The 567,656-nt window shown below is 38.9% G+C and overlaps 50 protein-coding genes and 11 long non-coding RNA genes across 130 annotated transcripts in view; 34 read left to right on the forward strand and 27 right to left on the reverse strand.

Moving 5' to 3' along the window:
- Nucleotides 1-17,665: 17,665 nt before the first annotated feature.
- On the forward strand, nt 17,666-19,479 carry Dpit47 (DNA polymerase interacting tpr containing protein of 47kD). Its single transcript, XM_076314102.1, has 6 exons — nt 17,666-18,134; nt 18,222-18,393; nt 18,474-18,666; nt 18,739-19,019; nt 19,102-19,266; nt 19,356-19,479. The coding sequence occupies exons 1-6, from the start codon at nt 17,864-17,866 to the stop codon at nt 19,438-19,440; spliced, it is 1,167 nt and encodes a 388-aa protein (XP_076170217.1). The 5' UTR covers nt 17,666-17,863; the 3' UTR covers nt 19,441-19,479.
- A 290-nt stretch (nt 19,480-19,769) lies between these two features.
- LOC143148441 (uncharacterized) lies at nt 19,770-46,139 on the forward strand. 3 transcript variants are annotated; one of them, XM_076314759.1, is made up of 6 exons: nt 19,770-20,015; nt 25,214-28,123; nt 32,774-33,043; nt 42,903-43,091; nt 43,547-43,682; nt 44,784-46,139. In XM_076314759.1, the coding sequence occupies exons 3-6, from the start codon at nt 32,821-32,823 to the stop codon at nt 44,920-44,922; spliced, it is 687 nt and encodes a 228-aa protein (XP_076170874.1). In that variant the 5' UTR covers nt 19,770-20,015; nt 25,214-28,123; nt 32,774-32,820; the 3' UTR covers nt 44,923-46,139. The 3 variants fall into 3 exon arrangements, with proteins under 3 accessions (XP_076170874.1, XP_076170875.1, XP_076170876.1); XM_076314760.1 differs by having other exon boundaries at nt 19,770-20,011; XM_076314761.1 differs by lacking the exon at nt 25,214-28,123.
- Nucleotides 20,274-20,919, reverse strand: LOC143148442 (uncharacterized). Its single transcript, XM_076314762.1, has 3 exons — nt 20,870-20,919; nt 20,556-20,795; nt 20,274-20,438 (listed from the first exon to the last, which is right to left on the reverse strand). Exons 2-3 carry the CDS (start codon nt 20,760-20,762, stop codon nt 20,334-20,336), a joined length of 312 nt encoding a protein of 103 aa, XP_076170877.1. The 5' UTR covers nt 20,763-20,795; nt 20,870-20,919; the 3' UTR covers nt 20,274-20,333.
- Nucleotides 39,500-42,842, forward strand: LOC143148443 (uncharacterized). 2 transcript variants are annotated; one of them, XR_012992477.1, is made up of 4 exons: nt 41,382-41,472; nt 41,532-41,951; nt 42,011-42,499; nt 42,672-42,842. It is a non-coding gene; the product is annotated as an uncharacterized LOC143148443 (long non-coding RNA). The 2 variants fall into 2 exon arrangements; XR_012992476.1 differs by lacking the exons at nt 41,382-41,472; nt 41,532-41,951 and adding an exon at nt 39,500-40,048.
- Nucleotides 46,140-46,486: 347 nt separating the features above from the next.
- Nucleotides 46,487-51,601, reverse strand: Eif3a (eukaryotic translation initiation factor 3 subunit A). The gene is made up of 6 exons (XM_076314763.1): nt 51,400-51,601; nt 48,015-50,696; nt 47,727-47,902; nt 47,461-47,653; nt 47,304-47,385; nt 46,487-46,885 (listed from the first exon to the last, which is right to left on the reverse strand). The coding sequence occupies exons 1-6, from the start codon at nt 51,446-51,448 to the stop codon at nt 46,789-46,791; spliced, it is 3,279 nt and encodes a 1,092-aa protein (XP_076170878.1). The 5' UTR covers nt 51,449-51,601; the 3' UTR covers nt 46,487-46,788.
- Nucleotides 51,602-52,063: 462 nt separating this feature from the next.
- Nucleotides 52,064-53,721, reverse strand: LOC143148130 (DENN domain-containing protein 10). Its single transcript, XM_076314075.1, has 5 exons — nt 53,450-53,721; nt 53,186-53,382; nt 52,646-53,077; nt 52,448-52,565; nt 52,064-52,375 (listed from the first exon to the last, which is right to left on the reverse strand). The coding sequence occupies exons 1-5, from the start codon at nt 53,487-53,489 to the stop codon at nt 52,104-52,106; spliced, it is 1,059 nt and encodes a 352-aa protein (XP_076170190.1). The 5' UTR covers nt 53,490-53,721; the 3' UTR covers nt 52,064-52,103.
- A 624-nt stretch (nt 53,722-54,345) lies between these two features.
- E (nonribosomal peptide synthetase ebony) lies at nt 54,346-81,876 on the reverse strand. The gene is made up of 13 exons (XM_076314757.1): nt 80,274-81,876; nt 68,837-68,969; nt 68,335-68,610; nt 65,905-66,060; nt 64,543-64,769; nt 64,260-64,322; nt 62,726-62,936; nt 62,174-62,341; nt 59,180-59,376; nt 58,538-58,733; nt 57,646-58,003; nt 56,320-56,770; nt 54,346-55,165 (listed from the first exon to the last, which is right to left on the reverse strand). Exons 2-13 carry the CDS (start codon nt 68,967-68,969, stop codon nt 55,025-55,027), a joined length of 2,577 nt encoding a protein of 858 aa, XP_076170872.1. The 5' UTR covers nt 80,274-81,876; the 3' UTR covers nt 54,346-55,024.
- Nucleotides 81,877-93,361: 11,485 nt separating this feature from the next.
- Nucleotides 93,362-107,881, reverse strand: LOC143148440 (uncharacterized). Its single transcript, XM_076314758.1, has 8 exons — nt 107,194-107,881; nt 105,026-105,133; nt 103,546-103,691; nt 102,092-102,254; nt 101,021-101,177; nt 97,164-97,313; nt 95,201-95,654; nt 93,362-94,852 (listed from the first exon to the last, which is right to left on the reverse strand). The coding sequence occupies exons 1-8, from the start codon at nt 107,411-107,413 to the stop codon at nt 94,607-94,609; spliced, it is 1,644 nt and encodes a 547-aa protein (XP_076170873.1). The 5' UTR covers nt 107,414-107,881; the 3' UTR covers nt 93,362-94,606.
- Nucleotides 107,882-118,694: 10,813 nt separating this feature from the next.
- Nucleotides 118,695-123,518, reverse strand: LOC143148168 (uncharacterized). 3 transcript variants are annotated; one of them, XM_076314173.1, is made up of 4 exons: nt 123,327-123,518; nt 119,278-119,959; nt 118,840-119,157; nt 118,695-118,763 (listed from the first exon to the last, which is right to left on the reverse strand). In XM_076314173.1, exons 2-3 carry the CDS (start codon nt 119,481-119,483, stop codon nt 119,076-119,078), a joined length of 288 nt encoding a protein of 95 aa, XP_076170288.1. In that variant the 5' UTR covers nt 119,484-119,959; nt 123,327-123,518; the 3' UTR covers nt 118,695-118,763; nt 118,840-119,075. The 3 variants fall into 3 exon arrangements, with proteins under 3 accessions (XP_076170288.1, XP_076170286.1, XP_076170287.1); XM_076314171.1 differs by having other exon boundaries at nt 118,840-119,959; XM_076314172.1 differs by having other exon boundaries at nt 118,717-119,959.
- LOC143148169 (uncharacterized) lies at nt 122,347-123,637 on the reverse strand. Its single transcript, XR_012992427.1, has 2 exons — nt 123,502-123,637; nt 122,347-123,377 (listed from the first exon to the last, which is right to left on the reverse strand). It is a non-coding gene; the product is annotated as an uncharacterized LOC143148169 (long non-coding RNA).
- A 1,251-nt stretch (nt 123,638-124,888) lies between these two features.
- Ethr (ecdysis triggering hormone receptor) lies at nt 124,889-196,924 on the forward strand. Of its 5 annotated transcripts, XM_076313526.1 has the most exons (8): nt 126,201-126,950; nt 128,017-128,218; nt 128,298-128,990; nt 129,446-129,561; nt 130,086-130,248; nt 178,383-178,491; nt 179,285-179,356; nt 195,919-196,890. In XM_076313526.1, exons 3-8 carry the CDS (start codon nt 128,837-128,839, stop codon nt 196,640-196,642), a joined length of 1,338 nt encoding a protein of 445 aa, XP_076169641.1. In that variant the 5' UTR covers nt 126,201-126,950; nt 128,017-128,218; nt 128,298-128,836; the 3' UTR covers nt 196,643-196,890. The 5 variants fall into 5 exon arrangements, with proteins under 5 accessions (XP_076169645.1, XP_076169641.1, XP_076169640.1 ...); XM_076313525.1 differs by having other exon boundaries at nt 128,017-128,990; XM_076313527.1 differs by lacking the exon at nt 128,017-128,218.
- On the forward strand, nt 180,132-180,777 carry LOC143147856 (uncharacterized). Its single transcript, XR_012992363.1, has 2 exons — nt 180,132-180,627; nt 180,707-180,777. It is a non-coding gene; the product is annotated as an uncharacterized LOC143147856 (long non-coding RNA).
- Nucleotides 196,925-199,311: 2,387 nt separating the features above from the next.
- Nucleotides 199,312-205,529, reverse strand: LOC143147854 (uncharacterized). Of its 5 annotated transcripts, none has more exons than XR_012992362.1 (7): nt 204,677-205,529; nt 203,652-203,681; nt 201,324-201,517; nt 200,792-200,986; nt 200,445-200,684; nt 199,803-200,318; nt 199,312-199,720 (listed from the first exon to the last, which is right to left on the reverse strand). XR_012992362.1 is itself a non-coding variant. In XM_076313537.1 (7 exons), exons 3-7 carry the CDS (start codon nt 201,699-201,701, stop codon nt 200,142-200,144), a joined length of 891 nt encoding a protein of 296 aa, XP_076169652.1. In that variant the 5' UTR covers nt 201,702-201,778; nt 202,027-203,681; nt 204,677-204,795; the 3' UTR covers nt 199,312-200,141. The 5 variants fall into 5 exon arrangements, 4 of the variants coding, with proteins under 4 accessions (XP_076169652.1, XP_076169650.1, XP_076169653.1 ...); XM_076313537.1 differs by adding an exon at nt 201,617-201,778 and having other exon boundaries at nt 199,312-200,318; nt 202,027-203,681; nt 204,677-204,795; XM_076313535.1 differs by having other exon boundaries at nt 199,312-200,318.
- Nucleotides 202,317-208,481, forward strand: LOC143147853 (tRNA:m(4)X modification enzyme TRM13 homolog). Of its 4 annotated transcripts, none has more exons than XM_076313533.1 (6): nt 202,317-202,470; nt 206,777-206,934; nt 207,008-207,201; nt 207,297-207,722; nt 207,824-208,079; nt 208,165-208,481. In XM_076313533.1, the coding sequence occupies exons 2-6, from the start codon at nt 206,777-206,779 to the stop codon at nt 208,358-208,360; spliced, it is 1,230 nt and encodes a 409-aa protein (XP_076169648.1). In that variant the 5' UTR covers nt 202,317-202,470; the 3' UTR covers nt 208,361-208,481. The 4 variants fall into 4 exon arrangements, with proteins under 4 accessions (XP_076169648.1, XP_076169647.1, XP_076169646.1 ...); XM_076313532.1 differs by lacking the exon at nt 202,317-202,470 and adding an exon at nt 206,496-206,665 and having other exon boundaries at nt 206,748-206,934; XM_076313531.1 differs by lacking the exon at nt 202,317-202,470 and adding an exon at nt 206,496-206,665.
- A 309-nt stretch (nt 208,482-208,790) lies between these two features.
- Nucleotides 208,791-209,984, forward strand: Wrm1 (wurmchen 1 transmembrane protein). Its single transcript, XM_076314036.1, has 3 exons — nt 208,791-208,943; nt 209,455-209,670; nt 209,788-209,984. The coding sequence occupies exons 2-3, from the start codon at nt 209,481-209,483 to the stop codon at nt 209,982-209,984; spliced, it is 387 nt and encodes a 128-aa protein (XP_076170151.1). The 5' UTR covers nt 208,791-208,943; nt 209,455-209,480.
- Nucleotides 209,985-210,209: 225 nt separating this feature from the next.
- Nucleotides 210,210-210,750, forward strand: Wrm2 (wurmchen 2 transmembrane micropeptide). The gene has a single exon (XM_076314037.1). The coding sequence runs from the start codon at nt 210,217-210,219 to the stop codon at nt 210,394-210,396; it is 180 nt and encodes a 59-aa protein (XP_076170152.1). The 5' UTR covers nt 210,210-210,216; the 3' UTR covers nt 210,397-210,750.
- A 358-nt stretch (nt 210,751-211,108) lies between these two features.
- LOC143148158 (uncharacterized) lies at nt 211,109-264,079 on the reverse strand. Its single transcript, XM_076314144.1, has 5 exons — nt 263,731-264,079; nt 224,221-224,357; nt 219,004-219,153; nt 215,549-215,704; nt 211,109-214,187 (listed from the first exon to the last, which is right to left on the reverse strand). The coding sequence occupies exons 2-5, from the start codon at nt 224,354-224,356 to the stop codon at nt 214,153-214,155; spliced, it is 477 nt and encodes a 158-aa protein (XP_076170259.1). The 5' UTR covers nt 224,357; nt 263,731-264,079; the 3' UTR covers nt 211,109-214,152.
- Nucleotides 264,080-266,928: 2,849 nt separating this feature from the next.
- Pan3 (Poly(A) specific ribonuclease subunit PAN3) lies at nt 266,929-272,641 on the reverse strand. 3 transcript variants are annotated; one of them, XM_076314047.1, is made up of 9 exons: nt 272,611-272,641; nt 270,504-270,766; nt 270,093-270,350; nt 269,636-270,011; nt 269,434-269,550; nt 269,130-269,369; nt 268,733-269,015; nt 267,821-268,175; nt 266,929-267,528 (listed from the first exon to the last, which is right to left on the reverse strand). In XM_076314047.1, exons 2-9 carry the CDS (start codon nt 270,579-270,581, stop codon nt 267,412-267,414), a joined length of 1,824 nt encoding a protein of 607 aa, XP_076170162.1. In that variant the 5' UTR covers nt 270,582-270,766; nt 272,611-272,641; the 3' UTR covers nt 266,929-267,411. The 3 variants fall into 3 exon arrangements, with proteins under 3 accessions (XP_076170162.1, XP_076170161.1, XP_076170160.1); XM_076314046.1 differs by having other exon boundaries at nt 270,504-270,777; nt 272,611-272,626; XM_076314045.1 differs by lacking the exon at nt 272,611-272,641 and adding an exon at nt 271,858-272,591.
- A 78-nt stretch (nt 272,642-272,719) lies between these two features.
- Rpb10 (DNA-directed RNA polymerases I, II, and III subunit Rpb10) lies at nt 272,720-273,632 on the forward strand. Its single transcript, XM_076314048.1, has 2 exons — nt 272,720-272,991; nt 273,250-273,632. Exons 1-2 carry the CDS (start codon nt 272,897-272,899, stop codon nt 273,356-273,358), a joined length of 204 nt encoding a protein of 67 aa, XP_076170163.1. The 5' UTR covers nt 272,720-272,896; the 3' UTR covers nt 273,359-273,632.
- A 520-nt stretch (nt 273,633-274,152) lies between these two features.
- On the reverse strand, nt 274,153-288,083 carry Path (solute carrier family 36 member pathetic). 4 transcript variants are annotated; one of them, XM_076314041.1, is made up of 11 exons: nt 287,827-288,083; nt 278,987-279,181; nt 277,384-277,426; nt 277,238-277,314; nt 276,925-277,023; nt 276,377-276,527; nt 276,165-276,286; nt 275,691-276,055; nt 275,438-275,621; nt 275,201-275,367; nt 274,153-275,106 (listed from the first exon to the last, which is right to left on the reverse strand). In XM_076314041.1, the coding sequence occupies exons 3-11, from the start codon at nt 277,384-277,386 to the stop codon at nt 274,865-274,867; spliced, it is 1,410 nt and encodes a 469-aa protein (XP_076170156.1). In that variant the 5' UTR covers nt 277,387-277,426; nt 278,987-279,181; nt 287,827-288,083; the 3' UTR covers nt 274,153-274,864. The 4 variants fall into 4 exon arrangements, with proteins under 4 accessions (XP_076170156.1, XP_076170157.1, XP_076170155.1 ...); XM_076314042.1 differs by lacking the exon at nt 278,987-279,181 and adding an exon at nt 287,350-287,448; XM_076314040.1 differs by lacking the exon at nt 278,987-279,181.
- On the forward strand, nt 282,148-283,436 carry LOC143148113 (uncharacterized). Its single transcript, XR_012992404.1, has 3 exons — nt 282,148-282,546; nt 282,611-282,836; nt 283,141-283,436. It is a non-coding gene; the product is annotated as an uncharacterized LOC143148113 (long non-coding RNA).
- A 9,579-nt stretch (nt 288,084-297,662) lies between the features above and the next one.
- Nucleotides 297,663-301,722, forward strand: LOC143148193 (uncharacterized). The gene is made up of 3 exons (XM_076314234.1): nt 297,663-298,493; nt 299,485-300,277; nt 301,109-301,722. Exons 1-3 carry the CDS (start codon nt 298,419-298,421, stop codon nt 301,570-301,572), a joined length of 1,332 nt encoding a protein of 443 aa, XP_076170349.1. The 5' UTR covers nt 297,663-298,418; the 3' UTR covers nt 301,573-301,722.
- Nucleotides 301,723-301,852: 130 nt separating this feature from the next.
- Nucleotides 301,853-304,453, forward strand: LOC143148406 (uncharacterized). Its single transcript, XM_076314709.1, has 5 exons — nt 301,853-302,729; nt 302,858-303,533; nt 303,678-303,731; nt 303,790-303,941; nt 304,005-304,453. Exons 1-5 carry the CDS (start codon nt 302,613-302,615, stop codon nt 304,416-304,418), a joined length of 1,413 nt encoding a protein of 470 aa, XP_076170824.1. The 5' UTR covers nt 301,853-302,612; the 3' UTR covers nt 304,419-304,453.
- Nucleotide 304,454: 1 nt separating this feature from the next.
- LOC143148194 (uncharacterized) lies at nt 304,455-308,090 on the forward strand. Of its 4 annotated transcripts, none has more exons than XR_012992432.1 (3): nt 304,455-305,709; nt 306,196-306,768; nt 307,630-307,706. XR_012992432.1 is itself a non-coding variant. In XM_076314236.1 (3 exons), exons 1-2 carry the CDS (start codon nt 305,438-305,440, stop codon nt 306,338-306,340), a joined length of 417 nt encoding a protein of 138 aa, XP_076170351.1. In that variant the 5' UTR covers nt 304,455-305,437; the 3' UTR covers nt 306,341-306,363; nt 307,630-308,090. The 4 variants fall into 4 exon arrangements, 3 of the variants coding, with proteins under 3 accessions (XP_076170351.1, XP_076170350.1, XP_076170352.1); XM_076314236.1 differs by having other exon boundaries at nt 306,196-306,363; nt 307,630-308,090; XM_076314235.1 differs by lacking the exon at nt 307,630-307,706 and having other exon boundaries at nt 306,196-306,886.
- Nucleotides 308,091-308,233: 143 nt separating this feature from the next.
- On the forward strand, nt 308,234-312,242 carry LOC143148192 (uncharacterized). 4 transcript variants are annotated; one of them, XM_076314229.1, is made up of 5 exons: nt 308,234-308,696; nt 309,272-309,382; nt 309,658-309,888; nt 309,967-310,227; nt 310,546-312,242. In XM_076314229.1, exons 1-5 carry the CDS (start codon nt 308,466-308,468, stop codon nt 311,785-311,787), a joined length of 2,076 nt encoding a protein of 691 aa, XP_076170344.1. In that variant the 5' UTR covers nt 308,234-308,465; the 3' UTR covers nt 311,788-312,242. The 4 variants fall into 4 exon arrangements, with proteins under 4 accessions (XP_076170344.1, XP_076170345.1, XP_076170347.1 ...); XM_076314230.1 differs by having other exon boundaries at nt 309,967-310,224; XM_076314232.1 differs by having other exon boundaries at nt 308,234-308,564.
- Nucleotides 312,243-312,669: 427 nt separating this feature from the next.
- On the forward strand, nt 312,670-313,754 carry LOC143148300 (uncharacterized protein KIAA1143). The gene is made up of 3 exons (XM_076314507.1): nt 312,670-312,857; nt 313,160-313,292; nt 313,390-313,754. The coding sequence occupies exons 1-3, from the start codon at nt 312,747-312,749 to the stop codon at nt 313,557-313,559; spliced, it is 414 nt and encodes a 137-aa protein (XP_076170622.1). The 5' UTR covers nt 312,670-312,746; the 3' UTR covers nt 313,560-313,754.
- Nucleotides 313,755-314,351: 597 nt separating this feature from the next.
- Mep-1 (zinc finger protein MEP-1) lies at nt 314,352-323,903 on the forward strand. Of its 6 annotated transcripts, XM_076314132.1 has the most exons (10): nt 314,369-314,487; nt 315,888-316,012; nt 317,338-317,430; nt 317,952-320,309; nt 320,405-320,493; nt 321,413-321,550; nt 322,375-322,551; nt 322,697-322,819; nt 323,068-323,172; nt 323,284-323,903. In XM_076314132.1, the coding sequence occupies exons 3-10, from the start codon at nt 317,361-317,363 to the stop codon at nt 323,596-323,598; spliced, it is 3,375 nt and encodes a 1,124-aa protein (XP_076170247.1). In that variant the 5' UTR covers nt 314,369-314,487; nt 315,888-316,012; nt 317,338-317,360; the 3' UTR covers nt 323,599-323,903. The 6 variants fall into 6 exon arrangements, with proteins under 6 accessions (XP_076170249.1, XP_076170247.1, XP_076170251.1 ...); XM_076314134.1 differs by lacking the exon at nt 315,888-316,012 and having other exon boundaries at nt 314,352-314,487; XM_076314136.1 differs by lacking the exon at nt 321,413-321,550.
- Nucleotides 323,904-325,639: 1,736 nt separating this feature from the next.
- On the reverse strand, nt 325,640-326,754 carry LOC143148594 (uncharacterized). Its single transcript, XR_012992526.1, has 2 exons — nt 326,267-326,754; nt 325,640-325,903 (listed from the first exon to the last, which is right to left on the reverse strand). It is a non-coding gene; the product is annotated as an uncharacterized LOC143148594 (long non-coding RNA).
- Nucleotides 326,168-330,950, forward strand: Parp1 (Poly-(ADP-ribose) polymerase). Its single transcript, XM_076315063.1, has 5 exons — nt 326,168-326,550; nt 326,911-327,052; nt 327,129-327,673; nt 327,750-327,955; nt 328,062-330,950. The coding sequence occupies exons 1-5, from the start codon at nt 326,437-326,439 to the stop codon at nt 330,028-330,030; spliced, it is 2,976 nt and encodes a 991-aa protein (XP_076171178.1). The 5' UTR covers nt 326,168-326,436; the 3' UTR covers nt 330,031-330,950.
- On the reverse strand, nt 330,302-332,074 carry Eif3i (eukaryotic translation initiation factor 3 subunit I). The gene is made up of 5 exons (XM_076315069.1): nt 331,944-332,074; nt 331,332-331,578; nt 330,965-331,245; nt 330,686-330,886; nt 330,302-330,609 (listed from the first exon to the last, which is right to left on the reverse strand). The coding sequence occupies exons 1-5, from the start codon at nt 331,944-331,946 to the stop codon at nt 330,361-330,363; spliced, it is 981 nt and encodes a 326-aa protein (XP_076171184.1). The 5' UTR covers nt 331,947-332,074; the 3' UTR covers nt 330,302-330,360.
- A 262-nt stretch (nt 332,075-332,336) lies between these two features.
- On the forward strand, nt 332,337-334,900 carry LOC143148591 (uncharacterized). Of its 3 annotated transcripts, XM_076315067.1 has the most exons (8): nt 332,337-332,810; nt 333,091-333,267; nt 333,339-333,750; nt 333,822-334,015; nt 334,099-334,321; nt 334,388-334,428; nt 334,513-334,641; nt 334,721-334,900. In XM_076315067.1, the coding sequence occupies exons 1-8, from the start codon at nt 332,616-332,618 to the stop codon at nt 334,793-334,795; spliced, it is 1,446 nt and encodes a 481-aa protein (XP_076171182.1). In that variant the 5' UTR covers nt 332,337-332,615; the 3' UTR covers nt 334,796-334,900. The 3 variants fall into 3 exon arrangements, with proteins under 3 accessions (XP_076171182.1, XP_076171181.1, XP_076171183.1); XM_076315066.1 differs by having other exon boundaries at nt 332,346-332,810; nt 334,099-334,428; XM_076315068.1 differs by lacking the exon at nt 332,337-332,810 and adding an exon at nt 332,834-332,976 and having other exon boundaries at nt 334,099-334,428.
- A 1,294-nt stretch (nt 334,901-336,194) lies between these two features.
- On the forward strand, nt 336,195-340,464 carry Afg3l2 (AFG3 like matrix AAA peptidase subunit 2). The gene is made up of 13 exons (XM_076315064.1): nt 336,195-336,565; nt 336,826-336,946; nt 337,060-337,363; nt 337,456-337,549; nt 337,623-337,788; nt 337,868-338,000; nt 338,258-338,376; nt 338,497-338,772; nt 338,864-339,091; nt 339,159-339,385; nt 339,459-339,635; nt 339,739-339,957; nt 340,037-340,464. The coding sequence occupies exons 1-13, from the start codon at nt 336,482-336,484 to the stop codon at nt 340,292-340,294; spliced, it is 2,406 nt and encodes an 801-aa protein (XP_076171179.1). The 5' UTR covers nt 336,195-336,481; the 3' UTR covers nt 340,295-340,464.
- Nucleotides 340,465-340,793: 329 nt separating this feature from the next.
- On the reverse strand, nt 340,794-346,051 carry LOC143148593 (uncharacterized). Its single transcript, XM_076315070.1, has 2 exons — nt 343,242-346,051; nt 340,794-343,090 (listed from the first exon to the last, which is right to left on the reverse strand). Exons 1-2 carry the CDS (start codon nt 343,437-343,439, stop codon nt 342,899-342,901), a joined length of 390 nt encoding a protein of 129 aa, XP_076171185.1. The 5' UTR covers nt 343,440-346,051; the 3' UTR covers nt 340,794-342,898.
- Nucleotides 346,052-352,342: 6,291 nt separating this feature from the next.
- On the reverse strand, nt 352,343-363,687 carry LOC143148157 (uncharacterized). The gene is made up of 4 exons (XM_076314142.1): nt 363,500-363,687; nt 354,843-356,057; nt 353,710-354,201; nt 352,343-353,055 (listed from the first exon to the last, which is right to left on the reverse strand). The coding sequence occupies exons 1-3, from the start codon at nt 363,663-363,665 to the stop codon at nt 353,762-353,764; spliced, it is 1,821 nt and encodes a 606-aa protein (XP_076170257.1). The 5' UTR covers nt 363,666-363,687; the 3' UTR covers nt 352,343-353,055; nt 353,710-353,761.
- Nucleotides 363,688-378,132: 14,445 nt separating this feature from the next.
- LOC143148612 (uncharacterized) lies at nt 378,133-389,104 on the reverse strand. Its single transcript, XR_012992535.1, has 2 exons — nt 388,979-389,104; nt 378,133-378,595 (listed from the first exon to the last, which is right to left on the reverse strand). It is a non-coding gene; the product is annotated as an uncharacterized LOC143148612 (long non-coding RNA).
- A 1,471-nt stretch (nt 389,105-390,575) lies between these two features.
- Nucleotides 390,576-452,113, reverse strand: LOC143148615 (uncharacterized). 6 transcript variants are annotated; one of them, XR_012992539.1, is made up of 5 exons: nt 451,980-452,113; nt 443,674-443,826; nt 442,848-443,094; nt 396,929-397,209; nt 390,576-391,044 (listed from the first exon to the last, which is right to left on the reverse strand). It is a non-coding gene; the product is annotated as an uncharacterized LOC143148615 (long non-coding RNA). The 6 variants fall into 6 exon arrangements; XR_012992541.1 differs by lacking the exon at nt 390,576-391,044 and adding an exon at nt 395,172-395,252; XR_012992538.1 differs by lacking the exons at nt 390,576-391,044; nt 396,929-397,209 and adding an exon at nt 418,377-418,970.
- Nucleotides 390,719-397,424, forward strand: LOC143148611 (uncharacterized). Its single transcript, XR_012992533.1, has 3 exons — nt 390,719-391,071; nt 394,112-394,388; nt 397,141-397,424. It is a non-coding gene; the product is annotated as an uncharacterized LOC143148611 (long non-coding RNA).
- Nucleotides 414,439-430,614, forward strand: Scrt (scratch). 2 transcript variants are annotated; one of them, XM_076315089.1, is made up of 3 exons: nt 414,439-414,895; nt 427,792-428,455; nt 429,410-430,614. In XM_076315089.1, exons 1-3 carry the CDS (start codon nt 414,571-414,573, stop codon nt 430,068-430,070), a joined length of 1,650 nt encoding a protein of 549 aa, XP_076171204.1. In that variant the 5' UTR covers nt 414,439-414,570; the 3' UTR covers nt 430,071-430,614. The 2 variants fall into 2 exon arrangements, with proteins under 2 accessions (XP_076171204.1, XP_076171205.1); XM_076315090.1 differs by having other exon boundaries at nt 429,413-430,614.
- LOC143148610 (uncharacterized) lies at nt 444,133-447,364 on the reverse strand. Its single transcript, XR_012992532.1, has 2 exons — nt 447,100-447,364; nt 444,133-446,563 (listed from the first exon to the last, which is right to left on the reverse strand). It is a non-coding gene; the product is annotated as an uncharacterized LOC143148610 (long non-coding RNA).
- Nucleotides 452,114-453,429: 1,316 nt separating the features above from the next.
- LOC143148614 (uncharacterized) lies at nt 453,430-454,995 on the forward strand. Its single transcript, XR_012992537.1, has 2 exons — nt 453,430-454,186; nt 454,291-454,995. It is a non-coding gene; the product is annotated as an uncharacterized LOC143148614 (long non-coding RNA).
- Nucleotides 454,996-455,121: 126 nt separating this feature from the next.
- Nucleotides 455,122-461,208, forward strand: LOC143148603 (juvenile hormone esterase-like). The gene is made up of 10 exons (XM_076315087.1): nt 455,122-455,389; nt 455,970-456,101; nt 456,934-457,093; nt 457,181-457,366; nt 457,683-457,894; nt 457,994-458,150; nt 459,530-459,666; nt 459,740-459,887; nt 460,122-460,251; nt 460,692-461,208. Exons 1-10 carry the CDS (start codon nt 455,195-455,197, stop codon nt 460,927-460,929), a joined length of 1,695 nt encoding a protein of 564 aa, XP_076171202.1. The 5' UTR covers nt 455,122-455,194; the 3' UTR covers nt 460,930-461,208.
- Nucleotides 461,209-462,867: 1,659 nt separating this feature from the next.
- On the forward strand, nt 462,868-479,696 carry LOC143148407 (uncharacterized). Its single transcript, XM_076314710.1, has 49 exons — nt 462,868-463,096; nt 463,334-463,465; nt 463,974-464,133; nt 464,428-464,613; nt 464,919-465,130; nt 465,216-465,372; nt 465,685-465,821; nt 466,007-466,157; nt 466,441-466,570; nt 466,769-466,984; nt 467,030-467,155; nt 467,517-467,603; nt 467,677-467,810; nt 467,931-467,956; nt 468,012-468,019; nt 468,094-468,136; nt 468,209-468,292; nt 468,337-468,394; nt 468,489-468,562; nt 468,704-468,976; nt 469,274-469,344; nt 469,474-469,503; nt 469,555-469,819; nt 470,762-470,893; nt 471,252-471,411; nt 471,635-471,820; nt 471,890-472,101; nt 472,162-472,324; nt 472,517-472,653; nt 473,136-473,283; nt 473,387-473,516; nt 473,744-473,928; nt 473,978-474,124; nt 474,208-474,227; nt 474,591-474,608; nt 474,655-474,824; nt 474,969-474,976; nt 475,054-475,098; nt 475,159-475,180; nt 475,250-475,445; nt 475,921-476,058; nt 476,204-476,363; nt 476,515-476,700; nt 477,143-477,342; nt 477,650-477,812; nt 478,057-478,208; nt 478,692-478,839; nt 479,103-479,235; nt 479,465-479,696. The coding sequence occupies exons 1-49, from the start codon at nt 462,902-462,904 to the stop codon at nt 479,679-479,681; spliced, it is 6,531 nt and encodes a 2,176-aa protein (XP_076170825.1). The 5' UTR covers nt 462,868-462,901; the 3' UTR covers nt 479,682-479,696.
- On the reverse strand, nt 470,639-478,209 carry LOC143148613 (uncharacterized). The gene is made up of 4 exons (XR_012992536.1): nt 476,492-478,209; nt 476,206-476,311; nt 471,623-476,124; nt 470,639-471,533 (listed from the first exon to the last, which is right to left on the reverse strand). It is a non-coding gene; the product is annotated as an uncharacterized LOC143148613 (long non-coding RNA).
- Nucleotides 479,697-479,883: 187 nt separating the features above from the next.
- On the forward strand, nt 479,884-481,771 carry Mrps35 (mitochondrial ribosomal protein S35). Its single transcript, XM_076315094.1, has 3 exons — nt 479,884-480,439; nt 480,609-481,228; nt 481,327-481,771. The coding sequence occupies exons 1-3, from the start codon at nt 480,319-480,321 to the stop codon at nt 481,594-481,596; spliced, it is 1,011 nt and encodes a 336-aa protein (XP_076171209.1). The 5' UTR covers nt 479,884-480,318; the 3' UTR covers nt 481,597-481,771.
- Nucleotides 481,717-485,092, reverse strand: LOC143148600 (kinesin-like protein KIF18A). Of its 2 annotated transcripts, XM_076315083.1 has the most exons (3): nt 482,355-485,068; nt 482,120-482,228; nt 481,717-482,043 (listed from the first exon to the last, which is right to left on the reverse strand). In XM_076315083.1, exons 1-2 carry the CDS (start codon nt 485,066-485,068, stop codon nt 482,216-482,218), a joined length of 2,727 nt encoding a protein of 908 aa, XP_076171198.1. In that variant the 3' UTR covers nt 481,717-482,043; nt 482,120-482,215. The 2 variants fall into 2 exon arrangements, with proteins under 2 accessions (XP_076171198.1, XP_076171199.1); XM_076315084.1 differs by lacking the exon at nt 482,120-482,228 and having other exon boundaries at nt 482,355-485,092.
- A 214-nt stretch (nt 485,093-485,306) lies between these two features.
- Nucleotides 485,307-487,643, forward strand: Pdp (pyruvate dehydrogenase [acetyl-transferring]-phosphatase 1-like protein, mitochondrial). 2 transcript variants are annotated; one of them, XM_076315091.1, is made up of 5 exons: nt 485,307-485,579; nt 485,664-485,933; nt 485,998-486,139; nt 486,270-486,746; nt 486,828-487,643. In XM_076315091.1, exons 2-5 carry the CDS (start codon nt 485,802-485,804, stop codon nt 487,508-487,510), a joined length of 1,434 nt encoding a protein of 477 aa, XP_076171206.1. In that variant the 5' UTR covers nt 485,307-485,579; nt 485,664-485,801; the 3' UTR covers nt 487,511-487,643. The 2 variants fall into 2 exon arrangements, with proteins under 2 accessions (XP_076171206.1, XP_076171207.1); XM_076315092.1 differs by having other exon boundaries at nt 485,307-485,534.
- On the reverse strand, nt 487,591-490,303 carry Vps4 (vacuolar protein sorting 4). The gene is made up of 7 exons (XM_076315093.1): nt 490,031-490,303; nt 489,838-489,949; nt 489,373-489,749; nt 489,033-489,300; nt 488,520-488,962; nt 488,295-488,441; nt 487,591-488,034 (listed from the first exon to the last, which is right to left on the reverse strand). Exons 1-6 carry the CDS (start codon nt 490,052-490,054, stop codon nt 488,340-488,342), a joined length of 1,326 nt encoding a protein of 441 aa, XP_076171208.1. The 5' UTR covers nt 490,055-490,303; the 3' UTR covers nt 487,591-488,034; nt 488,295-488,339.
- A 1,321-nt stretch (nt 490,304-491,624) lies between these two features.
- On the forward strand, nt 491,625-496,542 carry Ago (F-box and WD-40 domain protein 7). Of its 2 annotated transcripts, none has more exons than XM_076315085.1 (8): nt 491,625-491,935; nt 492,612-492,845; nt 492,935-493,164; nt 493,272-493,374; nt 493,448-493,966; nt 494,059-494,466; nt 494,606-494,921; nt 495,009-496,541. In XM_076315085.1, the coding sequence occupies exons 2-8, from the start codon at nt 492,642-492,644 to the stop codon at nt 495,170-495,172; spliced, it is 1,944 nt and encodes a 647-aa protein (XP_076171200.1). In that variant the 5' UTR covers nt 491,625-491,935; nt 492,612-492,641; the 3' UTR covers nt 495,173-496,541. The 2 variants fall into 2 exon arrangements, with proteins under 2 accessions (XP_076171200.1, XP_076171201.1); XM_076315086.1 differs by having other exon boundaries at nt 491,640-491,714; nt 495,009-496,542.
- On the reverse strand, nt 496,497-498,337 carry LOC143148608 (chaperone protein DnaJ). 4 transcript variants are annotated; one of them, XM_076315098.1, is made up of 2 exons: nt 498,295-498,337; nt 496,497-497,894 (listed from the first exon to the last, which is right to left on the reverse strand). In XM_076315098.1, the coding sequence occupies exon 2, from the start codon at nt 497,795-497,797 to the stop codon at nt 497,378-497,380; it is 420 nt and encodes a 139-aa protein (XP_076171213.1). In that variant the 5' UTR covers nt 497,798-497,894; nt 498,295-498,337; the 3' UTR covers nt 496,497-497,377. The 4 variants fall into 4 exon arrangements, with proteins under 4 accessions (XP_076171213.1, XP_076171211.1, XP_076171210.1 ...); XM_076315096.1 differs by lacking the exon at nt 498,295-498,337 and adding an exon at nt 498,060-498,287; XM_076315095.1 differs by lacking the exon at nt 498,295-498,337 and adding an exon at nt 497,979-498,287.
- Nucleotides 498,338-500,500: 2,163 nt separating this feature from the next.
- On the reverse strand, nt 500,501-507,211 carry LOC143147968 (ecto-NOX disulfide-thiol exchanger 2). Of its 3 annotated transcripts, none has more exons than XM_076313750.1 (11): nt 507,178-507,195; nt 506,819-506,908; nt 506,401-506,662; nt 505,736-506,325; nt 505,435-505,652; nt 505,181-505,375; nt 504,900-505,083; nt 503,446-503,552; nt 502,276-502,470; nt 501,877-502,186; nt 500,501-501,791 (listed from the first exon to the last, which is right to left on the reverse strand). In XM_076313750.1, exons 2-11 carry the CDS (start codon nt 506,865-506,867, stop codon nt 501,574-501,576), a joined length of 2,328 nt encoding a protein of 775 aa, XP_076169865.1. In that variant the 5' UTR covers nt 506,868-506,908; nt 507,178-507,195; the 3' UTR covers nt 500,501-501,573. The 3 variants fall into 3 exon arrangements, with proteins under 3 accessions (XP_076169865.1, XP_076169864.1, XP_076169863.1); XM_076313749.1 differs by having other exon boundaries at nt 507,138-507,185; XM_076313748.1 differs by having other exon boundaries at nt 506,819-507,211.
- Nucleotides 506,769-508,369, forward strand: LOC143147971 (N-acetyltransferase 9-like protein). Of its 2 annotated transcripts, none has more exons than XM_076313756.1 (6): nt 506,769-507,162; nt 507,321-507,430; nt 507,495-507,551; nt 507,620-507,760; nt 507,836-507,930; nt 508,002-508,368. In XM_076313756.1, the coding sequence occupies exons 1-6, from the start codon at nt 507,086-507,088 to the stop codon at nt 508,122-508,124; spliced, it is 603 nt and encodes a 200-aa protein (XP_076169871.1). In that variant the 5' UTR covers nt 506,769-507,085; the 3' UTR covers nt 508,125-508,368. The 2 variants fall into 2 exon arrangements, with proteins under 2 accessions (XP_076169871.1, XP_076169872.1); XM_076313757.1 differs by having other exon boundaries at nt 506,781-506,858; nt 508,002-508,369.
- Nucleotides 508,370-508,497: 128 nt separating this feature from the next.
- LOC143147970 (PXMP2/4 family protein 4-like) lies at nt 508,498-513,242 on the forward strand. Of its 4 annotated transcripts, none has more exons than XM_076313752.1 (7): nt 508,498-508,776; nt 509,107-509,511; nt 510,385-510,598; nt 510,989-511,203; nt 512,431-512,543; nt 512,622-512,692; nt 512,761-513,242. In XM_076313752.1, the coding sequence occupies exons 3-7, from the start codon at nt 510,464-510,466 to the stop codon at nt 512,929-512,931; spliced, it is 705 nt and encodes a 234-aa protein (XP_076169867.1). In that variant the 5' UTR covers nt 508,498-508,776; nt 509,107-509,511; nt 510,385-510,463; the 3' UTR covers nt 512,932-513,242. The 4 variants fall into 4 exon arrangements, with proteins under 4 accessions (XP_076169867.1, XP_076169866.1, XP_076169868.1 ...); XM_076313751.1 differs by having other exon boundaries at nt 509,390-509,511; XM_076313753.1 differs by having other exon boundaries at nt 509,417-509,511.
- A 1,590-nt stretch (nt 513,243-514,832) lies between these two features.
- LOC143148056 (arf-GAP with dual PH domain-containing protein 1) lies at nt 514,833-518,654 on the reverse strand. Of its 3 annotated transcripts, none has more exons than XM_076313929.1 (6): nt 517,206-518,654; nt 516,161-516,386; nt 515,884-516,082; nt 515,444-515,803; nt 515,138-515,360; nt 514,833-515,052 (listed from the first exon to the last, which is right to left on the reverse strand). In XM_076313929.1, exons 1-6 carry the CDS (start codon nt 517,285-517,287, stop codon nt 514,985-514,987), a joined length of 1,158 nt encoding a protein of 385 aa, XP_076170044.1. In that variant the 5' UTR covers nt 517,288-518,654; the 3' UTR covers nt 514,833-514,984. The 3 variants fall into 3 exon arrangements, with proteins under 3 accessions (XP_076170044.1, XP_076170045.1, XP_076170046.1); XM_076313930.1 differs by having other exon boundaries at nt 516,161-516,407; nt 517,206-517,294; XM_076313931.1 differs by lacking the exon at nt 517,206-518,654 and having other exon boundaries at nt 516,157-516,289.
- On the forward strand, nt 517,782-525,125 carry Hfw (leucine-rich repeat domain-containing protein hfw). 5 transcript variants are annotated; one of them, XM_076313928.1, is made up of 8 exons: nt 517,782-517,787; nt 521,669-521,962; nt 522,341-522,655; nt 522,756-522,925; nt 523,023-523,205; nt 523,451-523,609; nt 523,693-523,809; nt 523,873-525,125. In XM_076313928.1, the coding sequence occupies exons 2-8, from the start codon at nt 521,686-521,688 to the stop codon at nt 524,143-524,145; spliced, it is 1,494 nt and encodes a 497-aa protein (XP_076170043.1). In that variant the 5' UTR covers nt 517,782-517,787; nt 521,669-521,685; the 3' UTR covers nt 524,146-525,125. The 5 variants fall into 5 exon arrangements, with proteins under 5 accessions (XP_076170043.1, XP_076170042.1, XP_076170039.1 ...); XM_076313927.1 differs by lacking the exon at nt 517,782-517,787 and adding an exon at nt 519,098-519,117 and having other exon boundaries at nt 521,686-521,962; XM_076313924.1 differs by lacking the exon at nt 517,782-517,787 and adding an exon at nt 519,188-520,067.
- On the reverse strand, nt 521,686-528,261 carry Ais (DExD-box helicase 52). 3 transcript variants are annotated; one of them, XM_076313921.1, is made up of 14 exons: nt 527,940-528,260; nt 527,747-527,846; nt 527,416-527,661; nt 527,157-527,342; nt 526,832-527,087; nt 526,686-526,758; nt 526,387-526,590; nt 526,201-526,291; nt 525,986-526,108; nt 525,754-525,904; nt 525,619-525,694; nt 525,373-525,537; nt 525,196-525,292; nt 521,686-521,861 (listed from the first exon to the last, which is right to left on the reverse strand). In XM_076313921.1, the coding sequence occupies exons 2-13, from the start codon at nt 527,831-527,833 to the stop codon at nt 525,253-525,255; spliced, it is 1,698 nt and encodes a 565-aa protein (XP_076170036.1). In that variant the 5' UTR covers nt 527,834-527,846; nt 527,940-528,260; the 3' UTR covers nt 521,686-521,861; nt 525,196-525,252. The 3 variants fall into 3 exon arrangements, with proteins under 3 accessions (XP_076170036.1, XP_076170037.1, XP_076170038.1); XM_076313922.1 differs by lacking the exon at nt 521,686-521,861 and adding an exon at nt 522,430-523,307; XM_076313923.1 differs by lacking the exons at nt 521,686-521,861; nt 525,196-525,292 and having other exon boundaries at nt 525,373-525,532; nt 527,940-528,261.
- Nucleotides 528,262-528,422: 161 nt separating this feature from the next.
- LOC143148343 (uncharacterized) lies at nt 528,423-532,909 on the forward strand. Of its 7 annotated transcripts, none has more exons than XM_076314616.1 (8): nt 528,423-528,507; nt 528,577-528,778; nt 529,078-529,374; nt 529,455-531,314; nt 531,392-531,577; nt 531,853-532,025; nt 532,396-532,505; nt 532,629-532,909. In XM_076314616.1, the coding sequence occupies exons 3-8, from the start codon at nt 529,312-529,314 to the stop codon at nt 532,682-532,684; spliced, it is 2,448 nt and encodes an 815-aa protein (XP_076170731.1). In that variant the 5' UTR covers nt 528,423-528,507; nt 528,577-528,778; nt 529,078-529,311; the 3' UTR covers nt 532,685-532,909. The 7 variants fall into 7 exon arrangements, 6 of the variants coding, with proteins under 6 accessions (XP_076170731.1, XP_076170733.1, XP_076170732.1 ...); XM_076314618.1 differs by having other exon boundaries at nt 528,439-528,778; nt 529,078-529,134; nt 529,287-529,374; XM_076314617.1 differs by having other exon boundaries at nt 528,439-528,778; nt 529,078-529,134; nt 529,290-529,374.
- Nucleotides 532,910-533,485: 576 nt separating this feature from the next.
- On the forward strand, nt 533,486-539,312 carry Ube4a (Ubiquitination factor E4A). 3 transcript variants are annotated; one of them, XM_076314264.1, is made up of 15 exons: nt 533,486-533,654; nt 534,200-534,809; nt 534,915-535,307; nt 535,393-535,719; nt 535,810-536,003; nt 536,089-536,199; nt 536,339-536,536; nt 536,612-536,729; nt 536,801-536,977; nt 537,040-537,185; nt 537,317-537,466; nt 537,553-537,796; nt 537,864-538,026; nt 538,133-538,337; nt 538,422-539,312. In XM_076314264.1, the coding sequence occupies exons 2-15, from the start codon at nt 534,246-534,248 to the stop codon at nt 538,561-538,563; spliced, it is 3,132 nt and encodes a 1,043-aa protein (XP_076170379.1). In that variant the 5' UTR covers nt 533,486-533,654; nt 534,200-534,245; the 3' UTR covers nt 538,564-539,312. The 3 variants fall into 3 exon arrangements, with proteins under 3 accessions (XP_076170379.1, XP_076170380.1, XP_076170378.1); XM_076314265.1 differs by lacking the exon at nt 533,486-533,654 and adding an exon at nt 533,771-533,898; XM_076314263.1 differs by lacking the exon at nt 533,486-533,654 and having other exon boundaries at nt 533,973-534,809.
- On the reverse strand, nt 539,167-540,516 carry Aay (phosphoserine phosphatase). Its single transcript, XM_076314266.1, has 6 exons — nt 540,376-540,516; nt 540,121-540,269; nt 539,864-539,998; nt 539,635-539,780; nt 539,398-539,559; nt 539,167-539,308 (listed from the first exon to the last, which is right to left on the reverse strand). The coding sequence occupies exons 2-6, from the start codon at nt 540,258-540,260 to the stop codon at nt 539,220-539,222; spliced, it is 672 nt and encodes a 223-aa protein (XP_076170381.1). The 5' UTR covers nt 540,261-540,269; nt 540,376-540,516; the 3' UTR covers nt 539,167-539,219.
- A 1,274-nt stretch (nt 540,517-541,790) lies between these two features.
- Nucleotides 541,791-544,053, forward strand: LOC143147844 (G-protein coupled receptor Mth2-like). Its single transcript, XM_076313507.1, has one exon. It carries the CDS (start codon nt 541,976-541,978, stop codon nt 543,146-543,148), a length of 1,173 nt encoding a protein of 390 aa, XP_076169622.1. The 5' UTR covers nt 541,791-541,975; the 3' UTR covers nt 543,149-544,053.
- A 563-nt stretch (nt 544,054-544,616) lies between these two features.
- LOC143147843 (uncharacterized) lies at nt 544,617-558,025 on the forward strand. 2 transcript variants are annotated; one of them, XM_076313505.1, is made up of 5 exons: nt 544,617-548,669; nt 549,790-549,868; nt 554,557-554,741; nt 555,387-555,552; nt 556,433-558,025. In XM_076313505.1, exons 1-5 carry the CDS (start codon nt 546,569-546,571, stop codon nt 556,812-556,814), a joined length of 2,913 nt encoding a protein of 970 aa, XP_076169620.1. In that variant the 5' UTR covers nt 544,617-546,568; the 3' UTR covers nt 556,815-558,025. The 2 variants fall into 2 exon arrangements, with proteins under 2 accessions (XP_076169620.1, XP_076169621.1); XM_076313506.1 differs by lacking the exon at nt 556,433-558,025 and having other exon boundaries at nt 555,181-555,449.
- Nucleotides 557,237-567,656, reverse strand: part of Prp8 (pre-mRNA processing factor 8) — an 11,229-nt gene continuing 809 nt past the window's right edge. The window contains exons 3-30 of the mRNA XM_076313504.1: nt 567,510-567,656; nt 567,256-567,420; nt 566,934-567,149; nt 566,316-566,654; nt 565,917-566,022; nt 565,281-565,809; nt 564,969-565,195; nt 564,549-564,875; nt 564,230-564,436; nt 563,847-564,137; nt 563,387-563,767; nt 563,063-563,301; nt 562,837-562,983; nt 562,194-562,758; nt 561,799-562,125; nt 561,550-561,719; nt 561,313-561,460; nt 560,940-561,229; nt 560,668-560,859; nt 560,397-560,591; nt 560,141-560,312; nt 559,766-560,053; nt 559,493-559,686; nt 559,033-559,414; nt 558,735-558,938; nt 558,527-558,651; nt 558,264-558,418; nt 557,237-558,171 (exon numbers count right to left, since the gene is read on the reverse strand). The exon at nt 567,510-567,656 is cut by the window's right edge and continues 22 nt beyond it. Of these exons, the coding sequence (XP_076169619.1) occupies nt 558,017-558,171; nt 558,264-558,418; nt 558,527-558,651; nt 558,735-558,938; nt 559,033-559,414; nt 559,493-559,686; nt 559,766-560,053; nt 560,141-560,312; nt 560,397-560,591; nt 560,668-560,859; nt 560,940-561,229; nt 561,313-561,460; nt 561,550-561,719; nt 561,799-562,125; nt 562,194-562,758; nt 562,837-562,983; nt 563,063-563,301; nt 563,387-563,767; nt 563,847-564,137; nt 564,230-564,436; nt 564,549-564,875; nt 564,969-565,195; nt 565,281-565,809; nt 565,917-566,022; nt 566,316-566,654; nt 566,934-567,149; nt 567,256-567,420; nt 567,510-567,656 (6,883 nt within the window). The 3' untranslated portion in view covers nt 557,237-558,016. The remainder of the gene's footprint in view (nt 558,172-558,263; nt 558,419-558,526; nt 558,652-558,734; nt 558,939-559,032; nt 559,415-559,492; nt 559,687-559,765; nt 560,054-560,140; nt 560,313-560,396; nt 560,592-560,667; nt 560,860-560,939; nt 561,230-561,312; nt 561,461-561,549; nt 561,720-561,798; nt 562,126-562,193; nt 562,759-562,836; nt 562,984-563,062; nt 563,302-563,386; nt 563,768-563,846; nt 564,138-564,229; nt 564,437-564,548; nt 564,876-564,968; nt 565,196-565,280; nt 565,810-565,916; nt 566,023-566,315; nt 566,655-566,933; nt 567,150-567,255; nt 567,421-567,509) is intronic.

A 567,656-nucleotide genomic window follows, 5' to 3' on the forward strand; every position in this document is an offset into this window, starting at 1 on the left:
ACGATTAATAACAACACTGCTTCGAGTAATATAGTGCACGAACCATTTAGGTCTTCTGTGCATCACGAGCATTTTTCTATCGGTTCCCATCGAACCCTCGACCCACCGGCAGAGAAGCACGCCAACAACCACTTCTGGTCATTCTAACTACCAGATGCCGCAGATGGACGGACCTGGTCTGGTCACAATAGAACGTGCTTCCTTTTGCCAACGTTCCGGCACGTTTACCTGCGATCCTTACCGCCCGCGGACCGACCGTCTCTCCTTTTACAATTTCTGCCAGGTAAGCGAGGAAACGCGCGGGCGCGCGTGCGCGTTGCCCGAAAAATTTCCAATTTCGGTACGGGGTCTTCTTTTGTCAGTTAACGGACTACTACTGCGACGACGACAGGAAGAGCCCTCCTCGCGTGACGACATAATCTGGCCAGGCCTGGCTTACTCCCTAATACGCGGCGCGTCGTATCTCTCCTCTTCGCTTCCCTTTTCCCTAAAACGCTTTCCAGCTCACCATTTCGCCGTGTTAGCCGCGCCGGTTCGCTTTCAAGGCGCACCCGTGGATTAGTCCTTAACTCGTGACACAGATTTCGAGCAAGTTTCCACGAATTTATGACTTACTGTCGGCGTGTCCGGCGCTTCCTGGCTGCTTACGCTCGCTCGAGGACACCAGATAACATTTACATAGTCGGATCTCAGTGCGTTCTGTGTCCCTGGTCATGGAAAAGCTGATGTTTTATGTATCCCTGTTCTTTTTCTCGAGCCGCTCCCCCCCCCCCCCCCCCCCCGCTAGCCCAACCAAGTTCCGCTAGAAACACCTCCAGACGATAAATCCCCGAGTAGCCTTTTGTAACGAGCGAAAATGGAACTCGTTTCTTGTTGTCTAACGTAAATTCGTTGCGAATTTTAATACACTTATTCGCGCGCATACAATAGAATCGTGAGAACGTTACTATTTATCCACCGCGCGAACACAATGGAGAGCAGAAACCCCGTGTAACAGGCGTTACGATACAAACGAACAACGCGAGGCGCTGCGCGACCGACGACGACAACCGAGCGTGTACGCGAAGAAGAAGCTCCGGGAAATATCATCAAGCGCGCCGTACCGTTTCGTTTTCTCATCGACCTTCTCGATACTGAATTTCTTTTCCTGGATAAGAGACGCGTGTTGTTTTCTTCGAGCGTACCGAATTATTCTTTCCGGGTTCCCGATAGATACGATCGAATTAAATTAGGTACGACACGTGCACGTGGAAGTTTAACGGTTGCAGTATTCATCGACTTATTTTTAGCGTGTAAGTTTGTCTAAACGTAAAGGAACACTTGTTAGAGGTTTTATGTGAAGTATGATTTAAACGGTCTGGAATTTCAGAAACATCGATTCTTTTTTTGTTTCATTTTCTTAAAGGACTTTGAAAGTACACGTGCGACACCATTTTGATGCTACGTATGAAATTGATAAGAGAAGAAACTTTAAAAACGCGTTAGTGAACTCATTGATAGAACAACCTGGTAGGATACTGTCTCATACGTCGGGAAAGATCGTATATATACCGATCGAAGCTGGTACGAGAACTCGTGAGAAACGGTCATCGGTGGGTTTCCCTCTGGTGACGAATATGGGATGAGCCACCGTATACTAAACGCGAAATAAAGCTAAAAAATATAAATTCAGAATTTAAAGTTTGAATTTTTATATTTCTTCCCCGGTTGGTTAATAATCAAAAATCGTAACTACGCGGTATTTAAGTACCGTCTGAAAAAAGATTAATTATTCTCTATTAAAATGTAATCTCGATGTCCAAGCGCGTTACAATACACGTGGAATAGCCACGGAGGTTAACCGTTGCATTTTTCAACGGCGTGCACGCTCGTTGAAACAGCTCTTCGCTTTTACCGCGCTGTCCGCAAATTAGTCCCCGCGGAGCGCGCGTCGAAGTCGCCCCGCGGTGCCAGCGGGCGGTTGAAGGTCGTTTTTAAAATTTTCAGACGCGCCAACGCGGTCCCCGCTTTTGAAACCGCTCGGTCCGACGCGCTGGAACTTTTAGGGTCGCGTGTATTATGAATGAACGCACAGAGAGCGCTCGCGAACCATATGGCCGGGAGAGGCGCACGAACGGAACAGGGGAACGAGCGAGAAACACCGAGGACCGCGACCACGCGCCAGAGAGAGACGTACGCTCGAGATTACACAGAAAATAGAGAGATGTAAACCGTAAAGCGGAACGTCGACACGTTGAACGATGGCGCGACGGCGGTCAATGGCAAACTTAGGGCCGTTTTATACAGAAATTCGACGTGCCGCGTAATGCAATTTGGGATGTGACAAATGGTCGGCAGGTGGAGCCAGAAGCGACCGTTTGAGGTACACGTGCGGCCCGCGGTCGCGCATTGTGGATTTTTCGTCGCTCCCGTGAACGCGCCACTTTCTCGGAACCGTCGAGCGTCGCGAACGCGTCGAAATGATATATCAAACCGAGACGTTCCTACCCGTGTACCTGGAGCGGACTATTTTGGATCCGGAATGCGCGGAGAGGTCTTTCCGCACGACTAACAGCGGTACACAAGCGAACATACGATTGTTCGCGAAGAGGTGGTCCGTACTTTTTCTTTTCTCTACAAGTTGTTCGCATTATTGGCGCACGGTACGTTTCTCCGTGATGGAATGGCGTAAGAGGAAAACGGAAGAGGGGAGAGTTTAATCGTTTCTCGCGTGGAAAAATTTTACCGATTTCGTTGCATTTTATTTTGTAATAAATAAACTTAATTTCATAGATTTTAATTCTTTTTTTTTTATATTATATGTATGTATATATATATATATATAAATACATAATGTTCGTTGCTCGAGCTTTGAATCTCGAAATACTTTTAACACGCGAACTTTTCAGGTTCGTTTATTTGTTACAACGTTTCCAAAGTTCGCGTAACGAAAAAAATCTACGGTCGTTACTACGAAATGTTCCGGTATAAAAGATGCATCAAAACGAGACGGTATATCCAATTATGCGCTCCTGTGTACCAAATGTACGAGTTTTGTCCAGTGTATTCAACAACTAACCGAGATACAGTTCAACGAGTTAAAAGATAGCTCGATTTTGCTTCTCTTTCGTAATCTATCTTTCGTCATTCTACTTCTTTTAATCAGAATCCGATGATATTCGTCATCCACACCACCAACCTGGATAGCCCAATCATCCGGTCTCATCGTTGTTACTCATCCTCAAACGGTCACTATCTCCGGGGTCTTATTAACCTTGTTGAGCTACACAAAGAAAACAGACGATTGTTCGCCGAAGTGTTTGCCTCTTTTGTGTACACAGGGTGTTCACAATATCACCGTATTTTCCTCCCGACCGAATGGCGTAACGAATAAATGGAAAAGTTTCATTTTTTTCTCCCCCCCACCACCACGGGACACGATGATACCGAGTGCTTGAGTTAAGTTTAAAGACTCGCGGTAAATTTCAAATTACGCGAATCCGACACGAATCCCATAGAGCGTAACGAAAAAAAGTGCCCCATTAGAGAAATGGGATAACATTAGTTCTGGCGCGGCTAAGAAATTCATTAATTAATTGCTCGACGAGCGGCGAGTCTCGCGGTTCACCCGCGAGATACTAATTTGAATTAAAGAACCGACAAAAAAGAAAAAAAAAGTGTGGACGGACGGGGGGGGGGGCGGTACGGTAAAAGAAACGTTGAAACGAATGTTACGCTTTCCAGTCAGCAACACGGTTCTCCTTTTTCGTAAAGAACCGTTTTAATTAACGGTAACGCGTAATTCCCTCCGTACGGGAGGTTATGGTTATCGATTGATAGAATCGTGGAATGCCATAGGGGTTAGGTATTTTTGCACGGGTTTTTCGAAAGAGTGCACACATACGCGCGTACGCGAGCACACCGATCGTTTCATATTTTGGGAATTTCTGCGTGCCGGGCGCGCCAGCCAGTCGCTGTAATTATTCGAAGACCGCGGTCGGCCGCGACGAGTCGCTGTAAATTCCACGTGAGAAGTAGCGCGTACTGTACAATTTCGCCCATAATAAATACGCGCCGCGCGCGGAAAGGTAACTCGCGTAAAAGGGGTTACGTAGCGGGGGACTCCCCTTAATGCGGTTTCCAACGATGCGTGCATCTCCCGCGAGTGGGATGTTCAGCGAAATCGCCGGTACCTGCGCGGTGGTAACCGTAACGCTCGTGAAATACGTATTACCCGAGATTCGTAATTTCGCGTTCGGTGCCCGCGCTGCTCGATACCACCCAGGTAAGATTTTCGAATAAGACTTACGAATTGCGCGAAAATTTCCCGACGATCGTTTTTCTGCACGGAACTGTATCGAGAATTATTTTTAAGTAACAAAACAGTTGTGGAAAATAATTCGAGAAGATTATTTCTCAAAATTCGAATTTTATCGATTTTTGTAACCCGAGAAGATTATTTTACGAAATTCGTATTTTATCGATCTCATTCTATCGAATTTTGTAATTTAAGAACATTACTTTTTGAAATTTGTATTTAAGTGATTTTATACCACCGAGATAAAATTTTCGGATAAGACTTACGAATTACGCGAAAATTTCCCGACGATCCTTTTTTTACACGAAACTGCGAATGATCGAGAATGATTTTAAAATAACAAAACGGTTATAGAAAATAATTCGAGAAGATTATTTTTAAAAATTTGTATTGCATTGTTTCTATTCTATTTGTATTACAGCGTCGAGTATAATAGAAGTAAAAAGTGGAAAATAATAAACAATAAAGAAAAAAAAGATGAGATTGTGTATTTGTTATGTTCGTTGTACAACGCGATTGATATTGTTTCGACGAGGCCATTCGCTATTTTGGTTTCGATACCGTTGAAAAATAAATAGAAATTAATTGGCCCATGGAAGACGACCTTGAAATCAAATAACTGAAAAAATACACGCAATTACAGAACTTTCGTTTCTTTGGTTCTTCGACCTTCGTTATGAAAACAGTGTACACGCGGTGTTACGTTACAACCCATAACTGTTAAAAATACGTACGGATACCAGAAATAATTTTTTTTCACCACAATTTTCGTATCATTTTTCATCCAACGAGTTTTGTTTGCATTAAAAAAAAAAAATGCATGCAGCAAACCGTTATACGGACGAAAATCGAAAATCGATTGGTCTACGCTTTATTCGCAGAACATATTCGGAGTTTCCTGTTCAAACTTTTAGACACGGTTATTTGCTTGGCGGCTTTGAATCGCGCGAAGGTCACTGTACACAGTTTACTTAATATATCACTTCTGGTATTTTTACGCAATTGAAACAGAGACACCGTAACCCGTTTGTGAAACTCCGAGAGACCTTGAAACGACCTTGAGGAGTTAAACTGTTTAGTGTAAGGCAGTATACGTATGAAAGTTATTAGAAACAAAGCCACTGGCATTAAATATCTCCAAGTATCGAATACATTATTCCTTCCGATAGACGAGCCGATTAAACAATATCGAGCCGCGTATTATCGATATAAATAAACGATCGATAATCGTCAATTGTGTAGACGCGTCGTGAAAGCGTTCAGCGGTTTAAACTCGTTTGAATAAAATATGTATTTCAGTTGTCTATTACGAATCTCCATCGGACGTCTCACCGGCGCTTTTTATCGGAAAATAATTTTCAATCTCATCGCACGAAATACATTCCCAAACAGTTGCATTATAGAATTTCGTTAAACCGAATTATCGACCCCGTTGAATTTTTCGTAATTTCGGTGACTTCGCTCTCTGCTCCGCCCCGCTTTAATATCGAATTGTAAATTACACTCCCCCAATTCTCCTGAAAACTTTTATTTCCGGCAAATACGATCACGCGGTGAAATCCAACGCAACGCAAAAGCCGTTTAAAATGCGTCCACCCGCTCCCTTCCACCTCAACCGGTAGGAGCTTCCAGTGGTGTAGGAATTAAGCGACCGATGATTCACGGTTGCCACTATGAAATACAAACAATGGTATCGGTATAACGAGTATTCTCCTTCTACCAACGGGTATCTTGACCAACCCTATTTGCATACTCGACCCGACGAGTCCCAAGTAGAAACAGGCGGCCTGTGAATTTACACTTGAAAAGCCACGCCGAATTATCGTACGACAAATTTCTTCGAAAATTGTCTCGCGCATCGGGTCAGCCGGGCGCCGAACGATGTTAAGTTACGTGTAACGAACGCGCATCATTGTGCGCCGTGCGTACGCGCGTGCGCGAAGGCGACCGGCCCACAGAACCCCCACCCCGTGCGCATAAAAGACAGGATTAGCAGGACTTAGAGCGCACAATGCGATGGGACACGGTGGTTAACCTCGTTCACGGAAATGCCGGCTTTTTAAAGTTTTACATCGGTCGCGTGAAATTCGAGTATTCAAGGCGCGTCGAATTCGTCACTCCCGCATTGTTAAACCGACCGGGCATTATCATGTTCCAATAACACCGGGAGGATCTTAATTAGCGATGCATACAAATTCCTTGTTCGAAAACTTATTCATCCTGTCGCGGGCTGCATGGCTGTACTCTATTATTCGTTCGCGTTCGGAAACGGAGACCCGACCACTTATATCGAATCGTGTTGACTCTTTTGAGGGCATAGTAGGTTAAGAAATGTCACACCTTTTAATACCCTAATATGCACAGTGGGATATTTATCAACCCATCCTGAAAAATTAAAATAATTCCATACAAGTTGCACGGTAAGAATGATATTATTCCATCTCATGATTAAATATCTAATTTATCTAGTTTTTAGTTTTAGTTATTTTATATCATTTCACACGTTCGGTAACTGTGCCTCAAACAGTTGAAATTATTTCCCTACGATGAGAAAATACATCCTGTATAATATGCGCATACGTGACGACGACAAACAGAAGATGACAGAAGAAAGTAAACACACGTCGCCCGACACGTGCTTTATCGAATGGGAAGATCTCACGGTTCTTTCACACCCACGATCCGCATTATATGTATATAAAAATTTTTGCGAGAAGAGGCAATAAAAGTTGCATTTTTACACAGGGTTTCCAGTAATTCCTCCGAGCAGCGTATCGCGAAAGAATGTTTTATAAACCACAGAAACAATTCGAAACATCGAGATTGATTTTCATCGAAAAAACTTCACGAATTTCATTCCCCCGTCGAAAATTAAAATTTTTGCGCTCGTTGTTGTATCTTCGCGGGCGTACCGTCGAGGTGCTCTGAAAATGAATCCAAACACAACCTTGTTCGGACAATTTTTTATTACACGCGAAAAAAAGTTTTTTGGAAATTATTCGTGCAGGTAACGTTTTATTACAAACGGTCTAAACTGGGTCGTGTTTGGCCACATTTTAATTGGAAAAATCTCATCATTACAACGATAATACCCTTACAGTAACATAACGTAATTAAAAATATAATCACTCGATTTCATACAACCGAGGACTAATGTACTCGTCCTCACTTCGTTTTCCACAACTGAAACAATCTTTCACAACTGTTAAGCAACTGAATGAGTCTCGAGTTACATAAATTTCTAACAGTTCCCTACCATACACACGTTCGAGTATCGAACACATTCGTTGAAATTTAACCTCGGATAACCCCTCGCGCGCGAACAGTAACTCTGTACGACGAAAACGTACAGCTCCATGAAAAAACGACGAGAACAACAACGATACTCGAATCTCGCGAGCACGGGACGTCGTTATCTTCGAAACCGAAGTAATTTCAGTCGGAAACGTTTCATTGAACGACCAACAATTCCAAAGACAACTACGCGGTGAAACACGAAAGTGGGACACTTTTTGTGCGCAGGCTGGTTCTCGCCTGTAAAAACGATGCGCCCGGGACTGTCGCGGCTTTTACGTTGCGCGATACGACAAATCGACCATACTTCTCTTCCACAATTGTCACGCAGAGCGTAATCGGACAAAAACAAAAAAAAAAAGAGAAGAGAAAAAAAAATTGAGAAAGAAGTACACACGTGGCGAAGAAAGAGAAACCATTCGTGCCGCGGTGTTTCGCCGGTCGATTACGCGGTCGACCATCGAGGAATTCCACGATGAATTATCCCGATCGACACACGAGCGAGCGCGCCCGCGCACGAACCCGAGTTGCGTGGGGAACACATAAAGGGGAAACCCCGATGCGTGGCGCGCCCGCGCACCCAGCGTGCACACCGCTGTGAGCACACCGCGCGCCGGCCGATATGCATCGCGGCCGAAAAAGCTCGGAAACCGGCCAGGAGCAGGCTCAGCGGCTTAAGTGATTTGCATGCGCGACAGGTGCACTGCGGAGTCGGTGTATTACGTGTTTAATTCACGTGTCTTGCATACTCGGCACTCCGATTCTACTGATTTCCATAATACAACCGGCCGCGAGTCGAGCACCGCTAGATCCGATGGATTTTTCAGCACGCGAAAACGCCCCACCGCCACGGCCCGACCGATCGTTTGCGCATATCGACCGCGCGTCCCGCGACACGTCAGCGACGAGCCGCTGCCAACCGCGCGTCACTTCTTTCGAATTCCGCGCGTGTCTTTTCGATTTCCCTCGTCGCGGTGCACACTGGTATCCGAGCGATCCGAAATGCGCGAGAAAATCGAGTTTCCGTTACGACACGGCAAACTTGTGCGTCGTCTCGTTTATTCTACCGAGAAAATTATCACTCTTTGATGACCCGGACGGAAAATACTGTTGATGTTACGAGAAAATTTCGTCCGTGGGAGAAAATACAGTTCAAAGCCCCTACTGACCACCACCATGTTGCGCCAATGAGAAACGAAAAATTTATTCCGATTTTATTTCGCGGTATACTCGGATCCAATTTCGGTATTATCTCTGTACGAAATTAACGTCTCGACGAAGATTTATATTTGATCACTAGTGTAAATATCTCTACCGTTTTATACTGTAATTAACTTTCAAAGCGTAGAGAATAATTTGAATAGATTTTTAAATATCTTTTTTTTTAATTATCTTGTCCTGGTTGGGTTTGTTATTTTGATCAAAATTATCACTAGAAAATCGAGCTAGAAAATTTTTGTGGAACAACCACAGTTTTCATAATGAAAAATGGCGAAGTGTATTAGCCCGGCGAGTTTTTTTTTATCGCGATTTTAGGGGAGTCTTAGCACGATGTGTCGCCAGAGACACACATTTCCCCTGGAATGACTGGGAACAAAAGTAATTAGACGAACACCCGGCCCTACGGCGATTTCACTCGCTGTATAAAACGCGCGATTGATACACGATGTGTTTACCATAGTTCCATACGCTCCAGGAATTGAATAGGAACAATCGCCGGTCGGTAGCATAACGAAAAGATGTAAATACGTTATTGTTTCGAGGACGAAACTGGAACCGATCGCGCGATCGAGTTTAAAAGCAAAGAACGTCGATTCTCGATTCTCGTGCGTAAAAGTGTCTAATTCGCGACGGCGGGAACGAATTCCTCCCAGGTATTTCAACGCCATCTATACGATATTATGTTTCTGTTACATCGTATTATCGACAAGAACGGTTGGGAATATTGCACGGATAAACTTTGAGAAGGACTTATAAGCGGTAAGACGGATTTGTACGTAATTATGTATCATCTGGGAACACCGCAGACTCGAAACGTTCCTGGAATATATCGCGAAATTAATATGGAAACATCATACCTAATTCCACGTTGCCTCAACCCGCACACTCCACGGAATCATCTATTCCAACGAAGGTCATACTTGAATATTTAAGAGACTCCTATATGCGCCTGGTTTAACACATATCTCGAACATTCTCCATAGAAATTCGTGTATGCATACTCTCCTGGTTGTTTCTACGCGGTGAACTCATCGCGAGGAGCTCCGGTATAAACTCTGTACGTTTATTAACGGTATGCACGCGCGTAATTGTTTTTGCTTCCCCGGAGCCGAAACCTCGGTGTTGTTTCGAACGCGAAGCCAGCCGCGCGAGCATTACTGGAAAAAAAAAAGGGAAACGAAGGAGAGAAGGAAAACCGGGGGAGGGGAAAAAAGAAACCGTGAAACAACGCACGTGTTTCCCCTCCAACGTTTCAAACTTCTAACGACCGGTCTTCTGTTCGATAAAGCATGTACACGGGTATACACATAGGTGAACAGGCGCGTCTGTGTGCGGCTGAAAGTCCACGGGGTCATCCACCAGTAGGGAGGCCGAGGCCAGGATGCACCGCGCTGGAATTACGTTCTTCGGGATTAACGTACCGAAAACTCGTTTACGTGTTTTCTAATTACTACCAGAAGCATTCGAATGGCACCGATACACGGCCTCGTGAGAATCGAGAAACGATACCGCCGGACCTCTGCACTCTTCGGCCGTGCCGTGGCTTTTACGTCGCACGAGCATTTCCCCCCACGAACTAACTCATCTTTCTCCCGGCTCAACAGTGTTGCGTTGCTAACCGCGCGACGGCGGATACCGAAAGGGCACGAGTAAAACCAAAACACGAGACTACGACGAACGGACGAACGGACGGACGAACGACGAACGGACGCACAACGTTCCGGCGAAAACGGATAAAATATACCGGCGATTAGACTCTCGTTCATCGGACGTTAACGATTATCGGGGAATAATAATCAAGAAAGATCGGAACGGTTCATTTCGAAGTATTAATTAACATTTAATTGATCGCGCGAATTTCGAGCGAAAACATGGCACCGGGCCAGCTCCGCGAGTCACGTCGCGTTGTATTGGTAAAATGACTCTCTCTCTTTCTCCCTCTACGCGCGGACGTGATTGATTTCTGAATGGCCGATAAAAATATTTGCAACTTCTGTTATTCGTAATTGTCTCGAAATACGGTTTCAATTATCGCGCCGTAACTTACAGGCTGCGCTTATTACAAATTGCGATCCGTACACAATGCGGGAAAACTACTGCACGGTGTTTAATGAGAATTAACTAGGAACTGTTATATTACGACCGTTTAATATTGAACAACGCAAACGAGAAGTAAGGTTTCGCGGTATAAAAATTCAGCACGCGTACACGGTTAAACCGGTTAAACTTAATGGTCTAACTTTTAAAGGAGTTCCGGTGATTCGATGATTCTAACCGGGAATCTTAAATTTTACACGACGACGGATGTAATGGAACCGAGCATTTATATTACCAAGTTAAACGTTTTAATTAAACGGCCTCCATATTTCATGTTTCAAAGTTCTGAAATTTATACAGGTGCGTCAATTAACCACTTAACGACCCCACCCGAGTTAACTCGGGCAACAAAGTCGTCGAGTAAAATGAAGGGCGAGGGATCGGAGGGGAAGTTAATCGTAATTTTGCGCCAAATGTGATGTTCTTGAATCTTGCGCGGTTTTTGTCATATTTTTCGTCGAAACGAACGTTTTTCCGCGAATGCTTAACGAATAAACTAGCAAAGAATAAAACAGAAAGAGTATAACAAATAAGAGTAGACATTTTTCAATGTACTTTTGTAATAGTGAAATAAGAAAGACGAGAACTGCTTCCGGTACGTGTTTAAAAAAAACCGTACGATCTATTTTAAGAAACGAAATGTGTAAAAAAAGACTATCTGGACAAATAATAATCGTATTTATACGGTAAAGTAAATACACTGGCTTGCGGGTTATCGCGCAGCCGATAACGCACGGATGCGTGACTCACGCGTACGTGGGGATAGCCGCTTAAACGATAAAAAAAATAGAAAGAAAGAAAAAGGAACAAAAAAAAAAATTCGTATTATAGGATCGGAAGGGAATACAGCGAGGATACAACGGCGAATATTTCGATAAAAATGCGACACCGCGGTAAAGGGTTAGTTGAAGCGAGTCAGTATTATTCCGCCGCATGATTCGAGTACGTGGAATAACCGCGGAGGACGCGAGGAATGCAAAGTTCACGATACCGGGGGCACGATTGAAAAATTTCTAAACGGATCCAGCATCCTACATTATGAAAAGTTTCCACCGTCCTGTATATACGATTCCCCCTGTGCTTCTGCGCCTCTTCCTGGATTCCTGGCGAGCCTCGTGAAGTTTTAATATGCGCGCCCCGCTCAGAGCATCGATAACGCGTCCAAGATAAATAGAAAATGGCGGGGAAATGCTTGTCGGCCTGCCCCGAAGTCGGGACGAACTAATTGTACACGTTAGAGAGGCTCCCTCTCCTCCCCCCTTTTCCTCTCCCCTCAAACGAGAAAGAGACGACTCGTATCCATGCAACGAGGGATTCCAGTTTCTCCGTTAGCCGTGAGACGATACTTCGTAGAGAAAGAGAAAGGAGGATGAGCAGCGATGGGAGGGGGAGGGGGAGACACAGCGAGAGAGACGGAGGAGTCCGAGGTATACGGCAAGCCAACAGCCTAACTCGTCGAGGTCGGGTCGAATAATAAAATAAAAGAGTACGGTGGATGGGGTGTAAGGTGGTGGCGTGGCAAAGGTAGAAGAAACTTTCTGCTACGGGAACACGATGGGCCCCGATGGCCGCCGCTGCCGCTGGAAAAAGATGCGCCCGACGAATCGAGCGAGCCTCGAGGGAGAAAGAAACAGAAGGATCCGGCGTTGCCACATGCTCACTGAATTTCCGACCGGTCAAATATAAAGGCCGTCTTTATACGGACCGCCGTGCTATGCAACTTGCTTCGAAAACTCGCATCAAATTCTTGACGTCTCATTAAACATTGTCGGATTTCAAGGAGTTAAACGGTGCGCTGCTCTCCTGCTGAACCCCCCGCCACCCATTACACCCGTCCAGCTAGCCACCACGGTGCTTCGACGTGCCGAAGTAACGAATTTCTTTTACACGGAGTCTCCTTTACCCTTCTGTTTCGTTTTTTCTCCTTTCGCTTAACCGACCCGTCCACGCGAAGACGCCTATTCTTTCTCTTTCCCTGCATGCGCGGAGTGTGTTTACTTACCACGGGGACTACAAGCGAACGATCGAAACGCTGCCAATGACTCGTTTGAGTCAACGGGTAGGCAAGTAAAGGCACGATGTGTCTCGTTAGAAATTTTTATCGTCGCGCGTGACATTTACGACACTATAACGAACGGGCGGCCGCCGGGTCCATTACTGTTATTGTTGGGCTTGCCTCTACGGAAAAGAAACGTTAATATTCGCGTCGGCATTAGCGTATATTATCGTACTCGATTTGTATACTCGGTTTTTTCGGTAAAATATAATTAAATTCTTGTCGCTGGACACATCGTTGATTGTTCCACTTGTATTCTACGTTAATAACCCAACGTCGTGTGTGTTCCGACCGATCTAAAATTTATTCTAAATTCGCTCGTCATTTTCAGCCAATTCCTTGCGCAATTTTTGCTTGCACTCGAGCACGCTAAATTGAATTTTGAAAATTCGACTCAAAATACAATCAACGAAAAATTCCCACCACGCGGTTAAATAATTTTCATCGTTAAACGTATTGGGTAGTATCGATAAGAGCTTCCGCTTTAATGGTGCCTTTGCATAAATCATGACAGATTAACAAAGGCTACCGAAAGCACGCGATAGAACTTTTGAAAGAGCTCGAGCCGGCCCCGAACGATTCATGCCGACGAGGGAGTACATGCAATCAACGTCAGAAGAATTTTACGAGAGGATCGTCAAATACAGTCGAACCGTCGTCATCTGCAGCTCGTTTCGTCACTCGAAACCAAGTGCTTTCGTATAAACCGATCAATAGCCGCTGGTCTTTTCATTAGCCGCCTTTTGGCTAATATTTAACGTAGTCTCGGTCCACTCGAAACCAGGAAATAATGAATTCCGACATCTTCGCGCGAGCGCTGGAAACGCGATTTTAACTTGACCGTTCTATGGGGAACGTCACCGCCAACAATTCTGGAACTAATTACTGGCTTGTTCGGAAAGTCATTTCGTTTTTTTTTTTTTTTTTTTTGGTGAAAATGGAACGATTTTTTTAGAGTGTACAAACATTTTATTAAATTATATATTTTCCATTTTGAAAAACGAAACGACTTTCCGAACAACCCAATAATATGTTTTTTTATTTAATGGGGGAACCGAAGAAGGGACATGACAAAATTTACATTCGTATTCAGCACGATTTAACCAAGTCTTAATGAACATGAATTCGCAAAGACCGAGTTCAAATGTTACCGACGGCCACTTTAAGTTATTGCATTACTTCATAGTAGGTGTTCTGCGAGTGGTTTCCATTGGTAGCCACACACGCGCGCGCGCGCGCATGTCCATGTGTCCTATTGTTGACTACGTACGCGTTCAAAATTGGTCGAATTGTACTCGGATCTCGTGCATTTATCAAACATTCCTGCAATTCTCAAGGATTTTGCACCGATCTATAGCATACTATGGATTTCATACTGACCCCCCCCCCCAAAAAAAGGAAAAAAAAATACTTTTATGAATCGATAAATATTAGCGTCAGTTTCTTATTTCCGTGGTATAGGACACTATTGTTAATTTTCCGGGATCACTTTTTATTATCCATTGTATTTCAATCATTTCTACGTTCTGCTGTTTCAACGTCGATAATTAATTAATATTATCTATAATAAGCCAGACGGTACGAATTATCCAAGGTAATTTGTAAATTGGGAATTGTCACGTATTTTCAATGAAATAAATTTCGATTTACCGTGTACGAACGAAATTTTAGTCAGTAATTGCCACACGCGCTAAGTTTAGGTACCACGTAATGAAACAGTGAAGTTCACTTTTACGTTGCATATCCGCTTTCACTCTCAAGGTTGGCGGAAAAGTCCCGTTAGAGAAGAAAAAAAAAGATACCGATTTAAAAACTATTAAATCTCCTCTCTTCCTCTCTCTGCGCGTGCGTGTTTTCTTGGATATTTTCAAACAATTTCACCCCGACGCTAAACATTTCATTCATCTATACCAACGATTTCATATTAAACCAATCTTTAAACTTTCACGCTTCGCGCAAACTTTTATGGTACGATCTCCGCAAATTAGTTAATGAAATTACATGTTCGCCGACGAAACACATAAACCCCGCTTATAACTGGCGATTAAGGAGTTAATCCAATTGGGTTTCATAAAGTAGAACATTTTTAATACGTGGCGTATAAACCAAAACGTGTGTTCCGTTTCGTTCTTGCTTCTGCAAGGTAAAGTGCATTGAAAAATTAACAGGATTAAGAATATCGATCTCCTTCACGAATTAAAAAAAAAATTTTTTTTTCTAATTTTTGGTATTTGATATCCCAATATTCGATCAATAAGTGAACGTAAAAATTTATCAATATTAGCCGCGAAACTGAATTAAATACTCAACGAGTGTTTCGTCAGCGACACGTGTATAACGATCTATTTTGAGGCCTGTTACGGGTGTTGCACATTATGGCAAAATATGCGAATGGAATCAGATCATAGCTAACGCAATGATTTTCCCGTTATCCCAACGTTCGATGTAGTGTTTTACCAATAAATATTTCACCGCCGGGACAAAAACGTTGTCGCGCTCGTAAATGAGTGGTACTTAATACAGTTTTCAGTTACGCGAAGCACACGTGTTTGTCTTTTGCAAAAAGGCTGGAAAAGCAATGTGGGGGGGCACCTGTTACCCATTCGCGATATATTATTTTTGCGATATCTTAACATCGCTATTAAACTCGGGGGTAAAAGGTCGTTCACGGGAGACCGAGCGTTTATTTTCGGGTAAATGGGATTCTGTCGAGTACACTTGTTCGAAAAGAATACGCCCATCCACGGTAATCGCGGAGGACAGATGATGCTGCTTACCGAAAACGTAGGTAGAAAACCGACGATTCGTTTCAATACCGTAAGCTGACACGTATTCGACGGGCTGTCACGCTCTTCGAAAAATCATAGATGATGGGGAAACGATCGTAATACTCCTATAACGAGACGAAGAGGTAATTCAACGAACGCGCTCCGGTTTCCATAGAAACTGTAATTTATCAGTTGGTCCGTTTACGTGGTGTGACGCTTAATGTGCACCACCGGTGTACAGAGTAGGAAAGAAAGGAGAGATCCGCAAGAAAGTGTAGTTGAGAATATTTAGCAACAATAAACTAGCACGGGAAAGGGTGGTGCGACATCTTTTGCAGCGTGGTGGTAGATCTTCCGAAATTGATCGTGCTTCGCAACGCGCATACTCTCATTACTACCTGCATATGACAATAAATGGACTTTTCCCCCATGGGAAAGGACGGTGGGTACATGTGCGAAAGATCGCGTAGCGAATACCAGAACTGACACGAACCGTGTAGGTCGTAGGAATTTTTACGAAGGAAAGCGCGTGCCGGTAGTCGATGACAACGCGACGACGATTGTTTTTGTACGGTGGGAAAACCGTCAAGGGTGCGTCTAATCGTAGACGAAAGCATCGATAGACGATCGTTCACTTGAGGGGAGAGAATGACCACAATGTACACACACGCACCGAGGATGTTAAGTCCCCTTCGACGTACGAACAGATCGTCGACACAGGAGCGCGATACGAGTTTCGTTTAACTGTGCTGTACTCACCGATGCCACGTTCGTTTATCAGGAGGGTAGAATCCAAGAGGTGAAACGAACAACCGATATATCCAGTGTATTCAACGATTCGCTGACCGGCACACTACGATGCACGCTCGACAATGGCTGGCACACATTTAAGTACACTGATGCACTGGTTGATGTACACGCACTCTTCCTCACCGGGGTGATAGAAGCCCACGATTCTGAACGACAGAGCGGCAGTCCGACACGCGTAAATCAAATTCACTGATCGTAACTGGCGAATAAGTCGTCCCGTGATTTGCCAGCGTTTCGATCAAAGAATTCGAACCGCCTCCACCGCTATCCTAGGCCCACGGTGGCCATTACACTCGTCGCCGCGACGAGAGAGCGTGTTTTCCTTTTTTCCAAAGGGACCAACAACTCGCCCGCTACGAGGCCGTGGAAGCGACTGCTCTCGGGAGATTCGCGGTGCGGTCTCATCGACCAATCGTGGACCAGCTTTCACCGAGCGCCATCTTGCCTACCCGACGCACAAAGGGGCCAAAACCCGAATGTTTGCGTAAACGTCCGAACCTTAGCCACCCCTACCCAATCGACGTATCCTCCTCTGGCTTTTCTCATCCCTAACTTTCAATACGGATTTTATTGTAGGATTACCCATATCTCGTTACCTAATTTTTTCTTTCAATGTGAATCAATTCGAAATTAAAAATTGTATTTTCAGCAACGAATCATACAACATCTCCGTATTATTTAGAAGTCTTTCGAAGGTAAGTAAATTAAAAACATATTAATCATTATTCTAACGTCAAGCGGTTAAAAAGGTATTGACGTTGCTTTTTTTTAACTTATCCACGGATAATGTTTTTTCATTGTTTCTGAAAGTAATTAATGAGTGTCGTTTATGTTTAGATTCATTTTTATCCAATATTTTGAGTAATATTACGATTTTTGTCGTAAATGCATCGTGAACTTTTTTATTAAAAAATTAATATAGTACTTTTGTTATCACTTTTATTAAATGTCTTAAAATACTGTAGTCGAAAAACAGGTTTATTACAAAAAATTGTTAACAATGTGTTTAAAAAAACGTAATAATCTTTTAAATTCCTTATGATTATACAAATAGCGCCATCGTTAGGACGGAACAAGAAACAGACTCCGCCGGTAAAAGATTGTAATTTTACTATGAGGTTCAAGAATGACACAATGCATGTATGTATGCCACATGACGTTTTGGAGGTTATATAAAGAGAAGTAATTTTTAATATTATGTGCACAAACATTTGTATGCTTTTATATTTAAACGTGTAATGTGAGTGGATCGAAGATTATTTATATCTGTACATTCTTAATGGACACGTATAAAACGTTAATTTACAAAATCGTTTGACAATGGAAGAGACAAGTGAAAAAAAGCATAAAACTTGGAGTGATAAGGAACGTTTAGAACTTGCTTCGAAATTAGACGCCGAATTAGATGAATATATAAATAATTTGGAAAAAAGGAGCTATACAGAAGGATGGCCAGAACATCGATGGGAAGAAGAAATGGAAAAACATCCTTTTTTCATGAAAAAACCACCTGAATCTGGGGAAGAACTTTCTCCTTTAATGGAAGGGTTGCAACAACTGAAATATGATGAAAATGAGAATACACCTGAGGGTTCGAATTCATTTTTTATTGTCCGTGCTTCAACAGTCATATAAATCTTAATCGAATAATAACTTCAAATTCTTATTTCTTTTATAGAATTAGCAAATAATTATAAAGAGGATGGAAATTTCAATTATAAGCATAAAAAATATCGATTGGCTATTTTAAGTTACACAGAAGGTATAAAGACCAAATGTAAAGACAAAGATTTGTTGGCACAGCTTTATAACAATAGAGCTGCTGCACATTTAATGTTAAAAAATTATCGGTATATGCATAGAACTATATATATTATGTTATTCATTGTGGCTTTGTTGGAAGTCTAAAATATTTTAATATAAATTACAGATCGAGTTTAAATGATTCAAACCATGCTCTAACATTAAAACCAAACTATCCTAAAGCTTTAAACAGAGCTGCTACTTGTTGCTTTCACTTGAAAAACTTTGATCAGTGTATTGACCTGTGCGATCAATTTCTTGAACATTCTCCAACCGATAAAACAATATTAGGTTTAAAATCACAGGCTGTAGCTGCAAGAGTAAGATATGTTGTATACAAAACTTGAAAATGTGTTGCTCAAGTACAAAAATTGTAATTTTAATATTTACAGGAATGCTTAAAAAGAGACAAAAGGAAATTAGATAGATTAGAAAAGAAATTGGATAAGGAAGAAGAAGAATTACTAAATATTATCCAAAGTAAGGGTATTAATTTAGAATTGATTGATGGGAAAAAAAATCCTGATTTAAAAGATTTAGAACCTCAAGTACCACAAATAGCACAGAGTAGAGTTCATCTAGATGCAGAAAACAAACTTATCTGGCCAGTAATGATTATGTATCCAGAAACACAGCAAACAGATTTCATACAAAACTTTCATGAGAACAGTTTGTACGTTTTTACATGACAGATAAGAGCTTTAAATTGTATCTAAATTCAAGGTGCATACATTTTAATAGTTCTGCTTATTTAGGTTAATAGAACATTTAGAACAACTCTTTAATGAACCACCAGAGTGGGATTCAGAAAAACGTTATATTCCCCAGAATGTAAATGTTTATTTTGAGGGTAAAGATAAATATTCTCTGCATAAAGTGAACGTCCATCATTCTCTGGAGAAGATATTACGCGATTCACGGTAATATCGAAAAATGAAATGTAAAAAATAGAATACTTAAAATATCTTGATAATCAAATTCTACAAAATCAAAATCAAATAAATTTCAGATTCGTCGTGCGTGGAGGAACTCCTGCGTTTTTTATATTCGTAAAATCTAGCGAAGCAGAGAAGCGATTTTTAGCCAACTATTGATCGTGTAAATTATTTGCAAATATATTTATTACAAAAGTTGGTAAAAGTTTAATTATTGTTCACTCCTTTCACTCGCGTGATCGAGTCTTTGGAAAATATGCAAATTGTTTTTAAGTAGCGCAGTAATCGCTCCTACCATTTGTAAAAGTCCTTTGCAGTTTTTTAATGAATATAAACCCGCGGCAAGTAAGTCCCAGTTCGCATTACATGGAAGGGACCGGTAAGGAAAGAGAGGCTAACTCTCGATCGAGAGGTGGTGCCACCTGCACCACCTGCTGGAGCCAGGTGGGCATAAAGAGTCAGGGCCTCAGTCAGAAATTCAGTTCAAGAGACGCTCGAGAACGTGTAGATACGTCCCGACGCGGTAACTCTCGAAACTGTTAGTACGTTGAAGCTGTGCTGGTACGGTGACGAAAAAGTGCTGTGCAAGAAACACGATCGGAAGTACCAAAGATCAATTCTACGCCCGTGGATATTGAAGGTCATTCGTTTCAAGTTTGAATTAAGGAACAAGGGGACCTTTACAGCGTGGGAGAGAAGCGGAACGGGACGCAAACGATGCCAAAGCAATGCAGGCAAAATTTTTTCCTTTTTCGCTATTTCTTGCCATTGCAATATCTTTCTGTTGAACAACGATATATTCTAACGATCGATAGTTGCTTCTATTGGTCACGCGTTACATCGACGATCGTGAGATGAGAACATCATCCTTTTCTTGCTAAAAAAAATAACTGAATGCAATTTTAGATTATTTGAAATTAGTTTGGTGTCAATTTCTTGGAACGACAAGAAATTTTATTGGATATATATTGTAGAGATCTATGTTGTTCCTTTAAAGTGAGGAAACGATGTACTTAAAATTGTTTTCAACTTTGCAAGAATTATACACTATTTTATAATACCAAAAATAACGTCTCACGTAGTTTTACGAAATCATGTGAATGTTGTATTCTGTCGATATTGCAAGGTCGATAAACATCGCACGCATCCGGGTTCAGCTGGTTTAAAAGAAACAACAGTTACGGATGACCGAATAGAAAATAAAAAAGAAGTGCATGCATGAAGTGAATCAGTGTCAGATACGCTACAACTGACGTGATGTTATTAGTACATACCGATGAGACAATGGCGCGCGTTAAATTATTCATGAGGTCATTGTTGCATCGTAACGCAGATTCAAACGTCGAGCAGTTTGAGGCGTGATGAAACCCCTGGCGTTTGACTCTCCGAAATTCGATCGAAATTGCCAGCAGTTTCCATATTACTGGCTTTAATCGAATTTCTTCTCGTGAAAAGCTGATCCGCATTAATACCAGAGGCATTTCACACGACGCAGAACCATCTCGTGAGAAAAACTTAATATAATCCAATTATTTCTGGATAAACCGTAAGGATATAATACGCTTCGTGCCATCTATATTCTTACCACCTTTCTCTCATCTTCCCCCCACTCTTTCTTTCTCTTATTTTTATCCTCGCAAGATGGTTGTCCTCTGACAAATCGATCTCATCCGGCCGCAATAAGGGAGAGACTGTAGACTAGCATCGATCGCTCACGGCAAATCGATTTAGTCGAATCGGAAGAAGTCGATACTATCGATGCAATTAATGCAGTTTATTCTGTCACAGCGATCTTAACACGCTTTATCCTCGCCATCTAGGGAGGAACGAAAATATTCATTTATCGCTCGAAGATAAGGAAGTGTGCGGTATCCTGATTGCACATTCTTGCGAGTGCATACGTGCTCGCGCGAACTCGATGTAGCCTGTTCGACCGAGAACCGGCTCAGTCGGCACAATCGCTCCTAGTCCGGGTATAAATTGGAAATCTGTGCGTTGTGTGAATTCTGAAACGTGAATCAGCCTGTACCCGTAGCTTCATTATCTCTGAAGTCGCGTTACGCGAATCTAGTGGACAGGGACAAGCAAGCAGGCTGGTTCTCGAGGTGGTAGGGGACGGTTACGTGACCTAGTTTCGCAGGCCATGGTGGACCACGATGCATCTTTGTTACGATGCCCCGAAGCAAACGGTCGGCATATGTCGAAAGAGTTGCGTCAGCCGGGAAGAAAAATCCGTGAACCGAACCGGTTGTAACGACGAGTCAATCCGTCGAACTGGAGAAAAAATTTCGAGATATCATGCGCGAGATGGGGCATCACGTTACTGCAGAAAGACATACCAAAGATCGTTGTCTCGTCTCTGTGGTGACGAACAACAGCAAAAAGAGAAATTCACTGTTAGAAAGAAGAACAGGTTCGCTGGGAAAATTCTATGCCAACGTACCCTGTGAATAATAGAGGTTGGTGAAAAATGGTTAAAAAATATCCACGATAAAAATTCCATCGTTATATTCGAAACCAAAGTAAAAATCTATTTCGGGATAATGATTCTCAAAATGTTGATCTCTGCGCTTTGTTGCAATTAGTTTATTTTGAAACACGTGTGAACTAGATGCAAAATGTCCATTTTGCCAACAATTAATAAAAGTGAACAAAAGGTTGCAATTGAATAGGAGAAAGTCGAATGAAAATCAAAATGATCCTTTTTGCAAATTGCTTATTTTCCTATTGTTTCTAGAAGAACGATCAAAACAAATGAAACATTATCTCGATAAGGGGCATGTGGGCAATACTACAATAGAATTACACTCGAATGCGTTTCATCTCATGCAAGACCGTGATGAGGAGACAGATTGAGATCGGCGACGGCTCTCTCTTTGTCAATCTGTCTCTGTTTCCCTATTTTTATGCCTTTCGCTTGGACGCACTCTTCCTCCCAGGTGATGATGTTTCACACGAAGCGTAGCTGTGTATACAGTCGCATCGTGACACGGTCTAACGGCATTCGGTCGACCTCGTCATCGCGCTTCTCCATAGTTACCACATTCCACGATTTACCTTGCTCTTAAATATATTTCTGCAATTTGTTTGCTAAATATTACATTGGACGAAAAGTCTTCTTATTTTATTTCGACATTTATTACGTTTCGTTTGAATTCCACGTACGTATACATAACCTAATAATGGGCATTATCGCATTTCTTAAAAAAATAGTGTCACCATATTGATCGTGCTGTTTATTGTCTCGTATCGGTTTCAATTATTTTGAAGAAAAAGAGAGAACATACTGTCCAACCCAATAATTCCACCGATAACTGTTGTTTCGAACTTTAATTGTCGAATGCCAGTGTCGATCGTAAGAAATAGCGCGATCGCGCTTAATTTTATTTCGTGCCGAAAAATGCCAAAATAATGAGGTTACAGACTTAGGTTATGTGCTTTGATCGGAGACTACAGGGCAGTTTCCATGTTTTATCGAAATCGTTATTTGGGTTGAAAGCGTTTAATACGAATAAACAAAACAGTGTTGCGTTGTGTTCATTCGGTGTGACTTAACGGTCGAATATATTAGAACGAGAAAAACCATTATCCTTCGAAATTGTTCGAGTGCTGGCAACGTACGGTTTAAATCAAGATAATACGAAATACCATCGAGGATGTATTAACGCAGTCAAGGATATATTATTTATCGCTCGAATTGACTATTCTCACTCTATCATTAATTGCTGATTCTCGCGTAATCGTTTTTTTTCTCTCAATGAAAAGGGAAATGCTTGCGCGGGAATTAATTTATTCTCGACCGTATCTCTTATTACTTCGTTTCGAGATAAATCCGATCGGCGACCGTCATCGTTCCCCATTAACATAACTGGTATTAACGTTGCCGCTGCCGCGTCAAGGTTTCGATTACGAAAATCGATGCGGTGATCATTGAGACCAGTTGCTTTCCAGTTTCGGCGTAACTTGCCCCCGTTTTCAAGCGTGAAAGCACCGTTTTAGTTATCTCGGACCGCTCGTCGGAAATTTGCCGGCGGATCGCGGTTTTTGCCGCGGAATTAGTTCTAGTTACTTCCGGGCGATGTAATCCCGTCGGAGAGTGGTGTGGTCGGTAACGGTAGAATATTTAAACGATTTGTAAAAAGCGAAGCGCCGCGTAACACGTGGACGCGTGAATGCAATATATTACGTCGGTGCAATTGCTGTTCCAGTTACGTCAAGAATGCTACTCGGCGGCGTTATTCATGAATACCAACGTAAACTCATTTCGGAAACATTGACAAATAACTTGAAAAAGGGGAGGTATAAAAGAATTGAATAATTTTTAGCGAGCGAACCGTTACTTATTTGTAGAGACACGCTCGATAAACTGACCGATATATAAAATCATTTATGTTTTCAATGTTTTTTTACATGTCTATCTAATGTTCAAGAGTTCATACAGGGGGTGGTTTGCATCATTTGTTTGCATCATTAGCGTATATATCCGCGCAATTTTCCAGGCCATTATCACCAAAGCGTATATATACGCGCATTCACATCGTAAGTGAATAGTAATAGCCGGGCATAGGATAACACGGTTAAATTGCGTTTAAAAATATTTTCCATTTAATATCTAGGGAATTCCCCTGATTCGTCGCTAAAATACAAGAACCGTATTTTTGAACCAAAAGGGGACAAAGAAAATATACACATACGTACTTTTTTATTTTCATCCATCAAATATTTCCGTAATATCAAATTTGTAACACTTTATGAAATATTTCTTCTCGAATATAAGAAAAAAAATTTATATTTTACATTACGTTCGTACAATGCGAATCGGTCAAATAACACCAGACACTGGCCTCGTAATCGACCTCGGTGAATTTCTCGTACCGTGACAAATATCTCGTCCGGAGCGACAAAATCCGGTGCACCAAATCAACCAATCGATAAAAACGACCGGATCCAATTGCTTTCATAAATGATGGAACTTAAAATTTCACAACATATCTTCGGAAGACGTTACCAATTTTTTCTATCACGTACGCGCGACCAATTTCACGAGTTCCTCATTTTCCGATGATACATATATCTCACTATACCGGAATCTGTCGGTAGTTCCGGCGCTAAAAAATTTCAAATTTCTCCGGAGCTCTGTCTCGCAATTCTTTCTCGCGAACATCTCCCCCTTCCCTTGTCTCGCGCGGTTCTATTGTTACGTGTGTATCTCATTTTCGGGCGCACGACTTACGTGCACCGCCTTTGTTTACAGTTGACATAACGACGGCCCCGCTGTGAGGAGGACGGGCCGGAGTGGAGGGGCGGGGGGGTTAGTAGAAACGGGTACAGCGTTTCCGCGAAAAATCCAAACTCCCCGTTTATACCCAAGAAGAATCTCGAAGCGTCGTGGATACGAAATCGCTCGACGCGACACGACGCGACGCGACGGTCCGACACAATAACTTCCAGCGTTGCGCGACGGGTGGGGGGGTGTGGTGAGACACGGCGCGACCGGGGCCAGCGGAGCCGAGAGACGCGGTACACGTCGTGACACAATTTCCCGTCCGTTGTACGTGTACCGCGTTCGCTGGCCGCAGATTCTGCAGTTTATTACGGATCGAAGAGCTCACCGAGCGAGACAGAGATAGAAAGAAGTGGAGGGAAAAAGACAAAGAGAAAGATAGACAGAGAAAAAGTGGATAGAGCTTCGCCCCGTTCTCTTCGAATCGTCACGTTTATCGCTAAGCCTCGCACTTATCGCCACTTACGGGTGGGGAGGGGGGAGTGCTCGACCCTCCCCTCCCCGCCTAGCCCTCGAGAGAAAAAAGAGTACACGAATTAACCGACACAAACCCCGGTGCTACGGTGATTTCCGCAACGGGGAGAGAAAGAAAACACTTGCCTGGGTGTTCGCGGAGCTTTAATTGTTACCGATTGTTGTTATGCGCAGGAAGCTCCAAGCCGCGGTCCCGGTGGCAGCGAGACTTTAATACGAAACGGACGCTTAACGGTTCTTTCGGAAGACGACGGAAAAAAGGCGATCGCGGAGAGGATGGTCCTTACCGGCATGACGTGAAACCAGCCCGAAGGATATTCATGAGAAAACACCGTGGAACCCTACACGTCCACGTGGATCCTGTCCCTTTCTCATTCGAAACCGGCGAGGAGGGAGACGCGACTCGCTGTTGCACGCAAATACACGGCGCGTGTCGAGTTAACTCCGACGTTAACTTTACCAGACTCGCACACAGACGCGCACGGGTTAATTAACGATCGGGCCGTACCGGGAGGGGGGCAGGATGATTTTCTTGTTCGACGGTGGATACCAGTGGAAACGATCTCGTGCCTCGACGCGCCGCTGAAAAATTTAATCGCGGCCCCTGGAATCCTCGAAGGAGCTGGATAGAAACGCGAAACAGCGGTCCGGGTGTTTCGGGGGAGGGGAGGGGGGGACGGTTCTGTTTGACGAGAGCTGTCGCTGGAATTAATAATAGACACGGTCGGTGGAAACGGAAGCAATCTCGACTCGATCGGAATAAGAAGAATGGTAAATCGTTGGGATACTTCTTGCGCGTTTCGATAAAAAGATCGCTCGAGGGGGAAGGTTCGCCGCGTAACGGTGAAAGGGAACTCGCTCACGGTTAACGATAAATCGTTGCGTCTGCTGCTCGACGAGCGCATAGTTAATAGGAAATAGAGCTTAAATTTGAGAGAGAATTGTGGACGGGGGGAAAAAAAAGAAAAAAACAAAGGAGAAAACGCGTTGCGCAACGAAATTTGTTTCCCTCGGAAATTGAGTCTCGAAATCTTCGTCGAGTAAAAAATTGTTGGATTATACCAAGAAAGAGAGAGAGAGAGAGAGAATTTCTCGTGGTTTTCTTTGTTCTTTCGATGGTCGGTGAAAAGAAAGCTCACGTTTAGACCGAAATTACGGTATCTATCGGCCGTAACTGGTAACGAAGAAGGAAATTTCGGGCTTCGAAACGGTGAAGAAGTGGAGCAAGAGATCGTTACGTAGATTCGTAAAACTTACTTTCCATCGAGGGAAAATCGAATGCCGCGAGTCTGGAAATCTCCGAGATCCGTGGGCTAAGTGGGAAATTGTACGAATTTGCTGCACGATTCCGAGAGAAAGAACTCGTTAGGAGAAAGGGACTCGTCTCTGTTTTTACAAGCGGTGAAAAGGAACCGTCGAGGTCTCGGTTAAGAAGAAATCGGAGTCTTTGAGTTTCAAAGGGGCCGAAAATTCGCGTTTCCTCGAACCCGCCGTACCGTTGCAATTAAATTACCAAAATTCGATATTGAATTATTCCGAAAAGGAATCGTCCGACTAGAAATATTCCCGAGGGAACATCTCACCGTTTTTTTTCCAAACAACTAAAAGAAATTCTCGAATTCCAACGAGGAAATTTAATCTCGGTAGGATCGATTCCGAGGATCGAGATGTAAAGTCGAATCTATCGAAACCGTGTTACTCCGTAAAAAGAGAAACAAATCCAGAAAGAAGTTTCCGTTTTTTTTTTTCTAAAACGCTAGAAATCGAGCTCAAATTCCAACGTAGAGAGAAGAAAGATCAAAGCAAGATAAAAACAATTTATACTCGGTTATCTCTCGGACTTGGTTAGGTCTTGGTTAGGTCTTGCTTATCGTTTTCATAAAAAACCGGTGAATTTAAAAATTAAACAATTTACACGTGGACATCTCTCAAAGTTAGATCTTTTTTTAGAAAAACGGTGAATTTAAAAATTAAACAATTTACACGTGGACACCTCTCAAAGTTAGATCTTTTTTTAGAAAAAAGGTGATTTCAAAAATTAAACAATTAATACCTGGACATCTTTCAAACTCGGGTTATCGTTTTTTCAAAAGACAGTGAATTTAAAAATTAGACAATTTATACCCGGACATCTCTCAGACTTGGTTAGGTCTGGGTTAGGTCTTGGTTATTGTTTTTCCAAAAAACGTTAAATTTAAAAATTGAACAATTTCTACCTAGACAACTCTCAAAGTTAGGTCCGGGTTAGGTCTTGGTCACCGTTTTTCCAAAAAGCGTTGAATTAAAAAATTAAACAATTTCTACCTAGATAACTCTCAGAGTTAGGTCTGGGTTAGGTCTCGGTCATACCTAAACAATTTTCAGAGTTAGGTCCGGGTTAGGTCTTGGTCATACCTACCCAATCAATCATACCTACACAACTCTCAAAGTTAGGTCCGGATTAGGTCTCGGTCATACTTAGACAACAATTTCCACCAAGATCAATCTCAAAGTTAGATCCGGGTTAGGTCTCGGTAACCGTTTTCCTAAAAAAGAAAAGAAAAAACCCGGCTAAATTCGAAATGCTCGAAACCAAGCTAGAGTTCCTAACGATACGTTAAAATCGTTGGAATCATCCGCGGGAGGGGAGTTTCGTTCGTGAAGATTGTGGCGTACGCAGCAAGATACCGAAAGAAAAGTCTCGTACGGGAGGAAGGACTCCTCTCTTGTTTTTCAAAACGGTGGACACCAACACACGAAAAACGGCGAACCACTACGGTGTCCACTATACGGGCTCGTACGCGTACAGCAACGGGGCACCGAGCGTGTACAGCAGCTACCCGGCGAACAGCGGTTTCGCGCAACATCATCTCCATGAGGACTACCGGCCGATTTACTTTTACGTAGCGCAGCCGTACACTATCCCGTATACGTTCGCGAGGAGACCCAGGCCGTCGTCACTGCTCAGGCCGGGCAAACCTCGGGGCAACTGCCGTGTGAAGTTCTCCAAGAGGCTCGGCAACGCCGACTTCTCGCAGAAGGTCAAGCAGGGCGAGTTCTCGAGGAGTCTGAGCCAGGTGCACTTCGTCGAGGGCCAGGGACAAGGTACGTGATAACGTCGCTAGACAAGGTTTCGCTTCTTTGCTCGATGTTGGTTCGTTGCTCGTCGATTTGCTTCGCTCGTGGCAGGGGATTGTACCGGGAGACACCTGTAAATAGTTCACCGATTAACGAGTAACAAGAATACGGGAATTTCCTAATGATTCGGGAGCGTTTCGAATCGTGGATTTACTCGGAGGTGGTACGCGTTAGGTAGTCGTACCATGCGTTTCAAAACGGGTGGAAATCGCTCAAGGCGGATTTTCAAACGATCGGGTACCGAATCAGTGAGTGGTTCGTTCGTGTTAAAGCGTTACGACGGGAACGCTGGAATTCTTGCGCCTGTGCCGGTGAACGAGCGTACCGCTTCGGGGCCGATTCGCAAGCACGAAAGAACGCTTTAAGGCTCGTTTCCATGTAACCGGATTTTTCAACGACCGACGCACCGTTTTGTGTCCACCGGGTGTGGGGTCGTCGATTATAGGAATTTCGTGGAGGATCGGTGGCGGAAAGAAATCGCCTTAAGTCCAGTTTCCACGTGATGTGATCTCGGATATAACGAACAGTTGTATCGGTATAGATTCTCGCGGGAATTTATATTGAGTAAAGATCGCCTTAAAGTCAGTTTCCAAGTAACCTGTTCGTATCGTTACATCATCCGTTTCGTAGGCAGGGTTATAGTTTTGTTTTTTTAGTAACACTATGCGGAATACGAGCACAGAGTTTGATATAGTACCGGTAACCAATTAGCAGATAACAGCGAACGAACGAATGTTAATAAAATGTAAATAATACTTTATGTTGCACTACAATGTAGAATGTATTGGGTTGTTTGAAAAATCGTTTCGTTTTTTTTTTTTGGTGAAAATGAAATACGATTTTTTTTAGAGTGTATAAACATTTTATTAAATTATATATTCTCCATTTTGGAAAACGAAATGACTTTCCGAACAATCTAATGTATCGAATGATAAAAATACATTAGGCGAAATGACTTGGGTCTTCTAGGCAAACCTTGATTATTAATCGATGCTATTGTTGGAGTATTTAATTTGAGACCGGTGGATAAATCTTTCAATTGTTGTTATCTAGTTTTGATAACTGGTTTCAAGTAAAGTAAAAAGAAAATGTAATTTACGTAAATGTGTTTGTCGTTATGCATTTAAATACATTTTGAAGGTACGGTACAAAGTGGTTAGGACACCCTAACCTTTAACTTTAACGAACATGTTAAACATTCGATACAATATTACTGTATCAGAATTATCATCGTGTCTCTTTCGTCCATGAAATTTTATACATTTCTCTAGATTAATCAGAAACGGGATCCTTTAATTGCTTCGAGCAGAACACAGACTGTCGAGCAACACTCAAGTTTCTTTAATTTAGGTTCACGTCGAATTTCGTTAAAATAAATTGAATCTAATAAATGTCCGTGATCATTGGATAAGCGTGATACAGCAAATAATTTTATTTCCATTCCAACGATTTTGCTCCAATTGATGGCACTCGCGTGTATTATATTATTTCGTTCTACCATTAGAATTAACCGACAAGAACCGAATAAAATTGTACATAATACTTTAGATGTAACGATTCCCAGTATTTGTACATACTTGTTAATCGTATGTAAATATATAAATAATTGCACGCAAGGAAAGCAAACTTTTGACGCAATAACAAGTTTCTTATAAATACTAGCGTGTACGATAATTTCCACCGCGTTACGAAGTGATCTAACTACCTCTCAAAGTTACAAAAACGTTTTTTTTTTCTTTTTTCAGTTCATTCAATACTAACAAACTGGTTACTCGTGTGTATATTTTGCATATAGTTATAACCGATCTCTCGACCGTTAAGGTTCGGTTCGTTTCGCTTTATATATATAAACAAGTCGCGTTACGCATGCATCGTTGCTTGTTTAACCGTTTATTCTCAAAACGAATCTCGTTACCGATTCTCCGTAACCTTCGAACCGTTCGACGTTTCTCTCCGAACGATACCTCGGGAGGTTATGTTTCTGTGCTAGGGACCGCGAGGCACACGGTCAAAGGGACTGGAACAAAAAAAGAAAGAACATAGTCGAAATGTCGAGCACTTTGCTCTCGCAGCGCTTTCACGCCCGTAGATTCTTCTACCAGACCGGATAATTGTTGCGAAAGCGGCATAGTTTCTGCGGCATAATTTAAATAGTTGCTGTCGTCAAGTAGACTACCGATGCCTACGCGGAGAGCGTCCTGTTCCCGTGTGTGTACGGGCATGCGCGTCAGCGTGCGCGTGAGAGTGCGCACGCGCACGCGCAACGTCTCCGCCGGTACGCTGAAAAGAGAAACCGCATCGGGAGAAAGGAACATTCTCCAAATATGAGGTGTCATTTCAGTCGCTCGACGAAGAAAACGCTGTTTCGTATTTGGATAACAGATATGCACAAACACCGAACGCTTCGCGGTTTTTGCACGAAGGGAAACGGAGACGCTTAAAGCGTTAATGAGTGACGCGGTTCGAGTTAAAGACCGGAAAAACAGACGAGACGACATTTTAGCGCGTGGTTTTTGCAACACCCTAATGATTCCGTAGCGTTCGACCGTGAATGGACGGAAATTTTAGTTTGCCAATTATCAACTCCTCGTCGAGAGCACAGATTTAAGCGGCAAGATTACGGAGGAGATGATCCAAGATGTTTAAGAGGCACTGCCACGATGAAATCGTTTTAATTGGGATGGGCTGTGAATTTATGAGAGGCGACACGGACGATCGAGTATTTATAGAAGTACACATGGGAGTCTCGTGGGGGTACGGTATTCGCGATTCTTGAACCGTAAGGATCGCTGACCGATCTGTTACGTATGAAACGCGACTCTCGAGACCCGATACCGATTACTTTGGACCCGTAGGACCCGATACTGGTGATCTCGTAGTCGTAGGATGGAATAATGATCATCTGGGGCAGAGCTGTGCAACTCGGGCAACGGTGGCCAAAGTAACATCCCCGCCACTGACACAGGGCCTGCGGGTGAGCCACGAACGAAGGAAGTGGAATAAACGCAATGATCGAGCGTGGCTATCGGATCGTCCGTTTTGCAGATCTAATTTAAGGGATCCAGGAGATTCCAATAGTCTCTGAAAATATTAGATCCCAGTAGTCTCTGGAAATATTAGATCCCAGTAGTCTCTGGAAGTTCTAGAAGGTTTTAGCGGTCTCTGGAAGTTCAAAGAGGTTTCAGTAGTCTGTGGAAGTTCCAGGAGATCTCAGTATTCTTTAAAAATACCAGGAAGTTTTGGTAGTATCTGAAAGTACCAGAAAGTTTCAATACTCTCTGGAAGTACCAGAAGATTTCAGTAGTGTTCAAGGAGGTTTTAGTAGTCTTTGAAAGTTCCAGGAGGTTTCAGTAGTCTTTCAAAGTTCCAGGAGGTTTCAGTAGTCTCTGGAAGGAAGTACCAGGAGATTTCAGTAGTCTTCTAGAAGGTTTTGGTAGTCTCTGGAAGTATCAGGAGGTTTCAGTAGTCTCTGGCAATATCAGGAAGTTTCAGTAATCTCTGGAAGGAAGTACCAGGAGATTTCAGTAGTCTTCTAGAAGGTTTTGGTAGTCTCTGGAAGTATCAGGAGGTTTCAGTAGTCTCTGGAAGTACCAGGAGATCTCAGTAGTTTCTGCAAGTACCAGGAGATTTCAGTAGTGTTCCAGGAGGTTCTGGTAGTCTCTGAAAGGAAGTACCAGGAGATTTCAGTAGCCTCTGGAAGTACCAGGAGATTTCAGTATTCTCTAGAAGTGCCAGAAGATCTCAGTAGTCTCTGTGAGTTCCAGAAGTCTCGAGAAATATTATCAGTAACGATTTTACGATTTTCGGACCAGTTGTATCAAGGTTGCACAGGTCCGAGACCCTCGGTGGTTAGCCTTCGATGTCGTTGGTATCGGGTCTGATGCTTCCAGGGTCATCAGCCATCGAGTCTCGTCGATCTGGAATCGTCTCAAGGTCCTCTACGGGCCCAATGTTGTCAGCAAGCGGTCTCATTGCGGGTCCCACAGCTTCTTCGAACTTTCCTCTTCGTGGACGAATCGGGTCCAAGGAACGATTCTTCGTTATCTGGTGAATTTTAAATTCTCATAAATTCCAGAATCTCGAGATTCGAGATCTCGTCGAACATTGAGTTTACAAAATTATAAATCGAGAAAAATAGCGAAAAATTCGAGAGACTTTTCACAAGTCTGGATCCAACCTTACAGATTCGATTCTAAAACGCTCGGTGTGTCCAGGTACGATGAAGGATCACCATCGTGTCGATTCTATTCCCTCGTGCAACCTTTGAATTGTCAACTCGAATTGTCAATTGTCGTTTGTATTCCCTGGTGCAACCTTCGAATTGTTATTGGGTTGTTCGTTAAGTCATTTCGTTTTTTTTTTTGGTGAAAATGAAACACGATTTTTTTAGAGCGTATAAACATTTCATTAAATTATATATTCTCCATTTTGGAAAACAAAATGACTTTACGAACAACCGAATATAATAATAATAAACAACATTGAAGTTGAATTCATCGCACTGTCCCTATCCCTGGAGCATGAACCTCATCGATCGGGTTGTTGGGTACACTCGGAAAAAAATGAACCTGAACGGTGCATCCGGTATGACATGCCACTTCTCTCTCCTCTGCGCAGTGATCTCAAACTATCCGAAAGCTGGACCGACGTCGCGTGACCCAAGGATGACGTCCATGTTCCGAAGAGGCACGATTTTCGCCACCTTCTTTCTATCGTTGCTGGGCGGTGGACTGGTCTGCGCTGCACTCGTAACGCAACACTGGGTCGAGGCACGACCACTGAGAACACCGAATCCTCAGGAAAGCGCCGGCAGGGTTCACTTTGGCCTCCTTCAAGGGAAAAAAGAGCTGAACGTTGCCTACGGCTGGAGAACGTATCACATTTCCGGTGAGTTTCTGCTTTTGCGTGCACGAACGGTTTCGTGGTAAGGATAGTTGCTCGAACGACTACTTAAACATAATTTCACTCAATTAGACGCGTAACTTACCGGTAACTTAACTGGCTACTCACACCTAACTCTGATAAGTTTCTGCTTTTGCGTCCAATGAGTAGTTTCGTGTTAAGGATAGCTACTTGAACGACTACTTAAATATAATTTCACTCAATTGGACGTGTAACTTACCAGTAACTTAACTGACTACTCACACCTAACTGATAAGTTTCTGCTTTTGCGTCCAATGAGTAGTTTCGTGGTAAGGATAGTTACTTGAACGACTACTTAAATATAATTTCACTTAATTAGACGCGTAACTTACCGGTAACTTAACTGACTACTCACACCTATCTCTGATAAGTTTCTGCTTTTGCCTTCAATAAATAGTTTCGTGTTAAGGATAGTTACTTGAACGACTACTTAAATATAATTTCACTCAACCAAACGCGTAACTTACCGGTAACTTAACTGACTACTCACACCTAGCTCCCGTGAGTTTCGAATGAATAGTTTCGTAGTAAGGATAGTTACTAGAACGACTACTCAAATATAATTTCACTGAACTAGACGCGTAACTTACCGGTAACTTAACTGACTACTCGCAACTAACTCAACTTTTTTGTATATGTAATTAACTAGATCTTGGTACGACCAAAATTGAAGAGACTCGATCGCAACAATGACGAACCAAACCCAATTATTATCGCAACGAAACATACGTAATCGTAAGACCAACCGAAAGACTTCAAATTGATTGCAATTTTAACCGGAAGTGCACGAAATGAACCAGAGACACCTTGTACACCTCGACTTTAGATCTAATTACGACCCTAACGCGATGATCTTGACCACGAGAATCTTAACAGTGCAATTCAGGATTATCGTAGCTTCGATAAGTCCTCTTGGTAGCTCAAAGGTTGTCGCAGTTGGAGCAATTTCAACATCGGTCGCCAATTAAACTCTCAATCCTTTTTTTTTTCCTCTGTATTTAACGATCAACGTAAGTTTGCGGAGTGGAAGGATCGCGTTTAAAACCGTGTTAACGTTCCGGGCGTTCAATTAATATTTTTAACGATTATACCGGTTTACTTATTTTCAATGGCGTTCGTACGCAGGACGTTGACTTCGGCAGTATGAAACGATAATCCGTTGTTTGTTTAAGCGCCGAGTTCAAGGTAGGTTTATATGTTTTAAGATATCCCGAATGAATGCGGGTTCGTATCTCGGATACGGTATTACCGACTGTGAAGATTCTTCAAATGTGCTGGTACTGCTCAACCACTTCGATTCGTGATCGAAGATTACGAGTTCGTACACTGTCCAAGGGTACGTGTAATTTTTCGTTACAGTTGCGTAACGTGTCACTGCGGACCCAGATACATATTACATTATTCTACCTCTTCTCGACTAACGAATTTGCATTTCCGATGAGACCTCTCGTCAACATAGTTTTATGTATCGACCTGACCGTGGAGAGATTTCTATTTCGTTCGGGTACATTTTTCGATGCCTCGATTTTTTTTTTTTTTCAAATTTTATTCGAATTTATTTGGAACGCTCAAATTTCACTAGAATTTACTCGAGGCGCTCAAATTTTCTTCAGAAGTATTCCGGGGGCTCATATTTTACTCAAATTCTATCAATCTATTCAAATTTCCTTAGAATATTTTGAAATATATATTCAGAGGTATACTCGAGTAGACATTCCAGCCGAGTATGTATAATACATGCTCACTCGTTCGAGTGATAGTTTGAGTGGTTAGAATTTTAATTTTTTTACTCAAATTGTATCAATCTACTCAAATTTCCTTAGAATATTTTGAAATATATACTCAAAGGTATACTCGAGTAGACATTCCAGCCAAGTATGTATAATACATGCTCACTCGTTCGAGTAATAGTTTGAGCGGTTAGAATTTTTATTTTTTATTCAAGCTCGAATCGGTTTCAGCTATTCCAATTTTATTCCAACCGACTCGAACTGTTACCCGTCTCTCATATTTCAAGTACGGTATTACCTCGTTAACTGATCGAATTTTTCCCTCATTAGTCCTAGGAGAGTCGCGATATCTACGAGATACGAAGTTGAAAATATTCACGTGTAAATTATAAAAATGGAAATTATTATAACGTTGTGGTTCAGTAGCTTCCTGGTGTATGTATCTAATGAACGCATTGTTTCTTGTTTGTTTCATTTATAAACCGGATTATCCAGTTAGATTTGATTTTCGATTAAACAAAACGGGATTTAACGTTCCGCGTCGTTTGAAACTACGTAGACTTCCTACAATCGCAAGAAACCATAAAACTCGACCGATGAGCCATCTATCATCGAAAACAACACCAAAGTTCTGGAAACAAAAAGAAAAAAAAAAAAAAAAACTTTTTTGCACTATGTGTTATTCATCCGGGAAGACTCGCTTTTCAAGCCGTTTCCGCAAGTTTTGCAACAGTTATCCATATTTAGAGCATGCACAAGTAATTCGTGCAGACTGTTTAAATGAATAATCATTCGTAAGAAAATAAAAGAAAAAATTCGAAAGATCCCTATCAATTTTCTTTCACTCTGTGGATGAACATTTCGTATTTCCAACTGTATGATATCACGCACACTTTTTTCTCTTTTCGTCGTCCGTGATATTTAAACATCCCGTTAATATTGCACGAAAAAATTCTCTCTAACAATCGTCACAATTTTCCTTCCAAATTCCAAATAATTAACATATACGTATCTCGCAAATCCCACGACCCATCGTACCCAGTACCAAACCGCGACACCCGATAGGGTTAACCTAACCATTCTTATTCTCTCTAAAATTCTACTTTTCTAATCTACTACAAATAGAGAAGTTCTAACACTACTAGAATAGTATAACGTATCTGAAATTCGATCAGTCCACTTGTCACGTCGAGATAAAGGTCAAATTCCTCGAAAAAATGAGCCTACCCCGTTAACTGAATGTAAACAGTCCCGGTTCCCGGTCAGTTATCGAGGCAACGTTACTCGAATGCCTTCAGTGCCAAGAATACGGCTGTTCGGTTCACCTCGAGCGTAACTTGGAGCAATATCAATCGACGACGAGTTATCATCGCGAGGAAGATTCCCGCGTGTTCCAGGTACCCGGTGTGATACTGGGGCCATAAATCCTACCGGATGGTTGGCCAGACCGGGGAATCTCATTCGGCATAACTGTACCTGCACGCGATCTCTACAGCCGATGGTGAACGGGAGAGTCGCGCGCGTACCCGCGATAAATCTCCCGTTTGATAATCGCTGTCGGATCAGTTTCGTTTAACTTCGCTGCTTGATCCACGGGATCGTTTTCTGTTAGTCACGAAACCGTCCGGCTAATCGGGTGTAGATTACACATACATACTTGGCGAACGTCCCTCCGGGTGGTTTATCTACCATCGATTTCTTTCACTACGTTACCGGCGATATTGACCATCGCCGTTGGAAAGATACCACCTACTCGCGATCTCTCTGGAAACGGTTTCACAAGTATCTAGACAAGTTTTGCGTATCTTCGTACGCAAGAAGAGAAAACGGATCGATAAAAATATCGGGGGACCAAGGAAAAATCCTTTCTGCCTTATCTAAGATCCTTTTAGGATTTAATCCATATCTAAAAATACCTGGGGATCAAGGAAAAATCCTTTCTGCCTTATCTAAGACCCCTCTAAGACCTAACTCAAACCTAAAAATACTTGAGGACCCAAAAAAAATCCTGTCTGCCTTATCTAAAACCTAACTCTGACCTAAAAATACCTGAGAACCCAAGGAAAATCCTTTCTGCCTGATCTAAGATCCTTCTAAGACTTAACCCATACCTAAAAATACCTGAGGACGCAGCAAAAATTCTTTTTACTTTATCTAAGACCTTTCTAAGACCTAACCCGGACCTAAAAATACCTGAGAACCCAGGAAGAGTTTTTTCTGCCTTATATAAGACCTAACCCGGACCTAAAAATACCTGAGAACCCAGGAAGAGTTTTTTCTGCCTTATCTAAGACCCCTCTAAGACCTAACCCGTACCTAAAAATACCTGAGAACCCAAGAAGAATTTTTTCTGCCTTATCCAAGACCCTCTAAGACCTAACCCGTACCTAAAAATACCTGAGAATCCAAAAAGAGTTTTTTCTGTCTCATCCAAGACACCTCTGAGACTCTCATTGGTTGGTCTCGGGGCACAACGTATCATAGGTCTCCTCACGGAAAATTGAACACTATTTCCGCATTCCCGATCCTTCCACGCTTATTTGTTATTTCTGAATTCGAGATTAAAACGTTCCGTAGATCCTGGACACAGTACCTATTGTGCCTAACGAGGAACGCGCGATCCCGGTTATCCCATAATGAATTTTTTCCCAGCTTCTTAAGCGACCGGAGTGCCGCAAGTTGTTGCGGTAACAGGACTGTTTATAATGCTCGCGTGTCCCGTACTCCTGATACTGAAATCGTTATTGCCACGGGGAATTGTTATCGTGCTCTAACCCGTGTGTACAATAGCGTGGTCGGAGCACTCGAACGAAAACATCCACTGGCCCTGTAGCATCTTAGCCCCCCCCAGAGGTGGACCGACGATACGCCGTGTTAATCCGTGGGGCATGCTCCAGCCATGGTGAACATTTGAATAGCGTTTTATAGGCGCGCCCGTTGTAACGGTCTTGTCTTGCGTACACTTCGGTCGCGCGCATAATTTTTCGCGAACACCAGACGCAACAAAAACCGACCAGCCTCGCGCGAATAAGGAAATCGTTATGGAACACCGCGCTACTTTGCAAGCCAAACGCGAACACCGGACTATAATGATCGCGGCAACTCCGACACGCGCCTGCTCGGTATCGCAATAACGTTTTGTCCTTGTTAGTTATTCCGAGCGTTTTGAAAAAATATTTGTCACCGTTGCACGCCACGGTGCGCGACCACTTCGTTGTATTTACTTGTGCGTGAGATTTGCACGTGGGCTGGTTCGGATGTGGACAACTGGAGGTAACGTCTTTCGATGGAATTTAACGGGCAAAAATTTTGGAAAAGTTGTTTCCCTCGTTGGTCAGGATTTCGTGTACAAATCGGCGACTAAGAGCGTTACTGTAAACGCATCTCGCGACCGAAAAAACGGATTCCTTTCGTCATAGCTCCTTGCGGTGATCGGTATCCATAACCTTAAAAATAAAAAAAAATATACGTATGTAATGCTAGTTGAAGTTATTCGTGTTCGGAATCCAACGATACTTTTGTCGATCGGTCAAGGTTCTCTTAGATACAGTTAGATTCTTTTTCGCAGCTACTTGTACGACATTCAACCGTTACGATACTCCTCTCACTCATCTCGCGCGCCCTCTATGTACATTCACCCGCCTTAATTCAAAATTAGGTACGTTAGAAAATTCAGCCTTGGGCGAATTGTAATTTGTTCAGTGATCGATAAGCGCGATACCTGTTTGATCAATTTAATGATCTGTAATTATGATTGATGAGTAACGCGACCGGTCAAGGCGCGTGTGATTATTTGACACGATTGAATCATGAACATTGATCGTCACTGTTATAATTACATTTTCGATTAGGAGTGAATCGGTAAATTAATACAATGAAGGAAGTTGAAGTAATTGGCCGTTAAATTATTACAAACGACCCATTCGCGATTAATAATTATGATTTTGTTACTACCCGATTCCGGAGGCGCAAAAGTGGAACGATTTCAAGTTTGAGAATTTCTTGAAATTGCTCTCGAGCCACTGCATCGAAACTCCATTTATAAATAATTTTTTCCAGCCACTCTTTATTATTTCTGAAATTTCTCTGTCAAGAGTTGGTGTGAAAAGAACGGTCTCGAGTTACGAAAGTCGTCGTTCTTGAAAAGTAAACATTTCTCGGAATTATTATCGACTTTCTACAATGAAACTCCATTTGGAAAAGTCGGAGAAAATGTTTCTTCGTCCCTTCTACGTCCACTCGAAATTTAGACTTCCTTTTGCAAAAGTTTCGCGCTCGATATTCAATCTGTGGAACCAATTTCCTTGGGACGTTTTTTCCTTTCGTGATATTCGTTTCTTCTACAGATGTTCTGTATCAGAGTTGCAGTCCAGCGAGACAATTTTTCTTCCTTTTCTCTTCCCAACGAAGAGAATTTTCTACTTTCGGGATCCCGAAATTTGTACTTCTAATAAGGACCGCAAACGCTCGACTTTCAACCGGAACGCAAATCTAACCGACTTGTTAATACTTACATATTATTACACTCTATAATCGATGAATTTTTTCCTCTCAGCCGATTTATTTATCTAAAAAGTACAAACAACATTTTTTCAATTATACTTTGAACCGACATATCTTCGACGACCGCTTTATATTTTATTATACATTCCTTTTTTATATATTTAGTATATGTGTGTATCCCTAAATTTGTTTTTTTGGTAACAAGAGGGTTATTACTCTTTTAAATAAATAAATAAATATTTTAGTTCGATATTTAGCAAATATGGTAGTAGGATATTTTTTAGGAATACCCTGTAGAGGCCAAACGACAGATGGAAATTAAAGGATCTGCCCGTAAAGGTAATGAGGCCAGCGTTGGCCAAGCAGTTCGACCCAGTGGTGGTAAAGCGTCGAATAGATCGGCCACATTAAAATTCTTATTGCGGACGATTTGCATCGCTTATCCGAGCACAAAGAATCCGTTATTTTTACAAGCAGATTCCGTATTTGCGCGCTTGCGAACGATCGGGTTCGAAGCGCAATGTTCAACCGTCTCTACCGATAAGAACAGTGGGGATGGCTGGCACGCGTCATGAGAAACGTTTCTCTTTCATCGAGGCGAGCAATAGTTCCGAAGGGACACGCGACACGTACGACAGTCACGTACGCAACGATGGTCGCGTGCATACACGCCAAACTACACGGGAAGTCAATAACAGCCTCTACCACATTGTACCTGTATCCATCCTGGCCATTGGTATGCGTGTTGCGATGGAGTCGATGTAATCGCTTATTAATCTCCCCGACATCGTCGACCGATAGTCACGAGGAAAAAGTTAATCGTATCGATGCTCGTGTGCTCTGTTTGATCCGATTGTTTGAGCCATGCAGTAACACGCTGTGACAATCACGCTCATGACACAGAACTATCGTTGTTCAAATTATAGATAGAATGCAAGTAAACAAACAGATCGTCGTTTAATCAGACCTCTCATTGGTCTGTTATATCTTGGGTTTGACCAGGAGTGGGGTTAAGGTTCATCGTAGAGCTGGTCGAAATACGAAAGAACGTAACAAACGATTGAAAATTCGACGGTACAGTTTTTGTTTAAAAAATTATTGGAAGTGTTAGAGTTATCGAAAGCAACTAATGATATTACTATAGATAGAAGGTTATATAAATACTATGGTATTCGTACCTATTCGAAGTTAACGTTCCGCCAATACGCTCCTGCCGAAGTCACGTGGTATTATTTACGCGTAGTCTATCTTCGAATCAAAGGAACAATATGTACATACAAATCTTTGTAATATTGCTTCATTTGAATTCAATTATTTGTAAAGAACATTCTACATTTGTTAATTCAATCCACGTCCGAATCACTTCTATGTCGTAAATTTAATGCAACACATTCGACTCAGACTTCGTTGCGATAATTCGAGAATTAAAATCTCGCAAAGTCCAATCGAATTACGATCTACGGATCGAAACGTTTCGTCAGATATGCGCGGTGTGATTAATTCTATTATACATGCGCAGTGATGTCTCGAACTATTGAAGATTGAAGAAGTTGTTCAAATTGGAGAGGTTAATACAATTTCAGACATGAATTTCTCGTTAAATCGAATGCGAAGGTTATGTTCGTCGAGCGTTCGGGTATCTATGGTAATAGAAGCGCCCGGTTTCTGTGTTCCGTTATAAATCTGACACTACTGATGAGGGGGATCGATGAATGAGTAACTTCGTGTTCGATTTTGCTTTCGAAGCACGCACTGTGAGTCATATTCGTCGTGACTGTTTCCAATTTCTCTTTAGAATTTCATCGACGAAAGTTCGATGACGCGTCGCGTTACTCCTACGTAGCCACGTGCACATACGTAGTAAAATAAAAACAATCTGCCCGAGGGAGAGATTCCGTCTGCGAGAGTAACCAGCGGTTGTAACAATAGGAGCAGAAACTGGTTTCTCGACGCGCAAAAATTCTCGACCGTGCCTCGTGGTCGACTTTCACGTGCGCGCGGCTGTTCGTATCATCGGCGCTGTTGATGCTGACCACAGGGAACATTAAAATCTCCTTTTTCATGGAAAGTCGACGGTACGATGGAAAGTCGTGTATCATGTTTCTCACTGTCACGAGCGACTCGTCACCATTTCTGCTGTCCTTTTTGCATTAACACAAGGTGATCCACTAAACTTTAAAGCAACGTGTTCATAAGCATAAAATATTGTATCTACGCAGGTCTGATTTTCATTGCTACATGTGGAAGTTGAAACGTAAATTTTCAGTCTCTACACAAATGAATCTATTACATATTTCTCTAAAGTATGTAATGTATGGAATTATCCAAAAATACATATCGGGTATTGTCTTTAAGAAAACTTAGATTCCAAAATTGAATGTTAATTCAGAAAAGGACTGGTATTTGAATTGAGGAAACGTAACGAGATTTTAAGAGTTTTGGGATTGAAAGAAGAGAGTGATAGGTTAGGGCATGATGTAGAAAATTTCGGTGGTAAACACCAAGGTTAGGACGAAACAGAGTTGGTGACAGGTTAGGGCAAGGTTTATAAAACTTGAGATGGAAGACATGGAAGAATTTTTATTAAGTTTTAGATTTTTTATGAATCTCGAACGAGGCACGCAAGACATTTCAATTAGGTATTAAATATGTAAAACGACGACTGAATAAAAAGTTTGTTATTAATTGGAATTTGTAGGCGCTGGAGATCCCAAGATTTTATACAAATGGAATTCGAAGTCCTGTAACTCATTGTCAAGAATGTATCCATCGAAACTTCGAACACTTTGAAGGATAAAGTTGCTTCACCGAGAAACATGTTGCGTCTATCTACTGGATGAGTAGTTCACGTGTCGCCAGTCCCATACTTTAAGTAGATCCCAAGGATAAGTTTCTTCCGAGGAATTCTTGGGATGTCCTCCGGTGGACGCAAGCTGCCAACTTGGCGATTCGCTGAGAACCTCGCCCCGGGCTAATTATCTAGTCCGCTATTTGCGACGCAATATAACTTGAACCGGCCAAAGCGAGGAGTATTTGCTGTGCGCTTAATTATTCATTACGCGCCACGTGAATTTCAATTTGCCCGCCGATCCACCGTGATTTGGTCCCTTTTTGGGAAAAAAAGATGAGTTCGTAACGGACAAAATTATACTCGAGTACTGACAGAATTCTCGTAAATCGTTCAACGGTAAGTTTCACAATTGCAAAAATAACGACTCGCGTGCAAATATCCGGGGTGAACCGCGCAACTCGATCACTTTTGTTATTTTTATCGTTACCGATCAAAATTTTTCTTTCACCGATAAAACGATCCTCCAATATTCTTCAAAGTGAATTTGTCATTTTTTGTTTGTTTGTAGGTTTTACGGTCACCTTCAATTCTTCTGCGCACAATTCTACGTAACTAATCTTAGGAACTGAAGAGATCTGTTCCGACGAATTAGAACATCCTCTTAATAGATCTTTTTAACAATAGTTTGCAAATTCTTTAAACTTTTTTCGAGCGATTGTTTAACTAAAGATACTTAACAGGTTGATGTTAAATACCGTTATTAATTGCAGAAAATTATATTATCCGTATTTTGTTCCAGTGCCTCAGATGATCCGGCAAGACCCAACAGTGATGTCCTGGGGACTTTGGATCAGCACTTTGACGACGACCTCGGCGGCTCTCGTCACCGCAGGTCTCGCCGCGCTCCTCGCTGTTTTGAACACGGCCACATCACCCAGGTCCAAAGTCCTCTCCGATCCAGGGGTATACTTCATAAATATTTTAACGCGTAAGTTTCGAGGACAAACATCATTCAACGGACCTCTCGCGGGACCAGAAGCTTTACGAGCATCCACCCTGTATCTTTTATTCGGTTGCAACATCATTTTTCGTGTTTCATCGACAAATGCAATAGAAACTTGTTGTATCAACTCGAAGGACCTGATATTTTCAGTCCAACGTTGAAAATTCATTATTTATAGTTTTCTTTTCCATAAAGGAATAATTGTGCAACACGTACTTTGTATAATAGAGTTCAATGATATGTAGTTAATTTTTTGGAAACAATACTTATTTCTCATACTTTAAAAAGTAAGGACAAAACATTTGCCTGAAATCTTGGTGACCAAGATTTCAGGTACATGACCTGCCCGCCCGGAGACTCGATTATTTAAGAAAATGCAAAAATAAAGTTTTTTAAATTTGAAATTACCAGACTGACCGTACCTGAATTATTTGTTTCAGTTCTAATGTGCCTAGCGAGCACGAGCACTTGGCTGGCACAGTATTACACGAAGCTGTACTTCAACGTGCTTCCGAAGGAGGACATCGGCAATATGTGGACCAGTGAAGGTTCTGCTGAGCTTGGTTATTCGTTTTGGTAAGAGACCTTTTATTCTTCGCTCAATGGCAATGGAGCATCGCGTGCACGAAGGCTCGCGAGCCGGGCAAGCTGCACCGATGATTCCATGCTTCACGGATGGCAAGTTCTAAAGCCCCGCTGTCCAATACGATAGATGTTTTTCTGCTTTCTGTAAAGCACGATGTTTTCTGTAGCGATCAGCAGTGGCGAGCATGAGAAAAGGCATCGTTCGGGTCTCGACGAGACTATAAACTACACGTATACAGTTTTATAACATACAGGTTTTATTTAGCCACTTATTTTCGCGTACGTCGTTCGATTCAGATTGGAAGAAATATTTTTGAAGATTGGTTGGACAAATAAAATCGACAAAAATGTAATAATAATTTGTTACAAAAGAGCCATCATTACGAATGATCAACTTAAAAATGAGCATTTTAATCTTAATTCAGAGGCATGCATTGCTCACAGAAATAGGCAAAAAATTTCCTGTTAACATAGATCTGCAAATTAATTTGATAGGAGATAAGACGAAATGTATGGTGGTTGCTTCAAACGAGAATTTTGCTTCGCGTTTCTATTATCCAAAAGACGTTCAAATCTATACAGTTCTATAGAAAATCAAAATCTTGGCATGCAATGAGAAGCATTTTGGTAAAATAAATAAATAAAGTAGTTCGATTTGAAAATCTACATTAGTACTATGTAGTAAATTCTCAACTGTATTGCATGCTTCGATCGTGAAATATTTAATTTCGGTTTACAATTCGATCAATGAAACTGTGCGGGCTATCTCTGTTCAGTTTCATCGCTTTGATGATAATATCGTGGTATAAATGTTTTATGGAAAGTCGACAGTGTTGATTACCGATGACCGACGGTAGGCTTTTCGTTCGTGTAACTTCGGTTTACCGGTAATCGATGTTATTAAATTTCATCGAAATATTTGTAATTTTTTGTTATTTGTAACATACGATTCGAATTCCAATTGATAAGGAAAAGAAAATGGTAATAGAAACGATGGTACAATGATATGCTGTGAACGAAATGTTTGCGTCGGTCATCGGTGACCGACATGGCGTCGAATGTGTTAAGTTCATTTTTCTGCCATCGTTTCAGGCTCGTCGTATGCGCCGGTGTGGTGCATTTAATCAGCATAGCATTGGTTGGCTGGGGCTCTGGACGAGATAAAATTGAACGTCTGGAAACACTTCCTGCACTAGAAGAGAAGACCGCCGCTGCAATAATGCTGTATTAAATATGAAGATTCTCGGAACGAAGACTCAAAGGGAGATCCATTATAAAAATGAAACAGCGCTTGCGTCGTTGACGCGAGTCGAATACGCGGAATGTGAACTGTAACGGTTTCTACTGTTCGACAACGTATTTTGTAAAGTTCCTACATGTTTGCTGGTATGTTTAACGTCTTAACATTCCAAGGGCGAACACGTTAACGGAATTAGCATTGAATCACGAATATATAATTTTAAACGTAATATCAATTACGATTTATTCGTTTTAAACGTAAGATCAAAATTCTAAGAACATTTTATGTAATATGAAAACGATTAATTTTGCAACGTATAAAAAAAATATAAATAAAAATGATGAAATCGACTGTGAACGGATAGAAAAATTTACGAGGCAACTATTTTTATATGACGATACGATCTTCGAATAAACATTTTATTTAAAAACTATGACCGCGGTGCTTTTAAAGCCGCTAAAGTAATTTGTGAGTGGATATCAGAGCGTGTAGTTGAGTGTTTTTATTATGAACGGACATTGTAGTATCGTGCGATTGAAAACGTAAGTGTATATTACGTATCGTTAAACTATGTTACAATTTCAAGTAAGAAATTCGACGAGTATCGCAATATGAATACTTAAACGTATCGACGATACAGTCGCGACTCGTTCTAGTATAATAATCTAAATATACTTGTTAGTTTTATATCTTTCGTGCGTTTTACATACCCGTTTAGTAATTTTTCTGTTCGAAAATTTTTGACGGCTTTAGACGATACAATTAAAAATCAGAATCGTAAGAGATATTCGTGTGTTTTGCCTTTTACGAAAACTCGTAAAAAAGTTGTGTATTATAGTCGGTTCAAAATCAATTGACCACTCAAGGCTACTAAAGATGTATGTCCACTATCTCACATGTCAGAGAGGTAAACTAGTACGGCATAAAAATAGAAACTGTTTAGTGTGATTCAAAGTTGGCGAGCTGATCTTCAACTGAGTTTCAGACTACAGTGTACAATAATCTTTAGGTTTTAGTCTTTAATCGTTTGTATAAACGAAAGAACAAGATGGCTTACGGCTTTGTGAATCTTTTACCAACTAAGTCTTATAGGATGTAAATAGAAACGGAGTTTGATACTCTGTAGTGATTTATTTATTACGTAGTATCGTAATTCTTAATTATATCATTAATGTAATAAAACAAATAAAAAGATAATACGGACAAGATGCATAGATCTTCGCTTATACCCATAATAAAGAAGTCAATTCATATGTTCATCTCAAAACCGATGTGTATCATATAAACTAAACTCACTGCCACAAACTTATGCGGAAGAATACGATCATTCAAAGCCACACCGCTTCGTTTCCCCTCCGACATATTCCTAACGATAAAAAGAAAGTTCAAAGTTGATCAATTGTTGGCCAGTTCACATGCATTGGGGGAAATAAAACGTAATATATTAACGGACATCGATAAAATTGAGTATTTATGATATTTTTAAAATTATAGAACGAGATTTTCCTAAATTGGTCATACTGCGTTATATGAATTAGATTTACAAAGAATCAAAAACAGTTTGAACAGTATATATATTAATTAGTATATAATAACTGTATGTGAAATATGAATCAATGTACAGAGCAGAAGAGACAGTGAACTGTATGAATGCCGAAGTATTGAATTGGCTAGGTAGTCTGGAGCGCAGAGGTAAACAGTCTCAAAACATCAATAAAGTTGTTTTGTATCTTGATTCTTTTAATAAAACGGAATACGCCGTGTCAATACCTCTCCCTCAAAAAAGAAAGAAGAAAAAATCGAAGTGATTGTGTTGAGAATAATAAACGTCTCTATAAGCAGTTTTTGAGCCCTATATTAACGCCGGCTAACTTGCGACCATCCGTCATCTTCTTGAGGTCGTCTTCTTTCTTCGTGTTTAGGTGGAAGTCTGTCATCTTTGGGGTCCTCTCGTCTATCAATGAAAATGTGATTTTTAGTATACTATATATCAAAATGTAACGGTTCAACAATTCCGTTTTCAGGAGAATTTTATAAATATTTTTCCAGTATATATTTTGTAAATAATAAATATTCTAACTTTTTCGGTTTTGGAACTTTTAGATCAATTATATTGATTTGACCATATGGGTCATATCTGTAATGCATTTACTATTTACTTATCTTGAAATTTTTTACATTTTGAGAGAAAAATTTTATTACAATATTTTACGAATGATTTAAATGGAAACTGTATGAAATGCTTGTGAAGAGTAATTTTATTTAACTACTTTACTCCTACCCCGAACTATCTCATCAAAACCGACTTAACTTACAAGGTAAGGTCTATTTCCAATACATTAACTTATTCTCTAACAGAAGTATGTACTTACTTTTCATCGCGTCTTGGCAAATCTCGAGGAGGATTTTGTATCACCTCGGTTTTGTCGCGCCAATTTTGATTACTGTTACGCACTGTGGTGTCATCACGACGATGGCCTCCACTTCCGCCGCTTCCGCCACCACCACCGCCACCACCACCGCCACCACCTCCTCCACCTCCACCTCCACCTCCACCTCCTCCTCCTCCTCCTCCACCACCACCACCACCACTACCACCGCCGCTACCTATACCGCCTAGACCACCAACTCCGCCACCACCACGACGTTCAGACATCCTGCCACGAAAACGAGATCCATCTGATATTGGATCACGTGGAATATCACGCAGTACATCACGTATCTGTGAAAATAAATATATTTTTATGCGCGTTTCATTTACAAACATGTCTTCTTAGTATCGTTGTAATACCTACCGAACGTCCATCAATTTCACGATCTTTATCTATTCTATCCCTGTCTTTGTCCCTTGTATCATCTTTATCGTATGTGTCTTTTCTCCATTTATCTGTCTCGCGTCTCTTCCAACGCAAGGAATCATCTTTAGCACCTTCTTTAATATCTAGGATAGGTCGACGCCACGACATTTCCACTGTAATCATAGAATAGAAACAATCAAGTATATAATGGACTAATTTCAATAATTATTTCATCTTACAAATAATAATTAAATATATTGAAGTAAGATAAGCTGACAGACGTACTTGGTTTATCTTGGATACGATGACGCTGATCTCCACGCCTCCACGTGTCTATGTCCCTGTCCTTTTGTCTATCTTTTTGTCTGTCCTCCTCCATTTTTCGCTCTATCTCGGCTTCCTTAGCTCTAGCAATCTGTGCCTGTTTCTCAAGCTTAGCCAAACGTTCAGCTTCCTTTGCTTCTTCTTCGGCACGTTTTAGTTTCTCTTCTTCCTCCTTCTTGACTCTCTCTTCTTCCACACGTCGTTTTTCTTCTTCCTGTATGATGCGCAATTCTTCTACATGTCTTCTCTCAAGAGCTTCAGCCCTCTCCATCTCCCATTTCGCTTTACGCTCAGCCTTACGTTCCATCTTACGTTTTAATAATCTACTAGCTCTCTCTTCATTCAAAATTTTCTCAAATTCTGTAAATTTTTCTACATAAATACTCTTACGTTCGGCCAAAATCTTCGATAAGAAAATATCATGATCCTCCTTCATTCTTGCCATGCGTTCCCGAGTTGCGACAGCCTGCTGTCTTTCTTCAATGGCCGCAGCGATTCGTTCTGCCTCTTGTTGTTCCCAACGTTGTTTCGCCTGTTCCATTTTCTCTTCTGCTGCCTTTATAACTAATGGTATTTCTTCTAAACGTTTGGCACGTTCTAAATAATCTATCTTCTTCTCCTGAGATTTCAATTTCTGTTGCATTTCCCGACGTTCCTTTTGTAATTCTTCAGCTTCGCGGGCTGCGATTTGTTCGGCGTCTAATTTTTTGATTTCATCTTCGTCTAATTTCTTTAAAACTTTTTGACCATGACTAGTCTGAGAAATTTGTTGCATTTTTTCTTTAAGATGACGATCTTTGATCTGTTGAATTTCACTCTGTTGCCGTTTCCTCTCACGTTCTTCTCTTTCCTGTTCAAGTCTCTTCTGCTCAGCCAACATTTGTTGTCTCTGTAATTCCTCCTGTCTTCGCATTTCTTCTTCTTCTCTGACAGTATTAATGTGCTCGATATATTCTTTTCTTTCTTCTATGATCTTGTGTCTCCCAAGAATTCTCTGATGTTCTTTCAACTTGGTTTCATGATAGTAGCCTACCATGGCAGTACGTAATTTTTCTCTCTCCAGTTTCTTTTTATTTGGATTAATAATATTAATTGCTCTATGTAATACAGTAGCCATATTTACAAGTTGACAACGAATTTGTTCAGACGGCATTGCTTGTAGAACTGGACCATCAGGATGATCCTCCCTTTGGGCCTCTGACAGATCAACTCCAAAGTGAACACATTTCTTTCCATGATTTATTCTTATTTGCATGTCATTGTACCTTACACAATCAACTAAAAGTCGTTCAAGATGGAAGTCTGTTGTAAATTTAGCAAGTTCTAAAAGCCTGGCAAACTGTATGGTTTGATGAACCTGTGATATTTGATGAATCAAACGCACAAGTGTTACATCTTGTAAGGCTGGAACATATTGAATTAAAGGACCAGTCTCATCAGTCTGTAGTGTTTGTATAACTGAATCTACTCGACTACACAGGTCTAAAGGATGGAATTCAACTTCCAGCCATGAATATAATTCTTGCAATTGTGAAGATGCTAAATTTACAATATTTAAACGAACAATATCTTTAAGTAAAGAAACTCTTGTTGGCGGTTGAGTGAGTCCTAAAAGTGTTGCAAGTTTTTGAGCTTTTTCTAATGGACTCTTATCTGTTTCAATAAAACGATCAAATTCAGGATGAGCTGATGGCAATGGGATAGATAAAGTAGCCAACAAGACACGATTGGCCATTCTCTGCTGCTCCTCCAGTGACATATTCTTTTTCATTTCACGAGAGAGCTGCAGTAATTTAAACAATGCAGCAGCATGGAAAAGATAGTTTCCTGCTTTCCAAAAAACCATAGCCAATTTCTGATAATAGTTGGCCATGGTTTTTGGTACTGGAAGCTTTTTAGACAAATTCATCATGCCATGTACATCTTCAGAGGATTTGAAGGCCTCTTGCCATAATTCCATTTGAATTGCAGAGTCAAGCTGATTCAGTCGTGTTTCTAGATTCAATTGTTGCGTCTCAGCTCTGTTCATAGAAACATTAGAAACAAGTGCTGGTAATTTACAAATTTCTTCTAGATGTTTCCTCAGTTTCTCACATAATTTACGAAATTCAGTCTTACGGTTGTATTCAAGACAAAACTGAAAAGCCATACGTGCAATATCATGATACAACGTTTCTACATGTGCATTGGTTCTTAGTAATTCTAAGCACTGGCAATAAGATTCCCATAAAAATTTCACCCAAGGTGTTAGAATAGTGCGATCACTTCTATCTTGTGCATCTTCTCCACTGACAGCTGACAGCAAAATACTTTCAGGTGTAGCTAAATTGTCGAGATCATCTATATCTATAACAGCTTGTTGACTTTGCTTTCGAGCTTGATTTGTTTTTTCTTCTGCCATACGCAAATATCCACGTATAACATTTTCCAAACTTCCAACATTTACTGACTGGAACATGTTTCGATATTGAAATAGGCCTTCCTTCGCTATGTGTGATTTTTTTAAATCTACACAAAGATCTAGGTATTTGAACATTATAGGTTCTAATACCGATTCTGACCAGTTGTACGTCCATTTTTTATTGCGGAAGACTTCTTGCAAAGTGTCTAAAGCCCGAGCTGGTTTTCCTACTTCAATGAATTCTGTTGAAAAAAAAAACAAACATAGTCATTGTTAAAATTTTATGTAAAGTGCAAAATTAACTGCTTTGATATACTATAATTCAATTCAATACATCCATTAAATATACCTGTTAATTGTAACTAATTGCAAGTTATGTGACAAAATAGTTTCCAAGGTTTATATAACAGAATAAATACATGTCTCTATTGTCAAAGTCAGTTCAATGATATTAGTGTGAAACAATATTTAAAAAAAAAGGGCACATAACGCCCAATGTACAACAAAGAAAATTTAATACAAATTCATTTTTGTCAATACTAGAAAAACACGCGCCATATAAACTTATCTAACATAAATGGATACTCTTTTTATTCAAGTAATATTCATGTAGAAAAGGGAAATGTTATATTTCTTTCATAACGGTTAATCGTAATGGGTTCTTTTTTGGGAGTAACAGTTTGCATATTTGTTTGGCAGATGCATATGGTCGAATAAAATATATATTACAAAAAAAAATCAGACAGACGTGACTGTAGGCAATACGAATGTTATACAAGTAGGGTTTTTGTTCGTAACAATTAATCAATGCTACAAAATCCTCTGGTTGAGCGAAACGGTGTGTACGATCGAAAACTCGTCTAGTGAGATAAAACATTTTCTGAACTACATATAAAAAATTTATCGGCCATGTCATATCGTTTTGTTAACGAGTAGTATACGTACCGTTCGCTCTTTTCAGAGCATTCTCTGGTCTCTGACCGTATCGCGCCATTTTTTTGCACGAGTATAGTTAATTTCACACCATACACGTTATCGCAGAATCCAGTAAGTCTATGTGGAAAATCTAGAATTTACGTTTTTAACGACACGACGTTTGTCACAACGGACTCCGACCGCGTGTACCGGATGAAAGGCGGCCACTACGGAAAAATGGCTTCCTGTAATATGTAAGTCAAAATAGCCAACCTTATTTGCAATGTCCTGAATGTAATCGATATAAGTAGGCAGACTCATAAGGAAAAATACTATTTGGTTTATTACTGTTATGGTAAATTTATATCACATTTATTATATTCCTATCAATCGGACATGAGTAAGGATAGAAAGTGGGCTTGGCACTAGATGTCGTAAGTGTCTGTTTTCAATACAGTGTTGATCAAGTGAACCAATATATCGTTTTAAATTTTATTATTTCAATTTTCTTTTTTTAAGATAAAATAATGATATACCATTAAACGATTATTCTATACGTTAATTACATTTGTTTAGTAGGTATTATCGTTTATATAGAAAACTGTATATCAAATTTTTGTTTACATTTGACAATATCTGTTGATAATTTTGTATTAATTTGTGTACATTATATAATACTAGAGTTGTCAAGATATTCCAATTAAATGAATTTATTTACAAAATTATACAATTAATTACAATAGAAACATATTTTCTGCGATGGCCAAATTGATTAAGAAGTTTTCTACAGCCGGTGGTAAATTTTTTTCTTTTAATGTTTGCGCAGATACCATTTTTCTTCCATCAGATCCTTGAATTACAGCCAAGGATGTTAGTTGACTCAATAAATCTTGGGTTTTATCGTTTATTTCAGATATTATTTGGGCTTCCGAATAGGTTTGATTTTCACACAATTGAACCATGAATAGAGCTATTTCTTTGTGTGTTTTTGTCATTGTAAGACTTTCTAAAAACAAATACGGTATTCACAGGTTAAAAATATTTAACAGAATATAAATTTCAATGAATTTTTCTTTACCTTTTGCATGTGAAGCAACAGTAATTTCTCTAGCTGGAATGTTTACAAGTAAATCAAACAGATCTGTTCGCGATGAAATAGAGCTATTTCTGCAGCCTGCAATATAAGGTGAATGCCTCTGCAAAAAATTTACATTAGTTCAAACTGACATTTGTCTTTTACAAATTTAGATTTTAAGGTATGTATTAATCAATGTACCTTTAAGTCTGCTAGTTCATCATCAATCAGATCAACCCAAGGAAACAAATTATCAGTGACTTTACGATGCTTCATTAATGCAGGAAATAACCCAATCCATTTTAAAAGTTGTTCCAAGCTATGATGATAGACTATTATTCTTTTCTTCAAAAGAAGTGCTGTGTATATCAAAATTGTTTCTAATTCAAAAGTTTTAATTAATTCTTTGATATTAGTATTCACTGTAAAACGGTGACTGTTAAAGTCATCAGAGACAAATGTTCCATTTTCTTGCGTAGAACACGATCCTTTTGTAAATACCGAAAGGTATAGCTGTAAGATTTCTGTTGGTTTTCCAGTTTTGCAATACATTTTGCTAAGAACTCTTGAAAGTACTTCATATTTTCGTGGATTAAAGTCTTTTGCAAATAAAATCAATGCAAATTGTTTTACCTGTGTTGAAGATAATTCTTGTTTGTTTCCAATAACTTCATTGCGTGCATGTATCTTCAATAATACAATTACATAGCTATTTTATATTTCAAAAAAATCATTACTTACTTTTGGTAATTTGTCTGAATCAAATACTTCGCTACAATGTATGTAGAACCAATCATGTTTATGTCTTGAAAATATAAATACTTGAGGAGAATTATATTCTAATTCTAAGTTACATTTCCTTTCAACAACAATTTTTTGTGATTCCAATATTGTTGGGTAAGACCATGTCCACAATACATCACCATTAGAATCTTTTTCTGAAATTTAATGAAAATAACAAATACCGAAAAATAATGAGTTTAAATATTTATTAGTAAAGATTACCGATAATGCTACAAGAAAGTAAATCCGTAAGGGGAGCCATTTCAAAATAGTGATTTTAATAGCTCAATCCATCAAATTATGTGAAAACAATTGGACACATAATGAATAATTTAATCTTCTTTAAAAATTACGCATAGTAAGTCATTTTCAAGTTTTGACACAAGTAATCATGCCATACATATAAAGATTGGAATTGCCAAGTTTGACATTTCTTAAGGTTATGTTTGATATAACTAATTTAGCGAGATTACTATGTGCCAGAATGTGCTGCTTTCTGTACGAAAAGTGACGAACCATTGAGGAGTTCAATGTTGGTATACCCGATGCCACAGAACAGGCAAGATATAGAATAGACTTTTTATATAACAAAAGTTGATGTTATACTATTTATGTAATTAATTAAATTTTGACTCTTTTGTGTAAACAGTGCCATTTCTATGAGTTTCATTTAAATTATAAAAACTAAACGAATGTTAAATTAATGTATTTAATATACAATGATTGCTTTCCATGTTTTAAAATCTCGGACAAAATTAATTACTGTAAGCAAATTAATCATTTACAATGCATGAATCAGATGTGCCGATCTTGAAAAGAGTTGATGTCACACGATCTGAAATACCGACCTGGTAGAATGTTAATAGTCTTTGAGAGACCTCCTCGTTTAAGAACGGTAGTTTTAAGAACACTCTTCAATTGACTTACTGAGTCGGTAAATGTAGTAAACTTGTTCTACATATGTATGTACATATTTTGCAGTTTTAATTAATCTATCAATATCCCGAACTTTCCCGAAAAATGGAACAGATATATATCTTTTATACTAGATATATTTAAATTCATGTAGTGTTCATATCGTTTAAAGTGTGAAAAGAACCACATATGTTTTTTTACAATATAGTTTATTTAAAATGTGCAGCAAGTTAACGTTTAGAACACTAATTACGGTTAAAAACAGTGCACCGAAAGGTATATGAATTTGCTTTATTAATTTATTTAATAATTTCCCTAGTTTGTCCATATTATAACTTATGTAATCTATTAATTCATATTTTTTATATTTTTCAATAGCGCGATGCCAACGACTTTCGTCTGTTCTTATCGGTTTAAATTTTTCTGTTGTATTTGTATATATACATATATATATATATAGCAATTTCAAAATTTTGTACAAGAAACTCAACGGAAGAGTTTAAACAGTCTTGACTAAATTGAGAATAAAAGAAATAATTGTTTATCACATACGATTTCTATGTACAAAAATATTTACAATTTTCCTTAATTACGTCAACGTAACGCGGTACGGTAATGCATATACATACAAATTACTAACGATGATAACTATGGTACCGCAATGCCAAACAATTGTACGCGGGATACGATTAACTTGTACGAAAATGTGCATACTACGCGATACCATGACAATGCTTTGTTATAATAAATTAATATTCGATATCGTTTCTACCCGTGCGTTCGCATGCACGTTTAATATATGCGATATTTTTACGTTTATGAAAGATCGTGACAAATCGCGCGACGCAAATGACTAATACTTCCGCTTCACTTCAGAGGGCATTACTTGATCATTTTTAACGAGCAAATTGCCAGTTGACTGTCCGGTGCTTTTCCAAAGGGTTTCGTACCATCAGGGGCATCGTATTTGTTCACTTGGTAAATTAGCATCGTTTCGTATCCAAACACGTCCATTCCAAGTTGCTGCAACATATAATCGATAATGTATGAAAACAAATTTCATTTTTAAATTAAAAATCGAACGCGATAAAATTTATTAAATTATAATATAAATTTACCCAGTCTTGCGACGAGAGGTTACAAATACTTTCTTTTAGGATTATAATTAAATATTGAGAGAAATAAATGCAGGGGGGGGGGGGGGGGAGAGGATTAGTGCTTTTAGCAACTTCCACGACTGAGAATTTCAAAGACGATTCCGAAGTTAGATTGCTTCCAGCAGCAACGTTCGACGCTTTACTTAAGAACTTTGTGTCAGATAATACTGGGAACGGGTTGGAGAGCTCGAAGGTGTCCGCCATAATACTAACAATAAGCAAAGCGGTAACGGTCGAACGTTGTTCCTCGAGTTATCTACTTTTCACGTTTAATCCGGCGAGGTCGACCTCTTTAAAAGAACGACCTCGTTAAAAGAGATTCCACAGTGCAAGGTGGCGAGATCTTGGAATTGCAAAATTAACTGAACCTTCGGTACGGGCGTAGTGAAAGTTAAAAAAAATCGATGATGATTGTAATTTGTGCTGCGCGATTGAATGAATCTTGGTATAGTGTAACGTGACGTTTGGGTTTCAAAATCGGTTAGAGACACTTGGCAAATCATAGTCAAAGTGTTAGAGTACTTAAACAGCAATTCCTTGGTAACCTTCAACGACTTAAGTAAATGTCCGCCTTCGAGTGACAAAACCAAAATCGTCGGTACGCCTGAAAGCGGGGTGAGTAACGATTTTGATTTCAAACCGATACCCAGCCTCGCGTATATACTCGAGCAGGGAAAATGAATGGGATGCATCGAGATAGAGGCAGACACGTGTTAATAAAATCGTATCGTTGTGTCGATAAAATAACAATTCCCATATTTTTTTATTATATATTTACGAGAGTGTTGCCAACAGATTGACGGAGTTCTCTCGATGATAATGAGTCCAAATACGACCCCATTTGGACTATTTTTCGATTACTCGTTACGCAAACAATTTTTGAAAAATTGTTTCACTCGTAATTAAAAGTAATCCGAACGATGTCGTGTTTGTGCTCATTTTTGTCGGGAGAATCTCGCCAATTCGTTAACAACGTTACCATGAAGATGGAATGAAGAATATAAAAATTATAATCGCTACCTGCGTAAGCGGGCTGGTGTTCGTGGTGAAAATTCCAGCGTACTCTTTTCTCTTGGCCAACTGCAAACAATACTCCTCCATCTCTTTCATCACGAATACATTTTCGGCCGGGTTTAAATCGCTGCTGGTGCTCATCATGAAATTGTGGATAATCTGGCCTTTTCCCTTGGGCAGTTTTCGTTCACGGATCGGCGCCTCCAAGTATTCCAAGAAGTCGAAGACGATCGTTAACTTCGAGTCGAGTATCAGCTCAGGTTCGTCCCAGAGATCGAAGTTTAGGCCCACACCGATCGTTCTGCCATCCAGCGACGATTTCACTACAAAGCTCAAGTTTTTTTCGACCAATGGCTCCCATAAAATTTCCATCATCAGGTGGTAGTCTTCCTTCTCTATGCCTGGCATCAACCATTGTTCTAGATCCGCTTTGCTGTAGAAACTCTCAGTGATAATTCTGCGAAATGAAACAATTTCGTTCGCTTTATCGGCCGTTTAAAATATTTTCCTTAATTCGATTAATAAAATAAACAATCTGTATCGAACAGCCACGCACATTGCAGTGCCAACTAGGAGAGACTAGAGTGATTCTGGTCAGCGGGTAATACAGGTAACTTTTACTTTTTATAGAAGGAAATGCATTGTTTGTCTCTGTACGGTTCTGCCATCTGATAGCGATGCGATGAGTTAATATTTATCGATTTCGTATCCTGACAGTCGTTTGTTTCCGCGTGATCTATAAAGCTGTATTTTCGAACATAACCCTATAAGAGAGATCAATTTTTAAACAAAGTACGTCAGTACATATTTGAAATCGATACAAATTATTGATATTAATCTGATGGAATAATGGAATGTTTCCACTTTAAAATTCAAATTTGATTCTTTGCGATACTTAAAGTCAATTCAATGTATTGCTTCAAATATCTTAACGTAAGATACAAGGTGGAATTGTTAAAACAAAAGAGTAATTCCTTGCACAGTGCGTCGATCTTATTTATCTGACTTAGGTGTCATGGACGTACAAAAGAATTATGAATAAGACAAACTGGATTCAATTTCTGTAATCAAGGTTTTTCATCAATTTAATAGCTTTTTTAATCCTTTTTACGAATAAAAATTGTTTCACTACACTAGTGGCGTAATTCCGGTCAAATTACTGTTTTTAGATTGTATTTCTGTTATATTGAAAATTTACTTTCTCGACTAATACGAACTGGGCCCTTTAAGCTGTCATTTAAGAGAAAATGCATAACGAAAATATACGTCGTTCAAATTTCATGACAGTTCTCGATCTCTTACTCGAAGGTTAAACTAGCCAATTGTACGTACTCGATCGTATCTTCTTTGTGGGTGTCGTTTAGCATTTCGAAGAGGTGCTCCTCGTTTAGATTGTTCTCAGATGGCGCCTCGTCCGTGCTGATCCTCATACGATTGAGCACCTCGGCTAGATTCTTCGCCGTGATGAATTCCGTGATGCCTATCTCGTAACCTTGATCTCGCAGCTTCGTTACGGTGTAGATCGAGTTCAAGGAGTTCCCGCCTAGCTCGTAGAAATTTGCATCAAGCGTGACGTTTGCACGCCCACCCTGGCCTATCACAGACGCCACAGTGGGGAACAGGACTCTCGCTTTTTTAAGGTCCTCTTCCGGCACGCCAGTGTAATCGCAATTCATGCACTCGTCACTTTCTAGAGGTGAGTTATGGTACGGTGGGACAAACAATATTAAGAACAAATATAATTTTTTGAATACCAAGTACCACCGATAATTATTGTGGAACGATTAATTATTTATTTTTATTCACAGGTACTGTAAATACAACAATTTTTCTCGAACGATCTTCGGATGTTTTTTTTCTTTATTAATTCGAAACAAGCATGTAAGTGAATATATCGCGAATACGCATGTACGAAAATGAACGTTTAAGGTTGAAAATCTCTAGAATTTTTAAAAAATATATATTGGGTTGTTCGGAAAGTCATTTCGTTTTCTTTTTTTGATGAAAATGAAACGTGATTTTTTTAGAGTGTATAAATGTTTATAATATAATATAAATGTGCATAAATTTTTATACACTCTAAACAAAATCGTGATTCATTTTCACCAAAAAAAAAAACAAAAAAAAACAAAATGACTTTCCGAACAACTCAATAGAATCAAGTGAAATGTCATAATTATAATAAAAGAAATATTCTCTATTACAGTCTACGTCGGTAACGTACCATTGTCGATGTTGGAGTGCTCGTACTGCTTTAAGAGGGCCTGTCGATCTGTCTTCCCGTTTGTTAAGAGCGGTATATTATCCACGATGATGATCCGTGGCAACATATACAAGGGCAAAGTACCTCGAAGATACGTTTCGATGTTCTCGGCAGAAGTGGATAAACCGTTTGCCGTGGTCGTGAAGGCGATTAATGCCTGAAAAAAGTACAGTGTACACTGTTTAATGGCTTCTCAAAGTTTACAACGAAATCTATGAATCTCGTTAATAATTTGTGAAAAATAATTCAGCGTACATTAACAGTGTTCGTGTACACGAAGGAAGCTCTACATACTTTATAAATTATACGGGAACGTGTACAGTAAATTTTCATTGTTATTGTAATCGTTGTACGATTCCTGATCTTAAACGAAAAATCTATGATATATATCCGTTCGTTCTCATTCTCTCGGATTCGCTCTTCCATGTTCTTTATTCGTTTTCACTCTTTCTCGCACGCTGTCCTTTTCTCTGACCATCGTTCATTCTATCTCGTTCGCTCTGTCCTTTTATTGCTCGCGTCGTACACGTTGTAAGCCTCCCCACGGTCCCGAGTGGCGATCATGCAACGAGAATTTACTGTATCCGGGTAATGCATTCATACCTGAGACAATTCCCCCGGCTTGTAACAGAGAACGACCACTTTGTCGACACCCGGTGCTCTGGAGACAGCTTTCTCCACTTCCGTGAGATCTACACGATGCCCACGGACTTTTATCTGTGAATCCACGCGTCCCTCGTAAATGACAACCCCTTTCGCTATTCTGGCGTAGTCTCCGGTGCGAAAAATCCTCGAATACTCTGTACAACAAATTGTTAGAACATTAGTCGCTGCGTATAGACCATTGGTGAATATCGTGTAGGACCTAAGAAGTATGGAAATGGTAGTACAGCAAGGAGCTGTAGAGAATGCTCCTGAGCGATGAAATTCATTTTGTCGTCCGTAAATTGCGTTTTTACTATAGTAATGCTATTGGTCGTTATCTCGTGCCATATGAAATCCTGATCAATAGTGAAATAACCTTTGCAGAGGCATTCTCTCCAGCTACTCGGTAGTAAAGACGGGGACGAATGTGCAGTGTAAGGGGATCGGTCTACGACAGGTGATATAAGAACGTGATAACGAGAGAAGAGGAAAAAACGACAGCGAGGATCGTTGTTCTTAGATCGGGATCAGAGATGAATAAGGGGAGATATTGTGGAGGAGAACTGAAAAGGACATATAGAATTGCCAAGGAAAAGAGAAACGTTCTGAGAACACGTGATGTAGATTAGAATGAATTGGACACAGTATCTCGCGCAGCGGTGATCAAGACTCGGTACTTGAAAGAAATATCGTGGTTAAAGAAAATTATCGCGCGAAAAAAAATTTTACACTTTCAAATTTTTATTTTATCTCGATGAAAATAGTACCAATGGATCGTTGAGATTTTTCCGATTAAAATGAGTACAAACACGACATGAATCGGACCAGTTTCATTAGTGCATAATATACTCGATGCAGGTGGTAAATTAATTATGCACTAATGAAACTGGTCCGATTCATGCCGTGTTTGTACTCATTTTAGTCGGAGAAATCTCAGCAATCCACTGGTACTATTTTCATCAAAATAAAATGAAAATTTCAGAAAGTGAAATTTCCTTTGTCGCATGGTAATCTCTTCTAATCGCGATATTTCTTTGAGTGTCGTTTGCTCGATGCACTCTATCCATTTCGCTTACTTTTCTTATTTATTCTTTCAGCTTCGTTGACATCGTGGCACCACTGTATCGTGAAAATAACCTAGTGTAGGTGCAACAAAATGCAGGGACAAGTCAGTGCCAGAGTACAACAACAATATAATAGTTGAGTAACGAGTCAATGACATTAGAAATAAGTTGTAAAAATAATCCTCGCGATCAAAGTTAAGATGCACGGTGGATAGCAATTACTGGAAATGCGGAAGTCGTTTCCAGTCGAGCGTGAGATGGTAAATAATCGTTAAAAGCATCGAGCAACAAACGACGAACAAAAATCTCGATTTTTCGGTCGTACGACGACACTCGTAGTCTCGTCCTCGTTAATGATACGCGTGGCTCGTACAAATGGAAAAAACGCAGGATTTCCACGGTTACGCGTGAATCGTTCTCGCACGGAGTAAGGTCGCTTTCGAGTGTTACATTCTTAACGAGATTATGCGTGTAATGTGGTGGCCAAGAGAAGAGAGAGAGAAAAAAAAATGCGTCGACGCGTTAAATCATGCCACGTGCTAGGATACATACACTATGTACGCTTGTCGATCCGTTTTCGAAACTTCCTCTCGCGCAAATGCAAAAAGGTAACGAGTTCGCGACGCGCTAAGGACTCACTGTCCTTGATGAACAGTGAGCCCGTAGCTACGTGACGTCGAGCGAAGTGAACATTTCCGTCGCTAACTGGAGGGTATCCTTACGAGGAACGACTTCGAAGCGAAGGAGACGAATTGCACGAAACCGAGTGACCGAGAACATCCTTTATACGACGTACGAACCGCGTTACTGCCTCGTTAATTGATCGTGAATCGGGTCCGCTACTGTTCAATTACCGTAAAAACTCGTACTTTGCGGTAAATTAGCAATAGTCACGAACGGAAACACTCTAAATATACATAGGATTTGTGTACGAGATATTTTAGGCCTTAAGGTGGATTTGCATCGTCGAACGGAGGAAACCGAAGCGGTTGGGTACTATAACGATCTTTATCCGAGGTTGAGTATCGCAAGGAGAGTGCAAGAGTTCCGAGTCACGGATTTGGTCAAAACTTTGCGCATTGGTAGATTTGGTCATTCCGTTTACCAAAATTAGAGTACCTGCTCTACCATAAGAGCAGATACTCGATAGTTTTTTTTAAATGTTTACGATCGAAACTTAAAATATGTATTTTAGGTGCAGCGACTAACATTTATCGAGGTGGTACGATTGGAACGTATTAAAAGTTCTACCCCGGTTAAGTAAGGTTCAATTCCGATAGGGCACCAAGGGATCAACGAGAGCGAGCGAGAGAGAGCAACAGCGACCGAGCCTCGCATTACATATAAAAAAATATTCTCTTTTTCGTTGTATCTCTGCGAAAGTATTACCAAAGTATTCGCGATGTTTCCCCGATGAAAATGAGTACAAACACGACCACATTCGGACCATTTTTAATTTCATATTATTCGAATTTGAAAAAAAAATTTTTTTCGAGTACAATTAAAAATAATCCGAATGTGGTCGTGTTTGGACTCGTTTTCACGGGGAGATTCTCACCGATCTGTTGGTGGTACTGTCGTGAAAATTGAACGAAGAATAGAAAAATTATCAATAATTAGTGAACACAAGGGGGATGATTTTATTTCTTGAATTCGGTGTAGAAATTGTCGCTCGAATGTGGGAATCACTGTATAGATTATGGTTGTCACTATTGCTATTTATGTGACCAATATTGAAATATTGAAATCGTAGAAGTTACGAAAAAGTGTGACGTCAACGAAGAATACGCCCCATGAGCGTAACAGGAAAGTGTCAAACCGGTCCCGTGGGAATTTCCATTTTTTTCTTTGATAATTCTCGGTGATCGTTCATGGGCAACAATCGTACCTGGATCGATGGCATGGGGGTTGTTCAGGAACTTGCGGGAGTCATTGTCACGAATATACCCTGCTGCCAAATTTCTTCCAGCCACTATCAGTTCACCAACGTCCCCTTGAGGGACCAATCGCATTTCTTTGTTCACGATGTAGACAATACAGTTGTCCAATGGTTTCCCTGCGATCAGATCAGCGTTACAAATTTGTGCGAAGCGTTGCAAATTTTTATTCACCATTAGAAACTTGCACCCAGTGACGTATCTAGACATACATCTCTATTCCATTCTAAAATTTCAAGTGCAACGTATTCAAAACCGAACAGAGCAAAAATGCATAAAAAATTCTCTGTTGAAAAGAAATTTGTAAAAATATCAAACTATTACAAATTTTTGTATTTATACAAACCATATTGTTTTTTCTAAAACGAAACTAATTTTTCTCCCACGTTTCGACCGTACAGTTAAATTAAAGATCAGTAAATAAGGAGTTCTTGGAGTCTCTAATTGTCTCTAAAATTTATTTCTTGACTATAAATAATTTTCTACCACCAGACTCGATATACCTATAGGAACTTTTTCAGCCGACTGCAGTTGACTCCTGTTGCTCAACAGATGGTATGTGACGTCCCCCATGATTTCCGTGCTTCCATAGAAATTGGCCAGGATCTTGTCGTTATCGCGGAAAGTGGCAAAAAACTGATCGGCCAACGAGATTGGTAGCGTTTCACCGGAGCATATCCAGAGTTTCAGTGAACGTAGTACGTCGTCCTTGTCCTGAAACGTGACGAGAGATTAAATTGAATTTCAATATGATTGACAGTGAAATTGGATAGTCGTTGGTATAAGGAGGCGTTTAAAGTACAGTCTTAGGTGTTAATTAAGACGGCCGGTTCGTAATCTGCGTGTCTAATTTAAATATTAAAACGAGGAGTTGTCGAGATTTATTATCGTGTAAGCGGATCTGTATTCAGACGTTCGTTGAGCCTATCTGGTCGTTGTGGGTCCACGATGGAAAAAGTAGCAATGGGTTTCGTAGTCGTATCGGTAAGTATTTTTAAATTTTTAGTAGATCTTAGTAGATCTTTTTAAACTTTTAGTAGTAGTTGGTAGGTTTTTAAAACTTTTAGTAGATCTTAGTAAGTCTTTTTAAATTTTTGGTAGATGTTAGTAGATTTTTTTAAACTTTCAGTAGATCTTGGTAGGTGTTTTTAAATTTTTAGTAGATCCTAGTAGGTCTTTTAAAATTTTTAGTAGATCTTACTAGGTCTTTTTAAACTTTTAGTAGATGTTAGTAGGTCTTTCTAAGCTTTTAGTAGATGTTAGTAGATCTTTTTAAATTTTTAGTAGATGTTAGTAGATATTTTTAAACTTTCAGTAGATCTTAGTAGGTCTTTTTAAATTTTTAGTAAATCCTAGTAGGTCTTTTTAAACTTTTAGTAGATGTTAGTAGATATTTTTAAATTTTTAGTAAATCTTAGTAGGTCTTTCTAAACTTTTAGTAGATGCTAGTAGATCTTTTTAAATTTTTAGTAGATGTTAATAGGTGTTTTTAAACTTTTGGTAGATGTCAGTAGATCTTTTTAAACTTTTAGCAGATCTTTTTAAACTTTCAGTAGATCTTAGTAGGTCTTTTTAAACTTTTAGTAGATCTTAGTAGGTCTTTTTAAACTTTTAGTAGATGTTAGTAGATTCTTTAAAACTTTTAGTAGATCTTTTTAAACTTTCAATAGATCTTAGTAGGTCTTTTTAAACTTTCAGTAGATGTTAGTAGATCTTTTTAAACTTTTGGTAGATGTTAGCAAATACTTTTTACTTTTGGTAAATCTCAGTAGGTCTTTCATACTTTTGGTAAATTTTAGTAGATTTTTTATACTTTTGGTAGTTCTCAGTCGATCTTTTACACTCCCGTATTATAATATTAATTTTTTCATATTATTCAACAGCGTTAATAAACACGTCGTAAACAGCGTTAACCATGAAACGAACGAAATAGACATTTGCTACACCTCTAATGTGCCTTAAGGATTGGTACAGGTCTGCGTAGAGCTATTTACATATTGCAATGGGTGTAACAAGTGCCATAGACGTGCTACTTACCCGTAGGCTCAAGTACATGAGCATGGAGTGTAATAAGGACGGCACCAATACCAATCGTTGAATCTGAAACCATGACGAAACATTTATGCGTGCACAGCTCGAAAAGCAGTCGAAAAGTGTCCAATTGTGGAACAATACGAATACACAAATTTCGTTTAACATTAACGGAGGAAAGTTGAGTGAAAAAATTCAATGTCACTGAACAATTGAGAATTGTCGTGTCACAAGCATTGTTCAATATCTTGCGAAAGCCAGAATTATTGTATCACAATAAGTACCTAACCTTGTGCTTGTCCAATACGCTCACGAATCTCTCTGGGTCCCTTGTCACGTGTTTGGGGATAACCACCAAGGTACGACCTTGTAGAAGAGGTCCCCAAATCTCGGAGACACTGTCAACGAAGGTCAGGGACGTTTTGAAAACGCAGTGTTTCTCATTCGTTGCGTAAGGTAACTCGTACCATTGCCATTGTAGACGGTTTAACACTGTTGCGTGCGGTAAGAGCACACCTTTGAATAACAAAAATCAATAATTATTCCAATATCTTCTTCTTCGTTTCTCTGCTAAACTGTACTTGTTCAAATTTTATTACGATGTGTCCGAAAGAGTTCGTCATTTTCACGTTAGAAAGATAAGTGCAGTGCTGAGAAGGTGGATCATTTAAATTGGAACATTTGTGTAAATTTTTTTGTTATTTACTATTACAGTTTTACGTGAGAACTTTTCAGGATAAAATTGCACCGACTTTCGAATAAAGTATTGTATGAAAAAATATTGATCTTCGTTTTAAAAGTTCTCGTAAAAAAATAACCTTGGAAAAATAACAATTCACCCTTTTAACGATGCAACTTTTCTCGAAGATTTTCTCAAAGAATAAACGACGTGGATTATTTAAACGGAAGTAGTTAAATATTCTAGAAATATTCTAGATTATTTAAATTTATCCTGTTTCATCAATTTTAAGTTTATTCTTCTCTCAAAGAATATTTAACTATTTCCGTTTAAAGGGTCCAGCATTTTAAATAAATCCACTCCAAGAATTAAGTACGATTTGAGAAACAAGAAGAAATTTCATTTTAATGAATATTCTTTAAATATTTCTAGAATATTTAAATATATTCTTTTCCATCAATTTTAAATTTATTCTTCTCCTTCAAAGAATACTTGACTATTTCCGTTTAAAGGGTCCACCATTTTAAATAAATCCACTCCAAGAATTAAGTACGATTTAAGAAACAAGAAGAAATTTCATTTTAATGAATATTCTTTAAATATTTCTAGAATATTTAAATATATACTTTTTCATCAATTTTAAATTTATCTCGTTATTGATTTTTTTTTAAATTTATCAATTTTAACTTCTCCTTCGAAGAATACTTGACTATTTCCGTTTAAAGGGTCCACCATTTTAAACAATCCACTCCGAGAAACAAGTACGATTTAAGAAACAAGAAGAAATTTCATTTTAACGAATATTCTTTAAATATTTCTAGAATATTTAAATATATTCTTTTTCATCAATTTTAAATTTATTCTTCTCCTTCAAAGAATACTTAACTATTTCCGTTTAAGGGGTCCACCATTTTAAATAAATCCACTCCGAGAATGAAGTACGATTTAAGAAACAAGAAGAAATATAAATACCTTTCGGTGTGCCCGTGCTACCGGAAGTGTAGAGAACGATCGCGAGTTGTTTGGGATCCTGTTCGAGCTCCGAGTCGTCGGTTTCCTCGCAGTGACTTTGGTCCACCAGCTGATCGTACGTGATCGCGATCGTGCCATTGTAGATCGACGAATCCGCTGCAAGATTTAAATTAGAACGTTCGTGGTACCGTAAGGACATGTGTCCGCTTGCCACACGAGGAAATCGGCCGTTTTCTAATTCCTAGTCGAAGAATTTTGAACGGTCTAGTACATCGGATTTACAAGTGTAACGGTTGTTAATTAAGTAGCGTTGGTCTCAGGACATGGACTCAGAAAGTTGTTCCTGGAAAACCGTGCGCTGAAAAAAGCGATTATCTGCTACGACCTTAAATCAACGTGATTTCCATAGACGCCAAGGTTCTTCCGTTTACCGCGACGAAGAGGAATCGCTTTGACACGCCAAGCGTAAAGGTGAGCTACTTTCGTGCGGTGTCGAATGTATACGAGTTGTTCTATCAATCATCGAAATTAATTCCCGTCTGTCTTTTTTTATTATTAGAGAGAGATATGCTCGTTTCGTTCAGAGAAGTATACCCGAGATACGGTCAACAGTCTATGAGCATTTAACGAAGCATCACTTCCTTTAAATCTATTGTTAAATATAATAAAGAAAAAAATACAATGAATTTTTCTTACTCCCTTTTATTAACAATAAAAGAAAGTAGGTGGGGATTAATTTTCATAATTTTATGTAGACGTTCGATTTTTCAAGTTGAATCTAAGGTATGGTTAAGGGACTGTAAGCGAGCATATAACGAAGAATCACTTTTTTTAAATATACTGTTAAATATGATAAAAAAAAGTATATATAATTATGGAAATTAATTCTCAGCTACTTTATTTTATCGTTCGAGTAAGAAAAATTCATAATTTTATATAAATATTTAATTTATAACATTAAATCTGAGGTATGATGAAGGGTCTGCGAACGAGCATATAACGAATCATCACTTTCCTTGAATATACTGTTAAATATAATCAAAACTAAAAAAAATGAAAACTATACACTGAGTAAGAGGAACGATGGAATTATTATGTATTTAATTTATGATAGTAATATTTTTATCGAACGACTATAATTCACAGCGTTGGAACTTGTACAGTATTGGACGCTTTACCCAGCGTTGAAGTCTCCGGAATAAATTTCCTAATTCTATCGAGTAGTATGTTCTCGGGACTCGCGAAACCAACTCGTCACATTGCATGCACCATCGTAGGAAATTTTATTGTATTTTTTCGAGACGACAGAGTACAATCGAAGTACTTTGATACCGCGACTTGTAACATTTATAAACAAAAGGAGTACAATGTACAATAATTTTCAATTTTTTGACTAAAAAGACACAGAGCCACGTCGAAAGCTATACTTCTCAAAGAAGGACCTCGACAGTTGCAAGAAACGAGCTTGAAGTCCAAGTATGGAGACTCGTATAATTATCGAGGTAACCAATCCAATGAGACCTCCAGTTGCACACTACACCCCCACTCTTTACGGTTGACCGTCTGTGGTTCGTTGTCTACCCCCACCACCTTCTCCACTACCTATGGCACACTGGTTACTCCCACTACTCCTGTTATTTACCCCCACTACCTCTTACGTACACGTCAGTGTCTCGCCATCATTCTGTTTTCGTCCCAAACAGGAATCGTTGGATTTATTACTAATCGTTTCTTATCAACACACTCGAGGAAACGAGTTTTGCATAGAGATATCGAGGTTGTGTTCCACCTTTGAGACGCAAAAGGACACAGTGTCACCTCGACAGCTTTCCACTTTTGCGAAACAAAAAGACCAAGCTTTCCACGTCGAAGACTCCTTTGTCCAATGAAAACACCCAGTATACCCCTGTCAACAATCCCCAACCGTATGAAAACAATCGGCCACACAGGACACTCTGTCGCCATTTTCCAACTTTTGGAAGCCAAAAGCAGCACCAACATCATCGATCGTGACTACGTACCCAACCTTTCAACAACTGCGTTCAAATCAAACAAAGGGGTTAGCTAAACTCTCCTCCTCGCGTGATTCTTCGTTCAATTTTTCATACATTTGCAAGCAAACGATTATTAAAAATCAATCTCGACACCTACTTACCAGAAACCTCTTCTAACCTACAGATCCCAGTACCTAGCTTAGTGACACTGCTGCAGTGGTATCAGCTACGTTAAAAGATCATCGAACAGGGAAAATGTTCTAAAAAAAAAGAATTTCCCGCCAAACGAATCCTCCTCCCTCTTTGATCCACCAGCAATCATTCGTACGTGTTCATCGTTAAAAGGACACCCCGACCGGTTCATAAATCATCGAAATGCAATCCACGGGAAAAATTAAAAAGAAAAAGGAAACGAAAGGAATGGAAAGTCGTTTACCTTCTTCCTCTATCAGCACCATGAAAGGTCTCGCCTCTTGGAGAACGTGTTTCACCCTGGACATGGGGAATTCCGCGTCCAGTGGGAGATACGCCATTCCAGCTTTGATAACCGCCAACAGAACCGCCGGTAGTCGATGTGACGATTTCATGCAAACCGCCACCAACGATCGTGACGCGTTTTCCGGTTTCTCGCACTTACGTAGGGTCCGGGCCATCTTGTCCGTCAGCTGATCGAGCTCCTCGTAGGTGAACGTGTGCTCCGCGCCATTGTCGTCTGCATCGGTGAAACACCAAATTTCGTGAAAAGAATACACCTCGTGGTGTTTTATAACAAAATGATAAAATAACACGACAAAATCAAGCACGTCGATTGATTTTCCAACGCGTTTTTACCAATGTTTTTCTTTCTTTCGGAATGGTCTTTTTTTTTCTCTCTCTCGACACCGATCACGTCTATCCCCCACTGTACCCCTTTAGTGACACGCCAATGGCGCACGTACCTTCGTAGTAGATCGCCAGATGACTGGAATAATTTGCCGCCGTCTCTTTGAATAATTTATGAAGCAAATCCTTCTCCTTGATATCGTCGGTCTGCCGGCCTTTTAAGACCGACTGTTGCAGTATGGTGCCCATCTGTGGGTCAGAAATTTCTTTTCTTTAACCTAGATGGAATTAATCTTTCGGCAGCTAGAAAATTGATATCGTGGGGTTTCGATCGTTTACGTAGTATCGACAGAGACGGATTAATCAATCGATCGAAACGGATTTGTCCAGCTGAGATCGATGCTGGTGCAACGCCTAGAACCGTTTCGTGATTTATTAACCGCTTTCGAATCCCAAGTGGCAAATCGTACGCGGGACATTGAATGCTCACCATCGACGAGCTAATTTTTTGTACGTTTAACACAATTAGTGGATTGTGATCCAGAGGGAGATTTTGAGTCTGTTCTACCTTGGTAGAGTCGAGGGGACAAACGAGGGGGAATTAAACAGAGAGAAGATTTAGAGATTTCTTCCGGTTAATTTTTTCGATTATTGTTTTTCGATTAATTTCGTGTTCAGATTGAAGAGATTAGGGGAGTTTTTCCAATTGGTGCCATTGGGGATTTGGTGAAATTTGGAATACTTTAATGTTTGATAGAAGTTGGGAATTGGAATGGGGTATTTGTTAACATTGAAAGGATTTATTGTAATTTGGAAAATTCAATTATTTGGATTCTGGGTGGAGAATAGTTGAGTGTTTGTTAACGTTGATACTATTGGGGATTTGGTCAAATTTTAAATATTTAAATGTTAGGTAGTATTCGGAGTGAAGTTAACAAAATTAGTTGTTTGTTATAAATGGTACGATTGAGTATTTTGTGAAATTTTAACATTCAAATATTTGGTAGAAATTGGGCTTGAAATTAGAAAGGGGTATTTATTTAAATTGAAAAAATTCGAATATTTATTGTCATTTAAAAAATTCAGGTATTTAGATTCTAAGTTAAAAATATTTGAATATTTGTTAAAATTGATACGATTTGAAATTTGGTAAAATTTAAATATTCGGTACAATTTGGAGTGAAGTTAAAAAATTAGTGTATTTATTAAAATTGATATGATTTGTGATTTGGTAAAATTTAAACGTTCAAATATTCGGTATAATTTACAGGTGAAGTTAAAAAGATCCCTGTTTGTTAAAATTGAACGTTAAATAAAATTTTAACATTCAAATTTTAGTTAAAATTTCACAATTCACCAAAATAGGAAAGATTCGACCGTTCATTGAAATTTCAAACATTCGTATATTTTGCGCTCGAAAACGATTTAAGTATTTTCCAAAATGATAAATATTCGAAGGTGTTCGTTAAAATGAACAAAATTCGGAAATACCAGAAGTGAAAAGATTCGTGTACTTAGGTATTAAGTACCTAATACCGACAAAGTTACTAGAAGATATTGTTTCCAGGTCTCGTGACACTTCTACAATCAGACTCGTAAGATTTTTCATCTAGGCCTCGATCCTTGAAATGATTCTACGTTTTTCCCCGCTTTATGATACTTACATACGTAGATGCATCACCGATAATGTTACTTTTACATAATTGCCCTAGTTTTGCATACGATCAAGGTGTTTCTAAGGACTTGGCACTTTATAAACGCACGATAACATCCATAAGAGAAAGATCGGTTGTTTGTTCGTTTTGAAAAATTTTTGACTGAAAAAAAAAAAACGAATTGTTCACGAGAATGGAAGATTTTGAAATTTTGCAACAGCTTCGTCAGTCGCAGCGCAATCTGCTAGCTGTGCTCGCGAAAGCGAGCCAAATCGTGCTGGCTCACCACTCACCTGGTTTCACAATGCACGAACAAAGGGAGTTAACAATGAAATCATCTGGCAGGTAGGGATAGTCTGGGTGTATCCTTCGTGTAACAAAAAAAAAAAAAAAAGAAAGTCGCTCTAAGGTGATCCAGTTTCGAGGCAACGTAATAAGAAAAATCAACCTTTACAGTCAGGTAGATCGAGAACTCGTTCGTTTCGATCATATCAATAAAGGATGTTACGAGGACAGTTATTTGACAACCTTGGTGGATAAGTCAATAAGAAAAGTGACTAAGTGCTCGTTTCACGAATGTTCGACGAATAAATAGCGATACCGAGATACTTATAATTGGTACAAAATATACATCCAGATACAATCTTTCAGGTGATTTAAGTTTCTCCTCGGTTAGGTTCGCTGCCATTAGCACGCGAAGATATTAGATTTGTATCTAAAAGACACATGGTCTAGAAGGAGTTATGACACGTCCAGATGCAATCTTTCAGACACCAGTTCTTAACGTCTCCGTCCTTTACCAAACGAACAAACAACGTGTTCATGGAAGATCACTCTAATCTCTTCTCTTCGTCTACAACCACCGGTTAAAGGTATTTAACGATTGTATCTAAAAGACACGTGCTCTGAGTTATGACACTTGTAGACACTCTCTTCCAACGATAGAATCAACGATAGAAAAGCATTTTAACGACTGAAGAAACAATGTATTCCTAGAAGATGAATCCCGAAGAAAATTATTTAAATGCAACCTCTCCTTATCTTCATCCACGACTAGGGGATAAAGACGATGGAAGATTGTGTTTAAAAATACACATGGTGTGAAAGAACTTATGGCATTTTTAAATACAATCTTCCAGCTATCAGCTGTCAATGTCTTCGTTCTTCACCGATTGGAGAAACAATCTTTTTTTCGAGAAGATAATTCCTTGATAGAATCTAAAGACGATGCAATTAGATGCAAGATTGCATTCAGATGCAATCTCTTGTTATCTTCATCTGAGATTAGTTGACAATGGTATTAAAAGGTATCGTATCTAGGTCTTGTGACACTTCTAGACACAATCTTTCAGGTACTTCTATCATCACAAAAAATTGACCTAATTGATGCAAGATTGAATTTAAATGCAATCTCTTGTTATCTTCATCTGAGATTAGGTGACAAAGGTATTAGAAGGTATCGTATCTAGGTCTCGTGACACTTCTAGATACAATCTTTCAGGTACTTCTATCGTCACGAAAAGTTGACCTAATTGAAGAATTAGGTTCGCTGATCCTCTTCTCCTTTCGAGGACGATTTCACTGAAAAGTATTATCGTAAAAGACGGGCTGTGATGAAGAATACGTTCTCCTTGAAAACTTTCTCCATGTGCAACGTTACCAGAGACTATCGTGAACTTTGGTAACCCCGTTAAATATGATCCTCTCTAATGTAACACACTCCGTTAATGCACCGACTATTCACGAGTACCTGACTCTACGTACACGGTGTCAAAAAGAGAATTGGAAAGTACGCAGATCTGGAAAGAATTCAATACACTTTCGAACAATTGCAAACATCGAGTGTCGAGTGCAAAATATTCTAATAAAAATTTGTTAAGAGTGCAAAATATTCTAATAAAAATTTGTTAAGAGTGCAAAATATTCTAATAAAAATTTGTTGAGAGTGCAAAATATTCTAATAAAAATTTGTTAAGAGTGCAAAATATTCTAATAAAATTAATACGGAGTGTCTCGAAAGTTTCTGAACATTTTTGGAAAATAGAAATAATTTTAAAGAAATTTCACCACAAAGCGTGTCTACGTACATTTTTTCACGAAGAAAAAAAAATCTAGACACGGTTGAAAATTTGAATCATCGTTCGTGAAATTTTCGAGGAAATTCTTCTCTGGAAAATATTCACCTTCGATTGTCGACGAATCAGTTACGTGTTATTTTTGAACGATTTTGACACATCGTAAATATTTATATTTCACGCGTGAAAAAACTTTTGGACAAAGACTTTTCGGACACCCTGTGTTTTCAATAAGTACAATCCGCGCCCTGCGAGTACCGAACCTAACTCTTTTTACGTCTCATATGTTAAATCAAACATTTTGTTCACTAATCTTTACATCTATGTAATACTCGTTTATCATTCCATGGTACATTAATTGCACGAATTGATCACTATGCAGCGATAGAAATCACGGTGTTTCGTTACCGTGAATTAACGCACAGTATTATTTTATTGCCCAATAGATTGTGTTAATTAAGTATTTTTCGCTCGGTTCGGTGAATAACTTGTCTTTCGAGTCCCTGAGCCGTTTTTCTTTCTTACACTCTGTATATGTCGTTGAGGTTCCCGACGAAAGTTTAGTCGTACGAGGAAAACAATGGAAGGGAAAAATTCATCGTGAAAGATCTTTTAGAACGTGCCTTTCGATTCGAAACGAGACCGCGGGGCCACACGTTCGAACGGAAATTGGCAGCGTGAAATATTATACAAATGGACTTACATAACATTGACTATGCAATCGTTAACGAAGAAAAGTTCACGTTCCGCTCGATGAAAGTGTTCAGCGGCACGATTGCGTTTATACGTTTTTTGTAACAATTTTCGGCAATCGATAAAAATAATATTCTAGGTTATGTCGTAACACGTACCGAACGAAGCGTTTTGTTTGAGTATCGAACGAGTAATGTTATTTTATTCTACTGTTTCCTTATTAGAGAAGGTCTGGAAAATTTTATTAGAAAAGTTTATTTCACTTCTTTACGCGAGATTCAATTCTCTTTAAAATTGCTTGGGAACGTTTTTAAAAATTGTTACAATTAATAAGAATTTTTAATTTTTAATTTACGTATAAATAGTTCGCACACTGCTTCGTTTTGTCTCCGGTTATCTTGCTTTGATATTCGTTGGTGGAATTCGAAAACGAAACGTTCTTTCTTGGGTAACAGTCACGGGTCATCGATGACCCACGCCGCATCCGGCGCGTTCGATCTATGAATCATCGTTTCTTTCGATTCTATGAAATTTGGCTTTCAATACTCGGGAAAACGTAATATTCTAAGCTATCGACCTGATTTATTACCCGAATTAAATTTTGAAAATTTATTACAATTTTTGCGCCATTTATCATATGAAATTTACGTTCAATATATTATGACAGAGAGTAGGAATATTTATGGCGAATTCATCGGAATGTTAATCATACGTGGTAGAGAGTGCCTTGCGCATATATTGATCTAACGATTATTGCAGGTTAAAGCGAAAGGAACGAAAAATGTTTTACCCCTGTATGCGTCCAGTTGAACGGTGCATTGAACGTGCATAAGCGTTCAAACTTCCGTACGCGACAAACCGAAAGGGTTTTAGCGATAACCGATTGAAAAATTATTCGATAATTTTTTTTCATCGAGGAAACTTTTAAATTATTATACCATTAAGAAAACTTTTAAATTATTATGTCATTGAGAAAACTTTTAAATTATTATGTCATTGAGAAAACTTTTAAATTGTTATATCATTGAGAAAAATTAAAAATTATTGTATCATTGAGAAAACTTTTAAATTATTATATCTTCGAGAAAATTTTAAGATTATTGAGAAAACTTCTAAATTATTATATCATTGAGAAAACTTTTTAATTATTATATCATTGAGAAAAGTTTTAAATTATTATATCATTGAGAAAACTATAAAATTATTTTATCTTTTAGAAAATTATAAAATTATTATATCATTGAGAAAACTTTTAAATTATTATATCTTCGAGAAAATTACAAGATTATTATATCTTCGGGAAAATTTCAAGATTATTGAGAAAACTTTTAAATTATTATATCTTTAAGGAAACTTTAAAATCATTGAGAAAAGTTTTAAATTATTGTATCATTGAGAAAACTATAAAATCATTATATCTTTTAGAAAATTATAAAATTATTATATCATTGAGAAAACTTATAAATTATTGTACCATTGGAAAGACTTTTAAATTATTATATCATTGAAAAAATTTAAACATTATTATACCATTGGAAAGAATTTTAAATTATAATATCTTCGAGAAAACTTATAAATTATTATACCATTGGAAAAATTTTTAAATTATTATACCTTTGAGAAAATTTTAAAATTATTATATCATTGAGAAAATTTTTAAATTATTATACCATCTTTCATGTAAAAACAACTGCAATACTACTTTTAGTAAAATAACCATTCAACCATTCGTTGATTACTAAAAATTCAATCGTTCGATATTTATTCATTTCTCCCAAGTTTTCGTCGATAATAATTCTCCCCCAAATTCTAGCCCAATTTTCTTTCGTTCATTCTTCAATTCACAGTTATTCCTGAATCGATCGTTACATATTACTCGCTGTCACGTTCGCGGTTTAAAGTTTACAGGAACACGTCAGAGCCGCTAAGAAGAATTGTATCAGGAAAACCGCTATCGAGACAAATGTTTGCCTTCTTTGTCACTAGAAACGGGAAAAAATTCTTACGCGGATAAAAATATTGAATAACAAACGAACGTGAATAACTCTTTGTCCGTTACCGAACAAAAAGTATAATTTCAATCGCGTCGTGGAATTATTTCGTGGATCAAAAATTTGTTTCTCTATTGTGCTTGCATTCCACATCTATTATTCGTTGTTCGACAGGAAAAAATTTCGAAAATATTCCACATTCTTTTTGTTATCCGCGTGACGCAGGTGAAAGCAAGTGCGTCAAACGCTTCCACGAATTGTGCAGGAAGTGAAACGAACATAAACTTATTGAAAAGCGTGAAATAAACATTTCCATCGAACATTTTCAGATTTCTCATCGACGTTTTTCCACGAACGGATCGCAGCGATTCGAAATTTTATTCATTAACCGCGCGATTGACCGGACGACGACGATGAAAACGAGTTAGTATCATATCGCATGAGAGCAGGCGAACGTCGTTTTCATAGAAACATGAACGTCAGTTTGCAGTAAATCCGTAGGACTTCGAATGATTTAACCCCCCGAGGCATTCGCGTAATTTATTTCCTCGTTACACTTTCGCGAACCCATTCCTCCTAATTTATCGTAAAAAGTAATACCATTTCGCGTATACGTTTGACCTTCTTGGCGGTTTAAAAAAAAATTATTCCTCACGAATTCTCCATGCATCGAGGTGTCGATGAGATACGAGAAAGTATTCTTACTTCTTTATTACCAGAACACAGAAATGTTGGTTTTGTAGGAACAATACTTTAGTAGTACTTTTTGACAAATCAGTCGAAGAGTAGACTTTGAGAAATTTGGTCGAATAATACTCTTTGTTTAATTGGTCGAAGAGTAGACTTTGACAAATTAGTTGAAGAGTAGATTTTAATAAATTAGTCGAAGAGTAGACTTTGACAAATTAATCGAATAATACTGTTTGTTAAATTAGTCGAAGAGTAGACTTTGACAAATTAATCGAATAATACTGTTTGTTAAATTAGTCGAAGAGTAGACTTTGACAAATTAGTTGAAAAGTGGACTTTGATAAATTAGTCGAATAATACTCTTTGTTAAATTAGTCGAAGAGTAGACTTTGATAAATTAATTAAAGAGTGGACTTTGATAAATTAGTCGAAGAATGAACTTTGATAAATCAGTCGAAGAGTGAACTTTGATAAATTAGTCGAATAATACTCTTTGTTAAATTAGTCGAAGAGTAGACTTTGAGAAATTAATTAAAGAGTGGACTTTGATAAATTAGTCGAAGAATGAACTTTGATAAATTAGTCAAAGAGTGGACTTTGATAAATTAGTCGATTAATACTCTTAGTTTAATTGGTCGAAGAGTAGACTTTGACAATTTAGTTGAAGAGTAGATTTGAATAAATTAATCGAAGAGTAGACTTTGACAAATTAATCAAATAATACTGTTTGTTAAATTAGTCGAAGAGTAGACTTTGACAAATTAATCGAATAATACTGTTTGTTAAATTAGTCGAAGAGTAGACTTTGACAAATTAGTTGAAAAGTGAACTTTGATAAATTAGTCGAATAATACTCTTTGTTAAATTAGTCGAAGAGTAGACTTTGATAAATTAATTAAAGAGTGGACTTTGATAAATTAGTCGAAGAATGAACTTTGATAAATCAGTCGAAGAGTGAACATTGATAAATTAGTCGAATAATACTCTTTGTTAAATTAGTCGAAGAGTAGACTTTGAGAAATTAATTAAAGAGTGGACTTTGATAAATTAGTCGAAGAATGAACTTTGATAAATTAGTCAAAGAGTGGACTTTGATAAATTAGTCGATTAATACTCTTAGTTTAATTGGTCGAAGAGTAGACTTTGACAAATTAGTTGAAGAGTAGATTTGAATAAATTAATCGAAGAGTAGACTTTGACAAATTAATCAAATAATACTGTTTGTTAAATTAGTCGAAGAGTAGACTTTGACAAATTAATCGAATAATACTGTTTGTTAAATTAGTCGAAGAGTAGACTTTGACAAATTAGTTGAAAAGTGGACTTTGATAAATTAGTCGAATAATACTCTTTGTTAAATTAGTCGAAGAGTAGACTTTGATAAATTAATTAAAGAGTGGACTTTGATAAATTAGTCGAAGAATGAACTTTGATAAATCAGTCGAAGAGTGAACTTTGATAAATTAGTCGAATAATACTCTTTGTTAAATTAGTCGAAGAGTAGACTTTGAGAAATTAATTAAAGAGTGAACTTTGATAAATTAGTCGAAGAATGAACTTTGATAAATTAGTCAAAGAGTGGACTTTGATAAATTAATTGAGTAATAGTCTTTGTTAAATTAGTCGAAGAGTAGACTTTGGCAAATTAGTCGAAAAATAGACTTTGCCATATTAATCGAACAATACTCTTTGACGGAACAGTTCATTTTACTTCAAGCCTCCCCCTTGGGACTGGTTTTGGAAAACAAGTGACTCGAAATCGGTAAATTATGCGAATGTACAACAATGCGTTTAAAAATTTTCCTCACGTCGTGTATGTTTTTCTAAATAGGGATTATTAAACGCGTTCAGAGTCCGCACACGTAAGCGCGAATACCATTCTTATTGCGCGGAAATTTTATCGACTTTCGTGACAATAAATATTGCCCCGTGATATAACCTATGTTTTCTAGCCTTAGAAAAGCTTCCAGTTGAATCTTACGGGCGATATTTATCGAACTCGGGTCCATTCGCGAGGCCAGCGGACTGTGAACGCGTTAAAAACTCTACCAATTCTTGGATATTGAAATTCACTCGGACTCGTGAGTAAAATGGAACTCGATCGCATCACTCGTGCGCGAAATTTAATTCGAATCACGGATGACGTATAAAAACACCCATTGGTGACTTATCCCCGACGTTCGTTCGATTTAATAATAATTATCCGAAAGAAACTTTCATTCGTTCGTAAATATACAAAATATTTCGATTTTCCAATACCTTGGAGTATTGATTTTCCAATATCTTGGAATTTCACTTTTCCAACATCTTAGATTTCCAATTTCCCAATACCTTCGAGTGTAATTTTCCAATATCTTGGAAAATTATCTTACAATTTCGTGAACGTATAGTAAACTTTCATTTGTTCGTAAATAAACAAAATATTTCGATTTTCCAATACCTTGGAGTATTGATTTTCCAATATCTTGGAATTTCAATTTTCCAACATCTTAGATTTCCAATTTCCCAATACCTTCGAGTGTAATTTTCCAATATCTTGGAAAATTATCTTACAATTTCGTGAACGTATAGTAAACTTTCATTTGTACGTAAATAAACAAAATATTTCGATTTTCCAATACCTTGGAGTATTGATTTTCCAATATCTTGGAATTTCAATTTTCCAACATCTTAGATTTCCAATTTCCCAATACCTTCGAGTGTAATTTTCCAATATCTTGGAAAATTATCTTACAATTTCGTGAACGTATAGTAAACTTTCATTTGTTCGTAAATAAACAAAATATTTCGATTTTCCAATACCTTGGAGTATTGATTTTCCAATATCTTGGAATTTCAATTTTCCAACATCTTAGATTTCCAATTTCCCAATACCTTCGAGTGTAATTTTCCAATATCTTGGAAAATTATCTTACAATTTCGTGAACGTATAGTAAACTTTCATTTGTTCGTAAATAAACAAAATATTTCGATTTTCCAATACCTTGGAGTATTGATTTTCCAATATCTTGGAATTTCAATTTTCCAACATCTTAGATTTTCAATTTCCCAATACCTTCGAGTGTAATTTTCCAATATCTTGGAAAATTATCTTACAATTTCGTGAACGTATAGTAAACTTTCATTTGTTCGTAAATAAACAAAATATTTCGATTTTCCAATACCTTGGAGTATTGATTTTCCAATATCTTGGAATTTCAATTTTCCAACATCTTAGATTTCCAATTTCCCAATACCTTCGAGTGTAATTTTCCAATATCTTGGAAAATTATCTTACAATTTCGTGAACGTATAGTAAACTTTCATTTGTTCGTAAATAAACAAAATATTTCGATTTTCCAATACCTTGGAGTATTGATTTTCCAATATCTTGGAATTTCAATTTTCCAACATCTTAGATTTCCAATTTCCCAATACCTTCGAGTGTAATTTTCCAATATCTTGGAAAATTATCTTACAATTTCGTGAACGTATAGTAAACTTTTATTCGTTCGTAGATATACAATCTCTTTGTCCAATTAATACCAAACACCCTACAATAATTTATTCATTCGACGATAAATATCATTCCCAAATAAATTATCGAACAAACACATCCTACACCGATTCGTTCGCGACGCTCGGATAAATTTTCATTCGTTCGACAATAAATACAATTTCATAATTATTAACGAACAAACGACAAACCTACCCTAATTTATTCTCGATACACGTTCGAGTGTAAATTATCATTCGTTCTATAAATACAACTCCATCGACGATCAATTGTAATAATTTGTTCGGTAAATTTTGTCGTTTTTTCCATTGTAAAAAAGAATACTACGACACTCAAACTTTGAACAATTGTAAATATACGAACGAGTCGACTATACAAAACTTCGCACATGTTCATCAAACAGTACCATTGTTAGAAAAAAATAAAACGACGTACCTGACAGCTCCATTTTTATCGAACTATTAATCCCATTTTACAATTCTCATCGAACGAACAAAAATTGTTACTCGAAATTCGTTACTCGAAATCCGTTACTCGAAATTCGTTACTCGAAATTCGTTACTCGAAACTCGTTACTCGAAATTCGTTACTCGAAATTCGTTACTCGAAATTTATTACTCCAAAATCGTTACTCGAAATTCGTTACTCGAAATTTATTACTCGAAATTCGTGACTCGAAATTCGTTACTGGAAACTCGTTACTCGAAATTCGTTACTCGAAATTCGTTACTGGAAACTCGTTACTCGAAATTCGTTACTCGAAACTCGTTACTCGAAATTCGTTACTCGAAATTCGTTACTCGAAATTCGTTACTCGAAATTCGTTACTCGAAATTCGTTACTCGAAATTCGTTATCAAAGGTATCTCCGCGATCACCGATCGTTGCACATCACACGAAAAACAGTGGCTCGTCGCGTGCCAAGTAGCCCAGGTTCGATTCTCGTTCACTCACCTCAGAAACGTTCTCTCACCGGATCCAAGTTCTGCTTATCTTCGCCTTCTGGTCTGCTCCCTGACGCGGTAACGAAGTGCCCGATAAAACGAAGTGGTCCACGATTTCGTTTGAACGTCACCGTGCACTTCGTGTTCGGAACTATCGAACTCAGCTGTCGGCTTTCACTGTAACGCGCGCGGTTTTCAGCGAACACACTGACTCTCGGTTCCCCGTCGTGGAATCTTTTCCGGTGATTCTTCCCCGTTTACCTCGTTCCTTTACGTCGCACTTTCCTCCTGTCCTCGTTATCCACGATCAATCGTCATCGATCCCTTCTGTCGATTCCGTTCACTTTTCACGGATCCTCTTCGATCTTGTCCAACCGTCTTCCACGATCGTTCTCCTCGATTTCCTCGAATTTCACCGATCCTCGAGTAACCTCTTTCGCACTTCGAGATTCTTCACTCCTCGACAGTTTGGTATTTTTCTTCCACTTTGTAAAAATTTTATTCGCCGACAGACTGGACCGTTCACTATCCGACGTTTTGCGTCTTTCTATTCTTATGGTCGATTTTCTCGATTTTTGTCTTCTCGATAACTTGGAACTTCAATTTTCCAATATCTTGGAATCTTTATTTTCCAATACTTTGGAGTTTCAATCTTTCAATACCTTGGAATCTTTATTTTCCAATACCTTGGAGATTTCAATTTTCCAATACCTTGGAATCTTTATTTTCTAACACCTTGGAGATTTCAATTTTCCAATACCTTGGAATCTTTATTTTCCAATACCTTAAGATTTCAATTTTCCAATACTTTGGAATTTTTATTTTCCAACACCTTGAAGTTTTAATTTTCCAATACCTTGGAGTTTCAATTTTCCAATACCTTGGAGTTTCAATTTTCCAATATCTTGGAACTTCAATTTTCCAATATCTTGGATTTTCAATTTTCCAATACCTTGGAATTTCACTTTTCCAATACCTTGAAATTTCACTTTTCCAATACCTTGGAATTTCAACTTTCCAATACCTTGGAATTCTTCTTTTTATTTTCCAACAAACTGGAATATTTACTTTTCGATACACCGTATCTTCCTATTTGTCACGATCCACACGTACTTTCGACACTACGGAGTTACGATCTCCTCGATAACATGGAACATCAATTTTCCAATACCTCGGAATTCCAATTTTTCCAATACCACGGAATTGTTATTTCTCCGCGCCTTGGAATTTTTAATTTTCCAACACCTTGGAATCTCTATTTCCCAATACTTCGGTATCCTGGAATCTTTATTTCCCAATACCTTCGATCGTCTCGATCTTACGGTAGCTCGTGATATTTATTACCCAATATTTTCAATCTTCGTTCTTCGATAATGTACATCAATATCCGAAATACATTCGATCGTTGAATTTTTCCCGACACTCGATTCTCGAAATTTAGACGGTACGAATTTCCGTTAATTCCACCGTTCGATAAAATCGTCTATACCACGTTTCGATCGCAGAATGCCACGGATCTGTCGCGATTGATCTATCAGGTGTACCAAATCGAACCAAGGGGACGAACAACGCGGTTCCTCGGAACGCAATTCGATGACCTTACGGTTTAGTCATCACCGGTCCGATTACTCAGTGAGAATGTCTCCTCCCGTTGACGTGGCATGTGCTTTTATATGGAACCGGTTACGAGGACCCTGAATTGTTCGTTGTCCCCCATCCTGCCACCACCATCTCTGCATCTTTTGTGCCGCTGTTGCTGCACCGACTGGCCCCTTCGACGTCGTCCACTTGCATCGAACCGCTCGCTACTTCCTCCGTAGTTTCCACTGGTATCACGGTAGTTTCTGATTCTCAGGTTTTCCATCGTGGCTGGCGTTCCAATTTTTCCGATCGTCTTAGATCACGACCGATCAAGAATACCACGAAATTATGTTATCGTTCAATTTCGATCGATGGCTCGTTCAGTTTTGGTCGTTGGGCCCGTTCATTAAAATCTAAAGTTAGTTCACTCGAAAGAGGTATACAAGGTCTCGTTGTGAACCGTGAATTACTTCGTTTCTCTCTGTTGAATTTGTTCGAATTATAATTGCAATTTTGATTGTAATTTTAAGTGTGATTTTAATTTTAATTTAAATTGTAATTTTAATTGTGATTTTAATTGTAATTTTAATATTTGTGACAAGTTTTATCGAGTTATTTGTTATACTATTTCAGTTAAATGAAATCGAAAGGGGAACATAAGGTCTAGTTGTGAATTGTGAACATGGAATCCTTTTGGTTCTTTCTGTTGAACCTGTTAAAAGTATAATTGCAATTTTAATTGTAATTTAAATTGTAATTTTAATTGTAATTTTAATATTTGTGACAAGTTTTATCGAGTTATCTGTTATACTATTTCAGTTAAATGAAATCGAAAGGGGAATATAAGGTCTAGTTGTGAATTGTGAACGTGGAATCCTTTTGGTTCTTTCTGTTGAACCTGTTAAAATTATAATTGAAATTTCAATTGTACTTGTAATTGTAATTTAAATTGTGATTTTAATTGTGATTTTAATTATAATTTTAATTGTAATTTTAATTGTAATTTTAATATGTGTGACAAGTGTGCTCGAGTCACTTGTACTATTTCAGTTAAATGAAATCGAAAGGGGAATATAAGGTCTAGTTGTGAATTGTGAACATGGAATTCCTTCGGTTCAGTATTATTTTAGTTAAATGAAACCGAAATGGGAACATAAGGTCTAGTTGTGAATTGTGAACGTGAAATTTCTTCAATTCTCTCTATTAGACTTGAAATTTGAATTATTGTGACAATTTTTACTTTTCAGAGTCACGTGTGTTACTATTACAGTTAGTAGCACGTTCGGTTCGTTACGAAATCTTCGCCCAATGTTTCAAACTTTAACATTATTGGAAATGTTAGCGGTTCGTTTTGACATCGGTTGTAACACCAAGCCCGAGGTTCTTCGAAACGGAACAATAAAAGAAACCAAATTGCAAAACGTGAACTACGGTCGGAATTATTGCCATTTTAGATGCTAATAAATTCCGCATTTAATACAGTAAACGTTTCGTTTTCAGTTAACAGATCAACGTGGAAATATTTCCTCCGAAACCAGTGTGGCAAAAAGTCGATCCGGATCGTTGCAATATTTAAATTTATCGATGGTGCGATTCGAAACGCGAATTTATCGTAAATATTTCGGTGCCTAAACGAGAACGAGAAGGCAAATCGTTGTCGCGAAAATTTCTCTTTATTATTTTCGACACAGTTCGTTCGAGATCACGAAAACTGATAACTCCTTCATTTTCCAGCGTGCGCTGAAACCGGGATACTGAATTTCAAATTAGGTTGCTCAAAATGATAAAAAAAGCAAAAATACAATCAAAGATTAATGTTCTTCGATTGCTCGGGGAGTTCTGTTTTTAATTAAATTGTTTACGGCTAATTTATTTCATTTATTAAACGGGTGAAAATCCATTACCGTGATCTAGTTTTCAAATCTAATTTATAGACCTACGTTATTGCATACATGGTGTGCAATTTTAAATATATTACCGTAACTCCTTCTATCGGAAAGAAAATTGTACTAGAATTTTTAGGAATTATTTTTTATCAATTAGTTTTATACTCTCGAAGACATTTCATTATATATTTATAATATTGTTTATACAGCTCCAGAACAATTCTATAACATACTTACAATAAATTTACTCGAGGAGGAACAACATGAAAGTATTTTTCATCGAATACTTTTTTTTCTAAATTGTACTCTCAAAGACGTTTCATTATATATTTATAATATTGTTTATACAGCTCCAGAACAATTCTATAACATACTTACAATAAATTTACTCGAAGAGGAACAACATGGAAGTATTTTTCATCGAATACTTTTTTTTCTAAATTGTACTCTCAAAGTCATTTTATTATATATTTGTAACATTGTTTTTAAAGCTCCAGAACAATTTTACAACATACTTACAATAAATTTACTCGAAAAGGAGTGACAAGTTCTCATCGAATACCTCCACACTTTCAAAAACATTATATATTTATCATAGAGTTTACATATTTACATATTTACATATTTATTTTATTATACATTTACTATATCATATTTATTATATAATTACAACATTGTTTTATTTATCATAGAGTTTACATATTTACATATTTACACATTTATTTTATTATATATTTACTATATCATATTTATTATATAATTACAACATTGTTTTATTTATCATAGAGTTTACATATTTACATATTTACATATTTATTTTATTATACATTTACTATATTATATTTATTATATAATTACAACATTGTTTTCAAAGCTCCAGAACAATTTTACAACATATCTCCAGTAAATTTACTCCAAAAGGAGTGACAAATTCTCATCGAATATCTCCACACTTTCAAAAACATTATACATTTATCATATATTTTACTATATATTTACATATTTATTTTATTACACATTTACTATATTATATTATTCATTATATAATTACAACATTGTTTTCAAAGCTCCAGAACAATTTTACAACATACCTCCAGTAAATTTACTCCAAAAGCAACAATTTCTCTCCATACCAAAGTTCATTTCATCAGAAATTTTCTCCATTGAAAATTCTCCATATAATTCCCAAACAATTCCATTAGATCGTCAGTAAAGTCATTTCCTTTTCCAAAATAAAGAATACACAATCTAATAAAACATATGTACATTCTACAAAAATCGTGTTTCGTTTTCATCAAAAAAAAAAAAAAAAAAAAAAAAAAACCAACACAAAACAACTTTCCAACTAACCCAGTACACATCGATCCACCGATAAGATTCGCGATCGGACGTATGTCAATCATCGTCCGAGTACCTCGCGCGGGGCAGATTTCGAAAAATGCGCAGCAATTTATCGCCCAACTCGATACGGTCGTCGTCGATCGTGCAAAGTGGTCTTAATAGCGGGGTCAACGACGAGATCCCGCCATTGATTGAAAAGGGCGAACCAATTATCGTTCCGAGCGTATAAGGCCCACCGAATTTGCGTGCCGCGATAATCCTTGAATTATGCTTAATTACACGGCCGCCACCTTCTCCTCCCACCAACCAGCCCCTCCCCCACGAAACGCATAATTTGAAACGAATGTCAGAACGACCTTCCGGAAACCAGTGGATCGTAAAATTATTTCATTTTATCGTTCCATTAAACTTCCACCGCGTCTCCGTTTAACGCTATATTGGAAAATGATCGCTAGTCCGGCTCGTGGATATCACTTTGTTACGGTAAATCGCGGCTACAACGGATCCCAAGGGGATCCAAGGAGATTTATTATAATAAATATCGCCACTTACGTAACCTCAAGGCAACCTCGTGGCGCAACATCGATAACGTTCTGTAACCATTATACAGTGATTCATTAGTTTATTATTCGATACGCGAGCGCAACATTTAAATACGATCTTCCCGATGGTAAATCACCATTTACAACGGTCACACGACGAACGGTCGAGTCACCCCTGGAACGATCATATGCAAGGATGATTAATTAACTACTGATAGTGTTCGTACGAACGGTAGAGGATAAATATTCGAAGGAAATATTCGCGATTATTCTTGCGGTGATATTTGCGGTGGATAGGGTTTTAGACAAATGAATGTCGGAACCAGATGTATTGGAAGATCGTGGATTATTTGATTCTTTTTTTTTTTTTTTAATTGGTGTGTTGGAAATGATCGAGAAGGTTGGATTAAGTTCTGGTAGAGGGGATGAAAAGTTTCAATTTTTTCTGGGGTGGGAGAGATAGATTGTTGGGAAAGATTTGGTGAATTGAAAGTTGGAACGAGTGTATGGAAGATTTTGAGTGTGAAAATTCAAATTTCCCGCGGTGGAGAAGACGGTTGGTTAGAATTTAGGAAAATAAGAGAAGTTCTGGGGAAAAAATATAAAAATTCAAAATTTTCCTTGGTAGAGACGTTGGTTAGGAAAAATTTAGGGAAATGGGAAATCTTCGGGTAAAATGTATGGAAAATTCAAATTTCCCGCGGTGAAGAAAATGGTAGGAAAGAATTTAGAAAAAGAAAAACAGGTTCGGTAAAAGATATGGAAAATACAAATTTCCCGCGATGAAGAAAATGGTAGGAAAGAATTTAGAAAAAGAAAAACAGGTTCGGTAAAAGATATGGAAAATTAAAATTTTCCTTAATAGAGAAGATTAGGAAAAATTTAATAAAATGGTAGAAGCTTCGGTGAAAAGTATGGTAAATTTAAATTTCACTCCATTTTTTTATAAAAATGAATGAAGTTTCGGTAAAAAATATGAAAAATTAAAATTTTCCTTGATAGAGAAGGTTAGGAACAATTTTAAAAAGTAAAATAAGTGTCGGTAGAAAATATGGAAAATTAAAATTTTCTTTAACAGAGATAGCAGTTGGAGAAAATTTGGAAGAATAAAAAATGTTCCTGTAGAAAATATGGAAAATTAAAATTTTCCTTGATAAAAAAAAACGATTGAAGAAAATTTAGAAAAGTAAAAAAAGTTTCAATAAAAAATACGAAAAATTAAAATTTTCTTCGATAGGGAAGGTTAGAAAAAATTTATAAAAATGAAATAAGTTTCGGTAAAAAATATGAAAAATTAAAATATTCCTTAATAAAAAAGGTTAGAAAAAATTTATAAAAATGAAAAAAGAGTCGGTAAAAAATATGGAAAATTAAAATTTTCCTTAACAGAAAATGCATTTGGAGAAAATTTATAAAAATGAAGAAAGTTTCGGTAAAAAATATGGAAAATTAAAATTTTCCTCGACAGTGAAAACGATCGGAGAAAATTCATGAAAATGAAAAGAAAGTTCCGATAAAAAAAACCGACCATTCGCAAAGTAGGGAGGTAGCTCGTCCGTTTAATTTTTTCGTACGGTAGAGTGGAGCGATCGTTTTCATAATTTTTGTTACGTGAAATTTAATTCTGTTTGAGGACGCGTCAACGCGCGATCGGCGGGGCTCGCCTAACTGGAAACGTTCTCGTTGATCGACTTATTCACTTGGAAGTTCCAGATTCCATGGGGGATCACCCCTTTTACCGCTTCACACGCAACCAGATCGCGTGTTTCATGAGAGTTTCATCGCACGTCGACGTACTCTAATTGCATTGTCATGCTTCACGTCTCGTTCTTTTCTGACGATATCGTGGACGCGCGTCAGCACCACAGAGGAGATAAACTAACAGGAAAAGGTTGCTCCCAGAACCGTGGCATACGGCACTCTAGAATCGTCAATCAACCAGAGGAATCACCGGTTCGCGAATTAACGATAATTTCCATTTAAATGTAAAATTATTCCTCATCGGATGTTTTACTCGTTGTGTTTATGTTTATTCAACATTCAGGTCATGAGTCAACCATTCTGCGGCTACCAAGAAATTCATCTTCCGATGAAAATTTGTCCTATCTTTATTAACAATCAACGAATAGGTAAACATTTCCTGGCGAGAGTATTTGAACGATTTTTAATTCTACGTAAACAAAATATTTTCCATTTGGAAATAATGTGTAACAATATTGCGCACGATCGCGTTTAGGTATATTTTCGTCGGGAAATACCTGTTGATTCATCGAGGACTCAATCTTGAATCACTTGGGAACTCGTAACTGAAACATTGAAAAATTATCAGGGGAAATGGTGAACATAACCTTGAAAATTTTTGTCATTGTGTTTTCGCGAAAATATTAACAACAGATTGGTACGAATTTCCTCGTGAAAATAATGTCTAAAATTGGATGATTTTTAATTGTACGTAAATCAATTATACAATTGAAAATCCTTGCAATTAGAAAAATAAGGAAAAACTTAAAAATTCATCGGTAATACTCTCACAAAAATATAAGAAAAAGTATCCAAATATTTATACCACAGGAGGTTTCGATACATCCGAAACTTCGGATCTTGGAACCGAGATTTCTCGGTTATCAGTCCTGTTTCATCAGTACTCGTTGCAGACGAGTCGAAATTTATCTAATAATTAACAATCTGTGTCGTATCCACTCGAAATGCTAATAAAGTTCGACCTGGTTTTCATCAGAGCACGAACTTCCGGTCTAGATCACCCGTTGTTCGCTATATCGAGGAAATATCGTCGAACGATACCGTACGATCTAACAAATACGTATCGCAAGAAAATGATTATAAACGAAACGTAAAGTCCCATGAGCGTTTCAATGAGTAACGGAGTAAAAACTATAGTCACGTAACTTGAATGTACATATGTATGATAAACAAAAAAAGAAAAAGAAATCAGATCGAACGAACACTCGGTAGTAGCTGAGTCATTCTAGCCTTGCCCGAGACTTATAACGAGGTAGCTCGCGAAAACGGTTAGGCAAGTTGGACCAGTCGGTAACTGACCGTAGAAAAGGCCTGTATATTGTACCGATCGGGTCGAAAATGCTCCAACGTTTCCACGAATCTCGTACCAACCGAGAAAATGCCATTTGCGGGATTTTCTTGCGACAGATCCTTATTTTATGAGCTGGATCTTGCACCGAGACACCCGGTAAACGTGCCAGGACTCCGTGAACGATAAATCATCGCGGTGAATAGAATCGACGAATTCCCTTCCGGCATATTGTGTTGCATTATGAACTGAAACTGGCACCGTGGAGAATGCCACGACTGAGAACGAGACTCGAAAATTTCATTCATCCGTACCGTGAATTCTTGGATGAAAAATTCGGAAAAAAAAATTCGGAAAAAAAAGAGGAATACGTCGCTCGAAATACACCGTTCCGAGATTCCAAGGATACGTTCGATGCGAAACGGATCGTCGCGATTGTAACGTAAAAATTGCGAGGAACGTGTATGGTAAAAGCAAGAAAAAAAAAAAAAAAAAGAGGAAAAAAAAATAATGTAAATTTCAAACGCGATGCTCCAAGATGGAACGCGTTCGCGATTCGCGTAACAGGAAATCCCACGGAGTGTGTGTTCATGGATTCAAGGTTGACGCGCACGCTTCGTCGAGCCTGGTCTCAGTTCGATTCACTAATGATTCTCTGGCGTAATTAACCCTCTCGATTCACGAGATCGTCGTTTTCTTTGACGTTGAACGGTTTAACAGTTACGTCGTATGGTGATCGATCGGTTGATCAACGGTCGATCGGTGCTGTTATTCGTTGCCTGTGTAATCATCGTGCATCGTCATCACGATTATGATCAACGATCGACACTGTGATCGAGCCAGCTCGTTACGTCACGTAACGAGCAACCGTGTGTGCAGCTCTCTTTCGTTCTCGTTTCCAACGAAGGTTGACGTGAATAAAGGGTGTCCAGTGGCGATTTTTTCAACAGTTATCTTGGTAGGATCCATCTTTTCGTTGGCTCGATCGAGGGAACTGGGATTCTGTGGCGCGTTGTTGCGTTCGTCCCATTTGCATATCGCGTTGCGCACACCAATAATTGCACACGATAACCGATAATTTTCTTATCTAACGAGAAATCAGCTTCTTCGTAACATTTTGAAGCTTCTGCTGGATCTTATAAATATTCACGACACCGTCTCTGTTACTGGCTGCACAATCGTTTCTTATCTTTACTGTACCTGGACGAGTCCAGAAGATGAACCAAATAGCTTATCAGGACAAGTCAGGAGGATGGATCGAATCTTTGAACTACCTGGACGAGTCAAGAGGAAGTACCATGTCTCTCTGCACCTGAACAAGTCGAGAAGATAAACCAAATAATCTACTAGGACAAGTCAGGAGGATGGATCGAATCTCTGAACTACCTGGACGAGTCAAGAGGAAGTACCATGTCTCTCTGCACCTGGACAAGTCGAAAAGATGAACCAAATAACCTACTAGGACAAGTCAGGAGGATGGATCGAATCTTTGAACTACCTGGACGAGTCAGGAGGAAGTGCCATGTCTCTTTGCACCTGGACAAGTCGAGAAGATAAACCAAATAACCTACCAGGACAAGTCAGGAGAATGGATCGAATCTCTGAACTACCTTAACGAGTCAGGAGGAAGTGCCATGTCTCTCTGCACCTGGACAAGTCGAGAAGATGAACCAAATAACCTACTAGGACAAGTCAGGAGGATGGATCAAATCTCTGAACTACCTTAACGAGTCAGGAGGAAGTGCCATTTCTCTCTGCACCTGGACAAGTCGAGAAGATGAACCAAATAACCTACCAGGACAAGTCAGGAGGATGGATCGAATCTCTGAACTACCTGGACGAGTCAGGAGGATGTACCATGTCTCTATTGCACGTAGACAATTAAGGAGGATGGATCAAATCCTTGACTCGTTTGAACAACTCAAGAGAACGAATCAAATATCATGCTTATAACGTGTTTTCAAAGTATAATACATTGCAATATTCACGATACTGGACAACTTGGCGAGTGTTGAAGTCAATCGAGTACATGGTCATTCAATTATTTTAAATAATCACTCTACATTTACAGACTGTCCATGGTTAGTGCATATCTAGATTTCTAGACTGTTCATGGTCAGTGCATATAGTATCTACATTTCTAGATTGTCCATCGTAAGTGTATATACGATGCTAATTAATTATGGCTACTAATATATTACGATTGCTATTAACATTTTATTATTATTTTTATTTTCGAAGAGAAATACACTTTGGAAATTTTCAAATGCACGAGATTGATGTATACATGATTTTTAATAGCTTAATTAGAGTCTAGACAGCTATTGAATGTTACTGTTGCTACCTTATCTATAATTGTTCATTTATATTCACTTACATTCAACATTTTATCCAATTAGTTAGATGTCGTGTGTCTATAAATACCTATGTCGTGACGTTTGAGTGATCTCGGTGAGGAAACTGAAACGGTTTGCAACTTTATAATGCGAGGTATTTACTACGTGCCACAACTCGTGTTTTATTTTTGCTACCGTGTATTTCACTTCACTGTGGAACGCGTTAGACATAAGAAGTTGGTTTTTTATACGATAGTGATTTTTCAAAGAAAGTGGAAATTCCCACGAGACCGGTTTGACAGTTCCCTGCTACGCTCATGGGACGTATTCTCCATTGACGTCACACTTCCTCGTAACTTCTACGATTTCAGAGGTCATTGCCTGGCCACGGAACGAACGAGGGAGACGTCAGTAGGCGGTGAACGATCGTGGCCTCGGCGAACTCGAGAAACAATTGGTAAAACGAGGTGTCCGCGAATAAATACGCTTTATATTTCAATATTAGTCACATAAATAGCAATCGTGACAACCATAACCTATACAGTGATTCCCACTTTCGAGCGACGATTTCTACACCGGATTCAAGAAATAAAATCATCCCCTTTGTGTTCACTAATTATTGATAACTTTTCTATTTTTCGTTCAATTTTCACGACAATACCACCAACAGCTCGGTGAGAATCTTCCCGTGAAAACGAGTCCAAACACGACCTAATTCGGATTATTTTTAATTATACTCGAAAAAAAATTTTTTTTCCAATTCGAATAACGCGAAATCAAAAATGGTCCAAATGTGGTCGTGTTTGGACTCATTTTCATCGGGGAAACCTCGCGAATGCTTTGGTAATACTTTCGCAGAGATACAACGAAGAGGAGAATATTTTTTTATATGTAATGCGAGGCTCGGTCGCTGTCACTCTGTCTCGCTCGCTCTCGGTGATTCCTATTCACTGTTCTCGTCGGTACGCGCGAGACTGGGCCACCAATCTTTACTCGATTGCTTGTAATTTCTCCGTTCGACGATGTAAATCCACCTTAAAACCCGAGGTACGACAATCGCGAATCCCGTCTGTGTTTAGAGTAATTTGCGTCCATCTCTATTGCTGTAAAAGGCAAGCTCCCCCCCTCCTCGTTATCTCCGTCGTGTTGTCGCGGCGGTGATCGTCGTCGGACGAGTATTTTGCGTGTTACGTAACCTTGATTGAACGTCTGATTGGGTCAAGTGGTGAGAACAATAGTTGGTATCTGTCCGTCTCTCCTCGCTGGGCATAACCCTATTTTACAATCTTAATTCATCACATCCGTGGCAACTTTACCCCGCCGCTTTTACTATGAGCGCGCCTGCACGCCCAGGGGCTACCTCGTTGCCGGAAGTGTCACATTGACGTCTCGTTTCGCGACCGATAATCTCGAAATTAAAAAGAAACCGCAAGGTCGTTTCTATAACTCGCATTGTGCCGCGTCCGTTCAACGTCGTTATCGGGACACTGTTACTATTGTTCGCATAATCTCACATCCTTGGTCGCGAACAGTTTCCTGTTCTGTCAATAATCTTTTCTTCTTTCCTTTCGATTACGCAATCGTTTCGTGGTAATGATACGACCAACGACGAGAATAATGATAATTTTCCAAAAACAAGCGGCGATACTTTTGAGAAAATTCACTGTCAAATCATTTTCACGAATCTTGGCAAAAGTGACTATTTCGAGGTTAGGAAAGGGAAAGTGACTGCTTCGAGGTTAGAAAAATGACTACTTTGAGGTTAGGAAAGTGATTACTTTGAGGTTAGAAAAGTGACTACTTCGAGGTTAGGAAAGTGACTACTTTGAGGTTAGAAAAGTAACTACTTCGAGGTTAGAGAAGTGACAACTTTGAGGTTAGAAAAGTAACTACTCGAGGTTCTTTTGTAGTTATGACGACCAATGTTTAAACGAGAGACGCGAATATCTCGAAAATTATACGAAATGGGCATACCTACTAAATTGTAGCTAATTTATACAAATTTGTAATGTTCATTTTGATCGAATTTCTAATTTTGTGATTCACGTTTATAAAAAAATAGTGAAATATAATTGAAGGTCTGTTTTTTTAATTTTCCTTTTTTTTAGTATCAGTGTTTACTTTAGAAGTTAAATCGTATTTCGAATTGCACATTGAAAAATGACAACTATTGGCGAAAGTGCAAACAACATATCTACTGCGACGAGTGCACGCATTTTAATAATGCGCATCCATTATGCTACAATCGATACACTGTCGTTCGAGTATACTTCGGGGTGAATCGTTCGCACATCATCGATTATCGATTCGTGTAAAGTTTATCCGACATCGGTAACGTTTGTCGAACCACGTTATAGACGACATTATTTATGTGGATAACGTTTACTGGATTTATTATTAAATTGTTGTCGTACATCTGTATCCGTCAAATGTATTTAGTACTCGTATAAATACTTAATCGCATTAATACTAAACACATGCTCACGTACAATTGATCGATGCAAGCGAGTTTCATACACGAGTACAATATTTTCAATTATCAACGGACCAGAAGAAAACATTTTAACATTTAATTATTTTTTTTTCACAAATTTTCTATGAAGTCAACGACATCGATTTCTTTTAATTGTATGGCCAAAACACAAGACTGATTTCGTTAAATACTCCAAGTTCAACGAAAACAAGTTTCCTTGCAAGAAAACATTAAAGTATGCATTTTTCTTTCAATATTTACATAAATGAAATCGTGAAAACTGAAAGAGACTTTATTGCCTGGAAGACCAACGAAAATACAATTATTTTGGCGATGCGTTATCATATAAAGTAATCATAGGGCAACTAACAAAAAAGATTTGGAATTTATGCTTTACCAATTCGAACTGAAAATTCAATGGAATTGAACCAAATCTGATAGATCGATCGGTATAATCAGTCAATATGAATTTTTATAATTTGAACAGAGTATATGGCTTGTGTACAACAATAGGGTTTTATTCGTTTAATAAATAAATAAATAAACACATAAATAAATAAATAAATAAATAAACAAACAAACAAACAAATAAATATACAAATAAATTTGAATTAATCGAAATGAAAGAAAATCAATTCGAATCGTACAGAAACAATTTGAATTGGTCCGAACCGACTTGAATTAAATTGAAATTCATGTGAATTAATCAGAGACGATTGACATCAAAGCAAACCGATCCAAACCGATCCAAACCGATTCAAACCGAATCAAACCGATTCGAACCAATTTAAACCGTATCGAAACAATATGAATCAATCGTAACCATTCGACAGTAAATCAATTCAAACCGATTCGAATCAATTCGAATCGCATTGATTTTAATCAGTTTGAACCGAATCTATTCATATAAATCCAAACCAATCGGCATTAAACCGAACTGAAAACAAATTCAAATTCAATCGAACGGATTTGAAACGAAGCCGATTTCGATTCACACGAACTGCTCCGAACCGGACCGGTTCGAAACTCGCTCGAAATTAATTTCTACGATCGATTCGTTTTCAGGTTAATTCGATTCGGTTGAATGCGCGACTCGCTTCGATTTTTGATACTTGTCGCGTTAGAATCAGACGCTTCAGACGCTCTTCTCGGATATGGTGCTTCTGATGCTCCTGTTGCTGTCCCTCCTCTGCAACGTACGAGCGTGTCTCGCAACGCGGACAGGTGGTTCTCTGTCGCTTCCCACTCTCCTCAGGCTGGTGTCTCTCTCGACGCGAGCGTTCTTGGATTGCACCGGTCCACGGATGTTCGAGTAGACCACGTAGACGGCTAGAATGCCAACGACGAACATAGCGATGCCGACACCGCTCACCGTGCCAACCTACGATTCGTTATTCCTCAATACGTTTCGTTCACCGACGAAAATTTCAATTTCCATAAACAACCTACACACCTTCGCGAAAGTGTCATCGATGGATCCTCGAGATCCTCCCGATTCGATCGAGTCCAAACACGACCGTCGTCGGACCACTTTCATGGGTAAAAAAATTTTTTGAAAAAAGAAAAATTCAACCATCGCGTAACCAAAAATTGTTCAAATGTGGTCGTGTTTGGACTCGTTCTAACCGGGGCAACCTCGACGATCGGAAAAACAACATTTCGTTCAAGTTCGCTCGATATCCTTCATCTATTCGTAAAAATTGCTATCGCGACTCGTTTTCCTACTGACCATGGTCCACCACTCGTTGTCCTCTATTTCCGAAACAAGAATCTGCGCTGCCTCGTCGTCGTCCTCGTGCAGCAATTGTATCTCCTTGGCGGTGGTGGCGCAGCCTACGTGCGTATCCTTCTCCCTGGCGATCAACTTTTTGAACATTGGCGGTATCTCATCCTCCTTCTTGTTATTTTTCTTATTGTTCTCGTTCTTAGCATTGTCGTCGTCGTCGTCGTCGTCGTCGTCGTCATCGTCGTCGTCCTCCTCCTCGTTGCCCCAATGGATCGTTGCCTTGTCCTTGTGAATGACCACGTCTCCCAGCGTCTCCAGCATGTCGGTCTTTACTTTCATCGATAGCTGAAGGGACATGGATGCCGATTGCAATTCCATTGCATAATCCACCAGGACGTTCGACAGGACGTTGTTCCAGTCGACGGCGTTCACCTGGATCTTACACTTCTTTTTCTTGCTAACGGTGTGGTGGGGGAGAGTAGGCGTGACGATCGACGAGGGATGGAGCGGTAGTGGGGGTAAGGGAAGGCAGGTAGGTGGAGTGGGGAGGGGGCACAAAATAAAGGAGTTACTCGATCACGATACAACACACGTACGGTAAGATCGGCGCGGCGTTTTCGTAACGTTCGAAGACACGTTCGGTGCGCGTGCGCGGAATTCTGGCGCGACAGCTCACTCCCCGCCCCTCCCCTCTCCCGGCCGGCGGTCGTTTCCGTTACGCGCCGCACTTAACGATGGATATCCCCGTGAACGGCGACGAAACCCCCTTCTCGGACAATTTACGTCGCGGCACGCTAATTCGCGCGCTAATTGACTTCGTTAATCAGCGCTCGGGACAAAGAGATTTAGACGTCGGCTACGCGAATCGACCAGACCGTTACAATATCGGGCAATTAATCTAATTGCGCTCACCCGAGGACAAATCTTCCTTTTACATGGAAAATTTATGACTAAATACTTTCCGCGTAACGTTTCACCGTCCTGAAAATCCACGGTTCTTGAGCTTCTCGAGTTGTTCAAGAACAAAGTCATGCATCGCGTAGAATTGTATCGATTACAATTTATTTTACTTCGATATGTCGATCGATTTGTTTTATCTCGATCAATTTGTCGCTCGGATTCACGATCGGTTGACATACATTTCCGCTCGAAAGTCGTGTACGAGATATCTACTAAAATGTAAAATTAAATGAAATATAATAATAACAATAGAAATCGTTGAAACGTGCAACAGAGAACAATCTTATCTCGTACAATAATTAATGGAAATTGAATTCTTTTTACGTTGATACATACTCTGACAGAATACCATCTTTTCTTATACAATAATTAATAGCAATTGAATTCTTTTTTCGTCTGTATATACTCTGTGTGCTCTAAGTTTTCCACGAAATTTTCACCTTCTAGCGATTAGTGATTTTTTTACAACATCTTGATTAATACCATTCTATTCGTCTCGTAGAATTCCACAAACGTTCGAATATATTTTTCATTATTGAAAACGAACGAACGACCGATTATTTTTCTACTGCATTTAACGAACATTGAACGTACATCTGTAATTTCAATAATTATGCAATCGAAATTCGTTATAAAATGTTCCACGACTTTTGAACGTGTATATACACCCGATTGTACCTCGCTTGGTGTTCATCATCCGTGCCTCGCATAATGATAATCGTCGGTCTCGATTTTCCGACATCACGTGAGACATCGTTCTGTTTTGAAACAACAACACCATCGTTTCTTTTCTAGTCAGAAAACAACCGTTGGATAATTTTCATCCTTTAATTTACGCGAACTTTCTACCATAAATCAAAGATTTTCCGTTTCTTCTCATGACATTAACACGCTGCAATTTGGTAACATGTGCACTCAGCCCCGTCACGGTTCGAGTACCTAATTTTATTCCGATTTCTAACGCGAGCCAACGATCAACAAGTAAACAAATCTCCATCGTGCTTACCACAGCGTGTCCAACGCTTTCGTGTAGACCTTTACCGCCGAATCGAGCCACCTGACATCCCTCAGCTCCTCGGTGTCGTAGACTGCGGTTTCTTTCGAGGTCCACCATTTCGATTTCTCGACTCTTGCCTCCAATCCCGCAAATTCGTTTCTGATGCAGGACGAAGGACACCAGTAAGGATCCTTGGGATTTTTTTCTTTTTTTTTTTTTTTGAAACAAAACTTTCGCTCGAGAAAAATAAAATTTAATATCCGGTACACGTGGAACTCGATCGAGAGAGACACCAAAGAAACACAATTACACATACCGAGAGTTTTATCCGCTTTGTTATAGTAATAGTTACTTTTTATCATTTTGTGTTATCAGTTTTCTTTCCCCATCTTAAACAAACTACTTTTATTAGAAAAGAATGTTCTTTTTCCTTTTTAATTCTTCTTTTTTAATTCTTCAATTTTTTAATCTACACATTACTTGCTTCTCTGTATAAGTATTCCTCTCTTTGGTCAACCCTTCTCTTTTCGAGTATTTGCGATCGTAATTTTTATTCAACGTTCACGGAACAAATACTTTTAAAAATTGATCGCGTCCAAATGGAAATAGTTTGTTGAAAATTTACGATACAGTCTTATTCGTTATGAAATTACACCCCATCGATGTTACACCTCTTAATTAACAGCTTCGACTAAATAGGTCTAAAGTTGCGCGGTGAATAAATGGTGGACAGGGACGTTTAACCGGGGAAGATCGTGAGATGTAGATCCGCGATACAAAATACAAATGTTCCGGTATGATAGCGATCAAATTACCAAAGACATTACAGCGCGCGGATTTGCAATTGTAACGGTTGTTGTTGGAATGATGGAACGCCAGCCATGTGCTAATGAACTCGGTAATCGCGTACGTACCGTTTGCGTACGTAAATAGTGGTATTTCTATTACGAACGGCATTATATGCAATAGCTTATAATTATGCGATTAAATCTGTTTTCATGAATAATAATCACCGCATTTAATGACTAGATTGAATTTAAACACGTCTGATAGACGCAACTGGTAACACGTGAACGTAACTAGTTGTGCCAGAACGACGCGAATGCGAGAAATGCCACTTTTTTTTCTTCCTTTTTTTTTCTTTTTCTTCCTTTACAACGCGAGGAACGATGATGCATTATTGTCAACACGATGATACCGATTCTGCCAATCGATGAACCTTTCAGTATCGATTTTTAAAGTTTACAATAGGTGAATCACCGCCAACCACCGGAGCATGAAATCCACGATTGGGTAATTCTCTTGAACACTGTATTTTTAGTTTTTTCTTTTTTCTTTCTTGTTATTGCTTTCCTAATCATAGATCGCGAAACGGTACGACTTTCGATCGCGCAGGAAGGATACCGATCTATATGTATCGCGCGGTGGTACATTTTTTTCCTTTGAAGATACAGTAATTGGCACGCGGATGTACTAATACGTACGTGGTCGGTCTTAATCGATCGAATACCGCGAAATTTTCAATTAATTAACGTTCATCGATTCGTCATTAACGTGTTTCTTTTTTTTCCTTTTTTCGCGTATCGATTTTCCTTTTGTCGATTGATTCATCAACCACCGATCGCAGGATGCAGAATCGATCGAACAGGATACCTGTATTACGCGGTGCTACGCGGCAAAAGGGATATCCGCGTAACGTAGTACTACGCGGGACAAAGGATATCCGCATAGCGTAGTACTACGTGGGACAAGAGAATATCATATAACGTAGTGCTACATGGTACAAAGGATATTCGTGTAACATAATACTATTAGACACAAAGGATATCCGTATAACGTAGTACTACGTGGCATAGAGGATATCCGTATAACATAGTACTACGAAGTAAAAAGGATATCCGCATAACGTAGTACTACGTGGGACAAGAGAATATCATATAACGTAGTGCTACATGGTACAAAGGATATTCGTGTAACATAGTACTATTAAACACAAAGGATATCCGTATAACGTAGTACTACGTGGTACAAAGGATATCCGCATAACGCAGTACTACGTGGTACAAGAAAATATCATATAACGTAGTGTTACATGATACAAAGGATATCCGTGTAACATAGTACTATGTGACAAAAAGGATATCCGTAGAACGTAGTACTACGTGACACAAAGGATATCCATACAACATAGTACTACGTGGCACAAAGTATATTCACACAACGTAGTACTACGTAGTACAAAGGATATCCGTACAACGTAGTACTACGTTTTTCTTTCCAGTGTAAGACTCGATCCGTCGATGTATTAATACGTTCGCGGTATTTTATATTGAAACATTACGAAATCCCCGACCACTTGATATTCGTAGGTTCTCTCAAAAATGACAATATCGCCACGTTTTCTAATCCACCGATTTTCTAATCGCACGTGGTTCCATATTTTTTCCCCACCGGCACAGTGCAGTAATTAGTGTAACGTTGTATATGATTAGGGCAAGTAATACGTTCCCGCTCGTGCGATATTATCAGCAATTACTTTGCAAGTATCCGTTTCTCCTTGACCGACAGCTCTCTATTTTCAGCCCTGAGACATTCTTTTATTTCTTCGATAACTCTCACCATCGATCAGGAATTACCTACGATACCCGTGGTATAATTACGTTAGTCATTGGTCGGGTTACCTCCTCCATGTGCCAAACTCTCGTTCAACGATCGTTACGGACAAACGAAAAATTCCGAGATCGTCGAAACGATGTCGGTGGCACCGGAGGTGCCCATCGAAACGACCGTTGGGCAAGGGACACCAAGAAGACCCGACATTAAGGATGAAAGCGAAAAGGATGAGAGCGTAATCGACTATGTCGGGTCGATCGACGACACGGCGGATGAAATGTCAATTTTACTGTAACGATCGCTCTGGGTGACCTTCGCGAGACTGGTATGTGGGTAGCAAGTATGCAGTGTACCGTATGAATTCTTGGAAATCATCGCGCAGGAAATTGCAATAGTGTCATGACTCGTAATTTATCGAGGATTAGCTTCTTGCGAATAAATTCATATCACGACGTACCGTGTGGATTATTATGTATTTATCCGAAGAGGGTCGCGAAAATTGTTAATCGAAATTATCTACTATTCATAGTAAACTATTAGTTACCTATGGAATGAACCTTTGAGTGTAAACATTGTACAGATTCATCGAGTCTGAATCTTGGTAAAACTTGCCACGAGTTTTCTTGCATAGTACTTTATGCGAGGGAAAAAATATCAGGGATTGGAATATATTATTTTGGATAAAATTATTATCTTCTCGGTTGATAATAAATTTAGAATTTAGTATTTAATTGTTTTCGATTTGTGTGAAATAGTATCGATGAGAAATTATTTAATAATATATTCAGAATTTAGTATTTAATTGTTTCGATCTGCGTGAAATGGTATTTTATAAAACGATGGCTCCCGATGGTAAGGTATCACGGTTCATGGTGAGGAATTGTAAAAAATCGAATGAAAACACGCTGTATAATATGTAATTAGAATGATTTCTAGAAAACATTTTCCAGCGCAGTGAATCGTTAAAAATGGCCAGTATGCGAGTTGCACTTGAGTTGACTCGAGCCGCATAGGCGTAGGACGAACAGGTGAAATCGTTTTGGAGTTTCCAACGAGTGAAATGATAAATATTGAAACGAAGGCAATATAAATATTGCAGGTGAAATTTTTCGCGATATGAAAATTGTCGATGAAAATTGATTCGATCGAATGGTTCAATAATTTCGGTTAAAGAAGTTGCTCGATGCACTTTTTGCAGCGTTGCGTTAAATTTTGGTAATAATCTGATTAATTAATATCGGTATAGGTGTTACCTGGAATCTTCTAGAAGCAGTATGTTATTCGATGAGTTCACGCGATTCAGGTGTGCTTCGAGGCGTCCTTCACTGATGATCAGGACGGTCGAATTTATCAATTTCTTAAAGAATCCAATTTCCGGTTTACCGATGTGCACAATATGACTCGTAAAATCTGAAAACAAAGGCAACGTATACGAACTCGTTACGAACCATTCTGAGGTTAGGTTAACACCATAGTTGTGCTTCCGCCATTGTATCCTAACGTACATTTATTGTATTTTATACTCGTAAATATTAAGTTTCTTTTCCCTCGATAGTAGTAGAAATTTATTATTGTTCAATCTACCGGGTGTGCCACTAGTCTGGTGCTTGTCAGGTGTTTCGTAAGTCCGGTGCTACAAAATCGATGCACACGTTTTTATTTCGCTAGTTTAACGACACCCTTTATATGGAATTGCATACTTAAAAATACGTATAAAGTTTCTTAAATTACAACTTCGCATTGGACTCCCCTCCCCCAGTAATTTTTGGAAACTGTTTCCAATATTTAGAAAATTAAAATTCGTACGTAATTGGCGAAAACTAACCTACATCGAGAATTGAAAATTGTTTCCAATATTTAGAAAATAAAAATTCGTACGTAATTGACGCAAACTATCCTACATTGACAATTGAAAATCAAATTTTTGAAAATTGTTTTCAATATATAGAAAATAAAAATTCGTACGTAATTGGTGAAAACTAACCTACATCGAGAATTAAAATTTTACCCCTAATAAATGGCCGTTGGAATTAATTTTGATTCAGATATACGGTGTAGTAAATTTCACAATGAGACATTTTACACGATTGTGCTGGATCGTGAATATAGAGCTCCAACTAAAAGAACATTTAATTGCGTGGAATGAGTCGAAAACGGGTCAACGGTGACGTAGAAATTATTAGCGAGCACGCTCGTACGGTTAATGCAGTCGAATTTACCACACAGCGAGGCGTTCGAGTGCGAACCAATTTTGAAGTTGTTTTTTTTTAATCGAAAGTTCCGAGACCGTGATCCTAACGATCATCAACGAAGTGTTTACATACCGTCACTGTCACTGTCGTGCACCAAAACACAAAGACCCTTCTGAATAGCCGCCATTGTCAGTTTTTTGGCGATGTTTTGCGAGTCGTCCTCTCCATCAGTGTCTTTGTTCGCCACCAGAGTGAACGACTTCCACTTCAGTAGATTCACGATCTTCAGTGCACCCTGAAACCGAAAGTATCAATACGATGTATTTCGAACAAACGTTACGGACGAACGCGAACGAAAGTGAGGTTATGTCGACATCATTGCTGCAACACACCGAAGGGAAATTTACGTCTCGGTTCGATATCGTCACTCGTTGTATAAACGGTTTTTCAACAATTCTTTTGAAACGTGAAAGTAACAGAATGTAGGATTATTTTCTTTTTAACGAATAAAATTTGCAAGGATTATCGCGGTACCGATAACAACGCATTATAAAAATCGAAATTTATTTTTGGTTATTTATTTTAAAGTGTCAAATGTGTAGAACGTTATGCCGAGAAGATATTTCGAAATTCAAACATTTAACGAAATTGCAGCGATATATAACACCTATTTCACATTTTTCTCAAAAATATATTTTTCAACATGGCCGACACGAAATCTCCGGAACCGCACATCCGATTTACTTCAAATTTTGTGGAGATATTCTGCATAGAGTATTCCACAATGCAGCGTACGATTTTTTAAATATGTCAATTATTTAATTCTTCATAAACGTTCAAAGTCGTTTTTTTGCATAAAAGTGGTGTTTTCTTTTTCAAACTTCGACCATTTCTACAACTATTAAAATTTTCGAAAAATCGTACGCTACGTTTTAGATAATAGTCTCTAGTTTACAAATCGACAACATTTTTTTATTTCAAACCTCCCAGTTCTTGTCAACTATAGCAGCCAATAAACAATGTTTCACCAGAAATGGAATTTTGTTACACAGCGAATAACTTCGCCATTTTGTACGATTTTCACTTTCGAAAAAATTGTAAAACGAAGCTGAAAGTTATATTTACACTCCCCCCCAAAGACTACATTTTTCATTTGGTAACTGTTTAGAAAAAAATTCGCAAAATTTACCCATTCTTCTCACATCTAGGAGTGTCCCCCTCAAACGACCCGAATATTCACAGAAATATTTTTTTATTATTTTTCTCCCCTAGATCTGACCTCCGAAATCGCGTCCGGATATTATGAAACACCCTGTATAGTCATTAGAGAGCGTAAAACAGCCACAGGAACGCAACTAGAGTCTAGTTGCCGCTAGTAGAGTTCTAGATGTCGCTATCTTTAAAAACCTACTGAGGAGAGATTTTTGTAAAAGAAAATGTATCATTTATATTCACTACTACAATGTGGCCTCGTTATTGGGAAACTGGTAGCGGCGACTAATGAAGTTCCTTTTTCTTTTTTTTTTCAGGTACTTGGCTTGTACTTGTTCAGTTGCCCGATTGGCGGTACTCGTATGCATGATTACCTGAACTAGATACGAATCGGATTCCTTCTTGAGATGATGAAGAAACGGGGAATTCGATTCATGCCTCACGATATGCGGCACCTTCAGCACCGCTGTAATTTTATGCACCGCTTCTGCGTTCGTTGCAGTGTCCGGTCCGATAATGCCTACGTGGAAGAAGAATTAGTCGAACTGAGGTAACCGATGGTGATCTCAATCGGTCAAGAACCAGGACAGCTCGAGAGTCTTGAAATATTTCTCGACAGTGTTAATAATAATAGTTTTAATAATAGTGATCTGGTGACCAGTATCAGAGTGTGTTACGTATTTAGGCCCAAGGATCACTGTTGTGTTATCGATTATTAAAGAGCTCTCGACCCTTTGCACTCGAGGTTTTTTTTGTTACCAGAAACCAACGCTTCGAGAAAATCCTTCAAGTCGTAAAATTCATCCGGAATGGAACATTTTTGTACACTTCGTGTGCGTGAGTTTACACTCTACATGAACGTGATATTTAAAGTCCAATTTGAATTCCAAACCTCGAAGTTTTCCCGGATTGAAAATAGTACATTAGGTGGCAACTCTCGAGTCCAAAGGGGTAAGTCTAGGTTGAAAATATTATCGTGAATACTATATGTATATAATAAGTACAATAAATAATAAGGAGAATACAATAGGTTGCTCGATAAGTTTTATAATAAGAAATGTAGCTACTAGATTCGTCGTTTTATTTTTCCATTTTCAATAATGTCGTGTGAAATTTCACGTGGATCTGAACTTATCGACCAGTTCGTGTATTTACACCTGTTCAAAGTCGAAGTGACGTAGTATATTTCTTTTCACAATGGAAAAACGACAAAACATATCGAACAACCTGATCCGGTAGTAGTGTAATGACTCATTGATTGAATCAGGGTTTTTCAAAGTTCACCGTCAAACGAGATTATCCAACGAGTATCCTTTGAAAAATTCCCAAGAAAAATCTCAATCGGAGCATGATTGAAGAGATCAAGCGGAAACTGTGTTCTTAATTTATCAAGAAATTGAAATAATTTGAAAATAATTGTACGAAGCTACATTTTGAGTATTTCTTGGAACGAAAATTTGCAAGTTTGGTTGAGTAATCGAGTGTCCTGGAAACTTTAATTTCCAAAATGGAGAATGTATATTCGGAGAATGAACATTTTATAAAATGTTTATACACTCTGAAAAAATCGTGTTTCATTTTCACAAAAAAAAAAACGAAATGACTTTCCGAACAACCCAATATATAATAATGTACAATAAGTGACAAGTACAATATAATAGGTTGCTCGATAAGTTTTATAATCCCTTACGAATCTTCTCAGGAGCAAGCGACTGAGGATTCTGGAGGGGTGGAAAAATCATGGCAATATTCTTCGAGGGTAAGGTTCGCGAAAGTGTCTGAATTTTCTCGGTTCGTTTCAGCCACGAGGAATCTCGTGATCGATGTTCTATGTCATCCGGTGCAAACGTTTACCTAAGAAGAAAGGCGGTTGCAAACAGTTGATGTCCGCTGCTACAAGAGCCTTCATCGCTGCTTTCAGAGCGCCTGTTATACTGCCGCATGTGTCCATGACGTTCACATCTGCAACATCATCGTCCACGATCAATTCTGGCTCTAGATTATCTACACGAATTTTGATTATTAAATTACTTTCGATATAATTTTAATTGTGACATTTAATACATCGTAAAATTTTAATAATAGTGATCTGGTGACCACTATGAGAGTGTGTTACGTATTTAAACCCAAGGATCTCTGTTGTGTTATTGATTATTAAAGAACTAGGTGTTAGGCCCAAGGAGGAACCCCCAACGTTTAAATTCTTCGTTGGTAATCTTTTGTTGCAATTATTAGAGTTATTTCGTTTTATGTACAATTCCTGAAAGTATATATTAAAAAAAAATGAATTTTAATTATTAAATTAATTTCAATGTAATTTTAATAATATGGATCTTGTGACCATTATTAGAGTGTATGTATTTAGGCCCAAGGATCACTAATGTGTATCGATTATCAAAGAGCTAGGTGTTAGGCCCAAGGAAGAACCCCCAACGTTTAAATTCTTCGTTGTTAAGATCATCGTGTAGTTACTTCGTTGGTAATCTCCTCTGGTAAATTTTCCGTTGCAATTATTATAGTGGTTTCGTTTTATCTACAATTCGTGGAAATGTATGTAAAAAAAAGAAGATTGATGCCTTCAAATGTGCTTCCTAAGGGGGTATGAACGAACAAACGACAGCACCAATTCGACACGAACAATCATTGCGTAACTGATGCGGAGGAGTCGATTAGTTTCGTCGTTGGACGTGGGGGACGATTTCGAACGGTCTGTTCCTCCTCGGGTAACAGGTTCGGAACTTTCCTAACGATTCGGTGGATTTCACTGGCACTGTTTTGGGCTGAGATGTTTCCATCGTGGAAAGAAAAGGAGTTGCGGGAACGTAAAAGGAAAGAGAAGTAAGAGGTGAAAAGAAGTCGTAATAGAAGAAGAGAATAATGATAGTAGAAGAAAAAATAATAGTAGAAGAAAGAATAATAGTAGAAGAAAAAATAATAGTAGAAGAAAAAATGATAGTGGAATAAAGAATAATAGTAGAAGAAAAAATAATAGTAGAAGAAAAAGTAATAGTAGAAGAAAGAATAATACTAGAAGAAAAAATAATAGTAGAAGATTAAATAATAATAGGTGAAGAAGGGAGAATAATAATAGAAGAAGAAAAAATAATAGTAGAAGAAAAAATAATAATAGGTAAAGAAGGGAGAATAATAATGGAAGAAGAAAAAAATAATAGTAGAATGAGAAAAAATAATAATAATGAATGAAGAATAAAACAATAGGAATTGAAGAGGTGAATATAACATTAATAATGGAAGAATAAAAAATAATATTAGAAGGAGAAAAAGAAGAATACTAGAAGGAAAAAAAGTAATAATAATTGGAGAAGAAAACATTAACAATAGAGGAAGAAAAAAAAATAGTAATAGAAGAGGAAAACAATAATAATAGAAGAAAAAAGGAATAATAGTAGAAGGAGAAGAAAGAATAATAATAGAAGAAGAAAACATTGATAATAGAAGGAGAAGAAATAACAATAGTAGAAGAAGAAAACATTAATAATAGAAGGAGAAGAAATAACAATAGTAGAAGAAGAAAACATTAATAATAGAAGATGAAGAAATAATAATATTAGAAGAAGAAAACAGTAATAATAAAAGGAGAAGAAATAACAATAATAGAAGAAGAAAACATTAATAATAAACATTAATAAACATTAATAGAAGAAGAAGATATAATAATAATAATAATAAAATAAGAAATCAGTAACAATAGAAGAAGAAGAAGAAATAACAGTAATAGAAGAAGAAAACATTAATAATATCAGAAGAAGAAATAATAATGATAACAGAAGAAGAAACCAGTAACAGTAGAAGAAGAAGAAATAACAATAATAAAAGAAGAAAGAACGATAATGGTAGAAGAAAACATCAGCAACAGCAGGAAATGAAGCGGTAACAATAAAAGAGGAAAGAGTGATAATCGTGGAAGAAAAGGGTAATAGCGATAAAAAGAAGAGAAAAAAAGAAGTTGCACCGACCGGAGCAAAAAAAGGCTCTCCCCCCCCCCCCCCCCAGATAATTACCAATGTCGTGTCCGTCGGAGTTGTTGTTGTACTTCTCGGAGATCAGCTTGGCGGCTTCGTACATCAGAACGCCCCTCGGCGACAATTTTCTACAGGACGGATCGTCGTGGACGCTCGTCAGCAACGAGATCTGCGCGCGACTTCCGCATTCCGTGCGTCCGCCGCAGGTGCACGCGCAGACGATGACGATAATTAACAACAGCGCTCGCGAATTGGCCATCGGGGACCATTAACGACTCCTTCCAACCAGGTGATATCCTCCTACGAACCGATAGACGTTCACGCCTCTGGGATCTTCGATCTCGCGATTGATATCTCTTCGTGCGATCTAGGCTCTCCTCAGTGCTTCCTGTGGTACATTCCGTCCGAATCCAGCAATGTTGCAGCAACGTAAAATCGCAGCCAGCCCGTTTCGAATGCTAATTAACGTTCCCCGAGTCGTTAGGCTCCGCAACCTCGTCGTTTGTTATCTATGTTTCTTTTCCTTCCATCTGTGTGTGTTTCTGCATTTGTGTGTATGCGTGTGTGTGTTTTATTCACTGAACCGACTCCGTTTGTCTTTCTGTCTGTCTCACTGGACGAAGTCGCGTAGCAACGGCAACGCCGCTTCGCGAGTATGCAACTTAGTTCGGCGAAACGATTCGTTTCGTCCGAACGCGGTCTAGGTTATGTCTGACCTGTTCCACGACGCCTCTTCAAGCACTGCGGACCTTGGTAGTGAAAACCGGAAGCTTTATAAAGAAGCGAATGTGACATGTATTACGTGGAATTTCTAGGGTTTTAGGCTTCATCGACCGAGCGACAGACGGTCTCGCGGCGACCTTGTTGCGACACCTCGGTTAGGGTTACCAACCGTACCCTTTTAAGAGTAATTGTACAATTTTCGAGGCGACGATTAGAGAAAAATTATTCCCGCGATACATCGAGACAATTTGTTCCTCTTAAAACGATAAGACGAGGGGGCAGGATTGAGCGATTTAATTCAATTTATGATTTTTTAATTGGTATTGTTATTTAGGGTCTAAAAGACGTCGAGGATGCAATGGTGAATCGACTTGGTTTCGAGGTGTTTCTGCTGGTATTAATAGTGTAACTATATTACACGGTGATTACATTGCGATTGGTGTCTTTTGTCGTTCTCTTTTGTATATTCTGACGAAAAAGGAAAATTAGTATCGAGAGGAGGGTGTGGGTGAACTGTACATCCTCTCTCTGGCAATCTTGGAGATTATCGTCCACTTTAAAAGAGCACATTGTTTACTTTTATCCTAGGACCCAGGGACGGTAACTTTGATCACAGTTTAGACAGAACAAGACCTAACCTTTCGAGTGCATCGTTGCACATACGTGCACAATTTCCAGGCATTGTAGCACAGTACTAACCACTAACTGCATCGTTTCGTTGGTACCATGACCAAGATATGGATCAAAGTACAAAAAATAAGAAGAAAAAAAAGTATGAATATTTCCTACTGTTCTGTACCACACTAACCCAGTGGAGAAGAACGATAATCCAGGATAACGTGTTTACCCCTGTCCTCCCAAGCTGACGTTGGTATGTGTACACACGATAAAGTCAATAATTTTACGATGTGCAATACCCATGTACACATTTACCCACCCGTATGCGTTGCACGTACGTGTGCACTTACGAAACTATGGAACGATCTTTCCCAATATGTTTCACATCGTGCGATTATAATTTCTTTTTTTTTTTTCTTGCCTGGAAAAAAGAATCATTAGTAAACAAAAGGGTTAAAATCAGGGATGTTCCTCGAGGTTGAATCTTCGTAACGTGAGAACCCCTCTTAGTCATCAGTAAGCTCGTTAGCATATCGACTGCAAGACTGTAAATCCTTGTTGCACAACCTTACCCTTGCATAACTACACGATGATTGATTGAACGCCTCACGTGTGTAAATTACACACACGGTTTCGATTGGAGAACACAGGTCCACCAGACTGGGATATCGCGCGGCGAACCGTGGCTATTCGGCCTCATGGACTCATGCCATCCCCACTTGTGTAGGCGTAGAATACGATTACCCTCTACGGATGTACCGTACCTTGTGCGATTAGCTTTTTAATTATCTGTAATATCGTCACACGGTGGTGACGTAAATAAAATACGGATAATTCTCGTGTAAGATGGTACTCGAACAACACGGTTCTCAAATTTTTACCATTATGTACTCTATTTATCCAGACAAAAGGGGAAGGATGATTTCTACAGCCAAAATCAGCCCTGAAAGGAAATATAACCTCTACTGAAGTATCTTTTGTAGGTTATCACGAAAATCAGAAGACATCTGTTTCAAAATTTCGACTCCACGATTCGAGGGGAGAAGAAACATAACCTCGAATAAAATATGATCACAGGAATTTCAAATTTTTATTATTATGTACTTTATTTATCCAGACAAAGGAGGAAGGATGGTTTCTACAGCAAAAATCAGCCCTGAAAGGAAACAACCTCTACCGAAGTATTTTTAGTAGATTATTACACAAGTATCTATTTCAAAATTTCGAAGTCTTCTTCGAACAATCCTCCAAAACTTACATCCTAATTAAACGTACTTATATTTATCCCTTGGTAAATTTTGAATACATTAGACAATTCACTCTATTAGCACCTAACCTAATGATTGGGATAATAAAAATGTTACTATCATATTATCATAACGAACAGTATTTCCCCCAAAACAACTTCTCCCCTTTGTCTGGATAAACAAAGCACACAATAATAAAAATGTCAAAACCGCGTTGTTCGATAATATATGATACTTATACATTATAATATTTTTTATATATTCCTAATTTGACTCTATTGCAGGTTGTTCAGAAACTATCTGGAAACCCTCGAGGGGAGGAGAAACATAACCTAGATTAAAATATCCCCGGTACATAACGATTACAAGAATTTCTTTTTTCTCTTTATTAATATTCTCGTCCAACTGGTTCACGATGTTGATAAATAAATAACACGACGGGGACGAAATGAAAATCGTGTATTATCGAAAACAGAATATACAAATCGCGAGTCGGATGAAGACCAAACGTGTAATTGAAACCGAAAGGGTCAGGTGTTGTGCGTGTTGCTCAATTGGCACCGCTGCCTTATCGCGACACGATCGATCGGGGCGAGACATTGAAATCATACTTGCAAACACGCTGGGGAAACGGTAAATCTCGTATTGGTCGCAGATCTATAAACAGAGGCTGCATCAACTGAGAAAAATCGGTTTGACAATCGCACGGAAGGCGTGCATACGCAGTTCCTCTATCTCTCGCAACTGATAGGAACAGTTTCATCAGATCGCACGTCACCGATTTTCATACCGGCAAGGTAGCACCTGTTTTTGTCCTATATTCCCGCCCACACTTCCAAACGTCCCTTGTGTATGTGTTTTTTCTGTTTTTTTTTTTTTTAGATTCACGGAAATCTACTCGAAAAGGAAAAATATTTTCCCGCGAGGACTCTATTCTCAACGACAGGAATTACATGTTATTTCAAAGAAATAAAGGAATTTTCCAAGGTTCGAATTTTTTAACGGTCCTATTATCACCGATGGGAATTAAACGGTACTTCAAAGGAAAAGGAATTTCCCAAGGTTCGAATTTCCTTTGAAGGATCTATTATTACTGACAGGAAGAGCGGTGTTTCGAAGGAAAAAGAGTCACGGGAGGAGAGAAAAAAATTTCGAGGGAGCGATTACAGGAAGTGCAAATGTGTCATTGATTTTTTGAAAATTTATTTTAAATATCTTTTTCGTTTGTTTATCTTGAATCCTTTTTATTTCAAATTCTTAACTTTTCGAAGAAAGTTACTGAAACATAATTATGATTCAAAGTAACTGAAACTAAAAAATAATTTAATTAGATATGTGTCTTCAGGATCTTTGGACTGTTTTTCAAAATTTTTGGTTTGTTTATCTTGAATCCTTCTTATTTCAAATCCTTAACTTTTCGAAGCACAGTTACTGAAACGTAATTATGATTCAAAGTAACTGAAACTAAAGCATAGATTAATTAGATACGTGTTTTCAGGATGTTTGCATTGTTTTTGAAAATTTATCGTAAATACGTTCTCAAAACTTATCGCCTACTCGTCCCGGATCTCCCGATTATACTCCTCGATAAGGATTCAGCAGTTTCGCTGGAACCTATTTCCAGATTCCACGAATAAAACTCACCGGCGCGAGATAGATGTTATCAGTAGCCATCTAGTGGCGGATATTGTAAACCGTTCTCGCAACAGACCTTGGAAAATAATGTAGGTTTAACGATACTGTTTTCTACTTTTTTTTCTTATCCATGGAAAAGTTCAAGCCGAGTCGAGCCGAGAAATGAACACAGTATTGTGTGGTAGAACTTAGAGAGCGTACAGTAACCAGTGAACCGAATAAAATACATTACACTTAGTCTTATTACACATAGAACTTTTTGTTATTAGCACTTAACCTAATTCTTATGGTAATAAAAATATCGTATTATTACTATTATAATTTTTATCATATTTTTCCTAATTTGACCTTGTTACACGTTGCTTAGAGATTGTCTCGTTTTTTGTTCGATTTAACAACTTTTTGTTATTAGCACCTAACCTAATTCTTATGGTAATAAAAATATTACCATCGTATTATTACTATTATAATTTTCATTATATTTTTCCTAATTTGGCCCTGTTGCACGTTCAACAACTTTTTGTAATTCGATGTACATGTTGCATAGAATTATCTATTGTTTGTAACATGTTACTCAGTTGCGATGGGATTACGTCCGTGCTAGATAGCACCATTAGTGCAATTACCTTACTGGTTCTTCATATTCTCAGTACACCTCAAAGATCTGCGTATTTCTATACTTTTTCTCTTATTGTATTCTCTTCGTATATTGCGCGCACAATTGTACACGGCTGTATTTACTAAGCATGTCATTTCATCCTGCTAATGATCATTGCGTGTAAGAGTTAAGGGGTGCCGGTGCAACACAAAGATGAATACTACTCTTCTTCACCTTGAGTCCTTTCCACGACAGTTTCTATACCGTGTGTTTAGGAAGTGTGCTTCTTAACTGAAATCCCTCAGGAATAAGAGATTTATTTATTTACGTAAGACAATGTTTCACCGCGTTCCAGGCGTCACTGTTTTATAATAGAGCTTTAATCCCATAAACTTGTACTGTCTCGTTCAATTAACGAGGGACCCACGCAGTGTGCAATACTTTGCTGTGAAACAACTCGGTTGAAGTTTGAATTTTAGTACTTTCGTACTTCAGGACTCGGATCGTCGTGACAAACTTTGAAAACAACAGTGGGACACAAAAAGAAATTTATCGGGATGGTATTAATCTTGATCGAAAAGAAACGACTGTTGTAACTTTTATCGAGGGATCGTCGTCTGTCGATTATAATTCTCGAAGCGTTTTATCTACAAAGTTCATTTAACATGTGGAAAATAATATTACATTGTATATAAAAATATCGAAATATTTTAATGTTGGCAGTACTGGGTAATTAATAAAGATAATTGTATACGATATTTGTAAGAATCTTAAATACAGAAGAAACAATTGATGTAAACAATGTATGAAGAAATATTTAATTGTAAGATACAAATGTTTTTTTTTTTAAGGAAGAAAATAAATTCTGCAGTAGATAAGAAAGCGATTTCTATTTTAATTGAGCTGTTATATTTATTTTTTGAATATTGGAGGTTGTTAATTTTAGAACAAAATTTTTTATCTTTGAAAGAAATCCAACACTGCGTGTACTCGAAAGATTCGAATAATCGCTGCATTCGATGCACCAATGAAGCAGGTGGCAGTACAAATCAGTCAACTATTGAACCGTATTTGATCGAGGAGTTCTCGTTAGCTGGCGCCACTGACCAGCGGCACATTTACTTAACCTTATCGTTTATTTGTAATTAATTCTCCGAGTAATCGATTTCAATAAAATATTACATATTTACGAAGAAAATTTGCATTCGCATTTAACGGGTATTCATACGTAACGATTAAAAATTAACTTTGAAGAAAAATAATAATCCAATATTGAGCGATGAAAGAAGGAACAGAATATATCGAAAGTAAAAATTAAAATAAAGTGTATATTTAGTACAGCTATATACCTAGTATTATCGATCTAACCTCAAAAAACGAAACGAAAGAAAAATAATAATCCAATATTGACCGACGAAACAAGGAACAGAAGCTATCGAAAGGAAAAATATATATAAAGTGTACATTCGTTATATACCCACTGTTATCGATCTAACCTCAAAAAAGAAAAAAACGAAAAAGAAGAGTGAAACGAAGTAAAACAGAAACTAAGAGAACTTTACCAAGAGAGTAAAACGACAGTTCCATTGTTTCTCTACCGGTGGAAATACTGGAAAAAGTTCAAATAAAAACTAATAGCCACCGTTGAGAATGTTTCACAACTTTACTCCTCGGAGTAAAGTTTCCAGGAAATTGGCGATTTAAGGTGGCAAAGATTGTCCCGAATGGCCGAATGCGGGAAATGATCACCGTTCGAAGAACCTGGACAATTACCAGGTACTCAATCCCGTTCGAAGGAATCGTTTTGGGTCTCTGTCCGTGCGACAGGTTCGATCATCGCGATCACGCAACGGACACGGTCCAACACGAATAATTCCATCATCGAGCCCGGCTCGCCTCACTCTTCTTCGAAGATGAACGGGTACAAGAGAAAATTCAAAGGAGAGACAAAAATGGCGGCAGCTGGGGGGGAGTGGGCTGATGTATTTGCGTCGCGGAGAGCATTACTTAGGTTGGCGCGGGACCAACAATAACAGTGAAAACTTTTAAAAGGGAGACTCGGTTACTCCCCGAACCCCCTTGGACCATCCTCAGGGTGTACGCGGGGCGTGGATGAACGTTGTCTGTTTATCCGTACGTCTATCCGACGTTCTGCAAATCCTTCGGCGAATCCGCGACAATATATCGCGGAACTGTATCCCGCTGCACGCTCCACGAGTAATTTACGAGGTTCCGGTGAACCAGCGGTTGCAACAATTCACGTTGGAGACGAGTATGCGTTTTTTCGTCGGGACGGGGCTTCCCTGACCCTCCATCTTTGGGGATCTCGGAGTCCGTTCGAGCAGGGTCGGCTTAACCTCAAAACGACCGGGTTCACGAGGACCTTCGAGGGTCTTTTTCGTTGCAAAACGTGACTTGCAGGGGATTTTCCCGTTGCAAAACGTGCCTCATAACATGTTCGTCATTTGTTTTTTTTTAACAGGATTGCCAGGTCGCTCGATAAATGTGGTCGTTCGATCGAAAATGGAACTGTTGGGTTCGTCGGTTCATTTTTCCGAAGATGGCACCACTGTTCGATGAACACGCGTGAAGTTTTTCGTAGATCCGAACTTATCGACTTGTTCGCGTATTTATAGTCGTTCGAAGTCGAAGTGTCGTAGTATTTTTTCACAATGGAAAACGATAAGACTTATCGAATAATCCATAAGTGTGAACCTTTCGTGACTGGTACTTTGCGGAAATTTTTTTCGAAGTGGAAAGATTGAAATTCTGGGATGATCTTCTGAATTGCAAATTGATTAAAAAATACTCGATTTAAAAAATTTCATCTTAAGATATCCTTAGAAGTTTCGAAATATTGGTTGTTTGGAAAGTCATTTTGTTTTTGATGAAAATGAAACACGATTTTTTAAGAGTGTAAACAAAATTTTATTAAATTATATATTCTCCATTTTGAAAAACGAAATGACTTTCCTAATAACCCAATACTTTGTATCACTTCGGTAATAGATCTTGAAAATATTGTTCAGTCTTCGAGACTATGTACAAAGATAAAATTTAATTTAGGGTGCTCCTGAAATATAAAAATTTGTAGTTTTTCATTTTTATCATCGCGAGAACGTTGCCAGTGAACAAGGCGTGGCAAAAAATGACTCGTAATGAAATTTTCCTACGTCCTTCTATTTCGATGAACCCCTCGTACCGTCTACGAATAACCTTGTTTATCCGAAATAACGTTTGGGACTTGATTTCGGAAGCTGATTGCCCCGCAGAGGCGGTAAACATTGTTCCGTACAATGAACGGTTCGTAATTCCAGATGGAACGTGGCTCAAGTTTCCATCAATTACTGGCGCGATCAAATTCTCGCGTATCGGTCAATCTTCACCTTCAAAAAAGAAAACACTGGGTAACTGTACGCCACTTATCGCGAGGTTAATTCACGATTGTGTTTCGATCGCCACTCCACGTTGGATGCATTTAACGGTTTGCATCTCGCTTTATGTAAACGGACAATTTCCAGCGAAGTTGAATCGCACACAGTGGAACTTTGATAATTGTAGGATGTTAGGGTGAATTACACGTATCGTACTTCGTGCTATTATCGAGATAAGTAATTTAACAACCAGTATCACTTACCTGCACAGTATATATCTCTGATAATATTGCCGTCACAATGACTCGCTAAGAGTCCAGAGTTTCACCTCGACGAAAATTTCAACAATGAAAATTACAATTATCGTGTCATTGTACTATATATCTTCACGGGAGTATTATCAACGAATCGACGAGGTTTTCCCGCAGAAAATGAACCCAAACACGACCCAATTCCGACTATTTCTTTACACTTAAAAAAATTTTGAAAAATATTTCGAACAACGTATGCAATCGAAAAAATCATAAGAATGGGGTCGTGTGTGGGCTCATTTTCATCGGGAGAATCTCGCCGATTCGTATATCTCTGATACTATTACCGTCACAATGACTCGCTAAGAGTCCAGAGTTTCACCTCGATGAAATTTTCAACAATGGAAATTACAATTACTATGCCATTGTATTATATATTTTCATAGAAGTATTATCAACGAATCGACGAGGTTTTCCCTCAGAAAATGAACCCAAACACGACCAACTTCCGACTATTTCTTCCGACTTAAAAAAATTTTGAAAAATATTTCGAAAACTCATATACAATCGAAAAAATCATAAGAAAGGGGTCGTGTTTGGGCTCATTTTCATCGGGAGAATTTCGCCGATTCGTTGGCGATACTCTCGTGAACGTACAACGAAAAATATAAACATATAATTGCGTTAAGAGAAAATTTTTCACGGATCGAAAGAGCGTGAATTTCAAAGCTTCGAAATTCAAATCGTCGAAGCGAACCGGGCACGAAGTATTTGTAACGGATTGTTGAAATTCGTTATTCGTCGATCCGACGACGATTGGTCCGAAAAGCAACCGGCCAAGAATAATAGTATCGACGGCCTTTTTTTCCTCCCTCCCCCGTGGAGCATGGCGAAACCTCGCGGGAATTCGTATAAATCATGCGACACGAGTTGGTGCTAGTCGTTGCTCGTAAATCAAGTCGTCGATTTTAGGAACGCCGGCTAGAAAAACACGGACCAAAGTGATAGCTACAGTTGAGAATCCTGACAGCGAACGGCAGGTCCGTGTCAAGCGTGATGTTCGAGGCTGGCCGACATTTCTTTTCTCCGAGACCGAATATAGTTAGCTCGGCTCGGATTCGTGCGTAATATAGGGCCAATCGGTTCGACTCTACGAACGTTGACGACAAGACGGCACCGTGAATCATGCCACGATCCTACACGACAGTTAAACACATTTCTGTAAACGAGATTCTTATCACACTCGGGCAGTGCCAACATGGGCAGAACGCGAATTATATTTTTCAAATTCTAAGAACCAAAGGTAGCACGAAGATGGAGATTTTTTATTGCGTTTCCAGAGTCTAGGAGATGAAAGTTAGAAAAGTGTTAAAAATTCTTTATTATCGTTCCAAAAGAAATACAAAATCGTGTACAACAGTAGTGTTGTTCTCGTAGATCCTAGAATGGTGCAAATGCCCTTTCCGCCTTCAGTTCTTGCGTCTTATCTAACCCGATGATAAGGCTCATTTGCAAGAAAATGCACCAACCAACTTGTACACCCAGCGCGAAAGAACTTATCCACTCTACTGTCACACTCGATCGCGTTACGTGTCCAATCGCGTTCCAGCGATCTTTCAACAAGCGTGTACTTATTTGTGTCCAAGTGTCCGGTTTATACGATGTTCCTTCGTACTAACGAAGCTAACGAAACAACAATTGGGGTCACGAGTCCCGAAACATCGTTCGGCTCTCTTTGGTGAAGTCCCCGGTGTTGCGTCCGGACCTACAATACTCGAAGTGCATTGTCAGTTGGACAAGTCCAAGCTGTTGGGAACTATTACGGACCTACCGCAGCCACGAAGACCTAGCCCCGGTCTTCCGTGAATCTCGTCCTTCCGCGCGGACCGTAGCGGAACCGACCGTAGCGAAACTTTAATTGAAAAGCCATAATCTGAAGATATCCACAAAGAAATGATCCTTTTTCGTTCGATGATAGAACGAAGTTCACTTCCCACCGGGATAACTTTCCTCTTTGCGAGTAGGTTAGGTTATCGGGGGTTGAAAAAATCCAATTAAACTTTCCCCGTCGATATCTCGTTACACTTATATTTAATAACTTCGATATTCCAGTTCGCCGGTAGTCGGCGTCCCAACACGATCCCTTTTACCCATCTTATCCCGCCATTAATATAGCATTCTTCTTCTCTGTCCGATGTCGGAGTCGGTGATCCGGAGTTACTCGACCCGGCACGGTTCGGGGACTCCTGAGAAGTTACGCAATGATCAGAGGTTGACGATTAACGGTGAATATCGTTACTTTTGCAAACTATTTTTCATGTGTGTTTCACGTTTAACGTCGCATTGATCGCATTAAGGTGGTTGTGTGAGATGATTCGACGCTTTAAGCAGAGGAGAAGTACTCTTCTAGAGATTGTATCGTTTGTGTGGTTCCTGTTCTGAAATATTCTTTTATAGAGTGTATTTATGTAATTCATCTGGTCGAATACTCTTCTATAGTGTGTTACGTTTATTTAGTACCTGTAGAGAAATACTCTTCTATAGAGTATAGCATTTGTGTAGTTTCTGTGCAGAAATACTCTTCTATGGAATATAGCACTTATGTAGTGCTATATTCTGTGCAGAAATACTCTTCTATGGAATATAGCATTTATGTAGTTTCTGTGCAGAAATACTCTTCTATGGAATATAGCATTTATGCAGTTTCTGTGCAGAAATACTCTTTTATAGAGTATACCGTTTATTTAGTTCCTCTGGAGAAATACTCTTCTATGGAATATAGCATTTATGTAGTTTCTGTGCAAAAATACTCTTCTATGGAATATAGCACTTATGTAGTTTCTGTGCAGAAATACTCTTCTATAGAGTATGCCGTTTATATAGTTCCTCTAGAGAAATACTTTTCTATGGAATATAGCATTTATGTAGTTTCTGTGCAGAAATACTCTTTTATAGAGTATACCGTTTATTTAGTTGCTCTATAGAAATACTCTTTTATAGAGTATACCTTTTATTTAGTTCCTCTAGAGAAATACTCTCCTATAGAGTGTAACGTTTATTTAGGTCGTCTAGAAAAATATTCTTCTATAGAATGTAACGTTTATTTATTACCTCTAGAGAAATACTCTTCTATTGAGTATATCATTTATGTATCTCACAATTCCTGTGAAAAAATTCACTTCTTTGAAGTCTATCATTTATGTAGTTCCCGTGGAGAAATATTCTTCTACAAAGTATACCGTTTATGTATCCCCCGTGCCCGTAGACAGAAGGCGAGATATCGTCGATTCAGTTTCTCGGATAATTCAATGCTTATTAGGTGTCGTTCCACTTTGTTCGGGTCCCGGTACGTTATAGCTACGGTAAAATGATAAAAGATGAGTTCATAGGTACGACGTTTGCGAGATGAAGATACTTGATGGACGCCATCCTACGCGGAGAAATGGAGCTTCGCCTTGTAGACATTATTCAGAGTTCAGTGAAGTGGCAATCGTAAGATTGATCGACCGCGTGCTCGCTTAAAATAGAGTTCTTGACTTCCCACTTGCTTATTCCATCTACGTGCAAATTTCCAATTTCGCAGAACAATCAATACCGATAGAAACGTCACCGGCCCGTGTGAGGCCAGATAAAGGGGGACCCCGATATCACGGGACAGGATAAAGACGATACCGAACCTGTGGAGCGCAACAGAAGAGGTCCTGAAGTCGTCCAAGCTGCTACAGGTGTGTAACTCCTCGCCAGACGCGTTACAAACGATCTTGGATTCGCGATCCCCGGCTGGTGAGACCCGATAACGACCACAAAGGCTCCTGGAACAGAATACAAGCAACCTGGACCCGTGAGAGTCGATATATGCGACCCAATTGGTTCCAGGGGTCATTGGTACTCCTCGGACCTCTGAGACCCTGGAAACTCTCGATACAGCGAAACTTTTGGAAATCTCTGAGACTCCCAAAACAGTCGAAAAACTCGAAATAGTCTTTCACAAGTTCCTCGAACCCTCGAGACCCTGATCGTTGAAACTTCTCAGAGAGTAGGAACCTTTGCCTCATCTTTCAGCTACCACGAATACGGACTCCTCTATTTTAGCTCCTAGGAACCTTCAAATCAAATTTCCATTATTTTTTCCCAAGTTACAGGTCTCTAGAGACGGTACAATCATTAACGGATAAATTTTATGTACAATATTTATCGCATTCGAAAAATATAATACATAAAAGTATCACGAAGATGGCTCCCACTCAAGAACAATATAGACTTCTTTCAATTTAAAGAATCTCATCCGTAGTGGAAACTCGGTCCCTGGAGTCCGTCTCCAGGCTTCGTTACGCCAATTGAAGATCAAATCGATCGTTCCTACGACAATCATTATTTAATATCTTAGCAGTCGGTGGTTCGGATAATCTATTGTTCGGAAAGTCATTTCGTTTTTTTTCCAGTGAAAATGACACACGATTTTATTAGAGTGTACAAACATTTTATTAAATTATATATACTCCATTTTGGAAAACGAAATGACTTTCTGAACAATATTATTACTAATATTATTACACGCGACTTCGTTCGAGGATTCTTTCAAGACCGATGAGTTCGCGTGATTGTCCTCTTATTGGGTGATTGACAAGGGACCCGGTGGCGCTCTCGCGATTTGTTCCCGCGAATTCGTGGTACAGAAGGGGGCGTGACCATCGGGCGGGTCTCTCGGCCGTATCGAGACGTGCGGTCGCTTCCAAATTTCTCCCGGGATTCCCGACACCCGTCCCCCATTTCGTGACCCAGTTATCAACAATTTGCCACCGGCACCCTTTTCCACGCGACGTATCGACAAACAATTTTCTCGCGCATCGACGTCTCCCACGCGGACCAATCCGTTGTTCCAACCGTCACGTGGCGATCGTACCGAAGTTTAACGACTCGAATTCGCCCGAACGAAGTTTGCATGGTCGTCGACGGTTATTACGAGCACTTCGAATTCCATATTTAACGACGAAATAACTTTTCATTACCATCGATGGACTCGTTTCTGTTTTCTGATTCGATCGTTGAAAAAGACGAAAATATTTGAAAAACGTACAAAAAAAAAAAATACGGTCACTACTTCGAAGGTGGAGGATTTGTTTCCAAAAATTGTAAAATATATATTTTTTGTAGAGATATTGCAAAAAAATATCAAACAATACACTGTACCGATCGTGACTCATTTTTGTACTTGTTTTATATTTTATCGCAATTTTTTAAATCGGTGTTGACGACTGTCATTGGCCTCGTCATTATTACGTGGTAAATTGTTCTTCGATTGTTTATCAGTGTTAGTACCATTTGCCCCGAGCGTGAGACACTACGTTTGAATTTTTAGACCCGAAGACGTCGGACGTTAATTTCACGTAGTCCCAAATTGAAAATTCCGATGACGGTGGAAAATTGTCGGCGCATTAACGAAAGATTATCTGATTTGCCAGAGCTTCATGAAATGAAACAGCCTTGGGATCCGGATGAGAATCACTAGTCCGAAGACGAAGGGGACAGAGTCAAAAATTTCGACCGAATTCCACGGAATCCTGAAGAGAATGCATCTCGGATTACGTCACGCGGGGACATGGTATCGGGACCGTCGAGAAATCGATTAATTTCACCGGTGAATCCATCCTTGGCTGGCTGTTGAATTTTTGGAAATGACGACGCGGAATAACGCAACGATTGAGTGTAGACGCGAGGTTTACTTTAACGTTATTCGTTTTGGTTGAAAAGTCGTAAACCAGAATCTAGATCTAAACGAAAAGCGCCAGCACTAAAAGCTCGCCGCCAAGAATATCTCGATATTCAAAGAGCAAAGTGTTAATTCAAAGCGTCTAATCGCAGAGTGGCCTGATAAATCTATCGAACGTAAAATAATAAAGCTAATGAAAATATTTATTGGTAAAAAGATTAGCGGAATTGATTCTGGATATTGGACACCATTTTCTTGGACACGATTAAGAAACAAAAATTATTTTAAACGATATTTTCTTTTACGTATGTAATGTATCTTGTAAAGTTTACTGATAAAATCCAAGCAGCGGAGTAGTAATAATATTAAAACTATCGTTTCTTGTTAATTGATCGTCGCAATAGTTGTAACGTGAAAATTATAATTACGTTTATTATATGATACGTTCAATTGCAAGTAGACGGTTGAACGACGGTTACAAAATGATAAAGTCGCCTGAAAAACAACTTTCAACGATAGGTAGCGGTAATAGGATGCAAATTGGCGTTTATTACAAGCGGCGAGAGGGAAATCGATACAAAAGGAGCAGAGCCCGGTAAATGATGCTGATAATGATGGGCACGGAAGTTGCGAGAAATTATCGTCCAAGAGAATCGTGCCAAGCGTCGCATTCTAGTCAGCGGCATAAATCTTCGACGAGCTGCACTTTCAACGACATTAGCCTGCATTCATACTTACGCGGCCTGTTGACAGAGCCATTTATGTTCGTAGTCGAGCAAATGAATCGAGGCTTCAGTTTCGCCGTACGTGCCTCGTGAATGCGGATTATCGACGAGAAACCCGAGCAAACGAACCGAGGAAGATGAATTAATATAACGAGCTGTATAGCCCCGTGCTTCAAAGGACGGATGCGACGTATATAGATACGCGGGATGCAATTTGCGCGAGTGTACATAATCGAGAGAATTCAACGCCCCCCCCCCCCCCACATGTAACATCGGTTAAATATACTTTAATAATGTTCGGCTGTCGCGACGCGACGAGTTTCTCGCTTGTGACGCTAAGAAACGGTTTACCAGCGATCGCGATATCGATACCTACGTTCGAACATAACTTCTTACGCTCGCTCTCGATGTTATGAAATTGGCAATAATGATACATGGTTGAAGCGAAAGGAAGTAGACGAAGACTCTCGCGCACATTGAAAACTATTTTATTGCCTGCGATACTACAAAACACGATTCTTGGACAGCTGTACGTACGATGACAGAAGTTCGTGACAACTCGGGGTATACGGTCCGTTTGATGTTACCCCTTCCCTTTCTCGACACGTGCCACAGTCTCACGCGCCAAGGCGCTAGACGGCTGCGCGACGCAGATGCGCGTAATCATTGTGTCTCGAACCACGCGACAGATCGGATCGCATCTTCTCAACCCTATCGTCCGTAACGCAGACTTTAGTCGACATCCATTCGAGGCCTTTCGGAACCGAGTGACGATTATAATCTGCACCTATGTACCGTGTCATCGATCCCAGCGCCGACTTTGGTCGGCTCTCGATACTTTACATTGTTTTTACAATAATTATTTGGATACTATCTACAAAACGAGCCCTTGCGAACAAGTATGGTTCAAACATTTAATGTAAATACAACGAATCGTCTGAATAAATGTGAAATAACATCGGAATATATGTATAATACATAATGCAGGGAACGCATATTCTAATGTAGTTTGCATATTCCGATGATAAAATATATGTAACATTTATACGTACGTAAAATATGCACATATGAGTTACACGTATCAGAATTCATTCTCTTAATTAGCAATAGTGTATCCCTGAATTGATAACCTATTTTAAATTTTGCGTGTCAGAAGGGCTTGACAAAGTTGTCGCGTTATTGTGTTACATCATTGAGAAATTTTATAACGAATATTCCTTCGGTGTTTCAGCAGTTAGATTCATATTATAATATTTAAATTAATTTAAAAACTAAATGTCTACTCACGTACCGGTATTCCTAAAGAGGTTAGAACGATCCGTTTCACCAGCAGGGAAAAATTCTGCCACCAAAAAACAGGTGGAATTTACGTCAAGTCCTTCTTGCAAGATTGTAGACAAATTCTACAGCTGGCTTAACGACATAGTTACAAGCGTGTTTTCCTGTCCAGCGGACATCAATCTCACCGTATAAAGTTCCGAGTAAATGCACCTTGCGTGTCGAGGAATTTAATTTCATGCCACGTGTGGTGCCAACACCGTGTATTTTCCAACATTTCTTGTCGATTTGACTTTCCGTACAAGGTGTTTCATTAAGTGGTGGATCTCTCTCCAAAATGACACGAGTGAAATACGTGTGAAAAGAGAAAACTTGCCGGAGAAAATACGCTTGAATTAAAAGATTCTCCGATGGTTTCTCGACAGGGTTCGTTTGATCACTCTCCTCGGTGGCAGCACACTTAAGGCGGAAACGCATTACTGTTACGTCACGTGGGCCCACGCAAGTTGGAAATCTAAGCGCGAGTTCTTTTTTAATTACATGGAGACGCACCATTGTTGCCGATTGCACGTGGCTGGCGTCACGTGATATGCAGAGCAGCGCACGTCTCGTGCGTCTTTTCTTTTTCTATCGAAGCACGAGTGTCGTGAACCACAAATCATCAGTCGTGAATCATGAATCGTAAACAATGGGAGAATTACTCGCAGAAGAAACGCGCGTACACAAAGTGCTAGACAGTATAAAATTTCGTAATCGAAATATTCGGGGAAATACAAGTAGAGATTTAAAAGTGAGAGATCGTGTGACGCTACTATGTATCTCGTAAGTGATTTCGAGGGTTATTGCTTTTAACGAGCACCGAGGGAGAACGAAATGAATTTTTAATGATCATAATTACGTTAAAATCTAGATTTACCGGACCTTATTAGTTGAAGGGCTCTAAATTGATGGGGACGAGAAACGTGCCGTTCTCGCAAGATTTCTCTCGCTCTCTCGATAAAGTCAGATAACTCTGGATGTGCGTGGACAATGGATGGGTTCCATTACGACCAAAGTCGGACTCAAGCGTCCACGGTGGCGCTTCGGAGAACGAACGACCAAATCCTTTCGCGTATAACCTGATATTCGTAGAAACGTTTAACCTTTAAATTTCGAGAAAATTGAAAAATTAAATCGTGGAACATTATACGCGAGAACGGTAGGTCAGATATATATATATATAAAGAATAGCGAACGGTGTGTCGAATGTAAAATAAAGCGTGGAAGACCGCACGGAAATATATTGCTTCCAGTTCGAATCGAAAATGCTCGATGTAAAAAATACACTCGGGGATAATAGTGTCGCAGTAAAATGTGTAACCATTGGAGTGATAAAAACTTCGCGAGAAATAATATGAAACGGGTGTCGAAACGTGGAATTTATCGTTAAGGATGGACGATGAAATTACAACAACACCGGGAAGGAGCTCAAAATGGTAAAATCGACATATCGTCGCGCGTTGATTGCCTGAATAGAGTGGATTGTGAGAGCCAAATGGAATGTGCCTGGATTCCTAATACGGAGTTCCATTTAACACGTGACCCCTTCCTTCTTTTGTACCCCGTCATCACTTCGTGATAGAGGTAAAAATGTACACGGACACCGAGGACAACGTTCGTTTCGAAACTTCGGAGAAGCCAGGCTGTAAGAAGGTTAGTCTTCTCTGCATTTTAACCGATTGCGAATGCATACTATAGAATTCGTGACGCAAGACCGGATTTTAGAAAAAAATCTTTATCGCGCCGCCGCCGGCTATCAATACGAAGCTTCGTTTCTTAGGATAGAACTCGCTTGATTAAAAGTTACCGACAGTTTGAAAAATTGTTCGAGGACAATTCTTCGATCTTTTCGCTACAGGACCGACGCGGTAATTGCTTTTTGAAAATCTATTAAACGATACAAAGAAACACGGAGAAGGATATACGTTCTATGTATTGTAGAAAGAATTGATTGCCTAACCGGGAACAAAGGGGGAAATGATTTTTAAAAAACAAAATCTTTCCACTCTTCATCTTTTCTCCATTGGACTCGAGATCTATCGGAACAGCTAGAGTCAAACTTTCAACGTTCAATCTTTTCCGCCATTTCAATATAATCCGACGGAACTTTTTCAATCGGGCCCACGCGCGCGTCAATATACATAAACACCGTGTATTAAATTCTCTATCCCATCTGAACGTTTCAATGCAGGCGGTATACAGAGCTACTCGCTATTGAACTCCAAAGCGACTCTTTTTCATCGACGAAGAAGCACTGGCGAATGAAAATTTCCGGTTCTTGAATCCCGTAAACGATTGATATAAAATGATCAAAAAGAACACCGACAAATCACCAGGAATTTCATTCCCTTCGTACGGAATGGTGAATTTCTTCGTACCGCATTCCATTACGCGCGGTTACTTTCGTAAATAATTTTTCAAACGGGGTCACAGCAATCATCATCGACATTCCGTATTTTTCACTCGTTCCCTCATTAACGATCGCTTTCTTACCGGTTTTAACGTAACTTACCGGGCTCCCTGTGTCTACGTGTTCAAAATCACGACCATCGACGGGATAGCAAATAGAGGCTACTGTAAAATAGGAACATTGAAAAATTACCCACCGGCAGAAACAAAAGAAAAATAAACGAACCCGCAAAATTGCCTTTTTCAATTAGAAGAGCATACAGTCTGTCAGGTACGGTTAATATCGTAACAAAAACGAAATTGACGCTGTTATCAAAGCGCGCGTGCGAAGGGATCGAAGGAAGAAAAAGAAAAGCGCGCGTGCGCAGTGTAGGGCAGCGCGTTCGAGAATCGTGGCGGGCCGAGCGATATTCATTCAGTTCACCGGCACTATTTGCTCGTCATGGTTGTCGTTCTTCGGGAAACCCGGTCACCTCGAACTTCCTCTCGTCACGTGTTGGCCACGATTGTCGCGATTCCCGAATTTCGCGTGCCTCGATTCGTAAAAACTGTCCCGGGACGAACCCTTCGAAAGGAGACGTGACCGACAACAACGAGCATTGACAGGTGTTTGTGCACAGAGCGTGGATCCCGATGCAATCGTTGAACTTTTTTTCGTTCGAACGCATCGACGAACGTAAACGGAAAATATTCGCGATGTGTTCGTGAAATTTCGCCACGAGGCGACAAGCCCCGACAAACTCCTGTAAACGAACTGTGAAAGGTTATGTTAGAGTCCGATGCGGTTTCTCTTTGTCGTGCCGCGAAAACTCGACGTTTTATGGTCATTGTTCGCGGAACTTTGCAGGCGGAAAATGAATGAAAAGGCTGGTGTCAAATTTCCGCGTTTACTCGGGAGGAGGGAGGGGGGAATAAATAAAGGAATTGAAAAGTCAATAGATTGTATTCGTGTTCGGATCGACGTATACTTTGTAAGGAATAACAGGAAATGGTAAAGAAAATAATTGTTACGATATCTCGACGGTGAACGAGGGTAAATAAAGTTCGATATATAATGTGCAGTGGTGATTGTCGACGTATTATTTATTTCTCGTTTTGTTGAAGAGAATTGAGTGAGAATTCGTTTCAAATGTTCTTTAAAGGCCCGAGAAGAAGAACGACTGTGCGATAAATCGAAATTGAAAGAAAGGTTAGTGGGATGATCATGTTTCTTTCTCCCGATCGTGGAACGAAAACGTCGAAAGTTATACGAGGTATTTCGAAAATCACATCATCAGGGTTGAGTAATTACGAGAAAGGTAACGATAATAGGTTATTGCAAGAAGTTTAATTATCACGAGATAATTAATGAGGAATAATGTTTCGCTTTTGGTTCGTGCTGTTCACCGAGTTGAAAAGCGTGGGTTGTAGATTGTAGTTGATACTCGATAAACAATCGTTGCAAACCACAGCATGGAGTTTGGAATGATTAATTTTCATTGTTCCATCGGTATGCGCCAGTCAATTAGTTTCTCATTATTGAGAAACATGATTAATTCTGAGAATAGATTTGTACGTCATCGCGAACTAAATGTTTATTCTTATTGAATTATCGTCGCATTCGTTTGTTTTGCAATTGTAAGTTTATATTGCAGAGAAACATATTAAAAAAGTTCCAGACCCGACTGTTTCGTCAATTAAGTAAGAAACGAGCTATCTGTTATGAAACAATTTTTTTTTATAATTTAAAACAAAAAGCAGTTACGAATCGTTCTTTTTTTAATCTTTTTTAACGTTTGTTGTCCAACGAAAGGGTTAATTTCGCTTCGAAACTATTGACGAAATCGAACTATGTAATTACCACGCGAAGAGTTTATCCGCAGAAGTGAAAATTGGTGAAGCTTGTGTCGTTAGGGCAGGTCGTTTCACGAACGCAATTCATATCTCATTGACACGTACGATCGACTGAAACGAAGTAGAATTAGGTTTCGAATAGATTTTGATAGCACGAAAGTTAATTGGTGTTAACTGACCGTGCCAAGGTAAATACTTGAGGTGCCGCGACCCACATACTGCGTTTATGAGTGATAGACAGGATAGACGTACAAAGGAGACAGGGTGAAAATATTTATCTCTCGTCGATGCGTCTACCGCTGGAATAAGATACGATTCGACGGTGAATCGTAAACCGGCTGCTATATTTATCACGTTCGTTTCAAAAACTCGCGGCGCATAGGTTATGTCTCGAACTTTATTTGTAAATTCAACTTTTCCAGCGCAATCGTACGATCGATAAATCCCCCCCCCCCCCCCCCAAAGGAACAAGAAAAGAATAAAAACGTATAACTTCGCGTTAAATTTAATAACTCGCGAAACTTTGATTACACAAAATAAAAGTTCGTTCAAAGTAGGGACAATATCGAACGAAAACCCGTTAAAACGTATAGTACGTGCGGTCAAATGAAAATCTGTCGCTCGGTGAGAAAAACGAATCCAGTTTGCCCGGAGCAACAACAGGGGGCTAAATTGATTAAGTTCGAATTGGCTGTTCGAAAAGATTGACGAGTGCGCGACTGAGAACGAGCCCCGAGTTCCGTGGGTGGAACGACTGATTACCGGTTCGAGTATAACCTAACCCTCTTGGAAGTGTCACCTCGTGGGAGCGAACCGAGTCACGAAGAAGCAGTTTATAATGTCACTTAATACCACAGTGTTAACGAAAGCCACGATCGCCACGAAATCAAAGGAAATCGTACACGACGATCGTTCAAAGAGCCCGGCGTCTCTTTCACGATTCCCGATGGTTTTTCACCGCGCGTTACCGCGTGTTTGGCAATACAGCGTCGTTCGCGAAACGTTGCCACAAATTCACGTCGAGTCGAACGTGAAGCTGCCCACGTAAGAAGTTACCGACCGTGTGACGTACGCCCCGTGAGGATCGGTAACCGAGATCTGTAAATATGTAACTTGACCGCGTTCACGCGGAGTAATCGTGCGGAGAAATTTACGTAGGGTGCGCGAGTGTTCCGTGTATACATTGAAACGCGACGCAGTAGAACACTGCGGCGAGATATAGTGGACGAAGATGGACTGTTGATGATACGGAAGTGGGAGGACACGCGATTGAAACGTTTCCATCCAGCCAACCTCGGGACGAAAATGTTGTCCACGGTGTCCAGCGTCGCGCTCGAATTGAATTCTTCCTACTACGCGACGGTCGTTGGAAACGATAGTCACGATGGGCTGTCCGGTACGCTGACGTGACGTCACATTTGAATTTACTGCGCTTTGCGATCGGTTCTTTGGAATGAGATGCACGTAGGGTTGCTAACTGTTTCACGTTGCACAACCTGAGATTAAGACGCGAAACAATTCGCATATATAATTTTACAACTTGTACGTTCGACTGAACATTCAAGAAACAAAAGTAACGCTTTATCCAAGACGCATTTGATATTCAAAATTCTCGTACTTGACTAACCAGTAATTCGATGTCTCAATGTTACATACATTTTGAAAGACATTGCGCGTTCAACGATAGGTGGCAACCCCGTCGTACAGTATTATATTGTTCAATTTTGTATTTTTAAAATTCTCGAAAAAAGTAATCGAAGCTACCGTTGCTTCAAAACGTAGAATTATTTGAAACAAACGAAACGGTTACAAACGTTTCTCGTTTAACATTAGGAAATGTTCTTGCTTCAGTGATCGAGTCTGAAAATTCGACCGCAAACCTCTACATGTTACCTGCTTACATTCGCACGACGTCCATGGTGGTCTGCATAATAGTGATGGTCCTCGGCATAATAGGGAACCTTATGGTAAGTTCTGCGGTGGATTTCACAATTCATTCTTTGCATATGTTTCAACGGTGCATAAAAATTGAACGTAGTCGGAATAACTGTGCACTCGGGCGCTATTACGCGATAGTTAATCGCGATAAACGGGAATTGTTCGTAACTTGATAATTTAATTCGGAAAGAATTAAATTGCAAAAATTCATAAAATATGAACGTGTATTTTTTTTTTGACGTAATATTACGTATATAATACCTAATATTATGTCAAATAATATTTCTTAAGATGCAATACTACGTTAAATAATATTTCTCAAAACGTAATATTACGCCAAATGATGTTTCTCAGGACACGGTACCACGTCAAATAATTCTTTCCAATACCTACGTACCTCTACGCGATATAGTACACCCCCGTCTTTTAGAAGTTTTATATCGGTTGTTCTCGTCACTATTCCGATCGCCGTAATCGTACGTTCTCGCGAAATCTGATCGTCTTCACGTGCAAGCGAGTTACGCCTTACATTGGCCATTTTTTACGTCCCCAGGTGCCGTTAGTCGTATTCCGGGGTAAGGACATGCGAAACAGCACGAACATCTTCCTGGTGAACCTGAGCGTGGCCGACCTCTGCGTCCTCCTGATATGCACGCCCACCGTCCTCGTCGAGGTCAACTCCGGGCCGCAAGTGTGGCCGCTCGGTGAACACATGTGTAAGTCATGATACCCATAACACGTGACGTAGCTTGTACCTATTATTACACGCCGTGATTCGGGACGTTGGTCGATCAGCGTTCGATTTGACCGTGTATGCGTGCCTACCGACAACAAGAACGGAAGTTGTATCGAAATCAGTACTGCCCTTAGCGCCGGGCAAATGGGGGCACTTGCTCCGGGGCACCGTACTTAACCTCAATTGCTTCCACATTTTAATAAAAAATAAATAAATTACTAACCAGTTCTCTAAAAAATTTTTTTTTAAGAATTTTCAACTTTGTAGTATTCTTTCGATAAATTTAAATTAGAAACTATATCGACGGGTCGTAAAATGTGGTTTTTTGAAAAATATAGATCTTTGAAGCAAATTGGACACTATAACGGTCGCTGTTTGATAAATTTCTAATTAGAACAAAATAAGTGTAACGGATTCTGGGGTATCTAGTTGCCTGGGGCCTCGCAGTCCCTAGGGGCGCTCCTGATCGAAAGGGTCTTCAGTAATTGGTAGTTTAACTACGCACGGCATGGATATCGAATGTTTATGTTAACACCGATGCTAGAAGGAACGGCGCGCTTGTTTATTTGCGTAACTTTAGCAATATCGGAAGCGGCACGCTCAAAGAAAGAAGCGGATGATACTCGTATTTTCCGGTCGGGTTGCTTTTCATAACAATGGTGAAACCTTAACGATAAGGAAACGTTGAAAAGAATCAAAGAGTGTCAGGTATTTCTCATAAACCAGCTTTTGCACCGACAATTTTGCAACGTATAGGAAAAAGAATTTCTCTCGAGAATGTATTCAAGATGAACTATTCGACGAATTGAATTAATTTTTGTTTTTTTTTTTCGATTGAAAATACATTGTAAATTGTCGGAGAAAATTGTCGAAATGTACGAAAATATGGCCGACAAATTAAATTCCCCACGTGCATGCATTCCTGCACTTTATGCATGACTTCGATACACACGGCGAACCAACGTGAAAATGGATTGAATTTTATTCAATTTTGATTGTGTTTGCCGCGACCGGTCGTGGTCAATTTTTGAATTTCAAATTTCCAACGATCGACGAACACACGCCATTCTAAAGGGCAAAGTGACTCGAATTTTAACTCGTTCGTTTATCGATGGATAAAAAAAAAAACTGAATAATTAAAAGTCGATTTTACAAGTTCGCGGTGGCTCGTATCACCATCGTGAAATCGCAACGAAATCGTCGAGAAGAGGTGGGGAGGGGGTGGAGCCAACCGTTCGTTCGGCAATTAATTTTGCTTCGAGTGCAGTACCCGACACTCGTCCCCGTCAACCGTTTCAACCGAACGCGTATTCTATTCGGGTAGATCAGAAAATCTACGGTATTTTTAATTTCAATCGAATAGTCGGAGTTTTATCGTCAATTCGCTGGACGCTGTCCAAGAAAGTGTAACCGTTCGAGAGCGTTTTACAGTTTGAGTGAAAATACGACGACACTCGCCAAAATTTAAAGAGAAAAAAAAAAACACGGATCGTTTGGTCTCATTCTACTTTATTGCGTGCACAGTATCAATAACCGAAGATAGGCGCTCAAAATAATGCCCGTTATCTTTTAGAATTACTCACCGATGAATAACGAAGAGATCGAACTGATATCTACGAAACGATTTGCGTCAATTGCGCAAAATACAAATTTTTATATTTTCAATTGTATCTTCGCGAGATTGGTATAAAGGAATCGGCGAGACTTTCCCGATGCAAACGAGTCCAAACACGACCCTGTTCGGACGACTTTTAATTCTCAAAATTTTTGAAAATTTTTTTCATGCATAACTAAAAATAATCCAAACATGGTCGTGTTTGTACTCGTTTTCATCGTCAGAACCTCGCCGATTCATCGACGATAGTGTCGCGACGTAAAAATTTTAATTGTCATCGGTGGATGAGATTATTGTTCCCGTCGAACGAAAACGGTGGGGATACTTCGATTCGGTGTAAAGAATTGGTACTTGGTAACGCGAAGAAACGACAGATGGGTGTTTAAAAATGTATCAGAGGCTGGAAGACGTCGATGTCGACACTTTTGCGAGGTCGTCTGATCTCCCGGTAGTATTTTCGAGTTAACCGAGCGCGAAATACCCCGCACTCGTGTAGTTAGCGCCGAATCGCGTTACGTTCGTCTTACCTCCGCGACTGAACGCGGCTTTTATTCCAAGTGCACGGTCATTCCGAGAAGTGCTTCCTTCGAACGTGGAAAAACCGTCTGACCTCGTTTTCCATACGACCGAACGAAGAAATCTGGCAGTTCTCATGAAAATCGCATAGTCGTAGACGCGCGACAACTTCTACCGAAACAATACCACCGTTTAGAAAACTTGGTCTAGAAAGGTAAATAGGCACGGGGATCGTATCCAGGGGAAATAGTTTCGCGGTGAAAACATTAAGAAAGTTTCGAGCTCAAGGTTGGTCTGTTTTACGGTGCAGTGCCTCGCGAATCGATGTCGAGAATTCAACAAGCCGAGTTCGATCGCTCGAACTTTTCGAAGGTCGGTCGACGACATTCGTTTTTCCATTCCGTTCCCACAAACGCTCTCGTTATTAATTCAATCGAACAATAACAACTTGGAGAAACCATCGACGAAAAATATTAAGTTCGAAAAATCATTTCGTTCTCCAAAATGGAGAATATACAATTTGATAAAATGTTTATACGCTCTGAAAAAAATCATGTTCCATTTTCACCAAAAAAAAAAAACCAAACGACTTTCCGAACAACCCAATATTTTCTCCGCCCAATTTTCCGGACGCTCGTGAATAATTTTTCGTTAAAAATCGGTTTCACGTTTCTCTCGGTATTCACGAACGAGCAATCGAGTCAATTGTAAAATGTCGATCGTGAAATTGTTCGAAAGGAACAGGTCGCCAAGTGGACCGTAATGTTCACCGATTCCCCACGAGATATCAATGCTTGATTCGATCAATTATGGAGAAATTCGCCCCCGCGTTTAATTTTATCGAGAGTACGGAAAAATCGACGCCCACGCAACGATGACGCAAAGACAAAATCCTCCAATGAGGAGGAGGACCGGTGCACGACGGTGGGGCGCGGTGGGGTTTGCTTCGGTAATTTATTAACGCCACGCGATTACGCGAAACGCGCGTAAGTATCCACTCCCGCGAAGAGTTACCGGGTTTTAAGTCGGGTTCCGTTTGGAAGTCATAATTAATTACGTCGGAGTGGCGTCGCTGATTCCGCGCCGCGTGAGAATTTCAGTCTTCGTTAAACGCCGGATGGCGCGGCGTAAAATTGAAAGTTTTAAAGCCTCCATCGGCTAACGTGAGCCGAGTACGAAGGTTCCACGAAATTCATTAAACCCACTGGCACACGTCTGCGCATTATAAAACACCTCCGAGTGGAATTCTTTGGAAATATCAAAGTTCGCGTAATATAAATTCCGTGACAACGTTGGGGAACAGAATTCCCGCGAAAATCAACTGCTGGTAATTCTTGAGAATTTACAAAAAGAAAAAAATACTCGAGAGAGAGAGAGTAAGTATAATTTTCTTCGAAATATATTTTCAAAACGATCACGAATTACTTCTCAAGTTTTTTTCTCCGCGTTCTTAACGGTCGATGTTCGAGACATTCCTCCCCTCCATCGGTGGGCGTTCCGGTTGCGCGAGCCGGCTGCGCGGTGCGTCTAACTTTCGAGGCGCTGCTCTCACCCCGGATTCGAGCAACCGGCCCGCTTCGTTTCTCGAAAGCGGGGAGAGTGGTGTCTCGTCTCCGTCGAACGACCAATCCACCGAACGAGATATCTCTTTTCTGTTCAATACAGTGTCCACGTGGATCTGAACAATGAAAGAGGCGTATCTTTAAAGATACGCGAAATCCTCGGTCAATATGCACCGCTTCCAGCGATCTGCGGAACGTTACATCGTGCAATATTCCCGGGGCAGTCCCTTCTGTGTTACGTTCGCTGAAACGCGTTCCACTTTTCCACTCTGATAGCTTCCGACGGGGCAGTAGGGTTACGTCGATATGCGAAAGGACAATTTCTAATGTGTTGCGCAACACGCGGGCTTCGAACAGGATTTCACGTGGCGCTTACTCCGGGCTTGTAAAATCAACGATAAACGCGTAAACAAAAGTGACGACCTTCCTCGTGATCTTGGTCCGTTTGGAAATATTTTGAAACGCAAAAATAGTAAACTTCTTTCTTAATTCTAACATCACTCAATTTGCTTGATCGATGACTGACAAATATTCTTAATCAATTGATACAAAACTTGTGTGTAAGGCATCTGGTGGTCTGTTACGATCATTCTGAGTGAATACGTGCACTCATAAGGGCACCTTACGGTGGTGGATATCGCTTTTGAGACGGTAGTAGATGCAAGTTATAGTAAATACCTAGTATGTAAAAACCCTAAAGGGTTTCTTCAAAATGGTCCTTCATTTTCGAGATATTTTGAGTTAAAGTTTCATACGCACATAGTGAATGAATTACTCAAATATTTTGAATAAAATGAGTTTTGGGTACGTGAGTAGAACGAATGACTACGAAGCTGTTGATAGTGGGATCGAATCCAAAGGCAATACTATATGTCGTTATTATTTTTTTTTCTAGTACAACTTTGAAATGCAAAAACATGTTTGCTTTATTTTTGCATTTAATGTCAATGCTATATGACATGAATGTTAATACAGAAAACCTTAAATTTTTAATATAAAAAATAGAAGTAAATACAGTAGTGAAATAGCAGTATATGTTGCATATATTTTTTGTGTGTTATTCATTCGTTTAAGTAATTCGTTTACTATGTACGTATCAAGCTTTAAATCAAAATATCTCGAAAACAAAGGCCCATTTCGAAAAAACCCATTAGGAATTTTTAATACTAGGTACGTACTATAACTTGCACCTACTACCGTCTCAAAAGCAATGTCCACTACCGTAAGGTCCCCTTATCAATGACGATCATAGTGTCCAATATCGTGAACATTGTCAACACTGAGAAATCAAAGTTATTTATTTCAGCGTTGGACATTCTCGCGTTATTTTGTTCTTTATCGTGCAAAATATGCTTCGTCCTCTCGCAGTACGGCAGCCATGTTGGTACCGCGACGGAACGGAGATGAACCGGAGTAGCTGAATTTAAACGATACTAATGCCAATTCTCCCGATACCGAGCTGTTATAAATTTGTTACGGTACCGTTTCCCGATGATAGGCAACTCCCGACGACTCGAGAACGTTTCTCCCGGGAGCGTCGAGGATCTCAAGGAGATTTGCCGCGGTAGCGAACACACGAGCAGCGTGTACCGAGCCAATCCGGTCCAGTCTTTTATCTTATGGAAACTTCACGATCTACTTACGCCCCAAAGATCCTCCCCGAAGAACTGGCACGATACAAGTTATACCGACAGTAACAGGAATGTTCGTCGCGTGTCCAGGATTAAAGTTCTGTTAGGTATTACGCAAACCACCTCTGTAAAAGGATCGGACCTTCCCTCGATAAACGTCAGTCGAGCTCGTGATACTGCACCACTACTTTGGAGTTCGAAATTTGCGCACGTATTGCATTCGGTTCTCCGTTTACTCGAATCGCGCGCCATGGGGTGAAAATCATTGCACGATCGATTAGGGGATGAATTCTTCTTGTAAATGCGCATCGAAAACGTGGGGTGCAACTTTTTCGTACAGTGCTCTGTTTTCGAGAAAATTAAGTTCGAATATTTCGTCGCGTGTCCAGGATTAACGTTCTGTCATGTATTACGCAAACCACCTCTGTAAAAGGATCGGACCTTCCCTCGATAAGCGTCAGTCGAGCCAGCAATACTGCACCACTACTTTGGAGTTCGAAATTTGCGCACATTTTGCATTCGGTTCTCCGTTTACTCGAATCGCGCGCCATGGGGTGAAAATCATCGCACGATCGATTAGGGGATGAATTCTTTTTGTAAATGCACATCGAAAACGTGGGGTGCAATTTTCTCGTATGTTGCTCCGTTTCCGAGAAAATTAAATTCGAATATTTCGTCGGCTGCGCGCGCACTACTACTCGGCGCGTCTGTCCATTGCTCGCTGTTTCTACTTGTGTCCGACTTCGATGAAATATCGAGCGTACGGTATTGTTTGGCTTCTGTTGGTCTTGTTAATTTCTGAGTAGTTAGGACCGGTCAACTAAGACGTGCACCGTACGATAATTAATGTTTGCCGACATCGATGCAAGTGGAAACAATCGACAATGGACAGACACGAGTTCGTCGAGGTATTCGTCGGCGCACGTGTAATCGAGGAATTTTTAAATAAATTTTCTCGAAAACGGTGACTCGTACCAACAAATTTTATACCACATTTTTTATCTATTTTTGTTACGAAGAATCGTGCAACGCTCAGGTGTACGGTGAATTTCGCATCATTTTGTATAAATTGCCCGTAGCTTTCTATTCGATACACTATGCTGAATTTATGTCCACCATATTTCTTACGTTCTTCGAGATCGTTCTACTTCGCGCTGGAGACATTTTTGAGTGATTTATCCGTAGCATTCTCCACGACCTTTTTCACCACTTTTATCTACCCTTTCTCTCTCTCTATTCTTTTTTTTTTTTCTTTTTATTTCCGCGAACCGCCGCCGCAGGCTTCTTTCAACGAGCACCAAGTTTGATAAATATCCGCAATTTCGTTTCTTCTCCGCTGCCTTCGTTGTTTGTTCGTTCTTTTCCAGTTCAAACAATACCGATTGCAAGAAACTAGACGTTGAAAGCGTCTAATTTCACGTATACGCTCGGAATTATGTTGCACTTTATCGCGAATTCGATGAACAATACGCAATGGAAATTAGAAATTCTTTCACGGTTATTTTCACGCCGGTTGCAAACGCGAACGCGTAGGCGTTTTGCGGCGTTTTAATTCTTTGTGTACTCGACATCTTTATTTCGTAAAATATGGTAGCACGGGAATACGGTGAACGAATATGAACAGGAAGTACACGAGTGTGCGAGGGTCGACGTGCGGCCAGTAACGATGAATAACGATGGTAGTAATGAATATTGATAAAATATTTATTAAAAAACGGTGATAAATTTTCGAAAAATATTGACCATCGTAAATAAGAATATATGGGGACATTAGAAAAAGCAAAACGATCTAATACGTGGCTTCAACGAAGATAATTTATCTCTTCGAAAATAACTACTACGCGAAAATATATTTAGAGACACATCTTTCGTGCGTTATTTCATCCATTAACGTCTAGTGAAAGTAAATTATTTTCCTAAATTCAACATGGTGAGTCAATAATGCAATGTGTTATTTTTTTATATTTTTTTTTTTTTTTTTTTTGATTCATTAAAGTTTCTTCAAGTTAACTATTATTTTTTTCTTTTTGTACACGTAAAATTTTGTTTTATTATTTTGTATTCTGTTTTCTTGGACACGTCAAATATTTTTCAAGCTATCCATTATTGTTTCTTTTCTTTTTCATTGTTTTTGGAACACGTCAATTTTCTACAAGCTACCTATTATTTTGCTTTTCAGACACGTCAAATTTTGTTTTCCTTGGCCATGTCAAATATTTTGCAAGTAATTTATTATCTTTTCTATTTTTTTTTTCAATATTTTGAAACACGTCAAATTTTCTACAAGCATCCTATTTGTTTCTTAGACACATTAAATTTTCTTCAAGTCACCTATTATTTCTTTTTTCATACACATTAAATTTTCTTCTATCTATTATTTTGTATTCAATTTTTTTTTTTTGTACACATCAAATATTTTGTACGTAATTTATTATCTACTCTTGTTTCTTTTTCAACTTTTTGGAGCACGTCAAATTTTCTACAAGTACCCTATTACTTTGTTTCTTAGACACATCAAATTTTCTTCAAGTCACTCATTATTTCTTTCTTCATACACGTCAAATTTTTTTCTATCTATTATTTTGTACTCAATTTTTTTTTTTGTGCACGTCAAATATTTTGTAAGTAATTTATTATCTACTCTTGTTTCTTTTTCAACTTTTTCGAGCACGTCAAATTTTCTACAAGTTCCCTATTATTTTGTTTTCGAGTATGACAAGCGATATACACCGCACGTAGGGTATCCACCGTATCCGTCAACGCGGACGAGTCCCGCGTTTCGTGTTTCGGGTCGCCCCGTGTCGAACGTCCCGTAACACGGTATTATACTCTTCTTTTTTTGCCTCGCGACAAAGCGTCGGCACTTTCTCGTTACCGTTACCGGGAAACCCGTGGAACGATTGAACTGATGCAGAAAGGGGGGTCTGACGGAATCATGCAGCGAACGAGCATCGCGAAGGGTCGGTGGTTACATTGGGGTGATGGACGATGGGAATAGCATTTAGGCGTCTGGACTTTACGAGGCAACGTAAGGTTCGCTTTAAGTCGATGTCCTCGTCCCAGGAATATTTCTCTCGCGTGCCTCGATGCCATCGAGATGTATTGTGGAGAGAGAGATCAGTCATGAGACGAGGGGGGATATGGCGTTAGGTGTGAAGAGGGGTGTGGTCGGTGGTAACGTTTGAGAGGTCCTAACAAAACCACACTAGGGGGGGAAGTGTTGTCGAAAGCCACGAGTGTGGTGGACGTAAGAGGAGGGTTTAAAAAGAAAAGGTCTCTCGAAGAGCTGACCGAAACATCTGAGTCAATACGAGTGACAATTCCTTTCAGGAACGATCTTTCTTCTATCGTTGGAGCAGGGTCGTTTCCAACCTAACGTCCTTTTTCTATTTCCACAATTTTCTCACCGCCGGTACAATGGAATCTTAACGCAAGATCCGATACTTGCAAATCCTTGTTCATTACGTGGTTCGTGGAAACGAGAGACGAATTGTATTATTTTTACGAAAATGAAATTCACGATGGTGAAATTTGTTTTCAATTTTTATGGAAATTTTAGATCATCGATTGAGAAAGTATTGGCTACTGTTAGTGTGGGGTATGTACAGTAAGTGTTCTTTTCTATTCAGTCGATTACCCCCATAATTGCACGAGTCTTGATACTTGCTCGAGTCTTCAAACTCGGTTCAACTATCGAGGATTTGACTATGATTGAATTAAAAATAATACGTTTTTGCCTTATCTAGAAAGTTTAGGCTACAAGTAATGTGGGGTATGTACAGTAAGTGCACGAGTTTCGATACTTGCTCGATCCTTCAATTTTGATGCAACTATCGAGGATCCTACTGTAATCGGATTAAAAATAAAACGTTTTTGCCTTCTCTGTGTACACACACGCAGACATCAGAAATATTCATCTATTATTCATAAATTCATCTACTTTCGTAATTATTGTTTAAATTCGGTATTTTCCACGTTACACGTACCGTAAACAATATCGTGTTATTTCGATGATTGATTTATTTTGTGAAATTACCCGGACGTAATCACCAATATTGTCGGCGACAACAAATGTTAATAAACAATAAATTCGTTGCTGTCGTCCAGAAATTCTGCTACACGTAATTTTTATAACACATTGATATTGTCCACTCTGTTGCAAATCGAACGTTTTATAAGCGTCGAACTTTCAAGTCTCGTGAAATCCTCTTTCTTTTTATCTATTGTCGAACAAAGACCATTGTTATTTAAAAATTGAAACGTCGGCGTTGATAAATTTTGAAAAATTTTATTTTCAATTTTTCCAAGTCATCTTCGATGATTGTCACACGAAGTTGTTCGATTTCCTCCATACACTCCCAATGCTAATTTGTTTTCGATTGAAACTTTTAATTCGATTACAGCGCGATAGGATAGCGCGACGTTCATTGGAAAACAGTTCGTTGAGGTAATTTCGTTTCGTTGGCACGACCGATGAGCGCCAATTAAAGCGCCGTTAAACAACGGTGTGTTGTGTCGCGTACAACCGCGATTATCGACGTCGTAAAATTTCAATTTTGTCGCTCGCGCACTCGACACCGCTCCCACAGCGTGAAACGCTACTTTAGTTTAATGGACTGTGTACAGGCGTAACGCGCCACGCCAATAATCGCGTTAATTAACGGATCGTGAACGTGGTTGCTGAAAGTGTTCACTTTGATCCGAAGATGTAAAAGAAAAGAAAAAGAAATGAAAATTTTTAACCGGTTATAATTTCACAACGATCGAGAAGAGTGGCTCAGCTCCGTGAAGCTACTGCGCACCTGATTGCGCAGCTTCCACGCCCCCAGGCGCGCGAGACCAATCGCGCGGTGAGGAGAGGGGGTAGCGCGACGAGGAGAGGGAGTAACGCGACGAGGAGAGGGAATAACGCGAATTTCTTGGATAGCAAACGTTCACGAGACCAAGTATACATATTTGCACTGGAAACGCTTTAATTTTATAAAGTTTGTTTTTCAATCGTTATTTCTTTCGTTAAAGATAATTCTAAACTATAAATACCCCACGTGGTGAAGAATTTTTTTACGAGCCACATCGCTACGATAATGAAAACACTTGGTCTCGTTTCGAGGAGTATCGACGTCTTTGAAATTTTATAAAATATTTATGTTTCGGAGAATTTCTTCTCAGGGAAATATTCTAGATGTTCGAGTTCAAGTCAATTCAAGGACTTGTAGCCTCCACGATTATTCGAGTACCGTCGTAAATTTTTCACGAAGTCGTGGGCGGTCACGAGCATCGGGAATATTTTCTTCAAATCGAGACAATCTCGACCTCAACGTTTTCGGTTTCGCTCGTATTGAACGACCGGAAAACGATCACATTTGTTTCAATCTCCAGCGGTTAGGTATCCGAAGCTTTATGGAAATCTTGAAGGAAATTTGATCTTTAATCTTGGAACTACCGCGTAGCTTTTAAGGACGAAATTCACGAATAATTTCTATCGAGTTCGAAAGTTCCCCGCACACCGTGGACGCTTTTGCGCGCGAATGGTAACGTTTCGTCACTCGAGACCGAGACAGGATCCCGTCTCACGCGAACGAGAACTTCTGGAAGCCTCTTCCGCCTCGATTTAGCGAGGGAACTCCTGGAAAACTTCCCGACGTCTCGTGTTTCGGTCTCACGGTCTAAAGTCGTAAAAACTCGTCGTGATCCACCGGGAATCGTATTTTATTTCGCGGTTGGCTAAAAGAATTCTGCGCCACAAGGATTGGCTCGACGATTGCCCTTAGCTCGCGTGTTTTCGTCGAAAATAAAAAAAAAAAAAACAGTGAAAGACACAGTATTTTGTACATTTTTTTTCTATTACACAGTAGTTCCCCGTTTGAAGATACTCGATCGAAGATAAATCGAGGATTATCATTAACCGAGGATCGTTGCGGAATGTGTGGTTTCTCCTTTGTTGAATAACAGTAACGACTACGTACGACACACTTTTCAAGCTCGATCGATAAACATTTGTGCAATGTTTCGTAAAAATTTGACGGCTCTCGGTCCTGCCTTGTGAGTAATACCAAGAGGAGTAGATAAGATTTGGTAAATTAAAGAACGATAGATAAGTGTCAGGAAGTGAGGTATTAATTCTTGCAAAAGTACTTGACATATTTCTTTTTATCTTCGAACCACCGTGATTGTATTTCGTCCAACGACTCTGTAATGGTACTCGGGATCTCTTAGTTTTCTGACCGTCGAGATTGAAAATTTATAGTAGCAGTGTTCATTTTACTGATATTTTTGTTTGTTTGACTTGTCGCGTGTAATTCCAGCCCGACGATAACCAGTCTTGGTCGTACAGGGGAATAGGCCCGACACTGACCAGACATTTAATGTTGAACAAATTAGAAAAAATTTCGCTCGAATTAAGAGTCGTCTTCATAGGGTCACTGAAATGTTTCCTGGCGACGTTTCCGTCGTAAATCATTGGTTCGAGCGATAAATCCCCCCGTTACGTGTTAAAATTTATTGTCTCGCGGGTACGCGGTCTGTCCGACAACAATACGTATTTTCGACGTATCGAGTGATTTAAGATTGGAATGAAACATTGACGAACTCTGTTCCAATTTTACTACCAGTCTCCGAATAAATTGTCGGTGCTTGCGAGAATGTGGATACTGTGCAATTAGCGAGATGGCGTTCGTTTGAAAGAAGATTATTTTATTTAAATTGCCGGTTCAGGGATCTTAGATCTTACCTGAAAGAAGGTCAGAGATCTTCTGGATAGATACGTAGTACTACGTTCTTGGAGGTCACGGGGTCACATAGTATTACGTTCCTGAGGTCACGGTGTCACATAGTACTACGTTCCTGGAGGTCATGGTGTCACATAGTACTACGTTTCTGGAGGTCACAGTGTCACATAGTATTACGTACCTGGAGGTCACAGGGTCACATAGTACTACCTTCTTAGAGATCACAGTGTTACATAGTACTACGTTCCTGGAGGTCATGGTATCACATTGTACTACGTTCTTAGAGATCATAGTGTCCCATAATACTACGTTCTTAGAGATCACAGTGTTACATAGTACTACGTTCCTGAGGTCACAGTGTCACATAGTACTACGTTCTTGGAGATCATAGTGTCACGTAGTATGACGTTCTTGGAGGTCACAGTGTCACGTAGCACTACGTTCTTAGAGGTCACAGTGTCCCATAGTACTACGTTCTTGGAGGTCACAGTGTCACGTAGCATTACGTTCCTGGAGGTCACAGTGTCACGTAGTACTACGTTCCTGGAGGTCACGGTGTCACATAGCACTACGTTCTTGGAGGTCACAGTGCCACATAGTACTACGTTCTTGGAGGTCACAGTGTCACGTAGCACTACGTTCCTGGAGGTCATGGTATCACATAGTACTACGTTCTTAGAGGTCATAGTGTCCCATAATACTACGTTCTTAGAGATCACAGTGTTACATAGTACTACGTTCCTGAGGTCACAGTGTCACATAGTACTACGTTCTTGGAGATCATAGTGTCACGTAGTATGACGTTCTTGGAGGTCACAGTGTCACGTAGCACTACGTTCCTGGAGGTCACAGTGTCACGTAGTACTACGTTCGTGGAGGTCACGGTGTCACATAGCACTACGTTCTTGGAGGTCACAGTGCCACATAGTACTACGTTCTTGGAGGTCATAGTGTCACGTAGCACTACGTTCCTGGAGGTCACAGTGTTACATAGTATTACGTTCCTGGAGGTCACAGGGTCACATAGTACTACATTCTTAGAGATCATAGTGTCACGTAGTGCTACGTTCCTGGAGGTCACAGTGTCACGTAGCACAACGTTCCTGGAGGTCACAGTGTCATATAGTACTACGTTCCCAAGACCGATCATTTTCTCGCAAAGACCTACAGAGACTCCCCGTGCTGCCGACATTTAAAGAACGTACTGGTACGTTTTCCGTTTCCATATTCGAATATTAATACCAGCTCCCGGGTCGGCGTACGTTTCGATCCGCGCTCCGCGTTTGCAAAGTAGAAACCATTATTGCGTCGAACGGGGGAGCGAGGAAAAGAGTGACGTTCAGCGAGCGGAACGAGAGTATTTCGCCGCCCGGCTCGAAATTGCGTTTTCGATCGTCGAAGCGCAGCTGTCGTTCCACGGGAAGATTTTCTTCGATGGGTGAGATACCTGACGACATAATCGCAACGTTGGTCGTTAGCCGAGTTGCCTCGTAAAAGAAACAAACAACAGATGCCGCTAACAAGGCACGAAACGTCCGGGGAAAAATAAACGGGAACGTAATGACTGACGGTGGCATTTTATCACGGGACTCGAATAAGTACACGAGGGTAGGAGAGGGGAGGGGCAGGGTTAGGGGGGAGGACATCACCATCGAGGCCTCTCGTCACGTTTCGTGCGGTTTAGTTTTATTTTTAAAAATACGACCGTCTCGTTGCACACGACGTCGCGTGTCCGTGTTGCAATTAGTCGACGTGGTTAGCCGTCGGATAAATTCGCATTTGTTTTAAAAATAAATACGCGTATCGTCACGCGTGGAATTAGGATCGATGGACCCCACTTTGACGGTTCACAGACTTCGAAACGGTCGCGGTAACGCGATCTCGTAAAAAATGATTTTACAACTGCCGTGTCTTTTTCATTTCCTTCGGGAGGGACACGTAACGACCAATTAGAACCACTGAGAGAGAGAGAGAGAGTGGATCGCGATCCACCCACCAGCGTTACGGCAAAAATCGTACGTTAATTTAAAATGGAAATTAAACTTTGTGGTATTGTGCGTTCGACGCGTTGCAAAAACGTGTGCTCGTTCGTTGTACAGTGTCGACGTGTCGGGACGTTTATTTCAAATTCAGTTTCTGGTATTCACCGATAAAATGAGATATGGGCAAGAAGAATTCTTTCGCGCGATACGGGGTTATTAGGATGAATGGAAATTTCAAATGGAAATTCAGATTTGTAGTACGTTGAACGGGTTGCGAAAACGCGTTCATTTCACATTTTAAAATTCGTTCGATAGACACGAATTTTATTTTAAATTCAATTTTGAGACAGCTCGTATAGCGCTCGCGGGTGAAACGATTCGGATGAGAACAATTCTTTTGTGTTTTTAAGAAAAATTAGCGCGTATGGTTCCACGTGGTTGAACTAAATTCCATTTAGATTAAGTGGAAATTCATCGCTGATCAGACGTGCCAATTTCTACTTCCATCGAATTAAGTAGAAATGGATCGATGGTCAGACGTGCCAGGTTCTACTTCGATCGAATTAAGTAGAAATAGATTGATGGTCAGACGTGTCAACTTCTACTTCGATCAAGTTCAGTGGATGTTGAACGTTGCTCAGACACGACTATTTCTACTTCGATCGAATTAAGTAGACGTGGCCCAATGATCAGACGTGTCAACTTCTACTTCGATCGAGTTAAGTGGAAGCGGAACGCTGGTCAGACACGACCATTTCTCCTTCGATCGAATTAAGTAGAAATGGATCGATGTCAGACATGGACATTTCTACTTACTTCAATTAAAGCAAGTGGGAATTGATCGTTGGTCAGACATGATAATTTCTACTTAATTCGATCGACAACAATTTCTACTTAATTTGATCAAATTAACTATAAATGGATCGGTGATCAGACGTGATAATTTATACTTCGATCGAATTAAGTAGAAATGGATCAATCGTCAGACGTGTCAACTTCTACTTCGAGCGAATTAAGTGGAAGCTGATCACTGGTCAGACGTGTCAACTTCTATTTCGATCGAATTAAGTGGAAGTTGATCACTGGTCAGACACGACCATTTCTACTTCGATCGAATTAAGTGGAAGTTGATCACTGGTCAGACACGACCATTTCTACTGCAATCGAATTAAGTGGAAGTTGATCACTGGTCAGACATGACCATTTCTACTTCGATCGAGTTAAGTGGAAATTGATCACTGGTCAGACATGACTATTTCTACTTACATCGATCAAATTAACTATAAATGGATCACTGGTCAGACATGACAGTTTCTACTTCGAATTAAGTAGAAATCGACGATCGATGGTCAGACATGAAAATTTTTACTTAATTCGATCTACAAGAATTTTTCAGCGAAAAATTCACCATCTTTCGTCATCTTTGCTCAAGAAGTCGACGACTCGAAAGACACGGACCCACACGACAGACATAGTCATCTCGTGCAGTGGTATGCACGACCTAATATAAACTTCTCCTAACGAGGCTCGTTTCTCGTTGTTTTCCATACTCGTGGCCCATTATAAATTCCATAAACGAGGCTCCTGTTTCTTTAACAAGCTCTTCGATAACCGACCAATAGCAATTACGCCAAAGCTGTTTACCTTCCATTTTCTTGACCACGAGCCACTGATAGCTGACGGTGAAACAATCGCTGCAACTCGCAACAGAAATTGTTCCTTCGCCGCACTCTTCGACGAAAAATGCTCGACTATATTTGGAGACGTGCAAACATGCAGCAAGTGCAGCCAAAATCGAGGAAAGAAAACATGGTCACTCTGGGAACTGTTTACGCTCCAAACAAACCCTTTGACTCGAACATCATCAATTTACCCCTATTCCTTCCTCGAGTTTCAACGAATTGTTTTTTTTTTTTTCTTTTTTTCAAATTTTAAGTGTTCACTTATCGGGTGACTTGCGGTTGCATTTTCTTAATAATTCATATCACTTTATACAACGAACACTCTTCCATAAAATTTTAATAAAAGTTTCGTATTTTATCATTTATTAAAACTTTTCGCAATTACTCTTGAACGACGACAATAGCACACTCTGATAATCTCGAATGGAAGTTTGATATTTTATTATTTAACAGAAATTTTTTAAATTACCCTTACTGGAATTGTTCGAACACGATGGTCAAACTCAACCGATACTGAACGTTTCGAACGACGAGCGCACTCCGATAAAATTGAATAAACATTTTATATTTTATTATCCGTTAGAATTTTTCAAACTCGACGATGAAACTCGACCGATACTGATCCGACGATGGTATCGCAATCTGATAAAATTGAGTAAACATTTTATATCTTTTGTTCTTTGTTCGTTAGAAATTTTATATCTTTTGTTAGAAATTTTATACCTTTTGTTCTTCGTTTGTTAGAAATATTATATCTTTTGTTCTTCGTTTGTTAGAATTTTTATATCTTTTGTTCTTCGTCTATTAGAAATTTTTATATTCTTTGTTTTTCGTTTGTTAGAAATTTTAAATCTTTTGTTCTTCGTCTATTAGAAATTTTTAATATTTTGTTCTTCGTCTATTAGAAATTTTTTATTTTTTGATCTTCGTTTGTTAGAAATTTAAAATCTTTTGTTCTTCGTTTGTTAGAAATTTTATACCTTTTGTTCTTCGATTATTGGAATTTTTATATTTTTTGTTCTTCGTTCGTTAAAAATTTTTGAAATTACCCCTCGTTGGAATCTTCCGAAACTCTCGTCGAGCTCGAATCGGTACCTTTTGATTCGACCGACGATAGTTTTCGATGAAGTCAATAACCAAAGTGGCCACAATCGTACCAAATTATATACATCTACTGAAATATATATCTAAATTTTCCACATCGTTAAGACACCGAAAATGTGTATTTAAAGTCGAATCTCGTGTTCGAGAATCCTCGTGGAACGAGATTCGAACACCGGTACCCGATCCGTGGATTCTCCGGTGTATTCCGTGGAGATCCTGTCTAATTTTTCATCGTACCCTATTTCGAGACATCCGGGTATCTTCGTCGTCGAAGATACCCAGTAGGAATTTCAATCCTTCCGGAAGGACTAGACGCCCGATGGCCATATGTGGCACTGCTGGAAAATGTTAAAGGAAATTTACGATCCATCCAAGGGGGCTGATTTCGTTGGGGTGGCGCGTGACGTAGATGTTGGCACCCTTGGTACGAAATCTGCTCGGCCACACATTGTACCCGTGAAACCGTGGCAACGTACGAATTCTAATGGCCGCGTAATTTATGGTCCGTTGCGGTAAACTGTGAAAATTTATCCTCTTCCTCGCTCGACGTCTTCATTATGCAAATACACAAACGTGTGACAAATGGAACCAGGAAACACACGTGTAACCTCGAGAAACCAAACCTCGAAGTATCTTTTGAACGTGGCGAACGATGCGATTTTCATTATTTTCTTTATCGTTTCGTTTTAAGTGGCGTTGATAGAGTTATTTGTTTACTACATGGAACAATATCAACGTTGTTTCTCTATGAGTGTTTTCTTTCCAAACATATTAATCATGGTGTGGATTTTGGCTGAGAATTAGTGCGTTGAGTGCGAGCTCGACCGATGAGTGTTTATGGAAGCGTGAACTTGATGAAACGTACACTTTCAAAGTACTCGAATATTCTGTGTAGGTGTGTGTAAAATTTATAGACAGTTTATTTATTTGTATATACTTGTTAAGAATTAGTAAACTGTTAGAGTTTAAGAATGGAGAGTTAAAGATTCGAGTAGTATTGGAAATGTATTCTAAGGAGAGAAAAAAATGAATTCAGAGCTAATTTCTGCTCGATTGCAAGCTTTACGAGAACTAAAACGTGTGACCCAATTCGACCCGTAATAACTTCCAGGATTATTCTTTCTTTCTTCCTGGAATACATCGGATCACCATCTATAAAAGAGAGACGACATGATCGTCGAGTAATTTTTGCTCAATTGCAAGCCTTACGAAAACTGAAACGTCTGACCCCAATTCCAATTCGTAATACTTTCCAGAATTGTTCTTTCGTTCTCCCTGGAATACATTGGGTCATTGGATGGAAAGGAGGGACGACGGATATCATTGAGTAATTTTTGCCCGGTTGCAAGCCGTGTTAAGATTGAAACGTACGATGCGATGTTACAGAATGTATTCTATGGATAAAAGAAATCAGACCTGAGTTAAAGTGAAGCTACTACTATCAGTAAGTAGAATGTGTAATTTTCCCTCAATTGTAAATTTCACGAAGACTAAAATACATAATCCAACAATTCGCATCGTAATAATTTCAAAAATTGTTTTTTCTTTCTCCCTAGAATACATTTGGTCATAGTTTTGAAAAAAAGAGACTGAGATAGTCGAGTAATTTTTGCTTATTCGCGAACCTCGCTAAGATCAAAACGTACAACACGATGTTACAAAATGTATTCTATGGAGAAAAGAAATCAGACCTGAGTTAAAGAGAAACTACTACTATCAGTAAGTAGAATGTGTAATTTTCCCTCAGTCGTAAATCTCACGAAGACTAAAATACATGACCCAACAATTCGCATCGTAATAATTTCCAAAATTGTTTTTTCTTTCTCCCTAGAATACATTGGGCCATAGTTTGAAAAAAAAGAGACTGAGATAGTCGAGTAATTTTTGTTTATTCGCGAACCTCGCTAAAATGGAAACGTACGATGCGATGTTACGAAATGTATTCTATGGAGAAAAGAAATCAGACCTGAGTTAAAGAAAAGTTATTACCATCAGTAAGTAAAATGTGTGATTTTTCCTCAATCATAAATCTTACGAAAATTTAACCTAAGAACCTCTGACCTAATTTACATCGTAATAATTTCCAAAATTGTTTTTTCTTTCTCCCTAGAATACATCGAGTCATACTTTTGAAAAAAGAGACGAAGATCGTCGAGTAATTTTCACTTATTCGCGAGTTCTACGAAGACTAAAACATTTAACCCAATATAACTTACGCCACGAGACGGTACGGTTTTTTCTTTCTCCTTAGAATACATGTCACAGTGCGAAAAGCGTGACGGGTATCGTCGAGAAATATTTCACGCTATCCGAATCGTTTCGCCGCGAGGGAATGGCAATTGGTTCTCTTCCCCAACGCGGCAAATTTGCAACGTGAAACGAAAAGCTCGAGGAAAAATTCGTTGTGTATGTGGAAAAGTCCCCGGTGAGTCCATTCGACCGCGAGATTCGGGCTTTTCGAAGGGTATCCCGTGTAGAATGTATTTCGTTTCTCTCCACTGAATAGCTGTGATCACGGGCCAACGTAATTCGGTTCTTTTTCCGCGGTTCAGCTCGGCTCGACATAATATTTCGACATTAATCGGCCTATTCATTCTTTCCGCGTTTTACACCGGGAAATATCCTTTCCGCGCCATTTTCACGGGATTATTTGCTACTCTCGAACGACCCGATTTATCCGTGAACGATTAATTGCCTTACGAACACGTGAAGAGCGAAAACTTGGTACCGTATGAACTTTGTCGCGATTGTTTTCATTTGTTATCGGGTCGGTGAAAAATTCATTTCCTTTTTCTTAGATTTTTCTTGGTGACAATTGTGAATTAAATGTGAACTTTCTACACTTGAAATTGAAGTCGATACGTGAAAGGTTGAAATGGGTACGAAATCGATTCAAGAATGTAATTTAATTGAAAAGTTTAATTTTGGTAAAAATTACTCCCTAAGATAAGTGAAAAATGTCGTACGTATGTATGTCTTTTTCATTTTGTGTAGATTTATTTCCTGAAGTATAGACATGTATTCCTGGAACACCTTGTATGTTTCTACATACAGTGAATATGTACTGTTCGTCCATGAGAAGAATGCCAGCGAGTGTTTTCATCCCCACTCTGATTTACATGGACACTCTGTTGGCTCCGCCCACCAGCGTGCCATTGGCCCACGTCGATCTTCGTAAGGGAACTAGAGTGGGGATGGAAATGTCTGCCTTGTTATCACTGATGGATAGTACATAATAGGTTGTTAATATTATACTGTTAGTATAGTATTATACTATAGTAATCTAGTACTATATGGAAAGACAAATTTATTGAACAACCTAGTAAACCAAAAATTATATTTTCACAGTTCTCTCAAAGGTTCGTATTTATTTATAAAATGGAACTGGTAGATTGTGAACACTCGACTGCCTTCTTGTCACTGACGGACAGTACATAAACCAAAAATTATATTTTTACAGTTCCCTCACAGCTCTACATTAAATCATAGGGGAACTTGTAGACTGAACACTCGACTGCCTTCTTGTCACTGACGGACAGTACATAAACCAAAAATTATATTTTTACAGTTCCCTCACAGCTCTACATTAAATCATAGGGGAACTTGTAGACTGAACACTCGACTGCCTTCTTGTCACTGACGGACAGTACATAAATCAACAATTATAGTTTTACAGTTCTCTCAAAGCTTCGTATTTAATTATAGGGTAGACTGTGAACACTTGACTGCCTTCTTGTCACTGACGAACAGTACATAAAGCAAAAATTATATTTTTACAATTTCTTTACAGCTCTGCACTAAATTATAGTGGAACTCGAATACTGTGAACACTCGACTGCCTTCTTGTCACTGACGGACAGTACATAAATCAAAAATTACATTTTTACAGTTCCCTCACAACTACACACTAATTTATAAGGGAACTGCGAATAATGTTACTCATATAACTGTTTTACTGTGAACACTCGACTGCCTTCTTGTCACTGACGGACAGTACATAAATAAAAAATTACATTTTCACTCTTCCCTCGCAGCTTCGTATCAAATAATCTCTGGCGTCCAGCTCGTGGTACACGGTATCTCGACCTTCTCTGATCGATCGATGACGCGTCACACGATACCGTACCACGTTTTCGTAGCTACGCACGTCACGGTTACGTTCTCGAAACCAAAAATTTCCCACCGCGTAACGCAACACGTACGGTGTAAATCGATTCACGCGCTATTACGTTTCCCGGATCATTTAGTTCGAAACGCGCGGGAGATAGACGCATCGTCCCATCGTCAACTTTGAATCGTATCCTCTGCCCTGTACGAGCTTTTCGTACTTTTCGCGAGCGCGCGCGACGGAACAGCTGTCGATACACGTTAACAGCGAAGGTGATATATTATCATCGCGTCCACGATAAACGTATGGAATATCATCTCGTTTTTGTTGATATTCACCGCGTAACACGTTTATCCGCCAAGGTTCGCGAATCTATGTACGTCGGCCATTGTTACCAACCACGTCGTCGTTCCAATCTCACGTGAAAATTTGAAAATTATTTCACGCCTTTACTACCCTGAGGTGTCTAATGTACTACCCTGAGGTAAAGTTTGGGAATTTTTTTCATAGATAATCACCACACAAAACTTCCAAATCTTTTTGTACAATTGTGTGGTAATCGTTAGCTTCGTTCTCCAATTTTTTTCAAGCGAAAACGTTACAAAATGGCGGAGTTATTCTCCATTTTCGAAACCTCTTTTGTTGAACCATTGAATCACCTGATCGTCATTCTTGAAGAGGATAGGAACGTTCGAAACGTTAAGTTCTTGTCGATTCGTAAAAATTTTTCAAAAATTTCAATAATTGCACAAATAACAGCGGTATTATTTATTTTTTGGTTAGATTTACGTCGTATTATTACTACACGAAAATTCATACCACATTGGACACACACGTGTACAACCGAACGTTTCAACGTCGAAAGGATAAGTGAAAACATAGAAAAAGTTCTCCTTTGTGCCGCGATACTTGCCTCGTTCCTCTTATCCGATTTCAATTCCACCGCGGGGGCTTTTTCGGCTCCGAACTTCGACAAACATCTCCCGGCCCGCTTACTACAATAACGTTTATAATACCATTTAATAGGATTCTTTCAACGGGGCAACGTCGTTTCGACATTCTCTTCGAAAGCGGCTCGAGAAACGCTCGGCTTGCAATCTGTGCGTGCACGGCGAAGATACGATTCAACGTCGGGCTGAATTGCATCCTCGTCGTTGCAGTTCTTAAATTCCCTGCACTTCTGGGAACAGTCGCCTCCCAGTCGTCGAACTACGGTGAAAGCTGTGCGTTGTCGCGAGAACGTACATTTCCCGGAGAATCTTTTTCCTTTTAGTTTCTTTACCCAAGACCTCTCCCATTGAAATTGTGCTACCGCCACCGTGGATTAGAAACTACGTTTTCGTAGAAAATTGACTTCCTCTCGGATTAATCGAACGACACTGCTCGACATCGCTGTGCACTCTTCGCTTGTTTTCACTGATAATAGTTCTTATTGTTTTCTAGTTACAGGGGTGGCAGAAAATTCGAATCTTCTTCATCGTTCGTCGTAGGGTCAACATCCACTCTCAGGGACTCTTGACAGGGTTCTCGAATCCAATGGGTTGAAAAGAATCCCTATTAAGGGGTTAGCGCACCATTGAGGTCGCATTCACATATTTTTCTTCGCGACAGATCAGTTCCAACACTCGAAAGGGTAGAGTAACCTGAGCTGTCTAATATGGGTAAAGTTTGGAAATTTTTGTTCATAAATAAATCATCGGACGAAACGTTCAGAACTTTTCGGGCGATAGTGAAAAGTTCGCGCTTCGTGGGCGCCTTGAATATAAATAAAACAGCTCGTGTGTGTATATAGATTTTTTAACCTTTTTTTTTCGGTTAGATTTATGTCGTGTCGATATCGAAGTTAGCGACCTATCGGTTTGGTTTTATTTTTAAAAGTTCCTTTTAGATAATTTAAGTAATTAAGAGTGTGTTTTACGATTTCTTTTTCAGTATATTTTGTACATTTAAATCGACGAAATTCGTCGAAGAAAATGTTTCGAAAAAAATTATTAATTCGATCGAGAGGATTCGTTGGACAAACGGAACCGTGTATTAAGAATGATTTACCCCACGCAGCGAGAACCCGTGAGAATAAATTAAGAGCACCTCGAAAAGAGAAAAAAAGAAAGAAAAAAAAAGGGATAAAGAAAACAAAGAGGAAGTTCCATGAAATCGCAACGAGAACGATAATGGACGCTGGCGGACGTCCAAACTTGTCCAGCGCCGTTGTACCACTCGAGCTTCCAGTAATAGTGCAACTCTTATGTAATTTAATAATTCCTTCTCCTTTTGTACTTGTGACAACCGCACGACAAATGATAACATTTTCTCTACCGCCTGCAAACTTATATACGGACGGAAAAAAATTCACACAACTACTTGAGTCATGTGTACACCCCTGTCTGGAAAATTTTACATTTATCTGTCCACTTGTTCGGCGCAAAAACTTATTTGAAATTTTTATAAATTTTCAAATTTCACGTAGATTCGAATAAATTGAATTTTCTTACAGCTAAAAATCTTACAGCTGCTCTGGAAAAGTTGATTTTTGGAGGATAGAAAGAGATTTTTGTTCAAACTGCTGCCATTCGTGCAATTATTGAAATTTTTGAAAAATTTCGCGCCATGTTTCGAATAATAGATTCTACTTTACGAATCGACTAGAACTTTACGTTTCGAATGTTCCTATCCTCTTCAGGAATGACGATCAGGTGATTCAATGGTTCAACAGAAGAGGTTTCGAAAATGGAGAATAATTCCGCCATTTTGTAATATTTTCGCTTGAAAAAAATTGGAGAACGAAGCTAACGATTACCACGCAATTATACAAAAAGATCTGAAAATTTCGTCCGGTGATTACCTTTGAAAAAAATTCCCAAAGTTTACCTACATTAGACACCTCAGGGTAGTCTACCCTTCGAGCTGCTCACTAGATTTAAGTTTTCTTAATATTCCGGTTTAAAAAATCACTGAAATATTGAACTCGTAATAATTTTTCAAATATTTGTACTTGGATTAAATACAAAAAAAAAAGAAAATTGCAACGTAAGGGAATATTTTTCATTCTTGAGAACGATGAAAGTGGATTAAGATACGGAATGATCGGATAGGTGATACATCGCGTGATAATTCGTGTTTCGTGCTCTAAACTGAAGCCAATAAGGATCGTTCTCGCCCGCAGCCACGCTACGCAAATACCAAGAGTGGGGAAGCGGGGTGGGGGACTGAAACCGTTGCTTGAAAGCGGGAATTACCGTATTTACGGAAACGAAACGACCTGGCTAGCACGGATTAGTGCGGTTAACCGAGGGAAAACGCTCTGACGAGCCAGAGATTGTTCTGATGGAACCACAGGGGCGAAAAAGTATAGTTGAAAGGACAGAGACGAATGTGGTTTCACGGAGACGAATGGCTGACCGCGGAAAGCGCTGATGTCCGCGCTTTCCACGTGGCTGGTGTTTAAGACCTCGTTAAACATGGACCTTTTAAAGCAGTGCCCTCCAAAGCGGGGTGGGGTCAACCTTTGACGGGATAGATGGCTTGTATATTCGAATGGTGATAGAGAAAACTTCGATCTAGAAATATTACATTGGTTTATCGATCGTCGAAATTTGAAAAAATTATGTAAATAACTAAATACATTTTTAGAAACAGAAATATATTTTTCTCCTAGAAAAACAAAGGGGTGGCTTATATTTTAATGAGGGTAGGGAAAACTTTAATATTATATTGATATTTATCGGTCGTGAAAATTTTAAAAAGTGTGTAAAAAATTACGTACATTTTTAGAAACAGAAATATATTTTTCTCTTAGAAAAATTAAGTGGTGATTTACGTACCAAGGGGAATAGAGAAAATTTTTCAAATATACTACAGGTCACTAGTGGTCACTGAAGGTCACGTGAGGTCACGTGGGGTCACTGGTGGTCACTTGACGTCACTGGTGGTTACGTGGGGTCACTGGTGGTCACGTAAAGTCACTGGTGGTCACGTGGGGTCACTGGTGGTCACTTGACGTCACTGGTGGTCACGTGAGGTCACAAGAAATCACAGAGGACTATCAGATTAATGAGTTATCCGGATTATCCGGAATAACGAATTATCGGATTAACGGATCATCGAATTATCCGGATAATAATTATCCAAGGGGAATAGAGAAAATTTTTCAAATATCCTATTGATGCACTCGCCATCAAAATTTAACAAATGTATGTAAAATCAAGTACAAATATTTGAAAAAATAGAACTATATTTTTCTCTCCGAGAAATTGGGGAGAGGATAACACCCAGAATAAGTGACTTGTATCTCCTGGTGGGAGGGAAAACTTTAGTTCAAAAAGATCCTGTTAATTCATCATCGAAATTTATCAAGGGTGCATAAAATCGAACACGAATATTTTTAAAAGTAGAAATACATTTTTCTCTTAAGGAAAGTAGAGGAGAGTGTAACTTCGAACTTAACCAGCTCTCGAGATTGGAATTCTTTTCTTTCTTTTTTTTCACTCGAGCGAACGTCTTTGAAAAAGATTGCAAACCACCGGTTTAAAGTCAAAGGGATAAAAACGACCGAGGATATTACTTATTGGGCGACACATAATACCTATATCCGCGTACCGATAAACGTCTGCTTGCACAAATCGATCCTTCGTGCTCTAACGACATCCCGTTGTATATCATGGTAACAGTTACGATGATGACGAGATATTGTTTTGAGTCATAGGCCATTATTTGCGTAACGGTTGGAAAAATCGGTGTCGTTACCCGCTGACACGAAACTGGGCAATGGAAGTGACTCATTTAATTACTTAACCATGGAACATAATGTATGGTCGTCGTCGTATGTAGGTTTCTTTTTCGCGCGATTGGACTTTGAGTGAGTTGCTCTAATTTAACGAATAATTGTCTCTTTGGAATCAAGAGCTTTGATCTGTGACCATTATCGATTCGACAATATAAAATGCATTATTACTGTTAAATAGTATTAAATCGAAAATAGTAACTTTCTCAAAATTAGAAAATAAAATTGTACATTCCTTGAGATTGAACTATTAAATACGTTACTCTGATTTTTAAAAAAATAGTTTAAAATATTATAATATTTTAGTGTTAAGAGCATTGATAAATTTGTCAATATCATTGATCTGACAATATAGAATACATTATTATTATGACAGAATTATTTTGTCACCGAGAGTAAATAAAAAATACTAACTTTCTCAAAATAGTAACTCTAACGAAATTAAAAAATGAAATTGTATATTCCTTGAGACTGAGCATTAATATGTTACTCTGATTAAAAAAAAAAAATAGTCTCTTTGGTGTCAAGAACATTGATAAATTTCTCAATATCATCGATCTGACAATACAGAGTACATTATTATTATTATGACAGAATTATTTTATCACCGAGAATAAATAAATAATACTACCTCAAAATTATAAAACAAAATTGTACATTTCCTCGAGACTGAACATTAAATACACTACTCCGATTTAACAAAAATTATAATCAATTCACGAATACGATCAGTTCATAAAAATCATCGTTCTGACGCTATACAATGCAATATTATAACTGCTCTAAATTATTTCGTATTAAATCCTAATACTACCACGATCGAAATTACAAAATAAAAACGACGATAAACTTCACACGGATTCGACTCTGGTGAATAGTGTTATCGGAATTATCGTTGCCCTTTGATTCATCGCGCGTCAGGTGAAAGCGGTTCCGATCTGCATAAGGCGGGTTTACAAGGATCCACGATTACGCGTACAACGGACTAACCCAAATAGATAGCGAAGAAATCAAGCGGGCTCTATCGCTTACGTTGTTCGGCCGTGTAGGCGCAACCCCTCGCCACGTGATAACACGAAGTTAATGAAAGTGACGCAATCGAAGTTGCACAGCTCCGCGCGTACCACTTGCCGCGAGCTTATCAACGCGTTTAGTGCGTTCGAAATAGCCACGATTGATAAAAACCATCGTTCCCGAAACTTCAAAGCGAGACGCAAGCGATTCCCCGCTTCGCGGAACTCGTAACCCCCGATATTCTTCGAAACGACTATTCGTGACGGGCACTCGCAAATAGGCGAGAAAAGCTGTCAATGAGAGGCAAAAATTCGTTCTCATTTTCATCATTTAGATTCGAGGCGAACGAACATTTTTGTACAAATTTTTATTTTTGATTACATGGAGGGGTATCGAGGTAAATTTTGAGAAAATTCTTTATGGAAAAATTGCACGTTTTGATAAATATTGTATTGAAAAAAGAGGAAACACTTTCTTTGTTAATATGACATTTTATTCAGTGCAGCATATTTGAAGCAGGTTTTCATTGGAAAGAATTCTGATGTTTTTTCGTGTATATTTTTGAAAGTTTGTTTGTAGTTTGTTCAATTTTTTATCAATACCAAAGAGTACTTAAGAAGCACTTATCGAATGCACGGTGTAAAGTTGGTTAATTGTAATTGTTTATTAATAATCGTACGACGAATGTTGTACATCTGTGAGTTCTACTAATATGGAGAACTCGCGGAGTGTTTCGTATACGTTTGTAACTAGTTGGTACAATAAAATTATTATTATGTTCTGTATAATTACACGCATCCTGTATACGTTTAGCATACAGTTTTCGTGTTCTCGTACGCCGTAAATAGATACTTAAAATTCGCTGTCTGATAATAATACTTCTGCGCGGACGGTAATTAACGAAAGGACGTGCATTACTAAATAATGGGAGATAGTGCCTATGGAAAGTAAAACGTAGTACTACGTGCCTGGAATATCGCAATTATGAAACGTGTTACGTACTTTAATCTCCGGGAAACAGAAAAAGTTCTCGTATCGAAAAATGATCTTTCTTTGGAAAAAATTATTACCACCGGTTATGGAATTTCAATGAAGCACGTAGCACTACGTGACACTTCAAGAATTAAGAAAAGAAAATTATGTACAATTGATTTATCCTGAATGGAAATTTATAGTTTCGTTTAATGAAATTTTCTCAGGAAAAGGTTGAATTTGTCGTTACGTGACTAAGAGAGCGTAGAACGTAGTACTACGTGTGTTCCAAATTTATCGATCGTACACGTAGTTCTACGTATTTTGACGAAATTTTCTCGAGAAAGGTCGAATTTTTCATCGAATAGTTACCATTTGCACCGAAATACGTTACTGGCCGATAAAACGTAGTACTACGTGTACCGTGAAATTACTCGAAGGAATGATAAATCTGCGTCCGTAGCATCCCCTTTTCGGAATATCTTCTTCTTGTCGGACCATTTGTTTAAACGACGTCCAAAACAGCTACGAATCGAGTGTTTGATTTTCGGCGCTTAAATTTTGCGAATTTTTTTTCTAAATAGTTACTAAATGAAAAATGTAATCTTTTTCGGAGAACATAAATATAACTTTCAGCTTCGTTTTACAATTTTGCGAGAGTAAAAATCGTACAAAATGGCGAAGTTATTCACTGTTTTATTAAAAAAGTAACACAAATTTATTTATCACTGCAACTTGGCTAAATGTTTGAATTTCGAAATATCTTTTCAACATAACGTTCTACGCACTTTAAACTTTAAGAAAATAAGAAAAAAAAATTTGATTTTTTTTACTTCTCATGGTGGCGTTCCCCCTTAATGGAGACTAATTTAATTTCGAGTCTCGTTTTAAAAGCGAGTTTTGAATACTTGTTATAATCCACTGGGCGATGATACTTCTACGTTCTTTGGTTAACACGTTCGCTATCGGAACTCTGTTGGAAAATCGATCATCACGAACCATGAAAATATTATTGCAAAGTCTTTAAAGACGACGAGTAAAATCAACGTACATCGAATACATCGCCACACTTTTATTTCATTCGATATTTTCTTTATTAAAGAAGATAGAGAAAGAATTTACTCAACCTCTTTACGTAATATTTAATCTTCTTTCAATAATATTGGAGAAAAGTTTTCAATATTTTTCCAAACATACATTGACGAAATTAAAAAATTACAAGATCATTATTCAATAATGAAAATTATTACAATAAAAAGAAAATACTACCTCCGATTAAAAAAAATCTCAGTGACTCTCTTTTGTACCCCCCCCCCCCTTCAAACATCATCAAAAAAACAATTTATTCATTTCACATTAAAATTTATTATCTATTTATCTGTTTCTCTATTTATCTATTTCTCACGTGAGATGGTGTGTGAGGTCACTGGAGATCACGAAGGATTAACGGATTATCCGGATTATCGAGTTCGTCCAGATTATCGAGTTCGTCCGGATTATCGAGTTCGTCCGGATTATCGGGTTCGTCCAGATTATCGAGCTCGTCCGGATTATCGGGTTTATCCGGATTATCGAACTATCGAATTAAGGGAATATCCGGATAAAAATTAATCCAAATAAAAATGTTCATATATTCGGATTAGTTGCGTAAATTTCCGAAAGAACAGCCTACAACATTTCATTCGACACACCCGGTGTACATCTATACCGAACAACCGAGGAAAATGCACGAGCCACCGCCCATGAAAATATAACGAGCGCTTAATAAGACGAATATCGGGATATTTCATAACTTTCGAAACACGGGGAAACTTCCAGCCCGTTTCCACGTGCCCCCGTAGTTACGTCAGCATGGACGAAAATGGTATTCGCGTAATTTATTTGCGGAAACTCGGCCCGGGCTCGGAAGTTGCCAAGATATCGAAGTTGATGCCCCCGTACCTACCTACCTATCCACCTACCTGGCTGGGCTTGTCGCTCCTCCTGTTTACCATATTTATCGTCGCGCAGTGGCCGTTGACTATATTAAAATAATCAGACGATGGATAGAAAAGTTCTGTCGGAATGTCACGGGTGTTGCGAGTCGCATGCCGCGCCGCCTGTTACGGAGTTTCGTAATTTAACTTAGTTTCCCTCGATATTGCGCTCGGATTGCTACTCGCGCCCCGTGACGCGAGACGTTGCATCAAGTCACAAGATACGGCCGTAACGCGTACCGGTGGCAGCTCCGCGGGAAAAAGGGGTGTCGAACGAAGGAACTCATTGCTGTCGGATGCTTTCAACGAAATTGCATTCCGTGGAAACGCTTGCTAATTGAGAGAAACGCGAGAACGCATATCGACGCGGAAACATCCCTTTTGTTTAATTTCCACCGGGGTCTCGCGTTTCATTATTATCGGATTGAACATTTTTGGGTCAATTTTGAATCGACGTTACGGTGAACCTTCTCTGTCCTCCTGTTCCAAATTGGTTTCGTTGTTGGTCCGAGAAACGGAGACCGTTTACGTACATTTTTTTTGTTTTTGTGTATCTTTTTTTTTCGCGATAAAAACATTTCATAGGTAACACGTTTTCCGAACTACACCGTCCACGGAACCAATTATATTCTTTTTAGGGGAAGGGTGAAATTCAAGTTCAACGGAATGGAAAATTCGGTCAAAGTTGCACCTACAGTACGTTCAAAGAGACGAGATACCAATGTTTATATTAACACTTGCGTGATCAGTTAAATGATCTGTTACTGTTGGTCTATTTTCTTGAGCTTCAGGAAGTATTTTAGAGGGTTGTGTTTCTGGTCAGAATAAATTCTTTCGATTTCCTGTAGTAGTAGTAGTCTAAACAGTGATTCAAAATAAATTTTTAATAAAAAAGAATTAAACTTATTTCATTTATTTCGTTGTCATCTTATATCCATTTTATATTTCTTTAAGAAGCGATTGTTCGAAAACACAGTTTCTTTATTGTGCGTGCCGTTGATTATACAAGTTATTCAATTGTAGGTCAAATAATGTAAATTGCAAAAAAAATCACAATGAAGCGTAGAAAAAGTGTTCTACGTAATCAGTGGATCCAAATATTCATGCACTTATCACGTGTAGTCGTTGTATTCGGTATCTTGTCTCATTGGACGAACTATAGTCGGGAAACATTTTCAGGGAATTTTGTAATAGTTTCTTTTGTTAAGCTTCGGAATAATGTAATATTTCCGTTGAACTTTACGGTTATTGTTTCTATCGAACATTATGTGAAGTATATATGAACAAAGATCGTATAAGTTTCCATTGTACAGGTCGAGAGTTAATCTGCAGTGTAATGGAAATTGTTTGCAATTGTTCTTTGTGTGGAAGTAAGTCGATGATGTGGTATACAATTTTTTTGTACGGGCATTAATTTTAGAGGAAATTGGCTTCGAAGAAGTGTGCGCGTGTCAGGGCAAGATTAATTGACCGCTCAGGGTCGCGGACAAGGAGCTACCCCCACCACTAGCCACCTCGTTGCCCTGTTTCTCTACGCGCAAACGTTCAGTCGCGCGCCCTCTGTCTTACTTACTATATGTTCTGTAAACTAATCTGCTGTAAACTAAAGATGTAATTAATTCTATTCACTTAATCGTATTATCCAATCGTATATTTTGAGAACATTATGCGAGTATTTTTTACCAATTGTTATCGTTGTAGCTTTTTTATAAAATTATAAAATTTGTATGTTTAAAAATCACAAAATAGGTACTGTTGAAGAAATCAATAACAGAAATATGCCTGGTGGCAAAAAACTTCAAACTCGTCCTTTTTTGTTTTTTTAATCAGTTTTCACAAAGTTTGCAAATATCTGCAACGTGAATTTAAGGAAAATTCTTAATTTATTTGCTCGTTTGGATCGTAAAGATTAAAGTACAAGGTACTTTATTTCGTGGCAGGATTCAAAATTATAGCGCTCCGTCCCGGATCTGCTAATAGAACTCATCAGTGAGGCTTAGTAAATCCTGCCTTAGACGACAGTTTCGGATAGAAAACGTCTTCTACGTGTGGAGAGATCCTAGGTCAAACTCGAAAATTGTGTCTTAGGCAAGATCCGCTAAGCCTTACTGATGAATCCTATTACGGAATCCGGGACGAACCGGGGGTAATTTTTGCTTATATAACGAAATAAACTAAACCTCTTGTATAATATATTATCACTAATATTCTTAATCAGATTGCCTGTGACGTACAATTTCTCCCAATTAATTTTCAAAATGTAACGAGAACTTTTCTGATAAAAGAGACCACAATTTTCTACAATTTTTGAATGTTGAAAACGTTGAGAAATATATTCAAAAATAATATTACTCAGGTACGAATTTTTGAGCGAGATCACCGCCATTTTGTTTACTCGTTGAACATAAAAAAAAATGTTCATTTCTAAGCTGTGGCGCATTCGTAGTTAAAAGAAATTAATTTCGATCGGGTTTCCTGTTGTAAAAAATTCTTAAAGATAACCTCTGTTTCGTCGAGTGGCTCGAACCTAACCTCTCAAAACAGATTTCCAAGCGCTATACTAAACACTGTACGGCCAGTTACTTCATTTTGTCTCGAGATTAACCGACACTCGTGCTCGTACCAAAATCTAAAATCTTGTCTCTCTCGAGTTACCGGGCCACCACTTGAGTTATTATAGGGCTCCTTGTTCCAGACGCTCGTGCCAAAATGGCGACCGTAATAACTACTTTACGAACATCTTGCAACGTTTAATCCCGAACAGAGTACAACGGTGCACATTGCCCGTGTCCATTTCGTTCGGTGAATTTATGATCCGACCCGATCGTATACTTCGAGTAGGTTCATTCGATTCGCGTATCCACGAAATATTTGCTTCTCGCGACAAAGTAACAGGCGATACGTCACCCAGTGAATCTTTCTCCCATTAAAGGGCCATTTCGGTTTGGACCGCCAAAGAATCATTTTCAAGAATTTTTTTCCCGCGAAAAAAGGCTAAGATTTAAATACGAAAACTCTGCAGCCATATTTGCATATTTTTTATTGCACACGGTCCTTTAACGTGCTCCTTTTTATATCCATATACAGGGTGATACGTTTAATTGAAAACGGTCGAATACAAATTGTCAAAAAAATGTTCTTACAAAAGTTTCATACACAGGAAGACATTAAATGGTACAAATAATTTTCACGTAGGTGTAGCAGTGGTTCTTATCAGCTGGTATAATTAATATTCACGTTGGTATAGCAGTGGTACTCATCAACTAATATAAATAATTTTCATACAGGTATAGCAGTGATTTTCATTAGCTAGTATAAATAATTTTCACAAAGGTATAGCAGTGATTCTCATCAGCTGGTACAAATAATTTTCACGTAGGTATAGCAGTGGTTCTCATCAGCTAATATAAATAATTTTCATATAGGTATAGTAATGATTCTCATCAACTGGTATAAATAATTTTCATATAGGTATAATAGTTGGTATAAATAATTTTCACATAGGTATAGCAGTGGTTCTCATCAGCTAATATAAATAATTTTTACACAGATATGGCAGTGATTTTCATTAGCTGGTATAAATAATTTTCACAAAGATATAGCAGTGATTCTCATCATCTGGTACAAATAATTTTCACGTAGGTATAGCAGTGGTTCTCATCAGCTAATACAAATCATTTCCACGTAATGAATATATCACGATGAATACTGTAACTAGAATAAAATGGAGTAAAGGAAAGAATCTTCCTTGAAATTAATTACCAAAGAATTTATTTTCGAGTAATTTGACTATTCAGTCCCCTTGAAGCCCCAAGAAACACCAATCCCTGACCTCGTGTCACAGATTAAGCGACATCGGCTCGGTCGAAATTTATGGTAGAACGTTTTATCACAATCCGGATCGGGTTCACGCGCGATCGAGTTCACGGAGGATCTGCACGGAAATTCGAGCAGGATTCTCCGCGACCATCAGCGGTCCACCATACCTGGAGTTGGTTGTGAAATAAGAATAGTCGCGTTAGAGATCCTTTTATCGAGTGATTTATCAAGATCAGGTCACGGATGGAGTCTGAAGTCCCATTGTAAGCACGTCGAGGGTTTACGAAAGAAGATTTATAGCGAACCATTTAATTGCAATTCTAGACAATCCGTTCGGGGATCTCACTTCGTCGAATTATTACCAAGTGATTTATTAACGGTTAAGAAGATTCTATCGGATGTTCTCGCGGTTTTTTTTTCTTTTTTTCTTTTTTCTTCTTCTCTCGAAAGCTTAGTACGATTCAAGGTAAAAATTCTTTTCTATTCGAGAGTAGCTAAAAAATGATAAGTTCTTCGCCGCGCGAGGATGAAAAACAGGTTTCCACGTCGCGATTCTTCTTCGGTGGGACATACCATTTGTTATACGGAGAATGGGTTCGTTTTTAGAGTTTCAAAGATTATCCAATCCAAGGGGCTCGATTTATCTCTGTTCAATTTATGCAGTTTCCACGGTTCGGTTTTGCGGGACCTTATTTGCATGTAACTCGAGATCTTACTGTAAGTTCGAGCATTCTCGCTCGCTTGAATACGTTTCCATTGAGATATATACACTTACCGAGGTGTAAAGTTGATCGCTTAAAGAGGTTGGGCTTCTATCCTCCTTAAATATTCGTTTCTGAAAGATAAAACAATACCAGATAGAAAACAAATTACTCAGTCTTCCAAAAATAAAGTCAGAGAAATTGTCAAAATATTTGAGAAAAAATTCCACTTTTTTTATACTCTTAACAATAAATATCCAAATATCAAGTATTGAATAGAACTCTAAAGAACAATTAGAAGTTTATTGACACGAGTGGCGACATTTTTCAAGTATACAAATAATTCATCTTCCATGCTTTCGTGATAATTGAGTAAAAAAAAAAAAATCATCAAATAACAGCAATTTTTCAAGAGCAAAACTAATTTGATTATTCTCTAGGGGTTGAATTAAAAAACTGATTAAATTGCTACCTCTTGGGAGCCCTTGATCTCGGTGATCTGCATTCTACACGAAGAAACCATAAACCTTAATAAAACAAATTTCCATTCCTTTGAGGTTAGGTTTGAAAGCATCCTTTGACCGTACCCCGTTTTCATGAATTAACGCAATAACTCTCCGTGTTACACTGCCCGCAGTTGCAGCTGCACGAAGACGTAAATACAATAATAATAATAATAATAATAAAAAATAATAATAAACCAAGATCGACCGCGTCGTATTTTTCACGAAAATGCGAGGACACACGTAACGTGCTTCGAACCATAAATTCGATAGAATCTCACGAGTGTAATATCTGTGGATTTCAGCGGTATTGTAATACCTTCCGGGACCAATATTCGTTTCACGGGAATCGTTGTTCTTCAAGCGGGGAAACGGTGTTGCCGGGTTATCTTAAATTTGTTAAAAGGAGGGAAAACACGGGCCAGCTGAAAAGATTCAAACACTTTCCACGGTATGCCCTTAGCGTGGAATTTCCATTTGAATGCAAAGCACAAAAGAGTAGCACATTCTACGAGAAGTGGTCCCGAAGAAAATTGTTTCACCGTGTCAGGCAACCGGTACAATTTGTTAACCTTGTTTCGCGTTCGTCGTTGCGTTTGGGATATTTATGAGAGGGATGTTCGAAATACAGTTTCCGCGAAACCTGTCCGACTTCATCGATCATCGAGAACGATCGAAGCGTTTAACAATCTGTTTTTTTTTTTAAACTCTTACCTCACGGCCAACGGAACGTTAAAAATTGTAAACAATTCAAAAAATTTGTAAAAAATTGTAAGAAATCGTAAAGAATTAAAAAATTTGTATAAAATTGTAAGAAATCGTAAACAATCGTAAAAAATTGTAAGAAATCTTAAAAAGTTGTAAAATTTTGTATAAAATTGTAAGAAATCGTAAAAAATTGTATAAAATTATAAGAAATCGTAAAAAATTGTAAAAATTTGTATAAAATTGTAAGAAATCGTAAAACATTTAAAAATTTGTATCAAATTGAAAGAAATTGTAAAATTTTTAAAAATTGTAAAATTTAGTACGGGAGAATTTTTTTTATTCCTCGACGAGCGTATCGAACTCTCCACAATTATTTTAAAATTAACATTGTCGAGAAAAAACGGTATTTTTGACGAAATCTTCACGTTTCGAAAAAAATATTAGAGAGAACTTTTTCATTGTTGTCGAAGAGCTTGCTGAACTTTCCGTAATTATTTTAAACTTAACATCGACGAGAAAAAACGATATTTCATTGAAAGAATCTCCAAATTTTTGAACAAGTGTAAGATTTCTATTATTTCTTTTTCACGAACGTATCGAATACTCCACGATCATTTCAAAATTGACACGGACGAGAAACAACGATATTTCTGACGAGATCTCCGCATTCTGAATGAAATATTACAAATCGAATAATTTCGTTTAAAACGGAGCGGAGAGGCTCGCGTAAAATGCGTCGAACAATGCGGTAAAACCGGGTCGATTGTTGAGACGTGAAATCGTTCGATGAAACAACGTTAAATCGTGGTAAAATTTAAACGAATTTTTTCATTCGGACGATAAAAGGGCGAGGAAAATTTCTGGGGACACTGCTTGCTCTCTATTAATGATATGTTTAATTAACGTGTGTTTCGAGGCGCGTCTACCTGCGGAATTTAATTCGCATTGTTTTTCACAATTAATTTGTATATTGAATTGCGAACCGGTATGAACATAACTTTTAACGATGTGTAAACAGCCAGCCTGGTAACGTTCAATCTATACCGTGAGACAAACGAAATGTAAAACGTAATCATAATTACGCCATGAAGTTTGATTCGCGCGAAGGGAACAATGGAAATTCACTATCAGCGTGTTACTCTCAAAATTTAATTCTCAACAGAACGTCGCTTCACCGTATCGACTCATTTACCTGTAAACTATATCCTGTATAAAAAAAAAAAATAATCTTTCGAACGAAAATAGTACAGCATCTACGAGCCAGGAATATCTCTTAACCGAATATCTCACCTCGTGTATGTATTTCGGTAACTGTTACAATTGTTAATATTTTTCATCGAAAAAAATTGCGAATACTCTCGAAACACGTACCAATGTGTGACAAAATCGTTGCATCGGAAGGTCTTACGGTTTCTTCGGAAAAAATTGCCAAAGAACTGCTTTCTCTCGCGCCTAAAACCAGAAGATCCACTTAAACTCAACCGTGTATTTACAACGCACAGTGTTGTAAAATTGAGTCGTAAGACGTTAAAAAAAAAAAAAAATGCTTTTCCTCGCGTCTGAAACGAGAAGATTCACTTAAACCCAACCGTGTATTTATAAGGAACAATGTTGTAAAATTGAACCGTGAAACACGGTTTAAATCGTCCTCGAAGAAAGGATCCTGCACCACCTTCCACTTCCATCGATCCTTTCACGTTTCTTCGTGGCTTTTATTCAGCGCTAAAGTATCCTGTCAAAACCACCGAGCCATACCGAGATTTCCATATCAATGGTACTCCTCCACTCCTCGAAGAATGAAAGGATTACACGTGGTAGGGTTGATAACGAGGAACCTCGAATCGGTAGACTGGAGTTGGTTCGAGTGGAACCTGACGATGCTTAGGGCAACTATGTTGGCACAATTAACGACTCGGTGACAGGAGTTCGTTGTCCCGTACGATGACGAAAATGTGACCGTCAAGCGGACACGTTTACCCTGGACAAACACGTAAATCTCGTATCGGCACTTTATGAACACACCTGAATCCCTGTTGCTCTTTCGTAGAGAGAAACGTGTCGGAGAGCGAAAGTGAGAGAAAATTTTCGAAGGGAAAGAAAAAATTGTCACAGCGTGGAGAACGTACGAAACGTAAAAGAAACGATGTGGTGCTTGCGGACTGTGTGCAATGATACAAAATTAGTAAATAAAATCTTAAACGACTATTCGGTTCGGATATTGGACGATCGTGGAACGATTTGTTCGATTGTTGAGGTACCGAGGACTTCTCGGTAGTCTCAAAGTCTCAGACTACATCGAGGGAGATTGTTTAACCGTCGAGTACACTTTCTATGCTTCGATAGCCCGCAATAACGATTCTCCGAGAAATCGTTCCAGCGGGAGCCGGAATATCCTCGGGGCCACGCGTATATGAAACGTTTCTATAACGGATTACAGTTTCGAGCATTTCGTTACGAGGAGAGAACGACGAAACGAGCTAAGTGAATTCCGAAAGGATCGAAGAATTATCCGTGACGAAAACGGTACGCCACGGAACATCGAAATGTGTTTATTTTGTGCTTCTGTGTCGTGCGAAAAAATTCGAATTAAGCGTACAATGTTCGGTAATTTTCTCTCTCGAGCGATAATTATTGTCTATTCGAGCAAAGAAATCCACCTCTCCGTCGTTTATATTCTTATGGTGCGTCGAGTCGAGCAATGGTCTTGTCTGACTGCGATAAGATGGAAAATATTCATATTCAAATTTTGCATACGTATGGTTTTATCTTCGCAGGAATACGATCAATGAATTGGTGAGGTTCTTACGATGAAAATGAGTCCAAACACGACCCCATTTGGACTATTTAATCGTAGATCAAAAAATTTTCCAAAAAAAGTAATTCGAAAATTGTATAAGTCAAAGTAGTTCGAATGTGGTCGTGTTTGGACTCATTTTCATCGGGAGAACCTCGCCGATTCGTTGGTAATATTCTCTCGATGATATGAAATATGTATCAATTTCGTATTCTATATCAATACTATAAAAAACTTCAAAAATTAACTAAAATCCAATTTAAATCTACCCGAGAAACTCGAAAGCAAGTTACGAGCATTAAAATAATATTAAAAAGTCTGAATCAGTTTTCCAATAACCCATTGGAATCCCAGTCGTGATGATCCATTTCTTTTTTTTCGACCAGCAACTCACATCGTATTGAAAGTTCCCTGATCGTGGCAGTAGCTGACCAATTTTCTTTGGCCATTTTGCTGGCCGTGAAATTTAAATGCAAATTTTGATACCGTCGCATGTTCGGTCCAACCTGGCCGGCTTTGAAGCGTCACGTCGCCGGTCACCGCTAAAATCTGATAAATCTAATTTCGGGTAAACGCAGAGCATTGAGAACGTTTCCATGCGTTTAATAAAACCACGTCCAACACGGTATTATCCACTTTCATCAAATTCAGTTTCCGTGAAAATGGTAAAGTTGCCGGGGCAGACTTATTTTGTAGCAAGTGATTCGATATAAGGATGTAATGCGGCAAGGGGGTGTATACACAATAGAAAAGAGGGCGATCCTTCGTATAAAAATACTACCAAAAATTTCCATTTGTATTTCACACGATCACCGAACACGTTGGCGCATCTTCTCTTCCCTCGCTCTGCAAACATTATTCCAAATCTCTGTGTAAACGAAAGAGAAACTCGGCAATTCGATCGGAAATGTTTTTTCCAAAATTTGCTAAATATTCTGTTCGTATCACACGAACTAAATAATATATCCCCAAAAAGGAAAAAGACACGACAGATAATTTCCTTTCGAAAACAATCGTCTGTGAAATAAAAATTAAATAAAATTCATCCAGGTCAATGGAAATTCGTTACCCGTTAGCTCTCCGTTGGCCGAGTTTTGGGTCTATTTTGACCCACGAGATCCTCATCAATCTCCTCACCACTCGACGAGTAATCGAAGCCGAGAACCGTTTACTTCGGAACTGATAAGGTGAAAGTAGAAAAAAAATTGGTCCGGGTCTATACTGACCCACGCCGACCGGTTAAAAGCATCGATGAACGGTTACCGATTTCGTACTCGAGAAACTGAGTACAGTGTAGGACACGGACCATATTATCCTAAAGGTGACCCAAAAGGTAAAGAAAGACACCGGTGACGATTACCAGAAAATTCACAGCGTCAAGGAACGCCTAGCCTGGAGGGGGATGAATCCTAATTTAATAAATCCGTCCGACCCTCTCCGCCCAAAGCCTTTTATCCATCTCTGGGAGTCCTTGAAGACTCGCCGGAGCAAGGCTAGGGCAAGGTGGAAGCGAGAAGGGCACGCCTTGCGAAACGTACACGGCTCGAGGTGCTCGCCAACGGTGGACAAGGTTGATGGGGGCTGGAAACGAGTAGGTGTACGTCTTACCACCCGCTAAGAATTACCGTTGCTCTTAGAAGCTGTACCGCAGCTCGGAACATTTAATGCTACGCCCGTCGTAACACCGTCCAGTCCTGCCGGCTTCCATCCAATTCTCTTTAACCTCCACGGCAGGAAATACAATGGAGTAGGCGCCGCCACTCCGTCATCGTTGTAACCGAAACGGATTCACCAGGGCGACACCGATGATGTTGACATCGTAGTCTGGCAAAGTGTGCTGAACACGACACCGTCGCTGGAACCGAACAAGAGGGACATCGATCGCTCCAGGAACGATCCACGAGATCGAAATCTGTCGAAATGGCGGCAGTTTTAATAGTAGGGGGCGCCACTGCACCCGTTAGTGGCCCCAAGATCGTTACTTTGGGCTCTAGTTTTGCACAAAAGATCACATACTTCTTAGTTGTCAGGTCTGACATCGATCTAGTATCTTTCGAAAGTATGTGTTCTCTAAAATAGGAGGGGGGCCCCCCTGACAATTTAAACAATCGATTAGATAGTTGTCTAATTGAGCTGAATGTGACACCATCGTGAACAACAAATAGAAAATATATTCTTCTGACGGTCTATAGAACGAAAATTCACAAAGTTACGCACTTTCCGAAGTAGGGGGCATATCCCCCATGGGGGGGGGGGGGATATTGATATAGTATTTTGGTAGAGTGTACCACTATCATCAAGATGGATTAATAAAAGATTCTTGATGAATATCTCCAAAATTATACACTTTCCAAAGTAGGGGGCACCCCCCCTCTCCACATGGGGGGATATCGACACGATATTTTGGTAGAGTGTACCACTATCATCCAGATGAAATAATAAAAGAACCTTGATGAATATTCCCAAAATTATACACTTTCCAAAATAGGGGGCACCCCCCCTCTCCACATGGGGGGATATCGACACGATATTTTGGTAGAGTATACCACTATCACCAGGATGGAATAATAAAAGATCCTCAATGATTCTTCGAATGATCCCCCAAATTAAAATTTCCCAAGATAACAATGTTTCTCAAGGAAGAGGGTCTGGGCCCTAGAGGGGGGCAAGAGCAACTTTTTTCACGTAGAAAATCATTCTATCTCTATTGACCGACTCCCCATTGTCTCAAGGATCGTCAAACGTGCAAATGAGACTCCTTGCACCGAATAAAGAAAAGTGTGATAAACGAAGGAACACCAAATTCGAAAAAAATGAATAACAAATCTCGACAGGTGAATGGTCAAAATTATCGCAGTGGTTACTCGCTATTTAAAATATGGTGAAAACGATACAAGGGAAATGCAAATGTTGCATCGATTTCTTCTCCCGGAATAAATATTTATAGCCGTGTAATTCTTCACAGTCGGGTAGTACCGAACCTGTGGGAGGTGACAAGATGGCAACACGTACGAAAACGTGTTACTCGCCGGATCCCCGAATTAAAGTCCCTTCTCTGGGGTAATTTCACCCCACGCGAACGTCAAGGATTGTAAAAATGCCCCTCCCCCCCTCCTCCCATGGCCCCGTTTATATTCAACCTCGCCTTAATTGCAAGACCAATTCGAGGTTAATTGTTTCAAATTCCACGAGTTTCGTTCCAACGTGCGGTAGCTTCACGGTCTCATGGTTGTGGAATTTTTGCAAATGAGCTCGCTCCGAAATAAACGCCCAACACGGTTGATACTGTTCCTTACCCTTTGGAATATCGTGTTCTTTCGATAACCTGCCTTTTATCCAGCACTCGAAGTGTCTAAAAATCCGTCGATTCGCGATAGATGCTCCAATGTCCCAGAAACTGTCACAACTACAGCGACACTGTAACAGCACCTTAAAAACAACCACTATGGAGCAACACAGAACCACAACTGATTCGATGTTCCTCTTGGAAGCTTTAAACAGTTACATAGATTATCCAGATACACTTAAACCGATCGAACTATACTCCCTGGAAATAACCACTGGATGAAAACAACTTTTTTACATTGCTCCCTATATCTGATCATCGCTAGGACAATCGAACTGTATCAACAGGATCTGTTCCCTAGCAAATAACTTCATAAACGAAGTTAATGTCTACCCTCAAGACTGCATAGCCTCATTTAATACTGAAACTACCTACAGATATCGGAATACTAAGGTACGTGTCACAGGTATCTGAAAAAAGGAATATACAAATCGATGAGAAGGAAGAGGGATTCGTAAAACTGATCACATGTGTAGAATAGAAAAATTCATAACGTATGTCAGAAGACACGCTATGGAATTTCAAGTAAATTTCATTATCAATTTTAACGTTGCGCCATCTATCTCAAACTTCGTCTGGAATTGAACCTCTCACGAACAAACCTCGATCGTTCCAGCTGAACTGTTTATGTTATCTTCGTATACAATATTCCTTTCTTTCGTACTGTACTCCGATATAAAGGGGGCTCGCGGCCGTAAATAAATATTATTATTATTCAAATATGGTTCGCCGAGTATCCACGAAAGTTTCACCCTCATCCCTATCGCGATCAGCTGCCTTATTTTTTCCCAACGATAAGACCTGTATCGAGGAATACGCAGCCACTGTCACCCACGCGTCTCCTCTCGTATCCCCTAAAGCCTGGATGTAGTCTGGTTCGAAACGAGCGGTATGCCTTACCAGCTACTCCCGACAACGCGAAAGCTATTTCTCTAAATTTGCGTAGAGCCGTAGAGCCTCCTTTCCCGGAGCCACCGCAATGAAGTTCTTATCAGTCCTCGTTAACGAGAAGAACACTGTTAGTTCGGTCCTGGGAACTTGTGGCCCGATAAGACCACCACCGTCACGGCTTAAGAGGAACGCAGTATTTTTCATTATCGTTGACCTCATCGGAACCAAATTTGTCGTTACGATTGTTTGTCGGGGATCTTTGGACCAATTTCTCGTTTCACTGGGACTGGAGTGCGTGTATATGTAAACGGCCCGCAAACGAATCCAAATCTCGAGCGACGCGGTTCGATATCGAACATGGTCGAAGGGGAGAAGGATTCTTGAACATCTCGAGGATCTTCGAACACCGGAAGAGTACTCTTCGTCGTCATCTGTATTTATTACAGCTCTTTGCACATCGTCCTCTGACACTGGTGTACCATTGTTTGACTCTTTCGATATTTTTTAACAGTCTTTTTTATCGACTGTCTTTGCAGTGTACTTGTATTTACAAAGAATCCATTTCTATTGTCTAACATCTTTCTGGAGGATAATGAAAGATTTCCCAGGCCATTTATAGAGAATATTGTCCAACACCATTACTACTGACCACTTAAAAGACAGTTATAATAATTAGGATATAACATTAATAAAGCGTTTAAGATTTCTGTTATTTGGCTCCTATTCGTTTGGCTAGCTTGCCCCTTCGATTGTTGTCAATGTGGAGAGGAAGGAACATGAATGACAAAGGAAAAGATTGCCTCAGGGAGGAGCAAAATCTAATGGTCGAGAAGCTACGAGATAACCAAAGCATGCTGAACATTAACTAATAATACATCTAATGTAGAATATCACATCGTCGAAGAAAAGGACCATTTTTACCAAGCAATATTGTATGTCGCGCCAACATGATGGAACTCTTGCGCCACGATATCGACGGTGACCTAAGACATGGTTTCTGGTTCAGAGAGTTTCCATGGGCACTCCAGCAAGGTTCGTGTTTCATTGATAAAGGCCGTGCAGCAAGGATAATTTATAACATCGAATCGCGAAAGCCAGCACCGAACATGATCGATCGGGGAAATAACTTTTCGCGCCACTGGGCATCCAGCAGCTGGAATTCCCCCGAGTGCGATACTCCCTCGTTAAAACGCACACCGACAGATCCATTCGGAACGTTTTAAGGAGGAATGGTGGCGAATTTGTTCCGAGAATCGATCCTTCGTATCTGGAGTCGAACCTCAAAGTGAGAATATCCATGCGACAAACACCAATCCGACAGGCTCGAAAGATAAACGCTTTTATCTTTCCCATTGTATCCCCATAAGAATATTACAGACGAATCGGCGAGATTCTCCCGGTGAAAACGAGCCCAAACACGACCATATTCGGACTACTTTTTCTTTCGCGTGGAATCGTTTTTGAAAAATCTTTTTCATTTCGAAAAAATAAAAATAGTCCGAGTTGGGTCGTGTTTGTACTCATTTTTTAGGGGACGATCTCACCGATCTATCGATAATATCCTTACGAGGATAAAACGAGAAATACAACAGTTTTTAAATTGTATTAATTGACTTTCACACGTATACGCATATTGATCTATGATTCATAGTTGATCGCTCGAGCTGAAGAACATAAACCGTCCTTTCGCTCATAAAATACATTTTCTCTGTGGATGCTATCAGTCATTCGTTCATCCGATACGAAAAATTCATTGAAAAGTCTTATAGAGGAATGTGTTGACGATCGTTTGTTTCGGTCTGTTTTCACGGTGGGTGGGGTTGGTAAATTTTCCACCCGTCGGAATCCAACCAGGCAATTTCGTGGTTTCGTTGAAGCGGAAGTTAACCAGCCCCGAAGCGACGTTTCCTGTTGCGCACGGTCCGAGGAAACGGGGAAAAATGCTGAACGCATTATTGTTATCGCTCCGTTGGTGGTGGTGCTGGCTCAGGCCAAAAAAAAAAAAAAAAACAAAAGGATAGGTACATAAACTGTTTCTCAATCCGACAGAAAATAAGTAAAAGCTCGTAAAAGCGACCAAAATGTGACAAAATACAGGAACTAGGCACGATTTTTCAAGGTCCTCGAAACAATTCTTGGAATTTCAATACAAAAACCCCATTTTACATAAATTTAAACGAACATCGCCAAATTATTACATTATGATCTATATATGTAACTACAAATTATTATTAAAGAATATACAGAGTGGTTGAAAAATCGTGGTACAACCGATCAGGGATTAATTAACGTAAAAAAATAAAAAGGAAATATAGTATTCAATTTTCCCATCGGAGACTTCCTTTTCGAGAAAATCGAATTTACGTGAAGTCTCGTCAAAATGAATCGACCGATCAAGGTCACCGATGAGCCATCCCCACCAATTGTACCACAATCTGCTCTCACGTGAAAGTAGGCGTATTTGTTACGATTCGGAGTGGGGATAAGTGACACCCCGAGCGTCCAATTCGATTTAATTGAGAAGAAGAAGAAAATTAAACCTCTGTTGTTTCTCGACCCGAAGCCGATTCGGTGGGACACTTTTGGCCGGTTTTCTGCCAGCGACGCGAAGGAATTGCGGCAATTTGTCGAAAATCCGAACACGTTCCAAAGAAAGAAGAGAAACGGGCCTTCTTTTTCGTTCGTGGCGCGACGCGTGATCCGCAAAGGTCCGGAGAGACGCGAATGGAATCCGTAATGAAAATCGGAAGACGATAACATTGATTTAACGACACTCCACGAAACATCGATTTGCAAACCACGGAAACACAGATCATCCAGAACGAGAGTCATCGATGATCTCGCCGATAGAAAGATACCGAAACGAAGCAATCGATAAACTTTATCAACGTACGATTAAAAATATAAAAATAAAAAAAAAATAAATGTATTTACAAAAGTACGTAACTTGGACAGTTTCGAGTCGATTGTAATTTTTTCTTTTTGCGAAACTTTCACAAATTTTCGAAATCACCTTCGAACGATACGTGGCCGCCATCTTAAGAAGCAACAAGTGACGGAGGAAACATTGTGAAAATCCTAGAGAAATTACCAAGCACGTTTATTTCGTATTTAAGCTTTAAACGACACTCCCCGTTGCAAGCAGCATCGTAAACCGGGATTTGGAGAACGCTCGGAGTCGATTAACATTCCGTGACAGTTAATAATTCTTCGTGGGCTTATGTTCGAAGGGCGTTCAGAATTTTTAGCGGTGTTGAATACTTTCTTCGAATTCTCCCGTCTAAAGATAGATCCAAACATCGTACACGTTTCTAACAGCTGTCTACCGAAATAGAACTTCGATAACCGTAATCCGTTTTTAACCTTAATCCATTTTTGAAACGACAAAGTATGTAGAACCGGGCCATCACACGAACGAAAGAAACGTGCACACCTCTGAATACCTAAATACTCGAAGAAATGCGGTAGTAACTCAACCGGGCAAGTACCTAATTCACAGAGAAGGAATGGCACGATGCAATTTATGCAAATGTAAGCTATCAATAAGGGATGTACGCCCAGAGCCACTGAATTACCCCCACCACATCGTTTAGCGGGCGTGACGCGAAAGCGAGGGGAGTGGCCAATTAGGCTCCGCCCAGCTAAAGTATGTTTTCACGAAAACTTGCAAGAAAACATAAAGAACACTTCGAAATACTTTAACCTTTAATGCTAGAACTATTACCTAGATTCCGGTATATTATTATACCGCAATTGAAAAAAAAATAAAAGTTTATTAAATTTGTACATAAAAGAGTCAATAATTCGTATGCATCTCAGAAAAATCAATGATCGAGAAAAAAGAGAAATTCTTCGGAATAAAATGGAAAAAGTTAGTGTCTCGAGGAAAATAAAATATTATTATAGAACAATCGAAAGTTATTTGAACCGGTTGATGAATCCACTGTTGATAATAGTATAGTTTATTACACTGTTAAAAAAGATACATGAACGAATGGTACACAGGCAAAGCTCAGATTAATTAAAGCTAACCTATGGTCCACCTAACCTGAAAAATTGTTACGAATCGTGGCAACATCGAGGGCTCACCTTAATCTGGAGGATCCAAGGTTCGAACATTAAGGATACGGGATTATACCTCGAAACAAACTACGTCGGTCACGACAACGACAAAGTGGGACACGTCTTCCCAGACATTTTAGGTAAACACGGATGATATATCCACCCAAACAGGAAGAACAAGAAACGACAACGGAAAACAACCGAACACTTAGCCTGCAAAAAAGTTCAAACGGAACAAAGTTCCACGAATGAAGATCTTTCGAGTTTCGTTGTTTCGAAAACAAGGACCACTGGTCGCGAGAAATGTTCGCCAAAAAAGACGTGTGGTGGCTAATGTGTGAAATTGGGAAGAGCAGAGAAACGAAACGACTTCGTCGATCTTGGTACAGGGGACATATGGGCGAATGGAGCTAAAGTACACCGGAAAATAAGTGTCCAGGGCATTGTGCCAGTGTGTGGAGATATCTTGACAGTCGGACAAGCTCCCTTTCGGAGATCGTAAATCTGGAATTATGAATCTTCTTCCGTTGAACGAGAGAATTAACCTTGAACTACCGAGACATCGACCACGAGACCGCAAAAAAATTCAGGAAGTCGAGAATATCCAGACTGGGTACATTAAAACGACTTACTAGTATGGCACTCGAACGACAACATGGCAGAGCTGTACCTGGGTACTTCGACGTCTAGGGAACAATGGAACACAACGTGTATCGACCATCCACTTTATGATAGATAGTAGAAGAATACTTTGTCAAGAATTAGGTATCTTGATTGGTATAGTTACATTTGTTTATTTTTTGTTAAATGTGGAAGTAACTAACAGTAAGTACAGAGCTCTTTAAGTGAGGGGCTTCTTAGGTGAAGGAGCACTTTAAGTGGGGTGCCCCACAAGTGTCCTGTTTGCTCGATGTTGAGAGCAGTATATTATTTATAATAATAAATGTTTCAATCTTGAATTTAGGTCACATTCGGTACAACATATTGTGTATTCAAAAATAAAATGATACAGAAATTAAATATGAAACAGAAAAGGTATATCGATCGAGCAATTTTTTTTATGAGGTTATGTCCATCGATGGACTGGAAACTATAGTTTCATTAATTTTCTCCGGTTTAACATCGTTCAATTCTAGTATCTAAATATTCGAGTAGACTCAGAGGAATGTTGCAGAATTTATTTGGTCGATCGGTTCGTTCCAATGAATTATTTATATTCCCAAGGGCAAATATCAGCGACAAACAAAAGTATATTGAGCTTCCAAAGGTTCGATTAAATTCTTAAAATATTGCACGTTTCATCGTAAGGGTAAATAATGTAGCGAGCGAAACGGTACGTAGAAACGTATTAATCTCGATCACTGTTACATCGATGCTTGTTTATTTTTGTTTGTGTCAGAGAACCCATTCATCAATTTTTCAAAGCGCATTAATTGCGAGAATCTAGACTTTAATAACCAATCAAATGTTTCGGACGTCATAGGCATTAATAGTGGGGTGTAATTATTATTTTTACGAGCCATTCGTTTAATCGTTTCTTTGGAAAAATCCTTCAAACTTCCCGAGGAAGTGAGTACCTGTGAAAAAGTGAGAATAATATATCTATTCCTTTGATTACAGGTAAAGCAGTACCGTTCGTAGAGTTGACAGTGGCGCACGCTTCGGTTCTTACGATCCTGGCGATCAGTTTCGAACGATATTACGCGATTTGTGAACCTTTGCGAGCAGGGTAAGTAAAAAAAAAATACCCAAAATTACAAAATATTTAAAAAATACATTAAATATACAAACACTTTTATATCTCTCACTGTATCTCTGTAAGAATATCATAGATAAATCGGCGAGATTTTCCCGGTGAAAACGAGCCCAAACACGACCACATTCGGACCACTTTTCCAATCTTTCGAAAAACCATTTTTGAAAAATTTTTGATTTCGCGAAAGTAAAAATCGTCCGAACATGGTCGTGTTTGTACTCATTTTTGACGGGACGACCTCGCCGATCTGTCGACAGTATCCTTACAAAGATAAAATGATAAATACAGTGGTTCTCAGTTTCTCTCATTGACCGTAAATACCTGCCCGAACAAAATACATTTTGTGCCGCGATACAAAATGGTGTTACTCGTTACTCCAAAGAAAACTTCTCAGCCCCTGTCAAATTTTCGAACCGAATTAAATTTCGTCCCCTGTTTTTCGTGTCTCCAAAATTTCATTAATTTGCACCCGGTCTCCGGTGCAACAAGCATGACACTTTTAACCACGACAATTGACGATCGTCTAGCCACGGTGACACATCGCCAATCTTTATGTCAGTCACGACGTCGACTTATCTCTTCATTTACCAGCGGTTTCTCTACGGTGTCACCTCTACAGTCGCCGCTTTCCCGGCATTACCGTCGCCTACGATTGGTATTAGATCCGTGTTTCGCGTCAATCCCAGATGTCAGTCACGATTCCGTGGGACCCAGTTCGCGAAACGTTGCTCCTACGATCGCTCGATTTCTATTCCGTTTTTTCCAGATACGTGTGCACGAAGGCTAGAGCGACGTTTCTCTGTCTGCTGGCGTGGGTGGCAGCTGCGCTCTGCACAAGGTGAGGAAAACGCAAAAATAAACGCGTAACGGGGATGCGAGAGGGTGGGAGGGCGGGAGGGAGGGGGGTGAAAAAAAAATAAAAAAAAGCCCAAAAAAGTAACTCGAGCATCGACACACTTCGGTTCGGTGCTTTCTTTCCTTCGAGCTGACGCTTGGCTGCGCTTTTTTTCGTTCGCTTATCTCAGCCTTTCCTCGTCCACCCTCTTCGCCTGGCGCGAGGCAGCGTCATTTTTCAAGAGGACAAAAGAACTCCAATTTTTTCGAACCACGACGAATATATTAGTGACCCGCTTGTAAGATATCGCGTCGACTCGTTCGGTTCTCGACAAGCCTTGCATTTTCAATCTTTTTTTATAATTGCAACAATCACGAAGAAGGACGAAAAGCGTGATCATTTTTGTCTCATACGTTTGCACAAACATGTACAAACCGTACACGTGTCGGACGAGAGATTTTTACACCCGTTTATCACAGTATCGCGCAAAAACTATTTCTATGGTTTTTTATTGCCCTCGATCAACAATCATTGTACTTGTATTATTATTAATATTTTGTTTAGACTTTGTTTTCCCGGAAGAAGAAGCTTATCGAGGACTGAAATGAATTGTCACGATATTCTGACCACACGACTCATTTTTCAGCTACTTGTTGCTTTTTTTTTTTTTTTTTTTTGAAAGGAATTTAATTTACATTTTTGTTTTTCTGTTTGTGATCGAGATTGTTCGTGAGTTTTGTTCTCAATTGTCGCGATTCGGTATAGTTACGATCGGTTATCGATTCCGGGTCCCTAAGTGCCGCCATTTTGGAACAGATTCTTGACAACGGGTTATTGAAAATTGGTAAATTAATTTCGAAGTTCGCGTCATCGAGACGTTTACATCGTATTGTTTGGAATTACTCCACGATAACGAGTATAATTGGCCGGGGTATGTAAACAGTGATTCGAAGCATGGAATGTCGAGGTGTGAAGCTCGTGGTGAATCACGCGGCCTCACGCCGCGCAGTGGTTAAACACGTGCAATAACGTTTGTCCATTAAACATGGAGTGTTTACTCGCGTGTACAGTGCACCGCGTGAACGATGTCCGACGTTTTCAACCGATTATATATAATCGACTATTATTACATTTTTTCACCGGGGTTTGTCTCGCTCCCCCTATTTACTGGGTGCCTTCGTACAATATGGTCCTCGAATGGACAATGGACCATGCTGCAAAATGGAGCGAAGAAAAATTCTATCAACATGGATAGAAAAACGTATCTCCTAATGGTGTGTTAAATTTTTAAAAAAATTTTTCTCTGCCAGAGAAAATGGAGAAAATGTTTACGTAAATTTAATTCTCTTTAAGATTCGTTTAAAACACCCAACATCTTTACAAGTATACAACTACCAAAGTACCTGAAAAAAAAACTACAAGAGGTAACTATGAATATAATTATCCATGGAGCGACTTTGCACAAAATGAAAACAAATTTCGATACGAGAATATCGAACTTATAATTATTGAGATCAAATTATAATTCGTGAGATCTTTTCAAATCGAATGAAATTTACTTGCAACTTCGAAGCGAGTGGAAATGAATTTTTTTCGAGACTTATCTACGCGTTTGAACATATTTGAACCTGTTTGAACATGTTTGAATCTGTTTTGGACGTGTTTGAATCTATTTGGACATGTTTAGATATGTTTGGACGTGTTAGGATATGTTTTGGACCTGTTTGGACTTGTTGGGACCTGTTTGGACATGTTTGAACGCGTTCCAGTGAACCGGAGGCGGAAAAGATTCAGCCTCGCAATTTTGTCGCGAGAATTACCATCGCTTTGCCGGTGTGAAGGGTCGGGTCGTATGAGAATAGATGGAATCTCAAAGGCAAGCTGTTCCACGCGATTACAGTATGTCGCGTGGGTTTCGCAGATTTCGCACGGTGCTCGCAATCTTCCGCCATGTGTTACCATCGCGCACTGTGCACGCACGAATGATGGCTTCCCCTGCGTGGTGTTTGCGAGGTCGTAAGAATCGATACGGGCCGACGATGATAACAGAATCACGGTGACCCGCAAAACCTTAATGGCGTGTGAGACACTTTCAGGAAATTTCCAACTTCGCACCGGGGAATGGTAGAATCATATATATATATATATATATATAATATAATAAAGGGTGGTAAAAAAAAAATAGTGCAAGACTTCAAGTGGATATACGACTTCACCCAACTTCCCCGATGTTTTCTAACTTTGCACTACGCAGAACAATCAGGGAACCATGTTTCACCGGATTGAACAAATTGTCTATCAATGTACTATAATTGAATAAAAACGATAATATTAATAATTCACTAATAATACTTTCGTTGAGATATAACGTAAAACATAGAAAATTTTATTTCTCAGAAATACTAATAATCCACTAATAATACTTTCGTTAAGGTATATCGAAAAGTATAGAAAATTTTATTTCTCACAAATACTAATAATTCACTAATAATACTTTCATTAAGGTATATTGAAAAGTATAGAAAATTTTATTTCTTACAAATACTAATAATTCACTAATAATACTTTTGTTAAGGTATATTAAAAAATATCGAAAATTTTATTTCTCACAAATACCAATAATTCACTAAGAATACTTTCGTTGAGATATAACGTAAAATATAAAAAATTTTATTTCTCACAAATACTAATAATTCACTAATAATACTTTTGTTAAGGTATATTAAAAAATATAGAAAATTTTATTTCTCACAAATACTAATAATTCACTAATAATACTTTTGTTAAGGTATATTAAAAAATATAGAAAATTTTATTTCTCACAAATACTAATAATTCACTAATAATACTTTTGTTAAGGTATATTGAGAAGTATGGAAAATTTTATTTCTTACAAATCCTGTTAATACATTAATAATACTTTCGTTGAGATATATCGAAAAGTATAGAAAATTTTATTTCTCGGTATCTAAATTCTCACCACCGAGAATCACAATTTTTAAAATCGATATTACACTGTTGATCGCCCTTGATCGTCGATGAACGTTAATTACCCCGGGGCCGATTACCCGAAGAAAAATGGTCCCGTCGAAACAATACGGACGCTCTTCTGAAATTACATCAGTATTCTTCTTCCGAATAAGCCTCTCTCTCTCTCTCTGATACAGCAATCGCTTCTGGACCATTAAGTAGAAACGCCACGCGCGAGCACTTTGTGTAATTAAACGTATCGGCAAGGAACAAATGAATCCCGATCGCGCCATGCCATAAATGGCGCGCCGATGCTACCTCGGTGGCTCGGTCCGGAAAAAATGGCACAGAATGGCACTCACCGCGATCAAACCGAACACCAGAGTGTCGCATCATCGATAACAATTAGTCCCCGGATCCATCGTGACAATTCCGCCCGCTATGGCGTGATCGGGCACGATAAGACGCCACAGAGCTATTTATGCGCCAGTTCGCTGCTGGTCCCAGGAGAATCGATGTCGTTTGAAATCGATCAAACACAATGGACGTTATCGAGGACCGCTGCTGGTTCCATTTAGGATCGCAGGAAATCGATTTCCGGTCGCCCGTACAAAATGATGGTTCTCGAGTCGCTGGAAAGTCTGTAGATTTAGCCAATCAGCGACAGACTCCGTTGATCCAAGAACATGTGTTCTTTCGACATCGTACTACTTAACCTTCTCGATGATGAAATTCGAAAACTCGACTGAGAATCGTCTACGGAAATTTCGTATACGTATTTCTTGGGTACACCCCTGTCGATAAATATCGGGACACTGGGGAATTTTTCACCCAAAATTGGGCGAAAACAGGTTCGTGGAAAATTTGACTCTGATTATTTTTGTCGATGATACGACTTTTTCAATTTGACCATTTTTATATTGTTTTTTTAGGGTTCGAATTAGAGTTGTACAGGATTTTGAAAAGAAAAGAGATTTTAAGTAAATAATAATATTAATATTTACTGAGAGGGGTAAAAAGTGTCCAATTAATGTTTTAAAGTTTGATGAAAAATTGATTTTTATTACATATGAAAATTATTATACTGTGAGTGAATAATAAGTGTCCCGATACTTTTGAACTTGGCTGTACATCGGGGCCACGCCCATGGGCGTTCATCGCGCGGATTGGTTCTATGATATGGAGGGGGGTTAGATACTGTTAGTCTTGTAACTGTCCCGTTTAGAGTCTGAAGAATCTTAATGCAATTTGCATGGAAGAGAAAACTCCAACGAAGCGAATACTGTTTGCAGTAAAATTGATGCTAACTTACAGGTGGAATAAATCGTCATTTACCGGGACGATTAATGGACACGCCAATGGCAATTGGAAAACCAATTGTTCGAAATAAAATACGCAATAAATTTCACCGAGGGCCGTAAGTTACACTATACCTACTGTTCTCCCTTCGAATAAATTCTGTACTGTTTAAATGATACTCGAGTGATACTATCCCGCGTTCATTCGGCTCAGCCACAGTTTTTGAGGTTAAGTGTACCAACGGTACCTTTATTCGATCACTCTGGTACGATATGTACAGTTTCTTATAATTTTCAATTCCTTCTTTTTATTAACGAAATATCAGTTTCAAAAATAGTGGAATAAGAAATGTAGGTTTTGTTTAAAAAAGAAACAAACTTAACCTTAAAAACTTTTTAACTTTTTCGGTTGGATAAATAGTGCCCGAAATTAAAAAGAACCAAAAAAAAGGCAAGGTAACTAAAAAGCTAAAACTTACCTGGAAAATAAAGTCCACGTGTTGGGTGACGTTTGTTTTCTGCCATTTCTTATCTTCAACCCGGTAATATTTTTTATTTAACACACTTTGTGTACAGTGGTTTTACCTGTGTCTTCATACTTCGACTCCTGAAACACTGACGGTTTCACAGGGTCGTTTTATATATGTAATATATAAAAAAAAGGAGGGCTGTTGGCCACGTTGGTTCATCCATATGCAGAAAATGCAATAAGGGCTGTTCACATGTTCATAAAACGAAGTGCGTCGTTGCGCAACCACTCGCCACCGATCGAAAGCAGTCAGGAGTCAGGCTTTCAACACAGATTGGACGTATTTAAGATCGATAAACGAAACGAGTGGTCCAAAGTGTCGCCATCACCCCTCCTCGTAAGTATCGTTCAATAAGGAAAGTGAATGGCACGCGCCCAGAGCAAGAGAAACAGAGCAACAGCGAGCGAGACTCGCTTTACATCCGCTCGGTGGTCTTGATTCCAAAATTGAGTTCTTCGATAGATTGGCGAGGTTCTCCCGATGAAAACGAATCCAAACACGACCACATTCGGACGATTTCGAATTATACTCAAATAATTTTTGAAAAATTTCTTTTTACTCGTAAGTGAAAGTAACCTGAACAAGGTCGTGTTTGGACTCATTTTTATCGGGAGAACGCCCAGAATTCGTTGAACATGGTCTACAAACAATTTAAACTGTTTTTAATTTTCATTAATGAACGAAACTCAGTTTCATGTATTCTCGCCTTGTTCGATCGCTCGAATTGAATATAGATATCGGTGGGGACGTTTCCTTTGTAAAAATTGTCTCTTGAAAACGGAAATCGACGCATTTCCTTAATGGACAATAGTTCTTCCGTGCTCGTACATACTGGTTCGTTTCTCGGACACGTTATTTCCAACGTGAAATCATTTCGTCGCGACAATGTTTTCCTTCTCTGTGCCGTAAATATAAAATTACTTCTTCCTTCCGATCGATGCGTCTTCGGGAAAACAATTTAAACGTTCGATCGATCGTCCATCTTACACGGACCGTCGTCCAGATTCCTCGTGACATCGAAAAAAGACTCGATACCTTCTTTACCTTTTCCCTAGATTCTCTCTCTTCTTTATAGTGCTACCGCTGGATGTAGACAGTCTCTTAAATCTCCAAGTGACTCTTTCAAACCTTCGCGTATACTTCCTAATTTTCATTATATACATATATATATTTTTTGTTCTATTTTTAATTTTATTTTCACTTTATAAGAATCATAACCAAACTAAAGTAAAGTACACGTTGTTCTGCAACCTAGTCCAAATATTCTTCCTTATTTCAAATTATAGTAATTTTCTAGTTTTGTAAAATTTATTCAAAATTTATCCCTCTTGTTCAAAAAAAACTACACAATATATAATAAATATTTTGGTAAAATACATGTTCTGCAAATTAACCCAAATATTCTTCCTCGTTTCAAATTACATTAATTTTCAAGTTTTGTAAAATTGATTCAAAATTTGTCCCTCTTGTTAAGAAAAAACTATACAATATATAATAAATATTTTGGTAAAATACATGTTCTGCAACTTAATTCAAATATTCTTCCTCGTTTCAAATTATATTAATTTTTAAGGTTTGTAAAATTGATTCAAAATTTATCCCTCTTGTTGAAAAAAAACTATACAATATATAATAAATATTTTAGTAAAATACATGTTCTGCAACCTAGTCCAAGTATTCTTCCTCGTTTCAAATTACATTAATTTTCAAGTTTTGAACAATTTATTCAAAATTTATCCCTCCCATTGAAAAATACTACTATATACAATGTATAATAAATATTTTTGTTATACAAGTAAAATACACGTTTTGCAACTTAATCCAAATATTCTTCCTCGTTTCAAATTACATTAATTTTCAAGTTTTGTAAAATTTATTCAAAATTTACCCCTCTTGTTAAAAAAAAAACTATACAATATATAATAAATATTTTAGTAAAATACATGTTCTGCAACTTAATCCAAGTATTCTTCCTCGTTTCAAATTGCATTAATTTTCAAGTTTTGTAAAATTGATTCAAAATTTATCCCTCTTGTTAAAAAATACTATACAATGTAAAATAAATATTGTTTTGGCTCGACAAGATTGAATAACGATTTAGATTTTAAAAAATCGTTCTTCTCTCCGCAAAAGCGATCTTCCCTCGGATTTTCCCTCGAAACAACCATAAATCCAGTCAACCGGAATCGCATAATCTTCGAACTTGACAACCACCCTCCCAATGAACTACGAGACAGAATAGTGTAACCGACGTGTAAAGATTTCTCGGGAAGTGGTTCACGGGTAATATTCCTTTTACTTTACTTTTCGGATAATACAGACAGGGAGGTTCTCATTCGGGCGAAATCGAACGTGAAAAAAGGAATGCTCGCCGTGTGGACTTTACGATCCAAAAATCGAATCCTTTTGTCCAGGTCTCGACGTCCATTCGCTCGAGTCTCGAACCTATCGTCAATGGAGGTCAATCGACCTGGTGAATTTCATTTTGTGCATCGCAGAAGTCCATCCCGTGTAAAAATCTACTCGAACGTTACGAGTAAATTGTAAAATTTATTTTACATCGTTTTAATTACAATAAACAATTTTTCTTTTTTTTTATCAAGATACTCGTCTATCGTAGATAGAACGAGAAAACTTTCTAAGGTTGTTTCACCTTTTGAACTCACCTCTCGTGCCAACTTGAACTGTACACCTTATCAATTGTAAACAAAAATCAAATAATTTACATTCGTCCAGAGCAATACAAATTTTTTCTTATATTCGTTACAATCTGTATTGATCCTATTTTATTTCGTTAAACTTACACTCGATGCTTATTATTCCCTTGAGAAAGAAACATTAAATGAAATAAAATAGAATGATTAATAAAAAACAATTGATCTGTACATCCAGTCAATTCTATGCGAAAATTTCTAATTAAATAATTTACACACGTCCGGAGCAAAAATACATTTTCTCTTGCATGAATTATAATCTGCAATAATCCTATTTTATTTCGTTAATGTTACACTCGATGTTTATTATTCTCTCGATAAATGAGCATTAAATATAAGATTAATGAAACGAAATAGGATTACTAATGAAAGATTAACGTACTTTGAAAGTGTCCGTGCAGTGTGACAATTGTCGACCATTTTCACTGATGACGTTGAAATTTGAGATCAACAATAATGCATGCTTCTACCAAGAGTCGAATGTTTATCTCGAAAAACAATCGCGAGCGAGAGGGTTAAAGCGAACTCGTTAACGGGGTCAGGAAAAATTGTATCGAAAGCACCCTCTGAAATCGTAATCTCGGATATTCAACGGGACGTCGTTATTGATGGCGACAAAATACCTAATCCGGACCCGCGGAATCCGTAGATTATAGGATTAAAGGAGGGTCTTCGATCGTGGAAAAATTCTGTTATCCTTGCCCCGTGGAAAATTCCTCCCACGAATGGAACTCTGATCTTTTAACGAGAGAAGAATCTGGAAAGCTCATTTTGCCCCTTTCTTTCTGTGCAAAAAGATTTCACGCGATCCGAGGGGAATATTTAAAATGAAAAAAGTAGCGAACGGTCCTTTCCACCAGCGAGATAAACCGAAGATTAATGTAAAATTAACCGAGAAACAATCTAATATATTTCACGTGTACAATGAATAAATTATACTTTGTGAAATCATTTTTAGTAGAACAGATGGAGAAAAAGTTTATATAAGAACGATGTAATATAGTTTACGTGTACAATGAATAAATTATACTTTATGAAATCTTTTTTAGTAAAATAGATGGAGAAAAAGTTTATATAAGAACGATGTAATATAGTTTACGTGTACAATGAATAAATTATATTTTATAAAATCTTTTTTAGTAAAACAGATGGAGAAAAATTTTATATAAGAACAATGTAATATAGTTCACGTGTACAATGAATAAATTATACTTAATGAAATCTTTTTTAGCAAAGAAAGATGTAGAAAAAGTTTATACAAGTTTCTAAGGAAAAACTTATAATACAAAAGGTAATCATCGTTAACCATGAAGCAATGCTCAAAATATTGTATAATCAAGTGTTAACAGAGATATGTAAATCCAGAGATTTGAAATTCTTTTCCATTGGAATATATTTCCACAATTTTTCTCGATAATAATACTTTTCTCTCCAAGTCGGTAAATAAGGACCGTGATTCTCTTATCGTCGATTATAAACATATTTCGTGGAGCAGGCGGCAACAAGTAACAGTGAAATTTATTCGCTTGTGAATGTGTGACCGGGTCATCTGTTCTTTTCAGGTCGTGAAGGAAAAACGTTCAAATATTTAACGAGAAAAATTCTCTCGGAAAGCTTCTCCGGTAATCTTTTTGAGTTTCCTCCGCGTTATAAGCAAAATAATTTCTGGTACGCGAAAGGACGAGAAATTCGAGATTTCTCGCGAGGGAAACGAAAATAAATAAAGCGTTGAAAATAATGAAAACCGTGTTTCCACGGTGCTTTGTGCAAAACGATCGAAATAATTATTAATAACCCCTTTCAAAAATACGGCGCATCCGCGGTCTCTTGAATTTCAAAGCAGCATCTTCGTGTTCCCCGGGCCCTTAACCCGTTACCATAATATATTCTCGTTACCCACCGTTGGAACGGGAGTTCGAAAGGGATCTTGAAACCTAAGAGGGCCTCTCTGCACCAACCCCCGCTTAAAGGCTTCGTTCGAAAAAGGAAACGAGCGAACACTTTTGTTTTTCCCGTCTACGTTATCCGAGAGATGGAGATCTCTCTGGTTGGCCGTTCGTCTGATTAACTGCTTGAATTTCTTTGGAAGTTTATTCGGCGGTAAAGGTGCGAGAAAGTTGGTGGCCAAGGTCCACGGAACTTCGTTCCGACGATAGCGAATTACATGATTCAAGAGCCTCGAGCACTCTCCGCGGAGGAGTTTTTCGCCGCGCCATAAAGGTATAAAATGCGATTGCCCCGGCAACGTGATAGCCAAACGGTGGAAAGTTTTATTTTGATCTAAAACTTTCGGGGATAAAGATCTATCGTTCGAGTGCTCGAAGAGAGCCGTAACTGTAGCGAATGTAGCGAAATTGTTAGAAACCATCGTGCACGAATACCTTCGTGGAAGGTATCGTTCAAGTAAGTTCGAAATCGTTCGAGAAATGAAAGGATAAAATCGATCGACGATATGGTGGTTATTGTCACTCGCGATATTACGGAACGATAAAAACTCGAAAGGTGGAAAAATTACGGGGACCGAAACGGAAGGAAAAATTCGAGAAAGTTACTCGACGGTTGCTCCGGCGGGAGAAATTCGAACGCGGTGATGAGGTGCGTGACGTCATGCGCGAATCGTGTGCGCGGCGCGTCGAACGTTGTTTCGGAAGATCGCGAACTATTGAAATGTAAATTCGCGGGAAAGAAATACGCGGTTGGAAACAGTTTGAATACAAATTTCGGGAATCTCCCTCGAAAGTAACGGTTGTGCATAAACGTGAATGCTTTAGGACTTACGCGACTCGTTCCACGCGCATAACCTAACCATTCTACGCACGAGGCAAAAAATCTCGTATACTTGTCTCCATCCCGGTAACAGTAGTTTTTTATTATACAGAGAGGGGAGGTCGAATCGATCACCTTAAATACCTCAGGTATTTTTACAAATATGAAGGAATTTCGTTGATAAAAATTGTACGTAATCGTTTTTCTACAGTTGGTAAACTTTCGGGGAATTCGTGGTTACCTCGATTATTGGTCATTCCTTCATACAAATATGAAGGAATTTCGTTGATAAAAATTGTACGTAATCGTTTTTCTACAGTTGGTAAACTTTCGGAGAATTCGCGGTCACCTCGATTATAGTATACATACGGTCCTCGTTAATTGTAATTTATGATCAATTATAGTCATTCCTTCACATAAATATGAAGGAATTTCGTTGATAAAAATTGTACGTATTCGTTTTTCTACAGTTGGTAAACTTTCGGAGAATTCGCGGTCACCTCGATTATAGTAAACATACGGTCCTCGTTAATTGTAATTTATGGTCATTTATACTTATTCCTTCGCATAAATATGAAGGAATTTCGTTGATAAAAATTGTACGTATTCGTTTTTCTACCGTTGGTAAACTTTCGGAGAATTCGCGGTTACCTCGATTATAGTATACATACGGTCCTCGTTAATTGTAATTTATGGTAATTTTAGGCTCAGAGGAACTTTTATGCACAAATTTTTGTTTATTTCTGGAAGCCAGGAATTATTTTCGGAAAAATTCTAACGAAATTACCATCCGCTCGATGTATAGAAAACTGAGCGAAGATCAGGTTGAAAGTTGGCAATTGAGGCAAACTCGAGCCAACAGGAAGTCGAAATTTATCGAAACCGGAAGAACTGTTGCTTCGCAAGAAAGTGAGCTCTGCTCCCGGAAGCTGAACAAGTAACGGAATTCCTGTTTACTAAGCACGAAAGGAAGATAAATGTCCAACGTCGCATAACTTAAAGGTGAGCCCTCACGATGGAATTTCGAACGTTCGCGGACGATCCTGCGGCACAATACCATTGATGGATCACTGCCCTGGGCTCACATCGTCCGATCTACGAGGCAATTTTGCAACCAGCGTTGACAGAATGACGTGGAGTTCCCTGCAAGTGCGAATCGCTTCTTTCTTAAAATAACTTACTCGGTCCCGATAACAGTGTGTGCACAAGCCCTCATAAATTATTCCTTCTTCCTGACCGGTCCCTTGAATCAGAATTTTTTCCCTGCAACTTTGTACAAACAGTCATCAATTTCTCTGTCAGATATTTAATGGAGTCAGATATTTCAAATAGGGAATATGGTAAGGACAGTATATCTTTTTTTTTTATTACAGAGTACAGAGTAATTCATCATCTAACGTTCTTTAATATTTTTTTGTCACGTTTTGTGTATTAAATATTAAAGAAAATTTCACCCCCCGTGCGAGTGATATTTGTTCCGCCATATCGACCAAGAACCATTGGTTCGCGAGTACGTTTCAAAGTGAAACCTCGATACTTGTTCACGAATCCCTTCCACGCTGATTTAAAATAGGGAATGCAGTAAGGACAATATTTCTATTTTTTTTTTATTACAGAGTACAGATTAATTCATCATCTAACGTTCTTTAATATTTTTTTGTTACGTTTTGTATATTAAATATTAAAGAAAATTTCACCCCCCGTGCGAGTGATATTTGTTCCGCCATATCGACAAAGAACCATTGGTTCGCGAGTACATTTCGCGGTGAAACCTCGATACTTGTTCACGAATCCCCTACACGCTGACAACCGAAAGGAATGGTCGCTTAGCAACGAGCGACGTGGAAGATACGAGGAACAATAGTTCGCAAAGGTAAATGTCTCTTGTGATCGAAAATACCCGTTATATTGATAGTGTTTGCCCGAAAATCTTTCTACAGAGACCAAGCTGATAATGTACACCACCGGGAATCCTTCCGTTCTTCCCGAATAGAGGAAGTCTTCGACCCTTGACAATTAACGAAAATTGCGACGCGTCGGGCTTCGATGGGAAATCAATACCACGGTATCATTTTTCGCGCGATATTTGGACCCTGGCCAAGCCGAAGAAGAAAGCAACAGGATATTCTGTTTCGCTGCGTGGGAGATCCACCGTCTGTTGGCTCAACGTCCTCGACTTTTCTAAATCGAACTCGAAGGAACTTCGAAACTACTCCACCACGTGAAAAGGGATCCCGATGATCAAGACGAATTACCACAGTTTTTCGTTGGGTAACCGAGAATACGTCCTCCGTCCTCCATCTTCAACGTGAAATAGATTCGAAGATTGCAATCCCTAACTCGAAAACTATTAACTTCGAAACAGATGTACCCCGATACTTTCATTCTTACAACTACATTTCCCGTTGTTTCCCTCTAAAAGTACAGCATCTCAGGTTGGAAAAAGTTCTGGAGAAAATTGCAAAAGTTTGTAGTTTAACAGCATCCAAGACATGTCTCTTGAGACCTCCAGGGTTCTCCCATTTCTATCCGAACCTTGTAGCCACACATACTCGGTACGTGGCACCTGTGAGCTTCCTGGCGAAGAAGTTATCGGCGTTATCTCTTTAGCGTCGCACGGTATCCCTAACAACATGCTGTGTGGTGGGGAGGGACCAATCAGTGGTCCCCCACGTGCCTATTTCCCCCTCCAGTCGTCCCTAGGTAGAGACCCCGTCACGGGCCTGTTCCCCTTCCAATTGTTCCTTTCCCCACGCGACATACCTCTGGCGATGCTACAGTCATCTACGTGACCGATCGAGCATCAGAGCAATGCCTAACGAACTCTTCGAAACTGAGTTCAGTAACAAATAAAAGTGGATAACTTCTTTTTCACCATATGCCTCTACTATTGGTCACTCCATTCGCCCAAGTTCACCAACGATCACCTCATGAGCCACAGTAGGGATTTAGATCGAGCATTAGAGCAATGCCTAAGGAACTCTTCGAAACTGAGTTCAGTAACAAATAAAAGTGGATAACTTCTTTTTCGCCATATGCCTCTACTATTGGTCACTCCATTCGCCCAAGTTCGCCATGTGCCACAATAGGGATTTCTTAGCGAAGGCAAGTGGGTGGGGAAGAGTCGCACTTGGTGCGAAACATCGCCACGTTCAGACCCCACAGTCGTCCAGTCACCTGAAACACCTTTGCATCCACCATTTGCCAGAGAACAAATAAATCGATCCACGCATCTACCTCGAACAATCCTTCCTCGTGTCTTGGGGCAAACCAAGTGCCCCAACTCCCGGCGGCAATGCGTCGTTGCAATACAATCATCCAGCTTGAGCGAGGAGTCCCGGTTTGGTTGAGGGGCTGAGACACCGCTTATCACATTAATCATAAGGCACCTAGCGTTTTCATTTCGATCAACTCGCAAAGTCCGTCCCGCTTGCAACGAACACGTCTACCCACGAGACGGTGATGCGGATCGTCCAACATTCATTTTCACTGATTGCAGTCCCATAATCTGGGTCTCACAGTACCGTGAGATGCGCGTGAAGGAGACCAGGAGCGATCAGGACGCGAGGAACTTTGTCCCGGTCTGTCTGACAATGGCCGACAACACCGCCACGGTGGTCTTCTTCCTGCTACTCGTCCTCTTGTTCTACATCGTGCCGTTGCTGATCCTCCTGATCCTCTACGCGTTCATCATCAGGCACCTGATGCCCGATCCCTCGGCCAGCAATACCAGCGACACCTACCACGCCAGGGCGAAGAAGCACGTGATCACGATGCTGATGTCGGTGGTCGTCAGTTTCTTCGTTTGCCTGTCGCCCTACAGGATCCTCATTTTCTACATAATCGTCGCCCCGGCCGAGCAGATCGTTGCCATCGATCGCGACACGTTCTTCGCTCTGCTCAACTTCAGCCGGATCATGTTCTATCTTCACAGCGCGCTCGATCCGATACTGTACAACCTGATGAGCAGCAAGTTCAGAAAGGGATTCCTGGGATTGTGTCGTCTGACGGGGTGCAGAACTGGTAGCTCGAAGAGTACCGGTACCAGGAGAACGGACACCACCGAGCAGGAAGAGAACTTCGTCTGACGTCTGTTGAAAGCAGGGAGCCATTACCGGGTAACAGATACCGTCTGAACCCAAGGAGACCTGTAAGTGACACTTGCGTCGGTCGCTGAATAAGCAACTAATCGGATAACGAGGGCACACAGTGTCAAAAACAATTGATCTCTGACCACTCCAAGAACGGAGATCATGGATATTACCGATGACGTATTGCCTTTGACCAACACCGATTTTTGTGTAACGCGATTCGTTAAATTTTAAGCGAACGAAACATCACACCACCGTCGATAAGTTCAACTTTATCGCCTTAACTGTTTTTCGAGGGTATACACCCGGAAATTATAGTACTTTGTTACGCCATAATTGTATACGACAGTGTTTCTCAACTGAGGTGAAAAAGTATATAGTGGAGTAAAATAATGTGCCTCCCATAGTATACTTATTAGAAAGATTCCTAGTTAGAAATATTGGATTCGCTGAAATCCTTTACGCTTTAAACGGTTTACAGTTTAAATGGTCAAGTTTGAGAAACACTGGTATACAATACGAATTGAAAGTTCGTATATACCTAACGTGTGAGATAACCTCAATAGAAAAGTTAGAGAACTTGGCTCAAAATCTGACGTGGGACAACTGTTCAAACTACAAAAATTCTCGTTACGTAGTTCAGCCAAACTTATTAACAATAGTGTACTTTGCACATATATATATATATATATATATATATATATATATATATATATATATATATATATATATATATATTAACAGTTTATAATAATGAAGTTGCAGAGTCACATCTTCTTCGCTAACTATAAACAAAAATCCGTCCAATGCGACGCTTTGCGTTAAAAGTATTACGTCCTGTACGAATTGATAAGGTAGAAATTGTACCAGTTGAAACAAAATCCATCGGTCTCTTAGGGTCGCTGTGCCGTTTACCGATCCTCCTACGCCATCTCTGATCGTTTAATGGAAACTTGCAAGTACACGCCCTCTGACCATCGGACAGAAAACTAATATGGTACATCGCAATAGTAGATACCATTACTGATGCGATTCACGGCGAGAGAAACGACTTTGAGCAGCCAATTGATTTTGTACCGACTGCAATCGTCAAAATGAGTATTTTGTTCTATTTGTAAGATGTATTTTATAAGTGAAATTTTCATTCAACGAGGAACGCGCCTTTCACGACCAATTCCAAAGACAAAGGCCACAAAGGAATCGAAAAGTTTGAGGATGGGCCCAAACCCGAGAGAAAATTTTCGAACCACGATAGTATTTCAAGTTACTATACGATAACGAAGTCGTTAAGTATTCGATGCACGTGTAGATGCACCGAAATACTCTGAATTGTAGTTGACACTGATTAACAGTCACCCATCAATCAGTGATAAACGATGATCTCACACTGTAGTATTATAGACGGTTACGTATGATAATTTAATTCGACAGTCGGTGAGTTCTACATCCGATGGGAACGTAGCTTGCTGTAATCCTCGCGAGGTATAAAGGTATTTCTCGTTATTTGTTATCGGCCGATGGTAACTTTTGACAAGCTTTTAAAAATACCGATGCTATTTGAGCAAATACCGATGTAATAGACTCCAATGCTATTTTGTGAACAGATGCTACTGTATTAAGGACAACAGAGGTGTATTAGTCGATTGAGCGAGAATAAGATTTTAAATGCGCATGCGTAAACTGACGGGTGCGAGTAGCACCGAGTCCCATCCCCCACCACTTCCCTAGACGCTGGAACATCCTACTCCTGCGGTTGCTTCCCAACCAATCACCTCTCACAGTGAGGTCAATTGGTCCATAATCGTGGTCAGCCAATTGCTCGTAAGCAGAACCGACACTCTTGCTCGCGAGGACATCAGTCACTCGTCCCCAGGTCTAAAACAGATCCCTGAGATCTCGCTCTTGCTCGATCGAACTACATCGAACCTCTGCTCACCTAGAACCACATCTATGAATAAAGTTTCTTTGCTTCTCAAGGGTCTAGAATCACTCGTATCACCTTTAACATCCTTGAGACATAGACATTTTAGAACTGGGTAGTATCGAAACCAAATTCAGACCTACGAGTCATGTATTGCCTCAAGGTGGTCCACTTGGTCCTCGCCAAGTGCACTCGGTCATTTGTAGCCAAAAAAAAATTTGGGGAAAATTTTTCTTCCAGAAATCGCTCAGTCGGCCCTAAATGTTTGTTCACAGCCCCATTCTACTGACCATCAGCTACGAGATGGAGGAGACACCCAACGGTACGTACATTCCCACCTGCAACACGGAGGCAAGCACCGACTGGATGATCGCTTTCTTCTGTACAACGATAATCGTCTTCTTCGCAATACCGTTGCTGATCCTGGTCGTGTTGTACACGGTGATAGCCCGCCACCTGATGGCGAACCCGACGATAAGCCGTGGATCCTCGAACAACATGCTCAAGTATCGCAAGCAGGTGATGCTGATGCTGGGAACGGTCGTTCTCTGTTTCTTCTTGTGCCTGCTGCCCTTCAAAGCGCTCACCCTTTGGATCCTGGTGGTCCCCCGTGAGATGATAATCGACTTCGGCGTAGAGAGATTCTACACCCTCCTCTACTTCTGTCGCGTGATGCTTTACCTAAACTCCGCAATCAATCCCATTTTGTACAACCTGATGTCCACCAAATTCAGAGAGGGATTCCTCAGGCTGTGCGGCCTGGGGCCCAACCGTAGGAAAAAGAAGAAAACGTCGGACCGCACCGGTACGTACAACACCGGATCCACCAACTGCAGCAGCAACCACTCGGACTTCTGGAGGCGGCACAGCAGCAACAAGAGCGCCGGCGCGAAGGTACCGTGCAACAACGCGACCACGGAGAAACAGATTAAGCTGCCGCTTCAGACGGCCGTGGTTGCCGGATGTATCGTTAGGAAGAAACAGGAGAGTTACGTGTGAAAGGGCAAACGACTAACCCCAGACTGACTGTGATCACGATTCATTCCATAGTACCGTAACAATATCGGTGTTGTTCTTTGCGGAATGTTTGCTCGAGAATAATTTACCGATCCAAGAGAGACACGAACCAACGCCATTGAAATCGGAGACAAGTCGGATCAAGATGGACCAGCACCTCGAGTTCACTGTGGAAGTCACTCCTATTGGGTCATTCGGCCATTTTGTCCCTCTGTCTCCAGATTTACAATTGCGTTATCACGTGACCTTCCATCGATCTTTCTTAACAACGATCATAACCTACAATCGGGATAGAGCGCTCAGAATCATTAAATATCACCGCGGGTATCGTCTGGACAAAGTCACTAGATATACTAGAGTGTATCGTAACGCGTGGAGCCTACTTCAATGGATCGGGTGACACGAAAACAACGAATACGTGTGTCCCGCTTGATTTTGTTCCCAAGTTACACACAGTTTTGTAATTCGGGTAAATTTAAATCGCGAACTTGGTCGATGTGACCGGTTCTACTAGACTGTTCGTATAGAACGCTCGAATAAGTCCTTGATATCTCTCTTGTTGATTAAAATGTTCTGTAATATCGAAGAACTCGAGTTCGAAAACTAATCTAGTCGGTATTAGTGACAAAGCGAGGGTGAAGTTCCAAATGCGCGTGCGCAGACCAAGGGAACGTGCTTCTTCCGCTTCCTGTTCTGTGTATGTGTTGAGCCCTCGAAGAAATAAGATGTCTTTCCCCTGGTGAAAGTTTCTCTTCCCTCTATGAGACCTCATTCTCGCTTGGTCGAGCTGTGCAAACGTAATATAATGTATAAAACGCATGAACGTTTCGACTGTAATTTTTGGATCGCTTCTATTCTACGCTAAACGTGCATTTAACGTCTACCGATTGCAGAGCACTCGTGATCGAATGTTGTAAATACTAGTTCCCCAAATTCGATCCGCTATTTTCCAGCAAACTATAAATAATGCATTGGCTTAACCAAAGACAGTATCTATCTAATGACTTTACGTTTGACTGTTTGTATGTCTAGTAACTTAACGTCAGAGATGGGAAAAGTTTTGTTCGAATAAAAGATGACAAATAAAACCAACCGTGTATAAAACGAACCGTTCGTCGTGAAATATTTTGTTCCGTAATTCAATTTCTAATCTTTTCGACGAGTTACAAATGAAAAGTTATTCATCTTCAATTCATTATTCAACTTTTATCCGGATACAAATTTTGCCCACCTCTGCTTCATGTTCGGGTGTTTACATATCTAGTGACTTTATATTCGACTGTACCGCAACGCCATCTCTGTTGTCTTCGTGGTAAACTTGTAGGGTTTAATGTATCAAAACAACAATGGCGACGTAAGGGTGGAGAGAGTGGCCTTGACGGGCCAATATCTTGAGCGGCTATCCCAGCATTCCTAACCATACTCTTCGACTACTTTTCTAGTTTTCGTTTCTTCGCTACACGATTCTAGGCATCCTATTCAACTTCAACCGACTGCAAAATCATTTTAACTTCTTTGAACGATTGTTCCTGTTGATGGTCGCGCTTCGATAACGCTTATTGTTCGTTGTTCGAACCGTTACCGTTCGAGTTTGTAAGGTTGTGAACGATACATTAGAATCAATTTTGACGTAGTTTAGAAGTTTTGAAATCTGTGATTAATTAAGTGAACGTTTTACGTGTAAGTATTATAACAGCGTTCCTAGCGGGAAGAGGTTGGAAACCACTTCCTTGTGGACGAGTATGACTCTAGTTTTAGGGGTTCGAAGTTTTTTGCAGGATTATTTCTTGGATAAGATGATGAATAGAGGTATAATACATTTCTAGACGCAGACAGGATCTCATTGTTTCGTAGCTTTAACGTACTCAGGCAGCGTTTATCTCTTCGAACGTTGTCTCTTCCCTTCTAAATTGGTACAACCATTAACGTTGACCATTATAACCATCAATGCACAATTGTACTGTGTCCGAATAGAAGTAACTGTTTATGTCCACTTAAATGTGTAGAACAGCTGTGTGAACCTTGTATACGAGTCTCGAGTTCCTATATGCTGATCAGCGTAGCTGGACCGAGCACTGTGCTCCTTGATCATTGATATTAACTGAAATTTTCTGTTGCTGTATTTTAGGAATCAGAGATTCGTTATTCTTCTGATGCAGCCAGTGATAGAATGGAACGACAGAAGCATCACAGTAGTAAGAGGAGAGATTTCAATTCCTGAAAGCCAAATGCATTGTCGCCATGAACCGAAAAACTACAGATGAACTGAATAGGTATTGAAAATTGTTGATATGAAAAACCATTGGCAACAATCAGTGGAAACGATTGTGATGTACTTAGCGTTTTTTTTTCTTTTTTTGTTTATGAATGATGACCGAACAAATCCAGGCAATCAAGGTGTGTGTTGCGATCATTGCGTCGATTGTTAATACCCAAACACTGCACGGGCGTACATCGACACTTTTCTCGTAAACGATAAAAATAAACGTTGAGGAACACGTTCAATGATTAAGGAAGAAATTGAACGCTCTCCTCGCATTCAATTACAGCAGCTATACGTAATAGGGTAGACAAGTATCTTAAACGTTTAGGTGTCCTTTTTTTTATTTTGATAAATCAAAAAGTATGAAGGAAAATGGCTGAAACTAGTCTGAAAGCTTTAAATAGTTACTTATATTTCATTACAAGTCGTAACGGAATGTGTAAGTTAATTGTATTTTTTATTGCAATCGCGAAGAATTATTAGAACTTTGTTGCTAATAATGTAACAATCGAACGGCAAGTTGCTTTAATCGTATATGAGATCATTCCAGTAGTTTTAAACGCGCAATGTACGACGTTTCCTTTAGCAAATTATTTCCCCTTATTGGGCGCCCAGTACAATTAATCTGCTATAAACACGAGCATCGAGAGAATTACAACGAATCACAGAGAACCAGCTAATATAACTGTGTGAGAATTTTCTCGAGCTATACGAATCCATTCGTTGCTAATTATGTTTGCAGAATATTTATTTTCCATCATTTATAAATTATACCGACGCAATCTTGTGCGAAATATCTATAAAGAGACACTTTATTTTATTATGCAAAACGTATGTTCCTGTAAATATTTGTAAAATAAAATGAAGACTAATACTAACAATACCACAGACTTTCACTGGTATTTTGGTACATGCGTACTAAGGAATACTTCACCCAGGACATTTTAACATGCTTCACCGATGAAGCATTACATCACAACAAGACCTGACGCTTAAATAGTAAGACTTAAATTAAATTGAATACTGTCCACGTTACATTCAACTGATGGTTTCAAGGAATGACTTATCAATTTTACAGTGCAAACTAAATGAATTATCTAACTATTTTACATGAGATTGCTACTAGGAATACGTTTGAACGTCTATTATAAACATAGAGAACATGTAACGCGTCTTATGTCAGATAAAGGAACGAGATAGTAGTAATCTTCTATTTGTCTAGTCCAAGAGTACTCTGGAACTAGACGCTTCGTCGTCGCGTTTTACAAATATTACGTCATGGGCTAATTTATCGGTTCTTACGACGAAAGAATAAACACTATAGCCCCTGGACTCCATAAAATCGATCAGCTCCTTGCGACCAGCTTCAATGTGAGAAAATTCCACCGAAAGTGTCTGAAACATTTAACCACTGTTACTACTTTCATTTGTATATTAAATGTAAAAACATTCCTTAGCAGTAAAATTTAAAATTATTTAAATTAAATTCATTACACGCTTCATCGTTAAAAAAGGACACACCTCTATATTTATCATGTCGAATGGAATCGTTTTTAATACTTGTAACTCGTTGCCTTCTATATCAAGGCTGAAGTAATTAACAGTGGTGATGTTAAGCGCCATCATGTAATGTATAAATGGAAAACACTGAACAGTGATATGAACACCACTGTGGACCACATCCGGAGAATTTGGCAAATGGCTGTCCGTGGCATTCGGTTCGTGAAGACGTCCCACATTTTGGCCCATCAAGAAAGAGCTCTAAAAGTGGATGAACAATACAGCGCGCGTATAAGGTATGAACACAAGCTACTTGAATCTAAATTTGTGTTCAGTAATTGTTTGCCACAGATTACAAATTCTCGTACCACCGTGGGATATGGTTCAATACCAAGACACGTGGGTGTCAAGTAAGCCTTCCTGTTCTTCAGTAGCATTTTGCTAAAATTTATAGGATCAGCTTCTACCAGGAGACCATTCCAACCGAGTTTTCGTTCCAGGACCAACGTGTTACTACGCATCTCTCCATCGTAGGCGCCACACTCCACGAAAAACCCGTTTTTCTGTAAACATAAAATGGTTTTATTCTTTGAAGAACTATCTCGTACGATTACCATCATCTACAACAGAATTTCAACATATTAAAGAAATATACAGTAAATATTGGCCGCTCAAGGTCACTGAGTGGTTACCCCCACCATACTGTTTGAAACGCCATCTTTCCATTTTACATGGCAACTGACGTTTAACAATTGATACTTTCAATTGTATCGATTCAATTACATTTTATCTAAAGTTAACTCACAAACGTCGAAGTGACCTTGAACAGTTAATAACTTCCATTTGTACATTACGTCGTACATAATATTCAACAATTACTAATTACAATATTGCTGCTACCTTATCCTTGAGAATTTTACGAATAACACTGGCTTGACCCATCGATTGATCCTCGATTTCAGGATTTTCAAGGTTGTACGACTCATTCGGATTGTGCTTCCAAATTATCCAATCCCGTCGAAGTTCTTCCATATAACGCTCCCACTCTTCCGTGTCCAGCACCGATAATTTTTTATTATTATACCATCTAACACCTACAAAAATACCGGAAAAAAATTTGAAGAATCAATGATCGAGACAATGATAACATAGATATATCTGTAAAATCAATAAATAAATACGGTAATACGGACCTAGTGCCCTTAACCTATTTATACCTGAAAAATATACTACATAACAAATTCTTGATAGTTTGATAATGTAGAACGAAACTATCATCTCCAGGACATAAGCAATACTAATTACTTTATCCACAAAGACTTTCAGTATATACAAATACGATAATCAGTCGTTTCCTATGAAAAAAAAATATTCTATTAATCGAAAGAATATTTTCTATATCCAAAACGCAAGTCATAAATGGATTAATACATATTTGACACTGGTAACGTGTACTCACGAACTGGAAGAAGCTAGGTAAATATAGACTGTAACGTGGCTTAATTAAATTAGGAATTATGGGTCATGGAAACGTCACGAATACCTCTATAAGCAACGTCAATTTTGAATACGAATTAGAATACGATAAAAAAATAAAAGTTACCTTAAATTGGATATTTCTTATGTTTAAATCTGTTGAATCCCATATAACTTATGCAATTAATGCTATTCCTAAATAATAAACATAGCTGGTTCCGAAAAGTATAATTAAACTTTATTTAGGTTGACTTAAATAAACAATCATATCGTCGATTGATTACTAGTATCATTGATTACTAGCTGTGTTGCACACTTACGTAAATACCAGTCACACTAATGTAAATACGCATAATGTATGACGACTACTATGCACTGCTAGTATGCATCTGCGTAGTACGGTCAAGTTTTCTTTGACCAAGTGCACAGTTCAATTCGAGAAAATGTGCGTTGTTTATATCATATATTTAGGTTCAAATTAATCTGAGACACAAAAATTCTTAAACAGGTTGAAGGACTTCCTTACAAGTCCCAATTTATTATTCCTGTCACTAACGTAAAGAATTTTTAAGTAAGTTGCATTTGAATTACAAATTTATATCGAACAAAATCTTATTGAAGACATTTTTGCTTGGATTTTATTCGGACGAGTGTGTACCTCTAATCTTGTATAAAAAGTGCCGTAATAATACATACGATTTCATATTAGCATTCATCGTGTAGTGTGCACTTACATATATTTACATACTTTCATACGACATTCAGCTGGTACAACAATTACATTACAGACATCGTCTAGAGTGCACAGTTTTCTCGTAATAACAGATACGGTGCTCGAAAAAATATAATCGTTAACTGTCACGACTAGATACACAAACGTTGAAACTTACTTGCGCCACTTAAGCTGTTAATAATATACAAATAATGTTGCTCGTTGCCCGTATGAATGTTGAGAATCAACATTGCAAAATGTTCAAGAACGTAAATTGACTCACATAAATGATTATATATTGAGGTAAACACGTGGGACGTAAGCAAATATCATAAATTAATTAGATGTTCGGCTCACTTAAAGGTTAGAAAAGATATGTAAATGAAAGTCGACATTGAGGTGTATATTTGTAAACTTGTGAAACGCAGTCACAGTACTAAAATTATAAAATTGCACAAGAAATCTAAGCAAGTCATTTTACTTTTTATTGTCGATGAAACTGTAAAATTAACAGTGTGCACTAGTCTAAACGGTTTACTATATATAATTGACAATTATATCACGCAATCGATGAAAAACGGAAAGAAACTATGCAATCAGACACTATTTGCAGGAATTTAAAACCATAATACCGGTTATTCTAAACCTTTGTAACGAGTGTTAATCGCAGATAGATATCGAGTGAAATTAACATTTGCCGAATGACATAATCGGCGATAATCGATACACAACCGTTACAAAATAATGTGTGACTGCTACGATGTTTTTATTTTTACGTCAGAAAAACTGTCCGTAGAAACAATCCAAAGTGTCAGGAACAAACGTTAGTAGAATTCTATAGCGTGCACAATTCCATAATAAATGAAAATTGTCTTAACCCTATTCCACCCTATTTTACCTTTAACTATTGTAACTACTAACTATCTTCATCTAAGGATGTGATTTTTCTTTTGGCATTAATTTACCAGGAAAAACGAGGTTTTAAAACCGTACAATTTTTATCGGACATAAATAAAAAATAATCGATCGTCTAAACTCACCGTCGGTAAAGTTGTACCACTCAGCCAAAACTGCAACAGTAACAAACATTACGTTATAAATAAAATGTGACACCATAATGATTTCAAGAATAAGTATGTATGTCGGTAAAAATATTGTCACATTTCGAAATAACGATATTCCAAGGATTCACTATTTCGTAAACTATCGAAAGTACTTAAAGTGAAAAGAAACATAAAATATGTTTAAATATTTTTAAATATTTCTGAAGGTCGAATGCAATTATGATTTTCCACCGTGAAAGGCATATTTTCAAGATTAACTCCTAAGAAATTTATTTTCAAATGAGAATTATTGCCTATTGTTCCCATAGTAACGATAAATCAGATAGTGGAGGTAGATGAATGTGACTCGTTGAAGTTGATAAAGCAAAGAAAACAACAAAATTTGAATAAAGTCGTATTATTAATTCCATTACTCTTCAATTCATTTGCATAATGACACTGCACGGAACATTAAAGGAATTATACTTCAAATAAACAGCAATATACGTATGACGTCAGACACGTGTCCACCTTGTATGTACATCATTTTAAAAAGATATTCTCGATATTAACGAAAAATAATACCGTAATATACGCAAAAAATTTTATAAAAAGAATATATTATTATGTATGTTTATATTTGATTTTTATTTCATTTTGTATTCTCCACTATTTAAACCGGATTTTTAAAAGTGATCAAGTCCATCATTGCATGTTTTAGAAAACAAAAATATATAATAGTCTATATGGACAAGATTTTTTACTAAAAATGAAAATATTTTTAATGCTAATATGCAAATAGAAATATATATACTTCTAAATTATTTGGATAACGTACTACAAAGTTTCCATAATGTCTTGACAATATTGTCTGAAATATTACAGACATTACTACAACTTATACGGAGGCGGGAAAACGTAAACGTCGTGTATAGCGGCATTTTAGAAATATTCCTACAATATTCCGTGTTGCATAGATACGTAAAGTACAAATGGTTTATCTATGAAACGTATATACATACCATCTTGATAAACATTATTCTCCACGTTGTACGCGTGTGTGGCATGCTTGTATAAAAGACTAGACGCGCACTGGAGTATTATAAAAATAATAAGCACAACGACTATTAGCCCGACTAACATGTACCATTTGTGACGCCAAAACGGTCTAAATGATATATTCAAGCACATTTTTTGACAAAAATTACAAGATCTAGCCCTATTGTGTTGTGGTTTACCAATTCTTAAGGTTTATTTATATAACCAATAGACGGAAATCGTTCGATCTTATTTATTTAGACACGGTTTTGGAAATATTGTCCTTTATTTATTCGTATATATTACAATTGTATCGGATTCTTCGATATTATTTGTGTTCACAATACCTTAAACTTCACGGTAACGGTATCACTAACAGTTACACAATCTTTTCGTTGTAACTGAACGTTAATTAGTAACTGTTCCGATCACTTTGAAAAAGTAAACGAAGGTTATGGTGTGCAAACAGAACAGATGTATAACTGCTGACAAGATGCAACGATTTTCTTCGCTGCTTCGTATTGCACGCACATTGAATGATCACAGAAATATCATTAGTCGCGCGAGAATGAGAACTGTAAAGATGAATGAAATTCGATGCAAAAAATGATACAACCACAAGATAACATTACACTCGCACGGTATTGAGAATACTGACGTCGCGTATACGGCTGCGGTGTTTAAGGTACGCCGGTTTAAATTTAGTTCGGACGGTCTGGGTTAAGAGATGACAAACGATCGAAGAACAAGACTATCATCGAAGAGGAACGAATATTGGCCTTCCTAGGTCGCGTGCTCGAAGCGGTCTCTTTTCGTGGTATATATTGGATGCACGCAGTGGTGTACCTAATAAGGGTGACAGTTAGAAAGGGGTTGCTATCGAAAAAATTAAAATAACAATACAAATTACCGAACCGAAGACATTTATTAAGACTAAAAAAAATATACCGTGTTATATATTATGATGTGTTCAATAGCAAACTCCATATCAAAACTATTTTCATAATTTATAGGATTATTATTTCTGGTTTTAACGAAAATGCAATATTATTAAATCGATATGTTTTAATGTTAATACACGTAAAAGGTATATTTAAGCTTAAATATAATTTTTTTAATATCTTTAAAAACCATATCATCCAAATATTAAAAATATTTCACAATTTTGTGCAACATTGTAATAATTTTATACGAAGTTAAAATAAACTGAAAATATTGCCAAATGAGAAATCTAAACTATAAAATAAATCCCATCACAAATCTTTGCCGTTATAAGACCACATTACATACACACATACATATGTACTCTCCAAGAAAGTAGGTACACCTCACGTGGATTCTCCGCAGGATACAAATAGTGGCTTTCGTAGTAGCTACAAAACTAAAAAACTGCTATAACTATTATTCCTACTCAATTGCTACTGCTACAGCTGTTAATATGACTACTACAGCTATAATTATTTATTTTTTGTCTTATTTATTTTCCTCAAATTTTCCTCCTTCTTTTACGCCACTGAAAATGTTCCGAAGTTTTGAAATTATAATATCATTTCCAAAAGATTTCGAGAATTCAAATTTTCGAATTTTTGTTAAGAAATTTTCGCAAATTTTTGAAATTACTATTTTATAATTAATGTAACTAAAATTATATAACTTAAAAAAGTGATAGAAGGAAAGAAAGAAGGGTCCATAGTAATTACAAAACAATCGTAATACTCGAGATACTCGAGATATTAATGATATATTAATATTATTCCATATGTCGTCCGTGTTGATAGGATACATAGAATATAAAATATTTTTTTAGTTGCTCGTTTTAATTGTCACCGCAATAAGTGCTGTAGTATAATTTGATTCTGAATCGAAAACGTTGGATGTAATATGAAAATGGTAAAGGATTCTAAAGCCTCCGGGTCGTTGAACAGAAAATTTCATTGAATCTCCGGTCTATACAATACCTCGTGTACGATAATGTAAGAAAAAGATTTTGAACTATTATTTAGTTGTTAGGTTATTCTTCGATTCTACTGTATCTTTCACGTAATATTTTAACAGAATCATAATTGCTTAAACAATTGTTTAAGATGGCGGAAGAAAATCATTGTATGTATTTTGTAAAAAGAAAAAAACGTTACTGTCGTATGACAGTTAAAAAAGGAAATGAGTATTGTGGTGAACATCAAGGAAATTCATTGGATTCTATGCAGTCTAAAAGAGTGAAATGTCCACTTGATCCTACACAGTAAGTGAAGTTCTAGTAGAATGGTCATAGCATATTTTCCTACATGTATATAAAATTTATAGATCGTTTCCAGTACATGTTATGAGTCAAGGTTGTCCAAACACTTGAAGGTGTGTAACGCAAAGAGATTACTCGACTCACAACCTTCATTTATAGTAAAAGGGATTAATTTAAATGGAACATTTGAAGCATTACAACATGTACCACTCTGTGAACTTAATCAACTTGTGATAGATACAGTTATAAACAAAGTGAAAGTTGCTTATGGTTGGTAATGCATGTGTTTTTATTTTAAGATTCAAAAGTATGACATTTTTTAAAAATATACTTTAAAATATAAACTTTTTAAATTTTATTTTCAGGAAAATTACCACAATTTCCAAAAGTAGTATTGGAACATGATGTACTCCAGGGTAAAGTACACGATGAATATTGTGGGAGAGCTGTTAAAAAGCACTTGTTACAAAATTCATCATTACTGTCACATTTGGAACATGCAGGTCTTGTACAAGATAACACATGTTTCATTGAATTTGGAGCAGGAAAGGGCAAACTGACTTATTGGTTGGGACAAATGATAAAAAATAAAAAAAATAGTTGTATTCTGTTAATAGACCGTTCAAGTCATAGACATAAAAGTGATAATAAATTAAAGAATGAACACTCTCCACTTGTAATAAAGAGAATACGAGCTGACATTGCTGATTTGAAACTGAATGATATTACAGAAATTCAGAAATTTGATTGTAAAGTTGGCATTGCAAAACACTTATGTGGTTCAGCTACAGGTATAAGACTAACAATATATTTTTACATATAAATATTTTTAAGACATTTAATACTATACTATATGTACGTGAAGTGTATTATAAAAAATGTTGTTCCACAGATTTGACTATTAGCTGTTTAGACCAAGCAATGCAAAATGAACCTAAGTGCAATATTACTGGCTTAGTAATTGCATTTTGTTGCCATCATAGATGTGAATATGCATCATATGTTGGAAAACAATATTTGGAACAATATGGATTTACATCAAACGAATTTACAATTTTATGTAGTATTGCTAGTTGGGCAACTTGTGGATCTACTTTCAGTAGTACAGTTACAAATCAAAATGATCAAAATGATTTTAAAAATACAAGGTAATATTTCTAATGTTTATCTTTTATCATTGGTCAGGATTTTATTTCTTCTTATTTATACATAAAATTACATTATATTTTTCAGAATAGGCGCCAAAAATTTAACTTCGAGCGAAAAAGAAAACATTGGTCATAAAGTAAAATTGTTATTAAATTGGGGTCGTTTGAAATTTTTGGAAAGCATCGGATTCCAAAGCAATTTAATTTATTATACGACTACCGATATATCCCTGGAAAATATGTGTATAATAGCTAAAAAGACCAAATACACTAGTTTATAAATCTTATAAATAAGAATAAACATTAATTCTAGCCACTATAATAATCACGAACTTAATATTTACTAGAAACTTTCTAGTAGCAATAAAATGTAATTAAATCGAAATCGATTTAATGTTTTAATCAAAATGATGTATCTATTATTAAATAAATACGATTTTATTAATATTATGGCTTTGCATAAAAATAAATCTCCATTATTGTCGGTTTTAATGTACTTGAAAAGAACTTTCAAACAGAATTCAAGTGTAAATAAATTCTTTTTTCCAATGTTTTATAGTAAATTTTTATTTTTCAAAATTGAATAATTTTCAAAAAGAACTAATCAGAGATCCTTACGACAGCCGTTTTTGACGCGCATGCGCGAAAGACCCGATCTGCTGGCAATCCAGCCTATGAATATACAACGCCCCGCCCAAATACAACTTAGTGTAACAGATTCCAAAGCATCAAGTGATGCGTCTCTTTGAAATGACTACAGCGTTACCTTATTGTTACTAGTGTTGAATTACGTACGTATTAGTTATTCAAAATTTCATCAACAGTCAAAATAAGGACGCAAGAGAGGCTATAAATTACTTTACGGTATGTAGCGTATTAATATGTTGACTTATTAACCCACTTGAGGTTCTCTAAATTCCTTCTTTTCAAGAGCTTGTTTCACAAATTTTAAACTTTATCGAAAAGATTATATTTTTTATTAAAATCATTAACGGATGCACAGTATCATTAATATTAATTCTGATACATAAAAATCATGCGGTTTAAGTAACCCTAATTTCGTAATGTTGATCTCACGCCACGCCTTCGTTTTCTTAAATACAAAACGCGAGATTTGTTTTTCCTTCTAGAAAATAGTTTTATGAATTATAGAATTATTTGACAATGTCTACCGTCCTTATTATATAATTCCTGCAGGTATTGGATGTAATTGTTTAATATTGCCAATCTTCAAACATGTTTTTTTAATTTTAAATGAAATTTTCTATGTTTGAAAAACGTTTAATTAGTTTTATTCTCTTTAGTCAATTCATAAATCCATAAGCTCATTCAGAAGTTCACGTATTGAAGGGAAAAACATCTTTGTCTTTTTCAGAAGAATCTCAGTCTAAAATTTATAAAATGTCCATTTTAGACGAGCGAGAGGATTACCTGAAGAATCCCTTCTTTGTGAAGCATGAGTACGGTGACTTCACACCATTTTATATTACTGTCAGCATCTGTTCTGTACTATTTGCATTCCTGTGTATTTTGAACATTGGATTTTGTTTGTGTTCTCGACATCGAGGTTATTGGCAGAGTCCTCATACTGGTAAGTTTTTAATAACGTTTATCTTAAACTGCTTTGTTTCCTTGAAATATTTTATTTACTTTGAGCTCAATTTCAAATTGATTTCACAGTTATTTCATATTGTTCTTTTTTTATCAGGAAATAGGTGGATTCAACCATTGTGGACAGTATTACCACATAAAACACCACCTATAGATTTAACTGAATTAGAGCCAGGACGTGCCTTTCAGTCAGAGGCACGCGAAGTCTTGCAATATCACAATCCAAAATCATACACAACTGCACCACAAACACAGGAATACATGGAGATGCAAAAACGTGAGAGTGAAATTTAATTAGATGCTAGAAAGAAAAAAGTAATTAGATATTAGATCTGATATTGTGTGCATAATCAAAGATTACAAAGTTTGAAAAGTATTAATATCAAAGTACGAATATCACTTTTGCTTCACTCTTATATAAACTAATACATTGTTTAGCCAAAGCTAAGAGCTCTGAAGTGTACACAGTACACAGGATAAAATTGTAAGATTTTTGAAAATAGTTTAAGTAGACAATTACGCCAATATGGGACTGCACATATTTTGGCCAGCAACCACATGTCTGACTCTTTTTGTTGTTTGTGTTTTGATAATTCTACTAAAATATGGATCGCGTATTTGTAAATTACGGCATACAGCACTGCCGTCCGATCAGGAGTGGGAGGGAAAAGCATATTCTCGAAAACTTTCTGTCTCTATGGCGTAAAAATAAGTAGATATCACCATATGTTTTCAAAGATCTGTTTGCCTTACGTAGAAATTCAAATGAAAACTTATAATCTATACAAGCATATTTGCTCTATATCCGAACGTAACATTTTACATTTAAAAATTGTTATAGATGCTGTTTAAGTAACTTACTTAAATGCATATATATAAGGAAATATCATTCCTCTAGTTTAAAGTAGTATAGTTGCAAATCTTAAAAATTAATGCCCTATATCTTTTATACAACATCTTTTTATGTAGTGTAAGTAACATTAAATAATTCCATCCATTTATATAAATAATCAAGATTGTTATTAAAATTTTATATACGATTTGTGTCGCAAAAATTGGCAACATAATTGTTCATTGAATAATCACTTACGTTACCTTTTCATATAATATACCAGTAAGTTGATTTAGACATGTTCGGTAATTTCAAATTTTGGAAATGCATTTTGTGGCACAAAATAAAAAGACAGAAAATATGTATATAAAAATACTATATGACTATTGAAAAATGTCAATTTACATTATCTGTTAAAAGCAAAGATTCCATCCTATGTAATATTGCCTGTATAATAGCAATATTATTGTCCAAAAACTTTTGTACTTTTTATAACCATTTTTTTGACAAATAAAAGATGCTTGTCTTTATGTAAAACGTGTGTGTGTCCAGGTCAATTAAAAATGATGAAGGCAATCAATGTTTTATATATAATATTTAGTTTTTATTGACAACATTGGATTTTTATTACATGTGTAACGATTACACAATTATTTAATAAGTAGATACATTATACAATTTCTGCGTTCAGTTATAACATCAGCTTGTAAATAAACCACTGACGATTTTCCACGAACTACGAGATATTTGATTTAGGAAATGTTAATTTGATTCGATTGCCTATGCAACTAAAATTTTAGCGTACTTTCTATCAATACATCTTTCCCATGAACCTTCCCTCAATTAACCAACATCAACGCGCATTTGACTTGCTGCAAGAACCGGATGAACCAACGAAATCGCCGAACAAAATCCTTCCTCGCGATGATCGATTCCGCTAACGAGTTTAAACTAGTAACATGATCAATGATTAAAAAACTTTAATGGCGTAATCGAGTGACTGTCACCACTGTTTGCAAAGGCTTTTGATTACGTTGCGAGTACAGCGATGGATTAAATTTGAAAAGCAATTAAACGCTTCTTCCTTCATTATGAAACGATTAAGAAGACGATTAACTTCTAATTGGTAGCGTATTTCTTCTATCGTTCTGCTATGTTACAATGCAGTTAAAACACGGAGAACTTCCATCAAGTTCCACACAGAGGTGAAGCAGTGTTAATAATTATGCTTAGTAGATGTTTAATGATAGTAATTAGAAGAGACCATAGAACGTAGACAATGCTATCCTTACCCTAGCGATAGATTCGTTTTTCCTTCATTTTATGTGTAATGATGATATGGTGTGTATATATGTATATATATACGTAATCTAGCTATGATCATCGACACCGATCAACACCACCACTGAATCCGTATATTCTGCGTTCATTGAACGTTTTCACATACGAATTTATCGTGTGCATCCGGCATCGTAATCTGAATCAGCTGACTTTACTTATCGAATTTTTTTGTTTGTATACATCTAGACTTAAAAACAAATACAATCTTGTATTCGGGGAAAGGTTTGATTTCTATAGTTTCAATAGAACGTTTCGTAGGGACGACTTCTAATAATTGATATTATTAGTGTTCCGGCTCTACGAAGCCGCTTGAGACTTTCCGTTATGTTTATTTGATTTTCATGCTCATTTGGCTTTCGTTATTATTTTAACTTTTCCATTCAGAGATAATACGAGACACATATAACAACTGTATACAGCGACGTTTCTTTTTTTTTACGCAAGGGATACGTCTTGTCGAGAGGAGTCGTTAATACAATATCGGAGAAATGGTAGTAATTATCAAATCGTACTTATTACGTAAGGCAGCGGTTCCCAAACTTAGGGACGTGACAAAATTCATTGAAAATCTTCGTTTGCACATTCCAACGTTATAGTACATTCCACAAGACAAAAGTGAATCCAAACAAAACCACGTGACTATGGGTAGAGCCATATCGGCAAAGAGACTATTCCCCGAATACATACAGATACAATAGGATTTTGTCGGATTTACAATGCATCCGTGGGCCAGAGCGTCATACTGACATAACGGACCAATGAAATTTTGGTCACGTGTCAAGCTCTGTTTACATCAGACTTCGTCGTCTCATGGAACGTATTACATGGTGTGTAAATATCTTCCAATTCATTCTTTTTTTTAACGTTCGCGAATATTTATAATTTACGTCATTCTAGCATTCATCATAGAAAAGTCGCACTTTCTTTGTTTTTTCCATTAGCATCGTTGATTAAACTTTATAAATACCGTTGAAATTGCGATCGAATACTAATGAAAAGTCCGAAAAGTTTAGAAACCGTTGGATGTATATAAGACATAGTTAACATCGAACACTGTATATTACCTACGCGAAATTCGAGAAGATATATCTCTATCCACAAATATTGTACCTGGTTTTAAGTGTAAACACCGCAAGTCAAGAAAAAAAAAAACCGAACGGAGCGTGTCAGCCTGAAACAATCGTACGACAGGAGTGTGCGTGAAACAAAAATATGATGGGATTCAACTAACTACTGAACGCTGGCTATGGACACCATATTCATTTTTTCCCTTTTAACCCGAGGAAGACAAAGTTAATGAACATCTTAAAAACATAGAGATCGTATGATCCCTTTTCTTTCTTCATAAAACTATTTTCTAACTGTAGGGATGTCTACGCACGCTACGATGGATAATCGTATAACACTGAAAATTCGAATGGGTTTTTAATGATGTATACTTTAGTGAGAATATCTTTCATACAGAATCTCAACGGCAGTCGTTTTATATTAATTTTTGAAACTCGAGGTTTCTCTTTAATCAATCATCGAGACCGTAACACGGTGTTATAACGCTCGTGAATTCTCAAATTACATTTTTAGATACAACTGGAACAATGTTTGTCTCGTTAGTTGTACGTTTCGCCGATTATATTTACACGTAATAACACGGTTTGACTTCGATACTCGAAGAATATAATTTCTTCGTACAAACATGACAACAAACGGTAATGACGAGAGGAGAAAAGAAAGAACAATCTTTGACGACTTCACTATGCTACTGCGTCGAGAACATGGTTTAATATTCACACGTAAATTGGTACCCAGTAATTTCAGCGTCGGCAGAACCATTAAGAAGAGCATTATCAGGTTCAGCTATACGCTTTAGTACGTCCGCATCGCGATTAATGACATTTGGCCACGCATAATGGAAGTGATTCTGAAAACAGCAAACACGTACTATCGATAATTGTTACCGACAATCGGACACGTACCGACAGCAACGTTCGAGAATTCGGTTTCACATTGTTACGTGTACAGTTACAAATGTTACTTTTCGGTTACTTTTTAGACAGCATTCGAAAACCTTTTTTTTTTTTTTTTTTTTTTTTTTTTTCAAATTACGATCACTGCCAGTACTTTGGAATGCAGAACGTTTCCTGTTATCATTTGTTCGCTTGACACGCTAGACAGTATTTATTCGAAAATTAGAGTTTCACGTCAAAAAGACAAAATTGTGTTTTCGTTGCTTGTTGCCGAAACAGTTTGCCGCGCACCCCCTTCGAATGATTGATCGAAGATTTTCCCAACTTACTGCTTACCCGACTTCTTGTTCGATCGTTCACCTGAAACAGATTAAAATTTTCCTTTACATTTGTTTCTGGGGATATATCTACGACATTCGTAAAATAAAATTCCAAAAATTTTGTACATTCTTTTGATCATCTGTATGTTTCGTACGAATTAGATGGCATAGCATCAACCACACTCCTCAAAAAAAATGTAAAAATATACCGTTTTTTTTTTTTTAGAGATTTTTTCATAATGTTAACAATTTTATATTCTAATTAATTAAAATAATAATTATTTCATACACATTATGATTCGATACAATGTCTACTATATATATTTGGCTAGTAATAAATTTTACATTGTAACGTTAATTACCTACTGTCGGTAATGAACGTGTAAATTCTTGATTTATTACTAAAGAACGAGTACGCTTATTTAGGCGTTTGTTTTGCAACGAAATGATTATTATGAGATACAGAAACACGTCCTCCTTGGACTGAAGTTCTCCTTTCTATTCAGACGTTTACACGGCACATTTATTGCTTCTTTTGTCCGTGACCCCAAGGAGACGCTTCAATAACCTATCTTTAACTCCATCAATGCCATCGTCAAGCGTACTCGACGAAGCGAGGTGTCGTGACACTAGTGTCAATCTCAAGTACAACTAGAGTACAACAGACCACTGAGCCTCAGACAATGGGGTTGTTGGCGTTGTTCAATAATATCTCGAGGAACTTCGTTTTTACGTCATTTTAGCAATGACAAATTACTTTACTTTACCGCTATACATAAAACTGAAACTTCTTTTTCATTTCGTTCTGTGGTGAGGAACGTGTATCGATTTCACATGTTTCGATATGATAGCCGTCGTGACAAAACTGTACCGGGTGTCTAATATTTCGTACTCGTTGAAAAATATTTAGGAACGCTAAAATAATTTACAATGAAATTTCACCATTAGTCTTAGACATTAAAAGCCTGATATTTTTTTTAAACTTGTGCAGGTGTATTGTGAACCTAACTACATCGCGATTTAATAACTGTATATTTACGACAACACTTTTCGTACTTGCCACCAGAGGGTCTTCCGTACGGTTTCATTTCCGTAAGTTCTTGCTCTCCAATAGCTGTCGTATACAAATCCTTTGTTCAAGAAAGGAACATCTTCGAGGTTAAGATAGGGTCTGTCTGGTAACTTTATTAATGAATACTTTGTGTTAGGAGCAGGAAACATTGAATGTTAAAGGTCATTTTAAGTGACTATTTTCACCGTATCGATTGGCTCATTTGGTAATGGTTTGTGTATGATTATGATGCATTGAAAGTGAGATATGTTACAACGAATTTAATCCAGGCACAGTTTGAACTCAATCTTGTCGCGAACTCGGTATATAACAAAAAGCAATAGGAATACCTTTGGTGGTCTTCTTAGTATTGGTCTCCGATTTACACCTCTTGGTGAGTCGGCGCGTCTGCTCACAGGCGGCATCGCTGTTCCCCTTCAAATTGTCTACTCTTGTCATCAGCTGATTCACGCATCCGCTCCACGTGCCCTTTTCGTACCGGCAAGCTACGCTCATCGCCACACAGAGTTAATCGCGCCGCCATAAACTCCATTTACGTTCACCCACGGTACAAGTTAACGCGACAATGGTGCATCTTGTGTTACGAAACGGCGCGATTGGTTGTTCCCCAATGAACCCCCTAGATATTTCCGAAGTATTCACAATTGCGTTTGCACAGATGCGAGGAATTGTAAGGGAGAATTGCCAAAACCGTGCCACCTAACGCTTCAACGTTGTGTTACCGACGGAAATCGTAATAACATTTTACAAAATATGTTTAAAGCTACATAAATACGGTTAAAATTTATAATCGATTGTAGCTGAATTTATAAAATGTTTATAGTATAAAGAAAGTATGATCTGTCAATGTTTTATCTATAATTTTCTCTATTCGGTTATTTTATATATTCACCACTAGATGGTGTTTATATTCGATAATTATAGCGACCTTCCTTGTCAATTTAACAGATAATTAGAAAATTATCGGTGTTGTTTCTCATTAATTATTGACCAGCAGTCGATTTATACATATATGACTTGATATACAGATATCAGCTAACAGGATGTTTAAGGTTAGGATCTATTAAATTGCCTTAGTAATGACTCTATTAGATTTTGAGACGAAAACTCTATTGTTTTCGAAGAGATACAGTTTTGGTAACCAGTATGTATTAAGCAACTCTCCCTTATCTAACACTACGACTACTTCGAGATAGAAATATCAGTGCCAAGTATTGATTCGAAAATGATGTTCTCTTTAGGCGCAAAATTGCATGCATTTGCCGCACAACCGGTGCCACAATTACCACCAATACAGACAACCTTTCTCTTCAAAGAACACGTTGCATTTACAATTCGGTGGTTATTCGAACGTGAAAGCCAGTAGATCAGAAATCTAGATGTCGCGTTAAACTCGATCGAAAAGGTACGGCGATCAACCGGCGTCCATTAAATTAAAAAGTCCAACCACCACCCATCCCCGAGGTTTCTGCATGCTGAATACAACGAGTCTGCGTTTGATGGCGCAGCTCTAACGAGTTTTTAACCGCGACCATTTTCTTTCTTTTTTTTTAGCGCACTTCACGGCTTCCCGTACGTAATTCGACGCGAACAATAATTCCGTAGATAAAAATTCGAGCGATTGCTCGATGTAAAATAATTATTAAACTCGGTTATATCCCTTTGAGCACTTTCTTTTTTTTTTTAACGAAAATTTCTACCGATTCAATCGAGCTCTTTTTCTACTTTTATTCACCGGATTTATAGATAAATATAATATGTATGCAGATGATTACTTCACAACTTTTATTCGTAGAATTTTAGATTAATATTACGTACCGTTGTGCTTTGTGCTTTCGTCATCTGGATTTTGGATTAATATTTTGTATCATTGTTCGAAGAGACATTACCGTGTAATAGTTAATTATAATTCTACAGCCTTGACGGTCTGATCGCGATGGCGGCGAAGAGTCACGAAATCCTGTCGTCTCGCTGAATGAATCAAGCTGATTAGGCGAAGCGGATGCACCGTTGTCCGAAATCACCGATAACTAGGACGCGACGTGTCGTTCTTTTGGCTCGTTTAATTAATTAAGACGTTCCTTTGGGGAGGGTTCCTCGCTAATTAGCCGAGTCCATTAAGCCTCATTCTATGTAAAGAACGCGGCTATCCAATCGTGCCAGTCCCGGTAGATTAAACCGTATTAATTAGCGAAAGACACGTCGAGCTGATTACGATCAATGGAGAATAAACGTGTCCATTCGATTCTTCCTACTAGGTACGTTCAATTGATTCAATTAGTCCTGGCAAGCTGCTCAATTTATGAGTTCCTAACGAGGTTCTCGAACATGTTGGCTACAGGACGGGAATAAATATTTGCTTTCAGAGACCGTATTTGTAATCGATAGGGATCTATTACCAATTTTTTTTCTCCGTTTCTACGTATTCCACCGAACGCGAAGGTAAAAAGTTTAAAAGGTGGAGTGTGTTGCGTTTAACAACGTTTTCGCAACAAAAATTGTTAAAACGTTGACCAATTAGATCGTGCACGAAAGCTTCACGGAACGAAGGACTTAAATTTGGGAGAAGATTTCGCGTGGAGGGGGTTGGGAGTGTGGAGAAGGGGAAGAGGTCGCGCGGAGGGGGAAACGGTTGCGTGGAGGGGGAAACGGTCACGTGGAGGGGAAAACGGTTGCGTGGAGGGGGGAAACGGTCGTGTGGAGGGGAAAGAGACCGATTAGAGAAGACAGAAGCCACGCAGAAAGGAAGCCTTTTACTCCTAGAAATAACTTCGTGCGATCTAATTGATCAAATTTTTAACATTTGCGAGAAAACGGTTCGTCCGCGACACTTGGTTGCATTTGATCATTTTATCGAGCCGAACGTATCTAGGAAGCATTGAAGAATTCGAGTTTCGAGACGAATTATAATAATATTTTTGTACATTCTCTGATGAAACAATTGAATAGGTAAAAATAGCACACTACGTACAATTGTGCAATACGGTCTATAAAAATTGCGATACAGGTCGAAAAAGTCCTCGAGCAGCTTAGCAGGGTTGATTATACGCCTCGATATCACGGATGCGAATAATCTTTACGGAGATTGGAAATGCGATTCCTCGTCAACGGAAGTACACGGAAACTAATGAAGCAACCGGGCGAAGATTTTTTTCTCTTTTTCTTCTTCTTCGTTTCGAGGTATTACGCGTTTATAAGCAGAGATCCACAGGAAGCGTTTCAACGAACGAGCAAATATTTTTAGAACAGGGATAGGTACACGTATTAACTCCATTGCCTCGCGCTTGTTATCGGCGGAATTTTCAAGCTGTACCGTGTAACGAACGAACCATTAATAAATAATCGAAGCATAATGAAAATGGTCGATTTCGATACCAGCCGCTCGAAACAATGTGCAAACTCCCGTAGTGTATCGCGGTGCGTTTAAAATACTAGACGTACCATCATCGATAATAACACTGTTATCTATCGATAGCGTTACCCGATATACTATTCGAAAGACCGACTTCATTCAACGTGGAGATTCTCCGATTGTTTCCAGCGACCGAAAAAAAAAAAGAAAAGAAAAAGAATGTCGATCGATTTTTGTCGATTACTTAAACCATTCAACCTTCAGTTATTCCGACCGTAATGATACTTTTCCACTTGGTGCATACGAATGGAAACCATGATTGAAAATTGTCCGCGATCGACAACCACGAGTTTTACACGTAGTTCAGCCTGAATGGGTTAAGAGAGGTGATCGAGAACGGTGTTAAAAAATAATAGATGCGAAGTTTCGTACCTTTCTTGCACTTCTTCTCGATAGTCTTGGTCTCCTCGCAGGACTTGTCACCCTTCTTGAGGTTCAGTGTACGGGACCGTGTGTTGGTTTTCGAGTCGCAATCCGACCATTGACCCTTCACGTATCTGCACGACGCGGTGCTGCCGGATGCTACGTCAACAGATGTAAAACGTCAATGGAGCTAATTGAAGCTGCGACCGATCTCAACGTGGACGGTGAAATTCTCCGTGGACGGTTTTCTCGATCACGGAAAAACGTCGAAGAACGTCACACTCACGCGCGACGTGCGCGCGCGCGCGCGCACGGACGTCGGGTCAGGAGTGACCCACGCTCGAGCCTCGGCGGGAAAAATTTAATTCGAAAAACAGAGCAACGAATAAAAATATTTACCGGGTGACGAATCAATTGCAACGTTTTATTTAGAAATGATAACAATTTGTTTGATTCGAAGCTTCGTTCGTTTAACGTGAAATATAATTTCATTTTGTTATCGTGTTGAGAACAGAATTAAACGAAAAGTACGAGCCTCGAAATTCATTTTTCGATATTTCGGTCTATCACGATTATTCGCGGAGCTCTTGATCACACCGATGCAATGCATGTATTTTGTGGTGGGCATTATTCCGTGAACTACCATGGTGAAATATGGATTATGTATCTCATTAGAGAATTATGGTCACGCAGTATGGTGCACGCGGTGCGAAAAAGAGGAATATGCAATGTTTCTTCGAAAACGATAGAAGTTGGTTCGTCGATGCACTGTTCTTCTTCGATGTGACCGAAGAATTTTTTTATATTATTTTTTGTTACAAAGCCATATTGTCCTGTAATAACACACGTACGAATATTTTACCAGTGTCGAATAGAGACCGGTAAAAATTTTCATCCGGACAAATATTTCGCATTCAATGTATATTTTATCCGTTACTCGTTAAATAAACATTAGAATTTGAACGATAGAACAAACATTGTCGATAAATATACGTTTTTATTCGTCGTTATTTATTCAAGCAAAAAATATTCCCTTACCGGTCAAAGGGTTCATAGAACTAGAAACTACAGTACGTTGTTATATATCAAGGACTGTCTACATCCCGTTACGCAACCGCGTTATGGGAAACCGTGCTATAAGAAACCGAGTTACAGAAAGCGCGAGCGAAGGGGACTCACGGTAACGTGTTGGCCGCGCGTAACGCGACGTTGGTTCGCGGGTTCCTATTATGCTTGCTCGTACAGAAATAAAGTAGAAAATCGTTGCGCATGCGCGACACGTTGGTCCCTTGCGAGGAATCGTTGGTGTTACGCATAGATACGTACGTACGTGACGCACGGTTAGCGAACGTGTTACGATTCACTTTTGTACGTTTCGGAAGATTTCCAAGATGGATGGAGGAACTCGGTACGTGAAAGGAGAGAAAGAGAGAAAGATAGAAACATAATAACAACCAAAAGAAGCGAATTGGGTGGAAAGTTGTCAGCGAGTGAGCGAGCGCGAGGTGCTATGGTTCGACGCGATACTCGAAGTCAGCGGCCGCGCATGCGCGGACGTAGTAGATGGAGGGGAGCCATCGGTGAAAGGACGCTGCGAAGAAAAGCATCTCTCCTCGGTGGCCCGCAACCCCCTGATCCTGGACCGAATAAATTTCTAAGAGAACCAAATGATCTTTTAGTCGACAATGAGACACACCGCGCGTACTGGATGATATTTCAATTGTATTCGCGATTCTGGCCGCGGGAGAGGAAGAAGCCCGAAAGATGAGAAAGAGCCGCGGGAGAGACAAAAGGGTTTTTCATCTATACGACGACCGGAGGGGTCCATGTTTTTGCACTCCCCTCCCCCGCCACTCCGCTCTTCTACGCCCCACCATTCGCTGGTGATCGTCGTTGCGAGCGTACGGGGTTATCGACGGGAACAAAAAGAACGCGAAATCGTTGAAACTACCGTGAAAAAAGTTCTGACCACCGAGCATAAAACTGGAATTGCTTTTTCAAATAATACCCTTGGTTTTCCGTAACCGACCGACCGTACCCCGCGATTGCTTTCAAAAGCTTTTCCGTAAGGTGAGATCCGTTGATAAAAGGTGACTCGACGAACGGACGATAGTGTGTTTGCACCTTTTCTCATTGTGCACTTTTGTCTTTTCGTACGTGCTTCAATTTCGACAGAGTTTCGCTTAAATTTCAACGGACCGTCCCTACCATTCCTCCGCTACTCGGTGTATAGAGCTGAGCGTAACCCGATCCTATGAACAAAGACGATAGACAAAGTAAGAGCAAGCGAGAGAGAAATAGGATGCCGAGCAGAAATAATCGCACGCATTACGACGAATACTCCAATTACAAACATTTTTATTTATAGACGTTTCATCTTTGAATTAATGGTGCCAATAGGTTGGTGAGACTTTTCTGATCAAGATGAATTCAAACACAACGTATAGTGGACAGATTCTACAACTGATTTATTATTATTGTTATTTGGAACGTTTAAATTTATTAGAAATAAAGTTCGTCCAATTTACGTCGTGTTTGGACTCATTTTAATCGGGAGAACCTCACCGATCCATCGATGCCGTTATTATAAAAATAGGGTGCAAAATTTTAATTACTATTTCTTTTCCGCTTACTACGTTCATTCTCTTTACTCGTCGAAACAAGCTCGAAACAATCCCTGGGATAAAATCGCCACCTGCTCCGCGATAATTTCAACGGTAACCCCCAATTTGGTTAAAGTTAAGCGTTACCGTATTTATTCTAGTATCACAGGCCAAGGTAGGGTAATTTTTACCACCGCCCTTTATTACACTTTATGAGTTAAAAAGAGGAATCAGACCAAGTTAATTATGTTAGCACGTATACAGCATCTTTTTCATTTTTAATAGTAGTTTTATCTTCAACAGATCCTACAATTATTTCGAGCACTGTACCCTTTAATTACCCTTACATATACTCCCGTAAACAACGTTCATAAAGACGGTTACCGACAAGCTGAAAAATTCGTATCTCGACCACCCAATTTCCAGCGCAGAACGCGCATAAATGTTTCAAACCCCCACGAGACGGAGGATGTTGTTCTTGTATATCGACTTACTGAAACGTTAAGGTACACCGTACTCGGACTAATAGCGTGATACGAGATGTAATGGAATCCCGATAATTACTGGAAATAAGAGCTGAAAATCCGTACAGTTCTCGAGGCAATCAATCCAATCAGCAAGCGCTCCACTTACATGGTACACTCCCCACCACTTACAGTTATTACTACCTGTTACACCCCAAACGTCACTCGTTGCTAAGTAACCATCCCTTCCACTTGTGAGCACAATGCAACGAACGAAATTCTCGCGCAATTATCGAGGTCTCGCTTATCGAGGCTCGTAAAAATTGCAACGGAAGATAAAAAAATTGCTTTCGTCGAGACAAATAATCGCACGTGACACACCCGTGGAAATTCAAAATTTTGTAAAACGGAATATCTTGCGTTCGAGTGAATATTGAAGGTAATTGGTCGGAATAATCGTTTGTTAAAATCCACAGCGAGAGACCGATGTTCGCGGAAAGAATTAACGAGGAGAACACGTTGATCGATAATTGACAATTAGAATTTTTTGTACTCCGAGTTTTTAAGGATTTGCATCGTCCGGTGGACGAAGTACATCGTGCCCGAGGACGGAGGTCGGTAAATTAACGCCGGCCGTACAACGTTCAATTATATTTAACGCTGGCGCAACATCTCAAAGAGCTAAAAAATTCGAGGTACGAAAGCCGTTAAGACACTCTCGTATAAATCATCGGAAGTTTTATAATTGGCCGTTACTTTGTTAAAAATTTATCGTCTCGAGTTTCATCGGCCCCCGTTCTCCGCTTTATTCACGGGCTACCGAAAGTCTGCCGATAATTAAATCACAGGAGAATATTCGTTGCCCCGTTAAAAATAAGCCGGGGAAACACGTTTCGTTTGTACACACATCGCGTAGATTTGTTTGGGCTTTCGTTGAACGATTAAACGCAATATGTATCGCGAGCGTTGATGAAAAGTGCGCTTCGCGCTAAACGATAATGGGAGATTACGGGTAGCAAGGTGTTGCGTTATTATAGGAAAATAAATTTCACGATTTTAAAAGAGGGCGGCAAGCAAAATTTGCCGCCGGTGGCGAGTATTAATCGTCGACGCAGGGTGTCTACGAAATTAATTATAAACTTTTAGGACCCACGTTACTCGTCCGAAAATATAAAAAATCTTACACTGAAAGCATATCCCGAAAGCGATACGTTTTGGAGTACGAGGGCAGCTCTATATAGTAAATACAAATGGAAGTCGAAAGGAATGATTCTACGACGAATGTTATTGGTCTAAAAATTTAATATCGGTGAGGAAGTTTGTGTCGAATTTATATATATACAAATAAGATAAAATAACAATGAATAACAAAAATAATAATGTATTGATAAGTTAATAATATACTGCGAGATAGAGTAAATCGAAATCGGGAACAAATTTACGAATTCGATAATAAGTACTTTTGCTCTAAGAACGTTTATCAGTAAATCACTGCGATCAATTTTAATTACAAGAATTAAAATTTTCCACTTCATCCTTATAACAACGGTACTAATGACTCGGTGAGGTTCCCCCGATAAAAATGAGCCCAAACACGACGTAAATCGGACGAACTTTATTTCTAATAAATTTAAACATTCCAAATAGCGACAATAATAAACCGGTAGTAAAATTTCTCCGATCTGTGTCGTGTTTGGACTCATTTTGCTCGAGAAAATCTCGCTAATCCATCGACACCATTGTTACAAAGATAAAGTGAAAAATGTATAAATTAAAACGTTTACGACCGGACGATTTTTGTAATACCTGCGGCGTTCCTTTAACGAGCTCGAGTTCGATCGTCGCTGCTCGGCGCACTATTTCGTTCTCGCTTAAACTTTCTATATCTGGTCACCGTCTTTGTTCATGGGATCGGGTTACGCTCGACTCGAGACTCCGAGTAACGGGACAACGATGGGGATGGTCCGTTGAAATTCAAGCGAATGTTACCGTACCGCTATATAAAATCTCTTTCGAATAGAAAATCATCTTGTTGTCCGTTCCTCGTATTTTTTAACCTTTTCGCGTTTAATTTGCGGATACGTGACGGACAAACGAATCAATGTAATCCGGCTTCAGCAGGATATACGGGTTCTTAATTAAGCTTCACATTCTAGTACCTCGTTCTTTGGTGCCGCGAACGGTTCGCACGAGAAGCTCTCCGTCATCCTCCCAGAGATCGAACTCCGCCTTGGCGTTGACGATGATCATCAACAGGGTGACACCCACCAGCGCTAAACTCCACCACAGCTTCATTCTGCGGGAATAAAGAAGAGAAAAGGGACGCCTCGTTAATCTTCACTTCGTAATTAGCGTCGTTTTAATGATTACGCGTCGCGACACCGAAGACACGGCTGGTTGGGCTCGTACAACGCGTAAAAAGAAGATCGTGTCTGCGACGGCGGCTCGTCGTTTTTCGCGCGACGATTTCAGAAATTACCGTTTCACGACGTTGTGTGGGATGCAGTGGGGCTGACTGCTCCTCGACGTGCGCAACCCCGATTCTTGCACGAGTACCCTCGTTCGTTGCGCTGCGAGTGGAAGGGGGATTGGTAACTTAGCAACAATTGAAATCGGAGGCGGAGAGGGACAGGCGGTAGCAACCGCTCTCGAGCGATTGGGTGTCTCGAACGTTGCGCGTGTTTCGATACTTGCACGAATTTTTTTCTTTTTTAGATCGCGCGCAACTATCGGGGCCGTGCTGCGTTCGCGAGCAATTTTCGATGAAATCTTTTCAAAGAGTTGGGTATTCTCAAGCTTGAGATAAGTTCAATTGAATGCTTCTTTTCTGTATCTTTTCTAGAAGGTTTCCGGTTCGAAGAAAATTGTTTTATTCCAGTCTGCCGGGTAAATAGAAACGCAAGGATAATTTCGCGAACGTTTAACAACGTTTAGTTGGTATTTTTCCACGGGCAATGGTTTTCATTCGCTTCGTTAGCGTCTCGTGGGACTCACGCGGTTGGAAACCTGATATTTTTGCAGTTACGAGATTCCCAGAGGTATTGTTCTCCAGACTGGAACTAGGTTGCTGTTTTTCTGCCTTAAACGCTGATTTAATCGATCGAACAACGACCTTCCACTCGCTACAAAAGGATTCCTCGATCAATCAAGTTAAAATGTGACTCTACATCCAGTCACACCGCGTAGCATAAACGACTTAACGTGTATCTCTCTCAACCCTTGAGCGCGGGGTCAAACAAACGACCCTGGGTCTTCCAAAAATTCGTATATAAATAACCGTAACAATTATCCGGGGTTCGGTGTAATCGAGCCGAGTCTTTTTCGACCGTTTTTATTAATTTTTTACAATCGAAGCTATTACAAAATTAAAAATACAATTTTTCCACATTTGGAATATCTTTGATCCAGTCTTTCAATGCATAACATTAGGTTGTTCGGAAAGTCATTTCGTTTTTTTTTTTTTTTTGGTGAAAATGAAACCCGACTTTTTTAGAGGGTACACACATTTTATTAAATTATATATTCTCCATTTTGGAAAACGAAATAACTTTCCAAACAACCCAATAGAAGACTTCTCAAAGCTATCTTCTATTCAATAATAGTTTAATTGTACAAGAAATTATTGCACAATGTTTTCATCAAAAATTTCCATCCCCCCACCTAATGGTATAATTAGCGAAACGATCATTTCCATCTCCATATGGCTGCAACCTACTCTCCAGCGATCTTAACGAGGGTCCATTTTCACCAAATACGGAGCCATTTTGCGCAAAGGTTGTTATCAGAAAGATCCACAAAATATACATTTCTTGTTGTACAGAAGCGCATTTTGCAAATTGATACGCGACGTTCGGTACTCGTTACTGTGGGACGTTTTAATAAATAATTAATACGTACGATGTGAGCACAGCTTTCGGAATAACGAAACAGGATCGATTGAATGATCTCTCGATGATTTCCAACGGTACATACGAATCGAGCGGAAAGAGGGGGGGGGGGGGGGACAAAAAATACGCTCCCGGCAAAAGAGAGCACAAATTCGCGCCGTAAATATAATTCAACGCGGAGACCAATAATGGCGAGAACTGGAAGCTTTAAACGCTTCCCTGATAATTATTGGTTATCCACAGAAGCGCTGCGAGGCGCGCCGGGCAATAATTAAAGCAAAGACCGGTTAAATAAACGCGAGAGCGTTTTCTCTCCCTCGATACCGAACAAATGAAAATTTACCGCGCCCCCGCGTGGAATATTAAATATCTGCCCGCGCAAACGGTTTGTAATGCAGATGCACGTGTACGGGTTAAATTGTCATGTTAATTAATAGGGAAGTGCGGGGGCGAGAAAATTATACAGAAAGAGCGATTCACTCGCCCCTGCCGACGGGAGGAAACGTTCGTTTGTCTCTTACGCGGCGCGGCAATTACTGAAATCTTTTCCATTTGCGTCAACGATTTCGACAATCAATCCCAATGAAACAATGATACGTTTATCTCGTTACGTGAACCTACTTTATGGTATAATCGATCGAACTTGTTCGGGCAATAAACCTCGTGGAACAACGCTCGCGCGACGATCTCTCCGCCGCTCGTCGTTGAAAAAAAAAAGATGGCGACTTGGTGTATGTATTGGAGGGAGCTGAAAAGAATGCACCCGGGACGGAATTTTGATCGCGATTTTTTTATTATCACCGTGCTCCATTTATTCGGATATTTAAAATCTCTGTCGACTGGACGGATAATACTTTTAAGACATTCTACGAAGTATCGAGTTGTTCGGAAAGTCATTTCTTTGTTTTTTTTTTTTTTTTTTTGTGAAAATGAAACACGATTTTTTTAGATTGTATAAATATTTTATTAAATTATATATTTTCCATTTTGGAAAACGAAACCCCATTCCAAACTCCATTTTTTTTTTACGTCTTTTGCGAAGAAAAATTATGACCGTGCACGAACTACCCTTCTAGTGGAGTAAATTTCAACCGAATGATCTTCTCTGATGTTGAGGTCCAATTTTATTACAAACGTGAAATGTTTTTTCGGTCGTAGTAATATAAACTAGACACTCGACATAAAAGAAAAATGCAAATTTTGTTGAAATTTTACAGCATTTCTTTCTCAGGTGGTTGGAATTACTATAACACTACTATATAAATTAGACACTCGACATAAAAAGAAGTAAAAAATTTTGTTGAAATTTTACAGCATTTCTTTCTCGGGTGGCTGGAATTACTCTGCTTTCCCCTATCGTAGTTTATTTATTGTACGCGAGTCTGTAAAACGCCAACCGATCGGGCGAAACGTTTCGTTCGAGAGTGTATCGAGCCTGGTACGCGGACCGACACGACTGGAGCGAGTATCGCCTCCGAACCGATGTGACTGGAGCGAGTATTGTCTCCGAACCGACACGACCGAAGCGCACAGGGTAATAATTTATTCTCCGTCGATTCTGTCCAAAATAATTAAACGATTCGAGAATGTTTGTCGTCGAAAGTTTAACCTTGCAGTAATTAAAGATTTTTATACATTGTACACGAATATTATTATATATAGTGCGATTTTCCGAAGGGTTCAGAAATAATCAGTCTTAATTAGTAATCTCGCGACAAGAGAAACGCGTTCGTTCGCTGGATAGTAATCCATCACAATTTCAGAAACTCGAGTCGAAGGCTCCGGTACCGCAACGGTGCATTGAATTAATTAAATCTTGCAGTTCGCGATGAGTAATTAAAGAATCCTTTAATGTAACGGTTTCTGCGAAGGTAAACACAGCCGCGAAGTAAGCTCCGTGACAAATAACACCGGAAACAACGGATGGAAAAACCAACAACGATAAAGAAACGTGTTTCACCGTGGAAATGCTTACACGCGAGGAAACGCTCGGGAAAAATTGCCACGGTCGCGAAAAATTGAATACATCTCGGGAATTAAATACTAAGTGTCGTTTAATTCTCTGAGAGAAACTCCGGCCGGGATAATATCGATTTACTTGCGAACAGTTGCCGCGACTTGTGGACAGAAGGGTGAAAGGAGGATGGCGAGGTGGGGGGCGCGAGAGGGGCGGAGATACTATGCAAATTTGTATTGTTTCGTGTCGCGGAGTTAATACGAAACCGTTTCCGCCGATAGGCTCTCTCCTACGGGGTGCATTACATGAAAATTCATAATTGTTAATCAGCGACTAACGTCGGAGCCCGGGTCTCGTGTGTAGAACGAACGATCGCGTATAATTAATAAGGATTAGCGTGTCGACTCGGTATCGTAATGACGACACCGCAAGTAGCTTCGAGTCAGGCAGTGAGGGGGGTTGGTGGGAGGATTTTCGTTGCGTTTTCGAGGGAATTAAATTAATATTCCCGGCGGTACCTGCACGGAGGCTTCAGCTCCTGACATTAATGCTCTCTAACGAATCTCGTTCGGAACACTAACGATGGATTACATTAGACTCCTGCACGCAAAACGTATATTTCGGTCTTCCGATCGAACTACGAAGTTGCGTCAATTTTCCAATAGAAATGATCTTTGGACGTTGGACGAGACTTAAAGAACAAGGTTTGGCAAGAATTTGGAGATCGAGCGACGCTCGGAACGCTCGTGAGTGCTTGCAGGTCGCGCGAAGAGGCGGGAAGTGGGCGGAGTAAGTCGAAACGGTTTGGTGGGGGAACTCCCTCGGTGGCCTTGAGCGGCCAATTGATGACGCAGCTCGGGAGCGATCGAGATTGTTCACGCGAGTGTACGTTGCACTTTGCACAACGAAGGCGTGCATTTACTTCGTGAAAAGGCGCGCAGCGACTTATGGCGTCTTTTCGGTCATTGTGTACAAACTGAATGTTACAAAGACAATGATAAAAATTAATAATAAACTACTCGCTCTGGGTAACTCTCTTTGCAAAGTTACAGTAGTCTTTCTCAAAGTATTGAGTCGTTCAAAAAGTCGTTTCGTTTTTCTTTTGGTGAAAATAAAACACAATCTTTTTAGAGCGTATAAATATTTAATTAAATTATATATTCTCCATTTTGGAAAACGAAGTGACTTTCCGAACAATCCAATACTAGCCGATCGATAAATTCATCGATAGAATATATAGTGTCTCATATACGTTGACGCACAGATATATGTCCTATAAAATTAAAAAGAAAATGGAAAACGTCTTTTACAATTTCGAGAGGGAATTCGAATGGCATTATTGGTTGTTTAATATATTTTACTTCGGAATCCCGGTGTGCGTAAAAGTACGCGTAACTTTTGCTTAAAATATGTTTTTTACCAAAATGATAGTGTATACTGAAACGAGAATAGTACCGTAACGGAAACAAAGGGGGTTTGTCCACATATTTTTCTCTTGGGACGTCTACGGAAAGATTTGGAAACCACTGGGGTTCGGCGAAATATGCGTCGCCCGCGTGTTGTCCTTCGCTACTGCGTCTGCGCCAAATACTTGGCTTTGTAGTTCCCAGTACCATTACTCTCGTACCCTGACAGATGGCGCTGAAGTCGACCACATGACTTCTACGTCGCCCCCGACTTTCCAGCGAACAGAGATGTCGTCATTTTTTGTTTTATTTTTTTTCGACTATCACGGAAACGCAGAAAAGATTGCTAAGGAGCTTGGATCGCGAACGAGGTCATCCTCGAACGACAGGAAAGGGCGATGATTTTTTAATGTCCACGGGAACTGGCTGCCGTCGATCGTATCGTAAGCTCGTTTCGACGAAAGGGACGTTAATTAATCTCAAGAAGCGACTGTCTTCGTCGGCGCGCGCCGCTGCCGAGCGAGAAACTAGCTTACAACTTTTTAAATTTATAATTAAACCGGTTCCACTCTCGTTCTTTCTTCCGTTGGGGACATTTACATCGTACTTTGCTTGAATCTTAATAAGCTCAAGACGGAAAAGTTTTCCATTTCCGAGGGCCTCGTTAATATTTATGCCAGGATACGTAATTGTTCGAGTACGTAGACAATCTTTATCGTCTTGTTAACGTTAATTGCCGAACAGTGACGGTCCCTGCGTGTCAACGTCTCGCGAACCCCTTCCACACTGATCGCGCATATGGCGTACACCCTCGCACAAAAGTCACAGTACACGTATCCACTTTTAACAAATTTTGATTGCAAAGTGCGAATTATTGAAATTATTTTGCCTTATCCTTGACGTATATTCATGGATATAATATATTAGGTAAGTACAAGCAAGGAAAAAATATATAGTCGTTCGAATGTTTTAAATAATGGAAAACGTATTCGAATCGTTGAACAAAAAATGTTTATAGTTATAAACAGAGTGGAATCATATCAATCGAAGAGTTAAGAACGTTAAAAAGATCGTCAAAAGATTAAATTATTATTAACGATTTTGGTGAGATTTTGTGTAAATTATTGCACAAACTTTTTATTCTACGCGTAACTAATACCATAAAGTATAAAAAAAGATTCCGTTAAAAGTTTCAACGATTGCGATGCTACGTAAATTTCACGACATTTTATGTTCTTCCGCCAACAGGAATCCATGGAATTTTATTATCTTTTCCGTCAATTTTAAATATCAAACTCATTTTTTACCATTGTTAGTTGCGCTCCCAATTGTTGTTTACAATTATTATTTTTCAGTGAAAACAGTAAAATAGAAACGATGAACTGTGAGTGATAAACCAAAGACGGATAACATTTTAATCAAATAAAAAATGATAAAGTCAACGTGTATTCTTTATAACATTTACTCGACTGGAGAACGAAATCTCTATTTATTCGTTGTAAAACATTTCATTCTAGAATATAAATTCTTATTTTTATTCCGACGAGTGACGTACATCAAAATTGTTTATCTTTCGTTGGTTGTAATTTTATCTGAATACAAATTTTATCCACCTCTGTAACACACCCACACGAAAAATGTGTGTTACATTCAAATGAAATTTGAATTTGAAATTGTAGTCCGTGTATTTTAGCAAAGTAATGTAAACACGAGATAAACACGAGAAAGAATAGAATACCAGGGGTTCGTTGACCCGTGGTACTTTAGGGTTAAGTTCAAACGTTACCCACATATCCGGGCGTAGAATTTTAAACGGCCCACCCTGTATATAGTGCACGATATATATTCTCCGTTCACGACGCGAAACAAATGATGTAGTCCGAGCGACTGCACTTGAAGAGGGATTGCTTCGAGGGCTGAAGAAAAATTACCCATTCAAATTGTATGTAATGCAGGCAGGAAACCTGCACCAGCATTTTCGCGGGGTGCATTCTTCAAAAAATAAATCTTTCCTTGTAGTCGAATTAATTTCTCACCGATAAAAGAATTGAAAAGTGACAAAAATTACGAAACTCGTGACTTTGCACTAATCGATAAAAATATACGGATAAAATTACATTACGCGTGTATTTTTTAAACAATTCGATTCCGTTCGATTTCTCACCGATAAAAAAAATTAAAAGTGACAAAAATTACGAAACTCGTGACTTTGCACGAAGCAATAAAAATATACGAATAAAATTACATTGCTTGTGTATTTTTTAAACAATTCGATTTCTCACTGATAGAAAAAATTAAAAGTGACAAAAATTACGAAACTCGTGACTTTGCACGAAGCAATAAAAATATACGAATAAAATTACATTGCTTGTGTATTTTTTAAACAATTCGATTTCTCACTGATAGAAAAAATTAAAAGTGACAAAAATGACGAAACTCGCGACTTTGCACGAATTGATAAAAATATACGGACAAAATTACATTACTTGTGTATTTTTTAAACAATTCGATTTCCGTCAATTTCTCACCGATAAAAATTCAAAAGTTGAAAAAATGTCATAAACTCGAGACTTCCCGCCGGTAAAAAATACCGATAAAATTACACTGTGCATACGTACGCGCGTTTAATTGCCGAGTAATAATTTTTTTAATTTCGAATCGTTGTTGTACAGAACGCGCGAAAACCAAGAACCGTGAAATTTACGATCGAACTTCGAACGCTCGTCGGTGATACATTTGTAACTCCGGTTAATCGCGCTGGCTTTGTAACGAGCAATTTAAAATACAAAAAAAAAAAAAGAAAGAAAGAATCGGTAGAGCGATTGCTCGACAAATCGAAAATCGCGAGATCTCGAACGCTCGTGTCTGCGCGAAATTTAATTGGGCCAATTTCTCCTTTTAGGTTAGGTTAATAATAGCGCGCCACCGCACACTTCCACCGTACATGTGCACACATATACCGTTCTACTTTCGCGTGTCCAATTGCATTCAATCCCCCGATTCATATTGCGCAATAAATGCGTATTATCGTTATCGCGGTCCGATATTCGTGGAAAACGGTAACAATGAACCGTCGGGTTGGCTGAGGGGCGAGACTCGCGGTCTGAAATTGCAACTCGCCGCGAATTAGATACCGAGGGATCCTCCGGAATCCGCCGGCGGGATATATCGGCGCGGAAAGTGGCTGCGCGCCGCAAGGAACGCCCGAAGAATGAATTTTAACGAGGTAGGCGCGAAGAGAATGGCGCAAATCGGCCCGAAACCGGCGACGAAAAGTTTAATAACCGCGCGTTAATGAACGCCAGCTGCAGTTCCGCGAATCGTGCCGCAGCCGCGCGCCATTTCGCGCCGCCTGCATTCTTATGGGGTGAAAAGAACGACCACTGGAGAGAGAGGAGAGCGGAGAGAAAAGAAAAAAGAAAAAAAGCGAGCGTCAGAGAAATGGGAAAAAGGAAAAGGAAGAGAGAGGTCGGGGGGGAAAAAAAGGTCGCGAACGCGGCGCGACGAAAAATCGAGAAAAGAAAAAAAAAAGAAGAAAGAAAGAAAGAGACGAACAGAAGGGAGAAACATGGAAGGAGCTGGGGCGGCGTAGGGGACACGAAATAAGGGTACGTTGGAAAAATGGGAATTACCGTGGAAGGAAATCGTTTCCAGCAATTTCGTTAACGAACTGAGTAAACGAAAGTGTTCGTATCGCTGAAACAAAGAATTTCCGTGACCGTGTTTGGATAACCCTTTATCGTAAGATGAGTGGAATATGCTAAAGTTTGCACCAATTTCGCTCGCGGTGTTGTATCTCGCCGTTATTTAGGTTATCTTATTTGCATGTTGGTCGTTAAAAAAGAATCGAATACTTTGAAAAATTTATTCCTTGGTATTACGAAAGACAATTACCGTTTCGATACACTAATTTGGATTTTCTTTAGTGTGGAGAAAAAATGATTAGGTTATATCTGTGCAGGCAATTATAGGGGTTGTTCTTAAAGTCATTTCGTTTTCCAAAATGGAGAATGTATAAGTTCGAGGGTCAAATTGCTAAATAAGAAATAACAAATTCGAAAAGTAATAGATTTTCGTCGAGACCGGCCTTTATTATCCGTGGTGTACGAAGGGAAGAAGAAATTAATCCCGCCTATATTAAACTCGTGACGAGGCCGATCTAATGAGAATATTATATGAAGCCGGTTCTCCAAAATGGCGCAGTCCTCGGGGTCCACTTGCACGGAAATTTATATTCCCGGGCAGCGTCAAATTTTCCCTCATTACGGTGCTCGTGTTCTCTCATCGATCTCTTAAAATCAGACTGACAAATCCGGCATGGAAAACCAACGTTCCACGAATTGTTTCGATCGATCATTCTTGTAATCAATTTCACAAACGCGAATACTCACGACGACTCGCTTCGGTATGCAATCGGGCGTTCCTATCGGTACAAAATATTCAATAAACCGTAATACATGTGTAATACAACCTGGTCATGCCGGAAATTTAATACGCTACAAAGAACACGTGCCGTTGTAATTTCCGCTACCCATCTGTCACGATAATTATTCGATGTATTAATTTTCAAAATTAACGTTCGACGCGCGATAACACATTTAGTCCCTCAATTGCGAGCACCATTTGTTCATTCTTCCCATAAATAATCCCGTTTGTTCGTCTTTCTTTCAAAGAAACACATTTACACAACAATATACATTTTTTCATCCCTGGAAAAAAGTGTTCCCTTCGTTGGCCCAAATCAGCCAAGATTACTCGCGAAACGACTCGATAAGTTCGAGATGGCACGATCTACTGTCTATACGTCAAATATCGATCGATTATTTTTTTCTATCGTAAGAACAGTTTTTTGTTTCGGTCGCAACACCTACTACAAATTGGACAGTAGCACTTAACAGATTAATATCTTCGCGAGTGTGAAAAATGAAACGATGTAATTCGTTACGTACTTCCTACGAAAATAATGACAGAAAAGATATTAACGCTATTTAATGGCCAAGTTACCAGATGACGCTACCGCGGACGTAGAGTTGGAAAGTTAACGGTTATTACAGTGTTGAGAATATTCCCGTGCGTCCATTAAGCCATTTTCCATTAACCACGCTCCGCGTAATCTGGGCACGTATAATTATTCCCTTTTTAAATCCGAGAAGTCAGCGAGAAAAAAAGAAAAAAAAGAAAGAAAAATAAACGCGACGATCGGCCCGAATTCCAGCCAAGAGCCCCCCGTAACGCGTCGGGTACGTAAATACGTAGAACAACGACGGGCATACCGAGACGAAATTGCAACGTTGCGCGCATCGGCCCTGACCGATCCCGGCCGCGGAAGCAGCAGATTGATTTGGTCGCTAAAGGGTGCGCGACGACACGCATAAATCATTGTTTCAAGGTCCTTCCTTGGCAACGCGCGCGCACGCCAGCCGCTGGGCGCGCATAATCTACAACGCTCGGAGAGCACGTCTTCAAAGAGACTCTTGAAATTGATCCTCTGGAGCACAGTCGCGAATACAGAGGGCGAGAGGAACGGGACGGGGAGGGGAGGGGATGTGCTCGTGTGCAACGTTCGAGACAAGGACGACCCTGTGCCGAGAGCTCGTTACAGAGATTTTGCGTTCGGTTTTTAGTTCAGACGACCTCCCGGGCGTTTGGTATCCAGTTCAGACGACCTTTCCCCGTTTGGTTTTCAGTTCGGGCGACCTCTCGCATTTATTTTTACCGGATTTCCGACAGTAACGAGCACCACGTTTACGAAGTACGGCGTACCCGGCTCTCTGCGGCTTCAGGTACTCGGTACGCGAAAAATTATAACACGAAATCCAGAAATTACATAATAATAATAATAATAATAATAATAATAATAATAATAATAATAATAATAATAATAATAATAATAGTAGTAGTAGTAACGCGAATACGTTATTGTACCGGAGTCGCGCGGTAATGGCCCGCTTAAATTTAAGTAAATCAGACGGCCGGCGTTGAAATTATCGCGGTGCAAGTAGCGATTTTATTTCAGAAATTGTCCCGAGCGCGAGTCACCGGGCGCTCGCATCGAGGAAAGGGATAAACATAGCGGGAATAAGCGAAAAATGAATAGCGCGCGGAGCGGGAACAAACGGTCGAGCTCGAGCGTTTCAAAGGAATGCCGCGCGTACTATACGATGGATAAATCAACCAATTATAATTGGAATTACAATTTTTCATACTATCGTTCTATCTTCGTAACAATAGGATCAATGGATCGGCGAGGTTCTCCCGATAGAAATGAATCCAAACACGACGTAAATTGGATGAACTTTATTCGTATTGAATTTAAATATCTCGGAGAGCGGAAATAATGGAACAATGGTAAAATTTCTCCGATTTATACCGTGTTTGGACTCATTTTGATCGGGAGAAGCTCGGCGATCTACCGGCGCTATTGTTACAAAGATAAAGTGCAAAATGTAGAAATTAAAATTGTTGTAACTGAATGATGATTCATCGTAATGTATGCGACGGTACTTGGAAGTGCTCGAGCTTTAATCATCCCTGCTCGGCACAACATTTCTTTTTCGCTTACTCTCAATGTATCTATTCGTTGTCTTTGTTCATATGATCGGATTACGTCCGGCTCGAGACACCGATTAGCGAGAGAATAGTGGGGATGTCTCGTTGAAATTTAAACGAAATAATTCTATCGAAATTTAAGCGAGCCTTTTTATACAAAATATACGTAATGTACGTATGCATGTACGTAAAGTCTAGCTGTAGACTGATCCAACCTAACCTGTTCTCTCTTGAAAATCATAACACCGTTGAAGTCTAGCTGTAGACCGATCCAACCTAACCTCTTCTCTCTTGAAAATCACAACACCGTTAATAATCATTCGATGATACCGATAGCTGACCTTTATGCTACAACTATTCGATTGTACATTGTTTTTATAATAATAATCAGAGATTTTAAAAGAAAAGAAAAAAAATCGCTTCGTTTCGTGCGTCTACATTGGGAACAATGTCGCGAGCGAAAAAATCCCACGATGGTTCCTTCGTGCTATTGTTCGATGGAAATTCACGTGGTTCGACATCGTTCCTCCCTGCTACGGTGTTTCTTGAACCAAACTATTTCTCGTCGGTCGTTTCGTTCGCCCGCGTTCTAGGCCAGCGCAGCCCCGGCTAACAATAGTGATCTGGCCAGACATTGTACACGCGCCGGTGGTTCTTCACATCGATCTTCGCGATGTCGATACACAGCGATACACACGCGGGCAGGGAGAAAATATTATTCGCCCCGTGTTCGGTAACGGATGAGAGCAACAAAGTTATCGACAGATGAAATTGTTACCCCGCGCGTGTGCGCACTCTGTGGGACGAAAAGTAAAATATATGCAACTTTAAGGTGGGGAGGGGGCACATTTGAGTGAAAACGATTAAATTCCAGCGCAATACCGCGCTGTATACCGATTGTTCGATTGAATTGCGCATCGATGAAATTTTAAATATTTATTATAAAGCTCGGGGTAAAGATTCGCGTGTACAAATGGGTGCGGGCAATTCGATGCTCGATCGAATTGTCCATAAGCCGTGTTATATAGAATGGTCGCTTACCATTGCGATCAAACATTCTTTGCGCGAAAAAATCTGTCAAAACGGCAAAGTTTGGTAAACTTCGAAAATCTCACCATTCGTTATCGCGATTGCGGTGCACGATCCACAGTTGTTATCAAATATTTCAGTGGCCCGTTATCGACGCGTTTTGAATAAATTTTCGATATTATAAATAGAGATAAAAAGCCTTTCATCCTCAAAAGTGACCGATAAATATTATATTGCTCGTAGTAATTACAGCGATATCGATAGAGCCGGTGATACACACGCGTTTGGGAAACTGCATTTGCATAGTGGATGGGTATTACATTTTGAAATATCGTGTACCCGAAAAACTATGAGCAATAAAATTTTGTTATTCGAGCACTCGTGCGTGAATCCAACTGTAAAATAAATTTTCATGAATATATATCGTTAATATTTTTTTCTATATCCCTTTGCTTCGCCCATATGTAAACGGGGGGTCTCCTTTTTTTCAGGAAATTCGAGTTTGCGGTACCATGCATATATTCGATGGAAAATTGCATCGCGTGCAAAGGGTTGAAGTTCGTAAACACGTTTCAACGGAGTCAACGATCTCGCGTAATGAAATCTGCAACGAAATCGAATTCTTTCGGCGATTCCACCGCCCGTTGTCGCGTCGACACATGAAAAAAAAAAAAAAAAAAAAAGAACTTTCGGTGTCGAGTTACCGCTGACACCACACAATGGCGTTATTTGCGCGATTGAATTACCCCATCCAAGAATAACGCCAATTAATCACGCGAGACAGAGTTCCAGCGCGCACCGATCCCCCTCTCTTCGGAGCTTGGCAACGATAACGTAAAAAATCGTTTTTATCCGATTCCTGCACCCCCGAAATGGACAAAATGGCGCTCGATTTCGATCCGACACGACGACCGGTTATCGTTATTTCAAGTACCGAGGGAACAACGCGAGAAAACGGAGTCCGACGATGAGCTGCATTTTATGAACTACGGGAGGCGCTATGGTCTCTCATCCACGAAGCGTCGACGCGTTTCAACGGCTGAAATAAATCCAGTGTCTCCCCAAAGGCTATAAACTGAAATTTTTGCACGGCAGCGTCGTTCGGGAACGATTATTATTACTGCGACAATCGAAGAAATCCCCGAGGCGAATTTTACGGGCTCGACCTAACCTGAACAAAAGATGTCGAGAGTTGAAATAACTGCGTGGATCGTTAGAAACACGTGTCGTTCGACGAACGATTCTCGGACGTGAAGGAGCTTGCCTTTGTATGCGAACAATCTACGCGGCACATGCTTCCCTGTGTTGTGTACTGTATATGGTCGCCTGTTGTCCATGTGTGCCCAGTCCTTGGGACAAGAATTTCTCAGGATGGGTTCGAATCTCTGTTTACCTCCAATGTAAACATTCACAGCAGATTGTTTTGCGAGAGGTCGAAGTGGCGCACGAAGGCAACTGTGTGACTCGTTTTAAACGTACAACTGCGCGTTTAAACCAGCGATGGGAAGAATTTGTATTGTGGTTAAAAGTTTCGAATAACGTGTAAAAAAATAAACAATTTAACGTCTTTTATCCATGTGTATTATAATCCGAACGAATAGAAGCTTATACTAACTGTTTGTTTGAATAAACTTTGCAAATAAGTCGCTACTGACTGCTTTAATTATTCGTTATCGATTATCAAGGTTGGATTAATAAGAGCATTTAACTGTACTTCGCCTTTGTACCGAACGTAGACATAATTTTCTTTTCTTTTTTGTCTTTCTTCATGCAATACTGTATTATTTTGTTTCATTTTTAATGTATACAATCCAGACACAATCGAGACAAATTATGGTGGTTATTATTATTATTATTATTATTATTGTTGTTGTTTGTTCGAATAAAATTTTTTTTGAGTATTACACTGATAAGATAATGTTCTGTAAACGTATTTCCGCAAATACTTCTTTTTTATATTATTATACAAGCATTGGTGGTTGAACATTAATAAAATGATTTTACATATTGCTACTGTTTTAACTAATTTGACGATCGTCTAATTCGGAAACACCCTGTACACTAGGTAGAACACGAACGTGTTGGTAACTACTCGCGAAGCTCGTGGAACAGATACCTGTTTTCTAGATAAAAGTAAAAAAAAAAAAAAGAAGGTGAAGTACACGGAGTAAAGTGTGTAGATATGGAAGTACATACAGGGTGGGAGAAACGTAAGGGAAGAGGGAACGAATCGTTGGAAAAAGTCGTCAAGGTGTACCTCGCGAACCTAGAAGAAAAAAGTGGCAAACATGGTGCGCAGAAGTCGATAAAACCACTATAGACGGAAATGTCCCTTTTGCTGGGGGAACTGCGTTGTTGATTTTTCTTTCACGTCACACGGGCCGCGAACGGAAAGGGGACCAGTTATAATATCCATTTCTATGGAATCGACACCGGCGACTCCTGTATCGAAATACCATCGATAAGTGCAACGACGCCGTGGCAGAAATTGACCAAGGCGAAGTCAGAGATTTTTGCAACGCAATAGCAACCCCTAGCACGTCAACCACAAACGTAACACAGTAGAACCTCCATTGTTCGATCTATAGGAATTTTTAGATAACAGAGAATTCGTCATACGTTTATACAACATTACTTTTGTATTTTATTCAACGACTTTATTCGCCATAATGAGGACAAAAAAATATAACGAGGTAATAAATTAAAATCTTGCAAATAAAAGAATTGAACCCTAATTATGATAAAAATTTCAAATTTGATATTTGTTGCGATTCTCAAATGAAAGTATCTTCAATAGATTGGTAAGGTTTTCCTGGTGAGAATGAGTCCAAATACGATCTCGTTCGAACTAGTTTTAATTATACGTAGAAAAAATTGTTCAAATAACGCATGAGCAAAGGTGGTCCAAATTGAGCCGCGTTTGGATTGATTTTCATCGAGAAGATTTCACCAATTGTTTAATAATACTCTCGTGAAAACATGTCAAGTATAACAAATTTTATATCATACATTCTATTCACTTTCGATACCTACCCCGCTTTCGAGCGAATTGGTGGCCTCGATTTTATGTTTGGAAACTGTAAAACTGTAGCGAATACCACAGTATCGGTGATTCGTATAGCTTCGGATAGAAGTGTACTCGGATAATATATAGGTTCGCATGAAGCTGCGAATTTACCTCGATTTTCATGGCGTATCGCCGGAATATGGAAACGTGGATAACCTCTATTCCCAAAATCGAGTCGACACTCTTATTTTCCGTGTTGCGCGCATAGCATTGTACGCTTCGAAGACGGAAGTCGTATTTCTCGTTCGACTGGTAGCCACCGGAATTTGGCGAATCTCTAGCTTTCAGGATTTGCGGGTATCGAGGATGTACAGGGGGTCTCGACCGGATTGTCCACGGCGTATTCGTTGAAAAATCAATTTCGAGGGGGATACAAGGTTGAATCGGAAGGATATATACCGGATGATTGCACAGACAAACAGCTACGTTATGGTCAATAGATCTCCGAACTCTAGACGAATGCACGCATACGTAATCCGAATATAAATGGAAAGAACTTGATATAAACACACTCGTATTTACAATATTGAGTAAACGTCACACTGGATATACACTTGTTCCATTTGAGAGGCAGTGACAGGGGGTATCGGCCCTACTGAATGTCAAACGGTGTTTACAGGTTGTAATTTTTCCATTAATCCAACATTTTCTTATGGTTATAACGTACAGGAGTGCTGCCATCTATTTTAGAAATATCGTGTACCTTTTATTTGTATAAAAGAAAAAAAGAAAATGAAAAGAACGCGTTGCACGTTAGAAGACGCTAACGTTATTTTTGCATTCAAAGAATACTTCCCATCCCGGACGAACGTCGCGTAACTCAGCTAGTAGTGTCCATTAATTCAACACTTCCCTAGGCTCGTACAAAGGCGAGCAATATCACCGACGTCTCAAAAGGAGACTAGCACGTGTTCCGTGCACGTGACCCACCTATTATCATCTCCGTCTTCTTAGGACCTTTTCAAAGAATCCGTGGAACACCGCACACAAAACGTCCACGCGGCCGCGCACTGCCTGATGCTTTCTGTTTCGTCGAAATACCGCCATACATGGGGTTTTCGTTTCTCCGTCTTTTTCGTCGATCGCGTTTCTACACACCCCCCGCTCCCCAACCAACCAGACGTCGTTTCTGTTGGTACGCCTCTGTAAACAAAAGCAAAGCAGCGCGCTGCCGGGCTTCACGACGCTCAGAGAAGAAAGGACACGAAGGCATCACGGGCTGGAGGACGGCAGAGGGCCGAGGGGATCTTTTAAAAATAGCTTTCTCCGCTAGAAAGCCTCGAGTGGGTTTCTCTAATTAAACAGAATTTCCTTGGTTAACCACGCCGACAAGTATCGCCAGGATTCCCTTCTGGTCGTTGCCTGTACCGGCGCGTTTACACCAGCGTCTGTCGGTTCTCGGCCACGACGACGCGAAACAAAACACTGTTTCCTCACGGGTCGCTATTTCTCACGGAAATTTCATTTCCGGTCTTCTTTTTCACCGTGTGTCTTCATTCGAGCCGGAAATACTTTGTTAGTTGAAATTTTTACAGTTTTTGAGTCTCGTTTTATCATTGCGGTAACATCACTAATTTCAACAACGAAACTTTTATTACGGTAAAATACATTTTGAGACGCTTTGATGGCGTTTTCACTTTTGAACAAAAATTTTTTGTGTTCAAGTGGGCGTATGTTGCGTTTACGTGTGTATGTGTATAATATTTGTATTCTCGTCTCAAAATCCGAATAGATGTATCTTAAAAAGAATTAAATTTTACATTTACTCCCTTTCTATTTTATTAATGAAAAAATTTAAAAATTTTTAAAACTTTAAAATTTTTTATTTTTTATTTTAATTCTAGTCTCCCAAACTTTTTGAAGATTTTTCATTCTTTAAATGTGTATATCATAAATATTTTTAATTAATACATTCGTGAAAATCAATTAATACATTCGTTTTGTGCAAATGGCTACTTATGGCACATGTAAGTATACGATAGAGTGATTGTTTAATTACGTAAATGCGACGGTACAATCAAAACTTGCTTTCAGACCTAACCTCAAACCTCTTCGCGTTACTAAGTTTCTGTCTCTGTTTTTATCATGTTTTTTTGTTTCGTTAGTGGTGTAATTGAAGGGGAAAGGACGTTTCACGGGTAATAAGGGCGGAATCTCTTAAACGCAGTTTCTTACGTTTCATGTGAAAAAAGCTCGAGCGGACTTCCGTAATTAAAGAGAATTTTCCGAGTGACACGCCAGATTAACTCGACGACTTTCGTGGTCCGCTACGTTGGAATTTCCTTCGTCTTTTTTCTTTTGCAATGAGTTATGCTCTCTCTATTAATTTTTATTATTATTTAGTTTTAAGTTACACAACACTTTCAAGTGTATTCTACCATCTTAAATCGAAAGAAGTCCTAATTACAAATACGCAAACTTCTCGTTCCTGCGATAGAGCCGATTTGTTTCATTACGAACGCGTAGTAGTGACCGTAATTGCAGAAGTAAACGTAAGAAGCGTTCAAAATGGCCACCATTGGCAAGCATACGGGTATTCGTACCGCGTATCAATAATCGTTTTATATGTTTGGAAATATTCGGCGTATTTTATAATCGTGTTCCATACACGTCGAACGTGTATATTCGTAATTGTCCAATATTTTCTACTGGCCTAGAATACGCTATTGATTTCAAGTGACCTCACGAAACAAATCGAGAGGATTTAAATCGGGTAATCGATGCGGCTCTACCATTGGTTCACCACGACCTATCTCAGCGTTTCTTATTCGGCACAAGCAAACACCGCTCGGACTGATTCAAGAATCTCGTGTTAAAGAAAATAAACTAAATACAAAGTTCTAGAGAATTAATCAAATAACGGAAACGAGAAGATACTGTATTCTTCCAGCATTCCTACTTTATATTACACCAGTGTATCACACAGAGGGTGTACCTTTACCAGTGGTACCCGCATTAGGTTTGGACAGAGGACGAACAAAAACAAAAAAAAGTTCCTATAAACTTGTGATTTATTCGACCTTGTTTCTAACTTACGACCAATTCCACGTTTCGGTACTCCTTTTGACAAATCGAGCTCTCGCAGAATTGCTCTCACTGAATTGTTTACAACTAAAAACTTGGCATTCCATCCATCACGCTAATTACTTTGCAAACACTATCGTTATACTTTTCTATAACCAAATCAAATTTCCCATTTCGAGTATTAAATGCACAGGTGAATGAATACGACACAAAAATAACTAGAACTTAAAAACGAGGGAAAGCGGATAATGAGTATCGCTTAACCTAACCTCGCGCGTGTCAATTTCTGGCTTCGAGTAACAGAAATCAATTTGCTTGAAAGCGGGCACTGCCGTATTCCCAGATAATAATAACAACTTAGAAACGTTGATATGGAAAGACACTTCACCCTTTGTTCGTAAATAATTCTGCACGTTCGTTCGATGATCTCTTGTCGCGATCGAGACGGCATTCAGGGCACACGGGAATCCCCGGGTTCTTTTGCAATTTTGAAACGCGTGGCGCGGCGTACGTGCGTGTATCTGCCATCGAGTGCAGTGACAATAGCCATCGATGAGACGACTGCTCGACAAAGGGAGAAGGTTCGCGCATTGTCTTCCGGCTTCCGCGATACCAATGCCCCGATAATTTCGTCAATTCCGTCCGGCGCAGCGCCGTCGCTTTTTTTTCCCCTCCAGAGAGATACGGGCCAATAGTAACAGCTTTCAATTGCCATTCACGACGCGCGGATGTTTATTGTCAAACGGCACTAGATTTCTGGCCTGTCGCCGCGTTATTGGCAGTTTTAAGCACCGTTTCCTAAAAATCGAACATTTTCCAGTTTTTTTTCCAACTCGTTTACTTCCGCCCCAGACAATCCCGTGCATCGTTTTTTTTTTCTCCCCCCTCGTATCACGTGCTCGAAATATTTGTATTTCACGAGAACAGTGTTTCGTATTAAAAACGATTCTATTTTTGTCCGTTTTTCGATTTATTTTCTCAAATAGAATAACCATACCTACGATCGCACCGCACGTGTTTCGAAAAATACTTCGAAATCGTGGCGTAAAAATTTTTTTCCAACGAGTGGAAAAAATTTCGCACCGCTTGAGAAATCTCGCCGTACACGTTGATTATGTTGGCACACGATGTGTTAGAACATACAGGATTCGCAGCTAGCGCGCGTTGTAGCTCGTAAAATTTTAAATCTAATTTTTTCAGAAAGCGAAATTTTTTCAGGAAAAAATTATATTTCCTATTTTCGACTTATCCTCGCCCGTAATATCGCCAGGACAATCTCGATCGCTTCTAAATTGGATAAAATAATTTTGTCGTTTACGATCGATTACAGTGTATATATGTGTGTAAATAAATATTTTTGCAATCGTATCGTAATTGTCTATATTTGTCTATTCGATTATGCCTATAAAGAAACTGGAGAAAATTTTAATGCAAATTTCAATTGTTGCGGATGGTACGCACCCACATACACTCACACATATATTTCTAATTTAAGACGATAAACAGCGCCATATTTAGATATCCCCTATCAGTGACGAGATAACGCGCGAACGTTCCCTTTGTCGAACTTCCTACACGATTTACCGAGCGCACGGGATTTCAAAGTAAACACGAACCCGCGTACATTCGCGAAGCCATTGACTCGTGTTGAAAACAGACGAAAACAGTGACCACCGGCCGAGCAGGAAATGTGCCGTGTCCCACTTGGCAACGCTCCTGATTTGGAAATGTTGCCATACTTAAACGCGATAAAGGAAATAAAAAGGATGAGATTGGAGGAGCGAACGAGACCCGCCCCTGAGGTCCAATTAAATTAACGGGGCATCAGAAACGCGTGGAATTGAGAAACACCGTTTAACTGATAGGAAATTACATATTCGCCACTCGATAGGGGAGTGGGAGGGGCGAGCCTATTAGAATAATTTCATATCCCGACATTCTGTAAATTTTCGATTACATTCCGTGCACGAAATGTCGCGTTTTCATTTATCGACGAAAATATTGTTTGCAGCGTTCGGAAGTCTTTTACCGGTAAATTAAATCGATGAATTTTTTTACAGATGACATTTCAAATATTCAAAAGTAATTACATTTATACAAAAGTAAGTATTGCCTTTTATGGGGTATCATCCGTAGCTCGAAGAATTATAATTTTGAAACGTACAGTAACATATTTCCGTACCAATTTCCTTTTTCCACCCTGTATTCACGCATTCGCATATCGCGAATATTTATGTAATCGAGTAACAATAAAATATTGTTAAATTCGTTAACAATTTTGATTCCAAAAAAAAATCGATCAATCGTAAGGTAAGAATATTCGATACGACATAAAATATATACATTGTTCGACCGATAAAACACGCTGGAATTTTCAAATGTATTCGACATCTAATTCGATGACAAGGTCGTTCAGTCAAACGAGCTCGTAATTATTCTCGACAGTGTATTTCGACCGTTTGAATTTTCTAGTTCTATTTGTTCCAAGCCTGATTATTTGGACACTCAACAAACACTCTCCCGTCGGACCGAGCCCCGGAGGCTACTTAACAGGGAATTGATCCTTCGCCGCTTGGAAGCTGCACCGAAGTTCGTTCGGCCGAACTGTCGTCTGCCAGACGGAATTGACAAAATTATCAGGAGCAACGGAGTGGAGACAGGGACAATGAGACAATAAACGCGCGTTTCCCTTTGTCGAAGTTCCTCGTCGATGCTATTGTCGTACGATTCCGCGCCGGTACGTATATACTCGTGGCAGCAGTCATCACTTTCCGACTCTACGCCACGCGATAGAGGTGCAACGAGAGTGCAATCGGAACAGCGATGCGACGAGAATGAAGAGAGCTTCCCGGCAAATGGACATACAGCGATAAATAGAATACGGTTCTTTCTCTGCGCGTCGGTATCTTAATTCGCTTATGTGCGAAGCAAATATCTTTTAGATATTTTCGTAAGTCCGACACTAACGACGAAACGAAATTATCACCTCCGGGATGTAAACAATAACGATTACTTCATCCGCAAACATCCCGTGTATGTACACGAACACGGTGCTGAGCAGAAACGGGCAAAATTATTTAGATTACCACCGCGCTATTTCCACCTAACCTACATAGCCGCATAAACCGTTTGGACAAGCTCGATGATAATTTCGTGCGAACAGGCGTCTCCCAAATTACTCTAACCCTGGACGCTAATACGATAATTTTTCGTCCGTTAACAACCACGCAAAGTATCGCTCCGCGTTCTAGATTCGCCCCTGGAATATTGGCACGCCTATTAAGGATCACACTATACGTAGAAGTCAAAGGGTTTTCGGGGCCAACCGGGCCGGCGGCGCATAATCGACGAAAAACAATGAACACCGAGATAAAATCGCGGGAAACGATGGGGGCAAGAAATCAAAGAGAAGAATGTCGAAAAGACTGCCGCGACGAGAGAAATTGGATCTCGGGAGCGGAGCATTCGACGCGAGGCGAAAAAATTGAAACGTCAATAAACGAGAACAACAAAAGGAGCCGTAGGAAAAAAAAAAGAGAAGAGACGGGAAGGCGGGCCCGGGAGGTTGGGCTGCACGAAGAAAAGGATGGCCACGCGACGCAGCAAAGGACGCGGTGTGGCGAAGGGAGATAAAGGGTCTGGGAATAGAAGGGGGGGGGGGGGGGAGGAAGAGAGAAGAGTAAAAGGAGGGAGAGGGAAAGAGACGTATCGAGAGTGTCGGGGACAACTCAAGTAGGATGCAATACAGAGTGCTGCGGGCGGCAAAGCAGATAATGCGTCGTCAGATATAGACTGTGCGGTGTAGCTGGATGCTGGGAACACGCGGCACGACATGTCCAAGTAGGGGACGTTGCTCCTGGATCCAGATATACGTGTGTCCCTGGCGTTTCGTTCGCAGTCGAATGACGTCTTTCTCGGGAAAGACGCGACGCGACGCCCCGACGTGGGAGGATTCGCACAGCAGACTTTCGCGTAACTTTGGATGCCAACGCGCGCGCACACGTACGCACCACACGAGAAACCGTTTCGGAAAGAATGAATTTCAGTGACGTTGACGATAGCGCTGGCGCGCCTCGAACTTTCGCGAATAGTTCGGAACAGTGTCTTTCAAAGTAAGGGGGGTAAGATCCCCGGGGAAAGCGCCTCGGTATCCTATTGGGCGCGAAAGTACATTTTTAATGCAACGAAATACGAATAACATATCTCTTTTCGTCGATACATTTCGGTGGATAAAAAATTCGACTTAATTCGCTCGTTTCTACATTTTACTTCAAGCGTAGACAAACGTGATAGTTGAATATTAACGATTCTCTTTTGTAAGATAAGTGCGTCGATCAACGATTGAATTTTGATAAACTTCACTTTGGACTAACAGAGAACATAATGGAGAATTTCGAGTATCGTTTTTTCCAGGCTGCAGACATTTTCTTTTCTTTTCGAGGTCAAAGGGAGACGCCTTCCAGAATGTTTGGGAATCACTGGGTTTAGAAAGTACGCCGACGATGGAACAAATAGTGATATCGTCGACCATCAAAGAGATTTCGAGAATGTTTTCCAGACCCAACCTAGACGCAACTTTTTCTCTGTATAGAATATTTCGCAACGGATCGGGATTGATATGCTCGCGATAGAAACGGATCTGGGGATAACGGGGCTGCATTGGCGTTATTACACGGTATTCGTGTATTTGGACGCGGATTACTCCATGGATATCGAAGTCATTAGACGCAGATGAAATCCGACCAATACGAACGGCGATGTCATGACTCGCGTGGCGCGAGCTTTGCAATCGGCTTGGACACGTACGACGCTATTACCTAGACGTTATTAGTTCTGCTACTGACTATTTCCTATTAATTGCATTCATCTATTTATTTTTTCGGGAAGGATCGCTTCTTTTCTTATACCACCAGTACATTTTGTAACTCCACCAAAAAAATGGTATCGAATCCTGGAAAGTGTATTATACGAGTTCGAATAAATCAAATTGTTCCCAGTGTCGGTCGCGAGAATTTTATTTCAACGATAAAATGATTGTTTCCGTTCAAATCGCCGTTCGATTGTGAAACATTAACAATTGCGTGCGCGCAGAGAAAATGCAGACAAATATTTCCCTTCGTCCAAGGCGTGCGTCATTGGTACGTGCATTTTCAAAAAAAATTCGGATGTAATCATCCACGAGTGCCCTTTGAAGTCCGACCATTTCTTTGAACTAGCTCGTTTCGAGCTGTGTGCCCATATATTTTTAGTTACCAGCCTCTCTTTTCTTGTACATTACCACGGTGCGCGCTTGTGAAAAGGGCCGTTTTTGCCTGTGGTCCGAATAAATGGCAAAGTGGAGCCATGCATGCCACTCAAAGCCGTACTTTTAAATCTACTCTCATCTGCTACCATTATATGTAAAATCTGATTTTTTTTTTCTGGTATCTATCTCTCACACTGCAGTTGAAACAAAAAAGTATACTTAACAGTGCCGTATACGTCATGGTACTTTCCGACGAAAATATGGTTTACGTGTGCATTTGATTTTCCAACGATTGGATAGAATTGAAAGAAAAAAAAAAAGAAAAGTTTATTCAACTTTCTTGCGCGAAATTCTCCTCGAGATTTGTTCAAAATATTTTTAAAGAATTTCAAACATTCTAACGACGCTGGAAATTTCACTATTGGTCATTTCGTATCGCAGTGACTAACGATTAACGCTCACATGCATTCTTTAGAGACGCTCACAGTACAATACCCATATTAAAAACAATTTTTTGTTTTTAATAATCCATACGCGATCGGGGGATTTTAGAACGTTGTTTTTCCTGTGAAAGTTCGAAAGTTTTCTTGATGAGAATAACAAATACTTGCTAAAATAAAAAAGACCAGAGAAGGAGACGCAAAAGGAAAAAGATCGCGCGTTCAGTGAAGTGTCTCGCGCGAACAGCGTATCGAGCATCGTTACACGAAAAACCGTCGAAGTATCGTCTGCGCTGGGTATCTCCAATTAAAATTTTCCCTTCGAACGTCTGCGAGGTATGCAAATGCACCGCGAGAGAAAGCTCCGTAACTGGAATCCGTCCGTAACAGAAGTACCTACAACGCTTATAAAATGATGAGCCCGAACATCATCCACGGGTTTCCCTTATCTTTCCCCATTCTTAGCCTATTAATAATGCATAGACGGAGATGAATAATAAAATGTTATGAATCGTCGTACTGTGTTACCCGAGTGCGCGTATCCAGTGTTTTTACGTCTCGCTTAAAGACGATTACACCGTGAAACGAATTCACCAGACGTAATACGTACGATGTTCAACGAAACAAGATGGGTATCTAACGAACGCAGTTCCAAGGACTGGTAGAAAAAAAATTGAATATATTTTTCGCGCAAAAACTGTTACATTCTTCTTGGAATTTTCTCAATTATTACCATATTCTTTGCAAATATTAAAATACCTTCTTTTTACACCCCTTCTTTTACAATGAACGGAAGAAACGATATAAATGTATATCGTCGATTAAATATAATAAAATTTGTATCGACACGAGTACCGTGTAATATCATTGTTTAGAAGATGAAAGAAATATCCGTACATAATGGAAATCTTACTAATGCCTTTAATCCTCTTAGCGTGAAATGTAAAAATATTATTAGCGACCCGAACAGAACGATATTGTATAAAATGAGGTTATTGCAGTGGATGGGTAACGTAATTATGTTATGCAGTGCATACATACGTGTCTCTCGTGTTTGTAGAATGGACCAATTTCAGAATAGGAAATTCGTGTATTTAATATCGCACGTTTGTTGCCAATTATTTAGGTTGGACAGTACGAGATTCGCGCAACGCTCCTCCAATTATTTCGAGAAAAATATTTATTTAATATATCGACCGTATTTCCTTTATTTATTACCGGCTTCGCATCCCGAAGAAAGCACTAAAAACGACGAGAAATCACTCGAGTCGCACTCCGAACGTTTTTCGACCGTGATTGATGGGAGGAACAAAAAATCACGTTACTCGTCGAGAGGTTAAAGATAAATCGTATCGGGGACACTATCGCGGCTGCTCCTTTTCCCTCGAAACGCTGATACACAGCTTTTGCGCTTCACCGTTCTCCTTTTTAACCGTATCGATACACGAATGTCAAGGTTAATTGTTACTTGCTCAATTGTCTCTTGTTTGTTGCAGTCGCCGATAAACCGTATGCAACACAAAGTGATTCAACATACTCGGAATCATATTATCCAATAAAGCTTAATAATAGCGTTCAGAATTCACCGATTACGGCAACTCTTGCTTGAGGAAACGACGCGTTTTAATTTCCAATTTTATGGGTTGCGGTGAATGAATACCGTACAACAGTTCAACACCAGTTTTATAACGGTCGTGCATCGCGGTTTGTAAATACGTAACAAGGAACGGTCGGTCGTTTTCGAAGTAAATATCAAATACCAAATATACTCGATACTGAATACTCAATGCACCGAGTACCGAATGTCGGATACCTAGTATCAAATACGCATAGTATCGGGCGCAAAATATCTTCAATACGAAGTACAAAATACGCTCGGTACAAAATATATAGAATACCGAGTGTTGAATACTAACCGAGTACCAAATACAGCTTTATACAAAGTTTGTATTATGAAATATCCAAAATACAGGATACTCAAAGCAGCGAGTACTTAGTATCGAGTACCAAATAGCCAGAATACCAAGTATCGAGTACCAAGTACCGAGTACCGAGTACCGAGTACCGAATATCTAAAATACTGAGTATCGTGTACTCGAAGAAGAGAGTATCGAGTACCGGATACTCTGAATACCGAATGCTAAATGCTAATAATCGAGTTCTAAGTACTCAAAGCAGTGAGTACTACTGAATACTTAGAATATCGAGTATCGAGTACCAAGCACCAAATACAGATGCCGAGTACCGAGTACCAAATACCCAGTACTGAGTACCACGCACCGAATAACCATCCGAAAAACGTAACAATTCAATATCGAACACCTCGAGTACTGTCCACCGAGTACTGAGTCCAGACTGTACATTTGAAACGTATGTAAAAAAAACAATAATTAAAAGAACCACGCAGTTTCGTATACATCTGTACATGCATGTCGTCCCGCGCTACCGATCAAAGCGACCCCCCCCCCCCCCACAAAGAAAAATCGCCCGCCAAATCACAGACATTCTTTCATGACCGGGGGGGTGTTACACATTCCCCATCGATTCCGAGTTACAGTTAACCGAGTTTAAAATTCAACTCGTGTCGATAAATTGGCTCGAACGTTTGCACCCTCTGCGCGGAACGTTCGAAGCTCGTTACGTAACCGCGGGAAATCGGGAAATCATTTTTCCAGTTCGCCTACCCGCCCGATCGGAATCACGGGAAAGCGGAGGTCACGGCGAAGCTGGAATTCCATGTCGCGCGATGGCAGGGGTGGTATTGGAAGGGGACACAGGCGAAGAGAGAGGGTTGAGAGAGGGGGAGAGGAGAAGAAGGGGTTCGATAAGTTCAATTTAATCGGGAGTACGAGCTCGCGAGGCCGTCGCGTCCAAAGGGAACCGGGGCTCAAACCCCCTGCCCCCCTCGACCTAACTCTCCCCCTCCCCCCACCGCCCAACCACTTCTTCTTCCCCCTCCTCGTTCCGGGTGTGCTTCAGAGTCCATGAAGCGACACCGAAATCCGGGTCACTGCACACTGTCACAAAGAATCCGGGTCCACGGCCGCCCCGCCATCGCGAACGTAATTTCGCGATTCTGCGTAATTGCTAGTGATGGCTTAATGAATTCCTCTTCCCTGGCCCAGAGCCCAGATGCTTCTAACGTTTTTGGGGGAGGTGGAGAAAGGAAGGAGAGCGACCGACCGAGCGAGGGAGGAGGAGGGGGCGGGACGATGGGGGGCGGTCCTCTGTTCTTCTTCGAGGCTTTTGACGCGCAACGTCCCCTCCCCGTGGTTCCCCGCGGCCGCTTTTTCCAACGTTACTCGTTCGCGGACCGGCTCGCGGGAGCTCCGGTTTTTCACGAACGAAATACAAATTTGTCCGGACGTGTTTGAAAAAGCACTCGAGAGGTACACGGGCGCGGAAACACGAACGCTTCCGGTGTCCGGTGAATCATTTATCCACGTCGTTTCGTCCTGCGAATTCGCGACGACGACGGCGACGACAACGCGATTCTTCCATCGTCTCAACCGGATGCGACGTTTATTACGTTTACCGACGGTATTCTTACCCGAGCGTCTCGAACTCGTTTTTTCGGCTCGGTAGGTCAATTTGCGGTTTACTTACTACCGTGGCGCGGGCCAGGAACAGAATGATATTGTTTTGCGGCAGAGTAGGTAACAGCTCGTCGATGTAATAAATATTACGATTAATTATCGTTGAAACGAACGAACAGATATATAAGTATAAAAAGAAGTAGGTGTGTTTTAAAAAGAATTCCTTTCGTTGAATATTATTTCTTTTTTCTTTGTTACACTTGACATTGTTCTGCTACGTTCACGACAAATAACACGGAAATTTGATACAAAATTGATTCGATATTGTTTTTTGAAAATTAAGGATAGGTTTTCGTTAGCTCGATTCTAATCTTTTATCCGTTTTGCGCTGTTATTCGTTTTTGTGAAAAGTTCTAAGTAAAATATAACGTAATACTTTGTGCGATAAGAAATAACAAAAATATCATGTCGACCAGAAAATCCAATGGATCGGGGTCTCGTGTTCGACGTGCCTGTTGTTCTTAGCCGTTTTTTCTTTCTCAGGTTTACTCGACCCTGTTAGGTCTCCCGGGACCACGCATTCGTAGATTACTTGTACCTTATTTTATTTTTATCTACAGTAAATAGAAAAATATCTGTACTTTTTTATGTGGTAACAGTTTTCCCTTCGGTTGGGCTCCAGATAGGACGAGTCCACGTAACTCATTACTGATAAAAATCTAAGTTTATGGAGGCTTTGACTGACCTCGAGAATCGAATTCCACAGAGATCCTCTTAGGATTGGGTACAATACCTCTGATACTCGAAACACGATATTCCATATATTTGATATTTAATATTTCGTATATCATTTATTTAATACTCAGAATTCACTGTTCGGTATACAATTCGATATTCGATATTCGATACTCAGTATATAATTTAGTATTCAGTTACTCAACGTGTCTAAGATTCGGTACTTAGTTACTCGACGTAAAAATTCGGTATTCTTAAACACTCGACATATTTAGAACTCAATACTATTTTAACCAACTCGATAATCAATATTCGTTATATTCGTTTTCCCGTATTTAAAATTCAGTATTCAGTACCTACATAAAGTATTCTTTATGTACCATCTATCCAAGTGAATCTTTAACCAAACAGGGTAACATATTTTACTTTGTATCTGGATATTAATTTACCATAATATTCTTATAATTTTTATCTTTCTTCTCACGGTATAACTCGACAATTTTCGTTCACGTTTCAAAAGCTTGAAAATGTTTGTTGGGAACAAAATAGGCGGCGTTCGTATTTCCTGAAAATTCAGTGCACCCTTCGATCGATAACAGGGTGGTTGGAACAAAGAATGGTAATGATCGCGTGAAAATTTCAAATTCGTCGCGGGCCTGTAATTATGTACGTCGAAAGCATGTTTCGACGAGGCGGCGTGCAGCAAACGACCGTACGTACAGTACCAGACACTTAAGTCGTGGTAGAAGGATGACGAGGAAACTCGTTCATGCAAATTGACATTAATATGCAATTGGAACAATAGATTCCAATTAATTATCTCTGGTTAATTGGGATGCCGGGCCGCACAGAAAGCGTCTTAACGAAGTTACTATGTATGCCCCTCTAATTTGGTAGCAAAACTATGCGAAATTGCGCGACGTTAACTAGAAATTAATATTTACAACTGTAATTTAAACACCACGCGCGCACACCTTGTCCCGTCGCAATTTCTGCACCTTTGGGAATATTGCGATTACTAAATTGGTATTACTGTTACGCGCCACCGGTGTTGGGTTATACTTATTAATCACATTTATTAAAATATTAAATTAACCGTCACGTATGGATAAATTTACGAAATTACTCATTAAACCGCGTCACTTGTGACACGACAATGGAAATTTTTCCAGCTGAAACGCACCAATTTCGACTGTAAATGTTAAACGCGACAAAGTCAAATGGGTCAACTGTTTGCAAGCACTTGCTTTATTTTTTTTTTTTTTTTGCGTGCTCCTACTTATATTAGCGTAATACGAAACACCTCGTATACATCACGGAACACGCAAGGTGTATTCTTTGGTAACAGGAGAACTGTACCCGAGTGAGTTACTACGAATATTTTTTTATCTACTTGAAAACAATATTTTTAAATCCAAACATTTTAGCTCTGCGCGCAGGTATTTTTTCCGAGTAGTTTTTTCTTCAGCGAGTTTGAATGAACCTTTAGTTCATCGAGTTAACCCATAGAAATATGATCACTTCGTAAAATGAAACAATTTTCTCGTGGCTTGTGATAACTGTTAAAATACGAGATCATACTACCACTGTGTCTTCGTGTACAAAGCTGGTATACACTGTGAAAAAGCAACCAGTACGATTGCACACTGAAAATCCGTCGACGCCTCAAGTGGGGATCAAAACCGGGTGTAAATGGCTTCATCCATGGACGACATCGTTTCGAACGACACCAATTGCTATTCAGCACGGAACACGCTCGCGGAATCGAGCGTAGCGGCTGAACGAATCGAGCGTTATTACGGGTAACGAGATCACAGGGTTAGCGGGTCCAGCGTGGAACTCAAAACCTCCAAAGGAGGCACGAAGAGTATGAGAGAGAGAGAGAGAGAGAGAGAGAGAGAGAGAGAGAGAGAGAGAGAGAGAGAGAGAGAGAGAGAGAAGAGGGGGTGAGGTGGGGGAAACGAAGGATCCGAGGATCCATGGTAAGTCGATAGGTAGAAGGGGGCTCGATTATCCAGCGAACGTTGGAAATCCAGATGCTGGCGATAAAGGTCGAGCGTCGAACAGCGTCTGAAAGATACGATCGACGCGTCGATGCCAGGGAGCACGTCGTCGTCGGACGACGACCCCCCACCACTCTTTCTCTCTCTTGTCGGTGGGATGGGCTGGCGGCGTAAGAAAAGGAAAAAGAAAATCCCGTTAAGCCGCGATAAGAACCGCCTTTACGACGAAGATCGTCACGGGACGATCCATTTTCCTTGCCACGGCACGAAAAAGAAACGCGCGCCCCGAAACGACAAGGAGTAAGCGAGAGCCGCTCGTTTACATACGCCGGTATTTCCGGTAGGATGTCTTCCGGCGATTCGACAAGACCCGACAGAACCTGGGCCACTCAGTTTTTTCTCCGCCCGCGGGCAACAAGCCCCCTACTCGTCGTTCCATCGTGACGCACTAACGGCCGTCGCGATTCGAAACATCGCCACACCGGCGCGTACATCGAGTAATATCGCATCGATGATAGTCAGGAACATGAATATTATGTCGGCGATGGTTGGGAAACGATATTGCATCGATAATAGTAATCAAACGCAACGAAAAGAAAAATAGAAAATACTTAAGTAACGTTCGCTGAAGTATAATACTTATATGTATAATATTTATATGTATGATACTTACATGTATAATATTTATATGTATAAAAATTATACAGAAGTATAATTTGTTTTGCCAAAAAAAAAACAGGCATTTCCAACAATTTTTAAAACGATAAAAAAAAAATGTTTGATCAAAGAGTAATTTTATTCAATATGTTATATTTTAGTATCTCTGTCCATCCCTTAGTACCTAGTGTAAGAAATTGGAACAGCAATTCGAACAGTATAGTGATTAACCTTTGGACGTGGGCGTAAGTGCGATTTGTATGCAAGTGTACGCGGATTCTATGAATATTTAACATTGATTTTTTCGAAAATGAAACCTCCCTACGAAAAAGTGTCACTTTACATTTTCGATTTTTTCCCCCCATAGATTCACGCCCTTTCGGCTTGTATCACCAGTTCGGTAACACTTTGAATATTTTCAATTTTTTTCCTTACACGATATATTCCTGATATATTGTGCAATCCTGTACCCGTACCCGATCAATATTGTCGAAGAAATCATACTAAGAAGCGATGACTCAACAGACGATTCATCATTATTGAGACAAAATTTCAAATTTGTTCTCACACGATATAGATATGTACATAAATACGTGTAACATATTCTTGGTATATTGCGCAATACTGTCTACACACCCATCTGAATATATTGACAGAACTTCGATAATATCAAACACTTCTCGAATGCTTCGATCAGAGATGGGCAAAATTTTATTCAAATGAAAATTGCGTGAAATCAACGTATACCGATGTATTCGTGACATTTAATCGATCGGGCAGTTCAAATTTTATTTGTTCATTGTAAAATATTCCATTCTAGCGTTCAGATTCTAATTTAAAACGAGTAACCGATAAAAAGTTGTATATTTTTTATTCGTTTCTCGAAATTTTTATACGAAAACAAATTTTGATCATTCGGTACATTTGATATATCCCCAATATCGTTAATATCATTCTGCAATATCGAATATTGGTTTGTGGATACCTTCAATTAATCACAAAAGTCTATACGGGTACAAAACCGTTTGAAAATGACAGAAAATCCATATACTTTTAAATATACAAAATTACAAAGTTCTAACGGGCTAACATTTGTCTCATCGATTTAATAAAATTCCACTTGCATGAAATTCGCAATAACAAGTGTACATAACGCTCCATCTAGCGTCGTATCCACAATTTATTTAAGGGAATATCCTAATACTATACTCGTCAATCTAAACGACTTCGGTATGTAGGTGCACCATTTGTCAGTACGAAATGCAAAGATTGACTATTAAATGAGAATAAATGGCTGTAGTTGAGTACGAAAACTCGTAATGAAGTTAAGAAATTAAAAGAAATGTTAGAAATAAGAAAAACACTCAGACATGCGAAAGAACTTCTAAAGAAGCGGGTAATTGTGAAAGCAAGGCTATAGTAAAAAAAATGCACGCTTCATTAATTAACAAACGGTCCGTTGAGTTGTATTTTAACAGCCATTAAACCGATAGCAGCGCGTGTACGATGCAGGAAAACCGGAAACGTAGCGACATGTTCATAGGCCGCCTCACGGATGGAATAACAAACGCACCGGTACGCCTGTGGTACTTAATAGGTTAAGTGCTCCTTTGATAACTGTGATCGTGAATAGCTCGAGGAGTAGCACTCGCGCTGCTTTACATCAAAATTCTTAAACTCGTGGAATGCCCACTTCCACGCGAACGAAAAGGAAAAATATATCAGCCGTTTCCGTAAACCGTTTTGTTGACAAAATTCCGAAACGTTTCACCAAATGGACCATACTCGTAAGATAATTTGAAAAAAGGGGGTTAACGCGAAAAGTGTTCGTTTGTATCCTTTGAGCGTTGCACAGAGCGTCTCAAAATGGACGACGCAAGCCGAAAGAAAGATAATTTCCGTTAAAAAAAATAAATCACACAAATGAAATAACATTTCGCGTCTGAAAAATGTGTGAAACACGCGCGTATACAATTGCAACTACACTCGACGTCTTTCTCCGAAAATATATTATTATTATATTTGTTATTAAAACAGATCAGATTTTGAATCTGTCTTTTTATTCTTCAACCTCACTATCCATCGAACATTCCGAAGCGGAATATGCGTGTACTTACAAGGAACAGTCTATTATGTACGCGTGCGCCATCTATGAACACAGTAATTATGTTCGGTGCAATGTATGGAAAGAACAATTTATAACCGACAAAATTTCCCCGGCGAAAGTACTTCGAGTGTCGCGGTAAATTTCCAATTAAACGCGCACCCCGTCCATTTTCGAAATTAATTTTCCGGGGGTCTGGAAGCTCGCGCGAGAACGTTCCGTTTTTCGCCTTTGATTTATTGTTCTCGAGAGGAATCGCCTACTCCTTTCAAGCTAGGCCACGTATTTTGGGACAGCCCGTATATTGTGCGGGTGGTAATGCTCGCTTAAAATCCCGGGACAGAACGAATATATTTTCCTGTCGAGAAAGGAGCAGAAAGCTAAGGCGTCTATTATAAAGGGAAAAGGAGGAACGGAACGGTGTAAACTGTGGGACATTTGCATACGATATATCCCGCAAACCGAAACCGCATTTTCTGCTTTATGTGACGCATACCATCTATGCGACGCGCCGGAGAGAACGTTTCTGGTGGCGCTCAATGATTTACTTCGCAAACACTCGGTCGTCGATGCTCGGACGTGTTTCCGTCGACGCAAATAAATTTGTTGCCAAACGGGAGGGAAACAGGGCGCCGGGAAAAACAGTAGCGAGCGGTGAGTCCCACACGAAGAAGTTTCGAATCGTCACAGATTGGTTTCTCGCTGGACAAACGGTTACGACCGGCGAGCGAGCGCCGATAAAGCACGTTCTACGGATCGAATTCATTAGCACGTGCGGTCGATAAATTATCGAGCGAACTAACCGGAAACCGACGCACCGCAGTTAGGGGTAATCGACACTTCAAACGATATACGACGAACGTAATCGGATGTTGGAACGATGGCTTAGCGAGATTTTCTAAAATCGCTCTCACGGTACACGCTTCTCGACTGGAATAAAAAATCAACGCGTAGGTAGAGAAAGATTATCGTAAATATCTACGGGAGCTCGGCGATTGAAATTCAAAGAGGTTAGGTGTTATCGCTATGTGTCACCCACCGAACAAGCATTCCTATGGAATCGGGCAGAAGAGAAAGAGGAGAGGTTAATTCGTTTACACGTGTCAACATTTTCGTGTAGATGCTAGGCATCGATTAAATCGGTACGATTAGAATTTTTCGAACGGGTCATCGTACGCTTATGCGCGCATAGAATTTTGTCGGTGAAGTCGGAAACGCACAATTTATGCTTCACCGTTGTACAAATAAACACGTATATCGTTGAATATTCCATATACTTACGAAGCTTAAAAAGAATCGTGCGCGGCTGGAATTTTGTACCAGGTCTGCCGTTACAGTCAGCACCATGACTACGTTATGAAAAAATATGAAAAAATATGAAAAATAAGAACACGAATTTGAAAAGAATTAGTGAAACAAATTCATCTTGCCTCGTTTGCGTTGTATTTTCACGAGATAAAAGTTTACATATCGTATTTAATTTCGCGTTTACTTTTTTCCGTTTCGATAGAAAGTGTAATATAGAATACGAATTTCAAACATCTCTAGTTGATATGGTCGGTGTGTTAACATTTTTACCCCGATTTATCGAGCTTTTTCCATCCATTCTCCATTTTTTACCCGCAAAGAATGGTTTGAGGCAAATTACGAACGTATCATAGATGGGCTTTTTCAATAGAAACGTGTTCGGTCGACCAGATCCTGCCGTTGCACATGTAACGTGCAGTATGTAGAAGTACATATATACCGACAATGGGTTCGATTGCAAACCTACGGCCTGGTGATACGTCTTGATGACAATTTACCAGCGCGATGTGAACGATACAGCCGATACGACAAACTGCTTAGAACGCGAGACGCCAGCAAATTAGCGACAACTATGTCGCCAGATGTACACCGTAAATTGGGGTTGATTAAAGAGGGAAATGCGATACGGTGATAGGGCAATGATGCATTTAAATACATGTGAGATCTTAACGCGTTCGCGGCCGAGAAAATTTTATTTATTCGGCCTAATTTTCATTATCTAGAATACGTGTAAATTATACCGTATGTTTTCACGATGAACGTTAAAATTAACGAAGGTGATTCTACATTTAAAAATAAATCGAAAAGGTAGAAAGAAATTTTTTCATACAGTGCTTCGTTTTCGAGAAACTATAGTTTGAATATATGTGGACAACGCACCTCATACTTCGATCACATTCAAATTCGATTTTCTTACAAACGAAATCTCGTTCGAAAAAATTTCATTCCACATTTTTCATTCTATTTTTCATGTAAAATCTTTTCTCATCAAAATCGTGTTTTATTAATACTCGTGAGAATATTGACAATTTTTTTCGTCTTTTATCACTTATTAATTATAATTAAAATTGGTAATGACTGTCACAGAACTAAAATCTCGAACTATCCCCAATACGTTTTACCAAACGTCTGAGTAGAGATCTTACCGTATCTAATATATTTTTAAAAATAAACACAAGAGAAACATATTATGTCCATGTGTAATCAAAAAATTAAAAAATCACTAGAGATTCAACCGTGGGGATCTTTGAAAGAAAAAGGTTCGATTAGTTGAATTAAAAACAATTCGTAAAGTATGAAATTGAATTTAGTTTGTTCGTACGTTTCGGAAATTCCTCATATACGTACACTGTTAATCGTTATGAAATTAAAAATATATCTGTACGCGCGTACGCATGGACTACTCTTTTATATTTATAAATACGATTAATTTATACGCGTAAATTGTGCGCGCGTGTTCAACATGAATTTTTAATTGTATCGAAGTTTTAATCCCTATCACAGAGGCCCGAGCGCATCGGTAGCGCTAAGAATAAACGTAGACGCTACGATAAGCAGGAAATCACGAAATGAGTGTCACTCGTGAATCAAGAGTCATACATCAAGCTATCCGGTTATTCGTATACGCCAGTGAAAGAAAATCGAGACGATTCCGTGGGCGAACCCGAGTCTCTCGAGATCTCATGAAAGATATGCGTGTCACAGTGTCATCGTGAAACCTTTTTTGACACGATAAAACTCGACGTTACGAATTGCCTCACATGTTGCCAGGGGATTCTCTCTTTCTGTCGCGTAACACGATTCCGTCACGGCAATGGCAAATATTGCACGCAATTTCCCATCAAATTGCTCTCGCGTAACTTAATTCGCTTTCGATGGTGAAGCTCGTCGACTCTTTTTTTCCCCTCTCTTTTTTTTTCCTCCCATCAACACTTCCTTTTTTTTCCCTACACGCTCGATCGTATTTCACGTTCGCGTTAATCCGTCGGTGCCGAAATGCGGTACGTATCGCCTTTTCAAGCGATTCCAATACGAAAGAAAAAACATGGACTGTAAGAAAGTTGCACAGAAAGTAAACACAGACTGGAGTGAAAAAAAAAGTGCAGTTTATAAATACGACGTGCCTCCATACGCATAATGATGGATTTTGTGCTGAAGCTCGGTTTGCTACGGCAGTCAAAACAATCGAGGGTTCGTGTTTCTGGACGATTGAAAAGAACCGAAACACGAACCGAACGAGACAAAACAGTAAATATTACGACTAGATTTAGTATCACGCGTTAAAACCTCCGGCTAACGGATAATTCAATGAGAAAGTTGTTTCGATAGGTTACCTCTTAATTATTTTCGATCGTTGTCTCTTCGTTCACTCTAACTGTTTTCGCAATTTTCTCCAACAACCATACAATAGACTAGTGAACAATTATCGATACCTTTTGTCTCCCACGCTACTTTCACCGAACAAGTATCGTTCAGTGCAACAGACATGCTTGTTCCGTCTAATTACCAACCCTTTGAATGTTAATTCAGCTACACGAGTCTATTGTCAGTGCCCTCTACCGAAGCCCGCTAAAAACGTTCGTGGCACACAACGACGGTTGAAAACTTGAGGAAAAAAAAAAACTTCCCAACGCTGCACCCGTCCCAGCAACGTGTTCAGAATGCGTTACAAAATAGCGAGTTACACACTCGTGTTTTGCACCCAAAAAGCAAGAGCAACGAACTACTACGTCGCGACAGTTGCTAATCGCTTTGGTTGTTTTCGTTTTTTCCCAAACTGTGAATCAAATTCACTGGACGTACGAAAAGATCTGAATATAATCGGTATACGTATCGACATATTTTTTACCATGCGTTTGCTTCAAAGGCTTGTTGCAACATCACACCGCTTACTCGATCCTTTAATGAATTAACACAGACGTGAAGGGGGGTGACGCATGCAGCTCGAAAAATCGTTAAACATCGCTCCCACGGAGCCTATGCGATAAACGTGTATTTCACTTTTCATATCGAGGCAGACCTTGTTGTGTAAAAAGGCGAGAAACGCGCGCGCGCGCACGCGAAAGAGTTGTGTGTTTGTGTGTAAGGCAATGTGCGTGAACCGGGTATCGTAACTTTTTATGGAATAAGGCGTACTTAAAGTGGCATACTCATTAAATATACTGCTGAGGAACTTTCTTAAGTACTTATAATATCCTGCTGAATTGTTATTAAAATGTATCGGTGAATTTATCGCGCAAATATTATGTATCTAGATCACAGATTAAATTCCAAAAATATACTGACTTCCTCAGAGACGTTATCCACGAAAAAAATATTTTGTTGATTTACGGGTGTCCGATGATAACCCGATTCCATCTCAAACACTAACCGACAGTAAGTCGATGTCACCCCCCTCGAACACAAGGGGGACATTGAACAAGGAATACCATACAAATAGCTAACCTCGTATCAAAATGTATTCGTAATATTCGCAATAACCCTGTTCTGTCTCCTCAAAGCTTCATTGTACTTGGACGTTCGGATGTTTTAAATGTGTAAAGATATCACAGACAGAAGAATCGACACGAGAAAGAAATAACTCGACGGTTACCAACGATCGCGACAATAAATTCGATCCCGCGCATAAAAACTAGAACCAATCATGTGTTTCGTACTACTCTCGGAACGTATGCAAGCTGGCAAAGTTTTTTACGACGAATTCTTTCATAAAGTTCACTATAACTCAAGAAGCAAACCCCTTACCCTTCACGAGCAAAATAACGTTGGGCGCGCGCAAAAAAGAAATACTGAACGTATCATAAACAACAAACTTTAAGAACTATGAAAAGTATATTCGTCGTTATTTGCTTGCAATATTTTCACACATCGGAACATAACCAACAAACTTTCTTTTAGAATCGAATGGTAAGTCATCAAAAATTCATCGTATTTATAGAAAGAGATCGTAAAAGAATATTCAATTCACAGCGAAAACAAGATCGTGAAAAAATCATGAATATTCGTGACAGAGACAATAGAAAATCGTTTTTTTTTTTTGTATGCAAAAGAAACGCAACAGATATGAATTTCTAGAATTTTTCGTTAAATGCGAGCAGAAAATTCTCGCAGTACGCTCGACCGCGATCGGACTTCGATCTCCCTATTTCATCGAGAATCGATACGTAAGACGCGTCCATCGGGAAACCGTCTACCGAACATATCGTATTAGAACGAAAACAGTCAGCCACGATTCAATGATAGAGGGTGAAAGAGAGAAGCCGATAAAGAGTCCATCGATCGTCGACGGCAAAATACACACGCGCCTCGCTGAAAAAAAAGGATCCGCAGACGCGTCTCTCGTAATCGGGGGAATATTATGGTCGTGTTCCCAAGACAGACGGGAACCTTACGTTACTTCGTGTCTCCGTAATTGCAACAAAATTCGATTTCGAACCGTAGACGTCAAGTGACAGAGAGAGGGGAGACAGACAGGGAGAAAGAGAGGACGGTAAATTACAGGGCGGGTCTTGCCGTGGAAAATCGATGGGAATACACGGAGAGCACGTAGAACGAACCGCGATGGGGCTCTAGAAACGTTCGTTCGCATTTTCGTCCACGACGCGCGATCGCTTCCGCACGGAAGCCGCGCACGTAAAGGGCCACCATTTTCGCGCTGGAGATCGACAATCGTTTCGAAACGGGGAGGGGGGAAAAAATTCTAAGAAAAACAATGTTACTCACCTCGCGCCGTCTCGAGGATGCAAACCTTCGCTTCCGCGACTTATCTTCCAGGGGCAACTCGATGCTCGAACGGTCCTGCTGACGTTACGTGTGTATGTGTGTGACACGCTCGACGGTTCAGGTGGTAGTAACGGCGATGATGGTAGTGGTGTGGTAGTGGTGACTATGCTCTGGTAGCGGTCGGAGGTACGAAAAAATATATACGCGTAACGCGACTGCGCCACCGAACCGAGTGACTGTGGCACGAATCGAGTCTACCGACTACTAGCCAACGTTTACGAGCCGTGTGCGTCCTCGTCGCGGTGCTACCGTCTACTACGTGTTGCTGCTGCCAGAACCACTACCGCTCTACCCGCTCTCCACAGCCTCTTCCTCTCTGTATGCCACTCTACCATCCCTCCGAATCCACGCAGCAGCAACCTTCGCGCGAGCCGCGCGCGGGGTTGCCGCTACCAGCGTCCCCCCATCGCTCCGCTGTATCGAAGGATATTTTCAAACGTACCTGTAGCGGGTCGCTAATTTGCATCGCTGGCTCTCTTGGTCTTGTCGCAGCAACCTGAAATGATAAATATTATACCGCATCAGGATAATGTTCCTAATCGTTCGTAGTTGTAGGATTAAGCGGAACGAAATAGAGAGAGAGGGAGCTAGGATGGATTAATTAAGAGTAATCCAGAGAGTAAATATGGATCAATGTCCGCAAGAAAGATACACGCAATTATTAGAGGTTCCGGTGTTGTTGTTTGATGATCGTTTATAGGGATTAACGTTCACGTAGAAGCGAACGGATGCGAAAATAATGCTGCCATTAGAAACATATAGAGGATTTAAGCAAATACCGTGTATGTACTAAGAGGAATGTATGCAAGAATCGATATCCACGGGAAATGGTAAAGATACCATGAAAGATAGCAGACGGTTGAGTAGTATAAAATACGAACGATGATCCATTCCCCGGCGTGCGTCTTACGAATGCTGAGCAGGAAATATAGCCGAAACGAGATTTAAATTAGGGAACGTAATGTATGCTACACTGCTCCGTGACTCTGTTTTTACCGACATGGTTTACGTTATGCTCCCGTTTTTACCGTTCAAACTAAAAAGATTACAGAGTATCTTCGCGTACAAGATACGTACCCCGTGACATTTGAGAAACATTGGACAACCCGGGACTTGAATTTTTTTACTTTTTACATTTCTCAATAAAAAAACGAAAAATAACGCAAACTATATAATCTCGACGGTAACAACGTGTGTTAACAAACCTCGCATTTCCTGTATACACCACATTTCCAACATCGCCACGTAAATTTGCCACGACACGTAGATATATGTATATTATACGCCAACTTGTCTTCCCCGTATCTGGCAAACGATTAATCTCCGTAACGCAGCGATTAGACTACGACTTGCGAGTATACAAGAATATCGATTCAAACGAATCGGATGCAAAACATGGTGTACGATGCTAGAACGTGGCACGGGCTGAGAAGCGGGAAAACCGTTACGAAGGAAAAAGTCCGTTAGCAAACTTCAACATCTCATGCTTTTATTCGGGCCAGACTCCCGATAAGTGTATTCTGGTAAAAATTTTTTATCGCGAATTCCTCGACTTCCCAAAAGTAGTCGAGAGGGCTAGGAGGAGAACAACCAGTTAACGAGACAGTCGCTCGCATACACCATATATTGCGCGAGCACGTTTCACTGGTAGCTTGTTTTTCTTAGAACGCATAGAAGAAGCTAGACCTTCTTCCTCCGCGGAGCTCGGGTCATATACATTCGCTGGTTCCTTAATTGCCCGCTAGAAGTGGTTTCTCGCTCAGGGGACATACCGACCGGTCTCTTTTCAACGCATACACCGACGACGACTCTTTCGTGCGACCTTCCGCGCAATCCTGTTCCACGATCGTGGGACGATCACAAGAAAAATGGTTTGCGCAAGGGTTCGCTGCACCACGGTATTCGAAGTTTCTTAACGACCGGCTGAACTGGATTTAAAGCAAACAGGATCTAGCGATCCTGTTATAGTCATGTCTCAAGCCTTTTCGATCGCGTTTATAAGATAGATTGTTTAGATTAAAAAAAAAATAAATGCGTTGCTTACATTTTTATTGTTTTAAGTAAAAATCTGAGTTCGCGGTGAAAAGTTACCCAATGAGCGACTTGAAATGTGTCGGTAGGTTGAATTACGGTTAGAAAAATTAATCACGAATAGGTGATTTTCGGAATTGTCTCTGAAAATGATGCAAAATATCGTTCGCGTGACGTCTCTGGGTTAGCGGGTTGACGTCGAATAAAATGAAGACTTACACGCGATCATGGTACGTATACGCGGTTGATACGTGCACGGGGAGTGATTGTCAGAAGTGACACGGCGCGGGGGAGTAAATCACGTCGGCATTAAGACAATTACGCGGAGAACGACGGGCTGAGCCCGCGTCGGTCGTCGTGCTTGGACAGAAACAGATGTCTGATATGCCTTTTATTTCGACTCCACGGTCAGCGATGTACGCACGTATATGTTAAACATTTACTCGATCGGCAGGACGTACGTAGGATAAATGCATGGGCGTCGGTATGGGGCATTAAAAATACGACCAATATTGCAACGGATATTGTGACTTAATACAATTAAGTAATGTTTGTTCATAAAAAGGTCTCCTACGCGAATGACATAATTTAAGACAGAAATATCGCAACGATATACGGGGTATTAAAAACGCCTGTATAGTTTCACGATTGAATTTGTGTAGAAAACGCCAGCGGCGACCATGTCCACGATACCATCGAAAGCGTATATATGTGTGCGCAAAAGTCTGTCCGTACTGTGATCGTGCAATTGTGCGAAGGAAATGAGATCAAGTTTGAGTGATTGCGGACAGCAGTCGAAGAGAGGAGGAGAGCGGTAGGGAATGGAGATAGGACAGTTCAAGAACCGAATCTAGAGATCGGCGACTGGATATACTGAAACAGACGAAGCAGTAGATTCCTATGGACATCAAATGCGTCGAGCATTTTCGAATAATATTTAGCAACATTTTATCTTTTCTTTGTCGATATCTTTCTGGTAACGTTTTTAACAAAGCAATATAATTATAGATAGACACTAAAAAAACATGTAGAAATGAATTAGTTGAGCGTATGGTGGATTCTTCAGTGGTAATCAATGCTTTGAAATAATTACAGTGTCGATTAAGATTGCTTTCAAAAATAAACATTTATTTCAAAATTAATGCTTACCAGCTGTATCCTAAAAACTAAGATCTATCCTATACACCAATCGTGTTTAGGTGTTGTTCTTAAGACCTCTTAAGACTTCATTGCATTATTAAGTTGTGTACAATTTTTTCATTTCTGTATAGTACCGTAATAGCTTCCGCAGTATCATTCAAACGCTTCTCTGATTTGCATCATCACATGATTTCCTTGTACACATATCTTACATTCAAATGGCAGTGCCAGAATGCATTCTGCACGTATCTAACGATTCGACATTTGAAACCATGCTTACAAATTGGATCACGTACTATTTCCTTATTATCGAACTTAACTCTCGGGCCGAATCTCACTCTCCTATGTCTTGATAAAGATTAAAATGATAGTACCGCTAAGTGGTGATATCACATTTATGGTTCGGAGTATGTATTGTCTGGTCGATTGATGAAAAAAAGGGGCATAGACCTAGACAGCATCTTTTGCAGATTGTACCAATTCTCCAAACGAGGTTTCCAAGCATTGCCGTAACTCTGCATAACTTACTACTAATACGCTTTGTTCATCTCGAGACATCAAACATATCTATAAGATCACAAAATAAACATTCGGAAATACACATTAAAGAATAACACGAAATACGATCGTTCAAGTATTTCGTATACACACTGGCTTTTAAAAAATTTGTTCTTATTATATAAATGTACTAATATATAATCACCAATCAGCATGCACATCTAACTACGTTCTATCAATAGAAAGTTGAAGTGCGCCTGCATATTTGTAGTAGTATGGATAAACAGGTTTTTTTAAGCCAGTGAATATTGCTAAAAACATTAACAGCCTAATTATACGATTTAGAAAAAAAAAAGTATACCTTATCCTGAGAACCCGAATCCAACTTATTTAAACACGATACAACATGTGCCATATCCAACCATGGTCTTCCATCAGCAGCTACCTGATGAAAAACATAATCTCTAAACAATTTGAGCATATATCGGTCACCCGTCTCTGCCCACGTGGGTTCCATATTAAGCTCAGGTCTTTCGTTAATGGTAGCCAATTTTACAAGTAACTTAAATAGTCTTCCGTTTTCCAGCTCCTTAGCAAGTTCATTTTCCAGCACGTCAGATCGAAGTAGAGCTGCATCTAGTTGTGTATAAAATCGTGCTCCTATCATTGGCATGAGATCGGTTACACTCCTTCGTGCTTGATTAGAAAGTAAATACCTATAAAATGATATTTCTACGTGAGTACATATATTACCATAAACATAGACATATTGAGTAACATATCAACTGTCTTCTTCCCCCTCCATCGAAAGTGCTATTATAATAAAAGCTCTCTCATACGTATCAAATTAAAAGAAAATACTGAAATGTTATTTTTGAACAAAAACGAAAATATGAAAAAATAACAACATATAAAACACGCAAGATAAAATTATGAACGCAAATCAATCTACAGGGTATCACCTTGGAAACACACCACTTTAATATATTCAGTACTTTAAACAATAGAAAGAGTTGGTTAAAAAAAGTTGCATGATTTTAACGGGTACATAATATAATAGTAGTAGTTGGTTGATAAAGGCATGTAGGAGATTAACATTTTTCATGGTTGAATTTTGAGAATAAAAGCATTAAGGTAATCTATCCTAAAATTGGCAGTTTTCGAGGTATTTAGCTATTAAACAGTTCTTCCTATTACTTAAAATAGCAAAAATATTAATATGGTTTGCATCTAGCGGTACCTCCTGTATAATAAAGATAATATGTATACAAACAGAATGAGATTTCGAAGATCCGTAGAGTAGGAACGTGTGACGAGCTCAAGGGAGGCTTGCATGTTGTCGCGATGGACGGCAAGGAGGCTGCGACATGCTAAAGCCAACACCAACTTTCCTAGGGCGATTAAATCTTCCTGTTGATAATGTGGTATAAGCGAGAGTGGATTTGCTGCATTTCCATCGAATGTGACAACATCTGGTATGGCTACGCAACTTAAACGAAGTCTTGTGCGCGATGTAAGTAAAACTTTCGTGGGATCTAAACATCTGTATGCCAAACCTATTAAACACAATTGCATCATTATACGTTAATATTTTTTGTAACATTTTTATATTTAATTTTACTTAATATTTTTCTGATGTACAAGTGAAAATATTATTGAAGTATACAAACCAGCAGCATGTATAACACGAAGAGCGGCAGTGAGTTGAATTATGTAGCTCCATATGACACTTTCTGGTAACATACTGCTATGTTGCTGTCTCAAAATGGTATTTTTAGTATGACTATAAGGTCGAGGTGCATTAGGGTCCGAGGAAAATGGATCCGTATAACCATTCAATTCAGTAGCTGAGAAATGCTTATTTAATAGTGTTTCTGAACCAGAATGATAATCATAAACGAATACCATGGCTGTAATAATAAAATAGTTTCATAAAAGTACATTTACTATATTTGTTAGTGTATTAATACAGACAATGGTCACCAAAGGCCTTGGTGGTAAAAACTTCTCGTAACTGCACCAAATTGGTATGCGATAATCGCTTCCACATATCTACCAGCACCATACATTTCGTATTAGCAAGTCTGAAATCTAAGAACATATGAAATGCTTATTTCAATACCAGATTCTGAATTTTTCTATATAATTCCATTGCATAACAAAAAAAAAAACTCACCATGAATACGACGTAAACAATAACGTGTACCACTTTTAATGCTGGTAGCTTTGTACGTTGAAGTTTGATATCCGAGCATTGTTGAGACAGGTTTATGGATTGGTTCTAGCGGGCACAACTCATGATAATTATCTACCTCATTTGGTAAGTCGGGAAATCGTACTACATCAGGTTGTGCTAACGTTAATGCATTTTTCTGGAGAATATCCATTCGTAAACTTTCACTGACAAAGAAGCTAGGTGTTGCTTGTGGAGGTGGAGTTGAAGGAGCTGATGAGCTATTAGATGATGGAGGTTTCGCTGGTTTTACTGGCTGAAGATGTGCAGGTGTACCTGGATAGACATAGCCTACCTGACCTGCTCCCACATTTGCAATCTATTGATAAAAAGTGTTATTAGTTGATTAAAAAATGAAAACTAAACAAAATTTAAACTATTCGTTTTTAAACTAGCTTACAGTTTCAGTTCCTTCCTCGGCACCAACAGTATCGGTCGCAGCATTCCCAAGGTAAAAATAAGTAGTACCGCCCACATTCTCTTGTGAATGATAAGAATTATTGAAAAGATTTGGAGAACTGCTGTTGCTACTAGTTAGACTCCTTCCAGGTACAAATTCTGGACTGGCAGTTACCTTTTTCTGCGAATCCAGAGAAAGGTTCGACAAATGTTTTGTAACGGCGGTGGTACTTAGAGTTACCCCTGGGCTTTGACGATTCTACCAAAAAATACATAATAAAGAAATTATGTGTCAAGTTGTTGTTTTCCATTAGATTTGATTCAAGACTATATCTAATTAGATGATATAAAATGGTAACTTTTACTAAGATTTGACTCTCCTCAAATAAATTGCAGATGAGTAGTACACTACCATGTAGGTAGCAAGCTTGGACTCCAGTGGAACGCCGTTTGTTTGAGGGGTGTATGCAACAAACATTGATGGGTCCATTTCTCCTTCAACCACTGCATTTACTGCTATCACACTTAACCCTCAGTTCTACTCTTTTTATTTTCCTCCCTGCTGTAAATCTCTTTACACCTGCTTCTCTCAATTGTAATTAACAAATGTGCTTTATCACAATTGTTTGCTTTTCTTATAATATAGATCTGCGTTGTGATATCAATCTCCAAATCCTGCAACATATCTTATAGATATATGAGTAAAAATGAAAAGTAATAATAAAAAGATAAAGATTAATAATAAATTATACAGTTACTAGAAAGTAGAGTTATCTCTAAAACCATAAACACAAGTAAAAATCATGAAATTATATATTTCTTCAAATTGTTCTTAACATGCATTAGTAATATAAATTTTCATTGGTGACTATTCAACGATAGCAGATCAATAAAATTCTACACAAACTTTAAATAATTGTGTATGTTTATAAAAAAGTATTCATTTATTATTATGCAAGAAAATTAAGGAAAGAAACACTGCCCTATTAAATCTAAACAATAAAATATAAATTGTGCATTATTGATAGTATTCTTTGTATTCTATTCACTTACATTTTTCAGACCATTTAACAAATCTGAATGTTACTAGAAAATTAAGTAATATATGAAAAAGAAAGTATAATTCGTTTATAAAATGCTTAAAAATAATCTGGTCTCATTTAATCTACTTCAGATCTAGTCTATGTCTATCAGTATTTGTAAAACGTATTGTGCATAAATTTAATGAAATGTACCGCTCGTTCTAAACGAAGAAATAAGTTGCCGCGTTCGGCTTTATAAACGCTGAAGATAACAAGATTCGTTGATTCTGAATTAAATTTCGTGGGCGATAAGTATAGTTTCAGTTAAAAAAAACGAAAACATAAAGGGGAAAAGGAACAGAAAACCGAGAAGAACAAGTAGTATCGCACGCTATAGCAATGGCAGCTGATTTTGACAATACAGTGAAAAAGACGCACAGGATATAACCTTGGTTCCACGTTACTGGCAATGAGGAAGTATCCACTGTAGGCGCGAATTCGACAAAAAAAATCCAATTGTGCAACACAGAAGGAGAGGGACTAAAAGAATCAAAATACGAGGACGTATACGACGAAACGCGTACAAAAAGTACGCCGCGTTAACATAACCATTTACGCTGTCACTGATGTCGCGTCGGTGTACGGCGCCAAAATTCCGATCTCTCCGATATGTTTGCGATACGGCACGATAAACGCGCGCAACAAATAACGACAATTAGAGAGATGATTTAATAGTAGTCTGACCGTGTTATAACATGTTTCCATCCAACAGACAAAGGAGAAAGCAGAACCAATCCGATCTTGTATGTTTATGGTGTTCTCCCTTTGCTTCGGCCTCGTATTTTTCTCTTTCTTCCTCTCTCCCTTCCGCCCTCCTATTCATGTCCTTCGATCGGAGCAGCTGTCTCTCAGCCACGGCTTGTCTCCGGGCGCGCGAGACGCGAACTTGTATATTTACCTTTCGAACGCGCTACAAACGACCACGTTTAAAATTTTCAGGTCGCATTTCTCGCGCTTCATCCAACCGTTGTTAAACGCAAACGAATTATTTACGAATAATTATCCTATGATTTTGAACTCACATGGTAAATTATTGACGACGATCGATTGCGAAAGAAAAATACGACGCGGGTTTAGTTGTATCGTACGGTTAATCTATTGCGCCGCGTTTAGAATATATGTGTTGGCACCTAATTTATTTAGCTTGGTCAAATATTTTTATCGACATTTGCAATGCAACAGGCATAGTTACTAGGAAAGATATATACACGATAATGGTGTCGAATCGAAAGACTCTATTCGTTTGCTGAAGCTTAATCTGATACACGATTTCAGAATCAGTGTTACTTTGTTAAGATACATTCACAAGCGTGCGACATACTTGACTTATTCTTGTACACTTGAATCGCGTAAATAAATCTTTTTTTAATGTTTTGCTTATTTTACTAGCACTCCAATTTTATCAATAGCACATTCTGTTACAATTCGAATATTTACAGTTAATTTATGAGCCTTTCCAGAGATCTTCTTAACTAAGAGCACTCACTGGATGTGTTTTTATTTTCACGATTGTGTTGGCAACAGTGAGTAGTACGAAGTATTACCAAATTCAGAGTATTACTATGTTGTGCGTTTCAGTCGTGTGTAACAAATTTGAATAGATACAGCTTTCCAAACAAATAAAATATGTTTCTGTTTATTTAATTATTACAAAGATTAAAGCGCGTAACAATAAACATATCAACGTAAATTAAAAAAATCTTGCTCAACGAAGTGCATAACAATGATCATACCGGTACGTTGTTTTACCTGTGGAAAAGTGATCGGCAATAAATGGGAAGCTTATCTTGGTTTACTACAAGCAGAATACACAGAAGGGTAATTATTATTATTATTATGCTATAACAAATAAATGCAAGGTTATAAACTGTGTATTAATAGTTTGTAGACAATGCTTACACTGCGAAAAAATTTAACCTTAATTTACAGAATGTCATTCAATATCTTTCATTAAGATTAATAATAAATAAATATTTTCTATGAGTACATATACATATATTGTATTTTAAATTTATAAGTATTAATGCAATGTATATCAATTACTTATGTATTGTGTGGTACATGTATGTGTTACAGAGATGCTCTTGATGCATTGGGATTAAAACGATATTGCTGTCGCAGAATGCTCCTTGGACATGTGGATTTAATTGAAAAACTTTTGAATTATGCACCATTAGAAAAATAGACACTATGTGAAATCTTTTTCAGATTTTATTTTGTATATTAATATATAAGTTGTTCGTAACAAAATCATGTAAATTTATTTAACAATTTTCATGGTTCTGAAAAGCTAAAAAAATATACACATAATTATATTGAAACAATCATTAATCAGAAAATGTTATTGTTATTTTTATCTTAGAAACTATTACCACATTTTCTGACTTGTATATAGAACAGAGAAGAGTAAATAAATACAAGCTATACTGTAAAATGATCTTTATTTTGTAACTGCATTTGTTGCATTTTTGTCATTTTTCACCACGATCATGTAAAAATTTTCAACAATTGTATAAAAAGTTGACAAGTTTACAAAAAGTTTACAAGCAAAATTTGCTTTGAAAAAACATTTTTTACTTTGAAAATATGTACTCATATTAAATGCAACATTTTATACATTGTATATCTACATGTACAGAACATGCAACAGGAACTTACTGTACATATAAATTTGTATACATATAAAGCTTTTCTTACAAATGTTCCAAATGTTATGAGACTTTATTGCATACTAGGAGTTTATGTTATCATTTAAAAAAGTAGAAGGTTATACTTGAAAATTTGATTCTTAGTTTATGGAGCCATTAATGTCCAGTTTTAACTTCTTATACAAAAAAAAAGAAATATATATATATATATATACATGGATTTAATAAACATGCTTTTGTGCACGTATGTTTTTACCAATCATAACTAAAGTAAAAAAAGTTTTAAATGAACACATAATCCGTGTGTCCCAGAGTATATTCTGCAATGAAAATTTTTAAAATAATGTGCTTGTAATGGCATAGAATACTTTTTCAAAGATCAATTTTTTAGTAAAAGAATTAAAATATCAACTGTACTATACAAAATTAATTTTTAAATAATACAAAAGTTCATACTTGTATTTTTTTCATTTTAATTAATTATTCATATTTTACATTTCAAATGTAAAATAGTTTATCATAACTGAAGTACTGCCAATGTTTGCCTTAAATTAAACACAATTAATGATGTATTAACTTTTTGGAACAAAATAAATCGTTATTTGCGCCTTCAAATCTACTAGCAAATGATTAATTTTGTTCATATAACCTTCACTGATATTATTCTTTGTATTTTATAAATTATTTGTGCATTGACATAATTTGATCTACTGCATACCAAATGTCGGTTTCTCAGTTCTTATTTGCATAGCAACCGAAATAATGTTTGTTATTACAACGAATAGCTTTTTCCTTTTCATTAGAGCACTTCATGTAGACACATAAATAGCAACTAAATTTCTGATACAAATCTTAAATTACCATAAATCTAATATACATTATTCCAATTGGTATTAATAAATTGCTATTATAAAATTTTTAATGATTGTCTTGCTAAATTATCAGTTATATCAGAAATTTATTGCATTACGACTGTTAAGTGGTTTCCAAACATTTCTAGTTCGGAGTATTGGAATATGTACAGATGTATTTATATAGAGCTTCTAGCTGTATAAATCTACGATTTGTATTAATGCACTACGAGATCCGAATACTAAAGCCATGAGACCAATGATACATATGACGATGTTCTTTAGCGCTACCCAATTTCCTGGGCCGAAACCAACATCCCAATAAGTTACGGTTTCAATAAATACAGGAATTAGAAGTCCTAATATGGAGAAACAAAATGCACCGATCAGTCCAATGAAAGGTTCGATAGTCGGCACAATCACAGCCAATAGAACTGTAACATACATGTCATTTATTTAATTCCGCTTTCACACAAATATGAATATCTGATACTTTTATTACAGTATATATAAATCAATTAAACATACCTGCTCCTGTTACCATGACTGTTCGCAAAATATAATTTGCTAGTAATGGCTTCTTCTGGAATCTATCTTTTATACCGTTCCATGCAATATCGAGACAGACATAAAATTGTAAACCAAATGTACAGTAAACTGCAAGAGCTATCAAAATTTTCACAACTTGCGCCGGTCTGGAACAATACATTTATTATAAATACTGTTTAATTAAAGTTTATTTATAAGTTCTATTAGAACACTTACATTTCTTCCGTCGGCAAATTTAACGTAATACTGTCCATAGTATTGCTCTGGTATTTTATGTAACCCAAAAATCCAAGTAAAATGTATATAAGTGTAACTCCAGACATTCCTTTATTGAGAACGCCGCAGATTCCAACGAAGTGTTGCGGTGTTTTCATATTATTTTCTAGTGGCATTACAACACCTAGAAAAAGATACCTTAAATAACATTATCCTGCTTCTAGTTAAATATTTAAAGTCAAGTAAATAATACCTATAGCCTCCATTGCAAAAATAGTAATGCTAAAGAATCGTGGGAAGTCCTCAATAGATGCAAATAAAGGCACTGATGTAATAGGTGGAAGATCCCAGACTAAATAATAAAAAGTTATTCCTAAACCTGTTCCCATAAATATATTGGCTACCATGGAAACCGGTGCGAGGTATTTTAAATTAGGAATCCAACTGAGTAGTATCATAGGGATCAGCAAACAGGTTGCCATTAACCTGATACTGAATTGGACAGTATCAGGATCTTTATAATGTTCAATGATTTGGTTAAAGTTTGCTGCAACGATAACTGTGTACACACTGCAAGTGCCAAAGTAGGTTGCAAATAAACTAATCTGTATGAGGTACCTATGAACAAAATCAGTGAAATATTACATAATTACCATTTACAGGCATGCCAGATGTATATGCTAGTATATTTCATTTCAGTATTGTCGTCATTGGAAATTTTACTTACCTAATTGGCTTTGAAAATCTTCTTCCCCATTCTGGTCCCGTAGCAAACGCTACTTCCGCTACGTCGGCGAAACTCATTTCTGTGCGTCGCGTTTTGTAGTAAAGAACGTGCGCGCATTTTATCTAAAATATTACAAATTTTGTTAATGTTATTATATAAATTTTTGAAGGTATTATCTCAGTTATTGTATTTATGTCTTGAAACTTATTTACCAAAATATATGCGCAATGTGTGCAAACAAATGCTACAAGGATCGTTGCAAGTACACCAAGAAGGAGGCCAGCATTCTTGAAAGCAATTGGCATGGACAATATGCCCGTTCCAAGTGAAGCTTTCAGTAAATGCGTTAATGTGTCACAGTCCCTAAACAAAAATGAGATAACATTTTAATTGGCTATACTTCTTCATATATGGTGGGATATGGATACCTTAGGTCAAGTCAAATACTTTTTTCAGTTGTAATCAGATCTTCAATATAAAAAATAGATAATACACTGTTTAAAATAATTAAAGAACTTTTTCAAATGACTTACTATGATATCTGATACTTTGAAAAACTCACACTTGCCAATATATAACTTGTAAATTAAACATTTAAAAGAAATATTGTATTAATTATTTATATCGATCTTCTAGTTGTTTTACCATATAGATAAATACACTGGGTAATGAATACAAATGTAGATGTGTAGATCGGGTACGCTCAATGCATAAATTTATGAAATATTATTATTAATTACGATATCACGATCATACTTACGTCGTTGGATTATCAACTACTCGTTCACTAAAGGGATCGAAAGTTTTCCCGTCTCCTTGTGCTGTTTCCACATCTCGTGGAACGACTTGTACTTTGTATCTACAACAAGTATAAAAAATTAGCGCGTGGATACCCACACATTATTAAGTGCTATATAATATGACTATCGGATATACAATTCGAATATATTTAAACAAAGTGTGTCCGACTATTTTAACACGATTGTAATAATTTTTACGATAACGCATTAAACATAATTTATGTATTATTGAATTTAGGGATTTTACAACATAATCAAATTCATAAATCTTACTTGGACAATACACCGTCTTTCACGTTGGACCCATCTTGGGGCAAGAAAGTTTCCATTTCCGTCGGTGGTTTGTTATCCTGCAATAAAAATATTGTATTATATAATTACGAACTACAGGTAATTGGCATAGTTTAATTAAAACATACCATTTTGATATATGTATGGTCTTCTGTATCCAAGATGAATTATCTGCAACAAGAAGGAAATTTATTTTGTATAACAATAATAATCATAATATTATTAAAATGTAAGACATTATGGTTTAAATTGTTTAAAACAATTGGAGAACCTCGTTCCTAGTCAATCTAGTATAACATATTTCAGTGAGTGATAAAGTCAGATAGTACAATGTATATAACTTCTATGCTTATTTGATCTACAGATACCCACACACCCACACACCCACACACTGTATTATCGTGATCTTTGAATAGCTTTACTTTAATTTACAATGTATAATTATCTATAGTGTATAACACGTATCGTTGTTATCAAAACATCAATTCATCGATCAATCACTGTAATGATTAATTGTAGATGATTAAATTAAAATCACAAAGTAGTTGTAGGTAAATATTTACTTTAGAGGAGATAGCTTCGATCGTCTTCATTTTGATATATATATTATCAAAGACAACAAATTGTAGATGTCATTCTTTATTTCATAAAAAATGTTTAATTGTTAAAAATTAAAAAATCTGAGCAAACATCTTGACTCTGCTTATACGTATCTACGTATAATCCGTGCAACGTGGATATATATGTACACCACCCGCCGTAAATATTAGTCACCGATCGGTGTAATGTGTTCATATAAAGAGTAATCGAATCGCGGTTATATCATAGGCTGTGGCCAGATAATGAGTTATAAACAATACATATAATTGAAAGCAGAACAAGAACGAATTTACCGCAATAAATAATAACTTTTTAAACGATACAAGCAATGGCGGACATCTATTGCAGATTTTTCAGGAGTGTCCTTTACAACATATGACAAGGTCATTGAAACTGTTTCTCTAAAATATTTACCGAATTTTATTCCAATCGATCGCAGTATTACCATCCTGACGTCAACTCAAATCATTCCGAGTTAATAATTGTCGGGTTCACGAAGACGCTATCATAATTTATTTGGAACGATATTAATGTTGATTAATATGTAGAAATCACGCGCGTAAACAAATATTAAATTTACGCGCCGTGTGACAAAGTTGTCAATAATCATTGAGACTATTGGTAATTAAATAATTAGGCTACGCATAATTAAGCATTGTATGCGATAAATATATATGTATAGTATTTATTTTTTTCTTTACAAAGAATAATTTTTAATTAAAAATTTTTTTTTTAATCGAAAATTCGAATGTAACGTCATCTGTTTTACTTAGTGAGGTTTTACAATCTAATTTTAAATATCCGTGTACTTGACTGATATCGTTTTTCAGATTATAGATCCATAGGTGTACTCGAATAGGTCCACTTGATACACCTTGACCCAAAAATAACACGATAAATTAGTTTTTGATTGCAATTTTGTATAAGATAATCAATATTGTGTCGACTAACTTTGGCACGTAAACGGATTTTGATTTCGAGTAAAAATTACGAGTCTGCGCGGAATAGCAAAACTTAAATTTAATTTAACGAACAGAAAGAGCACTGTACTCGGAGCACGACTGTCGTAATAAGAAACGTAACAGCTGACCTGATAAATTCTCGTGTAGCACATATTACGCTTCTCATTACCTTCCAGTTGCTATATCAGTCGATAATCCGCGCATTAATCTAAACTTCGATGCGATACTCCTTTGGCATTGGTTATGTAAAATAGTATTCGAGAGGCTGCGTTCAACTTTAAGACATTGGCCTTGTAAGTTGCGGTTCTGCATACGTGCAGCATTAAATGACGTACGCGGAAAGGCGTGACTATGAGTGAGGAAACTGCAACAAAAATTAACATAATCATGCAAACGACGCTCTGTCAACAACTGTATTCATAACAGTGCAAAAAGAGTCAACGTGCAGAAACTTCGGATAACGGTGAAAATTATAACATTTCTCGTTGTACCGATGACTCATTTATTCAAATTTTTAATTATTTGTAATTAATTATTAAACTTTTTAACCTGGATGATATCGTGATATCATTACATTTCGACATACATGGCGTCAGTGGTTATGTTTTTATACATTATTAACGATATTATTGTTACAACATTTATTGTTGTATTTATTGATACATTTACTGATTAGTAACACTTATTGATAAATGGCGTTTCTGTAGCCTGTCACACATGTTCCACGCTTGTGTAGTCAACTACATTAAAAAACACGTACGGTAAAAGTTGGATAACCGTGAGAAACGATCTATAGCACACTGTTATTCGTCTCAACTACTAAGGGAGATTCTTCTCGACACGTCACGAAACTCGGCGACCGAACAATGTAATGTGATCTGAGCTTGAATATCATGAAATAACACTAATACGTCGATGAAACTTCTTCGTTTGCGTTTTTTTTTTACTGAATCTTTGACCAACGTATTTATGAGTTGTTTTCTGATTACAATAAGGTCAAGCACGATTAAATTTTATGAATTTAAAATTGTAATATATATATGATATAAACGATACTTTATGAATTATTAAACAAGTAAATACAATCTGACGTATAATTATAATCCGTTTGGTTCCATTTTAATCAAAAAACCCTTACAAACATAGTGGTAGAAGTTTCGTACAAAAAACGTACTTCCATATTGACAATAAATTGTGCCTTTTACTAAAGTTTATACACTTAGGCTAAATGAAATGCAACGTTTCGGTGAATCTTTCGTAGGTAAATAGTTGAAGGGCCACAGATTGTTCATCACTGGTCTAGAAGCTTTCACTTATTGCCGCATTGATCCGGAAATCACGAACAGAATTACCAACCCCTCACCAAGTTGCCATCGTTTGACAGGAGCTCCGACTTGGGATAATATATCTTTTCGTCGTATTTGATTCATTGGTAAGACCCTTACTCTATTATTCTTTTACAATTACAAGGAAGTTTACTCTTGGATTGTTTTTACTGCTGGAGTTTAACACAATTCAATCAAGGACAACGGCCTAATACATTTACAACAGAAATATATACACAGATCCCGTATCTTTTCTTTAAGATAACGTAGATTACTACGGTAATCTACAGCTAGCGTAATACGACCACCAGAGCGTTTTACGAGATGTAGATAGTAGGAAAACAGTAGTCTAATCTACGATTTAATAACAATGTAAACAGATTGTAACTGATCTTAAATTAATCAAGCATTTAATTTTTTTAAAGTGTCTACATGAAAATAATAGTTTAATATTTGACTGTCAATATAAAACAAGTTACGTGTCATTATTTTATACCGCTTTGAAAGTATTCAAAAGTACCTTCGATATTTATTCCAATCAGAAGTAAATTCCAAACATAGGTAAAATAATACTGTCAAGCTTATTTGCCTAGTTTGCCCAAGAAATCAATGATAGTATTATGGTTATCTTACTGAGGTTATATATCGTTGTATTTAATACGATAATTCAGTTATATCTGTCATGCATAACTATCGCTCATAGTTCAACTCTTCGCGCATGATGCTTTCGCAAGTCACGACCCCAACCTTTGAGACCATACTTACGTACTAATACCACTGTAACGTTTTCTATAGGAAAAAAGTCACTAGACGAAACTTGTTATTTATGGTGTTTACGAAATATATAATTATTTATATAAATGATTTCTTAAGAATGATGTAAGTAATCATTGTACATAATAGCGAAAAGATAAACGTTTAAAAAGTATGAAATATATATCATGTCCTAATAATATAATACCAATTGTTTAATATTTCCCTCAAAGATTCGTTCGATAATTAGTTGGTGGATGATTGTTATTGTAATCGATGAAAGACTCTTTGTTTCCTAATATTATTATTACACCAACGTACTTTCGTTATTCTCGTCGAACAAAGAGTGGTACTGTTAACCTTACTTGTCTCGTCTTCTTTTGTGGACAAACATGAAGCCACGATATTGGAATCTATTTCGCTCTCGGACGATTTCTCCATGATGTTAAAACAGAAATAAAAAAAAAGCCAATGTTATCTTGTCAATGCATGAAAAGTATACAAACCATTATTTACCATTTCGTTTTGTTTTCAGACTTTTAACGAAGATTAAAGAAAAGCCTCAAATATCAAATGACAGCTGGCTAAACTTAAAAATTTATTTCGGTATAGCATTACGTAATTTTGTTTATTCGAGAATTCTTCTTACGCAATTAAAATTTAATGTTTACAAGTTTCCCCAAAACACTAAGACGTGCTTGATCGTGCAAATATTTGCTGTCAATATTTAATTGTTTACACGTAAATTGCACAGGACAGATGGTATGTATGTGACACTGAAAAAGAAGCATATCCATACAGATATCCGACATTCATCGATCATTCTTGATGTAACTTCGGACATTGTCCTCAAAAATATAGAACCATAGGCAATCACACATGGAACGCCTAATGGATGCGTGCGCAGAGTCTAAAAATAGTACCAAACGACCGTGTAATTTTCAGCATTATCTGAACCCAAGAACTTTCCACGATTATAGAAACGATCGATATTTTCCACACTTAGTTCCTACAGTCTCCACCGATCACACGTAAAAATTTTCGTTATTTTTATCGAACCAACTACATGTCATTATTTGTTATGTCTATCAAGTGATATCTCATTCGATGTCGATCGTTTATGGTTAAGGCGACGCGTATAAGAAATCAGTGAGGCAACTTCGACTTGCGACATCTGATCAAATTACACGCAAAACGCATATTTATCTTACGAGACGGTTCGCACGTTGGTAGTAGAAACGTGTACCATACGAGCTGCTCACTACATTACCCGTGTTCTTATCGGCGACGCGTTCTGAAATTATTCATAACTATCGCGAATTGTCAAAAGCCAACTGTATACTTACATATGTCGCGTGAAATATGCTTGCAATTAAAACGCTCTGTTGATCGCGCATTAACTCTTAGAGGTCAAGTAAACTTGTTTAGTATTCTAAACCGAGAAATATCCGTTACCCAAAACGATCGAAAGTAAGTGTTATTCTATATTTACACTGTCTTAAAAAAAAAATTGGCATAAAACGAGGTAGTGACTTACAGCGTGAAATAACTGTCATGATTCGACGTAAACAACACATGTTTGGCAATTCTTCGTGCACAATCGTGACTGCGTTCAAAAACGCCTTGAGCGGCGCCACGTTGAACAATACAAGTATAATAATAGCGTTCGTCGTACAAGTGATAATTAGATTCATACGGATTATTATTCCTTTCAGTTAAGGTGCAATACATCGCTGAAATTACCAACAGAGATCAATAGTGTAGAATTACAAAATTGCATCAGTACGGAAGAATGTATAGATGGAGAGAAAAATTATCAGAATAAAGACGTAAGATTAAACGTATACAAGGTGTCCCACAATTGTGCAATAAATCGAAACGAAAAGAAAATCGAAGAGCTTTCCTTATAATGATGCAATCTATAACTAATAAATATACAAGGCGAGTATCAAATAATACTAAAAAATTTGTAAACGTTTTTTCAGTTAGAAATTAAAGAAAACAATTATCATAATTTCGATCGGCAAACTCTACGTACATCGTAAATATTTTTATCGTTCGTGTCATCAATTTTAAATAATATTCCATTTAAAATATTATTCAATAGTTTATTCATTTAGATCGCAGAGTTGAAAAATGAGTGCACAAATCGTGATAAAAATAAAGACTTTCGTTAATTTGTATTTTTTCTCGGTTTATAATTAAACGTTTTAACGATTTAATTTCATTTTGTGTGGTACTTAAGACGCTAAGGATACATGACGAATTCGCTAATGTCGAACGTACCATTGAAACGATCGACCTTGATTATCGTTGCACCGCAACATGGCATAGCACCGCGCAGAAATATGAAGTACTTATAGTCAAGGTGGTAATTTGTTGCCATTGAAGTGTCAAACCAGTCGTAACGAGCGTGGCATAACCGCCATGCTCGTGGTTTCCACCGAATGGAAATTTCACACCTGTCCTGAATAAACGGAATGTGTAAAGTGAACCATTATATAATTGCAGTGTTTGCTCTTACTTTGATAACGCGCCACAAGCGTTTCTGAATATTTTTATCCATTCTCAACGTTTCCGTAACGAATACGTCATCGATTAACGTAAAATCAGATAAGAGGGTTTATCATGAGGGTCCGTACCGACAATTCTTGCAATCCACATTGAAATTAATTAACCTTTGATCCATTTTCATTAAGGCGACAATTATCGGGCCGGCAGTTACGTTGAAAATTAGGTCGTTCAACTTTAAGAGTTAACTTTTTCTTAATTACGCTTAACCCGTGAATTACGAACTCCGCGATACTCACACGCGTGATGGGTCAAATCTGACCCGTGGTGAAATTAATTCTATACACGTTACGAAAGAAAGCGCAGAACTTTTACCATCGCGTTCCTGTTATTACATTTCGAAACTAAATTTGTATCGATTCTGTTTTCGATTAGGTTGGAATACGTTAACATTTTTTTCAATAATAAGCAAAAGAAATACAAAGACGAACAATATTTAACTTTCCATTTTTTTATTCAATATTTACACGTACATCATTACGAGTATACTGTAAATATTCATCGTGTGTTTTCTTCCTTTTTTTTTCGTCATCTTTATTTACAATGCATAACGTAACACCTCGAACGTTTTCGGGACTCTAAAATTATTTTCAACATCCGTGGTTTTCTACGCGTAATTGAACCTATGAAAACGCTTCGATTCGTTTATTCAGAACAGTAATCGGAATATACTCTTCCGAAATAGAAACACCGACCGATCGTTGTGAAATTATGGCTGCAAGGCGCCATACTGCACATAGATTCCCGAGTGCCGGGCATTAACAAATTGTCGACTAACCTCGAGGCAAACCTTCGATGATTCGATCACTCTACGAGTAGAGAATCGCAGAAAATGGAAAATAACGAAATTGTTTAATTCATATCTAGACTTGCTTAAAAATAAGAAAACGAAGCTATTGATAGTGGGCGGAAGCTTGACCTTCGTAAGTCATCGGAAACAATTACGAGCGATAATTTACGATAATTCCATGTCAACGGTAGTTCTTATCGATGCAATTGTTTTGTTGACCCATGTCAACCTATGTATATCAGTGCATTTCAAGAAACATCTACGATCCACGGGTTCGCTCGTTTCTCGAGCAAATTAGCTTTTCGGTATGAAATTACACGACTCGTTGAGTTTCATCGAAATGTATTCAGTACTTGGAATTTAACCGACTAAACGGATCGGTTCAAGTAGAACCATAGAATTACATTAACTATCCGACCGGAACAAAAATGTTAAACTCTAGTCATTAAAACGTATAGGAAACACGACAATTTTATCATGTTGCAATGCTACAAAAAAATTACTTTAGGTGAAAGATAATTAGCATGCATTTACACACATTTCGTTAATGACATCGTTGTTTATCGTAGTGGAACACTATCGTATTAGTTGCATTTATACAGTACGGCGTTGAGTTAAATTTTCACATTAGTTCGGTAATGTTTATTCGTTTATTGATCAATTTTCGTCGCGCACGAATACGTATAAAATTTTCGACCGGAGAAAAATGTCAAAAAACGAATAATAAAATAAGCAACTCTTTTACGCATTATTTGTTCGAAGAAAATTTCAAAATGAATAAATTTAATCGAAAAAACGTTGCGATTAATAGTCGTATATCTATTACACGAATGAAGTATATGACGAGCACAATTTAATTTCGCAATACCGCGTGACAACGTCTTTCGTCGAATTTTTTTCATATTTCTTCCGCATCATGGAACATTTTGTAACATGATTCAATAACCTAGAAGTGTAACCTGTTGAAATGTTGATAGACATTGAATTGGCAGCTATTACTTGACTGATCGGACGATGACTAATGCAAATGACTGGCATGTCACGATAAATAGAATCATTGTACCAATAAAATCGATAACTAAATTCTTACGAACGATCACCAATGTATGGGACGTGGGACACTTGAACGACCGTGTTATATTACTGAGATTAGAAACTCGACGTTTCTTTCGTTCACGGTGACACTCCGTCGACCGTTTTAACCGGATGGAATTAACCAATCAAAACAACGCGTATGACTTGTTTTGGACGAGTTCGCGCGAGCGACTGCAACTTTGTTGCCAGTTACGACGCCCGTGCGAGCTTGTGTGAAAAGAAATTCCATTGTGACGGGGACGATGCCATGCTGTCTCGCCTGGGAGACTCGCGTGACTTTGTTCGAAAGAAATCCATATACATATGTAATACGATTACCGTTCACACTATATTTTGTTTCGAACATGGAACAAGATTTCAGGATGATCGTCTATACTAAATGCATTTAACGTAACTCGATCACGTAACGTTGTTTAAGACAACATTATGCGAACCGATAATATTTAAGTCTCTTGCTGTTTACGTCCAATTGACCGATACTCTCAGGCCATGCACGCGACGCAACATCTTATTTAGTCATCTACATTGAAGCCACGTGTATAAAAGTTCGTCTGGCCGAACATACCGTAAAACAAGAGAACACTTTTGAATGAATTAATCTTTGTTGGCAATTAATTTTATTTGCCTCGTCGCGATACACTCCCCTATTTGTTCCATAATTTGCCCAGTAATAATCAGTGTTAATTATGTACACGCATGCCATAACATACATTTGATCTTTTTTGTTACCTATCGACTAAAAATAGAAAGAAAAATTAACAATATACGAAATGCATGTTTACTAATTGAATTGTACGAGATGCATAAATTGTTCCGTTGCACGAATACATAATAAGGAAAGTCAATCTGGTTACAGTTATGTGCGATAAGTTCGCGATGACAGCAAGGTCAATGAAATTATTCATTACGTGTAGAGATTCTTAGATAGTTTCGCTTCCAACCGCAGACCAGTGGGTCGGTCGATTTCACGTTAAATTTAAGATATTGGATTCGATGGTAGATAACTACGATTGCTAATTATTTCACGATTACATCAATCGAATTCTTTTTCAAAATTCCAAATACAGTTCTTAAGAATATTGTCTATGTTCGACTAAATATATACAAATTTTATATATACAATATAGTTTAGTACATATACAAATACTAAATTCAACGCAAAAGTCTTATGTCAGGTTCAACGTTTGTATTGAATTTAATCGTTACGTCGACATGATGCAACTTGACGCGCTAGTTTCTTCCGTTGATCTTTCCTTGGTTGTTTAAACGATAACGAAAAAAAACAAAACCACATTCAAACATACGCGAACATATTATGGAATTTCGTATCGCCGTGTTCGTTAATTAGCGTGATATGTGACATATATACTTCCTTCAAATGCGATAAAGATGACAAAAAGCGGAAATATGTGAAGAAATTTAGTAAACGGACAGAATTAATTATAAAAAAAATTGATTTCCGTACTGTACGGTGCAACGAACGAATTCTTCTATGTACGGTCATAGTTTCAACGTGTAGGTCCGAAATATCGACGCGAAGTTACATCATGCGATGCTACTTGCGAGGGAACCGCCATCACGAGCCATACAAGTCGCGTCGTCTATACTACCTTAGCTCCACGTGTTGCGGCGTTGTGACTACACTGACGAAACATGACTTGGAACTTGCAGCTCAGAACTTTCACAACACGAAACACAGAAATTTTTTAAATGCTTCCTTATTTGGCTTTTATATTTTTTTTGAACATCACATTATCGTTGTGAAATGCACTTATTTTCAACGTAATTGATTTCTCGAACGAATCACGATCTTGAAAACAAATATGTCGAAATCTTTTGTTGGCATAACCTCGGTTGGTTGCAAGTATTTCTACAATATGGTTATTCGTGGAAGTCGAGAGGAATTTACTACATAAAACAGGTTTCGGATCTCGAAGCTTCGAAACAACGTTTCTATAAAATTACAATGACTTTCCTTTTCCCGAATTTCGTCCTTACCTTTTCCGTTAACGGTACGCAGGATTTACCGCAAATAGCATTCGAATGCAACTGGTTAACCACGCGCACGAAAGATTCCTAAAATACGCGCTGTGACGGCTGAAATTCGAAGAAAAGCACAAAGAGTACCAATAGAATTGTAAATTACGAGTGGTATTGAAACCGAAGCGGCATCCTTTTCGCGAACAAAAATATACTGCTTTTTAACGGAATATTTCATCAGTTGCACCAATTGCGCTTTCGGTTAACGGTAAATTTTTAAACATTTTAAAACAGTATCACTATTATTCCGTTCGATGAACACATTACTACATAACTCGGAAATCGATAAACCGTGAACAGTTTCAATTGTGTCGCACAAAACTCGTTCCCCATCTATTTTCTAACTCGAAATTGAGTGCACGGGACTTTAAATAGTGCTAGACGAGGTGAATGTCTAATAATGGATTTCCACTTGTAAACCAAAGTTGTACGTACCTGTCGTGCGGTCTACGGAAGCGTTGCTTATTTACGTTGAAAACGAAAACAAACGTGTTACAAACGGAAGAATTTCACCGTCCGATGTTACTTTATTTCTAATAAACGCCGGTACGTTCGGTGTCACAATAATCGACGAATTTATTGCGATGTGTATGCGACGGTAAAGTTCGCATCACCGAGTTACGCGTACCGGCGTACACAGCCACGAACACCGACCGAACGAGACTGTTGTTCAGACGCACGCCGTTCAAGAATAAACTAAAAGTTTTTGTCCCCGGAAGAGCGTCCACTGCGTTTCGTCGAGCGACCGCTAGAGGCGGAACGCCTTACCCGACCGTTGATCAAACTCTACCGTAATACAATTTTAAATCACTTTTATCGAATCGTATTTTATCAGAAATATTATTTATTGATTTTTCTTCACGATTAAACGCCAAATCATTGATTAAAAACGCCGTCTAATTCTACACTCTTACATTACAGCCGTGAAATCTTATCGAACAGACCGATCTGTGATTTACTTTGACATACATTTCCATTGTTTAAAAGAATATTTAAGTATATACGGTTCTCTCCTTGTCTCAAAAATTGTTCACCTTCAACGTGTTACGATAATATCTGGTACAGTTAACAAAAAAGATTATCTGCGTTTTTATATGTCACGTTGAATAATATTTATACTAGACAGGCGTGGGGTTTCTGTCGAAGCGGTGTACATCGAGTCAGCACGTGGGAAGGGGCTGCATGATGAAATTCTGTGAGCGATATTACCATACGACGTTACGATGCTCGAGTTCGATATGTTAACCAATTACGTTAACCATCGATAAAAAGTCGTAACTGTTATCAACATTAATAAATAGCTGAACGATGCTGAATTTAATTTCTTTGGCGTCTGTGACGTACATAATTGTCAGTGTTTTTGTTCAGTATAAGTTCTACGGAAATAATATTATATTTTTATTAGTACGCTTGTAATTATAAAATTATTAGTAACAATTTCTAATAATTACATTGCATAATACGTGTGTTTATGTAGCTGTAAAAATATTACGTTCGAAAATATTGTTCGAAAAAATGTTATCGATTCACGAGTTTATTTCACGAATTTATTTCACTTTCTACGGGAATTCAACAAACCGGGAATAATTGAAAAAGGACAAATTGCTAGTGGTGTCTCGGGTAGCCATAAAAAGCAGTTTCCGCTGACGAGTTTCGTGCGTTGTGTCTGGAATTTGCACGTATCGTGCAAAAAACAAAATGTAATCGTCTTGTAGGTATGCAAAGCGTAATTCAATAGGCGTATATCCATTATCAATCTCGCGGCGCGGCGTATTAAATACAAGAAATATGTCGACCTACGAGGAAACGCACCAAGAGCGAAATTGTTCTTTCATTCGAACCTAATAAAATATTCGACGATTTTCGAAGGTAAAATTTTTTCATCGCCATGTTATTCCACGTTTAAAATTGAGTACAATTTGTTATCGTTAAAAGCGTAAACGAACAATGTCAATTTTTTTTTTGTTGTTTTTAATTCGTACTAATTAAAAAGAATTTCGTTCGCATTGAGATCGATCGATCTCTAATATTAAATTTCATCCGTTTCTCGAGTACCATTTATCGCGCTATAAATAGCTTTTTTAAAACTCGTATTTTATCGACTCTGGTCTGTAAAGGAATTTACGGTAGTGGAAATCGCTTTTGAAATGATAGTAGACGCGAGTTATAGTGCATACCTAGTATCAAAAAATTGTAATAGGTTTTTTCAAAACGGGCCTTTGTTTTCGAGATATTTTGACCTAAAGTTTGATATATACAGAATAAATGAATTACTTAAATACTTTTAACAGAGCAGGTTTTGGGTAAGTCGGTAGAGGGAGTGACTATGAAGTTTGACTACGTCATAGTGTATTCATAGTAACTATGAATACCCCAGCACAACTTCTTGTTATTATTATTTTTTATTTTAGTACAACTTTGAAATGCAAAAATATGTTTGGTTTATTTTTGTATTTAATGTCAATCCTATATTAAGACAAAAAGCTTTAAATTTTTAATAGAAACAATCACTATTGTATATTATTAATTTTACGTTTTATTATTTCCCAGCAGCAGTAAGTTCACCTAACCGAACGACCAAGCAACGGAAACAGTATGAAACAGTTACAGTTACCCAAAACAGGCAGGTATACGAACACCCTTGCCAGGTATCGATTGTTTGGAATAGGTTCGAAAACCATTAGCGTTGATGGTGACAATAAGAATGACGAATACAGAATTTACCTGGTATTGATTAATACGATGAGCAATACAAAAAAATATATTTGACGTATCTTGTTATTTCACTACTGTATTTATTTCTATTTGCTTATATTAAAAATTCAGAGTTTTTTTTCTTAATATGGATGTCATATATAATTGACGTCAAATAGTATACAAAAATAAATTAATCATATTTTTGCGTTTAAAAGTTGTACAAAAAAAAAAAAAAAAAATGAGTAACGAAAAAAAGATTATTGAAGAGGATTCGATCCCTAAAAGTCTACTAACAATAACTTTATAGTCACTCGCTCTACCAACTTACCCAAAATACGCTTTGGAAAGCAAGATTCAAGTAATTAATTTATTGTACGTATATCAAACTTTAAATCAAAACATCTCGAAAACGAAGGTCCACTTTGAAAAAACCTATCACAGTGTTTCGATACTAGGTATGCACTATAACCTACAACTGCTGTCGTTTCAAAAGTGATTTCCACTACAGTAAAATTCCCTTGTAAGTTACATTATGAAGTGATCGATATTCAAGGATCTTTTTGTTTCCGCACAACACGTTTAAAACGAACCATTGTATTTCGCTCGTTCGTTTTTTAATCCCCATACACGAGTCGCGTAGCAATATGCAATTTCGAGTTTTATTCACAGGGTATAAAATCATACACGAATATCGTTCAATTTGCTCGTGATCGTGACATGTAACAACTTCGTTGGTTTGTTTCTCGAATACCATGCAATCGTGCAAAAACGGTTTGGTTAATGTTCGTAGCTCTTGCTGTCGTTTTAGGTCATTTCCGGAAAAATCCACGGTCTCGTGAAGCGATTGTCATCGTCTATCGCTATCAAGCATTGTTTTATCGTCGTCTTGTGCATCCTCAACCCAATTCGTATCGCGAACAGGCACAACGGGTGCTACAAATATAAATGGTCTACATAGAATTATCTAAGGGGGAAACAATTAACGTAAGGTCAGATTTATCTACGTACGACGTTTCTGCACAGGACAGACACATTTGTCATCAGTTGGATCAGACTCTGGCGAGGTTTCATCGATCCTCGTTGCAACCTTAAAGGCGTCCACTCGATCGTGTGTCCCTCATGCTTGTGTCTTCTGGATTCTGTTCAAATTCAATTGCTATCATCGTACACAACGATCGATTATTCGAACTTCGTACGACTATTCCGAATAGTCGAACGATTGTGCGAAAATTGATGCACACTGTCATAATTTAACAGTCTTCTTTCTCCCTTCAATTCTATTTTTAATAGAATTTTTTAACGGGAAAATTATTTTTAATTGTTCGTTTTAACAGTACTCTTTCTTCATTCTCCGTTCTATTTCTAAGTCCTAAGTAATCTCGTTGATTAGTGTACTTTTCCCAATACGACGATTTCGATCGATTCGTATTTCTGTGTTTAAAAATCAACCTACACAATGAAAATTATCGTGAGAAAATATATTCGTGAATATTCTTCTTTTTTCGTTACACCTTTTCTTATCCTTTTCGATAATTTCAATTTCAATTTCAAACTCCCTCCGATTGTTTCCATTTCAATTTTTTATAAACGATTCTTTGGGGATCGATCTCCGAAGAAGATGAAGAATCATCCGAGACTTTGTCCCTCGATTAATTAATATTTATGTTTCCGTTAAATCGTAGTCGTCGAATCGAAGATTGGTTATAAATCGAGCTCGAACAAGAGAGGTTTCCACCGTATTATGCAAGATGACTAGAGACGCGGATGCGTGAAGTGCATCTTGACTCGTCCCATCTGACTCGATATTTGCATTTCGTGGCTATTACGCGTATTTTCTAGGCTATAATAACACAGCCTTGATACGTATTCGATGCAAAATGCATGTGGCACGCTCTGCACACAATGACGTTGTAAATAGCATCACCGAGGACGACGAATACATGGTACACGAGGTCGCCATTTTTCTAATCTCGAACTAGTCGAAATAATTTCGTTCGCAAAAAAAAAAAAAAATACGAGAATCGTATTGTAGAAGTTTCGTTTTGGACGCGAAGCGACAAATGGTTATCTCCAAACGATAAGAGAAATGTGTTCGAGTATATAATTATAACTATTTGTATCGAGAGTGCGAGAAGTACAACAATATATTTTACCCTAAATTATTTTATTGACGTCCTATGTTCAAAGTATGCACATTAATTTTAATGTTTTTTAAAATATCAGTTACCTCGTTCATTTGACACTAGATTCATAGTACGTTTCGTCCTAAATTGTTTTATCTACATTTAATGTTCACAGTATGTACTTGCGTTTGAATATTTTTAAATACCGGTTACTTGGTTTATTTAACACCAGAATTACCAATTACTTATACACTTATAATGAAATACTGTACACTTGAAATCCCACATTTTTTCTATTCTATGGATACGATCAATTTTATAAATTCTTTCCCCTCATTCATCAATCTAATTTATATCTTAGTGCACTCTTCTAGCGTCGAATAGCGAGAAAAGGCACAAAATGATCGAATATAAAATCTACTCACGGTCACGCTTCGAGAGTCCCCTTTTAAGGATAAAATTGTACACGTTACGGTCACGGTACGAGCACATGGTATTTTATAAAAATTAAATATCAATTTTCAGAGTTCACTTACGAAGGAATCTAACGGATCGAAATTTATTTAACCAACTATCGACGAATCGTGGCGAGCAACGTCGTTCGATTTTCTATCACGACGCGTCGATACCGTAATTGAAAGAATAATGAGCGTTCACTTTCGCGGTAGTAAGAGCTTCGACCTTGATCTAATTCGCAGCGAGTTAATACGGTGATTTTTACGTCCACGAAACGATGCGCGGCTTGATGTATATGTTTATGGTCGCGTTCGACAATCGCGTAACATCGTTACGTTGTCCTCAAGGGTCGTGTAATATTCCGGATATTTAATTTCGCAGATGTTCTCACGCAACAATGCGACGAACAAAACGCTTAAACTATCGTACCTAACCTATACGTTTCAGGGAACTCTAAAAATACATGTTACGAAATAAAAGTAACACGTGTAAAAGTGTTGGATGAAAATTATTTGAAATTTTCCAAAATTTCATTTTTTTTGTCCCTAACCTATACTAGTAACACATGTACAGGTACTGGATGAAAATTAGTTCAAATTTTTCAAAATTTCATTTTTTTTGTCCCTAACCTATACTAGTAACACATATACAGGTACTGGATGAAAATTAGTTCAAATTTTCTAAAATTTCATTTTTTTGGTCCCTAACCTATACTAGTAACACGTGTACAGGTGTTGGATGAAAATTAGTTCAAATTTCCCAAAATTTCATTTTTTTTTTGCCCCTAACCTATACCTAATCACCGTGAACTCTAAAAATACATGTTACAAGATAAAAGTAACACATGTACAAGTGTTGGATGAAAATTCTTTCTTACTTTTTCGTTTCTAAAATTTTTCTTCTTGTTAGATATTACCTCGACTCGATGAATCACACCCGGTATATACTTCCTCGTATCGTCCAGATGAAGTCTTTGGCTTATTTTCGAGGCAAGTGGGTCGGTTTCGCGTAATTTCTCAAACATGTAGTCGTCTATGTTCCCTACCGGTAAACTTTGAGGTTTCGCGGTTTTGTCCCGCTACCAAAATGGCGGTTTCAATGAACCGCACTCGCTACTCGATCTGCGAGAGAACTTAATCGTTGTTACGAGTTTGGAACCGATACAAATGCGATTCAACGGTTCATTTTATCGTTGCAAGTGTACACGAGATGGAAGAAATAAAAACAAAAAAGAACCCGTATCGAATCATCCCCGATGACCCGCGATGATGTCGAAACGTAATACTTTGACTTCCGAACTGTTGAAAAATCGACAGTGAAAAAAGTCAGAAACGTTTCGCGCGTACAAAGAATATTGTTATTATCAACGCGCGCGGTAAAAATAAGGCAGACGTGTTTACTCGAATGTTTCTTCCCCCCTCGGGCATTCTATGGCGGTGACTTGACGATTCGCGAAATCCTCGAGTCGTCTGTCGCGAATGTGTTATAGTTCGTATTGTTGGGAACGCGGGAAGAGCCATAACGGAGCTGCGAATTAGAAAATTTTTCATCCAGTTGAGACCAAATTTATACTAATTTAAAGAATTACTCTTGGTACGTCACGCGATAGAATCGTTCGCTTCCATGAAACGTGTTTAGATACCAGTTGTGCGTTACGGTAGTACCTCGCTTAATGTTCGGCTGATTTTATCGATATGCGAGGCATGGGTGGAGAAATGAGTCGTTCGAAGGAGGTACGATGGAAGTTCGAGTCAAGAGGGAGTTATGGGGGTATTCTTACACTTTGGAAAGATTAATTTTCATTTAGACCAGAACACCCTTGAAGAAACCACCGATCGAGAATCCGAGTAACGGATTTGATCAATAACCGAGGCATCATTGTATCGGGACCTCTGAACGGGTAATCCTAATTGCAATTGCCGAGTAGAGTAATACGAATGGGATGGAGATTGACAATCGAACTCGTTTTTTCAATGTCCCGTTAGAAATCAGGTTAGAAATCACTTGTGACTAATTAGTAAATTAGTGTCGTACGCGAAACGTTTTGTCGTAGATTGATTCTCGGACGTCCAATTATTCGTTCGGTCGATATTCGATTGCTCGAAATTGCCTAACGCAGCATGTGCCCCTCCATTGCGTTAAACGGTGGACAATTAATGTTCCGGGAGACTCTTCGAACCGAGAGGAATGTTAGTATTATGTCAGGGTAGGATGAACGACCCCTGACCTTAAGAACATAAACGAATCGGCGTCAGATTGCTGGTTATCGCTGCTACCGCATCGGCTTTGAGTTTCGATGAAAAATACGGGGACGAGAAACTTCTAATTTCAAATCGTCGAAATTTACGAACTGTGCGCAAAATTCAAGGTTTGTACTGCAAGCTACTCGTAAGATCGCATATTTTTATTTGTTTAAATTGTCGTCACATCGTTTCGATACGTGCCATCGAAACGGCGAAAATATTCGAAAATACGAGGTTCTCGGGCGATCCAACACAACGGTCCTCGGTTACGTGAAACTGAACGGGGTCCATTCGGTTTCATGTAACCGGGGTGTGAGTTATTTCGCACAATCGGGGAGTTCGGTGCACAGACACGTGACGATTATATACAGATAATTGAAACGTTGATACTCGCACAGTTGTATCTTTCGAGTGTGTTTCCATTGGGGTTTTAAAGGTTTCGAGTACCAGTCCCTCGTCTTGACCACAATGGTCCACGAATCCCTCCTTCTCATTTTTGATCCATTGTACGAGTCCAAGTCTCGTATCGGTGCCACCGAATCGTCTGTAATAATTACATCAACTTTCGCTTAACTCAATAGTTTTAAATTGGATTGATCAAGGGGAGTCGATCGGACGACGTGGAACGAATTGTTTAACGTCAAGTTCTCGACCGGCACGTGTACACGATCATCACGTGATCCTAACCGTGTAGGGAGATTCGGAGACTATTCGGTTGTTCGGAATGTCATTTCGTTTAGGTTTTGGTGAGAATGAAACACGATTCTTTTAGAGTGTGTAAACATTTTACTAAATTATATATTCTTCATTCTGGAGAACGAAATTACTTTTCGAACAACCAAATATTTCGTAAGAATCGAATGAAAATTGAATCGAGTAAAAATTGAATCGAGATTTTATTTGGAAATTTCGAAATATTTTTATTCGGACAAAAATTATGTCCATCTCTGGACAAGTGTTACAATCAAGACTCTAATTTCGTTCAATTGAGACATTAACTCATCTCTGTAGATTTCTCGAGAGATCAAACGGTCGAAAAGAGTAGTCGGCAATTAACCACTTTGGTGACAAGTATAGATCTACGTACGTTCAATTTTCTCTAACTGTGTCGCTTTCTTGGAACTTGCGATTGACGATTTCAAAGTCACCCTTGAGCCTCGATTTACAGGGTATTTCGAAATTCCATTTATCGTTTCGATTTACGAAGAAACCGAGTAAAGATAAAAATGGGATCAATTTCATAAAAACGAGACTATCGTCGTTTACAGGTGAGATTATTTTACAAGTGGGAAAAACACATGGATAATTATTTCCTGCATTAGCGAACAAGATACGATATTAAATTTCACTTTTATAAATTTTCTATTTCATTGTAGACTCACGAAAGGACTTACACGATGACTATGAAAATAAATTTTCATTACATTTACGATTCAATTTACGAAAAAACCGGGTAAAGATAAAAATGGGATCAATTTCATAAAAACGAGACTATCGTCGTTTACAAGTGAGATTATTTTACAAGTGGGAAAAACACATGGATAATTATTTCCTGTATTAGCGAACAAGATACGATATTAGATTTCATTTTTATAAATTTTCTATTTCATTGTAGACTCACGAAAGACACGTACATGATGACTATGAAAATAAATTTTTATTAAATTTACGATTCAATTTACGAAGAAACGAGTAAAAATAAAAAAGGGAACAATTTTATAGAAACGAGACTATCGACATTTACAAGTAAGATTATTTTATAAGTGGGATTATTTCACAAGTGGGAGAAATACGTGGATAATTATTTTCTGTATTAGCAAACAAGATACGACATTAGATTTCATTTTTATAAATTTTCTATTCCATTGTAGACTCACGAAAGACACGTACACGATGACTATGAAAATAAATTTTTATTAAATTTACGATTCAATTTACGAAGAAACGAGTAAAAATAAAAAAGGGACCAATTTCATAGAAACGAGACTATTGACATTTGCAAGTAAGATTATTTTATAAGTGGGATTATTTTACACGTAAACAATGAATATGAAAATAAATAAAATAAATCTCTCGTTTCGTATTACAAAGAGTAGAATCTTACGTTAGTCTCGAATTTACAGAAAACTTTTACATGGCTAATCTATCGTGTAATTCGAGGATTACGTGCACGCTTCGGTAAAATTAATCCAAACGGAGCTCGCCTGATCATTTTGGTGGATCGATTGAAGCCGATTATAGACTCAACAGTGTTCGAGTAACAGAACCAATAACGTGGAGGTACAAGTTCTCGATATCGAGTTCGAAACGTGTACAGTACTGCCATTCGAGTTTTATGAATATTGAAAAAAAAAAGTGTTATCGTATGTATTCAATGGAGATAGGAACTATTCGGAACGATAAACCGACTTAGAGTCCTTTTGATCGGTTTCAGCTGCTCTGGTTCTGCAAACTAGATCGTTAACAATTAGTATTTCTAACGTGTGAATTTAAATTTAAAAAAATAACGAGGCACGCAAGGGTTCAAATGTTCGTATACTTTAAACGTTTCAGCCTCGTTTCGTTCGAGTTCTCATCGGTGATCGAAGGAGCATAATTTCAATCTGAAAAAAAAGAAAAACGGATAAAGGAACTTTATATAAATAAAATTATATCGTAGAAAAAATTTAAGATCGACTACTTACAAAATTTCTGTTCCAGGAAATATCTTCTTCTTCTTCTATTTGTGTCCACGTAATCACGTATCTTCCCCCTCCCATTTTCGTTCTATCGTAGAATGGAAAATTCGTCGCGAAAAATATTTGTCCATCTTCTTCGCGTCTGTACATACGAGATCGAATCGTTTAAAATTTCAACACACGCGACTCGCGTCATCCTCCTTCATTTAGATCGCGAAAAAATTACACCAATCGGAGCAACACCCGTGCACACTTCGAAACGTACATTTTTTTCAACCATAAACATTTTTCTGAGGAAACACTTCTCGAGGAAAGTGGAAGTTTTCAGTTCGTGGAAAATCGGACGATTCGCAGGGTCACACGACCGAATCGATGACTCGACGGAATTTTATCGAGGTTGCACGCTGCTCTCTTATCGCGGACACTGAAATCCGCGTGTAATCGGTGACGAAAGCACGACGCCTCGACGCGTCATCGTCGCGTTTCGAAATTGCACATCTCGCCGCGGTGATATTCAATTCGTCCGCGAATAAATGGTAACGCGGCGCGCGTAATCGCCGACGACTACGTTTTAATGACACGATCTACTATCAGGACAAACCAGTTCCCCAAGGTTACGGTGTCTCGCCTGAGAGCTACGTTTCGATCGATCGATCGTCCCCGCGCGAACGGGACACCGAATCGTTCGCGAACTTCACGGAAATGGTCACCCATAACCCCGTAACCGTAACGTCGAGGAAATTTCGTGCAAGCTGACCGATAAAAATCTTCGGCAGTCGTTGGTCCACTCGTTGGTCCCATGTCTCTAACGAATCGGCGATCTCGCGTCTATGGAGCGCGGGAGTCGTTCGAGGAAGAAAACCTCGCGAACGGAAAAGGTTAAGAACGACTCGGAAGTGGCGCTTGTAAGTTCCAACCGAATGAATCGTATTTAAGGGAAGGTTAAAGTGTGTTGTAGACCTCGTAATGGTTGCAATACGAATGTACCGCGATCTGTAAGTTTCAGTTCAATTTCTTTGGACTGGAAACTGTTGTATCATTTGCCCTACACTTGAGGGGGCCCATTTTTTAGGGGCCCCACATTTAGGAGTATTTATTACTGGTTATTTTATTTTGTGAAAAATAATTTCGTAAAAAGTATTTTATGAAGGATATCTTTTGTGAAAGTTAATTTTACAAAGCACACGTTTTGTAAAAAATATTTGATGAAAGATACATTTTGTAAAAAATATTCGATGAAAGATACATTTGGCAAAAATTATTTGACGAAAGATACATTTGGTAAAAAATATTTGATGAAAGATACATTTTGTAAAAAATATTCGTTGGAAGATAAATTTTGTAGAAATATATCTCGTGATCTGAAAATTTGAGTACAATTTTTTTGGACTGGAAGCTGTTATATCATTACTCTCCACTTGAGGGGGCCCATACTTGAGGGGCCTTGTTTTATGAAAAAAATAAAAAGTATTTTATAAAGGCTACATTTTGTAAAAATCAATTTTACAAAGTACACATTTTGTAAAAATCAATTTTACAAAGTATACATTTTGTAAAAATCAATTTTACAAAGTACACATTTTGTAAAAATCAATTTTACAAAGTACACATTTTGTAAAAATCAATTTTACAAAGTACACATTTTGAAAAACATATTTAATAAAAGATACATTTTGTCGAAAATACTTTACGAAGAATATTTCCTACGAACAATTTTATACAAAATATTCTCCGAAAAGTGTACTTCCTAAAAATTACCTCTAATCAAAAATACAATCTTACAAAATGCAATTGCATCAACCGTGTCAACCAATTGCTTTCCAAGCGATCAGAAGGCATCGTGTCGAATGTCAATTATCCTGAAACCTCGTCGAGATCTGTCTTCGTTTATTTAAGGAATCGGAAGATCCATCGATGCTGGGTCGCCGGGATGACCCCCTACCGGGGATCCCGGAACAGTATCTCTTTCTGATAGAATTTCTGGTGCACCATGTGGTCAGCGACCGTCTTGGAAAACTCAACGAGATATTCTTCGTACCCACGACCATCTCCATCGACTTCCTGGATGAGAGCATCGAGATAACCCCGATGGATCCGATGTTCCAACCGCAGGCGGGTATCGCCGACGACATGGAGTACTTCTACGCGGGCAGGTCTGTGTTGTTCGCCATCGATCAAGCCACCGCCGTGAACAAGATCACCGAGTTCGTGGTGAGACTCTGCGTGCAGAAAAAGATGCCAACTGGCGTGAAACCGGACGTGTTGGTCGGTAAGGGCGAGCTGGACATGTCCAGGCACTTCGCGGCGATACGCAAAGAGATGCTTCAGTGCTGGCACAAAATGGCGCCACCGCCCAAATTTTTCGACGGTGAGGTGCCTTTAATGTTCAACGACACCGTGGTCGGTAACGTGTGCATGTACGCGAGGATCTCCGCGTTCGGCCAGACCATCGTCACCGGGTTCGAGGCGCCCCCCGACATCGACGTCTCCGCGTACGTTTTCAAGGGCGACCAGAAGGATCAGCGCTCGCTGAGCTACAAGTGTCGCGTCATCGACTCGAAGGACGCGGACATCGAACGCGACTCGTCCGAGGATGTGACCGTTGGGGGACTACCCTGTCGCGTCTGCGTCAAGGAGAGGCATCCTTGCAGCCCGTGCGGGGAACTACGGGGGGCCACACAAAAGCCTGGTTAGTTGCCCGGAGAACGCAAGACTTTTAGGTTAGGAATTCGGAAGATATTTGGGTTAGGGATTTGGAAGATGCTTGGGTTAGGAATTTAGAAGATATTTGGGTTAAGAATTTAGAAGATATATGGGTTAAGAATTTAGAAGATACTTAGGTTAGAGATTTAGAAAATATTTGGGTTAGGGATTCGGAAGATATTTAGGTTAGGAATTCGCGTATTGGTAGATTCGGTTGTTTTGTTTACACGTAGATTTTACTGTGATTGTACGAACGTTGCGCTTAAATTCGTGACCAGAAGGTCTTGCAGTCTTCTTATTGGTAGAGAGGAACATTTCCTAGAGAGTGGGGATTTTTCCTCCGCTAGGAGGAGCACCGTTCCTTCGATTCGAATAAACTGGTATTTTTGTACAATTTTTATACGAAATATCAATATCGTACAATTAGTAATATTCTTCACCCTAACAAATTTTTGTCTTTGTTTTTGATACCTTTTTAAAGAGAATTTTTCAAACTAAAGAAACTTTTGTTCGATTCTTAGAAAGAGGTTAGGAGAAATCCACTCCACCAGTATCTTCTACGTGCGTAAACATTTTTCTATGAAAATCGACCGAAATATTGTTCGAAATATTCACTTCGAACTCTTGCATAAGACATTGTCTAGCATCCGTACTAAAATAATACACAAGTATGACAAAATGGCGGTCTACCAAGGCAAAATACATCGAGATCGTCCCCCCCCCCCCCCCCCCGAGTGACTCCCACTCTCACTGCCCTGGAACTTCTACTTCACTCGTAATTTTTACAAAACTAATTTCATTTCTATTTGAAACGAAGACCACGTGCCGAAGTCTATCACGAGCAGCGGGGAAGTCCCCGAAACGGACGCGCAACCGGCGTCTCCGATTGGCTCGGGGCACGAGGCATGCGCAAAGGTGCCCCAAAGCGGTCTGATTCAGTCCAGTCGCGGTCCGCCGCAACCCTGTGGAAAGGCGGTCGTTCTGAAGGTGTCTGGACTCTTGGACAGGGGTGTGGACAAACAACCGACGGTCACGGTGGCGTCGAAGTCCGAGACGACCGAACCAGACTCTCGCGATCCGGATCACGACGTTTTCGTTCTACGAATCGGGAAGAAGGGCATCGTCGGAGCCGACGAGAAGTCCGACATACAACTGGAGATGAGAACGCCCAAAGGTACCGAGAAAGGACCACCGGTCAGACACGAGACGCGGGAAATGCAAACCGAGGAAATCGTACGGGCGAAGAAGAAACCGAAGAAGAAAACGAAAAAGAAGAAATAACGGCATCCGTTAATCGCGAACGGGTTCAAAACCAGAACTGGCAACGCTCTGGCTCACCGGGTCCAACGGAAGGGGTGTACAAATAAACTCCAGAATGTGAATTGTCGATGTTCGGGCGATTTTAAATAAATTTCGAATTCGTGTTGCGTAGATCTCGATGGAATACTAATTTCAACGATTCCAATCCCCCGGAGCGGTTTTCAATTACCCGTTCCCGCGCATAGTAGAGCATACGTAATACGAACTACGATCGCGCTCGGGTATTCCCCCCCCCCACTCGGCAGACAAAGAAAGTATCGGGCCGTTGAAACGTGAGACCACGTTTCCTTGGACAATGATACGCGCACGAAGTTGTAATTCGTTCGCAGCCAATTTGTCTTCGTCCCGGGTCTGCAATAGAAGTTCTAATTCAGAAGAGAATCACAGGGATCGTTAATACGCGGGTAAGGATTTACATGCGTTCCGATAAGTATCCCTTCTTTGAGCAATCACGGCGTAAGTATAGGGGCGCTCAGCGGGAAACCACCTCGAGTCGCTGATTAATTTTGAATAAATTATAGCTTCCGTGCCCGGCTGATACTTGCACGGCCTGATTGGCGCCAGACCAGGAAGCGACCATCCTCGTGAAACGAGAGTCAACGCGAAAAATATTTCGCTCCATATTTCCGTTTCGTTTTCACGCGTGGGAATTATTATATTTCGAGGCTCGTACCGCCAATTACCGGTAATCGAAACACCATGATTATCAAACCAACGAGTCCACGATCGTAGAAAATTCCGTCTGCTCGCAAATGGTGTACTTCGTTCCGAATTATACCGTCACCACGTGTACCGGCGTAAGAGCGCCCTCTAGTCTCGTTTCGAACCTCGAAATTTCTCCACATCGCCGTTTAACGAGTACATTTAAATTGGTAGTTTGACAAACCGATCGGATCCTTCGATTGAAATAATAATAAAAAAGGAAGAAAAAAGAATTGTTCGATCCATTAATTGGATTTCAACACCTTGCCGACGGTCTTGAAAGCCGCGTCGAATTCAAGATGGACGAAGGACAGCAACTTTTCCTCATCGAGTTTTTGGTCGACAGAGTCAAGATCCCGATGATAAGGGCCATTCAAGATGAATTATTGCCCGCCTGTACCTGTGTCTCCTTTCAAGTAACCACCAGAATTAACCTGTACAACCGAGAAAACAACTCGAGCAAAATTATCAACGATCCTAACCTACGTCGAAAAACATTCCACTTTCGAGGCAATGTTTAATCATTCGTTTTGCGCGATTACAGATTCTCGGTTTGCCGGCCATAGACGTCAGTCAGGACGCCTTGACGGACGGTTGCGGTTGTACGGACAATGACACGCAAATATTCAAGAAGGGAAAATCCTGTTTGTTCGCTTTGCCATCGGTCGTTCTACAGAAACCCCTGTCCACATTCCCGATCAAACTCTCCGTTTACAAGAAGCTACCACCGGAAGTGTTACCGGACGTGATGATGGTTGGTTGCCATCAGATCGAGGCGAAAGCGTTGATGAACGCTGTGCTGAGTCAGCAGGTGTTCAAGATTCCGAATCCCTGTCAAACGATCAAGGACACGTTCAGGATCACCACGGCGACTGGTCAGTGCGTTGGTTGGGTGACCGTCTACTTGAGGGTATCCGGTTTCGGTAGGAAGATCGTCACCCAGTTCCAAATACCGCACAACAGGAAACCGTACTTGTTCAAGGGAGCTGACGAGAGTCCCATTTTCCAATGCAAGAAGATACCATCGGCCTCTTACGCACCTGCCAAGGTCAAATGCACCTGTGCAAAAAATATCGTCGACGGTAGCGGTGAATCCGCAAGGAGAACCTGTTGCCCAACACCGACCGTTTCGTATACATCGCCACCTGCCAAGATCCAGCAACCCGAGTGGGGTGCAAGACCCTGCTGTCCCTCCCAACAGGCTTCTCCCGGGTACCTTTGTCTCCTTCGATCCTACGAACAATGACAGCGATTCCTTTTGGAATGAGTCTCGTCGAAGACTTCCTGGACAGATTGAGACGTTAATATCTCTTCGAATAACGATTGGATGAGACGAAAGGACTCGTCGAAATCGATTTTCGAAGTACAAACTTACTCTTACCGAACTAACTGTACCTGCAGAGTTGATAAACTTCTGGGTGGGAGCTGTGATCCGTTGGAAGGGATCGTCAGGAGTCCGATGATGCATTGATGTAGTCGTGGTAGGTGCTATGTTGAAGGGATGTCAGGAAATTGGTCCGAAAGGATCACAGTTCACACTTGGAAGACTGCAACTGTACAGGTGCGTCGTCAAACTTCTAAACAGACTTCTGAAGAGGATCAACCGTGAACCAGTTAGTTCGGTCAAAGTATAGAACTCGCTCGACTGGACTCTGGTTACGCGAAAGCTCGGCTTGCCTTGTTTATAAATACTTCCATCGACTCTGCCGTCCGCGAAACTCACCGAGAATAATTTTTTTTTCAACGTTCCATTCATTCTCAGAAAGCATTCATCGAGTTGCCCATGCTCCTCGCCGCACCGACAGGATCAACAAGCAAGCTGTCCGCCATATTGCGCGCCCAAGCCTGGACAGCTCGTAAAGTTCGGCGCACCGTCTAGTTCGTTACGTCAGCAGATCGGTGCCGACGGAAAGTGTCATTCTTCTTGCCCGACCGCTATACAACAACAACAGGAGGACGCGTGTCCGTCGTGTTGCGCTGCTTCCCATCCCACGTCGCTGAAAGGATACAAATCGTTCAGCGATTTACCGAACAAAGAGTCTAAGGTGAAGAAATGCGGTTGCCCCGTGAAGGAGTACAGTTGCAACTGTGGACAAACGAAGTGAGGATGACGTTTCCGTGGGAAGGTAGAATGGGGCCTCTTTCCAACACGCTGAAAGATAAAAACAACGAGCTCAAAGGAAGGATGTTCTTTGTGGAATTGTCACGGTAGTATGCAAAAAGGAAAGAATAGGAGGTAACGAGAACGTTTATCGTGATGTGCGATAACGACGATTGAGTTTTCTTTAACAGTGTATCGGTGCGAATTTCTAATCAGCGAAATGTTCGTTGCGTCCGATTGTAAGAAACTGCTTAGGACAGTGTTTCTCAAACCTTGTCTACCGGCGAGACCTGGCTATGAACGAAAACTTTTGAAATTGCTTTTAAAAGTCATGCGTTCAATTCGAACGATTTCAAGCAGACGAAAAAGTGATGTAAAAAGTTTCAACTGTTCTAAACTTTCTGGTGTTGTTAATACGAATAGAATACTATGGAAAACCTTCTTTTCATCCCCCTATATAATGCGGATCGTTTGTTTCTTCGAAGTTCGCGTATTCCTTTCACAGACCGCAGTTTGAGAACCACTGCGTCAAAGGCATAGCGGTTCCTGCCCGATTGCCATGAAATCGTCGCTAAATGCGCGCGCACTTTGTTTGGACGCTCCGCTGCGTCGACATACTCATTCGTATCACAACCAAATCTGAATTAAATTTTCCGCGATCATGGAACCCACGAACCGAACAAAAATGTCTGAAACCGTTTCTCGGTGCTTACACAACGCGTGCCTTAAAACACACGCGTTTTTAAAGTTTTAATTAACTTTCGTGTTCAACGTCCAGATAACCTATCCGCTCGACGTTTTGACGTATGTCTACATACGTAGATTCTAAATGAGAACGTTTTGCGAGCCTCTGCAATGGGAAGCGTTACTCGTTCGTGCGGTCCCCGATATGAATAACAAAGCAAGTGGTGTATTAACTGCTGTAGGAGTGGAGATTTTCGCGTAATTAAAACGGCCGGAAGTAATAGTTAACGAGCAGCCTTGGGAAAGGATAGACATCGGAAACGCAACAACGTGAAAACGATGCCACAAGCCAAAAAGAAAAAGGGAAAGGGGAAAAAGATTCTGAAACCCGATCATTCGACGGACATAAAACAAAAAGAACAAGAGGCAGAGCAGGAACGTTTGCGGAATTGGGAGGATAGTTGGAAGAAGAAGCTTCGAGAACAAGAGGAACGTGACAATGCGGAATGTTGCGCTGCCAAAGGGCTCTGCTTGAAACCAAGAACCCAATCGAACGTCTGGGTTAACGTGACTCGTGATAGATCGATTCAGGAAATACATATGAGCTTCAAGTAAGGAAATTTTGTAATTCGATTAACACGGGAATACGGTAGAAATTATTTGTAGTACAAAATGTTTTCGATTTAATTATCCGTGGCTTAAGGTTTGAACGTTGAGCAACACGATCGCGCTTCTTCTGTTTCTTTCGAGAGGTTAAGTTCGCGAAACACTCGTTTGACTTCTCATTACACAATAATAAGCCCGAAAAAAATGTAACAGAATCAATACAGAAAACTGAAAATAGAACATTTAAGACCTATTTTTATTCATTTGTTTCTCATTCAACATAAATTGTGTCCTCACCAAAATTTATTTTGTACTTTTTAGCCGCACGAAAAAAATTGCTTCGATCGTGGATCAGTCACATTTCTACTGACATCTTTTAATCCACGTGTAAATTGTACATCGTAGAGATTTTTTCCAGAAAATTAAACAAGACTCTGCTCGAGAAATATATTCTCCTATTATTTAATTTCCCAATAATTCGCACCTGATAGACACGTTCCGGTCCCGAAACCAAAACCTCCGCCTCTACCACCGTTCAAAGTACCGAAGGATGTCAAAACTGTATCCGTGTATGAAATGAAAGATGTTTCCAGCGATAAGAAGAGTAATAAAAAAAAGAAGAAGAAAAGGAAGTAGCTGTCGGAACAGTGAGAAATTCGGTGACCTATTACGTAACGTACCCTTGTATTTACCATGTATCGCGATTACTTTCCACGGATCTCCCGTAGTTTTTTATTCACCGTGTACACGCGTATTTCTCTATTTACCCGCAACGTTCGTAAAAATACATCGAACTGCGGCGACCGCGGGGATGTGACGTGTTATTCTCGTCGTTGGAAGTACATTCACCGAACTACCGAAATGGAAATAGTCGTGAAGCGGGAGAACGAGAGTGAACGCGGGACATCATCGCACAGAGACGTTTCATTTGTGTCAAAGCACTCATTTGTGCACGATTTTTTATTGGATAATAATAGATCGCGATTATTCGTCGTATCATCGCGTACGAACGAATAGATACTCTTAATTGCAATAAATAAAGACCTCATCGACAGTGATACAAGGTAGTTTATTCTTCGAAAGATTTTATAGAGAATTATTATTGTTTTATTTCACGCTCATACACAGTGATTCAAATGTGGTGTTTTAAATATTGACAAGCATATTCTGCGGCTTGACCTCTTCATGCCTATCAGTCATGAACCATTTTTATTGTTATTATAATATCAACTATGTGTTTTTCTTTTATGGATTATTCGTCGAGGTCGGTACATTACTTGCAATCGTGTTCGGTAAGATTTTTCAATATATTGATAAAACAGTTGTGAAACCAATTTGCGTAATTTTTTTATTTTCCCTTTTTTGTAATACTCGTTATGTTGACTGCATTTAGGTGCAGGCACGAAGGGGTTAAAAGAGAAGTATATCATCGGGACCAGTGCTTTTCGGACGATACTAGTTGTAAAATCAAAGCGACGATGAGTATAAACAAATGCTTAAATATTACTCGGGTTTGCAATCCGTCGTTTTTATAAATAAGCAATCTTTGAAAAATAAAAAATGTTTCTTTAAAAAATAAACATTTCGACAACTTTCGGTTTTCTTCGATGCATAAAAATTGCTTATGCGTACCTACAAAATTTTTTCAAATAAGAACAAATCTTAATCTTAATAAATACAATAATAAAATTTTGGAAACAATACGACTGTTCACACGTTTATTAAACTCCACCGCACAAACAACGGTACCTTCTTCGATATACTTTTCAACACTTTTTAAGATTTCATTCTTCTCTTTTACCCCGTTTGCCCAATTAATACTATTCACCATCGCCCCTCGAGTATCTATTCGTTCCTTCATTCCGTCATATATCCCTCGTTCACTTCTGTTCCCGCATAATACATTTACACGTATACATTTCCAGGTATCGATCGATTTTTATCTACTGAAGGGAACCCAAACGAGGGGTCGAAATGTGTACACCGAACAAACCAAGCTCGCAAGGACCGCGCCACAATATTTGCCCCAAATACGACGTACAAAGTGTGTGTACATATACATAAACTGACCTAAGAGATAGAACGGAACTCGATCGTCGTCGTGTCCCTTCGCACGACCTTTACATACAACGCGTACGAGCCTGCAATACGCCCGGAGCGACGACTCGACAGGGAAAAGTCGCGACAACTCGACAGCGGAGCCACCGTGGGCATCGATCGTCCGGCCGGGGACTTGTTCCGTTGACACGTGCCATGGTGAAAATGACGGTGCGACTGCAAGGACGTTGCACGCCGGGCGTTATTCCTGTCTCGTGGGTACGCGCGGCGAGGGTAGGGAGAGGAGGAGAGGTAGGTGATAAAAGGTGCCGGAAGGGGGTGAAAAGCGCGAGAGGAGGGGGAACACGGAGGACGAGACTGCGCCTGCTCTCTCCACCCGCCACCCTCTGCCGCCACGGGGGCACGGACTGGGGTTGTAAGCCGATATTGTCGGGCAGGCGCATTGCCCGGTAACGGCGGGGAAAGGAAGGATGACAATAAAAAGAGCGTATATAAATCGCGCCTAAACGCGCGTTAACCTCGGTGGCTGGCCTGCGACGCGGTAACGTCGCCCCGAAAAATGTGTAACGACGATGAGAGGGCAAAGAGAAAGCGACGCGTGTAAAGTGAGGCTCGTGAGTGCGCGTAGTACGTCCACACGGTCGCGACGACCGCGGACCGCCACTGTGCTGCGGGCGATACCCTCCCGTGCGCCCGAGGAATCATGAACAACTCGCCGCAGAACACGGAGGTGGCCGGGCAACAGCACCGGGCCGGCGTTGAGAACAGCGACGAGGAGGAATGGAGTGGTGTCGTGGAATGTGTAATGTTATTGCATCGACTCGTGTATCGAAAGAATGATTTTTATTTGCTGAAACAGCCTTCCTCGAGCAGTTTCTTGTTGCCCATTTCGAGTTGTTTTTCGTGGTCAAGGAAATTCTGTGGGTTGCACAACGTGTGTTGAATCTTTTATTACCTAACAATTGCACCTTTTCGTTGTTGTTATTATTTTTATTATTATTATTATTGTTGTTCTTGTTCTTGTTATATTATTGGTGTTATTTGCACATTGTATACTATGCTCGGCGAGAGACGTTCGGAAGTATAGAATTGTTCGATACCCCCGTCTCTGTTCCGGGGGACCGTTATCTGTTGATTCTGTTCGTGTCCAATCCCGCCTACGGGGACCATCGTCGCGCTAACCCGATGCCCAAGTGTCCCAGAATACGTCATCCAAGGTTCTGGGGGCTGCGCGTACACAATTTTCGTTGCGACGTTTCTCCCTTGGTAGCCGTAAACGCGTTAACGAAAGGACGTGTCCGTAGTTTGTCGCTTCAGAGAAAGATTTGTTTGTCTTTAGCTATATTTGCGACTTTTTTCTTCTTTTCACTCTCTCTCTCTTTTTTTTTCTTTTTCTTTTAATTATATATATATATATATATATGTACATAAATGTATATTACAATCTCGGAGGACGAGATGTGTACCGTTCTGTCTGGGAGCTCGCTACAGTAATGTGTTCTTTCATAGGCTGTGCTGGAGAGGTCGAAGTCGGATCGGGTGACACGAACGGACGAAGATAGACGTCGTCGTACTATTATCGTCGAGAAGAAGAATGGCACGTACGGTTTCACCTTACAGGTAACGCACTACGCGGTACACGTGTTCGGTTGCTTTTGCAGACTGTACGGAGTACACGTATCTTGCTAGAGTACTGATCGCGCGGATCGGTCGCAACGTATCGCGGTCCATCGTTCCGTGACCGCTTCGAGTACGAAGCGTTTCGTTTCCGATTGCGCGAGACTCGTCGTGCAAACAGCTGCCACTGTGTCCGCCGATTGTTTCTGTAATAAAAATGATAATTGATAACGTGCAACGAAAAATGATTATTGATAACGTCACGTGACATTTCACAGAGCTACGGCATACATTATAAGAGGGAGCAGGAAATCGAGATGGTCACGTACGTCGACTACGTCGAGTACGACGGGCCGGCGTTCAAAGCTGGTATGCGAGAGGGGGACGTGATACTCTCTATAAACGGTCACGAAATGGACAGAGCCGACCACAAGACGCTGGTCAATTTCATTAAGAACTGTGATACCAGGATGCGAATGGTCGTGTCCTTCGAGGACTGTGTGAGAAAGGTGAGACGCTTACTGGGAACTTGAACGACAATCCCGCCGCCCTTCAATCGGTAATGACGTTCACTGTCTCTCTTCCAGGTGGAATTGCATATGCGTTACATCGAGCTGCAACGTGCCCTCCAATCGCGTCTCGGCGAACTGGAGAGACTCTGCGAAAGGGAACGGTCCATTCTTATGGGCCGATGGAAAACTCATTCACTGCCAGCGCGCAAAAGGACGCCTAACAGCGGAATAACGAGCAACCCCGGTCAACCGTCGCCATCGTCGAGTTTCAATTCGTCGACGATGCAGTGTTGCCGACCGGCAACATCCACAGAACATCTATTGCTTTATAACGTGGTATTCTCGAATATCCTCGGAGCGTGATCCAGTCGTAGCAGATCGTAACGTGGGTGCTCCACGTTAACGTTTAACAGTAACCAAGTACTGGCACAAAATTGCCCAAAAAATGAGCGTTCGGAGCGATTTTGCGATATTTCGCCGAGAACGTGAAGAAATTTTGAGCGAAAGTACGTAACAGGGTACTCGGTTATCGACGTAGGGGTTGAGGTGGCTCGTCGCGACTGGTCCACGCTTCGTGGACTTGGAACAGTGCAAATGTGTTATTTTTAATATCGTCATCGATCATCAAAATGTTGAACGTAGTCGCTTTTACAGTTCTCCGATGGACGACCGTGTTTGGTGCCACGAAACGCCGCGTGTCTGGTGGCGGTAGGTCCTCCGCGTTCCCGCAGCGATCACCATCATTTCCTCTCGAAGATGTCGAGCGAATCGGGGGTGACGACCGCCTCGTCGCGACACAGCTACCATCAAGCGAACGGAATGAACACCACCCCGGCGAAATCGAAGACCCACAAATCCTGCCAGCAACAACAAGCGTGCTCGAGCGGAGGAGAGCCGTCGTCTATGCACGCTCCGCCGCAGAACAGCTTATGCGTTGCCTGCATCTCGAGCGCCAATCGTCGCAGGGAACAATCGGACAGCGGCAGTCTGGACGCGTACGATCTGGCCAGTCCGTGCTGCGACCCGAATTGCGTTCCCAGTCGTCGACGACGAGAGAAACAGAGGCGCGCGCGAAACGAACAAAATCATCATCAGCAGCAGCAACAACAACAACAACAGCAGCAGCAGCAACAGCAGCAGCAACAGCAGCAGCAGCAGCAGCAACAACAACAACAGCAACAACAACAGCAGGTGCAGCATCATCACGTACAACGAGAACAGCCTCAGCAAACGCAACAGCAAACGCAACAACAATCGCAACACGGACCGCACAATTGCTCGCGCACGTCTGGACACAGCTTGCATTCCATCACTAGCAGTGACGTTTCGACCATCGCTGACAGTGTCGCTTCCTGCACGACCAGTCTAAGCACGGATACCCTTTACTGGGACCCGTCGAATGTGCATCATCGACCACCACCGTGCCTTCAGTACGCCAAACCAAAGTCCTGGGACAATCTGACTACAAAGGCGTTCGGTGGCTACGGTTTCGGATACGGCTATTTGGACACAGCCACCACGAAGACGCACAGCGCCGAACGACCGGGGAAAGGTTCCCACGGACGGGCAAAAACGCCAACCGGCACCGTGCAGAGGAGAACGAGCAGCAGCACCACTTATTCTGGGAGTTCCAGCAGACACTTTCAACCGACCAAGTCCACCGAAAGTCTGTTGATACCACCGCTTTATCAGGGTGAATTGGACGCCAGTCTAAGCTGCGAATGCTTAGACGGACCGGCACCACGATGCGTGCCGGTGATACAAATGGAAAAGCACAATCGACAGGAGGAAGGCGGTTACATTATCAGCACGCATACTCAAGTTCGACATCGCCGGTCTAGCCATTCCGATGGAAAATTAAGGCCTTTAAACAATTCCGAAGTGACGCGACTGTAAACTGTATCTCTCGTTGGAAACCGTAATCTAATAAATTACTCGTATGTTTATCGTATCAGATTCCTGAACGACAACGAGACGGTGTTAATCGTACGTCGAATTCATTTGCATTTAAATCTTTGTATCCAGCTTTATATCGTGACAATGAAAGCGGTTTGAGACGAATAGGGGAAATTAGTATTGTACTCGTCGAACGATAGCAGAGCGAACCACGTTTTTTGAAACTTTTTTGGGAATACACGATTGATTAAATGTTTGGTTCACTGAATTGTCGCTTGACCAACGAATGATTTTTTAACAATATTTTCTGGATGATTGATACCGACGTATTGTGGCTCGCGGCGCTTTCAAAATCTTTTTAAAATTTTTATGGCCTGTTACTTGTGCAATCAATCGAGAACAGTTATAAACTGTGGTAAACGTTAATAGTAATATCATCGTTATCGTAAAAAGTATAGATTATCAAACTGTATTATTTCGAAATTAAAGTGATATAATTACCCTGTAAGTCCTTACGATGGCGAGATAGAAGCCAAAAATAAACAAAAGTTTTTACGACGATTTAAACTTAACGCACTCTCGGTCAGTTACGCGCAAATGTTTTAAAGATTTTGTCTTTTTCTTATTTTTAAATTTCGTTGCCTTCTCATTAGATATATTTTTTGCAACAAGTAAAAGTGAACTGTCATTGAAATATTAAATTAAAATTTGCCTATCATTTTTTGTTTCACTTACTATTTAACAATCCTACGCTTGAATAACGTTACAGTGAAAAAACAAATATTCCATGACTTCATTGATACTGACCAATCAAATACAGTGTACTAGTGAGTTTCGCTAAAAAGATCTCAGTACCCCATCTATCCAATGCGCAAGTTTATGGCTATGCGCGGGATTATTTTGTACGCATTCGAGATAGGTTATATTTTAGTATTTTGTATTTGTAAAGATAACAAAAAATGTCCAGAAAAAAACATAACGTTTCTTACATGAAACCAGATGAACCAAAATTTTTGCGCGAATTAAAAGAGCAAGTTGGTTATAAGGAAGGACCTACAGTTGACACAAAGGTAATGTTTACTGTTTTTCACTTAAACTTAAATAGTAATAATTGCTTAATCGCTATGGTAAATATAAGAATGTACTTGTACTTTAAAAATAATTTTCTTTAGTTAATAATGCTCACAATATATTTTGAGCACTGATATTACAAAACTCTAATTGTGGCAATATGTACAATGCTTCCATTTTTTCATGATTTGTCTTGGTTATAACATATTACTCACAATGAAATCATAATATATTATAAATATATTATAATTAGTCTTTGTTTATAACCGGTAATAGTCATTTAATTGATTTTTTTCAACAGAGAGAAGTGTTACCACAAGATTCGGATGATGATAAAGAAGAACGCGCAGAAGAGAAGCCTGTTGTGGTCATATTAAATTCTGGTGATTTAACTGCAGAAGAAGCAGAAGCATTTAACAAACAAAAGGAAGAAGGTATTGATAAATTTTATTTTAATCAAAATATTTATGATTCTGGTAATGATAAATAGGTCTATTAAAAGACAATTTATGTATGGATTCTAAATTATAGAGGAAGCTAATACTCCAGCAGATTTATCTAAACGAATTATATTCAGAAAAAGCAAAATAGTGGAAGCAGAATCAGATACTACAGCTAAGCCAGTGAAAAAGAAGATAAAAAAAACAAAACAAGAGAAGGCTATATTATCTTTCAATGATAATGATGATGATTATCTTTAGTATTATGTGTGTGAAATTATATATTGAAATATATTTTAAATGTACAAAACTTAATTGTATAAAGTACATAAATTGATACGTAATAATTATTGTGACAAAATATTTACATCTTTGTGATTGGATAGTATTCTATATAATATAGAATTTAATGTCAGAATTTTGTATGTTGATTATTCATATGTATATATTTGAATGTAAATATTATTTGTAGATTGTTATTGTAAATAGAATTTTAACTGTATTTCTTAATAATAACATAGAGTACATTTAATGAATTTTAGGAATTATGAAATCTAATAAATCAAACTTCATTTTAAAATAAATAAAATTGTATATTTTATTATCTATGCATATAAAATAATTTTTTGTAAACTCAACGTCGTAATAAATACGTAGCAGAAAATTACAGGAAATGCCAGAAAAAGTTCTATTGCTTCACGTAGTATAGACATATAAAAAAAGACGAGTATTATACAATAAACTCGACGCAAAAAAATGTATAAAAATTTTTTATAAATTCGTAATATTCTTACATAAATTACTCAGGAGGGTGTGTACTAAATAATCCCATAAACAGGGCGGAGACTTGTTAGTCAACCCCATTGTTATACATTGTTGCAATTGCAGATTGCCCTTACTCTTGGGAGGGCCTCTCATTGGATGTGCACGTGTACCCGGTCACGTGACAATGTATAACAAACGCTACTGGTCGTTTTGTCCCTTTAACATTATGCGTACGTCATAAAATTGCGGTCACGTGATTATTGTCGCCATCTTGGCAGTTTTCGACGACGGAGGTACGAAGGATCCGTGACGTCGAACCCAAATAAACACAAAGTATATGTGAATAATTTTGGTATAAAAACTGTGTGTATCAAGTGCCGAGGGAGTCGCGTGTGTAGCCGAATATTTGTCGGTGTTCCGAACGGTCAGTGAATTTAAATAGCGCGGCATTTACGATGCGTGTGTGTTTCGATTATTGGTCCTCTTTTGGGGGGATAATCGCGATCGGCCAGCGACCACCACGGCAGCTGTTCGACAGCTAAGTCAGCCCTTACGAAAGAAATGGCGGGAGCTTTCTAAATTTCGATAAACCAGTAAAGATGTCTGGTTACCCTCCAATCGTAGACAAAAATAATTTATATAAAACACCAAGGGACTTGTGATTGATTTGTTGGATTTTATGATTTGTATAGTTGTGGTACCGAATAACACAATATAACCAGGGCCGTGACGATCCTTTCAATTCCCCTGCGCATCCCCCATGCACTGCCTCCTTTTTAGATACACAGTCTCTGTTAGATCGTAACGAAATTTGTTTCGAACATGTATGCTAATGTTTGCACTCCTCTGGTAACTTCTGCTATGAATAAGTTAATATAGTCATGGTAATACGATTTATTTGTGTTATATCAATCAGTAACAAATAAAAGAAATCGTTGAACTTCTATTTCGACAAATTTTTGTAACGATTGAAAAGTACATGGTGGAATTTTAATTCGATCTAATATGTCGTTGCTGTTTTTATGTTCGTTGTAACGATCAGACAATGAGAGGTTGTTCCTCAGTGATTTATTTTGGTATAAGACCATATCAAAGTATAGTGTTTATTCTTTCAACTGTGTTATCTTTGTGCATCATAATTTCGCCTACCCAAGCGCGCCATCAGCAAAATAAACAGTAGACTGCTTCTAGAGAAAGAGAAAAATTTCATACGTAAATTGTGCAAATTATGGTCATTTCTAAATTAATTATATCAATTGAAACATTAAAAATATATAACAATATTTACAAATTCAATTATTTAGTTGCATTTATTTTTCATTTTACCGTATTGTTAGTTTTCGAACAACATAGCATGTTAAAAAGTTCTATTGTGTTTCATATATCTCATATTTCCTTTCAGAACAGAAAACAAGAAAGAGCAGATGCGTTCAATATCAAAAGTACTTAATCAATATCGTTGTTTGACTACCATTTCAAGTGATGGGGATTCTAATCCACCAATGAACGTTAGCAAAAACAGCAGGGAGTCTCATTGTTTTCGAAAATAATTTTACCTCAGAACACTCTCATAGGTATTTAAACGCGGAAATAACGGCAATGATGTAGCTAAAAGTATAACGCTGATTAAATAGACATAGAGAAATCGTGAGAAAAGCCTCTCTTCCGTTTCGCGACCCCTTCTTTCTGTTTCGTTTCTACTTAACCCTCGCAGAAAAGAGCCCACGATTTTGCGGCGGCCCTGGGCATAACTTTTTAACGTTTCCAACGTCGCGCCTGCCCTCTGGTGCCTAATTTTCAGCGATGAATGTTCACTATTTACAGGTTTTGTGAATAAATCGTGTATCGTGCGTATAAGGACGAATCGTAGCTCCGCCGCCACCGCCGAAGATTGCAGGTTGTGAAAATGTCGCGGTATCAGAAAATCGTTTAGGAGAGCAAACGGTCAGGTGCGTATATTTGTGCCTGGTGACAGGATACGGATGAAGCTCATACGCGTTCTATTGCCTCGTAGAACCACCGGGATCCGTGAATAGCGAGTTAAGTAGCACGAGACATGCCCTGAACCGAGCATACTGAGTGGGGTTCCTCTTATTCCGTATCACCGGTGTCTCGAACACTTTTATATCATTCAAGTACCAAATAACGTGATCATCGTCACTTCGAATGATGATACATGTCCTATCAGGATGAACATTAGTCTAGGTTAAAAGAATGCTCAGCATCTTTTTTAAGAACGCTATGTCCTTCGAGTAGATCCGTAGACAGTCTTTATCTTCGTTTCTTTATCATTTCTATAGTAGATCAGCCTTTGAACAAAATTTCAGAATTGTTTTGATACGAGAACGAACCAGATAATTGAGAAAATTTTTGTCGAGTATCTTGGATAAGAACTGATGGTCGGGTGGATCAGATCTGTATAGATAATCTAACAAAATGGTCTGCGTTTATCTAGTTCCTTCGTCACGTACGTTGATTCGTATTAGTGTTCATCGATGGTTTGTGTTTTTCATAGTTCCGCTAACATAAACTCCGTTGAATATTTGTAAGAAAAAGTTGTTTCTATGCAATATCGTCGAGGGAGATCCGCCTGTCATGATCGGATTCGGTAGGTCGTAGGGTTGTTCTGTAGGTGGTTGGCGTGTGCCCGTCCGGCATGTAGTATAGAGTTAGGAAGGTTGTGCGCGCGCGCGCGCGCGTCCATGGTAGTGAGTTGATGGGTCGTATATGCTTACAATTGTGTGTATGTTTCCCTTCTGTACGTGTGCATGTGTACGAAAGACGAAAGTTCGATGTGTAAGCTGTAGGAATAGGTGTAGGTTGGTAGGTTGCTGCGAAGGTTGAGAGGAGAGGTACGCGGAGGGCTGACTGACTGGCTGGCGCTCGGACGCGGTGGCTGGCGAGTGCAGGTGACTGACTGAGAGACGCTAACCATTCAAGTTACTTCACAGGACTCTCCTCATCCGATCATTTCTGTCCACGCATCCGCGGGTGACTCCTTATCTTCTAATTGCTTTTCCAACTGTGCGCGACTAAGATTTTTCGGACGAAGAAAACACATTTCGGCAACGCACCGACTGGAAATCGACGATCACGAACTTTGTTGGTTATGGGAACAAGGAAATAGGAGTACGGAATTCGCAGCGCCATTTTGAAAAATTCGGCCCCGCTAAAAATTCCCTCCCTCTCCCCGCCCTCGCGTTCATGTCGTGGATGTAATGAAACGCGTCGTCGCCACGAGCCGCTTATTCTTGTGTTCTTATTAATTGTTTAGATCAACTGTACAGTGGTGGCCCCATGGAAGGCACGTTGGAAGAACCCCCTGTTAAGGACTCATCTCAGGCCAGTCCTGATAAGGTTCTCAAAGGTATGCTCTGCCCTTGCTTGGAACTATTAAAGCAACTCTTCTGAATCTTCCAAGAAACTTATTTTCTGTCTACTTTATGCTTTCTTAAGTTGTTACTTAAGAATGATACTGGTTTTGGCATTGGTTTTTTGGTTGATAATTACTGTATTATTTGACTCTAGTCTGCGATGGTTTATCTGATTAAAAATTTATATATCATTAAGTAAAGCATAGCTTATTCAAGTCATATACCACTGATTCTTTGTAATAAACTTCTTTGAATGTACTTCATATTATATTTTGGAATTATGCATTTGTAATGTACATAGTTATTAATAATTATTAATGTGCTTTATTGATTTATAATAATAAGATTAATATTTTTTAATTGGATGCTCAATGTTTTATACTTTGCTCTGTTGAAATCATTATACAAGAAATTTATAATAAACATGTTTATGACATGTATAATAAGTTGATAATGCATATTTAACAATTCAAAACGATGCTATTTGCATAAAAACAATTTTCATGTTTTGCAGATGTTGTGATACCAAATGGTGTTAATGGAAGTTATAATGATAAAGAAGAATTCATGGATGCTGATAATGCATCTAATCTTGTGTCAAATGAAATTAACAGTGCAGCAGAAGGGGATAGGGAGGAAAATGGTGAAGAAGATGACGAGGACGAACGTAGAATGGAAGTTGAAATTGAAGAAGGAGATATAGAATCGGAAGACAGTGAGCAGGATAGAATAGAGCCAAGTAGGAGTAAAGAGGGTGAAATGTCTGACTCAGAAACTGACTCTAAAGCATCTGAATCACCCGAGGGTGTCAGTGAGACGAACAATTGTAGTGAAGTGTCTAAAACTGAAGATAAGTGTAAAAGCACATCTTGTGAGGCTATGGAAATTGATGAGCAGAGTAACAACTCGGATGTGGAATGTCTCGATGAAAGCATAACAGAAATACAATTTGATAATGATGATGTGTTCACTTTGAAAAATTCTACATTAAAGGATAACCAAAATTTATCAGGCAGTAGTGATATACAACAGCTTAATGACAGTAGCGAAATTACTGATAATAATTTGGATTCATCTGATGTGAAAATTTGTGAAGAAAATGGAAGCTGCGATAGTCCAGATATTGAAGAAATAACTGATAGTGCAAAAAATGGTCATAATACTTCATCAGAGCGCGCCAATAAAGATCCTACAAAACAAAGGAAGTCGAGAAAACAAGTAGACCTTAGTAGTATTACACCAAGAAGAAGTTCTCGTAATATAAAGAGGACTAGTTATATAGAAAAGGAAATAGAAGAAGAAGTAGATGACGATGGCTCAGATATAGAAGAAATTAAGCCAGAAGATCCTTTGGCTGGTATTGATAGTAAAGATAAAGAGAATTCTAAACTGAAATCACCAGTTAAAAACAGTAAAACTACTATTGTAGTTAATGATACTAAACGGTTGGTAGAAATTGCTGCTGGTAGTAAATCCGTAAAAGGAGGAAAGAAGGAACCCACATTAGTTATTATAGACACAAATTCTATTCTTTCTGGTCGTGGTGGTGTTCCTGTGAGTAACAGTAAACCTCATCATACTGTTTCCAGTTCTAGCTCTTTTTCAGTAGTTCCAATGGGTATGACAACACAAACAATGTATCCTAATATGAGAACAACTATTACACCTGTACCCATGACATCAAAAACTGCACAGTTAAGTCCTAAAACCAGCAGTATGACTACTGTAACACCTACAGTACCTCCTATATTACCTACTTTAACTGATGATATGTTTGTGGTAGAAGCACCATCTTTTATAGTACCATATGTCTATGAAAAGCCACCACTCAAACCATTGAAAGATTTTGTCACAAAATTAGAGCAATGTTTAGAGGAGAAAGAAAAAGAAGAGAAGGAAGAGAAAAGCAAACAAAATACAGAAGAAAATAAAGGAGAAGAATGCAATGAAGACTCGTCAGATTCGAGTCAAAAAAATAAAGACAAAAGTGATGAGAGTGAAAATGAAGGGAGTTCTAAGGGGAAAAAGGATGGAGAAGATAGAGGAGGTGACAATTCAGTTGATTTAACTGAATCTGGATTTAGTAATATAAGTGATAAACACGATGTAAAGCAAGACGATAGAAATAAAGTATTGACTTACTTTGATTTACCATTGGGAAAATTTTTCATGCAAATTGGAGTGAATCTTGTTCAAGAATATGTGCAAACTGATCTTTTACGGACTCAAAAGCGTAAACAGGGCAAAGGTAGCACATCGGCTGAAACTCAATTAGCTATAAATTCACTCATCAAAAACTTAGAATTTAGTAAAGAAAATAATGAACCATTCCACTTAGAACTGAAAAAATGTGAATTCTGTAATTTTAAAACAGAATCAACCTTAGTCATGCAACATCATTTAGAAACTCCACATATGCGCAACTATGTCTACAAATGTAACTTTTGTCCAATCGAAGTACGTAGCCCTCATGATATCTTATTTCACATGGAAGCAGAACATAATACTCGTGGGAGGTTGGAACGTGGTCCAGCTTTTCATCAATGCCCTAATTGTCCATTTGAAGATAACCAAAAAGGCAAATTAACTCGACATATACTTGCTTGTACTAAGAAATTCAGACCAGAAAAGAATTTAGAACCAGCTGCTGATTGGGAACCTCCAGCAAAGATTCCAAGACTAAATCGAGCAAGACCTGGACCAACTAATCCCAATGCACTTGCCATGGCAATGGGTGGTAAAGGACCACAACCACTTTTACCAAAATTACTTCCTGCTCCCATTACAGGTCGTGGAAGAGGACGACCGCCTATGCAACCAAGGTACTCGGATTTGAAAACGTTGCGACCAGGTGGTACGACAATGCGGCAAGGTAAATTTTTACTATTTAAAATTCATAACAATAAATCAAATTGAATTAAAGATACTCTATAAATATATGATTATAATATATTATGTATGTTTTAGATAATGTTGCAGGAATGATGTATCGTCCAACATCTTCCGGTTTATTGGTCCCTACTTCATACCAGTTTGGTAGTAACCAAATATTTCAGGTAAAAGTTATTTTCATTTTATATAATTTCTTTACTGAATTATGGAAGATAAAGTCAAATTATTTTTCTAATAGAAAAATTATGTGTGATTTATAGTTAATTTGAATATGTTCCATTCAAAACAAATCACCTAATTATTGTCTTTAGTTTAGTGATATGTAAAAATATTTCATATATAATTGAAATGGTTTTGAAGGATGAATATGTTGCAAGACAAATTTTTGTTAAGTTCTTCACTTTTTAATATCTCTAATTTTTCTTTACATATATTACATATTTATATATTTTTCTCTTGCATGTTATATTTACCATTACATATATTCACCTACTGTAATAATATGACCCTAAATATCTTTAGTGGTCTATTGTGTATTAAAATAGTATAATGATTTTTTACTAAACTTAACAATATATTAAAAGGGCAATGATAATCTTGTAAAGTCATGCCTCTAAAGTAATATATTTTAGTTATAATGTATGGCACACATATGATATGAAAAGTATACTTATATTTCTTTGAAAATTCATAGGATAATTATTATTGGTATTAATGTACAATATTTAAGAAATATTGAAGATAGAAATATTAACTTTAACATAAAACAAAATTTATATAGGTCACTTCAGAAAATTTTAAGCACAAAAATAACTAATTCAATTATTACATTATTATATTAGATAGTATATACTTTCTTTGATGAAACAAAAGTATTCATTGTGTATGAAACTGACTGTACCTTCAGTAAGATTAAGGTACTTTATATTTACTCATTGACAGGAGTACACAAGTTTGTTTTGTACATATAAATCAGATAACCCTTTTTTGTCAGTATCAGTGTATAAATAAAAAATGCAGGTTCACAAATTCAAGTAAATATAAAATTCAAGAATTAGTAAAAAAATATATGGGTGGTGGCAGGTGGTGGGTGGCTCTGGGACTGTCATGTCGGCTGTCTCGGGAGTGAGTAGCAGTAGCGGCGGCAGTTCCGGTCAACCCACACCCATTGCACTTGTACCCAACGTAATCGACTCTCTCTCTAGGTTGTCCTCATCACAGGTAAATAAATGTTGGAATCTACCAGGAAGGTTAAATTGATTTTGTAAAATTTGTGATCGCATGGATGATGTGTTCTGCAGGTGCAAAAGGCTTTCATAACCAATTTCTTAAAATTTTCCATAATTAAAGCTACATATAATTGCTTATAGGATTTAACAATGTTTTTGAAGTTATAGCTACATATCATTAGTGTGCAATGCAACTAGTTCTGCAATTATTGATTTCAGCAATGTTTTTTGTCCCTGTAGTATGTTGCATTATGGACACTGTCCAATGTTATATTGATATAAAATTTGATTATATATTTTAGAAGAAATCAATTGCACTTTTGGTAAATGTGAAAATACTTAGAAATATTTGAAACCATTGTACTGTTAAATGTGGAAAAAAGAAACTACTCATAAGTATATTTAAATTATGTTAGTAAAGTATAAAGAAATTTGAAAATATAGTGCTTGCAAAATATATAGTTTGATAGTATAATTTTAGATTATAATGTAATTTCAATGAAAATAATCTATATATTTCAATATTTTTGTAAAATTGATATCAATGAACATTGAATAGTGTTGAAAAAATATTGTATACATATATTTATTGTTTCTTTCCATATATTGTGTACAATAATATATTAAAATTATACATTTTATACAAATAACAAAGGCCACCAGTGATAAAAGAGTTGGAAATTTTAATTTACAATGTATAATCTTTTAGGTGGACACTACTTTATACAATATTGAATATTTTGTACGAGATAATAATGTCTGATTATCTTGTATATCATTGACTTTAAAATAATTATTATGCTTTATATTTTTCAGAATACAACAACGAGTCCAAAAAATCCTACAGCAAAGTTGTTGAGTCAACCAAGTATATCTATAACTCCACTACCACGTACAACGTCACAAACCTCTATTCCTGGTTCTGGAACTTCATCAAAGTCAGGGGGAAAAACTACATTTGTTATATGTGAGATTTGCGATGGTTACATTAAGGTAAAATATCTTTTAAAAATATTTTTTACAGTTGAAAAGTTCGTGAAAGTAAAATAATAAATCATATAAGGTTAAATAAATAAATCGATATAAACAATATAATGAATGTTCCTTATTTGTTGTGTAAAGTTGATATTCTTTTCAGGATCTAGAACAACTACGGAATCACATGCAATGGATCCACAAAGTAAAAATACATCCAAAGATGATTTACAATAGACCTCCATTGAACTGCCAAAAATGTCAGTTCCGGTTTTTCACAGATCAGGTATGAGTTTACCATCATTGTTTATACAATTTCTGCCTGCATAATATAATGATTTTATTGTTACACATTTGAGTATGTTTTTGTACAATGTTCTTTTTTCTTAATAACATTTACAAGTTTTAAGTAATGTATGAAGTATTAACTGAAACATAATTTTTTGTTTATTTCTTTTTCTATTTCATGTTTTCTTTTTTGAATATGTATATATAAAAATAAAGCTAAATAGAATTGTATTTATATTCCTACAGGGTCTTGAAAGACATTTACTTGGGTCTCATGGACTGGTTACATCTAGTATGCAAGAAGCAGCAAATAAAGGAAAGGATGCAGGTCGCTGTCCCGCTTGTGGCAGGGTAAGTTCATCCCTTCTATATTATTTAATCTAAAAAGTTATATACGTTTGAGATCGAGAGGTATAAAGTGAAACAGCATGTTACTTCAGAGTTGTGGATCTTAATTTTTAGGTATATCAATGGAAATTACTAAATCATGTCGCGCGAGATCACGGAATGACACTAAAACCTGCGCATCTATCTTATAAATGTACAGTTTGCACTGCCACGTTTGGAATGTATAAGCAGTTTGAAAACCATGTTTATTCGGCACATAGTGTCGTAGCTAAGAGAGTAATGGATAAGAAGAATACACCTTCATCTCCATCGTCCAGATCTAATGACTCGCTTTTGAAACCACTGAAGATCAATGATGAAATTACGATTATTCCACAACCAGCAAAACCTACAACCAGGTCGGGTACATCTCAAGGCAGAGGAAAATAGCAATGATCAGCAGAGTGATACATGTGTCTTGTCTTACTGAATTTTACGTAACTTTGTGGTACTCCATACCGGTCATTGTAGTACACAGTGACTTGACGTGCCGTGTACATGTGTATGCATATTATGCTTAAGACGCAATTACAAACACATAAACCTACAACTCTTGGCAAAAAAAAAACTAGTTGATTGCGTAATAATATTCCATCAATGATTATACCGATATATTTATTTAAGAATTTTTATTGTTGTTATCGGACATACATAAAATAGACTGTAAAAATATTAAAGGGTGGCCTTCAGTCTAATTCCTTGGTTAATCCTAGAGCTGCATACTCCTGACCTACACGCCTATAAAACCTATAAATACTAAGTGTATTTACATTTTATGCGACACTCGCAGGTCATATTGCGAATCACTCTTAAATAGCAAATTCACTATAATATAAATTCTTTTTCTAAGACAAATATATTTGAATTAATTCTATTTTGTTATTAACGCTAATACGATTACGTAGGACAATGAACGATAAATTGTCCTTACTCTACATATTCGATACGTTTACGCATCATGTTGCGAAACAATTTCTGAATGATATACGAAGTAACAAATTGTACTAATTAACCAGAGTGCCCTAGACTGTCCCACGATATCTTTTGGTATTGTAACAAGTACCAATAGTTTCGTCTCAAGTTTTTCTATCATGTGTACACTTTTTTTTAATTTCGCCATCGTATTTTTAAGCGACGAATGTAAAAGTTACAATTCGCTGCTTAATTTGTAAACGTTTCGTGAAGTATGTATGGAATAAGTTGTAACGTCAAAGATCTTTAAAGTTGTAAATTGTATCTATTGCTATAAGTTGAAATCTTCGGTCACAAGTATTGTAATAAAACATTCAGTTTTATTTTTGCGCTTTTATAAGAACAAAAATGTACATTAACATAGAATATAATATAAACGATTATATCAATAAAATAGGATGGCACACATAATGTGTATACATTTTTTCTGTTAAAACGATAAAATTTGTCATGGAGCATTGAACTTATTAGCACACATCGCCACGTATATGCATATTTATGTATGTATATATATAGTATGTAGTAAAATATTATATATATAAATACATGAAATAATTCTAGTATAGCAATAGCGTGATATAAGAAGAGACAGTTACTTATCTTCTTGTATGCACTCTGGATTGATAATAGGCTTATACTGATATGTAGATAGTTGAAAAAGTAACAGGTTTAATTTAATAATTTCGATTCTTTCTTGATAAGTTTTGTACGTTATTGTAGAAGATAATTTTAGAGGACAAAATGCATTAAATGAAAGAAATAACATGGTGCGTTTTTGCACTGTATGGCTGTATTATTTCATTCTACCACTTGCCAGCCATTTTTATGGCAAGCCATGTTGGTAAACAGAGAAACATTCATAAACGTAATTACAGAAATATATAGTTTACTGTAATAATTTGTACAATATTATATGATTATTAAAATAAAGTGTACCAACATTGTACTATAAGTTGTAATTTATTTGGGGAGCCATTCAGAATATATAAAATAGTGTATAACTTTCTTTGTAACTATTGATTTACTTTGAAAAAATTATGACTATTAATAAAATTATTTAGAATCATAATGAAAATATATTTGCAAGAATATTATACTCCTAAAATATAATAGTAACAAATAAAAATATTAAGTAATGCTTTGCAAGATATTCATCTACAAAATTTAAAATATTTTCAATTTTGGAAAATGCTAAAAATATTGATCTATTAGAGCCTGATTTCCGAAAATGGTAAAACACGGTGAAATAAATCATCCTCTAATGGAAAATGAAATTGTTTTATACTTCGAAATCATTAATAAGGTTTCATTGATAAAAATGAGACTAAACACGTGGTTCAGAAAATCTTAATTTTATAATGATACGTATTACATCTAGACTTACAAAATTCAGAAATGAAATTACATATAATTAAAAATAATTCTAATGTGGTTGTATTTAGATTCATTTTCATTTAGGTCAGCTTCGGTAATTTATTAGTGATACTTTCACGAATATATAATTAAAGATATATCATTTTTAATTTTCATTAGTGGATAATTTGTGTTACATGTCCATAAAAACTAAACATTGCTTTCGGCTGCCAGCTACCTATCGTAAATAGGCCGAGGCTCAGTAGCTGTTATTCTATCTCGCTCACTCTCAGTGTATTCCGTTCAATGCCTTGTGAAACGATATATATCTGGAGGTTCGGTCTCAGCTCGAGATAAAACAGGTCGATTCCTGAAATACAAACACTGTCAAACCTTAAACTATATTCATTACTGATTCCGAGCTACACACTATCTTTCATGAAATTATTATACTATACAAAATAATTATATTGTGTTTAAATAACGATACATTTTAATTCTCAATTAAGAAGACAAGTTTTAATTTTATGTGCAATTAAATTTTATTTCCGGTTTAAATTGCTTTCGTCAATTGGTCAGGTTGTGGACTTCGAAACATTTGATATTTTACATCTGTACGTTTGTTTTAACTTTATAATATTATATTTTTCATCAAATATATTTTCTGTCAAATTAGAATTACACATTACAATTATAAGATTTATTATTATTATTTTATAATTCGTCGTCTTACATATATTGCTTCTTTATGAGAAAACACATTGTGTTTCTGAACGTATCAGAATTTGGCGGGTAACTGCATTGCATCTACGCGTCTACGTTGGCGAAAAAATCGCTACTGTTTGCTACTGTTCAAGTGCTTCGCATTAAAGCTTCAAGCTTCGGAAAGATAGTAACCGAATAATGGATGTCGATTTACCGTATTCTGTCGAATATGCAAAAAGTTCGCGTGCTTCTTGTCAAAATTGCAAGAAACCTATCGAAAAAGATACATTAAGGCTAGCTGTTATTGTACAGGTATGCATTATTCTGCACATATAAATATGAATGTTCAATGAAATTATTACGAAGATCGATAACAAACTTGCAATAATCTTCATTTGCCGGTATATAATGACAGTAAAATGTAATGAATTATAATAATGATAAAATATAATGTATGTACTTACAGAAATTGATTTCTTCGTGTTTTTGTTCTTATAAATTGTTATTTCGCTTACCTTCAATTACAACAGAAATGTGTTGTACACATGCCTCAATTTATCAGAATCATTTTCCATTTTATCAACAATACATGACATTATATTTGCGTGATACTTTAAGAAAACCTGTATTGGTTTATAATACTTTTATTATTACATGTTTTTAAACTATCAGAGCCCTGTTCATGATGGAAAGATACCTAAGTGGTACCATTCACCTTGTTTTTTTCTGAAACAAAGACCAAAATCTACTGCAGACATTTCAAATTTTGATAATATCCGATGGGAAGATCAAAAGGAAATTGAGAAGAAAATTGGTTTGTTTATTGCAGCATTATAAACAATATTAAATATTATATAATAAAACAGTTTTTATAAATTATATTTTTTTAGAGGAAGCAAGTAAACTTCCATTACCTACTACAGGAAGAGGAAAAAAACGAGGTGGTAGTAATGCAAAGAATATTGGTCCTTTAAAGGACTTTTTGGTTCAGTATGCAAAATCTAGCAAATCAGTTTGCAAAGGGTGTGAAGAAAAAATAGTGAAAGATGAAATAAGATTATCTAAAAAAGATTTTGAAAGTGAACATGGTAAAAGATATGGCGGCATAGACAGATGGCATCACCTTGAATGCTTTGCAAAAATAAGGGAAGAATTACAATTTTATGAAAGTGGTGAGGTACTGCCTGGTATAGAAGATCTTTCCAAGGATGATCAGAAAAAAATTAAAAGTTCTTTGCCAAAAATTAAATCAGAAAATATTCCACCAGTCAAAAAACTCAAGATTGAACCAGAGGATGTGGAAGAAGAGAAAGAAATGAAAAAACAGAACAATGAATTGTTTAGAGTCAGAGATATACTGTCTTCAATGAAAAAGAATGATCTGATTGCTTTCTTACAGGAAAATGCACAGCAAATTCCAGAAGGAATATCAGCTGTAAGTATCACCAATAACATTATTTATAAGTTTTGGTGAATAAATTTATAAATGGTTCTAAAATTCGGTATTTTAGATAATAGATCGCTTATCTGATGCAATCTGCTTTGGAGTTTTAAAACCATGTCCAAAATGTAGTGGGCAACTTGTGTATAATTCAGGACTTGGATACAAATGTTCTGGAGATTTAACTGAGTGGACTAAATGTGAATACATAACTCAAGATCCTAAAAGAAAAACAATTGCAATACCATCAGATCTGAAAGAAACATATCCAGATGTGTATGTGCTTTGTTTCATTGTTACTTTAAAAAATTAGTACATTTGATATATCTAAAAAAAAGTTATTTATTATTTAATTATTAATTTTTATTTACACATTTTACAGCAAATCTTTAAAAAGCAAAGTCAAGAAAAGGTTAATAAAGGTGACTGCACCGTCAACATCTAGCCTAATAAAAAAAGAAGATGATGTTGATTCTGGACCTAAAGTTGAAGCAAAACCAAAACCATTGAAGCATATGCAATTTGTTATTATTGGACGTACAGGAAAAGATAAAGATGTTTTAAAAAAGAACATTATGCTTTTGGGAGGAGATATAACTACAAAAATTCATGAAAACTTAGCCGCCGTTATATCAACTCAACATGAAATAGAAAAAATGAGCAAGAAAATGGAAGAAGCTAAAAATCTTAATATTCAAGTTATTACCGAAGATTTTGTCGAAGAAGCGAAAGAATATACAAAATCTGCTGTTTCACTTATTAAGAAAAAGACAATTTCAAGTTGGGGTGGTAATTTATCTGATAGAATTAAAATTGTGGCAGAAAAATCCTTAGCCTCAAAAAGTAAGAGTAAAAGTACCTTTGAAAAATCAGGATCTGGTAAAATAAAATTGCGATTGAAAGGTGGTGGAACTCTCGATCCAGATAGTGGTCTGGAAGATATTGCGCATGTATACCAAAGTGGTAAAGACAAGTATACTGTTACATTGGTACTTGCAGACATACAAACTAAGAAAAATAGCTATTACAAGCTACAAATTTTGAAACATGATAAACAGAATACGTTTTGGTTGTTCAGAAGTTGGGGTAGGATAGGAACAACTATTGGTGGAACAAAATTGGATAAGTTACCATTGGAGTTTTGTATACAAGAGTTTGAACATTTGTACGAAGAAAAGAGTGGAAATATGTGGAGTCAAAGAGAACATTTTGTTAAAGTACCTCATAAAATGTATCCAGTTGATGTCGACCTTGATGATGAAGTTTCAACACAATTACTAGAGTCTGATATTAAGAGTAATTTGGAACAGCCAATCCAAGATTTAATAAGATTGATTTTCAATGAAACAAATATGAAGAAGGTAATGGCAGAGTTTGAAATTGATACAGATAAAATGCCTCTTGGAAAATTATCAAAAAAACAAATACAAAAAGCATACACAGTATTAACAGATTTACAGGGGTTGTTGAAGAATGAAAACATTGAACGAGTTACATTGGTAGATGCATCTAATAGATTTTACAATTTAATACCTCACAATTTTGGAGTATCTGAACCAAAAATCTTAGATACAATTGAAGAAATTCATGCAAAGTGTGAGATGTTAGATGCATTGCTTGAAATGGAAATTGCATATTCTCTTTTACATAGTAAAACAGATCAAACAAAGAATCCACTTGATGCACATTATAAACAACTGAATACAGATATTAAAATATTGGACAAAGAGAGTAAGGAATACGAAGTCATTCAGCAATACGTGAAGAATACTCATGCAGAAACTCATACACAATACGAGCTTGAAATTGAAGATGTATTTGTTATTAAGAGACAAGGGGAGGATAGTAGATACAAGCCATTTAGGAAATTGCAGAATAAAAAATTATTATGGCATGGTTCTAGAACAACCAATTTTGCTGGAATACTTTCTCAGGGATTAAGAATAGCTCCACCTGAAGCTCCTGTTACAGGTTACATGTTTGGTAAAGGTATATACTTCGCAGATATGGTCACAAAATCTGCGAATTATTGTTGTACAAACAGTGAAAATCCTATTGGATTACTGTTACTTTGCGAAGTAGCATTGGGTAACATGTATGAGAGGTATGCAGCAGATTATATTGAGAAATTGCCAAGCGGCAAACATTCAACGTTTGGTCGTGGACAAACACAACCCGATCCTGAATGCGTTCATAAAACAGAGGATGATGTTGAGGTTCCATATGGATCAGCTGTACGTGCGAAATTACCTAAGAAATCAGCTTTATTGTATAATGAGTTCATAGTGTATGATGTTGCTCAAGTAAAGGCACGATATTTGTTAAAAACAAAGTTCAAATACAAGGTCTAATAGTTTTTCAAATAACTGAGCTTGTTAAAAGCATCATAATATTGAATTAGTTTCATACATTTTGCTCCATAAAACTTGTCTTTGTATCTTAGATATATAAATATTTTTGCGATACTACTACCTCTTATATAAATCCGATAAGAATATTGATAATGTTTCTATAAATACAATGTATGTATTCATTTTTTTTAATACGCATTTGAAAAACATTAAGTCATTTTCATTTACATATTCAATGTTGTTCAAGATTTGTAGAGAAAAACAATGAAAATAAAATGATTTACACCATTCATTTAATTGATACATATTTATTCTTTTTATTTCATAAAGTTAATACTCAAAGTGGAAATCGAAATAAGATTGATCAAATGTATTAATACGAACATAACCATCCTCTCCACCTGTTGAAAAACTACGACCATTAGGATGAAATGCAAGAGAATTAATTGGACCAAAGTGTCCTTTTAAACGTGCAAATTCTTCTTCAAATACTAAGTGAAAAAATCGCGAATCAAATTTTCCTTGACGAGTGGATGTTGTTGTTACATCCATAGCATCTTGACCACCTCCAAGAACCACCTATAAAAACATTGTTCTTGTAAAATTTGATAAGTTGTATTTTACAAATGTTATAACCATTATATGCAAAACATACATGATCAAAAATAGGAGATATTGTGGCAGAATTGACAGGTCTTTCTGTTTTGTATGTTTTTAATAACACCAATGATTCACTGTCAAACAATTTTGCAGTGTTATCTTTTGATGCAGTTACAAACATGGTTCCATCTTTATTAAATTGCATATCATTTATTTGAGATTTATGTCCTTTGACACTTGACAACTTTTTTCTTGTCTATAAAAAAAAATTAAATTTGTTGATTACTCATAGGCACTATTAACAATAGTACATAATTGAAATTTTATTACTTACTCTTACATCCCATAGAATAATTTCACCATCTTCATGACCAGTAATAATTGTTTCATCTAATGCACCCCACAAAATAGCAGAGATTCTAGGACCATTAACTGCAATTCTAGAAATTGCATCATCTTGTGATAATACTGCATCAACATTTCTGATATCCATAATAAACATCTCGCATTGGTGACCCAGAGCTTTGTCTGTAGAATAAACAGCAAGATTCGCAGAATAACTGAAGCTACATGTTCTTACTGAACTGTTTGTTTGAAGCAGACCTATTAATTTTCCTAAATATAAACACAATAAAATTAAAGTATCACTCTGTAATATGTATATCCTATGTATTTTAATTTAATAAATTTGAAATACAAACCAGTTTGGCAATCCCAAACTCTTAATGAATTATCACCACTGCCAGACAAAAATCTTGTTGTGTCCCAATTAACATCAATACACCATACAGAACCATTATGACCATTGAATGACCCAAGGCGTTCTCCATTCAAAGAGTACCAAACATTTGGCTTTTTATCTTTACTTGAGGAGAATAATAAGTCTCCTTCTCTATTGTATTTGATTTTTGTTATGGCACGTTCGTGCCCATGCAACATCAAAGGTTTCTATTGCAAAACAATAAAATTGTTATTTTGCAGTTGTATTATACATTTGTACAATTTCCATTAAGTTTAGGTTAACATAAACATAATGTATCACAAAGCTATGTTAATTTACGTTTTAATTGTTATTTTGTATATTATAAAGAAAACAGATCGTGTATTATAAAGCTAGTTAATGTTTGAAAAATGAAAAGCAAAGGTTTCAAAATTTTCAATCATTCACACTTAATGTAATATGACACTTTTAAAAATAACGTAACGTCATTGAGGTTATGCTATCACATGTTTCTACAGTTTATGCAGAATTTACACTACAGCATAAGTTATAAAAGACATGCAAAACCATTAAATAATAAAAAACAACTAACCATTTTTTGTTAAAATATATGGTTAAATAATGTGATCAACAATCGACATTCAAGAGTAATCAAAGGCAATTACAATACTCTACAGTGAAAGAGCACAACTGTGTAACCATATCTATATGCATTGATAAGCATTCATGCCAACATCGTGTCATTAAATCCACATACAGTTTAAATAAAAATAAATGAGAAATTACATTACAATTTTAGTTAAATATTCATTCAAAAATAGAATTAAATTCCTATTTTAAAATTAAATTAATTTAATATTGACAAAAAAACGCATTATACTTCGTATTCTAAATATTTATTGGTAGATATTTTTAGATTGTGAATTGATAAATTCTGTTTTAGTCCAATACAACGCGCACATTACAACTTTATCTGTCAATAACGATGCGCTTTTAACTGGTAATCGATCTTCACTACGATTATCTACTTAAAAATTTTCAGATAAGTAAATGTTTATGTAAGGAATGGAATGTTCGTATGAGGGAACTTAAAATTCAACAGAGAAGCACGATCATAAAATATCGGTGAATTTTCTTCGGAGTTTTTGAAAAGTGCAACGAGTAGCTGAATTAAAGTGTCGCATCTTGGTTGCGAAAAATTCAGTCCCGTTCCAAATTCCGTTTGTATACACATCATTGGAAAAGGAAACGAAACTGAAACGGCATGTCTGAAGTTGTTGGCCAACATGAAATTAATCAGAGTTATTGTTTCAAATGGAATGATTATGAAAATCATTTATTCGATGTAGTTAGACAACTTCTGGACGAAGATTGCATGGTGGATGTTATACTAGCTGCTGCTGGAGAACGTATTCATGCTCATCGTATAGTCCTCTGCGCTTGTAGTACTTTGTTCCGAGTAAAGAACTTTTATATTTTTAAGAGCAGTCTTAAAAATTTCTGAACTTGAATAAATTTGTTACGATTATCGTTATATGCTCATAGACGATACAATAATTTTTCACGTAAACTCAAAAATTTGTTCGCTGTCGTGTGATCACACAGTTAATGTCAATCTTCTATGGGTACTAATAATTCTGTTTTAAAAAAATATATATTTTATGTTTCATAAATAGGTTAGTTCGTATGCATATTGTCAGACATGATTTACGTAACAAACTTTTAATCTTTCATTATAGGAGGTTTTGAGTCAAGTGAATGAAGATCATCCAACAATAATATTGAGCGATATCTCAGCACAAGATATAAAATCTATTATAGAATTTATTTATCATGGTGAAGTTCGAGTTCCAGTTGAGAATATTAGTAGCTTACTGGATGCAGCACGTTCCTTAAAAATATGTGGCCTTATTGAGGTTGTTTTTTTATTTGTAAGAATTAAATGAAAACATTGACTTTTATTTTGTAATATTATATATGTTCATAGATTGATGGGCTCGATGAAAATGATTCAATTACAAGTGCAAAAGATTTTAACGATAATAATGAAGAACCAATGACTGTAATCAGTGAGACGGAAGAAAATGTTATCAATGCATTGCAACGTGGCTATGAAGATTTAGAGGATCAACAAGAACAAAAGCTTACTGAAAATTCAACTTTAAGTAAAAGAAAGAAACGCAGACGTGATACAATAAAAAGAGAGTACAGTGACGATATGTTAGCATCAGCAATCAATGACTTGAAGTCAGGGCAAACATTAATAGAAGCTTCAACTAAACATAATATACCACGTTCGACCCTGTACATGCGAGCTAAAGCATTAGGAATACATTTAAATGCATCACGAAATGAATATCCAGCAGAATGTATGAAAGCTGCTATAAATACTGTAATTGGTTGGTATTTGTTTTACATTTCAAAATGTTAGCTCTTTTATGTTGTTCAGTTTATTTCATTATTATCATAGGTGGATCAAGTTTGCAACATGCATCAGAAATGTTTAGTATACCAAAGACTGTATTGTGGAGAAGAATTCAAAAAGAAGGTTATCAAATATTGCGCTCAGAAATGAAAAGATCCTATGGTTCTGACAAACGAGAAGCTGCAGTTAAAGCTTTGGAAAGGGGAGAGAATCTAACCAAAGTTGCACTTGAATTCAAAGTAATACCATCAGTTTTCAATTGATCAATAATTTTAATTTTATTTGAACTTTCTGCGAACAATATTAGTAATTGTATTTTTAGATTCCAAAAACTACTTTATTTAGAGATAAAGCACGGTTAGTGGACGAGGGAAAACTACCATTATCATTTTGGAAAAAACGTAAAACGGAAAACGAAGAACTAAAAAAATCTCGGTTGGAAGAAGCCGTTGCGGCTTGTAAAGGGGGAAAAATGTCACAAGCGGCGGCATCGATGACTTATCATATTCCAAAAACAACAATATGGAGACGTCTTCAACAAGATGGTAAAAAATCAGAACGCTTGACGACCTCGAGAAAGCAACGATTAATAGATTCTAAACACATTATAGATCTAAAGACTCAAGAAGGATCTGATTTTACATACTGTGAGGTACTAAATAATTTTGACATTTATCATTGTTTCTTATCTAATATAATTTTGAATTCTATAATCATTAATAAATTTCAATTACAGGTTTCGTCAGAAATTCCAATAACTTATATAGATGAGAATAGTATACCAGAGGATTCTGTGATAATATTAACAGCAGAAGATATGGATGGACTGAACTTAGAAGAAGGACGACAAATAATAGTTAACTCAGTATGCATTTTTATTTGTTTATCTTTGGATTTAAGTCGTTTCAAATATATATATTTTTTATATTTCTTTTTTCTTCCAGGACTCGGTACAAGAATATGTTCCTTGTACAATAAGCATAGAAGAAAATTCAAATTATTCACAAACTGAAAGTTAGCACATCAGTTCTAAATGTACATCTAAAAGTTATTAATATTCTTTTTGTACATACAATAACACATACATTAATTTAGAATTTTAATAACAATGCATTAACAAATGAGTATTTGATTACTATAATTTAATTATTCTTATTTAGTGGCTTAGTATTCAATGGCTTCTCTTCTATTCACGTATATTCTACAAATAAGTCTGATTATTATAATTTTGCACAGAGAAATGTATATTAATATTACATAAAATTACTTAATTCATTGCAATATGATTGAATCAAGTGTCGCAATAATAACCATGTATGGTAATAAAAATAATTTTTCTTAGAAACTTAAAAATATCTTGTTCGAAGTATATTTATATCCTCAACGATGTGACACATTCTGCACGTGTCATGCATTGTTTCATACATTCGTTTATTATTTAGCTATTCCATTGGCCTAAAAATAACTAGGTAATAAATAGTGTCATATCGTGTTAAAGAAAAATTACCAATCCTGTTACCCCTATAACATTATGATACCTACTTTTACTCGCTTCGTGGATGAAACACTAGATTGTAATATTTAAACTTATAGGTTACAGTTATTCAAATTCAATACATAATAGTTTAATTCGTGGATCTATAATTTCTCTAAACAGAAAATGAGGAGTAAAATGATTTATTAAAAAAAATATGTATTAATCCCTTTTAAAACGATTGTACAAAGTCACTAAATATCTATCTAGTAACGTTACTATTACAGAACTCATTTGCCATTTAATAAATTTGGAAATTTTGACGTAGATGGCGCTAAAATTCTTACAGTAGAGACAAGATATAAGATAGATATTTTAGCAATAACTTTTGGGTAGTAGTACAACTGGTATATGTAGAAAACTCATTCCTGTATATCATATCAGATTCTATCAAATCTATTAGTTTCAGAAAATATTGTAATAATAAATTCAGTTTATAGTTCGTAGAATCATCATTCTTAAATGAAGAAGTTACTCCAAAACTATTAATGTTTTACATCACTTCCGTAAGATAAAATATCTATGGTATAGGGATGAGCTTTTTACGTTTACTACCTTTCTGGCTATAGTAAGGTCGTTTCAAAACCACTGATGATCTTTTACCAGGTCGTTATCTCAGATTGTGACACCAACTCTTACTAACTGAAATTTCTAACCCATATATCATCAGTGTTGTTTTTTCTGTATTTTATCTATATTTGTTGTTACAAGAATTTATTTAATTTAATTAATTCTTGGTAAAAAGATTACCAATTCAAGGAACAATATATTGTAACTAATATATTTTATTTAAATGACATACACAAAAGTGTACTAAAATGCAATGATACGTATTTAGTAAATAATAGTTTACTTATCGTATCGATAATCTACTATAAGGTTTAAATAGAACAATTTTAATCCACGTAAAAACGATATAAAATCGTATGTATATAATTTTGTAACGGAGAGGTGGAACTTCGTTATTTTCTCTCACGCTGCATAATCCATGTGACTGAGTGAAGTGAACGGCATGGATATATATAAATTGCAATTGAAAATGTAAAGTGAGGGTTAAGATTAGGGATATTTATTGAAACGATTTCTTGTAGTCGGTGATGTGTTGTGAGTCGGCACTAGGGGTAGGAACTACGAAATTTCATCATATTGTGAGATAATTGAAGAAACGAGTATGGCTCATCAGCTACTGTTTTCCGCCATTAAATTGGAAAAGTTTATATTGAAATCGGCGTATAAAAATATCGACTCAATTCAGGTACAAATGTAACCTAAGTAACCTCTGTTCTGTAGTATGATACAACAAATATTTATGATATTATTCATAATTCAAGACTCTAAACTAATTATTTACTTATAAATTGTTATTAAGATATTTGGTAAAAACTGGTATAATTCTTACCTTTATCAAATTTAATTTAATTGGAAATTCAATTGTGTCGGTTATTGGCATATTTATTTATACATGCTAAAGTGTCTCTTCTATTTTATGTATAATCTATATAAAATCTGTTTCAGTTACGAAGATATTTGTCATTAAGTAAAAATGATATTCAAGCAACTATGTTTGAACGATTTCAACAGCAATGGAGGTTACTGTGTAAACAACCACCAAAAGGATTTGAAAAGTTTTATAAAGGTTATTTCATTTTTATTGACTTGCCTTATACTGGTGCCAAGTAAACTTTCATCTATAAGACTCCCTGTATAATATTAATAGACTAAAATATAATTTCTATTGTTTAATTATAGGAAATCAAAAAACTGAGTCAAAACCTACTGATAAGGTGAAGGAACAAGTCAAAGGAGGAGCTACAAAAGAGACCACTTCACAATCAAGTAGCAAATCTTACTCTTCACCTACAAATAAGTCTGAACATCATTTCAGTTGGAAGTTTGAGTTCCCTATAAGTGGACCAGGGGGAAAGAAACCATTTCCAGACTTAATCGACAAAAAGACGATTTTGTTAACTTCAGTCTTTGCAGCAATTTTTGTTTTGTACTTTAGTGGTTTAGATTCTGGAACAGAGATCACATGGCGGGATTTTGTAACTAAGTAATATAAATATTTTTTTATTACATTAGCAATATAATTGATATATAGGTTTTATTAAATTCAATTAAATAATCTGTGTTAATTGTCTATAGGTGTTTAAACAATGGAATTGTGGACAAAGTAGAAGTTGTTAATAAACAATGGGTCCGTATAAAATTGTTACCTGGACATTATATAGATGGAAGTGTGAGTTTACAAATTAAATCTAAATATACTAAATTTATAAAGTATATTATAATTTGTTTAGTTTATTTTGTAGGAGACTGTATGGTTTAATATAGGGAGTCTTCAAATGTTTGAAAAAAATTTAGAGAATGCACAAAGTGATTTAAACATAGAACCACAAAATTATTTATTAGTAATTTATAAAGACGAGATTGAAATGTCAAATATTTTGAAAATGTTGCCACAGTTCATCATGTGGGGTAAGTTATGTTTTTTGTACTGATGTATACATTGAATGCACAAATTGTAACTGGTTGTGATATTAATTTTTAATTGTAGGAGTCATCCTATACTTTTTTAGAAAATCGATGCAATCATTTGGTGGAAGAGGGAGATCAGGTGGAATTTTTGGTTCAGTAATGGAATCGACCGCAAAATTAATTAACTCCAAAGATATTGGCGTTCGATTTAAGTAAGTTAATAAACTTTTCAGGTTATAAATTGTGGACAATTTTCTTCGATTCTGTAATTATTTTTCTTAGTATGTTTTTGAATAATTGAGCAATCAAAAAACAAGAAGAGTGAAAGAATGTAATAAAGTGTATTGTAGAAAGCAATTGCATAAAACTATGAAATCCAATCTAGAATATTACATCTGAGTAATATTCTATTTATGGTTTTTTCTAATCATAAAATTGTACATATTCCTGTGTACGTTTAACAATTTAGAGATGTTGCTGGTTGTGAGGAAGCGAAAATTGAAATTATGGAATTCGTAAATTTTTTGAAAAATCCACAACAATACATAGATCTTGGTGCTAAGATTCCAAAAGGCGCAATGTTGACAGGTACGTGTACATTTTAACAATAAATAATTTCAATCTTTCCAATTTTTGTATAGATACATGCATCAGTTTATAAATTAGTTTCAAGTTTGAGTAGACACAAATTCTATGATATGTTCATAGGTCCACCTGGTACTGGCAAAACATTATTAGCTAAGGCCACGGCCGGAGAAGCGAATGTTCCTTTTCTCACTGTGTCGGGTTCAGAATTTTTGGAAATGTTTGTTGGTGTTGGTCCTTCAAGGGTTCGAGATATGTTTGCGATGGCACGGAAACACGCTCCTTGTATATTATTTATTGATGAAATCGATGCTGTAGGAAGAAAAAGAGGAAGTCGTAATTTTGGTGGTCACTCTGAACAAGAAAACACACTTAATCAACTACTAGTTGAAATGGATGGTATATAATAATATCATTTGAAGATATTAGACATTGTAACATCAACAACATATATCGTATATCGTATAATATTTAATTTTCTTCGTTTTAGGATTCAATACAACAACCAATGTAGTCGTACTAGCAGCAACTAATAGAATAGATATTTTAGATAAAGCATTATTACGACCTGGAAGATTTGATAGACAAATTTTCGTCCCAGCTCCCGACATTAAAGGACGAGCTTCCATCTTTAAGGTACATCTAGCACCTTTGAAGACTGTGGTAGATAAAATACAATTGGCTAGAAAAATGGCTTCCTTAACGCCTGGTTTTACAGGTATAAAAATCAGTGAAATTTATCAAATAATATTAATTGTTATAATATCACATATACATTTTTTTAGGAGCTGATATTGCTAATGTGTGTAATGAAGCGGCTTTAATAGCAGCAAGAGATATGAACGATAATATTCAACTAAAGCATTTTGAACAGGCGATTGAAAGAGTTGTCGCTGGTATGGAAAAGAAAACAAATGTTTTGCAACCTGAAGAGAAAAAAACAGTTGCGTATCACGAGGCTGGTCATGCAGTAGCAGGCTGGTTTTTAGAGCATGCAGATCCACTTTTGAAGGTACGGTTTTCTTCAATTACGTGGAAATTCGGTACAATTAAATTTTAAAATGTCTTTACATTAAATGTAACAGGTATCCATCATTCCTCGTGGAAAAGGATTAGGTTATGCTCAGTATTTACCACGTGAACAATATCTTTATACAAAAGAACAGTTGTTTGATAGAATGTGTATGACACTTGGTGGAAGAGTGTCGGAAGAAATATTTTTTGGCCGTATAACGACAGGAGCGAAAGATGACTTGGAAAAAGTAATATTTTACTTTAGTAGTTTCTTAACGCAATTGTCATCGAATTTACATTCTATTAATATATTCAAATGTTAAATCCAAACAAAATTAATTTTTTTACCAGATAACTAATAGTGCATATGCTCAAGTTATTCAGTACGGTATGAACGAAAAAGTTGGCAACGTTAGTTTCAGAATGCCAGAACCAGGAGAGGCGACTTTCGATAAACCATATTCCGAATATACTGCACAGTTAATCGACAGTGAAGTACGTGAATTAATCGATAGAGCACATGAACGTACTATTAATCTGCTTACAAAGCATAAAGAGGATGTAGCTAAGGTTTGAAATTATTATATTTAATAAATAATTGTATTAAATATGGAAATTAGTAAATTAATTTTGCTGCTAATTTCTTCAGGTGGCCGAACGATTATTAAAACAAGAGATTCTAAGTAGAGATGATATGATAGAATTACTTGGAGCTAGACCTTTCCCTGAAAAGTCAACTTATGAACAATTTGTCGAGGGAACAGGATCGTTTGAGGAAGATACTACCTTACCAGAAGGTTTGAAGGAATGGAATAAATCGAAAGACAGTCAAGCGCAAGAACAAATTTCTTCATCAGAGACTGCATCGGCTAGTGCTTCTAAAGATCAATCGCAACAGCCATTATAATTATACAGTTTAGATTCTAGTCTGCTAATTATTATAGTTTTTGTATTATAGTTTGAAATATATAACTGTAATAAGTAATGATACACAAATGTGCTTTCAATTGCATTGATTATATATGCCATATTCTTGTATTTCGTAATCCATAAAAGTTGCTAATTTCGAAATGCGAATTTTGCGTATTATTTTAGAAGATAGTTTTCATATGATACTGTGTCTGTATTTTTTAGCATATGTGCTGCTTGTTTGTCAACACTGATTTTTTGTAATGATAATCAAGCTGAAAGTATACAATTAAAAATTATTCCAATTTTTCATTCTATTTATAAACAAAGCATAGTATTGTAGGATGTAAAATGTAATAATACAATCAAGAAAATACGTAACTTTTATTGTTCATGCAACTACATGAATCGTAATTACCTTTATTTTTCTTTGTAAGAATGACATCTGTAGGAATTATGTGATAGGTAGAAGAAATAACTGACCATTTATATTATTTTTTGCAACGTATAATTAATAAAGTTTACAAATGTAGTGCAATTAAACTGTTCCTTCCTTAAGTATTGTAAGTACATTGATAATTTGTTACGTTACTGTTTCTGTTGCTAATTGTTGGGTTTTGCTTTGGCGGAATTCCTGGTGCACTCCATGAAAACATACCGTGTGTGTTTGTGTGTGCGTGTGTATGTGTAAATCGAATTCTTGCTATTATATTACATTCTTCAAATAAAAATAAAAAGAAAAAAAACGAAGAATAGTACTATTTGGGTTCCTTGTGAAGGTCCATACATATTTTTTATGACAAGATTGAAAAAGATTTAATACGACGAAGGTCTTTTTCTCGACAGCATTCATAGCTCTAGGAACAAATTTTCGTCCCGGTATAGACTGTTGATTATGATCAAGCAGTTACAAACAATTAGTCATATATGTACGATGAATGTTTCTAAATTGAATTATTTTTGTTTAGAATTGTGTTATTCCAATACTTCCAATAGAGAACAGTAATTGTTTATTTTGGTAATTACTATTTTGTTTAATAGTGTCATAAATATGGATTAAAAAAGTAATTTTAGACCAATAATTTCCGGGAAGAAAACCTTTAAAAAATCTGTTCAAAAGAGAACAAGATGCGTCCATGAATGTGGAAAATGTAGACCTTCCTCCGTTCTCTTTCTTTCGTTACTCATTACGGCAGAACATTCATAAACGATTTCAGTAAGTTTCGAGCTCGTTTATACATGGGTTTTAAATAAATCAGAGCAATAGATGTGCATGCATCTCAATATATCCACTATCAGTCTTGGGATTTTCTCTGAAATTTTATTTCATGACTCGAACCGTCATTGGGAATGAGTTTGAACGTTTAGCTCCGTAGGAAAGTACCATTTGATCGAGAAGTTCATTCGCTTTTGCTTTTTATGCATGTCGTTTCGTGCAGAAAAATTAAGCAGCGATACAATTCATTTCCTGCATTCATGACATTTTGAATGTCGATTTTACGCAAATTGTTTTAGACAACACGATCTGTATTATTTAAGTATTTTCAGGCATGTATTTTGTTTGGAATAGAAGCCTATTATATTCAATGTTATCAACATGAGTAAGTGTTCGCCAAATTTGTTAGTGTCTCTGTTATATAAAATTTTAAATAGAAATATGTATACATTTTTTAAGCTTGCAAGAGTTTCTGTAATACTGATGAATGTTGCGTATCAAACATTAAAAGATTGAGGTTATATGTATATTTGGCAGAAGTAATATGCGCACGCATATTACTTTAAAACTGTTTTAAATGCAAACATTATCTAAGTGACAACAGTTTATTATTGAGATATATTGAGATCAAATGTTTATGCAGGAAAAAATCTGTTTACACTTCTAATTTTCTGCAGATTATCATGTGTTAAGATGTATAAATTATCTTTTGTTGTTTACGAGCGATTACCGCAGATTTCAACGGATCACGCAAACGCATTATCGATAAACATGCTATGAAAAACTGACAAAGATGTTTAACGTCCATTTTCTATTGTAATATTCAGATGCACCTAAGATTCTACAAAATATTTTTGTAGAACAAAATGTACAACATGTTTCTAATCTAAAGTCTGTAACTTCAATACTTTGCAAAGCGTATTGTCTTACTCAGAATTTTTTCATAGTACTCGAGCGAAATGTCTTCTCGATCGATCTATGATAACAAAAAAAAATCGTTCAACGTATAAACTTCTTCATGTTTATGGAGTTATTAACTAATAAAAGAAATTATTAAATCGTAACGACCCTTTATCACCGATGAGTTTTGCGTATCAACAAATATATTGTTTCAATTCAAAATTTAGTCTATTACATTTCCGGGGAAATCGAATTTTTTCAAGAAACGAATAAATTGTGAATACCTTCGATCTCGAATACTGTAACGTTAGTTTGCAAATGAAGCTCGCTTCAGTAACGAAAAGAAACTTTCAAGGGGAGAAAACAAAAATAATTTAGTTGCGTGAAGTTATTTCTCTTCTCCGATTTGTCACAGCATCTTCGTCGTTGCATGATTTACAAAAAGAGCAGAGGAGAAGCAACGCGTACGAAATCGAACAGGCAATGTCACGGAATTTTCGTACGTGTAGATGATCTCACGTGTCGAAAAAGTTTATCGTCGATCGTCAGCCTTACACGTTTCGTTAACCCTTTCCCGACTTTCGTCGCGATAAATCTTTGATCCCAAGACAGCGTTTTCATTTTTTTTTTGTGTTTTTCTTCTCCGAAATGGCGTGTCATCCCAGCGTTTCTACAAAACTATACGATTTATCGAGTAAATGTTTATACGTTCCGAAACTTTACCATTAAACTTAGCTCGCTAACTCACTAATCAAATATATCATACAATCACTAAATTATTGCTTTGTCGTACCTTGTATCACACTAATCTAAATCCTATTTTTGTTACCTTACGTTTTTCCCTTTTTCCCGTGTTTTCTTTGTTCTTCATCCAGCCAGGTTTGCTGATGATCATGCCTGCTTCTCTGCGGACTTTTTTTGTGTCAATGGATGTGTTTGTTTTTTCTTCTTTCATGCATTCGCTCGATGTCACGTCGTGTACCTGTGTGTATGTGTGTGTGCATGTGAAACGACTCGATGACGTCATAAGTTAAGCACAGGTTTCATATTTATCGACTCTGCATGTGACTTGAGCGAAATCCAAATTATCGTACGGTGGCGAGCTTGGACCGCGCTCTAATTAATTTCGTAATTGGATTCATTAATGGGTAACCTATTTCTTATCTGCCGCCTATTAGTTATCCGCTTAATTATGCAACGGATAATTCATTTTTCACGCCCCTTCCGTTGCCGCGAATAATTTCGCTACGAACTACGTATTTAGACAGCCTTGAGGGAATGGTGTACACGTTCGATCGATAATAATTACAAAATTATGAACCTGTATCGTGAGTAAAACAGTGTTTGTGTACCATACTATGGTAACAAAAGTAATCATTACAGATGTCTATAAACTGACGATACAATGATACAGGACAAGTTAGAAGTTTTTGAAATAAATATTTGTCCGTTGATTTTAGAAAAAACTATTTCGAAGGTAATGCAATCAATTTAGTACTACTGTGCAGGTTAGATTGTTCAACGGTACTTTTAAACAAGCGTTTAAAGTCCATCATACCACAATTAAAATACAAACTTGTAACCTCTTATTGGTCAATATTTTCTTTGTTTAAATCTGTTCATTTTTTGTAAAATACGATCGAACTTGTGCTATCGAAAAATTATATTCGACGGACGTTATTATACTATATCCACAGCGCCACGCATTAAAAGGTGTCGAGTTTCGAAAATAATCGGAGGCGGTCGTCCTCGGGGAAGTTTCTGTGTGGAGCATTCGCTACATACACGTACATATACATATATAATATCTCGGGGTGTCTGTCTAATAAGTTAATTAATTACATTTACGCGGACAATGTTTTGTCACGTTTTCGTTGTTTTTTTTTTTACCATGTTCTCAAATATACAGTTAACATTCGGCTTGCTTCTCTTTCCCCTCTCTTTCCCCCTCATATGCTTCTCACGTTTTCACCTCACCCTTATTGACAATGCGTTATCACCGCGAAAGCGATAATTATTTATTACATTATAGTTATCGCTGCATTAAATGGCGCCACAACTTGGGCGTAGTAACGTTTAAGTACTTTGGTCCTCTTTAGAGTCTTTTCTTTTTTCTTTAATACTTAATTACGCGATGAGTCGAAATGGTAATCGGTCTCCCGCAATATGTTGGAAGTGGAAAAAGAAATTTACTCTTTACGTTTTTCTTTCCGTCTCTGTATGTATGTATGTATGTGTGTGGCTCGCGACTTTGGTTCGCTATTCTTTCTTTTCTGTTGTTGTTTTTTTCTTCTTCCTCTTTCTGTTTTTTTTTTTTTTTTAGTTAATTTTACAGGTAGGACATATCTTTCATCGAGGTTATACTTAATCGTGCTCGTGCATCGGGGAGGGGTCAGTTTTATCTAACAGAAAAATTCTGTTAAACGAGGGTTCGTGACGGTAACGAGTACGACGCGAATCCGAGCAATTAGCTACGATGTAAAAAATGCGACGTTGTCATGCGTTAATGGACAATTACACCGATAACGTAATTATAATTATAAAATTTGCCCTAACTACGGGATAGCTTACGGCTCCGATTACTCACCGACAAATTGATTCGGACAACAGCCAAGATTGATGGATAAACGTTACGGAAAATGTGAACTTCGCATTTGTGTTCTGCGTCATTGACGTATACAGGGTATTTGCAAAGTAAGGGATCACATTTTTGGCATTGATATATAACACGATAATGGAAATTAAATATTGTAACACGGATGGAGCGCCTGTAAGTAGATAATCTGATTTACTTCGTTGATAAATATTCCTAACCTCTACAAACGCGAATAATTGTACGTTGCTGGATGCATTGTACAGGGAATTTCAAAATGTATTATCTAAAAGATCTCCTGAATATTTTTCTTCTAAAGGAAAAGACATTATTTTCTAATAAAAAAAAACCTTCTGTAATTAAACAAAAGATTTATTTTTCGGGAGGAATTACCTCTATTTGTTCCATATAGTTTCAGATAACCTATACAAGTGTCAAATATCAGTGCTAACAAGTAATTTGTCGAATTTTGTTATACTTATATTTACCGTGTTAGACGGCATTTGTTGTAAGGTATAAAAATAAGCTGTAACTAAAAATATAGTGTAGAGAGTTGTTCATAAAATAATGGCCAACAAAGATATATTTAATGCATTATTTTTTTTTTCGTGAGAATTTTGAAACGATCAAAATCTGTACTAAAATTTGTGTCCGTGACTTAGTAACACCCTGTATTATAATCGTGACGCATGGTGTTAAAAGATAGTTAACATTTTTGCGTATAAAAAATACATTGCCATTTAATGGTTTCTTTTAACAAAGTCTACTTCAAAATACCCTGTTTGAAGACAATATCGTTAATTTCGTGCCGATTCTAAGACTATGGTCATCCTGTCTTTCAATGTAATTCCTGAGTCAACGAAAGAATTGACTTGGTTCGTGAGAGAAGTGCCACAAACAAGAAGTCTCTTTATCTTATTTTTGCTGTTCGAAATATTGGACATATTTTTTACCGATCGTTGAACATTGTTATCGATTTTGTCCAACTTAATGTTAATAATATTTATTATTACCGATTCTCCAATCCGAGTCATCGATCAAGGAAGTAACAGGGTTTAAAATTTTCCTCAACGCGTCTTCCTAGTCAAATCTTTCGCCGACTTATACATAGTGTACTTCCAAAATAGTGTCCTAAAATTTACAGTCGCATTCCACATCTCGAATGTAAAAACGAAGTCCTAGCAACCACGAATTACCTTCTAGTTCGCGAGGTATAGCTGGTATAAGTTTCAGTATAAACGTAGCTCACCGTAATTGCACAATTAGTCACCTTAAAGTGGCCTCTAATGCTAACCTCATAAGCGTTCGTACGTTACGTTTGAAAACACTCGATGCAATTTCTGTTAATACTGTACATACGTTTTGAATACGTTTTCAGTAATTCCTCAGCATTTCCCATTAGCTTAGAATACACTATCGATTTTAAACAACCACCTCACCGAAAGAAAAGAAAAAAAAAATATCAGAGATTAAAATCAGGTGATCGAGGCGGCCATGCAATTGGTCCACCACAACCTCGACATTTCTTATCCGATGCAAGTAAACGTGCAAGCATGCTGAAACTCAAGTCGCTTATATCTCGGAAACAGCAAGTTTCCGGATTCATGATTATTAATAATTACACGTATTGTTGGTCGATGCGAGTATATTCTTATTTTAGCTCATAACCTTTAATCACCGTATTTTGGCCCTCTATGATAGAAGTCAACAGCAATACTTATATTTACACATACAAGAAGGAAAATATCATGGAAAATCTTATTTTATATGTCATTAAACGCAATCATTTTTATAATATATAAAATAAGATTTTTCGCATCACTTTTCTCCTCGTATATCCATATTTATATTCAAGAAATTTGCATCGTTCCTTAATAGGAATCACTATCGGACTGAAAAGGATCAAAATACAATGGTCGAGAGCTAATCGAAGACGTGCTAATTATTACTACGAACAAACAAGCATTTATACAAATGGTCGCGATTGTTAGATGACTTTCTCGTTAGACTCCAAGTGCGGAACGCGTCCGTAAGTTTCCCGACGTCATATTAAATACATTTGGCGTAATAATATATTTCCTGTGGTATTAAAAACACTCCGAAATGAACCGCGTACTGTTTCACTCGGACCGACGTCGTACACGCGAATGATCTTCATTCGATTCGAAGATTCGAGCACACAGCCAATAAGAACGGTCCTTCGTCGCGGACAAGAAGCTTTCCCCAGACCGAGAAACGTACGAGGCATGATCTTCCCGGGGCCTGGCTTTAAATCGTTTTGCGTATCTAAAAAATAGTGCGTCGACTTGTCCCCATTTCATCGTTACATCGTTAATATTAATTACCATCTTCTTTCTTTTTTTTTTGTTTTGTTTGTTTTCATTTTCTGCTTTCGCTCAAGTAAACTACAGCGGATCTAATAATTAGTTTGTATTCACGGGTACTCAGTTCTGCGGCTTGCGATATATTATGCTTCTTTTCGTCGAATCGATTCCGCGCGTCGCTGCTGTTGCGCACGCCCCCCTTGCCCCGCGAATTCTTTCTCCACCTCTCCTTCTCCTTCTCCTTCATCGTCTTCGCGAGACAGGAAGCGCCGAGGAAATCGTGTCGGCAAGCCTCGAAGCTGCGATATAATTTGGAGAATACCTTCCACGGCGAAGTGTTCTTCGACACATACGCGAACGATGCACGACGGAAGTCGAGTACGATTCGCGAATCGGGTCGTTGAGTCGATGTCCCGTGATCTCTCAAAAAATATAAATAAAGTTTCGGAGGATCCTCGTGATCGACTCTTAAAATTATTTCACCACGTCGATGTGTGAATTTCGAAAAATTTCGCGTAGAAAATTCCGACTTCCGACGATCGTGAAAATCGGGATCGTTCACAACGAAGATCATCGATACTTTGCGAGACTGCAAAGAATGCACCTGGCTCGAATTCCATCTTTTCGCCAATAAAATGCGTTTCTATCGTGTTGTTTATTTCGTTCGTTACGAAATTATGAACAACAGGATAAACTTCTCGGGAAAAATTTTGATCACCGAATCTGAATCTTCATCTGTTTCCACGGGCATCCTCCCCAGGCTTCCGGTATAGATGGCGTGTGATTTTAGGTTAAGGCCCGTTTTCATCGAGGTCCGTCGTAGCGACGAAGAACGCTTCGGTAACGCTATAGCTCCTCTCTTTCTTTTTGGTTTCATTATTGACTACCGTTACGAGGTTAACTCTAATTATAGATTCGATTGACTGTCGATAATTGTAATACGGTATTGAAGACGAGATTGGTAACTGTGAATATCGTTAAAAGTGTGACCAAATTGCGAAGAAGTGGCTAAGACCTTCTCGGAGGTGGTCGGTTCCGATTTTACGACATAGTCGTAGTTTTTCTGCGTGAGTTTCATCCTTATTGGACGAGGACTCCGAGGATTTATCGTAAGCATTGTAGTTTCATGCCGCGGAGAATCGAAACGAACGCGTAAAACGATCCTCGGGATGTAACGTTGTTCCCATTTTAATACGAAGTGTCAGTCAGAATCAAACTTGCTTAACAGACCCGAAAATGAACAAAGTACGATTTCAGCTAGGAACTCTACGTACAATCACAAATCATCTTATTGCTCACGTAAAATTGTTTCGTCGGAAAACATGCAAAAATAATTACGGTTTATTTACAGGTCAACGATCTCGCGTGTAATACGGTCGTGGAATTGAACGTGTAGCGTTAGGCAAGTCTATTTCTGACTTTTTTTTCTTCTATCGTGCGATATGCACCAGTGACGCGCAATCGCCGAAAAAATTGCAACATAACCTTAATTTACTTTCTCCCGTTCGAATCTTATGGCGGATTTTCGCGCCACTTGTAACGTTCCACGCGTTAAACGAACGAACAGAGACGTCGAAACGTTCGATCGGAGAATAATCCCGGTAAACAATGGAGCGAGGAAACGGATAGACAATTTCATGCCGGTACGTTTGTACAACTTAAATTACTAAAGCTCTACCGAACGTAGATCGTCGTTCCACACCGCGTCAACTATGTTAACTAACCGAGTTAAGTGCGTACATAAATTCATCCCTTCCCCCAGTCCCTCTATCGTACAATTGTTCAAAATGTCTCGTACCAAAATATTTCTACGTTATATAAAAACGCATCTCGCGCGAAAAGCAAGAGAGCAACACGACACGACGGAACAAAATACGGATTACGTCACCGACTATACACACACCCACCCCCTTTCCCCTACTAGACGCAAACCTAAGATAAACACGAAGCGTAGCTCGCTGACTAGAGCGTAAGTCTCTTTGGTTTCGTTTGCGAGAAATATTCAAGCAATTCTCGCTTTGTCCGGGCATTCCTTTCGTCACTTTCGCTCGATACGATTTTTATCCGTACTCTCCGGTTCGTCACGACAATAAGATTTCTAAATTAATATCACATTGGGTAATTTGGTGTTTCTTTCGAACCGAGGCGAACTGGGTCGAACAAGTCCAAGCATTCTAAAATTGGTACGTAAGTACGCCTACAGCGTAACGAAGGTTATCCGTGCTGCCGCAGATGTAACGAAATTGGCGCTCCAGTATGTTCCACAGACGACGAAGTGGATACAAACAAAACCACGTGACTGCGGCAGGGCTGTATTGGCAAGAGGCTGTTTTCCGGATACGTACAAATACAATAGAACCTCAAAATTAATAAAGTGGAATGTATTTTAATAGAGAAATGAATAAAACAGAATTATATCGTGTAATTATAACCAAAACAGTGTGTTTTTTCTATCTCCTCTAATCTCTCCTCTATCTTAACTGAAAATATTTCTGCCTCCCAATGGGAACGCATTGAATAAATTGATCAGTGACTAGAAAAAATAAACGACACGACTATCCGAAAGCACGTTTCTATTCTACGAAAATATATGCGAATACATCGGACTTGGTAAATTAGTAACGAGTTAACGAAATAACTAGATCTATGACTAGGTTCGCAATCGTTGCGAATCGATAATCCCGGGCTTAACCTCGAGCCTCGAAAAATTATTCTTCGAAACGAGGAGTTATCGACGCAACGACAAAAGAAAAAAGAAAAAAAGCGTCAATAAGTTTGTCGCGCAAGCGGCAGTTGGTCGCGATCGCGTTCGCGCATTTAACAACGAGGAAATTACAGGAGGATGTTCTATAATTCAGGGGAGCAGAACGAGCCGACCCTTTCGCCACCGAATGGTCATTCCGGCGCTCAACAGGTGGTCCAGTTTACGTGAAATGTTGATGAAAACCTTCGACGTGTGCCCCGTCGCATTGTGTGCCGCGGACGTCGATGGAACTTCGAAAAAAAGGACGCTTCACGGGAGCGTCGAGTTCTAATTCGTAATCGATCGGGAAACGTTTTTCACGGATCCGTTTCTTCTCCGCGTCGACACGTGCTCCTTAACCTCGAAATCTTCTATACACCATTGACGAATCGACGAAAACGTATCAAAATTTTCCTGGCCCTGATCGAATCACGAATTTTGAAATATATTTTCATCGAGCACCAGAGAGAATGGAAATTCGTTAGTTCCGAAAATTTTTTCCAGGGCAACCTACACTAAAACGTGAATTTTCGTTACGTTCGATCTAATTCGGGGTTAGAATTTCTTTTCTCATCGAACGTTAAAGATCGTTTAAAAAACGTCCCTGGGAAAAATGAAACGCATGCGTCGACTAAATAAATTACATTCGCACACACTTGTAAATGTAACGACGCGAAACAAAAAATCACGAACATTCGAATGAATACATTCGAACGATTTCTCGTGCAACAATTTCGAAACAAGATTACCGCCGCTGTACTTACGTTCTTCGGCTTCAAAGTTATTTTAAATACTGCAGTCACGAGGTGATCGTTTTGTTTTCAACCAAATATGTACATTTAAATTTCCCAGTGATATAGCACGGTAAAATCGATGTAAAATTGACAGGCGTCACGGGTCAGTGTCAGTTAGAATTCTAATTTAATTTATGCGAAGCGATACCGTCCTTGAAGTTATTGAAAATGTCTCGAAGACAAACGGACGTTAAAATTCCCTCGTTAAAAGTTGCCTTCAGAACAGGCGTATGTCTCGTGTTCTCTACTTTGGAAAACTCTCGTTAGACGCGACGCGATAAATCTAAATTTTCGAAACGATGTTAGGAAAACTTCCTTGAAATTCACACGAGGTGAGTCGCAAACGTTCAAGCGTCGAAAGCGAACATATATACGCGCATATAGGAGAAAGAAAGATCACGGTTTTCAAACCGTGTCGAGGCTGACAGAGCGCTCTATCGTTCTCCAATTTTCATTGTTTCGCCTCTCGAAGCTCTTTAATCTGACCTCTTTTCTTCTCGGTCATTTCGCGTGAATTTTCCCCGAAATTAATTTCACTCGGAAATTGATGGTCCCTCGATAGTATTGTATCGATTCACCGCTCTACCTCGCCTCGATCAAGGGCGACCCCTAGCGTTCTATCGAACAGGAGCCGTAATTACGATCGATCGGGGAACGAACGAGCGTCGTTCGTTTCCCTCGATGCTCGTCCCCGCGAGTATCGATTTTCGCGGACGACATCGAACGCTTAGAGACGAAAGGAATGCCATTCGAGCGCGATCGATGCCAAGAAACCCACCCAGTCACCTTTTCAGGCGGGACGATATTGATGTATCGATCGTTCGATGCTCGAACGCGCTCCCATCGACCGCAATTTCGACGTCACCTTCGATAAGGTGACCAATTGGTGTCGAAACCAAACGGATATATAAACCGTGTTCGCGCATTGGTCAACGTCCACGCACCCGATAGGTCTATAGGGAGTTTTCAGTTTTGACGAACCGATGGGACGGTACACGAAATAAGAGGAAAGTTTACGCAAACGTGCAACAAAAATTGAAATGGATCGAGTACGATGACGGAAGAGTCCATTTCCACGGAATGGAACGTATGAAAATTTATTTTTCGTCCAGAGAAATTCGAAAAAAAAAAAAATTGTAACTATGGAACAATGAAATATGCATCGGCGGGGTATTTCTTAATCTATCGTGTTCGATATTTCTAGAATTGTATTACGTTTTCAGTAATTGCGGAAATAAATAACTTTCTTTAAAATTATGTACGACCGAAAGTGGATTACCATTTTGATTTTGTTAAAATAAATCTTGTTAAAAAAAATAAAGAAACCTTATTAAATTCAAACTCCGACAACGATTCAATTTATGACAGAGTTGAATTCTAAACTCATGGCGAATATAGTCGTTGAATACAGAATAGTATTAGTGGCATTACTACAGAATAGTAATGATAATAAAAATTCATCCCCCGAGATTGATGTATAGGTTTCTCTCACGCGTTAATTTTCGTAGCTTGGAAACGCTGAGCAACGTTTGCGTGAACTTTCCTCGTTATTCTGAGCTCCTCTGCACGCGTGACAGAGAAGAGTGTTTGTTCGTCAGAACGAGAACCCCTGACCAACAGACCCTCGTTCGGCGCGAATCTTAATCTTCAAAGCGACTTTTCTACCGTGATACGTTCGTCGCCGGTTTGTACGGTCAGCCGTAAAAAGAAATTCGTAATCGCTTACCCCAGATGACGTCTGTTGGCGTTTCTTTCGTTCTTTCTTTTTTTTTTTTTGGTTTGCCTTTTTTTTCGGCGGGAAGAATCGCGTCGTGACGTCACAATGACGGCGAGAACGGTTCGTGGGACGACATGTTCCCTCGTTCCACGGACATTTTCAGTTTTAGGTCCTCGATCAGAATCCTCGAGCACGAATCGCGATGGTTCCCAAGAGTTTCACGATGAACGAAGGGAAAGTGGAAAAAGTAGGATGAACTCCGCCATCACCGTCGAAGCTATTGAGTTCCAACCGGGCGGTTCCGGACCCGAATCGAGTCGTTCCCATTGTCGTCCCTGTGGTGGGACCAACAACCCGAAAACGTTTATTTCTCACTTCCTCGTTGACATGGTATATGCTTCTGCAGCCCCGTGTCTCATGATATCTTGGCTACAATCCCGGAGACACGGTCTTTCGATTCAGGTGGTGCTGGCTGGAAAAAAAAAAAACATTCGACGCTGATTAAAGATGTTTCTCGATCGGTTATGTGAGGTTAGATGTACACCAGAACCTCGATACTTGCGCGCGGACCTCGTTTCTTGCATTGTGACGCGAAAGAAAGGAATAGCTAGAGACAGGTTCCACACGGTGGATCGATTATCGTTACAAATTGAATGCACCGTGGCATCCGAGACGATTATTGTACTCTCTGCTATTTACAAACGTGAAAACGAATAAGACAGTTAACACGTTAACTGCCACGTTAGTTTTTCATATTTAAGGACGTCCGCGTTTGTTTAAACCGTGGTGCAAAAAGTAGAAATATTCGATAATTTATCGGTGGGTTATTGTTACTCTATAGTATTATTAAAGAGAGTAATGTTGTTTAAAAGTTATCAAGTATTAGACTTGGTGTCTTGTAAGTGCTTTAAAGTATTGTTGCAACTTCGGGGGCACCGGTGATCACGGTGACCACCATGACTACTGTGACCACGGTGACCACGGTTACCAGAGCGACCACTATGACTCCTGTGACTACCATGACCACGGTGACCAGAGTGATCAGAGCGACCACTGTGACCACCGTGACCACCGTGACCGTTGTGACGTTGAACGTGTTAACAGTGACTTCACGCGAGAGATTTACCTGACGATCAGCGACTGCGCGATTGACACGCGTCCCATCCAAACGTGAAACCTTAAAGCGGCGTGTCGACGTCGTTGCTACTCTCGTCGTTCTCTCTCTGACAAGCCGACTCGAGGTGCTTGTTCAGGTATGACTTGAGGGCGAACGATTTGTGACACTTGTGGCACTCGTAGTTCTTGTCGGCGGAGTGGGTCTGCATGTGTGCACGCAGATTCGACCGATCGGCGAACGCCTTGCCGCAGTGCGCGCATCCGTACGGCTTCTCGCCGGTGTGGCTACGCAGATGACCTTGCAGCAACCAAGGTCGCGAGAACATCTTCCCGCACACGCCGCAGCTGTGCGTCAGCTTGTGCGTCAGCACGTGCATCGCCAGGGCGGGCATACTCACGTACGCCTTCCCGCAATGGATGCACTTCTTCGCTGATTGAGAGTCGATGCTGCGATGGGTTTGCTTGTGCCGCGACAGGTTTGACGACGTGGCGTACTGTTTGCCTGAAATGGTAGAGAATGTTGCACGCGATTCCCGGGAACGAGATCCGGTGACGAAGACGGTGATTGGTCTTCCAGAAGTAAAAATAAAAAAAAAAAAACCCAACATTCACAAAGAAAATCGTTAAACAGATGAATGATTAGCAATCACTGATTACATCAAGTGAACACGAAAACAGTTTGGTGTTCGACGAGCAACGACTTGAACAAACATTGTACCAACTTGGGTATCGGTAACGAAAGGGGTCTCTGACTACAGTGGCGCCATCTACGAGTCGGTGAAATTTTTCTTCGGATTACTCGTCCGAAACCGAACTATTTTCATGTCCATATTTTCTTCTATATTTTGGTTTCTGAGATGCTTCGCTAAACAGGTAACTTTGGGCAATGGATCCTTGTAAGTCTCAACGCGATCTTCGTCACCAGAGATCAACTCCTTGGCTCTGTACACTGTACAGCTGGGAAGATGACTTCTAGATCTAAGCTAGTGTCACTCTACTGTCTCTGAGAGTAATCTAGTCCACATCGAGTAATTTTTGCCGAGTAACGGGTCATCGATGACCCACGCTTCGCGATTACTTCCAGAGGTCAACTTCTCAGCTCTACACGGTCCATCTACCATCGATGTGAACCACCGAACGTACCGCACTCGCAGCAGACGTAGCGTCCGATTTTCGAAGTCTCCGGTGTTTCAACCGGTTCAGCTTCCGGGATCTTCTGGCTGGGGGCGGACTTCTTGTTCTTCGACCTGCCGTCGGCCACCAGCAGAGTGTCGTACGTGTAACTCGCCGGTTTGGCCTCCGACTGCTCGGTGACTGTTTGCACCTCCTTGTCCTTCTGGCTGGGCTGCGAGTTCGGGTTGTTGTTCTCTATGTCGCTGCTGCACTCAGACGTGGGCGGCGTCAACGGTGGCGCCGCCTCGATGGTCTGGTGCTGTTGCTGCTGCTGCTGCTGTTGCTGTTGTTGCTGTTGGGGCGGTGGATGAAGCGGTTGCTGAGCGACGAGCGGCGTGCACGGGATGGACGGTGTGCTGTAGGTCAGGAGGATCTCCTGAACCGGCGACAGTGGGATGAAAACGCTTCCCGTTTGCTGAACAATCGTCGCGCTCGGCTCGTAGATGATGCTGGCGGTAGACGGTTGTTGTTGCTGATGATGCGTGTAGACGGCCGAGTTGGCCAGGTCGATGGTGTTCACCTGGTAGATCGGTTGGTCCGGTTGGTAGACGGTCATCTCTTGGATATCGGTTGCTGGGGTCTCGATCACGCTTTGCGGTCCGATGGCGACGCTAGGCGGTGGCAATGGCGGCAACGACCTCGAGAGCTCCAAGAGATCGTGGGCGGCTTCCGTTTCCGCCGCTGAACGATCCTTGAACATCGAGGACACGTGACTGGTGATCACGTTGCAACCGGTGCCTATTCTGGTGTCCGGGGTCGGATTGTTCGCGGCGTCCTCCGTCAGGTGGTACGGCGTCGCGGTGCTCGACGGCGGTGACGGTTCCCCGGGTGGCGAGTGATGGAGTATCGAAATGGTCGTTTGTTGTTCCACGGCGGTTGTTCTGGACGGTGATCTCGGAGTCGTGAACTGTAACGTGGACGTGGTCGTTGCCGTATTCTCGACGGTTGTCCCGTTCGGTGACTCCACAGGGGGCGTTGCGATCGTCGATGTGGGTCCCGTCGTGCAGGCGATCACCGCCGTCATCTCCATACGCGCTGACGCCGGATGGTCCATCGGCGCGTTGCACGTGGACGAAGAGGTCGCGTCGACATCCCTCGGATCGTTCGTCCTATCATTGGACGCGTCCTGCTCGCACGTCTTCGTCCCAGTCGCTGTCGTGTCCTGAGACTGCGCGCTCAGGTACTCTACGACACAGAAACAATTATCGTAACCGCGCGTACGCGATCGGACCGATGTCCTTCACACGGGGGGTCTTCCGATTTTGGAGAAGAAGAGACAATTTTTTCTTTTTACTCGTTTTTCACCGATCAAACTACACTACCTTCAAACGCAATTGTTTGCTCGCGCACTGATACACGTATCGAGAGTCGACGATTTAAAATTTAAAACCGACCGATCGAAAAGCATTCGGTTCGTTAAGGGTACAGTTGCGGCCGGAATTAAAAATGGTACAAAATCTTCAGATTTAAGAAAACGGTCGATATTTCAACTTTAAAGTGCCGTTTCCCTTTTTTTTCGATATCGACACTGCCGTCTCTAGAGATTGCGGGCCCCGGGGCAACTGTCTGTACCTAACCTAAAACTACCGTTCCTGTTTCGACTTAATGAAAAAATTATCGGGTGTTGTAGCGAATAATGTATTTTAGAAACTTTACAAAAAATTACATTCTCAATTAGGTCGATTTTACTTGAAATTTACCCTAAGAATAATACGTCAAAGGCCCGTTCTAGGATTCTAGGATAATCTTTTATTTTCCACCAAACGTGGAAGAGATTAAGAACAAGCGGGTAGCTTTGCGCGTTCGCAACCCGGAGAGATATTTTCCGAGCGAGACAACGTCGTCCGGAGTCACGATCGGTGAAGTTCCACGGCGATGATTCAACTTTTCCAAAAGGTCCCGCGCCCCCGGAAGCCCAAGAGGGGACACTGTTCAACTCCCGCGGAAGAAGCACGCGGTATCGATCCCGGTATCCTCCTTTATGCGCGGCAATTAAACTTTCCGTGGATCGGGGCCGGAGGTGAGCCCCCGACGGAAAACGAGAAGCCCTCGTGGTGAAATTTAATAAACCCGCTCAGGGGGACGGAGAGACGGGGGTGGGTTGGAATTTCGTTTGTAATGGAAAAACTTTGCCCCGACGGGGCACGTCTGTTTCCGTTTGGAAAGAGCAGCGGCCGAAGGGAGGCGGAACCGAGAAGAAGCGGAATCGTCGAAGCGGGGGATTCGAATAAGGTGGTGGGGGGCCTGAAAAACGAAGAGAAGGAGCATCGTTGTTTCTCTATCCTCGTCTCCCCCCCACCCCGTTTTTCTTTCTTTTTCCATTCACGGAAGGGGAGGGGGAAGATATTAACGGGACACCGCCACGAGAGAAGCGTGGTAACTCGATTTCTTGAATTTGACTTTTTAATCGAGATTTAACGACCGACGACGAAAAGAAGGGGGGTGAGTACGGGGGTGGGGGGGTCGGTGGAACCGGGGGTTCCCCGAGTTTTGTCACCGTTGCGCCAGGCGCCCGGAGAGTGTCGAATCGCGTTGGAGAAGCGATAGAGGGAAGTGGGGGACAGAGAGGGGGCTCGGGAGCGCAACGTGGCGGTGGGTGGGGGAAGGGGGGACCGGATTATGACGGCAAGTATGTTGGAAACGAGGTCAAAGGGGATGAGTGGACGGCTAAGGAGAGTCTACGAGCGAGCGGATATAAAATTTCGCGATAACTCGGTTATGAAACTGCGCGTTTCGTTTCAACGGTGGCGGCCCGGGCTTGCGTGTGGGCACCGTTCGCGTAATGGTGCCCCCCACCTCCCCCCTTCCACCTCCACCTCTTCGAATCCACGGCACGAGTCTCGGTGTTACATTCCGTCGTACTGTCCCGCGTCGATTTCCGAGAGGCGAAAAGTTTGCTCGGTTTGGAGTAACCCTCGTTTAAAGAACGCGCGTACACAATCTCGTTGTTACAGTCTCGTTTCGATTACGGGGAGAACGGAGAGGAGCTGAAGTTGGCAAAAACCAGCCAGAACTTGGCAAAAATCTACTGCGTGGGGTACTTTATCTTGTAAAAGGGGTGGGTAGTTTATCTTGTAGAAGATGAAAACAAGAGAGACAGTGGTTGTTCGATCTCGCGGGGTACGTCGCTTGGAGAATGTTTTTTGTTCCAGGTGGCGCTGGCAAGGACACTTCAAGGACATTGTATTTGTATTTTCCTTTTTAATGGAACGGTGCGTCTTTTTTAGTCACCTTCTCACGGAAGTCGATTCAATGTCGTGTTGAATTCTAATTTCGTAACGGTGACCGTGACAGGAGGTACGTACTTCGCGAACCTAACCTCAAAGTTTCGAAAGCACGGAAACCTTTAAGTTTCTTTAACCGAGTTAAGCTTTAACGTTGCACTTGTTATTTTACGGTATTCCCAATGAAATTACCGTGTTCAGGGAATGTAGAAGCATCAGGGGAATGAGAGTTGAGGGGGAAAAATATTTGGAAGGGAAGTAAGACACAAAAATCGATAAAAAGTCCGAATCACTTATTCAAATGCTTCATTCGTCCAACGCGCGTGAATACTCTAGCCGCGATCCGAAATAGCTCGGAGTTGCCCGAACACTCCGCTCGAAAAGCGCGCGGGTTGTAAGGAATCGATACGATCGGCAGAGTCACGGTAATCCCCGCTTTCAAGTAAGAATTTTTACACCGTTTGCGCGGTGCATTCGCGATATCCGACCCCGAGAATTATTCTTTATCGTCGATGCAAGTACTCGATGAAATTTGTTCGCTTTTGGCTAATTAAAACTCCTCGATGATAAATAAACAAAGAGATCGGTAGAATCATGGTAATCCCCGCTTTCAAGTAAGAATTTTTTCATCGTTAACACGGCACATTCACGATACCCGACTCCGAGAATTATTCTTTATCCTCGATGCAAGTATTCCATGAAATTTGTTCGCTTTTGGCTAATTAAAAACCCTCGACGATAAATAAACAAAGAGATCGAATTTTGTTCGTTACCTCCTAATTATTATCGTCTTCTTTGCTCCTATGTACACACGAATGTACACAAAAACGTAACCGAGATGAAAATATTATTAATCGTTGCTAAAGAAAATTCCAACGCTACCTACCCCGTTTTCAAGGCAATCGACGGTTCGCAATTTTTCTCGCTCGTAAGTGGAAATTACCGATCGTGTAAACTGTTGCGCGAACAGTGACGATCGTTGAACGATAACGTTCGCGACGGATTCATCGAACGATGGTCGTCGACAAGCAAAATGTCGTGCAATTTCATGGTGACGACTACGCGTGTCTCGCATTCGATTGTCCCGGTTTCGTGGCGACGACGCCAAGCGTGCGCGGGCATTGTAACGAGTCTTAAGTACGGTCGTTGCAGCTCCATTAACGTCTCCGGCAAGTTTCGCATGACACTTTCTCATTCACTTGATTATGAACACGAACCGTAAACCGAGCCTCGTGTCGTTGGAGTGAGAACCGACACCGGTTACGACGATTCGAACAATTAATGCAGTTTTGCTTCCAAGAGCAACGCGTTACCACGAAATTACACCCGGTATCAGCTCGGATCTGCCACCGAGACGTCGAGAAAACCTTTCGAGTCTCCTCTCGTTCAATGTTTTTCTCTTTTTCGAACGCCCCCTAGCATTTGCCACGGAATCAAACAGGTAAGAAGTTTCCTCCGTCGCGAATCGGGACAGAGGGAATTATTCTCGTTCGAGTTTCGTGGAATCGAATTTTTGACGTACCTTCCGTGACAAAAATTCCGTGGCATTTTTATCCGGGAGAGAAACGTTTACTCGTTGGAAAGAAATTATTAAGAAATTATTCTCAGTCTCGTCGCGAGAGAAGTTTCGGAGCAGAGATACTATTATTGGGTTGTTCGAAAAGTCATTCTGTTTTTTTTTTTGGTGGAAATGAAAAATAAATTATATTTAAAGAGAAGAATTTATTTTACAATTTTTTAGAGAATAAATTATATACTCTCCATTTTGGAAAACGAAATGACTTTCCGAACAACTCAATATTTTGTAATATTTAACAATCTCGCGTAACAAAATTATTCTCGACTCAGTTCCGAGGAACCTAATCCTGGAATAGTTAATACGTTTACTCAGCGAATAGAAATTATTCTCGCTCGAATTACGTAAAATCCAATCATACAATTTTCAAAGTGGAAATATTCCGAGTTTGATTTTAAATGGACATTTTTTCAAGTGAAACTTTTATTTTATCCTAAAACATTTATATAAAAATTCTACTCGAGTCAACGTTAAGATGTAAATAAATATAACCTCGCCAATGCTTAAACACAAACGAACTCTAGTGTTTATTTATTTTAACGAGAGAGTTACACTCTCAGATACGACTCATCCACAATCCAGAATCTAAATATTCCATAAAATTTCCATTTAAATGATCTAATCTCTGTTCGGTAAAATTTTCCCTAAAACAAGACAGATATTATTTTAAAAAGTAAAAACACTCCGTAGACCTGAGATTCGATACAAATTTCACTAAAAGAAGACATTTAAAATGATTATTTCAATAAGTGTGTACGTTCCATAAATTCGATAAAAATTCCACTCCAATACCATTAATCAGTATTTTTGAAAGTATTCGTGCCGCGCGGACCAGAGATTCGGTTCGAATCCCTCGGTATTAAAAATACAGTGCCTATTCGGTTTCCCGTATCCGATCAATTCCCCGGACACGGGATCCTGTAAATATTTTGAGCACCGTAACGTACTGGCGGTCGATAAACGTGTCTCAATTTTCGCCGGGGCGCTTTCGCATGCAGAAATTTTTCTTCCCTGCGACGAAACACTCGCCTGTGTGCCGCACCAACACGAGACGCACGATATATGACTAGAGGGTGAATCAATACCGCGGGCCTTTGGAACAAACAGCAACATTCACATTAATTGGACGTAATAGCCGCAGCCAAAATATTGATTACCATTCCTCCTTTCCGCATTTATGATGACGGATGCACCGATCCGGTGCTCGATTTTTCTAGCAGCTTTTTTGTTTCTCCGTGCGAGAAATTACATCCGGTGGATTTCTAACGATTTTTTTTTTTTTTTTTTTGTTTAATTTCTAAACGTTAGAAATTTCGACGGAAGTGAATTCACGAGGGTGGAAGACATTTCGTTTTCCAAAATGGAGAATATATAATTTAATAAATTTTCTACACGCTCTAAAAAAATCGTGTTTCATTTTTACCAAAAAAAAATTCCTCCATTTTTCCAAAATGGAGAATGTATAATTTAATAAAATGTTTATGCGGTCTAAAAATATCGTGTTTCATTTTCACCAAAAAAAAACGAAACGACTTTTCGGACAACCCAATATTAGTGCTCATACATTTTTGTGCTCATAAAGAATTTCGTCGACGCTGTACGTTAAGAGCTCGAAGACTCGCCGCGAAGTACAGTTTGTAATTACGAGGGACTAATTGAGGAAAAATTACAGAGTCGAGGTTGCGGAATTGTTTGAAGTATTCGTAATGGTAATGGAAGATTATCGAAACGAAGAAACTGGTTTTTAATCGCGACGCGACGTCGTCTGTGCTCATAAAGAATTTCGTCGACGCTGTACGTTAAGAGCTCGAAGAATCGTTCGCGAAGTACAATTTAAAATTACGAGCGACTAATCGAGGAAAAATGACAGAGTCGAGATCGCGGAATTACTTGAAATATTCATTCGGGTAATTTCGTTGCGACGAAAATGGGACGATTGTAAACAATGTTACGCAATCAGTGGAAATTTCGAGCTTGCAATCATCGAATCATCGTGATGGCGGATAATTGATTTTATTTCGATTTGATTTATTTATCGTGCAGGTGTAAAGAAGAGCGTTGATACGAGAAGGGATAAAATATGGAACAGATCGGGGTAGTTAATAGTTAATTTCTGTTCGAAAAAGCAGAAACACGACGAAAGGAAAAGACGAATTAAAAAATTAGAATTCTTTTATAATGAACGGGAAACATCAATGGCGCACGTCAGTAAAGAATCGACATATTTACCGACAGATTCCTGAGTAATTTAATACTTTCTCACCGGTCTACGTCAGTATTGATGTTTCTTTTATTCACGAGTGAATAATAAATTTCTTGACTATACGGTGGAATTAAGGCAACATCTATCATTTTGCTTTTGCTCCCGAAAAATTGGAACAGTGGTTCTCAATCTGTGGTTCGTGGATGACTTGTTTATGATTTTTAGTTACGTGTGAATATTTCTTGCATCTGCAGAGTGTTACAAAATTGATGAAACTCTGAACAGGTATAGTTCTTGTCAAAATAATCGAAGAAGGATCGGTAAACACGATTCCATTGTTCAACAATTTGGTAATTGAATACACAAGTTTGTCTTTGAGACGAATTCAAAAACAAATAATTGAAGATCACACGTTGTACACGATCGAACGAAAATCGATAAAGTAAAAAATCACATGTAAGCACCTGTTGGTCGGGTTAAAAAAGATTACCGTAATTGATCATTTGATCATTTCAATCGTCGATATCGATCGAAAATAAAGATATTCGAGATCATACGATCTTTTTGGAAGAATATCGAGGATAGAGGTGGTAAGAGTAATTTTTTAACGCTTTACTTAATTTTTTTTTTACCTACATGATATAGTATCTTCTGTCAAAAATGATAAAGAATTCGTTTAAAAAACTTTTTCGTACTTCCAATATTTTTCATGCTGGTATCGAGAGGGGAGAGGGTGAAACTTCGAAGGGTGAGTTTCACCCTTTAAACTCGATTTATTGCAGTTGGAAAGAGTATTCTTTATTTTCGGCCGTTCTGGAAACCTACAATTTCGTCGAAATCGGGGATCAGGAGGGGGGTGGGGGGAAACTTCGCGAACGTTCTTTGTTAATAAATTTATAAAAAGGATAACCAAAATTGGACATTCTACAGACGTGGTAAAATTAATAGGATCATCGTTGAACCTTCAACTCCCCGGATCAATAATTCATTTCGCTCAAATCTATATAAATACCGTCTACGCGAATCTATTAAATACAAATACACATCGAGATCTTTTCTTTCCTCGATTCGCGAGCTCTACTTGATTAAACGATCTTGAAAACAAACTCTCCGATCGAAAGTAAGGTAATTCCGTTCCTAGCAATCCTATCGACAATCTGTCCACTTCAACCGTACTCGATAGTTCGTTTGGTCGATAGTTCGTTCGTTCGAATTCGTAAAAAAAAATTTTCCTTTTTTTTTTTTCTTCAAACTTTCACAAACATCTCCCTTTTCTTTCGTTCGTGAGCTCTACTTAGTTAAACGATCCCAACGAACTCTCCAATCGAAAGGAACGTGATTCCGAATCCTATCGACAATCTGTCCGCTTCGCTATCATGAAACCGACCCGACTCGTCGATCAAGGGAGCGTGCGTGAGGTGGTGGGGGGGACTGGTCGTACGCCCCCCAATCACGAAGACATCGGTCTGGGTCCCACCGGTACCGCAGGTTCAATTATCAGTATTCGTGGGGTCATGGAGTCGGACTCATAATTGTTAGGGTAGGGTATTGGGGGGTGGGGGGTGGGAGTGGGTGACTCGGTGGGGGGTCAGAGGAGTACTTTAACAGTCGAACCGCGTCGTACCTTGAGCAACAGGGGGTGCAACGCTCCCTTCTATGGGCGAGACCGGGATCTGCATGGTGGTCGACGATGGCGTGCTTCTGCCGCGACCCCAGCTCTCGAATCCTCTGGCAACGCTGCTTATGTACTTGTTGCACAGAGCCTTCTTCACCATGTAGCACCGCGGCATCTTGGCTGTCTCTATTCGCGCTGTCTACCGCGTCGAAAGGCTGAATAGGAACGAGGTGATCTTCTGGTAGCCACCCCCACCCCCCCGAGCCCCCCAAGGCTCACTGTCCCGGCGCACCTATCCTCCAAGCTCCTCTTCGCAGCCGTGGGTGTTTACGTATCACCGGGTGGCGCATCAGAGTCTCTCCCTATCTCTCTCTCTCTATTTCAGCTCTTCTTAACCTTTTCTTCAATTATTTATTATTATCCCTGCTTCTCGATACCTTTCGTCAAGAGCTCACGTGGTCTGGACACCGAATTACAGTGAAATGTCCCGATGGTTAGAACAGACCACCAGCTGATCCTCGAGGAGGTCCTTCGATGTCCCCTCGGTCAGAGTCTTCGAGGATCTGGTTCGACGATAGATCGATTCCAAAGATCAACGAGATCCTTTGTGTCTTCTCTAGCGTGATTCCAGGACCTTTTCCAGCCTCTGACAGCGTCTCTGCGTAGCTCCAGTGTCCGTAAGGGCTACCAGCGGACGCGGTGGTTCCCCGAGCGGAGCGAGCTTCCAGGGTTGGAAAATTTCCCGGCTGGTGATAGGTTATCGCGAGCGCGCGTCTCGTGTCGGTGTTTTAATTCTAGATGTCGTTGCACTATTGCCTAACGGACCCTCCGTCCATGCGTGTGTGCGGGTGTATACACGTATACAGCGTAGAGGATACGCGCGACGCTGCTGGTATATGTACAAGGTATGTATAACGTTTATTAAAATATTATTCGGCGAAGCGAGTCCAAACCCCGAACGACTGCTCAGGCTCGCGGAACGAGAGCCAGGGGTCGGTTCTACAGGGGAGGGGGGATCTGCTCACAGGGGTATATACCGTAGTAGCAGGGACGTGGAGAGGCAGTTGGTAGCCTCGTTGCCTTCCCTTTTTTTTTTTCCTCTCTGATTCCGTTTACCTTTCCTCTTCGTCGCTTTTACCTTGTTTGTAATATTGCTTTCGTTGTATTCACGGGTGGAAGATTACGTCATCGCGAGGCACCACGCTCTCGGTTGGACGCGTGCACGCTGGTGCGCGCGCGAGACACACACACACACACACATACACACGCACGCACGCATACGCACACCTGGCCCTTTAGAGACTCTGTACGGCGCGTCTCTCGAAATTGGCCCGTTCTTGGCTCTCTCGGTATCGTTCGTCGATCTCCCCGAACGTCACATCGCGTTCGTTGTCCTCTCGTGTGTCTCCTCTGGTTGCACGTGGGGAAACGGACGAGATTCTCGAGCACCTTCTCGTGGTCCCTCTTCCGGTCCTGATCGGTCGAGTCTCTCTCTCATCGGTCGTTCCCTACTCGCCCGGACGTTCCGAGCTGCGTCGTGTCATTCCGCCGTGGTCCGGTACCGTGGTTGTCGGGCGTGTCCCTTTCGTTGTCCTCATCGCGGTGAGGATTCGACCAGACCCGGTGAAGCTCCCACGACGATGATCGTTGCGCGCCTACCGCGGACAGGTAACGAAATGAAACCCCTGTGTCTCGCGACCGGATCAAAGGGGACACTTGTTGAGGTGATTCAATCGCGGATTCGGGGGTACCCGGTGTTCCGCGAGGGATCCTCCTCGACGTGCCGGCAACACCCGTCCAGGTAAGTCTCAGACTCGTGGCACCGTATTCCGATGATAGAACTGCCAGTGTTTACGAGCATTGCGTTTCATCGAACCAGCGGCGGCTCGAACGGGTCACGAACGACCCCTACCGTGTCGCGAACACGGTTCTCGCGCGAGCTCGCGGTGGCCGTTCTTCGTCTTCTTTTTCGAAAACGGGCGTCCGTCGTCGGGGCGGGCGGTTGTGCCTTTTGCAGGGACGAGCAACAAGTTGGACAACAGGTCCGCGATGTTTGTGTATCCGTACGTGCGCGGTGTCGCCTTACGCGCGTAGTCGATAACTCCCTCCGGGAAGTCGACGACCCCCCTCCTCTTCCTTCTGGTGGCGTACAACACCGCCGCGAGCCAGTTTGCGGGGTCTTTGCCCTTTTTCGACGAGGTTCGCCACGGATCTGCTCTCACCGTGGACGCGTTACTCGTTGTATCACCTCGAACCTCCAAGGGGTGGTCTTTGGTGCCGCTTGGTTAGATATTCCGGTGGAAAGAAACGCGAGCAGACGCTCCTGGATTCGTTCGCGGAGCTCCGAGAGATCCCCCGGGGATGGTGGTGTCGAGCGAGAGAAAAATATCTCCCCCCCTCTTTCAAGCACAAGAGCGGAAACCCGCGCACTGTTCACCCGGTGAACCGGTGCACGAAACAGGGGCGAGCCAGCGCGAGCTTCGAACGAAGCTCTCCCGCACACCGACGCGCACCGCGAGTAAGCGTAACCACGACGACGACGACAACGACCACCACCACCACCACCGCCACCACCACCACCACCACCACGGCCACCGCCACCACCGCCACCAGTACCACCACCACCACCACCACCACCACCAACGACGACCGTAGTCACCCGTGCGTATATCCGCCTCGCGACGACGTGGACGACGACGACGACGATCAGGGGGTTACGCGCGCGTGCGACGAACCACGGGTTCTAGGGGGCGCCCCCGGCTCTACGGTCCACCGGCGGTCCAGGACAACGTCGCGACGCGAGCCGTGGGCGTCTACGCGAACGAAAGGATCGAAGACGAAGATGTACCACCTGTGGGCGCAGAAGCAACAATTGTCCGCCGTGTATCGCGGTGGAGGGTAGCCCGACTACATGGCTCGTACCGGGTGTGGCTGGGGTGCAACTGCCAATGCAGCGTCGTCGGCCAGCGTCGCCCAGCGTCCTGGGCGCCTGCGTCCTTTCCTCCTCGCTTCGTGCAGAGCTCCTTCCCTACACCCTCCCGCGTCCGACTGCGCGGCGTTTGCCCTCTCTCTCCACACCTCACCGGTCCTCTCTGCCAACCCACCCTCGTATCCGCGCCACCTCTGGCTCTCCTTCTCTGTCTCGTCTCTCCCCGGCTCTCCCCGGCTCTCCCCGGCTCTCCCCCGTTCTACCATCGATGGTCGTTTCTCCGTTTCGCTTTTGCTCCGTTCCACCTCCGGGCCCGCCAGCCCGGCTCCCTTTCGACGGGGTTGGAACGACCGTAGGAACGAGGAAGCCGAGCAAGAGGGTGGCGGTGAATCGGCAGGGGAAACCCCTACGCCGCGACGCCGATGTGGCTCTTGCCCATCGATTTTGTACGAGTTCGGGGCCGGAGCAACACCTGTTACCGCGCCGGATGGAAAGGAGTCGGAGACCATCGGAGAAAGGGGGATGATGATGGTAGCTGAACGCAGGAGAGACAGAAACGGAGAGACCGAGAGACAGAGAGAGAGTGAGTGAGAGAGAGAAAGAGAGAAATGGAAAACAGGGTGGGCGATGACGGACGGAGAAAGATGCGCGGTACCGAGGGTGGTTGAGAGGCTTCCATCGGGGACAGAGAGAGGACTAGTCTGCAGAGAGGACCGTGGGGACGACGGAGAGGGTTGTTTTCACTCGCGAGCGGAACGAAGAGCTCCGTCGAGCGATGGTCCGAGGGTGGCGAAGCAGGATGAACGAAACGGAGGCGAGAACGCGCGAGGGAACGCGACGGGGGGCCGGACGGTTGGTAACGCTGGAAGAGGGCGAGCGACGAGAGAGAAAGGCGACGGCGAGCAAATAGCGACGTCGAGGAAACGCCGACGCCAATCGATAGCGCCGACCCCGGCGTTGTGCCGCGTACGCTGGCAGGGTTCTGCGATAGCGCATCGCTCGTGTTGCCTTTTCTCTCCCCCCCTCTTAAGCGCGTCGTCCTTCTCGCGCGCGCCATCTCTCTTGCACCGACTGCCATCCCACCCCCCCTCCCCACTTCCCACCTCCGACCTCCGCGTTGGTTTTCTCTCTTCCCGGGGCTTCCTCGTTTCTTGCTACGGGGAACCCTCTTTCTTCGCCGGTTTCTCGCTTGTTCTTACTACGGCGCGTGTACCATCCCCCTCGCGAGACAGGTGGGAGGGGTACGGTGGTCCCTTCTCGCGGTCCCTCTTCTTTCACCGCGAGTCTTCGGGCCCCCTCTTCCACCACCCCGCGGCTCGCGGAATTCTCGGTTTCGTATGCCCTCTTTGTCCACGTGTCAACGTGCACGAGCGAGAGGGGAAACCCCGCACGGCTCGGCTCTGTTCAACGCTGCTACCAACCCCCTGGGCGATGGTTTGTGCGCGCACCTTATAATCTCGACGCTTATTCTCGGACGCCGTCTAACCGCTCGTATCGTCTGCGTCGCGCTATGCATCGTTCACGTTTTACCTCCACCACTGTACCACACTTTTTCTCATAAGAGATTTTGCGTTCACCCATTTTGCGTTCACCATTTTTGCGTTCTTCGCCGGTCCCTGGAAGAACTAATGCCCGTGCAGTGACCGATTTTTTTCGTCGATAACAGACAGTTGCCAATTTTGCGAATTGTTCACCAAATTTTGGGAGTTCCCCGGAGTGGAGATTGGAGTTTCAACGAACAGGAGCTTTCGATGTTCGGGACGATTCGTAGTGCCTTCGGAGATCGGATCGTTGCACGGTTGCCATCTGACGGCGGAACGTCGAAGCGTTTTTCTAACCAAGTTACTCGAGGCTTCGTCGATTCGACGTTTTGGGAACGAATTCCACGAGACGGGGTTCACCGAGCGTTTAGGGCATGAGGACATTTTGTTTTATACAAAAATGAACGAATGTCGAGGGCTAGGGTAAGTGGACAGATTCGTAACCGTCTTGAGAATCGTTCGGATTTAAATATCGCTCGAAGAGATTCCTAGATTAGGTTCGACAGTTCGATACCGTTGCCTATCATTGCTAGACTTTGATACGAAATTGATGTGAAATTGAATAAATGAACATGGTACAAAAACCAAGCCCAACGAATAAGATTATTGTAAAACGTTTTATAAAATACTTCGATGACATTCTTGGACTGTAAGAATGAATATAAGTTTACCTTTGAAGTATATTAAATTCAGAATTGGACAAATCGGAAGGTCCAGAAATATATTTCATCGGGACGACCAAAGTCTGTCGAGAAAATGCAGTGCTCGAGACTACCCACGATTTCTAGCAACGAACGACGAACAATGAGTTACGAGAGAAATATTTTTCGACAGTCACCCTTACCGTTCCCTTTAACGCGGTATTAGTATGTTTGTAGGAACGTTTCGCGTCGAGTAAGCAACAGCTCGGTGAAAAACTCGGGTCGACGTAATAGAGAAGGAAATTTAAAGTCCGGGCTTTAAAAGGTTAACGCAATTGAACCCCTTCGCGGTCCGATATATTTTCCAGGCCACCCCATCCAGTCAATTTAATCGCGCGAAAGTTGCTCGCGGAAGAGAAACATCGTTATAAATCGGCTCGTTTTATTCTCGCGATCGTCTCGATACAAGTGTTCTTATTAATATTTATCGCGCGCTGGAAACCAACCGCGGGACGACACGAACGCCCAAACTCCGAGTCCGTACGTAAGCCTTGGGGGATTAAAAGGTGGTCTGATTAGGGAACCGTGTTATCGTTCGATCTCTCTCGTTACGCATGTAGGAAATTCCCATTATCCCTTCTCCGCGACCGCGTGAAATCGTTACTCGCAAGCAACGTTTCCGTCGAAGACGACGATCTTGTTTTACCGACCTTTGTTCTGTAGCTTCGGGGTCCATTTTGACCCCGCTCTCGTATTAATTGTTAAAACAAACGAACAAAGAATCTGTAAATTTAACAACGCAACGATTCGCTCGAAACCTCTGTACGGTGTATTCGAATTGTAAGATTTAAGTTCGGGGTCAGAGTGGACCCAGAGTTTGTTCGAGGATTGAATAAATTTGAGTAAAATATTCAGCTCGTTTACCCTTCGAAGATCTTGCTGCTTTGCACAACAAGACGAAGAGCAGAGGGAAAAATCGTCGCGTTTCGTACTGTTGTCTATCAAACGGATTTGGTTATCTCGATAAAAAAAAAAAAAAAAACGTTCAGCTCGTCGAACGAATCGTATTTTTGTTGGCGAAACAACGCTCGGTTAACCCCGTGACGATGCATCATCGAAAGCATGGTTGAAAATAGGTCCGCGGATGCTTTCCTACCGAGTTACAGTTTCGGAAAGTTGCGCACCAGGGGGAAACCAAGTGGCCTTCTTGCCAAGGTTCTCTGGATCCCAACTTCCTGAATGTTTTCGTTCGGGGACATCTCAACGAGCTTGTTTATGGAAGACCACTTGCCGCTCCGCGAGACCCGGGCGTACAGATGGCGGTGGCACGATTCAAAATACTTGAGACATTTTCAAACAATTACCTTCCTGTTCGGCGCGCAACTTTGCCCGATTATAATTAAGTGCCAACGACTCCCCAGTCACATCGGTCCGCAGATTGGCTTCGATCACCAATCCAACCGTTATATCCGATTATCCGGCGCAACTTGAACAACTTTATACGGTATTCCCTCTATACGAGGCTGGTGGAATGTTCACTCGTCGCTGAATACCCTGCAAACTTTACATTTCCACGGTCGTAAACTCGCAACGAAAACCACAACCGTGCAAAATTTTTAGAATTAAAAATTCCCGTGTCTTCCGGACCGATGTGACTGGAGAGTCCATTTGGAGCTCGCGAACTTTAAGTGTATTTTTTCCAGACGTTGGACACCTGGGAGAACCCTGAGAACTAACAAGGAACAACCTTTGCTTCCAAAAAGAAAAAAAAAAAAAAAAAATTCTAAACCAAGAGTAACAAAGAACACATAACCTCTCTTTCAACAAATAAATTCTTAAAAACGTCGAATATCTTTTCTCCTATAACATTTTCGTCTACAATTTTCTCCTGTTCATTTTCCATCAGTTTTGGTCCAGATTTCGAGGTAGTATCTAGGTATCTTCCCCCAGATAAAAATAAAACTCGAGCCACGGTTCTTTCTTCGCTGAAAAAATACGTTCCGATTGGAAGTCCAGCGGAGCGACGCGACCCGGCCGGATTCACGCGCTACTCCCAGAAACGAGCGCAGTGGTACGAGCGTACGTTCTAGGCGACGCGTAGCAGTCAAGGAAGTAGAAGTAGGGTCGGGGTGGGGGGGTAGAGTGAAAGGGAAACGGCCTCGAGCGGCCGATAGATTTTGATCCGTGTACAGTGGACACCGGCGTGGTCTCGCGTCTCGCCTGAGAGAGCCCTTACGTTCGATCGCGTTAGACGGCCGGGTAATTGGGGGATACATTCTATTTTGCAATCTCCTCGGTAACTCCCACTTCGCGTCCTGTTCGCTCGTTCTCGCCCGGTCGTACGGTAATTGCGCATATTCACCGGTTGCTCGGCAACCTCGGACGCATGGCGCCGGGTATCCCGGGACCGGAATGACGCGAGCTGGGCTCCAGCTACGTAGATACGCTTGGCCCTCCAAGGCCGAAAACTAATTAAACAGGACGACTACGAACGCGAGCCACGAGCCAGCCTATACGGAGGCCAGCTTCCAAGGAATCGCCCCGCCTCCTGGTTGTTTTTACGTCGCGGTCCGACGTGTCCTTACTCGGTTACCCTAACACACGTCTAAATTGCTTCGAAACAGATATCCCGATCGATCGACGTCCCGTACAATCGCCCCGTTACACAGATTGCTCTTGCCCGGTGAGGGCCAGAAACACGCCGCATGGTATCTCCGAGCACGGCGGAGATTACGCTTCGAAGGTGGGAGCCGGAACGACGATTCCTCGGGGGTTAGGGGGAACGTGGTGGCGCACGCAGGGGGGGGGGGAGACCTGGACAGGGGTAACCTTTGCTCGATCCCAGCCCTTGGTAGGTCGATTGTGCAACGTCCGAGCCGATACAACTCGCCGGTCACTCTCAGAGATCAGCTTCCAGGATCCGTGTTGTAAGTGGCGTCCTGACTCTCGGGGGTTCTGCACCCGAGGGCGTCGTACCACGAGGGTTGGTCGATATAACAGTCTATTATCCGACAATGCAACGGAAGACGAAGCCACTCCTGAGTACAATGGCTCTACCCACGATGCAATGGAAGATGGAGATGCTGGAAGTGTTGCTCGATAGATTAGTTCAGAGTCCTGTAACGCGATGGAGGACGAAGCCAACCGTGCTACCGAATGCAGTGGCTTACCGATCCGTAATGCGATGGAAGGTGAAGGTGCTTCAAGTGTTGCTACGGTGAAACAGCTGTCCCACAATGCGGTACAATTTGGAGGTACTTGATGCGTTAGTTTACTGTCCCGTGATTCAGAAGATAAAGATACTCCAATTGTTACTCGGTAGAAAAGTGTGCTATTCCATATTGCAACGCAAGAGGCTCCAAGTGTCACCGAGCAATAGTCACCAAGTGTCACCAAACAATAGTCACCAAGTGTCACCAAACAATAGTCACCAAGTGTCACCAAGTCTACTATTCAACTGTTACTTACTAAAATAGCTACTCCATGATACGATACAAGGTGGAAATACTCGATGCGATGGTTTACCCATTCACAATAGTCCCATAGTTAAATGGAAGATAAAGTTGAAGACGAAACACTACTCGAAGTTACTCGATGCAATACTCAACCATTCTACACCCTAACTGTTGTAACATACAACCCAAGACGAAATGTAACACTTGCAAGTCTTGTCAATGCAACACAAGAATACTCTCGAAGACACGCGACACAGTTCATCTCACGATCCATTTACTAAAATCGTTTCGTTCGTAGATAAGGGAAGTCGTTCCTCTCTTTGTCAGTGGAGAACCGTACCCGAACAAGACGTCAACGTACCAACGAAGAAACTTTTATCACTTCATCGTGACGACCAAGATCGAGGGATCGGGTTAGCCCTGTCAGCCAGGACGACGACGAATCGGTCGTTTCGGTTTTCGAACTTAGCTCTCGATCGCCGGAAGCGAGGGATCCGGGTACGATAATAAAATTGCTGATCGATTAAGGCTACCCGACTGATTCACTGGCTTACCAGCTGATCGCAGGGAGAAGCGGAGCCGTGGGTCTTCATAAATCAAAGGATTATTCGGGGGATTACACGAGAATGAAACACGCGTGGCTCGAAGGAACCGCGGTTCGCGGAATCGGGGTTGTTCGTTGAACTAAGTGGGAGGGCGGTGGGTAGGTGAGGCGGTGGTGGGGGGTCAGTAGGAGTGGTTTTCGCAGTGGATTCGGGAGAATCTTGTTCTCGTCGCTAACCGCTACCGCGCGCGACACGTCTAGGAACGTTGATCCGGCGAAATTGCTTACGTAAGTAGAGAAACGGCCAATAATTCTCCAGCGTTTTAGAAACGCGCAATATGCAGTCGAGTCGAGATAGACTTCCTTTGGAAATCGGCGCACGTTCCCGCGCACCTCTACGTGGATACCGAGTCCCTTCCTTCTACGTGATTTAATCTACATACTAAAAATGCGACGGTTGGTTTCGGGTGGGAGTAGGCCAGGAAAACAGACGTATGAATAAGGTGATATACGGTTCTGTTCGTGGGGTATCAGGTAACGAGAAATATTAAGCGGCCCGTGGTGGTACCTGATTTCAGAAGGAGGTGAGATTCGTGAAAGCCGCCGCGGCTACCCTCCCTACGGTTAACGGAAACGAAAAGAACGAGGAATCGATCGGCGCGTTCCTCGCTACTGTGTAAAATATGACCAAACCGGGTCCCCATTTGTAGATCAATGGACGAGATTTATGTGTGTTCGAACCGGGTACCAAGTGATGCATCGTACCGAGCTCGAAGTAGAGTAAGTATGATCATGGCCAGACACGCCAAGGGAACTGCTCGAGGTAAGTCGAATACGTCTCGAAGGTTCGTGTTTAAAAATAGTAAACAGTTGTTAACAAATTGAAATGTTCGGTGTCTTCTTGGTCTTTTGTTATCGATATTGTATACAGAGGGAACTGTTCGAAGACGTTGGGTGTCTTCTTGGTCTTTTGTTATCAATATTGTATACAGAGGGAACAGTTCGAAGATGTTGGGTGTCTTCTTGGTCTTTTGTTATCAATATAGTATACAGTATTTCTCACTGGCAAAAGATCATAGGGAATGTACACGAAACTTTTTCCTGGTAAGAAAAGTGCAACTTTCTCTACTTCGTGGTAGGTATTATCTTAAACGTTCCATCCCCAAGGCGATACGGATCTCATTCCCTTTGGTGGTCTCTCGCACTTGTCGGTCATCCCTTCGACGAGACTTGGACGTGTTCATGCACGACACGTGTGTTCTCGTCGTCTTTAATCCGTGACACCACCGGAAAGTGAGCGATTTCTGGTCGGTGGTTTATCAAGTCGCGTTCACCGGGTCGGTGGAAATCGGTACTGATAATTGAACGATCGAATCGAGGGGAGGCCGTGTTGCGAATGCACGATGAGCTCGTGATTCACAGGAACCTGTGGGTAATGGAATGATATCGCGGGACCTGCGAACGCTGACCGCCATTCGAATCCCGCAGGATACCTCCCGGTCGACGTATGGAGAGATTACGGCCGCGGTTGCTTCTACGCCATTTGTCTTATGTATGTCATCCGTTCTAGCCGGTGACTACAATTTCGTGCTATAAATTATTCCGCTTAATGCGACGCGCCAGCCGCGTTCACGCGGCGTCGAGCAATTCGTTCCGCGGAATCGTGAATTTATTGGTCGTTGTAATTTCACGGAGACCTCTTTTCGTTTATTCCTACGGAATTGCGGCGTGTACGGGGGATGGCGAACGGATTTAAACTCGTGGAGTACAGTAGGAGACGTTGAGATTCGTGGGGCCCAAAGTAGTGGTTACCAGTTATCGAGAACCCGAATCTACTGTGCGAGAGACGATGGAACCCTCGTAGCCGTGGAATCGATACTGTGAACCCCGGACTCCGTGCAATCGATGCTGTGGACCCCGGAACTGCGCGATCGATACGGAGTACGATCTCAGGACCGTGGAATCGATACTGTAAACCCCGGAAAGTCGTGCATACGACGCCGGGGGACCTCGGAGTCCGTGGAATCGATACTGTGAACCCTGGAGCCCGTGCAATCGATGCTGTGGACCCCGGAACTGCGCGATCGATACGGAGTACGATCTCAGGATCGTGGAATCGATGTTGTAAACCACGGAGTGTCGTGCATACGACGCGGAGGGACCCCGGAGTCCGTGGAATCGATACTGTGAACCCTGGAGCCGTGCAATCGATGCTGGGGGACCCGGAGCCGTGGAATCAATACCATGGACCGCACTGTTCGTGGAATCGGCGCAGAGGACCCAAGGAGTTGTGTGTAATCGATATTGAAGATCCTGGAACCGTGGAATCGATACTGTGGGTCCCTGGTGCCGTGGAATTGGTACCGAGGACCCCGGAAACCATAGAATCAACGACGAAGACTCCGGAAGTTACCGAGTCGATACTGAGGACCCCGAGAGTCATGAAATCAACACCGAGGACCCCAAGAGCTACGAAATCCATTCTGAGAACCCCAAGAACCACGAAATCAATGCCGAGGACCCCAGAAGTCGTGGAATCCACTCTGAGAACCCTGAATTCGCGGGACCTTGTAACGATCAGCTCGATGACCCAGTTATCTCGTAAGGCTCTGGAACATACGTCTCTTGAGACTTTCTTAAGACTCTTGCAATTGTTCAGAATTCTAAGCAATCGGTACAGAGTCGTACGATTCTAAACTTACCGGTATCGAGTCCCACATGCCTAATATCGCCAATATCGAGGTCCCGCGGGTCCAGAGTTGTCGGTATCAGGTTCCACGAGTCCGTGATCGTCGGTTTTGGGTCGCACCAGTTGGGGGTAACGACCGGTATCCGGTCTGGCGGGTCCGGTGACCCGCGTATTGATTCCCACGGGTTTTCCACCGGCCGTGGAAAGCCTTGTGCGGGCATTAATATATTCTCCGTTTTAATTTGTCGGAACAAGCCGATGTTCACGCGAAACGTTTTCAACGACAGTCGTTTCCGTGAGCATACCGTCCTTGTTAGCCAGCCTGACATTTCTATCTCGTCGGTACAGGGACTGGTAATGTTGCTGACACTGAAGTTGCCGCAGCAACACAGCGAATTGATAGAGCGAGGAACAGAGAGAGACAGAGAGGGAGAGAGAAAGAGAGATAGAGAGAGAGAGCACGAGAGAGCGTGCAAGGGAGGGGTTGCTCTCGTTTGAGGCTGTAAAGTGCCTACGTTACCGTGCTGCTTGAGCGTCAATGCACTAGGGGATGACTCATCCTATGCTGCGGAGGCCTGCTGAATCAGGAATGACTGCGCATACATTAAATACACCAGTGAAGAAAAGTACCTCTGTGAAGATACACGTGTCCCTGTGAAAAGAGGGACGCCGGAGTTGGAGTGATTAATTTGTTGAGTCACTTTATAATTAATGATACGAAGCACTTCCGTCGTTACGGTATTGCGTCGCTGGATGACGTTCTGCATTAGCACAGCCGTGAAGTTCTAATTTATCCATCACGAATTAGCCGTGTTACGGCATTCTGTTTCCGCGTTCGTTCAGGGAATATTAATGAACGGAGTTAGAAACGAGCGGGACTCGTTCTTCTCGGCCGCGAACGAGAGGAAATCGTAGCGACGATTCTCGTCGCGGACCGTTCACGTTATCGAGTACGAGTATGTAACCTCCGTTGGCCCCGCTATTTGTTTCCTACGTTGAAGTTATCACGCATTACGCGATGAACGACGACGCGGGTCTGTTATTCCGTTCCATTTCATTTCTTTTATGTTCCATTTTAAATCTACTCTTTCCAGTTCGTGCTTTTTCCGGCTGTACGGTTCTCGTATCAAGAATCAGTCTCTTATTCCTTTCGCGTAGTCATCGATCGTCGTTTATTTCACGACGTTACTGCTCGGTCACGTTTCTCTTTTATCACGTATAGATTTCGATACGTCAATTAATAGAAGCGAGTGAGTAAGTTAATGAGCGGGTTCATGAGTGAATGAGTAAGTCAGTGAATAAATAAGCGAGTAAGTGAATAAATGAGTGAATGGGTGAGTGAGTAAATGAGTGATTAAGTGAGAAATTAAGTGAGTAAGTGAGTAAGTGAGTAAGTTAGTAAGTGAGAAGTGAGTGAGTGAGTGACTGAATAAGTGAGAGTCAGTGAGTGAGTGAGTGACTGAATAAGTGAGAGTCAGTGAGTGAGTGAGTGACTGAATAAGTGAGAGTCAATGAGTGAGTGAGTGACTGAATAAGTGAGAGTAAGTGAGTGAGTGAGTGACTGAATAAGTGAGAGTCAGTGAGTGAGTGAGTGACTGAATAAGTGAGAGTCGGAGAGAGAGATGTCGTTTTGGCTTGCGGAGAGCTTACGTTACCATGGTGCTCGAGTATCGTCGCGTATAAGGGATAATTTACCTCGGGACTACGGGTGGGTATTGCCACAAAGACACTAGAAACGTTACTCTGTCATCCCCGCTGCTCTGTCACGCTTTACGACGCCGTACGTTCTTACACCTTTACACAGACAAATCGCACGATAAAATGAAGAATAACGCGAATGCGGTGCGTTGCTTTTATCATATAAAGCGAAAATCTCGCACGGCCGTTTTCACGTTCCTCCTTTCAACATCGAAATAATACCACGTTCGCTACGAATGGCTGTCCAATGGCTGAATACGTACGGAGTAAATGTTTTACGATGTCATTTCCTCCGATCACGTAGTACTACGTTTATGTCAATTACACGAACAAGTACTCGTTCACTTGTCACAACAGAGGAAGATCAACGCGTAACACGTAACCTCTTGCTCTTCGTAATCACGTATTACTACGTTCTCGACAGATTATCACGTACTACTACGTTCCACACAAATCATCACGTACTACTACGTTCCACACAAATCATCACGTACTACTACGTTCCACAAAATTGTCACGTACCACTACGTTCTACGTGATTTCCCCCAGATCGTCGCGTACTACTACGTTCCGCAATATCGTCACGTACCACTACGTTCCGCACAAACCGTCACGTACCACTACGTTCTGCACAAAATCGTCACCTACCACTACGTTCTACGTGATTTCCCCCAGATCGTCACGTACTACTACGTTCCAAAAAATCGTCACATACTACTACGTTCCAAAAAATCGTCACGTACCACTACGTTCTACGTGATTTCGCCCAGATCCTCGCGTACTACTACGTTCCACGGTGAGTTACAATTCGCGCAGATCGGTCATCATCGAAAAATATTTCCGCGGTAAAGTCGATCGACCTCTGTACCGTTTCGGTGGGACTAACGAACGAAATCTGGTCCACGTAGTACTACGGGCATTCAACAGTCGGGTACCTCGCGTCGAACAACGGCTACCGGGGCAAACTTTTTCAAGTTAACGGGGCGACGCGAAACGACAGAGTCGAAGTTCCCCGTGTTCCACGCGACTTGAATAAATCGTGTCGCGCGCGTAATTCATCCGCCCCCCTCCTCCCAACCGCCCCTTTTTCCCGACGGAACATCTTTCCGTTTTGTTGCAACCAAGTTACACTCCCTTCGTACAACTTCCCGACCCCTTTCTTTATAAATACAACGCCCGCGTTGCCGGTTAACCCGCGCCCAGTTGCCGAGGACGACCCTTTCAATGTACGGCGCGGAAGTATTTCTGTTGTCTTTGTGGAGGACGATTTACCCTAGGTAGGCGGAAGAAGGGTCCACGAGCATAACCCGGTAAGATCGTCTTCCAAGATTAGCATAACGGGGCACAAAGTAACTATGGGAAACGTTCCACCGTGGAGTGTCTCGCTCCAATAGGAACGGGACTACCGTTTCCGTCGATCGGGTGACCGAGACGACGTTTTCGTTTCGTCTCGCTCGAATAAAATTTGATCGTTTCGCCTGGTTCCCCATCTTCGCCGTACACCGTTCCCACAGCTGGTCATCTCGTCCCGCGCCACTGCTAGCCCCCTCCTCCGTTCAGGATTGAATTGGACGTCCCGTATTACCTCGGTCCAACGGCCACGTCGCCCTGCAGAAATAAAATAGCATTACGTTCGTTAGGTGAACCGAGATTCATAGTCGCCATTCTTTCGTATTATCGTTCCCCCGGTGGTCTAATCCAATACCTCCCGGTTTAAACGATCGAAAATTATCTCGACCCGAATGTCCTCGCGTTCAACTGAGCCCCGATTAGCGGGTGATTTAAATTAACAGCCGTGATGGGGTGCAGAGGGATGGGGGGCAGGTGGAGAGTTCTCGGGATAAAATCCTGGAAGTTGCTTGTTCCCGAGAGCTTGTCCGAAGAATCGTGATTTCTCGCTTCGAGTATTTCTCTTTTTCCAGGAATTTCATCGCGATCGAGTTCACGTTGGCGCTTTTAATTTCTTCCGTGCCCCCGTACCTTCTTTCAACGTTGTCGTCGTGGATCCACCTACCCGGCGAGGAAGAAAATTCCGGAACGTTACGCGTTATCTTATTTTCTTTTTCTCTTCTTTTCCACCCCCCCCCCCCCCCCACAGGGTTGCGGTAATCACGGCGTTCGCAGCGCCCGAGTAACGCTCGCGGCGCGCGGAGAACACTCGACTAAATTGCACGGTCGTTTCACCAATCATCAGATTGCATCTCGATATAAGAGGATACAAATGGATTTGCGTCGACGAGCGGCTCGACGTTCATCGACGACCCGCAGACCGCTTACGTGGATGCACGCGGAAGCACGATTGTATCGCGGGGGCATGATTCACCCTGGAATTGCGGCAGGGTGCAGCACGAGCACCCTTCCACCCGCGATTAGATCTCCCTTGGATATACGTAGCCAAGGCGCGGCGTGCGCTGGCCCCGATACGCGCGTGTAGGATTTTCATACAGAGGACACTTTGCGGACCGCGAGCGAGCGAGCGAACGCGCTGTAATAACTCGAGCCCGCTACTGGAAAGATTCGTTGAATTCAAAAGCGAGCTCTTTTCACTTTCCGCGCACGGTATAGTCCTCTTTCTTCCGCGCGACCGTTTTTTCGACGACGACGTGGCCCCCTTTTCCCGGAGACCGTGACGCGTGACACGGTTCCATCTGCCTCGCGAAATCGTGCACAGCTACCACGTTACACGTCCGGGTGCCGGGTGTTGGTTATCCAAGTTTCTCGTAAATTGATGCACCAATGCATTCGTTTGTATATTATCGTGTATAGCTACGTTCTTTGGGAACTGTCACGTATTAATACGTTCTCGATAAGTTATCACGTACTAATACGTTCTCGGTCAATTATCACGCACTACCACGTTCTTGTGTGAACTATCACGTGTTACTACGTTCTCGACAAAATATCACGTACTAGTACGTTCTCGATCAATTATTACGTACTACTACGTTCTTGTGTGAACTATCACGTACTACTACGTTCTTGTGTGAACTATCGCGTACTACCGCGTTCTTGTGTGAACTATCACGTGTTACTACGTTCTCGACGAACTATCACGTGTTACTACGTTCTCGACAAATTATTACGTACTACTACGTTCTTGTATGAACTATCACGTACTCCTACGTTTTTGTGTGAATTACCACGTAATACTACGTTCTTGTGTGAACTATCACGTACTACTACGTTTTATGTGTGAATTACCACGTAATACTACGGTATTGGGTGAACTATCACGTACTATTACGTTTTTGTGTGAACTATCAAGTGCTATTACGTTCTCGACGAACTATCACGTGCTACTACGTCCTCGACAAATTATCACGTACTAATACGTTCTCGACAATTTATCACGTACTACTACGTTCTCGATCACATATTACTACGTTCTCGCGTGAACTGTCACGTTTGTCTATCTACGTGATAATTTACTACTTTTTATACTATTTTACTACTATCACGTACTATTACGTTCTTGTGTGAATTACCACATAATACTACGTTCTTGTGTGAACTATCACGTACTACTACGTTTTTGTGTCAACTATCAAGTGCTATTATGTTCTCGACGAACTATTACGTGCTACTACGTTCTCGACAAATTATCATGTACTAATACGTTCTCGATAATTTATCACATATTACTACGTTCTCGCATGAACTGTCACGTTTGTCTAGCTACGTGACTATTACTATTGACGTTTGTCTATTTACTATTTCTTTGTAAATTATCACGTTCGTCTATCCACGTGATAATTTACTACTTTTTTGTAAATTATCACGTACTACTACGTTACTGTACTGCGAATTTGAAGTATTTACTGCGGGTGCTGATAGGGTAAACCGACGGAAAAATGTGAATAAAATAAATTTTCACGAAACGACATGATTAATACTTCATTTTGCGCGAGTGTACGTACTTTGTGCACAATGCACGCAAATCGTTATCGTGTACTGTTTTCGTGATCTTTAGCTCTAAACGCCTACCATGTTTCGGAAAGATTAATGGACAAAATCTGAGTTACTTAAACGAAGTGAGACAGCAGAAACAGGACATTGCATCGTGGCCCCAGCTTGTTGCATGTAACCTCTACAGGTATTTTGCTCGAAACAAATAAAAAGTCAAACCGAGTTTCAACCACGATATTTATCTACCTCGTGACGATGTAGTCCTGTTGCGTCATCGTGAGATTTAATTATGAATATTTATTCAGAATTTTAGCAGTCTACCAGCAGAGTGGTTCAGTATTTTCTTTTCTCAACAATTGAGTGTCGTTACTAATATACTAATATTAAGTATTGTTACTAATATATCTTCTTTTATTGTACCAACTATACGTCTAATTTTAGATTATTATTCGAATTGTTGACTATTCGTATCGAACACCACTGTTCAAAGATCCAAGTTGTAAGATACAATTACGTTGCATCAAGAACTTTGTATTCTAAATTTGCAATTGGCTGAATCGGGAGCTACAAGGTTTCCAAAACTGCTATCCTGCCATTCGAAATCTCCTTTCTGCACAGTGGTGAGAATTATTAATAAAACGCCCCCCTAAGTTCTCTCCCTCGCAGTCGGTTCTCGACAGATATAGTACTCTTCATAAATATACTTTTCCCCTGTTCTCGCAAAAACGCAACATTCTGAAGAATTCACTGTTCAAATCAGTCGTCCGTCTCATCTACAGACGTTACGAGAAATTTTTCACAGAGACATTATAAATTTTCTATTAGGTTGTTCGGAAAGTCATTTCGTTCTTTTTGGTGAAAACAGAACCCGATTTCTTTAGAGTGGACAAACATTTTATTAAGTAACACATCCTCCATTTTGGAAAACGCAACGGCTCTCCGAACAACCTAATATTTTCTAATTCGCCGATAAAAATAGAAACAAAATTCCAGTCGTTCGATGCGAATAACCACCGACCTATTTACGAGGCGATCGATTAATAATTCTTTCCTCGACACTGGAAACGCGATCGACGTATTCTCGAAACACAGAGAAAACAAAATTGCTTCGAAAATTTCTCAAAATCGCGATACTCATCGAAAACTCGGGGGAAAGCGACAAAAAAAAAGCAAAATTCATACGCGGAAGCTCTCTACGGGTGTTCTCGATTAAAAACGAGAAAATCGGGAGGGGAGGTTGATGGGTGGGAGGTGGAACGAGAAAAACCAAATCACCTCTCCAGGACGTACTCGTTTTAATAAAATCCCACCCTCCTCCCGCTCCTCCTCCCTCCCTCTTTGCGGGGTGCGTTCGATTAAAACGAGCGAAAACAAGCACAGGAGAGAAGGAAGCGGAAGAAGAAAAGGGCAGAGAAAGTCTCTCCACCCACCCGTCTCCCCCTCCCGTTCCACCCCACCACTTTGGGGTGACACGGTAAGCTTGCTTAGCCCCACTCGACCACCCCTTAGCTACGTTCCTGCTCGAATTGCGTGAGCTTTGTTCCTCCCGTCTCGCCCGCGGAGATTCTACGAGTAGAAGGGTGGGGGGAGACGAGAATCAGTTTCGAAGGAGCTTCGTGGGCGGGAAGGAAGGGGGCGGGGATGTAAGTTTGCGCGGCCAGTGACAAGGGGAGGGGGCACGCTAGCGGAGGAATGCGCCTCGCTCTTATTTCGAGCACAGAAACGAGCTTTTCAACCGGACCGCCGGAGCCAGGGGTTTCGCGATCCCGTCCTTTTCCAGCTTCGTGGCTCGTGCTCTAGAAGGGGGCTAGGAGCACTGGGGTGGGGGTGGGGGGATCGGCGACGGTGGCAGCGGGGTCAGGGGATGGACATATTCGACGAATGTCGTGCACGGTGAAAATATCGGCGCTACGCCGGAATTTACTGCTCCGACCTGGAATTTCATGTACTCCTCCGCCATGCTTCTTTATTTTTCATCCACCCCCTGCCCCCTCCCCTCACCCTACTTCCACTCACCCGTTCCATCGACGCTGCTGCTGCTGCCGCTGCTACTGCAGCAGCCAATCGATTTCCGTTTGACGAATTACGACCGCGTGATCTCCGTGGAGGGCCCTCCCTACGTTTCATTTTCTTTCACGCGGGAATCCCCGAGCGTGTGCACGCGGAGAGACCGATACGCCGATTTACCGCGACGGTGGCGCCACTGCTAACCTATCCGGGGGTTTCCCCGTGCACCACGGAGAAAATGGACGCCGCCTAGGGACTTTCTTTCCCGCGTGGAAGCACGCGAACGGAATCGAAATCTCTTTCTTTGCGTCGATGGACAAGTGTGCGAACTTTTAAGCGATTCTCGTTCGAACAACGTTCCAATTATCGGTGAAACGGATCGTAACTCGTCCATTTTGTTATTTACACGCGAGTTTTATTGTGACTATTATTTGCGCGCGAACGAATTTCTCCGATCGAGATTCGAACGTAATTTGTCTCGATGAGAAAAAAAAAGTGTTCGTCCCTTTGGTACGAAACAGATGGGAATCGGTTTTCACCGGGAATTCAATGTAATGACCGCTTCGCAAGCAGTAGAGCTAATTAATGAAATTTAATGGGGAGCACTCCGCGCGAAACCTGGGGGCGCGACTGGCGGCGAAACGAAATTGTTCCTTGCTGGTTATTTGTTACGCGGGGAGAAATTTGTGACGGGCAATATCGCGAACAAAAGCACCGAGGCGTTCCCTTTTGAGCAATTAAAAAATTACGTTCAACAAAGCCACGCGGGTCGGACTCGTCGACCCGAAGGAAGCGCTTGTTGTTTTTCTATTTTTTTCCCTTTGTCGTTTACCTTAACTTACACGAAAGCCCGGTAATTCTTGCGAATTACAGCAAATAGGAATAATAACGAAACACGTACACAATTTACGGTAATAAGGAATGGGATAGAAATTCGCGAGATAAAAATATTAGTAAAATTAAGTACGACGAGTACTGTACAGATTGGTCGATATCGTTATATTGTACTATTGGCTTGTTCGGAAAGTCATTTCGTTTTCCAAAATGGAAAATGTATAATTTAATAAAACGCTTATACACTAAAAAAATCGTGTTTCATTTTTACCAAAAAAAAAAAAAACGAAATGACTCTCCGAACAACCTAATATTAGTCTCTAAAAGAACAATTGTCACGGATAAATGTTTTGATAAATGTTTCAATATTTCGTCAACAAGTGACATTTTTTCGTTTTTCGTGTTTCTTCTTTGGAAAAGGTACGGTACAACTTAGTCTAACACGTATTCTCCGTGTTACTGAAACTTTTCCCCATTTAGTCGGTAACTCGTCAATTCTTTATACAATTTACGATCGTTGTTACTAAATTTACACTCGTTGATTATTGTTTCAAAAACCCTCTGAGGTAGAAGATAAATACCATTCCATTGGAATTTTTCCGTAGACTTTACGATTCATTCGAACCGATAATTTCTCACGAGTCGTGCCGGTAGAAATCTCAGCGTGGGTCCATCCTGACCCACGCGCACCTCCCAACGCACGGAGAATCCATTTCGCGAGTGTTACACTTACGAATCGTACTTTGTACTTGCAAACTGTACTTTATATTCACCAGTAGAATATTTACCAGTATAAATTTACCGTTTATATTATCATAGCGATATTTACGAACTGTCGTGTTATCGGGTATTCCCGTAAACATTTCACCAACGATAACCAACCTGCGTACAGTGAGACACGTGTAACGAGGTTAAAGATGAAAAATTTCGAGCGTCTCCGTTTCGAGTAGTCGGGACGCAAACGACGATTAGGGGAATACCGACACGGTGTCGAGCGTTACGGGACGATATTAATGTCCCGTGCGTTGCTCCATAAAATTCTGCCATTAGTGGGCCATTGTTCCCCGCTTTCGTCGCGCGATAACGATGCAACCCGCTCGAGAAGAAACGTAAACGTAACCGCGATACCAACGCGTCGAGATAGTCCACCATTACCGGAACTGCGTCCCGCGACTCTTGAAGAATACCGATTAGGCGAAGATCGTTATTAATTACGCGCGGGCTTCCCGTCTAACAGGCTTATCCGGCCTGTTATCGAGGTCACTCGCGGGAGCTCGAATTATTTCCAAAGAGGACTCGTAACCGCGAGTACGATCACGTAGGCTATTTACCCTCGAGCTACTAGGGGCCGTGAAGTCTTCGGGACTGGTACGGAAGAAAAATGGTCTTCCCCCTCCTCCTTTACCCGAACGTTTCCAATTTCCCGTGGTTCGTTCTCCACGGGCTGATAAATGAAGAACGCGAAACATGGTTGTCTTACAAGGGGTAGCCGCGAACTGTGGTCTCGGTTATTCATTTTTTTTTACGCGAAGAAGACGTCCGGAAGTGAACCGAGAAAGCGACGGATAATCCAATTTCGGATCCTTTTCCGTTTTTGAGAAATAAATTTTCAAAGTTTTGAATCTTCGTTTCGTGTTTCCACGTGCCCGAAGAAACGGGCAATGTTTGAGATTTTTTTTTAATAGAAAGTACGCGCGTTATCGGCGCGAAACCTTTTCTCGTTTGTTGACGCACTCGTGGGGTATGTTGAGTGAATTTTTTCGGATAAGTTTCTGGAACAATACGCGAGTTATCAGTAATGGCCCGGTGCCGCGTCGAAAGGGTCGTCGAAATTGGCGTACGCGATTGCCCCTTGTCCGGTAATTGGAAACGGGGGATACAGATTATTATTCCATACGAGTGTAGCGTCCGTCGAACTGGAACGAATTGAAAAATTGGAAAATTGCCAAACTTGTCCACCCGTGGAAATAATAGAAATTCGAAAAACGAAGCGCCGCCCGTGTATCGCGTTGCACGCGGTTCCATTCGGTGGTGTTTGTCTTCGCGCGATGTTTCAAATTTCAAGCTCGCGATTCGAAGGTGTAGCCACGGAGGACCTAAGAAGGTGTAGGCTCTGAACCTTCGTTTGGAAACGGGGAACGGAAGAAGAAGAAAAAAAAAGAAAAAAAAATCAATTCCTTTCACCTGAGACACGTGCCAACCTCCTTAAGCGCAACGTGCACGCTTTGCATACTACGTGGTCGAGGTTCTCCGACACGGTTAATTTTACAAGTCGTCGAATTCAAATAAGCCTCGGCCTTGCCTCCCCCGTTCCAAGTTCATTTGCAACCCTGCGCTAACTCGAGTTTGAATACCTTCGTTCGCTTCCTGACGCGATCGCGAATTTGAATATTTCTAAAGTTCTTAAAGGAACGTTATGCAACGACGATGAAACGACGCCAACCCACCCCTCGTGGGGTTCTTGTTACACGGGGAGATGGTTGAAGCGAAGGGGTTAAAACCGGGAGAAGCTCGATATCGAATAAAAACTTTTCAGTTTTATTATTATCCACGATTCCCTTCTGAACGGCTCGTAATTCGAATTTAAGTAGATTTAAAAAAAGAATTCATTCGCGCCCGAAAGGGATGCATTTTATTCTACGCAGATAATAGATCTATATCTTATAATACAGTCGAGAATTACTATATCTTATATCTCTTGTAACAGGTCATAATTAAAATTTAAGTAAATTAAAAAAAAAAAATTCATTCCCACCTGAAAAGAATGCATTTTATTCCACGCAGATAATAGATCTATATCTTATAATACAGTCGAGAATTACTATATCTTATATCTCTTGTAACAGGTCATAATTAAAATTTAAGTAAATTAAAAAAAAAAAATTCATTCCCACCTGAAAAGAATGCATTTTATTCCACGCAGTTAATAGATCTCTATCTTATAATACAGTCGAGAATTACTATATCTTATCTCTTGTAACAGGTCGTAATTAGAATTTAAATAAATTCCAAAAAAAAAAAGAAAAAAAAAGCATTCATTCGCACCCTAAGAGGACACATTTTATTCTATGCACGTCTAATCTTACGCGGAAGATCGTATTGGTTTTAATTTCGTTTTATTTGTCCCGTCTGCGAACAAAGGTTGAGCACCACTGGGTTAAAGGAACCTACGCGCAACCACTGTTCGCGCGAGGGGCATCGTGCCAAATGAACGGGGCTTTATTCCGTTCGCTATGGTCGTGTCGCAGAGGGGTAAGATCGGTCGAGACGTATGCGTGTGCCGAATAATTTACGAGACACGGTCCGATCCGATTTAGGTCCCGATTTCTGGCCGCCCGTGGAGAGATTGCACGCCGCTGGGATGAAATTAGGCCCGTCGTGTGTCCGCGCTGCCGATACGAATCGCTAGCGACACGCCGTTCGCTCGTGTCTGGTTATCTTTCGAAAATATCACTACGGACGCGTGGAGGACCAAATTGGTTCGAGCGTCACCGGGCCGATAGTAGACAATGCTTAAGCCTGTCGCGAGGGATTCCCCGTGAGATGAAGGCGAGGAGGGACGAGGAGGGAACTCTGACGTTCGACGAATTTCTGTTTTTCGACGAATCGGTGACGATTGCGCCGGTGGTCGCGCGGGTGCTCTGACAAGAATCGGGAAGGTTTCAACAGTTTCGAAATGCGAGGAGATTCTCACTCACTTCTCGCGAGAGTATTTTAGGTTTACTTTTCCGTTCCTCGATTCGGTTGAGAAGTGTTGGCGGTCGACTTACCGAGACGAGAACGTAGTACTACGTATCTAGAGAGGGAAAAACGTAGTACTATGTATTCAGAAAAACATAGTGCTACGTGTCTAGAAAAATGTGGTACTATGTATGTAGACGAGAAAACGTAGAACTACGTGGTCAGAGAAACGTAGTACTACGTGTCTAGAAGAAAAAACACTACTATATGTCCATGAAAGCGCAGTACCACGTATTTAGAAGAAAAACACGATACTACGTATGTAGAAGATAAAACGTAGTACTACGTACACAGAAAAACGTAGTACTACGTGTCTATAATAAGAAAACGTAGTACCACGTATCTATAGTAAGAAACGTAGTACTACGTGTCTATAATAAGAAAACGTAGTACTACGTGTCTATAATAAGAAAACGTAGTACTACGTGTCTATAATAAGAAAACGTAGTACTACGTGCCTATAATAAGAAAACGTAGTACTACGTGTCTATAATAAGAAAACGTAGTACCACGTTCCTAGAAAAGAACCTAGCACCACGTTTTCGAGTACGTAGTACTACGTACCTAGAAGAAACCTACCGTTACTTTCCCGGATATAAACGTACTGCTACGTTTTCTCGCGGTACCCACCCACTTACCCGAGGTAGCACGCTAAAGGTACTATTATGTGCTCGAAAAACGCAGCACCAATTACCGCAAGGGTATCGGGCGCGCGGTCGTAAATCAAAATATACTGCACCGCGTGCGTTTAATTTTCCTCGAAAAGGAAAAAAAAACAAGAAAAAAAAAAAATACCACTCCGCTTCCATGGGTTTTAAACGGGGGGAAAAATTATATCGGCGCATTTCTCACGACCGGGTTGTCGATACAATCCGTGAACGGAAAAAGTGATACCGGAACGTTTGCGGCTTAATTACAACGTTGGCCGGTCGGGGGCTCATTTGGGACCGATAAAGGACGGAAGAAAAGTTACAGGAGTTCGATTAATCGCGTAATGGTCGGCGCGGCGGGAATGAAATTCGCGTTATTGAAACTTTATCGCGCATAATTGCTGCCAGCGGCTGGGCGCTGCGCGGAGTCACTTAAGTTGCATCCACAGGTAGTTGATTTCGCTGCTGGCCGCGTTTCGCAGCCTCCGAGCACACGGAACAGATGGCAACTAGTGGCTGAATACGACGCCGAGGAGATCTCAAAAAATTTCAGCACCGTGGCTCTCTCGACGGGCGCTGCGCCCTTTAATTAAATTCTTCGAGGCACTTCCTTTCCCGGATTTAAAAAACATTTGCTGCTGCCCCCCTCCCCGTCCCGACCAGCGCTCCACCCACCGCCCGCCCACCGCTCATCCCCCACCATCGTACCGTTGTCCCGGTCGTCGCTTTCCGCCGAGCCGTACAAATACCCGGGGCTCTCGTAGTCGTGCAATTGCATCTCATGCTCGACGCACTAACGGTATCGCGTTCCGTTGAATTCTTACAGGGAATTTTTGTTTAACGCGCGACTCACTTTCTCGCATCGAGTACTTCATTCCACGGTGTTCCTTTTATCGAGAGAATCGTGCGGCTCTGGTGTAATACGTTTCTCAGCTTCCAGCGAGGAATCAGGACAGGGAAATTAAACGAATATTTATGCATTCGTTACTGAACCTGTTCGGAACAAATATAGAATTTTAATTCGAATATTATGGATAGAGATAATAATAAGTTGCTTGATAAGTTTCGTCGTTTTATTTTTCCAAAGATTTTACTACCGTTTGACGAACGTGTGCGAAGTTTCGTGTAGATCTGTCGACTCGTTTATGTATTTATACAGTTTGTTCAAAGTTGAAGTGTCATAGTATTTTCTTTCTACAATGGAAGAAACGAAAAAACTTATCGAACAATCTAGTATTCGTTGAAATTTCCAGATATCTTGATTAAAATGAAAGAAACGATAGCTGTGAATATTTTTGTTATATTCTAGCGACATTCTGCCAATGTTTGTTTTTATTTCACGAAAGCGATTGTACGATTCCCTTTCAATCGGTAATTTTGATCACGTTGTGGGGTCGAAGTACGCGTACCCGGTATTTTTATTTTCCGTCGACCTTGATTGTGGAATTGAATTATGGTTAGTTAATCGAAATCGAAGTCGAAGGTAACAAAAGTACGAACGACGAACGAAAGATTTCACACGGTGTATCGAATCGAATTGAACAAAAGTAACGCGTTGTAAGATCACCCAACGGTTTTATGCGAGGGATTAAATCGACAACCCGGGGTTCTCCCTAGATTTATTAATCTCGGATGCGTTATTTTTGCATTGACCTTCCGCGAGAGCGTGCGCGATCCGTTTAAATCGCTTCGTGCAATAAATCTAACGGGTAAATCCGTTTAAGCGTGGACACATTAGTTGCGCTCAAACGACATATTTATGTTTCGGTTTACTTGAATTATTCCTACGAGCATGTCAAACCCGTATCGCAATTCCAGACATTTGCATGCTGGTTCCTTTGTGACGTTACGCTCGAACGCTTTGCTTTTGTTGAGAATTGCCGAACGACACTTCGTTCCGACTGTGTCCCGAAAGCATTTACTTGTTCGTACGTTTCCGAAATTAATTGCTCGATATGGTTGGCTGCTCGACGATATTGACGCAACGTTAACTTAAATATCGGACAGGCCATTCAGCATTGTATTGTCAAAGGTGTAAACGAGTATTTGCATTTTATATGGTATATTAAATTACATATTATATTGTGTATTATTTTATATCACAAATTATAATATATATTTTTTTTAGATTATATATTATATTGTATGTATTATGTATTATATTATAATGGACGAAGTCAAAAGTTCTGAGCGTTTTTCGTTAGATGGCTTCAGTGAGCTATATCTCACGATGTATACACGCCCCTTCGGCTCTTGACCACGCCCCTTCGGCTTTTGACCACGCCCCTTCAGCTCTTGACCACGCCCCTTCAGCTCTTGACCACGCCCCTTCAGCTCGATAAGCCAAATAATTTTCAGATAATCCAGATAATTCTTAGATAATCCAGATAATTTTCACATAATCTAGATAATTTTCAGATAATTCAGATAATCCGTGAGTTCCCGTGAGGTGGCGTGAGGTCACGTAATCCGATTATCCGCAGAATCCAGATAATCTGGTCTATTGCTATCTATAATCTACTACCTATTATCTATTATCTACATTATCTATGTGAGTTCACGTGAGTCCACGTGAGGTGGCGTGAGGTCACGTAATCCGATGATCCGTACGATCCAGATAACTCGGATAAACCCAATAATTCTCTCACCGTTTTCGTAGCGATTATCCTCATAACTTTCTCGCGTTCTCTTTGTTCAGATCCGCGGCCGTAGAAAAAAATGTCTCGGTGGCTTTGTCACGGTGTCAAGCTCTGTCCCAAAAAAGCGGCAATTCCGACCACCGGTATCCAAAGAAAGGCCGACTTCGTGACGAGAAACTCGTGGCAAGGAGACGTGGGAAACAATGTCGGAAGGTGTTTCTTACGCTCAAAAACTTCATACCGGAACACAGAAGCTAGAGCATCGTATGCTGCTGTTTCCCTGGAACAAAAAGACTCGAAACCGTTGGTAAATTGCATTTCAACTCAACACCGGGACGATTATTTTCGCGTACTGAACGTAGTAATACGTCAAAGATTCTCGACTTCGATTCGTAACAAACAACGTACCACTTCGTTCTTTCGGTGGCTTCCAACTTCAATTTACGGTACGTCGAAAGTATACGAAACAACGTAGTACTACGTTTTTACTCATGGAAGTGTATACTTAGTACCAATGTTACTAAGATTCTTGCAGAAGGAAACGTAGAACTACGTTTTTACTCATGGAAGTATACTTAGTACCAATGTTACTAAAATTCTTGCAGAAGGAAACGTAGTACTACGTTTTTACTCATGGAAGTGTATACTTAGTACCAATGTTATTAAGATTCTTGCAGAAGGAAACGTAGTACTACGTTCAAGCTCTGATTCGTGAAACGTCACATTATCGGGCGAAAACTTTGAAAACCTTTACTTTCCGATGAAATGTAACACATCAGTGGCTTTTAGTATCGATTTACAAATACATGTAGTACTACGTTAACCTTAATCAGTTCAACATCACAGATGATCGTAGTATCAGTTCATTCTCTGTGAAAGTGTCGCAATATTTGCGGAAATTACTTCCTTGGATAGCGATCGCAACATAAGAACGTGGTACCTGCGTTATTATCGTTGAGGGTGTTCGTATTCCCGCGTCTTCGGTGTATTATTACCAGTCAAGGTTCCGTGGAATTTTAGGAAAGCGAGGAATCGATCGTCCTGCTATTCCGCACGGTACAAAGGTTCCATTTCAATAGCAAATCCCGACGTCTCTTTACGACGAGAAGGATCAAAGGGTAACGCGATGGAAAGCACGTGCTTTTTCGTAATTGACTCTCACCCCGTTCGTGCCCCGATTTTTCACGCTTCCCTTCTTTCTTTCTCGAAACTGTTTGCTCCGAAAAACGAAACATTTCAACAATGCTTTCGAACCTCTCTTTTGTAGTATACTCCTGTCAAAAGAGCGTTTCGCTTTTTTACTCGTTTCAAACCCCCACCCCTCGTTCCCACTCTCACTCTTTCTCACTCTGTCTCTCTTTCTCTCTTTCTCTCTCTCTCACTCTTTTCTCTGTACGCCATAGCGGCGTGAAAAGGTTTCGAAACAAAAGAAAACGAAATTCCATACGAGCCTGGTAAAATAGTTTATTTCCTGGAAATTGTTGAATCGGTTCATTTTCCATGAGGCGAATCTCGCATTAAATTCGCTCTACGAAACAATCGACGGTGTTCCCGGTACGAACGTGACCGAACTAGATGCGTTTTTAAACAACAATCGGAATCGAAGTTACGCTGACCGAAAATGGATTCGTCACGTGGGTTCCCGCGACGTGAGCCTGTATCGTGAAGCGGCCACTAAACGATGCGAACTTCGTACATTTTTATTGTACAAGATCAAGTGGTAAGTAATTTAAATTTAATCGAAGGAAATCATATTTTAACAACAATCGGGACCGACCGTAAGAAAACACTCGAGCCTGTATCGTGTAGCGGCCTCTAATCGGAACGAACTCGACGCGTTTCTGTTTTATAGAATCAATTAGTAAACGATTTAAATTTCACCGAGTGAAATTAAATTTTAACAACAAACGGAACCGACTATGAAAAAACACTCGAGCCTATATCGTGTAGCGGCCTCTAATCGGAACGAACTCGACGCGTTTCTATTTTATAGAATCAATCAGTAAACGATTTAAATTTCACCGAGAGAAATTAAATTTTAACAACAAACGGAACCGACTATGAAAAAACACTCGAGCTTGTATCGTGTAGGAACGAACTCGACGCGTTTCTATTTTATAAAATCAATTAGTAAACGATTTAAATTTCACCGAGTGAAATTAAATTTGATAACAAACCGAACCGACTATGAAAAAACACTCGAGCCTATATCGTGTAGCGGCCTCTAATCGGAACGAACTCGACGCGTTTCTATTTTATAGAATCAATCAGTAAACCATTTAAATTTCACCGAGAGAAATTAAATTTTAACAACAAACGGAACCGACTATGAAAAAACACTCGAGCCTGTATCGTGTAGGAACGAACTCGACGCGTTTCTATTTTATAAAATCAATCAGTAAACGATTTAAATTTCACCGAGAGAAATTAAATTTGAACAAAAATGATAATCGAAATCACCGGTTACCGAAAATTGATTCGTCGTCGGGGTTTCCCGCGCGACGAAACACGACCGTGGGAAAACACTCGAGCCTGTATCGTGAAGCGGCCGCTAACCGGAGCGAGATGCTCCAGCGCGTGAACAATTATTTGCAGAACGCAGCTTCCGACAGAAATTTCTTAAATAAAGAAATAAAACGAGGCAAACGGAGGGAGCATCGTTGCACGGTTCGTGTGACTTCAATCACCCGGCCCTTTGGGGGCGCACAATTTACTTGCATCGAGGAGAGAGAGGGAGAGAGAGAGAGATCAAAGGGCCTCTATCATACGTCGAAAGTACTTCTGGGTTATTTCCTACCTCTTGCCCTTCTTCGCCTCTTTTTCCCCCCGTTTCCTCTTCGCTCGAATTTTCTTCCGCGGCAGAACCGATTTTCTCTGGCGTATAAAATCTTCCGTAAAACTTCGCCGACGAAACATCAAAATATTGACTCTCACAACGTAGAGGAACTGGGAGAGATAAATATTTTATACCCCAATCCGTCTCTACTTCGATTCTATCCTATTCCATTCTTTGCATTCCTTTTTTTCGTTTCATTGGTAGAACGAATATTCGATAACGCGTACTTTTTTGGCGTAACTGCTGAATACTTACCGACAAGTCCAATAGGGAGATGTGGGACGAGTGGAAAACAAGCTTCAACTCTTTGGGGTATAGCGAGTTTAAAGAATGTAGTATCTTTTTGATACTCTGATATTTGTAGCGGGACATTTTTCAACCTAGCGTGTTGAAAAATTAAAATAACTTTATAAAAGTAGCACGGTGAGACTGTTAATATTCCATCGTGTAATTAAGTATCCAATTGAGCTATTTTTCAGTTTTAGGTACTTTGTGTCATTTCGTGTTTTAGCAGCTGTGTCTTGAAGAGTTGAGGACGCACTTAAAATAAATTTTCAATAAATCTAAATTGTCAACAAACCGACTCCATACGAAGGAAATAAATAAAAAAATTGTTATAACCGAAGGAATTGAGGTCTTGAAATCTCTCAGAAATAATCCACAAATTAACACTCGTTGCACAGCGTGTTTCACATACTGTCGAACCACCGCAAAAAATGCAGTTCAAGCATTCTCTCATCGTCTACAAAAATGCATCGATGCATTTTCAGCACTTGGAATAAAATAAGGTAAGTTACACCATTTCTGTAATCTTTAAATTTCGACTCATTTTTCTAATCGTCAAGCTCATCTCAAAGTCACGATATTATAGATCATTGAACTCATCTACTACATCAAACTATTTAAATAATAATTATTTAAAAATAAGTGTGAAATCGCACTTTCTTGTTTTTTCTTACTCTTCGTAACAACAGAAATAATTCGGATGTAATAATTCAGATGATCGCCCTATTTACTCCAATAGGAAATTTATCATTTTATTGTTTACATTCGATAAACTCTTCCACTTAAAATTGATAAGAAAAATACCAAACTAAAATTACAATTTCGATGTCTCGCCCCAATTGTGTCGCGATACACCTAACCCTTTTTTTTTCCTTTTCCACCAGTTGCCCTTCCCCCGAGTTTCGAGCCCCTTGATTGCTTTTCTTCCAAATTCAATTACGCGCCACCGACAAAGGAACGAGGCCCCGAGTTCCACGGACGATCGATTAGGAGGGGTTATGCAATTTTCAGAACGAGATCACGAAGTTCCACGAGCAACCGAAACGAGGCGAACGCGTTTTCGCTCACAACCCTTCGTTTCCTTTTTTTTCCATTCTTTTACCATTCTTTCGCTCGACAATATTTACGGTACGTTCTTAATGCGTCGATTTCACAAGAAGTTTCTCCGGAAACAGTTCCAACTTGTTCGTAATTTATCAACCAACGGATCTGGACTCATCCGTGCTGGAAGTTAATTACTTCGAGAGTACACCAAACTCTATCATATACACTTCTGTTATTCCTCAGTGCGTACTTTTATCATTTAAGAACAATGTGGAAAAGAAATTGTATGTACACTGTCTTCGATCAATTTCGTGAAGAAAAATCTGGAAATATTTCAGAGTAGAAAGAGTAAGTAAATATTGCTGAATATATATTTGGTTAAAATATTATATATAATTATATGGAATATAATATATATTTAATATACACTGTTTTCGATCAGTTTCATTAAGAAAAATCTGGAGATATTTTAGAGTAGAAAGATTAAACATTGCTAAATATATTTTGTTAAAATATATAATTATATGAAATACAATGTATATTTAATATACACTGTTTTCGATAAGTTTCATTAAGAAAAATCTGGAAATATTTCAGAGTAGAAAGATTGAACATTACTGAATATATTTGTTAAAATATATAATTATATGAAATACAATATATTAATATACACATATATTTAATATACACTGTTTTCGATAAGTTTCATTAAGAAAAGTCTGGAAATATTTCAGAGTAGAAAGATTGAACATTGCTGAATATATTTTGTTAAAATATATATTTATATGGAATACAATATTCATTTAATATACACTGTTTTCAATAACTTTCATTAACTGAAATATTTCAGAGTAGAAAGATTGAACATTGCTGAATATATATTATATATATATTTTTAAATTAGAAGTATATTATAAGAAAGGTGGTAAAATATTCAAAAGATTATTATTTGTACCCAATGTCCGTTCATTCTTTAATAATCGGTAAACGTGTGTATCGAGTTTTCGAAGAATTGTTTCGAGCGGTATTTCGATTGCCGAATTTCTTTATAAATCGCCCATGTTTCGTTACGTCCAAACGAGAAATCACCCTTAGAGAGACTTTTCCTCCTCCTTCGAGGAACACGCAACAGTGAACGCAATTCTGGCACACGGAACACGTCCGTCGTTTGCATCGTTCCCGGGATTTTCTTAAGCGAAGCGTAATTTGATTTTTCTGACAAAAACTTGCTAAAGCTTCAACGTGCTGCTGCTCCGTGCCCGGGAATTTATTGTAATTGCTAACGAGAATGTAAATTGAATATAAAAAAAAAAAAAAAAGAAGTAGTACGAAATTTTCAATCGCACGATTACGAATTTCCACGTTGATAGTGATACCGAACGCGAATGAGAAACAAATGGAACTCGAAATAATGAAAAATACGAAGGAGAAATCGACACTCAGAAAAATCGTACCGTTAACCGTATACTTCGTACACCGATTGCAAAATAACAGTTTATCGACGATAAACAACGCGTGCGTTAAATATACATTTATAGACGTCGGATTGACGTCTATGTCTAAATACGTGTTTACGTTTATGTACCGATATATTATCTCGTACGCCAGTGCAAATTAGCATAACATCTCACTGTTTACCCCGTAAACCCGTGCCCGTTTAGAAGCTAATAGATTATGCAACCATTTGAACTTTTTTTTCGAGCGATCCAGGCATTTTTCATTACCATTTTGTCCGTGTACGTTAATGGGACTCGTCCTCGTGTATAATAAATAAATAAACAATTCGAGTACTTTTAACCCGCGTATTCACGATCACAACTACCAGAGGCTAGATTTTTGCAATGGAAGTTTAATTTCGTAATGATAATTACCAGGATTTTTCGGTCGAAAATTAATACCAGTAAAAGAAAAAAAAAATTACAACTTCGACACACGACATGTTGGAATATTTTCAAATATTTCGAGTGGGAGCAGAATCGATCGATTGGTTCGTATTTACCTTTGAGAGATTGGACGATTTGATTCGATGCTCGACGATCGTCCATTGTTTTCGCTGTTTCGGTTTTCCACGGATGTAAATTGTAATAAAGCAATCTTCGGTGCTGGTGGCTCGCTCCGCTCCTTTTCTCGTGTCTCCGCGTTGAAAGTTCAAACTGTTAGCGACCGATCGATCAGGAGGGGCATAAATTAATGGCTTCCTCCTTCCTTCAGCGTTGCGAAAATCAAGGACGACAGAGGGGCAAGGAGGAGTTCCGGATGCGCCGACCTTTGTGAGCCAGCCTGAAACCCCGGCCCCATCAACGAGAAGAAAGAAATAGAAAGGGAAAGGAAGAGGGAGGAAAGGGGATGAGTCATTACGGGTGACCCGATGCGGCTGGATCCACCATTAACTTTTCTTTTATCCAAGATAGTGCAGGATGTTGGTATTGGAGAGCGAGAATTTTGCTCGAACGAATAAATGGGAGATACGAATTGAATGTTAATGTATGTGTATGTGTGTGTGAGTGTGTTTTACGATAGGCTTGTGAAAATAAAAATTTTATGTTTCAAGCGTTGAGAACCAAGTAGAGTTAAGTCTCAGGTCTGAAGTTTTAAGTATCAAGTTTTAAGAATCAAGAGTTAAGTCTGAAGTTTCAAGTTTCAAGTTTCAAGTCCTTAAGTCTGAAGTTTCAAGTTCCAAGTCCTTAAGTCTCAAGTTTCAAGTCCTTAAGTCTGAAGTTTCAAGTTCCAAGTCCTTAAGTCTCAAGTTTCAAGTCCTTAAGTCTCAAGTTTGAAGTTTAAAGCATTAAGTTTCAAACATTATGAGTTAAGTCTGAAACCTAAAGTTTTAAGACTTTAAGTCTCAGGTTTGACGTTGAAAGTGTTAAGTTTTAAGAATCAAGAGTTAAGTCTGAAGTTTCAAGTCCTTAAGTCTGAAGTTTCAAGTTCCAAGTCCTTAAGTCTCAAGTTTCAAGTCCTCAAGTCTCAAGTTTGAAGTTTAAAGCATTAAGTTTCAAAAATTATGAGTTAAGTCTGAAACCTAAAGTTTCAAGACTTTAAGTCTCAGGTTTGAAGTTGAAAGTTTTAAGTTTCAATAATCAAGAATTAAGTCTGAAGTTTCAAGTTTCAAGTCCTTAAGTCTCAAGTTTAAAATTTAAAATGTTAAGTTTCAAGAATTATGAGTTAAGTTTGAAGCTTAAAGTTTCAAGTTTCAAGTTCTTAAGTCTCAAGTTTGAAATTTAAAATGTTAAGTTTTAAGAATTATGAGTTAAGTCTGAAGCCTAAAGTTTCAAGTTTCAAGTTCTTAAGTCTCAAGTTTGAAATTTAATATGTTAAGTATCAAGAATTATGAGTGAAGTCTGAAGCCTAAAGTTTCAAGTTTCATGTCCTTAAATCTCAGGTTTGAAATTTAAAATGTTAAGTTTCAAGAATTATGAGTTAAATCTGAAGCCTAAAGTTTCAAGTTTCAAGTCCTTAAGTCTCAGGTTTGAAATTTAAAGCATTAAGTTTCAAAAATTATCAGTTAAGTCTGAAGCCTAAAGTTTCAAGTTTCACGTCTTGGGAACTAAGAATCGAGAGTTAAGTCCAAGACTTAAAATTTAAAGTTTCAAACTCTGAGAACTAAGTGGAGTTAATTCTCAGGTCTGAAATTTCAAGTGTTAAGTTTCGAGAATCAAGAGTTGAGTCTGATGCCAAAAGTTTACACTTTCGAGTCTCAGCTGTACTTTAAACTCAAGTTTCAAGTCTCGACTGTGCTTTTAACTCAAGTTCAAGTCTCGAGCGAAAAGTCAATATTTAATACTCAAGTCTCGGCTCAAAACTTTCAACTCTCACCTGCCAAATTTCAAGTCTCAAGTCTCAAGGTCTCGAGTATCACCTTCCGGTTCTCAATTCCCAAGTCTCAACACTCAAGTCTCATCTCCTAACTCTCAACAATTCCGAACCTTCAACTCTTAACAAGTCTCAACAACTTTAAACTCTCAACACTCACCCCCGAACACTTTACTCATTCACCCTCTGACTCTGAATGCACTCTTCAATTACTCCTGCACCCATCGTACTCCCACAGACATTCGCAAATGCACTCTTACCCAAAAACTCTTCATGCGTCACGAAAGCTTCGGCACAATGGTGAAAGATACGCACGTATTCGACGCTATTTAGTTAACTTTTCTCAACAGAAAACAGTACAAATGTAGACGTTTTCGTTCAATCTCCTTTCCAATTTTTACAAATATATTTTTGCATTCGTACTTTTCATAATACTTCTATTAAAAGTAACGAAAGGTAGTAAATTTTATCGAATCTTTGGTTTTCAGTCAAATTGATATTTTCAAAAGTCAAGTAGTACGGATTGTTTCTCGCCTCTACGACAAAATACGAGTACTAAATAGTATTAAGTAAATTCCAAGAAGAGTCTACACTTTTGAGTCAAATTCCACGTCTTAACTCGATTTTTAATACTCAAGTCTCAGGCCTGAAGTTTCGAGTGTTAATTTCTGAGAATCAAGAGTCAAGTCCAAGGTTTAAGGTTTTAAGTTTCATATGCTGAGAACTAACAATTTAGAGTCAAGTCTCAAATCTGAAGTTTCGAGTGTTAATTTCTGAGAATCATGAGTTAAAAACTTAAAATCGAGAGTTAAGTACAAGGCCTGAAGTTTTAAGTTTCAAGTGCTGAGAACTAACAATCTAGAGTTAAATCTCAGATTTGTAGTTTTAAGTGTTAAGTTCTGAGAATCAAGAATTAAGTCCAAGGCTTGAAGCTTTAAGTTTCATAAGCTGAGAACTAACAATCTAGAGTCAACTCTCAGATCTGAAATTTCGAGTGTTAAGTTCTGAGAGTGGAGAGTTAAGCCTGAAGCCTAAAGTTTCAAGTTTCAACTTTTGAAAACTAAGAATTAAGAGTTAAGTACAAGGCCTGAAATATTAAGTTTCAAGCGCTGAGAACTAACAATCTAGAGTCAAGTCTCAGATCTGAAGTTACAAGTGTTAATTTCTGAGAATCGAAGGTCAAGTCCAAGATCTAACTTTTAAGTTTCATAGGCTGAAAATTAACACTCTAGAGTTAAGTCTCAGATCTGAAGTTACAAGTGTTAATTTCTGAGAATCAAGAGTTAAATTTGAAGCTTAGAGTTTCAAATCTTGAGAACTTAAAATCGAGAGTTAACTACAAGGCCTGAAGTATTAAGTTTCAAGTGCTGAGAACTAACAATCTAGAGTCAAGTCTAGATCAGAAGTTACAAGTGTTAATTCCTGAGAATCTAGAGTCAAGTCCAAGGTCTAAAGTTTCAAGTTTCACATGCTGAGAACTAACAATCCAGCGTTAACTCTCAGATCTGAAGTTTCGAGTGTCAAGTTCCGAGATTCGAGAGTTAAGCCCGAAGCTTAAAGTTTCGAGTTCTGCGCCGTGAAAAATTTCGCAACCCACATCTTGTTGTTACGGTCGAGCAAGTGGTTCAGGGGGTAGTTCTGTTTTACAGGAAGGCGAAGATTTATGCACGGCGTTACAGATTATCACGGACTCGAAATTATCTACCGAGAGTGGGGTAGCTCCGTCATGAAACAGTCGCATCCCCTACACGGCGCGAGTTGTTTTCACCCTCCCGTAAGTGCGTGCCAACTGTTATAAGGCTGGGGGAGGTTTCTAAAACAATACGAACACGCTGCTGGCGTATCCATGGGTACTTTATCGCGATGCAGGACAGATTTACGATTTTTCAGACGTGTCTGCGATCGGGACTGAGACATTTGTTTCGTGCACGGTGTATCAGAAAAAAATCGATGTTTGATTTACGGCCGTCCGGCGGGTTTGTTGCTTTTTAATGCGTTCTCGTGATACACGCTCGTAGATCATATTGCATTTAACGATCTTATCATCGAAAATTTGCATACATCGCCATCGTTCGTGTAGCCGTTAATGGTTACGAGCCAATCGTAAGTGAATATACGAATTCCATGAATAAAATGTCGAGTTCTCTGGATTCGAAGCGACGATTGAATCGAGATCGTTGAATTTATCGAATCTTTCACCGACGATACTCGAAGATTGGTGGGAGAGGGGTTCCTTGGAGGGCACCTAACGTGAAAAGGATGTCTGTAAAATTGGTTTTGCAAAATACGCAGAACGATACGTTTAGAAACGAATATATAAGTCCCTCCGTTGCATTTCGCGATGTAAATCTTGACTGGGAACGAGGTTGCATGCATCGATTGGGTAAATATTTCTACCAAGGACATTTTCCACTCAGGCATTTCACGGCCACTGATATTTTCTTCAACTGGATCCTCATATTTTGCACGTATAGACGTCGAATAACTTCAGACGTTAAATTGATCTGTTTGTTCAAATACGATAATGTAATATCCTTGACACGATTCAACGCCGAGAAATAAGAGAACAGCTACGGTACGATTTACGATTGAACGTGTTAAATAATTTCTTTCTCTCGTAATTCGAAAATTTAGAAAATTCCACACTCCCACTGGACGTGCTCGTTTATATCGAGGATACGATTGTTCAACCGCGAACGAGATTGAATCGATTGTCCGATTGTATCGTAAATTGTAAGGAAAATACTTTTCTCACGTTTGTCCAATCGTTCGTATTTTTCTTAGAGCTTTCGTTCGACAAATTTACATTTTGATGTAACAAATATTAAGCCGTTTGAGCCACCAACGGGGATGATATTGCCTGCAGCGCGGTTCGACCAGTTGCGCATTCAGTGCACCTTTACATTTTAACCCCTTGAGGTCGAAGGCCGGAATATTCTCTGCAGCATATTACTTTCAGCCACCCCTTTAACATGGATTTAAATATTAGTCCGTGACATCTTCGCTGAATATATTTCTTCGTGACATTTTTATTACTTAGATCGCGAGCGTAATTTAAGAAACGAAACGAACCGCCTCGAAGAAATTCAATCCGCTAAATTCCACGTAATCGACGTAAATAATTACTAACGAAACGGAGCAACGTATTACTTCGATCGTACAACCGCACTTGTTCGAATTTATAATTTTCTGTACAATTTGCTTCGTCTTTCTACGGATATTATATATACACGTGTCTCGTATAGTTGTATAACTCGTATGTAAATTATCGACGACCAGGGGTAGGGATTCTTCGCGAAAAAGTGAATCGATCGTCAAGAGTGACATTTTTCAGCGCGTGGCTTCGTTTTCGAGAAAATCGATTTCGAAAGTTCGCGGGGCTCGCGTGCGTTTCAGTACGACGCGGCTAATGCGTTCGACCATAACTCATTAGTCGTACTCACGTTGGCGATTATAAACACCGACGATTGTACGATATTATCCGCCTTCCATCGACCCCGCTATCCGGTAATTTATAAAATAATAGACCAATATTTACGGATAAAAATAACGAGTGAATAACTTAGTCGAGTGGTGCCCCCACGCAATTTTCAAAATCGATTTTCTCGAGAACTAAGCTCTGTGGAGACAAATTTTGTTTTATATATTTCGTTTACTTTTTCACGAAGAATCTAACTGGACAATTTTCTTTTCTTTATCTTGAATTTTCACGCGTTAACCGAGTATCTTTTACAGATAACAATTACGTATCCACTGTACTCACCACAATTATTAAACACGGTACTCACCATCGAACAATATTCAATTACTTCATCATCGCTAATATTCTTCAATGATGATCTTCCAGATGGACGTTTGATTAGTTGAATTCGACTTTGTCCTGTGCTGTATTTTTTTTTTTTCACAATTTTACACGATAATCACTGCAGATCAGCAGAACTTACAAGAACGAGAGAAGGCTCGTTTCGAACGACACTTTTCCAGTTTTCTACGCCGATAGTGGTTCTCCAGGTTCCAGGGGCAACACTTACGATTCACTATCTCGGGAAATTCACTCACGGATTTACACGAAGCAGACACGCACCGTGCGAAAGTTTCTCAAAGACTGAAGTACTTTCATAGACGATACTCGGTAATATACGAGGCTCCACAAGTGTATTTGACATTTTTTGGTAGTGTTTTCGTTAGGTGAAATCTCGGCAACTTGGTTTATTATTTCCGTACTTGGTCGAATAAAGGGTATGGTAAAAGGGAAACAGAATGTAATCGCGTTGAAGCGTTTTTACACCGGTTGCTTAAATTAATATAGGCTACCCGACGATTTCAATTTTATCATAGACCTCATTGAAACGATATAAAGCGAGAACGGTTCGGTCGGCCGACCGTACCATCCGAGCTCATGGGTCAGTTACCTGAAAGCGGGCTGCCCCGCGACCTTTAACAGCTCACTGAGATGTGAATTACGAAATGCTCACTCTACAAATTACTTATTCCGTGAACGATGCTTTGAATCGAATAAATAATATAAAGTATATTTATGTATACAAAATTATAAATAATATATATATATATTTTAATATATTTTAATATATATATAAAATTATAAATAAATAAAAAATTTCGATATATATAATTGATTCTTTATATATACATATATATATATATATATATATATATATATATATATATTATTTAAAATTTTATATGTAAAATATATTTTATATTTTATGTATAAATATACTTTATATTATTTATATTTTAATATATATATATATATAAAATTATAAATAAATAAAAAATTTGGACATATATAATTGATTCTTTGTATATATATTATTTAAAATTTTATATGTATAAATATATTTTATATTGTATGCATAAATATACTTTATATTATTTATATTTGATACATATATATATATATATATATATAAAATTCTAAATAAATAAAAAATGTCGACAAATGTAATTAATCCGAAGAAAACAAGAAAATTAAACAAGATGAACACCCTCCAAGTTCATCAATCGTGCAGCTCGGTCCCCGGGAGCGAAATTCGGCGTATTGTTTTATTATTTTTTTTTTTTTAAACAATTTCGAAACCGAGCAAAACGATGACGGACACCCGTATTAATTTCGCGCAGCAATATATTTCAATTTGGTGAAAATCACGGACCAGGGCAACAAAAAGTGATCGATTTGACGCGGAACGAGTCGCGCGCAAATTTTAAATTCGCAAAATGGACATTTTACAGATACGAAATTAAATTCTGCTTCGTACGCGAACGGCTCGGTACCTTTGTCGCTGAATCGTACGCGTTGTTTTAATTACGTTCCCGGGTGGTATTTACGAATTTGCGGACTCGAATGAAACAGTCTTCCCCCGGGTGAACCGGGCTTGAAAAAGAAATAAAAAAAAATTCGAAGTTTCCTTCTATGTTACCGCTACGACCGCGGAAAGTTATCTTCCGACCAAAATTATCTTTCCAACGGTTAAACGTGGTATCGTCGATGACGTGGTTTCAATTGTCCCAACGGAGACAACGTTGTTCAAATGGTATCTGGGATGATCGATTCCAGTCGTGATTGCCTCGTTCACCGTTCGATCCGTCGATGAATAATATTACAAGCAACCTGCTCGTTCTTCCCCGTTGACAATAACGCAAACATTTACCCGTACGTCGTTTCCCGAACAACGCGGGGGGAGGATCGGTCGATTCCGTGAGCCCACCCCGGTTTAAAGTGAATTTTCTAGTTACGTAGGCGGAGCTCGAACGTATCTGGGACTCTATCTGATCCTTCTTACGCGAATCTCTTGGCATCTTGCCCTCTTGGCTCGTGGTGCCGGGGCATTGAGTGGTAAAACGTCGAAATAGAGCCTGCACCCGGCGAGATTACTCAATGACGCGTTTTCGCGCGGAGGGTTGTTCAATTCGGGCCGGCCCTCGGGTGACTCGAAGATGCCGCCGCGACGATGTAAAAATCCCCACGGTTGGAGATTTCCAGTCGCGTCGGTTTCGGGTCGGTTCGTGACCGGGAATGTGTTCGCGCGGACGGAAATCGACTTCGCGGGGCGAAACCGAGAAACGATGAACTCGCGAAACAGGGCGTTCCGCGGCGGAACGACACCCACGGAATTTATATGAGAACGAGACGGTCTCGAGGCGTTTCGAGAAGTCACCAGACGCTATTTTCGAAAATTTCGACAGCGGTACTCTTTGGGACCCTAGCGGATGCTTGTACGGTGACCTCCTCGATAAAAGGACGGATTCGAACCTCGATAAAAGGACGGATTCGTTCCTCGATAAACGATACCGAATCTTTAACTGTGTTCACGTTTTTTTTATTCGGCGGTGTCGCGTATCGTTATCTGAGTTACTAATGTATACTTCAAAAAGAAAATTTATATATATTTTTTCACTAAATCGTCGCGAGAGTACTGTCAATGAATCGGCGAGATCGTCCCGTAAAATTCGAGCCCAAACACGACCATGTTCGGACCACTTTTGATAATAAGCTAAAAAAATTTTTGAAAATTCCTCGTGAAACAGGTTGGGAAAAAGTTACCCGAATATGGTCGTGTGGGGGCTCGTTTTACTCGGGAGAATTCCCCCGATTCGTCGATAACGTTCTCGCGACGATTCGATGAGAATTACCGAAGTTTCTAGGTTACATACGTGCGACACGAATACGCTGTTGCGCTTTCTCTCTCTCTCTCTCCCGCTGGGTATATCTTCGTTCGCTCTCCTGGTCGATCCGCACGTGACTCTTCAAGAACGCTCGATTCTGGGAAACAAATCCTCTACCGTCCCTCCTTGAAGCGTTCCAACGTGCCCCGAGGGTGCACGGTTGCTATTTCGGTTCTCGGAGCAGCGAGACCACGTGAGCGAATACTTTCCTCGGTTTTCCCTAAAATCGACGAAACGTCCACACGGTCCATTCCGAGGGAATATTTGCGGGAATCGACCTCGGTACGCCTACTTACAACCGACCGTCGTGCGGCTCGAATAATTCCGACGAATTTACTCGAAGTAACAAGTTTCTAATCCGGGAGCACCCTTCGATGCCCCCCTGAGAGCTATCCACGCGCATACTCGCGCGTGAAACGTATTCTCCCCTTGTCCAATCCACCCCCCTCCTCCTCCATAGAACCTCCCTTCTCACATCCTCGACCGTTACTTACGAATCCCTGTTGCCAAGAGCAAGGATTTAGATTACGAAAGCAGTTTTCGTCGGGACGGGACGAAGAGGTTCGATCGATCCCGGAGACGCCAATTGACGTTACGCAATACTCGACGGAACGTAGTCGAGGGAACGAAGTGGAACCGGGCCGATTGTCTTCGCCGATCGCGGGCAGATTACGAATTCGAGGACGCGCGGGCGTGCTCAGCAGAAACGGGAGTCCCAGACGCTGCCCGAGATATTCCATGGTAACGAAATTTCCAATCCCCCACACCCCCTACTCCAACTTCTTTCCCCCCACGTTAGCCCGGTATGGCGAAAATATGGCACGAGTGCGTCGAGAGACAAGGAATTCCAATATTTTCTTCACTTGTTGACTGGTCGCGACAGGACGATACGGATACGTGATATCCAGATCGCTATGAAAATCGAGAAACGATTTTCAAGATATTGTCCAACGAATTACCTGGCTCGTTTCTTTGTCGTAATAATGGGCTGCCATCGAGCGATCGAGCGACAGACTGACACGATGATTGTGCCCGATAACTGGATTAAGAGCTCGTTTTTAAGAATCTCGACGGGGAATGGAAGTCGATCTTGAAAGCGGGCAGTGTCGAACGACCGATTAGACGGGGTTGAATATTTTTATTGCATTATTATTGGCAAAAGGGAACGTCGGTACGGTTTAAAGAACTCGTTTTTAAGAATCTTGACGAGGAATGGAGGTCGATCTTAAAAGCGGGCAGTGTCGAACGACCCGATTAGACGAGGATGAATATTTTTATTGCATTATTATTGGCAAAAGGGAACGTCGGCACGGTTTAAAGAACTCGTGTTTAAGAATCTTGACGAGGAATGGAGGTCGATCTTGAAAGCGGGCAGTGTCGAACGACCCGATTAGACGGGGTTGAATATTTTTATTGCATTATTATTGGCAAAAGGGAACGTCGATACGGTTTAAAGAACTCGTTTTTAAGAATATTGACGAGGAATGGAGGTCGATCTTGAAAGCGGGCAGTGTCGAACGACCCGATTAGACGAGGTTGAATATTTTTATTGCATTATTATTGGCAAAAGGGAACGTCGGTACGGTTTAAAGAACTCGTTTTTAAGAATCTTGACGAGGAATGGAGGTTGATCTTGAAAGCGGGCAATGTCACACGACCCCATGAATATTGCGAGTATTATTATTCGCAAAGGGAATGTCGATACAGTTTAATTCGAGGAAAGACAAAAATTATCTTCGGTTCAAAATTTATACGAATTGTATTTTTTGGAAATTGTGAAGTAAAATTAAGAAAAATATTTCTGTATTCTTGTGCTTATTTCCCTCACTTTCAACGCCCAAGTCTTTGAGAAATATTTTTAATAAATATTTAAGAAATATTTAAGAGAAGGATCTCGCAGAAACAAATAACAATTTTCCAAGTTTCTCGAAAAAATATCGTAGGAAAGAAAATAATTTCCACGGGCAACGATAAATGATGTTATTACGAGTACACGGTTCGAAATTCTACTCGATCGAATAAGTATAATAGTTCCCTTGAAAAGTTACCCACCAATTTGAAAAAAACCGTTTCGTGGAAAACGCGTGTAAAGTTTAACGATTGGGACGCTTCGGTGCACGTTCCACGGAAAACGTTACACCCTCGCTGTTGTTTCGAATTTCACCTTCGTGTTTCGTAACAGTATTCTTAAAGCGTACGATTTGAAGAAAAAAAAAAAAAAAATTTTTTTTTCCAAATCTCGGATACTTTCAACATTTTTGAAACATAGATGGGGTGTCCACGAAGAACGTGTACGGTGCGTGGGGTTGCACCTTTCGTGGGATTTATTTACCATTCTGGTGGAAGCTATCGTGGTGGCACAAGCGCGCGAAGGCAGGTGGGAATCGGGAAAAATACCAGCGGCTGTGTGGTGGGTCAATAAACGAGATTAGGTCGTCCAAGAGCGTGTAGGCGTGACACGGGGAGGCGCAGTGCCAAGGATGCATACGCAGAGGTCGGATAAATCACGACCGGTACGAGCGAACGGTCGTAATAAGACTTGGCTCGCGCCGTCGTTTAATTAACGATTGATTAGATACGCCGGGGAGATGAATGTGCCGCGAGATAGCGCTGGAGAACGACTCGATGTAAAGCCGGCGGTGTAATCGAGATCGGAATTAACGCGGTTATAGCAGCCCGGTAAATGAAACAGCTCGCGACTCTTTTCCAGGTAAATTAAACGGGGCTATTACCAAGCACGAGTTCAACCATCGGGAGAAAAAAGTTAGCAGAACTGAACGACAACCGGAGATTATACTTCTGGACAAAGTGCGTCCGCGTCGTTGGCTGCGATTAACACACAGAGGGCACTTTTTTTCGATCGCGAATTATTCCGAGTGACGCGCATCGATCGGCTTGAGGGATTGATAGCACGGTGGACGAACGAAATTTATTTTTAAAAAACTTTTTTCTCCTCGAGCGAGAAAGGTTTTCGACGAACCTCGAAAAAGTGACGGTGATTTAAAACGTGTTTTTTTTTTTTTTTAATTAAACTTCTTGAGAACATTGTGGATGAATTCGCGAGATCTCCCCGATTAAAACGAGTCCAAACACGGCCATGTTCGGACTACTTTTTTGGTACACGTGATCGAAGGAAATTTTTGAATTTGATCAGAATCGAGTGCGATCAAATGTGGTCGTGTTTGGACTCGTTTTCATCGGGGGAACCTCGCCGATTCGTCGATGACCCTCTGACGGGAGGACAGTGCGACAAATGTAAGAATTTTAATTCTCGTTCATCGAATGACATTTATCGAGGTAGTAACGGGGACTTTTAATGAGGAGTGTCCGTACTTTTTGCGTTTCTCGTGTCTCATTTGTCGAAAAAGGTGCACCTAGCAACCAACGAGATATATCTCGGACAAATTGCCAGGTTTCGGAAGCCCGAAAGTCGTGCGAGACTGTAATATTACGAGGCTTACGGAAGGTTCGAATTATGTTTTCAGTTCTGACCCCATGGGACCCCAAAGTACCGTTTCGATATAATCCTTGTTAATCTCGTCATCGTGCAAATTCCCTTAATTCGACGCAACCTTGGCCGGTACTTCTCAGAGCCCGAGCGACTGAAACGCACAGATTAGAAACGATGAGGCTATAGGCGGCTAACCCAGGACTTAACCTGGACACTGACGATTTAAAATTATAACGATCGGGCCATATGCAGTCGGATTAACGAACGTTTCGGGGTTCGTCCAGATCCCGCGAGTCTTTCTAATTGGGGAATATTAACGCCGGCTACGACACGAGCCTCGATGTACACACATTTCATCGATCGATCTTGCAAATTGAGAGGCAGCCGCGAATGCATCAGCTGTTGCGGCCCGGTTTTGTCATATGGTACGGTTATTACGCGACACCACTTAGAAAGTTTGCACACCGCTGGAAGAACGACAATAGTCGGTAAATGGGACACGGGCGACGAGAAGGTTCGTGAAACACGCGGGGAACATCTGTCCTGCAAAATGGGGCTCGAACCAATTTCGATATTGTCGTTGGGACTATCGGTGCCACGGGCTCCTTTCGTTGCGGGCGAAATTGTGGTTGATCGTTTGCGGTTCTTAATGTACGTGTCGGGCGAGGAATGTTGCTTATGGCACTTGGAACGAGTCCCTGCAAGTGTACTTCATTTTTTGCCCGAGACATTCAATACGGTACTCGGTCTTCGCGTCACGTTCGCTGCGAAATCGTGGCTACCTGTTAAGGTAAGGCAGCACAATATTTCCGAGGCGCACGTGTTGCTACGTTTTTCATGGTAAACGTACTACCACGTCTGGGAAGAAAACGTACCGCTACGTCCTCGAAGGGAACGTACTAGTGCATTCCTTGATGAAACGTGCTACGAAGTTTTGTAAAGAAACGTATCACTACGTTGCGAGGAAAGCGTATCAGTACGTCTACAACAAGAACGTAATACTACGTCTACAATAAGAACGTACTACTACGTCTACGAAAGGAACGTACTATTACGTTTTGCTAGGAAACGTACCGCTACGTTCGCAAGGAAAACATATTAGTACGTCTACAATCAGAACATACTACTACGTTTGCTAAGGAAACGTACTATTACGTTCTGCGAAGAAACGTACCGCTACGATCGTAAGGAAAGCGTAGTAGTACGTCTACAAGAATAACGTACTACCACGTCTACTAAAGAAACGTACTATTACGTTTTACTAGGAAACGTACTGTTACGTTCGTAAGGAAAGCGTATTAATACGTTTACAATCAGAACGTACTACTACGTTTGCCAAAGAAACGTACTGTTACGTTTCCAACAGAAAAGTAACACCCAGTCCCGTGACAAACCTACTACCCTATCTGTAACAAACGTGTATCGATAATTCTGAAACGAAAACGTACTACTACGATCGCTACGATGCTAGTACGTACTACTACGTCCGCGCAGAGAAATTTTCAGAAAAATTGCAGTAATAAAAACATAGGCGGAACGTACACGGTATCGCAACTCGTATGCCCACGTAGTGGAGGTTTGTCAGCTGTCCGAAACGAGACGGCGGTACATTTCGTTCGCGATTTCGTGCCGTAGATAACGGATCGGTAACGGTTTCCACCGGACGTCGATAACCATGATTAAAATTCACGTACACGTGTCCGCCCCATGACTCTGTTACCTACCGGCTCTGAATCATTCGCGAAATACGTTCGAAAACGTCGAACTCGATTCGCGTTACGTCTCTAACATCGTCCATCCAATTATCCATTCCCGATCATCTACCGCAAAAGGTTCCGACAACAGCTAGACCGTTTTCCATCGATATCGCGAGCAACGGTGCACCGTCGACGGACGAATTATCGCACGCCGGCAGGAAACGCGTGGAAACTTTCTCCGATCGATCGGTGGGGCGAAATCGATGCGAAACGGAAGAAAAAGTTCGCCCCGGATACTTTCCCCGACACCCGGTGCATTCCGGAAAGCCACTGGTACGCGTGTCCCGAAAGCGTTTCGGGACACGGTCGCTGGCCATTACGGGGACCACGGCGCGTAACAGTCCGGATTCGTCCGTTCCATTAGGTGTTCTCCAAGAGAGAGAAACGATGAAAGACATCGTTGGCGTGGGTCAGTAGACAGGACAGGAAGGCCAGCGTGATATTCGATACGAGGGATCGCGTGCGCGGGGTGGCTGGTGCCACCCTAACGTGGCACGTGGGGCGCTACCAGGTGTTGCCTAGACGTCGGGTCGATGCCGATCGTACGCGCATGCGCGACCTCCCCTCCCCCCGCTCGACTCTCCTGCGACGCTCTCCTAACCCTCGCGGACCTTTACATCCCTCCACCTAGCCGACATTCTCGGTTCTGGCTCCTCCACCCTCGACTTTCCCCCTTCGAAAGGGGAGATAGGAGTCGGCCCCCTCGTCGTTCGCTCCAACGTGTGCCACCACCTCCACCCCGTCTATTCCCTTACTTCCCCCCTCCCCCTCCTCACCACGTCCCCAACCCTCTTCGACCGTGCGCACCAACACCGAGAACGCGTTACCAACAAGTCCGCGTCGCGTATCGGCGACACAGCGTCACCACTATGCAGCCAATCTTCCATAGGAATTACCATCGCCCCCCTCCACTCCCTCACGGCTTGTCCACCCCCTCCACCCTCCGTCCCGGGAGTTTACACACTCGTCGCGAGGCCAGGAACGAGGACGGTGCCCGTGGCACCCCAGCCAGCTGTTCCCTTCTTCCGTTCTCGATGTCTATATTCGACACGGGCCTCGAACCGCGTTCTCCATCAGGGTTCGCGGGGGGTGTTCACTTCTACGGGGGGGCCAGGTGCCCGATTTCAACGCGACGAGTGCGCCGGGTTCTCGAGCTCCGTGGAAACGAAAAACGGAGTGTTCCAACGGCGTTGCACGAAACTTCGCTAGAATCTAGGGTGCACGGGACCCCGGAAATCGACAACAGGGGTTAGAAAATTTATGGGGGGGGGGGGAGGGGCCTCGATTTAACGCTTGGACCGCACGATCGGTTCACTGGGTCGATCTCTGTGGAAATCGGGGAGAGATTTACAAGCACAATGTTGCACGAAATTTTTCTTGTATAGAAAATGGGGGGCCCCCCAAGAAATTTTATGGGAGGAGGGGGTCGATTTAACGCGTCGACTGTAGGATCGGTTCAGTAAGTCGATCTCTGTGGAAATTGGAGATTTTTAACCACAACATTGCACGAAATTTATCTTGTATAAAAGGTAGGCGGCTCCCTGAGAAATTTTATGGGAGGAGGGGGTCGATTTAACGCGTTGACCGTAGAATCGGTTCAGTTGGTCGATCTCTGTGGAAATTGGAGATTTTTAAGCACAACATTGCACGAAATTTATCTTGTATAAAAGGTAGGGGGCCCCCCTGAGAAATTTTATGGGAAGAGGGGGTCGATTTAACGCGTCGACCGTACGACGGTTCAGTAGGTCGATCTGTGTGAAAATCAGAGAGATTTTTAAGCACAACGTTGCACGAAGTTTTTTGTACATAGAAAGTGGGGGGCCCCCCAGGAGAAATTAACGACCAGGGTTATGGTAATTACGAAGGGGTGAAAAATCGTGTCACGAATTCCAATTGACAAAAGTGTTCACCGTCTCGTCGACGGGATACAGTCACCGTTAAAGGGGGGGGGGGGGGGTAAACACCGAGGAATCGAGGGGAGGGGGGCTGGTCTTTCAAACCGTAGCCTCGTTAGCGTCTAGACAAATCAACCGGTGCTCCGAACGAACACACAATTCCCGCGGAGGAGTACCCGTAAATCCGGGGTTTGCGTTCGCGGAACGCGAGAATCGCTCTCCTTCCACACGCCCCCCTCCCCCGCCCTCCCCCAGCCGACGTCGGGACGCAACGGTGTCGCCAAAACGGGGCACGCGTCCCCCCACTCCCCTATCACCGTTCGAATTCCCTCGTCACGGTTATCAATGCCTTCGTGGAAAAAGCGACAGGATTCTCGATGCCCCTCGGTGGTCCCCGGGACATACGAGGGGGAGAGGTGGGGGGTAGCGGGATGGAAGTCGCGGAAGCAACTGTTACGCCGTGCCAGAAAACGAACGTTTGATTCGGTGCCAGCGAACTCTACCCGCGCCAATGGGCGCTGCACACACGCGCTCGCGCGCGCACCCGTACATACAATCAAAAGGCCTGCAGGAATCGAGAACTACCATCGGCACCCTCGAGGGGTTGCGCAGCCATCCCTCGCTTCGGCACGAACCATCAGCAGCAGCAGCAGCAGCAGCAGCAGCGGCAGCAGCAGCAGCAGCGGCGGCGGCGGCGGCGGCGGCGGAGGCAGCGACGATGGCGGCAACAGCAGCGCCACCCCACAATGCTGACTCAAGGGGAGCCGCAGCAGAGGGACGAGACGGGTGGTTCCTAGTTTTCCGCGCGAGGCAGACGCAGACCGCGACGCGATCGTTGGGGAGGGACGAGGACGGAGAAGGAGAGCCAAGGTAGGGGATAAGCGGCGGAGCGGCAGCGCCACCGACCAAACAGTCGCACCCCGTCGTCGTGATCGTATTCGAGGGCACCCCCTGTCACAGGCGAGAGCCGCGGCAGGGAGCGACCGAGCAAGTATCGGACGGACAGACGGACGGACAGACGGACGAATGGACGGACGGACGGGCAGTCAGTCAGTCAGTCGGTCGGTCCACTCAGTCAGCCAGCCAGCGAAGTCAGTCGCGTGAGATATACCGAGGAGACTGCCCTGAACATTCAAGGAACATCTTCGCCTAGATTAGATAGAGAGAGAGCGAGAGAGTGAGAGAGAAAGAGAGAGAGAAAGAGTGAGAGAGAGAAAGGGAGAAAGAGAGAGAGGGGAGGAAAGAGAGATCGACCGGGAGAACTCGAAGCCAAAAGTGGGAACACGGCAAGCAACCCGGGAAGCAAAAAAAAAAAAAGAGGGTTGGCACGATTAGTTTTCCAGAGTGGTTGGATAGTCCAGCGATAGGACAGTTCGGTGGACAAGGGGGCGGTGTGGAAATAAAAAGGTAGTAACACGGTGAGAGACACACAAGTCGAGGAAGGGTTCGACCGCGTGAGAACAGGGCTGGCATGGTGGCGGTGCATCCTACGAAGGAGCTGCCCTCGCCGTGCCGATGACGAGGCTGCAGATCACGCCCGAACGTGAGCAAGGAAGAACGAAGAGGAAGGCGCCCCGGCGGCGACAGCCACCGTCCACGGAGAACCTGATCGTACGCGAGGTCAACAGGCTACAGATACGCGCGGCGCTGCTGGGTGACGGACGCCGGCGACGGAGACGACGGCGTCGCGGTAACGCGGACGACGTCGTCGACGGCTCCCGGAACGGGAAACGTACGTGGAACGAGAACAACACCGCCACCGGTAGTGGCGACGGTGGTGCCGGCGGCGGGCTAGGCGTCGCGGTAGTCGACGTCCTCGAGATCGTCGATCGGTACTACGGTGGTGCGTTTGGTGCGGTTGGTGAGGGTGTCGTTAGTGGTGCGGCGGCGACGACGCGGGAGGCGTTACGCGGCAGGGATACTCCAACGTCCGGATCGTCCACGGTCGACGATCGTCTTCTCCTGGTGACCGTAGCACCGGACGGTGACCAGGACGCGGAGACTCGCGGCGACCGTCACTGGGTGGGACAACCGCGTCAGCATGCCGCGGTGCCTCATGGCCAAGAAATGGAAGGCCTATCCGTGGCCGGATCGCGTCGAGGACCCCCAGGAGGACACCAACGATCCATCGAGCCTGGTGCGGGATCACACACCGGAGAGCCATGAGATACAGACGTCCGCCTCGTTGGAGAAGCGGCAGCAGCACAGGCACGAACCGGAAGACGAGGAGATCGACGTGGTCGGGGACACCGACGGTAGGCAGGTCGATCATCAGCAGACCTGTTGGGGACCCCACAGTCCGACCGCCGGTGCCACTGCGCCCAGTCCACCGCCTCTCAACGCCTCCGGTGCTCTTTACTATCATGGTGAGTAGTAACAGTGACGACGAAAAAAAGAACAAATCATACGAAAAATTCCACGTGCGGAGAAAACAAGGGTAGGTCGGAGAATCTTATCCAAGGGGTACTCCGTACCAGGTGTGCGTGGGGGGGACGACAGTCAAGGTCCCTTCTATTTGCATCTCGTGCCACGCCCTACTTTGTCCAGATTCGACTACTCCGATTCCGCGCGAACGTGAAAGAAAAACGACGAGGTGGTCTCCTCCCCTCGTCTCGTCCACATACACCGTCGTCACCCCCTCGTCGTTCCTCCCGGTGGATTTCTCTACCACCAACCCCCCTCCCCCCCTCTCACCAGCACCACACACGGGAGGAAAATCCGACCTTCGTTCTCGCGGAGTCTGGCCATGCGTCGAGCCACGGGGGCGACACACCCGCCGATTGGCCGATCGGGTCGTGGTGTGCTATAGAGAAATTGCGGTAGTCGGCCGTGACGATAACACACGGCCCAGGACCCCGTGTCTCGCGGGCCCCCCCGTCGGTGCACGGTACCGTGGGCACACGCTCGTTCTCCGGGGAGAGAGGGGGGGACGGACGAAACGCGTGCCTCCTTCTGGACGAGGTTTAATGATTTTCCAACGTTTCGGGGGCGATCGCGCGACGGATTCCTGCCATGCGTCGCGCACGCACACACGCTCGAGGACACACCCGCCGGTGGCGGCCCGATCGTTGATTTTACTGCGGATCGTCGAGCGGATCGAAGCTAAAGGGGAGGAATGATCCCTTCTTTCTATCTCGCGGCCCCATTTGGGTCACGTTCCTTTGACGAACAAAAGCGTTCCGTCGAGGTTTTTTTTTTTCTTTCTTTCTTTCTTCTTTTTTTTTCCTCCCCCTCCTCCTCCTCCTCGGCTAGAACCGCTTCCAGTTTCGCAATCTCGTGCCTTTCGGCTAAACGAGGACGCAGGAATTTCAGAGTCGACACGCCACCACGGGCTTTCGGACCGTTTTGTCTCTGTACACCCCCACCCGACGCCAGACTGCGGCTGTTGCATGCGATTACAGACCAAAATAATGCGATCGCCCCCAGGCCAGGGGAAAAATCCCGCTTCCTTTACGAAAATATGGTTTATCGTTCGACGAATACCAAGAGTGAAATTCGGTTAATATTTCAAGCGATTAGGCAGGGTCTACCACAAGAGTCTCTTCGGATTTCGAATCGGTCGTATTTTGGTCTCGCATTGTGGTAGTCGATAATGGTACCTACTGGAGGGATGGGTTGTCTTTTGGTAGAGTGTTTAGTACCGTAGTCAAGGGGGTTGGTGTAGAATTTGGACACTTGCTCGTGATTTTCTCTTGGGAAAAGAGAAAATCTCTCTTCGTAACGGCGGTCTTCGAATTTCAGCACCCGCTCCAAAGTTTGCCAATCTCCATCCTCGTTGCCTTCGCTTAATCGGTTTAGAAGCGAGTTAGGTTTCCGGATCTCGATCGGTGGTATTTTTCACTCGTTGAATACGAAAGATTATTCGAAGGAATAGCAAAGATTAAACTGGTCGATGTAATAAACGAAGGCTTGGGAATTGAATCGGTCTTGATCGAGCTCCTCGCTGTAAGGTTTCGACCTTTCAGTTTTAAGTCATCCTCGGGAAACACGAGCAGGTAGTAACCCAAGAGCGAAACGATAAAAATTACGAATTTTCGAGAATAAACAAGGACGGGGAGTAATAAATGTCGAGCTGATGGAACGACCGGAAATTAAGACTTGCAAATTTTCTTCCGGATCATTTGATAAACTCTACTTTAGAAAAACCGTTACTGTGCAGTTAGAGAGGGTCTTGGTGATTTCTGAGGATGAGTCTGAGATCTCAGAACTCGCAACGTCGTCCAACAAAGTCGAGTCTCTAAAATCTCGAAGACCTTGCGAAAAAATTCGTCATCGTTCTCCCGTGGAACCGGGCAACTCGAGGTGACTCGATCACCGAAAAAACCGGTCGTATTACGAGGCATCTGCAAAGGGTGAAGTATTAGCTCGGCAGGTGATTTCAGAGAATTCGGTCCTCGAACGACGATTGCTTTGAGACCAGACGGAGATCCGTTTATTTCGAGGCGAGTTTGAAAATCATACATCAAGAAAATCCTTCAGTTCCCCATTTGGGTCAAGTTTCTTCGAAAGAACAGCAGTGCTCGTGACTCTTTCAGAAACGCTTTCAGCCTGTCAGTTGCTCTTTCAAAACAAAGGGGTGCGGGAAATTTTGCGACGGTCTTGTTTTAAACGACGACTGCCGCTTTGAGCCGACTATGGAACCGGAGAGCGCGGGTTTCGGTTGGAAATTAGAGTCTTTGGAATATTTCGGGACACCTGAAGGGGAAAAACGGGGAAATTTAGGTCGTGAACGACTCGCGCGTTAAATAAACTTTGCTCGTTCTTTGTTTCTATTCCAGCGAGCACAACGGCGTTGAGCTGGTCGCTTAGCGTTCTCCAAACGCGACTACTTTGGCTCCTAGGAGCCAATCGTTCGATGTTCGAAAAATAATACGTCTTTCGAGATGCTTCTCGGTTCGAATCGCGACGCGAGATCCCCCGAATCTGGAGTACGTGTTGAATACGCGCCACAAGTTGATTTATGTCAATGATCACGGAAATGGTGTGCCACCGTTCCATGGACGAGTTCAAAGAAATTTAATATACTCCTCTTCGTTTCCTTACACGCCTCGGCGACAGACACGACGACCATCGTCGCAACGCGTTCTCTCGTCGAGACTAGCGATTCAAGGCTCGTGTTACGTAACCGCGACATTTCGTGTAATCACGTTTGGTACTAAACTGTCGCGAAAACTGCGCGAAAATCGCGCCAGAGTAGTCGTTAATTGAGTTTCGTTATCGATTGTAACGCCTGACAGTCGGGTCTTTAACATGGCGCGAACTGTTATGTAACACGTGCGCCTCTGCGACAGCGTGGGCGAACCTCGATGGGATTTATGAAAATTAAAGCAGTTGGTGGATTTTATCGGGCAATTTTGCATACCTACGACTCCATCCTCTTTCGTAACGATTGTTTCGTCGATGTACTCGTGGATCGTTCGGAAATTCCCGAATTATTTTCAATGCTATTCAAATGTACGATCGTTCAAGATTGAGGTTAGGTTTCGACGAGCGGTTGCTCCCACCCTCGCACGTTTTCGTACTTATCGTTTCAATTGTTTCGATACTCGGGCACGATTGATACCCCGCGCTTGCGTAATAGTTAAGTAGAAAATAAATAAATCGAAGGTTGGGTTCGCGGATGTATAGTAAATAAAAGAAGATAATTTTGTCAGTCTTCGCTTGAAACGTTTCGACCTTTGGTTTTCGATCGAGTAAATGAAATGAATTGCAAACAATAATTACAATGCAGATTCAACCAAACGTTAACGATTGTCGTTCGTTTCACGTTCGATCGTTGTTGTTCACGCTTTGAATTTTTATTCCGTTATCGTTTCACTTTCGAAGATAAGGAAATGTAGGACGATACACTTTTAGGTTAGAAATTTATTTTCTTTCAATATTTTATTAAGTTGTTCGAAAAGTCATTTTCGTGAAAATGAAACATGATTTTTTTAAAGTGTATAAACACTTTATTAAATTACATATATTCTCCATTTTGGAAAACGAAATGACTTTCCGAACCACCCAATAATTTCGATATTCGAAAGAATCGGGATTCGACTAATTATTTTATGCGATGTACGAATACATTTGGGGTTGATAGTTTCGTCCATTTTGAAAACTCGTGCGCGCCATAATAGCTTCCTTTATTCGACTTGTTTCCAGTTGTTGTTCAGTTTTTCTTTTTACGCGGATGCGACTGTATACGGCAGTCGTCGCATGGAGATCAGAATTCAGGTCAGAAATATGTAACAAACGACGCGGCATCGATTAAACGGCTTCCCTTTGCTGTAATTCCATCATGAATAACGAATTGCGTTTTCCTCGTCACGTAACGCTTTATTACACAGTCTGCTCTTCACACCAACGGATCCTCTCGGATATTTTTATTTTGATATCGCTCTTTTATTTAATTAACAATCGTGCCACATTCATTTTCGTTGGAAGATTCAGCAACACCTATTAAAAGTACAACTAAACTTTTACTGTCTTTCTCGTCGTGAACCGATTTTGATCAAACCTGATCAAACCTTATCATACCTTTAGACTAGAAATGGAAGAATTGTTAGAACAAAAACATCTATCTTTGTTCAATAACCAAAGTATGATCAAGAAACCTTGAAATGTACCTTTAAGAAAACATTCGTCGAAAAAATTTCCACCATTGCAGAATGTTTAAAAAATCATTTGATAATAAAAATTCTAGGGACTCGTCGTTCCAAATTTCCCATAGCTTACTCACATGGTAATAAAAGAAACCCCAGTCTAACTACATTATCAAATTTTGCATATTTACATTTATCACAGTTACATTTACAATTTTAGACAATATATATATCCACCCGAAGTTTTTCAACAAATTGTCTAGCGCTTCAGGGTTATTTGCGTCAGTTTGGGTTCGTTTAGAAATTGTTGGTCTTATCTCGAATCGAGACGATCGTTCGAACTGGCTGAAGACGGGCGAGGTAGTGAAACGAATCCCGGTATACTTGAATCCGGGGTAAAAATCGTCACCCGATAGAGACAGGGAGTTACTGGCGTACAGGATTGCAGTAACACTCGATACTAACTTATCCTCGGTACATACTGTCGTCCCCTCCCTCGCCCTTCACCCTCGGTTCTGGATGCCGCGTGTATCGTCGATAAGCTCAACCGGACGACTCGCCGCTCGTGTTCGCCGTCGCTCGAAACGATCGGCGAATAACAATGGCAAAGGACCTTACCGTCGCCCTTTGAAAGGCTAGAATCAACAGACTCGTGGGAGCGTGCAGAGCGTTCATTCGACATTATTGATTCTCACCCTCACCCCTGCCCCCTCCCTTTGTCTCTCGCGCCGCGCTCCACCCACCCGTTCTCCCTACCTCACCCCCTCCCCCACCCCACCTCTCTCTCTTTCTCTCCGCCGTTGATGAAATGCACTTCCAGACACACGACCACTCTCCTTTCCCTCTGTGTTGACTCCGTTTTATTTCAGCCAATAATAGATGCGCGCCGAGTTGATCGATCGCCCCAGCACAGTTTTCTGATTTATTGCTGTCACGCTCCCCCTTCCCCTTCCACTTCTGTGTCCCTCGCCAAGCACCAGCCCCAACTGCCTCGACAACCGATCCGTGGAAACAGTACCCCCACCACTCGACCCCTGTAGCGATTCATCGGGACCGTTTCTCGTTACGCTTGTGAGCCCTCGTGTATCCACGGGGTCCTACCGAAATCGTATATCCAGCAAATATCGGGAAGGAGTTCTGCTGGAGCTTCGATTCGGCAAGCGTTTCTCCTTGTCTCATTGTTTCGTCCACCATCGGTGAGAGTTTCGTTGGATGACGATGGACACGACGAATCCGGTTGGACGATTAACGACGCGATACGCGCAATTAGTCGCGGACACCCGCGCGAATTAATCACGCCGCTTAGCGGACGACGATCGTACCAACTGGGCGCGCGCATGCGTCGTCGAAAGATTCGGTCACCGGAGCGCCGGCTACGTTCCACGGGGCGACACGCTTGTAACGCGCCACGATCGCGGAATTAACAGTAATGTTTGCCATGAATATGCAACGGGATTGTTAATCAGGTAATACCGGGCGTTGGGCTGTGTCCGTGGTTAGTCACTGATTGAGTTATGAATCATTCATGTTCGTACGTGTATTTAAATATCGAAAATTACCACCGTCCCACCGGTGGGACCGTGTTCGTTCGAATTTTCCCGCTCTTTACAGGCCCCGGTTCGTTTCGTCGAGGGTGGGGGGAAAGGGGCGTGTATCCACCGTTCCGTCGACACGACGTCTCCCGAAGATACGCTCGATTCGTAATCGTCGTCACTCGCCGGAAATTCTTAGAGCGGATACACCTGTTTTGAATTATACGGAATTATCGATAATCCGCTCTTCAAACATACCCCGACCAATCCGCTTAAGACAGATTTACGGTTACGCTTTAGCCGCACCGTTAACAGCGTTAATTCGCGACGGCGATGTATTAATTATTCCATCGAATTTTCGAATCGAGATTCAATTACAACCGACGATTATTATTTACAATGCGCGACAATATCGTTAAACGTTGTCAAACTGTCCGAAGGGGTGATTTTGTGCTCTATATTGAATCGTTTCAACTCGTTTGCATCGTACGAACTCGGTGGTCGAAATCAAACGTCCTGTAGAAAATCAAAAAGGGCACATTTTCAAAAAATCGTGAAAAATTATACAATGTACATTTCACGTTGAAATTTTGCAAGCGTGTTCACACAGGCCGATGTACCATTAAGTCAAACGATTCGAGTAGGTTGATATAGAAAATTAATGGTTACTTTACTTTCTAATTATACATCTGGTCACGAGAATTTTTTTTTTTACTTTTTCACGATAATTCGACTCTGTGGAGGATCGTGACATAATCGAGAACGATCGAAGGAACAACGGGAACATTCCCTTGTGTCGATATACACGAGCGAAAAAATCTATGATTATTTATTATTTCCAAAGGAATTAAAGATTTACGCAATTTTATCGATCGGTTGTATTCCATCCATGTGCAACCTGCAGAAAGAAAATATTATTCGCAGAACGTGTATATATATATATATACATATATATTAACTCCATAAATATATACACACAAACACATACAAACACATATATATATGATTCCATTTTAAAACCAGCGGATGACCTTTAAATATCGCAAGCGGTTCCATCTAAAATGAAATCACGGTGACCACCGATAGGATAATCGGCAGCGGTGTGACCTTTTGAAAAAATGAATGGTACCGCAACAAAGAAATAACGACAATGTCACACGGTATCGATTTCGCCACGCTAGGGTTGACATTGTTGTAACACGAGCTCCAGATACGGAATTTTGAATCATGTTCGGCAAACGGGCTCAACGAATACGATTACGAGATTTCCGCCCACGGTTTCTGGGCGTTAGTCTTGGCACTCGACGGATTTAACCTTTGAATGCATACGGTTGCAGTATTGTCACATATATTTACTCTTTGTTTAGATAGGTGTTATTAGACACCAACGACGTGTTCCTCAACTACTGTTGCATTCCTAGGGCATCTTTTTCTCAATTTTAATACCCCGGACAATATCTGCTTATCGCAACGAGTGAAATCATTTTTTCAACTTCACTCACAACCATTCAAAGGTCAAAAGAATCCCTTTCGTTCACTCTGATTGCAGTATTGTCAATTTTAGGATCAATTTTGTATCGTGGTATCTGAAGTCGATGGTTCCTTACCACCTATTAATCGAAACTTTTATAATTTGCTGTGGTTTCGAGTCTCTTGGGACTGTCTTAGTTCTTTTGGAAAAATCTTGTACTATTTCATAACTATCTCGATAAATATTTTCTTTTTCAAAGTGCAACCTGTGGAAGTCTCAATCTCTTCTCACTTTGAGTTTCTGTTACGCGAATTTTACTTCGCGAATATTGCAAAAGAAAATTATTTCTCGGTTTTTTATACGCAAATTAATCAACACTCAAACTAAGCAACAAATGGCGAAACCTGCGTGACTACTAAGCAAATTACGAAAGATGCATCGTAATCCATTATGAGCGAACATTACAGGGACATTTTTATATTGAATTCTAAAGGTTACATTACGAAATGGAGGCTAAAATGGCGTTACATGGAAGTAAAATTATTATTCACTACTTCTCTAAAATTATAAATGTGAAAAACACAAATTGTAAATCATAATTAGAAAAACTATACCCAACCACCGTAAACACATTCGATAAAACACACTTCCGCTGTATTAACACTGGAATTATTTGTATTACCATTTGTATCAGATCACACACGTATCTTTAAAGTTAATTGAAGAAAGGACAAATTAATTTACGAATACCATTAGTTGTCCATTTCGATAATTGTCCAGGAATATTGTAGGCACACGATTAATAATCGAGTAATTTTAAAACAAATGTTATAGTCAAACTGACCCTTTGGTAGTTCCACTGTTAAAAGACAATCTCATTCCCTCGGTTCACGTTCGTCTCGTTCCCTCGTTTAAAGACACCCGTGTTGTATACCCCCTCGCTCCTCTCTTCTTCTCGTCGTTTAAAGACACGTGTCTGTTTTTATTTCGGTAACAAGAGAATTAATTGAAACAGAAACACAAGAGGGCCTTCGCTAAAGTCTGAAATCCAAAGCCTTGCGTTCCTGTTTTAATTAATGCTCTTAAGAGATCCTACGCTGAAGGCCTCCTCTCCCTTCGTGTCTCTGTTTCCACGAACGCTTTCTACGCTGTCAAAAATTAAACAAAAAAAAAAAAAGAAAGAAAAAAATTACAAACAAAAACAGAATATGACACATCGTGGCGCCATTAAACCTGCGTTATCTGTGTCGTGTAATCGTATTCGTTCGGATAACGGAGAATAAAGAGGGGAGGAAGTGTGTGTGTGTGTGGAGGAGGAGGGGGAAGGAGGGCTGTTCCACCGTTCTTCTCGGCACGTTTTATCGATTTGGAGCTCGCGTTTTCTCGGTTGGGAGCGCAAAAACAACAAGAAGTTCCGCCTCGCGTTGTTTCGCGGAGACAGCGCGCTCGCTCGTGGAAAGAAGCACAGCTGACGAAAGGAGGGGGCGGTGACTGTGCGAGGAGGGGCGGGGAGGGGGCAGGGGTTGGAGGAAGTGGCGCGGTCGGCAATTTCTGCGCCCTCGTGTTCGGGCCCGGTTCGCAACAATGCGAATGTCGCGTTACATTGTCGCAGCGGCCGTATCGATCGTATCCGGTGGAAGGCAACGTGGCATCGAAGGCTAACTGTCGCGTGTCCTGTCGCGTGGACAACAGCAATAAAAAAAAAGAAAGAAAAAAAAAACAGAGAAGGGTCAACTGCCAGGTTTAAACAATTCGAACGTTCGCGCCGTGTCGCGCGAGAAAAAGTTAACGCGGTGATGCGAATACGAACTGGTATCAGTGCACGTGCGTTGCAACTTGGAACAATTGCTGCAAAACTCTCGAGCAACTGTTTACCAAAGTTCGATCTTATCCACTGGATCGTCACTTTTTTATTTTTTCAATCAAAAGTATACTTTCGATTGACAACGATAAACGATTATTATTATTTCTGGCAATGTGAATAATTTTTCAAAATTTGTGAACAATTTTTCAAAATTATTCAGCTTTCCTAAAACCGAGGGTTAGTTAACAATAACGATAACAATTATTGTCGATAACAATTAATTTTTGTTGTTGTCAAAGCACGAGTGTAGAAAAGAATCTTGTAAGGTGGATCAATGTTTGTTTGTGTAAAATTTATTCGTTGTAACTTTACCCTTCTGTAAGGTGGATTAATATCTATGTAAAATTTATTCGTTACAACTTTACCCTTCTGTAAGGTGGATTGATATTTATGAAAAATATACAACTTTACCCTTCTGTAAGGTGGATTGATATTTATGAAAAATATACAACTTTACCCTTCTGTAAGGTGGATTGATATTTATGCAAAATTTACAACTTTACCCTTCTGTAAGGTGGATTGATATTTATGAAAAATATACAACTTTACCCTTCTGTAAGGTGGATTGATATTTATGCAAAATTTACAACTTTACCCTTCTGTAAAGTGGACTGACATTTATGTAAAATTTTTCCGAAAGTTCTACACTCGTTGTTAAGTAACGGTCGGTCCGCGCACCGAGGTATTATCACACTCGAGGCTACTTAGGTGGAATCCCCGCCATGATGTTTGGCTACCCCCACCACCGGGCCTCCCGTCTGTACGCGCAGACCTGCAGGCATACGTCCTCGATTTCCCGAACAAAAGAGCAAACCGTCATGGCGCGCGAGTCTGGCGCGATTGACAGCGAGGGGGAATGGCCTTCAGCGGCCAATTGATTTCATCCCGACTGTAACGAATACCCTCGCGGTCGAGTAAGTTTCTTTAACTTGTTTCAATCCCTTTACGAACCCCCGGTACTGTTATCGACAACCGATCGCGCGCCCGTCTCTCTAAATTCCGATAAAAATTTCAGAATCGTATCACGAGCGCGCTCGTTCTTCCTCCTTTGTTCCTTTCGTACGGGAAGGTCGGTTCGAAGTACCTCTCCCGTAACGCGTCTCGGGGAAAAAGTCGTAAATTTCGACTCGAGCCGACGCCAATGGTGGCATAAAAAAAAAAAAAATATCCACGTGTTATGTGAGACCGAGCACGAAATCGAGAGGACGTGCAACAAATACCACCTCTCCCCTCCCCCCTCACGCGTGTCATTATACAGAAACCTTCTTCTTACCCTCGTTTTTTCTCCGTCGTTTTCTCGTTAACAGTCGCACATGGTGGGACCAGCTGGCGTGCGCCGACACCAGGAAATGAAACGACGCACCGGTTCCGTGTGATTCACGAATTCAAATATTCATGGCGAGGGGACCGAGTGGCAGCGGGGACTGGTGACGGGGGAGGGTGGGGAGAAATGTTATGTTATTGGTGCCCTTTAATTTTCGTCGCCTCAGCGTTCCGTTCCGCACGAGAGAATCCTCGGGGATAATTAAGGGCCGTCGTTCTGCGGCTCAGCTGGCCATTGTTTCCGTCGATCCTGGCGACGATTGTTCAGAACGCGACACTGCGAATCGGCGCACCTCGCGATATTAATTTCCCAACGTACCGAACGATCTTGTCCGCAACTCCGCGAATAATTTTCCCATTTCCACGAACGTGGCGTTTCTCTTCAACCGGGTATCCACCGTGGAGCGAATCGAAATTAATCCTGGGACGAAAAACCAATTGTTACGATCTTTTCCGGTCACCTGACCCGGTTACCTTTCGTATCTGCACACCTCGTGGGAAATATGGCCGATAAAGAGTGCAACGTGACGACACGCGGATCAACTTTACCCTTCTTGCGTTCCTCCGAAAGAGTTTTGCGGAGTGTGCGTCGGAACACTCGACAGGTTTCAATCACGTCAGTCACTTGTTGGTAGTCGTTTCGTGAACACCCGACAGATCCACTTTCGGGTACGTGTAAACGAAGTGTCGTTCAGGATCGTATGGAAGTATTTCGATACTGTTCTTCCAATGCGATTGTCACACATTCGAAAGGTCGGTTTAAAGTACTCGAGGTTCTCGCGCGTTTGAGTATCGTTTAACGATAAAATAGTCTCTCTGTCGGATTGTATCAGAAAGTCCTTGTTACTTAAGATTCGGAGAAGATTATCTCAAATGAAAACTGTAATAAAGTCTTCTACCTTTCGATTGTTATGAAAAAGGGCAGAACGAGAAGCGTTAAAAGCAAATAACAATGTTGATACAAGTATACAGTTTACTGTAAGAGCCTACAATTGAATCAGATGACACTATCGAGAATGTAGAGAGGGTTGGTCTTAGATTCGATTGCAGGCTTACACGAGATCTAGATAAATCGAGATCTATAATTCACGAGATCTATAGTTCAATATACCTTCTATGTAGATGGAAGAAAGTACTAGAGCATAAGGTGTACACCATTCAACATTTAAAATTATACCACACTCAGCAGTTATAAATACCACGGTATTAATATTCTTCGTCCTAGGCTACGCCAATGCGTTTCGGTGGTACAGTACACAGCATACTGTAGAAGCCTATAATTGAATCAAATGACACTATCGAGAATGTGGAAGATGTTGATCTTAGATTCGATTCCAGGCTTACACTAGATCTAGAACATAATTCAATATACCTTCTGTGCAGATGGAAGAAAGTACTAGAGCATAGAGATGTACACCATTCAACATTTAAAATTATACCATACTCAGCAGTTTTTAATTCCACGGTATTAATATACTTCGTCATAGGCTACGCCAATGCGTTTCGTTGGTCACTTGTTATCGCTCGACTCGCTCTGTTTCGAAGCCTCTCTCTCGCGACATTCGTCACGCGATGGACTCGTACATGCGCATGCGCCTCAACCAATGACGAAAATGCGTGCAACCCGTGGTGAAATGACTAATCCGAATCGTTGACAACTTTCAATCTCTAGATAGTATCGACGTTCCCCTTGTGCACCGTTTAAGAAACACCGATGTAGCTGACTAGTTAGTACGCACGTAACTACCCAGAGGACGACTTCCCCAAGCTCTGGCCATTTGTACAAATCGTGCATCCCAATAGCGGAAAGTTTCCCCCATATAGATAGGCATTACTCCCCTTGGTAGTTCCATCTCTATTTCTCCTCCGCAGTAGCCTTTTTCAGCACGTGGGTCACAAATACCACACCGTGAACCCTACTTCAGCCACCCCCAAGTTGTGCCTATCTAATAGTTAGCTAATAGCTTCCCAGTTTTGTTGCGCTAACAAAGAATAAAAGGAGGGCAGATATCCTAAAATTCCTTCTTCGCAGAGATTTTCACCAGTTATAACCTCTTGTAATCCTCTAGTGCGTCACCTAAATTCTAACCCAGGAACTCTGTTACCCAACTTCTAACTTAAAATCCACCTAAACGGTGTACAAATAAACTTCTTCGCATACTATCGTGCTAGATCGAATTTAACATCGAGAGACGTTCCTTTTGATCGAATCTCCACTCTGTCCAGGTTATACCCAAATTCTAGCTTAAAACCCACCTAACCCCCCACTCGTACAAATAAACGCAAGCTATCGTGGTAGAAGATCGAACTAGACATCAAGGGACATTCCTTGTGAACGAATCCCTTCTCTGTCCAGGTCATACCCAAATTCTAGCTCAAAAGCTACCTAAACGATGTACAAATGAACTTCTTCGCAAGCTATCGTGCTAGATCAAACTCGACATCGAGGGACATTCCTTGTGAACGAATCTCCTTTCTGTCCCAGGTTACACGCACGAGTCATGGATCAACCACGAGGAGCCACCGAAATACGCTACTCTACGCTCAGCAGCGGAGCTGGCTAGACCGGTGGTACCGTCACCACCGCCGCCAGCCGCGCCTCAGGAGCTGCCAGCGGTGGTGACCGGGTCCAGCTTGCACCAACCACACCCGGCCTCGACAACGACCCCTTCGTCGTCCGCGTCGCTGACCCTGCCGCCCAGGAAGAGCCTGTCGATGTGCTTCACAAGCACCGGGACCGCTCTCTCGTTACCACCGAAGAAGAAAGACATCTATCGTCCGTACAGCCTCCAACCGACGTCAGAGATCCGAACGTCAGCGGAGGAGGACTTGTCCGCCGCGCAGGCGATCCTCGATCTGAGCGCTTCCCCGGCTGCGCCCACCCACTCGGTCTTCATTCACACGTTGTCACCGCCGCCGCCGCCGCCGCCTCCGCCACCGCCGCCACCTCAGCAGCAAACGGCGCCCGGTCAGCTGCAACCGGCGCAGCTGCAATCGGTGCCCACCGCGCAGCCTATACCGGTCTCCGTGCTAGTCCCGGTGCCCAGCTCGCAGACCAGCCAGTTGCGACAACAGGAACAGGCTCAGCAGCCCCAGTCACCGGCCACCGCCGAGGCGAACGCGAACAACTGCGCCACCGGCAGGGATGGGTGAGTATCGACCAACGGAATGCCCTCTCTAAGCATTTTGGCCGGTCGTGGGAGCGTCACGAGTCCCATATGTGTCGGTCTCTCGGCACCTCGTTCGGTTTCGAACAGAGCCGACCACCCGAGCCGTGTCTCCGCGGACTCGGGCTCCCTCGTGGAGGCATCGATGAACGTGGATAGATTTCAACATCGGGGACGGTGAAAAGACGATGATTGGACGCTGGACGAGAGAGACCGAGTTAAATTAGAGACTCGGATGCTGGGAAGGGGAACGCGTATCCGACCGGCCAATATTCTTGTAAACGACTCTAGCGTCCCGTCGGGAATCGTTCCACGATCGACGAACGCGATAACGCTGCTCCCCTTGGTTGTTGCCGGCGCGAACCGATCGCGACCGAACGAACCAGGGGAGAGACGAACGATGTCGCAGCTCCCCCGTTTTTCCGTCGGATCGTTCGGTGTCACTTTTGACATTGGTTTCGTCGGGAGGGAGGGTGTAGGTTACCGGATCGATGGTATCGCACGTTTCGGACACATCCGTGGTACACAGACGCTTGTCCCCGCGAGAGACCCCTCCCCTGTTGTATCTGGGCGTTCGAACGACAGTGTCCCCTGATCGAGCAATTGCAGTAACGTCTTCGCGAGTGGTAGTATCTCGCGAGTAGTGTCACGGGGAAAGTATGCGATTCACAATTCGAGCAGGGACAAAGTATGCCAGATTCCCTGCTACCGCTCCGACTTAACCTTCGTGACGTTGCACGGGACACGAGTATCGGAGAGGGGAACAGGAACCGGACACCCAAAGGCTCTACACCTCCGCTCGCTGATACTAAGTGAAGCTCCGACCGATCGCTGCGCGGTAGCGGGGAACTTGGCATCCCTGACTGCCGGTTGCAGAGTGGTAACGTGAACCACCGTTCACGGAGCCACCACTGTTACCAAGTTCTCTCTGACCAGCAGCGCCAACGGGAGCACGAAGACGGTCGCCTACACGTACGAGGCGTTCTTCGTCTCGGATGGACGATCGAAGCGTCGCGGCGGTACCACGAGCGGCGCCGCGGTCCCCGAGAAGGAGGCCACCCAGCCGGACAGGCCGAAGTTCACGTGCACCGAATGCGGCAAACAGTACGCCACCTCGTCGAACCTGTCCCGGCACAAGCAGACCCACCGTAGCCTCGACTCCCAATCGGCGAAGAAGTGCATCCACTGTGGCAAAGCGTACGTGAGCATGCCCGCTTTAGCGATGCACGTGCTCACGCACAAGCTTGCCCACAGCTGCGGCGTGTGCGGGAAGATGTTCTCGCGACCCTGGCTGCTGCAAGGACACCTGAGGAGCCACACCGGTGAGAAACCGTACGGTTGCGCCCACTGCGGCAAAGCGTTCGCCGATCGGTCGAATCTGCGCGCGCACATGCAGACACACTCCGCCGACAAGAACTACGAGTGCTCGCGATGCCACAAGACCTTCGCCCTCAAGTCCTACCTGAACAAGCATCTGGAGTCCGCGTGTCTGCGGGACGACGAGATGCCACCGCAGCAGCAACAACAACAACCGGGGACCGGGAACGGAGGGAGCAACTCGAACCAGCACCAACCGAGCAACGATCGCGATTTGTAGCAGCGCTTCGACGACGGAAAGACGACGACCATCAGGCACCACGACGCCCTCGCGGAAGCGGTTAGGGAGAGCTAGCGGTCGGTCCCGGCGACGCCCGGCTAACACGGGGAACGAAGGGGATCGAGACAGGATTGATGACGATGAGAGAAAGGGAGAGAGAAAGAGAGAGAGAGAAAGAGAGAGGGTGGGTGGGAGAGAAAGGAAGAAAGAGATGGGGAGAAAGAGAGGGAGAGAAAGTGAGGGAGAGAAAGAAAGAGAGAGAGAAAGAGGGAGGGTGAAAAAGGGAAAAACAAAAAAGTTTGCCGTAGGTTTTAAGTAGAAAAGTGCCAGTAGAGAGAATGGAGTAGTAGAGAGGTTAACGGTAAAACGAAAAAAATTTGAGTAGTCGAGGAACAGCGGTGAGATGAAAAGGGAGAGAAAGAGAGAGAGAAAAAGGGAGAGTGAGCAAGGGAGAGAAAGAGTGAACAAGAGAGAGAGAGAGTGAGCAAGAGAGAAAGAGAGTGAGCAAGAGACAGAGAGAGAGAGAGAGAAAAAGTGAGCAAGAGAGAGAGAGAAAGAGAAAGAGGTGGAGGAGGAGGAGGTATCGGTTTCTTAAATAATGTCTAACATTAATAAAAAACGTCCAGTAATGTTTAAGTCTTTACAAAAGGAAAACAAAAAAAACGAAACGAGAGTGTAAAACGAGAACAAAAGAACACGTCGAACGGTGACGTCCACACTGCAGTCTAGTCACTCTAGTCGATTATACCTATTACATTATGATATTATATTATTATATTATATATATTATATTATTATTATATATATATAGTATATTTACTAGCGCGTACGGTTCTAGTCGCAAGCTCGTTACGGAGACACTATTTATTGAATACTTAGCTGCCTAAACGAAGATTGAAAAGAAAAAAAAACTAAAACTCTCCATCGGGTAGAGCGAGATGGTAAAAAATTGGGGGATTCACCGTGATGACGGACTCGACGGTACAATATACGACGCTGAAGCTCGACGTTAGGTTGACGAGCCCGACGAGATTTCCGGGCCGGTTTTCGATTCTGTACCCCCACCCCGCCCGCCCCATCCACCGATCCAACCCACTTTCACCCCGGTAACCCCGCCCACTCGACCACCTCCGCTCGACTCCGCGTCGAGCACGCCAATACCAAAGCGCCGCGACGACGCCAGCCGGGGCGATCTCGCGGGAATCGAATCCTGTCCAGGGGATCTGATCGTCGTCGTCGTCGACAACGGAAACGCGCAACCGTGACTCCGTCGACTTCGTCCTTCTTCCCAACGCCTTCGAACGCCCGTCTCCGCGTTAGAGACAACGACCCTCTTGCATGTTCCTCTTCGACGGCTAGCCCCACGTGGGGCCGAATTATACTCGACCAGGGGTCGACGCGATTCATTCTGGACGATCGACGTCCTCAATCGAAGTCGTCGGTGCAGGTATGCGCGTTCCGTTTGACGATGACTTGAACGCTGCGTGTAACCGGCACGTGTAACGCCCGATAAATCGTGTCCCCTTTCGCTTCGAATTTTGACAACCGTCGGCGATAAACGGTGGGCAATCGGAAAGTTCGAAACGCGTTAACCACGAGGGCAAAATTAACGAACTATTGTCGGAGAAAAATCAGTACCGTTGTTTAATATTCACAGGATACGGTAATTCCCGCTTTCTGGGAACCTCTACCCCGGATTCGAGTAACGGGAATCGTCGAACCTCGCTGTTTGCGTTTAAATAGTGCGAAAATATTATTATTCATAGATTGTGTACTTGGGAGAATCTAACGAAAGGATTGTATAATAGAAATTTCATGCAACAATAGGCCCCCGTTTGATGTGAATATGGATACTCCGCTTTCAAGCCAAACGGCGATCTCGGTTAAGTTACTTGAAAGCGGGAATTACCGTAGTGTTCGGGGGATGGATTTTGAAAGAGATTCGATTCGTTCGATCTTGGACTGCTCAATTTAAGCTCAAAAACTGGAGGTTAGATTTGCGTTGGGTAGAAAGATTCGTTAAAAGTTAGTACAAATTTGCAGGGTCGACAGTGGCGGGAAAGGAAGCAGTCTTTTCGAAAAAATTATACACAGTAGTCTGATCTCACATTGTCCCGGTTCGAAGATAAGAGGAAACGTGTTTTAGTCAAAAATGAGAATCAATTTCCTATAATGTGGACGTGTTTCACGATATGAATCAAGTTTCGAAGACTTTGGTATGCACATGGGACTTTTAAATTTCAACTTTCCTTTGCCCATCGCTCGCGAGTTGTCGAGTGTCGTGTGATATTTGATCTGGGAAACAAGATACAAGATTGTAGTATGTTTCGTCCCCTATAATCCCATGTGACTTTGAGATCACATACCCATGTATCTATACTTTCAAAGTTTCGTCTCGTTCTTTTACCAATACGTGCCATTGTGGTTTCGAAACTATAAGTGCATTGCCATCGAATAATCTGTTTATAAGAACTTTTAGTTACGATTTCTTACAAGATGATTACAGTTAAAAAGTTTTTTCTACCAAATATCCTATATTACCATTGTTTATCAATGTTACACAATTCTTTTCAGAAGCCAAAAATATTTTACTTAATAGAGGGTTGACTGTATCTATTTTCCGTCATGCAGATCTCGTAAAACGATATATTTCTTCGAGCAAATATCATGGGTCATCGATGACCCACGCCCGTCGTACCCAAAAATTCTTTTTTTTTTCCAACGAGGCGTTACACGATCGGGTGCACGCAAGCTCCAGTGCAAAATGGAAAATTCAAGACGCGTACATATACATACACACACAAACACCAAACACGTAGGACAAACAGTCATACATACGGACACACGCGCGTACACGTATATTTAGAGCAGATTCGAGTAATAGATGCGTAACATTGTTATACACATATTTTATAGAAGCAATATAACAAGTAAGGAAATAAAAAAAAAAAAAGTAATAATGACGACGCGTACGGTTAAAAGCAATGTTTCGACACAACGAATTATATAATTATACATATAGAAGCGAACATCGAAGTTTAACGTGATGGATAACGATGATTTGCTTCGGCATCGAACTTTTTCGATCGTCTCGCCTATGCTCTTTCGATCTGTCTGTCCCCGCTTCAAAATAACGTTTCGAACGATTCTCGTGACCTATCGTTATCTCTTGCTTTAAAAAAACCTTTTAGCGTTAATCGTAAAACATTTACTTACATAGAATGCTAATTCGAGCCAGAAAGTAATCAAACGACTAATTAGAATTTATTATTCGGTTCGTTTTATTGTCACTTCAATATTTACGATCACCTCTGTTTGCATAATCTTTAAAATTACGAAACGAACGTGGTTGTAAAAATATCGTAAATTTAATTCCGCAATGAGAACTTATTACTCGATCAAGAGATAAACTAATCTTTCTTGATGTTTCAATTTGGACAATTGTACAATACGAATATAAGTATCCGCGCAAGAAAATTAATAACGATTGCATCACAGTGAGTCCGCGTAGAGAACTTGAGAATTTAATTATATAATCTTGTTACTGGCACAATCCCACTGTCGCGTAATTCCTTTCAAATATACCATTGCAACGAATAAGACTTTACAATTAAGTAGTACATTTTCCACCGTAAAATATTTTGCGAACGTATCCAAAGACAACGAAATCGTGTTTAACCCTTTCGACGCCAATGTCTGAACACGAGGCACGCGCGCTGTGCGGAAATCCGACGATGACGTTTATCGAGCACGTCGTGTGAACGCCTATGAGCGTTCACCGCACGGACTGTACAGTTGCAAGCACTCGTAGCGTCGAAAGGGTTAAAAGTCACTATTCGCAATCAAGCGATAATATTAGTACAAAATTGATCCGTCAAAGGTCACGATAACCAACGAAATAGTAAATTCTCGAGACAACGAAAAGTCAGAGACATCGAAGTCACGGATTTTCGTTCGACCAGTTTCACCGTCTCTAAAAGCAACGATCACACCGCCGGAGAAAAAAAGAGTATGGATCGAGTTACAGTTCGGAGAGAGCTGGGCGCGACGATGCGACGAGTCTTTTTGTAATAATTATCGCCGACAAATAATTACCGCGTTGCATGTACAGAGTAGCCGACCTCACCGCCAAAATACAAGATATATTAAAGAGAAAAAAAAAAACAAGAAAACGAGAAAAAAATACCGAACGAAGCCGCGGAAACAACGACGAACCATGAGAATATTCGCGCGGCGCGCCGCGCGGATCCGATCCGATCGAACGGGATCCACGCGCAGCGATTCACGCGCAGAACCACCGCGCAGGTGTCGCGCGCAGATCCCGCGCGGGATCGGGCCGCGGCGTGCAACGATCCCCAACGGCTCTCTCGGTCCTGCCATTGGTGACGTTTGTTTCACGAATTTTCTTCGCGCAGTGCCCGACAGCGCGCGTGACGACGATCGCGCGACTGTCGCGTGCGAACGTAGAGCAATAAAACCCTAAGCAATATTAATTAAATTAATTGATTAACGAGTAAATTAGTCAGTCGGTTCGGGTAGAGAGAGAAAGAGAGAGAGAGAATGCGAGAAAGAGAGAGAAAGAGAGATAGAGAAAAATGTTTAGAAGAATAACCAAAAAAAAAGAGAAAAAATAGACACCAAGAAGAAACGATCGTAAATACAAACTAAACGAAGTGCACCGTTTGACGCGTGTCTGTATAATGTAGTAAACGGCCCGAACACCACGATCACGAATCGAGGGAGGTAGCGGATCGTGCGCCCGGATGCTTTTCGTCCGCGCGATGTCGATCGACAACCTCCCGGGCCCTAGCTTCCGGTACGTTTACTTCGTTTCGTCAATACCTCGACCACCGACCGCTCTGTCTCGGTTTTTAGTTACGGATTTCATTGTTCTTAAATTTACCGCCTGTATAGTATATACATATATATATTTATTATTTCTTTGCGAATTTGTTGTCAGTATTATTATTATTATTATTAATAATGGTTGCAGCATTATCGTATTTATTATTGTCATCGGTATTTATTAATATTTATTATTATTATTATTAATATTGTGTATTTTACTTATCCTTTTATCGATTCACCTTGTCATCACGTAGCACTGCTACTATCATTATTATTATTGTCATCATCATCATTATTATTATTATTATTATTATTATTATTATTATTATTGATGGTAACGTCGTTTACATTTCGTTATTATTATTATTGATATTACTGTAGAGGTTATTATTGTGCCGATACAACGACCCGGTACAACGATCGGTATCGCATTGCGTCGCGTACGCAACGAAGAATATTGCGAGAACACGTGCAATTTCCGTTTTCCGTGATATCGCAGGCGAAAACAAATGGAATCGCCGCATCCCGTGCGCGCGCGATAAGGCTGCTTTATTATACTAGTCTCGCGTGTACAGTCGATATAATTGAACTTCTGGAAATACTCGTAGCCGTACACACGTACTACCGACACATTCTAATTAAACACACGCAAGTATATTGGTACGCGTAGATTGTAATTCGCGGTTCGAGAAAGACGGATAGAGAAGGTGGGTTTTAACGCGCTCGAACCCCAGTCTGGAAATTTCATTTCATGACTCGACTCCCTGCAACGGTAACCTGGACTCGTGCAGAACCAATTCTAAAATCGTATCCACGTATCGATTCACCGCCAACGGCGGGTGAAACCCTCCGTTACGATAACTCCGCTATACGTAAATTCAATTTTTCCTTTCTAACGACAAATCACCAATCTGAATGTCCAACGGCGCACCATCCTAGGAAAAAATTCCCCAAGTGGGAGTAAAAATGTTTCAATTCGAGAAGAAAATTTTCCAAGATTCCCCTCCCTCCTGCAAACATTACTCGATCGAAATCGTCTTCTCGTTTCTACGTAACAGAATTCTAACTAACGCCAAACACCGAGAAACGCACAACCGATACACCATTAGGTTATGTGTACCTACGACTGAACGCAATCACCGAGAAGACGTTTCGTTCGGTTCGGGTAGATTCGAGACCAGAAAGTTAAAACGGCCGTGTGGGTGGCGAGTACGAGGTTGAATCGATTTCCTCCAGGTCCCTCCCCCTTTTTTTAAATAGTTATTTATCCACGGGTCCCCGGGTACGGGCGCTTTTAAAGCCAACGGCCGCAGTTTCGAGCCGAACCGAAACCAACGAGCTGTTGATCTCCAATTAAATCGCTCGACGAAGGGAAAATGGACGGAGGCGGATGCAAATATTCGCGGAAGTGGCATCGGGGCGCCGTTTGGCCGTGATCGGGGTTCGTTACGGGGAATTGCGCCCGATTCGTTAGGAAGACTCACGGAACAATTAAACCGCTTTCAACTGACCGGTCCGCGGAGACCATTCCGCGTTTGGTCGAACTTCGCTGGTAATATTAACGTACGGAACGAGCCGGTTCACGATCCTCGAAATAATTAAGAGCTTTTCTAACGTGTGGAATCGACGGTTCGGTAATTTCGCGTGGTTCTTACCTACTTCAAACAATCGGTTGGACTCGTCTCGCCGAACGGAATGACTCTCAACGGGTACTGTGATTCAATTATCGTCTGATGGTCTGTTTTTTCTCGTCGTGAAACGTCTTAGGTTTGTTGGAACGGTTAACTGGTTCTCGAAATACAGAGTCGATGTTGATCCTGTCGATACGAGCATTTATCCTATTTAATTGTTGTTTGACAGTGGAGGGTCACTATTTTCTGTGTATCGTGACTATAGGAATATTTTTATAGAGGATAGGTAGTCGATGAGTATTTATTACAGTTCGTACTTACGTGTGTACTATGTACTGTATATACTGTATGTACTGTATATACATCGCGTAGTCGTGTGATATACAATTTCCGCGTGACTATATCGCGTAGTCTGTAACGTATGCTCTAAACACGATTATATCGCATAATCTGACCGGTGTAATCTATCCGTAACTGTATCGTGTAGTCTAGGCGAGGCTGGATCATAATCTATGGTACAAGTGTCGTGTATTTTAAGCAATATATATTGCATAATCTAGGCACGACTGTATCGCGCGACACAGTCCAAGTATTAGTTGCTATAGAGTCACTATTTACAATTTATGTACCGATTAGAAAGCGACGTATCCCGGTTACCGTCTCCGCAATAGAGTCAATGACTCGATTATTTACAAAGTAATCGATAATCCGATGATTGTTAACTCTTTCGTGAAATGAACCGACCCTAGTCTTTTTATTCGTCTATTTAAACACGTTTAGGTTCCGTTTCGTCTATTCTCGTTCAATATCCGTTTTATCGACAGGATTAACAGGCGTCACAATGTTCGAGAGAAATGTTTGAAAACGACGTTTACACGATTCGATGACCAAAGATACGAGAGAAAAATTTTAATGAATGCTTTGTTTGCAACGCGAGAATTTAAGATGAATTTCTAATGTGATAATAACGTCAATAACTAAAATTACAAAGTATTTGCAATTCTGTACTTGGATATTCGTCAATTACGTGAAATTCTAGCGCAAGTATTTCAAAGTACGTTAATTTTCGAAATTATAGCGCTAATTATTTCAAAATTGTAAAAAAATTAATAGTGGAAGAAAAAGATCACAATTTATACGATTCGATGGCAAAGCTTCGAGAGAAAAATTCAAATCAATATTTAGTTCGCAACGCGAGAACTTGAGAAGAATTTCTAATATAATAATAACGTCAATAACCGAAGTTACAAAGTGTTTGCAATTCTCTACTTGGATATTCGTCAATTACGTTAAATTCTATCCTAGTATTTCAAAGAACGTTAATTTTCAAAATTGTAAAAAAATTATTTGTTTTATAAATTATTTCGCTAATTATTTCAAAATTGTAAAAAATTAGCAACAGAAGAAAAAAGATCCAAATTGTTGAAATCGTACAAGTAGAAATACCGCGCAGAAACATTTGAGAATTTTCATGTCCCTGGCGGCAACTTTTCCTCGCTTATCGATAACTCCGCGATCCATCGCTTCGAAGAGTATCCGCCTCCATTGTCGATTCTCCATCGTGGAGTACACCAAATCCACTGAAAGTAACGCTTTCTACGTCGAAATACAGAACAAGTTTCCCTATATCGAACCACTTTCGATATTTTCCTCGAGCGTGATATTTCTCAAAAACGAAAAGAACGATATGATTTCAAGGGGGATCGAAACAAATTAAAACGGTGGTTAACCAATCGCTCGGAGAAAACGTTTAAAGAATCGAAAATATTTCCATCTGTGTATTTATTAGAACTTTGGTAAACTAATTTCCGCTATTTACCAAGCTCGGTCCAATTTGGGCAATCCAGTGATCCCAGGAACCGGTTCCTAGTTTACATAACAATACCTTGAGTGCTCGCGAAAAACGAAGGGAGCACCGTGTGTTTACCTTTAGCCGTACTCGCACACCCAACGGCGCTACGTTATTCCCTCGTGTAGGATACAACCGGGCCGAAACAACCTTCCAACCGGAGTAAACCAATCCCAACTTCCAGTCGTTGAAGCGAATCTCGAAACGAAAAGGAAATTTCCAGAAAAGCCTTAACGAAAATAATATTTTAACAAAAGTACGAACTTCCCTCTGCAGCCAATCCTTCTCGGGGACGAGCACGACTCGTCTTACCCAATCGAAGATACGTGTATCTTGAATCTAGATACATTCTGTATATAAACACGTGAGCATTAATACACGTAAACGTATGTATAAATACCTTCCTATTAAGTTACACGTAAGGAGACACCTACACTTTACCGCGCGGACACAACCACGTACGTTAGATCTATTACTCTGTAACTCGTAACTAATCTATATCTTCCTCTTAATTAAGCGGCCGTTCGTCGCGCTCGCTTACCTATCGGATAACTTCTCGCTTGATGTTCACGTCGGACCCGCGTCCTCCGTTTGCTGAAACAACAGCAACGGAGTATCGCGCCACGTTGATTGGGCAATCTCCTCGCCCAATTGTTCCGATAGGTGTCCGCTTCGACGACGAGAATCCCGATCGTGGATCGGGTGACTCGCGACCGAGAACGTCTCGAACGATCAATCTCGATCGTGGATCTATTCGGGGACACCATCGATGTCCACACCTAGTATACTTCGCGATCGTCGACGCGAAGTCTCCTTCGAACCGTCTCGGTTCCACGAGACGTCGACTGTCGCTGTTTTCCAGCCTTCGTGTCTCCTCGACTGTCCGTGCTTGATTCCTTCTGCTCCTGTCTCGAGCGCCTGCGCACTCTCGCGCATTTCTGTCCGCGGCTGGTACCTTCGCCGCGTCTCTATTACCGGTCACCTTCCAACGTCGCGCTCACCGGACGACGATCCGACGCTACGGTTCGATCGAGAATCGATCGAGCTCGTCGCTTCTTATTATTATTATTAGTTTTGCAATCGACGAACGAACGACGGATACGTATCGAAACGCGCAAGAACGAAATGAAAACTGTCCAAGAACGAACGAGGATTATCGATACGTTTTCCGAAACACGGCTTCGAAGAGCGCGCAAAGAAACGAGAAGTTTTTTTTTTCTCGAAAGAAAAAAAAAAGGAAGGGGGGAATTAATTTTAATCGGATATCGTTCGACGAGCTCTTTGGATTTCCGATAGGACTCGACACCGCTCTTTCGAATGCACGAGCAAAATCGACACCGACTCGCTCGAGAACAAACAAAAAAATAATACTGAACAATTCTTCGGGTCTCTTACGAAAAGCGATTTAACCCCCGAACGAGGAATTTCTACGACCAAAGACTATCGGAACACTTCGCCCTATCGCCGCGAACAACCTCAACTTCGCCTGAACTTCGCTCCTTCGAACACTCGCTTCTAATCGCTCCTGAGCCACAGGACTATCTCGATCTTCCGCTGTTGCCTCGATATCTCCGCCGAATCCGCAAAGTTGAAGGGAGTTAGAGAGAAAAGTGATGTTAAGTGAACCTTGCCGTCAGACCGATGCAACGAACACCGTGGGAACATTCGTGATCGCGTCGTTGGCTTCACTCGTGTACGTCCACGGTAGAATCAACTGGCCGCTCAAGGTTGGTCGGCCGTTACCCCCACTCCTTCCGCGCGGCTACCCCCACCACCGGTGTTCCGTCGCGTCTACGTTCGCGCGCATCGCGCAACGCCATACGCCATCTGTCTCTCGGGGAGGCGAGATCGGCCTCGCGCGGGACCGGTGTCGTCCAACGTGAGCTTCCCCCACTCCACCGCCCGTGACCATGACTCGGGAACGCTGGTCGACGCCAATGCGTGCGAGCTCCGTACAAACGCAAGCGTAACACAGCCACGGGACACACTAACTCGAAAATCTCATTTGTCGCGACTCCGTGCGGAATCGCGGGAGCCACCGTGAGCGACCAATTGACTTCGTTACGACCGTGATCGCGGTTCAAAAGCGAAGAAACGGAGGAGTTTGGTGGACGAACGAGCGAGACTCGCGATCGAAACGCCCGAGAGCGAGCGAACAGCGTGATCCCTGCTGCAATTTTAAGGACGAGACTCTCGCCCCAATAGCGTCGTTCGTCATATAGGGTGTCGCGCCGTGTGGATCCCCCGTCTGGTTTTCTCGATTCTCGCAAAAGAAAAGAAAAAAGAAAGAAAGAAAAGAAAAAAAAAAAAAAGAAAACGAAAATCGACGAAGCGGGACGACCTCCACCGAGCGCGTACGCATTTTGTAATCCTTCCAACGAGAGCCTTGACAATTTTTTAACTATTCGTTAGTTGCCTTAGCGTAAACGAAGAGGGAGAGAGAGAAAGAAATAGAGAGAGGGGGGAGAAAGAAAAGTATAAACGAACGGTCCTCCGGTCCAATTTAAAGTGATCCCTAGCGCCAGTGTTTCTCAGCCTGCGTCGCCAATCGGTTGGTATATTTCGTCGAAAATTCATCGTAACCCCGAACGCGACGATATCGTGCATACGCATGTATACTTTTTTTTTTTTATTTTTATTTTCTTTTTCAAAACGGTGAACTTCCACCGTTTCGAAAGAAGGAAAGATCGCTCGTTTCCCGAATCGCAGCGTGGACCATTGTAGTAACTCAGTCCCGGTCGAAGGGGCGAGAAACACTATCGCGAACGCAACGACCACCGCGGCAGACCATTTTTACGCGACGCCACACGTTCCAAGACGAACTGGACACCCGTTAACGCACCGAACCCCCGGCGCACGCGCGCGCGTCGTCGCTTTTACGATTACAGCGAGCTCAAAAGATTTTTTCCACAACGGTTCAGCGCACGCGAACCTGTCCGTGAAACGGAGAACAATCCGTCGATCGAATCTTCGGACGCAACCGGGGAACGTGAAAGGCGCGTCCTTCGTCTCGATTTAATATAGAGATAGCGTTAACTTAGTACACTGATATATATACGATATATTATTATACATAATATATTTTATATATTCCAACGAAAGCGTATGCGATAACAGTTAAGGGGAACCCCGTGTAGCTTTACCAACGTGACTTCCATAACGCGACACGCATAAAAAAAAGAAAAAAAGAAGGAACCGTACCTTCTTCGAGGTCGTGGAGCCTCGAGGAGGCCGTGTACACTCACGAACTCGAGAGAATGACCCTGAGACGGAAATGCAGAATTCTTTTTTTTTTTCTTTTGCGAACCAATGTTACCACCGTTGGCCGTGGTTTTGGATCGTGTATCGACCAATGGCGTCGCGAGACGCGAATTGTGGATCGATAAGACAGATTTCCCTCGGGGGCATTCTTTGTAGCTCCTTGCAGTACCTTAGACTCCGTCGATGATAATAAGATGCGCTTAACGGCACGACGTCACTTAGAGAACGATGTGTTCAGGATCTAGTTCTAGCGTTAAGTACGTACGCACCAAAGTAGCCGCCACCGTAAGCGTACTTTTCACGATCGAATTCAACGTTCTTCAGATGAACGTAACTTCCCTGGTTCCGATTCGCACGGTTCGGTTTTGTCTCGTTTCCGCGCTCACAAAGCTCGCGATTAACAACGGGAATGCACGCACCGCGAAAATCACCTTGGTGGGGAGAGAAGAAAAAAAAAAAGCCACGGTGCGCAACATTGTCCCGAAACAGCGACGCGTCTCGATACTTTCAAATTTCTATAAATCTTTTCATCGATTTACAAAAATTCCATTCCTCGCAGTAACTTCAATTAGAAGGGCTATCGAATATTCTAGAGATTTCTACGTTTGTAAAAAAAAAGGAAAAAAAGTTCGAATCGCCAAAAGGTACTTCGACGTTTGATGGAATTTAAAAATTGCAAATCCCATCAGTGGTGTGTAACCGGTAATTCTGAGGCTCCGCGTTCTAAAGTGTACTTTTAGAGGGAAGTTGATTCCTTCCTGTACATTTCGTAAAATATATAAACTTTTAAAGCAATATTTATTAGATTAAAGGAAGTTTTATAAAGTATTTTTCGTAAGACAATACGGGACCTTTCTATATTTGTTATTTATTACGGAATCAATGTTTGCAAAAGAAGCGTTTATAGTTTTAAAAAAGGTGGATAATCAAATGATATTATATTCGGTTTTTGTGCGTTGCAAAATCGAGGCTTTGAGAAAAATATGTATTCCTGCTTTTTAAAATTTCAAGAGACTTGATGAACAGACTGACACCTGACTATTGACTTTAGAATTTATTAGGAATTTAAAGTACATTTCCTTTAAAAATATTAACCATGATATTTCTCATCCGAAAATATACTTGTAAAAATTGTCCAATACCGAGTGAATCGAATTGGCTTTATATGAATTTATTCTGTATACATACCTCGTATGGTACACCTGTTATTTTCCAATATACGACTGCGGGTGGTTGAAGTCAATCTCTCTGCAAATTAGTTGGTCAACCAGTTCGTCTCCCCGTAATTCAGAGTTCAATTAATTGCTGAGAAGCCTCGAGTTTCAAATGAATCGAAAGTCACGTTCGAAATTCGCGACAAACGAATGTAGGTGGAGTAATCATGGCGAATATCAGATGTGTATCGCGGCAGCCGACCGTTAACTTTCTTACGTGCCTGCACATGGAAACACAGCATTAGTTCCGCGGTTACGTAAGCCTCGTTCCTGCACCCCTTACGGTACCCTAGTTCTGTTTCCGGTTGACGAAACCTCGAACAGAATGTTTCGGGACAATAACGTCGCTGTTACGAGAATGCTTATTACGTTCCACCAAAACAGATTGTTTACGCTTCGCACAAGCTCGTGGCAACTGTATTTCGCAAACTATATCAGAATATGCGAATGACAATGCCACATGTTATCGCGTTGTCTTTACATACGTTATACAACAAGGTTAATATTTACACTTTTCCCGTGGATCGATTGTATTTGACAAGCAGGAACGTTTCTTATCGAATGAATTTTCACACCAAACACGTTGACGAACGCAAATATCGTCGACAACTTCTGTTTCGACGAGTGTTCGTACACGAAACGTAAAGACTAACGCCGAATAATCGTAAATGGCAGAATTGAACGTCGAAGTGTTGTACCGCTACGTATATTATACGTAATATTGTTTTCCTTTGATCGTCGATATTACCTTCACCTATCACATTTTAAAATCGCCCCTAAAAAATGAACAATTAACTCACCAAAGGGACCCAACGTGCGTGCATTTTCCGTGGAATTGCCGGTCGTGACAACGCGCAGTTTTACACCGGTGTTCTAAGCTGACAACGAAAAGATGTCTTGTCGCAACGAACCGCCAAAACTTGCTCGATTCAGTTCCTTGCTCATCGCGCCACCTGCAAAATTGTCCGGGACTAAGCAACTGGAGCATACGCATGCACGCTAGTTGCACGGCCGTGCAGCGGCGTTCTTTCTTTAACGTCGAATAAGCAGAGGGAAATGAAGAGACCGCGCGAAAAGTAGAGACAAAAAGCTCGTGCAATGGAAGCGAAACGCGGCAGAGGGGCATAGAAAGAGAAACAAAGAGCAAAAGATTCTATTATATTTTAACAAAAGATGCAACGAAGGACGTGTTCGTTATATTTTGAAGGATACAACGAACGAGGGACAGTCGCGTAAACCCGATCGCTCACGCACATTCTTGATGCATAAACATAATATATTATATACACTTATACATCTATAATATTATACATATATACATAGCGAATTAACAAAACTCGACCTATGTATCGCTTAATACGGATTATTACCATTATCGCCATTTATCCGTCGTTACATCGATCCTTTCGTTCGATTGCATTCGTTTCCTATTGGTTCGTATTTCTCCGCGTACCCAGTGTAAATAAGACCTCATAGAAACGATGTAACGTTGTAAAGAATTAGTAGAGTTTAACGGTAGTAGTGATATTAAAGGTGAAAACTTTAAAGCATATAGCATATAAGAGTCTCACTAGACGAGATACATTATAAAATAAGTAATGTTATATTGGCGAGAACTGGGTTCCCAGTCGGGCCAATATTCGATAAATATCGGTGTGAAAATCTAGTTCTTTTTTTCTTTGTCTCCTTAGTTCATCCGTGATCGCACGACGATCGTTGCTTTTCTCGGGTAGTGGAAGCCTGTCTCGACGTGACATTGATCTGATTCGGCAATGTGAAAACAGATCTTTGTTCTCTTCGTTCTGTGCAATCGTGTTGATACAGCAGCTCGTGTTTCTGAATGTGTATCCCCAGTTTCTCCAGTGTTTAGATAATATCATTTAACCTCATAACTACGCGATTTGAACACGATTTGAAACATAATTCGAATTTAAGCAGTAATTTGTCCAGATATTGACAATTTGTCCAGGTAACAATTGACACATGTCGACCACGTTAACTTTAATGCCTATAAGTATCGTATATAACCATTTAAGTTACGACGTAAACACGTCAATAGTAATAACAATCGTAGCTGATATCGGGCGCAGTTGATACCGGTTGCTGCTAATACCAACTGAAACACGCATTAGTCAACCGATAATTATTTGTAATCGGTATCGACCGCAGCTAGTAATAGTAAATACCAATCTTAACCTAGATCTATCAACCGATAATAACTGCGACCGATAATGGTTGCCTAATCCTGACGGACGATTAAATTGAAACACAATGCGTTACAGTTAATAATACGAAACACGACTTATGACAAAACTGAAGGGATAAATTTTCGTTCGGATATAATATTTGAAAATGATAGTTTTTTAAAATATTCGACAGAAACTGGGGTAACGACACATCGGTAGATTTCTAACCAAATAACAAGTAAATGACACGGGACGGAAGACGCAACGTATAAATCTTACTCATACGTTTGAAGGTTAAATGTGATTGTAAACGTGAACGTCGAAATTCGCGATCGCTTTCATGTCGATAATTATTCGAGATCGTGGATGTTTAAACGCAACGAAACACTAAACTAAACAGCCTTAAAGAGAGAAGGGAACCTGATAGACGATCGAAAACTTCACGAGGGACACTTGAAACATTTCCGTTATTGTTCGAATTTTACGTTCAGTTTCGAAATATCATACATCGGTAAACCGCATTCTAATGTATTGGACGTGGGCGAGATTTTAAGAAACTTGTATTTGAAACTGTTGAGTTGCGCGTAACAACTGCAAGGTGGACATCAGTTTCGAGAATCATTACGTCGCGTGCAAGTCTTTCATGTGCACAAGTGTGTCGGTAAAACACGAAAGTTTGCACGCAACTTTATGTCAATGACGCTCAAACACAGGATTAAATGGTTACTTGTGTAACCGCATTTGTGTCGTCGATGTTTAATGTTCGTGGAACAAGAAAATTAAAAAAAAATGTATTAAATGTTCAATTATACTTGGTGTAATACTCAATAAGGAAATAGGGAAAAAACGTGTCAATAATATTAAAGTATGGGAACGTGAACACCATGTTTTTTAAATTGAAACGACTGGACCATTCGGACGATCGTCGGAGCGGCAGCGAACCACTGTGTTCCTGGCGCTTCGACGCGAGCTCAAAAACGAAAAAAAGTGATACCTTAATTTTGCTGATAAATTATCGATTCGGGTCATGTCTTCTAAATAGAACTAATCGTACTCCAGGCAAGTCGAAAGCATTACTCGATGTAGAATAATTTTTCGCGTGTAATTATCCATGAGATGTACAAATATTTGAACACCGTTTAAGCATGGAGACTTCGATGATTGACCATATTCGGTAATTTGATAATTTGTTGCGAGTGAAATTTGCAACGCGACCCGACCGGTGCTCGAAACTTACGCGTGGTAAAAGAAAACGTAGTTAACCTTTACACGTCGAGGAAAACAACATAACCTCGCTCGACTGTCGCACTAACGAAATATATGTAAAAATACATACATACCTCGTCGCTGGAAGAATGAATCACGCTTGTGACGAGGGAATCAAATTTCCCCGGGGAGACAAGTTTCAATGTAAATCTTCTTTCAGCATATACGAGGAAAAATGAAAAACTGCTCAATGGGCGTCGAAACAACTAACCCCGAGGTTTCGAGCATCCCGTCGTACCTGTCGTTATAAAATTATTTACATAAGCAATAACATATAACCCACGCGAACGTTCGTTTGAAAAACGACTCCGGGTTCCCGTGTAATTCCACGTGTGGCACCCGACAGCGAAACGGCCAACTGAAAATGCGCGCGTTTGTTCGACCTGGATTGCTCAAGATCTAGAAACGAGTCAATAACGAGTCAATAACTTCATAAGAGTCTCGTTAGTTCAACTAACGATCGGTAGCAAGTCAATCGTTTATAGCAGTGATATTGAGTACAAAAAGAAGAAATAGAAAACAAAAAGAAAAAAAAAATAAATAAATAAATAAAAAACGCGTCGAAGTATCGTATTAGTCGACGAAACGCGACCGCGTTTAAAAAGTGTCATTTTCTTCGCTTTCGGCGCCGATCGCGCGCATTCTCAGTCGGCAAAGAAGATCGGGTAAAAGTGATCATCAAAGATGACACGATAATCATCGAATGCGATGAATCAAAATTCACTCTTCAATTTAAAGAAACGCGCAGATATGTTTAATACTCAAGTGAATAACCATTTTAACGGAAGCGTTCGATCTCTCGAAGGTCTCGTGATGATCTCTTTTCTCGTTTCTCATGTCACGAAAATTTTCTCTTTATGACTCTCACTGTTCGCCGATACTTTCCACTTCGTTTGCGACTTACATGCGTAAATGCGTCGAACATCGGTCGCAAACCTGCAAAGCGTTCGCAATTAATAATTGAACAAAGCACGTGTGTACCTACATGTATACACGTCAACTGTAACGGCACTAATGTTTCAAAGACATGGGAATTTGGTAGTGTTACATTCATTTTACACAAATAATCGAAGAACATTGGAAATTTAAAAATGTTGGTCAGCTTTGTTTTCAAACTATAATTCTTTCAAACTTTAGACGAAATATAGGAACTATTTCCTTTTTACAAATTTGTTAACTAATATTTTTTAAATTTATTTTCAATTCGAATATACGTAACCTAGTAAAACCACCATGTCTGGAAACAAATGTGCAAATGTGTCAGAAGTCCTCTCGCTCGAAATTCTATTATCTGTCGCTGTACCGGTCCATTTCCGATTTCGATTTCCACTTTCCATTTCCGTGTGAGCCCACATCACATCTTTATGAGCCGCTGCAGCCTCGTTGATCTGTCTAAAAGAGGACTAACGTTTTGAATCCATCGCAGAGAAAGCAAAAAGCTACGTTAAAAAAGAAAAATCGAACAAACGAGAAGGCTGTTTAAAGGTTAGGGAGCACGGAACGACTCTTCTATCCCTACTCTCATCCCCCCACCCTTTCATTGTCTCGACGTCCTTTCGTAGATTGAAATAATTCTGTTAACCAAGGTCCATTCGATAATAATCCTGGTCAGGGTGATATGCGTGAGTTCTGATTCGCTTCCGTGGCGTTTCTAGCTTTAAGAAACCGACTGTCCAACGAGAAGGTCGGATTACAGACCTGTGAGCTTTCCTTGGCCGAAAGAAGAACATAAAGGGGTTGGGTAGATAAATTCGTATCGCGGTTTGTTGTTTCGGGAGTAGTGTAAGAGCGAGAGAGAAAGAGAGAGAGAGAAAGATTGCGCACGCGCGCGAGAAATGAAGGTGGAGAACGGAGGAAAAAAAAGTGCCTATACACCAGTAAAATTATTCGTTAGTGTGTATAATGCGTTCCAACGAGTACGGACAGTGTCAATTACAGGTTTAAAACGCGACAAACAGAGAAATTGCAAAAGAAAGGCGGCGAATGAGAAAACGACGAGTAAACGAAAGCAATATCGAGCGACGATCCGAGATTACAAACGCTGTGCGAGTACCAATTAATTAACAACAACGACGACGATAACGATTGCGAACTACGATTATTATTATTGTTATTATTGATTGTGAACCTGTAAACTAATGAGCTAATCGCCGTGGTCCGCGTTGCTCGAGGTGTCCTGCAATCGAACAGATGGCGTTCGAATCATTCGCGATCAATTTGGCAATCGATAATCGAATACAATCGAAGACCCGAGAGAATCGTCAAAATAATAAACGGTATGCTGGAAAGATGTCGCACAAAAGTGCGATATCACGAATTGTGTTTGCAGGGGAAACATTTCGTCTTATTTCGCAAAACTTGTAACTTTTTTTCGGAAGAACAAGGTTAGGAATCTCGTTCGACGCGAATCACGGCGCTTTAGGGACGGATGTGATATAAGGTGAACCTTAACCTTACCTATAACGCATATAGATATTGAATATTGTACGCATTGTGATAGTACCCTCGAGGAAAATGAAAAACAACAACAAAAACATACACACACACACTAAATCCAAAAAGATATGAAACAAAGCAATGAACCGCCTAAAAGAAAACAAAAAAAAATAATAATCCCTGCCTCCTCCGAAGTACGACTGATATTTACAGGATATTGTTCCAATTGGACGCTCCCAAGGAAGCCGGGGTATTCAAAAGCAATAACTTCGTAGGCGGTCGCGGATCCTCGACGAGGCAAACACGCGACCGATTAATATAAATAATAACGGCGCAGAAGAAAAAAAAATTCGAATAGGCCGATGAATTTTTAACCTTAATAATTTTAATCGTAACGACGACTTAGCGGCGCACATATACACACACATATACATACACAGTGCGCCTAATAAACAGTTTAGTAAGACTAATTATTGTAATTAAAAGAAGAGACGAGGAGACTAGCGATGGCTTTTATAAGACGAAGTAATAACGATGTAATGCGACAAACGTGCACCACTGGTTACATTGATATACATAAATCTATTATACATATATATATTATATATACATAAAAATATATATATATACATATATATATTATAATATTCGAACCTCGAGTTCGAGGGAAGTAACGACGATACGACGAGTGAAATAGAGGAGCGCAAAATAAATACTACGCTTCGTCGTGAGGATTTCGGAGAAATAATGGAAAAATGTCGGATAAGAGAACAAGGGGGTGAGAGGGAGAGAGAATGAGCAAGAGTTTGGTAGAGTAAGAGGGAGAGAGAACGAGGGAGTGTTTGGTAGAGTGAGAAGGAGAAAGAACGAGCGAGTGTTTGGTAGAGAGAGAGGGAGAGAGAGAGAACTAGCGAGTGTTTGGTAGAGTAAGAGGGAGAAAGAACGAGGGAGCGTTTGATAGAATGAGAGGGAGAGAGAGAACGAAAAAGAGTATTTAGTAGCGTGAGAGGGAGAGAGAATGAGCGAGAGTGTTTGGTAGAATGAGAGGTAGAAAGAATGAGCGAGTGTATTTAGTAAAGTGAAAGGGAGAGAGGGAACGGATGAAAGAAGGAAAGAGAGAGAGAGAGAGAGAGAGAGTAAGAGTGAAAGGGAGGAGCAAATAGAGAAAAAGATATTGCGCAGGTATCCATATTTTATAGCTTTTACGTAAAAGTACAGTACACGCGGAATGCGAAGTTAACTATATTTATAGAGATATGTTGAAACGGTATCACCGATAAAATTAATACCGAATTTTACGGTAGGCTGGTATAATTGCAATGATTTATCACTTCGATTTTGATTATTATTATTTCTTCTTATTATTATTTTTATAATTTTATTATTTTTATTATTATTATTATTATTACCACTATCGTCATTTATCTTCGTTCGCGGTGTCGTGTAAACAAGGCGCGAACTCGCCCACGAATCAACAAATCCATTCGAGCGACACTTAACCATACGTACGCCTTATTTTTTCATCGGGCGTTATTTATTATACAAACGATTATACTTGTTTCTGTTTCTGTCATCGTTACAGTCGCCGTTACGTTATTGCGTGGTCGCGATTATCATTGAACGACGATGATATACCAGTTATATTGTAATCTATTAACGAAAAAAAAAAAATTATACCTTGCATGACTACGTAGGGCTATACTGCCGCCGAAGCAATACAAAGAGCAATATAGAGTTAAAAAGGTAATTAACGAAATTAATGGTACTAAAGGTAAACGATATTAATAATTGAGAAGAAAAATGCCGTAGTCACAAACACCTCGTCGACATATTCACACGAATCCTCTTTCACTTACACAAACACGCATACACCCAATATACGTACACATCATTCACGTGCACGTGAGATCAGAATCACACTAACGCCGCAACAGAGACAATACACACTACATACATACATATATACGTACACATACACACATACGGTGCGATCACCGCGATTACGTACACACACACACCTAACACACCACATGTGGACACTATGTATGGTCATCAATTTATTCTGACCGTAGTGCTAAATGTATTTAGCATTTACGTAGATGACACTAATTGCCTAGGTCGACCGGCTCGTCCGGGGTTCGCGTTGCCGTGCGCGTCACTCCCCCCACCACCAGCAGCACGTAAGCCCATCCCCTCTTCACTCTTTCTCCCTGATGGAAAAACCAGGCGATTTCGTCTCTTGGCGTGATCTTCTACGGGCGCGCGGAGGGGGGAGTGTACGCGACAGCAAAGCGGTGAACCCTGGCCGATCGAATTTCGCCTAATAAAAAAAAAAAAGGTAGTGATATAGAGTTATCGTAGAAATCGCTAATGTATTTCACTCGGTGCCTGTGACAGCTAAGCTCGCTATCTGTTCAAGAACGAAACGATTGACAATACATTGTTGAGTAGAGAGCAACGTATTCGGACCTGTTCATCCTTACTTCGCGGCCGTCGGATTCTTTTCTTTCCTTCCAACCGCGACTCTCGCGTCGTACGCGCTCGAGTGCGTCTTGTTATCGGTTTATCGTTCCTTTCGTATCTTTTTCTCGAGATCCCTCGTGTTCGTCGAGAAGATCGAGGACTGTTGTCTACTTTCTTAACAGGTTCACTGTACCGCGATCACATTTTGAGTAACCGGCCCGCACGGGACCGCGAACGAGTTTTCGTATCACCGGAATCGTTATCGATAAACAAAACTCCCCGCACGACGAACGAATTGTTTACCGCAACGCGTCTTTGCCGCGCGAATCGGATGGGCGCCATTTCGAGACCCGTAACCTCAATTTTTCACGTCGAAGCGCGAATTACGTTTCCCGTAACGTTAACCCGATTCGTTTCAAGCGTTATTTTTCAACGAAAATTGTACATTTGGCTAGCGTGACGGGGTCAGATGTTACATACAAATGGTACCTACAATCAGCGCGATGTGAATTCAACGTTTACCACCGAGACCAATCGCTCGCGTGTTTTCCGACCGAATTCTCGGGTAACAATTCCCAATCGGGAAAATCGCGTCTCAGTTTGTTCGAAATGTGATCAAATTTTCTAGAAGACGTTCCACCAGTCAACCTGTTAAACGTATCCGAAATCGATTCTCCAGCAAAGGTGGATTACCGTTCGAGTAAAAAAATGCCCACCCACCCACTCACTCACCCGATCCCCCCTAACCCCCCTACCTGTAAAACAACCGTGGAAGATTTCGTCTCGATTTCTTCCTGGGAAGGCGGTAGTTTACCCGTATTTTCGTCTACAATTCCTCTCACGTCGGGAAAACACGTTCGACCGACTACGACACGGCTGTTCACGGGTACCACCTGGAACACGTAGTATTAGCATGGTGTGAAAACGATAGTGACGCTAGATGAATTAGCTTTAAGCTTCTTTCTCGCTAAGAGGGAACCTATTATTATAACGAATATTTACATACATTTGTATTATTTGTAAACTAGCGCTAATACAAAACTCCAATTGTGCATCGACACGCGAAACAAGAACCCCCCCTCCCCGTTCCGACAACCCCTCCCCCCTACCACCACCACCACTACCACCACCATCACCTACAATCCTGACCCTTTTCTCTCTGGGCCCCAAGTAGCCCAGAAATACGAGCAAAACGTAAACGTTCCCCCTACCATCCATACCCCGTACCCCTCCCCTCAAGCACCCGAAATTCCCAGTTCCTGTTCCGCTCGATCGAACGGACGATTTTGTGAAACCCGGAAACTTTCGTTTCTCTTTTCAGTCTGTAATTCTGCTCTATAACGTCTCGTCTATGTAATCTTCTCTGTATATCGGGCCTTTCCTCCAAACGAAGTAAGAAGAAGAAACGATGATGAAAAAAAAAAAAAAAAAATAAACGAAATAATAAGAACGTGGAATAAGAGAACACATTACCTATCCTGATATGCTTCTCATAGTGTTGGATGGTAACGTTACAAGACAAAAGGGAAAGAAAACGTTAATTGAGCATTGTTATCTATGTAATACAACATAGGATGTTTTGTATTATATTTTCATAATAAATAGACACGTAGAAAAAGACGTATTAACCATACCAGTGTTATGTTTCACTCTCTACTACCGATCAACCCGACGACTGATTTCCTTCTTTAGAAAACAAGCAATTCCTTGTCCGCCATTGCTATTCGGATCCCCGTTTATTTTCGCGGGAATATCCCGCGAGTAATTCAAAACGATTCGTTCGAAATTATTAACAAGAAGAGAGAAATATTCACCGGCGAGATGATGTAATTTATTACTCGTTTCAGTCTAGCTTCTTCTTTCGTTGGAAATTATTTAACAAGAAGAGAGAAATATTCACCGGCTCGAAGACGTAATTTATTATACGTTTCCGTCTAGCTTCTTCTTTCGTTACGATGCAAAGTCGACTGTTTGAGAAGCAAACATTACCGAACGAAATTACCCTCGTCATTTTATCGCCATGTCACGCTGCCAGCTTTTTTTTTTTTATTGTTGCCTCGGCAATTACCGTCTTATTGACAATCGTGAATCATCGATGCAACACGTGTTACGTAACCAGTAATCGTTACGTGCGAAAAAAAAAGTTACTCTTTTTCAATTTGAAACGATCGATCGTCTCAAAGAAGAAATGTAATAGAACGCGCAAAAAAAATTCCAAAGTGGATCGATACTTTTCTGTCGAATCAACTATCGTTACCGTGTTCTACGATTTTGAACACCGTACAATTTTTCTAAGCAAGAAATATATACGGTGGAACGACCTCCACGTTAAGAGTCCTCGACGTACACTTTGAAACGCGCGGAGTACAATCGTGGCGCGTACGCGTTCCAATATCGTCGTTCGGTTTGCAGGTAGGTTGCACCGTCCTCGCACGATATGAGTCGTCGACGACGACACGATCATGATTTATTCCAGTATCACGCGTCCCTGGAACGCGACAGATGTACTTCGAAGAAGGGCTGCGAACAGCTTCGCTATCGAGGCACGTGTTATCTAATGGCTCTAGTCGCTGCGACACAAGGGCTCACGGAAAGAACCTATACACCCGGTCACGTATTGCCTCTTCCATTTTAAAGTAACAACTTCGATACCCTTTTCCGCCGGCTGACAATAAGAGCTTGCACGTGTTGAATCCGGGGAGGCGTCGAGAGCCAGGGCGTCGACGAAGTTCCAGTAAAAGCCAGTGGAAGTCTAGCTGGGTTCCGAGTGCCGGAATAATGTGGAACGTTGCCGCTGCAAAATGAAAGCCCGAAAAGAAACGAGAAGAAAAGAAAAGGGAGAGGTGGAGGAGAATGGAAATTTACTTTTTAATCGAAAAATAAATTAAACCAAGTTAATTGAATCGTTCGAGCGGATACATTGGTGTGCGTTGTCTGAGAAGACGCTCGAGTCGTGTATTATGTATGTATATTATCGTGTATGCTCCAACGCTCGGGTCGAGCGAGAAGTTATTAATCGATAATTTCGAAAACAAGTTTAACTTCGACGCAATTCTAATTTTCCAGGTGTTCCAGCAGAAATGGTCGAGCATTCTGACTCACCGTCGAACTCGAGGCGAGTCTCTCGTTGCGGTATAGAGCACGTCCCGGTTAACTGAAACAATTTCACCCGGATAACTGAAACGAAATTATCCCTCGTCTTCACTTGCGCGTGATCGACGGTCCAGGTATGAGCGACGAGTCACGCTGGGAAGTGAGAACATCGTTCGTCGACGAAAATTAAAATACGTGTATTTGTTATTGTAGTTTCACAATGGTGTCATTTACGGTGACTTACGATTCGAAATATTCCGAACAAGGTCTTGTTTGGACTCATTTTCACCGAGATCACTTCGCCGATTCATTGACGATACTCTCGCGAAGATATAACAATAAATATTAAAATTGTTACTCTCTTTAAAAAATGAAATTCTTCCGTGTAGGTGTCGCTCGAGTCGACGCGTACCTTTCGCTCTGAATGAGCGTAATATATCAAAACTACCCTAATAATTTAAGAATAAATAATTATAAATTCATAAATGAACTCAATTTGACCCCAAACATTCAACGAGCGATATTTTTCAAAGCTCTCGCGTCGTGTACGCAGGCTGTACGGACTTCCGTGCAAGTTTCATCAATAATAGTTAAATTGTACCAACATGTACAGAAAGTAATATTATAAAACATTATTATCGACGAGGAATGCAACGTGAAAGAATTAATGTTCTCACTTGGGTAAATACATATGCTCGTCGAATTGCTGCAATAATTCAATTATTCTTTCTCGCCTCGTAAGTTTGATCGTGACACGTGTCGTTCAGTACGCTATATAAAATCGAATTTTTCTCGTTTCTCAATTGTTAGTATCGGGTAGTTCCTTTTGGGAACTACAAGAATCGTGTCTCGTCTTGGCTGCACACTCGGGGCAAAGATGAAGTGCACGATCTTCTTCGTCGTCGTACTCTACGCGTTTGCGGTACGATGTGAGGTTGGCTTACCTGTCGTGACCACCGACAGAGGGTCCGTTCGAGGTATACAAATGCAAACTGTATACAACTCGATACCTTACTCTGCCTTTCGCGGGATACCGTACGCGAAACCGCCTCTAGGCGATCTCAGATTCAAGGTAAAATTCACAATATCGCACGATCCGAAATAATCGTTGCAATTACGCGCAATCTGCAATATTGTCCACCGACTTATCGATTTATCGTACACTCGAGCTTCCCGCAACACGGTCGATTCGTTTCGTCTTGCTGCGAAACTATCCGGACAGTGAACATTCGTGCTGTACAGGGGTTGCTCGAGTTCATTAAGTCGTACTGTACAGAGACCATGTTGCAAGAACATGATGTCACGATCAAAATTTTTACACCGTGTCGTGAGAGGGTCGAGTGTACCGAAAATCGTGCAATTGTGATCAATGCAACGACTGTTCGCAAATGGTAAAGTGTGCGGAGGATTGTTGCGTGTCACGGTTGCACTGCATTTGAATATTCGAACGTTTCAACGAATACAAACCTCGAATACTCGAATATTCGATATAAAGAATATGTTGTAACTACGTTCACCAGAACTCGATTAATAGATTTATTCTATTAATGTTGTTTATCTAATATAATATAGTAGATTATTTATCTAATATAATATAGGAGATTATTCTACTATTCAATACATTCCGTAATTTTTCTATCCGATAAACATAGGACCCTCTTGACGTTGACCCATGGCCGCAAGTGTTAAATACCACGGACGAGGCGCCATTTTGTATGCAATCGTTCATAATTGGACCTATCGGATCGGAAGATTGTCTGTACTTAAATGTATACACCCCCGTTGTAAGTATCGAGTCTACATTTTCATTCATCGCTTCGATTAGAATTCGAAAGTCATGGGTTAAATACATTTTTAGTTCTACACTAAATGACACATTCCTTGTCTACCCTAAATTGTACAGTTTTCTCAATTTTACCCGCAATTTCGTTCGCTTGTAAGACAAATGCATATTTAATTGTTTTAAAATCATAATTTTGAAACATACCCATCATTTAGCGCTTCGAGCATTTATTATTGATCTCGTAGCGAACGATTTGTTCGATCGTCGTCGGTTACATGAAAAATATACAAAGTCTCTATATTTTTTTTCGACGAGAAAACACGATTAATAAATGGCGCAATTAGGGAGTATGCTGAAAACGTATAAATTACGTAAGAAACGAGAAAAATTAGTACATCGGGCTCTCGTGTTGGAAGCCAGGAAAGTTTAAACTGAAGGGAATAAATAAATTACCACTAACAGTACAAATTAGATTAAAACGTAAAAGACGAACCACACGTGGGTATTACGTGCAATGGCGGTTAAAGGGATCCAGCAGTGTCGTGCCGTGCAATGGTGGAAACACAAAATGGCAGCGTCTTCGAAGATCAGGCGCCAAATTTGAAAATGACGATCTGCAGCTTTTCTTTCTGTATTACGACACTTAATTATTTGTACATTATTCGCTTTTAAAACAAATAGAAACGTATCGTGTGACCTATACCTTCCTGAATAAAAACTGCTTGTTCCATATGCGCAAACAAGTCGTTTGCACCAAGAAGAAGATCGTAAATGCTGGACTTACTCAACTTTGGTTCGATACATCAGTTCTCAATTCCTTTGATTCTCGACAGGTGGACTTCAAAAACATTGGCAAATTGAAACCTGTGATGGTTTGGATCTACGGCGGTGGATTTCAAACTGGAGTCACTATTAAATCCATATACGGACCTGATAGGTTCCTGGAGGACGATGTCATCATGGTCGACATGAACTACCGTGTCGGTCCCTTAGGTATTCAAAGAACATCATAATCTCGGGAATTGATTCGCAAATCAATTGATGAATGAAGTCCAAAAAACTTCTTCCGCGTTCTCGTAGGGTTCTTGGCGATAGGAGTTCCCGAAGCATCCGGTAACCAAGGTCTGAAGGATCAGAATTTGGCTCTGCAATGGGTGCAACGTAACATCGCCAAGTTCGGTGGTGATCCGAACAAAGTGACAATAATGGGTGAAAGTGCTGGCGCTGCCTCGGTGCTGTATCATGTGATATCACCGAAGTCGAGCGGTAAGAACATTCTTGTGACGAAGCAAATCCTTCGAAGAACATCGATAATCGTTGATAGACTCATTGTATACCTTCGATCACTTCAAAAAAGTAAATTTATCGACCGTTTAAAGAGTACGGACCACCAACCGATGAGAGATATCTCTTTGGTGACTACCCAAAGAGTCTCGTACATCGCGAGACAATTTTGTGTCATCGATTTTGATAACTTCTTCACGAACAGAAGTTTCTACTTTCTACCCATTGCTCGCAGACTCCATTTTTTTTTTGTTTTTTATGTACTAACATCGAGGTTTTGTAATAATTTTCGTTTCAGGTTTGTTCCAACAGGCCATCTCTCAAAGTGGTAGTCCTTTGTGCCCGTGGGCGTTCAAATCACTGCAAGAATCTACCGGAGCTGCCTTTGCGTTGAACTTAGGTTTGGGAAATGTTGCTCTCAGTAAGAAGGAATTACTAGCTGACCTGAAGAACGCCAATGCCAGGGAGCTGACAAAATGGGCCGAGAGAGTGACAGCTCTCAAAGTAATCGTACGTTATCGATCGTTGTTACAGTGATTTGGAAATATTTGCATCTGTTTAGATCGACGAACTTATAACTTATAAAACTGTTGCGTCCTTTTGTTGAAGAATCCATCGGTCGTACAATTCGTACCGACAGCTGAAAACCCTTCACCAAACGCCTTCTTGGAGGATTGCCCTATATCGTACATGGCATCGAGGAACATCAGTCGTGTTCCCATACTAATGGGTTACAATGCCGAGGAGATACTTATCTTCAATCTAGGTAAGCGTAAACGTCGATTTTCTGGAGCCGAGATGTATAGTTCCGAGGTGCAAAGAATGCACGCGAAAGGACCAGCTCTGAGACAACCCTTTCGTTATAATGAATGACTATAGTCAGTCTTCACAAGACACCACTGTTCAAAAGTCATAGGACACTTGTTCAGTGGGAGCTCAGTAGAGCTTTTAACGTAGAGGATCGTCGTAGTGAAAAGATCAAGGTAAATATGATCAAGAGAGATGTATAGTTCCGAGGAGCAAAGAATGCACGTGAAAAGACCAGTTCTGAGACAGCCCTTTCGTTATAATGGATGACTATAGTCAGTCTTCACAAGACACCACTGTTCAAAAGTCATAGGACACTTGTTCAGTGGGAGTTCAGTAAAGCTTTTAACGTAGAGGATCGTCGTAGCGAAAAGTTCGAGGGAAATATGGTCAAAGTGCAAGGGGAATGTGACAGTCGGTCTTACAAAGGCCGACAAGAACGTCTGACCCAGTACGAGCCGCCATTTCTTCCAAGGCTCCTCTTTCCAACTCTCTGGGTGTTATCATCTCTAATTGTTAGATGTCACTGAAAATGTTAAAGGTAGATTCGATCGAGACATTTAGTTCTCCGTAAAATTCAGAACGATCGATTGGGAAACCTAACTCGAGTACACTCGCTTTCTTGTTCCCTCGTTTAATGTTCACGAGACAGTGAAGTACAATTGGACAGATACAAAATGGAAAGAAAAAAGAGCCGATGACTAAGTAATGAAAAAAATAGTCCTAATAAACATGGATCGAAAGATTAATGTTTACAAAATTTCGAGAAACAATTTCTGGAAACAATGGAGACGTCTCTTCCTACTTCCGGATGCGACGTCTCGTAATAAGGTAATTCTACGTTACGATACGCGTGTAGAACGGAAGGACAGATAATCCATTGTTTCCATACGGAACGATAGCTCCTGAAGCATCGAGTCACTTCCTGGAATCCACCTTCAGAGTCACGCACCCCTTTCTTCCCTCCATTTTGTATACCGTGAAATTGATTCGGCACAGAAGCTTTCTCCACCGTTAGCTCCTCGATTCAAACGTCCTGTGAATAGTCAAAAGTGCGCACCTACTTTGAAGAAAATCATAAAAAATTGAATCACAAATATTTCACCGCGAAATTCGAATGGATTAACCCTTTGACCGGAGCTTACAGACGTTCACGTGCGTCGAACGCCTATAGGCGTTCAATATGTATATACACTCCCTATACGAGAAGGTCTTCCGCACACGGCGTACGTCTCGCGGTCAAAGTGTTGATAATATATCTTCTCGACAGTTGAGAACCCTGTTGTGTATTATTATCCCATTTCTGAGCAATGATTCTCATACTCCTTTTTTTTGTAGTGCTGGAATCGATAAAACAAGAACTGTACGCCGCTTTCAACACTCTCCAGAAGCTTTTCGATCCACTCGGCCTGACTCAGCCTCTTCTGTACTTGATCGAGAAAGTCGTCGATGGCATCGAATGGGACGCCATGAAGGTAATACCGGTATTTTACGCGCACGTACACGCGTACACCTACCGTTTAACGAATTCCGTTTCCCATTCTCCAGTTGGCAACCATGTACTTCTTCACCTCGGGAGTCGACATAGCGCAACAGTTGATAGCCAGACAAAACGGTGACATCCCCATCTACTACTATCGATTGACCTATGACACCCCGGCAAACTTCCACAGGCTGTTCGTGCCTCATCTGAGCGGTAACTAATTTTGGATACTCGTTGCAAAAAATATTAGGTTGTTCGGAAAGTCATTTCATTTGTCTTTTTCTAGTGAAAATGAGACACGATTTTTTCAGAGTGCATAAACATTTTATTAAATTGTATATTGTCCATTTTGGAAAACGATATCACTTTACCGAACAACCCAATAATTATTCCAAATAATTAGATCGATTTTCGTTTTACTTCACGAGCACTGGACGATTATTTCAGGCACATCGCATCTCGACGATCTTCCCTTATTGTTCCACGTCAATGCGTTGACCCCCATCGAACCGCACCATCCGTACAACATATACTGCAAGGGAGTAACCAGCTTGTGGACGAATTTCATCAAATACGGGTAAGGAGAAGTGAATTGTTCACGGTGTGGGCGAAATAACAGCTGCCAATCACCGCTACCTTATTCTCGTGGAACGTTCTCGACTCTTTAAACTCGGTACACAGATTCCACCCCGTTTTCAAGTACGCTCAGCCAAAGAGAACTTGATGTTTTCTTTGTCGCGCGTATCGAATTTGCAACTCGAAAATGTATGAAAAAAGAAAGTCTCTAGCTTTTTACTATTGACCAAACAGATGGTATGTGTATTACAGTCACGACTCAATGATTGGAAATCATTCTCGGGAAGACTACGATCTCAACCAGAGTATCAAATTATACTACGATTGTTACCAAATGAGTATCGTAGTTGAACGAGGAACAGAAAATAAAATTAGAATATTAGACTTTTGTTACAGGATTAATTTAGTCTCTAATTCTGACACTATTTTACATGTTCGCAGAAATCCAACTCCGCCAAGTAATTCCACTAGGGTAACCTGGTTACCATCGGGTGTAAAGGGTCTCCAATTAACTATTGGGAACACAGAATTTAAAATGGGCGATCGTCACTCCGATCCTGACGGTGTACTCCTTCAGAAGATAATTTACAGTACGCTACCGGCTATATCTGTCTGCAAACATCACAAATCTAAGTCTCATCCACATGTGCCATCGCAGCCCAATGGCCATGAGCTCTGAGTTGGAAAAGTATTTCGTCGTTCGTGATTGGCTGTGACGAGAAATTTAACAAACGTTCATTACCGATCGCGAAACTTCGAATAACTTTTCCAATGTGTGTACTCGGAAAATCGTAACGTTGTATTTATACGTATAATTGGGATATATATTTATACATATAGAAAGTCTCCACCATTGTAAACGATTAGTCGTTTTTAATTGATTAAAAGACAAAAGTAAAAAAAAAATTAACTACGATTTTGTACACCGAGATTAAAACAATACGCAATGAGAAAGTAAGATCGCATTTCGTTGAATCGTACCCTTCGAATCGTGTTGTTTTCTTCGTTCGAATTTGTTAAATTAAAGACAATAAATTTCTTCGAAATTGTAATACGTATTTAAGGAATGATAAATCGATTCTACTCGGAGTTGTTTGTCGAAAATTTTTCTTCGCCGAGAATTTCTGCGGTGAATTGAAGTTTGAGAAACACTGTCGCATGGAAACTTCGAGTTCGAGGTGCAGCTCGTTTGCATATCGTGCATGGGAATACATAAATTTAGTTCTCACAGATCTGTGTTTTCGAGAGAAAAGTGTACCGATAGTTTACTCTTGTACTTTTGGTATAAAATAACTATCGAACGGTAATATCCTCGCGAGTATTTTATTACGAGACGTTGCAGTAAAATAAAGTATGAAGAAACAACGTATGAAAACAAAAAAATTGCAAAATGAGATACGTACGTAATTAGATGTCTAACACGTATTATATCTCGAGTTTTCCTTTAATGTACTGCAAGGACTTAATCTAGAGGAAAAAAATAAGAAAAACATGTTATCTAAAGTTTGTCGGTAAACGCTTTTTTTACTTAATGGTAAACAAATATTGTACACATAACTGTACTTATAGCGGTTGGTCTTCGATTATCGAGTAAATTGCTATTTTGGGTAAAAATGTTAAGAATACCATCCAATAATAAACGCATACGGTTTGTATACAGGAAACGTTGCAAAAGAATACCAACGCTAACTTTTTACTATGTTAACTATTAATTAAAGAGAACTATTACCAATTGATAAAAACTACATGAATCGATTAAGCACAGTCGACTTTTTGTGTACTGTAAGAAAAATTACAATATTTATTTATATCTCTATAATGAAACGTTTACTGTCAAACTTTACGTAACATATTTTCCATATCGGAAAAATGATTATTCCATTATGAAAACATTTATACATACGAACGTCACCTTCGACCCTATTTAGATAGAAATGTCTGATTATAAAATACTTGGAAAAAGAAGTGCAATTATTTGATAACACGATTTAATAATACACATGTCTCGATATTAATTATCTCTGAGAAATTCAGGTAGTAAAATATTTCAAGTGCAATCTTTGAATTGCTAAGTCTCGGACGCGTCTCGCCAGCTCGGATCTGAATAAACAGTGAGTGGACAGTGTTTTAACGTTGCCTTAGTAGCCCAATATCTCGCTGTGACTTTTCGAACACACGAACCTCGATGCTTCTATAAATTCCTTGTTTGGTGAAATTTTTCCACGACACGGAGAAAAAACGAAGCTGCTCTTCAATTCTTAATCCTGTCCGTACAGTATACAAATTATTTAAACCAACAAGGATACTAAGGTTAAAAGTCATACGTATCAAGCTCCATCGATAATAAATGCTTCGTCACGGTACGCGAGCAACTGGAATAATATATAACACGCAGGGACAAATGAAGGAAAAGAGTGTAATTATTATGTAATCTCCGATCGACAATCGGGAAATAATTTTCGAACGAAATGCAGGACCGTTGGTGATCGTTTCCTGTGTAGTACAATCTGGTAAATGAAAATCGTATCATTACCATTTCTAATGCAAATTATGTTAACGTGATGGCTCAACACGTGGCATCCAGGACTATATAAACTAGCCCATGTACCGCACGATTCGTTTCTCGTCTTGGACGTTTACTCGGTGCAAAGATGAGGTACACGTTATTCTTCTTTATAGTCGGCCACCTGTCGGTGATACGGTGTCAAAGATTGACCGATGTCGTGCAAACCGACAAAGGTCGCGTCCAAGGTAGAATATTAGAGACCGCTTGGCATTCGATGCCGTATTCCGCATTCTTGGGGATTCCATATGCGAAACCGCCCGTAGGCAGCCTCAGATTTCAGGTAAGACTCGTGACGCAAGTGTCCTCCGGCGATTAACCACGTGATCGAACGAAACGTAATCAACGGTAGGAGTCGATCGATTTCGTCACTTGAATGCGGGGTAAGAACGTTCGCACGAAAGCGGGAAAATCACTCTGTCCCGATAGAAGGACGAACCGAGTGCAACGAACGAGGTCCGAAATTAATTATCAGATTTTATTTGCACGTTCCATTATTTTTCTATCCATTCGAACATAGGCCCCCGTGGAAACCGATCCATGGACAGACGTGGTGAAAACTATAGATAATGTTCCCCCGTGCATGCAATACATCGGTGTTGGACCCCTCGGACAGGAAGATTGCTTGTACCTTAACGTTCACACCCCTACGGTAAGCATTCTTCGAATTATACCATGTAATGGAACCATACTATGCTATATATATATATCCTATTTATCGCTGCATTCACGAAGCTTCAATGATATTTTGGCCAACCGAGACCTCGACACGAGACACAATTTCCATTTTTTTAACGACAAAAACAATTTCTCGGTTTACAAGGACAAAAAACACCATTTCACTTGAAAGCGGGGTAGGTAGAGGTTTTTATACCGTGCCGAAATCGAGCCTTGTGCGTCCAGTTAAAAAGAGGTGAACGGTTACGCGATAAAAGCGTAATTTTTCCGATTTTCAGCGACAAAAAACACCGGTTTACTTGAAAACGGGGTAGACAGAGGTATTTATCTCGCGCCGAGGCCGAGCTACACGCGTTCAATGAAACAGGTGAACGATATGCATTACGTGCACTCGATGGCCAAAACTTCGAAGCGAAAAAGAACTTGTTATGTTATTGCCACGTGAGTCGGGTTCAAAATGAATACAATACGATACTTTGCAGATGAATTTCACGAACATCGAGACCTTGAAATCGGTGATGGTTTGGATATACGGCGGTGGGTTTCAAATAGGCACCGCTCATCAAGGTATATACGGGCCTGACTTCATCCTGGAGGAGGACGTAGTCTTTGTCAGTCTCAATTACCGTCTCGGTGCTTTAGGTACTGACAAGTATCATGAAAAAACTAAACAGGTTTCTAGAGCCGCTAAAAATAAACGATACCTGAGAAAACGAACTTCAAGAAGCTGGAGTTAACCTTGAAACTTGACTTACCGTATCCAAAAAAAAACGTATTACATATTTTTATCAGCTCTGCAAACCTCCACAGAGTTTCGTGAAAGTAGAAAAAACATTTTCCCACTCGGTGAAATCTCTCGCGACTCGGATACAAAGCGTCCGAGTGCCCACCCCGCTTTCAAGTCGCGCGAGGTCATTTGTTGCACGTTTTTTCAAGGATTTCTGGCCTTGAAACTTCCCGGAGCGCAGGGTAATCAAGGTTTGAAGGACCAGAATCTCGCGTTGCAGTGGGTGCAACGCAACATCGCCAAATTCGGAGGCGATCCTAACCAAGTGACGATATTCGGCGAGAGCGCTGGTGGCGCGTCCGTGGGATATCATTTACTGTCATCGAAATCACATGGTAGGGATGCTCACGCCGTTCATGCAAATCTCGTACGAGTCGTGAACCTGATTATGTACTTTTTTTAATTTCAACGTTCACGGAACGAGTCTCTTAGGAATCATTAAGTTGTTCGGAAAGTCATTTCGTTTTTTTTTTGTTTTTTTTTTGGTGAAAATGAAACCCGATATCTTTAGAGTCTATAAACATTTGATTAAATTATACATTCTCCGTTTAAAAAACAAAACGACTTTCCGGATCACTTAATAATTCCTAAGAAACTCAAGATATAAATTCTAGCTAACGGTTGTTTAACCTCTTCGCAGGTTTATTCCAGAAAGCAATCAGTCAAAGCGGGACCCCCATATCACCATGGGCGTATCAGGCACCAACCGATGCAATTATCTATGCTCGTAAACTAGCCGAGAAGCTGAACATTGTTGCCAATAATAACGTAGAGCTACTGATCGCTTTGAAGCAAGCTAGCGCAACAGACATCGTGAATGCAGTCGGTTCTATGACCAGTTTCCAATTGCCGGTATTTTTCCCCCAATAAAGTCATCGGGAAAATTGTTTTCCAAGTGTCAAAGGTGTGCCGTTACATTCTGTATTCTTCTGTTAAGATGCACTTCTCGTTCTTACCGACGATCGAAGTCGATTTAAAGCTCAAAAATACTTTCCTGGAGGACTGCCCCATAAAGTATCTTGTTTCCGGGAACTTCACTCGTGTCCCCACAATGTTGGGTTACAATACAGACGAGTCGAGCCTGTTCATAGCAGGTAAGTGTACCCCTACTGCTGGTCCAGTCGGTTAATTTGCAAATTTGCATCGTCCAGGTTGTATCTCCCAAACGTTTAATTTAAAAAAAAAAAATAAAACATCCACGGTATGTAAACTTTTTGTTCCTCGTGGGCATTTCTGTGAGACTGGTCGCTTCTTTGTTCGATGTTTGCATATACTTGCAAACGTAATTATCGGAATTTGTGAGATCTAATTCAGCAGAAAAATTCTATCACTGATTGAGCCAGCAATGTGTGAGGTTATGTTCAATTTTTGTGCGCTACTCTGACGCTCTGCTTTTGTACCCTCAGGGTTTGATATAGTACGACAAGAAGTGCGAAATATCTTACTCTATATCGTTAGGTGGATAGATCCATTTGGTACGATCAGTTTCATCATAAATACGGTCAACTCGTACACGAATACTACCCTGTACAATATGATAAAGGTAGTCTACTCTATGCGCGTCTGACACGTTACAGGGTGAAAGTGAAAGATCGTTCCCGATTTATCCGCGTGCTACTTTACCCACCGATGGTAACGCATACCCATTGATACCGGGACCGATCTTTCGTTCTCCCTAGAATACATGCTCGCGCGCGTTTCACGATACTCAATATTCGTCCCTTTCAGCCAGCAACGTTACATGACTTCAGCGGACTCATCGATCTCATGCAGAGGTTACTAACCAAATACAACGACGACGATTCACCCGTTTACTATTACCGGCTGTCGTACGATACGAAGAACAATCTGCACAGAGCACTTGACTCGAAAATAGACGGTAATTTATTCAAATCGTGTAATGTTTCAAATAAGTAATAATTATATTCGTTGATTATTTTTCATATACGACGAGCTTCCTTCTCGAGTGACCCAAATATCAGGTTGTTCGGAAAGTCATTTCGTTCTCCAAAATAGAGAATATATAACTTAATAAAATGTTCATACGCTCTAAAAAAATCGTGTTTTATTTTCACAAAAAAAAAAACGAAATGACTTTCCGAACGATCCAAATATATTTCCCTCGGCGTGCTTCGTTAACGCATCGGTAACGTTCGTTTCAGGCACGGCTCATACCGACGACCTCGATCTGTTATTCCATATAGGATTAATTTCACCCACCGATCCGAGCGAACCTTACAACGTGTACCGCAAAAGGGTCGTTTCGATGTGGACGAATTTCGCTAAATTTGGGTAAGAAACACGATACGAAGTAAACCCATTCTTGTCCCCAATTTCAACGATGTATTATTCGAAAAGTCATTTCGTTTTTTTTTTTTAGTGAAAATGAAACACGATTTTTTTATAGCGTATAAACATTTTATTAAATTATATATTCTCCGTTTTGGAAAACGAAGTGACTTTCTGAACAACCCAATATTATTTTTACAGGAATCCTACGCCCGCGAAATTGTTTTCGGTCAACGACCAATGGTTACCATCGGGACGCGAAGGTCTGCAACTGGATATAGGAAACGAGTTGTTCGTGATGACGAATCGTTCACTCCCTCCGGACGATCAGTCGTACATGGAGACCTATTTCGATATGTTGCCGTACTCTAGCGTTTGTATTTCTTATACTTCGAAGCTCTTCGATCCATACGAATAGAACGCGGTCCGCGACTTTTGTCTGTAAAACGTGACCCATTGAAGTGGATTCACCAAGTTTCGTCGAAAAAGTTTGACACACTGCCGCTATTATTCAGCACGATTAATTATGCCGACTGAACGTCAGTCCTGGGTACGATTTACTTGGACGGTCCTCTGTTCGCTGCAATTGTACACTTAAATGATGAACGATGAATGTAAAATCACCTCTAGTTTGAAACACTAGTTGTCAATACATTGTAAATAATATACGATAAGACTTTTGATATTGCGGTGTAGTTTTAATATTATATGTATATATATTGGGTTGTTCGGAAAGTCATTTCGTTTCTTTTTGGTGAAAATGAAACACGATTTTTTTTAGAGCGTGTAAACATTTTATTAAATTATATATTCTCCATTTTGGAGAACGAAATGACTTTCCGAACAACCCAATATATATAATACAAAGTTGGTAGTCGTAATAACGATAGCTCTAGAAAATCAATTTCACGAGCAATCTTGGTTCGATTGTCTTTCGTTTTGTTCATAGATACTCGATTCATTCGCAACATCAACTCTACGCTCACACACATATACACAAATCATATTGTATCAAGGTTTCGCACACAGTTGTATTGTAGACCGATAAAAAAGTAGACAACGTATACAAAAACGACTCGCACACGTCATATGTTGTTCAACGACTATAGTAACGCAAAGTTAGGCGCCAAGAGTGCAATGTTCGATCATGGACCGCCTACCGTGACTTTTTATCATCCTCCCACAATACCTAAATTACCACCATCCAAATTCCAGCTTAAAGTTTACAGTAACGATCATTTCGGTTCGTAGAGTGCACTTTAGATTCATCGAGCACCGGTATAAAAATAAATGATAATCGTGGAAGGAATTCACAATAATAAGAACCTGTTTCGAATCGTTATTAATGTTGTCTCGATCACAGACAAGTGTACAAAATTATTGATCCCCGTACGAGCCCCCAAATAATTGTTGTACTCGTGCGGTGTGTTCATGTATATTTAAGTACATTAAGTATATTATAAGTTACAGTGTCATTAGTATTAGACGTGGTGTTGGCGATTAGTTTCGCTTTTCACTAAACATAGATCAACCGTGTACAAGACTAAGCTAATCGTCTTGATGCCCTTGGCATGTGTCTTTATCGTCTTTGTCGCTTACGTCTTTTACTAGTCTTTCGTCTTATTACGTCTTTTTACCCAGACATACTATTACGTACTCTTCTTTCTCACTATGACATACTGTGTCATTCTACGACATACTACGTTATACTTCTCGAGACATACTGTGGACATACTGTGTCAAAAACGTTCCTCTCGCACCCTATATAGCCACGCGCATTAATTCTCTTTCGTTCTAATCCTCAGTGCCTCTCACTTCAGACATTCGGTCACGTTCGACCATCCTAATCGTTCGTCTTTTCCAAACACTCCTCATTTCCTCCACGTGTATTCCCTTTTGTCCTCGTGCATTCACACGCTAGGTCGTCTCGCAAGACCCCCTGTAAAGGGATACTCGTACCTTCCACGAAACCTAGCGAAGAGATGGGCGCCAAGTGTTCACCTTAACGCAGGTCTGTTCGCACGCGTTATCTCTTCTAAGCCTGCGCTCGAAGCAGACCCAAGCGGACACGAAAAATCCGATACCACATTAATGAAATAATAATATTAATAAAATACGTATTCTTCAATTTAATAGAATATTCCTCCGGATGAAAAAGTCCAGTGTTTTTCACAGGATGACGCAAATTTGTTTTTTGTTTCGTTACGTTGTATCGTAAGCATATTATTAGTTGATCATGAGCGTATCAAACAAAATAATGCGATGGCATTTATTACGATTCAGAGACGTATAAATTATCCGTTTCGTTGTGTTACCTGTCCTTGCACTTTTGAACGAAGGGAGTGTAAAAATAATATTGATCTTTTTCCATTCAATTTAAAAATTATCCAATCTATACGAAGCGTCAACGTATTCCCCCGATATGGTTTACTTGACGATTCGAAATACGAAAACGAGATTCATTTCTCTCTTCTAGAATGTATCGTCGTTTAAAAATTAACTTTCTACCAATAATTATTATTCACGAGGATGACAACAATACCGATACTATATATACTTAATATATATATATATATATGTAGAGTGAAATATATGTATAGGAAAATATGCCTATTCCTCTACTATAATATATATATATATATATATATAGTTAACTTGTATATAGATATTATATATACTTAACTTGACTTGTTCCCTGCTCCGTAGAAAAAGGAGGTAATCACTAAAAGTTACCGCGTAGCGAATATCTCCGTAGAGAATATACTGACTCGAGTGAGGTGGCACAATGAATGAATCTTTATTCGCCGGTCGGTGGTTTATATACATGGTTTTTGATTATCGGTGAGCCTGGTGTTTGGGTTACGCGTTGATCTTATCGGAGTGCTTGGTGATCCTCACAATACCAGTACTGAATTACACTTTCAAATCTTCACTGCGCAATAATAGCATCGTGATACTAATATATACAAATACATATAAACATCCAGGTACTCAGGACTATATAAACCGATCTATGATTACGCTAGATCTTGTTACGCGGACGAACTCGATAGAACGATGAAATACGCGCTCCTACAAATCATTATGCTATATGCATTGACGGTAAAATGTCAACATTTTACACAAGTCATCCAAACTGACAAAGGCGACGTTCGAGGTAGAATATTACCGACTGCATTTCATTCCATGCCTTACTCGGTCTTTTATGGTATACCCTTTGCCAAACCACCTGTTGGAGACCTCAGATTCAAGGTAAGATTACCAATAAGTATTCAGAACTTTGGAACGAAATTTAGAACAATAATTCCTCACACTTCTGATCAATTTGTTCGTGACTTCTCTTGTTTATCACAAGTGCACTGTTTCGTATCTGTATCGTTTACTAATCTTACAAAGAGTCTAGTGTAGAATCGAAAAACTTAATACTCGTCATTTCGTTAGCCAATATACTGATAGTATATTCTGTATATTATCATTTATATCCATTTACGAAAAATTGATTAGTAAAGTTAGTTTGCACGTAAATAGTATAACATAACATTTCTTGCCTCAGAAATTGTTAATAGCGTCGATTTTCAGCCATTTCCATCTGTTTACATAATTCTTAGATACACATTAGTATTCTCGCGCAAATAACAGTAGGTAATTACTGAAGGAAAAAAGAATGCCTTGAGAAAATTTAAATAATACGAACAACTGCATGTAATCGCGATGAAAAAAGTCGTCGAAAAATTTATTGCAAAATAACATCTACCTTGAACCGGATCTGAATCGCGACTTCCTCGAAGTGACCGAGGAAGAGAAATAAGTTTAAATTTAAACAGTGTAAAAATAATATTGTGTACACATAAAGCTAGAAAAGAATATTAAATCGTACATATATATTAATTACAAAAATCCAGAAGAAAATAATTAGATTATCATTAACCATTGTTTAGATTCAATTTTATTTCTGTTCTTCGAACTCCCTTAGAGGTCGTAATATCATAAAAGTATCGTTTAGAGTAATCTTCAAGACGAGCTTGAGAGGATTCTTTTCGTCGCCCCCCCCCCCCCCCCCAATTTCTCTAGTTTGATTATTTTCACATTGTTCGAATTTATTCATTCGCAAATAAAACAGAATCAGCGGCGAAATGAAAAACGTTATTAAAGAATCTCACCTTAAAATGAAATACCAGATTTTATTATGAGTAGGACCCTGTTGAAGCAGATCCATGGACCGATGTGAAAACTGTAATACGGGAGTCTTCTATGTGCACACAATATTTGAATATTGGTCCACGTGGAGAGGAGGACTGTCTGTACCTGAACGTGTATACACCTGTGGTGAGTATTCTCCGAACGAAAATAATATTAACAATTCTAACTGCAGAAATGGTGTACCGTACAAATATACTAGGTTGTTCGAAAATATACCAAGTTGTTCTATATCTGTCGTTCGATAAAACTTATTGTACAATCTATTACACAATATACTCACTTTACTCAATTTTTGTATTATTAATTACTCTTCTTCCCGAAACACTTGTTCACATCGTGTCGAGTACAATTTGAGAAACGTTACGTCGTACTGCGTTACAATATTTCACCAATATCGTTGTCACTTCGTCTAGGCTCGAGAAAGATACACTGCACAATCGTTCCAAAATTCAATGCACGAAAGTGTCCCATTCTTTCTATGCAGTTGGACTTCACCAACATCACGACATTGAAGCCCGTGATGGTCTTGATACACAGCAGTGCCTTCATAACAGGAAGCAACGCGAAGAATTTACAGGGACCTGACTGGTTCATAGAGGACGATATAGTCATGGTCGCCATGAATTACCGTCTTGGTCCTTTAGGTATTATATAAAATGTCTCGATACAATGAAATTAGTCTTCGATCATACAATTGGCCATCTTCGAATCAAAAGAAAAGAAACACAATTTCATATCCAGAAATCGTACAGTTCGAAGTAGGTATCTATTAACAAAATCGAAGATTAATATAATATAATACTATTGACTGTGTCGATAGAAATTAATTATAAGCCCAAAGTTCTTGAACTGTACCTGCTCTTTCAGGATTTCTGGCGTTGGGACTACCAGATGCATCGGGCAATCAAGCTCTGAAGGATCAGAATTTGGCCATGCAATGGGTGCAGAAGAACATCGCCAAATTCGGCGGCGATCCTAATCGGGTAACTTTATTGGGTATGAGTTCTGGTGCCGCGTCAGTGAATTATCATATGTTTTCGCCAAAATCGCGTGGTAAGATAACTAAAAAACTCGTCTCGTGTGTCCAGACGTTGCCACCACTCAACGAACATTTCTTTCCAGGTCTGTTCCATCAGGTTATCATGCAAAGTGGTACTGCATTGTGTCCATGGGCATACAAGACACCAACGGACTCTCTTTCCGAAGCTCATCTGTTAGGCAGAAATATGGGTATCTATACTTGGAACGCCTCGGAGCTACTGATCTCCTTGAAGAAAGCTGACGTGGTGGATATTGTTAACGGAGCCATGATCATGAACAATTTACATTTACCGGTACGATTTCAGTTACCATTTTGAGCAACGTGCACGTATAATTGGAAATGTGTGTTAAAGTTACCGATCAACATAGCGTTCCTACCAACATACGAAACTGGAGCTGATCCGGAGAACATCTTCCTGGACGATTGTCCTCTGTCGTACTTCAAAACGGGGAACTTCACTCGCGTGCCTACGATGATCGGTTACAACACGGAGGAGATGATTCTGTTCATAGCAAGTAAGCGCAAATGCTACGTCGACAGCTAAAACAATTTCGAAACCGTGAACACTGTTTTCGAGAGAGAGAGTACACTTCGTAGAGAATAGCAACGATACTTTCTCGTTCGAATTACGAACGTTCGGAATACTTGCAGTTTGAATATCTTTTGTTCTTCCTCTCGAGGTCTAATCACTATTTTGCACGTTGCAGTAATAGATGTAGCACGACAGATGCTGAACCAGTATACTCAAACCTTTATCAAGACATTAAAGTGGATAATTGATCTGAGCAATGTCATGAGTTTCTTGAATTCGTATACTTACGAAACTATACTGAATATAATAGAGGTAATTCATCCGTTATATAATTAAACTACAATTATATATATTCACGGACGTTTCGTGAGATGTACACATACCCTCGTTTAAACGCGCACGCTTGAAACGCTTTAAAGAGGGACGGTAGCGAATTTGTTCCCGCGCAACTTGCAGACTTTCATATTTCTCGCTATCTTCGTGACGGTATTATCGATCGAGCAACGAACACGATCATACTTGGACTACTTCTTCTTACATTTGGACTTATTTTTAACGATTCATTCATCGTTGTGATATTCGTGAAGCTACAACGAAAAATATAAACATTATTATCCAAGAACGTGAACACGTTAGGTTTTATCGAGGTACAAACGCCACGTTATAACGAGGGTTTATTACAGAAAGTATTGCTTGTACAGTGCGAATAAATTTGAAATGTTAATCGATCTTATCTGGACAAGACCAAGTGAACATTTCCATTTGTTTGGTAAGACGTCTTTCGTCACTTTCAGACGTCAAGTGCGTATTTTATGAGAGTGCCTATCGATCTCACGCAAAAGTTACTAACCAAAGACGATGGCAACAACCTTATGTACTACTATCGGCTATCGTACGACACGAAGTACAATTTTCACAGATTACTCAATTCAAACTTACACGGTAACTACCTCGATAATTCAAACTCTCTAACGCAACTCGTATTTTTCAACTTATCATTGTCCGTGCTGTGCTTGACGCAAACCTCCGATGACGATTGTTTTAGGCACATCTCACATCGATGATCTTCCTCTGCTGTTCCGCATAGAAATGTTCACACCTACGGACCCAGACAACTCGTACAATTTATATTGCAAAAGGATCGTCTCGATGTGGACGAACTTCATCAAATACGGGTAAATAAATTCGTAATTTTAAATAACAATTTGCGTTATTATATACACAATATCTGCATACTTGCCCTCGTCCGTAATTACAGTTCCAACACTACCAGGTAGTCACTATCATCAATAGATGAAAAAGATTTTCTTTCGTTCAACGTCCTCGACTTGCCAAACGTCAAATTTATTCTCTCAGAAAATGGAGGAGAATTCTGAGAGAAAGTATTTAATTATGTTCACAGGAATCCTACTCCACCCGATTCCAATATGAACGACACACATTGGGAACCATCGGGGCAGCAGGGTTTGCAGCTGGATATCGGAAACACACTGTTCACGATGAAGAACCGTTTATTATCTTCGGACGATGAATTGAATCAGAAGTTGTATTACGATACGTTGTCGCAAAACGCAAAATGCAAACATTGATCGAAGCAGGTTTCTAATAGACATTCTCTGGGCTCTATGAATGCAAGACAAATTGCATTTGACATTGTTACTGGTCCCTTTCGTTCAATGGCAATCACTGCAGCGCATATTCGTTCGGTACGCGCCTAAGGAGATGGCCCCTGAGCGAATGGAACCCGCCGTAACTCCAAATGCAATCTTCTCGGACACGTACAGTAGATACAATCCGAATAAGCGAGTAGTTTCGTATTAAAAAATCTGTAAGTCGAAAGAAGACAAATTAATTCGATGTACACAGAGTGCGACAGAATTGTACAGGTACTTGAATATCTATAGCATTGCTATAGAAACGAATTGGTGCAAATTTTGTCACTGAGATTCGACATAGATTAAAAGAGACATTGAATGCTCCATATAATGTGTATATTACTGAAAAAAATATTATCTTATAGATAATTCAATGTCTCGATAGAATATTTTGTTTTATGTATTCTACGTAATTAAGAAATTACCACACTTTTAATGTGTCCCCTTAATCACCTTCGGGTACCAATTAGATGTAATTATATCTATACGCCTTTGTTACAACTCAAGGACACCTAACGAACCTAATAATCTATAATGACGATACACGTAATTAATAGATAGTATATTAAATCTATCTACGAAATACTTGGACAGATAAAATTCACTTACTGTGTAAACGTAGGAAGAAATATCACAGATCGTTAAAAGGTTTAATTAGCTTCGTCAGAAGGTCCAACCAGCTTCATCGAAATGCCTAACTAGTTACGCCAGTAAAACACAGGGACACTCGCCTACGAAGAACACGTCTCGTTCAAGAAGAGTCGTTACCTACTACGAGAATTCAAGAGTACCTAATGTAGAATTAAAACAATCGATACTTAGCCTTTTGTATAGCGAATGAGAAACTGATCCAATAAATAAACTGTTTCGATAATCTATGCACGTTTGTGGGACCGATCGTGTGACATCCGGAGCACAGAGATGCGTCCTGAGATGGAACTCGTTTTATCACATCGTGGTCTTATTTCGCAGCTCGTTGTGTAAATATTTTCATTGACCAACGAGCATTCGTCGTACGTGACAATAACGCTGAAACACGACGCGTAATGTATACCAGGCCACCGAAGTGTACCAACGAGGGACATTGCTGATAACGCATTAAGTTGACATAAAATCGCGAAAAGCGCAATAAGTTGACACAAAATCGCGATAATTTCGCAAGGGACACCGCACGCATTGCCAAGGTTCGTTTCGTGCAAGTAGATTTACCTCAGAACGATTTCTCGGCGCGTTAACGGAACAATGTATCCCAGAGTATGGCTCGCTTTCACGGTGTTGGCATCATCGACGCAGTGTCTGGTCGTATGTATACGCGAAACACCCGTGGTACGTACCAGTGTGGGACCTATTCGTGGCACAATATTGCGCACCGTATGGAACAGTCACGAATACTCATCCTTCAAGGGAATCCCATACGCAAAACCGCCTACTGGCAACCTCAGATTCAAGGTAACGCAGAACAGGTACACCGATATACAGTTCGCGGGCCGAAAGAACGCATCTGAAGGTCAACCGATCTTCTTCTGTAAGACACTCTTAAGATCGATTACTCTAGACTGTCTCTTTTTTTTTTAATGTTCTTTGAATTTTATAGCGCCATATAATATAAATCTATTTACCCTCTATGTTATGTACTATACGTGAATATACGTACTTCGCAAATACACAGATTCAGAGAGGAACAAAATTTTATTCGTATAAAAGATAACGAACAAAACCAACCTGTAGCGACTTAAATGGTTAAATTTTTATTCGTTCATTGCGACGGATAAAATGTTTCCCCTTTGTTCGTCGTTCGATACTTTTATCCGGATGAAAATTTTACAGACGCTATTAAAGGGCTAGATGCATTCTTTCGGTGCGCGAACTGTACTTGACAATGAAGCTTGGTCCTCGTAAACGTATTTTGAAATAATCATCGCAGCCACCAGTGCCCGTGAAACCATGGAAAAAAACATTGAACGCTTTCCACGAAGGAAACGTGTGTCCCCAAATAGACACATCCTCGGCCAATTTAATCGGGAGCGAAGATTGCTTGTATCTGAACGTGTTCACTCCTAAGGTAACCATTGGTCGTAATTGTACTTTCAGTATCGATTGGCAAAAGCAAAGAGAACTCTGGAAACTCCTAAAACGAGAAAAGAGAAAGTACTATGTACATATAGCCTTGTGGAACTGAGTAAACAAATAAGTAAAAATCATGACAGACGCAGTTCGAGGATCAGCTGAATTCAAAAGCAGTGATGGTCTGGATACACGGTGGGGCCTACATGGCTGGATACAGCAACGCATCGTTGTACGGGCCTGATTTCTTCCTAGAAGAGGACATTGTTCTAGTCAGTTTCAATTATCGCCTGGGTGTTCTCGGTACATTCACTTTTCTCGTTTCGAAGATACAATAAATATTGGATAACTGCGTGAAACGATCTACGGTACAACTGTCGTTTAGTTGTCCAATATTTATCGTACTTCTCGTTTAAGACAGACGAGCTTACAAAGCGATCGTTCGAGTTTCTAGGATTCCTATCGCTGAACCATCCGCGAGCTACCGGCAACGCTGGTCTGAAGGATCAGAACCTGGTGTTGCAATGGGTACAGAACAACATTGCTGCGTTTGGTGGCGATCCGAGACGGGTGACAATTTTCGGTGAAAGCGCTGGCGCTTCCTCGGTGGGCTTTCACACGTTGTCGGAAAAATCAAGAGGTGCGCGTTCGATTTTTTTCGAATAACGAGAACTATATACACGAAATCAAAATTTATGTACATTTCATTGTTACGAAAATGTCAATGGATCGACGATGCTCTCCCCGTAAAAATGAATCCGGACACCACCTCTTTCGAAGGGACACGTGTCCGTGGAATTCAAAAGTCGTTCGTTTTATAAATAATTTTATATAATTGAAAATCATCCGAATAAGATCGTATTTGGACTCAGTTTCATCGGAAGAAATGAATAGTGTTATAAATTTTTTTTTCATTTTCACCGGTAAGCGTTAAATTCGATCGCGTTGAAGAAATACGAATAGAGGTAAGGATGATTACTTGAATACGGGGTAAAAGTTGTTGCTTGAAAGCGGGAATCACGATATCTACTAATTACGTCGCGACTCTGGAATTTCGTAAACTTAACATGTTCTTTAATCAGATCTGTTCGTACGCTCGATCAGTATGAGCGGGTCACCTTTATGCCCATGGGCCTATCAGGCACCTGAGGAAGCGATTCAACATGCTCGCGACCTTGCCGCTCTTCTTGGTTTCCTGCGGAAGGATAAGACCGGCCTACTGAACTTCTTTCTTCGCACTCCTGCGCCGGATATTGTGATAGCATCAACGAACGTGGGTTTGGTAATAGCATTAATCGCCCTTGCGTCTTTTAAATTCTTTCGTAGCTTCTTGAAGAAAAAAAAAAACGTTTTCGGAAGAGAATACCGTCTTACTAAAGAAGAAAGGTACTGCAAACAGGCTGTATAGAATGCCCCTGACTAAAATCCGTCTTTTGGAGTTTGATCAGTTTCCTGAAACAGGCATCTATTAGAATTAAATTTAAAAAGAATATTGGATAAAATGTTTTTGATTATACACGACTATGAACAGCCTATTGGACTATTGTCTCTAATTGTGGTTTCGATTTTTAAGCTTCAAACATTTCCAGGATATTCTACCGTTCCGACCGACAATAGAGAATCCAAATATCGTGCCTCATAAGAGCGTATTTTTGACGGAATGTCCCATAACGAAATATCAGAGTGGCAAGTTCAATCAACAGCCCATGATGCTTGGTTACACTAACGACGAGATGCTCATGTTTCTGGGTCGTGAGTATCACAAATATTTCTAACAAGATCACCATTGTCAAACCCGGTCGCTGCAGATTTCATAAATGCTTCCCTAAGAGAAAATTTTTAAGATACGATTCACTATCTATTTTAGTGAACCTGTCACACAGAATCTTAGTCACATCAGATACATAGAAACCCAACAGCGTTAGTCATTAGTCATGACAGATAAAGGGCTGAGCATTATTAATACTTAATACTACATTATTTTTACATCTTACAGCTGCATTTAGGCCTATAAATATAACAGAACAGATCAAAAAGTTTTTAAATGACACTATCAAACAAAACAGAGGTACTCTTGATAAAGCCATGGACCAGCTCATGAAACTTATAGACAGAGTTTCTGAAATGAGTATTGAAGAAATAGTGAAGGTACAGTTGTTATTCTCCATAATTTAAATTACCAGAAAGAAGAAAGAAAGTTCTAATACATACAGATCCTGAAAGCACTTAACTATTTATAGTTATTATCTCAAATACTTAAATTAGAATTTGATATGTTAAGATGCAAATTCCTAAATTGTTACATCTATCTCTCGAAGAAAAATATTTTTTCTTCATAACTGCCTCTTGGTGATCCAATATTGTGATCCATAAACTCTAAATCATTATATTCATCTTGTGAGCTTCTATTAAATAATAAGGTGACTAAGGCACTTATACTTAAAACCAAAAGAAATGCTTGTATTAATGAAAAAGTTTCTTATGTCACTATTTTAAGAAATATTTTTGCATGTGCTCTAAACTTTTAAAAACCTATAATAGTTATTTCTCTTTTGCAAGATTTTGAATATCTAACATCTAAAGGAATTGGTCCATTTTCTGACTATCTGCAAAAATTTATGTTCTTTACAGATTACAACAGACCTCTTTTTCAGGGGTCCCATTGACTTGACTCAGAAATTGTTGGTAAAACATAACCAAAATTATTCTGTTTATTATTACCAAGTATCGCAACAGACACAATACTCTATGCACCGATTAAACGGCAATCCTTTAAATGGTATGTAGTCCTTACAATTGTGCACTAATAAAAAATAACATTAGCTACTGCTTTCAATAGTAATGAATACAGTAATCAAAGAACCTTAAGACAGGTTTAACTACAATAAGTTGGAACTTTAAAAACTGAATCAAATTTAAGATATTTTCTCATGAAAACAATTAGACATACCAATTCTCAAAGGTTGATCCTCAACTCACACCGAAGATACTTTCCTGTGTATTACAAATTAATATTACATTAAATACTGTAATTTATTTTAGGAACAGCCCATACGGATGATATTGGCTATATATTTAATGTGGAAGCATTACATGCACCTACTGACCCCACAGATCCTTTCAATCAATTTCGAAAAAAAATGGTTGAATTATGGGCTAACTTTGCTAAATATGGGTATGTTACAATTCAACATTGTAAAGAAAAGGAGAACTTTGTAGATCAATTTGTAGAGTATTCAATAAATATTTTACTTTTTCCAATGGCATTGAATAATTGAAACAATAATATCTTTTGAATAATATAGCATGTTTTTGATTAGTAGGCATCCAATATGATGATTTAACAAGTTCTTTTGCATTACTACCATAGTTACATAGACATTTGTGTATTTTTTGTATTGTAGAAACCCAACACCAATAAGTTTAAAGAATGCTTCATTCAATGTGGTCTGGGCAGACTCTGGAGACTCTGGTTTACAATTGGATATCAATGAAATGTTCACTATGCATAATCGCTTAGTCGATCAAAAGACTGAGGATTATGAAAAAGCTCTGCACATTATTTTGGCACTTATCAGTGCTTGCAGACACAAACTGGTGAATTATAGAAATGTATTTTAATAGTAATCTGTGAAATTAAATTGATTTATAATTATTTCGTGACGTAAAGAATCTTTGAATAATTGTAATTTTGTTAGTCGTTACGAGCAATAATATTTGAGATATTATGGAGGTTAGAAAATTAGAATAAACGAAAATAAGTAAAAAAAAAATAAAGAAATATGAAAATCGAAAGAAAGAAATTTAATTTAATATTTTATTTCCATCATGTACCACAATTATATTGTTTTATTTATTTATCTGTAGAAAATGTTAGGAGACCAACAAAAGTACAATTATTTGAAGTCTTCTAATATCGTTACACTTATTTTTTGGAAGGGAAATCTTCTTAAGACTTCCCCCGAAGAAGGGAAGGAAGTATGGGATCCTCGCCTCCGAGTACGAAACCTACTTATTTAATTTCACAGTGATCCCTCGTGAGCAGCGGTATAACATCTGAGGTTTCTTTTCGTGTAGTGCAGCAACCGCAATATATTTTACATACTACTATAGATCTATCTTATACCTTGTTGTGATCATACGGAGTGGATCACAATATACAATCAGAAGAAATCTAACTAAACTGACTAATCATTTACGATATATAATTACGCGGGTAGTTTGAGGTTATTGACAAAGCATTAAATTAACTACCAAAATGATAACATTACTGCGACATTGTGAAGCCAGCACTATTCAAATAGCTTCAAAAATCATGAAACTTTCATCATCATTTTGTACAAATTCCAATATTGATAAGTTGTCCAATGATGAAGAAGGTACTATAGCTATATTCAACTACTACACCATTTTTTATAAACTTACCCTATTGCTTCAAAATATGTTATCTTTTTTCTAAATTTCTTTCATTATTATTACATTTTATATTTATCTTTTTGAAACTTATAACTCTTATTAATAATCATGTTTTATGTTTTCCATCCATAGAATTTCGAGTATTGGAATTAAACAAAATTCCTAATATAAAACAAAGAAAAAAATCTGTAGTGTTTCCTACAAAAGGCCAATACAGACTTAACAACATACCAATTGATCAAAATTGGCAGTCAGTTTGGCCGAATGCACATACATTTCATCCTGAAGTTGTACCACTTCCTCTGCGACAAGGATATAAACATAATAAAAATCCACACCCAAAGAAGTATGGAAATGCAGAACTTATGAAAATTCCAAACTTTTTACATCTTACTCCACCTGCAATTAAAGCCCACTGTAACGCAATAAAGAAATTCTGCACTGAATGGCCAAAGGATTTAGAAACAGATGAAGCATGTCAAAAATACTTTCCTATTGACATAATTACTTCCGATTATTGCTATTCCTCTCCTTCAATAAGGGAACCCCTTGCTAGAATAGCGAGTCTAAAAGTAAAAGTATCTTCCTTAAATTTAAATACTCATGCTAAAGACAAAATGCTTAGACTAGTGGATAAAAGATATAACTCTAAAACAGACATAATAACACTAACTGCTGACAGGTGTCCAACTAGAAAACAAAATTTGGAATATCTGCAGTATCTTCTTAAAGTTTTATTTCATGTATCTTGTGTAAGTTAATAAGCAATTTGCTAAATATTTCTTCTAAATGAGGTAAAACAATTCACTTAAAATTTATATCTATACAATAATATTACATATCATTTTAGCGTTTTGAACCATGGGAAGAAGAAAAATCTTTATTAGATATGGAATACTACGACTGGGACAAAAACAAAAGCCGGAACAATTTAGTGGCTATGTATACATGGCCAAATTCCTCAATCAATTTTGATTACAATAATATACCACATGTAACAGAATATAAGACTGCAGTTTCAGACCTAATAAATAATGGAGAAGATCATTTTTCAATCAACAAATACAAAGAAGCTGTTAAAAATGTGTTAAATCTCAAAGAAAACAAAAATGTAGAATAAAAGCAAATAAGAATATTACCCATTTTATTACTTTATCTAATATAGTTTTTAATTTAATTGTTATAAATCGTTTGCATGAAAAAATTAAGTGAAATTTTATACATGTTCTCCATATTTAGTCTTTGAAATAGTTTATTGAAATACTGCTAACTGAACACAAAGGAATAAAGTTACATTTTTCAAATTCTACTTCAATAATATAATAATCTTGAATACATTGCAATTATTACTTTTATCATTATCTTCACAAAATGAATTCTAAATAAATACGTCATTCTATATAAAAATTTGTTGTACTTAGTTTAATTACAAATATATAATATTTAGTCAATTCTCTTAGTATCTTCTTTGTTTGAACATATTATATATACATATATATATTTACATACACTTTATTCGCTACTATACTATCAAGGTACACGAGACGAAGATGAAGCTGGAACGAATCTGAAACCATATGTAGTTTTCAGTTATTTGAAGAAAAAAAATACATCTCATTACTGTATCAAATTATGATACATACATATTCTTTAATTTTAGAAGGTCACAGAAATGTTTTCTTCCTTCAAAGTATGTTACAGTGCCATAAAATACTAGTCTACTGTCATTGTAATTTACTTTACAACACCAATCTGATACAGATTATATTATTTGTAGTAATTGATATTATCATTTTTATATACTTATATACTTCTTTTATATGTTTTTACATTTATATTGTATGTACTTCTGTAGAAATACAGTTATTTTATACTTACTTTTTTTTTCCATTTGGTTTCTGATATGGATGAGTGGTCATTAATCCACGCCTTTCTTTTTCTCTTACTACTTTCAGTGGTCCATCTGTTACATCCATATCAAGACAATTCTTTTTAAGTTTCACTACTTTCAGTGATTCATCTGTTACATTCATATCAAGACAATCCTTTTTAAGTTTCGCTACATTCAGTGGTCCATCAGTTACATTCATATCAAGACAATTTTTTTTTAATTTCTCTACTTTCAATTTATTTAATATTGCAATACTTTTTGCACTCATCCCTACATGTGATTTTTGCATATGATTATTTTCTTTTGCCCTGATTCCCTTTGTAACCAACAAATTTCTATGTTTTGGAGTTAATTTTTTTAGCTGCTTCATAGGAGTTTTTATAAGAATTGCAGAATTTTTGTTAGAAAGAACTCGCTTCTTGGACTTTTCCTGCATACAATTTACATTACTGTGTCCATCAGTATTTTCATTTGGTTCTTTTGTATCTTTGTTAATAGTCGTATTTAAATCTCCTAGCAATGTAATAGTTGTATCGTATGTTTCAAAGTCACAGTTAGCTTCTGGATAAGATGCATTAAATGTTGTATTTATAGCTTCATTGGTGCAATTATTTTGATTTTGATTAACTGAAGAACATGATGTATATACTGGTAAATTACTATTGAGTGGATCTATCAAATGAGATGTGCCTAGACAAGTTAAATTGTAAAAGTGTTCCTCATCATTGATCGTTTCTATGTCTGACCATTTGATATTTCTTACCCCCTCCAATAACTTAATCAATTGTTTAAATTCTTCTTTCATTGAATCCGTCATTGTTCCATAACCTCTCATCATGTTATAATAATTTTGTAACGTTGAACTCATTACTTTAATCATTGCATGATAAGACTGTATTTCACATTGCTGAAGATTACTTACTTTTTTTGCATGTTCATATTGTTGCTGCAATCTGGCCTGCTTTATTTCACATGTTTTTAATACAATTAAATCCTCTAGGTTTTCGAGTTTCTTTAATTTTATTTTGTCATTTAGTTTTTGTAATTCTGTCTCTATTGAACAAATTTCTTGCCATGCTGATTCCATTTGTACTTTTAAGGAATCTCTTTGTCTTTCAAAGTAATGTAAGGATTTATTAACACGCAACTTACCACTAGCATTTTGTTCTTCAGAAGTAAGTACATCAACAGCTGTTGTCAGATTGTGTAATCTCTCATCTGCTGCTTTTTTGTATTGAATTCTAAAGCACAATATTTTGTGAGCACTTTCTAAAGAGAGGATCTTTTCGTTTAGAACCTTTTTTTTTTGAAGAAGTTCAATTAATGTGTTCCTAATTGTTAATATGCACTTATCTTCCTCCTCATCAATTTTAGTATCTCTAAGCTCTGGTAATATATGTGTTGAATCACTTTCTAAAGCTGATAGCTTCTGCTTCAGATAGTTTATCTCCTTCTTCTGTTCTTCTACCATTTTTATATATGCAGTTACATGCATTTCACAAGATACAATGTTCTTCTTTATATGAGTCTTAATATTTTTTGCTCTATTTGCATATCTTAAGGTATTGTAGGTATCTTCGTAACTAAAATTAGAAGGTGCAATATTAGCTATCATAATGGTCTGACAATTTCCACCCAATGAATCTTTCAATAAACGTGTCAATTTAGAATCTCTATATGTTATATGTTTTGCACCAGCAGCCAAATTATTGATACAATTTCCAAGAGCCAATAAGGATTTATTAATATTTGCACCTTCTTTGAATCTTGCTCCTTTACATCCTGTGGCAGTAGCTCTTTCAGATCCAGCTAAATCAATCATAGATAACTTAACTTGTCGCACTTGACCATCCAATCTGTTGGTAATGTTGATATAAACTTGAAAGACAGCATGGCTTCTACTACTTTCTTCATTTGCATCAGTGGGATGCTGTGTGCGATTTTTATTACCTTTTGTTAAAAGTGTCAATAATTCTTCAGCGTTGTGAATTGTAATTACTTTAAGGCCAGCAACAATTACCCCACATCTTCCATCATCTCGTAATTGTAAAGGTCCCGATTTATGTAGAAGATCTTGTACATTTTCATTATAAATTTCTAAATAAGTTACACCCAAATTAAATTCACGATGGCCACCTTGCTTTTCTATTTGAAAAAATAATTCTGCCACTGTCCGATATGTAATACCAAGATCTTTGCTACTGCCAAGCATTGTATGAGTTTTCCCAGCACCAGTTGCCCCATATGCAAATACAGAACAATTATAACCATCTAAGAGACTAATAATCAAATCTTTAGTACTTCCTTTAAATACATCGTCATTATTAGATGACATATCAAACACTTTATCGAAAATGAACTGTAGCTCTTTATTTTGTTTTTTAAGTAAGTCTCGACCTTTCTGAGCAATGCCATGATAAAAGAAAGGATTTTCCTCTTCTTTTGGATCAAAAATTAACATTTTTTCATCGACAACCTTTATGACAGCTCTGCAATTGCTTTGGAGCTCACATTGGTTCTGTGGTCGAATTCTTACAATTACCTGAATACTTGTCTGCGAACCAGTCTCTGTTTGCACTGATGAAGTTGTGCTTTCACTAGTATTTAGTTTCATTCTATTAGTAGAAAGTTGTGCTTTTGTAAATTTTTTAACTTTATTAGGTGTAAATGCTTTCACCAAATCCCTCTTATTAAAAACCATTGCAAATTCTATTAATTTACACTTAAAAATACATCACAAACCGTTGACGGGTATACAAGCTTTGAAATTCAAATTGGCGTATAATGAAGATGCCTTTGAAAACAGTTTTACCAATATTAATCATATTCGATACCAAAATTCCCATAGTATTATAATATAGGGAATAACTGGCTAGTTCTACGAAAAAAATGGTAAAGTAGTTAACCAACCTAATAATTTAATTTGTTTCATTCAAAAGGAAAGTCACCAGTGCTTGCACCAACCAAGGGATCTGTCGAGGAGAAAGACTATTTCATGCATGCATTACACATATCTAATATAATGGAATATATTTGTGCCTGTTGAAGACATATTTTTGTTCATATTTCAGTACGAAACAATCTATATCGAACATTTAAGTACTCAAATTGCTGTGGGAATTAAATACTGCTAATTTAAAAATTTACTTCGTTGCTGTAAAGTCAACGTAATAACTTGTATTTAAATTAATCTAATGCATAATACATATAATGTATAGTATATTAATATTCATGTTATCTATAATGATAATATTATTAAAACATCACGTAACAAAAATATGTACATGACGTTACAGAGCAGAATTATTATTAGAGAGATTTATTCTTGAAATGGCGGGTATTTAACATAACCTACAAGATAGTCAAAATGTATCATATGAACGAGAGCACAAAAACATGCTAGTATAAATATACTGGAAAAACATAAAAATATAATGGTCTTACAAAACGTTAGCAGTAATTTCATTAAATCTGTCAGTAATGTATGCATTAGGAAAAATGAACGCAATAGCAGCAAATGTATCCAAAGGTTGTATATGGCATTACCGCGACTTACGCCGCAAGAGGTAATATAACTTTAATAAATCTAACTTTGAAATTCGAATAAATATATTAAATTTTGTATTATAGGTCACTGCAATTCTGCAAGCTAATGAATATACTAAAGAATTTAACGGGCAGAGCTCCATAAAATATTATGATTCAAATCAGTTGGCATCTAATAATCCTATAGAAGATACTAGATCAGAGGCCCAATGTTTACTTACAAAAGGTAGAGAAGTTGTACGAAATATCAATAAGGCTACCTGTTTACATAATATTCAATTGATTTATATGTATTTTCTCAGAGGCATATTTCTCAATCCTATTATAAATACAACAAAAGTACACATTTATTTCAGGGATTTTATTAGGCGTGTTTGATGGTCATGGAGGTGGCACGTGCGCACAAGTTGTATCAAAAAGACTCTTTCATTATATATCAGCATGTTTGTTACCCACAAAATTACTGAAACAATATCTGAACACAAATAGTTCAAATAATAAATTAGAACTTCTTCAAATGTTTAACGATAAAATAGAGTTTATTCCTGAGATTAAAGATCTTTATGAAAAAAGTTTCTTAACTTTTGTTAAGGATTTAGCAGAAGTAGAATCTACAAAAGAGTTTCAAATGGAAACAGCTTTGGAGAATGCATTTCTTAGGTTAGACAATGATTTGTCAAATGAAGCACTTTTAAATGTAGATAAAAAGGGTACTGCTAGGACCCTTACTGTTGCAGTATCTGGTGCTGTGGCTGCTGTTGCACATATTGATGGACCACATCTCCACGTTGCTGGAGTGGGTGATGTTCAAGCAGTACTTGGCATACTATCTGGTATAACTTGCTTTTAACAAATATTTGCAATTTTATGAAAAAAAAGTATTATATTTGTTTTTATTATATACCAAATTGTAGAAGATGATGGTTGGTCTGCAAAATTAATGACTGTTGAACACAACACTGACAATCGTGCAGAGGTCGAAAGAATTTTATCAGAGCATCCACCAAATGAAAAATCGACTGTAATTAAGATGGATCGGCTTCTTGGTCAATTAGCACCTCTTCGTTCCTTGGGTGATTTTCACTATAAATGGAGTAAGGAGATTTTACAGGAAGTAGTGGTACCGTATTTCGGCAATGCTGCAATTCCACCGAATTATTTTACTCCGCCTTACTTAACGGCAAAACCAGAAGTTAAATATCATAGGCTAACACCTAGAGATAAGTTTCTTATAATAGCAAGCGATGGTTTGTGGGAATTAATATCACCCTTAGAAGCTGTCCGTTTAGTGGGTGAACATATGAGTGGAAAAGTAACATTGAGTCCATTGAGATTACCTTGTAAAAATATGAAACTATCCGATATAAATAAAATGTTATTGCAACGTAAAGAAGGCTTGAAAACAAAACCTCTTGATAGTAATGCAGCAACACATTTGTTACGAAATGCACTGGGTGGTACAGAATATGGTATAGATCACACTAAATTATCGAAATTATTAACTCTACCTAGTGAAGTAATACGGATATTTCGTGATGATATCACGATAACTGTTGTTTATATGGATTCCGAATTTTTAAGACACTGCCCTCCTTAAATACAGAAAAGTTTTCTATTATATTTGTACGATCTTCTGCAACTGCCGTTATTTTCAAATGCAACTAAAAATCATAGATATACTATCGTGTACAGCTTGTTATTTATTTAGTTAACAATAAAAGCAATTTACATGGAAACAGTTTTCTGCTTATTTTTAATACGTACATATTTATCACATACTACGTGTAATCGCGTTCACTTAATTTAACGAATCGTTTGAATTGGTTATTCGTAATTTTAGTTTTCCGAACAAAGGAATATAGATATCGTAGACAATGTGTCGTCAATGTCTAAGCAAGATCGAAATTATAAAATATACAAACAAATTGCTAACCTATTCTATAATTGTAAATATCATTCAGAAATGCTTTTTAAGCCTACATATTGTACAGTTAATTTTTAGGTACAATTACAGCAATGATTATAACATAGAAACACGCAGAGTCATTATACACATCATGAGCCACATTTTAACTTCTTCTTCGCATCTCTTAATAAAAAACGGTATCGTCTTTCCGCCGACTGAAATATAACAGTTTTTTTTATCTCAAAATATATACTTCATTCTGTGCTTTTTATATTAACTTTAACAAATAGTATTCGTGAATAAGCGTCAAGCTTATAATGTAATTGTTATTGCGTATTAAGTGTTAAAACAAAAAAAAACGAGAAAGAGGAAAAGGGAAACAAGAACCTGAGTTCAAGTGTTTTTGTATAAATACTGTATAGTAGTGGCGATAATGAAACAAGATATAAGGCAAGCGCGTGTAACTGAAACATACTTTTGGAAGTGTACATTGATCTACTTCCTTAAAAAAGTCCAAGTATCAACCTTCTTGACCAAAATCTTCTTTGAATTTTTCTAGTTTGGTCATGTCTTCCTCGTTTACTGTAGGACGTGTAGTCGCTAGTGACTTCAGCATATCTTTCTAAATATGAAAATGTCACACCATATAATAAACGTTTCAAAGTATTTTAAGACAACATTAAATGTTTTCAATATTTACCATAGTTACGGGTGGTTCGTACAATTTGTCCCCTTCAACTTCCATCCAATTCATTTCAATGGCAGCTGGATCTCCAGGAGAACACGGTGTAAGTAAATCGTCCACAATGACAGAAGGATCTCTCGGCGATGGACCTCTTACGCGTTTAAAATGTGTCGCCGTTTGAACTTGTCTAACTGGCTGCATAAGCGAATCTCGCACAATAATACTTATATCAGCCCCTGAGTATCCATCGGTAGCTGCTGCTAATTTCTTAAAATCTTCCTCCGTTAAACAGTGAGAAGTACTTCCTAAATGAAGTTTGAACATTATAGCACGTGCTTGCTCATCAGGCAGAGGAATGTAAATCCTCTTTTCAAATCTTCTTCTGATAGCAGAATCCAATACCCATGGTATATTGGTAGCTCCTAGTACTAGTATACCATCATTGTCTGATCCAACACCTGATGAATAGATTTAACATATATGTTTAACACATACAAACATTAATACATTCTAAATGTTTTTCATTACCTTGCATCTGAACTAAGAATTCCGTTTTTATTCTTCTTGCAGATTCTGATTCATTATCAGAACGTGATGAACATAATGAATCAACCTCATCGATAAATATAATGCTAGGCTTGTGTTGACGAGCTAATTCAAACAAATTTTTTACAAGCTTCTCAGACTCTCCAAGCCACTTGCTTACTAAGTCAGAGGACGATACAGAGAAGAATGTTGAATTATTAGCTTCTGTTGCCACAGCTTTTGCCAAATATGATTTTCCAGTACCTGGTGGCTAAAAATATTTCAAAATTATTTTAAACAATATTTACATGAAATTTTGAATAGTATTTGTGTATAAAATTACCCCAAATAACAAGATACCCTTCCATGGAATTCGTTTTCCAGTAAAGAGGTGAGGAAATCGTATTGGTAAAATAACAGCTTCTTTTAAAGCTTCCTTGGCTCCATCAAGACCAGCAATATCACTCCACTTGACATCTGGTTTTTCAATAATTATTGCTCCTTCTAATTTGGTTTGAAGTTTTTTCTTTTCAGGATCACTATCAGTATCACTATCTCCACTGTCGCTTTTCTTGTCCTCAATTTTAGAATTATCTTCACCTGCCTTTACAGGTTTCTTTTTACTCTTCTTTAGATAAGCTTTAAGCTTTTCAGCTCTTTCCAAGTACTGTGTACATTTTGCTCTAATGCTTTCTTTGGCTCTGTCTCCTTGTGCTTCATCTAGAAAAAACAATTGCGATAGCAAAATTCTAGGTCAATTTGAGTCAGAACGTAACTTATTACAAGGGAATGTTAGCGGTACCCATACATTTAATAGAATGCAAAAAATATTCAACTGCATGTTCGTACAACCTAAGTGCTTCTTCATAATTTTTGTTACGATCTTCCTCCGTTGCTTTGGTAACCAAGTCTATGGCTTTCTATGAAACGCCAAATAGATTGATAATCTTTAAATCAATAAGTGAATAAATAGAATAAAATAACGCGACTCGTTAGCTTACCTGTAATATCGTACCTAAAGCCATTGTATTACTATAAATTGCTCCTAACCTTTGCTTCGTTCTAAAAACTTCGAATATTTACACGGGAGTCCACCGTCACGATGAGACGCAATGTCTCAAGAAAATAAGGAAAAATAGTAATCGAGGCAGCAATTTACCGCATTGATAAAGTATGCTGTTTTGGTTAATCTTTTTCAGTGTTAAAATTTCAATTTTTCTATCGCCTGATAACCTTCAAAATTCAGTTGTCCAACGTCACCGCTTGACATATCACATTCCTCACTACTACACTTCTGAAGAAATTCTTGAAGCACTGCATGCACGATGTAGCGTCTGTAACGTATGGAGTTAATAAAGTCGCGTTCACAAAATACATATCCAAAATAATTGTAGAGATATTTAAATACGAAATGCGGGAAAGAATATAATAACATGTGAAACATAGGAACAAGGATAAAAAATTAATCCTAAAATGTTGAATAAAGTTTAAGATACACATAACTGTTTGAAATCGTTTCAACAAAATTTTGATTGGTGCGTATATAAAAATTCTGCACGTTACTTAACATCTAACACATAGAAAGGTCCTAAGTCAAGATGAATAAACATTTGAATTCTGACTTTTAAAATTCATTGGTTACGAGTTACTCGACAAAATTACATATTGCAATTGTAAAATACATAAAGCATTATTTCTGTTAATAATCATTATTAATTATAGAAATAGACTGTGAAATTACGAGAACTAAATATTTATTTTATTTATATTTATTCTGATATAATCAGTGACAGCGATTCACGTTTTGAAATGAAGAAAAATGAAAAGTGTTGCATCTAGTACAGTCTGTGAGAAACAAAAAAAAGTGATGAGAAGATAAAGTTGGATGAGAAGCTTGTCACGTGATCAAATTTCAATGGTCTGCTATATTGAAAACAGAAAAGACGCGGCAGATGATTAAAAATTGTCAATAAAGTAACAGAAAGTCATAATAAAATTATACTTCTTTATCACCATATTAGTATGAATTAAACCCGATTAAAAACTTATCTGGGCGTAAAAGTAATGGATTAATAAAGACTTAAAGGTAGTAAATTTAATAACACAAGAAAAGTAGAGTAATTGTATCTTGCATGTAAAGAAAAAAATTGGAATGAAAATTTGGGAACTGGACAATATAATTGATAATAATCTTAAACCTAATATTTCTAATATAAACGAAAACAGCATATTTAATTAACTATTAGTTTCCTTTCCTAAGAATATTTTAATCGAAAAAGTATTTAAATATATCTTTATTTTTATATTGCTTTATTTAATATATTTTCTGTCGTTAATATAGCATACATAAAATTTCAAAATGGTTCATTACTATTTACGTTTATAAATAGTAACTTGTATAAATTCTATCGTATTTGTATGTATTGGAAAATAGCCTCTTGCCAAACAGTTCTGCCGCAGTCACGTGGTTTTGTTTGGATTCATTTCATCGACTTGTGAAACGGACTATAGGTCATAGATAGAAATGTATTCGCACGGTAGCGATGAGAAAGCATCAGTGAATTGCAGTGAGTACGCGGCTTGCGAACGTGAACGCATGTGCAACAGCTACCTGCTACGAAGCACCGAGTCCGAAGAGATAAAAACCTCGGGGCTACTCAGAGCTACCGATGGATCTTTCTCCGTGTTTATACCTGTTTCTTATTTTTGTTTCATCAGTCGTGTTGGCCTAAATCTTTAGTCGGAAAGTTAACTTTATCGCATTCTAACCTAGCGAAACATCGACATACGAAAAATGCATGCCGCAACCATATGATAGAAATATTAATCGAAACTAAGAAACTTGGATCACCGTCATACAGTAGTTTTACAATAAGGGAGCCACCGAAGAGAATCGTTTAACCTAAGTATGAATTGCTTGTTCACCCCTACCTATCTACTTTGCTCTTTTGTTCCTCGTGATAATCTCGTACAAAATTAGGGGTGTGGCTGACCGGTTCTTCCTTTTATTATTCTAGGCTATGTCTGAGTTCAAGTTAGTTTTAAGATTTGTCTAAGGTTAGGAATCATGCACACCAGAAGATTATTTTTCTTTCTTAATTGCAGCTAATGTCAATGTATTTCCAGTGACTTTTTCCGATTTGTGATTTGAAAAATTTAAGTTTTAAAACATTATATAGGAACTTCAAACAGCAATCTCAATCCTTCCATAGCTTTTTCAATTTAACAATTTAATATTTATTCTTATCAGACATTTAATAAAATTGGAACTGTGTATAGCTCAAAATAAAAATTTTGTATTGCAATAATTAATAAATTTGTCATTAATACAAAATAATAAAATAGTGTTTTATAAATAAAAATACTTTACACAGCTCTTTATGAACACAAAATTTCATAAACATACTTAAATGTGTCAAAAGAACCTTTTAACACAGATAACAATGTATTTCATTCTAAATTTCCTGTATACTTTTTTTCATGAGCTCTTTGTAACTATTATACGTAATGTTTAAAGAATAACAAAATTTTAAAAAGATACTTCTACCAAAGTATAAAGAAATTATTGTTTCACATATACAGGTCATATAATATACCAGACATAAGCCAGTAATGTCTGTCCCTTCTTCGTCATCTAATAAAATAACTGACAGTAAACCAGGCGGTACAAGTCCAAGTCCTATAGAGGGTATTGAAGGTGTTCCAGGGCCTAGTTCTTTAGAACCTATGCATTCTGTTTTGCCACAAGATGGAGAATCTGAAGATTATGGAGATGATGGTGAGGAAGAAGAGGATGATAGCAGTGAAGAAAGTGAAGTGAGTTTCACTTTTATGTTATATATACTATATAAGAAAGGTAATCCTACATTAATATAAACAAATTAATCAATGCCAAATGATTTCAGATTAGCGATACTGGAATATTTTGTGATGCAGAATGCGAACCTAATCTTGAAAGTAATAATTGTTCATTATCCGCATCACAATCACAGTCTCTTACGCAACGGGTACAGAGTCCTATTCTACATACCTGTGTACCATTGGATGTTATTCAACCACAAAGAAAACGCAAAAGTGAAACAGAATCAAATTTATCTTGCAAAAAACTTAATCCAGAAGATAAATCACATTCGATGTAAGTATTATCTAAAAAAGTGTACACAATAAATATAGATTTTTAGAAAAGAATTTTTGAAATATTTTGTTGCATGTTCCACAATGTACAAATTTTTGTATTTACAGGATCATTAAAAAACTAGATGATAAAAGCAAACATATGAGATGTGTTATTCCAACAAAAGATAATCCTCCACCTGAAATGAGTAATTGGCTTCTTCAATTTCAGGTACAAAAAAAGTCCAAGTCCTTCTATATTTACAAAAATGTGCAAAAACTGACAATACTGATTCTGATTACAGAGGTGGTCAAATGCAGAGAGAATGTTAGCTATAGATGAATTAATTGAACGATGTGAACCAACGCAAGTGCGACACATGATGCAGGTGATAGAGCCTCAGTTTCAGAGAGATTTCATATCGTTATTGCCAAAAGAGTTGGCCTTGTCAGTGTTAGCTTTCCTAGAACCGAGGGATCTTCTACGCGCCGCGCAGACTTGTCGTAACTGGCGATTTCTTGCGGACGATAATTTGTTGTGGAAAGAAAAATGTAGAGCAGCTGGTATAGAAGATTTAAAAGATTTGCCTCCGATAAAACGTAAAAATGGTAGAAATTCTGGTAACTGTTCATCCCCATGGAAGCAAGCATATATGAGACAGCACAATATAAAAATGAATTGGAGGACGAAACCGATCCGCACACCGAAAGTTCTAAAAGGTCACGATGATCATGTGATTACGTGCCTTCAGTTTTCTGGTAATCGTATAGTAAGCGGTTCTGATGACAATACTCTTAAAGTGTGGTCTGCCGTTACAGGCAAGGTAAGTCAAAAATCGAAATCTTAATATCAAATCACTTGCAATGTATTTTTGTTATAACTCTGTCTTTTTTTATATTCTACTTTCTATGGTAGTGCTTAAGAACATTGGTCGGGCACACTGGCGGTGTATGGTCCTCACAAATGTCCGGTACTACCGTAATTAGCGGTAGTACAGATCGAACCCTAAAAGTGTGGAATGCTGAAACTGGTCAATGTATACACACGTTATACGGGCATACATCAACGGTGAGGTGTATGCACTTGCACGGTAATAAAGTAGTCAGTGGTAGTAGAGATGCTACGTTAAGGGTGTGGCAAGTGGACACAGGCGAATGTTTACACGTACTTGTGGGCCATTTGGCAGCTGTGAGATGTGTGCAATACGATGGAAAGTTAGTGGTCAGTGGAGCCTATGACTATATGGTTAAAGTTTGGAATCCAGAACGTGAGGAGTGCCTTCATACTCTACAAGGACATACAAATCGTGTTTATTCCCTCCAAGTAAGCATTATTTAGAGGGTGTAATATAACCCAATGTATACATCCATATTTATCGAGATCTTACTTTGCATTACAATTCATTTAGATTTAGCTGATATATCAGGAGATATTAACATACTCTTTTTTTTTCACATATTAGTTTGATGGTGTACATGTTGTTAGCGGTTCCCTGGATACAAGTATAAGAGTATGGGAAGTTGAAACTGGGGCGTGTAGACATACATTAATGGGACATCAATCGCTTACTTCGGGAATGGAATTGCGTAATAACATTTTGGTATCTGGAAACGCGGATTCTACTGTTAAAGTATGGGATATAGTTAGCGGTCACTGCCTCCAAACCCTTTCTGGTCCAAATAAACATCAATCCGCAGTCACTTGCCTTCAGTTCAACAGTCACTTTGTAATTACGTCATCTGATGATGGCACGGTTAAGCTCTGGGACGTTAAAACTGGTTTGTTTATTTATGTTATTTTCTGATTTTTTAAATTGCACATTACGATTCAATGAATCACCTTTAAAATTTTCGTCGTACTTTCAGGTGATTTTATAAGAAACTTGGTTGCTCTGGAAAGCGGCGGAAGTGGTGGTGTTGTGTGGAGGATACGTGCAAGTGATACAAAACTGGTGTGTGCAGTGGGTAGCCGTAACGGCACAGAGGAGACCAAACTTCTCGTCCTCGACTTTGATGTAGAGGTAAAATAGTGCACTTTTTTGCGTACGAAACTGCCCTCCTCTATGACTTCTGTACATACTCTGATTAGGTAGCGTAACTAATCTACTGTACAATGATTCATGTATTACATGGTGTGATTGTGATAAGAATGTATGTTAAAAATCTGAAGGGAGATCACAAAAAGTCAAACGTGGTTCTATAGTTGTTGTAAATGATCTCCAAAGTGGTAGAACGTTCAAACTGAAGGCATTAATTATATTAATTATGGAGTGTATTAATCATGGTGTACAAATATGAGATTTCAGAGACTCAACAAATTACGAAGAACGAGGAGCTTATCAATGTACTATTGTATTATTACTGTTATGAAACTTGAAGGAAATCGCTAGTAATTTAAATGAAATCAGCCCGCCATAAACATTACAATTACATAACGATTTGTGTGGGCGTTTAGGAGAATATTTTTAAAGTATAGAAAGAAAGATTTCTTACCGTATTTGTCAAGCTTATAGATGAAAATATCGCTTAAAGAATCTCAAATTTTTAAAAATAAATGGAGGATTCAAATTAAAATGAAGAAAAAGGAGGGAAAACAAAAGATTGAAATGAAGTAGTATATTTGGGTAAAATACAGAATGAAAACGACCAAATTGGTAAAGATACTCTTTGTACAATAAGTTCTTTAACTTTGTTGTACTTCATTTAACTTATTTAAATTCGTCATTTATGTTGATTAAATTAATTACTATTGGAATTGTGCATAATTTATTGGATGATGTAAATGCTATTTAATAATTTTTCAATGAAATGTATACTACTTTTCATTTAATTTATTTTGTTTCATGAACGTTAGTTTGTCTTTTCACCGTCTAAAGTGTCCATGGGCAAATATTCATACAAAATCATAGAATTGTAACTCATACCTAATTTTTTAACTTAAAAATGTCTTTGAAATTCATAGCGATTTCTAGCATTTCATCGACACTAATGTTATTTTGCATTGGAACTTGTAACTTCGTCTTATGTTACTCGTTAATCAGAGCATCAGTGAACGTGTTACGAGCAAGAAATTCGTAAACAAAATTTCACATGAAGGAAATCTAACAATTTTATCAGCCTTTGTAATATATGCAAATCCTTACTATAATTATTCGGTTATCAAGTAACATATCCTACATATATTAGAGATTTAGTATTAAAAATTAGTTTTTACAATTATTGTAGCCATCTACGGCTTTAAATTTTTATTATTAATGCTCAATTGCAACAAAAAATTTACAAATTAGAGAGTATTAAATAAAAAATTTTCCAAGGTCTAAAATATTCAAGATTTTAGATCTTACATTTTGTTACATTTTTATTATTTTACACGTTTATTACACAAAAGAAGCAGTATATAAAGTATTCATGCAAGATAAATTTAATAATAATAAACATACTTGCATCAAATAATTGTAGAGTTTGTCTATTGTCATAATATATGTAACTGTTGTATTGTTTTTATAATCACTATACAGAGGTGACAATGGTTTATGATTATATGAACATAACTATTCAAAAAACTTTAAATTCAAAATTCTTTGATAATCAAATACTTCTCAAGTATTTCAGACTTTTTGCACGTAACACGTTCAAAAATTATTTGCTATTCATTGTTCGCTATTTGATCAGACAACCAGAGTTAATCCAGTATCCGTGATAGTAATTTAATTGAATTGTCAAGAAGTTAATATTTAAATAAAATGTATTAATTTTGACATTAGTAACAAGTCTGGTTTTGCCATGGCGCAATAATAAGAGTTGCAGACTTTCCTGTGCAATATGCACGAATCAAGACAAAATCAGTTATCATGCAAGGATAAATGTAAATAACAAATTTGTTTAAACTCTCATAAATTTTTATGTCAAATTAATTTTTCATACAAATTTTTCTTTCATTACAAAAATTATAGAAATTATATAACATTTAATTTTGACTGATGGTAGAATGTATAAGTTCTATTGGTAATTGAAAATACGATTCGTGTAAATGCAATTTTTATTATTGAACCTACGATATTCTAAGAATCGTGTTTTATTTGTATATTGCTCAATAGTTTATATTTGTAATGATGTGTTATCTGTTGTATCATTTTTTATAAGAAATAGAAAATGTTGCTGCATTTTATCTTTGAATTAATTTGTAACAATTTCTAGTATCAAACTTCCCTGATACATTATATATTATATATATGTTATGTTTCAATAACAATAAGAAAAGTACATTCCAAACATGGAACATATATTGACTGATTCTTTTCTTGGAGATATTCCTTTTGAATACAATACAGACCACCACATCTACATTGATAAACAAATGTATCTTTGTTATCATTTATTGTTTTCAATTCATTGGTAGATATTCTTGCATATATTAGAATATTCTCTGAATCTAGTTCTATTTGTTTTTGTATGACATCATATTCTTCTCTTAATGTAGGATCACGTAACACATTCCAAGCTTCCAGAATACGTTGAAATTTTATACTATCGAATTCCGACGCATTTTTGTCTGGATGAAATTTTAACGCTAGTGCATGATATGCGTGTTTTATATCTTCAGGTGTTGACTCCTTAGTACATCCAAGTACATCATAATAATTCACTGTATTCATAACGTAAATTTTTTCTTAAACCATTAAACACACAACTATCAAATTGAATATTGTTGAAATCGTGTCATAATTTTACATATTTCGAACGATGTTACCACTGGTTTCCAATATGAAAAAAAGGGAAAATATTTATAACCTAATAAATATTAAAAATTCCTTGTACGTATGTATGTATACGTACGAATTTTCACTTTCGCATGCGTCGATAAATTGTATGACTAATATTTAGAGAGAAAAAGAGACAAAAGAAGGAGTCTCTTACATAAACGAGATATAAAGTAGATGTTATAGACAATCCGTTTTAGCGACAAACAGATCGGTTGCTTACAAGCTCTCTTACTACTCCTGTGTTACTTACGACGTTATCAATTCGTAGTAGAATAAAAATTCAGTGCTATTAAGCATCGGAATTAATACTCAATATGATAAGAATTATTTCTCAGCAATCAAAACTACAAACGAGGTACAACATAGACCGTAAAAATAGAAATACCGACCTCGTAAAATGTGAATGGTTCAAAGCGGCTTCTTTGTTTACGAACGTTGAGTTTAAGAACTATATTCAACTTAAGTCGATAATGGTAGGAAATTCGTCCCGGTATATCTTCTGTCGGTCTATCAAAGCTACTAGTCTCCCGAAATATTGTAAAAGTAAGTTCCATTCTATCTTACAGATGGAGCTTGAAATATTTTAGCAACAGAAACTGAGAATATTTTCAAAGTTACAACTACTCTAATAATTTATAAAATTTTCGAGGTTTCATTTATTCTCAGATTCCTATTCTACATTATCTATGTATTAGGTGGACCGGAAAGTAATGTCGTTTCTGCGCATGTCACTATTTGATTGTCATTTGTCAGCTCATTGTGTACATTAAAGTCGTAGCAAAGACATTCTGAGGTTATAGTGACTTGTTTAGTTGTAAATAATTAAATTTAAAATTTTTCTTTACAATTTTGGGTGAAATGGCCAGCCAAATACCAGAAGAGGTACATATCCGGCATTGCATGCTTTTTGAGTTTCGCAAGGGTAGTAACGCAACAGTTGCTACCAAAAACACTTGCGATGTTTATCCAAATGCATTAGACGTTCGTAAATGCGAAAGGTGGTTTTCCAAGTTCAAATCCGGTAATTTTGATCTTTCCGACTCGTATCGATCAGGAAGACCAACAACGTTAGACAATGACGTGTTAAGTGCGGAAGTGGAAGCAAATCCGTGTCAGACAATCGAGGAATTGTCAAACAGTCTTAACCAACCTTGGTCGACCATCCAAGAACATTTGCAGCAGATTGGGAAAGTAAGCAGAGCAGGTGTTTGGGTCCCGCATAATCTGTCCGAAGAGAACAAGGCTAACCGATCCACCACATGCAACTTATTGCTTCAACGGCACAATACAGAAGCGTTTTTTGATCGCTTGATCACCGGATATGAAAAGTGGGTTCTTTATGATAATCCAAAACGCAAAAGGCTCTCTCCAAATGAATCGCCACAAAGTACTGCTAAGCCAGGTTTACACCCCAAAAAGGCCCTTTTGTGTGTTTGGTGGAGTATTCACGGCGTTGTTCATTTTGAAGTGCTGAAACCTGGACAGACTGTGAATGCAGACCTCTACTGTGAACAATTAGATCGTGTAAATAAATCTTTAATTGAAAAGTGGCCAGCGATTGTCAACAGAAAAGGCGTTATTCTGCAACACGATAATGCAAGACCGCACTGCGCAAGACGAACCTTGGCAAAAATTAATGAATTGGGGTGGGAGGTACTGCCTCACCCACCATACTCGCCCGATGTTGCACCATCGGATTTCCATTTATTCCGATCGCTTCAACACTTTCTAAGTGGCAAAAGATTTGCAAATTTGGATGATATTCAAAATGCCATCTCTGTATATTTTGCTCAAAAACCAATTGATTTTTATCGATCCGGCATTGAAAATTTGCACACTAGATGGCAAAAGGTTGTTGATAATGAGGGTGATTATATCATTGATTAAAAATAAAAACTCGTTAAAAATTTATGTGTTTGAATTTAATGTAAGGAAACGACATTACTTTCCGGTCCTCCTAATATTTTATGCTTTTAGGAAAGAATGATTCAAACAATACTTGGAACTTTTATATTTCTTTCTTTGATCCATAATTTAGGATCATATAGGAAGAACGGAAGAAAAGTGGAAACGAAAGAAAGATACATATGTGACTCGAAATGAATTTATTGAAGTCTGAGTTACATTCTTATTCTTATGTTACATTACAATATTCAAACTTTCATAAGATATACAAAAATGTTTTATGTTACAATATTCTACTTATTCATATATCTTAAGAAACTATTTTAATTGGCTGCGCATTTAGTATAGTTTCTTAAGATATATGAATAAGTGGAATACTGTAACATAGAACATTTTTGTACATCTTATGAAAGTTTGAATATTGTAATGTAACGTAAGAATAAGAATGTAACTCTGACTTCGATCAATTTATTTCAAATGTGAGGACAGCTTTCTTTATTTCCTGGATATGATCGTGAAGCATAAAATAAAGAAAGAATTATTAAACTTCAAAGTGCTTTATCACTTTTTCCGAAGATCATGAAATGTTTTAGAGTAAGATCTGAAAATGCATGGGGTATATTTTTTGAGATTGTTCACAGCTCTCTCCTGGCGAATCTGATAGGCATTATAATAATAATCAGTCGACTATGAATTGATCACCTTCTTTATTTTTATATCAATTGACTGTTGAAATTTGTTGTCAAACGCAATTTAATTGTGTTGCAAGGAAAATTGCAAGACATAGTCTTCTCACAATGAAAATTCAATTATTAAGATAGGATGTATTGTTGCGATAATAATTAATTTCTATTCCAAAAATGCGTATACGTCAATATACACATACAATTGCTTTTGTACATACATTTACTTCGCGCTGATTTAGAATTTATATAACTGTTTAATCACGAATACTTCGAGTCATATATAAATAATATAAACATCGTTCATTCGTGATACGTGTAGTATCTGTCAAGTTAAAACCACCTTCGAACAGTGCAATTGTAATAATCGATAGTTTACAGTGAAACTTTTGTTCCATAAGTAACTAATAGAGTTGTATTTATACCTTGAGCATATTTAAAGAAACTTGTAGCATAGTACCACGTATGTATAGCGTTACGTGGCTGTATCAGTAGTTATAAGCATTTGGTTGAAATTTAATATGCGGGAAGTAAAATGGGAAAAAGCTGTTTGTAATGTATATATAACCAACAAATTAAGACATCGTACATACGCATTACCTCACATAAAAATAACATGTACTAGAGAATTAATAACGCATCATTTTGTCTGCCATTCGTCATACAAATACACACTCCTGTACACGCATAAAGAAGAAACGTTGTGTAAAAAATGTTATCTACTAACGACTAATGACTTCCGCAATATTTCTATCTTCATTGTCGAATTAAGACTTTATAAGTGAATTTAAAAGATTCGTTTGAACAAAGTCAGATAATCCTTGATCTAAGTAATCTTTTTAAATCGATAAAAGTACCGATCGCGGTTTTCCGAGATCTTTTCCGTATCTCCGCAATTTATCGTTTTCATTTACAAGTTTTTAGTTCGATAGCGACATTATGAAATAAGGACTTGCCGCAAAAATAAGTATCACAATAAAAATCTACATGACACGAGACGTCATGAGATGACAATATTACAAAGTTCCTTAACGGATTCTCTGTTGATCTTTTACAAAATTTAATTGATACACTGAGATCTCAGTGGCTACGATAAACGTTAAAACCCGAAAACTGCCAACGTCTTTCCATGTTTGCACCAATTCCGAATAAATCTTGTTTAAAAACTTGAGGAAAGCGTTGCATTAGAGCTTCCACTTCGTTTGGTTTGATGCCTGGTTCCATCTTTTGTAGATAGGACCATAAATAATCCACGCTTGCGCCGAATGGATGAATATGTAAGAATGTCGCTATTAATCCTGGAATTCAAGGAGCGATTTTGTAAAAAGTCAAGGGTATATTTTTAAAAAAGCTAGATATCAAATGAGAATTTTCAGAATGTACCTATGAGCTTTGCATCCTTTTGGCTAATTTGGACGAAACTAGACGATAAAACTAATTGTTTGGGAGTTCGAGGCTCCTCGTTTATGTCATCGTCTTTGTCCAATGTTATTATTTCACTCTCTCTAGGTTCCTCCTTTTTTGTGGCATTTAGCTTTACAGTCAAGTCCTTTATTTTCTGATCATCCTGTGCCTGCTGCTTCCTCGACTGCATCAATTGTTCCTGCATACCTTTTAAAGTTTGTTGCAACATTTTCATTTGTTTATCCTTCGCATCTATGTCACTTTTCGTCTCGGATTTAAGTAAATCCACCTACGAAACGCAAATTTCTATCTTTTAAAATGATTCTTTTAGATATGAAAATACGTTTGATAACATATTGACAAGACGTTATTACGAACTTCGTTCTTATATGCTTCTAACTGACACCGAAGACTATCGTTTTCTTCTTTCAAAGTTTGCAATCTCTCGGAATCATCGTGCACATCCGATTGATTCCGTGATTTTTTGCGTTGCGGTTCTTCCTCTGAATCAGAAACTTCCATTTCTCCTTCACCTTCCATTAAAGTTTCTTCCAGTTGCACCGCTTTGATCTCCTGTTGTGATGAAAAATTATTATCAAGTTCATTTCAATTCGAATTTACCGGCAAATATAACACCAAAAACATGCCATATATACGTATATGTATGTACACGTGTGTATTTTATATTCGATGCGTCATGAATTATAAAATTTTAAGGTCCCGAAAGTAGACCTTAGACAGGGCACAATCGTTTTTCGGAACGTGATACGTAAAAAGTATATTTTCTAATAATTTTATAAAGTTCATATTCAATGTTGCACTCATAAGACATACTTGCCATAAAATTTTCTGAAAGAGAGTTCTTGAAAAATGACGTGCTTACCTGAAGGAAGTTAAATAGAAATATATAATATTATATAGTTTTAATTGTGTACGAATTTTAACGATAATCGCATCGATTATTTTTTAAAAATCATTCTACATAAAAATTATTCTGTTTATATATGTTTCCTGTATAGTGTGTATCTGTCTTTAAAATGCAGAAATTAATATATTTATGCCAAGAATGTTAAAATAATTTCTCTCCTTCTCCCTTCCCCCCTATTTCTTTTTCTCTGCACGCACGCGCGTTGCTATGAGAAATCGGTTCTATACAATTCCAATTTGCATTTCATCTTACAATTATTTGAATCGATGATTTAATTAATTACCTGTTTGCTCCGATCTGCGGTACCTGTTCAATTTAAATTAGCAAAACTACTCATTACCTTTCACGTCCCAATACTCCAAAAAAAAGTTTAAACATTAATCATACAGATAAAGCGCATGTGTCTGACCAGATTTGAAGACGTTTGTACTCTTCGATCACTTACCTTCGTCTCGAAAAAAAGATATTGCAAAACGCGTGTGCGTGGCATATGGATGAACGTGCAATCGCATAAAGAAGCACTTTGTGACTCGTAAGACTTTGCCGGTGATTACTGTTGTCTAATCATAAAGAAAGTAACGTATTGGACACGCTACGGGCGTGGAAATGCAAATACATACCGAGGATTGTTTCTTCCACATTTCGATGTTCTTCCGCTGAGCCTTTGTGAAGTGATCCCAGACCTTCTTGTGGCTGGCCGCAGTAAAGACGCGTTCAATCTGACTGACTGTTGGTGACATGGTCGCATGTTGCATACAAAAACACAACAAATCTTCTGTTGTATACCCTGCTTTAAACTCTACGTTCGTTTTGGTCTAATATGTTACTCGTTATAGTCATCTAAACACTCTTAAATACATTCTTTGCAATATGCTCAGTGTCAGTGCTGTTACCGAAATCGTTCCTGTATCATTCAGATTCGAACGTTTCCTTCGCACGCGTATTTCAAAATTACCCTGGCACCTATTACTATTCGATCGTATACAAGTCTGCTAGGTATCGTGCTAAGTAATGGTGTCGTCAAGTTACTTATCCGAATATAACGATTTCAAAAACTGCTTTCACCATATTGAGGATCCATTTCGAGGTCTTGCAACTCGGCTGCCAATCAGTCTTTTCAACATGTCATAATCAGTGTCCATTTTCCTTAGAAAAATGAACACGATTTGCCTAACAACTTACAACATGTAGAGGCTTCTGATGTTATGGATGATTTTAAGCTACGATTCCATTGATGAATCGATTAATATTGTACAACATACAATATGACATCAAATTTACGAAATCATTCACTTATAAAGGTTTCACCAATTGATAAACCAAATCAAGTGTCTATATCGAGAATCGTGGCGTAATATCATCTGCGCAACAAATATTTTGCCCATCACCCTTAATCCTTAGCATTGCAAGCATGCAACTCTTAGGTACACTATGTCTCTATAAAATGAATTTTCGTGATATTTGTGCTTTTTCGTTCAATCATTAGAGCCTAGAACCGAAAGACAGGATTTCTTCACCCACCTTATATTTTCTCCTACTGTCTTTGATCCTTCTACCGAGTTGTCCTGATCGTGCATTGACCACAATACACTTGTTATGTAATAAATTTCTTACAATACACCTGATGTTGAATTTCAATGAGGATGAAATTTGTAACAAACTCGTGATTAAACTGTATCAAACGCTCGACTATGTAATTTGTAACATTGAAAATGTGCTTCGATTTTGTGTATTCTTCTTTAAATATCAGAATCTTTAATACCAGAAATGACGTACCTTTGTAATTACTATAACAATAAATTCTGCTTTTGTTATAGTGCACTTAGTCTGAGAATTTACCAATAAAGAAGAAGAGTACGCACTCTCGTTATCGCGAAACTCGCAAAATTCTGTTGTAATCGCATTTTGGCACTTGTTGTATTGAATACCCAAAGGATAGCAGGATCCTTACATTATGGTAAAAAAAACTTACCAGATAAAGCAATATGTATGTAGATTTGCTCTTGTGTACACGAAAAATGTACAATGGCACAGAGCTATATTATAAAAAAAATTATGAAATACATAAACGTACATTGTATTAGGAGTCCTTGCATCCTGCCTTTCATTAGTTCCTTCGCCTTCTGAAGTTCTTCTTCGTATGTGACTTTTTCCGTAAGTAAACGTCGAACGTGAGAATTTGTTGACTGAATCATCGAATAAAATGTGTTAGCGTTGCGTTTCGTGCAGTCTCCGCGCTCAAGCCATGTTACGACAACCTGAAATAATTTAATGTAATAGTTTCTTCGGAATTCAATAATTCTATTCTGTTCAAACACATAGACATACAGATAGAATTGCATTAACATTACTCACTTGCACTGCTTTCATAAATGTATCATCCTGTTTAATCTTCTCGCAAATGTTCGACGCCTCGTGATCCGTATAATGTACCACTGGAGGAGGACTGGATGGTGCTCTTTGCCTTTCCTTCTCGACTCTTTCTCTATGGCGTTGTTCTCTTTGCAGTTGACGTTGTCTACATTCCCACTCGTACTGGTCGTCTCTGGCCTATATTTTAATGCATATACTAATATTTTGCAATCATGAAATCTGTATAAATTACAAACCTGAGCAAAATCTACGTGAAGTCTGCCAGTGTTTGCAGAATCACCACTAGATCCTATTCTAACTCTGTATCCAGACAAATAAATAGCCATATCAACACTACTTTCAAGTACAAAACGTATGTGGCAAAAATTTTTTTTAGACAAACGTAGAGTAGTTATTTCTCCACATCGTTCAAATATTTCTTGAATTATCGTTTCTGTAATATTTTCTGGCAAACCTACATCAAATTTATAAAGATATATTTATAACTTTCTGTAAGATGATTTTCTATAATGTGTAAATAAAACAAAATAAAAATACCTCCAACAAAAATTGTTCTACATCCTGGAGGCCTTTCTCTGGTTGTTGGTGGTGGAGCATTTGGGTTTGGTGGAAACAGAGTAGAACTTTTACAATGTATGATTTCTTTGGAACCTTGAGGTGTTGCTGGTGGTGGAGGTAAAGCGCCACTCATAATTTGAGCTGCGTCATTCATTATTTGTTCTGGTCCTAATATTTGAGCGCCTATCATACTACCATCGTGCGACATCATTCCCACACTCATAGGTGCATAACTATGAGTGTGTCCCATATGAGGACCAAGGGTCATTTCACTCATCATTGGTCCCATTGGTCCCATTGGACCCATTCCCATTACAGGATAGCCCACACCCATTCCCCAAACACCAGTTGCTTGTTCCATCTGTGGTCCTAAATTTGGTGTACCACTGGTATTTGATGATGATGGAATTTCATTACCATTTGAATTATTATTATGACTGTTATTGCTACTTGTAGAATTTATACTATTCCGTTCCTCTGGTCTCCGTTCTTCCCTTCGATCCCTTTCGTTTCTCTCTTCTCTTCTCTCCCTATCCCTCTCTCTTCTATCGCTTCTTTCACTTCTAGATCTACCTCAAAGAAAGTGTAAAAAAATATAACACGAACATAATGTTATCATGAATTATTTACAACAAATTAGAAACCTTCTGTTATCTCGATTATCTCTGTTATCCCTGTTTTCTCTTTCTCGCCTAACATCATTTTTTTCATTTCTTTTATCATTGCTATCTTCTGAGGTTTCTCTAACTACTGGTGGCTGATTCTTATTTGTACTAAACTCTAAAGGAGAATCGTTCATTCCAGGCAGTGGTATTGGTGGAGGTAGAGGAGGAAATCCTTGACCTGCTAATTCCATAAAACCTTGCGGACCTGCGATAGGAGCAAGTGGTCCCATTGGTCCCATACCTAAAAGTATACAACTTTTACAAGTGAAATTGTAGGTATAATCATGATAAAATAATCGTGACTTTAATACCGCATCAAAACGATTTATTCATCCCACAAACGATAAAAAGCACAACAGACCGATGTAACATATACGGTTATGAATTTTAAACGTACCCATTGGTGGCATCGCAGCCGCTGGTACACCCGGAAAATTGTAAGCCATCTTTCTCAAATAACTTTATAGTTCAGCAGCTACCCCTCGTGCTACGATTACAAATGGCAAGAGCATAAAGAAAGTGAATTTACTTGCTAAGAATCCTAGATCATATCGTTGCAAACTTTGCATCCAATATGGCAGAAAGACGAATGTAACCTCTTTAGCTTTAAAACTCGCAGTTGGATCATTTCTTTAATAATTTCAATACTTATTGACTTTAAAGTATGAGGATCAACGCATATACTAAAATTGTTGGAACGAATGTAATTTTAGTACCTTATAAAGAGAAGCATGTTAAAAGGCTGGTATCGTTTACCTCTAATCGATTGTCGACATTTTACATTGACAAAAATATCCGCCATTTTTAAATTCTGTCTTATTTTTCTAAAACAGTTGTCGAAACTTATTAAAGTTTCTTAATTGAGATTATCGATTAATTGAGAGTAATTATATTTACAGATATCATGAATGGATGAAATCAGCCGAATTAAGATATTTCACCGGGTCAGAGACTTTAACATTAGAAGAAGAATTCCAAATGCAACAACAATGGCATCAAGATCAAGACAGTGAGTAATAGTTTCCTGTCAAGCACGTATTTATATATTAAGTACGTATTTTCGTTTGTTTTAGAATGTACATTCATCATTTTGGAGAAAAGCATTCTTACTACAACTGAAAATGAGATAGGTATACTAAATGTTATTTAATATTTGTTATTGTTTTTATTATGTATCACTGACATTGATCAATTTTAGAAGCTATGATTGGAGATACAAATTTATTTTTTAATGAAGTGGATCAACCACATAGCGCAGAAACAGAAATTATGATAGCAAATGTGGCTTACAGAGGTAAAAAAAGGGGTTGGGAAGCATTGATTCTAATGTTACTTTATGGTACGTATTTTATGCTAATTTACCTTATATGTATTCATCTGTTCTATCTTTAAGAAATGTACCTTTTTTCATTAGGAATCAATACATTAAACGTCTCTAGATACACAGCAAAGATTAAATTTGACAATGAAAAGAGTATAAAAATGTTTGAAAACTTGAGGTTCCGTAAGGTAAATTATAAAAAGTATGATTTATAGAATTAACATTATAATCAGTAATAAAAATGTATATTTTTAAATAGGTAGAGGAAAGCCAAATTTTCCAAGAATACACTTTTGAGAAGATTGTAAATCAGGAGTGGAAAGATTGGCTATATTCTGAAATTATGGGTGCTATTAGTTACAAAGTTTATAATGAAGAATAATTATGTTGTTTGTAATTTTATACATGTTTAATACATTCACTGTCTACAGCTGCAAGAGTAAATACCATTTGGATGTTCAAAGAGGTGATAAAATTTTCATAATAATAAATGTTCTACATTATTTTTTAAACATTCTACATTATTATCCCTTTAATTTAAGTAAGCTTTTTAATTTTGAGAGAACTTTCATATTATCTGTACAGATAATATTTATTATGTATTCAACTAATTTCTGAGTCAAAATCATCTTAACTTACATGTAGACCAATAGACAGTGAAAATGTTAATAGAATTTATATATGAAAAAACATCATTCAATTGTTACTTATTTTGATATTTTTGTGTAATGAATATTATGAAATATTACAATTGTTTATTAAACGTTTAATACTAATGTAGTTTATGATACTGACTATTATACTACTTTATGCTGTTGAGTAACGTTCTGCATCAGAGTTGCTTACAATTGATATAATCGAGATGTGATTGGTTTTGATTAATTCTAAGTGGTCATAGCCGGTTACACGTGTTTCATCGCGCACACATCTTACGCGGAACGGTATATCGAGTGTGGCAATGTTTCTCGGTTTATTAATTAACTCAAAATATATTAAATCTAAATTATAAGTGGCTGAAGTTAATAATTGCATAGGTTAGTATTATTCTTTTTTTATTTATTGAATTTCCATCAGAGTTCTAGAATGTGACATAAAAATATCTATTTATTATTTGAAATATCTATTTGAAACTGACAATGTAATCATTTTAAATAAAAATTGTTGTAAAAATGCTTGATGAGTTCATTAAAAATACGGAAAAGACGTTATCGTTCGCTCAAAATGAACGAGTTTATCGTGTGAATTTTTGTTATTCAAATTATGTGATAATATATAACGGTACAAGTTTAAAGAACATGCATGACATGAATTTTGACTAAGTATTTTTCTTTAATTATTATCTATTATTTTCTTAAAACCTATAGTATACCGAAACTACAAACAAATAAAACTGTTAACCAACGTACACATACGTACTATCAGTGTACATTATCGACACGTGTATCGTTATCGCCACTGCTTAGGAAACCTACCAAATAGTATAGTAAGAATTACTTAATATCCGTGAAAAACAATTAGTGATAAAAGAAAAAGTGATTCTCGATAAAAATTTTTAATTTTTCTGAATCGTGTACGATTTGTTCTTTCAATGCACACTATTGTCTAATATGATAAATCGATTACAATTTATTAAACTCTTTCGAAAAGTTCACATTTTCGGTGCTGATGAAATAGAAACACGTGACATTCAATGAAAGACATTGATAGGAAGGGACGGTGTCATAATTCGAAGCAGAAAAGTGTTCACGGAAAAATAGAGGGGACTCGAGGTATGTATTGCTTTCTTAATAAACTATATATATATATATATATATATATATCTATGTACTTATTTATATGGTCTCGACGCAAAAATGAAATTTATTAAAGATAATATTTACCGTGGAAAGTAATAAAATTACCATGGTGTGAAAACATGCTCGATACGAAAACGGCTACGATTTAAATTTTGCTTCGAAAGAACACAGGATTGTTGACTCTTAAATAATCAATTTCCTAAGCCAATGCAATCTTACATTTCTATTACATTACAAATGGCACTGTAACGTAATATTCACATTAAACATAAAATACTTTTTATTGATTCTCCGATAATTTGTTATACGCGTGAGTAACGTTTATTTCGTTCTTCACTGTTTGTGAAAATTGCCGCATTGCGGTACTCTCTTGCCTCGTCCATACCGTTTCACATTCTGAGGTATAAATTTCTATGTGTATGTATATATATGTACATACATACATACATATACATACATACATTCGTATACTTGTTGCGCGTTCGAATTGAAACAATACAAATTCGAATTGCTATTTTTCCCCCCTTTATTGAATCATTATTTGTTGGATATTCTTTTAACAAATAAAATTACTATTACTCGAGAAATGGATCAAATTAAAATTGTAGTGATCGTTAATAAATCTCAGTGTGCAGTTCACACGGAAGTCTACAACGAAAGAAATTTTTCTAATCATCGATATAACAATTTTTATACATCGATCGTACATAGGAACAAGATCGAGTAGATTTCCAATTTCCCGAAACTATTGCAGTAACCACCGCTAAACGCGAACTCGTTCAACCTATTTATTAAAAAAAAAAAATCGTATACCTTTTATCTGTGTAACGTAACATCAATTTGCAGGTAACGCGTAGGACTGAACGCATCAAAAAATTATCAAAAAAAAAAAACTATCGGACTTGAATAAAGTTTTTGGATTATCATGTCTGTGCCAAGAGTATTACAAAAATTGAAGACCTCTATGCAGAAACGACCGTTACTCTTCAACTCTATAATATATGGTTCTTTTTATACTGGTGCCGAATTCGCTCAACAAACTTATAACAAAGTGTTCAAGGTAGTGTTTGTTTCAGTACGACATAAGTACGCAATAAAATGTAAAAAAATTTTAATCGTTCGAGATAGATTCATAAAAAAGTTTTTACAAAAATGATAATGTTTATCGAAATACCGCGATTAACTTAAATTCGTTTAAAATCCAAAAGTCAAGATTATCGATAACGCATTTATCTATCGACTATACTTGCAATCGATCGTATCCAATGTCTGCTACGAATTACATTACAATGAATAATATGAGCAATGAATAATATCGTGATGGATGAAAGAAAAACATGTTTAATTCTTTTTGAAAATAAAATTGAGAACCGATCGTGGAAAGTGTAATGTTATGAATAACGTACACATTTCGTTCATATTTCTAATCGGTTAATTATTACAATTGTAGTTCTCACTACCATCGCCGTCGGCATCGGAGAACGCCGAAGAATTAAGTTCAATTGATACCAAGAAATCGCCATTCATTTGGATAAAAAAGTTTAACGATGCGTTGGGTTTATCGGATGACGATAGTTGGACGCAATCGGGGAATTACAATTGGGCCCAACTGAAGCGATACGCTATCTACGGTTGTCTCGTTGCTGGACCGGTGCTTCATGGATGGTATTCTCGCACGTTATTATGCTTTTCTATATAATGCTTGGATATCACTTGTCACATTCCGCTTTTACATTATACGCACCTTTGGGTACTACGCGCACGCACACACTTATCGACATTATCAATTACTTTTGCAACGAATTGATTAAATATGGGTAATACTTGTTACATCGAGTAATTTCAATATTCATCAAAAGACCATGCCTTCCTTAATCACTATGAACACATTTTCTTTTCCGAGTAAAAAGAAACATTTGGAATAAATATTAATGTAATAATAATGACAACGTTAGAAAACTACGTAACGCGTTACAACGAATTTAGAGTACAGTGATACCTTGAAAGATGCTCGCGACTCAGGACCGGCTGTAAGCATTTATCGAAATTGGATATCGTATGTGCTTTGTCCATTGAAAATTTAAATTTTCATATATCTTCGTAAGAGTAGTGACACTGGATTGGAAACAATTACCCGATATAATAGCCCAAACGTGACTTCGTTCGAAGTATTTTTAATTATACGCAATTCGAACAATTTTTAAATTCATCAAGATGCATAGTATTGTAATAATAATATTGTCGAAATAATATTGTATTTTGTCTCATTTTCATCGAGAAAATCTCGTCAATAGATTAAAAGTGCTCTCATAAGAATAAGAGAAAAAATATAAAAATTTAATTTTTCATTAAGGAATGATTTATTTTTGCCTATAAATTATAAGTCTTGAACACCAGTTGCAGACAATCCGAGAGGTCTTTTGTTATGAGCAATTCCCAGCGCGAGCGAGCATCTTTCGAGGCTTTATTATAAATAGAAATTAAACTAACAGTATTCTACTACAGAAAACACAAATAATTGTAAATAATTAATTCTTATCCGATTTTCACGGTGAAATTTACTCTAAACACCTTCTATAATATTATAGACACCAGTATCAGATAAACTACCTCTCAACTGGATGGCGATTGCACGATATGCATTCGTCGGCACTTTGGTCTTCTCTCGATCTGTCACCTTCGGTGAGCTTATTCTGCTTTGCCATTTGTATCGCTGGAAAATTCGCTTGTATTTTCGTTAATGCGTTCCCACGAAATATTGCGATGACTGATATAAAATCTGTCACCAAAAATTGTGCTCACGGCCAATCGGTCGAAAAATATTTTTTTCTTTTCAACGATAGAAAATTGTCGAAAAATTAATTAAACGCTGCTAATTACTATTATCGACAGGTATAAGTGGCTGGATGCGACCTACAAAGGCAAGACAATGAAGATTGTTCTCATAAAACTTTCTACTGACCAATTTATTCTCACACCGCCATTAGTTATGATGTTTTTTATCAGTTTGTATTCTATTTTCATTTATCTTCTAAACTTCCTGCCCCTAATATAGAAGTACGTTAATCTCATAAACGTTTCAGGTATGAGTCTAATGGAAGGGAAAGCAGATGTTTTCAACGAATGTAAAGTGAAATTTCTTCAAACGTTCAAGGTACAAGGATATTCATATTTATCTACACATTCAACGAGTTCGTAATTAATTGAATCCTTTTGTTTTAGACCTCGTGTATGTACTGGTTACCGGTACAATTTTTAAATTTTCTGCTAATACCGCCAGCATTGCGAGTCTCTTACGTTAGTGTTGCTGCTTTTTGTTGGGTAAATATCTTGTGTTACTTAAAAAGTGTACCTTTATCCGAGTGCGATCAAAACAATAAGATAAAGTATTAATTTCTTCTAACAAATTTGGTATAACCAAATATCTTTCTTGTGCAAAGCATACTACGATACTAACTGAAAAAGCAGTACAATTATTTACATATCCAATCTAAATAAGCGATTACAATCTCGTTTTACGTAAAAGTAAACAAAACGTTAAAAATAATTTATTTAAAATTAAATACTGCTTACAAAGAACGTTGGAGAAAAATAAATTTTATTGTAAAATTATGAGAATTTTACAAAGACACTGTAATGTTATTGCCAGAGATTCAGTACTCAGAGATTACAATTCTAAATAAGATTTTGGTCTTTGACATAGTCTTTTACAATTGAATTTACAGTGTACAAATAAGTACATGTGTAAAAGTGTAATGCATAAAGAAGTATTTACACTATCTCTTTTGATCTTGTTTTTCTTCAAAACTAATAAGCAGTAATAAATTTTGTCTTAAGTATGTTTTATTAGTTGTAAAAAATATATACATGTATATATATATTTTTTAAAGTTTATTACTATCTATATAATAGCAAAATCTGTTTTGTAGCAACTGAAGTTAAACATAATTGTTTTAAATAAACGTTTTCTGGAAAGTACATTGAATTACTTTTTTCTTTTAATAACCATCTTTCTATGTAGTTTATCTTACTTTAGAGAGATTTACTATTATCGTTCTTAAAACGTATTATCAATGTATAATCGTTGTTATTGAAAATATTAACTTCTATCTTTCAGAGAATTAAAATAATTTTATTTCTTCAATACGTATGTATACGTGAGCATTTATGTACGAATGTATTCAAGCGCGCGCGCGCGTATGTATGTGTGTATGTATATACGTATGTAGAGAGAGAAAGAGTGTGTTTAGTCTCTTCATTCAACAGTCTTCTTGGTATCTTATACTATGAGGGGATTGAATCAGTGTACATTTATGTTACGTTTATAAGAAAAGTACTTCTAATATTGTCCATACAAAAGTTAGAACATATTGATCACATAACACGTACATTTACAACAGTACAGTATGTACTATAGTATCCGACTTAAATTTAACGTATGTTCACCTTTTTGCGGTTATATAAAAAATGCAGTTACTAGGCCTTAGAAATTTATTATTTCCATACAGAATATCATTATTATTCGAGACTTTGAGTTTATCTTGAATCTCTAAATGAATTGACAGTTACTATAACTTAAAAAAACACTGCAAGGCAGTATTTAATGTTTGAAACAGAATTTATACATTCATTATGTTCCTCAATACATTGTTTAATTTTGTCTCTTCGTTTTATATATTATACTGCATAACACTTACTCAAAAATTTCAAAACAAAATCATTACATGTTTCATAGAACCATAAATTTTTAACTATCAGCGAATAAATATCATGTAGGCATTATTATTAGGTAAAAATTTGTCATAATATAGTGCATAATACTGTCTGCTTGATTTGACAGCAAATGAAAAGCATCTTGTGATAAAAGTATCGTCGAACAGTGTATCATGCTCTATTTACATTATATCTTATTCGGTCTTATGCATATATACATACATGAATATTTTGTAATATAATTGAAAATAACCAATTTTCTATCTAAAACTGAAGTAAATTTTAATCCTTTAATGTAAAATTAGTTTATGAATTCAATATACAGAAAATTCAATAGACTGTGTTTAGTAAGTAGTACTATAAATGAATAATCTGTATAGAAAATTATAAGTTTTTAAATTTATTAATAGCGACCATATGAAAACATTAAAAAATTTTGTATGATTGATTAAAAGATTCTCTTGTAATGCTATATATGTGTATAACACGCACGCGCACACATGCACACACGCACACACGATATATGGTATAACGTGCGTAATTATGAATATATATATATATATATATATATATATGACTCGACGGCATTGTGCGATTACGACACGTTATTCATTCGCCATGCATGTCGAGTAATCTACTTCCTCAATAGTCTCTTAATACAACAGCTTAATTGGTTCGTCTAGGTAATATTGATTTTTAACAATTAGGAAAGGCACCTAAGAGGAATCCAGCCCTACCTTGTAGAAGAAAATATATTTATTGTTCCACTAGCTGTGCGCTTTCTTATAAGACGTGCTGCCACTATAATGTTCAAATAAAAAACAATGTTACTGAAAAAACATTTCAAATTCTACTTTTTTTTTGCTTTCAATTGAATAAAACGTACCAGTTGCATCTTGTGGAGTAAGTGGTTTGTCTATCACCTTTTGAATTACATTTATCCATTGTGTTCTATCATCTTCACTTTGAGCAGAAAGAAGATAGGTCCTGTCTGGTGTTTCAAGAGTAAATGAAAAACCTTGATCTCTTGCACCTGGAGGTACTCCTGTTTTCACTGCAAATCCATCTGAACTGTGACCCAAGAAGATTTCACCTTTTGGATGTGCATCCTTTGAATTGCCATAAAATGCATTTAATAAGTATTATGTAATGCTTGAAAAATGTAAATTATTTATTAAATAAAGGTACACACCATTGGATCATCATGATACATAAGTTTCCGTCCATCTAATGTAAACCACCTTTTTTTGTAAGCATCTGTATGCCTAGGTCCAGTTTTCCACAAAAATCCTTCACGCAGAAAGTCTCTGGTAAGCTGTGATAATAACTCAGCTTCTGTTGCACCTGGATAAGCAACTTTTAAACGATGCAATTTTGCACATCTTATTGCTAGATACCAATTTGTAATCACTTCTGGATCTTCATGGTATACATAGATATGTCTTGTTGTGCCATCTTTCATGAATGATATTTGTAGACTATTTTGATTACCAGTTTTGGGAGGAGCAAAAGCTACATTTAATTCTGATATTCTAAGAACAGCTTTGGGTTCCTTACAATAAAAAAGGTTTTTGAAATTATTAACAGTACATATCACACAAAATATATGTATAATATTTAATATCTATGTACCTTGTTTTCTTTAACATGATACTTAAGGGTATCTTCTGCTTCGCAGAGAACAAATTTTCGAGGATGATAACGTGAATCTTCTTTGCCACGTTTCATTAAAAATCCTTCCATAAACCCTGAAACATAATGATTCTGCCTTTCTGGATGACAAAACTCTTCTCTTTCATATTTTGCTCTTATCCACTGCTCCACCAATACTCTGTCAATTAAAACATGTTACCTCCAAAAAATATTTTTTTTTCAAATAAATATTTAAAATGTATCCACAACAACCTACTGTGGTGCATCTGGACCTGGTGTGCGATAACAAGGTGGTACACGTTCTTCGTAATGAAGTCTAGCTGCAACATTACCAACTTCTCTAATTCTATTCACCTGAGAATCTTCCCACCTGTCTAGCTTCAAATGTTTAACTTTGGAAATATGTGCACCCATTGATCTATGTACACCTGCACATCTTGTGCATACAAATATTCCTATGTTATAAGAAGCCCATTCTGGATCTGGAATTTAATTCCAATTATCTGCATAAAAATATTTTTTTTAGCTTCCTATTTGAATCTTTATTATTTTTTGATAATTTATCATAAAATAATATACATGTATAGTACAATATTTTTCAATAGTTATTATTAGATTAAAAAATATTAAACATATTATTCAATCAAAGACAAATCGAATATCAGTATTTAAAAAAAGACAGGAGGAAAAACTACAATAATACGATAAGTCTCAGAGTAATTCATACTATAGCGAGAGAGGTAAATAAACGTAACAAATAAGACGAACTATGTAAATGAAATTTCTTTATTACTATATACAGTCATAAAATAAACTGTTATCAAGTGTAATGCATATTTGCCTATGCTTCTTTTATAATTATTCATATCGAATTATATTGTAAAACACGAAAAATTAAAAAGTATTCAAGATGAGTAAAATTTTGTCTAATTCAAGGATAATTTACATAACGATCCGTGACTATATTACATATTAGCAATCAAATAAAAATTTTCTTAAATTAGAAATAACAGTATTTCAAAGTATTATATATTACGAAAAGTAATTCTATCGACGATACGTAGTAAAATGACATTAAATAATAATAATAACGTTATCTTGTATTTCATTTAATAACATTTCTAATTTCATTTGCACAATATTACAAATGTAATTAGATAATTTTGTACTTGAGTGTAAACGAAGTTACGAAAACAAGATTTCAAATGTGATCACTGAGTGGTTTACGGATGATTAAACAAATCCTTTGCGATGTCTTTTGTACACTTATGCATTCAAAGCTTCTCAAAAAACCCACTCACTCTTTGCCCCACAATCCGCACACACATTATTTCCAGGTTTCTTGAGGAGTTCTGTTAACAACTTCTCGTTCAAGTCCGCCATTTTAAAACGCTGACAAACAGCAATATGTGTATATGCAAAGATAATTTAATATACAGAAAGTTAACTCACTTAAAAGATTCTTAACACTGCGAGAAGAAATTACTATACTATTATATACTTCGTGTAATGAAATGATACACTCGGGATAAACAAAACCACGTGTTTCGACAGAATTTGATTGGTTTGCTACACAACAAATTATTCTGCTTTTGAGGGTACTGTAAATTCGTTAAATAATACGTTGGAACAAGAAGGATTTAACAAACGTTTCAAAAACTGATAACAAAGCTTCTATTAAAAAATGATCATTAATATTATCGTTTTCAAAATGGAGTTGATTATTATAGATAAATAGTAACTTATATAAACCCTATTGTATCTGTATCTCTTCAAGGCATACTCCCCGCCGTTTCAGTTCTGTCGTAGTCACGTGGTTTTGTTTATCCCAAGTGTTAACCCGTTAGATGAAATATAGTTTTACAACAATTTTTTAATAACAGGTCTGTTAGTGAGTGTTTTTACCGTTTATCACGTTTCTTCGTGTTTTTATCTATACCGCAAACTTATTACAAAACACATAGCGGACCAACCGGATTTTAAACTAAACAGGCAATAGATAATAAGCTATTCAATATATTTAATTGCGTGTTTTACTGTTAACAAAATAGTTTGGGTAAATCACATTAGTCAAATTTCCTTCACTTTGGTCGTGGTCACTTCCGCTTACGGTAAACATGTGTCAAGGATGGAAATACGTGCTATCGACGAATATGTCATCCGAGCTTACATTGAACATTTTTACTTGATCTGTTAGTAGAATTCTGTAGCTTCAACTGTTTTCTTATTTTCTTTCTGGCATTACAATGTTTTTTACATTACTATTAATAATTTATTAATATTTTCAATGTTTTTATTCCTCTTCATTTATAAAAATAAATATTTTTCACGTAAATATATAAATTCATAAGCGTTCAATATTAATTCATGTCTGTTGTGGGGAAAGTTACTAGTCCCACTATCATTTTATGCTACACTTCTAATTGTTGCACAGTTAAATAGCTAGATGGAGCGCAGTGCCATTCTGCCACTACCCCTATTTACCGCCGATCCTATAATAAACTCGGACAATTTACGTATGAACCAAATTGAACATTTCGAAACATTATGCAACAAGTCCCATACATCGCAATGAATTAACAATAATCTACTACTGTGTCTACGAAATAGAAACTATGCTTTGTCAAAAGCGTTTAAAGTTTATGATAAATAATTCATTTAAATATTGCGATGCTGTTAACAGATTATTGTTATTTGTATGATCCATATTTACAATCTATGATGCGATTGACAGCACAATGGCTAGAATGACTTCGTGCTCTTCATCCACCGTTCTTGTAGCTCCATCTAGCATTTCTGTTGTGCAACAATTAAAAGCGTACCATGAAGGAGAAGGGAACTTGGTGACTTTCCCCTCAAACGGGAACGAATTAATGCTGCTGAGTGAGGTCACGTTTGCTTGTTTATTAATTTATATTTAATTTTTTTTCTAGTTAAAAAATACAGTTTCAAAAAAATCTTACATACACATTTTCATTCGCATATTACCTTAAGATAGTATATATATATATATATATATATATCGTGTTTACATATGTACGTGAAGTTTTTAATAAATCATTATCCGTAAAAAATATGTCTATATAGATGTATGTTTATGTATATAGGTAATATGTGACGCTCAAAAATTACTCGTATAATGTCGATATCGAAAAAAAGCAGTTTCGAGAATAACTATTATTGATGGCATAAGTATATGCATATATACAAATGGTAAACGTATCTAATTATGATGTGATAACTCTCAATTGTGAAAAATTGATAATATTTATTCGCGAATCTTGGAACGTAATATTTTTTAACATAATCACCATACTGAACATTTTGTATGAGTGTTTATTACATTTGTTTTAACTCTCAAATTAAATGGTGTAAATAATCATTATATGTATGTTTAATCGATAATATAGTTTTAAAACTGAATGTAATAATTGATACGATTAAATCGGGAATTAATGCGATCTAACCTTTTCGTTTTCGCTCAGCAATGAACATTATACGAATTAATATCTACGTATAGAAGGATATTATTAATAACTTTAGTCTATTACTACAGCATTTGTAAGCGGTAGTACGAATTATGGATAAAGAAAAAGCGGAGTTTAACTTAATATTCTCGGTAGAGATCAATTACAAATGTTCATGTTCAAATTTATTTGGGTACACAGTGCGAAATCAGAGATAGCTTTGCAACGTTGCTTTCGATAACTGGCGCAGTATTGGAATCCATGAAAATAAAACAAATAAAATACAAGAAAAGTAGTAGAGAAGCTCAACGTTGACTCCGTTTATGTAGTGATTTATCGTTCGTACGGGGCAAACGAGTGTAATAAAGTGACGCGTTCTGCCAGCAGCTAACCAATTTTGATTCATTAATAGGTCGACCCATATGACCCAAAGTGTCGGAGACTGCTAAACGAATTAATTTACCCACGTTCTTAGTGCGAATGCGCAATGTGTTCTTTTTCCCCACAAAAACAAAATTCTGCTTGTTGTCAATTGTGACCAACCGCTTCTGTTTGTGAGAGTTATCTTGTACAACTTATACGGACAACATAGTTCTACTATAAATTGAAGGCAATTCATTTCAAGAATTTCCTCGCAATGTAGGTGGAATTCTTTCGATCGTAATCTTGCTTACCATAAACTTATGCAAGATGAAGGTAATTTAAATAAAAAACATTTATCGCAATATTTTTATTTGTACAATGAATCGTTATTAATTAAAATATGTAAAACATATTTCTTCCATTCCCTATAAACGACCAAACAATTAATTTATTTCCCTGCTATTAAAATACATTAATACTGTCAACATTTTTACATTATTTTTACCTATTGTCAAAATTGTTGATACATTTGTTAAAACGCAACAAATTTCCTAGAATGCAATATAAATCGTGTAATTTTTTATTTGGTACAGTTAATACAAATGTTTTAATTTTAATTATAAAAGAAAATGATATAAACAACTTTTTTTTTGATCGTGCATCTTACAAATATACATATATAATTGTGTGTATTAATTTTTACATAGTACATGTTTTAGTATTTTACAACTTCACAAAATTAGGAGTAAATTTTATTAATTAAATATATAATTATTCATACGAGGACAAACGTAAGCACACTTTTATAGTATTATTTGTAAATAAATTCCAATTGAATAACGAATTTTAACATTTAATATAATGAATAGTCGAATTTTAAATTTTATTTTACTGAATCGTAATATGTGAATATGTGTTTCAAGAAACAACAATTTATTTAGATGATATATCTTTTTATGTACAATATTCTTATTTCTGTGCATAAAATGTATACATACATATATACATATACATGTACGTACGTACGCAAAGCTTATAAATACACGATATATCGATATTTTTAATCGTTTAATATACAGCCAAAAAAATTCATGGCGGTAACTTCAGCTTATGTAAAAAAAAAAAGGAATGCGTTACGTTCATCACCGTAACTAAGATTAGAAACTTTAATTCTGCTATTAAACGAGTGTTGTTTATTCAGATGAAACATATGTTTATATAATATTATAGATTGATATTGCGAAAAAATTATGTTAAATAATACGAAATTTTATTATATTATTTAGTAATATCGATCATTATGATACCAAGCTTAATGCGTAGTAAAATAACTATAAAGAAACGTAATACTAAAAGTTTATTACCGTTAAGTTAGGTTTAGCTTATCAAAATTTACTTGAATTCTTAACAAGGTGTTTCATTGTTTGCACAAGTTGAACAATGTTCGAACGCTAAATATATGAAAGTAAGAGAAAAAATAAAATATTGAGTGATATATATATATTAATTTTTACATTATTTTTTTTTATTGTGTAACTATTGTTTTGTTTAATAGCGAAACTATCACCAGAAATACGATTAAAACAATTGGGTTATTAGCCGGGTTATTAACTTTAATAAATTTAATCAATATACATTTTCGCGCGAATAATACTGTGTATTCCAAAAATAATACGACATATGTTGCATGCAAATTATAATGGAAGTTGTAGTCGATTAAAAAAATATTTTGGTTAAAATTTTATTTTTTTAATAAATTTTTTATTTACATTTTGTTATCATGGGTATACATATATGAGTAATTGAATTAGAAATGAAAAATTACTTACACACTAGATTTGTATGTTTCTATGAATTAATATTTTCAGTACATATAATTGCATTTTACATACATAAAGAGTAAAACATTGTTTGCATTTTTATTCCTTTAAAAGATTTGACTAAATTGCAGATGCAGTGGTTCGCCATAATGATGTGCTTGTATGTAGGAGTAGCAAGTGCACGAACTGAAGAAGATCAACAAACCTCTTCGTCAACTTCAATTACAGGAATGTCTGGTGGACTTTTGGATCAGTGTTTTCATCAGCAATTAAGCGAGTGTCCCAATGTTGAGAAAACTGGATGTTCCTGCAAAAAAATCATTCTTGCCCATAATAATCCTGAAGATAATGCTGTTCTTTGTTGCAACTTGGATAGTAGAAACTTTGAGTCTGAACTGTCCTGTGCAGGTAATTATAAGACTGTTCTATTATATTATCATTCAATGAAATAAGAAATAGTTTCTGCAATAATTATTTCTATTCTAATTTGGATTTTTATACATGATTTACCACATGTACCTTATACTATGGACCTAATAAGGTAATTATTATAAATTATTGTCCTCTATATTAAATCGTATATATAGATATGTTAAATATATGTTTGTGCTCAACATTAAGTATTGATTTCCATAAAAATTATTATAAAAGGCACTACATTTCTATACTCAAAATATATTCATGTACCTTCTAAATGGCAATAGTATTTATATATTATTAAACTTTAAAACATTGTATTGATAAAACTATTTGAAATATTTTCTAAAAGTTTTCTCAATATTACAGGATTTCCATCAAATATATCCTATATACATATAAGAAATGCAACATTAGATGTATTTAATGTAAGTGAAATTCGATGGAGAAGATTAAAATCACTTGCAATAACAGATGGAAGAATTAATCGGGTAAAAGGACAATTTCTGATGATGACACCAACATTATGTTTAAACCTTTCAAACAATGCTCTTATTGAAGTAGAAAATAATTCACTCACTCGCTTAGTTCAACTCACTACTTTGGATTTGTCTTACAATAATCTTACACATTTACCAGCTTTGAACACAATGAATGGCCGTGAATTTTGGCTAGATATTTCAGGTAGGTAAATCATAGGTATTCATAAAAAGAAAAGATTTCTCATTTTGATACTAATACTTTATAAATATTGTGTATAAGTAATGTAGTTTATTACGTTTAGGAACAAATACACTTTGGTGTCATGATATCTATCAATATATTAATAAAACAGGAGAAAAGCAAATTAATTTCAATCGCGAAAATGAAACTGTATGTTCAGCAAGTAAGACATGGCATTGGTTCAATACTACTGAGCAAGTTCCACTGAAACAAGTTCGATATCTTAGTTTGGTAATATTTTCAAAATATAATATAAATAACATTTTTAGCACATAATACAATATAACTTTGATGTTCAATATTTAAAAACTATTTGATTGTCTTATAGTTGCAAACAGAATGTCCTAAAGGGGATACTTGGCAGTGTCAATGCAATTTCAGGAGAATGGATATTGTTGAAGGTAAACCACCGACTTTAGCGGTAAACGTGGATTGCAGCGGAATTCAAATCACTGAATTGCCTGAAAAGTTACCTCGCAATACCATAGCACTGAATGTGTCGTACAACAACGTACGTAAATTTTACACTTTCTTGCATTGTTTATGTCAACAATATCATAAAACGTTTCCACTAAACCTATATGGGCACTTCATGCAATCTTCGATAGTGGATCTAATAAAATAAAAGGTATTGCATGAAAAAAAATAGTAGTGTCTTTTTACTTTATTGTGTACTTCATTTTTCATTCTTTCATTCATTTAACCTTGTAAAAACATTGTTTAAGTGTTTTTAGCTATTGTGGTACACTGTTACAGATTACTGCATTGGATGATCTTAGTACTAATCCGTGTTATGAAGATATTAGAGAATTTTATGCAGATTATAATAATATATCATCTATAAATAAACTGGAAGGATCCAAATTTTTAGACAACTATGCCCTACTTAGTCTGCGGTATAACAAAATCAAATCTGTAAGTAAAAGCAGTAACAAGATTGTGATACATAATGAAAATGAATATTTGGGAATTATATTGATATTGATTTAAATTTTTAGCTTCCAACATACATTTTGAGTCCCAATACTCATGATAAAAGTTTTAGCAGTTCGAGGTTGGTAAAACTCGGAGGAAACGAACTACATTGCGATTGTAATACGGCTAAATACTTAAAGGTGCGTATGCATTATATTTAAATGTGTAAATAAATATGCATGATATTTAAAATTATGTCCTAGGTATGGCTACAAACTCGCATATTAGATTCAGATGAAGTGTTATGCGAAAATGTAAAGGAAAAAGTTATTGATTTAGAACCATCGAAAATGTGCGTCTATCCAGGTGATTGGACGGATTATATTTACTATATTATTGCTACGGAAGTCGTACTCTTAATAAGTCTGATAGCTAAAGTGTCTTATGATTATTGGATCTTTAAAACAGCAGGATATCTTCCATGGCCAGCAAACAAAATGCCAAAATTACCTTGTGATTGGCTATGCGAGACTTAGCGTTACATTTTTACTCATGATTTATCAACAAACAAAATCTTGATACCATTTCTGCAAAATTAAAAAATGTGTTCACTTTTTTTTAACGCGTTCACGATGACGTGACCCACCGCTCCTTTGTATCTGCATAAGATGGCTTGATACTCCATAGATCGAGTAGCAATTTGTAAAGATTTACTCGTTTGTACCAAATAATAAAGCAAACAATACTGCCCAATTTTTAATATCACGCCGCACAATGAGTAAATGAATGAAATCAGGCGCCGTCGTGAATGTGTTAATACTTTGTTAAGTATCAGATGTCTCTGTCAAGTGCCTTCCTAATTGTAACACGTGTGCTCGCATATACATTCACAGAGATAAACAGTAATTTATAATTGGAATATTTAAACAAATAATTATGTTTGGCAAAAAAATAATTACTTAAACTATGAATGTATCATATATCAAATAATTGCATTATTTTGTATGCAGTTGCAGCAAAAGTGGTTAACTGCTTAAATTATGGGATTTTAAATAGCAATGTGGTTAAATGTCACTTTTTTTAATAGATTAGTGAGTCTCAATGCATTTTATATTTTCTCAATAATTAATATTCAACATTACAAAATTATATATAATTAGAATTGTAAGTAATTTATATTTTTATTTAACCACAGGTTGTGGTACTGTTCCAAAAATTATAGTACAATTATTTACAAACAATATTGTCGTCACTTTTGATTAAAAATAATCTATTTTAACAAACATCAATTAACATTAATCTATTATAATTTACTCGAAATGCGTGTTTACTAAACAGGGGCCGTTAATTGTCGTATGTCTTAATGCAGGATAATAATGCATATCAGATACGTCAATTTAGTATATTGTTATTGCGTAATAAAGATGTGATATTTTTTATTAGAAGTTATTGTTCGTATTTAACATTAATAATATTTCATAATCAAAATATACTGATAGAATATTTTCAAAATGCATGTAATATTGTTATTTATTTTATTGTATATTATGCATTCAAAGTTTTTAGAAATAGTAATCAATTATTACCTCGGTATCCATGATTTTTATTTTTTTACATAATGTTTATTTTACTTTAATTGAAAATTACTTTCCATTATTATCAGAAATATTTTCCGCAATTTTTCTGTAATTAGCAAAAAAGAAACCAAATTATAAAGAGTAGCGTTTTACATTATTGAAAATATAAATGTAAAAGCATTATACCTTATTTTTCTTTTATTATGTCGTTTAAATGTTGGTATACTAGATATTGTTTCTCTGGTAGGAGCTGCATGTTCAAGTGTTCGTCTTTCCTTTTTCGTATGTTTTTTCATAGCTAACATATATTCGGGAACATTGCACCCAGACTCTCGCATTACAACAGCTATGCTAAAATATTAATATAATTTAATCAATATAATAGAGTTATTTTTAATTATTTTATTAATCTAGCTGATTATTAATAATTACCTTCTTAAATTTGTAGTATCTTGCTCAGTAAAAAAGGTAATTGCTTTTCCTCTATGTCCAGCCCTGCCAGTACGACCTATTTAATGATTAAAATTTTAAGATACATATTTTTACATAAAATTTAGAAATACATACCAATTCTATGAACGTAAGAAATAGCAGATGGTGGAAAATCATAATTAATGACAAGATTTACACCCTTAAAATCAATACCTCTTGCCATTAATTCCGTACATATCAAAACCCATATCTTTCCTTCTCTGAAGCAACGAACAACATTGTCTCTCTAAAATGAAAAGAAACAAAATCTTTATTGAATTCAATCTTGTTAATAAGTGATAATCTGTTGTATAGTATATAAAGTTACCTGTGTTTGCGTCCTATCAGCATGAATAACATCAACGTTAATTCCATCATATATAAGTTCATTAAATAATTCTTGTGCTCTTTCTTTACTTTGTACAAACACTAGTACAGGTGGCAATACTCCCTTTATTAAATGTAATAATGTAATTTATTAAAACTATTTAGAAATGGAACAAAGTGGAATTCAATCAATTTATGTGCCATATTATATCCTACCTTTTGAATAATATTTCTAATCGCTACGAGTTTTCCTCTTTCTGTTCCAACAAATAGGAGTTCTTGTTCTACTAAATTGGTTGCAGCATTTCTACAGTAAATATAACATTGGTAAATACATTGCTTAGGCATGTAATGGAAACTTTTCTTATTAAATGTTATGAAGAAAAAGAAAATATTGTAAACCTGTGACCAACGGTAACTGTTATAAGACGTTTCAAATTATGTCGACACCATTTTGTCACTATAGGAGTATTGGTTGCACTAAACATTGCTGTACGCAAACTTTCATTGGTACATGCTTTTGTAATTTCTCCCAACTGATCTCTGAAGCACCGTGTTCCGTCTTCAAAAAGTTTATCAGCCTCATCCACAATTAGCCATTTAACACTATATAGATTTAATTATGTAAATATTATGTTGTATTAAGATGGAATTGAGGTAAAATAAAATTTATGAAAATATAAATGAGAGAATTTTATTACTTGCTTAAAGATACAGCTGGTGGATCCTGATTTAAAAGAAATATTATTCTCTTTGGAGTCGTAATTAATATATCTGTAAATTAAAAATCGGTATTTTGAATGAACTAAATTAATTTATTGAAAGTTTCTGAATGTTTTATACTAACCAAATTTTTGTGAACTTTTAGGTCCATATTTGCTTAATGCTTGGTTAATTTTACTTATAATATGAACTCTAAAATTATACCCTTCACTAAGGCGTACACATTCTCTATATGTTTGTTTAGCTAATTCTCTCGTAGGGCTCAAAATAATAGCTCTAAATCCTTGGTTTTGTGCTCCACGTAAATGATGAATTATTGGTAACAAAAAAGCAGCTGTTTTACCAGATCCTGTTGGAGCACAAGCTAATATTTGTCTACCCTGTTTTAATTATTTTAGTAAAATTTTTGTTATAATTAAAATATAAATTACAGGCTACAATTACTTTACTTGCAACATAATAGGCATAGCTTGCATTTGAATTGGTGTAGGATCTATATAACCACAGTTCATAACATTGTTTATTAATTTTTCGGTTACACCATAAACTGTAGATAAATCGATAAATTTTGATATAGGTTCAGGCACACGACTGCCTGTGACACTTATGTGATGTTGATTACGGAACTGGTTAATCTAAACAAAAGAATAGTTCTTTAAAAGTTTACCTTTACAGGCATTTAATTAATAATAACTCAATGTTTAAAACCTTTTCCTGTTCCAGTTTTAATTGTTTTTCTTCATTCAAAAATTCTTTTTGCTTTTTAGATTTTACTTTATTTTTATTTTTCGAAAGAGATATTCCATCTAGTAGCATTAACTCAGTATCTTTTACTTCATTATCAATTTCGTTATATTTTCTTTTTGTAGACAATATTGAACAATTTGAGCTATTGGACGTTTTAATCGAATTTTCTTCATTTTTAAACGTATTTTCAGTCCGTTTTTTGACAAGCTGTTGCAAAACAAAATGTTTATGTCTGTTAAAACATGTTTAAAATGTGTTTATATTTGTAACCTTAATTAATTTGAGAGATTACCTGAAATCTTTCTGCCTCGGCATGGAAACGCTTCTTGTCAAATTTCACACCCGTAGAAAGTTTTTGAAATAGTTCATACGCGTCCATCTTCCTTTCTTTTCTATTTAATGATAATCAGTTTGCTCGTAATTTAGGTACACATGTGCTTGCAATAGATATAACCTTTATTGTGATAAACCGAAATAATGCTCACCATGTAATGAAAATAATATTGTCTATTCAACTTGAAGCTAGAATACAGGTAAATAAAATCATGTATTTATCAGTCATTAATATTTTGACCACTTGTGGCGTTTTCTCGTATTTGAATGAGAGCGAAGTAAAGAGACTCAAAACAAGCGGGTGACGGTACGAGATAAATGAAGAAATGATGTGACGAATACAAAATTCTATATCTTGTTTGTAGCATCGATTACCCGAAGGACGGACAATATAATAATTGTATTTGATACATAACAATTTTTTTATTATAATTAATTGTTTAAGAGTTTCAAATAATTTAATTAAATTTACACCCAATCGAAACTTCACGGCATTGAAGCCATCTTGTGAAAATAAGATGAAATTCAATTCCTTTTCCTTCTTTACATCACTAACAGATGGCGATCATTAAAGTTACTAGATATACATATATATCTAGCAATTTAACGGTTGTATTTTTATTCAAAAAATGTAGCAGACTCCTGTAGCAGACAGTTCGCGCTCCTCTGACTTGAGGCCTTAACTGACTCTAACCCCACCTGTTAAATTATTAATTAACAGTTACGAAATTACACTCACTTACCTACAATCAAGGTAAACAGTAACCGATTTGATGTTTCAATTTTCAGGATGCAAAGAACATACACTTAGCGGAATTTTTGTTCTTGGAGATTAGTTTGTGTTAATTTAGTGCCTTCAATTTAGAATTTATACTTAAATCGGAAACATATATCGATCTTTCGACCTTTTAATAAATACAACAGAAAATTTGGCAACCAATTTTTAATGTTTATAGTAGTGTGGTATAGAAATACTAATTATAAAATGCAAGTAAGTAATGATAACTCTGAACAAAGTCTATCAAATTTATCAAGTCTTGGAATATTAAGAAATTCCAAGATAGGTATTCAGTATATTAATTTCATTGTTTTCTTTATATGAATATTTAATTGCATTTAATTTAATTATATTAGTCAAATACATATGTATTTTGATACTTATAAATTCTAATACAACTTCACCATATTTTTCTATAATATTTTTTTAATTATTGTATAATGTTGTACATTTACAATTATAAATAAAAATTACCATTATTCTCTATAATGCTTTATTTAATTTTTTTCCAGATTGCTATGTAACATTGTCATCTAATTATTTTGTTTATATCTTCGTGAAAACGAACGGTATGTTTGTTAATACAATTTTTTCTTCTGATTGGTGTACAAAGAAATATTTTATTTTCTATCCACCTTAGACAAGAGCCATTATCAGGACAAATAAGTATTCTTTGGTTAATTTATGTTTTCTCTAAGTACATATTTAACATCGTTTTTAGCAGATCTGTTTAGAGAGTTAAAAATATGGAAGGTCGTTCATACATTTCATGTATCAAAATAAATGGAGTTCCTATCTTACCACCCATGGTATGCGTATTAATTATGTTTTATTGTAATAATATTTATTTCATAATATTTATTCTACAATCAGATTTTATCATTTTCAGATGACTAAAGACGTTAAAGAGGAAATGTCCAATTATAAACAAATTGCAATTAATATAGAAAAAAGATTAGCAGCTGCACATGTTGCTGAAGAACATGACAATAATATTAACACAGGAGCAGTTAGAAAAGAAACTATTGCTTTGAAACATAGAAAAAGAATTTATAATTCAAAAGAGAGTTTAATTTCTTTTGAATATAAAAATGTTGATTCAAATGAAAGTAATGTTACAACTATTAACAGTGTTTTAACAGATACTTTTGAAAGTCCTATTGAAAATGGAGACAAAATCTCACAATGGAATAAGTCAGATACAGAATATAAATTTCAATGTCAAATAAATCCTACTTCCAGCATTTGTTCAAAACCAGAGTCGATTAGTACTGTCATTACAAACCATTGTTTAAACTTGGTAACTTCAGCAAAATCCAGTACCTCTGAAACAGTGTCGGAGATTTTGAAACCACAAGTGCCTAAAACATTAAATATTATTCCATTGACATTGAGTAATTCTAATTGTGAAGGGGATGAAAAATATCAAAGAAATGATTTAAACAGTTCAGGCGATGCTCCTAAATTAGTGCGCCAAGGTTCTTATGTGTTGGATACTCCAAGTCCCATATTACTGGCACACATGCAAATGGAGCTGTCCAGTTCAACTTCTAACCCTTGTTCAGAATATGTTCCAACATCGTGTACAAATACAGTACGTCGGAAAGAATGGAATATTGCACAAGCTAAAATTGAGTGGGAAAATGAGTCCAAGAGCAAAGAATTTGTTCCTGTAGAATCTTTCAAAAGAAATTCCTATTCTAATACCAATCCTAAAATTTGTAAATCAATTTCATTGCAGACAAAACCTGATTCCTTTTTTGTAGCATACCCAGGTACAAGATCTGTTGATTGCATTCAAACAATGTTAGCTAATGAAAATGTGGACAGGAGTAATGCACAAATTAATTATAATAAACAGTATGCTATGGATCAAAATGGTGAAAAGAAACATAGATTTAAAAAATGGAAAAAATATAGTAGCTCTTCTACTTTTCAGTCTGCATACAAATGTGGTGGTTCTTTGGAAAATTTAACTAGAACCGATGTACCATTCTCCAAATATACGGAAAATGAGCACAACAAAATTTTCATTAGCAATAATTTTACAAAAGAGGTTTCAAGCAATAAAGAAACAGAAGATACTATATCCAATTTAAAATCTTCCATTGCATCTGATAAACTTCTAACAGTTTACAAAAAGGTACAAGAAATGCATAAAAAGCAGATGTTTGAACTAATGTCTCGACAACAAAGAGAACAGACACAGCTTCAAAAAGAGTTTGAAAAGCAACAGCTACTTTTACTTACTGAGATTAGAAAATCTTTTCCAAAAATTTCAGTTCCTTTTCTTTCTGAAAGTATTTTATCTACTGCTTTCAACCAAGTTACTTCTAATGGTGAAAAATTTAATGAAAACATCGAGCATAGTAGACAAAATATCAAAACTCTGGAATGTAATTTACAACAAGAAAACGAAGTAGGGCATTTACAAGACAATAATGCAAGCATGATTCCTTGTCCATTGGACTATATTTGTCCCGAAATGAATCTTTCTAATCGAGAACCCTGTTCTCCTAAACATTCACATTTGAATGACTGTGAATCATTGTGCAATATCAATAATTCAGTAACGACAGTTAGAAGGAAAAATACGGAAACACAACTAAATAATAAGATTCATGAGAAGAAATTTGTAGAAGAGGGTTGTGGATGGAAACGTTTAAATGTTAGTCGACAATTATTTCCTTTAGATAGTCAAACTATTCATGTACCAGTGCTTGATAGAACAATTTATGGGGCTAAACATGTGAGAAATCATGCTTCTATGTTTAGATTTCTATTTTAAATGAAAATAAAAATATTAGAACACTTTTTATATTACAGACAGAAGCAGCAAACGTGATCAATGCGTATACAAGAGGCTACTTAGTACGTAGAATGATGCGAACAGAACGTGTGATTGCTTTAAAAAAGACATACAAAGAAGCTTTGCACTGTATGCTCAAGCTTCACGTTGATGCACCACTTAATCGATCAGAAATCAGTTTCCTACATCGTCTTCAACTACAGGTAATACACGCAATAAGTTGATAGAGTCTTATATGCTTCTTTTATATTTAGTAGTTGACTCGTTACTTATTCACATCTCATAGTTATTGGCGAGTAATGAGATAGAATAGAACAAATAATTTCTACTCTACAAAACCTATAAGGTCATTGTTAACTTCCACATATCGCTTTTTAATGATATTATCTCGTTACCATCCATAAATAAAAATAAAACCATCTTGAGAATGAAAATTTTGTTAAAAGAGTGTTTATAAAAATTTTGTGATTTCTAAAAGTGCGATGCAGCTTCTATGAATATAGTGGAGTTATTTGCCCAAAGTCCCGAGAAAAGAATGCAAGTAATAGCGCAAGATCGTGAATTCAAGCAATCTCGCATAGAACGTCCGATGTCTGCCAGATCGTACTCATTTGCAACTCAGCGGACCTTAGCCAGGAAAAAACTGAAGGAGTATGACTCTGCATAGTATAATTTACTTTGTCCTGTATAAAAGATTCGATGAATACTTAAGATGTAGAATTTCATCAAAACAAAATAAATTATTTCATTATTTGCTGTTACCATTTGCATTAAATACATTTATTATCATAATTTTATTCGTGAGTTAATATTGTCGCGCATAATTTACGACTGGCTTTGCATAACGCTGCTTTATGTTCTAAATGTTTAGGTAGCTTGTTTTTGCAAAAATAGGGAATTTCCAAAAGGAACGTCTGCATATATATTATTTCTACTTTTACATTAATATAGTATGCAAGTATTCAAGCTTCAAGTAGTGATAAGCTTTGATTTATTTATTGTTTTTTTGTCCTCTCATCAGGATGGAAGAATATCAACCTACTACGTTTGCACGTTCATGTTTATCTAGATCCAGATGTCAAACTTGGACATCTGATGTTAAAGAAAAACTTATCTCTCCAAATATTTTATGTAAGTTATTTCTTTTTAATGTAATAATTAAACTATAAAATTAGTTATTGCAAACAACTTGCAAATTACTGTGATTATTTTTAGTCAATTATATGCATATAATAAAAAATGTTTAACTTCCAGATCATAGTATTAAAAGGAGTACTAGTGCTGGAACTGTTAGGAAACCATGGCGGTGAAACTATAATAGTGCCTTCTATTATTCTAGTTTTATTACGTTATGTACACGTACAAAATATAACGTGTAAACAAATCCACTCCGTGCCTGAATTTTTAATAAATCTGTTTTATATTAAAAAATCGTCTTCCATACTCTTATGTTACATAAGGATTGTATTATGAAAATAATTTATGATTATGAAATTTAACTTTTGAGAAGAGAAAGTATCAAATTTAAGTTCTGAAGCTAAAATTAAAACTATCTGTATTATAAATTATTTCGCACGAATGGGCGATTACGAACTGACATATAGATAAACTGGATATTTCATCCGCGTGCAACTCGCAACTGCAAACATATTAACGTATGTCAATGTCATAGAAATCAGTTTTGGCATGGCCCTGGCACATAGGTACAATATTTTTTGAGTTATATAAAAGTGATGTACTATTTAAACTGACGTAAGTAGAAAAAACTGACGTATAATAAAAAATAAATTATTTATATGATTTATAGAATTTGGAGTGGTCCATTCTGTAAGCTGGCTAAGATAACTGCATAGATTTACTTATGAGTAAATTCAGCACTGAGCTCACCTCATTTTACCTTAGACTCTTTATTGATTTTCCAATAACTATTAGATAATATTTAAAAAGCAAAACGGGGGGAGGAGGGGCATACGACACCCGTTTTCTCTCAATCAGGATACTGTACTGATCTGTTTCTGACACGCATGCGTGACAAAACCGGGACATCAGAGAACACAGGACCCATCTAAATAAAACATTGCTTAGACCCCAGCTGACGTCATGTGACACGTGCGACGTCACTTGACACGCACGCTTACGATCACTCGTAAGTTACTGAAACAACACTACGGTTGCTTTCGAGTGATGACAATAATAATCACTAGTTTACACAAATTATAATGTGCGATTACTAGGAGTGATACAGAACGCTGGAACAAAACGCTACTAAATATACATAATGTATGTATGTTACTATATCCACGTATACTAGCTCACGCTTAATTTTAGAACAATACGATCGTACAATGCATAAAAAATGTAGTAACTTTCAGTCTAAATGTTTGTTTCACATGAAACAAATAATATACTAATTAATTTAATCCTATCCTTAATATAAGTATCTATATCTTGTTTGTGATTCTGTTCAACATAAGTTCTGAAGACCTTGTTTATTTTGCCTCAATCATTTCCGTAACATGGTTAGGTATGCAATCATACATAGTATGTAGAGGGGGCTAAAGCGCACAAAGAGGTTCCATCAGTGACAACACTACTTAAGTACTATGGAAGTAGTACGCAGTGGTTACGATGTCGCTGACAGGCGTCATTCTTGATACCGTCTCGTACCGACAACGTACAAATACATATATACTATACTGACGTATTTTATACGTACACTCCGTGAACGGAACAAGACGGAGCAGTGAGGAGTATTCACGAGAATACTCTGTCTTATTTCTAATATTTATTAACTCGAAAATCAAATTTCAACATTTTATTTTCAGATCAATATGTTCGTAATAACTGTGATCGAATTTTAAGGAAAAAACCATGTGCGACAATGTGAACAACAATCCATTCGCTGGATTGTTTTCGACCATCAACGATGCCGTGTCATTCTCGTCTCAAAATCAGACGATTATTAATGAAAATAATGGAATTAGACATGTTACGGAACTTGAAAATGAAAATGTTCATAATACGACAGAACCCACAAATTTTCGAGATTCCAAAGACTCCGAAATTGATACCCAGGTTAACCACCTTCTCAGTGACATATTTGGAATAACATTACACGCAACAGAAACGAATGGACACCAGAAACGTAAATTAGTATTTATTGATGTCGATTCGATTGAGCAAGCAGTTTTTGAGCGATTGATGCTTCCTGATCTTGAATCCAAATTGATTCCAATGGAAGATTCCCAAGAAATTTACTGTGATTCTCATACACTAGAGAAACAGGCAATATCTTATTTATTTCAAAGTTACTGCAGATTGCAACAATACAAGAACAAGTTGGAATTGTCTAATGTTCTCCATAAAATACGTCAGGTTATTTTACAAAATGCAGGTGTTGCATTACAAGAACCAGATTTATTTGAAGGACAAGAGGTAATATGTATCCAATTGTATTTGATATCACTGCTCAAAATTTATGCACATGAATGAGAACATTAAATTTAAACAAATATAATTTAACTTTATTCTATATTTCAGGTTCACAATCAGTTTATTATGTTATGTAGGGATGAAACTGGTCCGAAACCTGAACTTATATCATTCACCAATGGTATTATAACTGAATTACAAATAGAAAACAAGGAAAATACTACTGATACGATTGCTGCATCTTTTAGTCCTATCCTTAATATAATTTATAAAGAAGCAGCACAAAGTAATCTTGTCCTTTTTCGTCAATATTGGTTTAGTATATTAAATCTCTTTTCTTTGAACGAACCTTTAGCCAAATTAATAATCCATCATAGTACTCCTAAAAGCAATCAAGGTCAAGCTTATGCAGATACATTATTAGGGGAACTTTTTAGTTTAAGTTGTTTGCCAAAAACAATAGAAGAACCATTTTATTTTTTTGAAAAACCATTACAACAGGCAAGTAATATGAGTCAAAGTAGTGCCAAATTTACACATTGTATATTATGTCTAGAATAATATTTTTTTATACTTGTCATTGTAGTTGAGCTCTACTGTTGACGACAATATTTGGACAGCTTTAGATGCATTAAGCGAATCATTACAAAAAGTTTTCCATTTGTTATTAAAATGCTCTGCGGAAGTTCGTCATTTGACTCTGCAGTGGATAGGGAATTGTCTTTATTCAAACGCAGGTAGAGGAAAAATTTGGAACTCAGAGAGCGATGTGGGTTTTAGTGCTATGTTATTTGTTTCTGATGGTTTTATGTTAAACCTGGGAAATGTGCTATTGCGTCTTTGTCAGCCATTCTGCATTAAACTAAATGAATCAAAAGTGCCTAAAATAGATCCAACATATTGTGCTGCAGAGGTCAGTTGGTATTTAAAAAATGATTAAATTAAAATTAGTCACTAAATTTTAAGAAGCATGATATTTTATAAAGACTAATTAATTGTCTAGGCAAATGATGAGAGTGCATGTCTAATCCATACTATACATTTAAAAGGAATGTCTTCAGAAACTTGTTTAATACCAATATCAGAAAATGATGTTAGACCAGTTGCAAAAACATTTGGATTTACTACTGAATGTTTTTTTTTAACTCATAGAGCATTGGATCTTGGGTACAGAGTAGTATTAGACAAATTTTTAAGGTTTGTGTCTTTTGGGCCAATGATTTTATTTTGACAAAAGAACTGAAATTTGTATCAAAAGAGTTACTATTTTTTGTAATTGTAGAACAAGTCAAGATATGGCGAGAATACAAAGAGTGTATCAGGATGCGCAAAGCGGCGGTAGTTCGGAAGTATTAGAACTAATAACTCAGCGCATGGAGGAAGAAATGACTAAGTATGCAGTTGTTATTTTTAAAAATAAATATTATATTTTAGAAATCTTATTAAACGAAAAATATTTACTATACGATATATTTCTGTAAAATATTTAGATTACATACTTCATTGTAAATAATTTATTTCTTACATTTTAGATATCTATCTCTAAGAGCAAGTCTTTTAGCACCAGAAATGTTAAAACTCTTAGCAAAGTTTCATGCAACAACAGCATTCTGGTTAGTGCAAGTGTATTTAAATGATGTAGAAGTTGATGACAAACAGAGCGATTATGCTCCAAAGGAATTTAAACCAGTAGCATTTCCTTTGCCAGAATCTGTTCCGGATACTCTGAGGTATCTTCTGAAAATTCTATTTTTTCTGATTATACCGATCATTTTCATTTTTAATTAGATATTATTTGTATTTAGATGCATTCCTGAGTTCGTGGTAGAAAATACCATTAGGTTTTTATGTTTTTTACACCGTTTGAATTCAAATATTTTCGAAGAACAAGGCTCGTTTTTCCTGACACCCGTGTTAACAGAGGTGAGCTAAGAGAACATTTAATAAATTGATATTAATGTGATTCAATAAAATGATTAGGCATGTTATGTTAGATTATAGTATTGATGGAGTCTCAACAACGCTTATATAATCCTCATTTACGAGCCCGTCTGGCGGAAGCTTTAGAGGCTCTTTTACCTACAATGGATGAAACTACGACCCCTACAACATCAAATTTGGGAACATTCCATAGAGAACAATTATTTATGACACACCCGTATAGACAATATGTACGTAATTACTTATGAATTTATAAAATATCTCTTATAAAGTTACATTTTCTGTAATTTAGATTGTTGCCAACTTACTTAAAGTATTTGTAAGTATTGAAATGACTGGACAAAGCGTTCAATTTGAACAAAAGTTTAATTATCGACGGCCAATGTACGTTGTCATGGAATATTTATGGAAACTTCCAGAACATCGTAATAATTTTATGTAAGTCAAAAATAAAGATGATATATTTTACAAGTATCTATTGGATTTAACTCTTTCAACTGATATTTATACTTTAAGTAATGTTATAGTTCTAACACTATTTATTACTATTTTGAATATTTACTTTATAGAACTTTAGCTGAAGAAGCAGAAGCTAATATAGAAGCAGCCCAACCACCACTATTTCTGCGTTTTATAAATCTTTTAATGAATGATGCAGGTTTTTTGTTAGACGAAGCGCTTTCAAACATGGCACAGTTAAGACAATTGCTTCAAGCAAGGTATTCGATTTGTTGTATATTATAATGTACATTTAGAGTTTCTTAGTCTTTTTGTTATGTAATATAATGTTAATTTTAATTGAAAGGGAAAGTGGAGAATGGAATAAATTACCGCAACACGAACATGATCAACAGGCCCATTATCTCTTACATCTTGGAATGATTGCTCGATTTGACAATATATTAGGTAGAAAAACTATACAAACGTTAAAAATGTTAACAACAGAGATTAAATCTATTTTCTGTCATCCAACAATGGTAGATCGTATTGCTTCAATGCTTAATTATTTATTACTTCAGTTAGTTGGACCAAACAAGAAGAATCTAAAGGTATGAAGTATAATTATGCACATATTATAAGAATAGAAAGTGTTTTAATAAATTGATTTAATTTTAGGTGAATGATCAAAAAGAATATGCATTCAATCCAGCAAATTTAGTATTAAATATATGCGAAATTTATATAAATCTTAGTCAAATTGAATCCTTTACGCTCGCTGTTTCTCAAGATGGTCGATCCTATAGTCCTGAACTTTTTAGATTAGCCGATAATGTTCTTGGTAAGCATTTACGTTAGACTAATTTTAGTAACAGTTTAGTAAAAATTCCATGTAATATGATATATTCGTATATAATTTTTTATAAACATGGTTAACAATATTTTAGTTCGTATCGGAGGTGTGGGTATATTAGGGGATTTGGATCAATTTGCAAAAAACGTGGAGGCGGCTGCAACTCATAAGAGAGAGGAAGATGAAATTTTTATCGATGTTCCTGACGAATTTTTGGATCCTATCATGTCTACTCTAATGACGGATCCTGTCATCCTTCCATCTTCTAGAATAACTATTGATCGTCAAACTATTGCGAGGTTATTATATTTGTTATAATTATTAGTAATAGTATAAGTTGTGGTTAAGATTGTTGAATTATGTTCAGTTCCAATATTTTTTAGGCACCTACTAAGCGATCAAACTGATCCATTTAATCGATCTCCTCTTACTATGGAAATGGTAAAATCTGATGTTGAACTTCAACATAGGGTACAACAGTGGAAGGAACAGAAAAAGCAAGAAAAGGCAAAAAATTGCCAGTGATTATTCAAGAACAAAACTCAGTTTGTGAATCATAGCATGCAAAATATATTCGTCGATTTTTTGCAGTTTTGAAGAAAAAGATAAACACAGTAAACCCTTAAGGTTTTAGGTAACAAAGACAACAAAGCGTAATCAACGGCGAATCCATTGTGCTATGTCTTTCAGTTTAAATTTTGTTGTTTTTTAACATACAAGGGTGTATATTTTTGTATACAAATTCTCATTATATGTATGTACAAATGTCAACTTTGTCTTATAATTAGTATCATTCTGTAGAATTTTCGATATTGCATTTTGTGCAGAGAATCATGTTCTATAATAATCTATGTAACAATGTAAGCACACAGCTAAACATTGTTATTTTATGATAAATGTAAAAAAATACACTTTATAAAGTTTCTTACATTTAATCCAACAGAGGTGATTGTCACAAATGAATAAAAGTAATTTTGATGATCTACATAAAGTATGTATAGATTTAGATTTTATCATTGAACAAAGTAAAAATTGAGTTTTTAATATGCTACAAGAAATATTAAAGATTTAGAAAACTTTAATACATTATATAATTAAAGATGATTTAAAAATTTGTATCGGTCACTGTTAAACTGTTAGAAATAATTTAATGTTTAAAAAGGATATTATACACTTTGCATTTACAAAGAATTCGTAAGTTCATTGAAATTGGTAATAAACCACAAAGAGCCTAACTTAACGCTTTCTCTAACTACATTTCCACCGTATCCTATGACAAAAAACGTATTAATATCAAATAAAAAACAAACAAAATTATTTATACGTAATAAATTATTGTTTAAAATAATCAAGACATACCTATAAACAAATCTGCTACTGAATTTGTTTCTAAATCTGTTGCTCCATCTCCAACATGGACAACAGTTTTAAATCCACTTTCCTTTTTGAGATATTCAATTACTTTTGCTTTTCCACCGCTTGCAGCAGTTGGTTGATTTTCATCAAATCCTGCATATTCTCCTATAAATACCATTCATTAATCTTCCAGACGTAGTATATTAAGCTAATAATGGGCAAATATAAATGGATAATAACCCGTGATATAGAATTTTAGTCTGTTTGCAAAAACATTTTCTAATGGAATATTGAGCAATACAGCAACTGGTGCGATTAAACAATGAAAACCACCAGATACTAGAAACACTTGCTTTTTACGAGCTTGTAGGGCCATTACCAGAGCTCTGAAAGTTTTGTAACTAGTTTTAAAAAAAACCATTGTATACTGTGTTACAGTAATGCTCTCTCAATTGAAATATTTTCTTACTCAATACCAGGTGTAAGTTTTGGTGGATGTAACAATAAGAACTGCTTTACTTGTGTAAAACTTGGTCTTATGATATTCAATCTGTCTGTCAAAGACTGTCGAAATGTTACATTTCCTTGCATCGCCTGACTTGTTCTAAAAACATTTGCAATTCATTTTCTGTGTGAATAATTAAAAAGTTCCACTATGTTACAAAAGTTAATTTGAAAACATTTGAATGTTGGATTCAATAGAAAATAAGAGAAAATAAATCTTACAAGGCAGCAACCTCGTCTCCTTTTCCACAAAATTTTGCGAGTTCGTCAATTCCTTCTTCTTGTATTACAGTAGAATCAACGTCAAAGGTAACTGCATTCGCGTTCCTCCATATCAATTTCACGTCGTCCACGTTTGCCATTTAGTTTGGCTAGAATGAAAGGTAAATGAGTATTTCAACCTTTTATTACGCCGCACCGATAATTGTTTTGCGAAAGTGATAACGCTATATAAATATTTATATTTCTTCAATTTACTTTATAATTGCTAATAAGAGAGTTTTACACGGGAGCAGGAAATTTGTTACAATTTCTTCAAGTCATATTAAATTGTTACATCATCAAAGCTTTTTCCTTAAAAGTATCTAATATTTTGTTTCTAGGTTATTTTCCGGTGGTTACAATATAATCTGTGTTCCACCAATTATGTTACGCTATTTCCTATACTACCTACATATTTAATTCTATTCTTTTTATAAAGAGAAAATTAACACATACGATTAAGATCAACAGTTTTTTCCAAATTTTATAATGTTGTAGTAACAACGAATATTTCCTACCTCTAGTATTTAAACAATATATAAATTAAATCACAAGTACAGTGAAATAATGTATCAATCATATCAATCTATCAATTCCTATTATCCGTGTTATATGATAGTACCTACGAAAGTGTCCGAACTATATCGGATATTGCCGAGGCGGCAAGAGAGCAAGACGCGCTTAGGTTACTTAGGTTTCTTTCTATAACCGTGCATTTTAGTTATTTATGCTTTTTAGAGCACAGATAATTGATATTTTACTGTAATTGTTTCTTGTTCATGAGTTCAGCGAAAAAGATTTTATTCATCATTTCGTTTGCTTGAAACTGGCGATAAAAAGGGGTTGAAGTGAAGTGCAATAAAGAAGAGAAAGAATTTAACACATTGCTGGATTTATTACATTTTATTGAAAATAGTAATTATAGTTAACCGATGGAAACTTATGTAATGTATAACCGTTTTTTAGGAAACATATTTTATGAAAAAATAATAAAACTGTATTGGTTATTTTCAACAATGCCAAATTTTTTAATTGTATCAGGGTAAATCATAGTAAGAACAGCGGTCATTATTTTTTCTATATTTGAAACTTTTCATCAAATCGAATTACGTAAATAATTCACATCGATCTCCACGGATAACATCAATTTATTGAAAATTATTTATCAAACACGTTAACGGGTAAATGAACATGATATGTTCAGGGGTGCAACGAACTTCAAACGATTTCTTCGTGAGAATAATCCTTTAAAAAATGTCTCTTAATTTGAATCTGAAAGATTGTAAGATCCACCGAATGGTAGATATCGTAGATTCGAATCGACGAAGATTAAATATGCATATACGTGAATTCTTAGTTACACATTCCAGAAGAGCCGATCGAGTCTGAAAGTGAGATAAAAGATTGTAAAGAAAATCAAGAAACTCGACAAAACGTTGGTAAACTCTGAGTCGATGATGGTACATTTAACGTCCTAGTGAAGTGCTGCGCTCTAGTTATCGATTGTAATCTTTTATCGAGATCGATGAACGACGGAAGTTATTCCGTAGCCGTAATAGGCTCGGCGGGTGGCGTTGGTACCGTATTCGTGCGCGCGGCAACTGAGAACGATCGAAAAATTCGGAGGGCAGTCGGTTCCGAGCCGTCTTCAGCTATTCATCGTGATTCACCGGGTGAACCCCGATCGAAGATCTTTCTAAACACGATGTTTAACGTCGAGACAATTCGACGGAGATTTTAAAAACATTTCGTATTGACGCCTCACACGCGAAAAGGAGACGAAGGAACGTACTTTCGGACGTGTTTAAAGAACGGAATGAAGCTCGCGATGCGGTTCTGTACCGTGATTCGTGTAATTTCTTTGATACTCATGTACCGGGTTAGGTTCGCGGGAACCGAAGCTGTGGCTGAGGAGAAGGCCTCGTTTTGTCACCCATCTCCGTTCCCCGGGATTCTTTTGGAACGGAATAAAACTGACAGACTTGAGAACGGAAGTTTAGTGCACAATCATCTAGTGTACCCCGTGGGGTCTTACCGAGATTTTGGGAATGAGACGTACGGGTGCGTGTGTAATCTACAAGCGTGTTTGAGAAAGTGTTGCCCGCGAAACGAAATGCTCGACGATCAGCCGAAATGCACTCGATTACCGGATAGGTTACTCGGTTCCAATCTCGTCCTGGATCGGTCGCAACTCTCCCGCGAAATCCAAAACATCTCTAGCGTTGACGAGTTATTCGTTTTATTCGAGGACATGATGTGTTCCGAAAATACGACTAAGTACATGCTCGAGCCGGAACAATACTCAGAGGACGCGTTCGTTCTCGAACGGAACGGAACCCTTGGAACCTCGTGGAACGTTTTCCCGCCGTGGACTTACTGCATCGACAGGAAGCAGTTTTCCGAAAAGATCATCGTTCTCGTTTGCGAGCCGGCGAACAGTCTTCCTCCTCGTCCTTCGAGCGGGGAAGCGTCCCAAAGTGTCACCATCATAGTCTCCATTCCGTTCTTCCTTGCCACGTTACTGGTGTACGCGATCATCCCAGAACTGAAGAATCTTTATGGGAAGACTCTGATGTGTTACGTTGCCAGCCTCTTCGTTGCGTACACCTTCCTTGTGCTGGTCAAATTGTTTTATATCCCGTTCGGTCTCTGCTCCGTAATAGGTAAGCTCCCTCGCCTAGGATTTTACACCGCCTCGTTCTTTCGTCCGTTTCTCCTTCAGTTCGCTCGCCATCTCGCTCGTTTTGATCGATCCTTCGTTTGGTGCTCTTCTCCCTGTTCTCTGCGCGTCTTTTCATGCGTTGCTCGTCTACCTCGTACGCGCTCGCATCCCAATTTTGAGCCTTGGACAATTCGCGCTCCTTCCAGCGGATACGGGTTTTTGTTATTTTACATAAATAATGACAAACTCAACCGCCGTATCAATGGGTCAATTTTTACTTGTTTGTATTACTCCAGCTCTAATTTTTATTTAACGAGTAATGGATAAATACTTGTGTTTATCCTTTGCTCGTTGTTCGAAACTATTATTTACCGCAAACATTTACATAAGGTCAAACGATAACTGTAACTGTGTATTCGGTGCAACTTCAACGATATTAGTAAATTATTAGTTTCTGCAAGATAACGCGAGGCCATGTGCAACGGAAACCATCGCGAAACAAATTTTGGAACTTGGCTGGGAAACTTTTAATTCGCTATATTATTACCTATTTATGCAACATTATTTAGCAGAAAGAATATCAACAAGTGGAAGACGATGTGAAATCAATGCAATTAAAATGTATGTTTTTCCGGAACATTATGATTTCCTGTTTGGAAGATCAACTGTGACCCATCTGGTAGTCTATTACAACTATCTCATAAACTGGACATAGGTTATGAAGTTAATACCATTTACATTGATTTTCAGAAAGTTTTCGATCGAGTAAACCATAGAATATCTGTAAATTGTGCCCGTTTCTGGTAATATTTTCGCTTGGGTAGAAAGTTTATATTATTTAACAGACTTTTTAGAATTAGCTTCAATCGACATTTGTCTAAACGCGCTGGCGCCACCTCTGGAATGCAAAGAAGAACCATTGCGGGCTTACTTTTAATTTTCCGAACCATAAATGGCATAGTTGAATGCCCGGCTGTATTAGAATTATTTAAACTGTAAGTACCACCCATATTAATACATAACGAGCAAAACTTTACCAGGTGATCGAAATTGTATAACCAGAATGGTTAGACGAACTAAAAAATCGTTCCAGCTTTTGTTAATATCACGCTGGCGTTTTTGAAAACTTCACGTATCTTTGCGTACAGTATTCATCATTCGAATTAATTTTTTTTATATCCTCTTAATATATCTATTATCTTGAACTTTATATTACTTCAAGTCACATTTGTATGATACAAGGGTTTACAAAGCTCGTCAATAATAAATATTAAAAATAATGTCTCTTTTTTGGATCACCCGTTTACACGAAACGTCGATCGCGTGTTTACATATAGGAGATAAGGACCAACGCGGGGCATAAAAAGCGAACGAAAACAAGAAGTATATGTACGAGCGAAACGCACCCTTGCGCTTCTCTGGAAAATTTCTAAAATGTCGAACGTTGTATCTTCGGCGATATATAAACTTCGTCGTTACTTTGGAACGGTGTTCTTAAAATGTTACGTTCTACGTACGAAAATGAACGAAAAATTTCGATTTCTCGAAAATCGAAAGTGTAGTTCACCATCGAATCGTTACACGATGATTTTCCACGGTCCTCCGGCGAATTGCGCGCGCGCACGGGTCGCGCACGTTTTACCGACCGCGAACCAGAGATACCGGTTTGCTAGGGAAAACGAACGATCAGATCGTTGAATGCTCTGTGGAGTTAGTATCGCGTCTTCTGCCCGTTCGTAAGTTACGTTCTCCGTACGATCGATCTGTTTCGCGTTAATTCGTGCTCCCGAGAGTTTCGACGATTCGCCGATCCTAGCGAATACGGTGGCCCAACAGTTACGCGATAGGATTGGTCGCGAGATCAAGAAGAAAGGGACATTCGTGTGAAAGCGTATTTACTCGGCTCGTCACGTTCTCGACAAAACACGGTGAACCGCGACAAAACCCGATGAATCATTTGCACGCTAGACGTGAAGCACGCAATAACGGCGTGTCGGTGATCCTAAGGGTTTTAAATCGCGTGGATTCGCACGTTAGTCGCCGAACCCTGTTTGTCTCGATTCGATGCCGAACTAGACGCGATACACAATCGAGACATTCGTCTACAAGTTAATCGCAAACATCCGCCGAGTTCGCGAATAACCGGTTGGTATGCACTAACCTACCTTCGCGGGAAGATCGGAAAATTCACGAGAACTGGCAAAACGAAAAGAAAAAAGACTAGGGAATTCGTTGGTGTCACGGTCGGTCACGTAATTATTTCAGAGACGAGAAAATCGGATTTCGATTTACGATTTCGCGTCCGTGGAAATAAAACGGGCGTAGCTGAAAAGATCGGTCCAAGATTTTTGCGAAACCGATCGTAAGAAATTGAGAACCAATGCTAAAGGGGCGGTGTCGGCGTTATCGAGAATACAGCTTTCATTTTGACATCGTACCTCGTTCGTTTCGTTGGTTGGATCATTCTTAACCTCCTAATAACCTATTGTAATTTCGAATAACGAACGAAAGACAAAGAGAGCTTGCAATCGGTTGTTTGTCCGATGAGAATTCCAATCAAAATACTAAAAGAAAATTACAATTTGCGTTGGACGTATAATCTGTAAGATTGAGCGATGAAATAAAAATGTCTTTCAGTATTGTGGCGTTTTATTCAGTCGCTCAACTCGTATCGGCGTTCGTTGACGAAATGCGTGTGCTCTGCGTTAAATCTTTTCATGTATCTTTATCTTCCACCATCGTCTTATCGCTCTTCTAAAAAATGTACGGGGGACATACGACTTATGGCGTTGAAGTATCGTGGTTCGAATTTGTTTCGATATCTCGATAGCCGTTTGGTGGAATTATGTGCTGTTCGTTCGTCGTCCATTATTCGATTCAAATAATGCCCAATCTTAGTCGAGCGAACGAAATTCGACCCGCTATTTTCTAACACATTAATTGTAACGTTGCTTTCAGATTCGCGTCACCGTAGTCGCGTATAAAAAAAAAAAAGGCGCGCTATTAAATCTGCGCATACGTAGCGATACGTCATTCGTGAAAGTCGTCAGTGGCGTATCGTCATTCGTTGCAAATGGGTTAACGCGATATCATTTTCCTTGTCTCTGCTTTTTCGCTGTTTCTCTCGCCGCGTGTAATGCGACTCTGAGAAATACCAGGTAACCGTGCTTCGTTGTGTAACGTGTCTATACGTCCCTGTATTAAATATATATATAAATATACGTATACGTATAGCTGAGAGCAGGAAAAAAGATTCCTGAACAGGGGTTGGAACGGTTCAGAAAATAACTGTTTCAAATTGTTACGTATCTATTCTGATCGAAACAATTACGAGAACCGAAAAAATACCATATACTATTAGACGTATCGGTATCGTAACTATGGGCAGATACATCGGTTCTAGTCCTTATGGATTTCGGTAACAGTTCTTTAGAACCGATACGTGACTGAGATCGAAACAAGTCAGAACCGATATACCGGGAATATTAGTATCGTGACAAAGATAAAGAGTTGTTAAAAAAAAAAGATTTTAAATCAACCGTTACACTTCGATTCCCGGTGAAAAAAAGGAGAATGTCGTAATCGAAAGGACGATAAAACGACGTCGCGCGAGATCCCGCGCAGCGATTATTCGGTGGCGACTGCCAATCGTTCGGCCATTTCCGTGCAACGCGATAATGAGTGCGGTTGCAAAGAATCCGGGTGACGGTTAATAGACAGTCGTTTTGTGAGACCGCGTCTACCAAGATGTTCGGTGACGATCACTGTTGGCTGAAACTCGCGATCTGGTTGATATCGGTGCGATCGGTGTACGCGTCGTCTTCGTTCCCGCGCGAGTTCACTAGGCGCGAGTATTTCGTCGTCGAGACGATCACCGCGCGAGTGGAAGAGGACTCTGTTGCTAATGTGCGTCGCGATGGCGCTGAGAGTAGCGAAACCAACGGAACTTTCGCCGGTTCTTTCAACGACACGGCGAACAGCAATAACGCGTCCACAACCGCAAGGATTTTGTCCACAACGGTGGACAACCATGCGGACAAACTGTATCGTAACGGCGCTGAGAGTAGCGAAATCAGCGAACGTTTCGACGGTGTTGAGAGTAACGAAACCATCGGACGTTCCGCCGGTTCTGTCAACGATGCAAAGATAAGGTACAACGCGTCGCTACCCGCAAGAATTTTCTCCGCGATGGCGGAAAGTCGCGCGGACAATTTGCGTCGCTACAACGCTGAGAGTAGCGAAACCGGGAAACATTTCCACGGTTCCCTCCACGGCACGAAGAACAGGAGGAACAATTCGTCGCTACCCGCGAGAACGTTGTTCGCGATGATGGAAGAGCACGCGGGCGCTGAGAGTGGCGAAACCAGCGGAAGTATCAACAGCGTTGAGAGTAGCGATACTGGCGGAGGTATCGTTGATTTCGACCGCGCGAGGGGGAAGAACAACGCGTCGTTACCCGCGAGAACTTTGTTCGCGATGGTGGAAGAACGCGCGAGAGACACGCGTCGCGGCGCCGCTGAGAGTGGCGAATCGAATGGAACTTCCGCCGATACTTTCAACGACACTGAGAAGAAGCACGACGTGCTTTTTGGAAGCGATGTTCCATCCGTTGTGGAAAGGAACGCGCGTCGTCTCGACGGTGCAAATACCAGCAAGACCAGCGATACTTTCAACGATGCTGAGAGTAGCGAAATCAATAGAAGTTTCGCTGGTCCGTTCAACAACACCGAGAAGAGGAAGATCGCGTCGATACCGGCGAGGACCTTGTTCGCGATGGTGGAAGAACGCGCGAAAGATACGCGCCGCGACGGCGCTGAGAGTAGCGAAATCAGCGATAGTGTCGACGGTGCTGAGAGTAGCGAAATCAACAGAAGTTTCGCTGGTCCGTTCAACAACACCGAGAAGAGGAAGATCGCGTCGATACCCGCGAGGACCTTGTTCGCGATGGTGGAGGAACGCGCGAAAGATACGCGTCGCGACGGAGCTGAGAGTAGCGAAACCAGCGAAAGTTTCGTTGGTCTTTTCGACGTCACGGAGAAGAACACTTATATACCTCTTGGGAGCGGTATGGTCGCCGTTAAAGAAAGCAACGCGTCGAAAGCGAGTCGTCTGGACGGTGTCGCGCGTAGCAAGACCCTCGATGTTTCTTTCAATAGCACGGAGAGGATCACGAGCAACCGGACGACGCTTCTCGAGAAGGATCTCGCCGTTTCGATAGATTTTGTCGCGGTCACGGAATCTAACACTGTTCAGAGGTCTTCGAGCCAGGTCCTCGTCCCTCTGTGTTGCCCGGTCGGGCAACGGGTGACTCTCGACGGATGCGTCGAAACGAACGGCACATACAGTTTCCCGCCCCTCTACGAGTCCAATAGCTTCGAACTGATCGACGAGACACCCGATCGGGGTCGACTGGCGTTCTTCGTACGCGATCCGTGCGAGAATCACGGACGATACAATCTCGATCCGAACTTGTACTCGGACGACGCGTTCCTGTTTCTCGACAACGGCACCATCTACAAACAGGTGGAACACTACGTGATCGAACAGCCCGAGTACTGTTTCGGGATCGTCGTCGACAGCGACTTGTACAACGTGATACTCTGCTTCGACAACGCCGAGGAGTCCCAATCGAAAATCTTTGTCGGTTTCCCCGTGGGACTGATCGTCTCGGCGCCGTGTCTGTTCGCCACCTTTCTCGTCTACACGCTGATCCCCGAATTGAACAACATGCACGGACGCACGCTCCGCGGATACGTCGCTTCTTTGTTCATCGCCTACGTGAACCTCGCTATCGCACAGATCATCCCGGACCAGCAGAATATACCAAATTTCCTCTGCATCATATTCGGTACACGTCGGTCGCAATTGATACTCTTTTCTTTTCTTTTTTTTTTATTCCACGAGAAACGCATTCTTTAACGCGGTTACATTCCTTCGGCACAGACGGAGGTATTGCAATCGCGTCGACATTCCTGTCTCGCGTCACTTTTTCCTTCATCGTATCCTCCTATCGATACACGAGAGGAATGTTAATGTTCCCTCGTTGCGTATATTTAAATACACGCGTGTATTTATTGGATTGTTCGGAAAGTCATTTCATTTTTTTTTTGGTGAAAATGGAACACGATTTTTTCAGTGTTCAAACATTTTATTAAATTATATACTCTCCATTTTGAAAAACGAAACGACTTTCCAAACAACCCAATAAATACCCGCGAAAACATTACGCGTGTATTTCACTACGCGCGTTGTTAACGTAGCCGTATTCCAATCCGCGTCATTTTTCGAACACGGTGTGCATGTTTATCGTACGTAATTTCGAATACTGCGCGCGACCGACGAAAAGTCCTGCCGAACGAACGCGGGTCCGATTGGTCGCGATACAAGGGACACGCCTCCACTCCCGTGCACTTTCGATCGCGGCGTATCATTGGCTAACGCGATCTCTGTTAACTGGATCGAGCGACGAGGACAGTGAACGAGACGCATCGACAACGAGCGAGACAGTGCGATCCCTCTATCGTTTCGCAGGACTTCTTACGAGCCGTGCACAGTACACGGGTAGTATTTCACGCGTATTTAAATGCGCGTAAATTTAAATATACGCGAAATATTGCACGCGTGCTTGATCATACGCAAAATAATACACGGGTGCTTAAATATACATGGAATACCAACGTATTAAAAATGACGCGGATCGGAGTACGGTTTTTTTTTATTTTTAATACAAAACCATTGGTTCACCTCGTTTTTCACGAATGCGTGGCCAGCGCAGTTAAAGTTTCTTTCTTCCTCTCTTGCTCTCAACCACATTCTCAACGAAGATAAAAATCCGAGATGGCGAGCTACGGAAACTCGTAGCCGAGGTTGTTGCCGCGCGAATCATTTACGATTAAGTCCCTCGATGTGTTCTCGTGTATTTGTACGGTGACCTTGACGTTGGTAATATGTACTGGACTCTGTTTCAGCATTCGTCATCCATTTCTCCTTCCTGGCCAGCTTCTTCTGGCTGAACGTCATGTGCTTCGATATTTGGTGGACATTTGGGTAAGCGATGTTGAATTTACGATCTAACCGTTCCGATACATCGGCTTCGTGACTTTTCGATCATTCCGCGGGACACGTCAGTATTCTATTACGGTGTTTCCCACGCATACGAGAACGCCGCCAATCCGATCGTTGAAAATTTCTTCTCGTACGCGTTATAAACGCCCCATTAATCTTCCGCCACGAAGACGAGAAATTTGATAGTTGACAAACATCGTGGAAAATTGATTACGATGGAACGCGAATTAATATCCGGTACGTGACGGTACGTGTATACTCTGCAAACATTCTTAAATTAATTTCGATCGGTCAATGAAGCGTACGGGCTCACCCCCGGTTGCTTTTCTCGCGCTTACTATACTTAGTATACGAGCGTCGGTAATGTCTCTTGGTACGCGGCGACGAAACGAGTCGAATGACTCGTCTTTAATTCGTTTCGATTAATCGACGCCTGTTACGGATCGGGGCAATTTATTGACAGAGGACAGGGGATCAACGTAATCTGGATTCTGTACACAAAAGTATTGACAATGTCGCCGCGATATCCTCGAATCCATGTCCTACTATTTATACGGGGAAATTAGGTTCGAGGGTACACCGTGTTTCGGTGCAGGAAAGTGATACCGATATTTGGGAATTTTTTTAAGTAAATGTTATATACGTTCTCTTAACCATTTGCATCGGGAAGCGGAATTGGTTACCAGTGCGTTACGTTACCGATATCGGCGAGTCTGGAATAGTCTGCGAGCACGACAGATTTAGGAATTATTTGCATTGGTAATCTAAACGTGCCGCGATCGTATGTAACATAGATACTCGATTGATAGCTGGTATCGTCGACAATGTCAAAATTTCCAAATTTGAAATATTCCGTTGCGAATCGGTTGAAAGTATTCGGTTGCACGGAAAGTCATTTCGTTTTCCAAAATGGAGAATGTATAATTTAATGAAATGTTTATACACTCTAAAAAAATCGTGTTTCATTTTCATCAAAAAAAAAAAACGAAATGACATTTCTGTTAATTTTGATTAAAAAATGTTAAGACCCGCAAAGATCGAGTAAACGTGGAATTTTTAGAATTGTGGACGAATGAGAAACATTTTTAACGAAAACGTGTCAATTTTTCCCGGAAAAAAATTATTCCAGAGAAGAAACGTCCGAATTGGTAATAATAAAAAATATTAGGGACAGATATTGTTGAAGATCGTGTTGATAGTATTTTATACGAACAACTACGCAGCGTTTCACTTTCACAAAGATGGAGATTTACGGAAAATACCATTCGCTAAATAAACTTTCTCTATATAGAAAATAATTTCTCTTCAATTTTTGCCATTTACATCCATATGGACACTGAGACTTACAATTATACGCGTTCTCTACAGACCTACATCGAGCCAGAGACGGGCAAAATTCTAAGAAATAAATAATTCTAGAAAACCATTACTCTCCAAATGATATTGGATTAGTCGTTTCGTTTTTTTTTTTTTTGGTGAAAATGAAACACGATTTTTATAGACTGTACAAACATTGAATCAAATGATATATTCTCCATTTTGGAAAACGAAATGACTTTCGACTGACGAACAACCCAATATAATCGAATGCTGTTGAAAGTTTATCCGAGCGATTGGGAATAAATAGCGGATCGTTCCTCGTTTATAATTCGAATAAAGCGTAAACAATCTTCAACGCGTTATTTGTCAAGGGTAACGCGTGTCCGTTCCGACGAGTAAAAGTTTCAGATCTACTTATGTATCTATAGAACGCCAGGTGTACAGCAAACAAATCGTGACGTATCGTCTAAACAAATCTCGAGTGCCGAGAATCGTATTCTTTTCTTCGAGGCTGACTCCGCCGACGCTGTTCCAACGGTTGCGCGTAGCCAGGGGGAGGGAAAGAGAAAAAAAGAAAAACTCGAACCGTTTCGAATTTTCTTTGTCGACGATTGCCGCGATAAGGGTGCACGCGATACCTAATGGATTGTTCGATCTCGTTGAACGTCGTTAATAAATTTTCCCTCGATCCTTCGTCCCCCCACCTCTCCCCGTGTACGAGTTCGAGTCTCACGCACTACACGCAGCTTTGTCGGTATTTTTAAGCGTTCCACGAATAGAGCCGCGTTTCACAAGATCGCGTGAGAATGTCGCGTGAAAGTGCCGGCGCGTTCGATGTTACAAGACATAATGTACGAGCGTAATCATTAATGCGATGTACCGGTCGTGCGTTCGTTACGCCAAGCCCCTTTTTTTCGTATAAACACGTAAGTAGATATGCGCGTGACATATGTATAAGCGAGGGTGTGACCGGTCGACGCATGTACCGCGTACCCTTATTGTCACCGTCTGAGCAACGATCACGATCATTGTGTTCGAGGTACATACGTGTCGTCCACGGGTGCGTAAACGTTGGAGAACGTCACGACAGACGTTACGGTACTCTCCCATCCTTCCGCAAATACAAATCGATAACCGATACAATAAAAAGTATTCACGCTCGTCGGCGACTCGAGTAAACCCGGAGGTTTCGCTGCGTTTGCCACGATATTCGATACCGTTAAATATATAACAACAGGATGGCGTGCGACAACCGTCCACGCCTACGACGGATGCTGATTCAGATTTGTACATGTTTTTTTCTTTTTTTTTTTTTAATAATTCTTCTAGCAAGTTCGCAATCGAATCGACGAGTCGAAGAGCACGAGGCGAGAATCAGCCTAGAATTATCTACGGTTTGAAACAATCTCTGTAATCATCTATCTCAAGTGTACGAATTACTCGGTATAAAGGACGTTACCAATTTTGAGTCGCAAGGACATTGGTGTTCTTCGAAACAGTACCTCGAAGAGTTATTTCTTCGAGTGTGCCCGCTTGTCCTTTCGAAGCGTCGCAAATGATCTCTTACGGTCATTCTTCTAACATCAGAGAATATTTTCGATAGAACGCTATACAGATTTTTGCGATTTTAACTACCGGGTTGTTCGAAAAGTCATTTCGTTTTCCAAAATGGAGAATAATTTAACAAAATGTTTGTACACTCTACAAAAATCGTATTTCATTTTCACCCAAAAAAAAAACGAAATCACTTTTCGAACAACCTAATAGTTCTTAGTTCCAACAACATTTACCGAATAATTTTTTGTTATTTTTTCATAGTGGATACTTCTCGAGTCGCTAACGTAATTTTCGAAATTTTTCGTCGCAAACCCAAAAATTTAAAAATACCCGCTCTTCGGCCGCTGGGCCGAATACTATCCTCGAAACGTAATATTTCGACGCCTGGAAGTTACGTTATGGCTAAAATATTGCGAATATATATCTATTAGCATCTGAACGGACATAGATTCGAGGCCGAAATATTTTTAAACGAGACTGTTTCGAATATAGACTTTGTCATCGGAAAATGATGCGTTGCAGGTGTTTCGTTGGTACAGCGTTAGTTAACTGTCCATTGGCGCTCTTTTCACGAGGAAAGTGTGTCTTTTCTGGCGTTACTTTCCTTCGGTAGAATCGAAGGAATAATAATTACATCGTCGCCCTCTAACTCGGAAACTTTCACATTGGTTTTCCCGTAATTTTTTCCCGTCATTGCATCCTCTCACTATACAGTGCCTTTTCAGATTCGACAAACAAAATAACGGTAGGAGTAACCGCGCTGATGTACGAATGAATAAAAATTAGAGATCCTTATTTTTTACGTATTCAAATACAGTAGTATTATTTTAAGTTGCCAATGCAATTGGACAGAATTAAAAATGATCTGGATCTACATTTTCACTTGGATTTTAACTACTCAATTTGTTTCTCTGTCCACGACCTCGAAATTTGTACAACCATGTTCCGCAAATTAGTCGTCGTGTTTTAAAAAGTATACGTATTAAAATACGGACGTATTAATATACATTCAAAACCATGATCTCTGATAATGATTCATAATCTGTTTTCCTCGCGGAAAGAACGCCAGTGTACAGTTAGCTATTGTATCGACGAGGCGCGTAACCGACGGTGATGAAAAATATTCGTGGCTTAGCTTAAAAGAAAAAAATACATCTTATCGATACACCTACGAAACGTAGGAAACGTTGAATCTGTTTATCGCATTTCGGCGAACGCAGGAAACGCACGGTGCGTCATCTAAAACCACAAGTACTACGTACCCTCGCGTGCACACTCAATGGGACAAATATAGTGACTCTCGTAATATCAACGGGTAGCCGAGACCATCGTTGTTACAGAATCATGCTTGGAAAATCTTTGCGCACCTGTGAATATTCTACATAGTCTCCTCCCTGCAGTATTCTCCACGAAACTAAATAATTTTTCAAGAAACAGTATTTCCCCATGCGAAGATAATTTTGACAAATATCGGTCGTACGATTACATTGGAAATTTTTTCAAACCGTTGTACATTACAAGCACAAGAATAAAAAATAGAATATTTACTGCTATGAAAATTAAGCATTATCTGCGCATTCGAATTTTTATAAAGCAGAGAAAATTCTATTCTCGAGAGAGAGAGTGAGAACTATATTTGTTCCATGTACTGTAGGTTGAATCATGTGGAAACAAAATACCCAAAGGGAGAATAAATTGTCGCACCCTTTCCGTAACATTTAGCACTTCTGTGGGTCGTTAAAATCTTCTCCCTCTTGGTCTTCGGCGAACGATGAAACGAGGTTTGGTTTCAGGGGGTTCCGGTCGCTTCAAGGTAGCGTGAAGCAAAGGGAACGCAAGAAGTTTCTAATATACTCGATCTACGCTTGGGGTTGCGCGTCCATCTTCACCGGGATCTGCATGGTCATGGATTTCGTTCCCAGCATACCGGAGAATTTTATTCGGCCGCGATTCGGGGAAGAGAGCTGCTGGTTCGCGAGTAAGTGATCCACCTGCAACACAATGTAATGATAATGTTCGCTAACGACAAGTTACGTAACATATTAGATCACGTATTTGTGTAAAAAATTTCGATAACATTATCTTCGATCGACTTGAGTAACCTTGAAGGAGAATATTCCATTCCGCGCAATCATTTTCGAAAAAATCGAAGCAAGATTCGTCCGTGTCAACGATCGTGGACACAATTCTCGAATTTTTACAAACGTCTATTTGCGTCTCAACTGGCCGTAAAAAGAACTTCGAGTAATTATCCTCATTAACCTACGAGCCGAAGACCGCCACGCACATTGCGTTTAATGATACTCGAGTTCTTTTTTGTTTCAAATTGGTCTGGCTATCGTCGTAAATAACCTAAGTTCAACGTAAATAACGTTCAATAAAATGCCAGTCATTGAAAGTGTAAAATTCATTTTCAGATTTTCAACGTCAATTTTTTGCGAGTCGTAGAATGAAAGCTGTGGATATAATTCTTGTTCGAGGCATTTACTTTATACGAATGGAAAAAACGCAATTTAATCGGTCCAGTCGTTTCGAAGATGGTGCAATTCTCCTCGCTTCCAACGACCTATAACAAACGTATAATAAATACCCTTGTGCGGTCGTAATCGGTATTTGATTACAGCGAACGAGGCAAAGGCGATATACTTTTACGGACCTATGAGCGTCACGGTCCTGTGTAATATTTGTCTCTTCATCTCAACGGCATTGAAAATCGTGCAACATAAAAAGGACACTGCTCATCACCTCAGAGGCGCAGACAGTAGGCGTCACGACGACAATAAACAATGGTTCGTTCCTTTTTTATTCGTTCGTTCGATCGAGTATTAGGCCGATGACAAACGAGTATGAAAACGATGGATGGAGACACTAGCCTAAGTTGGTCTCGTAACGAGACTCGCGAACAATTCTAACGATTTTACACAAAAAAAGAAGAGAAACGATCGAAACGATTACCTCGAGCATTTGATGATTCGAAAGACACCCTTCGTAATGCGTGAACACTGCTCTTATTATGAGTGGGTTTGTGACGGCAAAATTATTTTTGGATCTTCTCATAGAACGAATAACACGAGGACTTTCCCAGGCCTTGATTTGTTTTCATAATGACGGGTTCCTCTAAAGTAGCAAATACATCCGGCGGCCACAGCCTTGCGTATGGTCACACGGTTCCACAATTCAAGTCGATCATCGTTTACCTATCTATTATATTTACGTATATTCATACGAGCCCAAATGATAGCGACAAATCATTTCAGAACGATGTCTCGAAAACCTTTCCACACCTGTGAATATTTTACATAGTCCTACAATATTTTTTACAAAATCAAATAATACTCTAAGGAAAAATTATTACGTGAAAACAAAGTTCCGTGACAAGATAAAAAAATGAACCTAACCTAGATCCACTATGTACGGCTCTGCAGTCAAAGGATAGCGTGTAAACGTAAAAAAAACTGTTGCGGCGTGTACTCGACAAGGGGATCGCATGACAGACCGCTCCAAGTCCTAAACTAGTCATTACATTCGTTGCACATACTATGTACACATATTACATTACTCAATACAACGCTCTGTTAATTGTTTCGAAGAATCTGTAGCAGTCACGTATGCGCGGGTCTCCTACGCTACGGTTTCGGTAAATTCACATTTTACATCCTTCTTATGTAGGTTCAATCTCTATTTGAAGCTGTTCATCGTGATGGGAATCAATTGGTCGATGGAGATAATATCCTGGCTGTGCAATAATTCACCGGCGTACATTTGGTATCTTACCGATTTGACAAATACCTTGCAAGGTGTGATCATTTTCTTCATTTTTGTCTGGAAGGACAAAATTAAACGGCTTCTTCTGAAAAGACTCGGCTGCCATCAGGGCAGCATTTTTTTGAGAAATTCAACTCGCAGCGGGTATCACAGTTCGGCTTCTCGTACTTGCACCACATCGACAGCACCGCTTCAGGAAAAGATCAACCCCTATGCGAGCGAATCTTCGCGCGACAGAGGACCAACGTCCGGTAACAACGATTGCGCTCAATCCATCGTACTGTAACCTGTCGATCGATTTATCCATCGTCGGTGTAATTTGTAAAAGTTTAATTGTCGCTTTCGTGGATTCTTTAAGTGTTCAAACGCGATACCTTCGCTGAAATACCTACCGTTGTTTTGTTCAATTCATTTTGTTGAAAAGAAGCACCGGTTTGACTTCCCTGCCTACGGTCGGATGATAGTTCGCGTTTGTACGACTCGCAATCAATATACGCGATAATTATTCGAACTCAACGTGAACGTCGTGAAACAGGCAAAAGTAATTTTTCTAGTCATCAAGAATGGCTATCGTTGTAACGTTTTAAGTTGCAGATACGCAATTATTTTTATTTACCCGAAAGGCTTATTGGCGAACTTTGCGTTCTACGATATTAAAAAGTAGAGTACAGTTTGTGGGATATTAAGAAAGAAATCTTTTATTGTTTTCAGAAATAAGACCAAATTGTATTCGCGTTACTTAATATAATGTAATGTTAAGTATTTAGTCATAGTCTCCTATAATCGTACTTTTCTTTTCCATATCTATAACTAAATATTCAAAATTGGAATCGATGCGTCAGGAAATTTATCGAGCTATTATATGCTAAGGAAATAACTAAAGCATGTTGCTGAATGTATTTTAAAATGTATGTTATTCATTATTTTAACGAGGTCAAATGTGTGAAAATTTTGTACATTTCCCTTATATATAATACGTATGTGTATAAATTATGTATTTTTTATTCTAAATCGATATTAAAGTATAGTACAAACGTGAAGTTGTGTTTATGCCTAATGTAATACTAGTCAACCTGTTAACTACATATCACACATATGCCTGTTACCGGAAATCCACGAGCATAATGTAACCAAGTAACACATGTGCAAAGTATGTTACTCGCACCAGATACGCAGATTCTTAGAAGGCATAAAAACGCATTGATGAGACTATATTACTGAATTTATCCTATCGCGGACTAACCTCGATTCTTGTTTAGTCAATTTCCGAAGAAATTTTTTCATCTTTTAAAGTTTAATTTGTGTACTTGATTCATGTATATACAAATGCAAATATGTAATATTTGAAAATAATATTTTGACTTTTAATTAATCATCGTCGATTATGCTATAACTAACCTCCGAAATAGATCGGCTTAAATGGAATCTTAAGAATGTGATAAAATTCAGATTTAACGATTTGTTTCTATTCCACTTTGTTTGTTTTGTTTAAGCATATACATCTTCTCGGTCGGCTCCAACACCATCGCCATCTTCCAAACTCGAAAAGTTCAAAAAGTGAGCAGGTCGATGAATCTCATGATAAAATTCTTTTGGGTTCGCTAATTGAAGTTCATATTTCATATTTGGATCGTGTCTTACACCTAGAATTATTGAGAAAAATAATAAAGTATTAAATTCTGTGGTTGAAAATCATAGGCGCATCAGTAAAAGTACTCCAGACTCGACATCTTACCCATAAAGTTATAATTCCAAGATCCTTGACTTGGAACCATAAAGAAGCCGAGGAAACGATCGGACAACAGCATTTGCACTTTTTCATAATGACTTGGTAGATAACCTTTAGGATTATTTCCTTTGTCGGTATTTTGTTTTCCCCACTCGAAACCACTGAAAAGGAGAGTGAACACAGTTTAAGGAAGGAGAAAGTATAACATTTTGCAGAATAAAATTGGAAAACAAATATAAATGATTTTCCACACGACAGGAAAAACAAACCTTGGCGTTAACTTGTACGCCGTAAGTGAACAAGATCCTGGCGTAAAACTACAAGTAATGACGATAGTCTTTTCTCCATCCCAGATCGGATTCTCTGCCATTATTCGAGCGTGTGTGGATATATCCTAATGAGTATGATAAAAAATCGGTAACGATTCGTAAAAGATAACGAAGAAATTTGAGCATAATTAAAAGGCCAAAAATATACCTGTGGTGATAACTGCGGTAACTCGTTAGGTTGAGTATGAATCCAGCCGAGAGGTTCCATTTCTTTCAAATATTGGTGATTAGGAAGCGTGTTAGGTAAATGAACGGTTTGATGCGTTCCCCACTGTGGGGCCATAACTATGCACCTAATCTCCTTTACTTGAGGATTGTCTGGTGGACTGATGCCGTACAGGTATCCCGCGATCTATACCAATAATAAATCAAAATCGAAAAAGGCATACAATATACTTTTCTACAATTAAATATATAGATAAATTGCATAACGTATATATATGTACCTGTGCACGTAAATCGGAAATGGTAACGAATTTCTTGAGAACATTTTTTGGCAATATATAAGTATAGCCAGTTTCTTTTATATCATCGGACGACACGTAAATATGATTCGTTCTGAGATGCAAGTTTGTAGCCGAAATTGCTCTCACTCGCCATTCAGTCTTAGAACTGAACGTCTGCGTTTCATAATTGGAAGTTGTCGCGGTAATAATTTCATCGCCATGCTTGTTCACCGTCCTAGTAGTTGTTGCTGTAAGCTGTGACTGTTCTTTCGTCTGTTTCTCTATTTCAGCAATTTGTTGTCGCTGGGCGGACGGTGCGCTAATTTCCATACCAAGAATGATATCTCGGATCTCCGATTGTGTCAGTGATGCGACGTTCACACTGCAATCAACGATTTAATTAGCAACTAATACTTATTTTATCGTATAATACGTTTAGCAGTATAATTAGTGTACGTACTTGTTCTTTTTACCATAATCAGCCAATATAAGATCTTTTAATTGTACTTCAACTTTAATCCATTCATCGTCTGTCAAAGAGGGCCATATATGATGAGGTTCCGTAATAGTTGTTTTGTCAGGTTTTAAGACAACTTTTGTTCTTTCAGTGTTGACGTGCAAGGCGCGAAGAATAAGAATTAAACGTGAGAATGCCTATGAAGAACGGTCATTCATGAATGTAAACACCTATAAGAGGAGAGAAAAGAAAAGGAAAAAGTCGAATAATATTTACTGTATACGATGAGATAGTTTTCAACCAGTCGTCGTACAAATTAAACAACACCATTTGAGGCTCTGTTGCTTTCAAAATTAAATCACCAAATTTCTCGACTTTCAAGCAAGCCTGGAACGGTAACTGAAGCTCCGATCCCTTAATAACGATGTTAGGAAAGTCGAGTAAATGCACTTCCAAAGGATCCAACATTCCCTTCCTGGTTACAATGATTTGCTTAGGTTGCTCTTCGACCGGTAAAGATCGGATAAGTGCAGCCACTTCTTCAGCAGTTTTCCATTTTGCCAACTGCAATCAAATAATACAAATGTTGATTGTGTATCTAAAGTTTTTTAAACGCGTTTTGTTCGGAATAATCAAATGCAATTTACGTACCTGACCCAAACGCTTTTGACCAGCCCAAACGGAGGTATGAATGATTTTTAGAAATAGCTGACCAGTTCGAGGATTAAAAATAAAGATAGCTCCATTTATAGGTTTGGTAGTTAAATTACCTTCAAACGTTTTATGTATTGTGACACGGTATACGTTAGTATCGTCAACAAACCTAATGAAAGTAATTAATTAACAATGTGTTTCAAATGCGTACATACATTTTGTTGCAAAAAAATATATGAAAAAATACAAGTACCAAATAATTTGATTCGAGAAAAGTTCTCCATAATTTTGTGAGGAAAGATACGGTTCTGTAGGTTCTGACGAATAAAGTTGCAACGCTTTTCTAATACGTTCCCGCAACACGTACAAAGCCGGATTTGCCTTCATTATCTTTGCCATTGCTTGCTGTATAAGAGGCTTACACCCTGGGAACCAATTGCCGTATGCACTAATAAACAAAATAGGAACGTTAAAAAATAGTTGTACTGAATATTTTAAAGAATCAAAAAAATGTGAATACTTACCTATGTAAATTATATGCTAAATCAATGGCAATTAGTAATCCTGTTGGTGAAGGATAAATAGACATATTATCCGTTGTATAATCCAAAAATTTAGCTCTGGCGTATCTTTCAATATCATGAGAATCGTAATCTCCCCATCGAAGTTGAACGTCTATCCAATATTTTTGCGTAGTGGTGTTATCCATAAGATCTCTGTTTAAAGGACCAAAAAAACTATTACATGGCAAAATCTATGTGTGACAAAGTACACTTAAGTATGAAGAAATCAGTACTTCGAATCTGCGAGCAACGATGGCCTAGAGACATTCCATTTGTAAGCAGAGAAAAGTAAAATATCAGCACACGAGGAATTCATTTTGTATGATTTTCTAGGATGTATAGTCTCTTTTTGGACTGTCTCAATTTCTAATGCATCCAATTCTTGATCAAAAACTTGGCAGAGATCCATCACGATAGATTCGTGTACTTTTTGCCATAAATGCGCGCGGAAAATTTGAATCAATGAAATCTTTAAGGTCGGAATTTTACCATGCATAAATATTCCTGTCAAATCCAGTTGTACCTAATAAAAGAGAAAAACAGGCAATTATACAATAAAATTCATCAAAGTTATGATTCATTAATGATATGTAATGTTTACTTTACCTGGAAACCAACGTATACATTTGCTCTATTAATGGTTGGGGACCACCATAGCGTAAATCGCCGATTTGGAATTTGATTCAAACCTGACCTCTGGGCGTTAGTTAGCTTTTTGTATTTCATAGATTCTTCGAAACCGGATGCTTTCTCCCTGAGATGAACGAGAAACATCGATTTATTCAATCTCATTTTCGTTAAACTAACTTTCCACTTAATTGTAAAATGCAAAAGACTTCTTACCAGAAAAGACCTTCCCAAGTTGGAAAATATGTTCCTTTGAAAAGTGTATGTTCTAAAATACCTTCCACACCACCGAGAGCTTGAATCATATCTGTTCTATAATTATTCAAGTTCCACAATTTACCATCATGACGTTGATGAGTCCACCAGAATGGATTTTGTTTCAAGACCTAGACAATATGATAATGTAATATTTGCACACGTACAATCGTGATGAGACACGTCTTTTAAAATTGTAACAAACATTACTTGGTACTGTTTAAATTCTGTGCGTATCCTCCAACCCTTGTCGTAAGCGAGAGTGTGCCTGTCTTTTTGGAATAGGGTGTTTATTCTAGGAATACCACGATCCCAACTGTCTTCGAGATCTTCCAAAGTAAGTCTACGATTTTGTGCATTAGCTTCTTGACGTTTCAGTGCATATTCCGCCCATACTCGTTGCGAATCAATAAATTCTGATTCCCAGGGTTGAATGTAACGATATAAATTTGGAATCAGTTGATCCTCGTCGTGACTCATACCAGAACGGAAATGTGTGATACCGACGTCGGTTTGTTTCGACCACCTCAAATCCGACTGGAAAAATATTGGTTTGTATTCGTACACGTATTTGGTCATGCATCTGTTTAAAAACATCAATCTACCTGAGGTATGAGTACGTGTCCCATCGAAAGCATTCCAAGTCCACCTAATTCTTTTGGTGTGTAGAATACCACTGGAGGAAATCGCGACGGCATTTTTGAGTTAAGCCCAATCTTAATTCGTGTTTGAATTTTATTTTCGCACTTAACCAACAGGTCTAGAAGTTCTTGCGTATTTACCACCGCCTCACGGAAATACGTCATGAGTCCAATCAAAGCAGTATTCCATTTATTAACGATTTTGGTGAACGTTGTGGAACCAGAAGCCATGAGAATTTGCCTGACTCTATTGTGGAATCGTTGCAAACTTTCGTCGTCGACTCTCAAGAAACACTGAGCTGTTCTCTCCTTTGTAATTTCATTTTGCAAATTCCACACACCATCCCTGTGCGTGAATTCTTCATGAGTGGTTCTGCATTTTGGTAGAATTCTGCACTCGAATCCACTCATGTTGAACAGTAGATTAGGATTGTCTTTGCTATAGACGCTGACAAAACTATTTTCCCACTGTATTGTAGTTGTAGAACGGGGTAAACGGTTCTTAATGTCCCAAAATACTGCACGACCTCTGCAAATATCGAAGCAAAGATTTTGATTGGTCAATCAGTTCTTAATAGAAGGTATTCGATATCGTTTCGTTACTTACAGATTAACGTCATGTTTCATAAGTCGCATTCGAGCATCACGGGGCCAACATTTTTTATTATTATAACCCACAATATTTTCATTATTAGGATCTGGATGTTCCGTCAAATATCTCTGAATAAGATCTCTTGCTTCGTCAGCAGAAAATCTGTAAAGATAAAGATGAAAAATAGAACAATTGAAATGCAATGCAAAAAGATTAAAAAAATACAAGCGTAAAATCTCACCTTAAAAACAAATGTATCCTATCTACATATCTACAATATAATCTGATAGGATGCGCAGTTTCGGAAGCCACATCTTGGAAAGTCAAAAAGTCATTTGGCATTTGAGGAGGGCCAGCCATTTCGCTAGCTCTTTGCAGTCCAAGGACAAGTAAATCTAATACAAGGCCATAATATTGTGCTATAAATGATGCAAATTGTAACCCTCTGATTATTCCATAACTGTTTGTATGGTTCATATCCTAAACAAACATTTCGTTTTGACATACATGTTAATTATTGAAACGAGTATCCCAATTGTAGGAAGACCTTTATTCAAATATGTACCTTGTAATTTATAACAACGTTATTTTTTGCAGTCATATAATCGGCTATGTTATGGTCAACGATCAATCTAAGAAGCCTGTTTAGTAACGTCAAATCAATTTTTTCATACAGCTTTTCAAACTTTGATTCCAGTAATACGTTGCATTCTCCTTCGCTGACATCCCAAACATCTTGCAAATTATTGATACCTTGACACCATTTATAAACTAACAAAGGAGGTGGTTCTGTATCTGAGGGTTTCACCCATGGTGGAAACAATCTTCGTTTGTCTGCTTCATACCATAGATATTGATCCAAATAAGCATCCGTAATTTTTTCAAGTGGTTCGACATCATACACAGGAATCAAATGACTGTAAAGGTCCATAAATTCTATTCCCACCTACGAAATGAGTATAAATAGTAACAAAATGTAGCAAAGAATGAGACGAAAATAGAAAACCTGAACAAAAAAAAATTACCTCTTTAAACGCTCTTTGTGTCAAAAGGTGACGTTTAATTCTAGACAAAGCTTCGTGCGGATTGTCATACGCCTGTTCTATTAGACCAAGTTCCTCGCGTTGACTTTGATTCAATCTAGACTTGACGCTGTACGCTTCTTTTAAACGTTCCAAAGCTAATATTAGCAATTTAGTATCATGCTTGTAAGATAATGGTGGAAAAGGTATAGGAGCAAATCTTCGAGATTCTAACCAATGTACAGTCGTGGTATATATAGCTACTGCTTCCTCCGGAGAAATGTACGGACCATCCTATACGAGTAACAAATTGAAGTTAGAATTTTCTCTTTTCGTAAGAGTTGACATTATTTTATGTATAATCTCTTGCCGTTAGTCTTTTGTACCTTCAAATAATTGTGCTGGCGCTCCTGTTCGGCTTTAAGATATAGCCGAGTAAGACGTCCAAGATTCTTTTTACACACAGTTTTATCCACGGTTGCCCCACGCCTAATACGTTCTCGATTATAATGTGCAGTGTTTGTCCACCAATCAGCTTTCATTTTGACGTACCGTAGGATCATATTTTCGATGGGAATTGGTAATCCAGGGACCTATGTGAATACATCACTTAAAAAATTGATCCTCTTAACGTAAAATCATTGTTGAAAGAAAAGTATACTGAAAGCTAAACAAGGGAATAAGGATTGACAATGAAAGGCAAACCTTCCAAGGAATATTGGCTTTCCAACATCTCCACGCTTCGCTAAGATGCTGTAGTATTGTTCGAGCTTTATTTTGTTTAATTCCCTCCGGCATCATATCCACGATATCGTGCATGACTGACGCTCTTAATTCAAGGTCAAAATGCGATTCTACTCGTTGTTTTGTTACGGTTTTTGCAACACCCTTTGAATGACGACCTTCGAATTGCCTAGATAGTAAGTTTCCTAACCATCTTTCCAATAATGGAGTGATGCCTCTCATAAAAAAGAGCCATACTCTCCAACCAGGTGCCCAAAATCCACAACCAGGACCTTTTCCAACAGGACCCTATAACCAAGTAACACATGATTTTTTACTTTATTCGAAGAAGGAGCTCAACGACATTGTGACACAAGTTACAGTATACGATAAAGCACTTACCGTATTAAAACGATAGTAGATCAAATGTTTCAAGTCTTTGCACATTCTGATTTGTCTCATCAATTTATATTTATATCGATACATTCCAGTCAGTTGACCAACGTGTGCAAAAATGTACTGTAATCCATCCGCAAGTTGAAATGCATCAACATTATTTAGACGATATTGCACGTGAGAATCGATGATCAATTTTGTTAAACGGAGAATTTCACGACATAAATGAAAAGCTGTAAAAATGCAATTTTTCTTTGGTAAAAATGTAAATTATTCGTACTTTTATTAATCATTGTATGACGTATGGATGATACTCACCATTTCCGAATCTAGATTTCTTTCTCTCTTTAGTAGTGAGAGTTTTTACTGGTTTGAGATTGAAATTGTAATCTAAATGAAGATAGTTCAAGTTCTTTCTATGAATAAGTAAATTTAACATATTGTATCCTTGTCTGCATACTTGTAGACCAGCCTCGACCCAATCTATAGTAGTGGTTTGGAAGAACTTTGTTGATTTGAATGACCGGAATAAATACCGTTTCTTCTGTGGTTTCGGAGGTCTGTGCTTTAAAGCATTTAAAACAAAGTACTTTAGTAGCTTCTGATAACTGACACGAACTTTAACAGGTTGTCCTGGTGGACAATGCTCTCTGTACCAAGACTTCACCAAAGGAATGTCGATAGCTCTTCTAGTTCTACCGGAACGAGTATTAAATGGCCTTGGTGCCCATAGCAGAGCTATACCGTTCGCCGTGTTATCGGTGTACAAAGGAGTTTCTTGAAGAAAAGGCTGCACTTCTTCAGGGAGAATAAAATCTTCGTCGTCTTCAATTTGTGGTTCTACAGTCTAAATAATATATACAATGCGGATTATAAATATATAAATTACTGGCACAAATTCAATAACTATTAAACAAATTAACTTAATTATATTTTATACAGTTTAAAATTCACCTTCAATGAATTTCTATGAGAGATGGGATTGATCAGAGGATCAAAATAAAACGCCGGTAAATCGGGATCTTCGGTTTTTATGTAAACGACATTTGGCGCATGATACCTGTAAACACATCATAGGAACGCGTTCGAGAATAGTAATATAGATTGTTGTACAGTTACATGCTACAGTTTAAATGTAGGCATTTACTAAGAATGTAGGTGATTTCAGCAGTTGCCTTCTATACTTTATGAAGGATACGAATAACAATCACCATTTTATTTTTTCTCTACCACGCTGCTAGTAGACTAACAATAGGCTAACAATTAACTAGTCTTAAAACTAGTGTGGACAATACTCAACAAAATGAGAAAGAAATAAACTAAAAACGTGTTTTGTAATTTATAAGTACTCACCATGATAAATGCACAAAATGTGGCATGTTATTATACAAATAAGGAAATGCGATGCGATATTCTGTTCTTATAGGTTGTCTAATTATAATTTTATTTATATCGTTAAACTCGTTCCAATCTTCATCAGCTGCATTTGAATCCTTCACTAATGGTTCAAACTTTGGACCACCAGGTATGGCCATATTTAATGCTTTAGCGGTAAAGAATGATTTTGGATCAAAAAGATAAAAAAAGTTTTGATCTACTAAATCTGTTAGCAATTGGTTAGCTAAACGATACAAAGTCGCCATTTGTGGTAAAGTCAAGTTCCATCTTCGGTAAGTGGATCCATTCACATGTCTGCAATATTATTAATAATTAAAAGAAGCCTTTATGAAGAATATCTGTTTTCTAATATGTAAGAAAATAATTCAGTATAGCGTTTTGTCCAGCTACTAGCAACTCATAGTACTCATCTCGGACAAGACTATGAAGTTACTAGAGCTATCAACTCACATATCAGTTGATTTCAGGACCCCTACGCGATTCATCATAAAATTCTACTATACAATATTTCGACCAATGTATTGAGAAGAAGATAAAATGGCTATAGTTGCCAAAAAGGATTCTAATGCTCACTTAGTACCGACGAGTGGTTTATGTTCATAAAACCAAGATGCCACAGATTCATCTTCCTCAGAATCAAGTTCTATCTGAATAGCTTCTAAAGGTTCTACATCTAAAACGTTATCTGCATAATCTAGTGGAGGCTCTTCGTCATCAAATGGGGGAAATCTCATTCTCTTGAAGTGTCTGCGATCCCTTTTTTCTCTTCGCATCATAATCCACATTGTACTATATGCAAAAAAGAATAAATAAAAAGCATGTATACACTTCCATATTTGTTATTTACTACGTATTAAAAGTAAGTGATAAAGGAATAACATTTTTATTCTCTTACCCCCATTGAGCAATATATACAGGTTCTATAACCCATGGAATTTCATTTACAAATGTAATTGCACCTGTAATGTGGTATAAAACCTTTACATCTCGAATTTGTTCCCAAGGCATAGGCATATTTTCCAGAAGTTTCATAACTGCATGGGGCATATATTTTAGTGCTCTACAAAGAAAAATGATGTTATAAAACTCCTTAGTTATTTTTTTATGGATTGATGATACCAAATAATTTGGATGTGCATATTTAATTACCCTAAATAAACACGTTTATCGTGTCTATACTTGCGACTGCTCATATCACCATGATCTCTAATAATTTTTCTAATATGTTCTGGTGGCATATCTTCTTTTTGTGCATCCACAAAACCAAATTTTCTTTTTTCTGCAAATCTTTTTGAC

This window comes from Ptiloglossa arizonensis, chromosome 6 (genome assembly GCF_051014685.1).
Source record: "Ptiloglossa arizonensis isolate GNS036 chromosome 6, iyPtiAriz1_principal, whole genome shotgun sequence".
Taxonomy (NCBI): domain Eukaryota; kingdom Metazoa; phylum Arthropoda; class Insecta; order Hymenoptera; family Colletidae; genus Ptiloglossa; species Ptiloglossa arizonensis.

Coding starts and splice junctions, on each gene's coding strand:
- Dpit47 (XM_076314102.1), top strand. CDS start 17,864: ATGGAAGAGACAAGTGAAAAAAAGCATAAAACTTGGAGTGATAAGGAA. Junction 19,020..19,101: donor AACTTTCATGAGAACAGTTT/GTACGTTTTTAC, acceptor CTGCTTATTTAG/GTTAATAGAACATTTAGAAC. Junction 19,267..19,355: donor AAGATATTACGCGATTCACG/GTAATATCGAAA, acceptor AATAAATTTCAG/ATTCGTCGTGCGTGGAGGAA.
- LOC143148442 (XM_076314762.1), bottom strand. CDS start 20,762: ATGCCTCTGGTATTAATGCGGATCAGCTTTTCACGAGAAGAAATTCGA. Junction 20,439..20,555: donor CGCGCGCCATTGTCTCATCG/GTATGTACTAAT, acceptor CTTTTAAACCAG/CTGAACCCGGATGCGTGCGA.
- LOC143148441 (XM_076314759.1), top strand. CDS start 32,821: ATGACGTCCATGTTCCGAAGAGGCACGATTTTCGCCACCTTCTTTCTA. Junction 33,044..42,902: donor GAGAACGTATCACATTTCCG/GTGAGTTTCTGC, acceptor ATTTTGTTCCAG/TGCCTCAGATGATCCGGCAA. Junction 43,092..43,546: donor CTTCATAAATATTTTAACGC/GTAAGTTTCGAG, acceptor TATTTGTTTCAG/TTCTAATGTGCCTAGCGAGC.
- Eif3a (XM_076314763.1), bottom strand. CDS start 51,448: ATGGCGCGATACGGTCAGAGACCAGAGAATGCTCTGAAAAGAGCGAAC. Junction 47,654..47,726: donor GTGAAATTGATGGACGTTCG/GTAGGTATTACA, acceptor TTATTTTCACAG/ATACGTGATGTACTGCGTGA. Junction 47,386..47,460: donor TGGAGGTGGAGGTGGAGGAG/GTGGTGGCGGTG, acceptor ATGACACCACAG/TGCGTAACAGTAATCAAAAT.
- LOC143148130 (XM_076314075.1), bottom strand. CDS start 53,489: ATGGCTCCCCTTACGGATTTACTTTCTTGTAGCATTATCG. Junction 53,383..53,449: donor ACTTTCTTGTAGCATTATCG/GTAATCTTTACT, acceptor ATTAAATTTCAG/AAAAAGATTCTAATGGTGAT. Junction 52,376..52,447: donor TGTTGCTTCACATGCAAAAG/GTAAAGAAAAAT, acceptor ATTTGTTTTTAG/AAAGTCTTACAATGACAAAA.
- E (XM_076314757.1), bottom strand. CDS start 68,969: ATGGGCACCATACTGCAACAGTCGGTCTTAAAAGGCCGGCAGACCGAC. Junction 62,937..64,259: donor TCATGTACTTGAGCCTACGG/GTAAGTAGCACG, acceptor GTCACGTTTCAG/GACAAGGACGACGTACTACG. Junction 58,004..58,537: donor GCACTCCAACATCGACAATG/GTACGTTACCGA, acceptor ACTCACCTCTAG/AAAGTGACGAGTGCATGAAT.
- LOC143148440 (XM_076314758.1), bottom strand. CDS start 107,413: ATGGCCAATTCGCGAGCGCTGTTGTTAATTATCGTCATCGTCTGCGCG. Junction 95,655..97,163: donor AAAGCGTTGGACACGCTGTG/GTAAGCACGATG, acceptor CCACACCGTTAG/CAAGAAAAAGAAGTGTAAGA. Junction 94,853..95,200: donor ACAACGAGTGGTGGACCATG/GTCAGTAGGAAA, acceptor AACGAATCGTAG/GTTGGCACGGTGAGCGGTGT.
- LOC143148168 (XM_076314171.1), bottom strand. CDS start 119,483: ATGACCCCTGGAACCAATTGGGTCGCATATATCGACTCTCACGGGTCC.
- Ethr (XM_076313525.1), top strand. CDS start 128,837: ATGATACGGAAGTGGGAGGACACGCGATTGAAACGTTTCCATCCAGCC. Junction 130,249..178,382: donor GCCGCTCGGTGAACACATGT/GTAAGTCATGAT, acceptor CTTTGATTACAG/GTAAAGCAGTACCGTTCGTA. Junction 178,492..179,284: donor TGTGAACCTTTGCGAGCAGG/GTAAGTAAAAAA, acceptor CGTTTTTTCCAG/ATACGTGTGCACGAAGGCTA.
- LOC143147854 (XM_076313535.1), bottom strand. CDS start 204,845: ATGTGCTTGAATATATCATTTAGACCGTTTTGGCGTCACAAATGGTAC. Junction 203,682..204,676: donor GAATAATGTTTATCAAGATG/GTATGTATATAC, acceptor TTACTGTTGCAG/TTTTGGCTGAGTGGTACAAC. Junction 200,685..200,791: donor TTGAACCATATCCCACGGTG/GTACGAGAATTT, acceptor ATCCACTTTTAG/AGCTCTTTCTTGATGGGCCA.
- LOC143147853 (XM_076313533.1), top strand. CDS start 206,777: ATGGCGGAAGAAAATCATTGTATGTATTTTGTAAAAAGAAAAAAACGT. Junction 207,202..207,296: donor CAAAGTGAAAGTTGCTTATG/GTTGGTAATGCA, acceptor TTTTATTTTCAG/GAAAATTACCACAATTTCCA. Junction 208,080..208,164: donor AATGATTTTAAAAATACAAG/GTAATATTTCTA, acceptor TATATTTTTCAG/AATAGGCGCCAAAAATTTAA.
- Wrm1 (XM_076314036.1), top strand. CDS start 209,481: ATGTCCATTTTAGACGAGCGAGAGGATTACCTGAAGAATCCCTTCTTT. Junction 209,671..209,787: donor TTGGCAGAGTCCTCATACTG/GTAAGTTTTTAA, acceptor TTTTTTTATCAG/GAAATAGGTGGATTCAACCA.
- Wrm2 (XM_076314037.1), top strand. CDS start 210,217: ATGGGACTGCACATATTTTGGCCAGCAACCACATGTCTGACTCTTTTT.
- LOC143148158 (XM_076314144.1), bottom strand. CDS start 224,356: ATGAAGCTGTGGTGGAGTTTAGCGCTGGTGGGTGTCACCCTGTTGATG. Junction 219,154..224,220: donor TCGCGGCACCAAAGAACGAG/GTACTAGAATGT, acceptor CTGTTGACGTAG/CATCCGGCAGCACCGCGTCG. Junction 215,705..219,003: donor CGAGAAGAAGTGCAAGAAAG/GTACGAAACTTC, acceptor CGATGAGCGTAG/CTTGCCGGTACGAAAAGGGC.
- Pan3 (XM_076314047.1), bottom strand. CDS start 270,581: ATGGACCCATCAATGTTTGTTGCATACACCCCTCAAACAAACGGCGTT. Junction 269,016..269,129: donor TCGTGTTATACATGCTGCTG/GTTTGTATACTT, acceptor TGTGTTTAATAG/GTTTGGCATACAGATGTTTA. Junction 268,176..268,732: donor GATCTTCGAAATCTCATTCT/GTTTGTATACAT, acceptor ATCATTTTATAG/GTATTTACTTTCTAATCAAG.
- Rpb10 (XM_076314048.1), top strand. CDS start 272,897: ATGATCATACCGGTACGTTGTTTTACCTGTGGAAAAGTGATCGGCAAT. Junction 272,992..273,249: donor CAAGCAGAATACACAGAAGG/GTAATTATTATT, acceptor TATGTGTTACAG/AGATGCTCTTGATGCATTGG.
- Path (XM_076314040.1), bottom strand. Junction 276,056..276,164: donor AGATTTTCAAAGCCAATTAG/GTAAGTAAAATT, acceptor TTTTGTTCATAG/GTACCTCATACAGATTAGTT. Junction 275,622..275,690: donor TTTTGCAATGGAGGCTATAG/GTATTATTTACT, acceptor ATCTTTTTCTAG/GTGTTGTAATGCCACTAGAA.
- LOC143148193 (XM_076314234.1), top strand. CDS start 298,419: ATGGAGCGCGGGAGTCGTTCGAGGAAGAAAACCTCGCGAACGGAAAAG. Junction 298,494..299,484: donor ACGACTCGGAAGTGGCGCTT/GTAAGTTCCAAC, acceptor CGTTTATTTAAG/GAATCGGAAGATCCATCGAT. Junction 300,278..301,108: donor GGGGGCCACACAAAAGCCTG/GTTAGTTGCCCG, acceptor TTTGAAACGAAG/ACCACGTGCCGAAGTCTATC.
- LOC143148406 (XM_076314709.1), top strand. CDS start 302,613: ATGGACGAAGGACAGCAACTTTTCCTCATCGAGTTTTTGGTCGACAGA. Junction 303,534..303,677: donor GGCTTCTCCCGGGTACCTTT/GTCTCCTTCGAT, acceptor CGATTTTCGAAG/TACAAACTTACTCTTACCGA. Junction 303,942..304,004: donor AACCAGTTAGTTCGGTCAAA/GTATAGAACTCG, acceptor TGTTTATAAATA/CTTCCATCGACTCTGCCGTC.
- LOC143148194 (XM_076314236.1), top strand. CDS start 305,438: ATGCCACAAGCCAAAAAGAAAAAGGGAAAGGGGAAAAAGATTCTGAAA. Junction 305,710..306,195: donor GAAATACATATGAGCTTCAA/GTAAGGAAATTT, acceptor CGCACCTGATAG/ACACGTTCCGGTCCCGAAAC.
- LOC143148192 (XM_076314229.1), top strand. CDS start 308,466: ATGAACAACTCGCCGCAGAACACGGAGGTGGCCGGGCAACAGCACCGG. Junction 308,697..309,271: donor AATTCTGTGGGTTGCACAAC/GTGTGTTGAATC, acceptor GTTCTTTCATAG/GCTGTGCTGGAGAGGTCGAA. Junction 309,889..309,966: donor TCGAGGACTGTGTGAGAAAG/GTGAGACGCTTA, acceptor TCTCTCTTCCAG/GTGGAATTGCATATGCGTTA.
- LOC143148300 (XM_076314507.1), top strand. CDS start 312,747: ATGTCCAGAAAAAAACATAACGTTTCTTACATGAAACCAGATGAACCA. Junction 312,858..313,159: donor GACCTACAGTTGACACAAAG/GTAATGTTTACT, acceptor TTTTTTCAACAG/AGAGAAGTGTTACCACAAGA. Junction 313,293..313,389: donor TAACAAACAAAAGGAAGAAG/GTATTGATAAAT, acceptor TCTAAATTATAG/AGGAAGCTAATACTCCAGCA.
- Mep-1 (XM_076314134.1), top strand. CDS start 317,361: ATGGAAGGCACGTTGGAAGAACCCCCTGTTAAGGACTCATCTCAGGCC. Junction 320,310..320,404: donor TGGTACGACAATGCGGCAAG/GTAAATTTTTAC, acceptor TGTATGTTTTAG/ATAATGTTGCAGGAATGATG. Junction 322,552..322,696: donor TTTGCGATGGTTACATTAAG/GTAAAATATCTT, acceptor TATTCTTTTCAG/GATCTAGAACAACTACGGAA.
- Parp1 (XM_076315063.1), top strand. CDS start 326,437: ATGGATGTCGATTTACCGTATTCTGTCGAATATGCAAAAAGTTCGCGT. Junction 326,551..326,910: donor GGCTAGCTGTTATTGTACAG/GTATGCATTATT, acceptor TTAAACTATCAG/AGCCCTGTTCATGATGGAAA. Junction 327,053..327,128: donor GGAAATTGAGAAGAAAATTG/GTTTGTTTATTG, acceptor ATATTTTTTTAG/AGGAAGCAAGTAAACTTCCA.
- Eif3i (XM_076315069.1), bottom strand. Junction 331,246..331,331: donor AGTTTGGGATTGCCAAACTG/GTTTGTATTTCA, acceptor GTTTATATTTAG/GAAAATTAATAGGTCTGCTT. Junction 330,610..330,685: donor TATCTCCTATTTTTGATCAT/GTATGTTTTGCA, acceptor ATGTTTTTATAG/GTGGTTCTTGGAGGTGGTCA.
- LOC143148591 (XM_076315066.1), top strand. CDS start 332,616: ATGTCTGAAGTTGTTGGCCAACATGAAATTAATCAGAGTTATTGTTTC. Junction 332,811..333,090: donor CTTGTAGTACTTTGTTCCGA/GTAAAGAACTTT, acceptor CTTTCATTATAG/GAGGTTTTGAGTCAAGTGAA. Junction 334,642..334,720: donor GACAAATAATAGTTAACTCA/GTATGCATTTTT, acceptor TTTTTCTTCCAG/GACTCGGTACAAGAATATGT.
- Afg3l2 (XM_076315064.1), top strand. CDS start 336,482: ATGGCTCATCAGCTACTGTTTTCCGCCATTAAATTGGAAAAGTTTATA. Junction 336,566..336,825: donor AAAATATCGACTCAATTCAG/GTACAAATGTAA, acceptor AATCTGTTTCAG/TTACGAAGATATTTGTCATT. Junction 339,958..340,036: donor ATAAAGAGGATGTAGCTAAG/GTTTGAAATTAT, acceptor TAATTTCTTCAG/GTGGCCGAACGATTATTAAA.
- LOC143148593 (XM_076315070.1), bottom strand. CDS start 343,439: ATGACGTCATCGAGTCGTTTCACATGCACACACACATACACACAGGTA. Junction 343,091..343,241: donor GAAAAAGGGAAAAACGTAAG/GTAACAAAAATA, acceptor TAAATCGTATAG/TTTTGTAGAAACGCTGGGAT.
- LOC143148157 (XM_076314142.1), bottom strand. CDS start 363,665: ATGCCGCGGTGCTACATGGTGAAGAAGGCTCTGTGCAACAAGTACATA. Junction 356,058..363,499: donor TGCACCCCCTGTTGCTCAAG/GTACGACGCGGT, acceptor TCTGTGTCGTAG/AGTACCTGAGCGCGCAGTCT. Junction 354,202..354,842: donor CTACGTCTGCTGCGAGTGCG/GTACGTTCGGTG, acceptor CTACCATTTCAG/GCAAACAGTACGCCACGTCG.
- Scrt (XM_076315089.1), top strand. CDS start 414,571: ATGCCGCGGTGCCTCATGGCCAAGAAATGGAAGGCCTATCCGTGGCCG. Junction 414,896..427,791: donor CGGTGCTCTTTACTATCATG/GTGAGTAGTAAC, acceptor TTTCTGTCCCAG/GTTACACGCACGAGTCATGG. Junction 428,456..429,409: donor TGCGCCACCGGCAGGGATGG/GTGAGTATCGAC, acceptor CTCTCTGACCAG/CAGCGCCAACGGGAGCACGA.
- LOC143148603 (XM_076315087.1), top strand. CDS start 455,195: ATGAAGTGCACGATCTTCTTCGTCGTCGTACTCTACGCGTTTGCGGTA. Junction 456,102..456,933: donor TAAATGTATACACCCCCGTT/GTAAGTATCGAG, acceptor GATTCTCGACAG/GTGGACTTCAAAAACATTGG. Junction 457,895..457,993: donor TGACAGCTCTCAAAGTAATC/GTACGTTATCGA, acceptor CTTTTGTTGAAG/AATCCATCGGTCGTACAATT.
- LOC143148407 (XM_076314710.1), top strand. CDS start 462,902: ATGAGGTACACGTTATTCTTCTTTATAGTCGGCCACCTGTCGGTGATA. Junction 465,373..465,684: donor GTCGAGCCTGTTCATAGCAG/GTAAGTGTACCC, acceptor TTGTACCCTCAG/GGTTTGATATAGTACGACAA. Junction 469,820..470,761: donor TTGGAGACCTCAGATTCAAG/GTAAGATTACCA, acceptor TATTATGAGTAG/GACCCTGTTGAAGCAGATCC.
- Mrps35 (XM_076315094.1), top strand. CDS start 480,319: ATGATAACATTACTGCGACATTGTGAAGCCAGCACTATTCAAATAGCT. Junction 480,440..480,608: donor GTTGTCCAATGATGAAGAAG/GTACTATAGCTA, acceptor TTCCATCCATAG/AATTTCGAGTATTGGAATTA. Junction 481,229..481,326: donor TTTTATTTCATGTATCTTGT/GTAAGTTAATAA, acceptor ATATCATTTTAG/CGTTTTGAACCATGGGAAGA.
- LOC143148600 (XM_076315084.1), bottom strand. CDS start 485,068: ATGGTTTTTAATAAGAGGGATTTGGTGAAAGCATTTACACCTAATAAA. Junction 482,044..482,354: donor AAACCAAATGGAAAAAAAAA/GTAAGTATAAAA, acceptor ATATGGTTTCAG/ATTCGTTCCAGCTTCATCTT.
- Pdp (XM_076315091.1), top strand. CDS start 485,802: ATGGTCTTACAAAACGTTAGCAGTAATTTCATTAAATCTGTCAGTAAT. Junction 485,934..485,997: donor CGCGACTTACGCCGCAAGAG/GTAATATAACTT, acceptor TTTGTATTATAG/GTCACTGCAATTCTGCAAGC. Junction 486,140..486,269: donor CCAATGTTTACTTACAAAAG/GTAGAGAAGTTG, acceptor CATTTATTTCAG/GGATTTTATTAGGCGTGTTT.
- Vps4 (XM_076315093.1), bottom strand. CDS start 490,054: ATGGCTTTAGGTACGATATTACAG. Junction 489,750..489,837: donor TTTTTTGCATTCTATTAAAT/GTATGGGTACCG, acceptor TGTTTTTTCTAG/ATGAAGCACAAGGAGACAGA. Junction 489,301..489,372: donor AGGGTATCTTGTTATTTGGG/GTAATTTTATAC, acceptor AAATATTTTTAG/CCACCAGGTACTGGAAAATC.
- Ago (XM_076315085.1), top strand. CDS start 492,642: ATGTCTGTCCCTTCTTCGTCATCTAATAAAATAACTGACAGTAAACCA. Junction 493,375..493,447: donor ATTGGCTTCTTCAATTTCAG/GTACAAAAAAAG, acceptor TTCTGATTACAG/AGGTGGTCAAATGCAGAGAG. Junction 494,467..494,605: donor ATCGTGTTTATTCCCTCCAA/GTAAGCATTATT, acceptor TTCACATATTAG/TTTGATGGTGTACATGTTGT.
- LOC143148608 (XM_076315098.1), bottom strand. CDS start 497,797: ATGAATACAGTGAATTATTATGATGTACTTGGATGTACTAAGGAGTCA.
- LOC143147968 (XM_076313748.1), bottom strand. CDS start 506,867: ATGGCTTACAATTTTCCGGGTGTACCAGCGGCTGCGATGCCACCAATG. Junction 505,084..505,180: donor CATTTATGAAAGCAGTGCAA/GTGAGTAATGTT, acceptor AAATTATTTCAG/GTTGTCGTAACATGGCTTGA. Junction 502,187..502,275: donor TAGAAGCATATAAGAACGAA/GTTCGTAATAAC, acceptor TGCGTTTCGTAG/GTGGATTTACTTAAATCCGA.
- LOC143147971 (XM_076313756.1), top strand. CDS start 507,086: ATGAGGATCAACGCATATACTAAAATTGTTGGAACGAATGTAATTTTA. Junction 507,163..507,320: donor AAAGAGAAGCATGTTAAAAG/GCTGGTATCGTT, acceptor TTATATTTACAG/ATATCATGAATGGATGAAAT. Junction 507,552..507,619: donor TACAACTGAAAATGAGATAG/GTATACTAAATG, acceptor GATCAATTTTAG/AAGCTATGATTGGAGATACA.
- LOC143147970 (XM_076313752.1), top strand. CDS start 510,464: ATGTCTGTGCCAAGAGTATTACAAAAATTGAAGACCTCTATGCAGAAA. Junction 512,544..512,621: donor AGTTATGATGTTTTTTATCA/GTTTGTATTCTA, acceptor TAAACGTTTCAG/GTATGAGTCTAATGGAAGGG. Junction 512,693..512,760: donor AATTTCTTCAAACGTTCAAG/GTACAAGGATAT, acceptor CTTTTGTTTTAG/ACCTCGTGTATGTACTGGTT.
- LOC143148056 (XM_076313929.1), bottom strand. CDS start 517,287: ATGGCGGACTTGAACGAGAAGTTGTTAACAGAACTCCTCAAGAAACCT. Junction 516,083..516,160: donor CCAGGTCCAGATGCACCACA/GTAGGTTGTTGT, acceptor TTTAATTGACAG/AGTATTGGTGGAGCAGTGGA. Junction 515,053..515,137: donor TACTCCACAAGATGCAACTG/GTACGTTTTATT, acceptor TGAACATTATAG/TGGCAGCACGTCTTATAAGA.
- Hfw (XM_076313924.1), top strand. Junction 522,656..522,755: donor ATTTTGGCTAGATATTTCAG/GTAGGTAAATCA, acceptor TATTACGTTTAG/GAACAAATACACTTTGGTGT. Junction 523,810..523,872: donor ATACGGCTAAATACTTAAAG/GTGCGTATGCAT, acceptor ATTATGTCCTAG/GTATGGCTACAAACTCGCAT.
- Ais (XM_076313921.1), bottom strand. CDS start 527,833: ATGGACGCGTATGAACTATTTCAAAAACTTTCTACGGGTGTGAAATTT. Junction 526,591..526,685: donor CCAGCTGTATCTTTAAGCAA/GTAATAAAATTC, acceptor AAATCTATATAG/TGTTAAATGGCTAATTGTGG. Junction 525,293..525,372: donor CATAATAAAAGAAAAATAAG/GTATAATGCTTT, acceptor TGCTAATTACAG/AAAAATTGCGGAAAATATTT.
- LOC143148343 (XM_076314616.1), top strand. CDS start 529,312: ATGGAAGGTCGTTCATACATTTCATGTATCAAAATAAATGGAGTTCCT. Junction 529,375..529,454: donor TTCCTATCTTACCACCCATG/GTATGCGTATTA, acceptor TATCATTTTCAG/ATGACTAAAGACGTTAAAGA. Junction 532,026..532,395: donor GCCAGGAAAAAACTGAAGGA/GTATGACTCTGC, acceptor TCCTCTCATCAG/GATGGAAGAATATCAACCTA.
- Ube4a (XM_076314264.1), top strand. CDS start 534,246: ATGTGCGACAATGTGAACAACAATCCATTCGCTGGATTGTTTTCGACC. Junction 536,537..536,611: donor TCTGTTCCGGATACTCTGAG/GTATCTTCTGAA, acceptor ATTTGTATTTAG/ATGCATTCCTGAGTTCGTGG. Junction 536,978..537,039: donor CACACCCGTATAGACAATAT/GTACGTAATTAC, acceptor TCTGTAATTTAG/ATTGTTGCCAACTTACTTAA.
- Aay (XM_076314266.1), bottom strand. CDS start 540,260: ATGGCAAACGTGGACGACGTGAAATTGATATGGAGGAACGCGAATGCA. Junction 539,560..539,634: donor ACTAAAATTCTATATCACGG/GTTATTATCCAT, acceptor TGGTATTTATAG/GAGAATATGCAGGATTTGAT. Junction 539,309..539,397: donor AGTAGCAGATTTGTTTATAG/GTATGTCTTGAT, acceptor TTTTTGTCATAG/GATACGGTGGAAATGTAGTT.
- LOC143147844 (XM_076313507.1), top strand. CDS start 541,976: ATGAAGCTCGCGATGCGGTTCTGTACCGTGATTCGTGTAATTTCTTTG.
- LOC143147843 (XM_076313505.1), top strand. CDS start 546,569: ATGTTCGGTGACGATCACTGTTGGCTGAAACTCGCGATCTGGTTGATA. Junction 549,869..554,556: donor GATATTTGGTGGACATTTGG/GTAAGCGATGTT, acceptor GTTTGGTTTCAG/GGGGTTCCGGTCGCTTCAAG. Junction 555,553..556,432: donor CACGACGACAATAAACAATG/GTTCGTTCCTTT, acceptor CTTCTTATGTAG/GTTCAATCTCTATTTGAAGC.